The following is a 576716-nucleotide window of genomic DNA, read 5'->3' as shown; positions in this document are numbered from 1 at the left end:
GATTGTGGAGGCCAGCACTCCATCACTCTCCTTGGTCAAATAGCCCTTACACAGCCTGGAGGTGTGTTTTTTGGTTACTACATGATTACATGTGTGATATTTCATAGATTTGATGTCTTCACTATTATTCTACAATGTAGAAAATAGTAAAAATAACGAAAAACCCTGGAATGAGTATGTGTCCAAACTGGTACTGTATATGAATATAAAGAACCCTATATCTCACTTCAGGGCTACATGTATGTTACTTTAACCCTGGACACAGGGAGTAACTGGCTTTCTCTCCTATAGTATTCAATCTCATCTCTCCTACAGTTGACTGGCCTGAGTAATCATGAGGACTCAAAGTCATCTCACCTGCTGTGTGTGCTTGGTGTGAATGAGCTCTTTCAGGTCTATGCTTCAATGCCCTTCCTAGTGCTCTCTGTATCTCTGTGTGTCTCCTTGCCTCTGCCATCTCTCCCACTGTCAACAAGCTAGATCAAATGACGCACGAACAGTGGTTTAAAGTACTTATTTTACTTCACGGCATTCCAAAAGAAAATAATGTACTTTTTACTCTTTACATTTTCATGACACCCAAAATGATTTGTTACATTTTGAATGCTTAGCAGGACAGGAAAAGGGTCCAATTCACACACTTATCAAGAGAACATCCCTGGTCATTTCTACTGCCTCTGATCTGGCAGACTCACTAAACACCCAAGCTTCATTTGTAAATGATGTCTGAGTGTTGGAGTGTGCCCCTGGCTCCATAAATAAAAAAACAAGAAAATGGTGCCGTCTGGTTTGCTTATTGTAAGGAATTTGAAAAGATTTAAACTTTTACTTTTGATACTTAAGCATATTTTAGCAATTACATTTACTTTTGATACTTAAGTATATTTAAAACCAGGACTTTGACTTGAGTCATTTTCTACTTTTGGTATCTTACTTTTGCTCAAGTATGACAATTGGGTACTTTTTCCACCACGGCACAAGAAAACCTTATTTTCCCCATTTCCGTGAGACAGACTCTTTCCTGTATCCCTTTTCTTCCTCAGTCAGTCACTTGTACTTTCCATGTATCTGATATCATGTTTGTTTGTTCCGCGAGGCTTTTTGGTAGAGTGAGCTTGACTCATTCAGAGAAGAACTTGACTCATTGTCACTACACATGAAGAGGCCAATTTCAGGTATTCAAGTCTGAGAAAACGCAACAGTACCTCGAAAACCTCTGTACAGGTCAAAGAAACGCTCTAAATACAAACACATAACGTATGACAGACATGTATGGAACAACACAGGGCAATTCAGTAAAAAATCTCAACTCGTGTAGAAGGAAAAACTTCTTCACAGACAGGGAATACTTTTTTGCCCACTGTGCGTCACGACCACATTTTTATGCACAGAAAACGTCAAACCTAATACACGACCCACATATTTCATCTTAAATTTACTCTGACGTCCTTTCCACTTTTCCAGGCCAGCATAAGACAGCTTCCTGTTTAAAAATCAATATCAATTGTAGTTAAAGTGAGGGCTACCTTGATGTACAGCCCAAGGCAACATCTTCACGTGGAGGTCAGTAATACCAATCTAATGTCACAGTGGGAATAATATCAACATCTTGACCATAGAGCAAGCACAGCATGTGCATCCCATACCCCTCCTTTCTCTCTCTCTCTCTCTCTCTCTCTCTCAGCAAGTACTGTATGACCATCAACACTAAATCAATATCATCAACATCAATACCTAATTTTATTCCCATTTTGCCTGTGAAATATCCTTTCAAACCGCTGTAACACTTTATACATAAACTGTCCCATTCTTAAAAAACACAATTCAACCAACTGATAATCCAAGCCACTGACATCCCACCTGCACCAGTATTTGAAATACAGCATGTCAATACAATACTGTACATTTTAAAACATTTATCAATAATCACCATCTCGAGGCGATGAAACACATGCACAAATAAGACTTTCGAACCAGGAAATGAAACGTTAGCATATCAATGAGAACATGAAAATGCTCAAAAGAAATCAGCTTCCATCCCCCAGGTAAACAGATCAAAGAGGACTTCCAGCCCCAGCGTTTGAGAGAAAGCCACTCAAGTTTAAAAAAAATACCTGTAGTAACTACAGTATGCACGGAGATAGAGTTGACATGCCTGGGGATGAAGAATTGCCCATTCTGCACCACGACAGTCACACTTCTATACTGTCCTGTGCCGTGTTAGTACAGGATCCCTCTCTCCACAGCTCTCCTTTTTATCCGTTCCCTCTGGTCTCTGCTCCCGTCATAGTCTTCCTTCTTTTTCTTCTACTATTATCTATTCTTCCTTTCAATCCTCTTCTGCTCTTATCTTCATTCTTCTGTTTTCTCTGCATCCATATTGAGTTCAGTTTTTCTGGTACGACCACACTGCACGGGAGAGTGTGTTAGGTATGGTTGTGAGTGTGTCTGTTTTTGGTGGTGGGTTGGCAAGGGGTGGGTGGGTGTGTATGTGAAAGCCAGCATGCTACAGAGCAGGAGAGCCACTCCCCATGTCTTTGCATGTCCACTGAATAAACTCATGTTTTATAAATGTAGACCCCTCCCCCCTACACATTCTGCTTAAAGGCACAGTGGCCTTAAAATCAGGGACTCATATCTGGACCAAAAGACCAGGGACGCTGGATTTAATCTAGGCATGTTATTTAATTGGATACTCTTCAGGAAGTGCGACTTGGAAGGGAATTCTTATGAGAAATGATTTTCAACCAATGATAACGTCCCAGCTATGTATGTATCACCGACCACAATGTTTACCATTGGTTGAAGGTGTGACATTTGGGACAGTGTGCGGAGTCATTGCATACTTTTCTTTTTAGAGATGTGTCCGACGCTTTAACCAAACTTACTGACGGCTGCAATAAATAATGAACGAAGATGATGTGTCTCGACAAGAGCACTAAAAAGTGTCCCATGTGTGGGTTAGCGTCTAGTATTTTGTATGGGTGAACATGATACAAAGTGGACACAAATGATCTATAAGCAGTGTGTGTTTTGTGTGTGCAAGCGCTTGTGTGTGATAATGGACACAGGACAGACACAGTCAAAGTCAATCCTGGGTCACCTTAGGCTGTAATTCAATCCAGTATTAAAGGCCATGAATTAATGAGAAGGTGGCAGTGTGTTTTCAGGGTGAGGAGTCCAGGACTGGTATACATCATATGCTGTATGACACAAGATAACACACACAACATGAAGGCTACCGTCCGTTGACCACAAAGTCCCATTTAGTTTGTTGCACAGAAATGGATGCGTATGGTTTTTAAAGAAATGCATGCTTTTGTGTGTGTGTGTGTGTGTGTGTGTGTGTGTGTGTGTGTGTGTGTGTGTGTCTAGGTTTATGCCTGGGTCTGTGTCATGCAAGAGCCCCACGCTCTTCTCAATTTACAGCAACAACAGCTCAGGCAGTAGGAAGTTCTCTCATCCATTTATATGCAGATGATACAGTCTTATACTCAGCTGGCTCCTCCCCGGATTTTGGGTTAAATGCTCTACAACAAAGCTTTCTTAGTGTCCAACAAGCTTTCTCTACCCTTAACCTACTGCTTTCTCTACCCTTAACCAAAGCTGCAGGCTAAAGTTAAATCTAGACTTGGTTTCCTCTATAGTAATCGTTCCTCATTCACCTCAGCTGCCAAACTAACCCTGATTCAGATGACCATCCTACCCATGCTAGATTACGGAGGCATAATTTATAGATCAGCAGGTAAGGGTGCTCTCGAGCGGCTAGATGTTCTTTACCATTCGGCCATCAGATTTGCCACCAATGCTCCTTATAGGACACATCACTGCACTCTACACTCCTCTGTAAACTGGTCATCTTTGTATACCCGTCTCAAGACCCACTGGTTGATGCTTATTTATAAAACCCTCTTAGGCCTGACTCCCCCCTATCTGAGATATCTATGGCAGCCCTCATCCTCCACATACAACACCCATTCTGCCAGTCACATTCTGCTAAAGGTCCCCAAAGCACACACATCCCTGGGTCGCTCGTCTTTTCAGTTCGCTGCAGCTAGCGACTGGAACGAGCTGCAACAAACACTCAAACTGGACAGTTTTTTCTCAATCTCTTCATTCAAAGACTGAATCATGGACACTCTTACTGACAGTGGTGGCTGCTTTGCGTGATGTATTGTTGTCTCTACCTTCTTGCCCTTGGTGCTGTTGTCTGTGCCCAATAATGTTTGTACCATGTTTTGCTACCATGCTGCGTTGTCATGTGTTGCTGCCTTGCTGTGTTGCCTAAGGTCTCTCTTTATGTAGTGTTGTGTTGTCTCTTTTGTCGTGATGTTGTCATGATCCTATATTTATATGTTATTTATTTTAAATTTTTAATCCCAGCCCCCGTCCCCGCAGGAGGTCTTTTGCCTTTTGGTAGGCCGTCATTGTAAATAAGAATTTGTTCTTTACTGACTTGCCTAGTTAAATAAAGGTTTAATAAAATAAATTAAAAAGAGAGAACATGTTTGTGTACTGTAAATCCTGTGTGTGTGTGTGTGTGTAGTCATGATGTGCCACAGTGCCCGTCTAGTGGTCTGTTTTGTTTGTTGGCTGGTTAATAAAACATAACGATAAATTAAAGATGGACTGGCCTGGCCTTGAGTCCTGTGAGTGGGTGATGCTCTCGCTGGGCCAAGTTGGAGTGAGGCCTTCACTTTGCCCTTGAGCGAGCTACTGTATTCACTAGGAGCGCTTCTCTAACAGCACGTCACTTTCAGAGACCCATCTATAGAGGAAGAAAAGACAGGTCAAGATGGGAAGACACTGCAAGATTCATCTTAGTTTCCACTGAATTCCATGCGGTTCAAAACACTTGAATTATTTCAGAGTATAATTAAGAAATGGAGACATGGAGAGTTAATCACACCTACAAAGAGTGAGAGGCTAATGAGATCTGCAGAGAAGAGGGGAAGAGCAGGCAAAGAGTGAACAGAAGGAAAAAGGGGAATGTAGAGGTGGAAGAAAAGTGAGAGGAGGGAGTTAATAAAAGGAAAAAGACAGAGTGGAGGGAGAGAGAGAAGAGGGAGGGAGGGAGTGAGAGAGAGACTGTATAGTGACAGATTCATTGCTGCCCTTTGACAGCAAGTGCAGTTCCTCTTGCACTGTCTAGGCACAGCAGCTGAATAATGAATCTGGTTCCAGGCAACGCTGCAGAATGATTCAGTAATGCTACATTCATTAGCCTGACCCAGCAACAATCCCCACACAGAGAGAGGGAGGGAGGGAAAAAGATGGGAGATGAGAAATTAAACATGAACAGATGTATTTATTTATTGCCTCCCATGCAGGATATCAACACATTGTCTTTTACGATGACAATCTGTCAAATATATGTATAGGATATTTAACCCTCTTATACTGCTACAGTCTTGGTCCACTTCTCTCCATATCCGCCATTCATTAGGATCTAGCTTTTCACAATCATCTGACACATCCTCTTCTTCAAGCCATTAATTTACCTGCCCATCTAAAGGCCTATGGAAAAAAACTGTTGCTGTGGCAACCCCTTGGTGTAGGGCTGGTGAAGCTTGCCCGAGTGGATCTGAAGGGTTAGCGAAGCCATTTATTTAACCACACACAGTTCTAGACCACCAGCGAAATCAAGTCTTAAGCTTTATAACCTACACAAAGCTATACAGCATGGTCTGCCTGCGCACTCTGCTGTCAAACGGCACATGCAGTGCCTTCAGAAAGTATTCACACCCCTCGACTTTTACCACATTTTGTGTTACAGCCTGAATTTAAAATAGATTGAATTGGGATTTTGTGTCACTGGTCTACTGTGCAGCGACACTCCCCATACAACCTGACAGAGCTTGAGAGGATCTGCAGAGAATGGGAGAAACTCCCCAAATACAGGTGTGCCAAGCTTGTAGTGTCATACCAAAAGAAGACTCAAGGCTGTAATCGCTGCCAAAAGTGCATCAACAAAGTACTGAATAAAGGGTCGGAATATTTATGTAAATGTGATCAGTTTTTCTAATAAATTTGCACAAATTTCTAAAAACTGTTTTTGCTTTCTCATTATGGAGTATTGTTTGTCGATTGATGGAAAAATACAATTTACTCTATTTTAGAATAAAGCCGTTACGTAACAAAATGTGGAAAAAGTCAAGGGGTCTGAATACTTTCCAAATGCACTGGAGTTACTTACCAAGACAGCATTGACTGTTCCTAAGTGACCTAGTTACAGTTTACTTAAAATGGCATGAAATTCATAGTCAGCACTTGAAAATGGCTGTTTAGCAACGATCAACAACCAACTTGACAGAGCTTGAAGAATTTTTTGGTTGAATATTTGTCAATTATTCTTAATCTAGGTGTGCAAAGCTCTTAGAGACTTACCCAGAAACACTCACAGCTGTAAACAATGCCAAAAGGTGATTCTAACATGTATTGACTTACGCTATTGAATACTTATCTAAATCAACCGTTTTATTTTCCATTAATAAAAATTATTCCGCTGACTTGTGTAGACAAATCCATAAAAAATAAAAAATTTAAAAAAAAATCACACTTTGTAACGACAAAATGTGAAGAAAGTAAAAGGAGTGTGAATACTTTGAAGGCACTGTACATGTCGGTAGGCTGTATAGTCATCAGTAACGTTAAGGACCATTCTTGTTATTTTTGTTGTTGTAAAGTGCTTTGATGGGAAGATATTTACAGTAAATGCAGAGACTGCAGCCATAGTGATGAGACAAATCCATCTGATCCGGACCATGTTTACAGTGCAAAAATTTATAGTTCAGATCCAATTCAACAAACCATATAAGAAATCAGTTATTTATTAAACAGTTACGAAAGAGATATAGATATTTGCCATGTTGCATATCACACAATACAATTGAATTCAATGAAGAAGAAAAAAAACTGTAAAACGTGACAAACGTAAACCGCCCTTGGGCATTGAATAACTTGAGATGTATACGTTGCACATCGAACACCACTTAATTCATATAAAACGCTATGAGCAATTGCAAGATTTCAAAAAAGTCACAGGATGTCATTGATAGAAATCCCATACATGCAAGTACACACTATGAACATGCAGGGTAGGAACGAACAGCCCACATCTCTTTTTCAGCTAACTACAAAAACAAGACATCAGAATAGTTCCCTCAACCAACACTGTGCAAAAATATGCATTTAAGAGTGCTTAGTTTTATATGAATTTACAAGGCACCTACTAGTAGTGTGTCCTAGTATGAAAACCATACACAGTGAACTATAAAATAATAATTAAAAACATACATATACACATCATTGTAAAACATTCAGAAGGCATTCTGAGTAGCTACAGTATTTCACCAATCCTGGGGCTTATTCAAGATGGTGCAATTATACAGAACATTCAGATAGAAATGTATTGTGCAGAAATGGCTTGATAATTACTAATGTGAAGAACATGGATTTCCAATAGCTCTATAGAGTTGATTTCTAACTGATTCACAACACCTCGCTGGGTAAGCCCCTGATCAATTCCTCAATGACAAATCAACTCTCACATCTTTGGCTCTGCTATCCGGTGTATGAAGAGCGCTCCCTAGTGGTACACTCAGGAACTTGCACACTGTATATCCCACACATTGAAAAGGGGCTCTATTCCACATGTATATCCCCAAGCCCCTAAAGGATGTGCGTAAACAATGTTACCTTCTAAAATTGAAGAATCTACTCAGTTATAGCCATCCAGCCAACTATCCACAGAGGTATTGCTTCACAAGGGAGTGAACAAGCCCTTTAGCAAGTCAAATTCTTTAGGTTACAGCACAAAATCCTACGAATGATGGCGCTCCAAGATCCTAAAGCTGTGCAAAATGCGTAATTAAACTTACCCTCACAGGGATTGCAAGTAATTAATTAAAACGTAAAAAAAATGTGTGTGGGGGGGGGGGGGGGGTGTCTGAAACTACAAATGAGTCAGGTTCAATTAAAAATACATGATTTAAAAGCTTCTGCTAGGGGTGTATAGCTGTGACCATCCATGTCTAGACCCCTACACACTAGTTACTGCATGTGACTTCAAGCTGCTATTTGTAACTTTTCAAAAGTGTGCAACTGCAGCTCACAAATAAGGGTGTTCCCACCTCGAGCATCCCATTGGTTCTCCCCCCCCCCAGCACCCCAATGGTTCCTGCATGAATGCCCGACAGGCGTGGGCGAAGAACAATGACCGGAGTGTGCTAGCTAGCTTGTTAGTAAGCAAGCAAACAGTGCTGCTCCCGCCTCCCGTGTACCGGAGTCGTCCTCAGGATTAGCTGGCTAAGCCAGCACACAGTGTCGTTCGCACCCGCCTGCCAAACACCTGCCCTCGCCATCTGGAAAACAGTGCCCGAAACACAGGGGCGAAGGACACGGTCTACGCGGTGTACGGCTAGCTAGCCGCAGTGAAACTGACAGTGTTTGAACTACTTTGCATATATACCTAGCCCAGTGGTCATATGAGGTGTCCCTGGGGTCATATGAGGTGTCCCTAACCAAGTGGTCAGAGGGCGACACAGACACAGGGGTGTTTGAGGCAGACGGGGAGGATGCCTTTGTTGATCTGGTGAAACTCCACCAGCTGCAGTAGGTCAATGAAGAGGGTGAGGCCATCGTCCATGGTGTAGTACTTCCTACCGTCCTCCTCACACTGCACAGAGAAACAAGGGTTTCACAATAAAAGAATCATCTATATGCTCATCTGTCAGGATAAAACAATTAGCGCAAAAACATATGAGTTAGATAACTAGCATACCTGTCTGTACAATTTTTTTTTCTCAACTATCATATTTATTATTTTTATTTAACTAGGCAAATTCTTATTTACAAATGGTCAGCCTACCAAAAGGCCTACTGCGGGGACGGGGACTGGGATTAAAAATACAGGACAAAAACACACATCACGACAAGAGACACCACAACATGAAGAGAGAACTAAGACAACATAGCACAGCAGCAACACAAAATGACAACATGGTAGCAACACAACATGGCGGCAGCACAGCATAGTAGCAGCACAAAACATGGTACAAACATTATTGGGCACAGACAACAGCACAAAGGGCAAGAAGGTAGAGACAATACATCATGCAAAGCAGTCACAACTGTCAGTAAGAGTGTCCATGTTCGAGTCTGAATGAAGAGATGGAGATAAAACTGTGCCGTTTTAAATGTTTTTTGCAGCTCGTTCCAGTCGCTAGCGGCAGCGAACTGAAAAGAGGAGCGACAAATGATGTGCACGCTTTGGGGACCTTTAACAGAATGTGACAGGCAGAATGGGTGTTGTATGTGGAGGATAAGGGCTGCAGTAGGTATCTCAGATAGGGGGGAGTGAGGCCTAAGAGGGTTTTATAAATAGGCATCAACCTGTGGGTCTTGAGACGGGTATACAGAGATGACCAGTTTACAGAGGAGTCTAGAGACTATTATAAGACTATCATCTGCATACAAAATGGAGGAGAGACCTTCCTACCTGAGCTATGTTGTTGATGTAAATTGAGCATAACATGGGGCTCAGGATCCAGCCTTGGGGTACTCCCTTGGTGACAGGCAGCGGCTGAGACAGCAGATGTTTTGACTTTATACACTGCACTCTTTGAGAGAGGTATTTAGCAAACCAGGCCAAAGACCGCTTAGAGACACCAATACTCCTTAGCCGGCCCACAAGAATGGAATGGTCTACCGTATCAAAAGCTTTGGCCAAGTCAATAAAAATAGCAGCACAAAATTACTTAGAATCAAGTGCAATGGTGACATCATTTAGGACCTTTAAGGTCGCAGTGACACATCCATAACCTGAGCAGAAAGTAGATTGCATACAATAGACATCAAGAAAGCCAGTCAGTTGATTATTGACATGTTTTTCCAACACTTTTGATAAAACAGGGCAAAATAGAAATTGGCCTATAACAGGATCAGCGTGATCTCCCCCTTTCAAAAAAGGATGCACCATGGCTGCCTTCCAAGCAATGGGAACCTCCCCAGAGGAGAAACAGGTTAAAAAAGGTCAGAGATAGGCTTGGCGATGATAGGGGCAGTACCCTTAAAGAAGATAAGGTCTAAACCATCGGACCCAAATGTTTTTTGGGGGTCAAATTTAAGGAGCGCCTTTAGCACCTCGAACTCAGTGACTGCCTGCAGGGGGAAACTTGGTAGCAGGGCAGGTGGAAAAAGAGGGAGACACATCAGGGCTAGTCACATTAGATGAGGTGGGAGATGAGGAAATGTTGGACGGGCAACGAGTCAAATAGGAATCCTGACTTAATGAAGTGGTGATTAAAGAGCTCAGCCATGTATGTGTTCCTCGTCAGTAACAACCACATCATCAACATTAAGGGACGTGAGCGCAAAATTGTGTTATAATGTTGTAATTGTATCAAATGGTTATTTTATGCAACAGAATAAAGGGTTCTTATAACTCTTTTGTGTCTGTGTGAAAGTGGGCCTCGGAGATTTAACACTGACAGGAGACGTACGATGTCTTTGGGTGATACAGCATTCCAGAGCATGAGTTAATGTTTCTGCACTTGGGTACTGGGGTGAGATGGCTCCAGTATGGAGTTGGGGGGGGGCAGACCCTGGTGTCTACAGAATGAGGACCTTTTTTTAAAGCAGATACAGTCTGCTGTGAATTATAAGTATATTTCATACAAATCTTAACCATGTGACCCATTCCATACATCTGTTGTAAAATAGACTGAAGGAGGATAGACTTTGGTATAAAAATTCTGTGGCTCAAACCAGCTGGTTGAGTTCAGTGATCACCTCCAGCAGTGGTTACCGACCAGCTCCATTACTGCAGTAATTAAATAATAAAGTTTGATTGTTTTGAAGAAATCTAAAAGTCTCTCCTTTTGATCACAATAATTCCACCAGAGGGAAATGGGCAGCTGTGAGGAGGAGGGTTCAGTGAGGAGGAGGGTTCATTCTCCAGGTCTTTAACCATTTTCCAGAACTTCTTGGGGTTGGACAGAGAGAACTGCTCCTTAAAGTAACTAACTTTGGCCTTCCGGATAGTCTGAGTGCTATTATTTCTCATTTGCCTGAACGAGAGCCATTCAGCCCGAGTATGCGTGTTCCGAGCCTTTCGCTAAATTAAATTCTTGAGGTGGAGTAACTCTGCCACATCACGGTCAAACCTGGGGCGGAACTCGTTTTTAATTATAATTTTCTTGGTATGTTTGTTAACAATACCACTAAAAATATTTTTAAAAAGAAGGTTCAAGCATCTTCGACAGAGGGGATCAAGCTGATTCTATACCAATTTACAGAGGCCAGGTCATGAAGGAAGGTTTGCTCATTAAAGTTTTTTAGCAAGCATCTATGACAAATCAGAACATGTCGTTTCACTGAGCAGCCATTGTGAACACAAGCTGTAAAACAGTGATCACTAAGGTCATAACAGAAAACACCAGACTGATACCTATCAGGATTATTTATGAGGATAACACCAAGGAGAGTAGCTTTTCTGGGTGTTTGGAGTCATACCTTGTAGGATTGGTAATCATCTGAGAAAGATTTAGTGAGTCCCATTGCTTAAGGACTTGGTCAGGTGGTCTAAGCATGTCCCAGCTGAGGTCACCTAGCAGGACAAATTCAACTTGGTGTAAGGGGCCAGGAGAAAGCTTAGGGCAGGGAGGGTACAGGCCGGTGCTGATGGAGGACGATAACACCGAAGCAAAGAGGTATTTGAAAGTTTAATGCTTAAAACCAAATTTACTCTAACTTTTGATACTTAAGTATATTGCAGCAATTCCATTTACTTTTGATTTAAAACCAAATACTTTTAGACTACTTAAGTAGTATTTTACTGGGTGACTTTCACTTAAGTAAATTTCTATTAAGGGATCTTTATTTCTACTCAAGTATGACAAATTGGGTACTTTTTCCACAACTGGTTATAATAGGATAGGAGGCCAAGAGTCTGTGTAACCAATCGAGAGTCAGAGTCCAGAGTGTGGGAACAAACAGTCTGTCCCACGATCGGGTAAACACGTAAGTTCAGTCAACAAAGCACGCAGGAGTTACGAGGCAAATAGCATACAGCACAAGAAAAACAATTACGATGTGTGCATGTGTGCATGTGTGCTAGAGGTGAGCGAAACCTCAGGAGAGGGGGGGGGGGGGGGGGGTAGACAGGCCAGTGCAGACAGTGAACAGATCACCAGGTGGAATCCAAGCAGCAGTGGAGCAGGCAACGGGAGTAGGTGTCACACCCACTTGGGATACGTTTGTTTTTCATATCTACCTAGTATAATTATGACTAGACTGTCCTTATAGCCTTTCTATCTCATAATGAAAAGGGCAAGGTTCACATGAATGGGGGAGAGGAAAGTCCACTCACAGGGATGACGAGGTAGTGTTTGGTCTTCAGCTTGTAACACAACGAGAGGACAAAACACTGGGCATGCTGCTGGCTCTCACGAATCAGGAACATCCTACACACACAGACACACACAATGTGGTAGATGTCACCCAAGGTGAGCATGTTGTTTACAAACTAAGCTACATGCAAAGGAGCTACATTCAAAGGAGCTACACGCAAAGATGTGCCCACAACAAGCACACACACACACATACCCATCCACCAATCCTTGTTCCTCGATCAGCCTCTGGGCCTGCTTTCGCGACACACCACCGTGGAACCAGAGCTGGGTACGGTGTATGGCTGTGTAATGCACACAAACACACACTCATTTACCATTTAGATCAATGTACTGAACAAATATATATTTTGTTTGGGAAAAACTGAATGTGAAACAATTTGACACAGTATTTGTTTGACTGGACTCACAAGAGGGCCGAGATCCCGGGGTAAGGTTGGGTAGGCTGCACCTCAAGGCTTCTCTCCTCTGAGAGACAAGAGAGGTCATAGTCACTAGTAACTCCAGACTGCGAACACACCTCCAACAACAACTTTGTTCTGTCTGGCTTGTTGTTATTCCTCCTGTGACCCTCTTAGGCCAATCCCTATTTTTCTTCTCCTCGTCACCTCACCTCTCTTTTTCCATCTTGGAACATTGGAGAATGACTTAAAATTAGATATTTGTATTCTGATTGAGGATTTTAAATCCCGGATTGGAGGGCTGCTGACCACAGACTGCACATGTTTTTAAACATGTTATTTTATGCTCTCTTATGCACTTTGCACTGTTTTAACTTCCATTCATTGTTATGTTTTATGTGGTGTTGTTTTTCATGTGGAACTATATGTATGCTGCACTCTTGGCCAGGGCTCACTTGAAAAAGAGATGTAAATCTAAATGTGACTTATCTGGTTAATTAAATAAAAGGATAAAATTAATTTATACAACTAAAAATACGATAACACGTCACCTATCTGCATCCTTGCCCAGTCGCATTCTCCACCCCACCATCCGACCCAGTTATCCTCACCCTCCATGCCTGTCCCTCCTCCCTCTCCGCGCTCTGGGCCTCCCAGGCATTCTGGATGACCCGGCCCCCCGCCTTCCCTGAAAAGTCCATGGCGACCAGGCTGGCCTCCGACTCACACCGCTGAGACACAACCTCCTGTAGACGAGGTGCTGACTGGGACAGCTGGTAGTTACAATGCAGCTGCCTCCCATACTGCCTCGGCAGACACAGGAGGAAAAAGTAAAGGGTAAGCGCGTGTATCCATCACATTTTTATTATTTATCCACCATCTTATCCAGTATGGGTATGCCACATTTTGTATGTTTTTATTTGTGTTTGTTTTGGCATGAATCTGCTTCCATAATAAAGTTCAGGTCATGATGTAATGATATCAGAGTATTGGTTTCTCCTCACCTTGAATAGTCGAAATGCAGAGGTCCAGCAGGTGCGCGTTTGTTCGTTCTCCGCACACAGCAACTTCAAGTCCTGCGCACGAATACGGTCTTTGCTGGGCTACACACAAAGAAACGTGTAAGCATCCCATTTCAGAACAACTTTGAAACATTGCTCTCTTGAATGAAGCCCTGGACGGTTGTAGTGGTTACCTTGACGCAGAAGGTGAAGTCCACAGGGGCACCGTAGAGCTTGCGGCTGTTGGTGATACTGTAGACGTTCAGGTCTTCCAGGTCAGCCACGTACTGGAGGTGACGGGGCTCCTAGGACACACAGACCATCAGAGACAGACAATCAGACCGTCGTATCGAAACAATATACTACAAATATCTTCATACCTGTACAGTAACTATGGAAAGCGTAAAACTAAATTAAATTGCCGTTAAATTGTGGAGGTTAATAAAAATGGTGGATCCCATACACTTACCACAAAGGCCTCGTGTGCTAATTTTGACTTATTGTACATTACTCTCCGTTACCCTTTTTTTGGTGTCGTATACTGTGCTAATGACATGATCCCAAGTTTAGCTCCAAGACATCACCAATTTGAAAAAAAATCATTTAAAAAGGTAGATTGTGCTTATTTTTTGAACCATGTCACACACCGTAGTTTAGAAACTGTGCATAGTGCTAAAACAATGAAGTCATTTCTGAAATCCACCATCTTTATGTGCCTTTGCCATTTCTTGTAAATTACTTTCAGTTCTGGATGTTCTATTTCTGTCAAAATCTAGTGCTCCATGGCTGACCTTTGATGAGCCTTTGGTGGAGCAGTAGAGGCCTGAACGTCGGAGGAAGAAGTAGACCTTCTTCCAGGCTTTGCGGCTGGGCTCTCTGACGTGGAGGAAGCCCTGGATCTCAGGACATGTCCCCGACTGCAGCAGATTCTGGATAGAGGCAAGGAAACAACATCTGGGTCAAAGATACAGTGGATAAACCGAAGAAAAGCATAGACAAATCAACAAGGTTCAAAATGTAATCACTTCAACTACTGATCTAAAAACCATTCCAAAAGACTGTTTCTGTACGTCCTCTGACATGATTGAAATGTCATTCTCAATATCTGCCAATTCAATTTGTTTCCTGATACACTTTCCTGGCAACCTGATATAGGGGTTCACATCTAGTTTCTCCTCAGCAAGAGTGAAACCTAACATACACAACAAAGGAGAAGCTATACCAGAGCAGTAGGCCTTGCTCCATTTCCCTCCAATAGGCTGCTTACCTGGATGAGTTCCGCTGAGGTCATTCCCTTGGTGACATCAGCACTGTCTGAGATCATGTGCTTGGGGAAGAACAGCTGTAACAGGAAGCTACAGTTGTAAACCAAAGGGCTATTTCGATAACATACGGTCTCGCTAGAGCCTGTATGGAGGGTTATGAGCAATGGCTTGAATCTTGATAGCAGTGTTTCAAGGGGGTTAAGGCAAGACGTCACGCAAATCAAAGCAAATGTTTAAAACCTGACAAAAAAGGTTGATAGTGCCCACTGTCTGTTAAGACACGCACACCTGTGCGAATCAACCTGCCTACCATGCTTATAAGTAAGAAATATTTAAAAAAAAATAATACTGTGTGTGCGTGCGTGGGTGTATGAAGTCAGCCGTGTTAATGAACAGGATGAGCAACGTGAATGTGATAAGAACAAAATGTTAACACTGATTCTACCAGGACATCCAGATGACGGTGATTATTAACACACTAACCCGTTGCTCACACGTCTGACTAAAATCTGGCATAACACAAGATCCTATCAGAATCCTTGTACAGAATACATGTTAGAGCATCTTGCATGTTATACTATTAACCACCGTTTCCTTCCAGCCATCTAAGCTGATCTCTGTGTGACCATGCATTCAGAAGGGCCTTTGGCATTTGGCTTTGAAATAGCTTCTCTTCCTAGACAAAATGGTGGAGGATGCAGAAGAGCTCAGCAGGCCTACCACAGGTGTCCTGAAGAACTCATATTTGGCGTAGTTCTTGCGGAACAGAAGCTTGGTGTCGCTCTCGGAGGGCCAGGCAGCCTGCACCTCCACCACCACCTCGTGGTCCTCCAGAACTCGCTCTGGGGGGGGCAGGGAGAAATACTTCACACAGTGTAGGACAGGGGGTGACCAACCCTCCTGGAGAGCTACTTGGTATGCAGGCTCTCTCAAGTCAGAGTGAGTCAAACCAAACCAACTCTGAGGCTGTCCTAATATGGACACCGTTCTCCAGTTGTCTCATCTCGTCTAAACTTTTTGATCTAGACTCGCCTTTAGACAACCCACGAACATTCCAAAAACAATTGCAAATAATTGGAATGCCAATGGCATTTGCTGGGCAATGTTTGGACAGTGTGCAGTCCAGTCTTACCCAGGCCCAAGGCTGAATGCAGCTCGATCAGAGCCCAGTTCTCCTGGTCGCTACAATGGGCTGTCTGCACCAACAAATGGCACACGTCCCTGGCTGTGGCCCTGGGTATCACCCACAGGGACCGACTGTGACTGTCCTCGCCGAACACCTTGATCAGCTAGACCAGAGAAGCAGACAGAGACACTACATTGAGAAAGAGTACATTGCGTAATATTCAACAAACATACATGCATACCAAGACAAACACAAAAGAAAACAAATCCAAAATCAAGGCAAAAATTACATAATGAAAATAAATTAAAAGGATGAAAAAGAGATCATAGATGAACTATAGGAATGGACAGCAATAGGCCAATTCTGGAACTGTCACATTATAAAGCTTAACCAGGGTGAGAGACTGTTTCTGATGGCAAGAATCAGTCAACAGCTTTTATAGTGACAGCCAAAAATAATCCTTTATTTAACTCCCTTGACACTTCACCCTCCCCTTGAACTTGTCTTGTTCAATCTCTCCTGCTCCCGCTCTCTTATTTACAAGAACTCACACCTCCTCTGTCCCTCCTCCTATCTTGTTCCAGAACCGGTCTGATGGGATTGGCACACGGCCTAGCCCGAGCCCCCAAGGCCTGAGAGGAGAGCCAGGTACAGGTTAAATTGAGGACTTATGACACCCCCGACGCAACCTCTAGCTCAGTCTCTCTCCTCAGCCAACTCCAAAACCAGTACAACTGGATTTAAACTTCACTTGTTATTTAGCGAAAGCAGACTCGTTCCCGCAAGAGACGACAACAGGCCAGATAATTAACAAATGCTTGGAGTCTCGTGGGCAAGTAACGCATTAGAGTACTCAGATTACTTTTTGGTGGTAACGAGTAACCTAAAGCGGTAATTTTTTTATTTAAGTAATCAGTTACTTTTACAATAGTTCCTTTATTCTTTGTTGGCGCAATTAAAAAAAAAAAAAAGGAATCCCTCTACCTAGGCTATGTTCATCACACTCTTCCTGTTTCCGCACAAACGTTGAGGTGGGTTGCTGGCATGGTAGCCGGCAGATAGCTAGCGAGATGGCAGAGACAATAGCCGTCTCTGCAGTATTCACATTACTTTAAATTGGTAGAAGAAAAGGACAGATGTGACCCCTCGAATCTTGACTGAAGCTACTTGCAGGATTCACACGCAAACACAGGATCATCGGGTTCAGGAGACTGCCCCATTTATTGCCTAGTAATAAAGCAAACAATGTAGGTAGATAATCAAGTTAGGCTCAGTTGATAAGAACTGAAATTTCTCCTGCTCCGTCTTCGCCATAAACAGAAAGGGAGGGGAACAACAATTACACAGTTCACAGCCCAGTTCATATCGGTGGGTAAAACAGAGTGGTAGCCAGTTGTTCTTGTATTTGAACTCTCATTTTACTTCACCCAGTTGGTTTTATACAGTATATGTATTTACTTATGTATAAATAAATCAACAAAATAATTAATTTAAAAGTATTGTAAAGGAGATATTGGGTCTGTCATTATTAGTCGAGTTGGTATAGTCCAGAGCTATAGATTAGGCTGTGGATGGTTTAGGCCAGGGGGGCAACTTTGGTTTTAGAAGTGGGGGGTGACAATTATTATATATAATTTTTTTCTGTCAGATAAACACTCCAAACAGCCTACCCGAGCACTCGAAGGCGTCCGCATAGTCCTAAAGCACACTCGTTAGTATTATCATTGGAATGTGATACAATGGGGGACAAAAATGCAATTTCAGAATGTGAGGGGGGGGGGGGGGGGGACATGTCCCCATCCCCAGTGAAAGTTGCGCCCCTGGTTTAGGCTACGCAAGCCATTCAAAAGGTAGTGTGCACCTTTTACTGGGGATAGGAATAAATAACTAAACGTAAGGCATCTTCAGAGGGTTTTCTGTTTTTGGTAAGGCAAAAGTAATGTAACAAGTTACTTTTCATAGTCAGTAACGTTGTAGCATAAGTTATTTTTTTAAATTATGTTCTCCAACACTGCTCGTGGGGGATGTTTGCACATTCTTTCCGAGCAAGGTATCAATATCCGCTGAATTCATCCTTTCAGCAAAATAGCTTAGTTAAATGTTGAACATTTTTGCTCTGATGTTTGCAATAGCCATGGGGCCAAACAAAACCAATTTGTACCTAGTAGCTAGGTACATACAGTACATTAAACACATAAGTATTTTAAACAAACATACTAATAAATCTATGTTAATCCAGACAATGATGGATGGCGTCACAACATGATGGAATGTGTCTGTGCAACTATACCACAAGTAAAGATACCGTGGCAGTAATTGGAGGAAAAAGGTGTGTTTTTGTTTGTCTTTACGTGTGTGTGTGTATTAGAATGTGCTTGTGGCACGCTTGTATGTGGTGAGTGTCATGCCCAGGAGCATCTATGGCTTTTGTGACAGTCTGTCGCCAAGCGTTAAATACGCACAAGCATACCCAGGGGCCTCAGCCAATCAAATTAACCCCTGCGAACAACTCAGTCAATAACATGAATCCATTCTATCCCCTCTGGAGGCCCCTCTGCCAGACCAGTCAAATTAACTTATACTGTATTCCAAAGAGGCAATGTTATCAATGTGACAGTTCTACCTACCCATTGCCAATCAAATTAATTCAGAACAATATCCCTGAAGATTGCATAGCCAATTACATAATAATAATAATGATAATAATGTAGGCTTGGCTGAATTGAGCCCTTGATCTTACATGGGTGTCACTTCTTGGTGGTGAGAGAGAGCCAATCAGGACTGGGGATTGAGAGGGGCTGCACAGCTCCGGAAAGGGATTGGGTATAGAAGGAACAGAGGACAGTCCCACGCTATTCATTCTGGAAAAAAATACAAAACGTTTTAAATGGAATAAGTGAATCGCAAATACAATACAACTGGATACAACAATGTATAAAAAGGAAAATAACATTCACACAATATAACCAATACATTTCAATTAAAAAGGGCCTGTCTATTTTTAGGAGTCTTTTGTAACCTTCATGAACAACAGGACGTGACATATGACTCAATATCCGAACATGACTCATTGACTTCTGTGCCGGTAGCAAGTATAAGACATGTCAAATGCTATTGAGTCATTCACTGTCAACCAATGGAGTCATGGCCATTGTGTAAGTCACGTCAGGTAGGCCTACCTGCTCTTGTGGATGACGAGGGGCTGGGAGCGGCGAACGGGAGGGGGAGGAGGGTTGGCCACCAGAGGAGCCAAGGTGACTGTGGAGCTACCCAGCAGCTCACCCTCCCCACCAGAGTCCTCTTGTCTGTCAGAGCCCTCGAAGACCTCCGCCCATTGCCCTTGGACCTCCATTAAAAATGACCTGGCTCAGTGAGTGAGAAATTATCTTAGTTATCACATGTAGTATTTAAGAGTTAAGCCAGAGTTTTGTGACCAAAAAAATTTACATTTACAGCCAATGGGCCATGTGCCTAAAATAAACAAGGAAACCAGTATTTCCATAGTGCGTGACAGATTTCACAACATGTATTAATGTCTAACACCTTTTTGCTCGGTTTCAGTGTTATGACAACGTATTAGTCACAGAAGCAACAGTTGAGAATGAAAACGTCACACCTGCTCCCAACTCCATGGCATCCTCAACCACAACGCCGGCCCAACAAGACATCAAAGCCCTCTCCCTCGTTCAAATTGACAAGCTATATCCTTTGCTTAGTGTTGCTATGCAGAACATAGCACTTGTAATGATCAGAAGAATGCTGGCAGACAACAATTTTGAAAGGAACAAATTGCCTGAATCAGGCAGGCAGACTAGACTGGGTGAGGTGCAGTAATTGTTTCAGTGGATGGCAGAGTTATGAGGCTCCCGCTGAGTGTACAAAGGGCCATTGTATGGACAAGATGTACAATGCGTATCAGGTGAAGCCTGCTGCTTCTCTTGATTTGAGCGCCAATTATCAAATCAAATGTTATTGGTCACATACACGTTTAGGCAATGTTATTGCGGGTGTAGCAAAATGCTTGTGTTTCTAACTCCAACAGTGCAGTAATATCTAACAATTTCACAACAATACACACAAATCTAAGCAAAGGAATGGAATTAAGAATATATAAATATATGGACGAGCAATGTCAGAGCGGCATAGACTAAGATACAGTAGAATAGAATACCGTATATACAAATGAGATGAGTAATGCAAAATATGTAAACATTATTAAAGTGACTAGTGTTCCATTTATTAACGTGGCCAGTGATTTCAAGTCTATGTTTATAGGCAGCCTCTAATAAGCTAGTGATGGCTGTTTAACAGTCTGATGCCCTTGATAGAAGTTGTTTTTCAGTCTCTCGGTCCCAGCTTTGATGCATCTGTACTGACCTCGCCTGCTGGATGATAGCCGGGTGAACAAGCCGTGGCTCGGGTGGTTTTTGTCCTTAATGATCTTTATGGCCTTCCTGTGACATCGGGTACCATAGGTGTACTGGAGGGCAGGTAGTTTGCCCCCGGTGATGGGTTGGGCAGACCGCACCACCCTCTGGAGAGCCCTGCGGTTGTGGGTGGTGCAGTTGCCGTTCCAGGCAGTGATACAGCCCAACAGGATGCTCTCAATTGTGCATCTGTAAAAGTAGTGATTTCTTCAGCCTCCTGGGGTTGAAGAGCCGCTGTTACACCTTCTTCACCACATTGTCTGTGTGGGTGGACCATTTCAGTTTGTCAGTGATGTGTACACAGAGGAACTTGAAGCTTTCCACCACCTCTCCACTACGGTCCCGTTGATGTGCATAGGGCGGTGATCCCTCTGCTGTTTCCTGAAGTCCACGATCATCTCCTTTGTTTTGTTGACGTTGAGTGAGAGGTTATTTTCCTGGCACCACACTCCCAGAGCCCTCACCTCCTATAGGCTGTCTCGTCATCGTTGGTAATCAAGCCTACTACTGTTGTGTTGTCGGCAACCTTGATGATTGAGTTGGAGGCGTGCGTGGCCACGCAGTCATGGGTGAACAGGGAGTACAGGAGGGGGTTGAGCACGCACCCTTGTGGGGCCCCAGTGTTGAGGATCAGCGAAGTGGAGGTGTTATTTCCTACCTTCACCACCTGGAGACAGGCCATCAGGAAGTACAGGACCCAGTTGCACAGGGCGTGCTTCAGACCCAGGGCCTCGAGCTTAATGATGAGACTGGAGGGTACTATGGGGTTGAATGCTTAACTATAGTCAATGAACAGTACTCTAACATTGGTATTCCTCTTGTCCAGATGGGATAGGGCAGTGTGCAGTGCGATGGTGTGTTTGTGAGTGTGTGTGTGTATGTTCTTAAATACATCAGCAAATAGTATTACATAATTAGGTCACAAGACTTAATATAAATAATCCTTCAAAAAACATACTGTTACTCCTGATACTGACTCAAGGATGGACAAATATTTAGAAACTGATTAGTTGGCCATCAATCAACAAAGAGATAAGCAAACAGTGATGAGGTCACCCACGCAAGAGAGCAATAGAGTGAGCTGCAACTTCATCCGTGCACCCTGCCAGAAAGGTTCAGTACATAGAGTCCAGACAGACAGAAACTCCAGACAATTGTCTGTGGCACTGGCATGTCCTGACTCTGTGTCAACAACACATACTGATAGTCAGACACCTGTCGTCATCCTGTCTAAAAAAAAAAAAAGAAAGAGAAAGAAAGAGAAATTGTTCTAGGCAAAATTTTGAAACTGTAAAATCGGTAGGCAGGTAGGCTAGCCCAGCGATTCCTTTTGAGATAGCGAATTCATCAGAGACAGCGTCAAAATCAGAACACAACTATGACTTTAGAGTGCGATAAAAATAGCATACAAGTTGTTTTACTATGACTGCTGCAGCGCATGGCTGGACTAATCACGTCTCGGGCCCAGGGAAATTCCACACATTTTGCCATGGGACAGAGAGAACGTTTTGCAGTTTAAATCTTAAATGACAGTTTAAAACTTATTTTTTTAGGGAATACAAGTATTGAGTTGAATACTGGATCATTGATGGAGTAATGTGGATCCCTGTGAGCCGCCCAGGCCCTGTCGTGCATCGAAGGGTAGCCTATTGTACTATTACGTCACATTTTATTGTACCCTCTAAATTTGTTTGACATACCTCTTGGCAGTGGTGTAAAGTACTTAAGTAGTACTTTAAAGTATTTTTACTGAAGTCGGTTTTTGGGGTATCTGTACTTTACTATTTATATTTTTGCCAACTTTTACTTCATTACATTCCTAAAGAAAATAATGTACTTTTTACTCCATACACTTTCCCTGACAAAAGTACTCCTTACATTTGGACAGGAAAATGGTCCAATTCACACACTTATCAAGAGAACATCCCTGGTCAGCCCTACAACGTCTGATCTGGCAGACTCACTAAACACAAATAATTCATTTGTAAATTATGTCTGAGTTTTGGAGTGTGCCATTTGGCTATTCGGCAATAAAAATAATAAAAAATGTAAAAAACGGGAGAATTGTGCCATCTGGTTTGCTTAATAAGGAATTTGAAATGGTTTATACTTTTGCATTTGATACTTAAGTACATTTTCACAAATCCATTTACTTTTGATACTTAAGTATATTTAAAACCAAATACTTTTAGACTTTTACTCAAGTAGTATTTTACTGGGTGACTTTCACTTGAGTCATTTTCAATTAGGTATCTTCACTAACTCAAGTATGACAATTGAGTACTTTTTCCACCACTACCCCTTGGCCAAATTCATTTAATATCCCACTGGGAACACCACGTCATTTCAACATGGAAATGTGGGTAATATTTGGTTGACGTGGAAATCTCATTGATCAACCTTTATTCACTCACTCAAAAAGTGTCAGAGGTTTGCTGAATTCCCAATGTAATATCACTATGCTTACAACCATCTACACGGAACAAAAATATAACACACAACATATAAAGTGTTGGTCCCATGTTTCATGAGCTGGATTAAAAACTCCCAGAAATGTTCCATACACACAAAAAGCTTATTTCTCTCAAATTGTGTGCACAAATTTGTTTACATCCCTGTTACTGAGCATTTCTCATTTGCCAAGATAACCCAACCAACTGACAGGTGTGGCATATGAAGAATCTGATTAAACAGCATGATCATTACACAGGTGCACCTTGTGCTGGGGACAATAAAATGCCACTAAAATGTGCAGTTTTGTCACACAACGCCACAGATGTCTAAAGTTGAGGGAGCATGCAATTGACATGCTGACTGCTGGAATGTCCAACAGAGCTGTTTCCAGATAATTGAATGTTAAGTTCTCTACCATAAGCTGCCTCCAATGTTGTTTTAGAGAATTTTGGCAGTAGTCCAACCGGCCTCAAACGCAGACCACACGTAAGCACGCCAGCCCAGGATTTCCACATCAGGTTTCTTCACCTGCGGGATTGTCTGAGGGGTAGTGGGCGGTGCTGAGGAGTTGTTCTGTCTGTAATACAGCCCTTTTGTGGGAATAACTCATTCTGATTGTTTGGGCCTGGCTGCCCAGTTGGTCAGCCTATGCCCTCCCAGGCCCACCCATGGCTGCAGTCATGTTAAATCCATAGATTAGGACCTAATGAATTTATTTCAATTGACTGGACTTCCTTATATGAACCGTAACTCAGTAAAATCGTAGAAATTGTTGAGTTTATACGTTTGTTAAGTTCAAAGCACAACCAAATTCTAATGGAAAAACAATGTCAGATTTTTGGTTTAGTTGTCATCACTGCGTGTTCAACCATTTAAAAGGAGAATGTTAGATGTTTTGTACATATGCAATAACTTCATGCGTTATTACTGTGCCTCATCTAATAGCACAAAACAAATGTCCTGGATTGTAGTTGAGTTCACTTCTAAAATTACACATCGCAAGTGATCAATGCTGTTCGAGATTCTGGCAGATTTTTATGGTAATTGTTAAGTCCTGTGACTCTTGCATGCTATCTTGAACATTCCCGCTTTTTATGATTACATAAGACATGTATAGTTGCATTAGGCTTACCTCGAAATGTAGACACCGATGTGTTACTCATTTTAAGGTTGACTAGATACTGTTACATTCGTTTGCAAGATAACTTTAGGCTAAGGCTATTTACTGTATGGCAAAAGTCATATTTAAATTGTGTTTGGTTGACAACGCAACTAAATATCAACATTTAAAGCATATGTAGAATAGTTTATGCTCAACCTCAAATGAAGCTGTACTGGGATACATTTTCCTATCGTACTTGGAATTTCATTGCACGGTGGAGAAAAACAGGTAGTTGCCTTTCATTTTGAGAACACTACTGTCAAACTATATCTAATTTGCACCTCAGCCGTCAACAACAGGGCTATGTGTTACCAGTGCAACTTTCGATCACGCATCGCTCGCATATTCTAATATGAAGCGCTTCCTCGCTATATCTGGTCCAAATACTGCGCCATTTCAATCCAAGAAATTTACCTTATAATTGGGTTTGGCGAGATGTCAGCTGCCGGGCATATTGAACAACCACTACGAGAGAATTTCTGATACCTCTTCCTTCGGACGTAGTAATGTTTTCAGCTTCTCCTCAACCGTAACTATACTTGTGCCCTTACCACACACACTTGGGAGGAGCGTGCCGTGCAAGGTGGTAGGTAAACTACACACACCCCTTTCTTCTAAGGTAAAGTAGGCTAAATGTCCTTCCTCACCTATTGGGAACAGTTCCAGAAAGTAGGACATATTGTTCAAATAATGACCGATTCACAGATAGGATTAGTCACATTGAATATTTTTTATCAAGGTGTGTAATGTAACCTTGTGTGTAACCCTTCACAATTATTTCAAATCAAATTTGATTGGTCACATACACGTGATTAGCAGATGTTATTGCGGTGTAGCGAAAGGCGTGTGCTTCTATTTCCGACAGTGCAGTAATATCTAACAAGTAATATCTAACAAATTACACAACATATACCCAATACACACACATCTATGTAGGAATGAATTAAGACTATATACATATGGATGAGCGATGTCAAACCAGAACGGACTAAGTTACAGTAGAATAGTATAGAAAACAGTATAGACAAATGAGATGAGTAATGCCAGATATGTAAACATTAAGTGATTAAGATACCGTAGAATAGAATAGAAAACAGTATATACATATGAGATGAGTAATGCAAGATATGTAAACATTATTAAGTGAATAAGATACCATAGAATAGTATAGAAAACAGTATATACATATGAGATGAGTAATGCAAGATATGTAAACATTATTAAGTGACTAAGATACCGTAGAATAGTATAGAATACCGTATATACATATGAGATGAGTAATGCAAGATATGTAAACATTATTAAGTGACTAAGATACCGTAGAATAGTATAGAAAGCAGTATATACATATGACATGAGTAATGCAAAATATGTAAACATTATTAAGTGACTAAGATACCGTAGAATAGTATAGAATACCGTATATACATATGAGATGAGTAATGCCAGATATGTAAACATTATTAAAGTGACTAGTGTTCCATTCCTTAAAGTGGCCAGTGATTTCTAGTCTATGCCTATAGGCAGCAGCCTCTAATGTGCTAGTGATAGTTGTTTAACAGTCTGATGGCCTTGAGATAGAAGCTGTTTTTCAGTCTCTCAGTCCCAGCTTTGATGCACCTGTACTGACCTCGCCTTCTGGATGACATCTGGGTGAACAGGCAATGCCTCGGGTGGTGTCCTTGAAGATCTTTTTGGCCTTCCTGTGATATCGGGTGCTGTAGGTGTCCTGGAGAGCGGGTAGTTTGCCCCCGATAATGCCTTGCGGTTGCGGGCATTGCAGTTGCCGTACCAGGCGGTGATACAGCCCGACAGGATGCTTTCAATTGTAAATCTGTAAAAGTTTGTGAGGGTTTTAGGTGACAAGCCAAATTTCTTTAGCCTCCTGAGGTTGAAGAGGCTCTGTTGCGCCTTCACCACACTGTCTGTGTGGGTGGTCCATTTCAGTTTGTGAGTGATGTGTACGCCAAGGAACTTGAATCTTTCCACCTTCTGTACTGCGGTCCCGTTTATGTAGATAGGGGGGGTGATCCCTCTGCTGTTTTCTGAAGTCCACAATCATCTCCTTTGTTTTGTTGACGTTGAGTGAGAGGTTGTTTTCAGGCACCACAGTCCCAGAGCCCTCACTTCCTTCCTGTAGGCTGTCTCGTCATCGTTGGTAATCAAGCCTACTACTATTGTGTCGTCGGCAAACTTGATGATTGAGTTGAAGGCATGCGTGGCCATGCCGTCATGGGTGAACAGGGAGTAAAGGAGGGGGCTAAACACGCACCCATGTGGGGCCCCAGTGTTGAGGATCAACGGAGTGGAGGTGATGTTTCCTACCTTCATCACCTGGTGGCGGCCCGTCAGGAAGTCCAGGACGCAGTTTCACAGGGCGGGGTTCAGACCCAGGGCCTTGAGCTTAATGATGAGCTTGGAGGGTACTATAGTGTTGAATGCTGAGCTATAGTCAATAAAGAGCAATCTTACATAGGTATTCCTCTTGTCCAGATGGGATAGGACAGTGTGCAGAGTGATGGCAATTGCATTGTCTGTGGATCTATTGGGGCGGTAAGCAAATTGAAGTGGGTCTAAGGTTGCAGGTAAGGTAGAGGTGATATGATCCTTGACTAGTCTGGCAGCAGGCAGCACACTGTTAGCCACCCTGCCAGCTTAGTGGAGTCTGCCACTAGCATAGTCAGTGTAGTCAGCTCAGCTATCCCCATTGGGACCGTGTCTGTGCCTCGATCTAGGTTGGGCAAATCTAAACATGGCTGTGTTCGCCTCAGTAATCTCACTGGAATAAAGACCTCCTCCATTCCTGTCATTATTGAAAGAGACTGTGATATCTCACATCTCAAAATAGGGCTACTTAATGTTAGATCCCTCACTTCCAAGGCAATTATAGTCAATGATCTAATCACTGATCATAATCTTGACATACGATGTGATTGGCCTGACTGAAACATAATGACTTAAGCCTGATGAATTTACTGTGTTAAATGAGGCCTCTCCTCCTGGTTACACTAGTGACCAATTCCCCTGTGCGTCCCGCAAAGGCGGAGGTGTTGCTAACATTTACGATAGCAAATTTAAATTGACACAAAAAAATGACTGCATTTTCATCTTTTGAGCTTCTAGTCATGAAATCTATGCAGCCTACTCAATCACTTTTTATAGCTACTGTTTACAGGCCTCCTGGGCCATATACAGTGTTCTTCACTGAGTTCCCTGAATTCCTATCGGACCTTGTAGTCATGGCAGATAATATTCAAATTTTTGGTGACATTAATATTCACATGGAAAAGTCCACAGACCCACTCCAAAAGGCTTTTGGAGCCATAATCGACTCAGTGGGTTTTGTCCAACACGTCTCCGGACCTACTCACTGCCACAGTCATACTCTGGACCTAGTTTTGTCCTGTGGAATAAATATTGTGGATCTTAATGTTTTTCCTCATAATCCTGGACTATAGGACCACCATTTTATTATGTTTGCAACAAATAATCTGCTCAGACCCCAACCAAGGATCATCAAAAGCCGTGCTATAAATTCTCGTACAACCCAAAGATTCCTAGATGCCTTCCAGACTCCCTCCACCTACCCAAGGATGTCAGAGTACAAAAATCGGTTAACCACCAACATGAGGAACTAAATGTCACCTTGCAGAATACCCTAGATGCTGTAGCACCCATAAAAACTAAAAACATTTGCCATAAGAAACTAGATCGCTGGTATAAAGATAATACCAGAGGCCTGAAGCAAGCTTACAGAAAATTGGAACGGAAATGGCGCTATACCAAACTGGAAGTCTTCCGACTAGCTTGGAAAGACACTACTGTGCAGTATCGAAGAGCCTTCACTGCTGCTCGATCATCCTATTTTTCCAACTTAATTGAGGAGAAAAAGAACAATCCCATATTTATGTTTGATACTGTCGCAAAGCTAACTAAAAAGCAGCATTCCCCAAGAGAGGGTGGCTTTCACTTCAGCAGTGATAAATTCATGAACTTCTTTGACGAAAATATCATGATCATTAGAAAGCAAATTACGGACTCCTCTTTAAATCTGCGTATTTCTCCAAAGCTCAGTTGTCCTGAGTCTGCACAACACTGCCAGGACCTAGGATCAAGAGAGACACTCAAGTTTTTTAATACTATATCTCTTTACACATTGATGAAAATAGTCTTGGCCTCTAAACCTTCAAGCTGCATACTGGACCCTATTCCAACTAAACTACTGAAAGAGCTGCTTCCTGTGCTTGGCCCTCCTATGTTGAATATAATAAACGGCTCCCTATCCACCGGATGTGTACCAAACTCACTAAAAGTGGCAGCAATAAAGCCTCTCTTGAAAAAGCCAAACCTTGACCCAGAAAATATTTTAAAAACTATTGGCCTATATCGAATCTCCCATTCCTTTCAAAAGATTTTGGAAAAAGCTGTTGCACAGCAACTCACTGTCTTCCTTAAGACAAACAATGTATAAGAAATGCTTCAGTCTGGTTTTAGACCCCATCATAGCACTGAGACTGCACTCGTGAAGGTGGTAAATTACATTTTAATGGCGTCAGACCGAGGCACTGCATCTGTCCTCCTGCTCCTAGACCTTAGTGCTGCTTTTGATACCATCGATCACCACATTCTTTTGGAGTTATTGGAAACCCAAATTGGTATACATGGACAAGTTCTGGCCTGGTTTAGATCTTATCTGTCGGAAAGATATCCGTGTGTCTCTGTGGATGGTTTGTTTTCTGACAAATCAACTGTAAATTTCGGTGTTCCTCAAGGTTCCGTTTTAGGACCACTATTGTTTTCACTATATATTTTACCTCTTGGTGATGTCATTCGGAAACATAATGTTAACTTTCACTTTTATGCGGACGATACACAGCTGTACATTTCAATGAAACATGATGAAGCCCCAAAATTGCCCTCCCTTGAAAGCCTGTGTTTCAGACATAAGGAAGTGGATGGCGGTAAATGTTTTACTTTTAAACTCGGACAAAACAGAGATGCTAGTTCTAGGTCCCAAGAAACAAAGAGATCTTCTGTTGGATCTGACAATGAATCTTGATGGTTGTGCAGTCATGTCAAATAAAACTGTGAAGGCCTCCCGGGTGGCGCAGTGGTCTAAGGCACTGCATCGCAGTGCTAGCTCTGCCACCAGAGACTCTGGGTTTGAGCCCAGGCTCTGTCGCAGCTGGCCGCGACCGGGAGATCCATGGGGCGACGCGCAATTGGCCTAGCGTCGTCCGGGTTAGGGAGGGTTTGGCCTTGTCTCATCGCGCACTAGCGACTCCTGTCGCGGGCTGGGTGCAGTGCACACTGACCAGGTCGCTAGGTGCACGGTATTTCCTCTGGCACATTGGTGCGGCTGGATTCCAGGTTGTTGCGCGCTGTGAAGCAGTGCAGCTTGGTTGGGTTGTGTTTCGGAGGACGCATGGCTCTCGACCTTCGCCTCTCCCAAGCTCGTACGGGAGTTGTAGTGATGAGACAAGACAGTAATTGGATACTACAAAAGGGGGGTAGAAATATATATTTTTTAATTTAAAAAATAAAACTGTGAAGGACCTCGGCGTTACTCTGGACCCTGATCTCTTTTTTGACGTGGCTGGTTTTCCTTTTGTAGTCCGTGATTGTCTATAGTCCCTGCCACAAACGTCTCGTGTCTGAGCCATTGAAATGCGACTCCACTTTATCTCTATACTGACGTTTAGCTTGTTTCATTGCCTCGCGGAGTGAATAACTACACTGTTTATATTCTGCCATATTACCAGTCACCTTGCCATGGTTTAATGCGGTGGTTCGCGCTTTCAGTTTGCGTGAATGCTACCATCTATCCACGGTTTCTGGTTAGGGTAGGTTTTACTAGTCACAGTGGGTACTACATCTCCTATACACTTCCTTATAAACTCAGTCACCGTATCTGTGTATGCGTCTAGATTACTTTTTCGCAAGCTACCCAGAACATATCCCAGTCCACGTGATCAAAACAATCCTGAAACGTGGATTCCGATTGGTCAGACCAGCATTGAATAGTATGAAGCATGGGCACTTCCTGTTTGAGTTTCTGCCTATAGGACGGGAGGAGCAAGATGGAGTCGTGGTCAGATTTGCTAAAAGGAGGGCGGGGGGGGGGGGGGGGGGGGGGCTTGTAAGCATTCCGGAAGTATAAATAGCATTGGTCGAGAGTCTTAGCAGCACGAGTAGTACAGTCGATGTGTTGATATAACTTCGGCAGCTTAAATCCTCAGATTTGCTTTGTTAAAATCCCCAGCTACAATAAATGCAGCCTCAGGATATGTTGTTTTCAGTTTGCATAAAGTCCAGTGAAGTTCTTTGAGGGCCGTCAAGGTTTTGGCTTGAAGTGGGATGTAAACGGCCGTGGCGATGACGGAGGAGAATTCTCTTGGGAGATAATATAGTCGGTATTTAATTGTGAGGTATTCTAGGTCGGGTGAACAAAATGACTTGAGTTCCTGAATGTTCCTAGAATTTCACAATGAGTCGTTAATCATGAAACACCCCCCGGTAGCAGCCAACTTGTAAAGCCGTGAAATGTTTCAAATCAAATCAAATTGTATTTGTCACATGCGCCGAATACAAGAGGTGCAGACCTTACAGTGTAATGCTTACTTACAAGCCCTTAACCAACAATACAGTTTTAAGAAAAATAAGTGTTAAGAAAAAAATAGATACGGAAAATTTTTAAATAACAAATAATTAAAGAGCAGCAGTAAAATAACAGTAGCGAGGCAATATACAGTGGGTACCGGTACAGAGTCAATGTGCAGGGGCACAGGTTAGTCGAGGTAATTTAGGTAATATGTACATGTAGGTAGAGTTAAAGTGACTATGCATAGATAATAACCAGAAAGTAGCAGAGCTTAAAATATGGTGGAGGGGAGGACAATGCAAATAGTCTCGGTAGCCATTTGATTAGCTGTTCAGGCGTCAATTTGTAGGGCCTTCCTCTGACACAGCCTGGTATAGAGGTCCTGGATGGCAGGAAGCTTGGCCCCGCACTAGCCTCTGTAGTGCCTTGTGGCTGGAGGACGAGCAGTTGCCATACCAGGCAGTGATGCAACCCGTCAGGATATTCTCGAAGGTGCAGCTGTAGAACTTTTTGAGGATCTGAGGACCCATGCCAAATATTGTCAGTCTCCAAAGAGGGAATAGGCTTTGTTGTGTCCTCTTCACGACTGTCTTGGTGTGTTTGGACCATGATAGTTTGTTGGTGATGTGGACATGAAGCTCTCAACATGCTCCACTACAGCCCCGTTGATGAGAATGGGGGTGTGCTCGGTCCTCCTTTTCCTGTAGTCTACAATCATCTCCTTTGTGTTGATCACATTGAGGGAGAGGTTGTTATTCTGGCACCACACGGTCAGGTTTCTGACCTCCTCCCTATAGGCTGTCTCATCGTTGTCGGTGATCAGGCCCACCACCGTTGTGTCGTCGGCAAACTTAATGATGGTGTTGGAGTCATCCCTGGCCATGCAGTCATGTGTGAACAGGGAGTACAGGAGGGGACTGAGCACGCACCCCTGAGGGGCCCCCGTGTTGAGGATCAGTGTGGCAGATGTGTTGTTACCTACCCTTACCACCTAGGGGTGGCCCATCAGGAAGTCCAGGATCCAGTTGCAGAGGGAGGTGTTTAGTCCCAGGGTCCTTAGCTTAGTGATGAGCTTCGAGGGCACTATGGTGTTGAACGCTGAGCTGTAATCAATGAATAGCATTCTCACGTAGGAGTTCCTTTTGACCAGGTGGGAAAAGGCAGTGTGGAGTGCAGTAGAGATTGCATCATCTGTGGATATTTTGGGGCGTTATTTAAATTGGAGTGGGTCTAGGGTTTCCGGGATAATGTTGTTGATGTGAGCCATGACCAGCCTTTCAAAGCATTTCATAGCTACAGACGTGAGTCGGTACGGGTCGGTAGTCATTTAGGCAGGTTACCTTAGTGTTCTTGGGCACAGGGACTATGGTAGTATTACAGACTCAGTCAGGGACAGGTTGAAAATGTCAGTGAAGACACTTGCAAGTTGGTCAGCGCATGCTCGGAGTACACGTCCTGGTAATCCGTCTGGCCCTGCGACCTTGTGAAAGTTGACCTGTTTAAAGGTCTTACACACATCGGCTATGGAGAGTGTGATCACAAGGTCATCCGGGGCAGCTGATTCAGTGTTGCTTGCCTCGAAGCGAGCATAGAAGTAATTTAGCTCATCTGGTAGGCTCGTGTCTCTGGGCAGCCCTCGGCTATGCTTACCTTTGTAGTCTGTAATAGTTTGCAAGCCCTGTCACTTCCGGCAAGTGTCAGAGCCGGTGTAGTACGATTCAATCTTAGTCCTGTATTGACACTTTGCCTGTTTGATGGTTTGTCTGAGGGCATAACGGGATTACTTATAAGCATCCGGAATAAGGTCCCGCCCCTTAAAGCGTCTGCTCTACCCTTTACCCTTTAGCACAGTGCAGATGTTGCCCGTAATCCATGGCTTCTGGTTGGGGTATGTACGTACGGTCCCTGTTGGGACGACGTCATCAATGCACTTATTGATGAAGCCAGTGACTGATGTGGTGTACTTCAATGCCATTGGAAGAATCCCAGAACATATTCCAGTCTGTGCAAGCAAAACAGTCCTGTAGCTTAGCATCTGCGTCATCTGACCACTTAAAAAATATATATATTTATTTTAAAGGATTTTCTTTTGCAATTTAGTACAAAACAAAAGCACAAAAAAACAAAAAAAGAACACAGCTGCCAGACATATGCAATGAAGTAGAGCAACAATGACAGTTACAACAACAGTAAGTGTTCCTAGTCAGTTTTCGCAGTCAGTCTCCGTCCAGATGGTCCAGAAACAGACCCCAAACCTTGAGAAATCTGCTGGAGGAGTTGGTCCTAAAAAAACAAATATTTTCCAAGTTAATGGTGTTAATAATTTCTGCTAGCCATCTACTGAACAAAGGGGGTGGGTGACTTCCATTCTGTGAGGCAATTTTTTTTTGCAGCCACCATTCCAAATATCAGAGCCTGTTGTTCCTCATAGGTCTATCTTAGAACAGACTCTGAGCAGCCAAAGAGAGCGAGTTCTGCATCAGGATCAATGGCCCTCTCATATACAGTTGAAGTTTACAAACACCTTAGCCAAATACATTTAAACTCAGTTTTTCACAATTCCTGACATTTAATCCAAGTAAAAATTCCCTTTTTAGGTCAGTTTGGATCACCACTTTATTTAAGAATGTGAAATGTCAGAATAATAGTAGAGAAAATGATGTATTACTATTACTATTTGGTAGCATTGCCTTTAAATTGTTTAACTTGTGTCAAACGTTTTGGGAAGCCTGACAATAAGTTGGGTGAATTTTGTCCCATTCCTCCTGACAGAGCTGGTGTAACTGAGTCAGGTTTGTAGGCCTCCTTGCTCTCACACGTTTTTTCAGTTCTGCCCACAAATGTTCTATGGGATTGAGGTTAGGGCTTTGTGATGGCCACTCCAATATCTTGACTTTGTTGTCCTTAAGCCATTTTTCCACAACTTTGGAAGTATGCTTGGGGTCATTGTCCATTTGGAAGGCCCATTCGTGACCAAGCTTTAACTTCCTGACTGATGTCTTGTGATGTTGCATCAATATATCCACATAATTTTCATACCTCATGATGCCATCTATTTTGTGAAGTGCATCTGTCCCTCCTGCAGCAAAGCACCCCCACAACATGATGCTGCCACCCCCGTGCTTCACGATTGGGATGGTGTTCTTCAGCTTGCAAGCCTCCCCCTTTTCCTCCAAACATAACGATGGTCATTATGGCCAAACAGTTCTATTTATATTTCATCCGACGAGAGGACATTTCTCCAAAAAGTACGAACTTTGTCCCCATGTGCAGTTGCAAACGGTAGTCTGGCTTTTGGAGCAGTGGCTTCTTCCTTGCTGAGCGGCCTTTCAGGTTATGTCGATATAGGACTCGTTTTACTGTTGATATAGATACTTTTGTACCTGTTTCCTCCAGCATCTTCACAAGGTCCTTTGCTGTTGTTCTGGGATTGATTTGCACTTTTCGCACCAAAGTACGTTCATCTCTAGGAGACTGAACGTGTCTCCTTCCTGAGCGGTATGACAGCTGCGTGGTCTCATGGTGTTTATACTTGCGTACTATTGTTTGTACAGATGAACATGGTACCTTCAGGTGTTTGGAAATTTATGGAGGTCTTGGCTGATTTCTTTAGATTTTCCCATGATGTCAAGCAAAGAGGCACTGAGTTTGAAGGTAGGCCTTGAAATACATCCATAGGCACACCTCCAATTGACTCAAATGATGTCAATTAGCCTATCAGAAGCTTCTAAAGCCATGACAATTTTCTGGAATTTTCCAAGCTGTTTAAAGGCACAGTTAATTTAGTGTATGTAAACTTCTGACCCACTGGAATTGTGATACAGTGTATTATAAGTGAAATAATCTGTCTGTAAACAATTGTTGGAAAAATTACTTGTCATGCACAAAGTAGATGTCCTAACCGACTTGACAAAACTATAGTTTGTTAACAAGAAATTTGTGGAGTGGTTGAAAAACGAGTTTTAATGACTCCAACCTAAGTGTATGTAAACTTTCGATTTCAACTGTATTATTGGTCCCATCTGTGACATGCACTTATGTCAAAAGCTTTAAAACGGGCAGCGAAGATGGTCAAAGTATTCCAACTTACAGAATAAAACAACACTTCACTTCAACTACAGTAACAATCTCAGTAACGATTAAGATATTTTTCTTCTTGCTATGACTGTGATATGGGGTTGTTTATCCATCTTATTTGGATGCACTGACTAAGTCGCTCTAGATAAGAGCATTTGCTGAGTGACCAACATGTAAATGAAAAAATAAACACTTGAGCTCCGCCCCTAAACACGTACAAATTTGGTCCAATTTGTAAGTCGCTCTGGATAAGAGCGTCTGCTAAATGACTTAAATGTAAATGTAATGTAAATGTCGGTACGGATCAGATCCAAATGTGAACTAATCATAGACGTCTAGGCTGTTTCACTAGTTGAACATCACATTATAAACTGGGTGGTTCGAGGCCTGAATGCTGATTGGTATGACAAAACATGTATTTTTTTACTGCTTAAATTACATTGGTAACCAGTTTATAATAGCAATAAGGCACCTCTGGGGTTTGTGATATATGGCCAATATACCACAGCTAAGGGCTGTGTCCAGGCACTCCGCGTTGTGTCGTGCTTAAGAACAGCCCTTAGCCGTGGTATATTGGCCATATACCACTCTGCCTCGGGCCTTATTGTTTATTATAGTGTGGCAGTTTAGTACAGTAGAACACAGTACAGTAGAGCTTTATTCAGGAAAGTACAGTAGTTTAAGTCAGTAAAGTAGGGTACAATAGTTTCATTGTACTTTACTGTACTCTACTGTATTGTACTATACTCTCTATACTGTAATGTACTGTCCAAACTTGTGAAACATAGATGTCTATGATTGGTTCAGATTTGGTCCGGTCCAGACCAAATTATAGACGTCTATGTATGAGCCAAAAATGTCTGTGGATGTTGAAATCAAGGCCGGTCCGGACTGCACCAACAAAGATACGTTGCAGTTGGTAAATGCGTTGTGGGATCTATCCATTTTTTCTTTAAAAGCTAAATTCTACTCTTCCCAGAGTCACACAAATCATCTCATTGTCAACACAAGATGTTCGGATCAAATCATATCATTTAATGTGTTCAGGAAAACCCCACAGAAACAGTTGCAGGGAAAAACTTACAGATTTACAATCATTCTTAACAGAAGTGCCAGCATAACCTCCAGTCACACAATTTAAGAGGGCGGTTATCCCCCCGGCCCATGCCCTCTGTAGTCCTTCTTACAGCTCTTGGAATGGAGGTACTGGTACCAATACCTGTTGGTCTTAGTAACTCAAGTATGAAGCACAAAGTTGCTAAATGTAGCCAATGCTAGCACTCAGACCCTTGAGCTAGGCTTATTTTCTTCATTAGCCTAGCCCTAGTATATTTGGTGCTTTTCCTTCATCACAGCCACAAAATTAGCAAGAAGCTGGGTACAGCCAACCTCTGAGACAAGAATAATTCTCTTGAACATTTCCAGGTAGAACACAAAATGTAGAGCGTTTACACCCTTGAGGGTACACTACGTTTAATATACAAGATTTGCCATACTGTTCAATTGCATTTGGTTCAGCAGTTGAACAAACAGAAATGCTGGAACTAGAGACAACAGACATGGAACATTTCATGGAATAAAGTTTGAAGCTTCTGAATGTCAACAGTCGACCAGCCCAATGCAGCGTATGAATACAACCATGTATTGAAATGCTCCGTTGAATAAATAGGTGACAAATTGAAAATGCAGGAACTACTTTGCTTGAAATTCAGTCAATACATTGTGTCAAAATGTGTCAAGTTTTCACAATTCAAAAATGACCAAAAGGAAGTCATGTAACATTTACCGTTTTTAAATTCAAAGCGAATTTTAACCTTGGAGGGAGAATATTTCCCGAAGGTTGTTGGTTTGTGCTTCATGGTCTCTCCCTCTCTTGCAGGGGAAAAAGGTAGTGTTCGCTAGAGAACCATTGCTAAGAGATGTTGGTAATATAATAATAAAAAAAGAAAAGCATGGTTTTCAAATGACGCAAAGAACGACCAAGAGTGGAAGAAGATCGTTTTGATTAGTTTCAACCTGATACAGGTCACAATGTGGTTTTATCACAGGTGGGGCTAGGTAAGGTTTCAAAACAAACACGTTAACATGGCCTATTATTCAGTCTTAACACTGGCGGGACAAATAAAGTTAAATATCTACCAAGGAGAGAGAGGAGAACCGTTTGCACTCTTGCTCTTTCTTTGCCTTGTAAAAACCATGCTTGGCATGGGGAAGAGGGGAGAGGGGATCGTGCAAGACAGAGTTGGCCTGGGTGGGATGTGGTGGGGTGGCGCTTGAGGAGCCAGACCACCATTTCCACCGGAGGTGTGTTAAAGGCACGCCAGGGTTACTCCCAATCCCAGCTAACAGACACAGAGACGCCTTCACACCCTCGACTGCAAACACACAGTACACACACACACACACACACAAGCAGCACAGGCTAGAGCCCCAGGAGTAAGGGTTGATACAGAAAAAGAGATGGAGGATGAGGTTTTTGGAGAAAGACTGTGGAGAGAGGAGTTCCGAGGGGCCAGGGGCTTGGAACCGGTGCTGCCATCTTGTCAGACAGAAAGAAGGGGGGAAAAATGGTGGAATGGATCATTTCTGGTTCTTGAGCTGGTTGGAGAGCCAGTCGAGGCCCTCGTAGAGGCCGTCCCCACTAGTAGCACAGGTGGCTTGGATGTACCAGCTGCGTTGGCGGAGAGCGTGGAGCCCCAGCTTGTCTGTGATCTCCGCAGCATTCATTGCATTGGGAAGGTCCTGAGAAAGGGGGTTCAAATGATTTATCCTCTTCCACACTGTGCAATTATAATATCTTACTCAAGCTCAGTGATAGCGCAAGGGGTTGGCAATGCAAATAATGTTACGTGTGCATGATCAATGAGTACGGTCCACTCACATAATGTTTAGCAGGAGCAAAGAGCACTACAAGGAGGTAAGGCAGTCAGAATTCAGATATGAACACCCTCCTTTGCACAAAGTAAACAAGCTCACCTGTTTGTTTGCAAAAACGAGCAGCACGGCATCTCTCAGCTCGTCCTCTGCAAGCATTCTCTGCAACTCCTCCCTCGCCTCGTTCACTCGCTCCCTGTCGTTGCTGTCCACCACAAAGATAAGCCCTGCAAAGAGGTACACAGTTAGATATTGAGAATGTGACACTGCTTCTCCGACTAGCAAGCCTTGCTCTCGTAATGATGGAGCTATCTATGGACCACCGTTGCCAGCGCTCTTCAAAGCGCCATTGGATCTTACCTTGAGTGTTCTGGAAGTAGTGGCGCCATAACGGCCTGATTTTGTCTTGACCGCCAACGTCCCACACTGTGAAGCTGATGTTCTTGTATTCTACCGTTTCAACATTAAAACCTGGACAAAGGACACAATGTTATAGAGGCATTAGTGAGGCACATATTCCATACGCAGCCTAATCTGGCAGTGAAATTCCTTTTGGTGATAGGCAAATGCGTTCAAGGAAAATTGTCCTTACCAATTGTAGGAATGGTGGTGACAATCTCTCCTAGTTTGAGTTTGTACAGGATGGTTGTTTTTCCGGCAGCATCGAGTCCAACCATGAGAATCCTCATCTCCTTCTTGCCAAATAGGCCCTTGAACAGGCTTCCAAACATATTCCCCATGGTAACTTATGTGAGGAGAAAGAGGAATGCAAGGTGAGAGGAGGTCATCAGTAATGGTACATGTTTACGTTTCTAACGGAATGGTATGAGCTATGTAAATTCAAGGGGGCAGATAAGTCTGCAGAAATGAACTCCCAACCACCAACGTATTCCCCAAACCCAACAGCCTATGTTATGTAGCCTACAGGTTTAGTTAGCTGTATGACTACGCATGCATTCAGTTCATTTAGCACGTCAGAGCTAATGCTGCGTTCACTGACTAGTCGGAACTAGGAGACGTAGACATTTCCGACTTGGAAACTCATTGCCGAAAGATGAGTTTCCCCACCAGAATCAACCAATAGGAAGCTCAACGTAAATAAGGTTCAGAGCACTCGGCGGTCCCGTTCTGTGAGCTTGTGTGGCCTACCACTTCGCGGCTGAGCAGTTGTTGCTCCTAGAGGTTTCCACTTCACAACAACAGCACTTACAGTTGACCGTGGCAGCTCTATAAGGGCAGACATTTGACAAACTGACTTGTTGGAAAGGTGGTATCCTATGATGGTGCCACGTTGAAAGTCACTGAGCTCTTCAGTAAGGTCATTCTACTGCCAATGTTTGTCTATGGAGATTGCATTGCGGTGTGCTCGATTTTATACATCCGTCAGCCACAGGTGTGGCTGAAATAGCCAAAGCCATTAATTTTAAGGGGTGTCCACATACAGTACCAGTCAAAAGTTTGGACACACCTACTCATTAAAAGGGTTTCCCTTTATTTTACTATTTTCTACATTGTAGAATAAGAGTGAAGACATACAATAAAATATAACACATATGGAATCATGTAGTAACCAAAACAGTGTTAAACAAATCAAAATATATTATATATTTGAGATTCTTCAAAGTAGCCACCCTTTGCCTTGGTGACAGCTTTGCACACTCTTGGCATTCTCTTAACCAGCTTCATGAGGAAATGCTTTTCCAACAGTCTTGAAGGAGTTCCCACATATCCTGAGGACTTGTTGGCTGCGTTTCCTTCACTTTGCGGTCCGACTCATTCCAAACCATCTCAATTGGGTTGAGGTCGGGTGATTGTGGAGGCCAGGTCATCTGATGCAGCACGCCATCGCTCTCCTTCTTGTTCAAATAGCCCTTACACAGCCTGGAGGTGTGTTTTGGGTCATTGTCCTGTTGAAAAACAAATGATAGTCCCACTGAGTGCAAACCAGATGGGATGGCGTATCGCTGCAGAATGCTGTGGTAGCCATGCTGGTTAAGTGTGGCTTGAATTCTAAATAAATCACTGACAGTGTCACCAGCAAAGCACCCCCACACCTCTTCCTCCATGCTTCACGGTGGGAACCACACATGCGGAGATCATCCGTTTACCTACTCACAAAGACATGGCGGTTGGAACCAAAAATCTCACATTTGGACAGATTTCCACCGGTCTAATGTCCATTGCTCGCATTTCTTGGCCCAAGTAAGTCTCTTCTTCTTATTGGTGTCATTTAGTAGTGGTTTCTTTGCAGCAATTCGACCATGAAGGCCTGATTCGCCTCTGAACAGTTCATGTTACTTGAAGTCTGTGAAGAATTTATTTGGGCTGCAATTTCTGAGGTGCAGTTAACTCTAATGAACTTATCATCTCCAGCAGAGGTAACTCTGGGTCTTCCTTTCCTGTGGCGGTCCTCATTAGAGCCAGTTTCATCATAGTGCTTGATGGTTTTTGCGACTGCACTTGAATAAACTTTCAAAGTTCTAGAAATGTTCCAGATTGACTGACCTTCATGTCTTAAAGTAATGATGGACTGTCGTTTCTCTTTGCTTATTTGAGATGCTCTTGCCATAATATAGACTTGGTCTTTTACCAAATAGGGCTATCTTCTGTATGCCACCCCTACCTTGTCACAACACAACTGATTGGCTGAAATACATTAAGGAAAGAAATTCCACAAATTAACTTTTAACAAGGCACACCTTTTAATTGAAATGTATTCCAGGTGACTACCTCAATTTATTATTTTTATTTAACTAGGCAAGTCAGTTAAGAACAAATTCTTAAGCCTACCCTGGCCAAACCCGGACGACGCTGGTACAATTGTGCACCGCCCTATGGGACTCCCAATCACGGCTGGATGTGACACAGCCTGGATTCGAACCAGGGACTGTAGTGAAACAGTGCCTTAGACTGCTGCACCACTCGGGAGCCCAATGAAGCTGGTTGAGAGAATGCCAAGAGTGTGCAAAGCTGTCATCAAGGCAAAGGGTGGCTACTTTGAAGAATATAAAATATGTTTTGATTTGTTTAACACTTTGTTGGTTACTACATGATTCCACGTGTTTTATTTTAGGCTGGGTTTCTGTGCAGCACTTTGTGATATCAGCCGATGTAAGATGGGCTTTATAAAATACATTTTTGATTGATTTCATTGTTTTGATGTCTTCACTATTATTCTACAATGTAGAAAATAGTACAAATAAAGAAAAACCCTGGAATGACTACGTGTCCAAACTTTTGACTGGTATTGTACTTTTATGTATATATTTCAACAACAAAAAATTGGGGTTCGGGGGTAAAAAAAAAACTCCAGGCCACTCCTGAACTTCTAAAACTAGACGAATTATGTAGAAATTATAATGAACCTATACATTTTCAAATAACTGCACTTTATCAGCCCCGCAAATTGCTTTTGACTAACAAATCAGTCCAGAATTTAAAAATAATAATAATAATTTTTAAAAACCAAATGTGGCCCACAAAATTATTGCACACACACGTTAAGTGCACATGGCATAAACTACTGCCTCGTTTAACACAATTCGGAACCTACGAGTTAATTTGCGTACGCTTTTTTTCGTGGAGCTTCCTATTGGTTGATTCTGATACTTTCCAAATGGAAAACTCGGACCTCTGTCTACAACGACTTTCCAAGTCGAAAATGTCCCGAGTTTCCTTCATCGCTGCATACAACCTGCAGTACAATTGATGTCACCTGACACGCCACTGCAAGCTGCTTTGAGCCTATCAGGGGTATGAGCTCAATAGCTGGAGTTCTGGGACAATAATCATCACCATAATGTAGTCATTATTTTGCCAAGTTTGTGATTGCTCCTCCGTCCTAGCTTCAATACTCTATGCAATTATGAATGCACCTACGTTAGCCATGTTATCCAAACAGAGCACGATTAGTACTGGCCGAGGAAGGCCTCCCGCTTAGCTAAGCCTGAATGCTTCCCATCAGATCTTGAAAGCAACATACAATTGTGATTAAAATATAAACATTTACTTCGCAACAGTCATACCCGGTAGACAGTGAACTGTACGGCTGACAATATTATTATTCTAGCTAGCTAAAGCTAAACGAAGAAGCTTAGCTAGTTAACTAGCATCCGCCCATGCTGGCTAACAGACAACCATAACACAACAAACTGAGGATCTCAGGTATTTCATACGTTTACCGAACGTGTCGTTTTACACACATTTGGTACTAATCGTATGCCAAAACTATGGTCAGCAAATGGCCTGAAGAACGAGGCAATGTTAGTTAACTTAGCAATAGCATATGTAGCTAGCTAATGACGCGTCAGAAATGATGACGTCATTTGAGCAAGCGGAAACGGGACATTTTTGTCCGATTTTAGTTCACTCGAACATATGCATTATTGTATGTTAACATAACGTCATGTACGCTGTTATGTAGGTATGATATATTCACCTTAGAACACGGCTTCTCGATCTTTCGTCTCTTTCAGTCACTCCAAAATGGCGTTTTGCGCAACTCATGAGACACCGGTGTGTGGGCAATTCCTACTATTAATCTTATCCAATCATATCACCCATTGTATTTAAAGACCCTCCTGTATATCATGTTATCCAATCACGGGGCCGAAAGGATTTGTAGACAAGGAAGTGAAACTAGCTACACATTTTAGCCAACTACTTTTGATTCTCATTGTCAATGCAAGGTGTGCAGTGGCAGATAATAGATTCGGATCAATGCAGTAAGTAGTAGAATCTTCTGTCATTCAACTCATTGTCCACTGACTCTCCAGTGAGGTGATATATCAGGGTGTCTTCTTTCCCAAATCCACAGAGCTTGTTATAAACACAAACTTTTCTGAAGTATTCCAACTCAAAATAGCAGATGTTAGTGGACTCGTGATGAATTATTCTCAACATGATGGATTGTCTTCAAAACATGAATGGTATGCACCATGCCTACATCACACAGGTAAAAGGCAGAATTGTTGAGGGACACAGACCATCTATTGTTATGAGTAGCTATAGACTTATTATAGGCAAAACATTGTCAGAGAAAAAAAGTCTATGATCTGTAACCAATGTGATCTTACTTCATTGCACTTTCGCATTGAGATTTTAAAGAAAGGAGGTAGATATGTGTAACGGATGTGAAATGGCTAGCTAGTTAGCGGGTACGCGCTAGTAGCGTTTCAATCAGTTACGTCACTTGCTCTGAAACCTAGAAGTAGTGTTGCCCCTTGCTCTGCAAGGGCCGCGGCCTTTGTGGAGCGATGGGTAACGATGCTTCGTGGGCGACCGTTGTTGATGTGTGCATAGGGTCCCTGGTTCGCGCCCGGGGCGAGGGGACGCCATAAAGTTATACTGTTACATTGGTGCCGTGACCCGGATCACTGGTTGCTGCGGAAAAGGAGGAGGTTGAAAGGGGGGTGAGTGTAACGGATGTGAAATGGCTAGCTAGTTAGCGGGTACGCGCTAGTAGCGTTTCAATCAGTTACGTCACTTGCTCTGAAACCTAGAAGTAGTGTTGCCCCTTGCTCTGCAAGGGCCGCGGCTTTTGTGGAGCGATGGGTAACGACGCTTCGTGGGTGTCAGTTGTTGATGTGTGCAGAGGGTCCCTGGTTCGCGCCCGAGGTCGGGGCGAGGGGACGTACTAAAGTTATACTGTTACATATGTATAGGGATAAGGTGACTAGGCATCAGTATATGACAAACAGTAGTAGCAGCGTATATGATGATTGTATGTGTGTGTGTGTGTGTGTAGAGTCAATATAAATGTATGTGCATATTATGTGTGTGTGAGCAAATTATGGAGTGAGTGTTTGTATGTGTGTTGGAGTGTCAGTGTATGTCAGTGTGTAAGGTCCTGTGAGTGTGCATCGAGACAGTGCAAAAGTGTAGTTCGCTATTTAGCAGTCTTATGGCATGGGGATAGAAGCTGTTCAGGAGCCTGTTGGTGTCAGACTTGATGGAGCGGTACCGCTTGCCATGCGGAAGCAGAGAGAACAGTCTATGGCTTTGGTGGTTGGACTCTTTAATGATTTTCCGGGCCTTCATTTCCCACCGTCTTATATAGAGGTCCTGGATAGCAGGAAGCTCGGTCCCAGTGATGTACAGTCGTGGCCAAAAGTTTTGAGAATGACACAAATATTAATTTCCACAAAGTCTGCTGCTTCAGTGTCTTTAGATATTTTTGTCAGAAGTTACTATGGAATTCTGAAGTATAATTACAAGCATTTCATAAGTGTCAAAGGCTTTTATTGACAATTACATGAAGTTGATGCAAAGAGTCAATATTTGCAGTGTTGACCCTTCTTTTTCAAGACCTCTGCAATCCGCCCTGGCATGCTGTCAATTAACTTCTGGGCCACATCCTGACTGATGGCAGCCCATTCTTGCATAATCAATGCTTGGAGTTTGTCAGAATTTGTGGGGTTTTGTTTGTCCACCTGCCTCTTGAGGTTTGACCACATGTTCTCAATGGGATTAAGGTCTGGGGAGTTTCCTGGCCATGGACCCAAAATATCGACGTTTTGTTCCCCGAGCCACTTAGTTATCACTTTTGCCTTATGGCAAGGTGCTCCATCATGCTGGAAAAGGCATTATTCGTCACCAAACTGTTCCAGGATGGTTGGAAGAAGTTGCTCTCTGAGGATGTGTTGGTACCATTCTTCATTCATGGCTGTGTTCTTAGGCAAAATTGTGAGTGAGCCCACTCCCTTGGCTGAGAAGCAACCCCACACATTAATGGTCTCAGGATGCTTTACTGTTGGCATGACACAGGACTGATGGTAGCGCTCACCTTGTCTTCTCCGGGAAAGCTTTTTGCCGGATGCCCCAAACAATCAGAAAGGGGATTCATCAGAGGAAATTACTTTACCCCAGTCCTCAGCAGTCCAATCCCTGTACCTTTTGCAGAATATCAGTCTGTCCCTGATGTTTTTCCTGGAGAGAAGTGGCTTCTTTGCTGGCCTTCTTGACACCAGGCCATCCTCCAAAAGTCTTTGCCTCACTGTGCATGCAGATGCACTCACACCTGCCTGCTGCCATTCCTGAGCAAGCTCTGTACTGGTGGTGCCCCGATCCCGCAGCTGAATCAACTTTAGGAGACGGTCCTGGCGCTTGGGTGCCCTGAAGCCTTCTTCACAACAATTGAAACGCTCTCCTTGAAGTTCTTGATGATCCTATAAATGGTTGATTTAGGTGCAATCTTACCGGCAGCAATATCCTTGCCTGTGAAGCCCTTTTTGTGCAAAGCAATGATGACGGCACGTGTGTTTGCAGGTAACCATGGATGACAGAGGAAGAACAATGATTCCAAGCACCACCCTCCTTTTGAAGCTTCCAGTCTGTTATTCGAACTCAATCAGCATGACCGAGTGATCTCCAGCCTTGTCCTCGTCAACACTCACACCTGTGTTAACGAGAGAATCACTGACATGATGTCAGCTGGTCCTTTTGTGGCAGGGCTGAAATGCAGTGGAAATATTTTCTGAGGATTCAGTTCTTTTGCATGGCAAAGAGGGACTTTGCAATGAATTGCAATTCATCTGATCACTCTTCATAACATTCTCGAGTATATGCAAATTGCCATCATACAAACTGAGGCAGCAGACTTTGTGAAAATTAATATTTGTGTCATTCTCAAAACTTTTGGCCACAACTGTACTGGGCTGTCTGCTTAACCTTTTCAACCTCCTGATGGGGACTGTCGCGCCTTCACAACTGTGCACAATTATATGGACCATTTTTTATAGAAGTTCTTACTGATTTGGAGACAGAGGAACTTGAAGCTCTCAACCCGCTCTACTGTTGTCCACGATCAGCTCCTTGGTCTTACTGACGTTGAGGGAGAGGTTGTTGTTCCGGCTCCACACTGCCAGGTATCTGACCTCCTCCCAGTATGTTGATGGCTGTAGATTCATGATTTATCACTCGCATGTCAATATCAGATTGGGTATTTTGTAATCAAACATAACAATTACAAAAAGAGTACAAAATACAATAAATGTAATTACCTGACGATACACACACAAGGAAGCAAATTAGATGTGCAGGACAACAGTATATTAAAGGCTGTATATTCATGATTTGTCTGTTAGCATGGAAATAACTGTGAATTAGCAGGGAGCTAATGCGACCATTACAATTAAGCATGCTAGCTAACTCACTCTTACAGCAATAACATACAAAAGCATATCCCAGGAAGCCCCCAATATCTAACAGGTACCACACATACATACATACATACATACATACATACATACATACATACATACATACATACATACATACATACATACATACATACATACAGTACCAGTCAAAAGTTTGGACACCTATTCATTCAAGGGTTTTCATTTATTTTTGCTATTTTCTACATTGTAGAATAGTTGTAAAGACATCAAAAGTATGAAATAACACATGGAATCATGTAGAAACCCCACAAAAAGTGTTAAACAAATCAAAATATATTTTATATTTGAGATTCTTCAAATAGACACCCTTTGCCTTGATGACAGCTTTGCACACTCTTGGCATTCTCTCAACCAGATTCATGAGGTAGTCACCTGGAATGCATTTCAATTAACAGGTGTGCCTTGTTCAAAGTACATTTGTGAAATGTATTTTCTTCTTAATGCGTTTGAGCCAATCAGTTGTGTTGTGACAAGGTAGGGAGGGTATACAGAAGATAGCCCTATTTGGTAAAAGACCAAGTCCATATTATGGCAAGACCAGTTCAAATAAGCAAAGAGAAACGACAGTCCATCATTACTTGAAGACATGAAGGTCAGTCGACACGGAAAATTTCAAGAATTTTTAAAGTTTCTTCAAGTGCAGTCACAAAAACCATCAAGCGCTATGATGAAACTGGCTCTCATGAGGACTGCCACAGGAAAGGAAGACCCAGAGTTACCTCTGCTGCAGATGATAAGTTTATTAGAGTTACCAGCCTCAGAAATTGCAGCCCAAATAAATGCTTCACAGAGTTTAAGTAACAGACACATCTCAACATCAACTGTTCAGAGGAGACTGTGTGAAATAGGCCTTCATGGTCGAATTGCTGCAAAGAAACCACTACTAAAGGACACCAATAAGAAGAGACTTGCTTGGGCCAAGAAACACGAGCAATGGACATTAGACCAGTTGACATTTGTCCTTTGGTCTGGAGTCCAAATTGGAGATTTTTGGTTCCAACCGCCATGTCTTTGTTTGACGTGATGTGGGTGAACGGATGATCTCCGCATGTGTATTTCCCACCGTAAAGCATGGAGGAGGATGTGTTATGGTGTGGGGGTGCTTTGCTGGTGACACTGTCTGTGATTTATTTAGAATTCAAGGCACACTTAACCAGCATGGCTACCACAGTATTCTGCAGTGATACGCCATCCCATCTGGTTTGCACTTAGTGGGACTATCATTTGTTTTTCAACAGGACAATGACCCAACACACCTACAGGCTGTTTAAGGGCTATTTTACCAAGAATGAGAGCGATGGAGTGCTGCATCAGATGACCTGGCCTCCAGAATTCCCCGACCTCAACCCAATTGAGATGGTTTGGTATGAGTCGGACCGCAGAGTGAAGGAAAAGCTGCCAACAAGTGCTCAGCATGTGTGGGAACTCCTTCAAGACTGTTGGAGAAGCATTCCAGGTGAAGCTGGTCGAGAGAATGCCAAGAATGTGCAAAGCTGTCATCAAGAGTGGCTACTTTGAAGAATCTCAAATATAAAATATATTTTGATTTGTTTAACGCTTTGTTGGTTACTACATGATGCCATATGTGTTATTTCATAGTTTTGACCCGTGAAAGAAAATTCAGTAACACTCTACTTGACACCCAGTATCATAACACGTTATGACACGGTCATAGCATGTCATAACAGCTGACATAACTTGTCATAACCGTTTATAATATGGTCATAACACATATTTAGACCTGTTGTGACATATATTGTGTTATTTTATGGCTGGTTATGACACCTACATAAGAGTGTCAAAACCTACCACACACGGCAAAACATTCCATTACACTACAGCCTACATGTCAACAGTATGTTTATGCTATATACAGTTGAAGTTGGAAGTTTACATACACTTAGGTTGGAGTCATTAAAACTCATTTTTCAACCACACATTTCATAGGTTTATGGGTTTCCAAATGTGTCTTAGTTCGTCTGTTTCGGGAAACAATAGACCTTATCCCAAAGTATAACTTGTAAAGTTCTCCATTTTCATATTTGTTCACTATTATGTGTGGTTCCAGTGCAAAGTTGTAGGAATTTGAGAAAGTAATCCTGATTCTTGTACATGCACCACTGTAAAGTTCCCATTCCGTGTAAAGTTAGGCATTCAGCTAAAACCCTCAACCTTCAAATCTAGAATCTTACTGTGTGAGAACCTTGACATCTAAGCCCTTTGTACACCTAAGGTAAAATAATGGCCCATCTACAATGTCTACTTCCTGTTATCTTCATTGTCGGCCAATACCAACACACCCTCCCTAGCCCTAATAGAAATTACACCTTTAACTAGGGCTATACCTGTCATGAAATTTTGTCAGCCAGTGATTGTCAAGCAAATAACTGCCGGTCTCACAGTAATTGACCATTTAATTAACAAACACATTTAGCATCTCCTGGCTTCCACGCATAGTCAATCAAGCCACTGATGCAGACCTTTGGAACATCTACATTTAAAAATATAAAAAAAGTCTGGTCCTAAAGCACACCTTCGTTTTGTATCACATTCCAATGATAAAACGTCCCCAGTGAAAGTTGCGGCCCTGCTAATAACCATCAGCAGCATCAGAGTTTGGAGATGTCTGTTGCCAGTTTGTCTTGTCAAGCCTTCCAGCGTGTTTTTCCGTACTCCTGTTTTTCTAGTCCCTGTTTTCTAGTCCTCCCAGTTCCAATCTGTTCTGCCTTCCCTGACCTCGAGCCTGCCTGCCGTCCTGTACCCATCTGACTCTGACCTGGTTTACAAACGTCTGCCTGTCCTCGACCTGCCTCTTGCCTGCCCCTTGTCTATTAATAAATATCAGAGACTCGAACCATCTGCCTCCTGTGTCTGCATTTGGGTCTCGTCCTGTGTCGTTATAGGTTTTAATGACAATAAAACAAATAGGTAGTAATCCAACCTACCGGAAAGGCAAAACAGCTGCTCCTTTTATGTGAGAAGTTCTATTTTATTTTTGTATTTCTTTTTTTAGTGGGTAATATTGCAGTTAGATTGTAGCTTCCATCAATGTAGTTGACTGTATCATTTCCAATCCCCCATATTTCTTTGGGTAAAATTCTGTGAGAAGTTCTCTTTGTATTAGTAGAGACAGAGTACTTCGTCCAGTTGGACTTATGTACTTGTGTCTGTTCTGTGAATGTGTGTGGGTTTCTGTGTATGTTTGTGTGTGCTGTGTTCCAAGTGTAACCAACCAGCTTTCTGCTGACAGGCCATATGTGAGAGTTATGAGAACTTCCACCCTCGGCCCCGAACCCCAGAAACACACTACTGTTACTGTACTCCTCTAGGCTCGGTACTGTCTTGAGTCTAGCAGTTTTACTGTTATAATATTATTTTCTTCAATGTGTCTTTTGACTAAGCAGGTAGTCTGTTTTAATTTGGGGTTAAATACACATAAACAAATGCACCTCCCTATATCAAACTGGCCTCCCGATCTCTGTCCTCATTTCATTCTGTTGTACAATCACCTTCAAAGGTGTGTTGTATTTAGTCCACCAAGACATTTAAGCAGAGTAAGTGAAGATGGTCAACGTTATGGTAGAGTGAAGTTAAACTTTTCATACAAATCGGGTAGTTGGCACTGGTTCATTAAAGCTTCCCATCCCATCCAACACCAATGTGCTTCCCTGCCCCAAATTCTGATCCCCAGAATTCCCATGGGAATTAGCAACATGCCAGAGGGGGTGTCATGAAAAAGCACAGACCACCCATGAGACATTTTCTCTGGCAACATCTGAGCGGAAACAAACCAACGAAGAGGCGCTCGGGACGAGCACACATAAACAGGTCAGAGTTCCATCCGTGTAGTGTTCGAGTGCCCTGGGATCTGTCTATGTACTTGGAAAATGTCCGTTGTCAGAAGTCCATCTCCGTGGCAGTCAAATTGAATTATGTTTCTAGCCATTCAGGATAAGGTTGTACAGTTGTACTTCTCTCATTAAGGTGCAAAATGTATCAATCATATTCTTCACTTTAAAAATCATGAACTGAAATGACTGGAAACCTTACAGACTGTGGCTCTTTACAATGGTGCCATGTGGCAGAATACAACAGGGGGTTGTAAAAGCCAAAGGGCCCATGGGCCAGAGAATTACAGTGCTGACGTGCCTCATTGGAGTTAAAACCCCAAGAGTCGATGTCCGCGCCCTGTGGAAATGTAATTAGCATAATACAAAAAGAGCAACTGCCTTTCAAAAGCAACGAATCCCTTTGAAAACGGCCTATGTGGGATCGATATGAGTCAGAAACAGTTATTCTAGTGTCAAAATTTACTACAAAGTGTAAAAAGGATGATTTTGGTCATAAAGTCAGTCTCGTCTGAAACGAAGTTTGGAACACCCGAGCGTCACAAAGGGTTGGGTTTTGATTTGAGGATGTACAGTGCCTTTGGAAAGTTTTCAGACCCCTTTACTTTTCCCACATTGTTACATTACAGCTTTATTCTAAAATTGATTAAGTACTTAAAAATCCTTAGCAATCTACACACAATACCCCATAATCACAAAGTGAAAACAGGTTTTTAGGCATTTTTGCAAATGTTTTAAAATAAAAATACAAAAATAAATTAAGTATTCAGACACTTTGATATGAGACTCTAAATTGAGCTCAGGTGCATCCTTAAGTTGTTTCTACAACTTCATTGGAGTCCACCTGTGGTAAATTCAATTGATTGGACATGATTTGGAAAGGCACACACCTGTCTATATAAAGGTGATGAAGGAATTTGTTTCCTATATGTTCATTAACCAATTTAATTATACAAAGCAAACACTCTGTCCGTTTCTAAGAATTTGTAAGATCCTTATTTGCATAAAATAGATAGACCCGTGTCCAAATTAATCAATAGTGTTTATTCTCGAGAGTACTCTGACGTGCATATACAAAAACCGTTATTTTTATCCCTTCTATTACTAACGCACATACATACACACTAATCTGGATTATCTCCTGAAGCCTTTTACCAGTTTTATTACTACTTAGCTAACAGTTCCAGCCCCCCCCCCCCCCCCCCCCCCCAAGATACGGAAAACCTGGAGGGGGGCTCTCCCTGTCTCCTCTTATCTTCACAGAGTTATAGCTGGGTCGGTTCAAACATAGTTTAATGATCCACAGAGTTTTCTTTAAGCACACACACAGACATTCCTTTCTAACCCCTCTACATGCTACCTAACAAATAATCCCAATGGTTAAGTTTCTGGGTAGAATTATTTAATCATTTATCTTAACCCTTGATAAAATATTCTAACAAAAGGTCCACAGTTGACAGTGCATGTCTGAGCAAAAACCAAGCCATGAGGTCGAAGGAATTGTCCGTAGAGCTCCGAGACAGGATTGCGTCGAGGCACAGATCTGGGGAAGGGTACCAAAACATTTCTGCAGCATCGAAGTTCCCCAAGAACACAGTACTCTCCATCACTCTTAAATGGAAGAAGTTTGAAACCACCAAGACTCTTCCTAGAGCTGGCTGCCCAGCCAAACTGAGCAATCGGGGGAGAAGGGCTTGGTCAGGAAGGTGACCAAGAACCCGATGGTCACTCTGACAGAGCTCTAGAGTTCCTCTGTGGAGATGGGAGAACCTTCCAGAAAGACAACCATCTCTGCAGCATTCCATCAATCAGGCCTTTGTGGTAGTGGGCAGACGGAAGCTACTCCTCAGTAAAATGCACATGAAAGCCAATTTGGAGTTTGCCAAAAGGCACCTAAAGACTCTCAGACCATGAGAAACAAGATTCTCTGGTCTGATGAAACCAAGATTAAACTATTTTTGGCCTGAATGCCAAGTGTCATGTTTGGAGGAAACCTGGCACCATCCCCATGGTGGTGGCAGCATCATGCTGTGGGGATGTTGGCAGGAACTGGGAGGCTAGTCAGCATTGAGGCAAAGATGAACGGATCCTTGATGAAAACCTGCCCCCAGACCGCTCAGGACCTCAGCCTGGGGCAAAGCTTCAGCTTCCAACAGGACAACGACCCTAAGCACACAGCCAAGACAATGCAGGAGAGGCTTCAGGACAAGTCTCTGAATATCCTTGAGTGGCCCAGCCAGAGCCCAGACTTGAGCCCGATTGAACATCTCTGGAGAGACCTGAAATTAGCAGTGCAGCAACGCTCCCCATCCAACCTGACAGAGCTTGAGATGATCTGCAGAGAAGAATGGGAGAAACTCCCCAAATACATGTGTGCCAAGCTTGTAACGTCATACCCAAGAAGACTCGAGGCTGTAATTGCTGCCAAAGGTGCCACAACAAAGTACTGAGTATAGGGTGTGAATACTTATGTAAATGTATTTATTTTAATAAATTATCAAAAATATCAAAACTGTTTTTGCTTTGTCATTATGGGGTATTGTCTGTATATTGATGAGGGAAATAAACATTTTACTCCATTTTAGAATAAGGCTGTAACCTAACAAAATGTGGAAAAAGTCAAGGGGTTTGAATACTTTCTGAAGGCACTGTACATATCCCCACTAACATGGGGTGAACAGCTGTGGTGATCGCTCTCTATCCAATAGCATAGACTGAGACAGACCTGCCCAGCAGCCTGTTTACATAAGACAACACGTTGCACATTTTTCACTTGCGAAATACTGCACCAAACCTGAGATTTAAAAATGTTAATAGCAAAAAAAAACATGCCAATCGGCGGTTTCAGTGGCTCTTTAATGTTTTTTTTGTTGCATGGGCTGCGTCTCAATCCACCGCATCCGCCGATTTCAGCCTTCCTCATTTGCGTTGAAGGATAGCAGAGCTAAAAGTGGTGTTTGGCAGACCAAAACATCCCAAAAATCCATTTTGCTCTACAACTCCCACGGGACTCATCTGTCGGTACCACCGATCTGCCAACTAATGTCTGTAGTGTCCGAATGGTTTGGGATACACACTAATATTTTATTTAACTAGGCAAGTCAGTTAAGAACATTCTTATTTACAATGACGGCCTACCCCGGCCAAACCCTAACGATGCTGGGCCAATTGTGCGCCGCCCTATGGGACTCCCAATCACAACCGGTTGTGATACAGCCTGGAATCAAACTAGGGTCTGTAGTGACGCCTCTAGACCACTGCGCCACTCAGGAGCCCAGAGTATGACCCCTCTATGATAAGGTGAGACTCTCACAGACAAGTACATAACTTCTGAGGGGTGTAAGGGGGAGGGCAGAAGTGCATAGGAAGTTCAGCATCCTTTCCTAGGGTATATCCATAAACCATAGCCTCCCAGGTTCAGACAAAAACATGACTCATCCATTGTTTATTATTGTACTATAGTGCAGCTCAACACAAAATGGTTTCCCCTACCGAAGAACGAAAACTGAAATTTTTGAAACAATTTTATTTCACCTCAGTGGCATACACTGGACAACTCACCTTCATAAGATAAAATATTTGATAAGGAAACTATAATTAACCGAGAAAAATGTCCTTCATTTAACATGACATTCATGTAAAAAAACTAATCCAAAACAAAGCTATAGAGTACAGATACAAATTTGGGACGTTAGGAATGGGATGAGAGTTATGTGCTAACTGGTATTGTTTGCATTGACTTACAAAGTATTATTACGGCTGGTAGAACAGAGTGCTTAGTATCAATTTTGATATCAACTAACATTGTACTAACCAATCATACAATTCCTATGTATTGGATTCACTTCCCCATCACCTGTTCAAGCACCACAAATTGCATGTAGAAACCATTTAACTGGGGTTTACCAATAATTCCTATACTGAAAATCAAAGTTTATCAACAATGGGTATTATGACATCAAGAAAAAAAATGGCTATGACTTAAGGGGTTTGAGTGACAGTATTTTTATTTTAATGACAGAAAACTGTCAGAGGCTGGACCATTTTGATGTTCACAGAAAGTGATGAACCCAGGCCAGAGGGCAAAACATACATAAAAATCGAGCAAAAAGTTAAATCAAAGTAACACTCAGTCGGCTGATCAATGGCTCTGTAGTACTTCCAGAAAGAACGATATACTAACTCACTTACTAATGCTAGGTTGTGCCTGCAGCAACGAAACATGAAAATCAGCTTTCTTATACTATGTAGCTGTGTTCTTGAAAGAGTTTGGAATAAAATACATTTTTGATACATCTTAAAGCAGGTTTATTCTGAAAAACGATCGTTCCAAGAGACTATAATACATTCATATTTCTCATTTGCATAGAGAAAATGGCATATGGGGCAGTAGTAACTAAGCGTAAAGACATTGAGACAAACCTACAAGCTAGCTGCTTAAAAAAAAAAAAAATAAAAAAAATAACAAAAAAAAAAAAATTGGGGATGGCCATTGGGTGGAGATGCTGAATTCTCTACTTCCAACCATTTCTATTTCCTGTTCTACCCCAATTGAACCAAATTAAATCACTTACAAAAAAAAATACAAAATAAATCTCCTGTCCCTTGTCCAGTTTCCATAAGGTTGTTTGTTCCTCTTATGGAATGTGCTGCAGGTTACGTTGTGTGCTGGAGTGAGGAACATCAGATCAGTGCTGCATCCTGATTGGCTCAGATTCCAAATCAGTGCTTCCCGATTTAGCTCAAAGTCAAAACGGAACAAAGTCTCTCTTTTTGTCGTGGCTGTAGAACATGTCCCAGGTCAACTCAGCCTGCTGGGAGCAGCCTCCCCGCTCCAGGTCACATGTGTATCCCATGGGGCAGCAGTGCCTGGTGTCCGCGCAGCATGTGGCCTGTGAAGAGAAAGCGAGTTTAAAGGATTAGTTCAGGATTTTACAAATTGATGGGTCAGTAGAAAACAATCCATGGTTATGTTCTTTAAAACAGCCACCACAAACTTCAACTAACTTTAGCCACCCCAACCTAACAATCAATGGAAGTAATGGGGGCATTTGAATGAATATATATTTTAAAATATATATTTTTTACAGCATCACCAGACTCTGACGCCTCTTCCTGATGGCTAAACAACCTTCCGTGCATTTGCTACTTTATGCACAATTATTTTACGTAGCTGCTGCTCCCTCTGCTGCCGCTTCCCCCTCCCTTCCTGTTCTCACTCACCCCGCCGTGATGATTGGACGTCTTTGTCTTGTGTAAGCAATGACTGTATACATGAGTGGACAAAGCCATCGATCAAGTGACATCAGCCATTCCTATGTGAAGATTCAATAGCGCATTAAAGCCAAATGAAGTTGGTTAAGATTTCTCATGGAAACCTAACATGCGCAGTTTGAGCTACTCCAGGAAGAGAAGTTGCAGGCTAGCTCAGTCCTGCCCCCTCATTGAGTAACTCAAGTTGAAGGCAGACTAGGGTACTGCAGGATGCCATGAGCAACTCAATTATCAGTATAACACCCTTGTATTCAAAGTCGGGGGAACTGCAGTGGGATCACCCAAAAAATACAACAAATTTTATTTTTTTAACCCAAAAATGTATAGAGTACAGATTGTATGGGACAAATTTTGTTTGAAAAATAAGTTAGAGTAAATGTATTTATTGGTTTATTTTGATAAGAGATGAATGTAATGAATTGAAGTATTTGATGATGTAACAATAGATATATTTTAAGATTGTCATATTTGGTGTGGGGTCATGAAAAACAAATTGGGTACCGAGCAATTCTGACGTGAAAGAAAGTATCCCTGCTGAAAAAGTGTGAATACCAAATGGTATAACCTTTTTCTATGTGAGATTTTAAAACAATCAGTTCATGCATCTGTTGGATATTTTTTATTTATACAATTGACCACGAAGATTGACGTTTTTCTGCTAACAATGTCTGCAGTACCGCAGTTGGCCTTGAACTTGTCTTACGTGGGGGAGAATGACTGCCCCCTCTCATTGAAACCACGTTGTACAAACTTCGTCTGTTGTAACTATAACCACACACACATCCAATTTACTGCCCACACACACACACACACACACACAGTACTCTGTGCGGCAGACTGATCACTTAAATTGACGGGGCATGTTGTCAAACTCCGCCTACTTGCGCGGAAAAGTTTGCCCAAAGGCTAATCTGGTGAATTTCAAATGTGCTGACCATCGCAGTGTTGCGTGATCATTGAAAAGCATGACAAGTTGCATGTTAGTTATGGTTGAAATGCAGATGGCTTTGCCTCAATAAAACGTGTAGACAGGGTAGGCTAAACGTTACATCTAGACTACGTACGTTGTCATATAGGCAGGAGTGTAGTGCAGCCGGAGCGTACGGAACGGAACGGCGCCATGCCACTTCTCCGAATGTTACTGGTTTCAATAAGTCGGAGCAAAGTTGAATCAATGTCTCACTAGATCACTTAATGACTTAATTCATATAAAATACCAATATAACAGCATAGCGTAACGCTTATGTTAGACTAAAGACATCAGGCAATTCCTTATGAGATTTTAGGAGGAATGTGCTCATGTGCTGATTCTCTCTCTCATGCAGCCAAAACTCCGTACACACCACTGTGGTTTGATTGAAACTAAATACAGGTAGGCTAGCTTATTCACACCGTCTGCTCTAAAAGCACTCACGAAATAGTACTTCTACATTATGAAGGGAGGGGGAGCAGCTGCTATGTTAAAAAACAAAAAATATGTGGGTAAAGTAACAAATGTACAGAACATTTTAAGGTTGTTGATATATGGGGAAGAGGTGTCCTGGGGGACAGGGCAGTTCGATCTGGACGTGCAGCCTCAGCCTTAAATTTTTTTTGAAAAGGCTACGTTTCCTTTATGTACCAAATATGGAGTTGATTTAAGAACCTCGCAACTTGTCAAATGTACACACATTTCCCATCTACATCAAAAGTCAAAGTTCCATATTTCAAGTTAGGATTTTCATTCCAAGTAGCCGTTTCACTACCTTTGGTGCAGGGCAGCAGGACCATTCCGTGGGTGAGGTCTTGCAGCAGGTTTCCAGTTTGGGACAGCTGTACTCGCCAGTGCTGTCACACTTCACATCAATACCCATCTCTGCTGCCCTCTGCTGGGACTCTGCTACCTTTGTCAGGGGCACCGTGCGGAGGAGTATAGCCTCTACCAGTTTCTCACAGGTCCCAGTCTGCATGTTGCAGCTGTAGCCCTGGGGGCAGCAGTGCTCATGGTCTGTACAGCAAACAGCCTGCGGATTGGGGGCGAGAAGGAGAGGGTCAACAAGATGTGTCTGTGGCGAAACGGGGAATTCGGGAAGTAGTCAGACCCCTTGTTACATTACAGCCTTACTCCAAAATGGATTCAATTTTTCCTCATCAATCTACAGACAATACCTTATTTACGTTAAGTATTCCCTTTGCTATGAGACTCGAAATTGATCTCAGGTGCATCCGGTTTCCATTGAACATCCTTAAGATGTTTCTACAACTTCATTGGAGTCCACATGTGGTAAATTCAATTGATTGGACATGATTTGGAAAGGCACACACCTGTCTATATAAGGTCCACAGTTGACAGTACATGTCTGAGCAAAAACCAAGCCATGAGGTCGAAGGAATTGTCTGTAGAGCTCCGAGACAGGATTGTGTCGAGGCACAGATCTGGGGAAGGGTACCAAAACATTTCTGCAGCATTGACGTTCCCCAAGAACACAGTGGCCTCCATCATTCTTAAATGGAAGAAGTCTGGAACCACCAAGACTCTTCTTAGAGCTGGCCACCTGGCCCAACTGAGCAATTGGGAGAGAAGGCCTTGGTCAGGGAGGTGACCAAGAACCCGATGGTCACTGACAGAGCTCTAGAGTTCCTCTGTAGAGATGGGAGAACCTTCCAAAAGGACAACCATCTCTGCAGCACTCCACCAATCAGGCCTTTATGGTAGAGTGGCCAGACGGAAGCCACTCCTCAGTAAAATGCACATGATAGCCCGCTTGGATTCTCAGACCATGAGAAACAAGATTCTCTGGTCTGATGAAACCAAGATTCAACTCTTTGGCCTGAATGCCAAGCTTCACGTCTGGAAAAAACCTGGCACCATCCCTACGGTGTAGCATGGTGGTGGAGGCAGCATCATGCTGTTGGGGATGTTTTTCAGCGGCAGGGACTGCGAGACTAGTCAGGATCGAGGCAAAGATGAACAGGGAGCAAAGTACAGAGAGATCCTTGATGAAAATCTGGTTCAGAGCGCTCAGGACCTCAGACTGGGGCGAAGTTTCACCGTCCAACAGGACAATGACCCTAAGCACACAGCCAAGACAACGCAGGAGTGGCTTCGGGACAAGTCTATGAATGTCCTTGAGTGGCCCAGCCAGAGCCTGGACTTGAACCCGATCTAACATCTCTGGAGAGATCTGAAGACAGCTGTGCAGCAATGCTCCCCATCCAACCTGACAGAGCTTGAGAGGACCTGCAGGGAAGAATGGGAGAAACTCCCCAAATACAGGTGTCCCAAGCTTGTAGCGTCACAACCAAAAAGACTCAAGGATTTAAATTGCTGCTTCAACAAAGTACTGAGTAAAGGGTCTGAATACTAATGTAAATGTGATATTACAATTTTTTATAAATTTGCTAAAAGTAAAAAATACAATAAAAAGTTAACAATATTGTCTGTAGATTGAGGGGGGAAAAAACAATTGAATCAATTTTAGAATAAGGCTGTAACGTAACAATGTGGAAAAACTCAACAGGTCTGAATACTGTACGAATGCACTGTATATATAAATCCAATCCATTATCACAGAAAGTCAATGGAGACGCACCTTGACCAGGGGACAGCAGCCCCATTCGCCGGTGGGCAGCTTGCAGCAGGTGGCCCCCGAGGCACAGCTGCTCTTGTCGTCACACTTTACGTCTTTCAACATGGCTCCCTCGGTCAGGGCCTTCTCTTTGCGGTACCAGGGAATGGTCAGGGGGCCCTTAGTGCAGGAGGTCTTGTGGACATCACAGCTGTAGCCGCTGGGGCAGCAGTGGTCTCCGTTGTCACAGCACACCGCCTGGGGTGGAGCAGACCATTTACAGAGAGGTCATACAGAGATGACTAGTGTATAATCACTACTTCACCATGTCATTTCAGCCAGCCTTATGCTCCACAAAGAGCAAAGAGGAGTAAGTAACAATTAACCATTTTTATAATTTCAGCTGCAAATTTTCGGTTACATTGCCATTGCTTTGTTCATCATAATAATAATAATAATATCTTGAAAAGTTGCCACGGCCAAAGTCCCCAGAATAGCCTCCTTACCTTTGGCAGGGGGCAGCATCCCCACTTGCCAGCCTTGTCCATGAAGCAGCAGGTGGTATATTTGGGACAGCTGGTGTGGGGGTCACACATGTTCTTGGCTAGGGGGAAGGAAGGGGCACTGGCCTGAGGAAGCACTCTGCGCAGGAGCAGGGCTGGCACCTTGGGGATCCAGGGCAAGCTGAGGGTCCCAGCTTTGTCACAGGTCTGCTCGGCCACGTTACACGTGTAGCCTTTAGGGCAGCAGTGCTCATGGTCGTCGCAGCACACCGCCTAAGGGGCAACAATAACATTATTTCAAATCCTAACTTAAGAGTTAAGAGCCCTTGTTTTGCAATCACCAAAAATCGAGGCTGGTATTCACAAAGAGGCGTGCTGAGCCCACAGGAGGTTTGTGGCACCTTAATTGGGGAGGACGGGCTTGTGGTAATGGCTGGAGCGGAATAGAATGGTATCAAATACATCTAACACGTGGAAACCATGCGTTTGATGGCATTCCATTCACTCCGGCCATTATTAGGAGCCGTCCTCCCCTCAGCAGCCTCCTGTGGCTGAGAAAATGTATGAATATGGGCCCTGATCAACAGTATATGGTGTCCTAAATTGCAAAAACATAAGATATGCTTTCTGTAACACACACCAAGAGCCAGTCTCAAGCCGTAAAACAAACGTTCCTTCAGAATTATACACAACACTTCAATTCATCTCAGTCTACGAATGGATTCATTAACCAGGTTTCCATCCAACCCTTTTTATGAGAGTAAAGCACATAAATGTCATGACAGGCCTGGTGGATAATGAAATTTTCAATAAACTTTCCAAATGTCGACGTAACAAAATACGCTAGACAAGGTGGGATCTTTTTGTGTCGGTAAAATGAATTATACGAGAAATAAAAATCTGTGGAAACGCTTGTATGGCAAATATTGATATAATAACCATCATATCGGAGTAAACTTGGAGTCAGGCGATGACGTGTGTGCTCCTCCCGCTACGACTCGTCGGGAAAGCATGCAGTTTTTTTTAGGCTACAGATGAAGTTAGGATGAACTTCACAGGGGGGTGAAAGTGCACGGTGATGAGCTTGACGCTCCTTTCCAATACATATTGAGGGTCTTATTCTGGTGACATGATCATCGATGCTTGGCTGCCGTTTGACAAACAAAAATGATTGCGCTCTTTTGTCCATAATAAATCTCATGATGGGCTATACGTGTATCTGCGCACTGTTGACTGGAACGGACGTGCCATTACCGGAGTGGGCACACTCGCTATATAAAAAACACTTTTTTTGTGAGAAAACCAAAATAGTTAAATGCAATGGAAACCCATTTAACATATACATACATATTTTTTTTTGGGGGGGGGGGGGGGGGGGGGGTAAATGGGAATTTAACCCCAAAAATGTATTTATGCGTACAACGTCACCACACAGCCTTTAATCTGCAACAAGTCAATGTGATGGAAACATCTCTGGTGGGAAAATACTCATATTGTTTTTATGCGGATTTGAGAATATCCGCATGAAAATCTGTCGCCAATTGAATGGTAAGATCGTTATTGAAACCACCAGATGGGGGGAAAAAATTAACTCACGTGAGGTAGAGGACAGCATGCCCACTGTCCTGAGTTCTGTCTGCAGCAGGTGGTGCCCCCGGGGCACATGGTCTGTTCGTCACACTTCTCAGTGGCCAGTTGTGCCTGGGTGGTGAGTGCTGGCACCTTGGTGACCCACGGCATGTTGAAGCCTGAGGGGTCATCGCAGCTACTGGCCTCCAGGTTACACACAGTGCCGTGGGGGCAGCAGTGGAGGTGGTCATCGCAACACACAGCCTGAGGGCCACAGAGAACGCATGGAGTTGTTATTACTGATACAACAGCTAGGCTACCTTTGGCTATAAACGTGATGCTTATTTGCCTCGGATTTTATTAAAATGACTCGCCGAGATGATTGGAAACAAGGACTATTCATAAGTGTATCAAATTAGCACCACTTGGAGTGACTGCACAGGGACAGTAGTGTTTTCCCAATTAGTCAATTCAAATCCAGTTACTTTAGGAATAGAATTTAACATGGACATCATTTAATCAAATACAATCGGAGGTAAAATTACCTAAAGTGAACTAAAAGGTTAGACCCTTAACAAGGACTGGACTTGGCAAATAAGTCAGTGGGGGGGTAAATGTGGAAATGTTCATACATTGGGCAGGGGGCAGCATGCCCAGTTTCCTGTGGTGGTCTTGCAGCACGTGGATTTGCCCGGGCACGACGTGGATTTGTCACATATGCTGTTGGGCAGCGGCTCCTCCTGCGACACATAGCTAAAGGCGGGCACCTTGTCCAGCATGGGTACCAGGGCAGAGCCCGAAGACGGGTCATCACACGTACTCTCTGCCAGGTTACAGATGGTCCCGTGGGGGCAGCAGTGAAGGTGGTCATCACAACACACAGCCTAGGGGGAAGTCAAAGGGAATTAGTGCGGGGGGCTCATTGGCTCAGGTGGAGTCGACGGTGCATACAGAGTTTCTGTTCTCACATCTGTAATGCTACAAGACAAATTGAACACCACGGACCGTAAAAAAAAGAGCGGCACTCACTTTCAACATTAATAAATGGATTTTCGGAAGACTTAATAAATCAGGTCAGAGTCTCAAGGGCTGAGCACTACTGTCAAGTGTGACAGGAATTATGGCCGACACACACAAGTTGTTTACCATACCTTGGGTAGGGGGCAGCAGGCCCATTCTCCATTTAGTAATTTACAGCACGTGGTTCCATCAGCGCAGGCCACAGAGTCGTTGCAGGGCACAGCATTGACTGAAGGGCACAGAGCACGCACACATTCACATGTTAATGTATGGACATTACACTTCTGTCGCCATGCAACTTTTCATCTTGAATATTCCCACTGAGTCTGTTGCAAATCGATGTTCACATCACGTGCCAATGTTTGATGTGTAACTTTGTCTCTGACCTGTGCTCTGTAGGGATGTCGTGGTCAATGTGGCGGGGAATTTGACAGACATGGGAGTTTGGCCGTGTTCAGACACACAGGTGCTCTGTTCCAGGTCACAGGTGGTTCCCTCAGGACAGCAGTGAAGGTGGTCCGGACAACACACAGCCTGAGGAGAGCAAGAGGGGACTTGATACAGCTGAATCCTACAGGAGCTGATATTTCCTGGCAGCTGAATATGGATGTGTGGTGAGTTATTGGGTTGGGAGCAGATGCCTCACACTTGGCATAGGGCAGCAGCCATAGCTCTTATCCCCCAGCAGGCAGCAAGTGGTCTCATCAGGACACGATGACACCTTGTCTGGGCAATCCACTAAAAAGAGATGCACATTAAAGAAAAATATCAACAGAATTGTTATTATTTTCTTAGAGGACTACAAGACTGCATAACCACCGATTCAGCTGGAAAATTACAGGTTTACACTACAAAATCAATTAGTAACATTCAGTAGCCAGGGATTAGGGCGAGAAGTGGTTGCTGTTAAATTCATGTTTTAATGCTAAATTGTAATTATTTCACCTCCATGGCCTATTTATTGCCTTTACCTCCCTACATTTGCACACACTGTACATCGATTTTTCTATTGTGTTATTGACTATACGTTTGTTTATGTGTAACTCTGTGTTGTTGTCACACTGCTTTGCTTTATCTTGGCCAAGTCACAGTTGTAAATCAGAACCTGTTCTCAACTGGCCTACCTGGTTAAATAAAGGTGAAATAAAAAATCATCCATATATTTATGCAGTGGTGGGCCGTCAGGGCCTGCAAGGCCTTCTCTGCTGGCCTAAACATCATCAGAATATAATTTTTTTTTAAATATATTTTCCCACAAATATGTATTAAATTATTCCCCAGAGTAAGAGTTATACTCTTCATTTCATAGCTTTCCTCTTGGTTGCACTGCTTCCAGCCCCAGGTTGAGATTTTGAGGGCTGGTCTTTATGTTAGATCTTTTATCCAATCATATTCAGCCATCATGTGTTGCCAGGGGTCTAAAATCTGCCCTCAGGCCTTCAGAATCAACAGTGCGGGCGCTTGTAGCTTATAGTGAATGGAAATGAAAATTTAGTGTCAACCAATCAGCTTTAGAGTTGGCTATTGTACGCCTTCTGGCTGGCTCCAGTGTTACACAGGAGCCAGCTAGCAGGCGTAGTGCGTGCACGTCTTTTGATTGGATTACCAATATTGAGAGGCAGGTCCTATGGAGATCTAGGAAACTGAATTTGATAAACGAATTAATTCGCGTACTACTAAGCTGTTTTTTCAACCCACAATGGCGGAAGGAGGAGAAGATATCGATTTGGTCGAGGATATAATTATAACGCCATTCTCAAGACGGACTTTTCAAGAAAAGTTAGACATTGTAAGGAGAGGTCGCCCGACGCCACAAAGCCTGTCACAGGCGGGAAAGTGCTTCGTTCGCTCGCCACTTTCAAAGTTTCAACTACGAGCGCTGTCAATGGCTCACAGGCTCCTAACAAGCAATGGTGCTTTTGAAAACTTTTGGGGACACCGGAGTGGATCGACAGCTCAAAGAACAAACGCGCAGGGCAACCGAGCTGCACAATGAAAAGGTGAAGGGAAATATTGAAAAGACTCATTGATTGTGTCATGTTTTTGGGTAAACACTGTTTACCCAAAAATGTCAATTTGTCAATTTCAAGGTGACGCAACACCTGGTTATACTGCGTTTCTGTCTAAATGTATAGTTTCTAGAGCCATGGCATCATAATGAGGTGGATTAATTCGGGTGGGACTGTGTAGTACATCACTGAAGGCCCAGGCCCCAGGCCCACGGCACGCCACTGTATTTATGTTATCACGGTGCTATCACTCTTAATAGTACGCCTGCGCAGTAGTATCACTGTAGATGGACCTGGCCGGAGTGCAATGGTAACTATGTACGGTGGAAATACGGTTAAACTGGAACCTTGTCGTTGTGTCATTTCGAGTTAACATTGGTAGCAGAGGATGGTTAATAACTACAATCTGACACCTCGCTTCGACAAGAAGAGGTCGTATGAAAGTTGGAAAAAATGTCATTTGAATCTGGACACGGGTTACTAACCTGGACAACAAAAAGCAAGCACTTGCGGTGGTATTATCGCTCGAGGGAAGAGCGAGATACAGCACTGGAAATATCCCTGGAGGATTTGAACAAGGATGACGGTGTGTGAACTGTGATCCGAGCACTGGGTCTGTGTTTCTTAAAGAGAAAGACCGTGCCTACATAGAATATTCAAAACTGGCAGTGTTACTAGAGACATTTCAGTTGCAATGACGGACTACATAATTGCTTTCGAACAGAGGTACAATAGGATGCGCAAGTAAGACATGGTTCTCCCGGATGCAGTGTTAGTTTTCAAGTTGCTAGATACTACCTGGATGGTAGGGAGAAAGAGTTGGCTTTGACTGCTTGTACTGTGCTGACATTTGCGTCAATGAAGTCGGCACTAAAGAAACGTTTGGGTGAAAAGACGCCTGCTGCGCAAATAACAGATGGACTGCAAGTGAGTGACGCGTTATATTACACTGAGCAGCAGAGAAAAAAAGGTGCCAACAAGTCACGTTCTCAAGACAACCAGTCGAGGGCGCCATTGCCCGGCACAAATCCAATGGACAGGCATGGAAGGAGCTCAACATTTTCTATTTGTCAAAGCACTTACCATTGGGTTAGTCTGTCCTCATAAAAATGAACAAGTTAAACTAACAGAGGAAAATGTAAACAGATAGAGCAGTGTAACATTACACTGTTTTCAAACAAATCTGCTTCTAATACAGAGCTCTTTATAGTTGAATCCTTAGGATCTGCTATGATTGATACTGCATGTACAAGCACAGTGTGTGGTGCAAAATGCATTGCTAGCTATGTCAGTGAACTAAATACGAAAGGAGTACAAAATATATGATTGACACACCAAGCAACAAAGCGTTCAAATGTCAATATGGGAGAATCGTCCATTCTACCAACAGAGTCAAGATACCAGCAAAAATGGGTCAGACTAAGAGTCACATTGAAACATAGGTGGTCCCTGCAGATATCCCCTTACTATCCTGACTGGTTGCATCACTGCCCGGTACGGCAATTACAGAGGGTAGTGCGTACGGCCCAGTACATCACTGGGGCTAAGCTGCCTGCCATCCAGGACCTCTACACCAGACGGTGTCAGAGGAAGGCCCTAAAAATTGTCAAAGACCCCAGCCACCCCAGTCATCGACTGTTCTCTCTACTACCGCATGGCAAGCGGTACAAAAAGGCTTCTCAAAAGTTCACACCCCCAAGCCATAAGACTCCTGAACAGGTAATCAAATGGCTACCCGGACTATTTGCATTGTGTGCCTCCCCCCAACCCCTCTTTTACACTGACGCTACTCTCTGTTTATCATATATGCATCGTCACTTTAACTATACATTCATGTACATACTACCTCAATTGGCCCGACCACCAGTGCCCCCGCATATTGGCTAACTGGGCTATCTGCATTGTGTCCTCGCCACCCACCAACCCATCTTTTACGCTACTGCTACTCTCTGTTCATCATATATGCATAGTCACTTTAACCATATCTACATGTACATACTACCTCAAATCAGCCCGACTAACCGGTGCCTGTATATATCCTCGCTACTGTTACAGCCTCGCTACTGTATATAGCCTCGCTACTGTTATTTTTCACTATTTCTTTACTTACCTATTGTTCACACAATACCTTTTTTGCACTGTTGGTTAGAGCCTGTAAGTAAGCATTTCACTGTAAGGTCTACACCGGTTGTATTCGGCGCACGTGACAAACTTTGAATCGATTTGATTTATTAAGCAAAGCTTCCCTCAAGGCAGGGGCTGTACTAGACTTAAAACATGACAAGGAAGTGATGTTTAAACAACCAGTGACCCTTGAACTTACTACCTCAGGCTACTATTGTGTAAACATTTTAGACAAAGACATCACACAGAGTCCATGTAAAAATGAGATTCTGACAGACACAGAGCACATGGAGATTGACAGTCCCAGAGAACATGAACACAGAGGAAAAACAAAGTATTAAAACTTCAAAGAGTTTTGACATGCTACAGTTGAGACTTCATGAAATTACTCAGCAGTTCTGGGAATAATGAAGAGTGTATTTACATTTTACGGCAGCTAGTTAAGTTGTGAGACATGCCAGAAATATACAGCAAACCTAAGCTGTTGGTTTGCCACTGGCTTCCAAGTACAATGAAACAGTGGCTGTAGATCTACATGAGCTCGGACCAAGTGTGTGGCACCTTCACATAGGTCGACCACTTCACACGCTTCAGCGTTGGAAGCATTGTGAATACAAAGAAACCCAGTGAAATCGTCAAGCACTTCATTCATTCCTGGATAAGTGTGCATGGCCCTTCCCATTAATTGTAAAGTAACAATGGAGGAGAATTCAATAATAAGGAACTAAGAGAAATGACTGAGAAATTCAACATGGAAGTAAAGACAACTGCTGCATACAGTCCATGGAGCAATGGACTTCTGGAGAGACATAATCAAAACACTCCCAGATATCATGTTGAAAGTGCATGGGTGGGACAGCACCTTTCAGCACTACATGCAGCGAGAAAAGCGTTCACTGAAGCAGAGTTCAGAGAGAATTCGCAGGGCTCTGTGTAAACAGCTTCGACCAACCGATGAGAAGTACGACACTGGAAACAAAGTGTACTACAAACAAGTTGACTGTCATGAGTGGAAAGGACCAGGAGTAGTCATTGGCCAAGATGGTGTGGTGATATTTGTGAGTCACGGAGGCACCAATGTCAGAGTGCATCACTCAAGATTGCGGAAAGTAAATGATCAACAAGATGGAGGGGCTGTTGCTGAGAATCAGCCTCCTACTGAAAATGACAAAAAGGACACATTAAAAAGACACGAATCTACCTGATGTTGCATCCAAATGATATGGACACAAACTGACACAGGAAATGGAGCAGAGACCTTCAACCATGACAAAGGTAATACTGTTGAGGGTTCAAAATGTTCAACAGCCACATGTGTTAAGACAACATGGTTGTTCCAATCTGAAAACTCGACAAACTTAAATACAGGGACAGAAAAAGTGGTATTCCACACACAGCAACCATCATTGGACAAGCAGGGAAAGCCAAAGGAAAATACCAGAACTGGTACAACTTGCAGTACTCTGAACGGGGGATAGCTGAAAGGGGATAGCTAGTCAGTTGTACAACGATGCATTCAACTGAAATTAGTCTTCCGCATTTAAAACAACCCTTCTGAATCAGAGCGGTGTGGGGGGCTGCCATAACGTCAACATCGTCGGTGCCCGGGGTACAGTGGGTTAACTGCCTTGCTCAGGAACAGAACGACAGATTGTTACCTTGTCAGCTCGGGGATTCAATCCAGCAACCTTTCCAGCTACACTTTCTGGGTCACCAGGGTCAGCTGACCTATCACTTGTAATCTCATTGAGCCAATGGAAAATCGAGAAGAACAGAATGAGATTTAAAATGATCTACTTGAAACAAAGGACTTGTCATTTAACTCAGTTAAACTACATAAGCTCAGTAATTGGAGGAAAATGTTAGTGTTTGAGGAAGTCAAAGATGGCGGAAAGATGGCGCCGAAGAGGATGGCGGATGTTTTACATGCCCGTAACCAATTGTGCTATTTTTTAAATATATTTTTTTTGCGTTTGTAACTTATTTTGTACATAATGTTGCTGCTACCGTCACTTCTGGACATCAGAACTGGGATTACTCACCACGAACTAGAAGAAGCTTTTTCCTTTAACGAGTCCGACGAGAAAGATATACTGCTATCCCGGGAACAGGCCCAGATCCCCGTCATTTGGGTGAAGAAAAGACGGAGGAAAAGAGGACGCAGATTGGGCTGCCTTTTGAGAATCCGTAGGCGAGCGAGTAAACTCCCACTGCCATCAATTCTACTTGCTAACATGCAATCATTGGAGATTTTTTTTTTTACCTACGATTATTCTACCAACGGGACATTAAGAACCGTAATAACTTATGTTTCACCGAGTCATGGCTGAACGACGACACAGATAATGGAGCTGGAGGGATTTTCCATGCACCGGCAGAACAGAGAAGCTACGTCTGGTAAGACGAGGGGTAGGGGTGTGTGTCTTTTTGCCAATAACAGCTGGTGCCCGATGTCTAATATTAAAGAAGTCTCGAGGTATTGCTCGCCTGAGGTAGAGTACATTATGATAAGCTGTAGACCACACTATCTACAAAGAGAGTTCTCATCTGTATTATTCATAGCCGTCTATTTACCACCACAGACTGATGCTGGCACTAAGACCGCACTCAACCAACTCTAAGGCCATAAGCAAAGAAGAAAATGCTCATCCAGAAGCAGCGCTTCTAGTGGCTGGGGACTTTAATGCAGAAAAACTTAAATCAGTTTACCTCATTTTTACCAGCATGTCACATGTGTAACCAGAGGGGGAAAAAATAATTACAATAAATAAATAGACAAGACCACCTTTACACCACCCACAGAGATGCATTCAAAGCTATCCTCTTCCCTCAATTTGGCAAAACTGACCATAATTCTATCCTCCTGATTCCTGCTTACAAGCAAAAACTAAAGCAGGAAGTACCAGTGACTCGCTCAATACGGAAGAGGTCAGATGACACGGATGATACACTACAGTACTGTTTTGCTAGCACAGACTGGAAAATGTTCCGGGATTCATCCAATGGCATTGGAGTATACCACCTTATTGATGAAGCCGATGACTAAGTGCATCGACGACATCGTCCCCACAGTGAGCGTACGTACATATCCCAACCAGAAGCCATGGATTACAGGCAACATCCGCATGGAGTTAAAGGCTAGAGCTGCCACTTTCAAAGAACGGGACACTAATCCGGACGCCTATAAAAGAAAATCCTGCTATGCCCTCAGACGAACCATTAAAAATGCAAAGCGTCAATACAGGATTAAGATTGAATACTACTACACCGGCTCTGATGCTCGTCAGATGTGGCAAGGCTTGAAAACTATTACGGACTACAAAGGGAAACCCAGACGCGAGCTGCCCAGTGATGCAAGCCTACCAGACGAGCTAAATGCCTATTATGCTCTCTTCGAGGCAAGCAAAACTGAAGCATGCATGAGAGCACCAGCTGTTCTGGATGACTGTGTGATAATGCTCTCGGGTAGCCGATGTGAGCAAAACAGGTCAACATTCACAAAGCCGCGGGGCCAGATGGATTACCAGGACGTGTACTCAAAGCATGCACGGACCAACTGGCAAGTGTCTTCACTGACATTTTCAACCTCTACCTGACTGAGTCTGTAATACCAACATGTTTCAAGCAGACCACCATAGTCCTTGTGCCCAAGGAAGCGAAGGTAACCTGCCTAAATTATTACCGCCCCGCAGCACTCACATCGGTAGCCATGAAGTGCTTAGAAAGGCTGGTCATGGCTCACATCAACAGCATCCACCCGGATTACCTAGACCCACTCCAATTCACATACCGCCCCAACAGATCCACAGATAACGCAATCGCACTCCACACTGCCCTTTCCCACCTGGACAAAAGGAACACCTATGTGAGAATGCTGTTCATTGACTACAGCTCAGCGTTCAACACCATAGTGCCCACAAAGCTCATCACTAAGATAAGGACTAAACACCTCGCTCTGCAACTGGATCCTGGACTTCCTGACGGGCCACCCCCAGGTGGTAAGGGTAGGCAACAACACGTCTGCCACGCTGATCCTCAACACTGGGGCCCCTCAGGGGTGTGTACTTAGTCCCCTCCTGTACTCCCTGTTCACCCACGACTGCGTGGCCAAACATGACTCCAACAGCATCATTAAGTTTGCACAACAGTGTTAGGCCTGATCACCGACAACGATGAGACAGCCTATAGGGAGGAGGTCAGAGAACTGGCAGTGTGGTGCCAGGACAACAACCTCTCCCTCAATGTGAGCAAGACAAAGGAGCTGATCGTAGACTACAGGAAAGGTGGGCCGAACAGGCCCCCATTAACATCAACGGGGCTGTAGTGGAGCGGGTCGAGAGTTTCAAGTTCCTTGGTGTCCACATCACCAACGATCTATCATGGTCCAAACACACCAAGACAGTCGTGAAGAGGGCACGACAAAACCTTTTCCCCCTCAGGAGACATATCTGTTAGAGCCGATTTGGACATATTTGTATAAAAGACTGAACATACTGAGCTCCATGTACATTTGTGTAAATATATTAAATATTAATGTATATGATGAAATATTAGGTACGTACCTTTATGATTTATATTTACCTGATTGAGATATATTCATTTGTTGTTAGTGTAACTCAGTTTTTGCCCCCCCCCCTCTTGCCCATTCATTGTACAGTGTTAAGTGTGTTAGTATAAAGGCAGGAAGTTGGGCCTTCGGGGGAAGGAGTCCTTGCTAGACGCAGGAGCGGTGTCGTTTTTTGACCATACAGACATATATACAGACAGGTCATATTATGTATTTTCCATATCAAGTAATCTATGCTTTAAGTTGATTGGAGAAAAAGAAAATGTTAGATATAAGAAGAATAAACATTTTTGTTGCACCATATCCCTGGATGTCATTGAATGTTTGGCCGTTTGGAAACCTTGAGTGTGGACTGTATGCGTACAAAACAAACCCGCTTCAGGCTTGGGCAGTGGCTATGGTAAAGAGGAAAGGAAGCCACTACAATATCCTCAAAGTTCTACAGCTGCACCATCGAGGGCATCCTGACCTGTTGCATCACCGCCTGGTATGGCAACTGCTCGTCATCTGACCGTAACACGCTACAGAGGGTAGTGCGTACGGCCCAGTACATCACTAAGGCCAAGCTTCCTGCCATCCAGGACCTATATAATAGGAGGTGTCAGAGGAAAGCCCATAAAATTGTCAGACTCCAGTCACCCAAGTCAGACTTTTCTCTGCTACCGCACGGCAAGCGGTACCGGAGCGCCAAGTCTAGGACCAAAAGGCTCCTTAACAGCTTCTACCCATAAGACTGCTGAACAACTAAATCACATGGCCACCGGACTATTACATTGACCCCCCCTCCATTTGTTTTGTACACTAATGCTACTCGCTGTTTATCATCTATGCATAGTCACTTCACCCCTACCTACATGTACAAATTACGCCTAACCTGTACCCCCTCACACGGACTCGGTACCGGTACCCCCTGTATAGAACCTCGTTATTGTGTTACTTTTTACTTTAGTTTATTTGGTAAATATTTTAACTCTTTCTTGAACTGCACTGTTGGTTAAGGGCTTGTAAGTAAGCATTTCACGGTAAGATCTACACTTGTTGTATTCGGCGCATGTGACAAATAGTTTGATTTGAGACATTGGCCAAAAATGTGTCTCAACAAAGCGGCTGTGTACTCTTAAAGAATCCTTAACTGGAATAGTGCCAAAAGCACATCCAGTGGCTAGAGGTTGAGGAGCTGGCTGCTAAACAACTCCCAAAAGACTCACCGACATGCGCCTCAGAGTCACTCAGATTGCTGCTGACAGCGATCTGCCAGAAGAAAATGGAAACTTCATTATGTAGACATAAAATCTGAGTTTTTGCAGGGAACAGAGCTGTCAAGGGATATTCAGATCCGACCTCCGCCTGAAGCTAAGAGCGAAGGAACAGTGAAAACTTTTTTAAAAAGTGTGTGTGTATGACCTGGCAGGTGCATCACTCTTCTGGTACAACAAAGTCAAGGCAACAATGCTGAATACAGGTGGAAAAATGTCACAAGTGGATCCTGCAGTCTTCTATTGGCTTGATCAAGACTTCAATATGACTGGAGTACCTTGCCTGTCATGTTGATGACTTCATCTGGGGTGGCTCACAGACCTTTGCTACAACTGTGATTCCACACCTCAAAGTTGTTTTTCAGGTCGGCCGTGAGGAGCATGATAGTTTTTGTTATGTTGGCATAGAGTTTATTATAGTTGATGGAAAAATACTGATGCAACAAAGTATACCTGATTTTAAATGTTTGATGGCTTCAACTTGGCAACCAACACAAAACACGCCACTGTACAAATCATTCATGAGGCAAACAAAGCAGTTTGTAAACTGAAATCACAACAAGTGACTAAAGTTTCAGCATGTTCCAAAAGATGACTCTGAAATGAGTCGTCTTCAGTGTTGCTTCCCTTGGGAACCTTACAGATGGAGGCACACAAGGTGGACATCTAATCGTGTTAATGGGTGAAGGAGGAAGATTCTCACCTATCTGTTGGCAGTCAAAAAGGATCAGAAGGGTTGTCCAAAGCAAACTTGCCGGAGAAACACTTGCTCTTGCGGATGTAATTGACAATGCCATCTTTCTGGCACCTCTGTTCTCAGAGCTTTACCACGGGTGACACAAAACAGCACATTCTACCTGTAGTTTGTGTCGCTGACAACTACTCCTTAGTTGATGCTGTGAAGCCAACCAAGTCTGTCACAGAGAAAAGACTTCATCTCGAGATTAGTAGCATTCACAAACGTATTGAAGCAGAGAATCCAGCGGATTCTGTGGTCGGCCACAAAAGGAACAGCTTGCTGACTGTCTGACTAAAAAGGGAGCATCCGGTATTGTGCTCCTAAAGGCACTCCGTAATGGAACGCTGCAGCTTGAGTAATACAAAATGGTTAACCTTCTCACACAAATTTTGGTCACAATTGTCAGCCGGTGACTGTCAAGCCAATAACTGTGTCTCACGGTAATTGACCGTTAATTAACGTCAACACATTTAGCATCTCCTGGCTTCCACACACAGCCTGCAAGCCACTGATGCAGACCTTTGGAACATCTACATATTAAAAAGTACAATAAAACCATGTAATATAGCCTACACCTTCACAATAAATCCATTATTTATTTTAGACAGGTCTAAAGAAGCATGCTATGAAGAAAATGTAGTCTATTTCAGAAGAACAGAATAGCATACTCGGAGTTGTCCTTATGTTAGGTCCTGATCTGGCTACGCCAAATCGCTGTGAGCTACACTGGTTCATTTAGCAGACAAGATATGCTTAGAATTCCGTGGCATTACTTTATAGTATGAAGAATGCAATTGAATAAAATAGAAAGGATATTTTCGCCAAACGATTTGAAGGAGTGCGCACATACGGCTATTCTGTGTTGAGCGTTTAATTTAGAGTTATTAATGTAACTTTAGTTGTTCTACAACTGTTGGGCTATGTGTTTTAGATTTTTAATACATACATTGTAAGGCTGCATGACGCAACTAACGATGATTTGAAAAAAGTAGCTTTAAAAAGGCATGAGCTCTGCTTAGTTTTTTTTTGCGCAGGCTGTACACACTACATCAGTCACAATTCACGGCGGCATCCCCTTTGTGTGGCTGTAATGCACCCGAAAAGAAGCCATGCTGCCAGTGGCCATTGTGCTGAGCGCCCCGAATCACATGGCTCTCCATCACGTGATCGGGTCTTTCTCGCGGGCTACAAATCAAGATGCACGTCGGGGACACAACTGTGCGTGCGTCTTTATCCAACTCTGAGGTGCATACTGAGGATATTGGAAGAACTGTCCACATTTACATGTCGCCAGCCAAGAAAATGAGTAGGCCTAACGAACAACAAAAGCACTAACCTTGATCAATCTACTATCCCCCATAGTTCCCAAATTAATACAACCACTAGCATCCCAAAAACTTTCCCGTAGAAAAGTCGGAGATTGTTATGTTCATGTTTTAAGTATCCCTATATTTCTGTTATTACGGTGCCATCATTCTTATTAGTACGCATGCGCAGTAGTCTCACTGTAGATGAACCTGCCCTGAGTGCAATGGCAGCTATGTACTGTGGAAATAGTGACGTAAACGTTGTTCAACTGGAACCTAGTCGCGTCATTTTGCCTTAACAGTTGGTGCCTCACCATCGTTGGGGATGGCAGGGGTCTTCTTAGCCAGTGGGGTCTGTGTGTTGGGGGAAGTGCACATATCATGCTCCAGGTCACAGGTTGTATTGCCGGGGCAACAGTGGAGTTTGTCCGTACAGCACACAGCCTGTACAGAACACACGTTGATTAAACACGTAGTTCATCAGTTTAGAAATGCTCAACCTCTGCATGTCCCCATTTCTCTTTAGCTACCCTTTCCTCACGTTGAAACACTCTTAAGACTAAGAACTGTCCGTCACATGAATCTTACACAGACTGTGTGCAACACAGATCGTGCAATACACAGCTGAATAAAATGCTTGAGATTATGTGACCCAGGGTCCTCTGTACTGCCCCAGTTCCACTCACCTCCAGGTAGGGGCAGCAGCCATAGTCGCCAATGGTCAGCAGGCAACAGGTGGTTCCGTCTGGGCATCTGCTCGTGCCACCTGGGCAGGTCACTGCTTATCCAACCACCAGGAACAAACAGACACATGAGGAAAATAAACATTAATAAGAGGCACCAAACCGAAGGCAACAGACTGAAAAGGAATAAACTGTGGATTTTTCCAATATAATTTTTTTTCTCCATTTGTAGCATTACATTTTTTTTTTTATATATATATTTTTTTTTTATATGGTTTGCCCTAATGGAGACAAGCCTGGAACATAATTCAACAACAACTTCACAATGATCTTGTTGTTTATTTCTGTCTGTTCCAGTACCCGTCTGCTTCTTCATTGCAGGCCCCTTTTCCCTCATGGCAAAAGTCTCCAGGGTGGGAGACACACATTTGTTGTGGGCTAGGTCACACTTGGTGCCCTCTGGACAGCAGTGCATCTTGTCCTCACAGCACACTGCCTTGAGAGAGAACAGAAAACAAACGTTTAGAATGCTTCAGAATAGGGTTATTAAATAGCAAATCCAACCATGCCATTAGTTTATGTTGTGTATTATGCAGAGATGGCAAAGATACATTTGAATGCATCTCATTACAAAATAAAGTCTTCAGAGCTTTGTGGCCACCGATTACCCCCCCCCCCCCCCCCCCCCCCTCCCCAATTTTTTTTTTTTATTTGGGCAGAATTGGTGTTAGAAATTAGATCCTGTGTGCATTACCATGACGTAATCAGAGGTGCGATGGAGACGCAAAAGTGTGTGTGAAAGAAAGTTGAGGCACAGGACTCACTTCCCAAGTTCACTTCCCCCTTTTGGAACAAATTCACTGAAATATCCTCGCTCTGGAAGCGCGTCCTTGTCCTTCAACTTTCTTTTCAAGGTCTTCCGCCCAACACCTCTCATGTCTTCACACAATAGTGCCATAAGACTTCTGATCAGGGGTGAAAGTATTCATTTATTCCCAGTACGGTACCCTCGTGTGCAACACTAAACATAGATTTACATATTGAATCCCTCTTCATTTAATAGGATCTCTGTGGGCATAACAGTAAAAATGTGTTGTTTATTACCTTCTAACCAGTTATAATGTTGTCATCTGATTGTCAAACAATCACTTCAGCAGGCTCCTCCTGTAAGCCTGGCTACCTGCGCACGTTCGCACACTCTAAAATAATTATTGAATCCATACAGTGCACCCGCCATTTGACGAATGAAAAGAGACGTCTGTAACAAGACACCAAGATGTCTAATGGAATGGCCTTTGGTGATCGCCATTCATTTGGCCTACATTCGATACCTGGATTGATGCGTCCACTGTCCGCGCACGCCTCCGTCACGCATCTCTGCCTTGTTATCGTCGAAACACACCGCATTATGGATCGTATTTCACACGTTTTCAAGTCCATTTGGAAATGTTTCATGCGGGTGACATGCGGTAATGATAGATTACAGTTCTTGGCATCTTTGTTTAATTGTCGTCATAGGCTCAACATAACGTTGATGATGTGGTTGTTACAAGGAGCACATGAATGAGCTCTTTAAAATCACCAGTCAGGATTCCTATTCGACTCAGCCATGCCTCATTGCCCGTCCAACATTTCCTCATCTCTCATATCTTCTAATACCACTAGCCCCGATACTCCTCCCTCTTTTTCCCCTGCCCCGCTACAAAGTTCCTCCCTGCAGGTAGTCACCGAGGTGCTAAAGGAGCTCCTTACACTTGACCCCCCAAAAATCTGGGTCAGATGGTTTAGATCCTTTCTTCTTTAAGGTTGCTGAGCCTATCCTCACCAAGACCATCTCTGACCTTTTTAACCTGTCTCTCCTCTCTGGGGGGGTTCCCATTGCTTGGAAGGCAGCCCTGGTGTGTCCTTTATTTAAAGGGGGAGATCAAGCTGATCCTAACTGTTATAGGCCAGTTTCTATTTTGCCCTGCTTATTAAAAGTGTTGGAAAAACTTGTCAGTAATCAACTGACTGGCTTTCTTGATGTCTATAGTATTCTCTCTGGTATGCAATCTGGTTTCCGCTCACGTTTTGGAGGTGTCACTGCAACCTTGATTCTAAGCAATGTTGTGCTGTTATTTTTATTGACTTGGCCAAAGCTTTTGATACGGTAGACCATTCCATTCTTGTGGGCAGGCTAAGGAGTATTGGTGTCTGTGAGGGGTCTTTGCGTCTGGTTTGCTAACTACCACTCAAAGAGTCAGAGTGCAGTGTATAGTCAGTACCCCAAGGCTCGATCCTAGGCCCCACGCTCTTCTCAATTTACATCAACACAGCTCAGGCATTAGGAAGCTTTCATCCATTTATACACAGATGATACAGTCTTATAATCAGCTGGCCCCTCCCCGGATTGTGTGTTAAACACTAATTGCTATCTCTGAGGGTTTAGAGCTTGAGGTAGTCCTCATACAAGTACTTGGGAGTATGGCTAGACGGTACTGTCCTTCTCTCAGCACATATCAAAGCTGCAGGCTAAGGTTAAATCTAGACTTGGTTTCCTCTATAGTAATCGTTCCTCTTTCACCTCAGCTGCCAAACTAACCCTGATTCAGATGACCATCCTACCCATGCTAGATTACGGAGATGTAATTTATAGATCGGCAGGTGCATTCGAGCGGCTAGATGCTCTTTACCATTCGGCCATCAGATTTGCCACCAATGCTCCTTATAGGACACATCACTGCACTTTATATTCCTCTGTAAACTGGTCATCTCTGTATACCTGTAGCAAAACCCACTGGTTGATGCTTATTTATAAAACCCTCTTAGGCCTCACTCCCCTCTGAGATATCTATGGCAGCCCTCATCCTCCGCATACAACACCCATTCTGCCAGTCACATTCTGTTAAAGGTCCCCAAAGCACACACGTCCCTGTGTCTCCTCTTTTGAGTTCGCTGCAGCTAGCGACTGGAACGAGCTGCAAAAAAACCTCAAAACTGGACAGTTCTATCTCAATCTCTTCATTCAAAGACTCAATCATGGACACTTACTCAGTTGTTGCTGCTCGCGTGATGTATTGTTGGCTCTACTTTCTTGCCCTTTGTGCGCTTGTCTGTGCCCCATAATGTTTGTTCCATGTTTTGTGCTGCTGCCATGTTGTGTTGCTACCACGTCGTTGTCATGTGGTGTTGCTACCATGCTGTGTTGTCGTCTTAGGTCTCGCTTTATGTAGTGTGTGGTGTCTCTTGTCGTGATGCGTGTTTTGTCCTATATTAAATGTTTTAATCCCAGCCCCCATAGGAGGTCTTTTGGTAGGCAGTCATTATAAATAAGAATTTGTTCTTAAATGGGCTTGCCTAGTAAAATAAATAAAATAAACCGGTATTATTTTTAAAAATTAAATAAACCCACTATTACGTACCGGACAGTACCGGCTTACTTTCACCCCTCTTTCTGATACCAATGCAGAAAATGTGGGTGATATGGGACCACAAAATGGTGAATTTCTATAAAACGTAGAGTACTTAAAAAATACAAAGTACCATTCTCTGAAGTATCGTGTTACAAATGACATGGTGACTTATTCCAACGCCTTCAAATACAAATGTCCAAAAAATATATATACTCAAAAAGTAATTGAAATACATGACAGAAATAGGCCTACTGCCCATCTGTTGTTGAGGAATATTTACTCTATGCTTATGGTAAATCAGATATTTATGCTAATTCTCAATCTGAACCATAAATGAACTTTTGCTGAATAGTAAAATGCCTATGATCGGTAACTTGAGGGTAACCAGCTTTGCAGAACTATCAGAGGAACCAAGCGATAACATGAAGTAGGGAGGGTAATTGGCAGAAGGCCCAGAATATTGTGTGTTTGACTGAGAGCAGGTGCTGTGGGAACACAAACAGTTTCTGCAAGAGATAGACACTCCCTATAACTGTAGTGTATGAACAAAGGTTTATGCAGTCCTACTTTAGATGTGTCTGGAGTGAGTCTCCCTTGCTGCAGCTTGTAATAAAGTAAATGAACAGTTCTTTCTGATATTTGCCACAACACTGTATATGCATACCCAAATCAACTACAATTTGCCACCTGGGACAGGGTAAGCAGTTTCAAATGATAAATACCGTAAGTAGCATTTTGCCCCCTGAAGTGTTAAGCATTACAATCACATATTTACAATAACAATTCTGAGACAGAGCGAGAATTTCACAAAGCGAGCCCACTTTTGCAAGTACTGTAGAAAAAGTCAAACGTGTTCTATATTAACTGAATGTAGCTAACTCATTAACCCCTTGATTCCACTTAGTGAAAAACACCTCCGGCGGTCACGGTGACTCACGCCATTAACTATGTTTCATCTGTTGCCTAGTAGTCAGGTCAGGTCACTTTCTACGCAAATGTATGCTCTGTTAATAGGTGAAGCCAAGCATAAGGGGGCATTGAAACTTAACATGTTATTTATGACGCTCAAGAAGACTTAGAGGGACTTGAGAGGATGAATCAATCCTCTCAAAAGGGTCGCTGGGGTATTTCAGTGTGCATTGTCGACAGTTGCAGAATCATCGGAAAGATCTTTGCAGCACATTACAGTGGTGGTTCCGGGTGAACGTTGTACAACCATAGGCAATGGACCCGAGGCAACAGTTAAACGCAAAGATCCTCATTTTGACAACGCTAAAATATGCAAACCTTTGACAGTCTTAAATTGCAGAGATGTCTGCAACATCTCTGCAATTTAAGACTGTCAAAATTGCACTCAAGAGGACTTCCAGATAAGGAATAATGGACAATAAGTGTGTAACGTACCTTGGCCAGCAGACAGCAGCCCCAGGAGCCTTCTGGGAGTTGACAGCAGGTGGTGTCGTCCGGACACTCCGACTCACCGTCGGGACAAATGACTGCCCTCACTCCCTCCACCATCTAAATGGAGTGACAGGCAAATGCGTACCAACGAGGGTTGGGTTGACACATACATCCCATTCACGCAACTAGAGTTAAATAACATTGTTGAAAAGGCTTAAAAGAATCATTAAGACATATAATCTATATTAAACAAAACAGACACTATAGTTTATAATATACAGAGATACGGAGAATAATGTTGCATTCTCTTTACCAGAGGGCTGATGATGTGTTGTGCGGGGACTCTTCTGACCCACGGCAGAGAGACTGTTTTATTGAGGCACTTGGAGTGGACTAAGTCACACACTGTCCCCTCATAGCAGCAATGCAGGTGGTCGGAACAGCACTCAGCCTGGAGACGGGTTTTAAGACAGTGTGATCTTTGAAAAAGTCATGAGTTGGCAGTAAAACAGTCCATTTTATAACTATGTCACAACGTTCGAGTGAACAGAACCCCCACAGAATTAGCAATACCATCAAAACACTGTGTTGCTGATGATGGTGTTGCTGGGCTATGGCCATAAAATTAGCTTTGTTCTTTCACACTATGGTGCGGAATAAGCATTTTCACACTACCAGTTCAAAGCAGGGTCAGCTGGACCGACACTCTGTCCTGCATACCTCATTTAACCAAGCAATCACTCAGATACAAATTTAGACGACCAGGGACTAATCACTTACATTTGGTAATGGACAGCAGCCATATCCACCGCTGGGGGTCTTGCAGCAGGTGTTGCCGTCGTCACACATCCCACCATCGGGACAAATCAGGGCTGAGGTTAGGCCTAGGAGGGCCAGACACACCACCCCTATCTGCACAGGTAGAGCCAGGTACAGTTTAACTCCAAAAATGTTGAATTTATTTGAATAAATAGAAAAATACAAATGACAGGTTAAAAATCAGGCTTTGACCTAAAAGGCTAAAACAGGGATAAGTTCAAAAAGTTAAGAGCATAAAATGTAGCAAACAAATGCTCTCCATCATTGCTGGCCGTATAACAAATAAACAAACACAATGAGAAATGTATGAGTCTTTAGGTGAGGATGTGCCATCATCCTCACACGGGTGTATATTTTACTTATTCTGCTACGTCAATAGGTGTTGGTGATGAATAACGCTGTGCACATGGTGAACTATTGTTTCAGCAGTAGGCCTAGATACAGTAGATGAGTTTGCCCAGTCTAGGAATGCAGAAATCTGTTCATAACTCCATACATTTGCTCTGTGGTTCACGTACTTTCAAAGCAAATATTTATACATACTGCATCGCACTGAAAATGTACTCTCCAATCTAGGTCTTTAAATCTACATGGCACAAAACGTTCATATCTAGTTTGTTATCTGTGGATGTATTAACCTGAAATGGCCTACTTCACCCTGATTCAGAGTGTTTAATAGTCACATGTACAGTTGAAGTCGGAAGTTTACATACACCTTAGCCAAATACATTTAAACTCAGTTTCACAATTCCTGACATTTAATCCATGTAAAAATTCCATGTCTTACGTCAGTTAGGATCACCACTTTATTTTAAGAATGTGAAATGTCAGAATAATAGTAGAGAGTGATTTATTTCAGCTTTTATTTCTTTCATCACATTAACAGTGGGTCAGAAGTTTACATACACTCAATTAGTATTTGGTAGAATTGCCTTTAAATTGTTTAACTTGGGTCAAACGTTTTGGGTAGCCTTCCACATGCTTCCCACAATAAGTTGGGTGAATTTTGGCCCATTCCTCCTGACAGAGCTGGTGTACCTGACTCAGGTTTGTATGCCTCTTTGCTCGCACACACTTTTTCAGTTCTGCCCACAAATTTTCTATGGGATTGAGGTCAGGGCTTTGTGATGGCCACTCCAATACCTTCACTTTGTTGTCCTTAAGCCATTTTGCCACAACTTTGGAAGTACGCTTGGGGTCATTGTCCATTTGGAAGACCCATTTGTGATCAAGTTTTAATCTTCCTGAATGATGTCTTGAGATGTTGCTTCAATATATCTACATAATTTTCCTTCCTCATAAAGCCATCTATTTTGTGAAGTGCACCAGTCCCACCTGCAGCAAACCACCCCAACAACATGATGCTGCCACCCCTGTGCTTCACGGTTGGGATGGTGTTCTTCAGCTTGCAAGCATCCCACTTTTTCCTCCAAACATAACGATGATCATTATGGCCAAACAGTTCTATTTTTGATTCATCAGACCAGAGGACATTTCTCCAAAATGACTATCTTTGTCCCCATGTGCAGTTGCAAACGGTAGACGGGCATTTTTATGGCGATTTTGGAGCAGTGGCTTCTTCCTTGCTGAGCGGCCTTTCAGGTTATGTCGATATAGGACTCGTTTTACTGTGGATATAGATACTTTTGTACCTGTTTCCTCCAGCATCTTCACAAGGTCCTTTGTTGTTGTTCTGGGATTGATTTTCACTTTTCGCACCACAGTACATTTATCTCTAGGAGACAGAACCCATCTCCTTCCTGAGCAGTATGACAGCTGCGTGGTCTCATGGTGTTTATACTTGCGTACTATTGTTTGTACAGATGAATGTGGTACCTTCAGGCGTTTGGAAATTGCTCCCAAGGATGAACCAGACTTGTTGAGGTCTCCAATTTTTTTTCTGGGGTCTTGGCTGATTTCTTTTGATTTTCCCATGATGTCAAGCAAAGAGGCACTGAGTTTGAAGGTAGGCCTTGAAATATATCCACAGGTACACGTCCAATTGACTCAAATGATGTCAATTAGCCTATCAGAAGCTTCTAAAGCCATGACATCATTTTCTGGAATTTTCAAAGCTGTTTAAAGGCACAGTCAACTTAGTGTATGTAAACTTCTGTCCCACTGGAATTGTGATAGTGACTTTTAAGTGAAATAATCTGTCTGTAAACAGTTGTTGGAAATATGACTAGGCTTCGAGCTTCAACATGACTAAGGGAAACACAATGACAATAAAACTATATAAATAACACTATATACATAACTGTGGCAATGGAGAATAAATAAATGGCTATTGGGGTGGAGGCAGAGTAGAGACTTGACGGGATGGGGGGAATGACCATAGGGGACCATTGAAGGGGTGTGGGGACCTACTATCACATACCAGAAAAATTATATAGCTTGAATATTATCAGTGGATTTTCAGCACATTCATCTCATTTCAAAGTAATGTAGCTAATTTAGTTAACTAGTAAACAAGTAAGCTGGTTACAATTATTTTAATTTCGTCTAAACCAAACTTTAAAATCTATTGATCCAAAGAATCTCGTACCATTGTGTTCAGAGAATCTGGGAAGAGCAAGAGGGGTAGATGAGGGAATATCGTCAGATGTGTTATTCAAGTTGGGAACTGCAATGCATAGTCTTCATATAGTCTAAAGATAGAGGCAAGAAAACAAGTCCATCGTTATTAGTTGATCAAAACAATGAATGACAGAGCTGACAGTTGTCGCTAGCTACCTAGCTAGCATAGCAAGTTAATAAGCATAAAATAAAATGGGTTAGGCGTAACGCCAGACAAAATTAATTACATGTGTTATTTACCTTCGTTAGTGTGCGATGTAAAAACTCAAACTGGTTAAATGATCTTTCATTCGAAGCGACGCTGGAGTATTTTGCAATCGGGAGTGATTTCAGATTTTTTTTCTCCCAACAACGGTTATCACATGATATTCGCACCTTATGACAAAGGGTCTGTTCCAGGGACGTCTTTACATCAGGCGCGCTGCACATAATGATCAGCTCTCTCAACAATGGAGAACTGACTTCTCAGGAACATCAATAAAATAAATGATTGCTAAATATCTTTGTCAATAGTTCAGGATTGCCCAAACTCGGTCCAGGGCCACTCCCTGAGTGCAACCTTTGGTTTTTGCCCTAGCAATGCACAGCTGATTCCACCCTGGACACGCCAGAGACGTTGGTTGATGTTTTACATGCTCCTAACCGATTAGGTTTTTATGTTCGTAACTTATTTTTTTACTTATTTTGTACATAATGTTGCTGCTACCGTCTCTTATGACAAAGAAGAACTTCTGGACATCAAAACAGCGATTACTCACCATGAACTGGCAGAAGCTTTTTTTTTCCTTTAACGAGTCCGACGTGAAGGACATACTGCTTTCCCGGGGACAGGCCCAAATATCCTTCATTTGCGTGAAGAGATGACGGAGGAAAAAGAGGACAGAGGTCGCTGCCTTCTGAGAATTTGTAGGAGATCGAATAAACTCCCACTGCCTTCAATTCTGCTAGCTAACGTGCAATCATTGGAAAATAAAATTTACGACCTACGAGGAAGATTAAACTACCAACGGGACATTAAAACTGTAATATCTTATGCTTTATGGAGTCATGGCTGAACGAAGACATTATCAACATACAGCTGGCTGGTTATACGCTGTATTGCTGTATCTGGTAAGACAAGGGGTGGCAGACTATGCATATATGTAAACAACAGCTGGTGCACGATATCTAAGGAAGTCGAGGTTTTTCTCACCCTAGGTAGAGTATCTCATGATAAGCTGTAGATCACACTATCTACCTAGAGTTTTCATCTGTATTTTTCGTAGCTGTGTACATACCACCACAGACCGATACTGGCACTAAGACTGCACTCAATGAGCTTTATTTCGCAATAAGCAAACAGGAAAATGCTCATCCAGAGGCGGTGCTCCTACGGACCGGGGGACTGCAGGGAAACATATCTGTTTTACCAAATGTCTATCAGCATGTTAAATGTGCAACCAGAGGGGAAAACAACTCAAGACCACCTTTACTCCACACACAGAGACACGTACATAGCTCTCCCTCGCCCTCCATTTGGCAAATCTGACCATAATTCTATCCTCCTGATTTTTGCTTACAAGCAAAAATTAAAGCAGGAAGCACCAATGACTCGGTCAATAAAAAAGTGGTCAGATGAAGCAGATGCCAAGATACAGGACTGTTTTGCTAGCACAGACTGGAATATGTTCCGGGATTCTTCCTATGGCATTGAGGAGTACACCATTGGCTTCATCAATAAGTGCATCGAGGACGTCGTCCCCACAGTGATCGTACGTACACACCCCAACCAGAAGCCATGGGTTACAGGCAACGTCCGCACTGAGCTAAAGGCTAGCGCTGCCACTTTCAAGGAGCGGGACTCTAACCCGAATGCTTATAAGAAATCCTGCTATGCACTCCGACCAACCATCAAACAGGAAAAATGATAATACAGGACTAAGATCGAATCGCAATACACCGGCTCCAACGCTCGTCGGATGTGGTAGGGCTTGTAAACCATTACAGACTACAAAGGGAAACACAGCCGAGAGCTGCCCAGTGACACGAGCCTACCATACGAGCTAAACTACTTCTATGCTCGCTTCGAGGCAAAAAACACTGAAACATGCATGAGAGCACCAGCTGTTCCAGACGACTGTGTGATCACGCTCTCCGCAGCCAATGTGAGACCTTTAAACAGGTCAGAATTCACAAGGCCGCAGGGCCAGACAGATTACCAGGAAGTGTACTGCGAGTATGCACTGACCAATTGGCAAGTGTCTTCACTGACATTTTCAACCTCTCCCTGTCCGAGTCTATAATACCAACATGTTTTAAGCAGGCCACCATAGTCCCTGTGCCCAAGAATACAAAGGTAACCTGCCTAAATGACTACCGATCCATAGCACTCACTTCTGTAGCCATGATGTGCTTTGAAAGGCTGGTCATGGCTCACATCAACACCGTTATCCCAGAAACCCTAGACTCACTTCAATCTGCATACCGCCCTAACAGATCCACAGATGATGCAATCTCTATTGCACTCCACACTGCCCTTTCCCACCTGGACAAAAGGAACACCTATGTGAGAATGCTGTTCATTGACTACAGCTCAGCATTCAACACCACAGTGCCCTCAAAGCTCATCAATAAGCTAAGGACCCTGGGACTAAACACCTCCCTCTGCAACTGGATCCTGGACCTCCTGACAGGCTGCCCCCAGGTGGTAAGGGTAGGTAACAACACATCTGCACGCTGATCCTCAACACAGTGGCCCCTCAGAGGTGCGTGCTCAGTCTCTTCCTGTACTCCCTGTTCACTCATGACTGCATGGCCAGGCACGACTCCAACACCATCATTAAGTTTGCTGATGACACAACAGTTGTTGGCCTGATCACCGACAATGACGAGACAGCCTATAGGGAGGAGGTCAGAGACCTGCCGCCGTGTGGTGCCAGGACAACATCTCCCTCAACGTTATCAAGACAAAGAAGACGATTGTGGACTACAGGAAAAGGAGGACCAGGCACACCCCCATTCTCATCGATGGGGCTGTAGTGGAGCAGGTTGAGAGCTTCAATTTCCTTGGTGTCCACATCACCAACAAACTAACATAGTCCAAGCACACCAAGACAGTCGTGAAGAGGGTACGACAAAACCTATTCCCCCTCAGGAGACTGAAAAGATTTGGCATGGGTCCTCAGATCCTCAAAAGGTTCAACATCTGCACCATCGAGAGCATCCTGACTGGTTGCATCACTGCTTTGTATGGCAACTGTTCAGCCTCCAACCGCATGGCACTACAGAGGGTAGTGCGTACAGCCCAATACATCACCGGGGGCAAGCTACCTTGTCATCCAGGACCTCTATACCAGGCGGTCTCAGAGGAAGGCCCTAAAAATTGTCAGACTCCAGTCACCCTAGTCATAGACTGTTCTCTCTGCTACACCACGACAAGCATTACCGGAGCGCCAAGTCTAGGTCCAAGAGGCTTCTAAACAGCTTCTACCCCCATGCCATAAGACTCCTGAACATCTAAGGAAATGGCTACCCAGACTATTTGCATTGCCCCCCCCTCTTTTACACAGCTGCTACTCTCTTTTATTATCTATGCATAGTCACTTTAATATTTCTACCTACATGTACATATTACCTCAATTACCTCAACCAACCGGTGCCCCTGCACATTGACTCTGTACCGGTACCCCCTGTATATAGTCTCGCTATTGTTATTTTACTGTTGCTCTTTAACTACTTGTTACTTTTATTTCTTTTTTTTTCTTTTTTAAACTGCATTGTTGGTTAGTGGCTTGTAACTAAGATTTTCACTGTAAGGTCTACCTGTTGTATTCGGCGCATGTGATTAATACAATTTGATTTGATTCAAATAATCAAAGCTTGATGATGAGTTGGTTAATTGAAACAGCTGTGTAGTGCTAGGGTAAAAATTAAAACGTGTGAGGTGTGGGGGGGGTGGTGTTTAAAATGAAGATAACCTGGAACGTGCCCAGTCTTTACCTACAGCTGATTTCTGACCAATCACTGCGCTAGGTGTATGGCTTTGTAACTTCCGTTTACGCCCAGCTACTCGTTCTCAATGCCTCCCCCCCAACTGTAATGTTTTCCCTCTCACCGGCTTGAAAGAGAAGAGAACCGAAAACACCTGTAATTTCAATGAACTAAATCACTGCGCGCGTACTGTAACGTGTGTTGTGGCGGGTGAAGTTTTGCAAGAATTTGAACGAATTCTGGTGGTGAGTGAGTGAACGCACACATAGCCACCTGACCTGTATAGTAAGTAACGTTAGCTAGCTAGCTAACGGTAGCTGCTTATGCTGGAACAGCCATGTAGTGGTGCCGGAGCCTCTGCTGCCCGAGCATGATACAGATCAGTCTGTCTTGGGCTACTCAGTGACAAGTTGTTGACAATGACAGCTTTGAGTGGGTGATATGTTTTGTTTGAACTATCATCTGTCATTCTTGAGAAGAGACCGACATGAGTTACTCTGCCTTTTTCCCCCAATAAGGGGCACATAATAAGTGATCCTGCAAGGGGCAGGGATAGTTTCATCACCAACATAAAAAAGCATACGAAAGGAGGAGTTTCTGTGATTTAGACTGGCTTCAGCTCTCCTATTGGTTGAGGGCAGGCCTTGTTTATACTGTATGGAATGTGGTATAGAAAGGTTGGAGAGTAGTCCTTTTTTAAACGAGATGGGCTTGATAGACGTGGCTGCATAACAGACAAACAGGACTTGGAGGATAATCAAGTATTACTGTGAGTTTTTCTGTTCTTTATCCAAATGCAAAAATACTGACCTTATGCCATTCTATATAGATATAGATATAACCATTTATTTAATTATGCAACTCAGTTAAGAACAAATTCTTATTTACAATGATGGCCTACAATAAAATGTCATCCTTTTGTGACTTTTAAATGTTGAGCTGTGATTTTAATTCTTCAAGTTTAAGAAATGAAAAAAGAGAACTTGGAACATTGAAGATTTGATAGTGATGAAATGATTCTCTCTCCTCTCTAGCTGTTGGAAGTGCGGGTCAGTTGACCATGCTGCTACAGAGGCTGTCTCTGTGTGCTGGGCACCATCAAAGCACCATCATCTGCCCTCGTCTTGCTAAACCACTGACACAAGGCAAGTGGGACTGGCAAACATGCATACATTCACATACCCACACACACATAGTACAGGCCTACATGCATACATACAGTAGGCTACACCAGTCATTGAGGAGCGGTATAGATATCTATGTAGGATACATTTAGAAAATAGTAGGCTATTATTCCAGTGATTTTCAATAGTTTCTGTAGCTTGAGATTTTAGTAATGTCATGATAACTGCATAGCATATGTAAGTCTTAATATGGGACCACAAGCCAGTGATGTATTTGTTTGGTTTCTTCCCTCAAGCAAGAAGGATAGCCTAGTTCCCTAAATTGATCAAGTCCTAATCGTTTAATGCTATCATCTTGCATACCTGTGCATACTTGTTTATCCTCCTGGTGCAGGATAAACAAGATTGATTGCATCAAGATAATGGAGGCCTATCCCTTTCTGGCCATCCTCTCTCTTTGTTTCTGTTACCCCAGACTTTGACTCTCACACTCACTCACGCACGCGGTTGACTGCACTTTAGTGGAGAGATGTGTGCAGTCAGCGATGGCTTTGCCGGTTGCCGTGCTGATGTGGCCGTTTGCACCCTGCGTTTTTCATCTCCGTGGATACCAGGGAATTTAGGAGGGGGGTGAGGGGGACCCGGCTGCTCTGTTTGTCTAACGCTTTATATAATCAATGATGGAACAAAACCGAACCCGGCACACACACACTTACCACACGATCTTACTGGTAGGAGATGTACTGATGTGTGTGTGCGCAAATGCTGGTTAGGCACAGTGTTTATGAACATTGCCTCAAGTTAACCAAGGGAGGCAATAAGGATACATTTTATTAAGCGCTCGACCAGTGCTTCAGATTGGCACCACCATAAGGCAGGGTAGTAACTTGTATTCTTTCAGTGTCCCTTGCGCGTGCCAACGGAAACTCCTTTGCTCATCGTGGGGAGCTCCGCCAGGCCAAGAGGATTGTGGTCAAACTGGGAAGCGCCGTGGTAACCCGGGGTGACGAGTGCGGCCTGGCGCTGGGCAGGCTGGCCTCCGTTGTGGAGCAGGTGAGGAAGGTTAAAGGTAAAAAGGCTGACGGGAGAACAGGATCTTCACTCAAGACATGGTTTAAAGCTTGTATTTTAACAGCTGTCTGCTTACTGTAGTTTATTCGTTGTTGCAAGGCTACTTGAGAGGCTTTAAATGCGGGTCACTGAGATAGTTTGTGTTGTGCTGCAGGTGGCCATGCTACAGAACCAGGGCAGAGAGATGATGATCGTCACCAGCGGGGCGGTGGCCTTCGGCAAGCAGAGACTGAGGCACGAGATCCTGCTGTCCCAGAGTGTCAGACAGGCCCTGCACTCTGGACAGAACCAGCTCAAAGACATGGTGCGACCAGGGCCCATTATCCACAAAGCCTCTGAATAGGAGTGCTGATCTAGGATCAGTTTTTGCCTTTTCGATCATAATGAATAAGCTTATATGGAAGTATTAGCACTCCTTTCTGAGACTCTGCTGATACGGGCCCACGTCTTATACAAACTGCTCCAAAATATGGTGAAATCAACTTTATTATAAAAAAAATCTATTCATATTATTCCTCTCTCTCAATCTATCTGTCGGTTTCAGTCAGTACCAGTTCTGGAGGCTCGGGCCTGTGCGGCAGCCGGACAGAGTGGCCTAATGGCCCTGTATGAGGCCATGTTCACGCAGTACAGCACATGCACTGCACAGGTGTGCACACTTTCTCTATGTATTTGAATTCACACTGTTACCCTGCACAATTACCTCTCAATAAAGTTGTATGGAATCGAAACAGGATTTGTTCTGATTTAATCCCAGGTCCTGGTCACCAACTTGGACTTCCACGACGACCAGAAGCGGCAGAACCTAAACAGCACATTGCAGGAGCTGCTCCGCATGAACATTGTGCCAATCATCAACACCAACGATGCCGTGGTGCCCCCGCCCGAGCCCAACAGCGACCTCCAGGGGGTAAACGTGGGTACAGAGCACAGGGGGGTCCGGAGAGGGCAGGACAGGGGCGAGGGGTGTGTATAGCGGTGTAGTGTTAGCAGCTAGCAACCTACCATACGGCTGGTACTCACCGGCTCGCTCTACCCACCCGCTACTGCTCCTTTCCTCCCCAAAGGATGTGCGTGCTGGGGAGATGGGAGAAGGTAATTCCCTTCTATATGTTAGCTGACTGGACCTAAAAGCGTGGCTGTCTGGTCTCACTCCTGGAGGTAGACGCATGCTTCTTTTCTCCTTCCGCAAGCTTAGGCGGAGCGAGCAAGTTCTTCCGGTGTAGAAAAACACACTAGTACTAAACAACTAAAGATTGTAGTGCCAATAGCTTTGCTAACCCACACAGTAGGAAAGCCAATATCAACGATAGCCAATCTAGCGGTGCTTCACTTTATAATAAAATGCTTGGATTTCAATTACATTTTCTTTTACGCTGACTTCAATTTCGACTGACAACACTATTACTTTACCCCGTCAATTTCAATGTCTTTCTGTGAGACTAAGACGCTGTGTTTTCCTCCACGTTAGGTCATCAGTATAAAGGACAATGACAGTCTGGCTGCACGCCTGGCTGTGGAGATGAAGGCAGACCTGCTCATCGCTCTCTCTGACGTAGAAGGTAGATTGCTCACACAGCAACACATTAACACCCATTAGGTAACGCGCCATCTGCCTGCACTCTGGCTCAAAACAATACACGGTAATTTAGGAGCATTACTGTAAGAGGGGGAACTACAGAGGGGTATACTGCAAAGAAGGATCAAGGAGTTAGCCAGCTAACTTGCCTAAATATTATGAAATAACTTTACATTTTTTTAGAAAGATACAGTAAGCTTGAAATGGGCATGGTCTTATTGACTCAACTGAAAACACGTATCCAAGTTTAGCTTTCTTAATGAACCAGAAATCAGTAGTTATTTCTGGTTGTTTATCCTACTTCGTGGGTATACCCATCAGGTCTTTTTGGTTGTGTTCATTAGGCCTTGAATGGAAGAAAACAGACTTAAATTGGCCGTGACTACCTGGACTTGTACAATAGGAAACACTCGTTTTTGTTTTCTGTCAGAACTTTTTTTAAATGTCTTCCGTTACGTACCCTAATAAACACGACCCTGGTTGTATTTGGAAATCACTGATGGATTGGACAGGGAGGTAATCTTTGTCCATGGTAGGCTAGCACCAAAGGAAACAATCATGTAACCATAGTTACCTCTATCTCTTGTAGGACTGTACGACAGCCCTCCTGGATCGGATGACGCCAAACTCATTGACATCTTCTACCCTGGCGACCAGCAGTCGATCACCTATGGGGCAAAATCCAGGGTGGGTTTAGGAGGCATGGAGGCAAAGGTAATTACAAAGACACGCGTAGGTTAGAATAGAAAACTGTGTCGTTCAATACATGTAAGAGTTGAGGACTACATGTAAGAGTTGAGGACTACACATCTGTAATCAGGTTTTAAGAAAGTCTTTGTAATTAGTTACAGACTTTGGAACTCTGTGTCAGAGATATTTGGCATCGACCTGCAGTGCAAGTCTTTCCATTGGGGGCCAAATCCTTACTGGAGAAACAAGTGGGGAATTCAAATAGCCGACGTGTATTCCCACCTCTACTACCCCCCAGGTAAAGGCTGCCCTGTGGGCCTTACAGGGGGGCACGTCAGTGGTCATCGCCAACGGCACCCACCCCAAGGTGACGGGCCACGTGATCACTGACATCGTGGAGGGCAAGAAAGTGGGCACCTTCTTCTCCGAGGTCAAACCTGCCGGTGAGTTCTACTGGGGTCATCTCTTTGGGATGGACACCGACGATGAAGGTTATTAGAATGAGGATGATTATGACAACAATGAGCATAATGGTGAGGATCATGGTGATTGTAGTTCTTCTAATGAAGACGATTTAGGATTATGATTACTCGTGCTGATGTCCAATGCTCCCTTTTGCTGTTTTGTATCTGTTGTCTGTGCTCATCCGCCGTAACGTGTCCATCTCCAGGCCCCACCGTGGAGCAGCAGACTGAGATGGCCCGGAACTCCGGCAGAACCCTGGCAGCCCTGCACCCGGACCAGGTCAGACACTCATACACAGTTATATAGTATACGTGATCCCAGGTGTGTCTGCAGTTAGTTGAATCTTTAGTGAATCGTTCCCACCCCAGAGAGGCGCGATCATCTGTCACCTGGCAGACCTGCTGGTTGAGAAGAAGGAGGAGATCCTTGCTGCCAACAAGACGGACATGGACCTAGCAGCCAATGCGGGTGACTATTCCCGTCACGTCCGTCTTATCTCTCTGATTGAATCGATGGTGTTTGTCAAAACAGGTCCTACTCGCAGGGACGTTTTACTAACCAAAATCCCGTTGTGTGACTGTGATAGGATGTTGATCATTTGAGGGTGCTGTTGCATTTGAAGGTGTATAAGAGCAGCGCTTGAGTAGTTGAAGGGATAGTCAGGGGTTTTCAATGACATCTCATTTCTTTGTGTTCTCCATCCCCCTATCAGGCCAGTTGTCGTCAGCCCTGCTCAATCGTCTGAGCCTTTCCCCGGCCAAGCTGAATAGCCTGGCTATAGGGCTGAGACAGATAGCCGTGGCCTCTCAGGACAGCGTGGGCAGAGTGCTGCGTAGGACCAGGGTAGCCCACAACTTAGAGCTGGAGCAGATCACTGTGCCCATAGGAGTACTGCTGGTCATCTTCGAGGCCCGCCCGGACTGCTTACCGCAGGTAATGTGTTTGTGTGTGCGTTTGGGCTCGTCTATGTGTGTGAGAGTTGTGCTTGTACATCGTGGACCATCTTTTGGTAAGATGGGGTGGTGTTCGTGCTGGTGGTTATACAATTCTGTGGATAAAAGGCTATTGTTCTCATTTGTGTGTAGGTATCAGCTCTAGCCATAGCCAGCGGTAATGCTCTGCTGGCAAAGGGGGGTAAGGAAGCAGCCAACACCAACCGCGTCTTACATGAGCTGACCCAGGAAGCACTGGACATCCACGGGGTCAAAGAGGCTGTACAGCTGGTAATCATAGCTGGAAAAAAACATTCCATTTAAGAAAAACGGCATGGAAGATATTTAAATACCATATTTTATACTGAAATCCTAGTATTCGAAATCGTAGAACACTAGGTATGGGCGAATTCTGTGTTACTCTGCCAGTAGTAAATATAGTCAGACACCATCCAAAAGAATCCTTTCATTCCTCCTTTCCTAAGGTGATTGCTGTCCTGTACATACTCAGCGGAGAATTGAATACAACGTAGCACAGTGTATTCCACCTATAGAAAAAAGAAATCCCAGAATGCAGTAGGGTTTATTTTGCGTTTTCCAGGTGAGTACCCGTGAGGAGGTGGAGGACCTGTGTAGACTAGATAAGATGATAGACCTGATCATCCCGCGAGGCTCGTCTCAGCTGGTCAGGAACATCCAGAGAGCAGCCAAGAGCATCCCAGTGCTGGGCCACAGTGAGGGCATCTGCCACGTCTACGTCGACTCGGAGGCCGCCATCGACAAGGTCATCAAGATCGGTCAGTGGGACAATACAAGCAGACACACATGTCACACACACATTTTCATTTACTACCAATGAAGGAGAAGGAGTGATTGATTGACGTTTTCTCTCTCCAGTCAGAGACTCTAAATGTGACTACCCTGCGGCCTGCAATGCTATGGAAACACTGTTGATGCACAGGGATATCCTCAGGACCACTCTGTTTGACCAGATCATAGACATGCTCCGCACCGAACGGGTAAGACCACACACACACACACACTCAAATACGCAGGTACAGACACATTGACATAAACAAGTGATATTATCCTCCTCTTCATCTCCTCTTAAATACAGGTTCAAATCACTTGGCTAAATAAGATACAGTAAGGACCGACTGGCTGCTTGTTTGGTGGAATGGTTGGTTACATTTGACTACAACTTCAAATCAAATATTTATTTTCTTTCACTGAGGTTGGGTTGAGGTGGATGATTAACCGCGTTTTTCATGTCTCATTGTTGACGGTTTATGCTTCTAAAACCAAATTCACAAAAATGAACATTAACAATTTACAATCCAATTGATGATAATCATAACAAAAAGACTTCCAAGTATCACTAAAACTTTTGTTGTGATTCGCTATGACAGGTCTATCTATGGAAACTTTGGTAATTTATACTCTTAACTTAAGAAAAATCTATTCATATAAAATATTCATTTTGTTCTTGATCTGTGTAACTGTGTTCATATTGCCTAAGAGTCTCTAGCAGATAGATCATATGGTTAAAGAGAAAATAGCCTGATTAATGAAAAAATAATCTCATCAACAATGACATAATTTGCAATTATTTCTGCAACTCTTCCAACTACCGTACTGACTTTTCACAACTGCCAACGGTTTGGCGTCTAAACATTTACAGCAGACATATTGCCATCGTAAAATAAATAAAAGCATGTTAAAATATAAAGGATATTCCATGCTGAAACCCTCATATTAAACCCCAATGGTATTCACGAAGTTGATGGGTTATATTTAGGATCATGTTTTACAGCTTTGTCATTCAATTTTTTTGTTGTTGATTTAAAGTCATCTTATTTTATTGTCTTTGTCATGTTGTGAAAATTCTGTCTAGTTTACTGGTAAACTTAAGTTACCGGTAATATACCCTCCCTTTGCAACCCTAGATCCAAGCAAACTCCCCGATTTGATTGATTGATTAATTGACAGATCGCCGTATGTAATGATGACCCTCTTCCCAATGTGACCCCTTTAGGTAAAGATCCACGCTGGCCCCAGGTTCGCCTCCTACCTGACCTTTAGCCCATCGGAGGTCAAGTCTCTGAGGACAGAATACGGGGATCTGGAGTGCTGCATCGAGGTGGTGGACAGCATGCAGGAGGCTATAGACCATATCCACAGATATGGCAGCTCCCACACCGACGTCATTGTTACTGAAAACGGTAGCTATGACTGTCTGGCTATGTAATAGTTGTGAGAAGTTTCTCTCTTTCTCTTTTGTCTTCAACTTGATTCACCCAAGTTAGTCTGGGTGAGAGAGACCAAGTCTCGCTTTCAAGAGAGACCTGTCCGTCTCTCTTTTCCCCCCTTGTCCCTTTCTTCCTCTCTTTCTCTAATAAGTAATGACAGCATTTTTTGGCTTCGTGTAAAACCTCCCCATGAGACTACTTTGAAGAGGACAGAACTGATTTGAATGTAAAATAGGTTTTGCTAAGGGATCTTTGTTATTAATTTATATGTAGTGATATGATTGATATTCTTCTTGAATGTTATTTTCCCCTCAAGTTTTATAATACATTTTGATGGAGTACTTTACTGACAATATCTAAGATGGGTTGAATTATAGATGGATTTTTAGTTGGTTCCGTGCAGAGGACAGAGCATTTTCTCTCTTTGTTCTACCATCTAGTGGCCACAGATTGTATAATATGTCGATCTCAATGGAATGATCCATTGTGTGTAATAGAGGAAATATAGCTGAGAGATGATGACCGTGACAATGACGGTAGCTGTGATGATGATTCTTACAGAGGACACAGCGGAGCAGTTCCTGCAGCAGCTGGACAGTGCTTGTGTGTTTTGGAATGCCAGTTCACGATTCGCAGATGGATACCGCTTCGGATTGGGTATGCATCGTTTTTGAAATTTCTATCACTGACTTCCTGTTCAACTATCTCACTCACTCCCTGTCTCACTCCCTCTAGGTGCTGAGGTGGGCATCAGTACAGCTCGTATCCATGCCCGGGGCCCCGTGGGCCTTGAGGGTCTCCTCACCACCAAGTGGGTTCTGAGAGGAGACGGTCACACCGCAGCAGACTTTTCTGAACACGGCACCTTGAAGTACCTCCACGAGAACCTACCAGTCACACAGCCACAGCCAAGACAGATGGTTGCCCAGCGTGAGGACTGACAGAGGACCTCCAAATAAGAGACACGCTCAACCACTTCCTCAAGAGCAAAGCTATCCCCTGGTACCAAAAAAACACTCCCATTGTCTTATTCATTCACTCTGGATCAGAGTTTACATCGATTTTTAATTCTACCTCGGCTCTCAAAAGTTTAACTGCGGTGTTTACCTCACTCAGTATTCCAGTCCCTGCTTGTTCATGGGCCCTGCCTGTGACCAAGCAGTGAATACACTCATTATTGGTAACATTGACCCTGTTGGACTGTAGAAGGTCTCACATCCTTGGTTCAGGCTTTAATTGGTCTAGAAGATATTATACGCAATAGGGATGAGTTATACGCTCTCCAGGACGCACACCTAATGGGAATTGTTGCTCAAGATAGTTTACATCAGCGTTATTATCACTATCAAGAGGTTTCCCCCTTGGTTTTAGTTCCTTTTGATTGGTCTGTTGTGCTGTACACTTATGAATGGCTGCTCAATCAGGTCCGACCCTTACCCTGAAAGTATTGATTTGGTCTCACACAAGAGACTATATCGTTTACATTTACTCTAATTAGAAGTGATACAAGTGCACAACCAAACCAGTTTTTATGCTAGGTTTACGGCTAAACCTAATTTGGGGAAGGTACTGATGTGTCATTTTATATAGTGCTTGAAGTATAGGTCTTCATGGCCAAAATTTTTATGAATTGCTATTAACACTACTACTGCAATCCTTATTTATATGCGGTTAAATGACTAGTGATGAACCACTGGATAAACAATATTTAAGTCTTAAATGTCTTTTGTCATAACAATATGAGATTGATGAATAAGAAATTGACCCGATCTGATTCGTAAGCCTTCAAGTTAGATTTTATATATAAGACTTTATGTTCTTCTTTTGAATGCAAATGATTTACTCTCCTGCTTTTGCTTTTTTTCATGCCGTCTATTAATGTGGAATTTACAGTGCCCAGAGCCTCTGTCAAACACAAGAGCAGTAATTGACAAGCTGCTTCCCATCTCATCCAAGGGACTACTGCCTTAAGATACAGTGCCGCTGTAACATTCCAGCCTATGAGCTTTATATCTGATGTCAAGTAACGCACTCTACAGATCAGTTCAGGTTTTTTGTAATTCATAGACCGTCTTGTAGAATAAAACTTTTTGTTGAATATGAATTGGATTTATTTTGTATGGGATTTTACATGCAAACCACCACTCTTTCTACTTCCACAAATAACAAATTAGCACCAAAGAAGTCATACTGATCTGAAAACAAACGTCTAAAAAGACTTTTTAATGGTTCTCATCTGGGAATGGGACTTTGCTGTAAGTGGGGCATGGAAGATTGAAGACAATACTATAGAGGTTTAATTATCCAGCTATCAGGAAAGAAAGCGGGAAAGAACTGAGACTAATAATGGAATCACAGAGTATATTCTTCTGTGGTTTTTCTACTCGCAGATAAAGAATTCATCCTCCAAAATGCACTACTTACCCTTCAATCAGCCTCCCATCACAAATACAAAGGGTTCATAGATGAAGAATAGACGGGGTCTACTCAGATCTCACTGTTTTTGTACGCTTTCTTTGGAAGGAGCTTGATATTTGTAATGCGAAGAATGACTTGCAGAGGTAGAGAGTCTGATACGTGGCTGTTGAGGAATATTTTGCTGGTCTAGAATGGCCAATTGAGGGATCATGCAGCTTTAGGCCTATTAGATGAGATCATGTATCCTTTGGCCTAGTAGGTTCCTATACGTGTTTATTTCATTACCATAAAGAGGTAAACATACTGGAACACATACAGTACATAATGTACATGGCTGATACTAGATTGAGATCACTGCATCATCATGACCTCCGGGCATGAACTTCCATTTACGACAGACGTCAAGCACCCTGTGAATCTCCTGTCATCTTTTCTCTGACGTTTCTCCGTTTAGGCAGAGCCAAATCCCATGTTGCACCCTGTTGACACACTGACGAGCGTGGGGATTGGAGTCCACATATATCAGAGGACGCGGGGCAAATGACTGGACTTTTACAGCAAAGTCGACAGTCCTTTAATTGAACATTACTCAAGGCCAAAACTCATATTTCTTATTTTGCTTGATCTTAAGAGACTCTCAAAAGTGTTCCCTGCTGAGCTTCACATTTTTTTGAATCAATAATTAACGGTCAAAGTTATTTATTCATGTGCATCTTTGCCAATTATGGGCGTCTAATTAACAATTTCAATAATTGATATTTATTTCTGAAAGGGTTTCGTATCTCTGGCTGATGAAAAATGCATGAGCAGGGATGCAAACGTGGTTTTGTTTTTTTGGTTCTGAGAGGGCTTGATGCTCGGGGCTAGTACCAGGACACTTTGACTCTTCCTCTTTGAGTTGGCGCTATCCCTGTGATGTGGGTCTAATACGGGCTTCTTTCATGGACCCCAAGCGCCTGCTCGGCACCATGTGATCTCATAAAAACTCCTACAAGCCTATCCTCATATAGCCTTTTTTTTGTTCTTTAATAACCGGCTTCAAAAAATTATATCAGTTTCCATGATCATTTTGCTTTGTGTATGGGGGGGGGGGGGGGAAGATCTCATATCAGTCTGCAGAAACTGGTCGAGTTGGACCTTGGTGCATTTCCCTCTGTGGCTATCCAACTCGATGGCTAATGTTTGAAATTCCAAAGAATTACCGTTAACAAAAGTATGCATACAAGTGTGTTCCTATAACCTCTTGATTAAGAGGGTAGTTAAGAAGGATCGGACCCTTTTTTCAATTTTCGTCTAAAATGACATACCCAATTCTAACTGCCTGTAGCTCAGGACCTGAAGCAATGATATGCATATTATTGATACCATTTGAAGGAAACACTTTGAAGTTTGTGGAAATGTGAAATTAATGTAGGAGAATAACACATTAGATCTGGTAAAAGATAATACAAACAAAAAAACATGTTTTCCATATATTTGTTCTGCCATCTTTGAAATGCAAGAGAAAGGCCATACATTGAGATAGGATCCTAGGTGTAATTTAGATGTCCGTGTGTGCAAAGTTTCAGTGAATAATTACATCGCTACACAATATCTGCCAGGAGTTTGCCCAAATGTGCCAAATTGGGTGTGGAGCCAGAGACAGCGGTGGGGTCAAACTGTAGAACCCAGTTCCTACATTTGAATATAAAAATAGATTTTTTTCAAACAAAACTACACTACATTTTATCTCTGGGACCTTCAGAGGGGAATCTATCAAACCATTTGCATGATAAAAGTGTTTTGTTGTTGTGCACTATCCTCAAACAATAGCATGATATTCTTTTGGGCTGTAATAGCTACTGTAAATTGGACACTGCAGTTAGATTAACAAGAATTTAAGCTTTCTGCCCATATAAGACATGTCTATGTCCCAGAAAGTTGGCTGTTGTTTACAACGTTTTCTAGTCACATTATCGCATATTGAGCAACAACTGTCCCGGTTTAGGGACACCGATGTCGTAGAGGTTAAAAACACAAAAAAAAGTCCCTTTGGTTGACTTTGATCAAGTTTTCATTTATTTTGCTTCTATTAGAACAGGAGGTTGAGGGCTGGCAAAGCACATCATTCTGCTCTGTAACAACAAAAGCCAGAGAGTCCATCACTGTTACCATACTAGCATCGCCTGAGCCCTGAGGTCTACTTTCCCAGTCTAAGCAAAGCAGCAAAGACCCAACACCAACTGGTCCAAAACCCCCAATCACGTTAATGTGATTTCAGGGTCAGAAGACCACAGTAGATACACAACAGTCAAACAGTGCTAGCAATAAAGGGTAGGGGTACAGTACAGGATTTATAATAGGGTTGCATTAAGGGAGGATGAGGGGGTCTCAGTTGACCTTCAGGGGGTCTCGGTGACGCGTCTCAGGGAGCCGATGGTGGGGTTGGAGCTTCCCCACTCGCTGTGCCTCCTGTACTCGCCAGGACGAAGGAAGTACTGACGACCCCTGTAGTGGGGGTGCTCGTGGAGGATCCAGTAACCCTCCATGACGTTGGCGGAGGAGATGTCTCGGCTGTGGAAGCGCTCGTGAAGGTCGGGGCAGTCCTCCATCACCTCCATGTTCTGACCCCCGAAGTCAGAGCGCTCGTAGATCTTCATCCTGTAGTTTCCATGATACTGGGAAAGAAGACAGACGAAATGGAGAATGGATATAGTAAATGATACTGTTGACTTGACAAACAGTATATAGATGGTAATGTAAATGTTCCATTATGAGAATGAAACATAACTTCAACCATGAAGTTTGTGAAGAAGAAATGCACCATGTGTTTTAAAACAAGGTGTTCAAAATAGGGTGGCATTTGTGAATATATTTGTCATAGCCTCAGCCAAATGTCAGTAAGATTCTCGACCCAAGCAATGACAGTAAATGCTAAGATAGAAAAAATCTGTAGACACTGCGGCCCTCAACTCAAGGGACTGAAAACTATGTGGGACTGAGGACACCTGATGTAGTACACTCACAGGGGGCACCATACGGCAGGAGCGGATGCAGTCGTTGAAGCCCGCCCATCGCTGGTAGTCGGGGTACTCGCCCTTGTTCAGCATGTATTGGTAGCCAGTGTAGTTGGGCTTCTCGTAGGCCACCCAACAGCCACTTTCCACCTTTATGGAGTTACAGCGGCTGAAGTGGTTGTGCATCTCAGCACAGTCGCTGCTGCACTCATAGTGCCGGCCCTGGAAGTTCTTGTCCTCGTAGAAGATTATCTAGAAGAGAGAGATGGAAACGTAAAATCAAAATGATACACGCATGATAACACATATTGAGGAAATGTTTTACAACATATCACAGAATAAAAACAGAATTCCATTTACATTCAAAATGATTTTTATCATTAACTGCATTCCAATATACACAATTTATGATGTATAATTGAAATAAAGCTTATCATCATAATATATATTTTTAGTGCATGTGACTCCACTTCTCATTTTCATATCCCAAAAACCACACATCCTTGAGCCCTGCCCACAGGTGATACTTCATTGTTGCACGCACTTCACCTGTCACAGGTGATGCTGCTCATCACCACGTGACCCATTTGATGTTCATTGTTTTGAAAGGCTAGAAAGTAGGCCAGCAATTTAGTAAAATAAGCAAAACAACTCGACAAGAGGAGCAAATGACTTCCATCTTCTGGTTTCGTTATATATCTGGAAAATGTTATTGCTGATAAGCAATACATTTTGGGACTATGTCAACAATGGACTAATGAAACAAACACAGTTTTCCTTTAAGTTTAACTGTAAGACTGAACAAGTGAAAAACTTCGTAAAATGTAAAAAGATACGCTACTTACACAAGTAGGCGCCTAGCATTTATTGAAGTCCACATAGGTCTAAATGTGAATTAAATTAATCTGTTAATTTACAAAATGTTAACATGCCAAAAGTGTTCATTTTAAAATACAAGAATAATATACATAATGTGTTGCAAAATGTATTGTCGGGCCACAGTTAACACATTCATAGATGCTAACTGCTTAAGCGCCTATTGAATATAGTATCTTCTGGTTGGGGGAGTTTTGTTAAGTTCCCCGACGCTCATTCTGAACGTTAAAACGCGTCACTTGTGATACGGTTTTGGAAACATAAGGAATATATCATATCAGCGAGAAATAATGATACAAAAAATATTTAATTACTACAAACCTTTAAAGGGCCATTAGGGTTAGTGATCCCACACGGCCATATCGCCAGGTTACATAACTTGTTTACGGAAGAGAGACGGAAGACATAGGTGGCCAGCCACCTGTGCTAATTAGCTATCTAGCGTGCTCCGAACACCTGTGTGTAAGCGTAAGGGACACGCTCTTTTCGCGCCACTTTGGTACAAAGTCATTTTCCTAACCTTAACCTCAGTCTCCTAACCTGTTATGAAAAAGTCACCTCAGTATCGAAAAAAAGTATATTTCACGTAAGTGTAACTTGGGAGGAATTGTAGTTTGTCAACTGGAGGCACACACAGTTTGTGGATCTGTGCTAAACTGCTACAGTGAGTGGATCTGTGCTAAACTGCTACAGTGAGTGTATCTTTATTATTGGAAAATAATTTCTCGCAGATATGAAAGATAAGGGGCATATATATTTCGAAAAAGGTTTGAAAGCGATGATTATTGACGTTTCTAAACGCTAAACAACGTCGGAATTGAAGTTGACATGGTGCCAACGGTGGGCGAATGTAACCGCTGAAAACCCTTCTTCTTCGTCAGTAGGGTTTTCGAGAGCTAGGCCGCAGTGTCCAATTAGCAGAAACAGAAATCAGGTGTGCCAACTCACCCCAGTAACGTTATGATTCAACTGAGTAACCAACAGCAGCAAACAAACACTATTTTGCCCATATAGTTGATTATTATTAATAATAATAATTATAATAGATAATGATTTTCTTAGGTCTTTTGTCCTGGCTAAAAATGCATTATGTGGGGGATAGGGTGCCATTTGACATTGCTGCCTTTGAGGCATTTGTGCGGCCCTCTGTCCAGTCCACTCATACTTGCACATGAGCTTTGAGCCTTTGACACATTCTATTCAACATCTCCTAAAATCCCCATCCATTATCATTAATGGCCATTAATTTCTACATTAATTGCAAGCTAATTAGTTATTTATAATAGTATCCGGCAAATCTAAATATGAAACATGTATTCTGATGACGTGTTTATCATAGAAAATAGTTAAATGAGCCTCATTCCTGTATTTCCCTGTGAAACGCATAGTGTGTTCATGCTTACCTTTCCCATTGTGACTGTTTAGTTCGGACCGGACTGGGTAGTGAGCGTTACTGGACCTCTTTATAGACCCTGCAGCGATCAGGGCTTTGAAAATGTGGCACAAAGCTTTGTCGCGTCAGCACAATGTGCTCTACAGACTACAGAAAACTATAGGACTGGCCCACAGCAGCAGCTCTTTGTCTCTGTCAAAAGCGCTCTCTCTCTGTCTATGGAAAATACTATAACTGCACTTTCCCGAAGTCCCACAATAAGAGTTGCCACATCTGCCTTTATTGGCATGGAGGCTAGCAATGTATAGACAGACAGCCAGAGGGAGAAAATGGCCTCCTAAACAGCTTTTGAATAGATTTGAACGTGTTGCAATGAGTTTCTGATTTGCAGTTAATTCAGTCAATCAGTTAGTTAATCAATAATATACTTAACAGTATATTTTGTATGTTGATTTGGTTGTGCTTATGACATGCTTGTTCACAACTGATTTGTGCAGAAAACCTTTAATGAGGGTGCAGCCAACTTTTAGGGCATCTCATTTCCCTGTCTAATAACCATACAGTTTATCCAACACTTGCCAATTGCTGAAACTTAATTATTAACACACAAGGTAACTTTGCTATAGTTTTTTCCAATGATTTGAGATAGAAAGGAAATCACACAGAGAAGCCATGTTTAAAAACCAGCACGTTTAATCACTTTGTTACAGTCCAGAGGTGAGAAACTTACAGGCCACTCCTCATTCTCCTGAAGGAGCCCACCATGGGGTTGTGGCAGCCCCAATCGCTGCAGGCCCTGTACTCCCCGGGGCGGAGGAAGTACTGACGACCCCTGTAGTTGGGGTGCTCATAGAACACCCAGTGGCCTTCCATGACATTGGAGGAGAAGATGTCACGGTGGCGGAAACGCTCGTACACGTTGGGGCAGTCGTCCATGAACTCCATCATGTGACCAGACATCTCGGGCCTGTTGTAGATCCTCATCCTGTAGGCTCCTCTGTACTGTTGGCGGAAGAGACAGAACGGAGGGGATAGAGAGGACAAGAAGGGATTTTGGGGTAAAATGATCACAGTGGGTCACAGTAGAGTTTTGTACACTGGGTGAACTAAGCAGAGGTAAACATACATACATTTCTACACATCGAATAATACCAGAGACTTGCTTCCCTTAGAAACAGATTTTCAGTCAAACTGTTCAAAACAGCAGAATAATATATTTTTTCTAACTGCCTAAAACACTGAGCGATGATGAATAGAAGGAAAATGAATAAAAGTCTTTGGGGTGTAGCCCATTCCTTTAAAAAATGACTGGATCTCCTTGTGGACTTCGCCACGGAGACTTTGACTCCCCTCCTTATCTATCAATGACATCAAGAGGCTGGTGATTGATGCTGATTTCTAAAGCACTGTTTGATGTGTGGCAGGGTTAACCCTATCAGTTTGATTGACTTACGGGGGGGAACATCTGGCAGGAACGGATGCAGTTGTTGAAGCCCATCCAGTGGTGGTAGTCTGGGTACTCGCCCTGGTTCAGGATGTACTGGTAGCCATTGAAGTTGGGCTTCTCGTAGGCCACCCAGTGACCGCCGGTCACCCTGATAGAGTTACAGGAGTTGAAGTGCCTGAAGGTGTCGGCACAATCGCTGTTGCACTCATAGTGGCGGCCCTGGAAGTTGTGGCCTTCGTAAAAGATAATCTATGAAGAACAGAAATGTATAAAATTGTTTATATATAGAGTTATTTAGACTGAGTCAAGGATGATGATAGTAAAAGGCGAATGGCTTGACTGAAAGCAGTACTTATGGATGTGGTGTTGATCGGCCAATAGGGGACACATTTCACTGCACCTTTTATATATGCTGTAAACTATGTAAGTGACGCAGACAACTTTATTTGAACTGTTGAGAAAGTTAATGCAAGGCACAACAGTTCAGTTTAAATTAGAAACCAACATTACTATACTAGTACTAGTATGGTCTCCATAGGTTAGTGCCCCAAATCAGAGATTTGAGAGCATTTTTTTCTTCATTAATATTTTAAAGATGCACTCTCAAACTTTTGTATAATTTCAGCCAGTAGTTTTGAAAGTGGTGCTCTTGAGCCAAAAAAGGTAGGGTCCCTGTATTTTTGTGTACTACGTCATACAATTGTGTACTATGTCATTCATTTTGTGTAATATGTTACGAATGCTTCGTATGATATCATACGAATTTTACAATTCCTGTGATATGTTACAAATCCAATTTGTGCAATATGTTACGAATTTGTTGTGCTCCTGGAGTGCATCTAAGGATCTACGGGATCGGTTTCCCTATACCGGGACGGTTGTTTCTAACGTGCGCTAATGTGACAAGATTGACGTTGTAAGTAACAGCAAACTTTCCAGGACATAGACATGTCTTATATGGGCAGAAAGCTTACATTCTTGTTAATCTAACTGCACTGTCCAATTTACAGTAGCTATTACAGTGACAAAATTGCCATGCTATCGTTTGAGGAGAGTGCACAACAACCAAAACATTTTATCACGGCAACTGGTTTGATACATTCACCTTTGACGGTAAATAATGTACTTACATTCAATAATCTTGCTCTGATTTGTCATCCTGAGGGTCCCAGAGATAAAAGGTAGCATAGTTTTGTTTGATAAAATCAATTTTTATATCCAAATATAGGAACTGGGCTCTACAGTTTGAACCCCTGCTGTCTCTGGCCCCACACCCACCTCGCCCGGCCATCTAGATGTGTGAAGGTTAGTGTTTTTTTCTGTAGGGAAGCTAATTATCAATCATGTATGACATTCCTGGGAGTGTGTAAACTTAAACTTTGTATTACCATATCATTTTTGTATGTTCTCTATACTTGAAAATGTATCAATTGACCAATTCAGCACATTTGGGCAGACTTGATAGAACATATTGTGCAGTACTGCAATGCTTCACTGGACCAGTCTGAAACACACTGCTGCCATCTAGTGGCCAAAATCGAAATTGCACCTAAACCCCTAACACGGAACCCAAACCGGCTGCGCGCGTGCGCCATCGTGCACACGTTTATTTTGTCCCCCCACACCAAATGCGATCACGACACACAAGTTAAAATATCAAAACAAACTCTGAACCAATTACATTAATTTGGGGACAGGTCGAAAAGCATTAAACCTTTATGGCAATTTAGCTAGATAGCTTGCACTTGCTAGCTAATTTGTCCTATTTAGCTAACTTGCTGTTGATAGCTAATTTGTCCTGGGATATAAACATTGAGTTGTTATTTTACCTGAAATGCACAAGGTCCTCTACTCCGACAATTAATCCACACATAAAACGGTCAACCGAATCGTTTCTATCTCTCCTCCTAGGCTTTTTCTTCTCTTGACTTTATATTGCGATTGGCAACTTGCATAAATTAGGTGCATTTACCGTCACCGACCTCGTTCGTCTTTCAGTCACCCACGTGGGTATAACCAATGAGGAGATGGCACGTGGGTACCTGCTTCTATAAACCAATGAGGAGATGGGAGAGGCAGGCCTTGCAGCGCGATCTGCGTCAGAAATAGAACTGACTTCTATTTTAGCCCTTGGCAACGCAGACGCTCGTTGGCGTGCACGAGCAGTGTGGGTGCAATAATTGAATAATATATATTTCTAAATTTATTTTGCAACGCGAGCTGTGTAGTCAGCATGTAAGGGATATTATGGCCTTTCTCTTGCATTTCAAAGATGACAGAACAATTATTTTTCTGAAAACGCATGTTTTTCTGTTTGTATTATCTTTTACTAGATCTAATGTGTTATTCTCCTACATTAATTTCATATTTCCACAAACGTAAAAGTGTTTCCTTTCAAATGGTATCAATAATATGCATATCCTTGCTTCTGGTCCTGAGCTACAGGCAGTTAGATTTGGGTATGTCATTTTAGGCGAAAATTGAAAAAAAGGGTCCGATCCTTCTTAACTACCCTCATTATCAAAAGAGGTTACCTGTTCCCTTTTTCCCGATCCTTAAGGTTAATTGACCTTTTCTTTGGGTTCCTGGTTTATCCTATGGAGTATAGATGGGATTTTTTAAATATATAATCCAAGTAATACAATTTTGGGGGGAAAAGTTTAAAAAAGTCCCTCGCATCAAGTCCTTTCATGTACTGGTATTAGTTCCACAACTGAAATCTTTGACAGCTTCATAAACTGTATGCGTAGCTTACTTGCCAAATCGCTTAACTATAGGTCTTAATAGCATTTGGTGCTCTACATAATTTTATCAACAGTCATCAAACAAGTAACCGAAATGTGTGTTAGCTCATACCTTTCCCATGGTTGGAGGGCTTGATGGTGGCACCGTAGCCTTCAACAGGGTCATAGGGCCTTTTATACTCTTCTACTGACAAGAGTGCTCTGTTGCGTCGTAGTGTCTAGATGCTGCCTTTTTAAACATCACTGACCATTCCCATTGTCTCTCAAACCATAGGCTAATCTTTTCCCCGCAAGTGCTAGTTTACCTATACAATATATAACATCCACCCCATATGGCTGCCTCATTCTATGTTTTCTGTACACAGACCCTTGTTCAGCCATGGCCTAGTGATGCACCCATTGAAACATCACACAAAAGGCCTTTAGGTATGTAGTGTGAACAACAGAACTTTTAACGTTTACAGGAGGTGAGACGGTTCATGCACTCTCTAGTAAACAAAACAAAGCCATATCTTCTACAAATGTTTGGGGTTGATATGAAAAAGATTATTGAACGTTGATAATAGAACGTTATGAAAATGCAAATGGTTTATCAGAGTTTATTTCAGTGTGGGTTCATGTTTTCCCTCTCCCTGATCGCAGGTCACGAAGTCTTGGTTGTGTTCTGTTCATAGACCTGTGTGTGTGTAAGTGATTCTGATGATATTGATTGAATCAAGCTCTTGTGTTGATGTAATCTAGAGTGATATGTTCTCTTTTTGCTTCCATAGCCTGCAGACCTACTCTGATGCCATGTACAGATAACAGTGTTCTGTGGTGTGTGTGTGTGTGTGTGTGTGTGTGTGTGTGTGTGTGTGTGTGTGTGTGTGTGTGTGTGTGTGTGTGTGTGTGTGTGTGTGTGTGTGTGTGTGTGTGTGTGTGTGTGTGTCAAAAGGAGGGCATAGTTGTGTGTCTGAGTCTATGTGAAAAGCAATAGTGCTTTGGACTTCTGTCTTTGGCTTGTAAAACATACCCCAGAGCGGGAAGGGAAAAAGCCAGAAAGAGTTGCCCTTGTGTGTTCTGTTCCCAAAGCCCAGCTGATGCTAGAAAGGTCAGTCTCATCCTTTAACCTTTCATGAGGATAAAGAGCCCATGTCCTCTCTCTAAAATTGTATGCTTCTTTCTGCTTCAACTCTGCAGAAAGACAATGCTTTCTGAAACACAATACCCATTCTGTTCCCGGGCAAAAACCTGCTACTCTGGTAGTTTCTCTAACCAAATGTGACTCATGTTGATAAGCTTTCATTTTTTTATCAATCATTGCCTTGAAATTCCCATAGGCTTCAATAGATTTAATGTTTCAAGCAGCTCTCTTTTTCCACAACTTAAGTAGCTCATTGATATCCTTTTATCACATTGTGCAGTGTAATTGTATCTGATTTATCAGATGGTTTGGCTTCTTTGCGTTTTTTTACGTTTTTGGAGTAGAAAATGTGTCCAAATTGAGGTCTTGGGTGTATAATAGGACTGTCTTAAACTGACTCTTCATCATTCTCGTTACAATCATTTTCGTTTGTTTGATAAAGCTTTTGGACTGCATCTTCATCATTACCACCACTATCATCATCCAGTACTTTCCTGAAACCTAATAGGTCTGAATATTTATTATCATACCCATCATCAAAGCAAGTCGAGAGAGAGAGAGAGAGAGCTGAGGTGAGAAAGCTGAGGTGTGACAGAGAGCAAGCCAGTAGAACAGACCCAGACCACAGCCTCAACACCACAGGACACATCAGACACGCCCCCCTGACAACCCCCCAACACCCAATGAAGACACACAAAAGACAGAGATTGTGCTTAGACTCTAATGGGAAATACATTGATGAATTGAAAATCTTTCCCAAACACAAAGTGGATAAACTCTGGTGCCCAAACAGTCGACACCCCAACAAACAAACCCTGGCCACACCCTATATAGCCCCCATCCCCCTCGTTAATGTTTTTATTGTGTTACTATTTCCTTTTTAGTTAGCAAATATTTGATTCTGCATTGTTGAGAATGGGCTCGTATTCAGTGCTCATACTCGGTGCACCAATAAAATATGATTTGATTTAAGAGGCATCAAATCAAATGTTATTTGGCACATGCGCCGACTACAACAGGTGTAGACCTTACAGTGAAATGTTTACTTACAAGCCCTTAACCAACAATGCAGTTTTAAGAAAATACCTAAAAAAAAGTAAGAGATAAGAATAATAAATAATTAAAGAGCAGCATTAAATAACAATAGCGGGGCTATATAAAGGGGGTACCGGTACAGAGTCAATGTGCGGGGGCCCCGGTGTCGAGGTAATTAATGTACATGTAGGTAGAGTTATTAAAGTGGCTATGCATAGATAATAACAGAGAGTAGCAGCAGCAGTGTGGCGGCAATGCAAATAGTCTGAGTAGCCATTTGATTAGCTGTTCAGGAGTCTTATGGCTTGGGGGTAGAAGCTGTTTAGAAGCCTCTTGGACCTAGACTTGGCGCTCCAGTACCGCTTGCCGTGCGGTAGCAGAGTGAACAGGGAGTACAGGAAGAGACTGAACAGGAAGACGCTGATCCTCAACACTGGGGCCCCTCAGTGTTGAGGATCAGCGTGGCGAATGTGTTGTTACCTACTAGAGGTCGACCGATTAATCAGAATGGCCGATTTAATTAGGGCCGATTTCAAGTTTTCATAACAATCGGAAATCGGTATTTTTGGACACCGTTTTGGCCGATTTAAAAAATATATATATTTTCATACCTTTATTTAACTAGGCAAGTCATTCTAATTTTTAATGACGGCCTAGGAACGGTGGGTTAACTGCCTTGTTCAGGGGCACAACGACAGATTTTTACCTTGTCAGCTCGGGTATTCAATCTTGCAACCTTACAGTTAACTAATTTACATTTAAGTCATTTAGCAGACGCTCTTATCCAGAGCGACTTACAAATTGGTGCATTCACCTTATGATATCTTATGATGTCCACACATGGTATTGCATTTTTATTTTTATTTTTTTATTTTATTTAACTAGGCAAGTCAGTTAAGAACAAATTCTTATTTTCAATGACGGCCTAGGAACAGTGGGTTAACTGCCTGTTCAGGGGCAGAACGACAGATTTGTACCTTGTCAGCTCGGGGATTTGAACTTGCAACCTTTCGGTTACTAGTCCAACGCTCTAACCACTAGGCTACCCTGCCGCTCTAACCACCTGCTTTACATTGCACTCCACAAGGAGCCTGCCTGTTACGCGAATGCAGTAAGAAGCCAAGGTAAGTTGCTAGCTAGCATTAAACTTATCTTATAAAAAACAATCAATCAATCATAATCACTAGTTAACTACACATGGTTGATGATATTACTAGTTTAACTAGCGTGTCCTCCATTGCATATAATCGATGCGGTGCGCATTCGCGAAACAGGACTGCCGTTGCTCCAATGTGTACCTAACCATAAACATCAATGCCTTTCTTAAAATCAATACACAAGTATATATTTTTTAAACCTGCATATTTAGTTAATATTGCCTGCTAACATGAATTTCTTTGAACTAGGAAAATTGTGTCACTTCTCTTGCAACAGAGTCAGGGTATATGCAACAGATTGGGCCAACTGGCTCGTTGCGAACTGTGTGAAGACTATTTCTTTCTAACAAAGACAGCCAACTTCGCCAAACGTGGGATGATTTAACAAAAGCGCATTTGCGAAAAAAGCACAATCGTTGCACGACTGCACCTAACCATAAACATCAATGCCTTTCTTAAAATCAATACACAGGGGCCTCCCGGGTGGCGCAGTGGTCTAGGGCACTGCATCGCAGCGCTAACTGTGCCACCAGGGACTCTGGGTTCGCGCCCAGGCTCTGTCGCAGCCGACCGCGACCGGGAGGTCCGTGGGGCGACGCACAATTGGCCTAGCGTCGTCCGGGTTAGGGAGGGTTTGGCCGGTAGGGATATCCTTGTCTCATCGCGCACCAGCGACTCCTGTGGCGGGCCGGGCGCAGTGCGTGCTAACCAAGGTAGCCAGGTGCACGGTGTTTCCTCTGACACATTGGTGCGGCTGGCTTCCGGGTTGGAGGCGCGCTGTGTTAAGAAGCAGTGCGGCTTGGTTGGGTTGGGTTGTGTTTCGGAGGACGTATGGCTTTCCACCTTCGTCTCTCCCGAGCCCGTACGGGAGTTGTAGCGATGAGACAAGATAGTAATTACTAACAATTGGATACCATGAAATTGGGGAGAAAAGGGGGTCAAATTAAATGTAAAAAAATAAAATCAATACACAGAAGTATATATTTTTAAATATTTAGCTAGAAGAAATCCAGGTTAGCAGGCAATATTAACCAGGTGAAATTGTGTCACAATTGTGTAACAGGAATATTTAGACTTATGGATGATAGATAAAATACGGAACGGTTCCGTATTTCACTGAAAGAATAAACGTTTTGTTTTCGAGATGATAGTTTCCGGATTCGACCATATAAATGACCTAAGGCTCGTATTTCTGTGTTATTATGTTATAATTAAGTCTATGATTTGATAGAGCAGTCTGACTGAGTGATGGTAGGCTCGTAAGCATTCATTCAAACAGCACTTTTGTGCGTTTTGCCAGCAGCTCGTCGCTGTGCTTCAAGCATTGCGCTGTTTATGACTTCAAGCCTATCAACTCCCGAGATTAGGCTGGTGTAACCGATGTGAAATGGCTAGCTAGTTAGCGGGGTGCGCGCTAATAGCGTTTCAAACTTCACTCGCTCTGAGACTTGGAGTAGTTGTTCCCTTTACTCTGCAATGGGTAACGCTGCTTCGAGGGTGGCTGTTGTTGTTGTGTTCCTGGTTCGAGCCCAGGTAGGAGCGAGGAGAGGGACGGAAGCTATACTGTTACACTGGCAATGCTAAAGTGCCTATAAGAACATCCAATAGTCAAAGGTATATGAAATACAAATCGTATAGAGAGAAATAGTCCTATAATTCCTATAATAACTACAACCTAAAACATCTTACCTGGGAATATTGAAGACTCATGTTAAAAGGAACCACCAGCTTTCATATGTTCTCATGTTCTGAGCAAGGAACTTAAATGTTAGCTTTCTTACATGGCACATATTACACTTTTACTTTCTTCCCCAACACTTTGTTTTTACATTATTTAAACCAAATTGAACATGTTTCATTATTTATTTGAGGCTAAATTGATTTTATTGATGTATTATATTAAGTTAAAATAAGTGTTCATTCAGTATTGTTGTAATTGTCATTATTACAAAAAAACTTAAAAAATCGGCCGATTAATCGGTATCGTTTTTTTTGGGGGTCCTCCAATAATCGGTATCGGCGTTGAAAAATCATAATCGGTCGACCTCTATTACCTACCCTTACCACCTGGGGGCAGCCCATCAGGAAGTCCAGGATCCAGTTGCAGAGGGAGGTGTTTAGTCCCAGGGTCCTTAGCTTAGTGATGAGCTTTGAGGGCACTATGGTGTTGAACGCTGAGCTGTAGTGGCTATGAATGAATAGCATTCTCACATAGGTGTTCCTTTTGTCCAGGTGGGAAAGGGCAGTGTGGAGTGCAATAGAGATTGCATCATCTGTGGATCTGTTGGGGCGGTATGCAAATTGAAGTGGGTCTAAGGTTTCTGGGATAATGGTGTTGATGTGAGCCATGACCAGCCTTTCAAAGCATTTCGTGGCTACAGACGTGAGTGCTAAGGGTCGGTAGTCATTCAGGCAGGTTACCTTAGTGTTCTTGGCCACAGGGACTATGGTGGTCTGCTTGAAACATGTTGGTATTACAGACTCAGACAGGGAGAGGTTGAAAATGTCAGTGAAGACACTTGCCAGATGATCAGTGCATGCTCGGAGGACATGTCCTGGTAATTCGTCTGGCCCAGCGGCCTTGTGAAAGTTGACCTGTTTAAAGGTCTTACTCACATTGGCTGCGGAGAGCGTATCATACAGTCGTCCGGAACAGCTGGTGCTCTCATGCATGTTTCAGTGTTACTTGCTTCAAAGCGAGCATATACGTTATTTAGCTCGTCTGGTAGGCTCGTGTCAGTGGGCAGCTCTCAGCTGTGCTTCCCTTTGTAGTCTTTAATAGTTTGCAAGCCCTGCCACATCCGACGAGCGTCAGAGCCGGTGTAGTACGATTCGATCTTAGTCCTGTATTGACACTTTGCCTGTTTGATGGTTCTTCGGAGGGCATAGCGGGATTTCTTATAAGCTTCCGGGTTAGAGTCCCGCTCCTTGAAAGTGGCAGCTCTACCCTTTAGCTCAGTGCGAATGTTGCCTGTAATCCATGGCTTCTGGTTGGGGTATGTATGTACAGTCACTGTGGTGACGACGGCCTCGATGCACTTATTGATAAAGCCAATGACTGATGTGGTGTACTCCTCAATGCCATCGGAAGAATCACGGAAAATATTCCAGTCTGTGCTAGCAAAACAGTCCTGTAGTTTAGCATCTGCTTCATCTGACCACTTCTTTATAGACCGAGTCACTGGTGCTTCCTGCTTTAATGTTTTATTGTAAGCAGGAATCAGGAGGACAGAGTTATGGTCAGATTTGCCAAATGGAGGGCGAGGGAGAGATATGTACGCGTCTCTGTGTGTGGAGTAAAGGTGGTCTCTAATTTTTTCCCCTCTGGTTGCACATTTAACATGCTGATAGAAATGAGGTAAAACTGATTTAAGTTTCCCTGCACTAAAGTCCCCGGTCAATAGGAGTGCCACCTCTGGATGAGCGTTTTCCTGTTTGCTTATGGCCGAATACAGCTCATTGAGTGCAGTTTTAATGCCAGCCTCGGTCTATGGTGGTATGCAGACAGCTAAGAAAAATACAGATAAACTCTCTTGGTAGATAGAGTGGCCTACAGCTTATCATGAAATACTTTACCTCAGGTGAGCAAAACCTTGAGACTCCCTTAGATATCGTGCACCAGCTATTGTTTACAAATATGCATAGGCCCCCGCCCCGTGTTCTGTCCTGCCGATAGAGGCATGTATCAGATGCTCACCATGCTCTGTTCAAACCTAATCGTCCGAACCTAAACCACAGAAATAGCAACACTGGACACTATGGAACGCAAAGCTTTTACTATGCTGGAATATACAAGGTCTGAGGTCATCTGCCTTTGGCCTAAAGAGCAGGAGCCTAGACTTCACCAAAGAAATCAGAAATACAGACATTGTCATCCTACAAGAAACATGGAAAAGAAGAAATGGACCCACTGGTTGTCCTCTAGGTTACAGAGAGCTGCATCCACCAAACTAGCAGATGTGAAATCAAGGAAGAGACTCGGGGGTATGTTAACTTGATATAGAGCAGACCTAACTTACTCTATTAAATTAATCAAAACAGGAGCATTTTGCATCTGGTTAGAAATAAGGGGGGTGATTACGTGACCCTTGAACGAGATGCATAAATTGAGAGTTCCACACAAGTCATTTCCAAATCTTAATCTTACCTCCACTTAGAAGTTAAAACCCACTAGCTTTATTCAAAAAAGTAATGGTAGCTACGAAAGGCGACATTACGTGACATTTTTACCCGGGCTCGAGCAATAGCCGTAGAAAATGACGGCGCCTTTAGCCAAGAGCAGGAGGACTCACCATTTCCCGAGGCGAACCACGTCAAATACATTTTTTCCCGAGCTGAGATCCCACCATACAGAACTCCACGACAAACTAGATGGCATTAACTCTCAGCTCAGTGAGATAGGGGGAAAAGTGACAACCCTGGAAAATGCCCTGCCTGCCTGCCATCAACAACAAGATAGCCCTCAACGCGGTTCGCCTGGTTGAGGTAGAGAGGAGAATCCTATCCTTGGAAACTGACTAATAAAGACTCAATAATCCATGCTTTCTGACAATGCTATGAAGTCCGGAATTTGTGGACGGAGCTAGAGAGTTGGCTGTCAGAAGTATTACAATGTAAACTTACTTTTAATCCATCTGTCTGCATTCAAAGCATGGCATATGGGGGTGTAGTGAGATAGGATGATTCTCTTCTCATCACTCATCTTGAAAAAAACGTATAATAGAAACGTGGAAATCAATCAATCTGCCATCATTATCACAATGGAAAACTTGAATGATTTATTATAGAAATATTGAAACAGCATGGGCGACCGAGAAAAACAATTGATCAAATGTAAGGCCAAGTGGCTAACAATAATGCAGGCACTAGGGATGGGGGTGTGAGCATGCCGGTCTGGGCAGATGAGATGTATAAGTTTGTATATGGAGTAAAGAAAAATATATATATATATGTATATATACAGTGGGGCAAAAAAGTATTTAGTCAGCCACCAATTGTGCAAGTTCTCCCACTTAAAAAGTGGGAGAAAAACTTCAACTATGACAGACAAAATGAGAAAAGAAAATCCAGAAAAATCACATTGTAGGATTTTTAATGAATTTATTTGCAAATTATGGTGGAAAATAAGTATTTGGTCAATAACAAAAGTTTATCTCAATACTTTGTTATATACCCTTTGTTGGCAATGACAGAGGTCAAACGTTTTCTGTAAGTCTTCACAAGGTTTTCACACACTGTTGCTGGTATTTTGGCCCATTCCTCCATGCAGATATCCTCTAGAGCAGTGATGTTTTTTGTGGCTGTTGCTGGGCAACACGGACTTTCAACTCCCTCCAAAGATTTTCTATGGGGTTGAGATCTGGAGACTGGCTAGGCCACTCCAGGACCTTGAAATGCTTCTTACGAAGCCACTCCTTCGTTGCCCAGGCGGTGTGTTTGGGATCATTGTCATGCTGAAAGACCCAGCCACGTTTCATCTTCAATGCCCTTGCTGATGGAAGGAGGTTTTCACTCAAAATCTCACGATACATGGCCCCATTCATTCTTTCCTTTACACGGATCAGTCATCTTGGTCCCTTTGCAGAAAAACAGCCCCAAAGCATGATGTTTCCAGCCCCATGCTTCACAGTAGGTATGGTGCTCTTTGGATGCAACTCAGCATTCTTTGTCCTCCAAACACGACGAGTTGAGTTTTTACCAAAAAGTTATATTTTGGTTTCATCTGACCATATGACATTCTCCCAATCTTCTTCTGGATCATCCAAATGCTCTCTAGCAAACTTCAGACGGGCCTGGACATGTACTGGATTAAGCAGGGGGACACGTCTGGCACTGCAGGATTTGAGTCCCTGGCGGCGTAGTGTGTTACTGATGGTAGGCTTTGTTACTTTGGTCCCAGCTCTCTGCAGGTCATTCACTAGGTCCCCCCGTGTGGTTCTGGGATTTTTGCTCACCGTTCTTGTGATCATTTTGACCCCACGGGGTGAGATCTTGCGTGGAGCCCCAGATCGAGGGAGATTATCAGTGGTCTTGTATGTCTTCCATTTCCTAATAATTGCTCCCACAGTTGATTTCTTCAAACCAAGCTGCTTACCTATTGCAGATTCAGTCTTCCCAGCCTGGTGCAGGTCTACAATTTTGTTTCTGGTGTCCTTTGACAGCCCTTTGGTCTTGGCCATAGTGGAGTTTGGAGTGTGACTGTTTGAGGTTCTGGACAGGTGTCTTTTATACAAGTTCAAACAGGTGCCATTAATACAGGTAACGAGTGGAGGACAGAGGAGCCTCTTAAAGAAGAAGTTACAGGTCTGTGAGAGCCAGAAATCTTGCTTGTTTGTAGGTGACCAAATACTTATTTTCCACCATAATTTGCAAATAAATTCATTTAAAATCCTACAATGTGATTTTCTGGATTTTTTTTTCTCATTTTGTCTGTCATAGTTGAAGTGTACCTATGATGAAAATTACAGGCCTCTCTCATCTTTTTAAGTGGGAGAACTTGCACAATTGGTGGCTGACTAAATACTTTTTTGCCCCACTGTATATATACAGTACCAGTCAAAAGTTTGGACATGCCTACTCATTCAAGGGTTATTATTTATTTCTACTAATTTCTACATTGTAGAACAATAGTAAAGACATCAAAAGTATGAAATAACACCTATGGAATCATGTAGTAACCAAAAAAGTTAAACAAATCAAAATGTATTTTAGATTTTAGATTCTTCAAAGTAGCCACACTTTGCCTAGATGACAGCTTTGCACACTCTTGGCATTCTCTCAACCAGCTTCATGAGGAATGCTTTTCCAACAGTCTTTATATTCTGAGCACTTGTTGGCTCCTTTTCCTTCACTCTGCGGTCCGATTCATCCCAAACCTTCTCAATTGGGTTGAGGTCGGGTGATTGTTGAGGCCAGGTCATCTGATGCAGCACTCGATCACTCTCCTTCTTGGTCAAATAGCCCTTACACAGCCTGGAGGTGTGTTTGGTCATTGTCCTGTTCAAAAACAAATGATAGTACCACTAAGTGCAAACACGCCGAGCAAAATTGGGAGGATACCCGCTATCCAGAAAAGAGCCGTTAAATTCTACAACCAGCGATTACCAAACCTTCCATAAAGCCATAACCTATAGAGAGATATACCTAGAGAAGGGTCCTCTCAGCAAGATGGTTCTAGGACTCTGTTCACAAACAGAACCCACAGAGCCCCAGGACAGCAACACAATTAGACCCAACCAAATCATGAGAAAGCAAAAAGCGACTTACCTCACACGTGAAAGAATTAATAAAAACGGTACAAACTGGAATGCTATTTGGCCCTAAACACAGAGACACAGTGTCAAAATACCTGACCACTGTGACTGACCCAAAATGAAGGAAAGCTTTGACTATTTACAGACTCATGAGCATAGCCTTGTTATTGAGAGAGGCCGCCGTAGGCAGACTTGTCTCTCGAGAGAAACAGATTATGTGCCCAATGCCCGCAAAATGAGGTGCAAAAACGAGCTGCACTTCCTAACCTCCTGACAAATATTTGACCATATTAGACACACGTTTCCCTCCGATTACACAGTAACACAAAGAATTAAAAAACAAATCAAATGTTGATAAATTCCCGTATCTATTAGGTTAAAGACATCCTACAGGGAGTAGGTGAGGGCCCTGGAAGCGTGGTGCCAGGAAAATAAACTATCACTCAACGTCAACAAAACAAAGGAGCTGATTGTGGACTTCAGGAAACAGCAGAGGTAGCACCCCCCTATCCACATTGACAGGACCGCAGTGGAGAAGGTGGAAAGCTTCAAGTTCCTCGGCGTACACAACACTGACAAACTGAAATGGTTCACCCACACAGACAGTGCGGTGAAGAAGGTGCGACAGCACCTCTTCATCCTCAGGAGGCTGAAGAAATGTGGTTTGGCTCCTAAAACCCTCACAAACTTTTACCGATGCACAATTGAGAGCATCCTGCCGGGCTGTATGACCACCATGTACTGCAACTGCACCGTCCGCAACCGCAGGGCTCTCCAGAAGGTGGTACGGTCTGCCCAACGCATCACCGGGGGTAAACTACCTACACTCCAGGACACCAACATGCACCCAATGTCACTGGCAGGCCAAAAAGATCATCAAGGACAACAACCACCCGAACCAATGCCTGTTCACCCTGCTGTCATCCCGAAGGCGAGGTCAGTGCATCAAAGCTGGGACTGAGAGACTGAAAAACAGCTTTTATCTCAAGGCCATCAGACTGTTAAATAGCCATCACTAGCACATTAGAGACTGCTGCCCTATATACATAGACTTGAAATCACTGGCCACTTTAATAATGGAACACTAGTCACTTTAATAATGTTTACATATTTTGCATTACTCATGTCATATGTACAGTATATACTGTATTCTAAACTATTCTACTGTATCTTAGTCTATGCTGCTCATCCAAATATGAATTCCATTAATTTACTTAGATTTGGGTGTATTTTGTGTATTGTTGTGAAATGTTTTGATATTCTTGTTAGATATTACTGTACTGTTGGAGCTAGAAACACAAGCATTTCGCTACACCCACAATAACATCTGCTAAACACGTGTATGTTATCAATAAAATGTTATTTCATTTTATTTGAAATACCACAGTGTGCCATCACAGCAGCAATATGTGTTACCTGTTGCCACAAGAAAAGGGCAACCAGTAAAGCACAAACACCATTGCATATACAATCTTTATCTGTTTATTTATTTTCCCTTTTGTAGTTCAACTATTTGCACATTGTTACAACATAGCCAATAATATAACATTTCAAGGTTTTCCATTGAGGAAAGGGGGGTAAGGGTTGATCTGCATCTCTATCTTATCCAAGGATCACATATATATTTATTATTGAACCTTTATTTAACTAGGCAAGTCAGTTAAGAACAAATTCTTATTTACAATGACGACCTACCTCGGCCAAACCCTCCCCTAACCCGAACGATGCTGGGCCAATTGTGCGCCGCCCTATGGGACTCCCAATCACGGCCGGTTGTGATGCAGTCTGTAGACCGCTGCGCCACTCGGGAGGCCCATACATATAGTGCAATATGTTTAATCACATAGGAGATGACAGCACTATTAGCCCACTGACAGTCAGAAAGGGGCCTTGGAGATTGATTTGCACCCTGCAGTTCTGAGAAATCAAAATGTTGACAGACATCAGCCTAATGCTGGTTAACTTTAAAAAAAATTGTATCTTACAGGCTTGGGAAAGAAAGAACCATACCACATAGTTGATACCTAATTAAAGTGAGCCTATAACATCCTGCAAAACAGATTAGTAAAAACAAAGAGACATTGAATTGCACACAAAAAAATGAATTTGGCTTCAAATTACAAATCATGATGTATTTAACTCCCTGTCAAAAATCATCACAATAGCCAATCCACAAAATATTGCAGGCAGAGATAGGACCACTTAAGTAGGCCTCCAATGTGGCCCTTTCTAAGCAGTAATTTAAAAAAACGCTACCGTGCTGACTCTGCTGAGGTGTAAACAAGGGGTCTGTGTGAATTTGATGGAGTCTTCTCTTCAGAATTCGCTAATCTGGTGTTGAAAACGCAGCGTGATCAGACAGTGCTAGCCAAAGCCGCCCACGTCGGAAAGAGAGCGAAGACCTGTTTTGCTGAGAGATCATCCTCCCCATTCTTCCGTTAAAAAATCTCCAGGCGGCCTCTCTCTCTGTCACTGCCAGCGCGCGCTCTCTATCGGAATTGCCAGACGCGGACGCAGGAACTGCTATGAGCTCGTGCCAGAGCCGGGATTTACCGATGCGTCTGATGTGCTCCATCTTTTTGCTTGGGGATAATTAAAAGAGGAAATGGTACTGGAAGAACAGAACAGAGGAGGAGATGGAGAGGGGGCTGAGCAAATGTATGCAGCTGTCATTTATTTTAAGTAGTTCACATGTTGTTTTTCCCTCAGTGTGACTTTGCTTAAAACTTTTCTCACCTGAGGATTTTGTCCAAAACAACACATACGTGGACATTTTAGCTAATGTGTTTTTTTTTGGGGGGGGGGGGGGGGGGGGGGGTAGGCTTAGGCCTAAGCTTTATTATAGGCTTACAAAGCAATTTTCCTGACATAAACATGTAATTAGACTACTTGGAAAGGCCTAGTCTACAATCCAAACACATAGCCTGAACCTTGTACCATGAACTAGGTTAACTGAATAGTAAACCCACTTCTTCCTATCCAAACATTCACATCAGTTTCACCTGTAGGAATAGATCCTAAATGGATCATGGTCTCTGGAAGTGTTTCCCCATCTCTAAACTCTATAGTTTTGATGTGACATGTCTCCCATGCCCCAAAGCTGACAGTAGCCTATAAAGAACAACGTTTCTCCGTTTGATCCATGGACCGTTTTTTTAGGCCTAGCCTAAGACATGACCAAAAAGTTCAAATTATCTTTATCTCTCCTCTTACAATACACCTCACACATCTCTAACGTTCACCAATCCCTAAATGTATAATCACGTGTGATGCCATTTCTTTCTTCCCCAAAAGTTGTCTTCAAAGCAAATGTGTTCTGACAACAGTTAGTGACAAGTGCGTCAACGGAGAGGCGGGAAATCAGCCGTTGCTCTTGCTATCAATTATTGATCGCGTCGCCCCTGACCAGCCAGCAGACTTCTTGTGATAATGAAATACATGAATAAAAAAATACAAAATTGACAAAGGTCAGCCCCATTGTTGTGTGAAGGCTTATGAGTTTGATTGACTGCCTGCACATTTTCCTAATTCGATAGTGCGGCAGAACAAAGGAGGGCCCTTCTTATTGCCCAAGGCCACTTGCAATTTATTTAGAGGGGCTGTGCCGCTGTCCCAGCAGGTAACAATACTGAACCAAGCCACTCAGAATAATCATAGCTTTGAGGTGTCTCTCCCCCCCGGCCCCCACCCCCCACCCCCATAGGCCACACAAACACACACACATGCACGATTAAGGGGAACATCCATATTAGGCTGATTAGATTCAATTGGTACACAAGGGTGTATTTTGCACTCACATTCTGAATAGCCTCAAAGGAATACCCACCTTACCTAGGACAAGTTTTTGTTTTATATAATTTATTTAAGAGTTCATTTCGGACCCATGTTCTGATTTCCAATAGGCCCATATCTGCTGAAAATACCACATGTCAATTCTCCCCCCTAATTAAATAAAAATTGTAATTCGTTGTTTACTTTGAATACAGTAGCCCTGGCCTGATAAATTATAGGCTGCCCGATACTAAGCAGTTGAATAGCATAACCTGCAGTTAGAAAAGAGGGACAAAACGTTGTGTCACAAGAAAAAAAGATTATTGGATATTAGAAATGAAAGGAAAATGCTTTCTATTGAAAAAAAAAGTTATTCACAACGGAATTCTTGGAATAGGTTACATAATTTAATGGGGGTAAACATATTTGAGCAGGTGCGAGACATATCTGGGAGTGGAAAACAAGTTCTATTTTCGCAGGAGCATAGTGTTTTCTTTGTAGTAGGCTACATCTGCATGGCACCTTGATACGTTATTTTAGAAAGTGTGTTTGAAAACCCGTCCTGTGTACCGCATTAATAATACACGACAGATAGCATATTAAAGGTGCTCATTCTGCATCCGGATGCACTCCGGTGCTTACGAGCATGTGCCAAACACAATAGGGGTCTCAGATCTCTTCCCCATAGGAACCCGTCAAAAAACTAAAGGATGAAATACCACACCAGTTTTACTCGCCTGACGTATCTTTTATCTCTCAATTTTCAAATTACAGTTAGGCAATTATTTCAGAACTGTTTTTAATAACCAGAACCCAAGAGAGACAAATATTTTAACATTTTTGGAAGCACTGCTTTGAGTTCAGGTAGCATGGATACACTATTGTATTGCATTTTGTTGTATTGTGTTATATGTAATATTAGTATTGTAAATGTAGTCTGCCTACATTATAAGCATAGCCTAATTGGCTGCGTTTAAACAGGCAGCTCAATTATGATCATTTTTTTTCCACTAATCGGTATTTTCACCAATCGCATCAGATCTTTTCAAACCAGATCTTTTTCAGAGCTGATCTGATAGGTCAAAAGACCAATTAGTGAAAAAAAAGATCAGAATTGGGCTGCCTGTCTAAGCCATAGTGGTCAAAATTATAGGTCTAGGCTTACTAAGTGTCATGTTTTGAGAAGAGGTACAAACTTAACAACATTGTTAACAGTCTTCCTTTTTGCTTGCATGGTAAATCCTCTGTTTTTTAGGCTAATTTACTATAATTTATTGGGTAATATGTTTCATAGGACATTTCAAAATAGGAGATTTAGGAGTCAGTAATGTAGCCTAATATTGACTGAATGCACAGGTTTTGACACAGGTTTTGCTATTAAATAGGTATATTTGGATCAAGACTTTTCTTCTTAATTAAAGCGGCGTAAAAATATAGAATGTTTTTTTGTCTCATGTTAAGAGGAAGATGGAATATGTAGGCTAGGCTACAATCAATTTATTTTAAATAGAGGTGCATTTCAGAGTCATGGTTATCTTACCTTGCTGCTGTCCTCCCATAACTGTGAGCGATTCAATCTCTTTGTTTTAGAGATTGAATAGTCTCCGATTAATTAATTCAAAGTCTATGTGATGTGGCATCACTTTCCTCTCACTGTTTTTTTTTTTTGCCCTCTCATTTGTCGAGCAGAAACACTTGATTTGGAGGGTTGAATAATATAATAATATTGCTTTTAGGGGTTTATCTTTTTGGTGAAAATGACAGATGAGCCAGACCATGTGTTTCACTCAGTACTCAGCGCTCAGTAAAACACTACCAACTGCATCTGTATGGAACCTCCTCTTTTATGAGATGAACATTTTTTTTAAAGTACATTGGTCAACGTTTTATTGCTCATTGTAGAATTCAATGACATAATCCATTTGGGATCTATGTGTCATTAAGACTCCAATGCTGTGTTGGAAGTTCATGGTTCCAACTTGTTAGAACGAGCATTCTTTACCATTAGAGGGCACTAGAACCCAAAACATAGGCCTTTCTCAGATAATCTGTCTCCTGCCTTTATACCTGAGGCAGTTTATGGAGAGAGAGTGAGACTTTGGGCACTCAGTCACAGATGTATATTTGCTGAGTTAGACATGGAGTACATATATGTGTGTCCTCCAGGGTAGATGTAGGGACCACACAGCACAGATCTGTGTTTACTTGCTCTGTGGTCCTTCTCTTTGCACAAAATCCTATCAATGTGTGCAGACACGGTTTTGCTCAGTGGAGGTGGCACCAGATCGTTTTAACCAGCCACTGAGAGAGAGGTGACCTGTCACCCAGAATATAACAAGCAAACTTTTGCTGTCACACTGGCTGCCACAAGACTGTTTATATATGGTACAGTATATGCTCACCAGACCTGGGTTCAAATGCTATTTCAATTACTTTAAATACATTTGGAAGTAAGTATTTAGATATTTTTTATCAAAAAATTGTTGGATATTGGAATGTATTTGGAAATATACCTGGAAAGAATTTGAAAATACTGAAATACCCTGTCTCAAATACACTCCTATACATTTACCCTAGGTAAAATACTTTCAAAATATTAGGCTATATATCAGAAATTATTACAAAATACTTCCAATAGAGCCACATTATTTGAAAATTCTAAAATACACAGAAAACAAGTATTTAATAACAAATACTAAAATACACATGTATTTGAAACCAGATCTGACACTCACATGATGTATACAGTCACCTCCAAAATTATTGGCACCCTTGATAAAGATTAGCAAAAAAAGACAGTATAAAATAAATAATACAAATACTGAGCTATATTGTATGCTCAAAAATGTTGGAAAATGTTATTTTATACTAATTAAAATGCACAGATAAAGAGATTTTGTTTAAGAATAAAAATAAATAAAAAAGATAAGGGTCAACATTTTTGGCAACCCTAAAGAGTCTTATCAATAAAATCTGACAAAATGTAATCTGCATTAAGTTAAAATTCTACTTTATTTCAGTTTAAGGAACTGTATTGAGGCCTTCCATTGCTTCTTGTTTCACTGGGGTATACAAATTAGGTAACACGTGTAAAATCTATTTGTCATCCATCAACATGGGGAAAGGCAAAGAACTCACAAACGAAAATAGACAAATGGTGGCATTGACAATGGGTTTAAAAAATAGCTAAAGCCTAAAAAATAAATATACCACGTACCACTATTAGGGAAAAAATTAAGAAGTTGAAAACCACTGTGGTAAACTTGGCTGTTAGAGGAAGAAAGTGTATCTTGTCCCCACGTTCAATGAGGAAGATCGTTCTGGAGGCAAAGAAAAATCCAGGGGCCACAGTTGGAGAATTACAAATCTTGGTCGCATCTTGGGGTCACCAAGTGTCTAAATCTCCAATTTGACGCCACCTCCATGTCAATAGGCTCTTAAGGAAGGTTTGCCAGAAAAAAATGCCTTTAGTGAGAGCAACCAACAAATGTAAACGCCTGGAGTTTGCTAAACTGCATTGGCCCTTTGATTGAACCCGAGCTCTATGGTCAGATGAGACGAAAATAGTGGTCTTTGTCCCACGCAAACTAGCGGTGGGTTTGGCGTTGAAAGGATGCATATGCAGAGAATAATACCATACCTACTGTGACATATGGTGGTGGATCTTTAATGTTGTGGGGCTGTTTTGCATGTTAAAGGTCCGATGCAGTGGTTTTTATCTCAATATTAAATCATTTCTGGGTAACAATTAAGCACCATACGGTGATTGAAATGATGAGAATGGTAAAAAAAAGAAAATGAAACAAAAATAGCTTCTTGGCAAAGAGGAATTTCTCAAGCAAGAATTTTGCTAGGACTGTCTGGAAGTGGTCTGAGTAGGGAGGGGAAAACTGAAAACTAGCTGTTATTGGCATCAGTCTAGTAACTAATTTAACGCCTGGTGATGTCGTCCCACTTAAACAGGCTGACAATTCAGGGGGCCTTTTCAAACAGCTCTTACAATAACAATTTCACAGTATTATTCCAACCTCAAAGTATGGATATATACAGTTGAAGTCAGAAGTTTACATACACCTTAGCCAAATACATTTAAACTCAGTTTTTCACAATTCCTGACATTTAATCCTAGTAAAAAATCCCTGTTTTAGGTCAATTAGGATTACAACTTTATTTTAAGAATGTGAAACGTCAGAATAATAGTAGAGAGAATGATTTATTTCAGCTTTAATTTCTTTCATCACATTCTCAGTGGATCAGAAGATTACATACACTCAATTAGTATTTGGTAGCATTGCCTTTAAATTGTTTAACTTGGGTCAAACGTTTTGGGTAGCCTTCCACAAGCTTCCCACAATAAGTTGGGTGAAATTTGGCCCATTCCTCCTGACAGAGCTGGTGTAACTGAGTCAGGTTTGTAGGCCTCCTTGCTTGCACACGCTTTTTCAGTTCTGCCCAAAAATTTTCAATGGGATTGAGGTCAGGGCTTTGTGAAGGACACTCCAATACCTTGACTTTGTTGTATGCTTGTATGGAAGTATGCTTGGGTCATTGTCCATTTGGAAGACCCATTTGCGGCCAAGCTTTAACTTCCTGACTGATGTCTTGAGGTGTTGCTTCAATATATCCACATAATTTTCCTACCTCATGATGCCATCTATTTTGTGAAGTGCACTAGTCCCTCTTGCAGCAAAGCACCCCCACAACATGATTCTGCCACCCCGGTTGGGATGGTGTTCTTCAGCTTGCAAGCCTCCCCCTTTTTCCTCCAAACATAACGATGGTCATTATGGCCAAACAGTTCTATTTTTGTTTCATCAGGCCAGAGAACATTTCTCCAAAAAGTAGGATCTTTGTCCCCATGTGCAGTTGCAAACTGTAGTCTGGCATTTTTTATGGCAGTTTTGGAGCAGTGGCTTCTTCCTTGCTGAGCGGCCTTTCAGGTTATGTCGATATAGGACTCGTTTTACTGTGGATATAGATACTTTTGTGCCTGTTTCCTCCAGCATCTTCACAAGGTCCTTTGCTGTTCTGGGATTGATTTGCACTTATCGCACCAAAGTACGTTCATCTCTAGGAGACAGAACGCGTCTCCTTCCTGAGCGGTATGACGGCTGCGTGGTCCCCTGGTGTTTATACTTGCGTACTATTGTTTGTACAAATGAACGTGGTACCTTCAGGCGTTTGGAAATTGCTCCCAAGGATGAACCAGACTTGTGGAGGTCTACAATTTTTTGGGGGGCTGATTTATTTTGATTTTCCCATGATGTCAAGCAGAGGCACTGAGTTTGAAGGTAGGCCTTGAAATACATCCACAGGTACACCTCCAATTGACTCAAATTATGTCAATTAGCCCATCAGAAGATTCTAAAGCCATGACATCATTTTCTGGAATTTTCCAAGCTGTTTAAAGGCACAGTCAACTTAGTGTATGTAAACTTCTCACCCACTGGAATTGTGATACAGTGAGTTACAAGTGAAATAATCGGTCTGTAAACAATTGTTGGAAAAATTACTTGTGTCATGCACAAAGTAGATGTCCTAACCAACTTGCCAAAACTATAGTTTGTTAACAAGAAATTTGTGGAGTGGTTAAAAAGCGAGTTTTAATGACTCCAATCTAAGTGTATGTAAACTTCCGACCTCAACTGTATATAAAACACAGGAAAACACGTTTTTGACTGCACTGGGCCTTTAAGGTCAACAGCATCATTAACCTTTATTGTTTGTTGAGTCACGAGCTTGATGTAATCATTGCGTGCTAGGAATATGGGACAAATACTAAACTTTTGATTACTTTAACACACATACAGTGCATTCGGAAAATATTCAGACGCCTTGAATTTTTCCACATTGTTACGTTACAGCCTTATTCTAAAATGTATTAAATATTTTTTTTCTCTCATCCATCTACACACACAATAGCCCATAATGACAAAGCAAAAACAGTTGTTGTTTTTTTGGTGCAAATTGATAAAAAATAAAACATTTACATAAGTATTCAGACCCTTTACTCAGTACTTTGTTGATGCACGTTTGGCAACGATTACAGCCTTGAGTCTTCATAGGTATGATGCTACAAGTTTGGCACATCTGCAATTGGGGACTTTCTTCCATTCTTCTCTGCAGATCCTTTCAAGCTCTGTCAAGTTGGATGGGGACTGTCGCTGCACAGCTATTTTCAGGTCTCTCCAGTGATGTTTGATCAGGTTCAAGTCCGGGCTCTGGCTAGGCCACTCAAGGACATTCAGAGACTTGTCCCGAAGCCACTCCTGCGTTGCCTTGGATGTGTGCCTAGGGTCGTTGTCCTGTTGGAAGGTAAACCTTTGTCCCAGTCTGAGGTCCTAAGCACTCTGGAGCAGGTTTTCATTAAGGATCTCTCTGTATTTTGCATCGTTCATCTTTCTCTCGATCCTGACTAGTCTCCCAGTCCCTGCCGCTGAAAAACATCCCCACAGCATGATGCTGCCACCCCCATGCTTCACCGTAGGGATGGTATTGGCCAGGTGATGAGCAGTGCCTGGTTTCCTCCAGACATGACGCTTGGCATTTAGACCAAAGAGTTAAATATTGGTTTCATCAGACCAGATAACTTTGTTTCTCATGGTCTGAGAGTCCTTTAGGTGCCTTTTGGCAAACTCCAGTGGGCTGTCATGTGCCTTTTACTGAGGAGGGTCTTCTGTCTGGCCACTCTACCATAAAGGCATGATTGGTGGAGTGCTGCAGAGATGGTTGTCCTTCTGGAAGGTTCTCTCATCTCCATAGAGGAACTCCGGAGCTCTGTCTTAGTCACCTCCCTGACCAAGGCCCTTCTCCCCCGATTGCTCAGTTTGGCCGGGCGGCCAGCTCTAGGAATAGTCTTGGTGGCTCCAAACTTCTTCCATTTAAGAGGCCGCTGTGTTCTTGGGGACCTTCAATGCTACACAACTTTTTTGGTACCCTTCCTCAGATCTGTGCCTCGACACAATCCTATCTCTGAGCTCTACGGACAATTCGCTCAACCTCCTGGCACTGTCAACTGTGGGACCTTATATAGACAGGTGTGTGCCTTTCCAAATCATGTCCAATCAATTGAATTTACCACAGGTGGACTCCAATCAAGTTCTATAAACATCTCAAGGATGGTCAATGGAAACAGGATGCACCTGAGCTCAATTTAGAGTCTCATAGCAAAGGATCTGAATACTTATGTAAATAATGTATTTCTGTTTTTTTTATATATATATAAATTTGCTAGCATTTCAAAAAAACAGTTTTTACTTTGTCATTATGGGGTATTGTGTGTAGATTGATGAATAAAAACATGTATTTAATCCATTTTAGAATAAGGCTGTAATGTAACAAAAAAGGGAAGGGGTCTGAATACTTTTCCAATGCACTGTATATGTGAATTTGTCCCAATACTTTTGGTCTCCTAAAATGAAGGAACTATGTACAAAAAGTGATGTCATTTCTAAACGGTTCACCAAATATGGATAAAAATACCATCAAACTAAAGCTGAAATCCAAAGTGATGGAGTAGAGAGATAAAACAATGAAAAATTTGTCACTGTCCCAATACTTTTGGAGCTCACCATAGCTCAGTATTTGTGTCATTTATTTTATACAGTGTTTTGTTTCTCGTCTTTATTAAGGGTGCCAATAAATTTGGAGGTGACACACACAAACACACAAACACACAGTCAACCCTACAACAATGGGTGGTTGGCTTTGTACCAGTATGCAGCTCAGTGTGTTTTTGAACTGTGAATGTGGATGCTGATTGAGAGATCTGTGGAAAACCTGCAGGACTGCAGAGATGGCAGTTCTCCCATGGAGAGGGGCTCTGTCCAGGCCTTTGTGCTGTTGACCATTTACTCCATTCATTTAGCTTCATTTTCTCACATGTGCAAAAGCACCAGTGTGGCCAATTCATCATTCAAAAGTATGTCCTCAAGCCAGTTTATCTGTGCTCATAGCACGCCATATGTACTGTGTGCCATATGCATTCAGTCAAAATTCTGGATATGGAATAGCTGGCTAGCAAGAATACTCTTGTCGTACATCATTGAGGACCACATGATGTATCTGAATGAAGTCATCCATGTTCCCTCAGGATGCTCCCTGCATTGTTGGAAAAGGACCCATAAGTAAGCGTTTGACTGTTTACACCTGTTGTCTACGAAGCATGTGGCAAATAAAAATTTGATTTGATTCATTGAAAACTCACATACTCTCTTGTACGGTCTTTTCTGTAACAAAAAGGCACATTTAAATTGGTTGTTGTATGTGTTTGCCGGTGGGAATTAATTGTCGGCTCGTGCCTTAAGATGGTAAGATGGGGTAAAGCAGTTGTCATTAACATTAGTATGTGCAGTTGTTTTGTGTCTGTGGATATGGTAATGAGATGCACAGGATGCCTGACTACATGCGAGAGAGAGGTCTCAGAGGAGTGAAGAGCAGCACTCCCCATCCCTGGACGAAAGCTGATAGAGGTCCTCAACACAATCCCTGGAAAACCCACTGCTCCACTCACTCACAAGGGACTTTCAAACAAATTAAAAAAGCAATGGGACGACGAGGGAAAATCCAATGCCTATTCCCACCATCAAGACCCACATTCCTCTTCTTGTGCTTTTAACTTTTGTTTTCTCTCACTATCTCTCTCTCTCTCTCTCCCTTTATCTCTTTTTCCCTCCGCCGTGTTGTTTTCTTAGTTTGCTTTCCACTCGTACTCCTCTGGCAGTCGCAGAGCGCTGCAGCCACTTTCAAAGGCTCGGCTGTCACGCACCGGCTTTGAGTCGCGTTTGAATTTTTAACGTACATGTTGTCAGGGTGCCGTCAGGAGTGATTGACAGGTTCGTCCCAGAGCAGCACCGGGCTTGGCAGGCTGGCTGTCTTTTGTCAGAAGCAGCTGAGGAAAAGCAACAAAGGAAGGAGCAGAGGAGGGAAAACACACATAGGCCTGAATAAAACACTGCTCTTACCCATTTCTCAATAAAGACCAAATTAGATTAAACTTAAGGCAGGCAGTCGTCGGGCAGACTTGAGATTTTCCGCCCTTTGTTCTTCTAGTATTGTTTTGATGGTAGGCCTACTGCTCAATAGCTCTCTCAACAGGACACAACCGGAGCTCAGAAAGAGTTGCTTATAGGAATGGATGACATTTACGCTGTTCGCTATAAGGAAGGTGCTATATTGATTTACTTGACTGATTTCAGTTCAGCCTACACTCACCTCGTTTTTTTTAGATATGAGCTATAGCCTCAGATTGGCCTTGTTCTGAATAAGAGACTGCTTAATACTTTGATAAGGGCTGTGGATGTAAAGCTGTTACTAGAAAACGGAAATATAAGACTAGTTCCTAGGAACATGATGGCACCCGCTTTACCCGTAGGCCTACTAAGAAATCATCAATGGTCAAAGAGTTTATTGTATCGAGGGCCACAACAGCAAGCATAACATGATTGCTCAATAGCCTATATGTCACGTTCTGACCATAGTTCTTTTGTATTTTCTTTGTTTTAGTGTGGTCAGGGCGTGAGTTGGGTGGGTAATCTATGTTTTCTATTTCTGTGTTGGTTTTCTGTGTTTGGCCTGATATGGTTCTCAATCAGAGGCAGCTGTCAATCATTGTCCCTGATTGGGAACCATATTTAGGTTGCCTGTTTTCTGTTGGGTTTTGTGGGTGGTTGTTTTCAGTCTTTGTGTGTCTGCACCAGATAGAACTGTTTCGGTTTTCACTTTGTTATTTTGTATTTTGAAGTGTTTTCTTTCATTAAATAAGATGAACAATTACCACGCTGCATATTGGTCCTCCGATCCTTCAAATTTCTCCTCCTCAAACGAGGAGGAAGACGACAGCCGTTACACTATATACTTGGCATCAATAAGATGGAGAAAGTCATCCAAAGACAGCCAGCCATGCATTGTAATGTTATGGACTGAACTGGCAGCTTCATTAAATAGTACCCGCAAAACACCAGTCTCAACGACAACAGTGAAGAGGCGACTCCAGGATGCTGGCCTTCTAGGCAGAGTTGCAAAGAAAAAGCCATATCTCAGACTGGCCAATAAATTGAAAAGGTTAAGATGGGCAAAAGAACACAGACACTGGACAGAGGAACTCTGCCTAGAAGGCCAGCAACCAGGAGTCGCCTCTTCACTGTTGTCGTTGAGACTGGTGTTTTGCGGGTACTATTTAATGAAGCTGCCAGTTCAGGACTTGAGAACACAACATGCCATTGGAACACAGGAGTGATGGTTGTTGATAATGGGCCTCTGTACAACTATGTAGATATTCCATAAAAAAATCTGCCGTTTCCAGCCACAATAGTCATTTACAACATTAACAATGTCGACACTGTATTTCTGATCAATTTGATGTTATTTTAATGGACAAAAAATTAGCTTTTTTTTTCAAAAACAAGGACATTTCTAAGTGACCCCAAACTTTTGAACGGTAGTGTATATTTACGGTAGTGTATACTTTAAGACATGAAGGTCAGTGTAAGGACCGATACCGGACAGGAGAAGCAGGTACGGGGAGTCAGACATTTATTCAGGAACAGACATAGAACACGACAGGAACAGCGTCAGCACACGGGAAAACAAGGACATATGACAAACAATCCCGAAGCAGGGAACAGAGCTAGGAAACAGACAGATATAGGGAAGGAAATTACACAAGTAATTGAGTCCACGTGAGTCCAATGAGCGCTGATGCGCGTGACGGGGAAAGGCAGGTGTGCGTACTGAAGGTGGCTTGAGTGCGTAATGTAGGGGAATCTGGCACCCTCGAGCGCCAGAGGGAGGAAGAGCGGGAGCAGGCGTGACAGTACCCCCCCCCCCCCCCCCCCCCCTCTAGGGGCGCCGCCCGGCATCCCACCTGGGCAAGCCGGCCGAGACATGGGCGCCGGGCAAGCCGGCTGGGGTAAACTCCCGATAAACCGGCAGGGTCGTGAGAGCCTGGCGAGCTGGCTGAGCCATGGAAGCCTGACGATCCGGCTGAGGCATGAACACCTGTCGATCACGCTGTGACGTGGAAGCCCGATGATCCGACGGAGACGTGACAGTCTTACGAGCCGGTTGGGTGAACAAGACCTGACGATCCGGCTGAGGCCCGATGTGGGATGGGTACCTTCCGAGCCAACCGGGGCAAGGAAACCTCTCGAGGCAGCTAGGGCGTGGAAGCCCGACGAGCTGGCTAGGCACCCCCGGTTCCATCGGCAGCAACCCAGGACCAACGTCACCACCAACCGGAACGCCAGTACTCCCCGATGCTTTGTGTGATGGCTTCGGGATTCTGTAAGGACCGACGCCGGACAGGAGAAGCAGGTACGGGGAGTCAAACATTTATTCAGGAACAGACATAGAACACGACAGGAACAGCGTCAGCACACGGGAAAACAAGGACATATGACAAACAATCCCGAAGCAGAGAACAGAGCTAGGAAACAGACAGTTATAGGGAAGGAAATTACACAAGTAATTGAGTCCACGTGAGTTCAATGAGCGCTGATGCGCGTGATGGGGAAAGGCAGGTGTGCGTACTGAAGGTGGCTTGAGTGCGTAATGTAGGGGAATCTGGCGCCCTCGAGCGCCAGAGGGAGGAAGAGCGGGAGCAGGCGTGACAGTCAGTCAATCCAGAAAATGTCTACCTTCAAATGTCACAGTTTCTTCAAGTGTAATCGTAAAAACCACCAATCACTATGATGAAACTGGTTCTCATGAGGGCCGCCACGGGAAAGGAAAATCCAGAATTACCTCTGCTGCAGAGGATAAGTTCATTACAGTTAACTGCACCTTAAATTGCAGCCCAAATAAATGCTTCACGGAGTTCAAGTAACAGACACATCTCAACATCAACTGTTCAGAGGAGACTACTTGAATCAGGCCTTCATGATTGTATTGCTGCAAAGAAACTATTACTAAAGGACACCAATAAGAAGAAGAGACTTGCTTGGGCTAAGAAACATGAGCAATGGACATTAGACTGGTGGAAATCTGTCCTTTGGTCTGATGAATCCAAATGTTTTATTTTTGGTTCCAACCGCCGTGTCTTTGTGAGAAGCAGAGTAGGTGAACGGATGATCTCTGCATGTGTGGTTCCCACCGTGAAGTATGGAGGAGGAGCTGTGATGGTGAGGGGTGCCTTGCTGGTGACACTGTCAGTGATTGATTTAGAATTCACACTTAACCAGCATGGCTACCACAGCATTCTGCAGCATTACGCCATCCCATCTGGTTTGCGCTTAGTTGGACAATCACTTGTTTTTCAACAGAACAATTACATAAAACACAACTCCAGGCTATGTAAGGGATATTTGACCAAGAAGGAGAGTAATGGAGTGCTGCATCAGATGACCTGGACTCCACAATCACCTGACCTCAGCATATGTGGGAACTCCTTCAAGACTGTTGGAAAATCATTCCAGGTGAAGCTGGTTGAGAGAATGCCAAGAGTGTGCAAAGCTGTCATCAAGGAAAAGGGTGGCTACTTTGAAGAATCTACAATATAAAATATATTTTGATTTGTTTAACACTTTTTTTTGGTTACTACTTGATTCCAAATGTGTTATTTCATCGTTTTGATGTCTTCACTATTATTCTACAATGTAGAAAATAGTAAAAATTGGTTGGTGTGTCCTAACTTTTGACTGATACATTATTCATACATTTTACATACACAGACTGCTGTTGTAGCATTAAGAAAAGTCTGAGAACTTTCTGAGAACATACTCTGTAAGAACTTACTCTTACTTGGTAATTTAAGTAAAATGTCTGTTGTTGTATCCCTTCTATTGCAAAATGCATGTGTTTCTTTTTTTTGTGGTGAAATTCATGATTTACTCCCCAAACAGTCTTTTTTTTGTGGCCATGCAGTGAATCCAACCAGTCAAGTGTCTTTATAATTTGGAAGCATTCCATGGTGTGGATTTTTGTCCAAATTGATTTAATCATCTCAGCTGAATCATCTCAACAGTCTACGTCAACAGCCGTAGATTTCAATTAGTGGTGAAAGTGTACGCCTGGTAAAAAAGACGTTTTTTTTCTTATCTATTCTAGAGGGCCGCACATGATGGAGGAAGAGTGACTTCCACTCCCCCACTGAAAGGTTACGCTTTTCGTTCTCCCGGCATCTTTCTAAAAGAACACATTTCTGCCCGTTTGATAACTCCTTGACATTTGACAGTCTTTTCAGACCAATCAGTCAGCACTGACAGTTTTTTTTAATGCTACCCGTCTCGAGGAGTAGCACTTGGGGAAAAACCGTCCTGCCACTTTTCTCAAGCCTATCAAAGGCAGCCCTTCGCCACGACGATCAACATCTGATACCACCACCACTGCCATCAATGTTTTTGGACTTCTTTCATTTTTATTTATTTCATTTTTTTCTCTTAACCCAGTCTTCTGAGGCTTCATCACGAACATCAGAGCTGAACCCTGACGGAATGAAGTGCCCCACTTTCCAGTGTCAAATGGTGGCAGATTATTCTCGCCGCCCTAACCTTCTCCCAATGTTGCCAGAACATTACAGTGACGTAGTGTTCACCAGAGGCCTCACGACTCAACTAAACTCTTCCATATTGGCGCTTACTGCTTTTATTCTCAGAGGATCATTTCCCCCATATATTCTCTATATAGTCATACAATTAGACCTACTGTGCATTATCTACTGTATAGCCTATTATCCCGGAGGAGAGCGAGGTCTATGGGAGCGCAACAAAGCTGTCAGTCTCTACGGTTACATAATTCATATCAGCCATATTCAAACATAATTTAACATTGTCATTCATCTAGGCAGGCGTGTGTGTGAAAGCACAGATAACTCCAAAGTAATAAATTAATAACGCTCTACCATGGGAGCGTGTGAATGAGCATGTTTAGTCATTCTGTTTGACAACAAAAGGAAACGGCCTATTCCGGGGAGTGGAAATCAAATTCACACTGATATTGTTGTCTCCTCCAAATGAGTCTGAGCCTGTACTGGCAGTAAAATGACTCAAGTGAACTGTATGGGAGCAGTTTTTGTCTGCCCAGAAAGAGAGGAGGATATTCAAGGAAAACAGCATGCAGTCAGAGCGTCCTTGTTACATTTACATTTAAGTCATTTAGCAGACGCTCTTATCCAGAGCGACTTACAAATTGGTGCATTCGTTCTTAGAAAGCATTGTTTGTTGAAGGAAACATGAGTTTATCATTGCTTATAAACTTGATAAAGGATTGGGAACCTTGAATCTGGAGGTAGCAGGAAGTGCTTGTTTATTTGTTGTTGCCTAGCATTGTAAACAACCAGCGCAATTATTTGAGAAAGGTTGCTCTGATACACTCAGGTGCAACCTCAGTACGAGCAATTTTAAGAATTTTCACATTTTAAGAATGTGAAATGTCAGAATAATAGTAGAGAGAATGATTTATTTCAGCTTTTATTTCTTTCATCACATTCCCAGTGGGTCAGAAGTTTACATACACTTAATTAGTATTTGGTAGCGTTGCCTTTAAATTGTTTAACTTGGGTCAAATGTTTTGAGTAGGGGCCCAATTTTGGCCCATTCCTCCTGACAGAGCTGGTGTAACTGAGTCAGGTTTGTAGGCCTCCTTGCTTGCACACGCTTTTTCAGTTCTGCCCACAAATTTTCTATGGGATTGAGGTCAGGGCTTTATGATGGCCACTCCAATACCTTGACTTTGTTGTTCTTAAGCCATTTTGCCACAACTTTGGAAGTATGCTTGAGGTCATTGTCCATTTGGAAGACCCATTTGCGACCAAGCTTTAATCTTCCTGACTGATGTCTTGAGATGTTGCTTCAATATATCCACATAATTTTCATACCTCATGATGCCATCTATTTTGTGAAGTGCACCAGTCCCTCTTGCAGCAAAGCACCCCCACAACATGATGCTGCCACCCCCGTGCTTCACGGTTGGGATGGTGTTCTTCGGCTTGCAAGCCTCCCCCTTTTTCCTCCAAACATAACGATGGTCATTATGGCCAAACAGTTCTATTTTTGTTTCATCAGACCAAAGGACATTTCTCCAAAAAATACGATCTTTGTCTCCATGTGCAGTTGCAAACGGTAGTCTGGCTTTTTTATGGCGGTTTTGGAGCAGTGGCTTCTTCCTTGCTGAGCGGCCATTCAGGTTATGTCGATATAGGACTCGTTTTACTGTGGATATAGATACTTTTGTACCCGTTTCCTCCAGCATCTTCACAAGGTCCTTTGCTGTTGTTCTGGGATTGATTTGCACTTTTCGCACCAAAGTACGTTCATCTCTAGGAGACTGAACGTGTCTCCTTCCTGAGCGGTATGACGGCTGCATGGTACAATGGTGTTTATACTTGCGTACTATAGGATGAACCAGACTTGTGGAGGTCTACAATTTTTTTTCTGAGGTCTTGGCTGGTTTCTTTTGATTTTCCCATGATGTAAAGCAAAGAGGCACTGAGTTTGAAGGTAGGCCTTGAAATACATCCACAGGTACACCTCCAATTGACTCAAATTATGTCAATTAGCCTATCAGAAGCTTCTAAAGCCATGACATCATTTTTTGTAATTTTCCAAGCTGTTAAAGGCACAGTCAACTTAGTGTATGTAAACTTCTGAACCACTGGAATTGTGATACAGTGAATTATAAGTGAAAAAATCTGTCTGTAAACAATTGTTGGAAAAATTACTTGTGTCATGCAGAAAGTAGATATCCTAACTGACTTGCCAAAACTATTGTTTGTTAACAAGAAATTTGTGGAGTGGTTGAAAAACAAGTTTTAATGACTCCAACCTAAGTGTATGTAAACTTCCGACTTCAACTGTATGTACTTACTGTTTTTTAAAGCCACATTTGTATCTAACCTAATTGAAGTGAACTGAATCAACTGTTTATTGGCACTGTAAATTCTCACGGAAACCACTTGACGTCACACATTTTTTTCAGAAACTTTCCCTGGCTGACACTACCATTGCTCAACTAAAAATGTTATCTGTCTCATCTAAATTGTTTAGGTCACTAACAAAACGATTCTGAGGTATGTTGATATAACATTTCTTCATTTTGAACAAGTTATATAGATCTAATCTATCTAATCTAATTAAGTCAGATCTATTAACTTTTAATAGATCTACTATTAGGGGAGCCTAAAGATCCATAGATCCATAATCCACTTGTTATGAGATATGAATTGTAAGCAGTAAAATTTCTGTTGAGTGTGTTGGGGGTAACTGGCCCCCCCTCGGTACTTGGGAAAAACACCCCTTTTCTAAAAACAACCTTTAATTAAATAACTAAAAAAGTGTCTGTTTGCCACTTATTTCCCTACATGGTTTGTTCACCTAAACATGATCATCATCTACATACCCATTTTCACTGAACTTTGCTTTTTTTGTGTCCGTAAATGGACATTGTTCTTCGGGTGGTTACTCCACCCTATGCAAAAACGTTTACTCTATATATATACACACACACACACACACACACACACACACACACACACACACACACACACACACACACACACAATTTGGTTGACTATTTGGTTTCTACAAATAACCATTCAAATACTCAAATAAAAGTACTTGTTTTTGGCTGTGTATATTCAAATATACAGAAAAAAGTATTTAAATAACAAATACTCAAAAAGTCAGGCACAGATACAGATACAGGCACAGATACAGACACAGATACCGACACAGATACCGACACCGACACCGACACAGATACTAACACTGACACTGACAGAATTTGAATTTGTCTGAATGCTGGTTTGCACATCATGTGAGGTGCGACTGAAGATTTGATTCAAAAGACCGCGAGAGAGACATGCCGACTTCCACTTATCACAGACCCTGAAGTCAGCCGGGTGGCACGTGTTTCTGAGAAGTCATATGAAATCCTTGTGCGAGACAGAGTGAGAGGGAGTGGAAAAGGGAGACTGAGTGAGTGAAAGACTCTTATCCCTCCCAGATAGAACAGTTATGAGTAAGAACAATGCGCTACAGATAAACAAACGTTGCCATCTCAAACGGGAAGTCTCAAATGTGTACTGGACATTTGATATTTTATCATCAGCAGTGTTTTTGCTCTTATCGGCATGAAAGGCATCTTTCAGTGCGCTTCTCTACTATAGACAGCCTACCACCACATGTTCTCACATACTTCATGTGCTCTTGTTTGGATGAGTGCACTGGATAATGGAGAGATTGCCTCTTTCTAAACGGAAGAAACTCTTCCTCCCCTTTTCTTTCTTTCCCTTTTGTCTGAGGCTGCTCTGACCCGTCTTGCACCAGGTGTAGATTTCCTTGATCCCTCTCTTACCTCCCCTGATCCCCAGCCCACCACCCGCAATGAATGATTCACTTGGAAGACCGCCCCCCCCCCTCCTATCACAACCAACCATACACTACAGCCAAGCTTCTGCCTCTCTGATCTCATTGTGTTGTGTAACACTTGAAAAACCTTTGCGTTCCTCATACTCTCTCTCTCTCTCTCTCTCGCGCGCTCTCACTCTCACTCCGAGTTACATTCAGTATTGACTGTTTATGCTTTTTAATGTTGTGGAGAGGGCCCCGGGCCTGCGGATGGGGGGGAAAGCGTTCTTCTTGACACACTTACGCCCCCGTACTGAACTCTAGCTGCCAGCGCTCTCGCAAGTACAGAGACCCTCTCTCTCTCTCCCCCTCTCTCTCTCTCTCTCTCTCTCTCTCTCTCTCTCTCTCTCTCTCTCTCTCTCTCTCTCTCTCTCTCTCTCCCTTTCTCTCTCTCTCTCTTTCTCTCTTTCTCCAACTGGGAGTTCTTCTCAACATCGGCACCCGGCGTTCCTCCTCTCCAAAGATCACCCAACGGAAGATTAAGACGCACAAACACTAGCGCAACATATTTACACAATAACCCCTTTTTGCTTCAAAGCGGAGGCAGTTGGGTTTTGCTGAGTTTTCTCAGGGGGGCTTGTAAGGCTTGTAGTGTAGAGTCACCCAAGAAAAGGCCAGGCCTCGGTCAAACCTGACTGGGAACAACAAACGTGGTCCTTCTTCTTCTTCCTCTGCTATCCGTCTGTCCGTCCATCTTTGTATCAGTCTTTGAGGTATTTCCTCTTACTCTCCATACTTCATCTTATCGATCCACTGTGGTATCTTTGGACCAAGTCTCGTGAGAAATGCATCAGACCTAGGATTAGACATTTTAACCCACACATTCTTGAAATGTGTATTAGGCTATTTGCAAACACAATTTCATTTTTTGGTCCGTCAACATGCATTATGCTGCATTAGAGAAAGCATCAACTTGCGTGGGTTTTCTAAGAAAATCTGAGCGTGGCGAAATGAAATGTGTAAAGATAACTTCGTTAACTTCCAGTAAAGTATGACCGAGCCATACATACAGCACTGTGGGCTGCTTGACTCTGGTTCTCTGGTTCTCGAGACTACACATTTATAATAGCAAATTCATCCTAATTTGACCCCCAACTGTTATCATATTCCTCAGTGTAATACGCACAGACAGATGGGTAACTCGCTTAACGCACAGTGTTTGCTCTTGGTGTAGAATCAGTCCACCATGGCCAACATGAAAGGCAGTCTGAATACACAGCCCATGGTGTTGTATCGTTGGGTTGTCTTGTACTGTACCCGGGCGCCTTTGATATCCAGTGATTGGCTCCTAACTGGCATTTCAGAAAGAAAACACTTTTCAAGCCCCGCACATATGCATAAATAAAAGGATTTGATAGTAAGAAACGGTGTGCGTCCTCTACGGTAGAACAGAGAACAGCCTCTAATGGAGTCAGTTTGAAGGCTATTTGGTGCGTGTTTTAATGAACGCTGGTACACAGTCAGATCCATCAGTGTGGCACTTTGCGGTGACAAGGAGATGCTGTAATGTCACTGTTTAGAGATTATGCTACAAATTAAACAAGCGCTTCTGTCCTGTCATGCCCACAAGGGAATATATGTTGCAGCCCCCCCAAAAAATAAATCTCCATCTATTATAGGACCAGATAGATTCAGTATGTTCTAACTAAACGGGATTCTAACGTGAAAATAGCCAGGGTCTGTTTTGCTCCTTCATCATCGAGTGTGATGACAGACTAAAGACGATGCTTTCACAGACAGACAAAGGAAAGAGGGGTCCTGTTCTGTGGTGGCCAGTGGGGGGCCACCAATGCTTCCCCACGGCCACCCCCTCTTAAATCAAAGGAAGACATCATTATGAGTCAATGACACGAGTCAATTAATGCCCCTCCCTGCCTCCACCCCCAGGACTCCTTGCCCTCCCAGCCCTTGTTACTGCTTGCCACCGGCCTTCTAAGCCCAGGCCTAGACTGGGACTCAAAGGGATGGCCACTCACGCGTTATCGATCTGCCGCTCGATAAAAAGGTCACGGGAGCCCTCCTCTGCTGTGGGGTCCAGCTCTGGGAGTAAGCCCTCTCTCCCTCTCTCTATACGCTCCTACACACACGCACACACGCACACACGCACGCACGCACGCACGCACACACACACTATTGTCTCTGCCTCAGCCACCTGGGGGATAAGCAAACAAGCTAATCATCTTTCTCTCCACACAAACACACACACCTCATGACTGGCTGACAAATGTCAGGGTGACTTGTATGGGATTTTAATGAAAATGATTTATTAATTGAACTGGTTAATTAGGTCCCTGAGGCCTGCACGCTAATTGCGAGCCACAGAGTGAGCAAGCCAAGAAAGCCCAAACAAAAGAGGATGGCTCAAACAGACAAGCGCTCAAGAGTTAACAGACACACACACATATGCATAAACACATTCATCCACACATAAATTAGCACACAAATAAACACACACAACTTTTCATTTTCTACTCTTCTAGGGCTTCCCCTTCTCCTCGCATAATACTGTGACCTGCCAAATGTTCTCGCCTTCTTGATGTGCCGAGGAAGGAGAGAGACACACAGCCACTGAAATCTGCCACATTGCACAAAGCATCTGTCTCCACACAACACCCTGCATTCATTAAGTTTGTACCAATTAGCGGCAATAACTTTGCACAAACATCAATTTGTGCTTCCCACTTTGAAAACCCTCCTAAAGTGAGAGTGTCCCTCAATGTTTCCCTTATGTCACCCAACTTTATCTTCCACAAAGTCACTTTTTAGCTCATAATTAGAGGAGAAATCTATTTCTTCTCCCATCTTCTCGCTGGCTCTGTCTTTGTCCTTTTTTATGTAGAGCACAGGAGTGCACCTTGAGAAGCAGCGAGCTTTTTCAAAAAATCACACCAAGGTTGTCTGAAAGACTTGTGAGAAGGAGACAGAGGCGGAGGTTGATTTTTAGGGACCAGAACGCAGACCTGTTTCAACAATTATCCCACACTCTGATAAGGAGCTGAACTCCTTGGATCAGTGTTTGGTTGAGTTAAAAGAAAAGTTAGAGTCTTTTTGCCAAAGTCTTCTTGTGTTTTCTCAACTTTCACGCCTCAGTAGTACAACAGTAAATCAAATCAAATCAAATGTTATTCGTCACATACACATGATTAGCAGATGTTAATGTGAGTGTAGTGAAATGCTTGTGCTTCTAGTTCCGACAATGCAGTAATAACCAACGAGTAACCTAACCTAACAATTTCTGAAGGGGTGAAGGGGTGTTGATATTGTCGGAAAAGGGGCTCCCGAGTGGCGCAGTTGTCTAAGACACTGCATGTCAGTGCTAGAGGCTTCACTACAGACCCTGGTTCAATCCTGGGCTGTATCACACTCGGCCGTGATCGGGAGTCCCATAGGGCGGTGCACAATTGGCCCAGCGTCGTCCAGGTTTGGCCGGGGTAGGCCGTCTTTGTAAATAAGAATTTGTACTTAACTGACTTGCCTAGTTAAATAAAGGTTAAATAAATAACTCATTTGTTTGTTATCCTTTCAGCCACTTGGTAAGGAATATATAGAGCTATTGACCACATTGGTCATAGAGTAGACAAGAAGTGGAATAGTGTAAACTCACTCAGTGAACTGCAGTTACAGTTCTATGTCTCACTTCCTGATTACGAGCCGCACCTTCCCCAGTATCTGTGCTTTAGAGACGTCGACGATGAGTATGACGTGTCTCCTCTCTAACGCCCAGGAAGCTCCGATTCAAACTCCCATTAGACAGCTCTGTAAGCGTTATAATGTCATTAAGTTAATTACTCACCAAATACGAAGTTTCACTGAGCAACTATCGTCATTTAATCCCGTTACGGCTGGGACGTACTTCCAAAAAACGTTTTAATAAAAATGTACAAGCAACTGAAAAAAGGCCTCTTCGGCACCTCTAATGTGTTGAGCTGGGGCAGCAGGTAGCCTAGTGGTTAGAGCACTGGGCCAGTAACCGAAAGGTGGCTGGATTGAATCCCTGAGCTGACAAGGTAAAAATCTGTTGTTCTGCCCCTGAACAAGGCAGTGAATCAAACTGTTCCCCGGTAGGCCGTCATTGTAAATAAGAATTTGTTCTTAACTGACTTGCCTAGTTAAATATAACAATTAAAAGCTGCTGAAGACACCACTGCGTGGCAGTAAGGTTAGTGCTATCTGGGATCCTTGGGACGTGAGTGATTGGAGGTGCCGAATAGGCATTTTTTCGGTATCTTGTACATTTTTATTTAGACCTTTCTTGGAAGTACATACCGGCTGTAACGGGAGTATATGTACACTGTATGTATGGTGATTTAGTTTTCTTGTTCAAAAGTAAGTGACTATGTAGAGTAACTACATTGGTAGAACACTGGTTAACACTGGTTAAAAATGTCAAGCAGCACTCAATGCAGATAATGTTAATTTCCTGAATATGATCCAGTACCACAACAAGGTCAATGTTTGATTTCAGGGGTAATTTTGGAGCCCTTTGTAACAACCCTCCTTAACATTCATAAGCATGCATGATCCCAGAAACAAGCGCTATCACAGTGTGGTAGCCTGGTGAACACTTCTGTGTTGTTCAAGTCTACCCCCAGCGTTTCCACGGTGCCCTCTGCAAACGCTGTCTCTGACCCACAATCCTTTACTCTTGAGGGAGCGGCCATGCTCTATTTCTGCAAGAAGAGAAGGCTGATGGAGCAAGGGTCAGGTGCCAGAGAGCCGGAGAAAGAATTTTCAAATAAACGGATGAATAAATAAATAGAAAAATTAACAGCTAAACAGAAGTCATCAGGGAAAACCAGAGATTGCATTGTAGTAAAGGAAAAGGGAATAAATTACACATTTAAATGTGATGTGTAAAATGCCTCTTCCGGTGTTTTCATGAAATTTTGAGATACTTTGATTCTCGTAGTAACATGCCCCAGGCACAAGAAACACACGTTTTTTTAAAGTTGAGGATGAGAAAGCACAGAGAGAACCTGCGCTTAATTTCTTCTCAGCGTCTGTTTCTGTTCATCCCTCTTGGGGAAGGGCCTAGCTCGAAGTTTTCTCGGAACATAATGACACATAATCTTGAAGCAATAAAAAGCTAAAAGAAACTGCCGATGGTATGTGATTGACATTTCAGTGGCGTGGTCCATCTGCAAAGCCCAGTTAATGATGTGATTTGGCTTTGAATGCGTGGCGCCTCAGAATCTTCATACAAAAAAAAAAAACCTACACAAGTCCTGCTGTTCCAATCCCCCTTAGACTAGCGCATATCGATCAGGTTGTTATTGACATGACACCTGCCGAGCCAGGCTTTAGCTATTGATAATCAATGCTATTTCTGCTGCAGATCAAAAACGGCATGGCGGCTTTCATGTTTGTAAACACTATTGACTTGCATAATGACCTCAAAAATTAGTAGCCCAGATTAGGCAAGGACAAACATGTTTCAGCGTTTGCTATGATGTATGCTGCACAGACCTAATAAAAAAAACGAGCAGAGAACAAGACTGTGATTGGCATGACAAGTCAGAGCATCGCAGTCGACACCTTTTGGAATGCCACTGTTAATAAAAGCCATTTTCCAAATTAAATAATAAAGTGACAACGTAAAACAAAAACACCCCCAGATCTTGGAAGGCAAAGCGCTGATGCTTCACTTTTTACACAGATGCAAATTATCGCTGTGTGTCACAATCATTTATTCATGAGAGGGCTGCCTTCCTCTTGGTGGGTTCACCTGTATGCACGGCATTGCTTTCTCTTTCTCTCCATCACGCTGCCGTGAAAGAGATGTCAGCCTCCAGAAGTGATGAAGAGACAGAGTTACTAAAGAAACGGCACAGCGCCTTTCTCCGTTCACGAGACTGGTCCAGTTAAAACCACTGAATTATGCATCCTCTGCCTGTCAGAGTCACAATATTACACGTATCACTGCATATCTCCATTTTCTGTCCTAATAAACACATGACCTCGTTGGGCTCCTGTCATGGCATAGTATAAAGTAGGCAGCTTGGGTATTTTGTCTGTGCCTCACAGTAGACGCCACTGTGTATGTTCAGCAGGATCACTTTATTTTAAGGAATATCAACCGGGGTCTACTATATGTTAGTTTTCTTTTGGCATGAATTAAACGTGGATGAATTAAGACAATTACTCTAGTCACCTGTGATTGGAGGAAAATCCTCTGGTTAATTTCAGTTTATTGTAATACCTTTTGGACTCCATCTAGGCGCCGCAACAACAAAAAAAGCATCACATAAAAGATGCTTCAACAAGGGTGAGATGAAGGCATATTCCGCACCAAGTCCCAGTTGTGGACCATTATTTTATTATACACCTCCGCATTTCAGCGTGAAGAATTCCCCAGCGCAAGATACTAAATAAAAACCCTGGGTTTATGGAAAAGTAGAGGGCTTGTGGTGTCTGACAAGCTCTTAAATCTAGGACAGCCATCCCAAAGAGGGGTGCACTATACTCATTGCAGAAACATAAAAGCTTTTTTTGTATGATCGTGCATCATCTCCCTCTCTATCAGTGGTCTGTGGTTCTTAACCACCAAAAGCCTTCTTGTGCTCCCTGACACTTGTAAAGTGTAGCTCAGATGGGATATTGTTGACTTTATAGGCAAGTGAACCATACAAGTTTATTCATTGTTAACATGTCATGTGACAGAAAATAATTTGGAGGGATGGGGCTGCGTTTCACCTCTGGGTAAATTCAGATAAATTGTCTGATAGTATATATGGGAGAGTGGGGTAAGTTGAGCCAAAGGGTTAGTCACCTCTTCTAGGAAACGATACACAAAATGAATCATGTGATCACATATTTAGGAAGAGGTCATCATTTCATGGAGGCTGTGAAGGAAGAATCCACTTGGAAAAAGTGGGAAGCAAGCTATTTTCACAAAGTTAAATGAATTCTATTGTGTTATAGTATTAATGATACTTGTATCTAAACCAAAGCAGATCATTTTAAGATTGTTTTATACATCAGTTGGGGTCTCTATACATTACAATATGAGATCCGAAACCTAACATGAAAGTGCATCCTTGTAACTGTGTGGGCTAATATAGTCATAATGTTTTCCTTGCGGTAAGTTGAGCCAATGGCCACCATATCCCATACAAAGTATTATTACATTTTGTTGGTTTTATGCATAATATGCATAGTCTTTTTGCAATGTCTCATGCATATGAACTCAATATTTTGTATTATTACATTATCATACCCTGTGTATACGAACATAAAACAACCAGGGGTCTAGGTTCTTGAGAGAGCAGCCTAAGAAGTCCATTCCAACAGCGGCGAGGGTTGAAGAAATAGACTGAATGACACTGAAGGGGTACATTTGACAAACCTGTGCGAAAGAGAGGCTATGATAGAGTAGCAGAGGCACACAATGTTTTATCTGATGACATGGAGTCTGAGCTTGCTAAACAAGAATGTCAAGAACCACTTTCATGGGCTTAGTAGCCTCAAATGCAGAGAACTTGCCTCCGAATTGGCAGATCGAAGCAACATCCCCTTTCCCAGACAACGGGTCAAGGAATGGTAGGGTAAGTGATATTGAACAGAAAGATCTGTATCTGAATGTAGGCATAGATTTAAGATACTGTATACAATATAACATACCCCCAGTCCATGAATGAAACGTTGATCGACCGGCACCATCATCCACTGTCACAGGACACCCACTTACCCTAAAGGCTGCTCAACGTACCCCATACCCGGGAGACCACTTTTTTTGGGGGGGGGGGGGGACAAGCTTTGTTTTCAAAACTTTTTATCTTTACCACTCATTCGGATTATTCCCAGGGATACGCAACGTCATGAAATATATGTAGATATCTTAGTTAGACAGAATACACTATTTCCCTTGACGTAGTGATGCTGAATGTAAAAAATGTCTCAACTTACCCCACTCTCCCCCTATGTCAAACCGTACGAGTATCTAATCAGGTCATGTTATTGTTTTGAATGACCCCATCAGGTTTGTCTTCACCATAATGCTAGCAGTGTTGTAGCCAAGGATAGCCATTTAGCAATGGTTAAACACTGTGTCTGGAAGCATGCCTCCCCCCCCCCCCCAAAAAGAAATGTGAAGGAAAATAATGTGGAGAAAAGGGGTACGATACTGAGGGCCAGACACAGGGACAGATGCTTGAAGGAGGGCAGGGGCCTGGAATTGGGAAGCCTGAAGAATTGATATAAAGACATGAGGGAGACAAGAGGAGATGGGGACACTGGAGGGAGAGACAGCAAGTGATTAAGGCCGGGGAGTGGGAGGAAAGAGTTGGCGAGGTTAGAGAGGGAGGCAGAAAAAGGGAGACAGAGTGTCGTAACGTCACTCAAAAAGACCATGTGTCGATACAGCAGATTGCCACAGCGAAATGGCTCTCCCAGACCTGCCTTGAGAAAACAATACCATATGTGCCTGCTTATTTACGAAGTGCTGACACGAGGGCCTGAAAGAATTAGTATTCTGTTAGGTAAATGTTTTCCTCTGGGCTCCCCTCTCTGCAACAGCTTACAGATGTTTCAGCCATGCAGAGAGCATGAGCCTTTTCCCACTACGCTATGAATGAAAAAGCATGTAGAAAGTTCTCCCCTGGCCAAATTCTGACTGTGATCTATGACTTATAGCTGCATACACTTCTCTGTACTACCCCCAGCATCAGCATCAGAGTTTTGTCTGTCAGATACAATATTTAGTGCTGCTTCTACAGACCCCATTGCATTTTTTTTTTTTTATGCCACAAAGTTTTCAAGTATTATGTTTAGCTGGCAACTGTCCAACAGCAGATGTGTTGGCAGCGATGCAGCAGAGGGAGAGAAAGCTTACACCCCACGGCCTTGTAAACAGAATCATGCTAGCGCAGGTGACAATGGCGTCTTGAGCTATGCAACCACCGTCCTGCAGGCTTAGATGGATCTGAAGACGTCAGTAACTGGCAACATGGCTGCTAAACTCTGGTGAGGGCCAAGGGGAATTATGGAGACATCAATCACTTTTACTATTTTTGTGTTTTACACAACAAGGAATTTAGCTGATTGTCTTTTTTGTCTGTGACATTGGAGATGGAAGGTACTTTGTAAGTAACAGACACAGGCGCAAGCACGCACGCACTCACGCACGCACTCACGCACACACACACACACACACACACACACAGAGAGGAAACGTAAAAGCCAACAACCCAATCTTGTTTATGAGAGTAGCGTCGGTCTTGCCAGACTGCCGGTGAAGAGGCTCGACTCCCATTATTAATAATAACTGACGGAGTCAGGCAGGGAAAACATTCTTATCAGCAGGCCAGATAAAACCCCTCCAGAGGTACCAGGGATAGAGAGCAGGTCTGCCGCTGGCCAAATAGAACGATCATATCTCTTTGCACTGAGCCAGGCGGCCAATCAGACCAGCAACACAACTCTACCAGGGAGATATATAGAGAGAGAGGCAAAGCCAGCTGACCTAGTCTGGTTTGGAATGGTTTTGGAGGGAAAGTGGATCTTGTCTGGCTTTTTGGAGACAGTCGAGAGGGGCTAGACCAGGTCTGGTTTTTAGACGATATGGAGAGCACATAGACCCGGGCCTTGTTTTGAGAAGGTTCTAGAGGTGATAGTACTGTAGACCAAGTCTGGCTAAAGAGGTCTTCAAAGAGCATAATGTGGATTGAAAAGTGTTAGCAGGTGGAAGGTATTGATTTAAGGGGGATATACATAGTAAACAGATGTGGATAGAGCAGCTAGAAGCCACCGGGCTATAGCCTATATGGATTGGCTGTAGCCGTTTAGTGAGGAGCCACCACAGAGCAAAATCATAAGCATATTGAAATGAGAATAGGCTGTTCGGCCTACAGCATGTAATATAGGGTACACTCTTAGAAAAAATGGTTCCAGAAGGGTTCTTCAGCTATTCTCCGTAGGAGAACTCTTTTTGGTTCCAGGTAGAACCCTTTTAGGTTTCAGGTAGAACCCCTTTGGAAAGGGTTTCACATGGAACCCAAAAGGGTTTTTACCTGGAACCAAAATGGTTCTACCTGGAACCAAAAAGGGTTCTCCTACGGAGACAGCACGAAGAACCCTTGTCTTATAGGACAAGATGTGGCTTTCAATTTAAGCACCAACACACCCAATCCAGTCCATGCCTTTGGGTAGCTTGCTTGCACCATAAGTCTCACAGTATTCTGCTGCTCCAGTAGTACTTTTCAAGGAGGACTTTTTGATTCTTGGTTTTTGATAGAATTTGTAAAAACGCATTAGGCTTGAATTTTACAACCGTCAAATTTGTGATGTTATCCCTCTGTCCTCTCTCTCTCTCTGTAATTGTAATTTCCATATTTCTTTTGGTTGAAGGAATTTTTTTACGATTTATTTTTCATTTCCGGGAAACTACTTTTTCGGATGTCCGAGTAGTCCCAGATTTGTTTTATTGATCCTGTCTTTTTCACGGTCCATGCTGTGATTCGGCACCAGGGCTTGACGAAGTGTGATGACTCAAATGCACACCGTATGGGATGGAGATATAAAAATTAAAAATACATTTTCCAATCTCTCCTCCTCCTCTCAGGGTTCCTGTTGTGTTGTCTAAGTGTATCGCTCTCTGTGCTATTCCTCTTTCTACTTTCCCTCTCCAGGTTATTGTGGTTTGCTTATTTCCACTGCGCTCTACCTGTCTTTGAGGGTTTGCCAGAGATGAGGGAGGCAAGATGTTCTCTCTCTCCTCATGAAACAATGGGCTTAGTCCTCAGGGTATACCAAGGGAGAGTCAACTGAACAACAGAAAAGACCATTCCACTGCACAGATATCTATGTGTCTGCCTATGTTTCCAACATGCACCGCACGGCGTGATTCATGGTGGTGGTGAGGGGCCAAAAGCCCTCTGACAGACAGGATGCAGGTTTATACGCTGATTTGAGCGATGTGGGGTGAAGAGGCTACACCTGTCATCACTAATCACAATGGCCTGGATTAAAGAGCAGGATGAGAATGAGGAGGCTGAGCAGTACACATGATAAAAACACACATACACATGAACACACGCGAGTACAACGCGAATACGTATACACACGCAAATAACGCACACAGGCGCGCGCGCACACAGAGCATTGCCTGTGACAGATGTCAGGAAGAAAGCACTTTCATTTCTTTCAATTCTTTTATTTTGAAATGTCTATAGCCGTACACACTGTGGCCATGTCCCTGTATCTTCTTCTTTTTACCTCCTGGTGTTTTTTTTTTTTTGAATTTGTGAAATTGAAATGGAATAATTTGTGCCAACCAAGATTAGAAGGGAACCGGGAAAACGGGGGGACATTAGTAAATATATATTTTTTTTCAGTAATGAGCTTATTCTGTGTATAGCGCAGGCGAGAGGGGGTCTAATGATAACGTTAGTACAGAGAGAAGAATGGACTCTCAGGAGTCCACAGACAGAAAAACCGCAGCTTTAGTGATCAGCATAACTGTTGCTTTATTTAATTATGTAGATTATCCCATTGGGCTCTCATCGCCTTCACTTTAACGATGACGTGGTGCGTAAACAGACATGCCGTTATTTTTCTTTAAGATTCTTTATTTTTCTCCCATAGCCTTATTTCCGACTTGTGAGAAAGTTAATTATCTTAGTCATTAAAAAGAGGTTTCACTGTCATGCAACTGACAAAAGGAGAAAGGGAGACTGAGGAGGATATGAAGACACAAACAAGAAGGAGAAAGGTTTATTTTTGCCTTCTGGGCTGAATCTCTAAAATGCAATCATCACATTTGATGAAGGATAAGAACTCAACGTGCCAACCTCTCATGTGTGCTGTGCAACATGATATCATTGAAAAGCGTCAATCTGGTATGTTTGCGAAAAAACATACCTTAAGAAACATGAAGCTTATGTGGATACATTGCATTCATTGGGGGGAAGATTAGTATCACAATTTTGATGCCTAGAGATAAGCGTCAGAGACATGATGCCTAAGTGAATACATTGCATTCAATGAGATTTACACATAGACATTCATAAAGTAGTGATACATAAGTCAATTGCATTCTTGTCTGTCGGTTTTCTCTCTCACTCTCACGCTCCATTCTCTAGTCCCACTCTCTCTCTCTTCTCTCTCCCTCCATCCCTCCTTTTCTTTCCCTCTTTGTCTCCCTCTGTCTCTCTCTTAACCTCCTCTTTATCCCCTCTCTTTATCTTCTCTCTCCCGCCCCTTCTTTCACCCCTCCACCCTCTCCTCCCTCTCTCTCTTCTTAATGTAAAGACTTGAAACTCAGGACATTGTCAAGGAGTGTCCCCAGGAGTTGGTACATTGTGATTACAGGAAGTGACTTAATTGGGGATCATAGGGACTGTTTTGCAGGGTTAAAAAAGTTCAATCTTCCCAAATTATACATATTTGTGACCAGGGGACTGTTATGACCCTACATAAAATTTAAAGTCAATCGGACCAAAATATGTTTTTATTTTTTTAACAGTAAATCTGTCTCTGTCAATCTGTCTGTTTGTCTGTAAATGTATCTATGTCTGTGAGTCTGCCTGTCTGTCTGTCTTTTTCCAATTGACCAATTTCCACTTTATCACCAACTTTCTTGCCTCGAATGCAATGTATTGACATACGCGTCCAATCAATTGATGCATATATTTTTGCATTGAAAGCAATCTATGGACTTATATGCATAAATATCCAGTGTGTGGAGGTGGGAGAAAAGAGGAAGAGAGAAAAGAGACAGAAAGAGACAGAGTCGAGGGGATAAGGAAAGAGAAAGAGAGGAAAGGTATTAATAGGAGAGAGAGGGGGGGGGCTGAAAGAGGGGCTGAAAGAAGTGGGAGGGAGAGAGATGAAAAGAAGGGGGGTAAAGAGAATGTAGAGAGAGAGAAAGAAAAAAACCTGAAAGACATGAATGCAACTGACTTGTGTCAACTACTTGATGCATATCTATCTATGGGTCAATCTAATTGAATGCAATGTATTCACTTAGGCATCATGTCTCTGATCCTTATCTCTAGGCATCAATATTGTGACACTAATCTTGCCCCCATTGAATGGAATGTATTTACATTAGTACCATATTCCTTGAGGTAGAAAACCCACCGGATTGACGCTTTTCTGCTGATACCAGGCTATGCAACAACAGACTTGAGCTATTTGGAGAATAAGCGGTTTCTCCCTTGTGACCACCGGGTGGCGGCAGAGTACAAGGAACACGCACGCTTTGAAACAGCATCGGCACCAGCGCTCCATCACAACAGACAATGTATTACTTTGTTTGCCTGGATCTAAGGCATTTACAAAAACTATGCCCGACAGGCACGGCGATTCATTGTTAACTTTTGAACGTAGGCTATAGTAATCTGATGTGATTTAAGATAATATTTTTATGGTGGTAGGTAGTGCATTGCAAAGTAGGTCTGCACATTATTAGGCTATTGACCCTTTTGACAAGGCCAGGAGCATATTTGGTTTTAGAGGTTTATAATGACATGTTTTTTAATATGCTGGCTAACAGTAATACATATTATTGGTCATATATTCCACCTTGTTTCAGCTTCTTGCCCTATAGTAAAGTTTATTAGGATGATTTACTAAGGATGCATTTGCAAATCATTGCAAACCATGCATCAGAAAATGGGTTCCTATACTACGGACCGTTTATAGCCTATAGGCCTACATCTATATGTTATACTATACAAATATGTTGGCGTTTAGAGAGGATATTGGTTTGAGGACGATTGTGCCTTGTAGTCTATTTAGTGGGCACTGCATGGATGTTATGACTGGTCTGTTAAATCAAATAATACAAAATCCAATAAAAAATGACAGCTTCTCATACCGAAGGTTTCCATTTCATAACTAACACAATTTAATTCGTATTGATGTCTAATAACAAGTCAATATTATAATTGTAAATATTATTGTTATTGTTGTTATGGGCTTATTATTAGGCTATTGTGGTTTTCGGTAACCTATATCGGTCTTATTATTTCATTTTATTTAAATCATGAGTGAATTTTGAGAGCATATAAATAGGGTAGCCAGTCTGTGTATTTGTCACGGAATTTGCCTAATCCCGACACTTCTGAAATAGCTGTCTGTAGGCCCAATTTCCGAACTGAATGGTTATTATAGTGTTTTAGCTCTGTGTGATATAAAGTATTTTGTGTTGTAACTATTAACATTATTCAGAGAATACACTTTGTTGTGTGCCTGTTGTGCCCTTCATGGTTCTTCTCCCTATATAATATCATGTTGCGCTCTTATTGATGCTCGCTATTGGTGAAATAACCCAGCTCTTATTTAGGATTCAAATATGGAAGTGTAGGCCGATGTTTGCAGTAAAGGCAATAAGGACAGATCAGTAGCAGAGAGATGACTGCGTCACAGCCTAATTATTTAACTTAATGATGGAGAGAGAATTTAGGCACATTTAATTCAATGCAATGCATTAGTATCGGAGTGTGCCCATGACAGAGCATTGCAAAAATGATTAATATAGGCCTAAATAATTGCCAAGATCTTGTTTTGGCATCATGCATTATCTCAAAGGGCATACTAACTTCCTTCCATGGCCTAATAATTGTAATTATTTGTGTCGGCTAATTGTCTGTTGCTGAATATAATGCAGGTAGGGCCTAACACTGAAGTTAAGGCTATGCGGTTTTTAAGTTTAATCTTAAAGTTGAAAACCATTCCAAGTTGGCCTATAACATTGAAACATTCTAAAGTTGGCTTATTTCCATTGTTCAGTGTATGCTACATCAAATCTGCTTATTTCTGACATGCTGGGGGAAACGCGGCTATTTCATCCTTTGGTTGTAGGATTTGTTCAAAATCCAATACTGTCCTTCAAGTAGCCTTTTACATTATGTAAATCCAGAATTCTTACAATGTCGACATTGTCCCTTACTGTGTCAGGTTTCCTAGACCATTAACGCAAAATATCATCCGTCAGTTTCCGCAACCACTCGTTTCCCCATGTGCGATGCGGGACAGTGTCTCCTTGGAGACCGTAGGACCTACTACAGCTAGGCCTACTGCTGCTAGGCCTACTCGTGTTAACGAAAAAATGACCCAAAGTTGCCAACATTAAGGGTGAGGGGACAGAGGCAAAGATAGGTCAGGTGTCCAGTAAAGTTGCGAGAGGACGCCCTCCTTCCCTCCCTTTCTCAACTTTACTGTACACCTGATCTATCGTTGGAGGAGATTCTTACTCCCTTGCGTTGGTGTGTGTTTATCGCGATCCATCCCTGAAGTGACAGGGGCCATAGCTCATTCATTCCGCGCAGCTCGGTGTACGCAGCGGGAAACGTGCTCTCCCTTATCTCACTCTTCGCGCAATCGCTCGCCGTTTCTGCGGAGGTGTTGTGCTAATAACTTAAACAGCAAAATCAAAGGAAATAATGTTTCACACGAGGAGAAAAAAAAAGCAGAGGAAAGTGGTTATTAGTGTTTGTGAGCGCAGCGAGAGTGATTGAGTTGAAGGGGACTTTGATTTCGGTCTTTCTGTTTTTACGATGCCAAAAGGTTCAGCTGCTAGTCTTCAGGAATCTATGGGTAGCTGTCGTCAATCAATTGGGAAGTTTTTTTTACCCACATCAAAAATCCCTTTCAGTCGTGGAGGCCTGCCTACCTGTTCAGTTCTTGAGTGGGCACGAAATTGGCTTTTTCAAACATGAGGCTTTGATGTGTGTGGTATTTTTATTTAGGAATATCATTGTCTTTATCTTCTGTAGTCTCTAGTTTTAGAAAAAGGAGAAAGAACATTTTAATACAAATTTTAATACGCATTCAGGTGAGGGAGAAAAGTCACCGGGAAAATATCACATCTAAGGAGCACTGAGTTAAAAATAGTGAGGCCTTATTCACTTCAGTTTTGTTCTTAGACTACATAAAAACACGATCTGAAACCCACATGAGCACACACTCAAACACAGCACTGAAGATGAATCACCTTGGCTCTTGGAGAGGTTAGTTAATAGACACATTTTATGTCATGTGGCCCCACTTGTGTTGAAAGGGATTTGTTAGTGTGTTGGTATCACCTCCTGTGCATAAAGCCCCACTTTAAACAATAAACGGCAGAGAGCATATCCAAGCAGCCACAGTTTAACTGTTCCCTTTGATACCCGATACCTATTACTGTGGGGTTTATCTAATGGACTGGCTTCCCACACTATATCCTAGTGCCTTTTTAAAGCACAAACCATTAATATGACTAAGTTAATGTGATCCGTGCAATAACTAATAAAGACAGTTGAATGACAGCAATCAAATAGTGAGTTGTGACCTTTGACCTTTTGAGGGATGCCCATTGGGCCTTACAGTTTTTTCCTGTGGCTGTAGGGCTGGGATTGGACAGTGTAAATATAGCCATTGTAACTTCTAAATCGATTTTAAGTGGTTCAATTTTTTGGCGTACAAAACAAAAACATTTGGTGTAAAAAAAAAAAAAAAGGGTGTCTTTAACAATTTTCCGGGCTTTCCTTTTACACCGCCTGATATAGAGGTCCTGGATGGCAGGGAGCTCGGTCCCAGTGATGTACTGGGCTGTCCGCACCACACTCTGTAGAGCCATGTGATTGAGGGGGTGCAGTTGCCATTCCAAATAGTGACACAGCCAGTCAAGATGCTCTCAGTGGTGCATCTGTACACTGTAGTAAAAATTCTAGTTGTTTCAACAAAGTATTATTAAGTAACTGGTTCCACAGCCTTTTTAAGTTTACCCAACTTTTCAGTCAACGTGTAACCTGAACTTAACATTTTTAGTTTGCCCAAACATTTTTAGTTCGCAAATATTCAGTCATATGTTCATTCAACTACACTGAATAAAAATATAAACATAAACGCAACATGTAAAATGTTGTCACCATGTCTCATGAGCTGCAATAAAAGATCCCAGAAATGTTCCAAACAGTCAAAAAGCGAATTTCTCTCAAATGTTGTGCACAAATTTGTTTAAATCCCTGTTAGGGATCATTTCTCCTTTGCCGAGATAATCCATCCACCTGACATGTGTGGCATATCAAGAAGCTGATTAAACAGCATGAACATTACACAGGTGCACCTTGTGCTGGGGACAATAAATGCCCACTCTAAAATGTGCAGTTTTGTCACACAACACAATGCCACAGATGTCTCAAGTTTTGAGGGAGCATGCAATTAGCATTCTGACTGCAGGAATGTCCACCAGAGCTGTTGCCAGAGAATTGGATGTTAATTTCTCTACCATAAGCCGCGTCCAACGTCGTTTTACAGAATTTGGCAGTACGTCCAACCGGCCTCACAACCGCAGACCATGTGTAACCATGACAGCCAAGGACCTCCACATCCGGCTTTAGGTAACACTTTGATTTAAAAGTTGAGTAAAATAAAAAACGCTGTGAAACCGTTACTTAATAATAATTAGTTAAAACAACTAGAATGTTTTACAGTGTAGAACTTTTTGAGGATTTGAAGTCCCATGCCAAATAATTTCATCCTCCTGAGGGGAAAGAGGCGTTGTCACACTTTCTTCACAACTGTGTGTGTGGGTGGACCATTTTAATACTTTGTGATTTGGACACAAACATGTTTTTGTTAAGGTGGCAACAATGCTCTATTGGACTCTGCTGAATTCCCTGATCATAGAGCACTCCTCTCTTTCTCCCTTCTCTTGTTCCCTCTGTTCTAAAACAGGATTGGGACAAAACCTAACACACCAAGTTTAGCACCACTCAGTACCGTTGGACAGCCTAGAGGCTCACCGACTCTACGTTTTGAAGTGCCCGATAAAATAAGAAGGGAAAATTGTTAGTTGGGTTGACAGATTGTGTATTTATTTCAGCATTTCCGCCCTTTTTAAAACAGGGCCCAACCAAAATAGCCATGCCATTCAGGTCTGTAGAATGTTTCCATGCTACTGAAATTATATGTAATACAGTATGTCTGAGTCTAAGCGTTTGTATGTTTATAATGATATTTTTAGGAGATATATCATTAGTACGTATGGTAATAGCTATACTATACATGTACGGCGCCTTCAGAAAGTATTCATACCCCTTGACTCATTCCACATGTTGTGTTACAGCCTGAATTCAAAATGGATTACAAAGATTTTCCATAATACTCCATAACGGCAAAGAAATAATATAACAGAAATATCTAATTTACTTAAACATTCACACCCCTTTGCTATTACACTCCAAATTGAGCTCAGGTGCATCCAATTTTCTTTGATCATCCTTGAGATGTCACTACAACTTGATAGGAGTCCACCTGTGGCCAATTCAATTAAATTCTGTCAGAGCAGAAACTATACCATGAAGTCCAAGGAACTGTCCATAGATCGCCGAGATAGAATTGTGATGAGGCATATATCTGGGGAAGGGTATAAAACAATTTAGAGTGTTGAAAGTTTCCAAGAGCACAGTGGTCAGAAAGAGCACAGAAAAAAATGTGAATAACACGGACTGGCCATCCGACCAAACTAAGCAACCGGGCAAGACTTGGTCAGGGAGGTGACCAAGAACCCAATGACCACTCTGACGGAACTACAGAGTTCCTTGGCTGGGATGGGAGAACCTGCCAGAAGGACAACTGTCTCTACAGCACTTAACCAATCTGGGATTTATGGGAGAGTGGCCAGACAGAATCCACTCCTGAGAAAAAGGCACATGACAGCACGCCTGGAGTTTGTAAGAAGGCATGTGAAAGACTCTGCCATCATAAAGCAAAAGATTCTCTGGTCTGATGAGACAAACATTTAACTCTTTGGCCTGAATGGAAGCGCCATGTCTGGAGAAAACCAGGCACAGCTCATCACCCGTCTAACACCATCTCTACCGTGAAGCATGGTGGTGGCAGGATCATGTTATGGGGATGCTTTTCAGCGGCAGGGACTGGGAGACTGGTAAGGACAGAGGGAACAATGAATCGAGCCAGATACAGGCAAATCCTTAATGAGAATCTGCTTCAGAGTGCAAACAATCTTAGATTGGGGTGAACATTTCCGTTCCAAAAGGACAATGACCCCAAGCATACAGCCAAAGCAACGCTGGAATGGCTTCAGAACAAGAATGGGAAAGTCCTTGAGTGGCCCAGCCAAAGCCCAGACTTGAATCCCATTGAAAATCTGTGGAGATACTTGAAGATTGCTGTTCATTGGGCTTGAGAAAATCTACAAGGAAGAATGGGAGAAAATCCCCAAATCCAGATGTGCAAAGCTGATACAGACATACCCAAGATGACTCAAAGCTGGAAATACCGCCAACGGTGCTTCTTCAAAGTATTGACTCAGGATTGTGAATCGGTATGTAAATTTGATATTTCTGTATTTCATTTTCAATAAATTTGCAAACATTTCTAAAAACACGTTTTCACTTTGTCATTATGGGTTATTGTGTGTATATGTGTGAGAAAAAACATGGATTTAATCAATTTGGAATTCAGGCTGTAACACAACAAAATGTGGAAAAAGTCAAGGGGTATGAATACTTTCTGAAGGCACTGTAAGCGTGAATGGATGTGAGCTGAGCTAGTGTGTTTACAGTAAGCGTGAATGGATGTGAGCTGAGCTAGTGTGTTTACAGTGTGTTTGTGCTCGTATGCCCTCCAGAACTGTAGCAGCGGGCAGCAGAATCCTCAGACGGCACAAACCAAATAGCTCCTGAAGGGCTCGGTTGGACTACAGCTGTTTGTTTATTTAACTCCAACTTGTAATTATGGCTCTGACAGACTGCACCATGGAGAATGCCCATATCTGTCTCAAGTTTGAACAGGTAGGCATATAACGAAAATGTCTAGCAACCCAAAGGTTGCGTGTTTGAATCTCATCACAGACAACTTTAGCATTTTCTTGCAACTACTTACTACTTTTTAGCTACTTTGCAACTACTTAACATGTTAGCTAACCCTAACCTTAACCCTACCTAGCTAACTTCTAACCTTGACCCTTCTAGTTAACTTCTAACCTTAACCCTAACCCTAACCTTAACCCCTAACCCTAACTCCTAGAGCTAACGTAGCAAGCTAGCCACCTAGCTAACGTTAGCTACCTAGCTAACGTTAGCCACAACAAATTGAAAGTCGTAACATATCATACATTTTGCAAATTCGTAACACATTATATGTTTTGCACATTCATAATATAATGTACAAATTGCAATTTGTAACATATTGTACAAATTACAATTCGTAACATATCATATTAATTGTAATCCGTAACATATAATGCGAAATGGATGATTGACATCCACAAATGAACACATACCATACGAAACGTAACTTATCACACTAAATGACTATGGCAGATTTACATACAGAATAATACAAAATGCTCTGAGACCACCTTGGTTTGAAACCAATCCTCGGAGGCTGTGGTCAATTGCTCTTGATTGCACTTCATTGTTGAACCCATGCAACAGGGTCAAGTTGTGTGTTTAACCCATTCCTTCCATGTAACAGGGTCAAGTTGTGTTTTTAACCCATCCCTGCCATGTAACAGGGTCAAGTTGTGTGTTTAACCCATCCCTGCCATGTAACAGGGTCAGGTTGTGTTTTTAACCCATCCCTGCCATGTAACAGGGTCAAGTTGTGTGTTTAACCCATCCCTGCCATGTAACAGGGTCAAGTTGTGTGTTTAACCCATCCCTGCCATGTAACAGGGTCAAGTTGTGTGTTTAACCCATTCCTTCCATGTAACAGGGTCAAGTTGTGTTTTTAACCCATCCCTGCCATGTAACAGGGTCAAGTTGTGTGTTTAACCCATCCCTGCCATGTAACAGGGTCAGGTTGTGTTTTTAACCCATCCCTGCCATGTAACAGGGTCAGGTTGTGTTTTTAACCCATCCCTGCCATGTAACAGGGTCAGGTTGTGTTTTTAACCCATCCCTGCCATGTAACAGGGTCAGGTTGTGTTTTTAACCCATCCCTTCCATGTAACAGGGTCAAGTTGTGTGTTTAACCCATCCCTGCCATGTAACAGGGTCAGGTTGTGTGTTTAACCCATCCCTGCCATGTAACAGGGTCAAGTTGTGTTTTAACCCATCCCTGCCATGTAACAGGGTCAAGTTGTGTGTTTAACCCATCCCTGCCATGTAACAGGGTCAGGTTGTGTTTTTAACCCATCCCTGCCATGTAACAGGGTCAGGTTGTGTTTTTAACCCATCCCTGCCATGTAACAGGGTCAGGTTGTGTTTTTAACCCATCCCTGCCATGTAACAGGGTCAGGTTGTGTTTTTAACCCATCCCTTCCATGTAACAGGGTCAAGTTGTGTGTTTAACCCATCCCTGCCATGTAACAGGGTCAAGTTGTGTGTTTAACCCATCCCTGCCATGTAACAGGGTCAAGTTGTGTTTTTAACCCATCCCTGCCATGTAACAGGGTCAGGTTGTGTTTTTAACCCATCCCTGCCATGTAACAGGGTCAGGTTGTGTTTTTAACCCATCCCTGCCATGTAACAGGGTCAGGTTGTGTTTTTAACCCATCCCTTCCATGTAACAGGGTCAGGTTGTGTTTTTAACCCATCCCTGCCATGTAACAGGGTCAGGTTGTGTTTTTAACCCATCCCTGCCATGTAACAGGGTCAGGTTGTGTTTTTAACCCATCCCTGCCATGTAACAGGGTCAAGTTGTGTGTTTAACCCATCCCTGCCATGTAACAGGGTCAAGTTGTGTGTTTAACCCATCCCTGCCATGTAACAGGGTCAAGTTGTGTTTTTAACCCATCCCTGCCATGTAACAGGGTCAGGTTGTGTTTTTAACCCATCCCTGCCATGTAACAGGGTCAGGTTGTGTTTTTAACCCATCCCTGCCATGTAACAGGGTCAGGTTGTGTTTTTAACCCATCCCTGCCATGTAACAGGGTCAAGTTGTGTGTTTAACCCATCCCTGCCATGTAACAGGGTCAAGTTGTGTTTTTAACCCATCCCTGCCATGTAACAGGGTCAGGTTGTGTTTTTAACCCATCCCTGCCATGTAACAGGGTCAGGTTGTGTTTTTAACCCATCCCTTCCATGTAACAGGGTCAAGTTGTGTGTTTAACCCATCCCTGCCATGTAACAGGGTCAGGTTGTGTGTTTAACCCATCCCTGCCATGTAACAGGGTCAAGTTGTGTTTTAACCCATCCCTGCCATGTAACAGGGTCAAGTTGTGTGTTTAACCCATCCCTGCCATGTAACAGGGTCAGGTTGTGTGTTTAACCCATCCCTGCCATGTAACAGGGTCAAGTTGTGTTTTAACCCATCCCTGCCATGTAACAGGGTCAAGTTGTGTGTTTAACCCATCCCTGCCATGTAACAGGGTCAGGTTGTGTTTTTAACCCATCCCTGCCATGTAACAGGGTCAGGTTGTGTTTTTAACCCATCCCTGCCATGTAACAGGGTCAGGTTGTGTTTTTAACCCATCCCTTCCATGTAACAGGGTCAAGTTGTGTGTTTAACCCATCCCTGCCATGTAACAGGGTCAAGTTGTGTGTTTAACCCATCCCTGCCATGTAACAGGGTCAAGTTGTGTTTTTAACCCATCCCTGCCATGTAACAGGGTCAGGTTGTGTTTTTAACCCATCCCTGCCATGTAACAGGGTCAGGTTGTGTTTTTAACCCATCCCTGCCATGTAACAGGGTCAGGTTGTGTTTTTAACCCATCCCTTCCATGTAACAGGGTCAGGTTGTGTTTTTAACCCATCCCTGCCATGTAACAGGGTCAGGTTGTGTTTTTAACCCATCCCTGCCATGTAACAGGGTCAAGTTGTGTGTTTAACCCATCCCTGCCATGTAACAGGGTCAAGTTGTGTGTTTAACCCATCCCTGCCATGTAACAGGGTCAAGTTGTGTTTTTAACCCATCCCTGCCATGTAACAGGGTCAAGTTGTGTTTTTAACCCATCCCTGCCATGTAACAGGGTCAGGTTGTGTTTTTAACCCATCCCTTCCATGTAACAGGGTCAAGTTGTGTGTTTAACCCATCCCTGCCATGTAACAGGGTCAAGTTGTGTGTTTAACCCATCCCTGCCATGTAACAGGGTCAAGTTGTGTTTTTAACCCATCCCTGCCATGTAACAGGGTCAGGTTGTGTTTTTAACCCATCCCTGCCATGTAACAGGGTCAGGTTGTGTTTTTAACCCATCCCTGCCATGTAACAGGGTCAAGTTGTGTGTTTAACCCATCCCTGCCATGTAACAGGGTCAAGTTGTGTGTTTAACCCATCCCTGCCATGTAACAGGGTCAAGTTGTGTTTTTAACCCATCCCTGCCATGTAACAGGGTCAGGTTGTGTTTTTAACCCATCCCTGCCATGTAACAGGGTCAGGTTGTGTTTTTAACCCATCCCTGCCATGTAACAGGGTCAGGTTGTGTTTTTAACCCATTCCTGCCATGTAACAGGGTCAAGTTGTGTGTTTAACCCATCCCTGCCATGTAACAGGGTCAAGTTGTGTTTTTAACCCATCCCTGCCATGTAACAGGGTCAGGTTGTGTTTTTAACCCATCCCTGCCATGTAACAGGGTCAAGTTGTGTGTTTAACCCATCCCTGCCATGTAACAGGGTCAGGTTGTGTGTTTAACCCATCCCTGCCATGTAACAGGGTCAAGTTGTGTTTTAACCCATCCCTGCCATGTAACAGGGTCAAGTTGTGTGTTTAACCCATCCCTGCCATGTAACAGGGTCAGGTTGTGTTTTTAACCCATCCCTGCCATGTAACAGGGTCAAGTTGTGTGTTTAACCCATCCCTGCCATGTAACAGGGTCAGGTTGTGTGTTTAACCCATCCCTGCCATGTAACAGGGTCAAGTTGTGTGTTTAACCCATCCCTTCCATGTAACAGGGTCAAGTTGTGTTTTTAACCCATCCTTGCCATGTAACAGGGTCAGGTTGTGTTTTTAACCCATCCCTTCCATGTAACAGGGTCAAGTTGTGTTTTTAACCCATTCCTTCCATTTAACAGGGTCAAGTTGTGATGCAGCAGGTTTTTGTAATGTCAGTTATCAGTTATGCATCCAACATGGCACTGCTTTATTGATGAATTGTACACTATATACACAAAGGTATGTGGAAACCCCTTCAAATTAGTGTATTCGGCTATTTCAGCCATATCCGTTGCTACCAGGTGTATAAATTCAAGCACACCGCCGTGCAATCTCCATAGACAAACATTGGCAGTAGAATGGCCTTACTGAAGAGCTCAGGGCATTTCAACGTGGCACCGTCATAGGATGCCACCCTTCGAACAAGTCAGTTCGTCAAATTTCTGCTCTGCTAGAGCTGCTCCGGATCAACTGTAAGTGCTGTTATTGTGAAGTGGAAATGTCTAGGAGCAACAACGGCTCAGCTGCGAAGCTCACAGAACGGGACCGCCGAGTGCTGAAGCGTGTAGCGAGTAAAAATCATCTGTCCTTTGTTGCAGCACTCACTACTGAGTTCCAAACTGCCTCTGGAAGCAACGTCAGCACAAGAACTGTTCGCAGGGAGCTTCATGAAATGGTTTTCCATGGCCGAGCAGCCGAACACAAGCCTAAGATCACCATGCGCAATGCCAAGCATTGGCTGTAGTGGTGTAAAGCTCGCCATCATAAGACTCTGGAGCAGTGGTAACGCTTTTTCTGGAGTGATGAATCACGCTTCACCATCTGGCAGTCAGAGGGACGAATCTGGGTTTGACGGATGCCAGGAGAACGCTACCCCAATGCATAATGCCTACTGTAACGTTTGGTGGAGGAGGAATAATAGTCTGGGGCTGTTTTTCATGGTTCTGTCTAGGCCCCTTAGTTCCAGTGAAGGCAAATCTAATGTTACAGCATACAATGACATTCTAGATGATTCTGTGCTTCCAACTTTGTGGCAACAGTTTGGGAAAGACCCTTTCCTGTTTCAGCATGATAATGCCCCCGTGCACAAAGTGAGGTCAATACAGAAATGGTTTGTCGAGATCGGTGTGGAAGAACTCGACTGGCCTGTACAGAGCCCTGACCTCAACCCCATCAAACACATTTGGGATGAATTGGGACGCCAACCTCGAGCCAGACCTAATCGCCCCCATGTTCGACGAGCAGGTGTCTTCATAATTTTGGTCACGTAGTGTAGAATGTCTAAACTTTCAGTGTTATGAGATAGTATAATTGTATTGTGTTAAAGTTGAAATGAGAGAGAGAGAGTAATGTTTTATACATCATTGTGCAATCAATCCATACTCCATAGATGAAGGTCGATCAGGATTTTGCTTATTAGACAAACTGTGTGTAAATACCAGCTACAACTGTTGCCGTACACATTTCCCTCATTTTCGTGAGTTGTCCTGATGATGAGTTGGCCAATCTGTTTTGCTTTCATTATTAGGCCTATCCATAAGGTGGAGTTGAGTCAGAGACGTGTAGTCGACGAAACCACAGACCTCAAAAGGAGCAGGAAGAGAGGGACTATTCTTCACAGCAACAACACAAACTAAACCCAATCGCTCTCTCCTTCCTCACTTTCCCTTTCTTTTCTCTCGTTTTTCCACTGGTTAAAAGTTGTCCTGGCTTTTATTTTCAGAAACATTAATTTGGTTGAGAGTGCGCCGCATCGGAACACACCAAGAAGAAGAAAAGAGATGGAGAGCAGGGAAAAAGGGGGGGGGGGGGAGAGCTGCTGTGTGTCTCTCTTGACGTTTTGCTGAAGTTTGTACGCCACTTGAGCCCGCCGTTTCCCTCGCTAATGATACCAGCGGAGCCTCTCTGGGGAATGGCGTCCGTCGCGCGCCTGGCTTTCACATTTCCAGCACTGGATATTTCGGGAGGCACGAGCGAGGCCTACGAGGCGCATCATTCCAAGAGCTCATCTCTCTCTCTCTCTCCCTTTCCCTCTTCCCCCCTCCAATTCGTTCCCCTCCTCTCCCTCTCTTTTTTGTTGTTGTTGTTGTTGTACTTCTGCACACACATACATTCTCTTAGTCACTCTCTGTAGGTTTGTCCCCCTATTGCCCTCTCTCTCAATTTTGTTGTTGATTTTCCGACTGATGAGAATATATAGAGAAGAGGGATAAAAATATGTGCATGGTAAAAAGCCGTATTCATCGTATATCAAATCAATCGTTTTTTTTCCCTTCTCCCTCCTCTCTTCTTGGTTAAGGCAAATGAATGTTTCAAGAGGTAATTTACTAGGCCCTGGCAGGATCCACATTGTGTATCATAAAAACGCACGGGAAACAAATGGAAATTCTAATCTAGACAGTAACACGACGGCACAGAGGATTCTCTGCGGGGGGCCAGATGAATTATACAACAATCTGTGTTCTCCCACATTTAATTTAAAGGTCTTTTTCAAGGCTATTGCCGGTTCAACATCAGAGAGGAGGGTTCGCCCGTTGAGGTCAAGCCCATATTGACAAATATGAAGAGGCAAAAAGAGCGCCCAAAACGAAGTTATGAATAAGTAAACGCAAAGATAAGCATAAAGTAACTAGGGAGAGGAGGCAGACACACACACACACACACCATGTTTGTTGGCCATGAAAATGGGCTTGGGTGAGGTTTGTATGGATATAGAAAGAAAATACATGAAAACAGTGTAAGGTCATTTATCTTCATAAATGTATTGCTTAGCTGTGATGGTTCTGTGCTTTTATCTGTGCCTGTACCTACAACTAGTATTTACTATTTAGGATTTGGAATTGGATAATATGTACAATCAGAATTTAAAATTGATGATCCATAGCTACAGTTGAAGTCGGAAGTTTACATACACTTAGGTTGGAGTCATTAAAACTCGTTTTTCAACCACTCCACAAATTTCTTGTTAACAAACTTTGGAAAGTCGGTTAGGCCATCTACTTTGTGCATGACACAAGTCATTTTTCCAACAATTGTTTACAGACCGATTATTTCACTTATAATTCACTGTATCACAATTCCAGTGGGTCAGAAGTTTATATACACTAAGTTAACTGTGCCTTTAAACAGCTTGGAAAATTCCAGAAAATGATGTCATGGCTTTAGAAGTTTCTGATAGGCTAATTGACATCATTTAAGTCAATTGGAGGTGTACCTGTGGATGTATTTCAAGGCCTACCTTCAAACTCAGTGCCTCTTTGCTTGACATCATGGGAAAATCAAAAGAAATCAGCCAAGACCTCAGGAAAAAAATTGTAGACCTCCACAAGTCTGGTTCATCCTATAGTACGCAAGTATAAACACCATTGTACCACGCAGCCGTCATACCGCTCAGGAAGGAGACACGTTCAGTCTCCTAGTGAGGAACGTACTTTGGTGCGAAAAGTGCAAATCAATCCCAGAACAACAGCAAAGGACCTTGTGAAGATGCCGGAAGAAACAGGTACAAAAGTATCTATATTCACAGTAAAACGAGTCCTATATCGACATAACCTGAAAGGCCGCTCAGCAAGGAAGAAGCCACGGTTCCAAACCCGCCATAAAAAAGCCAGACTACAGTTTGCAGCTGCACATGGGGACAAAGATGTCCTCTGGTCTGATGAAACAAAAATAGAACTGTTTGGCCATAATGACCACCGTTATGTTTGGAGGAAAAAGGTGGAGGCCTGCAAGCCGAAGAACACCATCCCAACCGTGAAGCACGGGAGTTTCAGCATCATGTTGTGGGGGTGCTTTGCTGCAGGAGGGACTGGTGCACTTTACAAAATAGATGGCATCATGAGGTACGAAAATTATGTGGCTATATTGAAGCAACATCTCAAGATATCAGTCAGGAAGATTAAAGCTTGGTCGCAAATGGGTCTTCCAAATGGACAATGACCCCAAGCATACTTCCAAAGTTGTGGCAAAATGCCTTAAGGACAACAAAGTGAAGGTATTGGATTGGCCAGAACTGAAAAAGCGTGTGCGAGCAAGGAGGCCTACAAACCTGACTCAGTTACACCAGCTCTGTCAGGAAGAATGGGCCAAAATTCACCCAACTTATTGTGGGAAGCTTGTGGAAGGCTACCCGAAATGTTTGACCCAAGTTAAACAATTTAAAGGCAACGCTATCAAATACTAATTGAGTGTATGTAAACTTCTGACCCACTGGGAATGTGATGAAAGAAATAAAAGCTGAAATAAATCATTCTCTACTATTATTCTGACATTTCACATTCTTAAAATGAAGTGGTGATCCTAACTGACCTAAGACAGGGCATTTTTACTACAATTAAATGTCAGGAATTGTGAAAAACTGAGTTTAAATGTATTTGGCTAAGGTGTATGTAAACGTCCGACTTCAACTGTATGTGGTACACTGTCATTACGAGGATTAGGATGGAACAATATAGACCTATATGTAAAACATTTTATATTGATCTATCATGAAAGCTTCCATGAAGGTATCCAGATATAATTATCAAGGCCAAGAAGTCCTCAGAAAAAGTCATAATTCCACAAACACGCGTATAAACACACAACGGTAGGAAATCACAAACATTCTCTGCGTCTTGAATCATTGGATAGAGCAAGACTCTTTTTAGCCACACGCCTCTCAGCTATTCACTCTCTCATCCTCCCGCCACCTTGCTCTATTGTCTCTTACCTACTTCCACTATCTGTCAGGTTGTCAGCTGGTGACAGAATTACGCGGCCACCCCCGAGTCTCCTCGTGTCGCCGCTGATTTCCCTCATAGCTCAATGGAGCCGTGCTCCCGAGCGTCACACTCCATCAAACCATGGTGAATCAACAGGTCTCGCCCCCTGACCACACCCCGCTGCTCGCCGCCTGTGTCATCCTGACAGGATGAGTTTGACCTCTGACCTCCCGGAGCAGACAGCTCAATTGACTCTTTTTGTGCCACTGGGAGGCTGTGGCAGAGAGCTCAGCAGGGTTTCATGACCGCGTCGGCTCTTTGACAGGAGAGAAGTGTGTCTATGTGCCTCTTCTTTCTTCTCTTGCTGTTTTAATGCCTCTTTTTCACTGTTGACGATCCTTTGACCTTTGGGAAGGATCTGTATTTTGAAACACTGACTCACAATTAGAAATACTTAGAAAGGATGGATATCACATTGACATATATTCAAAGTAAATTATTATACGTTATTTCCTTCCATTGAAAAACTCGGGGCAGATTTTGCTTGTTAACTACTTTCACAAGTCCTAACCCTTGCCGATATCGTGTAATTGCCTGTGGGGGGAAAAAGCTACATTTGCCCTGAACCTACAGCCATGCAGCATGCTGGAGCTAAGTTGGTTGCTTATATTCAGAGTTGTACTGTACCACTGATTTAACCTCCTGGGAGAGGAGCGATCATCACACACAGAGGAAGTTTAAGGCCTCTCTCTCCAGAGGACGGCGCTTCTCTTCCCTCTTCTCGATCTGTCGAAAAAAGGAAGGTAAAGATAAAAAGCACAGTGTGTGTGGGCTTCACACAAGTCTAAAACTGCGTCATCAGCACAAAGATTTAACTGTGTTTCTGTGTGTGAGTCATGTTGGGGGAAGGTGGTTGCCCCGGAGCTAGATTATGAGCAGGGAAGCAGATGGGAGATTTAACGCAGACCCAATGGGGTATTACTGTGGAAATGGCACACAGAACCTGTCTCAGAACCGTTCCCAGCCCGAATGGATGCCAGCACTGAGGTTGAATGACAGCGTGTGCGTGCGTGCGTGCGCGTGTGTGTGTGTGTGTGCGTGCGTGCCTCTCATTACTCCCTTCACCCTTTATTTCGCTCTTCTTTTTGTGTTTCGCGTGCTTCCCTTATCACACTCTCTAATCCTCCCATCCTGTTTGACTCCCTTCACTTCTGCTATCTCGTTCTGACGTTTTTATTCTTCATAAATGTCAAATACACTCTGTGTGAAAATCAGGCAAGCTCACCGGTAAAAAAAAAAAAAAAAAGAGTACATTTATCCAAATCTAACTGTAATGTGTCCAAATTTAGCCCCTCAAATACTGTCAAAAGAGGCATTATGAGAAAAGTAGTACACTTAAAAGCAGCTCTTCATGACTGTCCTTTAACAATACATTACATTTGTGTGTATTTTTTGTATAAAGATGATTGACGTGGAAATGCTCAGTGGGACATCTTTGGAAAAGACAAGTGAGTTGTTTGTTAACCCACAACCCCCTGAAATCCTGATAAAATATACAGGCAAATCATACTTATGTCTATGCAGACCCACTCAGCCTAGACAAGTATGAATTGTTTTACATCAACCACTATGCAAACAGACAAATGCACAGCACACTCAGACTATAAAACGAGTATAGCCTGTACTTAGTTGCTATACAGTAATAAAAAATCAATTATTAGTCGTTCTTTAGTCAAGAACACATTCCATTTGACAGTACGACCTGGAAAAACCACATGCTAATGTGGAAGATTATGTATACTTTGCAAACAGTTTTTTTTCTATGTAAACATAGTGGCACTGACTGCACTGAGTCTGCTGATAGCTCCTTTATCCAGGGGAAAATGTACTTTCTACAACTGCGATATGTCTCAACGAGCTATCTTAAGACGAATGCGCTAATGGCAAGTCATTCTGGATACGTGTCTGCTAAATGACAACAACAAAAAATATTTTTTATAAATCATTCAACAAAAAAAACACAAATATTCCAAATATGTACCCAAACACTCATTAATCTATAGTACCAATGCTGAGTCGTAGTTCAGACTCTGCATCCAAATCACTGGGGGCCAATATCTGAGTTCAGTAAATCAAACTCTGCATCTCCCTGTTCTAAAACAGTTGGGGATTGGAAGAAGCTCGCAGTGAATGAGCCCCACAATGAGAAGCACATGTTGCTGCTGGGTGGGTGAGGCTGGTGGAGGAGGGGAGGGGAGGGTTAATAATGAGGTGAGGGAGAGCTTCTCCAGTCCTGACCTGATTTACTTTCCCCCTGTTTCCCACATTATCACAGCAATGTAAAGGTCAGGACTGATGAGGGAGAGAGTGGGGGTTTGTTTTGTCAGTAGCAGTACAGATGGTATGTAGAGTAGAGTACATAGCGTCCTTCAGAGAGCTATAGGCCTTGTAAGTGAGGCTACTGGGTACCAAACTGACCCATAAGCCCAAGATATACAGGCCTCCTTTCTAGCTGAGCGCATTGCTGCACTTTGTTGCTGAGGCCACCCTAATGTTCAGAAGTCTGGGGATTGCTGGTGTCTCTCCGTCCATCTCTGTCTCTCTCCCGTTCCCTCTCACACACACACACCCCTCCCCTCCATACAAACCCTCAAGTATGATTGATGAGGAAAAAGCGGGCAAATTGCAGTGTCCATTCTGATGGATGACATCATTTGGCCAATGTGCTTATCACGTATGACAAACAGACCCGGGCGCTCTTCCCTCCCTCCCTACCTCCCTCCCTCTTTTTTTGCTTACAATTGATCAGTTGGAGTTTGTTTTTGTGTGCACCCGTCTCCTTTGAATTAAATGCATGAGGAAGACCACACGACAGGGCTCTCTTCTGCCCATCTCTGGCTATCAGCCGCGGTCCGCACTATCCATCCTTATCTGGGTGGGCGCTGGCCGTGACAGACAAACAGTGGCAGGCCGTTAGTTTGCTTACATTCACTGTTAGACACAAGACTTGGGGTGTCTGTTAAATTGGTATTCTACTCTGTTTTGGATTGATTTTAGTTTGTGGTATAGTTTATAGCTTTTACTAAGAGAGCTGATTTAATACAGAGGCACAGATAAACAAAGTGCTTATAAGTGGTGGTGGACGTCCCTAGACATTTATTTGGAAATTTCTCTCAAGTAGCAGAGGTTCTCAAACTTTTCTTCACACAGATATTTTTTACAAGGACACACACTACAAATGTAGGAGATGCCTTCGAACCTGAGAAAATAAAATAAAATCACAAAAACTTCCTAAATGCATCTCACTTCTTGATAGAAATATATGCTGTGGTATCAGTATGCTATAGAAATTGTGAGTCACTCTGAATAAGAGTTCTAGTTAAATGCCTAGTGCAGTCAAAAACTGGCTTTCCCTGTGTTTTATATACACTGAGTATATCAAACGTTAGGAACACCTTCCTAAAATATTGAGATGCCCTCAGAACAGCCTCAATTCGTCGGGGTGTCGAAAGTGTTCCACAGGGATGTTGGCCCATGTTGACTCCAATGCTTCCCACAGTTATGTCAAGTTAGCTGGATGTCCTTTGGGTGGTGGACCATTCTTGACACACACGGGAAACTGTTGAGCGTGAAAAACCTAGCAGCGTTGCCGTTCTTGACACGTTCAAACCAGTGCGCCTGGCACCTACTACCATATCCCGTTCAAAGGCACTTAAATATTTTGTCTTGCGCATTCACCCTCTGAATGGCACACATACACAATCCATGTCTCAATTGTCTCAAGGCTTAAAAATCCTTCTTTAACCTGTCTCCTCCCCTTCATCTACACTGATGGAAGTGGATTTAAAAAGTGACATCAATAAGGGATCATAGCTTTCACCTACGTTCACCTGGTCACTCTGTCACGGAAAGAGCAGGTGTTCCTAATGTTTTGTATTCTCAGTGTATATTTCCACACTATGACGTTGGAACAATACTGTGAACTTGTGAAAATTATGACAATGCACTTTTTAACCCCCTTAAACCCCCTAAGCCGTGTTGCATTATGTTAATTAAGGTGCTTCGATCTACTTTTAAGGATTAAAGAGCGGGAAGAGCTGTTGGAAAAGACTGGCTGAAATGTCAGTCTTTTTTGGTGGGATTGTAACGGTTCTCGTGGGCTGAAGGAAGAGTGAACCAAGGTGCAGCGTTTAAAGTGTTCATGATTTAATCCAAAAAAACAAATCGAACAAAAACAACAAACAGGAGAATGAAAGTGAAACAGTTCTGTCTGGTGCAGACACAAAAACAGAAAATAACTACCCACAAAACACAGGTGGGAAAAGGCTACCGAAGTATGGTTCTCAATCAGAGACAACGATAGACAGCTGCCTCTGATTGAGAACCACACCCGGCCAAACACATAGAAATAGAAAACATAGAACAAAAACATAGAATGCCCACCCCAACTCACGCCCTGAGCAAACCAAAATAGAGACATAAAAAGGATCTGAGGTCAGGGACTGACAGTAGCCCCCCCCCCCCCCCCCCCAAAGGTGCAGACTCCGGCCGCAAAACCTAAACCTATAGAGGAGGGTCTGGGTGGGCATCTATCCGCGGTGGCGGCTCTGGTGCGGGACGTGGACCCCGCTCCACATTAAGCTTGGCCCACTTAGGTGGCGCCTCTGGAGCGGGGACCCTCGCCGCCGACCCCGGAGCGGGGACCCTCGCCGCCGGCAGCTCCGGAGCGGGGACAGGAGGGCGACTCTGGCAGCTCCGGACAGGAGGGCGACTCTGGCAGCTCCGGACAGGAGGGCGACTCTGGCAGCTCCGGACAGGAGGGCGACTCTGGCAGCTCCGGACAGGAGGGCGACTCTGGCAGCTCCGGACAGGAGGGCGACTCTGGCAGCTCCGGACTCACCAGGCTGTGGAGACCTACTGGAGGCCTGGTCCGTGGAGGAGGCACAGGATAGACTGGGCTGTGGGGGAGCACTGGAGATCTGGTGCGTAGCCTTGGCACCACTCTTCCAGGCTGAATGCCCACTCTAGCCCAGCACGTACGAGGAGCTGGAACAGGCCGCTCTGGGTCCTCCTGGCGAACTGGGGAAACCCTGCCTAGAGCCGGCGCAGGACTCACCGGGCTGTGGAGGCGCTGGAGGTCTGGAGCGCCAAGCTGGCACAAGACGTGCAGGGCTGGGGAGGCGCACAGGAGGCCTGGTGCGTGGGGCTGGCACAGTCTTCACCAGACGGCTAGCACGCACCTCAGGACGAGTATGGGGGGCTGACTCAGGTGACATCAAATCGAGGACACGCTCCGTCGGGCGGATGTCGTGCCTCATGCACCAACACAGCAACTCTCTCATTACTCTCTCCTCCAATCTCCCATCAACTCCTTCACTGTCTCTGCTTCGCTCCCTTCGCTCACCTCCAATTTCACCCCGACTGGCTCTGGTTCCATCCTCGGCTCCCTACGGTAAGCACGGGGAGTTGGCTCAGGTCTGAATCCTGACTCTGCCACACTCCCCGTGTGCCCCCCCCCCCCCCCCCCCCCCCCCCCCCCAAAAAAAAAAATTGGGGGCTGCCTCTCGTGTCTGCTTCATTGCCGTGACTCCTGGTAGCGAAGTTGTTCCTCCCTCGCTACTTCAGCCTGTTTCCATGGCAGGGTCCATCACCTCCTCCCATGTCCACGATGTCCTCCATTCTTTCTTCTCCCGGGCCCAGGATCCCTGCTCCTCCTGGTTACGCTGCTTGGTCCTTTGGTGGTGGGAAGTTCTATAACGGTTCTCGTGGGCTGAAGGAAGAGTGGACCAAGGTGCAGCGTTTAAAGTGTTCATGATTTAATCAAAAAAAACGAAATCGAACAAAAACAACAAACAGGAGAATGAAAGTGAAACAGTTCTGTCTGGTGCAGCAACACAAAAACAGAAAACAACTACCCACAAAACACAGGTGGGAAAAGGCTACCTAAGTATGGTTCTCAGAGACAACGATAGACAGCTGCCTCTGATTGAGAACCACACCCGGCCAAACACATAGAAATAGAAAACATAGAACAAAAACATAGAATGCCCACCCCAACTCATGCCCTAACCAAACCAAAATAGAGACATAAAAATGATCTCTAAGGTCAGGGCGTGACAGGGATGGAGTTTTGGCCTTCCGTGGTGACATCACCATGTGGTAAATTAGGCAATAGACCAATAAGAAAGAGTTCCAAACCTTTCTGCCAATAACAGCACATTTTCAGTTTTCCCATCCTCGCTCAGACCACTCCCAGAGAGTCCTAGCTAAATTCTTGCTTGGGATATTGCTCAAGCTATTTTTGTTTATCTTTGACCATTTTAATTGAAAAAAAATCATAGTAAGCTACTTAATTGTTACCCAGAAATGATTTGATATTGAGATAAAAATGGTTGCATTGGCCCTTTAAAGGGGAGAGAAAAAGCTGTCCCATACTTTGAGGCAAGAGGTATGCATACAATATTCCTCAATCAAAATTACAGCCCCTAACACATGTAACTGGTTTGCAAGACCTCATTCTCCCTCCGGCTTATTTGCGGAAGCCATCCAAGCGCCACCTTATTTTCAGATGGGTTGACAGATGAGGGGGGAGACGAGTTGATTGATGGGCAGTGCTGTGCGGGTTTATGAGGCAGAGAAAATCTAAATATTGAGAGTGCGTCCGTCGAGTCACATTGCCATATTAATAATTATTTGACAATGCATTATCTTGGAGATCTGTCACACAAAAAGATGAGCGAGGCGTCCCCTGTGGCTGAAATGATGGTTTGTGGTGTAGTGAGTAACACCCCTTTTCCAACCTCCCCCGTTTCCAATCCTCTGTGGACTATTCCGACACGAGTCCCATTGGTCGGCCACCCCCACTTTCTCAGAATTAGCAACTACCAAAAAGGCCATTTTATCAGCATGCATGGATTTATATATATATATTTTTTTTAAAGGTGAGAAAATCGCTGTGCCATTTCCTGGTTGTTAAAATTCTAATAGTTTGCGTAATTTCAGTTTATCTGACAAAACAAGCAATGTATAGTGTAGGGAATCATTGTACCATCTAAACCGCTGTGAAATATATTTTCAATAACCAAAAATATTTTATTTTCACCTGTTAGAAGCTGGTGTACAAAACCGGAAGTAAAAAACACACAATTGTAACTTGGGAATGAAATAACAGATCTACTGCTTCTTAGATTTGCATTCAACGGGATCGACAGATCTATAAGTCACATTTCCAAAAAGTGACATATTGCAGCTTTAAACCACTGCAGAGGTTTGTTTTAGGATACGAGGCAGCTTATTAGCTCTCATTAAAGAGATTGAACGGGATCTTAAGCACTTACAAATTCGTAACATATTGTACAAATTGGAATTCGTAACATATACTGTATATTTTTTTGCAGGATGTAACATATCATATGAAATGGATGACGTTGTACACAATTGTGCACAAGTTTTGAGCGTTACTTTCAAAACTGCTGGCTGTAATGATACAATGCATTTTATAACGCATTTTAATGAGAATGATCTGAAATGTCCTCCAGTTACCACAGATCTACAATACAGAACAACTCACATAGCCTGGAAATGTCAAATGTGTGTTAAATACAGAAAATTATGCAATAAACGGTATTTTAAACTAGATAAGAAGGGGATGCTATGTCTGAATCATAGATGTGACAAAGTTTAATCTTACATCATCCTGTACAATATAACATTTGCAAGTGCAGCTATGCATAATATACAGTGTCTTCAGAAAGTATTCTAAATGGATTAAATCTACACACAATATCCCATATTGACAAAGTGAAAAGATGTTTTTTGTATTTTTTGCAAATGTATTGAAAATGAAATACAGAAATATCTCATTTACATAAGTATTCACACCCCTCAGTCAATACATGTTAGAATCACCTCGGGAAGCGATTACAGATGTGAGTCTTTTTGGGTAAGTCTCTAAGAGCTTTGCATACCTGGATTGTACAACATACAATTGTACAATATTCTTTTGAAAATTCTTCAAGCTCTGTCAAGTTGGCTTTTGATCGTTGCTAGACAGCCATTTTCAAGTCTTGCCATAGATTTTCAAGACGATTTTAAGTCAAAACTGTAAGTAGGCCACTCAGGAACATTCAACGTGGTCTTGGTAAGCTTGAGTTATTGTTTGCTGAAAGGTGAACTTGTCTTCCAGTGTCTGTTGGAAAGCAGACTGAACCAGGTTTTCCTCTAGGATTTTGCCTGTGCTTAGCTCTATTATGTTTCTTTTTATCCTAAAAAAAACCCCGTCCTGGTCCTTGCCGATGACAAGCATACCCATAACATTATACAGCCACCCCCATGCTTGAAAATATGAAGAGTGGTGTTCAGTGATGTGTTGTGTTGGATTTGCCGCTAAACATAAGGCTTTGTATTCAGGAAATAAAGTAAATTTCTTTACCACATTTTTTGCAGTTTTACTTTAGTGCAGTGTTGCAAACAGGATTCAAGATTTTGAATATTTTTATTCTGTATAGGCTTCCTTCTTTTCACTCTGTCAATTAGGTTAGTATTGAGGAGGAACTACAATGTTGTTGATCCATCCTCAATTTTCTCCTATCACAGCCATTAAACATGGTAACTGTCTTAAAGTCACCTTTGGCCTCATGGTGAAGTGAGCCGAGTTCCTACCTCTCCAGCAACTGAGTTAGGAAGGATGCTTGTATCGTTGTAGTGACTGCGTGTATAGATAAACCACCCTAAGTGTGATTAATAACTTAACCATGCTCAAAGGGATATTCAATGTCTCCTTTTTTTATATTTTACTACCAATAGGTGCCCTTTGTGAGGTATTGGAAAACCTCTGAGGGACCTTACATATAATTGTATGTGTGGGGTACAGAGATGAGGTAGTCATTCAAAGGTCATGTTAAACACTATTACTGCATACAGAGTGAGTCCATGCAACTTATTATGTGACTTGTTAAGCACATGTTTACTCCTGAACTTATTTAGGCTTGCAATAACAAAGGGGATGAATACTTAACCGATAACAACAGATAGCGCCAACAACCAGAGTGACATACTGTATGCTATTAACTGAAATGGCGAAAACATTGTCTCCACGTGTAAACACTGATGTAGATGGGTCATTCTACAGAAGTAGTGTACATTGGAGGATGCTGGTATAGATCTTGGCCTTGGCTCCTGGATATTGCCTTAGTCTTTGTTTTACAAACCATAGGCAACCCAATTAGAGGAAGACAATGCTCTCTGATCATTGGCTGATCACTCCCAGCCCATAGGAATCCCCACCCAGTTGATTGCTTTTAAATGGTGGAAGCACTCAATGGCAATGTCTATACTAAAATGAGTTATTTCCATCTGGAGTCCTTTATGACTGTATCTCTATGTTTGACACTTGACACCGTAATGCCTGTTATTTTGTCAAAATAAAGACAGTTAAAGTGATAATTTAAACATTTAACAACATCATGAATTATATGCATAAGTAATTCAGTCAACAAGTTTCAACATTGAACATTTTACAGAGACCAATAGAAAATATAATTATCTAAATTAAATTTAAAGGTTTTGAAAATCAGGTAAAAAAAAAGAAAATCATTATTTTATTAATTTGGTACGTAAAAAAATCTTCTAAAATGTATCTGTAGTAGAAGGTTAATCTAAAGGATCGCTACTGTTCATGGTTCTTCCTTTACTGCAACTTTGACACTATGTTTATGTGGAGACAAATGTAGTGGTGTTAAAGAATTCAGGTAAATATTTAAAATATGCAATAAAAACAAAGTGAGTGAGTAGTATATGTGCATTCGGAAAGTATTCAGACCCTTTGACCTTTCCCTAATCAATATTCACACAATACCCCATAATGACAAAGCAAAAACAGGCAAAAAAACTAAAATATCACATTTACATAAGTATTCAGACCCTCCTTTGTTGAAGGACTTTTGGTAGAGATTACAGTCTCGAGTCTTCTTGGGTATGACGCTACAAGCTTGGCACACCTGTATTTGGGGAGTTTCTCCCATTCTTCTCTGCAGATCCTCTCAAGCTCTGACAGGTTGGATGGGGAGGGTCGCTGCACAGCTATTTTCAGGTCTCTCCAGATATGTTTGATTGGGTTCAAGTCTGGGCTCTGGCTGGGCCACTCAAGGACATTCAGAAACTTGTCCCGTGCATTGCCTGGGCTGTTCGCTTAGGGTCATTGTCCTTTAGGAAGGTGAACCTTCGCCCCAGTCCAATCTCCTGAGCGCTCTGGAGCAGGTTTTCATCAAGCATCTGCCTGTACTTTGCTCCTCCAGACGTGACACTTGGCATATAGGCCAAAGAGTTCAATCTTGGTTTCATCAGACCAGAGAATCTTGTTTCTCATAGTCTGAGAGTCCTTTAGGTGCCTTTTGGCAAACTCCAAGTGGGCTGTCATCTGCCTGGCCACTCTACCATAAAGGCCTGCTTGGTGGAGTGCTGCAGAGATGGTTGTCCTCCTGGAAGGTTCTCCTATCTCCACAGAGGAACTCTAGAGCTCTGTCAGAGTGACCATTGGGTTCTTGGACACCTTCCTGACCAAGGCCCTTCTCCCCCGATTGCTCAGTTTGGCCTGGCGGCCAGCTCTATGAAGAGTCTTGGTGGTTCCAAACTTCTTCCATTGAAGAATGATGGAGGCCACTGTGTTCTTGGGGACCTTCAATGCTGCAGACATTTTGGGGTACCCTTCCCCAGATCTGTGCCTCGACACAATCCTGTCTCGGAGCTCTACAGACAATGCCTTCGACCTCATGGCTTGGTTTTTGCGCTGACATGCACTGTCAACTGTGGGACCTTATATAGACAGGTCTGTGCCTTTCCAAAAACGTTCCAATCAATGGAATTTACCACAGGTTGTCTCCAATCAAGTTGTAGAAATATCTCAAGGATGATCAATGGAAACAGGATGCACCTAATAAATAAATATATTTAGATTTTTTATTTTTAATACATTTTCAAACATGAAAAAAAAAAATGTTTTGCTTCGTCATTATGCGGTATTGTGTTTAGATTGCTGAGGATTTTTAAATGTTATTTAATCCATTTTAGAATAAGGCTGTAACGTAACAGAACGTGGAAAAAGTCAAGGGGTCTGAATACTTTCCTGAAGGCGCTGTAGTTTCAACAGTGTTGACAGTATTAAAAACACCCCGTGTCAATTTCCAAATACCCCAGTATACCGCATATACCGTATACCGCCCAAGCCTAGCTGTGGCATACGGCACATTCATTCTACAATATTTTAAAGTGCGTGTTTCGGCAGTGACATCAAAAGTGGGCACAGCATTTTTCAGAGAAAAAAAAATCCTTTTAATTTCAAAAATGAAGTTTAGGAGTCGAGGTTTGAGGCAGCCACCTCTTAATAGAAATAGGTGTATAAACAATGACTTTGTACTACATTCATTTTTTAAATATGTTTGTTATTGCCTTGGATTGATTTGGAACATATCGTGATGTAAATAAATGTCCTAAGTTTGGAGACTTATTTTTTCTTTTATTTTTTCTTATTTTTTGGGGTGGGGACAGCAATTCACACCGCTACTGTAGAATCACACAGATAAGATATACAAGCAACAGCCTCTGATGGATGCCTATTTCATATAATCTAACATAATATCACACAGCTCAACCACACAGCCATAGACCGATGTAGCCATCCACAGTTACAACTGATAGGTGGCACTAAAGTCCAAATAATGGAGATATTTGTAACTATCTTAACTAAACTAACTTCGCTGGTGCATGAGATTACAGTCAAACAGACAAGCTAGCTGTTGAGCTTGCTAGCACACTCGATCTGATCACACTCGATCTGATCACACTCGATCTGATCACACTCGATCTGATCACAAACCCATTGTAGCCTTTTCCTGCAGCCAATGACCAAAAGCACCCTCTTTGGCCTCATGGGTGGAATTTTCATAATTTTCATAATTAATAAAGATGATTTAAAAACACTCAACGAAAATCCGGTGTTGCTATGTAAAACAGTTTTGTTTTATATCTCAGTCTTCTGTGGTGTATATGAAGTGTAATATTGGGATGCAAACTCATCATTGAATACATTTCAACTCTATATCTGACATGGTACAGGTGTCTTCTGTTGTTAAGACCATAACCGTGTGTGTGAGGTGTATACTTCTGTTTCAAAGTAGGTTTGTTTAAGACGACCAAGAATCACTCTGTGTGACCCTGATTTAGCCCACTGCAGTAAAAGGTTAAGCTAGCTAATACATTATCTTGTTAAACTGTTAAATTAGTAGCTAGAAAGCAACAAGTTATTCCAAATAACAGACACATAATGTCTTCTTCAGTGGCACTTGGTTGCGACCAAAATTCGGGGATGATCTTCTCTACACAGATGATACCTCTGTTGTAACTAGCTCTGCTGCAATCAATTGTGAGAGTTGATACCCAAACTTGATATTGTTACAAAGGCTATGTAGAGTTAAAAATGTATGTTACTGATAATGATGACAGCGCAAGTCAAAAGTCCCGACAAAAAGTTACATACATACCATTACACATTTGTAATAAACCAGTTATTCTCATGTCCATCTGACATTGACGCGCTAATTGCAAAGTAAAAATGCATTTAAGCCTACCTTTACTTGTAAATTAAGACATTTGTCTATCCTCGTGGTGCATTATGTCCATGTTGCTAGCTAGCTAGGCACAGATTGACGTAGGCACAGATTGACGATGCAAACCCTGGCGACTCCTCAGCTTTTGATGTAGTTTTAGCAAATTTGGGGATTTTGAGCACAAAAAACACCAGAATCATTGCAAAAAAATATATTGAAAATAATGGAAAATATATATATAATTTTACTTTGTATTTGGCTTTTCATAACAGCTATTTTAATATGATTATCACAGGTTAAGCACTGCCTAGTGCCTACCCTGCCTACCCTGACCACAGTCATTGTAATACAGTATACATAAATAGTTGCCAGGCTAGACATGATTTAAAAGCCTTCACTCTGCGTCTTGTGGTTTCTGCAGAAAGGTCGGTACACTGAGACCGTCACAGACCTAATAAAGTCATGGTGTTACGTAACGGGAACCAGAAGGACCTATGACGCTGCTCTCCCCCAGCCCCTCTCAGATGATTAGTCACACATGGGCACGGCAGTTGGGGTCGACTGGGGTGAGATGTGGGGATATTATCATATAGCGAGCTCATCTGTTTGTGTCGTGTCAGCACTTTGGTGATGATTAGCTCAGGTGCTGGGTGGGCCTGGCCTGGGTGATATGATCAGCGCACAGCCATTGTCTTTGTTTAGGACTTACTTGTGTGTGTGTGTCTCTGTGTCTCTCTCTGCATGTGTGTGTGTGTGGGTGATCTTGGTGGGACCAGGAACAGAGGTGGACAAAGCCAGAAGTCAAACGCTTTCAAGCTGCTGAAAGGAAAGATTTGTAGCTACTAGCTATTTGTAGCTACTAGTGCACAATTTAGAGATGCCAACGCTCAATAAATGAGCCTTCTTGTTTGTCTTCAACGTATCATCTCAAATACAAGAAAGTGTTTTCTGTGTTGATGTGACTCTTTACCACCACCAGGAGCATATGTTGATAGTGGAAACGATCAAGGCTCCTGCACGGAAAACAAAATGCTTCGGAAAGGTATTGGCGCCACTCGAACGTGTTGGGGTACACAGCGTTTCCCGTATTTTGTTGGTGCGAGCGGTGGAGATTTATGGTTAAGTTAAGACACAGGAGGAGAGGCGAGAGGGACTTCCACAGAGAGAATGGGGCTCAACCCCCCCCACTTCAAAGCTTTGCCCACTGGCGGTGTCTTGTGATATTTATTTATTGAGATGATTTTGCCAGAAACCCACTGCCCTCCCCATGCCCTTCCACTCTTTGATATGCTGCTTCATTCTTAGCTCAGTGTCCTCCGAGAAAGAGGGGTCAGGGGTCGCCAAAGAGACCTCCTGAGTAAAACCTGGCTCACACACTTGCACACAGAGATACACACACACACACACACACCTCAGATGATGCACCGGGAGAGAGCAGGACAAGGGGAAATTAGGAATTGATTGTTGTTAAAGGGCCAATCATCTGTTTCCTCCACCACGTTGAGGCCTTCACCTCACATCTTAATAAACACCAGATTAGCACCTTGAAATCATTACTGTGCAACCTCTATTACATCAGCACTGTGTGTCATACTTGAACTAGCTTAATGCTGCAACCCATAGTCTCTGGATGGGGCCTTTCCCATAGTGAAACTCGGTAGTGAAACTCTGTTTAACTTTGTGTGGTTAGGGGGACAAAAACACCCAGAGGCCTGATCCCACTCATTTAAAACCTCCATAAAACAGATTGACACCAAAGTAATGAAGTGTCATGACACACAGAAACTGTACATAGGCGCGCGCACGCACACACACACACACAAACACGCACGCACGCACACGCACACACGCACACACACACACACACACACACACACACACACACACACACACACACACACACACACACACACACACACACACACACACACCACACCACACCACACCACACCACACCACACCACACCACACCACACCACACCACACCACACCACACCACACACACACACACAAACAGGTTTGGTAGTGTATTGAAATCTAGGAACAAAGTCACAGAATGAATTCCCCTGACTGATACCAACAATACCATACATATCATCTTAGATATGCAGTAAACCCCTCACTCTCTGCACTCTCAGACCAGTAGCCTTGGTTATGTGAAAGTGGTACAAAGCAAAATTCTCCGTCATGCATATGTAGTCTCTCCTCTAAGAGAATACAGTTGTGCAACACAATGTATGCATGTTTCGTTTCCAAGGCTACACTACATAAACAAATGTTGATTTATGCCCCATATACTTTATCCACATAAATCTGACTAATTCTATAATGATCCAGGCAATTAACTCTGTAATCTGCTAGAGTTAACAATATTGTTAGGGGAGCGCCATCGGGGAACAGTTTTGTTTTTACTTTGGAAAATAATTGCCAGTGAAAAACTGAGCAATTTAGTTGCTTCAAGGGAATTTTGTGGCTATTGCTGGCTGTTGCCTCACTCTGTCACAAGGAAGCGACTGTGTGTTTGTTGGTGACCCTGGGGGGATATGGAATGTATTTTTCAAGTGGAAGTACAATCACGCTGGCAACTGGATTTTGCTGAGACTGATTTGTAATGGATGATAATGGTAGCGGTGGCTTACTGTGTAACAGTGCCTCTTAGAGCAGAACATTTATTCTATACAGGGTATAGTAGTTAGAGTATAGTAGCGAGCATATGGTGTGGTGTGATGAGTATTGTGTAGTCTTACATGAATTAACATACAGGTATTGAATACATATCAATAAGCTAATTAAACAGCATGATCATTACACAGGTGCACCTTGTGCTGGGGACAATAAAAAGGCCAGAGCTGTTGCCAGATAATTTAATGTCCATTTCTCTACCATAAGCCACGTCCAACTCCGTTTTAGAGAATTTGGCAGTACGTCCAACCAGCCTCACAACCGCAGACCACGTATAACCACACCAGCCCAGGACCTCCACATCCGGCTTCTTCACCTGCAGGATTGTCTGAGACCAGCCATCCGGACAGCTGATGAAACTGAGGAGTATTTCTGTCTGTAATAAAGCCCTTTTGTGGGGAAGAACTCATTCTGATTGGTTGGGCCTGGCTCCCCAGTGGGTGGGCTAATCTCACAAGTGAGTGAGCCTATGCCCTCCCAGGCCCACCCATGGCTGCACCCCTGCCCAGTCATGTGAAATCCATAGATTATGGCCTAATGCATTTATTTCAATTGACTGATTTCCTTATATGAACTGTAACTCACTAAAACCGTTGAAATTGTTGCATGTTGTGTTTATATTTTTGTTCAGTATATATACTGTATGTCTATGGCCACAATGCAACAAGCTGTAGCCTATATTTGTGCGCATGCTGCCCAAACTGCGGATTTCCCGACTGTAGGCATACCAGTAACTGCCAAAATAAAGGAAACACTTGGGTAAACAAGGGATACCAAGTATATGTTAATGTGTAGGGTGCATTTTCCTGGCATGGTTTAGGTCCACTTGTAGAATCTATGCCAAGGCGCATTGAAAGTGTCCTGGCAGCTCACGGTGGGGCAACACCCTTGACACTTTATGTTGCTGTTTCCTTCATTTTGGCAGATACTGTACCTGTATGTACTTGTGATAAAACTTAATCCAAACTTATTTTTTCTAAACGATTTATCCTCTGTGGCTAAATTGTGCTCGCTGGTGTACTTAAATATGTATATTTTTTTGCCTTTTAGGTCCAGTCCCTGACTCACACAATTGACCAGTTGCATTTATTTATTATGCAGTTTTTTTTAAATCAGTTACTCAATCAAGGCAGGGCCCCCCCAGTTACCCACGTGGGCCCCCTACCTCCTCTTCTTCCCCTATCTGATGATTAGCAGAGCTGCAGCAGGCAGCAGCAGGTTGTCTGCACTCATTGAGAGCAGAGTCTTCCTGTGTTTGGCGGCTGCAGTGAAAAAATATAAAATATATACTTGATATATAAAATATACAGTATATATATTTCCTTAATATTTTTTATTATTTATTTATTTATTTAGAGCACAGTAAAGAAAAGTAGAGTCGAGTATAGGTCAGTACTGTTCTGTACAGTAGAGAAGAGTTTAGTACGGTACTGTAACGGCTTTCGTCGGTAGAAGGAGAGGAGGACCAAAGCGCAGCGTAGTATGTATCCATATTTATTAGAATACTTCTTCAATACGAACAAAACAATAAACAAACGAAAACCAACGAAGCTACAGTCCTGAACTAGAGAACATAAAACACATGAACAGGAACAATCACCCACAAACAAACAGTGAAAACAGGCTACCTTAATATGGTTCCCAATCAGAGACAATGACAAACACCTGCCTCTGATTGAGAACCATATTAGGCCAAACAACAAACCCAACATAGAAACACAAAACATAGAATGTCCACCCAGCTCACGTCCTGACCAACTAAACAGAGACTAAACGAAGGAAATAAGGTCAGGAACGTGACAAGTACAGTAGAGCATACTCGAGTGGAGTACAGTGTAATTTACTGTATTGTACTGTACTTATTAGAATAGTAACCAATATGAAGAATAATATCCAAAAAATTAAAAGAGGATATTTCATTTTTCTACCTTTGTGTACCGATTCAGGATACATCACCATGAAGAGAATGACATTCATAATTATGCATTTCTGTATGCTACAGATCAGGGACCCTTGATGTCATTCTGTTACCTCCACTCTGTTACCAGTTGTTAATCCACTTCACTTACTGTAGTTCAATAACCAAAACAGATTTTTTTTCAATCTCAAGGTGTCATACGGTGTCATTGCTGATACCCCATTCATTCTGCAGACATCTTTTGATATCTTAGCTCAGAGTAGATATTTAACAGAGCTTTGGGGAAAACATTGACACGTAAAAAAACGGGAGATTTTACCATCCTTCTATTACCAAACTTTATATCTGCACTGTTCTTGGACTACTTTTTGTTGTTGATAAATGTTCAATAGAAATTATTAGAGGTAGTCCATATACAGTTGTATGGTTTGTTTAACTTTGCAATCCGTGGTTTAAAGTGAAAAAGCTGAGTCTCAGCACCATTCTGTTACCGTCGAGTTGGCCATAACTGTTGTTCTGTGATTCTATGAAGCACAAAAATGGCCAGCCCCAGTGTCTATCTACAGTCATAGAAACAGCAAAGAATGGCATATCATTATATTTCTCCCTCCTAACTCAGGTACTGATGAACATGACCGTAGATATAACATCAAGTCATCACTATATTGCAACAGTGTCTTCTTTTAAACCCGTTACAAGCCAGTACTAAGCAAGCGTCAGTCCTACAGTACATGTGAATGATTTGAAAGGGAAGGTCGATTTTTAACCAACAGACTGTTATTTTCCTATCAGCAACAAGATGCTCCCTTCTCCTATCCCTGTAATGTCACTGTCAGACTGTAAGGTTGTCAAGCCGTCCTTTCCATCCTTTCTAATTTAAACACGGTCCCATCCACCGCACCATCACAACACCGCGGACACAGATAAAGCAGGAAGAGGAATAGCGGGGGGGGGGGGACATTAAACTCTGTAAGTAGTCAATAACGCTTAGTCCGTCACTAGCTGAGTAGCGGTGGGGGAGTGCAGGCTTTAACATGACTGAGGAGCGCAGTGGAAAACCGCAGGCCCCCAGGGAATATGTTATTGACTGTTGAACAGCCCAAATTAATTTACAACAGCACTCTACAGTTTGACAATAGCGCTGGATTACGGTTGTAAGGCGCTCTCGCATTGTTAACCCCAGGCCCTCCTCTGTAGATAGCGCTTTCTCGTCTCTGTGTGTCTTTTCCGTGAATGGAAACGGTTCTCTGTAGCGATAGTTCTCATATTGAAGCATAATATTTTGGGTGGTGATATTTTGTATTACTTACAACTGACTTACTGGGGTGTTGTTGACAGGAAATGTCGTAAATTGCTTTTTGTTTTCACTCAGCTACATCCTTATTCAGAGGACACTAATTGCATTAGATTTATTCTACGCATGATATAGATATGAATGCGTCTGTTTAGATTGTGTAATGCAGAGGCACCGGAGGAAGTCAGGAAGTAGAGTTGAACAAGAAGCTGCATTGTTCATTTGAGCATCCTGGCTTATTAATTCGGGTTTTGATCTGTTTCAAGTGGTTGGGTGTCATCGCAGCTCTTGTTCCCTCTCCCACTTTGAGTCGTACAAGTGACAAAGGCCCCCCCCCCCCCACACACACACACGGTGGTGTCGGTGTGATCGCTCGCACAAAGAGACACGGGAAATGTCAGCACTAATCTCCTTTAAAATGGCTCTCTTGTCTGCTCCAACACTCACCGTAGCGTGAACACTGACTCTCTCTAATTATCTCCTCTCTGGTATACTTTCTGTTGCCATCATAGATTCATGCTACGCCTCAGTGAAGTTACAGCAAATCTACCGCTCTAAACTAAAGAGGAGAGCAACAAAGTGAGAGAAAAAAATGTGTGGTTTGTAAGTAACGATAATACTTATCAGATTATGGTTAAGAATAAAAAATATGGCTCTTGGTTAAAGTGACCTGAGCGGAGTGAAAGTGGAACTAGTAATATGACTGATATCGGTAGATGACGGAATAACAGGGTAATAACTGTGTAATAACAGCAAAAATTGTGTAATACTGCCTCTGCTTGTTTAATGACACTTATGTGAAGTATTGGTTTTGATGTGAACCAATACTATGAAACCAGCCCAGATATAAACAAACTCCCTGAGTAAAACCAGAATCAAACAACTTTTGATGTCTGTCATCATTATTTCCCTGTTTGATTCGGAATATATTAGATTTTTAATCGTCTCCTTTCAGCATATATGATTTTTTAAAACTTTGTCTAAATCTTGCTTTGTAATCTTCTCAGGCCCTTGCTCTATTGTACAATGTACTGTACGGTGCATGTTAAAGCCAGAACAGATGTTCCGAGGTGACAGTGACATTCATTTGTTATAACAACAGATAGGTCAAAGTCGGTGGAATAGTACAACCTCCTGTATGACAGAGTAAGGGGGTTGGTGGGGGTAGAGAACTCCACCAGTATCGTCTAAGATTAAAAGAACTCTGGCAGTGGAAACCCCTTGGAAATGTCTACCCGCAATCCCTAAATGGGGAACTTTTGTTGCTTAGTTCCCTGAGCAGTTGTGACAGATAGGAGAGGAGCCATGTCTGAGGTTTCTCAAGCTCACAGATCAGATGATGAGGAGCAATACTGGCTCAATACATCTGGACACTATTATATCACATTGGAATGTGTTCCTCTGTCTCCCCTACTATCTTTGTGGGGGGGGGGGGGCAGACTGGCTGTGTCCAGATACCCGTACTTGCGTCCTCAATAGTAGGCCATTTGGGTATGTGAAAATAGAACGTTTTATAATATGTGAAATTTCCGAAATGTAGTATGCTTGAAATTAGCCTGACGACTCACACTAAATTCTTCTGCTGCTCTCACACTTTCGTCTGAGACTTCCATCATTGAAGTCGTTTGTGGTGGTGAGGGGCACAAGAGGCGTTGTACAAAACAAAGCAATCAGTGACTGGATCGTCTCGAAACAATCAGAGCATCAAAGCCAATGACGAACTTTCAAAACGCTGCTTTACACACATGGCTCTGGCACCACCCAACAGTTTCTGGCCCAATCAGACGGCCCTGAATGTGTTCTCATTCGGGGAAGTGTTGGAAAGGAACTCAGATCCACGTAACACCCAATACCCCCCCCCCCCTTTACACCACGCCCCTACCATCTTCCCCATATGCCCTCATCCCCCCCCCCGCCTCACTCGTCTTCAATTTTGCAGATGAAATCAAAGAGACTAGTTTTCGCCTGTACGACTGAAGCTGTGCACTCGACCGTGTGGCTAAGGGGGAAATCAATGCGTCCAACTCAACATGTACGTTTGGATTGGGCGACAGCGTCTTCATTACAACCAAATAAATCTGTATGTATTTGAGCAGGGGGTTGTTCAGGATTTATCTGTGCAGGTTTGTCTGAGATGTGTCTAGACTACAACTTACATTAACAAGAAGCTATCTCTATTCATTCCAGTCTACATTGTGTTCTAGGACACGTGGCACATTTTTTTGTGGTAAATGGCTGAGGTGATTATAGTTTGCAACACCTGATATTACATAATGGTTCACCGTGTCATCATTGCATCATCCACATCTGCAGGACATCGCTAGAAGTGATGGTGTCATGTGATTATAATAACCTCCATTGACCCCAGCCTCATACATTTGTCATTGTGGCCTTAGACTACTTAACACATTTAGTACAAATCAAAGAGTGGTCATTGGTAAAGTGTAAACGAAACGTGCAAACGAATGTATGTAACGTATCCCCCCAAAAATGGAAGAAAAACATTTGGGAGTGATTCGAGGTGTTATATCTGGACCTTTTATAGAGATGCACGATTTATTTATTCGTTAAAGTTGGATTTACCCTGAGAATTCTGAAGGTGACATATCACATTTTTTTTCTTTTTTTGCGAGACGGCCATTCAAAACCACTGAGCCAAGGACTGTATTATACTGTCTCAGAATGTCACAGAGTTCCAACACCTGCTTAATGAGGTAGTGTGTCAAACTTTCAGGCAGCTATGAATTATTTGTCATTGAGAGTGTGTATGTGTTCCTGTCTTTTGAGTGGGCCGGTGTAACACAGGATGAAGGAAGGCCTTGACGGAGAGATGTGGCACTAGCCTGGGGGCTCGCTCCACTGTGAGGGTAGTTAGCTCACTATAGGCTACACACCGCCATCATTAGGGGACTGTGGCAGGGAGAGGAAGGTGACACGCACACACATACACAGTCGCATGCGCACACACACAGGCACCAATACGACGCACAAGCGCAAGCGTACACATTCTGTTTGTGTATATGTTGTACGTGCAGGTGTGTGCGTGCGTGTTTGTGTGTCTGTTTGTCAGTTGAATACTTATCAAATAACACTTTATTGTTGTGCGTATTAACGTGTCCTTGTAAAAGACAGACTGTAGGATACTCTGTGCAAGCATTGTGTACTATATTGTTCCAAATCTCCTATTGTATTGGGCGGTCAGTATTTTCTAGATTGAAAAAGAGTTTTTCAAAATGTAAAAACCTTCTACCATATTCATCTTTTGTGTGCCTCGTGTTTCCCAAAGTTGTAAGACTGTTGCCTCCTTACAAAATACCATAGAATGATTTCTCTTGTCTGAATAGAAGTATGTTTTTGAGGGAAAAATCTTCAGAAAACATACAGACACCTCCCCACATCACAGTAACAAGAACCAGAACAGTGTAGATACATGAATGAGAAGAGATTAAATTCGTGCCCAATCTAACATAAGAGAAAACAAAACACTCCACTAACCTTCCAATTTAAATAACTGTTCCTATGATGCTCTTCAATTACAGTTGCTCTCAAATGTTTTGGCACCCTTGCACTTTTCAAAACACTATTTTGACCTTGTAAGCACCTGCAATTTACCACAGGTCAGATCAATTACACAGTAAACAAGAATCACCTGCCTCCAACCAAATACATTTAAATTCTTCTGAATTCTAAATATTTTAGTTTTTTTTTTTTTTTTTTAAGAAGAATAAATAGTGAATTATAAAAAATAAAAATGTGCAAAGGTGGCAACAGACAGTATGTGAGCGCAAAGGTACAGGCCAAGCAAAAGAAAAGTAGTGAAAGAATTTCACATATTAAAATCTCCAGAAATTATTATTGATTTGATTAAATATATGGAATTAAGATGGGACAGGCACTTCTAATGTTTGTACATTCTAAAGCCCTCACCCCACCATACACACCGCACACACTCTACTAGTGAAGAGTTCTACAGCTGTCACACGATTCCTCAATGGCACAGCAGTTGTCTCCAATCAAAGTCAAGTCGTCTAGGACTCTTGGGCTACCAGCGAAGACATTGCTCAAATCATTAGAAAGCTACACAGCGTCTCCTTGGGATTTCTACCTTGTCTCGTCCTCTCTCTCTTCCATCCTCTTGAGATTCATATTCACTCTCTCCCTCTTTCTTTCTTTCTTTCTTTCTTTCTCTCTCTCTCGCTCGCTCTCACACACACACACACACACACACACACACACACACACACACACACACACACACACACACACACACACACACACACACACACACACACACACACACACACACACACACACACCACACACACACACACAAAGTAGGATGCAGCCATGATCATACTGTACCATCTGCCTTTTCCTTCCCCTTTGTTTCTCATCTTCCTCATTTCTGTTCCCTCTTCATGATCCAGTTGTCATTGATATGGACTAAGGTGTCACCTCAGCCACCTGTCCACCAGGAAAGCTAAGTGGGCGCAGACTAGGTGAGAAAGTTCACTTTCTCTTTACAACGGCCACAGAAACACACCACTGTCTCTTCCAAGAGTCAGTCAACCTCGGTTCTACAGTAACTTTGGAATTAATTAACGGTTGTAGCAATGTCACAATATGCCACAGCAGTTAATGACAAACAACCACTTTTTGGGGGGGGAAAATATTCTGCATTGTCAGGGGGTCCTATTAGTTAGCATGAATATCAATATTTGAGACAATCTGTGGTTATATGTGAAGTGTGATCCATTTCTCTCTTTGCAGCCATAGAAACACGCACGGCTACAAGCTTCGCCGTCCCACTTGAATAGGGGTCACACGAGACCCTATTCAGCTCGTTTTAGTAGCTCAGGACAGACAACAATACATTTCTCAGTCCCTGTAGGTCAGGGGATATATTTTAGTTAGATTTAAGCAGGCTCTATGCTATTTGTATATTTGCCTGCAGCCTGGACCTACCCTACATTGTCAGCCAGTTCCCTCCACACCAGCTTACTTTAAAAGACACCATTTTCTTTACTCGGGTACACCAAGCTTTTTATCCTGTAAATCTAAGTAAACGTCTACACAGATTAAGTAACGCATTTCAACAAAAAACATAATTCTGTCCTGTGGTTGTTTGTAGTTAACTACTATGTAGGCACCTGCAACTTACCACAGGCAAAATCAAAATGTATTTGATAATTCATTTAGTCCAGGCCATTTGATTTTGAAGTGAACCATTTTAATTTCAGTTTAAAAAATATATATATATTGGCCCTGTGCAATTGTAAATCAAACAAATACATATGTGAACACACACATTTTTTCCCTTTAATGTATTTTAAAACGTGCAAGGATGCCGGCATATTTGAACACAACTGTAATCACCTTGATCCACTGAAGTTAGACAGATATTCATATACCAAAGCAGGACAAAAGCATGAAAATAAAATGCAGTTTGTTTACAATACCAATACCAAGAACTGCAATACTTCAAATAAGGCAAAATACCGATGAAATAGCAATGAAAGGAATTGGATAAAATAATAAGAATGAAGTCAAAGGTCGAATCAATGGTCCCCTCAAGGTCAAGAGTGAGTTTCAGTCAAGAGAAATGCTGAATGGAATGTGAATAATATACACTGAGAGTACAAAAAATTAGGAGCACCTGCTCTTTCCATGACATGGACTGACCAGGTAAATCCAGGTGAAAGCTATGATCCCTTATCGATGTTACCGGTTAAATCCACTTCAATCAGTGAAGGCGAGGAGACAGTTTAAAGAAGGATTTTTAAGCCTTGAGACAATGGAGACATGGATTGTGTGTGTGCCATTCAAAGGGTGAATGGGAAAAAAAAGATTTAAGTGCCTTTGAACAGGGTATGGTAGTAGGTGCCAGGCGCACTGGTTTGAGCGTGTCAAGAACTGCAACACTGCTGGGTTTCTCAAGCTCAACAGTTTCCCGTGTGTATCAAGAATGGTCCACCACCCAAAGAACATCCAACCGACGGCAGGCCAGTGGTCGAAAATGGGTTATTAATGAAAGAGGACAAAGGAGGCTGACACAAATTCGGCAGAGCAACAGGGCTACAGATAGTCAACTGACAGTCCGGTACAACATTCGTGCCCAAAGACCATCAAATAACGCACAACTCGGGCAGCAGACAACCTTACAGAGAGTTCCACTTCTTTCAGCAAAAAACAAGAAACTGCGGTTGCAGTGAGCTAAGGAATGAAAACACTGGACACTGGAGAACAGGAAAAACATAGCCTGGTCTGATGAATCCCGGTTCATACTGTTTCACGGTGATGGGAGGACGAGGAGTACATGTACCCATTGTGCCGCGTGTCACGGAGGCTTGTGTTCTCATGGCACACGTTGGGCCATCATTGCCAATCAGGTGCATCCCTTCATGGCAGCAGTGCATCCATCTGCGAATGGCTTTCCTAATGTTCCAAATGTTTTGTACACTCAGTGTGTGTGTGTGTGTGTGTGTGTGTGTGTGTGTGTGTGTGTGTGTGTGTGTGTGTGTGTGTGTGTGTGTGTGTGTGTGTGTGTGTGTGTGTGTGCGTGCGTGTGTGTGTGTGTAAAGATACACTAGTATAATGGCTAGCTAATTCAGGACATTGTAAATCATTTCAAGGGACAGACAGACTGACAACATACACACAACTCACTAGGTTCTTTCACTTAACCCCGTCCCCGTCCCCGCCGCCGCCCTCCATCCCATGCAGCCTTGAAATAGGAATGTTTATTGCAATGACAGAAGGACAGTGACTATGTTAAGTGGCCATGGATGAAGGGGCTTTGTTAACCGGCAAACAGACCACACTCCTTTGAGCCTTTACTTACTGATAAGATACACTCCCCTACATACGTATTTGGACAGTGAAGCTAAAAGTTAATTTGGCTCTATACTCCAGCATTTTGGATTTAAGATCAAGTGTTTCATATCAGGCGACAGTACAGAATGTCACCTTATATTTGAGGGTATTTTCATACGTTATCTTTTTTATCGTTTAGAAATGTAAAGCACTTCATGTATCTAGTCCCCACATTTGAAGGTGTCATAAGTATTTGGACAAATTCACTTATACAGTGCATTCGGAAAGTATTCAGACCCCTTAACATCCTCCACATTTTGTTACGTTACTGCCTTATTCTAATATGGATGAAATAAAAAAATATTGAATCACGTCGACAAATCTGGCAAATCCTTTTCCGTCCTTGTCATTTTATTTATTATTTATTTTATTTCACCTTTATTTAACCAGGTAGGCAAGTTGAGAACAAGTTCTCATTTACAATTGCGACCTGGCCAAGATAAAGCAAAGCAGTTCGACACATACAACAACACTGAGTTACACATGTAGTAAAACAAACATACAGTCAATAATACTGTAGAAAAATAAGTCTATATACAATGTGAGCAAATGAGGTGAGATAAGGGAGGTAAAGGCAAAAAAAAGGCCATGGTGGCGAAGTAAATACAATGTAGCAAGTAAAACACTGGAATCGTAGATTTGCAGTGGAAGAATGTGCAAAGTAGAGATAGAAATAATGGGGTGCAAAGGAGCAAAATAAATAAATAAATACAGTAGGGGGAGAGGTAGTTGTTTGGGCTAAATTATAGATGGGCTATGTATAGGTGCAGTAATCTGTGAGCTGCTCTGACAGCTGGTGCTTAAAGCTAGTGAGGGAGATAAGTGTTTCCAGTTTCAGAGATTTTTGTAGTTCATTCCAGTCATTAGCAGCAGAGAACTAGAAGGAGAGGCGGCCAAAGGAAGAATTGGTTTTGGGGGTGACCAGAGAGATATACCTGCTGGAGCGCGTGCTACAGGTGGGTGCTGCTATGGTGACCAGCGAGCTGAGATAAGGGGGGACTTTACCTAGCAGGGTCTTGTAGATGACCTGGAGCCAGTGGGTTTGGCGACGAGTATGAAGCGAGGGCCAGCCAACGAGAGCGTACAGGTCGCAGTGGTGGGTAGTATATGGGGCTTTGGTGACAAAACGGATGGCACTGTGATAGACTGCATCCAATTTATTGAGTAGGGTATTGGAGGCTATTTTGTAAATGACATCGTCGAAGTTGAGGATCGGTAGGATGGTCAGTTTTACAAGGGTATGTTTGGCAGCATGAGTGAAGGATGCTTTGTTGTGAAATAGGAAGCCAATTCTAGATTTAACTTTGGATTGGAGATGTTTGATGTGAGTCTGGAAGGAGAGTTTACAGTCTAACCAGACACCTAGGTATTTGTAGTTGTCCACATATACTAAGTCAGAACCGTCCAGAGTAGTGATGTTGGACGGGCGGGCAGGTGCAGGCAGCGATCGGTTGAAGAGCATGCATTTAGTTTTACTTGTATTTAAGAGCAATTGGAGGCCACGGAAGGAGACTTGTATGGCATTGAAGCTCGTCTGGAGGGTTGTTAACACAGTGTCCAAAGAAGGGCCAGAAGTATACAGAATGCTGTTGTCTGCGTAGAGGTGGATCAGAGACTCACCAGCAGCAAGAGCGACATCATTGATGTATACAGAGAAGAGAGTCGGTCCAAGAATTGAACCCTGTGACACGCCCATAGAGACTGCCAGAGGCCCGGACAACAGGCCCTCCGATTTGACACACTGAACTCTATCAGAGAAGCAGTTGGTGAACCAGGCGAGGAAATCATTTGAGAAACCAAGGCTATCGAGTCTGCTGATGAGGATGTGGTGATTGACAGAGTCGAAAGCCTTGGCCAGGTCAATGAATACGGCTGCACAGTATTGTTTCTTATCGACTGCGATTAGGATATCATTTAGGACCTTGAGCGTGGCTGAGGTGCACCCATGACCAGCTCTGAAACCAGATTACATAGCGGAGAAGGTTATGGTGGGATTCGAAATGGTCGGTAATCTGTTTGTTGACTTGGCTTTCGAAGACCTTAGAAAGGCAGGGTAGGATAGATATAGGTCTGTAGCAGTTTGGGTCAAGAGTGTCCCCCCCTTTGAAGAGGAGGATGACCGCAGCTGCATTCCAATCTTTGGGAATCTCAGACGACACGAAAGAGAGGTTGAACAGGCTAGTAATAGGGGTTGCAACAATTTCGGCAGATAATTTTAGAAAGAAAGGGTTGTCAGATTGTCTAGCCCGGCTGATTTGTAGGGGTCCAGATTTTGCAGCTCTTTCAGAACATCAGCTGACTGGATTTGGGAGAAGGAGAAATGGGGAAGGCTTGGGCGAGTTGCTGTGGGGGGTGCAGTGCTGTTGACCGGGGTAGGGGTAGCCAGGTGGAAATCATGGCCAGCCGTAGAAAAATGCTTATTGAAATTCTCAATTATAGTGGATTTATCGGTGGTAACAGTGTTTCCTGTCCTCAGCGCAGTGGGCAGCTGGGAGGTGTTCTTATTCTCCATGGACTTTACAGTGTCCCAGAACTTTTTTGAGTTTGTGTTGCAGGAAGCACATTTCTGCTTGAAAAGCTAGCCTTGGCTTTTATAACTGCCTGTGTATATTGGTTTCTAGCTTCCCTGAAAAGTTGCATATCACAGGGGCTGTTCGATGCTCATGCAGAACGCCATAGGATGTTTTTGTGTTGGTTAAGGGCAGTCAGGTCTGGAGAGAACCAAGGGCTATATTTGTTCCTGGTTCTACATTTATTGAATGGGGCATGCTTATTTAAGATGGTGAGGAAGGCATAAAAAAAAAAAAAACAGGCATCCTCTACTAACGGGATGAGATCAATATCCTTCCAGGATACCTCGGCCAGGTCGATTAGAAAGGCCTGCTCGCTGAAGTGTTTCAGGGAGCGTTTGACAGTGATGAGTGGAGGTCGTTTGACCGCTGACCCATTACGGATGCAGGTAATGAGGCAGTGATCGCTGAGATCTTGGTTGAAAACAGCAGAGGTGTATTTAGAGGGCAAGTTGGTTAGGATGATATCTATGAGGCTGCCCGTGTTTACGGCTTTGGGGTGGTACCTGGAAGGTTCATTGATAATTTGTGTGAGATTGAGGGCATCAAGCTTAGATTGTAGGATGGCTGGGGTGTTAAGCATGTTCCAGTTTAGGTCGCCTAGCAGCACGAGCTCTGAAGATAGATGGGGGGCAATCAGTTCACATATGGTGTCCAGAGCACAGCTGGGGGCAGAGGGTGGTCTATAGCAACAGTGAGAGACTTGTTTTTAGAGAGGTGGATTTTTAAAAGTAGAAGTTCAAATTGCTTGGGTACAGACCTGGATAGTAGAACAGAACTCTGCAGGCTATCTTTGCAGTAGATTGCAACACCGCCCCCTTTGGCCGTTCTATCTTGTCTGAAAATGTTGTAGTTAGGAATGGAGATTTCAGAATTTTTGGTGGTCTTCCTAAGCCAGGATTCAGACACGGCTAGAACATCCGGGTTGGCAGAGTGTGCTAAAGCAGTGAATAAAACAAACTTAGGGAGGAGGCTTCTAATGTTAACATGCATGAAACCAAGGCTATTACGGTTACAGAAGTCATCAAAAGAGAGCGCCTGGGGAATAGGAGTGGAGCTAGGCACTGCAGGGCCTGGATTCACCTCTACATCACCAGAGGAACAGAGGAGGAGTAGGATAAGGGTATGGCTAAAAGCTATGAGAATTGGTCGTCTAGAACGTCCGGAACAGAGAGTAAAAGGAGGTTTCTGGGGGCGATAAAATAGCTTCAAGGTATAATGTACAGACAAAGGTATGGTAGGATGTGAATACAGTGGAGGTAAACCTAGGTATTGAGTGATGATGAGAGAGATATTGTCTTTAGAAACATCATTGAAACCAGGTGATGTCATCGCATGTGTGGGTGGTGGAACTGAAAGGTTGGATAAGGTATAATGAGCAGGGCTAGAGGCTCTGCAGTGAAATAAGCCAATAAACACTAACCAGAACAGCAATGGACAAGGCATATTGACATTAAGGACAGGCATGCTTAGTCGAGTGATCATAAGGGTCCAGTGAGTAGTGAGGTTGGTTGGGGTAACGGCGATTCAGACAGCTAGCCGGACCATCGGTAGCAAGCTAGCATAGGATGGAGGTCTGTTTTTAGCCACCTCGTGCGTTTCCGACAATAAATTAGTGGGGTTCCGTGTGGTAGAGTGGATCAATCCAGTTGACAAAATAGATATAGTTATAGTGACCCAAGAAAAATTGTAAAAATAGACCTATTCAGATAGCAGCCGATAAGACAGCTAACGATTAGCGGGCCGCAGATGGGCGTTCAGGTAATGTCGCGATGGAGGGGCCAGTTGGATAACTCCCTCGGGCAGATAACTTTGGTAGTCCAGTCGTGAAGGCCCGGTGGGGCTTCGCATCGGCAGTAAAACGGGTCCGGATAGGTGATTGTAGCCCAGGAGTGGCTGATGGAACTCTTCAGCTGGCTAGCTCCGGAATAATTGATGTTTGCTCCGGGATTGACGTAAGCCAATAATCACACGGATAGCAGCTAGCTAGCTGCGAGATCCAGGTGTAAATGTCCAGAGCTTGCGGTTGAAATCCGGGGATATGGAGAGAAAAAATAGGTCCGGTATGTTCTGGTCTGAGTCGCGTTGTACAAAACTGGCGATAGCTTTTCGAGCTAAAGGATAGCTGATGACCACAAACCGTGGTTAGCTGAATACTAACGTTAGCCAGTAAACTGGCTAGTTTCTGGCTAGCTTCTGATTAGCTTCTGGGTAGCTTCTGACTAGCTTCTGGGTAGCTTCTGGCCAACTTCTGGTTAGCTTCTGGCTAGCTTCTATTGTGGATTTCAGAAATGAGGTAAATATTACATTTTTTTAAATTGGTGAGGCAGGTTGCAGGAAAGTGTTTTGAAGTTGAGTTTTTGGAAAAGAAAAATATATAAAAGATATGCGAAGAAAGATGTAAATATATATATATACACGGGACACGACAACACGAGGACAAAGAACGTCTGACTGCTATGCCATCTTGGAATAATAATATGAAGAGAAATCATAGATAAAACTTATCGGTGCTCATTGCCCATTGGGCATAAACATTACACAACACGTTGGAAAAATCAAATTCAACAACGAGTGGTTTGGAAGGAATCAGTGTCTAACCATAAATCCAGAGAACGACATACTTTAATGACAAAATTTGCCCACAAGAAGGAACATCATACCACCTTCCTGTCCAACAATGTTTTGTATGCTGCTGCATGAATGATGTAATATGCCAGAGAGATGTGTATACTGTAGCTAAGAAAGTAATACTAAGTGTATATTGTGTAGTGAGCCGTTAGTAGCCCATGTGCCTCACCCTAATAATTTGGTCCCTTTCCCCCTCATAACTTAGCCTACTGTTCTGACTTGGTGGTGCACATGTAGTCTATACTATTCTTCAACCACATTCCACCACCATGACCAACCCAAAACGCACCCGGTTGCCCCACTTGGCCAAGTCCAATTCATCTTCTGATTGTAAAAGTTGCTAGGACAGAAGATTAGCATTTTGTTTTAATGTCATCATCAAATATTGTAAGAGCTTTCATTGTCTGCTTATATGGCCCCTTTATTTATCCTACGGTTCTGACTTGGTGTACAGGGAGAATACTGTAAGAACGACCCATGTTCTGAATTCTGTCGCTGTACATTTCAAAAGTTCTGAACAAATAGTTATATTGACAAGTCCTTAATGTCTTAATCAAAATTACGGATTGCCTCTTATCCACTCATCCTTCCCTTAGGCCATAGTTTGTACATCTCAATTATCAGTAGAAACCATATTTATTTAAGCAAGTCAGCCAAATCAGCTATGTTTTTTAAAAAGGCAATAAATAAGGCTGAATGCCAGACAAGGCTCCGCTGATAACCAAGTGTAGCGGTGGTAAGGATTCACTTCATGGTGCTGAAAAGAAAGCTCTGCTGTTTGGACAGCTTTATGTGGGCTCTAACAGTTTGTGGGCACCGTTTGTCACCGTTACAGTGCAATTCATGTATTGTTAAGTGTTGTGCTGGCATGCATTAAAAAAGTGACATTTGCCCCACCAAGATATACATGTTAAAAACGCCACTGGGAAAGACGCCTGTATATTTGTAGTGACTGGGTGTATTGATACACCATCCAAAGTGTAATTAATAACTTCACCATGCTCAAAGAGATAGTCAATGTCTGCTTTTTTTTACCCATCTACCAATAGGTGCCCTCCTTTGTGAGGCATTGGAAAACCTTCCTGGTCTCTGTGGTTGAATCAGTGTTTGAAATTCACTGCTCGACTGAGGGACCTGACGGATAATTGTGTGGGGTACAGAGATGAGGTAGTCATTCAAAAATCCTGTTAAACACTATATTGCACACAGAGTCCATGCAACCTGTTAAGCACATTTTTACTCCTGAACTTATTTAGGCTTGCCATAATAAAGGGGTTGAATACTTATTGACTCAAGATATTTCAGCTTTTATTTTTTTATTAATTTGTACAAATGTAAAAAAAAAAACTGTGACAAAAAATAGAGTATAGAGCCAAATATTTTTTTTAGGTTCACTGTCCAAATAAAGTGTATATAGAGCCAGAGATTCAATGAATTGGGAATACAGTACTATGATATATTAATTTTAATTTAACCTTTATTTAACTAGGCAAGTCAGTTAACTTAATTCCAGTTTAAGAACAAATTCCTATTTACAATGACGGCCTACCCCGGCCAAACCCTCCCCTAACTCGGACGACGCTGGGCCAATTGTGCACCGCCCTATGGGACTCCCGATCACAGCCGGTTGTGATCCAGCCTGGGATCGAACCAGCGTCTGTAGTGACACCTCTAGCACTGAGAAACAGTGACTCAGACTGTTGCACCACTTGGGAGACTGTAGGCCTACACATGACTAAGTGTTACACGTGGTTTTGGTACTGAAAGGAAGTGGAAGGTATAGAGGAAGTGTTGAATGAAAATGTACTTCAGGCTAAAGAAATAAACAAGAGAAACATAACAATATACACTGCTCTTCCTGACATGGTGTGATGTATAATTATTACTGGTACATGGTTTGGGATATTGTTGTGTATGGGTACCTAACAAATAAGTACACATAAAAAATGGACCATCGGAGAAACAGTTCAAACTTGGCTTTGTACACGTCTTTTTAGCTATCACTGAATAAAGCCACTTCCCGAGACTTGGAGGAGAGAATACTGTCACCGATGAAAATGTTCTTAAATCAAACTGAGCTAATTCTTTTTTTGTCATTTCAAACTGAGCTCAAGGAGTTATCGCCCTTGACCCAAGGTGTCATGGTAAGGGAAGGCAGGCATTGTGACATTTTAGGTGGTTTCATTCAATTCACAATCCATCTGTATCTCTTTAAGATGCCTTGATGTATTTAATTGTGTCTTTAAAAACATTTCCTCAATGATATATTCTTAAAAGCATTATAAATATATATGATGGGCTGTCATTTCTCTTTGCTTATTTCAGCTGTTCCTGCCATAATATGGACTTGGTCTTTTACCAAATACGGCTATCGTCTGTATACCACCCCAAACATGTCACAACACAACTGATTGGCTCAAGTGCATTAAGAAGAAAAGAAATTCCACCAATTAACTTTTAACAAGGCACACCTGTTAATTGAAATGCTGGTTGAGAGAATGCCAAGAGTGTGCAAAGCTGTCATGAAGGCAAAGGGTGGCAACTTTGAAGAATCTAAAATCTCAAATATATTTTGATTTGTTTTACACTTTTTTGGTTACTGCATGATTCCATATGTGCTATTTCATAGTTTGATGTCTTCACTATTATTCGACAATGAAGAAAATAGTAAAAATAAAGAAAAACCATAGAATGAGTAGGTGTGTTCAAACTTTCGACAGGTACTGTGTATCCTTTTTCAGGACCTTGTCTTTCAAAGATAATTCGTAAAAATCCAAATAACTTCACAGATCTTCATTGTCTTCACTGTTTCTTCACTGTTTCCCATGCTTGTTCAATGAATCATAAACAATTAATGAACTTGCACCAATGGAACGGTCTTTAAGACACCAACAGCTTACAGACGGTAGGCAATTAAGGTCAGAGTTATGAAAACTTAGGACACTAAAGAGGCCTTTCTACTGACTGAAAAACACCAAAAGAAAGATGCCCATGGTCCCTGCTCATCTCCGTGAACGTGCCTTAGGCATACTGCAAGGAGGCATGAGGACTGCAGATGTGGCCAAGGCAATAAATTGCAATGTCCGTACTGTGAGACGCCTAAGACAGAGCTACAGGGAGACAGGACGGACAGCTGATCGTCCTCGCAGTGGCAGACCACGTGTAACTACACCTGCACAGGATTGGTACATCCGAACATCACACCTGCAGGACAGGTACAGGATGGCAACAACAACTGCCTGTGTTACACCAGGAACACACAATCCCTCCATCAGTGCTCAGACTGTCCGCAATAGGCTGAGAGAGGCTGGACTGAGGGCTTGTAGGCCTGTTGTAAGGCTGGTCCTCACCAGACATCACCGGCAACAACGTCACCTATGGGCACAAACCCACTGTCGGTGGACCAGACAGAACTGGCAAAAAGTGCTCTTCACTGACGAGTCACGGTTTTGTCTCACCAGGGGTGATGGTCGGATTCGCGTTACACCGAGGCCTGTACTCTGGAGCGGGATCGATTTGAAGATGGAGGTTCCGTCATGGTCTGGGGCAGGGTGTGTGACTGCAACACCGGACTGAGCTTGTTGTTATTACAGGAAATCTCAACGCTGTGTGTTACAGGGAAGACATCCTCCTCCCTCATGTGGTACCCTTCCTGCAGGCTCATCCTGACATTCCCGTTAAGACAGGAATGTCAGTGTTCTGCCATGGCCAGTGAAGAGCCCGGATCTCAATCCCATTGAGCACGTCTGGGACTTGTTGGATCGGAGGGTGAGGGATAGGGCCATTCCCTCCAGAAATGTCTGGGAACTTGCAGGTGCCTTGGTGGAAGAGTGGGGTAACATCTCACAGCAAGAACTGGCAAATCTGGTGCAGTCCATGAGGAGGAGATGCACTGCAGTACTTAATGCAGCTGGTGGCCACACCAGATACTGACTGTTACTTTTGAAATTCCATTTCTGTTAGTCACATGTCTGTGGAACTTGTTCAGTTTCTGTCTCACTTGTTGAATCTTGTTATGTTCATACAATTATTTACACAAGTTAAGTTTGCTGAAAATTAACGCAGTTGACAGTGAGAGGACGTTTCTTTTTTTGCTGAGTTTATATACACACTACCGTTCATAAGTTTGGGGTCACTTTGAAATGTCCTTGTTTTTTAAAGAAAATTAAAAAAAATTCTCTAAAACGACGTTGGAGGCAGATTATGGTAGAGAAATGAAAATTCAATTCTCTGGCAAAAGCTCTGGTAGACATTCCTGCAGTCAGCATGCCAATTGCATGCTCCCTCAAAACTTGAGACATCTGTGGCATTGTGTTGTGACACAACTGCACATTTTAGAGTGGCCTTTTATTGTCCCCAGCGCAAGGTGCACCTGTGTAATGATCATGCTGTTTAATCAGCTTCTTGATATGCCACACCTGTCAGGTGGATGGATATCTTGGAAAAGGAGAAATGCTCACTAACGGGGATGTAAACAAATTTGTGCACAACATTTGAGAGAAATTAACTTTTTGTGCTCATGGAAAACGTCTGTGATTTTTTAGTTCATGAAACATGCAACCAACCCTACATGTTGAGTTTATATTTTTTATTCAGTGTAGTTTGGGGACTTTTTTGCCGATGGGGGGATACAGACAAAAATGTTGCCCGTGCTGACGACATCTATATTGGTCCGTTAATATAGGACTAGCACACGTTGGCATTGAATGAGTAGGTTTGTCTTTGACTGGGACTGTATGTTTTCCAGTTTCTTGAAATACTTTGCAAATGCAACTTATTTCAATGTGAAAACTGAAATGGTCTATTCATTCCTTTTCTATTTTAGTAGACGCTCTTATCCAGAGCAACTTACAGTAGTGAGTGCATACATTTTCATATTTTTTCGTTCTGGTCACCATGTGGTTATCAAACCCACAACCCTAGCATTGCAAGCGCCATGCTTTACCAACTGAGCTACATCATCACAAACCACTTGATGTCTCAAAGTACCTTTCATTGTGATGGAAAGTCTACAGGTACAAACCTAGATGACCAGCCTATGTACAATACACTAATGTACTTTGACATTAAGTGGTTTGTAAGGATGGTAAATTAATACTGCACAAAAAGTGATTGTTTTCCATGTTATTTGATCAAGAAAAATATTTAATTTGATATGGATGTTTTGTGTGTTTGCCCATAACTTTGCACCTTTTGATGTAAATGTTTGAGAACAGGGTTTTGTTTTTTCTGGATTCCATTAAAATGACCATCGCAGAGAAAGGGACAGGGCAACAACTCTTACAATTCCAACTATTGAATCCTGCAAGATACTGTACTTAATTATACTACCTTTTTTGCCATAACGGACATGGAAAACAATAAAAAATGGCCCATGCTACAGACGTCTATATTGGTCCGCTAATACTAGTAAAGGCCCAGTGCACAATTTTTTTAAGTCAATTTCTTTATATTTGATTAATATTTTTTTTATTACGATTTTTTAGGGGGTGCTGCTGCACCCTCAGCACCCCTAATTCCCGCGGCTATGCCTTTACACTACTGCGATCTCTCATTTTGTTGCTGCACTCACATATTCTATCACAAAAGTTAGACACAGATTTATCTGCACATACTAAGTCGCTTTTATTAATACAGAACTGCATGCTACAGAGACTGTACAGCATAAACATTTATTCATTACAAAAACATGGTTTTGGAACCATTTAAAATAACAGGGAAAAAAACAAAAAATTAAACAAAAGATAAGAGCATAAAATAGAACAGGAACATCACAGCCGTTAAGGAAACATTCAAACTATTCATCATTAGCATCTTAATAAACCAGAGAAGAAATCGACAGGTTACAGTCGCGTCATGTCAACTACAATGGTACCGAGTGGATGATTCTCTTGTAGCTTTTTTTACAGCCTCTTGCAACATCAACATGCCTATTTTTTCTATCTACCTATATGTAGCTGTGTACTTAAAAGTGGCAGTTTGTGTATTTTTTTGTAGTTATTTCATAGTTTTTTATGAACCTCCTAATATACATAATTTGGCCCTTGTGGGTTTATACAGTATGATGTCCGTCTTTTTAATCAGTTTAAATTGTAATATTTGACAATCTGCTACCAAACACATTTGTTATAGCAACATTTATACTACATACATAGCAATCTATGTAACGTCACAGCAAAGTATGGTTTTAAAAAACAAAAAACAATCAACAACAGAAAAACCCTACAGCGTGGTTAGAGGGGGGAGAGAAAATTATCACAAAATTTGGCACGGAAAATCTGTACACAAATCTACAGTCTGGTAGAGATGAGACTGTGCAATAAAAAAGAAGGGCTTTGACACTTTCCCAAACTACTGAAGACACGGTACCCACTGTCCCTTGTTGTTTCAAGTTTCTTTTCTTCTTTTGTAAAATGGCTTATAGACGCATTTCTTGAAATGAAGTTGTGCATACCTCTGTTCGTGAAATCTACACAGTACATTGGGTGGAATCCAACAAAAAGATTTACCTTTAAAACCTCCTTGTAAAAATGGATCATTTTATATATAAGTTGCTTACGTTAAGAAAAAATATTTATACAATGTATTAAGAAAAGAAAATATTTAAAAAGGGACAACATACAAGATACAACAAGCAATCTCTAAAGCAATAAATACTACTGGTCCTAGCGTTGTGACATTTTGTATTGAATACCGCAACCCCCCCACCCACCCCAATAGCCCTCCCCCTGTCTCCCCTCCAAGTCCAACCACCCCACCTGACTCCACCCCCAAAGGTAAACAACAACAAAAAAGACAACGTAATGGAACAATGCACATTAAAACAATACCCCCCCCCCCCCACACACACCAATATTTCTGTACATTTAAAGAAGAACAAGTAACATCACAATTAAAGTTGTTCCTCAGTAAGAGAGGTGTCTCCACGATCCTCATGCCCTCCAGGGTTTGTACGGGTATCAAATGATTGGTTCGCAAGCTCGTATTTAATACAAATAATGAAGGAGAACCAACTCTTTCAAGAAAAGGGCTCATTGAATAATCATCTAACCTACCTTTTTATATCTGTCATTTAAACATGTTTAAGTGGAACTACATAACAATTTTCTGTTGCACTGTTTAACACTACAAAATAAAAAATAAAAAAAATAAAAGTTAAGAAAATGTTGGCAGATTCCCAAAGCTATACTCTACAGCTCTTTGTATTATTCATTCATTATAATAATTATATATATTTTTTTGATAATGATGGGTCAAATATTGACCAATGAACTTTGATAAAACAATAACTAATTTTCAAAGCCTTATGGCACAGAAATAGACAAAAAGATAGAAAAGAAAGAGGGCCCGAATAGAGGTGTGCAGAGCTAGAAAAATAGGAAGGAAGGACAGGAGTGAATAAGGAGGGAGGCTACTCTATAGACTTGGTCACGAGCGACAGAGGCTGAGGGGCCGTGGAGTTGGGGTGTAGCGAGTGGGAATGACACAGCGATGCTGCCGAGGGCCTGGCCAGGGAGGCGCCTGAGGAGCCCGGTTGCCGCGAGGACGAGACATTGCCGTGGTCATGGGCTCCGTTGTGGGCTGCGCCAGGCATTTTACCCGCTGCAGCAGCAGAGTTTTCCAGCAGAACCAAAGATGGCGGAGGAGGATGCCCAGCCAGGAGGTGCGGGTGGTGGAGAGGCTGGTGGGCCGGTTTCATAGTCAGTGAGAGAGGTTGCATTTGTTCAGTCTGAGGTTTGGACTCTTTCGAGGAGGGGGAGGGGGCCACCGAGGAGGGGGAGGATGGGGGGGAGTCTAGTAAGCTTCCGTCCGAAGAGGGAGGACTGGCACAGCTGCCTTCACCTTGGATGTAGCGAATGCACTTTTTTTTTCTCCTGGAGATGGGGGACAGAGAAAGACGCTTTTTAGCATGACATACCAGAACTGACAGCAATCTGCTGGGCAATAGCTGAGCCTTAGCAGTCAACTTAAATGCACCATCTTGTTTAATTTGCATAATGCATACCATCAGTGTCTTAAAGATTCAATCTAAAACGTATTTCTGGTCCTTAAATGATTGTTGTTTTCTGGTGCATTTAAGTGGTTGCCACCACTACAGCCTGGCTGAGGACTAAGGCTACAAGTGGCCTTCTCAGATTCCCAGGACATATACAGTACAACACAGTACACCAAACAGACAGACAGGATAATGAAATAGGAGAGGCGGCAGGATGATGAAAATGATGGATGAGAAATGTATGAAGAATAAAGAAGGATGAAGAATGGTTTTCATGGCAAATCTATAACAGCTCCCTTTTCTTTCTTCTATTTTAAAAAGTATTTTAATCTTACAAAAGCTCTGACGAAGGCCTTAAGGCCGATAGGTAAAGCTTATTAAAGAGCAGTGATACTATCAAGAGCAGTGTGCGGGTTTCTTCTTTTTTCTCAAACGTTTCCTCACAGACTTCTGATCTTGACTGAAACAAAGAGCTTGTCCTGGTGAAGAGCTACCGCCAGGGATCACCCTGCTCTTCTGAAATACTAGTCCTCCCTCTCTCCTCCCTTCCCTCCACTATCCTGACCTCTCTTTCTCTCTCTCCTTTCCTTAGAGGGGAGAGTTTGGAGTTCAGGGGGGATCCACACTACGCTGCACCTGCCCCTAAGACATATGTGTGAGTATGAAGGGTAACGGCGTCATGTTTGCATTTCTGCTCGGGTTTGGACCCTCCCCTGTCTGGCGTGCCTGCAGCATGTGTATGTGTGTGTGTGCTATGTTCAATTGGGGTGGAGGAAGGGAGGGAGGGAGGGGGAGCCTCTGCCCACCTCGTCTTACCCTGACCTCTACAACAACTCCTTATCACAAGGACTGTGCTTGCCTGAAGGGCAAATACACTGTGGTTCAGACTGTGTTGCTAGCTCACAGGGACAATGAGCAAGGAGAAATAACATAATTCGTAGGTGTGGAGGGAGGGAAGGAGAAGGGCAGAAGTGACTGAAAGAAATTATGCTTTGGTTCAGCTAGCCTTTGAGAAATGTCAGCATCTCTGTTCTATTGTTCAATCAAGTCATACCCTGCCTGTACAAACAGTGTGTGAGAGAGAAAGAGATGGAAAAAAAGAGAGGGAGATCGATCAGTGAGAACTGATAAAACAGAGGAATGAAGAGAAAGGGAGAATGGGGAAAGAAAAGCAGACATTTGGACAGCCACATATACCTTACATTGATAGCATGCTGAACAAAAAACGCAAGCACTTCTGTGACTGAACAATTACACAAAGAGGACAGGCACACAACATGGACACACAAGAAAGAGTAAACCACAGGGAAATGTCAACTGAAAAGCAAGGAAAGGGAGTTGGGGTTGAGTTGTCTGCTTGGCTGTCAAAGACCCTGTATGAGTATTGTGTGGTATTGACTGTTAGCTACCATCGTAAAATGCTATTATTCTGCCAGTGCTAGGCTGTGTCTCTTCCTCTGTCAAGGCTAAACTGATAACTGCCTGTCAAACCGCTACAAATGAGCTAATATCCATTTTTTAACAGACATATCGATTGATAGTATGTGCCTGTGTAACATATTGATTTCTCCGTCTCCAGGGGAATTACGCCAGATGCATCTTTCAGGAAATGGATCCCAGTGAGGTCTGTTAACCTCTCGGCTCCTTAAACGAAGCAGGAATTATCCCTGGCTATTCCCAAGCCTGGCCCTCTGGCACCCCGTCGCTGCCTCGCTCATCATTTACCCGTTACGTTCATGGACTAGATCAGGAAATACTGTGAGAATATCATCCATTTCTCAATGTGATCAACTGTGTACGCCTTCATTAAAATCTACAGTGAAAGTACTTGTTACTGTTGAAACTGAGTGTGGAGTATTTCTAAAAGAGTTCAGCTGTATGAACGGCTTTGTGGATTACTTTAATTGGATGTTGACTTCAATTGAATGCCATATGAATTCAATGTTTATAACCGCTCATAAAATGTGAGGGGAAAAGTGACTCGGTAAGATCACTCAATATCCTGTTTTCTTTGAGGCAATGACAAAATGGCAGAAATCTTTCCGGAGTAATAACTCCAGATCAATATTGAAAACAAAATAAGAAAAATGAAATGCGTTGATAGGTCACATGCCTTGGGTTGACCAGTGATACACAGTACCAAACGGCATGATACAATGGTCAGGGTAGAGGTGGGGATACAGTGCAAGCCAGACACAGAGAGGGGTATTACTTAGCAGAAACAAATACCTACCATGAAAATATTCCCAATTCAAAGACTGCTTGTGTCAGAACAGAAAGACAACATGTAGGGACTAAGTACGGGTTATCAGAGAGGAGTTTGGAGGAAGAAGAAGAGGAGGAGGAGGAAGAGGGCATAGAAAAAAGTCACTCTGGTGCCCTCTGAGAAGCAGGGCCAAGTCTTAGCATGACAAGGTTATCAAGAGGGCCAATTCAGACAGACACTTAAGACAGTTAGGATGTCAGGCACTTACATACAGCCTGGATAGAAAATGGATTTCAACCTTTCAACTTGGCACAAGAATGGTATCAGAAACCATAAATGTCTTTTAAAAAATTATATTACAACAAAAATACCCAAAGGTCTCCTAAATTTGATTGTTTACAATGTTGCAACCGGGACCTTACTTTACAATGTTATTGTTATCGCCGAGGTAGTGTAAAAATAACAATGCTAGTAAATCCATTTTCTGCCACTGGGCTTCTAGTTTTCAAAGAAAATAAGTAAAATGACTTGCTTAGAGAAGCTACAGCAAGAAATTCCACAATCAGGAAAAGGATCAGATAAAAGAAGGCCATCAATTAATACATTGAAGAAAACATAATACATATATTTTCGAGGGATGTCTTGAGAAGACGTAAGAGAAGGAAGTGGTTGTCTATACGGTTGTCCTCCCATAGATACTACAGGGGTATACCTGCATGGTTTGCACCATAAACTCAGCTGGTCAAGCCCGAACAAGGCACGACACTTCTTTGGGGTATTTGCATCTGTTAGCCAAAGAGGTAGACACACAAACAATACAAAAACACAGAAAATGGACACGTCATTGGACAGACAACACATGTAGGCAGGGCTTAGGTTTGGGCTGTCAACACTGGGACTTCCTCCACACAGAACAGGCCATCACATCTCCAACTCCTCTCAGACCCAGTCTACCATCTGATGAGTCCTGCCCCTCATTGTGGCTAATTCCTAAAGAGAATACCCCCTATTGGACCCGCCCAACCCCACATCTATATGTTGAGAATCTAGAGTTATATACAAACACCACTCAGACAAACACACGCACACACATTGACGCATACCCTGTTAACCCTGTTCCCAAACACCAATAAAACTAGTGGATAGAGGCAGGCCAAACTAGCAGGGCTGGGTTGGAGGAAGAATTGGGAGGTGGCGAAAGCCTGGCGAAGGAAGGAGAGAGGGAGTCGGGGAGGGAAGGAGGAAGTCCCAGCTCAGAGAACAGCCGTCACCTGGCCCCGGTGTTCATGCCACACACACCATACACACCTGCACGGGCCACACCAGTTATTCTGCTGATCAAGCCCAAAGCGCGCTCGACACTTCTTAGGAGCGCTCAGGTCTGATGCCACAACAAGGAGGGAAGCCAGCAGAGGAGGAAGAAAAACCAAAAAGGGGGGAAGAGAAAGAGGAGAAAAATAAAGGAGAAAAATCGTAAACCAGTGAGGCTTCGAGTCTCGAAATCGTGGCATATTTAGCTTATTTCCCCCCCTAATTAAAAAGATGCAAGTAATTGTGCAGTATGCCTTTATAGAAAATGACTGTCAGAAGACACGGTTAGTGTTTCAGACATTAGTCAAATCAAACCACAAGCAAAAAGTTAACAAATGCATAAATGTGCAAGGATTAAGTTTAAAAAAGCTAATAAAAAGATAATACGTATTTGTTTAAGGTGGAGAATACAATGGGGGAAACAATGCAGACCTGATTTCATTTCTGCTAAGTGCCATTCATAGTTATCTTTTTATCAGCATATTTGAAAAGGAGAGGGTATAGGTGGTAGGTAGGAAGAGGCAGCAGTATCAGACTGTTAAAATAAGGGAAGGTTTGGGTTAGTCCCTGCCAGGGAAAGCATTAAAGGGTTGAACCCTATTGAATGCAGCAAGGGCACTTCTACTTAGACCTGAATTCAAACACCTGACACAAAGTTTTCCTTTACCTTGACCTGTCAACAAACAATTTGTTGTGTAATCTTCTAGAACTCTACCATAGGCTCTACACAGGCAGCCCAATTCAGATTCCCCCCCTTCGTCTTTTGACCAATCAGATCAGCTCTGAAAATGTGAAAAAATCTGATGTGGTCAAAAGACCAATTAGTGGAAAAAAAATATCAGAATTAGGCTACCTGTGTAAACGCAGCCATAATGGCTTAATAATCAAATGTAGAGCAAAGTTTACACTTGGGTCAAAGGAGGAATCCTGTGGTGAGTTGTTTGAATCCAGGCCTTAGTTTGAGCAGAGACAGCATAGAAGGGGAATAGGCCCAACTCATGCTGGCCCAGGGAAAGGAACAGGTGCAGCTACTGAAGCAAATAGATTAAGGAGGTTTACCCTGACTAACATCAAATCTCTGGGTCATAACTCAACATTAAGATTCTGTAACTTTTACAGTCACTGCTAGAAATATATACTACATATTGATTTGGCCAGATGGGGAAGATTGTTCTGGAATGAATTACTTTAACATAGAAGCATCATTAAATAAATGTGTAAGTATATCAAATGAAACATACTTTTGCTAGTATAATAAATAAAATGGACAAATAAATAAACATAAGCAACATTTTAAGAAATAAAGCAGCAAACAAAATCAATAACATCCTTCAAAATATTGTACTTAGCTTAGTAAAATTACTTTTAAATAGAATAGAATACACATACATAGATAAATAAATACATGATAAACCAAAAAAAAAAAAAAAAAAAACAAGTTAGTAATTTAAGACTCAAAATGACATTAGCACCTGTAATCGGAGGGAGTGAAAGGCAAGGGTTTGGAAAATATTCTCTGTGTTCTGAAAAAAAGAACAGATAGAGAGGCCTTCAAGAGGGGATCTGTCACGTAAACGAGCGTAAAATACAGTTTAATATGCCGCATTTCTCCTTCTCAACTCACAATATGGATTATCAGAAGAATATGAATAATAAGAATATAAAATGAAGAAATAATAGAATTAGCAAACCTCCTTAATTTCAAGAAGTGGGTGATTTTTGTTTGTTTGTGTGCATGCATGCAGACAAGCAGGGGCAGCCCAAGTTACACACACACACACACACACACACACACACACACACACACACACACACACACACACACATGCACCCACACACGCGCACACACACACAGACACACACAAGCACAGTCTATCTGCAGGGCACAGGCATTATAACACACAGACACACACAACACTGGCAAAGTTAATGGCTCTCACAATGCTTAAATTTCACATTCTCAAAACACACATCACAGTATCATAAATGCTGGGGGGCAAAGTGGAGAGGGGTGATGTTGGCGGGGGTGAGGAGGAGGGATGAGGCTGGTGGAGGGGGGGGTCATGCATATTCAATGTTATTAGCTGGGGAAGGCTAGGGGAGGGGATGGGGAATGGAAGGAGGGGGCGAACAAGCAAGTCTACCATTTAAATATTGCATTGGGTAGCATAACTATGTACAAAAAAACGAGCCAGGCACAACAACACAAAAAGAAAAAAAACGGGCTAGACTTTTATCTTGTGAGATGTCACACAGTCCTGACACATGATGGGGCTCCTCTAATAGGAGGTAATTGGCGCTCACTTACCATTGCCCTCTCCTGGCTGCTTATCCCTTTTTCTCTTCTTCTTTTTGCCCTGTTGGTTACCCGCCAAAAGAAGAGAAATAGACAGGAACCTTAGTTATTATATTGCAGAAGACCCGAGACATGAAATAAAAACGGGGCCCATATTTCTGTTTATTTATTCATTCATTCTCTCGCTCTCTCTTTCTCTGCCCGCTGGTTTTAACTGCCACTGCAGGCCATAACAGAATTTTCCCTTCTCACTTTTTGTACTTTTTCCCCCTTCTTTTATTCGGCTGCATTTTATATAGAGGCTTTGTTGGTTTGTAGTGAGGGAGTCAGATTTGTGCACAATGCTTTGGGCAGGCTGAGAGGAGTCAGAGTTTCACTGGTCAATCTGTACTGCTGGACACACCAACGCTGGGAGAGAAACTTCCTTCAGCATCAGCATTTCAGGGCTTTTAGACCCTGTTTAAATAGCCCAACATGTCTACTGTATAGTATATTGGAGATTCCATCGACTAAGGTGTTTAGGGAAACAGACAGCAGGCATTGCTAGCGAGGTGAGCTCTCAGCTCAGACAGAACAGTAAGTGCACTCATCCCAGGCACATGTCCTTGTGAGGGGAGAAGTACAGGATGTACATGTTGAAAACTTAAAAACTTACATAGTTATCTCGTGCTGACCAGCCGGGGTAGAGCTGCATGTGAAGCTGTCGCTCTTTCCGGGCCAGCTCGTAGTATTTCGCCTGCTCCTCTCGTGTTAGGGCGTGCCACTACAGACAGACACACAGAAAAAGAGAGGGAGGGGAAGAGAGAAGGACAGGACATAATACAAAGAGGTGAGTGCAAGGCGAGAAGACTATAATTGTCAACAGTAAATATGACCGTGTTCAGCCAAGAGCCGTGAGAGGTAGAGACAAAATAAGACAGGTTGCCTTTGTCTCCCAGACCGAGTAGTAGGCCTATAGTCAACTAAACCACACAGTGTGGATGGATATCTTCCCGCATTCATAGTCCCTTGTACAGGGAGTTACCAAGCTGTATCTGTATAGTGAGTGAGCCTCTGTATAGTGGTGTTGTCTCTCTCTCACCCTTCGTCCCAGGATCTGGTTGATGGCGGCGCTCTCTTTCAACGTGCACTCGGCCACCACCTTGGCCCTCATCTCCTTCATGTAGAGCATGAAGGCGTTCAGCGGCTTCTTTATGTGAGGCTGCTTCTTCTTCTCGTCCTCCTTTTTCGAGTCCTGGTGTTTCCTGTGGAGTGTGTACAGTATAGTACTGTATGGTTGGCAAATACCCAGAATTGGTATTAAACAGATTATTGTAATGGTAGAATTTAGAACAACAATACCAGTGCCAATTTTGACTACACTGCTATTTAGTTTACAATGGTGAAAACAACCAGGTGTGTGTACTCACGAGCTGTTGAGGCCTATGTCGCTGTGGGAGGACTCCTGCTTGACGTTGGGCGTGACGATGGCAGGGTGGGGGATGCCGGTCTGGTGCAAACTGTGGTGAGGGGGGACCATGTGGTGTGGGAACCTGGAGGACAGAAAACTGTGTAAATCGTCAGAGTGGACACGTGTGAAATGGAAGATGGACACATATTAGACAAAAAACAGAGACAGAATATGCTCACTCGACATTAATACAGATGTGCATATATACAGGGCCGAATCCTACCTTGAGGTTCGAGCATGAAAGTCCGATTTTCACGCAAATCTCTCATTGACGTCCAATGCATGACTTAACACAAAAGCTTGAGTTTCGCACACGTATATCAAGAAAGGATTCGGCCCATAAGTATCACAAAATTTAGATCTCACAATCACACCGAAACTGTTACACAGCAAACACACGCTACACATCACAGAGTCATATTTCATATAGTATATTCATTTTAAAAAGAGAGAATGGGAAAAGTGTTAAATAGAAAGACAGGGCAGCCATTGCACTGAAGGTTTATCTTTGACAAGCCAAAATGGTCCATGCAGACACTTCAACTACACGTGTCCTTGTAATGGATTCTATAAAATCCTCACTTGCTTCTATAACTGAGACAAAATAGTGACTTGGCTCCCCTTTTCTCCAAGGTGAATTCAGTGTTTAGTGCTGCCACCCCTCTCTCCGGACTGTGGATGACAAATACAGGTCCCAGGATGTCTTGCCCCACTTTACAATGTGACAAACTACAGGTCTATGGAGTCTTGTGCCAATCCGTTGTGTGAGCTGATGTCAAATCCCAGTCCCAGTGCACCACTTTATCTTTAACCATTGGCAAGGCACCTTTTTCTGTGCATCACTGTGTTAGGCCTATTCTATCTGTCCTCATGCTAGATCACAATTATTAATGGTGTTATCATTCTTTATCTCCCCCCTCTACATCTTCATAATACTGCTAGAATCATTTCATCATCTCCCACAGCTACAGTGATTGAGGGCAATAACCCGCATCTATTGAGCAGTGTGTGTGTGTGTGTGTGTGTGTGTGTGTGTGTGTGTGTGTGTGTGTGTGTGTGTGTGTGTGTGTGTGTGTGTGTGTGTGTGTGTATGTGTGTGTGTGTGTGTGTGTGTGTGTGTGTGTGTGTGTGTGTGTGTGTGTGTGAGAGAGAGAGAGAGAGTAAATGTGTGTGTGTGCGAGATTATCTGTATGAGTGTGTCTGTGTCTGTGTGTGCACAGTATATATCTCAGCTATGCATGACCGTTCACAAATCATAGAAAAGGAGTGGAGGATGAAGAAGGGCAAAAAAGGAGGAATATTATATATATTTTTTTAAACAGCTCATTATCTGGCTATGTCTGGCTGCATGGCTCGGAGCCAGAATATAATGATGAGCATAAACTCGCCAGGAACAACTCGTTTCTGTTGCAGGCGATCTCTGGGGAGTGTTCCCTCCCTCCTCCCTCTCTCTTGCTCTCTCCTCTCCTCCACTGCTCTTCTCTCTTCCCTTCATCATTGACACGTTTGTGTTTGCGCCATGTCATCTGCTGAGGCGACCGTGGCAGTGGCTGCGGATCACTCATCATTAGCCCGCCACACTTCCTCTACTCTCTCTCTTCCTCTTTCTCTCTCTTTTTCCTTCCTTCTCGCTCTCTTTCTCTCTCTCTTGGTGCTCTTGTTAAGTTTCCTCTGTTCCATCATCCATTTAAAAAAAAATCTTCTTCCTTCTCTACACTCCTCCTCCTCCTGCTCTCTGTCCCCTTACCACATCCACACTCCCCCTCCCTCACCCCAGCTGCCACCGCGCGGCCCAGGTTATGGTTTAAACATGACGGCCATCCCTTTGATGTGCGGGGGCATCATCATCTTGCCTCATCAGCACAGAACAGAACAGCGCCTTGGACCAATTTAGCCAACCCCCAGGCTCCTATGTCTCAATCTGAAAGGCAAGGATGGGGGGTGGGTCATTGGCTGCAACGCAGGCCCAGTGTCAGCCAGTGCCATTTAATTGCCAATGTGAGGAAGTACCCCTGTGCCTGGTTAATGTACAGGATAACGAACTCGGCCGGCGCGCTTTCCCTTCCGCAGGAAAAAAGAGGGGTAGCGAGGGAGGAAGGGAGAGAGAGCGATGAGGGGGGAACATATCAAAGTGCAGGCGTTGGGCAGGGGGGCGAGGGGTTTACACTTCTCCCCACCTGTCACATACAGGGCCCGCCAGAGATAATGGACCTGTACGGTTCCAATCCCATTATCAAAATAATGTCTCTCATTTGCTCCGTTCGACTGACTCAGCTCTCGCTTGCCTGCCTTTTTTTCCCCTTCCAGAGAATGTAATTTTTTAACAGGACCTAGGTGTAAGGTGCTCATTGAGTGGGTGCAAGGTACGAGAGCCAGACTTGCTCTCTGCATCCTAATTGGGCCGGTATGTGGCACTAGGGGCTAGTACTGAAGCACTAGTTCTCTTGTTAAGATCTGGCTAGCCAGTAAAATACAGGATCAGGACATCTCAATGTAGTTATTTGACACGGACTGGACTTTATAACTACTGGATGTCTTGTGCCATATTTAAGCACGAAAAGCCCTTTTAAAGCCAAGAGACAATTCTCAACAAAAAAAATTTTTTTGCTTCCGAAACCCTGTCATATACACGATTATCCAAACCTTCCCACTCTGTGCCATTTCTCTACGCCGTTGACAACCCAATCGGACGTCTTTTATTTTTTTGTCAATTCCCCAGTGGAAGTTATAACAAGGACATGCTAAAGCCCCTTTCTCCAGAGAGATGGAGACCTCCACCTATTCAGCTATGCTAATTCAATTAGGGCTCATCAGAACGCATTAGCTCTCCCCAGCCCCACAGCCCAGCCAATCCCCCATCCAGTAGATTCAATTAGCCTTGCTGGAAATAAGATGATCACAATGTAGAGGCCGTCATTAGGGGTGAATTAGCTGTCACTTAAAACACAGGTCCACTAGATGCTGCCAGGTCCTGGTTAGTCTGGCTGCCTGTGCTCTACCAGACACCAGATGCACCCTGCCTGTACCTGACAGCAGGGCAACCAGGGCTAGGATTGGGAGAGGGGGGGGCAAGGTCTGCTTCAGGGGGGTTGCTAGGAGTGGAAGAGGGACCCAATAGGGATAGAGAGGAGAAATTAGCGCCATCTTAACCCTGCTACACAGATGACACCCACATATGGAAAACAAGGCTGTGCTACAGTGAACTGTGAAGATGGTTGGGTCTGTTCCTAAAGCCACAAGGGAGTCTGGATCAAGGGGTGGCCAACAATGATAGAAACTATCAACCTAAGTATGTAGGTAATGTGTATTAATGAAGAATACACGTGAAGGTATATAGTTTCAACATAAGGCTAACCAAGAAAAAGGACAAACGAAGAGCTATTGGCTCACCTAGCCTTTCTTTTTAACAGAAAGTGTGAAGTCAATCTGCTTTTCTGCTTTTAATTAAAAGGAGTGTACCAAGAGGCCATGTCAGAGAGTGTGTGTGTGTATGTGTGTGTGTGAGGGAGAGAGAGAGAGAGGGTGGGGATAAGGAACCCGAGTGCACACGTGTTTAATGTCAAAGTTCTGAGGGTGTGAGGTACTATTTCACAACATTAACCTTTCCATACCCCATTCGAGGCCTCCCTCTCTCTTCTTCCCTTCTTTTGCATTCTCTCTCCTTTCCTCCCTCGCTCAACATATCCATCAACGTCACAGAGGTCTGAACAGTCGACTCTCAGGAGCTGCTTTTCCAATCAGCACGTAATTAAACTGAAGTTTGGCCTGTTCCCCATACTCCCTAGGCCTCTGCCCCCCCCCCCCCAAAACTATAAACCATCCCCGTTCCAAACTCTCCAGCTGCCTGCAATGAAATGCCTGTGAATACTGCTCTGGGCTCAGGGAGAGGGACAGGGGAAAAAGGGAGGGGCGGCCATATGGAATTGTTTGTTTTTGTTGTTGTCGTTTTTCGAAAAGACTCTGAACCTACAAATCATGGGGTACTTGTCATCCACAGTTAACTCTTCCCTCTTCCCACACAATGCAGAGAATTATAGCACAGCCCCCGGGGGAGCCATGCCCAGTTAAAAACACATAATACAACAACAACAAACATATGTGCCCCCCTGGGTTCACTTGAGTCCAGAGCTCTCCTCTTGAGCTGGACCCTAATGGACCCAACAAAGCATTAGCCAAGTGTCAAGCCCCAGTCTACATCATTCTCTCCTTTTAAGTGTCTATATGTTCATTTATCAATGTGTCTGCTGGCTAAAAACTAGGACATGCCCCGTCCATTACAGATGTGGCTGACATGCAGCTAGGGTAAATGTTCTTCAGGGGCCTCATTAGAAAGTGATAAATATAATCAATATTTCAACACATAGTGGGGGACACTGGAGGATTGGCCTTTTGAGCACGGAGACGAGAGTGTGCACTTTCCTTAAGGGAGAAGTTTATGCAGACTGTGTGTGACGCCTGTGTGTGCACCCGCGTCATGGCCTCCTCCTGTGTGTGTGTGTGTGTGTGTGTGTGTGTGCCTGTTTATCTCCCAAGGCTCAACTCACCTTTGCATGGATGCATTGACAGTGAGTGCAGTCGGGTAGGGGTGTCTAAAACCCCCTGTCGTGATTGGGTAAACAGGTTGACCTTGCCTAGGAGAAGGAAAAAGAACAAAGGGAAGAGAGGGAGGTAAAGAAACAGGGTTGATGGAAGGAGAGGAGGTAAAGCCCTCTCCCCGATCGCAGGTCTCTTTATTCTCATTTGATCAGGACTAAAATCTAGGGGATTGCAGAGTGCGGATCAAAGGAGAGGCAAACTCCGAACAATTTGAATACCACAAATTTGATAGGAATGGCTAATTAAATTTCATAACCCTTCGCTCGGTGTCGACGGAGAGGGAGCCCCTTCCTCCCCGAGCTGGAACTAGGTGTTTTGTTGTGATAATTAAAGACGAAGCGCGGGACTCTTTAATGGAGCCATCACGCTAATTGAGGTCTACACATCCAAAGACAAACAATAATGAATGTAAATTTATACCAAAATAAAGTGCAGCAAATCAAAGGGTGCCGTGGCTGCGCTCGGGGCCTCTTCCGGTATTTACATTGCGGTGAGAAAACATTAAATTAACAGAGCTTAATTTGTAGCCTTTTGTCATATTAACAAGTGTTGACAAGAGTTACCAGGGGAGAGCCCCCGTGTGGAATTGTGGGTAAAATACGGGCAATCACGGTTCATTAATCTAATTGGACAATACAGAGAAATGCAAAAATGCATTTGCCACAAAGAAGCAAGTTGGGGCTGGAGCAAAGGGGGGTTACGAAACCGCAGTGTGCTTCTGAGGCCCAGTAGTTGGTCCATTGCCAGAATGTATAAACTGGAGACAGTGGTCAGCCAGGAGTCAAATCAGTGCTTGATCAAAACTGAGAGGGCCCAGTTTGAGATAAGTGGATACCGAGCTTTCCCTATGTACTCTGCTTATGATGTTACCAGTCAGGAAAATACAGAAATCAAGCTCTTAGAAAACTCAACAAAACCAGAAGACATTGCCTCTGACGAAGAACCATTTGACATTATAAACTGGGTGGTTCTATCCCTGAATGCTGATTGGCTGATAGCTGACAAAACTTTTTTTTTTAATACTCTAATTACGTTGGTAACCAGTTTATAATAGCAATAAGGCACCTCAGGGGTTTGTGATATATGGCCAATATACCACGGCTAAGGGCTGTATCCAGGCACTCGGCGTTGCGTTGTGAATAAGAACAGCTGTTAGCCGTGGTATATTGGCCATATACCACACCTCCTCGGGCCTTATTGCTAAATTACATCATCTACATTAGGGATGCTGAATTTATACCGTAACGATATACTTAATGATCCAAACCACTAAATAGATCTACATCTAGACATAGTTATAAACATTGTAGCCAGCACATGCGTGGAGCAATAAAAACCATGCTTGATGACAGTGGAGAAAGAGGATAATAAAATGTTGCTTACTGTGGTACTAACCAGCCTAGCGGATGGGGGAGCTGCCCTACAGAGCCAGGCGATAGAGGGTAATAGGGAGATATGTCTGGGTGTTGTGGAGGCCTTGGAATTCCTGGAGAGAAAGAGAGAGAAAGGGTAGAGAGAGCAAGGGTAGAGGGACAAATAAAGAGGACGAGAGGGATGGACCCCGAAACATCAGTCAGTGTTAAATTCCTCCTTTGTGAGTTTCATAATGAACAGAGTCGACATCACAGGACGCTGGGTGGGTGGAGAGGAGGAGGAGGAGGAGGAAGAGCGGTTGCGCTCACATGTACACAGTGCTAAATCACACGTCCTGATCAAAGCTGTTTGAGTCTGGCGGTACGGTGTCATAACGTGTTGAGAGAAAGAGGGGGGGGGGGATAAACAGGGTTTGACTTCATATCAACCCAACAAGTTCTCTTACTGTCATAAGCATGAATGAAGGGATGTTATAAACAGTCTCTGCAAGTTATTAATGGCCAGCTTGTTTCATAGCTAATATACTGGGTGACACTACAGTGTTGTATTTGCCTAGCTGTCTTTATCAGACATAGGCTCTTACAAGCATTTCGCTACACCCGTAATAACATCTGCTAAATATGTGTACGTGACCAATAAAATGTGATTTGATTTATGACTTTCGATAACATCTATGACATGCTTATGACATTGTAAAGTAGGTCTTGTAAATAGGGGCCCTTGGTTTCCAGCTTCTTTTAACCAGAATTAGTTCATCCTATTCCTCCTAACGTTTTTAACAGAGACAGAAATGATGTAGTTTTCCCATCTGATGCACAGTGACAGAGATGTCCTACAGAGGGCACTGCGAAACAATCACACATTTGCCAATGTCGCAATCACTTACTGTGGCAGTTGACAGGCAAATAAAACATGCAGACAGGCCACCCAAAACATTAGGCCTCCAAAGATCTGTCATAAAAAAAAGGAGGAATGGCGAAGGCGAGGAAATGATGGCTTTTCCATTTTTCTGGTGTTGAGCGTTAAAACGGAAGTGTTTGAGTTCCACTGGCAGACAGCACAGCGGAGGGACATTTATTTGCTCTGGTGCATTATTTTAGAGTGGTCCTGCCTGGCCTGCATATCAGTGCAGCTGTGGAGCAGTTTTTGTTTGGCTGGTGCCAATATGGCCACAGTGGACCCAGATGAAGAGTACTGTAGAACTAACCCTGGCCCCATGAATCTGTCCACAGCCGGTGTGTTGCTGGTGTGTGTCATACCCAAAGCCACAGGGCCAAGCCAGGTATTTGAAAATTGGCCCCATGGGAAGGTTTCCATAGACATTGTTCAGTGACAGGTGCCTAAGGAACATTTTGTGCATCCAAGAAGTAGACACACCCTCACTGGGGTTTGTCTCTCAAAACTGATGCCGAACTAATTGAGAACAATTTTTCTAAAAAGTTATAGATCGTTAAGTGTTCCTGAGTGGCGCAGCGGTCTAAGGCATTGCATCCAAGTGCTAGAGGTGTCACTACAGACCCTGGTTCATTTTCAGGCTTTATCACAACCGGCCGTGCTTGGGAGTCCCATAGGGTGGCGCACAATTGGCACAGCGTCATCTGGGTAAGGGTTTGGTCAGGGTAAGCCGTCATTGTAAAGAAGAATTTGTTCTTAACTGACTTGCCTCGTTAAATAAATAAAATAAAAAATTACACATTTGTAGCTGAGGAGGGTACAACAAAAATGTTGTATGCCCTAGTTCTATAGACATAATGGCACTGACTGACGCACTCCTCAGATGAAAGAGTTCCTAACATTGCTCTCCATTGCCATCCAGTGCTGAAGTCTTAATATAGCTTGTTAATTAATTAAACACTAAGCTCAATTAAGCAGACCATTAACTGGCACATTAAACAGCAGCTGGGTCATTATCACCCTTTTGAGAGGAAAATCATAATAAGAGACCATTATTACCTCAAAACACTAACAAAACAACCAGAGACCCTTCAAAGCTATTCAACACTAACTCAATATTATGTACAACATATTGAAAGTGAGTTGACCTACTAGGTCAAATGTTTATTGCTGGTGGACATTTAACGTGAAGGAATGCTACATTTAAATTCAGTCAGACGGATGGGGCACATGCTATGGTGTGTGTGTGTGTGTGTGTGTGTGTGTGTGTTGTGTGTGTTTGTGTGTGGGAGAGGAGAGGAGCATTCAGGCATGTGAAGTTACACACACACACACCCACCTCCTCCTGTAGTGTCAGAGGAGAGAGGAAATAGTGACCCTCCCCTCCCTGCCAGAGCCAAATCAACAGGCTTACTTCTGCAGGACCAGAGACACAATAGCACAGCCATAAGGAGAGATAAGCTTTCTGTCTGAGTAGCCCTGACTGTTGTCTGCCCTGAAATACCTCACACCTGGTCAGAGAAAGCAGGCCCTGCAATGCTGTGCTTTGTAAGGGCTATATCTTCCATAAATAAAACTACATTTGATCAGCCAGTCGTGTGTGTGTGTGTGTGTGTGTGTGTGTGTGTGTGTGTGTGTGTGTGTGTGTGTGTGTGTGTGTGTGTGTGTGTGTGTGTGTGTGTGTGTGTGTGTGTATGGTGGTTGCATAGGCAGCAGTGGTAGCCTTTGTATGTGGACAACAATAAGAATTCTTCTGTGTTCTGTTGAGGAATTCAAAAGACCTTGTTTGTTGACCTTGGGAGAAGATCTCGTGGCTATTGTATGTTAGTCGCTGGAATATCACTATTTGGATTTGAAGACTGTGTGTCTTTGGAACAGTGGCTGGAGTGTTAACCATTTCCCAACCATTTTTACCATTCCCCAACGGGGAAGTGTAGTGTAATGTAGTGTAATGTAGTGTAGTGTAGTGTAGTGTGTGTATGTTCTCTGTCTTACCTGTTTTGGGGTCCACGTCTCCCTGTAGGTGCGGAGGGGGGTTGCCCGGTGTGAAGTGCTCATTGCTGTAGGTGATCAGAGGCGTGAGCGGGTGCACGTGGTGAGGGTGCTGTACCACTGGGACTTTATTAGACTATAAAGAGAGGGAGCGAGAGGAGGAGGGGAGAGGGGGAGAAAATAAAACAAAAGAAGAGTGTATTAATATTTGGGTTAGGGGTAGAGATGGCAGGCGCCTGCAGTAGAGTTACAACATGGCTCAGAAAGCTCTAGAAAATTGAGAGCCATCAAATGATCAACCCCCTCGGAGCGCCAAACCGCCAGAGCAGAGTGAAAATAGTGTGCTTGGTAATTAAGAACACTTTTGCGGCAACACTCCGCGACTCAGTAATGCTATCTCAGACGCAGGGCTGTCATTTTAGTTTTGGACTGGGGCTGCATGACAAGGGGGCCTCTTACTGGGGGTAGATCGATCATGTGCAAACCACCAAATGTGTAAAATCCACACCCATTATAACAACAGTCAGCAATCCTCTACCATCCAACCCCTCACTTAGTGCTTCACCCTACTGATTCCCTCTCCTCCCTCTGCTATACACCCCTCTACCCCTCCCCTCTCTGTCCCCCCCAGGGTCTGGTTTTGGAGGGGGGTAGAGTAGGAGGGGAGGTAAAGAGGATAGGGGGGCATTGTAATAAAAGAGGGGAGAAAATCCATTTCTACATTTTTGCCAAATTAGTTTTAGCTATGTAATCTGCTCTTTGTGCTCCTAAGTGGCCCAGGCCCCTTTTTCAATTACCCAAAGATTACAGTTAAGCTGAGGGGTGCTCCGCCATGGGCCATGTTAACCAGAGCTCAGCCCTATACTCCAGGCGCGCGCGCACACACACACACACACACACACACACACACACACACACACACACACACACACACACACACACACACACACACACACACACACACACACACACACACACACACACACAGTAACCAGATTAGTGTTCTGGTTTAAACCACTGGCGGTGAGCTGGTCTTGCTCTTCAACTCATATTCTGTCCCTCGGCAGTCAAAGAGGCATCACTAATCAGGCTTGTGGTAACATGGCTGATGTGTGCTGGGGAAAAGGAGAGTGAGCTAGCTGGTGTGTGTCTGTGTGTGTGTAGAGAGAGGGAGGGAGGGAGTAGGAGCAATGGGGGTGTGGGTAATGTTCCCTTCACAAGTTCAATTTGCACTCTTGCAGTCCAAACACACTCATTAGCAGCCCTAACCATGGCGAGGCACCAACCCAAAACCTGGCTGTGGCAATTTTCCAATAGACTTTGAAATGCATTAAAGTGGGAGCGGGAGAGAGGGATAATGTATGGACTCTATGCTCATTTAACTATACAAATGCAAAGCTGAGGGCCCTAGGCAAGACACGTGTGCAGAGCTTAATGCTGAAAATCGATCATCTCCATAGGCTGAAACAACTGTGAGCAATTTATGAGATACATTTCTGTGTAACTGAATTGGTCTGAACTGAACTGTACCAGGCTGGAGTGGGTAAAGTTCCCTTCCAGTGGAGCTGTGAGAGGGGTAGAGAGGAGAGGGGGGGAAGGGTAGCGCCAGGCGAGAGAGGGAGAGGGGGGGGGGGGGGGGGGGGGGCATTCCACACCGCATGATCCCAATGAAGGATTAATGAACCCAGTAGAACTACTGGGAAACATGGAGAGACTCTGGGGACTCATTCACAGCCCTGAGCTCAAAAGACTGGAGAGCGAGAGGAGAGAGGGAGGAAAGAGAGTGAGAGAAGAAGGGGGGGGAGGGGGGTTGGTTGTGGTACACGACTCGTTAAAATGAATACAAGACACAAATCAACATGTTTCTTCCCCACAGTCCCCATATCTAATCTAAAAATATTGAACAGAGGGATAAAAAAAGATGGGGAGATGACAGCTGCCAAACACAGCTGACGAGGTAGCCCAAACGGCCTTCTCTCCTCTACCCCCTTCAGTAATGATGTGAAAGAATGTTGTCAATTCTCCCTCTGCTGAAAGGCTTTAGAGGCCATTTAAATGAGTTATTTTGTCTCCATTGAGAGACTGTTTAAAATGCCCATCCACCAAGTCTGCATTAAGAGCGAGAGACAGCAAGAGATGACAGAGAGAGAAGGACAGACAGCGAAAGGGGGAGAGAGAGCGAAGCTGTGTGTGAGTGAGTGAGTGAGTGAGTGAGTGAGTGAGTGAGTGAGTGAGTGAAAGAGAGAGAGAGAGAGAGAGAGAGAGAGAGAGAGAGAGAGAGAGAGAGGGGGGGGGATTTACATGGGGCTAACAGGCCTCCATTTCAGAAGCCCCGAGCAGAGCCAGGCAAATAATAGACAACGCAAGTGCTCCAGTTTATATGGCTTCTAGGCCATGCGGACAATACTGCTGTTTGGCTACTGTAGCGGCCAGCCTCTCTCTGTGTGACTGAGGGGAGGATTAGAACCACCCCATGAAGGGGGAGGAAAGAGGGAGGTGTAATGTCACCCATAGAGAGAAACATTCATCAGCAATGGAGGTTTGCTGCCTTACAGAGAAGGTTAGTCTGTATCAAGACGAAAGAATAAATGCATTCTGAAGTATTTGTAATGATGTTTCAGTGCAGTTATTTTAAAACAACTCTGGAGAATGCCTCAATTCTATGCTCACATGCAGCGAGAGGGGTGTGAGAGTGAAACATTCTGTGCAGTCAAGTTGACTCACACACACACACACCTCTACATGCCCTAGAGTCCAGACGTCACTGACAAGCCCATGAGTTAAGCTTTTGCACTTTCACAGAGAGAACAGGTGAGTCATACCAGATTCCAACACCTACAGTGCAGAGCCCATATGGACTGTAACACACGCACAGAGCTTAAGTGGAACAGCCATGGAGAGAGGCGGGATGATTTTTTGTTTTACTGATATGAGCCCTATCACACCTGAAGTTCAGGCCTTTGCAGAAAACACAGACTAGGTTCACACCATATCAACAATACAGTTTTGTCCCAACCCCCCCAAAAAATAAGATATAGCCTACACTGCGTGCACACACACACACACACACACACACACACACACACACACACACACACACACACACACACACACACACACACACACACACACACACACACACACACACACACACACACACACCGTCCATTAAAATGAAGCCTCGGTGCAGCACCTGCTTTTTCCCCCCATTAAAATGAAACTAGGCCTCGGTGCAGCACCTGCTTTTAACACCCTCGGACAACAGGCGCTGACGGAATCACACCACAGCTCCTCAAACAAGTGGAGCATTATACAAAGCACACATGCTAAACAAAGGAACTACGTGGGAGTATTTTCTGTTTCTCTACAAAGGAAGGAGCAAAGCCGACTTCCTGGCCCTGTTGCCATCACTCCCACCACTTTCAGTATTACTATAGACAGAAATATACCAGGAGACTAATCACGAGAGAGCTGTTCAAGAAAGTGGATACACACACACGCTCGCTCGCTCAAACGGGTACACAATCAACACACAATTGTATGAATTTGTATACTGTACTGTTCCTTGACCTTGATTAACCATTTCAAAGAAAGCGTCCCGCAGAAATTCCAACTGCTGAATGGCTAAACCCTTTACAGAAGATCTGTAGTACTAGGGCATGTGCATACACCTCTGCACACACAAACACACACTGTAGCGTACTTTATAAATAAATATACATAAAAAGACTCACACTGCCAAGAAAGACAACTGTTTTTCCTCGAGAGAGTGTGTCTGTGAGAGCGTACATGTTCACGCGAGTGTATGCGTGCGTACGCTGAATCCCCTTGGTGCGAGTGACAGTCGCAGTATCAGGGTCTTGACCCCTGATGGTGATCTCACTAGTGTCTGGGCTGTGTGGATGGAGCGAGGGCCTGTGTGTTTGTGTGCAGGCCCTTTGGTTGCCACGGAGAGGCCAGGCCGTGTCACACTCACTCAGCATCATTGTCCGACCCCTGACCCCTAGGCATTCCCATCAGCCACTCATGCAATGGGGCTGATGTAGGGCGGACACAACTTGTCCGAGTTGGTTAGGTATCTTCTTTCTTTATGGTTCAACTGACCATGGTTTTGGATCTGAAAATAAAGTGTGACCTTTATCAAGTGGTATTTCACGTTCCAATGGTACATTTGAGTAAATAACTTGGTTTTTACAATATTGCTTATCATTTAGTCTACGAAACAAATCAAACTTGTCAATTCACTTTTTGAGCTGCTTCACCACAGGCATGTGGTAATGACAGTTACAAGAGGATACCCTGTGAGAGACAGAAACAAAGAGGAGGAGGACAGAGAGAGAGAGAGAAAAGCAGGACATGGAAAAGCTGTTGGCCTTGCATTTCCGCCTGGTGGCACCTTGCAGGGCAATTTCAAGACAAAATGTGAAGGTGGCAACCTTGTAGCCCCTGGGGGGCCCTGCACGTCTCTCCATGCTTTATCTCATGATATGATGAGTTGTCACAACGCCTTGCAGGCTCTAATGAGCTGTAGTGGGGTTGAGTGAGGGGGGCAGGGGGACGGGGGAGGGGTAGGGAAAGAGGTGGGGAGCTGACAGCGTAGTGATGGATAGGGGTCCTTGCAGGCCCACAAATTCCAGAGCAAGCATAAAAAGCTGCCAGGGCATTGATCCCCTCCCAAAACGTGCCAGTGGCCCGCATCCAAGCACACACACAGAGACACCATGCAGAAAACACACACTGTGCAAGAGGAGTGGGAGGGAGGGAGAGAAAGAGAGAGAGGGAGGGAGGGAATGATTGGAGCATGTTTGTGTGTGTAGACTTTTACATTATCTGATAAGTGCAAAAACAAAACACATGGCAACATCAAAATTATTGTCCACTATCACAATAGGTCTTATTGGCGTGATAGGATTTATTTTCATAACACATTCAAGTTTACCTCTAAGGCGTTAAGAGTGCCCGCTCCAGGCAAAATATTATTGTCTCCAAGCGACACCCATATCACATCTCTGTTGCCAGTAACTACATTTTTCCCTCTCACTGTAGCAGTGATGGAGATCAAAGTGAACATTCACAAAGATACAGATCGCAGGCTACACATCAAATCCTAGTAACGATGCTATATTTTCATTAATGCATCACCTTGGGGTCAAACGAGCAGAGAAACACATACAATATCTTAAAGCGTAATCTTCTATGAACATACTGTATATACACTCTTAGAAAAAAGTATTCCAAAAGGGTTATTTGGCTGTACCCATAGGAGAACCCTTTTTGGTTCTAGGTAGGACCTTTTTGGTTTCAGGTGGATCCCAAACGGGTTCTACCTGGAACCAAAAAGGATTCTTCAAAGGGTTCTCCTATGGGGACAACCGAAGAACCCTTTTAGGTTCTAGATAGCACCTTTTTTTCCTAAGAGTATACAGTGTCAGAATAAAAATACACACACTAACTTAGATCACCATATTTGAGTTAAAACTGGACCATTTCTGCAGCATTAAATACATAAATATTTTCCATATTTAGACGTGGAACCAACCCTCACTGTTGTGTTTGCACTAAAATACTATCTCAGTAATATCTCAATGCTGTGTTGGAAAAAAATGAAAGAATTTAGGAAAGTGCTGGGCGATCAGTATTGCTATTCCAGACAGGGAGAAAAAAATCAGCCCACTCCAAGGGCATCTTACTCTAGAGACCGAGTCAGTATATTTAAAAGTTAATCTATTCACTTTGCTTCTGTGACATGCTTGCTGCTGATCACAGGACCTAACAAAAAATGTATCTGGGCCAAAGCCTTTGCTCTCATTCTCCATCTCGCTTCATTCATTCATACATATTGAAGTCTGTCATTTGTCAAATTTACATTTTGCAATATATATCTTCCATATAACTTTGTCAATGTGATTTTAATAAATAATTGTCTAAAATGTATTTCATATTGAGTTTTATACAAGAGCAATGTGCTATATGTGTTTACACTTCCCCATTAGAATGTAATCATCTCTTGAGCTTTCCTACCCGAGTTGAAGTGGTGTCTAGAAGCAGTGATACTACAGTGCAGGAGCTACACTAGTTCTGTCATCAGCTTTTGAAATGCAATCAGCGTTTTACATTTTCAGTTGAAAGAGGAGGCAATTATAATTTTGAATTAGACGGCAAAATTAAGAGAGGAATATGTTAATTTGTGGGTTATTTCAATTATATTTTCCATTTCATGGTTAGACGCGAGCATGATCAAATAATGCTTTGTCTAGGAATTACTATTCAGTTGGATAATAAGGTATGATCTTTTGATAAATAATACAAAGTAATACTGAACTAACTATTTTCATTTTAATTCATTAGTAAATAACTGTTTATAGATTTGAATAGCAATTTAAAACAAAATGGCAAATGCTGCTTTCTGTCTTTGGCCTGTTTCTGTAAATGTACACTGCTCATTAGCATATCCCCACACACACCTCTCAAACACACGCCAAGATCAAGAACACCCCCTCCCCTCCCCGCACATAAACATACACAGCCACCTAAAAAAAAAAATAGAAGCAAAAAGGAATATTTGAAAGGAAAAAGCTTTAAAGCAGATGACCACCAGCCTGCACTTACAGGAGAGGGAATACCCATCTGGGTCCCCCTTAATCACAACAACCATCATCTGAACCTCAAAGTTCAACGGTAACATAATCAAAAAGTGATGGAGAACAGGAATTGAGAGAAAGGGAGATGAAGAGAGACAGAGAAAGGCGGTAGGGGAGTGTGGTTTACTCACCCAGCCACTGAGATTCAGATGCCAGCAGCCGATCTGGTGGAGGAGGGGGAGCCCGGGGGCAAGGACTCCTCCTTTGGCTCCCCTCTCCTCCGGCCCCGCTAAAACGCCCTCACTCGGGTACATGACCCCCCGCTTACTTTTCACCTGCCCCCCACTTCTCCTCCCTCACTACAGCGTTCAAAACCACTGGCCTTCCCTTTCTTCTTCACACTCTTTTTCCTCCTCCACTTCTTCTTCTTTGTCTTTTCTTAGCCCTCACTTCTTCTTCTCCCAAAGTGCTGAAGAGTGTGCGGCTGGGCATGTGTGTGTCCCTCAAACCGAGGCATCCTCATTGCGACACGAGTGGCCCATTGTTCCCAGGATTTTATGATTGGAGGATCCACAGACATTTATGTCTGAGGATCCACAGATGTGGCTCAGGGTCTGGGGCCTAGCCTGCCCTCTACCTCCCCCAAAACAGCATGAGGATCCCCCAGCTTCCTCCACCACTCTCAGCAGCTCCTCGCAGCTTCCTCTCTCAGGAAAGTTTGTGCCGGTCACAAGAAATGAAAGCGAAAACACGAACCGAGAAAAATAAAATAAAGTGCTGCTTCTCAGTGCAGAGAAGTCTTCCCACAAGCAACAAACGAGAAAAAAATACACAACAATATAGACAACAAAAAGTATTGTTATTACAAAACTCCCAGATTGCACACTTGTATATGAGTGTGTATGTGTGTGTGGGCTCTGCAGTCCCTCCAGGATGCCCAGAGTCGAACTGGCAGCTTGAAAAGCTTTGGCTACAACAAGGTAAAGTGAGGAAGGAAAGAGACAAAGAGAGAGGGGGAGAAAAAAGAACAAGACACAACATCCACAAAGGGAGGGCAGGCTTAGCAAAGTGTAGCGAACAGTCACTTATCCATGTGATACTGACAGTCCCCTCTCCAACCCAACTTTCCAGGGGGGAAGGAGGATACGAGAAAGAAATGTATTTGTCTTCATTTTGACATGGACGTGACATCTACGTGGGGTCTTCTTTCTGTTTTTCCTTTTCTGTTTTTTTTCTGTCCAATAATATTGAAGATGGGAGGGTGGAGGATTCCACTGTTAAATCCTCCTGACCTCTCTGTGTGAGAAGATCAACTACGCAAGGCCTAAAGCCTCCATACCCCCTACTGCTCTCTCTGTCCTCCGCCTCTGAAACATTATTATCTTGAGATCATTTCCTCTGAATATTCGGGCCCCACAACCATGCTCCTGTCCCTAGCGCTTTCCAGGCTCTTACCACTTCCAGGGCCTTAGAGCAGGGCAAGCAAATGCAGGACATGTGCCTTTCACCAATTAACAAGTAGGGTGATTAACTAGTTGCACAAGAACTTGCTTCAACAAGGTTTAATTTGATATTTTGAATGTAAAGGAAATATACAATTGTGGTTTTTAATAAATCTATCATTTCAATATGATTTAGTAACAAAAAAGTAGGTAGAGTTGACCGATGGTATATTCCAAACACAAAAATCAAAAATATATTTGCAATAAAGGGGTGGCAGGTAGCCTAGTGGTTAGAGCGTTGGGCCAGTAACCGAAAGGTTGCTGGATCGAATCCCCGAGCTGACAAGGTAAACATCTGTCGTTCTGCCCCTGAACAAGGCAGTTAACCCACTGATCCCCGGTAGGCCGTCATAGTAAATAAGAATTTGTTATTAACTGACTTGCCTAGTTAAATAAAAAAAAATACATTAAAAAAAGGGGCAACTGAAAAGGCGGAGCAGCATATTTTAATATCTGAGCAACAATAAGATGTAGGAAAATGACAACAACGGAAGCAACAAAAACCTAACGCATGCCTTTTCCTCCAATATTTTATTTCAATCTTCTTCTTTTTGCCCTGCTCTTCTCTGGCGTTCGCCAGAGGCCCTTAATGCCAAAACAAAGCCCTGGGAATGTCCTTTACATGGCTCCCACAAAAGCAACGAGGCTCCGGCTTGACAAGTAAAAGAGCCCCAACAACGTGGCGGCTAATTGCCTTCCCTCCCTCCATTCAGCTCGGCCGCCACACTCCCGCGACCTCCTTTGTCCCACGTGCACTTTCTTAAGTAAACTGCCAGTTCGCCCGCAAATGATGGACAGCTCCCAATCAGCCGGCCACAATGGCAACAGTGCGACCAACAGGAGAGACGACCCCTCTGAAAAAAGAGTGAAATAAAAGACCCTCTATCCCGCTCCACTGTCTCCGGTGTACACACTAGACCAACAAGTGTGCAAGAAAAGAAACGAAAGAGAGGAAACCGGAATGGACAACAATGGATGGCGACCGTTACAAATCCTGCTCATTTGGACTTAACTTTGAGGAATACAAGACTGGACACAAAATGAAAATGATTGGCATACACTCAAAGAGATGCCCCTAATCTAGGCACATTGTTTTGTGATAACATACCATGATAATTGATTTAATATAATATTTACAGATAATACAAATTGAGTTTCATGATTTAAAATTCTATTAAAAAATACATATTTCAAAATTATTTGAGAATAACAACAATTAAAATGTATAAAAAATAATAATACATTAGAAGAAACTGAATAAAAAATACCTGATATTTAGTTATTAATAGTACAATGCACTTCACTATTTTCATTACCTTAATCATAATTGATATGATTTATGATCAATATATTATTACAAAATAATAAATATAATTTTAAATTAAAGTTGACCATGTCAGACTGTCAGACAAAGCAATCAAACACTGCCTTTCAACCTGTCACTTAGCAACTAAACTATTAGAAATTGCCAAATGTAAGACATACAATAATGTCAACAAACTCCAATAAAAAATAATATTTACAGCCAGACAAGCCAACTTACATTAGTTGAACAATAAAGCACAGGAGGTAATAAATAATGTTGAAGTCTTACCATTTAAAAGAGCTGTATTTGGGATGCTGCTCGGTTCCTGGTTAAAACAAGCATGCTGGCGCTCATGGTAGCGCACAGACTTCAACAAGACGCCCATCACCATGTCATCCACTAATCCACTGGGGGGCAGCACCTCATCTACGGCAGCCTCTCGCAAACCAAACGCCTGATCGGCTGAGTCGATAACACACCAGCCCAAAGAAGAGGGAAAAGGACCGGTGGAGCACCAGCCAGCGATGGCAAGCCCATCCATGTCCGACAGAGGAGAGCGAGCGAGCTGCCAAACTGGGCTGTTCACACTCAGCCCCCTCATTCATTCACACATACACTCTCAGGCAGCGTTGCTCTCCTCCATGTCTGACCAGGAGTCCCTCTCTCTCCCCCTCGCCCATCTTCATATCCCCCCTAATAAGCTCCTTTGTGTCCATCTCTCTTTCTTTGATAAGTTGAAAGAACAACAAAAAGAATTGAGAGAAAGAAGTGAGGGAGAGGGAGAGAGAGGCTATCCTTCCGCGGCTTGGTAGACATAAAGGTACTCGAGTCTTCTATAGGAATTTCCCTAACTTGGCTAAACTCAAGCAGTGGGGTGTCCCTCGTCATGTCATTAATCCTCAACGCTAGCTACGCTCCATTCACTAGGAGTAGGAGGAAATAAAACGCAAAATCAAAAAACACAACACAGGGCAAAAATAAATGTTTTTAAAAAGCCAAAGAAAGTAATCCGATCGGGCAGCGAGTGTGTGGTGTTATGGCCAAATTGCCCCCTGGTCCTGCCTGCCGGTAGCCACAGATTTTGATGAAGGGACCCCGTAAAATACGATACCAAAAAGACCAACCAGACATTTATTAACAAAAGAGCCAGCCGCACTGTTAAAGCTTTGCAACCTCCACTGTCTCCCTGTAATCTCTAAAGACAACAGAAAAGAAAAATCTGCCCCGACTCCAAAGTCAAACAAAGCCAGAAGACAAGCCAACAACAGCAGTTAACAATAACAAAAATACTAATAAATTGAAACAAGCCGGTGTGGTTCCTAGCGAACTTGCAATAGGAAATTAAGCCCGGACAACTGGTGGCTTGAAGAGAGGAAGCCCACTCTTAAAGCCGTGATCCGACCATCCACCATACCACCGCTGTGAGCCTTTTAACCATAGCAGAAAAAATTACTATTGATCTTCAAATGGCGATAATTTAAAAGATCAAAAAGATTAAACAAAATCAAGAATGTGCTGACTTACCATGTTACTCTTTTTTTTTGGTTGCAACTTTTATTAAAATATATATATATATTTGCTCAGCGATGAGGCATCGGAGGTGTCAAATTTTTGTAGCCGTCTCTTGATCGTATTACTTCTGCAGTCCTGGTTTCCAATGCGTGTGAACTTTTTCCGTTTCTCTTTTATTTTGTTTGTGGTACCTAGCTTTTTTTCCTTCCTTAAGACTTTAAAAGCCTTCAGCTCAGTAAACCAGCACAAATTATCTTGCCACCTTGCGCAGCTCTGATGCTTTGGCCGCTAACTTTGGAAGGCCCTTTACTACTGCATCAAAATTAGCATTGTCAAAGCAGTTAATGAATATTAATATTGTATTTGTCATTGGAGCTGGCCCATTGCTGAACTCCAAGTCATCCATCAGGGACAAGATTAAGCACACAATTATTTCTGACTGACAGGGACCAAATCTGGGAGATTTTTTCTCTCCAACAATTTAAAGAAAAAGACAAAACATCATCTTAAGGTGCCTCCCTGGAGACAAGAGACAAGATTAATACACTTTTAATGAAGCAAGATTTCATTGTGCGTGAGCTGGAGGAACGTCAGAAAAAAAGGACGTTAGAAATATTCTGACTCACAATTTTAACCGTTTTTACTGAAAGGACTGAAACCACAAATTACAAATATTTTCTGTGACAGCAGTCAAAAATTATGATTCAAGTGCTATTATAATTTTTTTGATAGAATCTGAATTATAATTAACATTTCTCCCTCCTTCTGGAATACTTTTTCCTCTGGGCTTTCTAACATGAGTTGGAATGAAGAGGAATGAGAGATATAAACACGGAATAGTAAATAATTCCTGCACAAATTTGACATGAAATGTTAATCAAAAACCTGGACCTCCAGCGCTCTACGTGGAGCCCGACACAGTGCCGATCACCGTGGACCACACAGGCAGCCTTCCACTACCACCCGCTATCACCATTTCAACTAAAACCGGGAAACCCTTTCCCTACACCATCAGAACAACCCGCTTACACCATTACAGTTCAAACTAAGGGACCTTCTCCCAACAATCTGAAATGTCTGAAGAATCACATATTTTCTAATCGAGACTGGCCAGAATAAATCCAAGTCGTAATAACATATATATATTTTTAAATACAGTGCCTTAATCAACAGCATTCTTACCTGCACCTGACTCGCTGAGAAATTAGCAATCAGGTAACATGCCATTTAGTTCAGTCCTACTATTAATCCAATATCCATTGTAATTGCTTTTGCATGTTTTTGAAGAGCGAAAAATGCACAGATCACACACAGTTGTTGTTTTTTTGTCTTCTCACGCTTGAGGCTTAAGATTTTGAACAAACAGAAAGTGAACTCTACAGTGCGATACCGGTTCTTTTCACCATTCTTTGAGGTGCTTTCGCCGCTTTCCCTGCTTTTCCTTTCCCGTTATCCGTCAGGAACCTTTTTTTAGGGCACGTTTGGAATTTCTTTCTATCTTTTCACTTTGAAATATAGTAAAAAGGCGCCAAGGGGGTGTACGAAAAATGACAGATGTGGGGCATTAATGCCACCGGCCCTGTGAATTGGTGCAGGTCGGGGGTCAAGCTATGGGCACACCTTGGGGTGTCGGGCCCCTGTCGACCACCCTGCAGGACCCCTAATACCATTAGCAACCCTTAGATGAACATAAAAAATTGGGCTTTTGTTCTCAAGGTGCTGATCCGACTCCAACAGCCCAGCGGCACTACCACCCCAAAATACAGATGGTAGTGTCTTCTATTGAACTGAAGAAAGCAGCATAGGACCGCTCAATATCAACATTTTACGGCGCCTCAAAAAGCCGCAGGCATCGGTGTGATTGTTTTCGGGTGTTTTTATTTTTTAGATAACTTTGCAGTATATACCTTTAATTTTTATAAGAGCTTTATTATATTTGACCTCACAATGAGTTTAAAATATCATATTTTGATATTGTAAGCTTTAAAAATGTATGATCATGGTCAATAAAAAAATGCTATACCAAAATACCAAATGCTATATTTAGAGTTTTAATTTACCTTGGGTTGTAATTGAGTTGTAAAATATAACCAATTTAGCAATATTAAATGAAGATATGGTTAATATTACAAATACAATTGTGTGTTCCTCACAATGCATTTGGCAATTTGAGATTGACAAATGCTGGTCTATATGTCTACTTGAGCATACATTCATAATAATAATAATAATAATAATAATAATAGTAATAGTAATAGCAATTATAATTATAATTTTAGCATACAATAACACATTGCAATTGCATGAACACAGACACACAGCCTAATTAATTAGGTGTTCACTGGAGCCTGCCTTTAAGAGTAAACAGCAAATAGAAAACCCCTCCATGTCTTAATGCATGTTGAGAGTCTATAACAGGTCCAATCTAGGTGAGTAGAAGGAAAGAGGAAAGGAGAGGAGAGCAGGCAGCTCTGTGGCCCAGCGTGATCACATCAGCACTAGTATCAAATTAACTCTCCGACTTTGAAACTTATTGATCTGCTATTAAGACACTAGTGAACTTGATGAAGTGAGTGCTGTAGGTGACTCAGGGACTTCAAAGTCTCGCGCGAGCCACATAAAACAAGCCACTTTGATCCCCCCTTGCCTCGGATCTGGAGAGGGGCTTCTGAGGAACCCCCAATTCGTCTCCTCTCTCTTCTACTCTCCTCTCTCCCACTCACCCGAGGCCCGGGCTTCAGTACCGGCTCTCTCTTTCTCTCCATCTCTCTCTGGCAGCCTGGAGAACTGGCACAGCACTACTGTACAACCACACACTGTTAATTGCACATATTCAAGGGAATGATTAACATGGAGAATACAGTAGCTTTTACAGTGGTGCAGATCTCCTGTCTGATTCACACCAACACACACACACTGTTTGACTGCATGCTACGATGCATCAAAAAATACACATTCACGTCAGCTACACTGCCGGTTCTAAAGATGTCACCATTAAAATTCACTGCTGATAAGGAGGGGAGTCTCCCGACCGAATTTACAGTATTTAATATTGTAAGGATAAGAGGAACAATGCAGAGTGCTAGATATAGCATTGCTATTGTGTGGCTCTCCTCCATGTCTGACCAGGAGTCCCTCTCTCTCCCCCCCCCAAAGAAAATCTTCACACCCATATTAGAAACTGCAGAATGCCAATCATACCTGGGATTTTCTTTTCTCCTTTTGTGCCACTGGGTGGAGGTAGTAGTTAATGTTTTAAGTTCATGCTAAATCACAATTACATTTTGAGATATAAACAAATCCAGACATGCCCACGGAACACCATATTTTCCGGGCAAACCCTCTATAGAGCCTATAGATAAATAACATAACACAAAAAGCAGTGTCTAACTCACTCACTAGAAGCTCTATCTGCTGTCTCTCTCCATTCCACTATTAGAACGTCTGGAAAATGGTTTTAAAAAACCCCACTGGTTCTGCCTCCACTCCTCCACTAACCCACAAGGGCCGAGTAAAGTAAATATGAATGGCTAAATGAAGGACCGGACAGTGTTTGCGCTTAGGCTCCAGTGCTCAAAAGGTGTGTGTGTATAAGTGTGTGTGTGGTTGCGCTTGGTGTGCCAGGGCTAAGCTGTGTCTGTTTAATTAAGAGGTGTAAACAGATGACAAATGTGAGACAGTTAAACATTTCATGTGTGTTTATCTCTCCCCTCTCGCACTCATTTATTTAGTTCAGAGAAGATTCTAGAGTGGGTGGTGTTAAAGACTGATGGGAGAGACGGCGTCGGATTAAAACGCAGCCGCCACGCTACCGTGACAGTCAGCAGGCAACAGAGAGAAATTGTTTTGACATTTTTTACTGCTCAACTAAATTCTGTTTGATAAAAAAAAGAGAGGGATTATACAATTAATTGAATAAATTCAAATACTTATGCTGCTACGCAGCTGTTGTTAGAGGCAATAATTACATTGGTTTCAATTTTGATGACATTATGACATTGAATGACAAAACATTGGAATTAGATTTTCTATTTCAAACAGTATCAAGTGAATTGACAATATAAAAGTGCAATTAATATTGCTAGAACGTTCATGACCGCATTCTCCTTGCAAGTAAGATCACCTGACAATGTTTTTATGCTTCCTATCTCGCATTGATGTATATTGCCAAGAGTCAATGTCAAATCGGAGCTGCGCAACACCCGCAGTAAATGCAGAACGAACAACGCCTGCGGCACACGCATCCTTTTCTTAACCCACTTGCAATATATAGCTCAAAGTTATCATTTCCATTGTGACAATGTTAAAGTCAAAAAAAATATGTTTGGGGGGTGGATAGGGGAAGGAGAGGCATGAGAGGCAGGAGAGAAAAAGCAAAAGAAGAAGGAGAGGGAGAAAAAGAAGAAGAGGAGCAGGAGGAGGAGGGGAAAAAAGAGCCCTGTGCCACGAGCATATATAAGAGAACTTTCACCAATTAGTGGGGAGAAACGGGAGAGGGAGCTGCCGCAGAGCCGGCACTCAAAGAGCCAGGCCTCGCGGCGGAGCTGTCATGTCGGCAGGATTGATCAACAGGCCTGCTATTTCTAATGGCATGTTGTCATGAAGCCGCAGCCATGGGGAGCCACCTGCCTCAGTCCTCCTAGACAGCAAAGTGTGTGTGTGTGTGTGTGTGTGTGTGTGTGTGTGTGTGTGTGTGTGTGTGTGTGTGTGTGTGTGTGTGTGTGTGTGTGTGTGTGGATTTGAGATTGGGTTGGGGGGTATTGCAGCAACCATATATACCTATTCCGTGCCAGTATATCTTTTACTAACAATTTGAGAAGGGCCTCAATTCCTCCTCCCTCTCTTCCTTCCTACCTTACCCATCCCTGAAGTGTTCAAATGTGACAGGTGCACCTGTACTGTTTTAATCTCACCTAGTCCAGCCAGACAAAGCTTGTGTCAGTGCAATGACTGCAAACATGAATATTTATAATATTGTTTTAATTTCTATTTCCATTTGATAATAATAATACATTAAATCAATTTAAACCTCTCAGCTGTTCAACATGTATTGTTAATAGGAGTGAAATTAAAATACAATAAATAGAAGATGAGTTTCTGCTAAGAAGCAATTTTTTATTCCATTTTCATAACAAATCAGAAGTACCCATTTCATTGAGCTATAAATGATTGTCTCAATCAAGAGGCTATGATAAGCTGCATTAAGTATGCAAAAAAATTAGATACTATAAAGCATCTTATTTGATTAAAGCTCATTTACTGAAAATCTAGCCAATTTTAAAACATTTTTGTATAATTTAAAACATTTCTGGTAGAAACGACGCAATCAAACAAAGGAAATCGCTCAATAAAGAATTAGTCACGTTGCTCCGTTTTTCAGTAATGCGGCAACAGTAACTAGAAGCCTTGCTTAATTTCTAGCCTCCACTGCAACACAAGTGTGGCCTCACTAACGATAAAAAGTCAAATAAAAGTTACAGAACTTTCGAGTTCAAGGTAGCGCTAGCTACTTGGAGTGTATGTCACGTACAGGTAACCTTTTTATCGGGCCTGCCTCTGGTCTCATCAGTCGATTAAATTCTCTGCCCGCGGCAGTGGCTTAGCCGAGGGACACGGACCAATAGAAAAATATTTCATTGTGTTAGCATTTCAAATGGCGAGTTGAGGGTGGGGGGGGGGGGTTGGAGAGGTGGGGGGAAGAAGCGCAAACCGATCATTGCCAGTGGAATTAATTGGCTATTCCGAGAATAATGTCCCTTACCCATGATCCTCGGAGGGCCGAACGCTAGCGGAGGCCACTTTTTTTGTTCGGTGTCTTCAAAAAGAGGACTGCTTGGGGGTACTGACCGTATTAGGGTTTTAGCTCAGTCCCCTAAAGGCCGGGTGAAATAATCAGAGGCGCTGAACCAAACTCGGCTAATCCACACCCTAATTAAAAACTCAGAACCCCATTACACCTCACCGTAATTCCAATCGAAAAATAAATACTTCTAAAGAAATAAAATGGAGTGAAAATAAAATTCGGAACATAAAGAGAAAGAATAAAACAACGATATATGCAGAGAGAATTTTAGAACAATGGACTGCACTAGGCTTTCAGCCAACGCTCAATAAATGGCTCAAGATGGAGCTACCATGGTGGTGCTTCTATCCTTTTATTCAAGGGGATTTGGGTTTGAGCTCTGTTACACATCGCCCAAGCATATGCAATGACCCTAACTGATATCGGTGCATCTTTTAACCATATCTTAATCTAACCTTTTTAAAGCTCTGTGGCTTTTCAGACTCAAAACAGCATTAAGAATGAGTATTGTTTGGAGCAGGGGGGGAGGCAGCCCTGGGAGACGATTCCACAGAATTGTTGGGCCTGGTCCGGGGCAGGAGCCCTCTGGATAAACAGCTGCTTATGCGCACGAATCATCAACTCTATAGAGCAAAGTGGGTAAACAACCCCCCCCCCCCAAAAAAACAAGATCCAGATTAGGGGGGGGGGGGGGGGGGGGGGAGAACCATCCCAAATGCTCTATCTCTCCATATCGACCACTTTGGGTCTATAGTACGCAGTTTGTCGATTTTATCCCCCCCCAAAGACGGACGGGCGAATTCGCAGTGGTCCCCATTACACGCCTCTCCTTCGCTCATTGTGAATTCAGTCAACGAAGTCAATCTTATTAACTTCCGCACTGGTTCACACATGACATTTTCTTCAATTTTCTCGGCAACATCAAAAACATCAATTAGCAGCTGGAAAATGGGAAGGAGCGAATGACAGAGTCCGATAACAGACTTATTTGAAGCTGAGGGTAAATCTATTCTCCGGTTTCTGAATGTGTTCATTACAATTGCATTTTCAAAGAAGACCTCCAAATAGCAAAGAAATTAAACGTATCTTCTAGAAATGTCCAGAAATTGTTTTTTGTGTGTTTTTTTAATCCTGTGTCTATCTCCCGGCCTCAGCGGGCAACACAAAGCATAGTGGTGCCGCATTTTCCCTCTCTCATTATAACAGCTCACAACTTCCTCCACAGAACTTGAAACCCTGTAATGCCAAATCCAACCCGGAAAACAACAATTTTAAAGAAATGTAGCATTTTCCTATGATGGATGGAGACTAAAAATAACCCTTTAACCGACCTATTGTCAAATAAAAAATATAGACCGACTGTATGATGATTTAACACCTACTTTTATTTTAAAATAGTGATTAAATACACCAGATATCATATCACAAGGCAAATCTGAGGGAAAAATATGTTTATTGAGTTTTATTGAGTTGGTTTTTACCCTAATCCTATCTTAAATTAAAGTCTAAATAAGTGAAGACTTCAATATCCAAAATCCACTGTACTGAGAAGTAGTCTTGCAATGTATGTGGCATGGTATCACACCCCCTCATAGTTTAGCCTTGCTTTTAAATGCAATGTTTCCTTCCCATTACTGGATCCTGGATACTTGAAATGCTATAAAAAAAATAATTACCATATTAAATATCATACATCAACTCATTTCAATTAATAATTTCCTGCTTTTTACATCATATCACAATGTGTGTCGAAATATGAACCTGCATATTAAAAAAACATTTCTTTGCTCAACTTTTCCCCTTTCGCAACATTGATGAACATGTAACCCAATAAACTAAGTAAAAGGCTATTTTTTGCTGATATCCAAACATCGTCAGACGGCTTCCTCATGCTTGAGTTACATCTCCGAGGGGGTGAACAAAAGCAACTTTAGTGGCTGCGGAAAGACACTCGTAATGCTATGGGGGAGAGGGCCGATCACATACAGAGATGCGCGGATCATGTTCCTCCGGCCCATTGATTTCTGATCTTTTGACATTATTTAGTTGCTTTTTATTTTCTTGCCCGTCTTTCTTCCACGTCACAAAAGACAGGGATGTCCAAACAAGCGACGGTGGGGATATCTACTATCTGTCAAAAGAGCAGGCTTTTCCCGGCACTGAAGCAGTGGAGTGCTCTGACAGTGCCGAGAACCATCGGGATGAAAATATCACTCTTTATAATGGGGCTAATCAGATTTCGGATGCTATTTGCCTTCTAGCCAAGGAGAGACGGGTGGCGTAGAGCAAAAGGGCTGTAACCAATACACTTCCCCTAGTCCATCAGAGTCCACTATCTGTCCGCACCTCAAAAATAAGGCCTTTAATGAGGTTAGATCCATTCGAGGTGTAGCTATAGGCTATAAATCACACCGTTACGGAAGAACACAACTGTAAATGTATGGTGACACATCTACCTGAATTTCTATGTACAACATTGTAAATATGGCTAAAACAAACAAGCTGGCTAAATGCAGAATGAAATGAGTAGAGGTGCATTTGTAATACCTCTGCTAGATGAATGCTGAACATACAGATGTGATCATTTCCATTAAGCAGGGATTTGATCATCTTTCCCATGTGCTTTCACAGGCCTGTTGCAGATTAGATCACTGTGAAAATGGTCAAATGGTTCTGTTTATCTCCTTGTAATTATTTTGATGCAGATGACAGAGATTGTTTGTGCGGCTGTGTGTAAGGCTTGATGACGCGCACAACCACACACACACACACACACAGACACACAGACACACAGACAGTGAGATAAAGACCTCTGCATGGACAAAGCTGAGTGGCGCCTCTAAATACCATTAACCCATTAGATTGTTTTAATAAAAACCTTACAAAAGGACCCATAGTAAATGATTTGTAATACTGTTTTAGGTGAAGGAGCAGGTCCAAGCACACACAATTACTATATTCAAGTCAAGTAATGACTGACAGTAATGTTCTTGTGACGTGACACAAATTGACTTTCAATGAGGTAGAAAAACAGACAAACTGGGCGACCACGGCATGGCGTTTGCTATGCTAGCAGACAGTGCTTCAATCAGGGCCACCCGCACATCTCCCACGGCATCAATTGTAAGGGAGAATTCATATTGGTTGTTCTTCACAAAACATGACTATCAACCACTATCAAATCAAACTATTGTTTGAAGAGATCTCCATCATATTTTTCCCATTATCTGTACATTGACAGTTTAAAAGAGCAATTACAAGGTAAAAAATAATAACTGTCCTTCGCCAGTGCAAGGCATTGTCAGTAACCCAGATGTAAATAATGCTGTCTTTTTATACTAACATATTTTATTAGCCTAAGGAATTATTAAAACATGTTGCAATAATAGAGGACCATGGCATTCTGTTAAAATCATTCAATTCCATGCATTTTACAAGCAAGCAATTCAGCTGTCTTTTGTGTGGCGCAATTGGTGATACTGTACCTTAAACAGTACACTCCCATCATGTCAAATGCTTTGTAAATAAGGATGCATTATGAATGGGAAATGACATGGGCAAGAGACGGTGGTAATATTTTTCCTTTTCGAGACTATAATACATGGCATCCAGGTCAGGATAACCAATAATATACACAAAGCACTAACCCTGACTCTCGTTTTTTAAGTGTTCCTAGATCTAGGTCTATATATTCCTGGTGTTTTTTTAACAAACATTGCTTATTTTAGTTAAACGCTCTTCACAGACTGTGCTTATTTGAGACCAAAACTAGTGATCAATTGTAGAGTCGTGACTATTTATAATCACTCTATTTCCAGTCCATTAAAGTTTGGCCGTGTCACTTGATTACTACCTTTTGTATCTACCTTTCCAATTACTTTTAGTGTTTGGGATTTACAAATGTGCGCTTTCATGTCCCGTGTTAGCAGATAAGTTGCTGCTCCTTGCCATGAAAGCAGCGTTTTAATGAGCTGCACTAGGGTTAATTGGTTCGCTAAGATCCCAGAGTCATGTGTCTCAATTTGAAATTAAGCAATTTCTTGGAGTTTCCACAACTTATTTAATTACAAACACTTGAGCCCAATTTCTATTTCCCACAGAGTTGAAAAAACGGCTGTGTTGATCTGACCGTGTCTGCTTGTTTGTTTATGCTGGTTGGTCTTACCCTGCCTTCCCATGATTCCTGACACCGTCATGTGTTCTTCATAGATAGCCCATGGTGTACTTTCAGATAGGCAAATAAACATGATCCAGTGTAATGCGTAGGTGCATAAGTGTGGTGGTCAGAAAATGGCACGAGTCACCAATATGATTGGTCGATTTAGTATTTGTCCTAGAATTTGGTAGCTACTGTTTATAATTATGTTTAATAAAAAAAAACATCTCTCACACCTTTCCACACACACAGAGCCCCCCCCCCCCCCCCCCCCCACACACACACGACCAGCTAATCCCCCCTAAAAGACTGTTCCAGTCACTTGCTATTAGGAACTACATGAGGTGAATCTGCGCGTATAAAATGCCTTGTAATTAACACTGGTGCAAACGTGTTAAGGTTACCCTCTGGTAGAAGGGGTTCAGTACTCTTGGCAGTGTAATTACAGGTTCCCCACAACGCACCAACCATCTCACTTAACATTGCTAATTCAATCCATCTTCATTACCCCAGCACCACCCATCTCATTGATGGATAGCTATCATTAGAGGGTGACAAAGCACTGAAATGACTGAGGCGTGTGTGTGTGTGTGTGTGTGTGTGTGTGTGTGTGTGTGTGTGTGTGTGTGTGTGTGTGTGTGTGTGTGTTGGGCCTAATGCCGGGGTGCCGTGCAGGAGGACGCATCCTCTCAGACACACACTATTGCCTTCTAACAGTGGACCTACACATTACCAAGGGGTGTGGAGAGATGGGACAGAGCGAATGCTTTTGGGTCAGAGAGCAGGATGCATACTGGAAACACATACATAAAAAGCACACATATATTTGAGCATACGCACACCACTTGGCTGCCAGTGACCCCAACACACAGAGAGGCTATGGTTCTGCTCGGCACCCTTTTATAACATGCTGCTCAGACAGCAGACACACGTCTCGTGTTCGAAGCAGTCCAACACTAACCACAGGCCCTGATTGAGGGAGACTAGTCTGGTGGTACTCTATATTTTCAGTCTATATATTCAGCCCCAGCCTGGCTGTATATCTTAATTATGTGCTCTGTTTCTTTGTGGAGTGGCGGAGAACAGTCTCCTAGTCATCCCAGTGCAGCAGAAGGTCTCTGTCATGAGGCTATGTTAGACTTTATGGGCTCTGTCATACCCACTGCATCATTACACAACTCACGACCAGCCGGCCCGAAAGCCTCTCTAAACAGTGTGTCGCACTAAAACAGGCACATGCGCGCACACTGTACAAGGCCAACAGCTCCACACGAAGCGACGCTTGTTTGTAAAATCTTTAAAATAATAATTAATGTGAACATAATTAAGGTCCTACATACTTGTTTAATGACCCGCAGTAGGCATATCTCTTATTACACATGGGCATCTGAAAATCAACAACCCATTCGGCCTACAATGTGGGATAAAAGAGAATAAACAACTGAGAAGGAGGTGAAGAGGAACAAATGCCCAGAAGAGCGAGCCCAGCTGACGTGTGGCTATAGCAGCCAGGCAGCCCTGCGCTCAGCTCAATATGATTATCTCCTTTCTGGCTGCAGGTTTCGGGGTCAGCGGTGCCACACACACAAGCCTGGCCTTGCCATTTCAATGATTGAATTGAATCCAGAGCTCTCAATCAATTGTGTTCAGTGACCCCAGAAACGCCACTGTGGAGAATGCCCACCGCCGTCTCACCGTCCTGGGGGGGAGCCTAGGCCTACAACAAGCCCCTATCCATTAACCAGTATCCGGTGCCACCGGCTTGAGTAGCTCAAAATGGCTGCCACACCAGGCAGCGGTGCTTCATGTTTTTACCCGGAGACGTGGGGCCTACTGTGGGAGGTTTGTTTAGTTTTTTCTATTAGCAGGGATTTAAAAGGCATTTTGACACCTGGAGTTGTAGGCACTTCCACAAAAGACACAGACACTCGGTTTTACTGTCAAACTCTATTTAACAGTGAAGAGGACACAGAGGTTCACATTCAGGTGATGCTGCCTGGCTGAATGTGGGAGATTATCAGGCTTGTGCTCTCTTGTTTTGTTGGCTTGTTGTGAGGGAGGAATGTGTTGCTACTGCCTCCAAACTCAGCATTCACACAAATACAGCACACACACACACACAACCTATTGCTCACACTCACATACGCACTCAGACACACCTTGCATCCATACACTCCCACTATTAAATCACCCTCAGACAACTCTGACAATCATGCAAATACACACTAGGACATCAACGAAACACATGCAGGCACTCATATACTCACAGCAACACACTTACAGTCTCACACACACACACACACACACACACACACACACACACACACACACACACACACACACACACACACACACACACACACACACACAGTCTTGTACAGCTAACCTTGTGGGGACAGACAATTCAGTCCCATTCAAAACACACACACACACAGTCTTGTACAGCTAACCTTGTGGGGACATACAATTCAGTCCTATTTTCCCTAACCCCTAACCCTAACCCTAACCCTAAACCTAACCCTAATCCTAACCCGTACTCTTACCCTAACCCTAACCCAAAAACCTAAACTTTATCCTAACCCTAAAACTAACCCTAGCTCCTAACCTTAATATTTAACTTAATTCTAACCCTAACACTAATTCTAACCTTAACCCTAAACCCCCTAGAAATAGCATTTGACCTTGTGGGGACTAACAAAATGTCCCCAGCTGGTCAACTTTTTGTTTGTTTACTATTCTTGTAGGGACTACAAGAATAGTTAAACACGTCCAGATAACAGAGCGACAGTGTTCAAAGAAGAAGGCAGGCCCGTAAAACTTGTGCAGATTCGACATCATCGCCTCACTGTCCCTTAATGAGCCTGTAAAGAAGAGCCTGTCGTGTGTCCGCAAAACCACTCCTGTCTCACTCCAATCATTATGCCTCAGATTTTTATTCAAATCTCACACGCACGCACGCACGCACGCACGCACGCACGCACGCACGCACGCACGCACGCACGCACGCACACACACACACACACACACACACACACACACACACACACACACACACCCACACACTAATACATGTAGGCCTATGCCTATGTACTGTATTCCAGTGCAGGCTGCTGAGAGGAGGATGACTCATAACAATGACTGGAATGGAGTGAATGGAATGGTATCAAACACGTGGTTTTCATGTGTTTGATACCATTCCATTCAGTCTATTCCAGCCATTATACTCCATTCCAGACATTATTATGAGCCGTCCTCCCCTCAGCAGCCTCCACTGCTGTATTCCCTGATACACTCCCATAGACTTCAGTGCTGGCCTGCCTGCAGATCCTGCAGTTTGTTTAGCAACACTCCATTTCACGACACCCGAAGGGTGCAATTAAGTCCAATTAGAGCCTGTCGGTTTTATTAAGAGGCAAAAGCTGGCCAGGCTTGGGGGCAGCGAGGGGAGCAGGGGGAGCTACAACAGCACCAAACTGCTGCACTGCACACAGCCAGGCTGGCTGAGGAGAATAGAGCCATTACTCCGAGGAGAAGGGCAAATGCCAGTAGACGTCAGGAAAAAAAAACAGACAACTGAAAGACGACTAGACGACTCGGCTGCCAATGTAAACAGTGGAGGTGTGGAATAACAAAAAAGGTTCATGTTCACCAGGTTCAAAGATATTCGCTGTCAGTCAAGACTCGTCTTTAACCAGCCCGGGGTCAACAGGTGAGCTGACCTCAGATGCTCTGGTGATTACATCATCAGGGTAAGACCCCCTTTGGCACATTGAGAGAGATTAGTACTGTAAACAGCTGCTCTATCCTTGAGGTGAGATAGGTCGGACTAGCAGTCAGGCAGTACTGTGCGCCAGGCTAAGCTATACTGTAATGCTGAGTTATCAAACTATAAATAACTTGAAATTGAATAATTAAACTGTATTTTTACGACAGATGATTTATCAAATCGATCAATATATGATAAAAGTAGTAGTCTATAAATGCTGAAATCTGAGAGCAAAAACGCCTGAAATGCAGATGTCACAAACCAATTTTGGAGGGGGTCCATACAGGAGTTATGTGACCATGCCCTGGGATACTTGTGTTTAAATAGCTAAATACTACAGCTGTGATGGAACAAAACACTGGCGCAGCTTTCATCGGATCAAAAACATTTTCCACGTTTTCGTCCGACCCCTCCTCAGGGATGTTTACAGATCGCTATCGTTCCGTCTTCGTCACGTTTTGCGCTTGGACATGTTTCAAAAGACGAGGGCTTTTAATCTCGCCTCTTGCTGTGAGGAAATTTGCTCTTAATGGCTTTCAAAACAGGAAGCCCAACAACAAAAACTGGAAAGTGAGCATGCTTCCCTACCAGCCCCTTCAGTAGGCATCCTTCCCAGTGTTGGGGTATAGTATTCTGATAGTGCACCACAGTGTTGCCAACTGTGTCAGTCACAATGACCTTCACCTGACAGCACAACTTAATATTCCTGCTCGATATCAAATTAAAGTCTGTACTATACTGTTTATGGCATTCTTAGGCATTTACTGTTGTGTATCCACAACCCAATCCCCTGCCTCCTCTATGGAATCCATGCCCACTGAGTGCCCTGGACATGCCATGAGTAGATTTTCTGTGGCCCAACAAAAAGAGACCTGAAAGACAGCTAGCTACACACGCTTCCTCACAGTTGGATAAAACAAACCTTAACCGCACAACTCAACCTCACCAAATAACTGATTTTGATATCCTGAAGTTGTTTTTACTACTCTCCTCTCTCTCTCTGGGTAAAAAAGTCCATAATTTTCAGGGGAAAAAAGAGAAAAAAAGAAAATATCCTTTCTCACTCCCTGTGTGCTGTTTCCGTGTGTGGAAGTGTTCCCTTCCATTGATTTTTCCCAGCCGGGGCCCTTCCCAACACTAGGCGCTTCCTTGACGGTGTCATCTTCAGCGCCATTCTTCCTTTTAACTGTGCTTTACTCAAGTGGTGTAGTGTACTAAACCGCCAGAGAGGAGGGGGGAAGAAAGGAGGAGAAAAACTGATACATGCGCTTCAAAGTTTCATCTATTGATTTCTGTTTGATGCAGATTGGGGGGGGGGGGGGGGGGGGGGAGAAAGAAAGAACAGTTCACAGCTGAGGAGATTCTTTTTTGATCACCGCTACAGTGGTGGTGTTTGGTAGTAGGGGTAGTAGTTATAGTAGACAGAGATGTGCGTCTGTCTGGGAATTCCTTTGTTCTGCGCCATGTAGAGTTCATAACCAGATTCCATGCGGACAGTGGGCTCATTAAACGTAGTGACCAACGGCAAGTAGCGTAATTACACGCTGATAGGAGATCATCAGAATGTGCCAGCATGTGACCTACGCTGCCTATCCCTATGGAGTTTAATGGTAGACAAAGGTGAATACATTCACACGCTGGATGGTTCAAAACTGCAGACACACGGAAAAGCATAAAAGAAGAGCACAACTATTCAACAAATGATGAGTGCAGGGAGCTGGAGATGATAAGATATGGAGACAGGGAGAGAAAGATTGACAGCAGAGGGAGAAAGAGAGGAACGGAGGGAGTCTTTGCAGCGTCCATTTATTTTCCCCCATCATGTAGCAAGATACAGAGAGCCAGGGAAACAGAGAAAAAAGACAGCATGGGCAGAACTATGGGTAAGGTAGAGACTAGAGAGAGAGAGAGAGGGAAAGAGAGATGGTGGGTGTCTGCCGTCTCCATTCATTCCCATGATTAGCAGAGCTGTAGACTCTTATCCAGTGCTCCCCACTCTGCCAGTTCTCTCTGTGATGTGCATCTGTGTCCACTGGGGGCTACAATTAGCCCATCAAACTCATTCCAGCCGGGACTCGGTGCCGCCTCTCAAACCCCCTCACTCTCAGGAGCCTACTCCTCCAAAGAGACGGGCAACTTGTAAGACTGGGGGAGGTAGCCTTTGAAGTCCCAGGCGTTGCCGAGGCCTCCCTTTTTGCTCATATCAAGGGTGAGGAGATATAACAATTAAAACAGCAAGAGAGGCAGGCCCACACCACGGCGCGCATGCATGCACAGCACACAGGCTTGTGCAGATGCAGGAGAGCTCGTGGGCATCAAGCACGTTCTCTCAGAAGAAGGTGGGCCACAATAGAGGAGACAAGCGAGCCGTTGGCATGGCGGCTAACGGATCACCACCGGCCGTGGTACAAGTGATGGAGGAATTTGACACATATTTCCTAGCGTCTTTTCCAACCTTCTATCCATCCCAATTTTCTCTCCGTTACTTCTCTGTCATTATCTCCCTTTCTTCAACTGGTACAAAACAGGAGTTATCGGTCTTACTGCTAGTTACTCAAGCTCAGACGGGCATTAGTGTAAGTGACCCCACGTTGCATAAGACACAGCTTTACTCCTCTCTGCTCCAGTGGGGCTCAGTGGCAAACTTCCAGGTAATTACACAGCACTGACTACCAGCCCAGATAGACAGCCACACACACTTGCACACACTTGCACACACTTGCACAGACTTGCACACACTTGCACACACACACCTCCCTCACACCGGCAGAAGCAGTCTCACACACAGCCAGACACAAACCCACATAATTTTAAGGAGGATTACAATGACTTCAATCTGAGCCTGTTCTTCAAGCCCCCTATATACGGCGATACTCCCCTGTCAACTCCTTCGCCTTTAGCGTATTGTACTATATGTATAGTAGGACAGGCTCTGTACGGTGCAGGGTCATCTGTAGTTTAAACATGTGTGCTTATGCAGATGCAACGGAGCATGTGGTCCGCATTAGCTACAGCAAGGAGCAGTAGCAAAAAAGAGCTAAACCAGCGTTTTAGCAGCCGCCTAGTCTAGCATGTCAAAAGGGTCTCTTATTATTTATTCGGAGTCTGCCCTTTTAGCAGTTTATAAACAAACTGTATCATAGTGATAGAGCAAAAAAAATTGCTAATGCATACTTTTGCATTTAATTGCAAACATAAATTGGATACCAGTTGAGTACATTGCACTACAAAACAAAACAAAAGAAAGAGTCATGCTTCATAAAACTAAGAAGCGTTCTTTATTTTGTCTGTTATTTTAGACTCTTCTCTAAAGACAGAATCCCATTTTTAAAAAAACACAAACCGGCTATGGTCTCAATGAATACCAGTGAGAATCAACTGAGCTATTCAGGCTGCCAGTTGATTTATCCATGCCTCGCTACACACCAATCAGCTCGCCCGCCGGCCACACCAACAGCCAGTCACTTGTCTGCCATTTCAACGCAAGATGGAGACAGTGCCAAAAGTTCCAATTAAAATCTCCGTTCACCATGACGTGTGAGGGGAAAAAGCCCAAACGCTGGGCTTTCCAACAAAGTCGAGGAAAACACAACAAAAGCTGCCGAATGCTACGGACAAGCCGCATCTTCTCGGTTTCTGCCGAGCACAAAATAAATAAGCATGAAGAGGAGGAGGTAGAGGAGGGGACGTCTTGTTACGGAGGAACAGAGCATGTAACAGATAACAGAGCGACAGTGTTCAAAGAAGAAGGCAGGCCCGTAAAACTTGTGCAGATTCGACATCATCGCCTCACTGTCCCTTAATGAGCCTGTAAAGAAGAGCCTGTCGTGTGTCCGCAAAACCACTCCTGTCTCACTCCAATCATTATGCCTCAGATTTTTATTCAAATCTCACACGCACGCACGCACGCACGCACGCACACACACACACAACTGTCACACAGCCACTCTACATCTGTGCTGTTTATTTTGCTCAGAAAGGATGTTAACAAGACAAATGAATGAATAAATGCACAAATAATGCATTTAGATCATGTTAATAATGTATGAAAAGTAAGCTGCTTTTTTTGCTTTTTGACAGCTATCCCAATGCTGAGGACTTTGCAGACTTTGGTGGTGGGTTCATTATTTTGTTCCATTTCCCAAGTTGCAACTCTTGTGCTTTTGTGCTTTTATTGACAGTCTGGCCAGTGCCTGGTGCACATGACAGATCTGTTGATCCATCACCAGACATAATAGTGTATCCACTAACTATATTATCTAACAGATTTTTCATAACAACGTGCCCATATTTCAATTAAATTGGGCAATGTTTCCCAGGCATGTATGGCAATTATGACGTAAAATTAAACATGTTTCTCCTTCACCTTGGTTGATTTAAATGGTATGTTAATAAGCCATTTAATCAGAGATTGTTTTGAGGGCTGGAAAAACAACTAAATAAAAAAGCATGTGCACACCTGCAGAGGTATGCACGTGCATGCAAATACAAATCACCTGCCTCGGTGTGAGCTGTTCCAAATTTTCACAACTATAAAAAAAAACACCTAAGAGAGAAACTGACTTGGAAGAAAAATTGTCTCAAGTCAAATTTCATCGCTTTTTTTGAGGATTCAGACGAGACAAAAGAAGAGCCCGGTACTCAGTCATCATTGACTACACTGACTGTGGAAGAAAACATAAAAAACACAGCCAAACAAATAAAGAAAGTTCAGAGATGTCTTCACTGAAACCGCTGAGAAGAACAAAATAAAATAAATTGGGGGTTAGTCTCGCTCAGGTTGAGCTGACACACGTGAAAACAATATAAAAGAGGTTTGAGGAAAGAGAAGGAGGAGGACAATGCAAAACTATTCAGGAATTAGATACCGAGTGTTCTTAACTAATCCCCCCGACCCGCTCTCCTGCCGTACGAGCAGGGAAACTAAACCTAATTCAGGGCAGCTTAAGGGCTCCCTGGAAACAGTCAGCATTCCACACACACACACACACACACACACACACACACACACACACACACACACACACACACACACACACACACACACACACACACACACACACACACACACACACACACACACACACACACACACACACACACACACACACACACACACATACAGAGAGAGAGAGAAAGAGGTGTTAAACTTTAACTGCCACAGTGCATTCAACTGTAGCAATAAATTGCTCTTTGGGGATGTGGGGTTCATCGCCTCTCTGTACACCCCCAGTGCGCCCTACCCCTCTCCAAAATCCACCCAAAAATCTCTCACCCCAAAGTGTGGCCACCGCAGTCAGGCAAACAACCAGCCAGGGGATGGGTGCTCCAACACAAGGGGCGCTGTGTCAGTCCAAACAGTGGATTAGCAGGCGAGAGCATGCTGAGGGTCTGACGGTGATTCAAGAGGACAGCAGACTGTAGCACTATATACGTAGGCCTATGTGATGGGCTTTGCAGTAGAATGTTAGAGTTGTGCAGCCAGGGGCTCCACTGCCATTTGACCCTAACCTACGGATTACTCGTTGGATATTACTGCATTGTCGGAACTAGAAGCACAAGCATTTCGTTACACTCGCATTCACATCTGCTAACCATGTGTATGTGACAAATAAATTTGATTTGATTTGATATCTTTCAGCCAGATACAGCGATAAATAGTCCTTAAAGGGATAGTTCAGCATATTGGTTTCCTTGGCCTGTAAGCAGTATATGGACAAGGTGTGACAGCAATCCATGCTTTGGTTTAGTTTCCTTGGCACGGTTTCCAAATGCTAAGGTTTTAGAATTTGTGACACATTTCCCTGGCAAGTCATCGGACCAATATCAGCGTTCTTCATGCATCATGTTCAAATCATCTATAAGTGACTTTGTTGAGCTTCACAATCAATTTTAGATACTTTCGGATGACTTGGATATGATGAACGAAATATGCTAATATCGGTCCCATGACTCGAATGGGATTTGTGACACAAATGCTAATATGGAAACAGTGCCAGGGAAGCTAAACCAAAACATGGATTGCAGTCATACCTTGTCCATTGATTGCTTACAGGGTAAGGAAACCAATATGTGATTTTGTAATTTGGGTGAACTATCCCTTCAATGAGTGCGGTTACATGCACACAATAAAGCAATTATTGTGGATAGTCAGATTGATATAATCGATTAAAACGTTTGTATGCTTTGCAAAAATAACAATTTCCCTAATAATCATGTTTATATGGACACATCTGCATATGCACAGATCAAATACACCGCTGGACATCGATTAAGGTGTTTACATGTCCTAATAGTATGAAAGACTGCTCAGAAAACCAGATGTTTAAATTGGAATATGCTTACTTAGATTTTGACCTTACGCCAATTAAGACAAATAGAGTAAGGTGTTCACGTGACTTTTGCATAATCTGCCCACTGCCATAATCAGTTTAATATAGAATTATTAGCGTGCATGTCAACGTACACAATGAGAAATCTTTACGACCTTATTTCTAGAGGGTTCATCACGTTTGTCTCTATTTACGTTTTTTCCTTTAACTTTCTGACCAAGTAAGCGCCCGCAGTGATTTCATAGAGCGCTAACACCAGAGTCATGATGGACACACAAACACATACTGTACTCTGGAGCCAAACAGTGCTCTAAATTCTACAGGCGACTCTAGGGATATTCTCTAAATCACTTCACCCTACTCTTCAAAGTTCATGTAAAAACTTCCTGGAAAAGGGGCAGGCTGTTCTGAAGGAAAAACAAAGAGTTTCAGAAAGTTACACCTCTGTCTATAATCCCACACAATTCAGCCTAGTAAGAAAGTGAGAACAGAGGAGGAAGCAAGGATTTCTATAAAAACTAATCATTGGTTCGGGAACAGATGTGTGTAAAAACACTCTCCAAAGATTGTGATCTGCTGAGTCAATACATTGTGTACTGAGGCCCACTTGTGTTAGCGTAAATCCAATCATCTCAATTTTGCAGTAACATTGACAAAAACTAACTGACAGAGCAAAAGAAGAAAAAATGCCATCCTTTGTTGGCGGTATCAGGCTGGACTATAGGCCACTTGTTAAGTTAAAGCCTAAGCCTCCTTTTCCTCCTCCTCCTCATTTGCCTCCTTCACACCACCCATCCTATTTCTTCTCCTCTTTGTCACTCAGCTGAAACCAGTCATTCCATTCCTCCGCTGGGAAAAGGAGGTCACGTATCGACTTGCTCAGCGTCCCTCTCTCTCTCCAGCCACAAGACCCTCCAAAAGACCCCCCTTTCTTCTTCCTCCTCCTCCCCCATCTCAGTCCATCACTCTACCCAACCCGGAACATCCCATCCCACCTCCCAAATTTCAATTCTTCCATACTTACCCTTCCCTCTGCTCCCGGTCCCCCCTTCCCACCCCAACCATGCCCTCAGCCCAATACTAATTGGTAAATCTGTTGAACCATAGCAGTTCCAACAATGAGACACCTGGAGTTCTGTCAAAACAAATTTCCCTGTGAAACGGCCTCAAGTACTAATACAGTACACGCTCACAGCCCAGCCACAGAATCAGATGTGGGACTTGGGCAGAGGAGGAGGGAGAGAGGATTGGTCAAGCAGGGGGATATAGAAATTATAGTCAATTATCATTATTTGGAAAATAAGTAGTGGGATGAGGTGGGATATTTTTTAAGGTTCTTAAAGACCAATATGACAAATGAACTTTGTCTGCACATTGTACCATGATTTAGGGTCACATTTTGATGAGACATTTTTGCATCCAACTGCAAAACTAAGCTGCTATTTTAAAAAGATCAGTGCCACCATCACTGTCTTTCCTTTTGTATTTTCCTCTCAAGTACACGCACGCACGGCACGGCACGCACGCACGCACGCACGCACGCACGCACGCACGCACGCACGCACACACACACACACACACTTGTTTTACTATCCTTATGGGGACCAAACAATTGATTCCCATTCAAAATCATATTTTCCCTAACCTTAACCCTAAAGGCTCGCACACATTGCACCGGTTGTGGGTCTAGGATTCACCTGCCTATCGTTCAGTGCGCTGCTTTAGGGACCACCCGCTGTAGACGTCTGACTAACTAAATGTTTTACTCGATTCTACATGTAAAATCAGTGTGCACTCGGTTCGTAAATTACGTTCAGGGGTGCTAAGTACTCTTGGCCAGCAAACACTATTGGTGTGACTGAGCCCTAACCCTAAACGTAACCCCTAAGCCTAAAATAGCCTTATTCCTTGTGGGGACCCGCAAAATGTCCCCACTTGTCCAAATTTGTCCCCACAAGGATAGTAAAACCAAAAACACACACACGCACAACTGTGCTTGACAACCTTACTTGACCTGTCTGGGACTGCTTATCTAGCACACAAACATACACACACACCTACATTGGATTTGGCACACATACATCTACACCTTAGAGAGACACGAACACTAAAGAATATGCAGACAAACACATATTTAAGACGCACTCACACAGAAACACAGACATAGACACACCCAACAGAGCTCCTGCACTACCTAGTCAAACAGGTTCTAGCAGACACTTTTTAGAGAAGGGAGGGAGGGAGGGAAAACTAGAAGGAGGAAAATCTCTCTCCACTTGACATTTAAGGTTGTTGTTTCCGAAAGTGTTTTTTCCAAGTGCAACGACTTTATTACCAAAACGGTCTTGATGGAGCATGGAAAATCAACAAGCAATTGATAAGCCGGAGCAATTCAAGCAGGCAACTCAAGAGTCCAGGGGTCCATTCAAAGGATACAAAAACGTGTTTTCTTCTTGGATCCTCAATGACAACCCATGTCCCGCCGTTCCTGTCAATCCCTTCATCAGGCTAACCATGCAACCATGAGCTATAATCTAGCCTAACACCCACTGATCTGGCAGCAGCCTTGCAGACCAAGGCTAACCATTATGTCCCCATCCATTCAAACCCTGACTGTTTGGGTCCGTCAAGGAGGACACCATAGTTAAATGAGACACTGGGTAGTAATATAAAAATGCGAAACAAATCATTCATGGTCCTTGGATGGCTCTAAGCACCTTCTGACAACAGCAGAACAATTCAGAAAAGCTAGACAGCCTTGTCTCGTCCGAGTCCCTTGTCTTCAACATCGACCCCCCCCCCCCACTAACATAAATACATAGGCAGACACACACAGTCACTCACTTAGACCACACACACACACACACACACACACACACACACACACACACACACACACACACACACACACACACACACACACACACACACACACACACACACACACACACACACACACACACACTGCATTTTCTAGTTGACTTCTTGCTGGCTCATATTCAACCACAGATGCCGATAATATAGAGAATCCTCTTCAAGAGAACTGTAGATTAAAATAGAACAGAAAGATTCTCTATCCTGGATGGTAATTCAAACACAAAAACAAATTTGTATTTATACAGAGTACAGTCCTCCAGCAAAAGACTGGAAAACGATTCACATCTCATAATGTGTGACAAATGTTTACCAAGAACCTCAGAACTGATGGAGATTCAGATCAACAAATACATTATCCATTTGAATTAAATCACTTTTTCACAGCACTCTTTTTGATTTGAACCAAACCATCAATACATGTTTGCCCATCGAAGAAGTGCTCAGAAAGGGATGTTTTGGACCTGAATGCCAAGACAAAGGTGCTCAAAGTTGACCTATTTTGCATACCATGAGACAATGTCCATTACTGGAAAATATATTGATATTTATTGATAATTATTGATATAATTTAAAGCTTACAAACAGGGTTGTCAAAACATTTCATAATTCAGCTTTTATAACATTTTTTAAAAAACTTTTTTTGTCAATTATCTAAAAATGTGTAGATGCCAATTTTTTTCATATTCACATGTTGTAGCTTAGACCCTATTTTACATTATCTGAGGTTTTTGTGATGTGCCGCCATCGGTTGAGACACAACATGCTCTTGGATGCAGGGTAGGTGTCATGTTTTGGCTGAAAAATATACTAAAATGGGAATAAAACTGAAATGTCAAATTTCAAACGTTACGACAAAGATGGTTGGATTCAGCCACAATGTTGACTTAAACAGGAATATCTGTTGTTTTAAATTATACTGTCAATCCTCCATAGGAAACCTATTGAAATCATATAAATATTGATAATAGAATAGACATGACCATTAAAGTTAACATTCGATGGTGGGTAGACCGGCGGCCATCTTTGTGATAGCAATTAGAAGCTAAATTGTCAATTAAATGGAAATGGAAATGGTGTACCAGCTAAATTGCAGTGGTCTGAAGGGATAAGTACATTCTATGAATTCTAGTTCTGTGTTTGAAATGACACCCACCCTGTATTCAAGAGCATTTTGTGTCTCAACCAATTATGTAAAGTAGGGTCTAAGCTACAACATATGCCAGGGATAGGCAGATTTTTTGTACACTGCAAATTGACCACAATCAAGCCCAAAAAGAGATTGGATTTGATAATTTTGTACTTTCATTACATTGAGACACAATCACATGTCTCTTTTTAAATTTGTGGGACTACTTGGTGAACAGATTTCCTAAATAAAATTCATTTTTAGCTGAATTCCTGGTGATGTTTGTCTCGCTTGCGGGCCGGTTTCGGCGCCTGTTGCCGACCCCTGACATACAGTACCAGTCAAACGTTTGGACACACCTACTCATTCAAGGGTTTTCTTTATTTTACTATGAAGACATCAAAGGAGCTCCCACATATGCTGAACACTTGTTGGCTGCTTTTACTTCACTCTGCGGTCCAACTCATCCCAAACCATCTCAATTGGGTTGAGGTCGTGTGTGATTGTGGAAGCCAGGTAATCTGATGCAGCACTCCATCACTCTCCTTCTTGGTCAAACAGCTCTTACACAGCCTGGAGGTGTGTTGGGTCATTGTCCTGTTGAAAAACAAATGATAGTCCCACTAAGCGCAAACCAGATGGGATGGCGTATCGCTGCAGAATGCTGTTTTAGCCATGCTGGTTAAGTGTGCCTTGAATTCTAAATAAATCACAGACAGTGTCACCAGCAAAACACCCCCACACCGACACACCCCCTCCTCCATGCTTCACAGTGGGAACCACACATGCAGAGATAATCCGTTCACCTACTCTGCGTCTCACAAAGACACAGCGGTTAGAACCAAAAATCTAAAATTTGGACTCATCAAACCGAAGGACAGATTTCCATTGGTCTAATGTCAATTGCTCGTGTTTCTTGGCCCAAGCAAGTCTCTTCTTCTGATTGGTGTCCTTCAGTTTCTTTGCAGCAAGTCGACCATGAAGGCCTGACTCACGCAGTCTCCTCTGAACAGTTGATGTTGAGATGTGTCTGTTACTTGAACTCTGTGAAGCATTTATTTGGGCTGCAATCTGAGGTGCAGTTAACTGTAATGAACTTATCCTCTGCAGCAGAGGTAACTCTGGGTCTTCCTTTCCTGTGGCGGTCCTCATGAGAGACAGTTTCATCATTGCGCTTGATGATTTTTGCGACTGCAATTGAAGAAACTTTTAAAGTTCTTGACATTTTCCGCATTGAATGATTTTCATGTCTTAAAGTAATGATGGACTCTCGTTTCTCTTTGCTTATTTGAGCTGTTCTTGCCATAATATGGACTTGGTCTTTAACCAAATAGGGCTTTCTTCTGTATACCAACCCTACCTTGAGCCAATCAATTGTGTTGTGACAAATGCATTAAGAAGGAAATAAATTCGACAAATTAACTTTTAACAAGGATACCTGTTAATTTAATTGCATTCCAGGTGACTACCTCATGAAGCTAGTTGAGAGAATGCCAAGAGTGTGCAAAGCTGTCATCAAGTCAAAGGGTGGCTACTTTGAGGAATCCCCCAAAAATATATATTGTTTTGTTTAACACTTTTTTGGTTACTACATGAATGCATATATGTTATTATTCTACAATGTAGAAAATAGTACAAATTTAAGAAAGAAAAAAAACTTGAATGAGTAGGTGTGTCCATACTTTTGACTGGTACTGTATGTGAAAATTATTTTTTTCTTCTCGTTTATGCATTTTTAGATAATCAACCAATCAACCATCAAAAAAAAAGTATTATATATATATTATTTTTTTAAATGTTTTTTTTCAAGACATTGTTAAATAGTTTGACAACCCTGTTTGCAAGCTTTTAAATTATATCAAACTCAACCATTTATCTTTTCCAATGATGAAGACATGGATGTCTCATGGCCATACCATGAGACATCCATGTCTTCATCACTGGAAAAGATAAACGACTGAGTTGGGGTATGCGAAATGGGTCAACTTGGAACACCTTTATCTCCTAAATGTTTTGGCATTCAGGTCCAAAAAGTCCCTTTCAGACCACTTCTTCCATGGGCAAAATGTAAGCAAAGTTTTGTTTCAATCAAAAAGGATGCTGTCAAAAGTGATTGAATTCAAATGGATTTAACCTATACTGTTTGACAGAAACCTTTATGGACCTGAAAGCATCATTATATACCATGTTCAAACAGCAGAAAGTTAAATCAACAGACACTTAGGCACTGTTGTAAAGCCAAAGGGCACAATCCCTATCGATGGAGACCGTAATGCTACCTTAAGAAAAAACATTCTAAACCATCTGATGTTAGCTACACCAGAGACAAAGCACAGTCAGCAACCTGAGCTGGGCTACACCAAGTATCACAACACTAGTGGGTTACAAGCCAATTACTTACAGAACACAGTTCACAGTCTTTTAAAAGCATCTCGGGAAATCAGGATTGTCAGAGAACTTGGAATGTATGTGTTGCACAAGACATGAGTACATATGTAGTGTGAAAACCATGGCTAAAAGGTCAGTAGGTTAAGGCTGTCAAAAGTATCCAAGACATATCTGCACCAGCTGCCATTTCAGAGCAACAAAGCAAGTCAACAACACAGCAGTAGCAGCACTGAATCAGTAGCAAACACAACAACATAGCATGATTAGGCTATCATTAGCATTATGGTTGTTATTATTACTTTATTTTTATTTTTATCAACATCATCATAATTTGTCAGTTGTTATTTTGGCATCATCAACCAGCTAACAAGATACTTGGAATTCAAAGTTCTCACCAACTGAAATTGGTGAAGGCTCAGATCTGACTGTCCGGGGAATTCCAAGCAGAAGGGCCCCTGAAAGGCAAAGACGGACGTTCCCGAGTCACACAATTATATCAGCTCACACACACATCATCCTAGCCTACCAGGAACATGAATGTAAAGCAGTGTGTTTTCACTTCCCAAAAGAAATAGGCCTAATGCTTCTTTTCACTAGCTAAGCTATTCATTTATTTAACCTTCTATTTCCTTTCCTTATGGCTACCTCAGCTTTCTCCAGGGTGCCATGCCTATCCGTATACACACACATTACACAGAGAATATGAGAACATGGGTTGGCTTTGGGTTGGTTACATGGCTGTTATACTGTTATACACTGGAGTTTCTCAGCTGTTCTCGCTGCTGGTTCAAAGACATCTCCTTCTTTGGCTCTTAAGTAAATGCAGCTTGCACTAGGGTGAACATGGGGAGATGTATTCCTGTGCATTAGGTAGGTGTGCAGCTAACAGCCAAATCATGTTTTACATCACTCTAAAATCAGGAGAGGAAGGGCATGGAAAGAAAGAGGGAGGAAAAAAGAGGAAAAGGGAAAAGAAACAGGGAAGGAGATGAAGAGTTCATGTATCATTTTACAAAGAAACTCACACACAATCATTCAGACACAAACACACAGACCCCCAAAAACTACTGAACCACCTAAGTTAGTTATGACAAAGTGTTTTCACCATATACAGTCCTGAAACCTCACACATAACGTTACTGTACTGTACAGGTTAGCCTACTCTGCACAAAAGTCAATAAGTCTTGTGTGCTTGACCCTATGACTGCTTGACCCTGTGGGAGACAGATTTCTCTCAACAGGATTACAGTATATACAGTGGTTATCTGTGTGACTGCTTGCACGCACACAAACACAGTCTAGATCTGCCCATTACCTAGGGTGGCCTAAGTTTACAGGGGTTAGCCTACATAATGGCTAAATACCACCCAGAGGTAAAAAGGACAAATGATCTCTCAACTATTCATGTGCGTATAAAAGCCGCTATTCACATTTCTTCCTGCAATCAGATGACAACTAATGGTGGCGTGCGCTAGGCCTAGAGTGCATTCCTGAGGAAAAAATATCGAACAATAAAGGAAAAGGTATAACAAAATAGGCTACGCACTATTACAGGTCAGAATCTGGATGGAATTTTTCCTCTATAAATCCCTATAAATTCCACTGTTGCTTGCTCAGTCATTCCTTTGTTGGCTGCTCAGCAGACACTGACTGTCAATGGGAAGTCTGTAAACAACTGGACATTCAGTGTTGTAGCGAAACAATGACTTTGTCTAGATTGGGTTTCACTGAGTGAAACAGAAAACCCCTATTACCCACTCTTGTCACAGTTCCCATGATTGACACACGTCTCAGCTAGTCTCACATTTGGCCCCCAAAATGGTCATGATGTCAGCATGACAGTGCAACGTCTGGTTTGAGACAATGGACAGGGCCAAGGCCTGTTGGGTGGCCAGAAGAGGCACAAAGCCCCCTGTCTAAGGGTGAGGCCATGTCTCCTACCAACAGAAGAGCCGAAGGGGCTCTGGTTGAGAGCACTACTGCCATAACAGACAGCATTGCATTCTTCTGTAATAATGCTACCACTGACTTTGCTCAGTCTACCCAAAGCTTGAAGACTGAAGTAAGGATGATTATCTGAGCAAGGTAGAGGAACAGAGCGAGAGAGAGAGAGAGAGAGAGCGAGAGAGAGAGAGAGGGGGGGGGGGGGGGGGGGGGAGAGAGACAGACGGAGAGAGGTCTCCCCTCGTAAACAGTGAGGGCAGTGTGTCTCCAGTCTGTGACCCTGGGGGCACTCATTAACAGTGAGGCCAGGCTCTCCCACCAGGGCTTCCAACCCACAGAGTTATTGTCTGTACAGCCCAGGTGGACTGCAATTCATAGGGAGGAGACTTATCTTTATTTAACGTTTCTCAACATACAAAGATGGACGTGGAGTAGACAAGAGACCACTGGCCATGTCTTTTCTAAGGATGACCGGCCAAGCTGTTTAGCCACAGTGGGGGACTGAGAAGTCATTGTGGGCATTTCCTGAACAAATCTATTCTTTTTTTTTTTTTAATTGGGAAGGAGACTTAATTTCAAGCCAACTCCCACTCCCATTCTGTAGCTCTTGTTCTAGTGCACTTTTCTATGGAGAGACAAATTGGCCTAAAACGTGAAAGCCAAGTGTTCATTGGTTCAGGTGGGAGGTCTTGCCACACATAGATGTAATGGTCAGATTCCATCACTTACTCAACGCTCATTATCATACACTTGGAGTAGGCACACAACAGGACACTATACTCCCTCAAGTTCCATTCTTCACTGCTCCTGACACACACACACGGACACACACTACACTGAGGCCTGGTTGGGAAATGGTTAACACTCCAGCCGTCCCCTGCTGCCAGTGAAAGCCCAGAAAACAATGGAGACATTGTCCAGCCTGAACAGACTCTGAGGAAAGGACTAGTGTGGTGTGGAGTGTGTGTGTATGTGTATTTGTGTGTGTTTGTTTGTGTGTGTGTGTATGTGTGCGCACACTCTCTCGCTCTCAAACATATGCATATTTCTGCCCCAGTTCCCAGCATGTCAATTTAAGAAACATTGTCAAAAATGTTTGACTTGCACCACAATAGTAACTCTAAAGTGGCCTCTAATTTAGGTTATTCATCACTTAACCCAGGGGTGGGCAGAAATTATGGCTCGAGGGCCACATTGGGATTTCAAAATTCTGAACTGATTTGTTCATCAAAAGCTATTTGCGGGCCAGAAGAAGGACAGTTATTTGAAAATGTAAAGGTCCATTATAATTTCTACATACTTTCTATCTAGTTTTAGACCTCAAGAGTGGCCTGGAGTGTTTTATTTACCCCCCCCCCAAAAAAAAACCTGACAGCCTATCATTTACGTTGTCCGATGACTGAGTTAGAAGATATTATTATTTAAAGCCAACAACAAGTGACGTACCCTTTCTTACATTCCCTTACACAATTCTTGCCTTACAGAGTTGAAATGTAAAGTACTTTTCTCAACTTGAATGTGTAAAAAAATGGCATGACCAGAACACCACCATGTTATGCTACTGGGACACAGCTATGTCCTGCTTGAGTAGCAGCAGTTGCCAGCTGTGATGTGGGGGCACACACACACGAAACAGATCCCGTAACAAATCAAAAATCTGTCACGTGGCTCAAAACAAATCCTATTTCGAGCACCTCTAAGCTACTAGGAAAATGGCATAATACATCAGCCGATGTAGGCCTACTGTATTTGGTGCACCAACAATTTAACAAGAAAGGAAAACCTTCAGTTTTTTTATAGAAGACTGTCAACTCATTTAGTTTTGAGAATTGACTGTGTTTATTATGTGTGTATGAAAATGAGTCAAATGAAGATACTGTAGCATACGACTACGAACTGAGGGCTATTCTATACAAAATTCTCTCAGACTGTTGACTATGTGAAGAACAAGACAAAAATGTCTCTCCCTGGGTTTCTTTCTGAAAAAAATACACATCAATAGACATAAATAAATAATCACTTTCAGCCAATGGTCTAAAAGTTCAGCGGTAGCGGTTTGGAGGCTGCCCCGCGGGGCGGTCAGACACATCAAAGGGCCAGGCATGCCCCCTTTGCGGGCATGGAGGAGAGGGGCACGCCCTCGTAACGACAAGCCCCTGTGAGGTCACTTCCTCCTTTCCCTTCATGGCTGACCCTCAAGAGTTCCACCTACTTCTACCCCAGAAACTGACCTATCCATAGATTCTACACAAGACAGTATGTTTTTGTTTGATTCTATGTGTATCTGCCCATATGTCTTTTTCCATCTCTTTGTCCTTCTCCATCTCTCATTGCTCAATTTAGCATTTGTATGAATGTATGTCTCAAACTTGATATTTTTGTCTTATTTACTATTTCACTCTCTCTGACTTTCTGAAGTTGTTGAAGGGTCACTTGAACTTCGGATCGCTCTCTCCTTATCGCTGGTGCCTATCGGATGGTTTTTATCGCTACGGTGCAGATGGCACATTTCAAGCCAAAGATCGGTCAAGGTGCCCAGGTGTTTTTCCCATTTGAAAGCAAAAAGAAACGACTGTTTACGGCCACATTTTTTTATAAGGGGATAACGTAAAGCGGGGATCATCGACTAGATTCAGCCACGGGTCGATTTGTAGAATGAAAATTGACCGCAAGAAGCCCAAACAGATATAATATTTGACTAAAACATACTAATTTCAAACCTCGCTTACATTTGTATACGATCACATAATTCAGGTAACTGCCAAAATAATGGAAACACTTGAGTAAATGAGGGATACAAAGTACTGTATATTGAAAGCAGGTGCTTCCACAGGTGTGGTTCCTGAGTTAATTAAGCAATTAACATCCCATCATGCTTAGGGTCATGTATAAAAATGCTGGGCAGGTTATTATTTTGGCCATTATTTTGGCTACCATGGCTATGCCACCATAGGATAACAATGCCCCCATCCATAGGGCACGAGTGGTCACTGAATGGTTTGATGAGCATGAGAACGATGTAAACCATATGCCATGGTCGTCTCAGTCAACAGATCTCAATCTTAACACTTATGGGAGATTCTGGAGCGGCACCTGAAACAGCGCTTTCCACCACTATCAACAAAACACCAAATTATGGAATTTCCAGTGGAAGAATGGTGTCGCATCCCTCCAGTAGAGTTCCAGACACTTGTCGAATCTATGCCAAGGTGCATTGAAGTCGTTCTGGCTCGAGGTGTCCCAATGCCCTATTAAGACACTTTATGTTGGCGTTTCCTTTATTTTGTATTTGGCAGTTACCTGTATCTCTATTATGCTTGGGAATACTTTGGAACAGATTTCCATAATTCAAATCACTTGGAGTTGATTTGCTGGTGGTTTTACAGTATTTTATGTCCAACAATAATAATAATATATATTTTTCTTTACTTGGGAGGGCTGATGTAAAGGAACATATAAACCAGTGGCATTGAAACTTTTTCACCTGGGACCCCATTTTTTCCCGCAAGAATTTCTGGGGACAATTCATTTTGCAAGAATTTCTCATGACCCCACCCAAATCTAATGACAACCATAAAATACATTTTTACATCAACAAATAAACTTCAATTCATTACATTTTCATCTATTATAAAATAAACCAATGAAAACACTTACTCAATAAAGTGTAATTTTTCTAATTTATATTCCTCAAAAAACATTTGTGTATTGTCCTATAAAATAATCTGTATTGTTAATTTTTTGTCCCCCCCCAACAAATAAAAATAATAAGTAAACATTTGCTCAATAAAATTGTATTTTCAAAGGTATCTTTCTCAAAAACATTGTATATTGTCCCATAAAATAATCTGTACTCTTAATTTGTTTGGGGGGGGGGTCATCACTGCAGTTTCCCCACAACCCCACTAGGAGTTGCGCCCCCCGACTATGAACACCACTGAAAAAGACCATGTTGGTTGGGGGGTGGGGTTTGATTGTGATACGAAGGGCCAAAGTGTTGTTATCTCTGACATTGCCCGAGTCGCCTAAACGGATCTGTCTATCCGTTGTTAACACTGGTACGATGCAAATCAGGGAAACTTCTAATAAAACTCCCCTCAGTTGGAGATAAATGGAGGAGGGCAGGAGGGAGAAGACAATACCAGCTTCATCTCACATTCAATTTGATCACTTACACTAACAGCAAGTGCATTCAGGTGCAGCAACACCTCTGATCTTACCAATCAAACAAATAAATAAATAAACAATGAAGATAGACGCGTTTGCTGGAGTAACAAGATGCTAATGCATTCTGACTACGAAGCATTTTAACTGTAACCGTGTTTTGGATGTCAAACTCCTCCTGAAGCCCTCGGTACGAAGGAGCAATGGAAGATATGAGGTGATAAGTATTTAAAGCCATATGACTCATGGAGGAATAAAAACTGAAGCATTTACCTGCAGCTTAACTGCCTCCTACCAGCTTCATGATTTCAGAGGAAATGGTGTCTCTTAAAATAACCACGCAAGTTGGGCCTCCTGAACTTTACGGTATAAAAATAACACTGGCGTCGCTCTGAGGATAAGGACGGCCTGTCCTACTGAGTTTGCTTGTTGTGTTCGTTAGAGCACTGTCATCGCCATCTCTTTGTCTTAAGCATAACTTTTGACAGGGTTTCTGCTTTAAAAAACAGACTATTTTAAGCTGTACTTAGCGAAAATAGGCAAAAGACCAAGAGGGCTGGCTTTCCAACTTTCTCTTACTGTTGAACTGGAAACTATTGATGATAGTATTTTTTTATTGTGGCTCATAAAAACTAGCTCTACTTATCAAATACCAACAGTGACTCATGTGGAGACAGTTCCTTAACATCATTTAAGCCACTAATTATTCACATCCTTGTGTAAAACTCATGACCTAAACAAATGTTGACTACACATATTCGCTCCATGGGTCAACACGGGGTCAGCTATGTGGTTAAGTCTAAATCAATCAGACACTCATATGCACAATGGGTCTATAGTGTAGCCTTAACTAAGTGTATGTCCGATATTATTGCATGGAGACCATGTATGAACTTTAACATTGGCGTTATCTCAACTATCCTAATTACAACTCTAGAAACAATGCTACCCACCATGCCAATACTGGCTCACTTTTAGTCCTCTTACTAACACCAACTTTTATTCCACACCTTTTTATATTCTTCACTATATACCACCTTTACATTGGCCAAACATGGACAAATCTGTTAATAATAGAGAACTAGCTTTTAAAATATTGACATGGTCCCTATTAGACTATCACTGTCCAGTCACGTAGCCAGCCCGGGCGCAGGGCGGTCATGCTCTTTGGAAAGTGAACAGTGTGGGTTAGTTAACAATGTGGCTATAGCTCCTCCTTCACTGTGCTCATATAGTCAGAAGAGTAAACATTCCTGCTCTGAGGTTGTGGGTCATCTCCATAGGTTTCCTATTAGGTTAAGCTAATTATCCATCTGCAAACTCTACTGTACAGCAAGCACTGGGTTGGGCCTTGTGTCGCCACACACACTGCGTCAGGAGCGGCGTGGCCGTCCAAAGAGCAATGGCCATCTGCCACTTTGGCAACTCCACTACAGCTGCCAGCTTATCCCTTTCACAGAGTGAGCTTTCCCTTACAATTGGCTTTACGCAATCAATACAGTCAATATAATGCTTATAATAGGGTTGGGCTCAATTCAGGCTCAATAAGGCAGTCAACTCAGGAAGTGATTCGAATTTAACATTCAGACATGTTTTCAGTTTATTGAAGTCATTGAAAATAAAAAATAATTGTTTTTTCGATTATTGAATTGTAATTTTTGTTTACTTACTGATTTGACTGCCTTCAATTTGAATTGATCCCAACCCTGGTCTCTAGGTATTTCAGTTAGTCACTGACATCCATTCAACAGATTTTGTGTTGGAAAAAGAGGGTATACAGAGGTATACAATACAGGGTACAGGAGAAGGATTGTATTTCTGTTTAAGGGGCAAAAGGAGGTAGAGAAATGTAAAGGAATAAAGAGGGGGTTACTTACAACAATGTGTGCTGGTGACGGGGACCGGGCATCTTTAAGTGCTTGTCTACTTTGAAGACTTCCGTGGTTAACATCTAGCAAGGGCCATTTCATCTGTAGGTACTGTATGGTGAGAAAGAAACAAAATGGACAAAAAAAGAAATACCTGTTACCAATGCAGAATGTTAAATACTAAAACATTAACACAAAGGAATCAACATTCTAAATGTGATCACATAATTTAGAAAGTAAAAACCAACTCAAAAGCAAGCAGATGGGGATCCCAAAGCGGGTGACACACATGGTGGGTTTTACCTCATAACATTATGTTTTCGGTGTCATATTAGTCAGAAAAAACTACTACAGTAGATTGAAACCATTTATTACAGATATGTTACATAAACATTAAAAAAGAGAACTACATGTCCTAGCAGTTTGAACGGGATACAGTAGTTGTGTTGTAGGGCATCCATTCAAGAATTAGAACCGTTCCAAATCTTAGGTAAGCTAAATCACTGCTTCTATGCCTGAGAAGGCTACTGTACGTGGATTATGGGTTTAGAATGATTTGATGCCATAAATGTGACCACTCTGAGATTCCAGGTGACTTAAATGACTTTTATTGGTCAGCCTCATAAAACGGTGCACTGTGGATCCACTGGCCGCTATTATGGGTCTGAATCCACCTAGTGACTGTCCTAGTGAATGATTGATTTGGCTTTATTAGGCCTGAGTGACACATACACAGAGAGCGAGAGAGAGAGAGAGAGAGAGAGAGAGAGAGGGGTAGGGAGAGAGAGCAAGAGCGGGAGCGAAAGAGGGGGAGCGAGAGAGCAGGAGATGGAGAGAGAAAGAGCGAGAGACTTACACGAGACATAGACCATTTTCTCATAAATTGGGTAGAGCCCTTTAAATCAGATGATATGCCAATTGCTTTGGCGACATAGTCTACCATATTTTGTTTCCTGACGAGGAAGGAAGGAGGAGTTGCTCTGAATTATGAGCTAAGCCATCAGGGAGAGCAAAGTCTAAACCACTGTAAGACAAACTTTACAGGGGAAAGACCATCATAAAGAAGAAGCCTAGCATCTTAAGTATTGTGACCAATATCTTCCTTGTCAACAGGTCATATTGACAAAAAGTAAATTCAAAGGATTCAAGGATACTCATATAATGCAATAACATTATAATGCAAAGCATAATTTCCCCCCGCTCATTCCACAACCCACAGCTGAATGCTTTCCCTTCTAGACATCTATTTGCTGTGCCTGCCCTTTGCTATAGCTAAAGCTCCCACTCCATTCTGACCCAGTGATCCTAGGGGATGACCCTGCTATCGGCTGTGACATAGTCTCCCTTACGAATGTCAAGGCCACCTAGTCGGAGGGGGTACAGACTGAGGTCACCTGAGCTGCCTGCGCTCACAGAGGGCCCCCAACATTAGTTAAGTTACTGGGGGGTCAACAGGGTGAAACAGGCACTTATTGTACAGTGTGAAAAATAGAACTACTAAATATCATGGCAGGGCACACTGTGTAAGACCTTTCCATACCGCTTACTGCAAGAGAGTACATTCAAATAGTTAAGCAAACAATATGTCCAACAGTGACAGGAGTTCCCTGAATTTGCAGGTGGGGCTGTGCACACACTGATGGGAATGCGGACAGTCCAAATATTGAGGGCAAAATACACTGTCACAAAGAACTATAAAACCCTGTACAGTTGATGTACATGTAACATGAACAACAACTAAATATACACAGGGAGAGCAACAGAAAACGAGCGCAACAAGGTCAGATAGGAAAATAGACTCCAAGCCAATAAGACCACATGAAGAGAGGAAAGAGAAAAAGGAGAGTGAAAGAAATAGGGGGTCATTAGTAGGGCCGGGACGATCATTAGTATCATGGCAAGGAAACAAAACACAAAGCAGATTTAACTTCTTAAGGAAAACAGCCCTAATGTTGGAAACAAACATCATTATGTGTCATCCAGAGTCACATTTATTTACTTATTTATAGCACATACATACAACAGGTTTTTAAAGGACTAAAGAGTTTGGTCTGCTTCGTGTTTTCACTTTTGCCATGGAAAAAAATATTACAATACAGGTATCGTCACAGCCCTAGTCATTAGAGTTGGCTAGTAGAAACACAAGAGGGTTACGGACTTGTTTCTTAACCTTGAGACCACAGGCAGTGCTCTCTCTAGTCAAGGCTGGCGCATCCGTAAAGTGTGCCGCCTCATACCACACTGGGCCCCAAAGGAAGATTCTGACAAGTCAAGTTGGCCTTGTATCTTGGCCTCTGATGCAATCGGAACATCAACCGCTGGGTTAGCTAGGATTCTGGCCAAAGAACTCGTTCAGAGCTAGAATTGGAATGTTGTCATTCCATCTACGTCTGTGTTCCTATCCTTATCCTCTAAATAAAACAATCACAATGGCCCTCCTGCTGCCCCGCTATCCGATACGACAACTCCTTTCTTGTAGCCTATTCAACTACCTAATCAGAGCAAGTCTCTGTCCTCTAAGTATGGGCCTGTGCTAGAAGAAATCTGTACACTTCTACACTGTGTTGCTGTGTGCATCTGCCTGTCTGTGGTTGTTACTACGTCAAAAGAGTTTGTGTTTGCGAGCATGTGGCACGTGTGTATTTGTGTGTGTGCTTCTGTGTGTGTCACGACCTTTCCCGAGACCGTGGCTAAATCAGTGGTAATTAGCGGAGAGTTGACCACGGGGTGCATTGCTGTGGCTTGTGCTGGAGGGAGTTATTGACTCCCGTCCTCTGGCTGGCTCCACAACCACTCATTTATGACCCCCACAAGGCTTTTACTGCAACTGTCTTTGTTTGCGTTTGTTTGTGCATCGAAGGGTGGAAAGCACGACTTGTAAAGCTCCAGTGTTGTGGTCTTGTGGTTTTTACAGACCACCCATATTGGGTATTAATTGCCATGAAGGGGGGTGGAGTGTTGAGAGTGATGGTACCACTGTTATCTATGAGGTAACTCAAGACAGCCTATACTGGTGCAAGAGGGGCTGGTGGATGGCAGGTTACGAATTCTGATTCCAGTCATGGGAAGGTCTTATCATAGACTAGACTTGCCAAATGATTGTCCAAGTTGAGCACACAGATGCACACAAATATTCAGACACAACCGCAGGGAGGCCTTCAGTGAGGGGACATCCCTTAAGCCTCTGTCTTGAGGTGGTGGGTGGGGGGTGAAAGGTGACACTCCAGAGTGTGGTGCTGGAGCGGAGAGAGGAAGAGTGCACATGCCCTAACAGGCGGCTCCACTTCAGCCTGCTATTGCAAATGTTCTCACACGCTAATCCCTCCTGTAGGTTTTACAAGCATGCCAAGGAGAACGGAGCCCCGGCGAGTGCCAAGCTTTCCAACCCCACCTCCACCTCCTCCCCATTTACCCTCCTCCTTCCCTCCAACGCCTACTGACGGATGCATCGCCAGTGCTTGAGTAGGCCGTGACCCCTGACCCCTCTCTGCCGCCCGGCTCCTCCTCCTCCCACCCAAAAAAACTCTCCCACTATTAGGGCCCCCTTGGTAACTCAAGAGCCATTCCAATGTGACAAATTGCTCCGGCGTTCCAGGATAACTCTCTCGCCCCCCACCTCTTCTTCCTCCCCTTACCCCCATCCCCCCCATCTCTCGCCCCTAAGAGCCACCCAGAGTACACACTGTGCATCAGGGGCTTCCCCCTCCCCTCCCTCTCGCTCCCCCTCTAACCCTCTGCCCCTCCTCGCCTCGCCGGGCCCCACAATGGGAGCTGAATGACTCAATTGTCTCTGATGAAGTAAAAGACAAGGGAGTCCTCTAAATCCTTACAGAGGGATGAACTCTCCCTCTCTCGCCTGGAGATTTCCCATAGTGACAAGCAAACTGTTAGAAAGGGGGTGAGAGTGAGTGATAGAGGGAAAGAGGGTGGTCTTAAAAAATAGCCCCAAGCCCCCACATTTCACTACCAAGGTCCAACTGCTGGACTGTCTGCTCGCCATATTTGAGTGACTGATGCAAAAGTTCAGCTTGGCATGGTATGAGCTGCTGAATGTGACCCAGACACACTAACTTTCATCACAATGCAAAGAAGCTGAGGCTAACCCAGTGCCATCCGTTATACAGAAGGACACAGCGGGAGACAAGAGTGCATTGTGAGTGCTCACACATCATCCTCACATGTCCACACCATAAGTTGGGTGATAGTACTGAATATTTGATTTGGAATATGAGAGGACTCTTATTTAAAATATATAACAAATAGACTACAAGAACATTTTAACCTGAAATAGTTTGATACATATGTCATTAACACTAGTCTAACGCATAATGTTACTAAAGCACTCCCAAAATGTATTTATTGAAAAATAAGCTAAGCAAATCAAATCCATTAAAATATTCTCATGCACTTTTATTAGCTATAAACTATGTATACTGAGTCAGCTACCCTGAATTCTGGAGGTGGTCAATGCTGTGAAACCTGTTCTTGTTGAAACCCCATCTGACGTGTTTATTACAAGCAACCCGAGCCTCGGCACATACCGGCTTGTTCATATTGTTTTGGATTAACAGCAGAGGCTTTTCCCCAATCAGACAAATAGGGCTCCTAACGTGCCAAAGTGGCTCGGAACACCGGGAATATTCGGTCTCAGGCCGAACGGGATCCAAAGGCATTCCTGCCACGTAAACAATGTTAGGGGGAGATCGACGGAAGAGAGAGAAAGCGGGAAAGAGGGGCGAGCAGCTCGGATTTACAGCCAACATATGGAGCCTGGGTCTTGCTCTGGAGACCTCGACAGATCCCCGGCCCATCTGTGGCCGTGTGGACTGCTGCCTCATAGTGCAGCCATGACACAGCCACCGCCACTCAGACATACAGTAGGAGCAGTGGGCGTGTACCACACACATAAACACACACTTTGACATGTAGGCTACAAGGAGCAACACAAGTGCATTCACACAGTGACACATGCATGTACACATACACACACAACATTTTTTTTTTTTTTTTAATTAGTTCATGCTTTGTAAACAACAGGATTAGACTAACAGTGAAATGCTTCCTTACGGGTTATTTTCCAACAATGCAGAGTTAAAGATAATGATAAAGCTACTTGCATGCACAAAGAGACACGCATGTTCACCACACACACACACACACACACACACACACACACACACACACACACACACACACACACACACACACACACACACACACACACACACACACACATTACTGAACACATGCTCACACACAGGAACACACTGTGGCTAACTGTTCATCATGTCCAATGACACCCTGGGGACAGGGGCCCGGGATCAGAATGACAGCTTGCAGATTACACCAAATCAAACAACAAATTTAAAAGAGCTTTATTTGTGTTTGCTGTGCCCAAAACAAGTGAAAGACCCATTTGAAACAGAGTCAATCCCACTATCCCAGTGCCCCAGTGTCAAGTCCTATTGGGGTTGAGTTAGACTAAAGGTCTGAGAAAGAGTATTGTTTAGTTAACTTCATGTTCTTCTAAGGACAGCTGCTACATTCAAATAATACTTGAAAATTATGGGCGAATGTGTTTCCTTCTTGACATTTGTGGGTTCCTTTGTCTAGGCCACAGGTGCAGGGGTTAAACATACACCCAATTGTTGGGGCGGGAACAGTAATTTTCTGTAATTGGGGGGGATAATGCAATCCAGATCCTTTGAAATCCCCCAGGTCAAAAGAGAGACCTTTTCCCAATCTATAGGATACACCACACATTTGAGAAGGAAGAAGAGCGATATAAGCAGGCAGAAAGTGAGGGGAGTAGAGGGAAGAAAGTCCAACCAAAACTGAGAGAAGGTTAGTCGACGAGAGAGGGCTCTTCATGACTGATTTAGTTCTTCTAATACACATTTTATGAGTAAATAAAAAAAGTCTCACCAGCTCTGATAGCCAGAGGCATTTTGCAAGCAGGAAAATAAAAGTGGAATGTGGGAAGGCCTGGGGTTTGTGTGCCCCGGGGCAGGAAAAGGGGTCCGCTGGGCCTGTATTTACTCCAAAGCCAGAACCGTTAGGGGATTCCACAAGGCCCTGACAGCGCGGGGCCGTCGACCCACTCCAACCCCCCCACCCCCCCTTCTCGCGCAAGATAAACTCAACCTGACACTTTTATATGGACGTTTTTTTTAGGCCCCCGGTCCCGCCTCCTGCAGCCTCTAAACATATTCTATGAACTGTCTGAAAACAACGTGGCCAAAGCCAAGCTGGTTTCAAAAGAGTTTGAGACATTGTACTCTTCAAGATTTTTATTATTATTTTGGAATAGATTATTTTCTTTGTTTTCTAAAAATGTGTCCCTGAACCCTTTCCTTATCTGTCCTGTTCTGGACGTTAACTCTGGTCTCAAACACGGGTTCATGAGATATGTGCAGTCTTGCTCCTACACTGTTTACTTAACAGGTGTGGACAAAATGTGCTATTCAAACACCAGCTGATTTGCTGGAAAGTTTCTAAAGATTGCGCAACACATATTCAACTAAACTAAGGAATGAACAAAAATCAATAACAGCAGTAAAATGCTCCATTTGAAAGACAAAAAGCATCTGAACCAATGAGAAACAAAACTGATTGGCTGTTGGAGCTGGAGTAATCCAATCCCACTTGGAAGAAGAAAGACCAGTCACAGACATACTGGGGCACTCACATCTTCTCCAAGGATGTGACATCACCCCAGACTCCAAATTCTTGGTGGATTTACGGCATACAGACACAGAAAATAAACAGTGTTGTATTTCTCTGACTCCCCCTGTCTCTGCCTCCATGTCATTAAGGGCATCTCTGGGCCTGTCTATAAATAGAGCTGGGAGGCTAAGGACTGCAGGGCCTGCTGTTCCTCCGACAGACCCGGGACACTAATGAACAGCACAGGCATCTTTAACATCAGGACTTCCTGGCTGGCTCTGCTCTCAGGTACTGCTTCGATCTCAGCTTCTGTCTCCAGTTCTCTGACTGTTACTTCTCACGTTTCTCCACCGCTCATCTCTCAATGTCAATGTCTATGTCTGGGCCTCTTCCCAGACATATTCCAGCAAATAGTAAATACACATAATTTGTAAACTGTATGTCGCCTTGGATGAAAGCATCTGCTTGATGACTGTACTATTATTGTTGCAACACTAGTCTACAGAAGCCCAGAGCAACATAGTGAGTGTGGGCAGTGAGAGAGTGAGATCAGGGCTGAGATGAGAAGTTCAGGTCAGATCCAAGTCCTGCTGCCCGGTGGATTCTCGTACATACTGACCTACTTAGCGGCTACGTGAGCTCAGCAAGCTAGCACAGCAGGTGTGTCTGAGCCCCTTATGCAAGGAGCTCGCTCTGTGGTAGGAAAGGTTTGGGTAATAGGTGCACATTGTGTGTACATGCTTGCCTTTGTTTAGGAGAAGTGGTAATATTAAAAGTATAAAATAAGAAGTTGAAGGTTGAGACAGAGCCCTGGAACCTCTACTTGCAGCCACCTTGAGCAGGTTGATGATGATGATGATGATGATGATTGGCTTTGTGATGTTGGATGGATATCACCCTGACACAACAAGAAGGTTACCTGTTAATTTAGGTAACTATTTAGGTAACTATATAGTTCCATGGCCGTCGGGTTGGAGAATAATTATATTGAAATATAAAGGGAAGAATGCAGGTTCCTTTAAGAAGCATACACTCACCTTGTGAAGCAATAACATCCTTCAGATAGAGAACATGCGTACACACTCACACATACACACTCAACCTTCACATACATACATACAGTACAGTCGTGGCCAAAAGTTTTGAGAATGACACAAATATAAATTTTCACAAAGTTTGCTGCTTCAATGTCTTTAGATATTTTTGTCAGATGTTACTATGGAATACTGAAGTATAATTACAAGCATTTCATAAGTGTCAAAGGATTTTATTGACAATTACATGAAGTTGATGCAAAGAGTCAATATTTGCAGTGTTGACCCTTCTTTTTCAAGACCTCTGCAATTCTCCCTGGCATGCTGTCAATTAACTTCTTGGCCACATCCTGACTGATGGCAGCCCATTCTTGCATAATCAATGCTTGGAGTTTGTCAGAATTTGTGGGTTTTTGTTTGTCTACCCGCCTCTTGAGGAATGACCACAAGTTCTCAATGGGATTAAGGTCTGGGGAGTTTCCTGGCCATGGACCCAAAATATCGATGTTTTGTTCCCCGAGCCACTTAGTTATCACTTTTGCCTTATGGCAAGGTGCTCCATCATGCTGGAAAAGGCATTGTTCGTCACCAAACTGTTCCAGGATGGTTGGAAGAAGTTGCTCTCGGAGGATGTGTTGGTACCATTCTTCATTCATGGCTGTGTTCTTAGGCAAAATTGTGAGTGAGCCCACTCCCTTAGCAGAGAATGGTCTCAGGATGCTTTACTGTTGGCATGACACAGGACTGATGGTAGCGCTCACTTTGTCTTCTCCTGGACAAGCTTTTTTCCGGATGCCCCAAACAATCGGAAAGGGGATTCATCAGAGAAAATTACTTTACCCCAGTCCTCAGCAGTCCAATCCCTGTACCTTTTGCAGAATATCAGTCTGTCCCTGATGTTTTTCCTGGAGAGAAGTGGCTTCTTTGCTGCCCTTCTTGACACCAGGCCATCCTCCAAAAGTCTTCGCCTCACTGTGCGTGCAGATGCACTCAAACCTGCCTGCTGCCATTCCTGAGCAAGCTGGTGGTGCCCCGATCCCGCAGCTGAATCAACTTTAGGAGACGGTCCTGGCGCTTGCTGGACTTTCTTGGGCGCCCTGAAGCCTTCTTCACAACAATTGAACCGCTCTCCTTGAAGTTCTTGATGATCCGATAAATGGTTGATTTAGGTGCAATCTTACTGGCAGCAATATCCTTGCCTGTGAAGCCCTTTTTGTGCAAAGCAATGATGACGGCACGTGTTTCCTTGCAGGTAACCATGTTTGACAGAGGAAGAACAATGATTCCAAGCACCACCCTCCTTTTGAAGCTTCCAGTCTGTTTTTCAAACTCGATCAGCATGACAGAGTGATCTCCAGCCTTGTCCTCGTCAACACTCACACCTGTGTTAACGAGAGAATCCCTGACATGATGTCAGCTGGTCCTTTTGTGGCAGGGCTGAAATGCAGTGGAAATGTTTTTGGGGGATTCAGTTCATTTGCATGGCAATGAGGGACTTTTCAATTAATTGCAATTCATCTGATCACTCTTCATAACATTCTGGAGTATATGCAAATTGCCATCATACAAACTGAGGCAGCAGACTTTGTGAAAATTAATATTCGTGTCATTCTCAAAACTTTTGGCCACGACTGTACATACACACACACTCAACCTTCACAAAGGCTTAAACATTCACACACACACACACACACACACACACACACACACACACACACACACACACACACACACACACACACACACACACACACACACATTAAAACACTCAACACTCAACCATCACACATCTACACCCTCAACCAACACAAAGGAATCACATACACACACCGTTTCAACACACAACCTACAGAAATGCGTTTTACACATTTGCACACGCACACGCACACACGCACACACACACACACACACCTTGGAGCAGTTTAGACTCCATATTCATGAGGCCCATTCCCTGTGCAGGCCAGAGACCCATTACCAGGGCTCCAGCTCAAAATTCAGAATGGTTCCAGGACACATGAATGGTTTCAGGACACAGGCATGGAGCCCTACACCTCCAAAACTGTGAAGACAGTTTGCACTACAGCAGCTGCAATACTCTGTACTAATACAGTATCCTACAGAAAACATCCTCATACCTCCATTGACTGAGTCAGATTAAGCCTAGTTTAAACACATCAACTAATCTGCTGTTCCTGAGGGCCATATGATCTTACTGACTGTGATACAGGAATAATTATTTTTCATCCATTAAACACACACACAATATAGCAGTAGGAAACTAGCTCTTCACTGTCGCGGCTTAATAAATAAATAAGTCATAAGGATGTGGTTATTGGAGCTCATTAAAATGGAGGACGCTGCCGTGACAATAGGACCCCGGGAGGGTCAGGGAGGCTGCTACTTGGGCCGGGCTGTGTCTGCGTGGGTGTTTCTCCTTCCCGTCTCCTGTCCCTCGGTACCCCACCCAGGCGCCCCCGCCCCTCACCTCCAAATCAACTGCCAATGACTCCCCCCCTTGCACACACACCCCTCTCTGTCTTGTGCACACACACACACACACACACATGGCTAATTACAGCCTTGCTTAATCACTGGGTGATCTGTCTGACTCTGAAGACCTTCTCCTTCACCACCGACACACAAACATGGGCACAAAAGCCAATTATTGAAGAATCTTTAATCAGGTATTTTACCAACTCCCTGTTTGGCTTTGCTACAAATGTCACTGTTTGGTTTTCCTAGGGGTTATCTCCCCGAGCCAAGGGAAATGTAGTGGAAAAGGAGAAAGATACAGGGGTAAGTGTGAGAAAGCCTGCTGTTTGTGACCTCTGCCCTGTATACTTTAAAATAAATAAATAATCTTAAAAATAAAATATACATTATTTTTGTCACCAATGAGTGGATATACTGTACATCTGAAAACACTTTGTTACTCCCTTCTTCATACCTCTTCTACGAGCCCCTTAAAAACGGACAGAAATCCCACACCATGATAATACGTCGATAACGAGCTGAGGCCATCTATTGATCAGTTTCATTTTGCATCTATTAGCTGGGGAGGTGCGGCTCGGGGCCAAAGCGGGCGTTACACACACTGACAGCCAGGCTGGATGGAGATCCTTACACTGATGTTCACACGCTGTGATTGACATGGAGATAAGGTAGAGCTCAGCACAACCGCCCGCGTTACAGCAGGCGGGCTAATGACACGTGTGAGTGTGTGTGTGCATGTGTGAGAGAGAGGAGAGAGAGCAGTCCACAAGTCTTTGCTAATTGGTGCAATGAGACAGAGATTAAAAAAAAGAGAGAGGAAAAAATATTTTACCGTAGCGCCAGAGTCTCACTTTATTATACCATTTAGCCCCTATATATCCTATATTCTCACTAGTTTTGTGGTATTTCACATGGCCACATCCAGAATGAGATCAATTCTGAAATTGTTTTCTCCCTCGAAGGGATCATTTCTGAGATACTGATGCTGATAATAAGCTAAGCGTTCATCATTAGATCAGTTATGTGTCGTTTACCAGTGAGTGAACACAATAGTGTGCCTCGCACGCCCATGTCAACACGGGACCTGAAAGGCTGGATGTTCTCCTCCCCTTAACACATTCTGACAGTTCTCAGATAAAAAAAAATTTAAAAAACAACAGGCAGATGAAAACATCTGAACATGTGGGTAGCAAACAATATGGAGTATTATCCTCTCTTCTGAACACATTGGGCCAACGAGGCCCACATTGACGCAACCCACTGCAATATTGGGAGCTGCATGTCATCCACGCATTAAGAAGAAAATGCTTGGTCCTGGCATCGGCAATAATTTACACTGCACACCTTAATACAGGGGTTATGAATAAACCTATATATAAACCTATAGAGATGTAGATACAGATTCATGAGGTGCTTTTTGGTTCTTGTTGTGTTCCAGATAGGTTCCATAAAGGTTAACATGGACTCGAAAAAACCTTGACTACAAACTGTGTGTTTTTGTCAGCTGAGGGAAGCAGTGCAGCGGCGGGAGGAGGAGAAAAAAAGCCCTCAGCCAAGCCATCAAGTTGAACATTGAACTTCACAGTAGTAGCTGCCTTTCTATGCCTCTCCTTTTGATGTTACCTCCAAAGCAAAGGATCAAAGGCTTGGAGTGTGGCGTGGGGAAGTCCCAGGCTCTTAGTCTGCCAGTCTGTGATATATGCAAAAGTCTACGCCAAAAAAAGAGAGGGCAAGCTAGGCAGAGACAGGGGAGAGAGAGTGCGAGAGAGAGAGAGAGTGCGAGAGAGAGAGAGAGAGAGAGAGAAAGAGAGAGGGAGACGGACAGAGAAAGGGGGAGAGGGAGAGACAAAGAGTGGTGTGAGTGAGAGAGCAAGAGAGAGCAAGCTTGCAAGGAATGTGGCTAAATAGTATTTTTCGCTTTTAATGAACGGCGGGAGATGATGCAATCGGCTGCTTTCTCTTATGTTGTTTTAGCTACAATGAGGTGAAAATAATGTGTGTATGAATCAGAGAATAGGCATTTGTTTGATACTGGGGGGGGGGGGGGTACTGGCAGTGTTTGTTACCCTGCCCCCAATCCCCCAACCAGCCGTGCAGTACCTACCCCCAACCCCCATCGCCTTTCGAACATCAAGGGGGTGAGGCTGTGTCGTCTCTACATAAATATACAGTGTGCTGTTAAATAGAGGACTACAGCAAACACAGTGGAGATGAAATGCACAGACACACACAATACGGGACATGGACAAACACACACACAAAATGTGGGCTCAGCTGGGCCAAATACTGTAGCAGGTGTGCTGAAATTGTCAAACCTTTACTAGACACATACACACACCCTTTCCCCAAGGCTATAGGATTAAGAGGTCCAGCTGGCTGACAGCAAACCCTTCGTTCCCACGTATCCCGTCGATCTCCCCCCACAGCCCCTCCACCCCTGGTCTGCCAGCTAGCCAAGTCTGCGAGGAGGACACACCTGAACTTGACATCGATCGGCCCCAAGCTTTTGCTGCACACAGACACACACACTTGCGTGCACAGACACACACACACACACACACACACAAAATCTAACCAAAGAAAAAGAGTGGCGAAAGGCAGAGGACACCTCAGGAAGGTGTATGGTTGAGGATGGATGAAAAGCAGGGCTGGGAATCGCCAGGGACATCATGATACAATATTATCATGATACTTTGGTGCCGATATGATATGTATTGCAATACCCACGATTCTCACAATTCTATATGTATTACGATTCGATACTCAATTTTTGTTGCGATTCGATGTTGGAAACATCTTGCTCACCATATGTCTTCCGCAGAGGGACAAGAGAGAGCCATGAGAACTCGTTTTGATCAGTCATGGAAATAAAAGTGCTGAAAACAAATTGTCTACCTATTTAAAAATACGTTTTTGTGCAGGTACCAACTAACGCAAAAATGATATTGCGATATTGCCAAAACGATATGATACGATATATCTTCCAACATAATATCCTGATCCTTTAGTAAATATTTTCTTAACTCTATTTCTTGAACTGCACTGTTGGTTAAGGGCTTGTAAGTAAGCATTTCACGGTAAGGTTGTATTTGGCACGTGACAAATAAAATGTGATTTGATCTGATTTGATATGTAACTGTATCAATTTTTTCGCCCATCACTTTTTCCCCCCTTGATTGGGAGAACTCTGAGAACTTACTATCCCTGCCATCCATGAACCAACTAGAACACTGCATAGCATACAAACAAACACACAAGCAGTCTTACGCCCAACACACACATCTAAATGCCCAGCCAATATCAATGTCAGTTGTGTTTGTCCATCTACCCTTGGGTCACCGCCACAGCCCTATTCTTCAAGTTACAGATTCCTTAAGAGTCATGGCCTTGAGAGAGGGAGTGGGGAAAAAAGACTGGAGGTACAACATAATGAGCCTGTTGTTGGAGGAATAGGAGAACGTGAGACTGGAAAGAGAGAGAGAGAGAGAGAGAGAGAGAGAGAGAGAGAGAGAGAGAGAGAGAGAGAGAGAGAGAGAGAGAGAGAGAGAGAGAGAGAGAGAGAGAGAGAGAGAGAGAGAGAGAGAGAGAGAGAGAGAGAGAGAGAGAGAGAGAGAGAGAGAGAGAGAGAGAGAAGGAGGAATATATAACATGGCTGGATCTTGTTTCGCAACAGCTGCCAGGTCAATCTGGACTTTTTGCATTTCCATGTCTTTGTGTGTGTCTGAGTACGAGTAGGCCTAGGCAATGTGAGTGGCTGAATGTATAGGTTATGATAGAACTACAAATTATTCCCTCGCATCAAGTGCTAAGGTATTGTATGTAAACACAAAACAGATGGGGCACTTCCCATTGAAAATGAGTAGTTGAAGGATAAGGCCTTTGTTGCTATTCATTCACATGCAGAACCATTACGTCCAATCTACAGTATAAGACATTCAGGCTTTCATTGACCTTTAAAAAAAAATCTTACGTTACGTCATTGAATTAGTGCATACAGCAAGAGAGAAATTAAGCACACAAAAGTTAGTGCTCAGGCTCTGTAGCCATACTAGAGCATATCTGAGTGATGGCTGAACTGTGGAGAAAATACAGAAATTGGTGGATGCACTAAAATAAAAAAAATAAGGTGACACGTTTGGAGTGTGATCAGGGCTTGTGTTGCTAAAGCTCGGCTTCAGTCTACCTCGCCGTGATGGATAGCTAATGAGCGAGAGAAAAATCCATCCGGTGATACAACAGAATACCATCGACAGGGCAGATCGCTAGCTCCCTCCTTATCAACGACGGGTTAGGGGGAAGAAAAGACAGGAGGATAGATGAGGACAGAGGGGGGAGGGAGAGAATAAGAAAGAGAGAGTGTGAGAGAAAAAAAAATCCCAATGATGACATTAAGGATTTACTTTCAAAAGGACTCCCATTGATCTTTTTTGATAGACCTGCAATAAATCAAACCAGATTGACTCACATGAGGACGAAGCCTAATCCTTTAGTCAGATCCAGAAGAACTCAAACCAAACCAGCTGTTAATTTAGGCTTTACAAGATAAAGCAGGAGAAATCCAACCTGATGTACCCTAGGGCATGGGCTTACATCATCTCTGTAAAGCAATCAACTTATTGCCAGTTTCGAGAGGTAATCAGAGCACATACTGTGTGAGATAGGAGGGGGAGAGGGAGGAGAGAGGATGAGGGAGAGAGTGAGGCAGATAGAAAGAGAGAGCAGAGAGAAAGAGAAACAGATAGCCTGAGAGGCTAGAATAAATAAGCACAGAGTACAACAAAACACTGAAAGGGGAAAAAAACTTAAAAAAACGATGACCTCAAATCTAGAAACATAGCCCAAATATTGCTACACTAGAAAGTATGCAGGGTTTTTTCCACATTGTGAATGTCTAGGCCTACCGCTACACAGGTCTATTGACTGAAACGCTGACTACGTGAAACAAAGTAATTTTGAAAAGATACCTTGAAGGAAGACGCTGTGTATGTGGGAGTACCTTTCTCCAATTATCTCTGGAGCAGCAATATGAAACAGTGAGTGGAAAGTGGTAGGAGATGGCAACAGTAGCACTTCGGGATGATAGCTGAAGTGGAGCAGGCAGACTGCTGAAGGGGTAGCAGGCAGTGGAGGCCGCCGGCTCTATTTCTTGCCCTGAGCACCCTGTAATTTCCCTGGAGCCTCGCCCAGTCTCGGTCATGGTCCCCTATGGCTGGTGCCACCTCACCCGGGCCTTGCCAGCCACACTGTGGCTGCGCCATAGCAATTAAAACGGTTATTTTTGTTTGGGCCTTATTTTTCTCTCTCCCCCCTGACCGCTCCCAGCGGAAGTATTGCAAGACGCCATCCAGCCCACACTGGTAACATCGTCTAATGTCTTTTTCAGCCATGCATCCTGTGTTTGTACGTGAATGTGTGTGTATGTGTAATCATGATATAGTTGTTAAGTTCCTTTTCTGATCTAGGCGTGCTACCACAATGGGGATGCAAAGAATATGCATACCATACACACACACACGCAGAGTTCACCCCTTGTCTCCTTGTCCTGTTTACTACATGCAACAAGATAAAATCTCAAATCCAATTCCGGGCCTTACAGGACCCTTCACTCAGGGATTTCAGAGGAGGGGTGAAAAAAAGCAGGCTCTGTAGTCTCTGGACACTGTCCAAGGGAAACTGATCCTCAGGAGTCAAAACAAAACCAGACGTGAAATCAGAGTTAAAACAGCTCCACCCTTGGCCCACCTCAGCCCCCCTCAAATCCCTTATCTCTCCGCCCTCTCGTGGTTACACTGGATGCACACAGGGATCACCATGACTTTGTGGGGCTCCTCTCGCCCCTCCAAATTGAAGGAGGTTTTGGGGCTTTGACACGGACCAGTACTTGTGTGTATTAGTGGTGCGCGGGTCAGCTGTTTGTTCACCCGCACCCGCCCGCAATTGCTAATAACCCATCCGCAACCACCTGACTATATGTGATAAATTGAAAATCTGAGGCCCGCACCCGACCCTAACCCGCAAATATAGACAATGCGCTGTAGGCTCAAGTCAGAGACGGCAGAATGTTATTTTGACAGGAGGTGCAGGATTTTTTATATATTTTTCTGCTTATAATTTCAGACATTTTGGAAGGCTATTTGTTAGTCAACTTGTCTATAATTATATACATGCAGCTTCTTTTATGTCATTATATGTTGCCCTAGAAGACTAAATAAACCCTTGTTCACCAGAATAATATCATATCGATAGAATGAACGCGTCAGTCTAGTTGACAACAGTAAAGTTCTCTGTGATCTCTGCTACTTTCGTGGAGCAAAGACATTTAGGGACCAGAGAGAAAATGCAATAACCAAAAAATATATATATATATATATTTTTTTTTAATCTTAGAAAAGCTGAAATAGAAAGCTGAGAAACCGACCAAACATGTTTCTGGTAAGATTTTAGTTTGGCTTGGATACATATTTTTGTGGACTAAATACTATCAGCTGATAAAGACAGCACCTCTACAGACGGTATCTAACTGCGCATTCGCATAAGATGCTGAAAAAAAAATATATATATTTCTCCACTCCTGATCACGAGTCAAAATTTTGCCTAAATTTGGTGTATTATTTTACTGCAAGAAATGCTTAATTCTGCATGAGTTAATATTAAGGCTAGGTGAGAGGTTATAGACCTACAGCCAGTGTCCAGATTTCAGTTTCCATTTAACTTTAAATGTTTCATTTTTCCATCTGAACAGCAGGCTACAGTTCCCATGACGTGCCATAGGCCTATTTGAAGACCCCGTCTTGTGACTGTCGAATTTGTATATAGTGGCTCAAAATCATCACACATAACATAGCCTGCACTGCTATCATCCTCTTTTATCATTTCACCAAATCTTTCCCCAAAATTACTTCTCTGGCCCTTGTCTTTATTTTCATCTCTCCATGTCACAGTTTTTCTCTTATTGAATTAAACTCTGACATTGGCCTTTTTGCCTCGGTGGATCGACATGAACTTTTTCTGCCCATTCGCAAAAGCATTTGGCGATTGGCGTGTAGGCCATTTGGCGCTCGTACAGTTGGCCCCTAAAGCTTAGGCTTATGCACTAATGCCGGATTGCCTAAAATAATTAAAGAAAACCCTCAGAATTATACATGTATGGATTTTTTAAGGTATTGTTTTCTCTTTATTCAACCAGCCTGCACGCCCACCCGCCCTTCATCCACACAATATTTCATGACCCTAAAACTGCGGATATAACTGCAGCGACTGTGGATTATGAGTAAACCCGCGCATCACTAGTGTGTATACAGGACACATCCGCCACCCAGCCTGGGCCTGTGGACCTGTGGTTCTGACAGCCCACTGGCCCATCCTACCACGGCCTCAAGGTCACACTTTTAATTACACAGAAACAGTAATCTCACGAGACAGATGGCAAGCAGGCCGCCTCTCAATTACTTTATGCCCAATTGAATCATTACTGATGTTATTTGCAAAATTATGGCACACAAAAACACCACAAAACAGGATTTGTGCTACAAGTGTGGGGTGGGGGGGAGAAAGCAGATGCGCCTCTTGCCAAGCATCTGTGACGGAGATCAAAAAGGAATGGAGAATACAAGCGCAGGACAGTGTTAGTTTAAAAAAACTATAATACTATAATCAGTACCAGTGAAAATAGACCCTTATTTTTCATGAAGAAAAACAAGTCGGCTCCCAACAGCCTAGTTTGGTAAACCACATAACAAGGGCAATTTAAAAGTGAGGAAAAGTGTTTGTCTCTTAAAAGGAGAGAGGGAAGAGAGTTTGGTTTACGGGTTCTCTCTGGGCCCGGCAGTTTGTCTTTGGGGAACATCCCGGGACTCGGCTCCTTTCCTGAAAACCCAGCAGTGAGAGAGCTCCGCTCAGTGTCCGCCCTGCAGATGCTTCGCTCTTCCTGCCAATGGCTTCTGTGAACAATTAGAGGTCGGCTTTCCCAGCATCTCTGACCACAGCTCCCCAAGCATCTCAATCTCTAGCCCATCATTTCGAAGTGTTGGCTACTCAGACGTGCTTCAAACCAACACTGATGCCGACCGATATTGATTCGATATTGATACTACTACAAATGCCAAAGCCAAAACCAATGAAGAAAAACACATCCTGGTTAGTTTAGGCAAGAACTTAATAGCACAAATATTGCTGCACCGATGCTCATAAATACTTGAACTTGAGAGATAAATGCTTGGGTCTGACTGGTTGTAAATCCCCAGGCTGATTGGCTGCTCGTTTGGTCGTTGGGTATATATCTTGTGCTGATTGGTTGCACCCTGGTGTGTCATGTTCTACGACATTTATTTGGAGCCTCGTGCTAGTGGGAAGTGCAGCCCAACAGGCCGGAGGAGGGCTATAAATCTGCCCTAACCATCGGAGGGACAACGAGGACATCAATGCAACAGAACATTTCCCCTCCCAACAAGAACACTATGGCGACTCCCACCTCTTCTCCTCGATTAGAACGGAGCACCATGGGCTAAATCAGCACAGGAACTTTCAGGGGGATATATGAGACTGACTCGCCAAGTTGAGTCATTTAGACTGGGCCAAGTCTGAATCCATATACAGTATAATGGCTGTGAAAAATATCTGTCCCTCTAATGACCCTAATAAGACTGGCAGCTCCCCACTAAATGAGAACAGTTGCGTCTAGTGGCACGTCCTATGTTGTAAAACGATCCTCAGCACATATAGAAAACTTCCAAGCTGTTTTTTTTTTAGTCGGGGTGAGGAATTCCGTTGGCCTACAGAGCGCGGCCAGCAGTTGTTCTCCCAAGAGAGTGGTGAGCGACTAGGAAGTAGGGAGGAGGGGGTAGGAGGGGGGATTCTGGAAGATGGCTGGATGTTACCAACCACATGGCATGTTGAGAAATTGAGGGATTCTTCCAGAGGGATTCGTAAAATGTGGGGGTCCGCAAAGCGATGCCACAGGCCAAGTTACAGGATGAGGAGGTGTGGGGGTGGTGGGCGGAGGAGAATACAGACAGCATCCAAGGCAAACGTAAGGCTGAGAGGAAGTAGTGCGTATGGTCCAGTACATCACTGGGGCCAAGCTTCCTGCCATCCAGGACCTATATACTAGGCGGTTGTCAGAGACCCCAGTCACCCAAGTCATAGACTATTTTCTCTGCTACCGCAAGACAAGCGGTACCGGAGCGCCAAGTCTAGGACCAAAAAGCTCCTTAACAGCTTCTACCCCCAAGCCGTAAGACTGCTGAACAATTAATCAAATGGTCACCGGACTATTTACATTGACCCCCCCCCCCCCATTTGTTTTTTACACTGCTGCTACGCTATTAATTATCTATGCATAGTGACTTCAGCCCTACCTACATGTACAAATTACCTCGACTAACTTGTACCCCTGCACAGTGACTCGGTACCGGTCCCCCCTAGATACATAGCCTCGTTATTGTTATTTTATAGTGTTACTTTTTATTATTTTTTCCTTTCTGTTGGTTAAGGGCTTGTAAGTAAGCATTTCACTGTAAGGTCTACACATGTCGTATTCGGCGCATGTGACTAATAAAGTTTGATTCGATTGTTTGATCTCATGCACATCCACTCCATGGCCCTGACAATAAGAGTTTCCTGTTGCAATCTCCAACTCAGCCATGGTTCAGGGGCTAAGGGTTTGGGGAATAGCAGATATGTTGAGTACGGAAGATTTTGCTCTGGCAAGCTGGAAGGACAGGAGTCTACAGCTCCAATCACTAGCCCTATAATGCAAACTAACCCACATCCTTGGATAAAATAATGAAATGCAATATTGGTCCACAGTAGTAGCATCTAGTGGCCTGCTAACAACACTAATCCCCGCTGAGATTAGGGTGAAGAATTCCACCCAATACCTTCTCCTAACCCCACACCACAGCCATGGACTCCTGCCCTCCCAGCTGCTGTGTGTGTAGCAGGGTGGGCGCCATGGCAGGCAGCTCTGACACCTGTCTCGAACAAGTGCCAGCATTCACACAGTGACTCTGGTTTCCTGAAGCTCGCTGCCTGGCAGTCAGGTGACAAACACTAACCCACAACTCCTCTGACAGTGCACACACACACACAGTAGGCACACACACAGCAACATCTTAACCAAGAGGCACTTAAGTGTGATCAAGACCACTTACAAAGCCTCAATACCATGGCTAGAGAGGCCATACCCTCTCATGTCTCTCAGATATCAAACCCCTGATTCAATCTGTGGCTTGGAGCTATAAACCAACGCTTCCCCCAGTCTCTCGCCCGCCCCGCTGTAACCACCATTTTTGCATACCGCTCGACTTGCGTAACTGTTGAGTGGTTTCTCTCCCGGGAGACAATGACTGTGTACAGCGCAGGCCAAATCTTTCAACTTTAAATAGGCTACAGATTGTGAGAGAGACAAAAAGACGTTCGGTCCACTGTATAAAATTAAACATTTCTATGAGTGTTGAGTAATGTTGCTTCTTTAAAGGGTTGCTGAACTTCCTGATTTGGCCTTGGAACTTCCTGATTTCGCCAATTAGCATCAGCCGAATGGTGTGCGACTGTGGCAAAGTTGGTTTGACATTTGATAGCCTACCTCTGGGGCTAGATAGGGACTGTCTATAAATTACACAATGTAAATGGGACAATATGTTCATGTTGCACATCTTTTAATTGTCTCATTAAAATCTTTCAATATACAATATACACTACCGTTCAAAAGTTTGGGGTTACTTAGAAATGTCCTTGTTTTTGAGCCTGTAATCTAACCCACAAATGCTGATGCTCCAGATACTCTACTAGTCTAAAGAGGGCCAGTTGTATTGCTTCTTTAATCAGGACAACAGTTTTCAGCTGTGCTAACATAATTGCAAAAGGGTTTTCTAATGATCAATTAGACTTTTAAAATGATAAACTTGGATTAGCTAAGACAACGTGCCGTTGGAACACAGGAGTGATGGTTGCTGATAATGGGCCTCCGTACGCCCATGTAGATATTCCATAAAAAATCAGCTGTTTCCAGTCTACACTGTATTTCTGATCAATTTGATGTTATTCTAATGGACAAAAAATGTGCTTTTCTTTCAAAAACAAGGACATTTCTAAGTGACGCCAAAATTTTGAACAGTAGTGTATAGTTGGTTTGGGGGTTTTTAGTCATTGAAATATTGAGTTATTATCGTTTAAAAAATAATGTCCCATGTACATTGTGTAATTTACTGCTGGTCCCTAACTAGCCCCATAGGGATATCGATTATCAAACCAAATTGACCATGGACATTACAATCGGTTCACGTGCAGCTGAGCTCCGAATTGATGATTACTTGGGTGCTGCCAGCTGTGGTCATGATTGAAATAAACCCAACCCAAGGAAAACTCTTACGGTACCCTTCATTCTGCAACATACAATTTTTTCCTTTCATCTCGCAAATCCCTGTTTTTTGGACAAGACTGACTTTATGACCAAAATTATCAATGATTACATTCAAAACGAGAAGTTGGTTTTGAAGGGCAATCGCTCTTGAAGAGAACAGTGAGAAGGAGATAGCGTGCCTGGAGTAAACATCGGAATCCATGCTGTAATTGTAACTTAATTGTAAACTCCCCCGAGTTCACTGAGAGTATCAGAGTCAAGCTGGGTCAGGGGGGGGGGTGTAATTGAGTTGTAGTCCAACAACAGCTAGGCCTACAACAGACACCACTGTAGCCACTTTGAAACATTCTACTATTACTACTACTAGTGCTAGCACTTCTTTATCCATAATATATTTACGCTATATAGTGAGCTTGTCACCACTGTTGCTTGTATGAAAAGTACTCCAGCAGTATACCACTAGTAATGGGGGGGGGGGGGGTGGGTAAGGGGTCCAGGCTGGGTGCTGGGGCAGTGGACTGGACCTGATTGAGCGCTGCAGTCTCTGGTATGGAGATGCTGCCGGTGCTCACTCTACCGCCCAGCGGACCACAGCCCCTTTCCCCGCCTCATTTGCACAGCAATCCCGCTTTTCTGCACTCAGTGTATCTTTTTGTCATTTCCCTGCTGAGGGTCCATTTGTATTATCTGCTGAAATGGCAGGCAGAGGGAGAAGGAGGTAGGGAGGAAAAAGGGGGGGGTCTGGTCCCAAGGAGACTGTGTTTCTTTACAGCAGTGAATCTCAACGGCAACCTCCCCCTGAACACACACACAGACTGACACTCAGGCCCAACTCCCCTCCATGACTAATGTGCCCCGACACTCATACATCACCCGTAAATTGGCCAAATGAATTAACCACGGCCCCTGTGTAGTGTTACAGACTTTAAATGGATTTTCCCCTCTCCAGGTCTGCCCAATAATTGCATTTATCCATCTTGTTGAAGCGCAGTTTACATACTTGCTAACATCATGCCAATCCCGGCTACATTTTCCGCTCCAATGGCGGAAGATTTGTCATCGGATCATAACAGGTAATTCAAACAACAATTAGTTTGATGACTCAACCATATGTCAATGTCTGGCTGCCCAGTACGAAAGGCCTTGGTGGAGCAAAGGGCCCTTCTATCTGCCTGTCTGTCTCAACCCCACCCTTTCTCAACTCTCCCCTGTTTGCTGAGATAAATAGTCTTGTAATTATTTAATATCAATCATGCAAACCTCCAGGTTGAAGCAACCCATGGCTGTGGTACCTAGGAAGTAAATGAGGCCTGTAGGCAACCATGCAAACACACAGAGACAGACGAGGCTATGGCTGTGAACACTGGTGTGGGTGGGGGTCATCTCTACACTTGTGTAGTGTTTGAACAGTAGTGCATTAGACACTCTGGGGCCCACAGGACAATTCAGCTATGTAAACACAGAGGAACTTCCTTCCCTCCGGTCCTTCAGGCCTGCACTAAGACGACCCACTGTTTAAACAGCAGAGAATTCCTCCGCCCGCCTGGCTCTACCAGAGCAGCTGCTCTCCACTGAGGCCTCAGTGCAGGACGGACCAGAGACAGGCTCAGTGTTTAGTCAAAGTCATCAGGGTAATCTTCCAAAGACAAATAAATATTTACAGACAGACAGAATCTGGACTGAATTGACAATAAAGACTTAGCATGGCCATAAAAGGTGTATTATATTTTTTCCTCGACTGTAATGTCTGAATGGGTTTTATTTGTTCGCAGAAATTATAGGCTAGTCACCTGGGCAAAGGCAGATGAGCTAACCAGAAGACCAAGAGTTAACACTGGGAAAATGTTCCATCCTGAAATCTTGCCACTCAACGTCACCTGTTATGACAACGCCAGCAATATATCTTTATTGATATTTGAAGAATGCTCGACGCATAAAGATACCGGGGCAGTAAATGGGAAGATAAAAAATAAGATGGGGGGGCAAAGAAACTCCTCGTTCTAAAGGGCACTGTGACAGACGTCACAGAAGCCGGTCACATGATCTTCACCTGCCACCCCCGCAAGATGACAGGATGACAATCCAGACCCCTTAGTATACTTTCAATATTACATTAATCACTTAAGTTTAAAGATCTTCATATTTGTCTTCTATCATTATGTATAAATCCTTTCAATTGACTGTCAATCAAACCTGTTATAATACTGTACTATAATACTGTACTGCCTAATCTAGAAAATCATCTTTTACTTTCATCCTTTTCCCTGTAGATATTTATCTTAGTACTATATGACTTGCTAACACCGTGAACAACAGGTCATTATTTCAACCCATACCTTGGGATGCTGAATTCAATTGTTTTCTACTTCAACAGTGCTACATTTCTTCTGCTTGTCAGTTGATTTGGTCCTCATTCCACATCAGTCCCCTCTGGCTGACAGCGACGGCCACTCATCCCACCTCAGGCCAGTTGTCCAAACAGACACTCAATTCACTTTGACCCCTTGGGGAGCCAATTGACAATTCACTCAGTGCTGGGAGTCAATTTCTTCACTTTTGGAATTGACCCCAAACACTGCTGACACCATTCCTCAGTGGAGAGTAGAATGCATTAGGGGCATTTAAACCTATGCTTTTCATACGAACAGCCCCCCCACCCACCCACCCACCCACAGACACAGACCACAACATACAATATCCCACAACAGTGTCAGATGTGGTATTCAATCTACTCTACTGCCTACTAAGAACACAACATAGCATGTGCCCAGCAATTCTCATGAAATGTTATCTACTGTACACAAATTGACAGCTGTCTATTTTAATAGGGGTAGGCTAATATTATTTTATGTAAATAGATTTCTAACGGCAGCTAAAGAGCTGACACTGGAAATGTTCTCTTAATCTATTTTTTCCGGACATTGTTGCACAGACCCGGAAAATCTCTCACTATTCCACAGTGTGTGCAAAGGGCTTACATTTCATTAGCCTTGTGCATTTTTACATACAGTAATCTCTGAAACATTTTGTTCTAAATCCTACAATAATCTGGAGATTAGTAGATACATTTCTTCTGCTCTGGCTCTAAAGCTCCCTCACCTTTTCAAGCAGTTATAAATACAGCACCTTTAACGGCAAACAAGCAGACAATCACCTCATTAGTGCGCTCCCCCACACACACAAACCACTCCGCAGAGCTTATCCTCCTGCAATTAAAAGTTGAATTAGAAGATTTAAAAAAGACATGGTTCTCCATGATGTGTTTGACACATTACAAAACGGTCCCTCGCATCTGAAAGGTTTTTGTCCAGATTATTTGAACAAAGTGAAAGTTCCAGAATCCAAATGTGCAATCACAAACTAGACAGACAGGATACCAAATTATCTATGCTCCTTACAAATCCAGAAATCCTTGACATTTGTGAATATCTGAAATACAGCAGATAATCACCATAACAGGACACTCGTCAGACTGCTGCATCTTTTTATGCAGGATTTAATATTGTAATGACAATGTCCTAATATATGCCATGTATTTTCCCTTTGAAGTTAAAAATAGACAGGTAGGTTCGCTGTAGCTTATAACAATGGTGAGATGGTATAGGGAAGATTAAGTGCTAAAGGGTGGTGGTTCACATATTTTCACCAAACATTGCAGGTGATGATTCATAATCACTTCTCCCAAAAACACCAAGCTCTCCTGAGTGAGATTTCCACACAGTGGAACAATCTAGAGCAATCTGACACATCCATACAAGCCTGGCCTACTACAGGTGTTCCCTGCACATTGGCATGGCTAGTCATTATACAGTCCAACATGATCATTAAGAGCTATGATGACGTTACACCCCCCCCCCCCAATGGAAAACTCAAGCACTTTTATCTCTCATCATAAAAGGGTTAGAGGAGCAGCTCCTTTCCCAACAGAAAGCATGTCAGCCTCCCTGCACTTTGACCCTCCCCAAAAACACTCCAATCCAAACAAGCCCAGCACCACCAAATTCCTCCACCATCAAACAATCCTCTCACTCGACGACGCTTTTGGGGCCGACATTTTGATAACGAGGCATGGAAACAGGTGGAGAAGTGGCCAGAATCATTAAGAGGAAAAGCCACACACATGGCCTGTCCACATCAACTGTGGCAATAAATTCGTCCCACCCCCCCTTCTCTTAGTCTTGCTGTTTTTGGGGGGGGGGGAGATAAATGTGAGGCCTGGGGGCACAATTGTTTAGAGATCGAACCAGGATCTGTCGCTGCTCTCATTGCCCCGGCATTAACAGAAATGATGCGCCCTATTCAGACCACACACACACACGTCGCTGGATGCATTTCCCGCTTTTCTTAAACCCCACATTCTCTCCCACTCCGCTGTTAAACTCCTTTCGCTGCTGGAGACTCACGGCATAATGAATGAATGAGCTTACAGAAATATACACACTCAGACGAAAAATAAATATACCTAGTCTTAAATTGAACAAATAAAAGTATCAATAATTATTTACCTAAAAAACATACAGTAAAATATCTTACATATCCATTTAAAAAATGCTACATAAACAGTTTTTCACTATAAAAGGTCATTGGTCTAATTATCCTTAAACAGGCAATCAATACTACAGAGCTACATCTTATCTTTGTACTGGTTGCAGTGCAAAAGCACAGCTCTATTGTAAAGGAATACAAACCCCTGCTAGCACCTGCTCTAAACTATATTGATCCCATAATTGATGGAAAGAGAAAACAACTTTGAGCTTCAGTAGAATTATAGAATAAAAGGATGAGATTGTCTATCAGTATCATCTAAGGAGTCATTGCCTGCAAGGTAAACCTTGACATCTCGACTAGCAGTCCAGGGCTAACGCAACCAACACTCCCAACACGTGCGTTTGTATCGGAACACTTGACAGATATAAGGACAATAGAGCAAAGAATCCTAAGAACTGCCCCTTGAAATTCAAGGAACATCCATGCATCTTACATACTTCGGATCTAGGGAGCATAGTACGTAGAACATAAAACGTGAGTGCACACTGCATGCACATACTGTGCCGCACACATATGGTACATAGATGCAAATGCAAACACACAAATAGGATATAATTTGATTTCCATGTTTCAGGGAGCCCCAAGCCCTGTGGGCCGGCAGTAAGACTATATTTAACAGATGACAAAAGTTGCATTCCAGATGTACAGTGAGATCTTTGTGTTGAGCTTTATGGAAATGCATGGGAGAGAGAGAAAATGAGAGAGGGGGTGAGTGGAGGGGAAGGAGAAGAGGGGGGCACCAGTGCACAGCTGCTAAGCCAATGCTGTTTTTTGAGACAGAATAGTATAAAGCAGTGTGGCCCAGTGATAGAGAATTGGAAGGTTGGGGGGGGGGGGGGGGGGGGGGGGGGGGGTAGTTGTTGCGGTATGGGGGAAAGTGTATTTGTCAGTAGTCTATGCAATGTGCCTCCCCAGCCACAGTTCTATTGAGGAAGAAAAGTTAGATATTTCAGTTATAGGCCTATTTTTATAAATAAATGTGCATTCAGCACAACACACATTTGAAATTGAACATCAGATTAGTAGTTCTATTACACAACGCTCAAATTGCATAGGTTTGATAAATAAATTAAACAAAACCAGGGTTGATTGTGCAGTTGGGCATAAACTACACCCAAACTCTGTTCACTACCACCAGGGAACTACTCCCATCACAGTATTTAAAAAACCTAATTAAAAACACACCCATAAACATGTTGGACTGACTGATTTTGTTGTGTGTGGCTTCAAACGAACTGACCGAGAGCCATTTTTGTATGGTTTCACAGCTTAGCCTGCCAACATCATCAGCATAAGACAATTAAGTTCTGCCAGTGAAAGAAAAAAACATCAGTAAATATTTACATCGCAAATCTTTACCAGTCATTCACTAGGCGCTAACAAAACCATACTGTACTCTCCCTCTCTCTCCCTCCTTCCCCTCTCTCTTTCTCTCTCTTTCTCTACATCTGCGATTCATTGACTTTACAATTTACCACATGTCGAGATGGGAGAGGTCGAGCCTCCATCTGAATCACGACACAAATATGCAAGTGATTTATTGTTTTAAAAACTGTGGGCCGATTTAGTGCAACTCCACTTTTCCTGAGCATTACTCCTATTGGCAGACCATGAACAATTACAGTTCGGACTAATTAAGCTTGGAGAATGTGCAGTGCGCCGCTAATGTCTAGCAGGCCTCGATTTTAGTTTAATGGTGCCAAACTTTACTTCCCAACTTTACTCCCTCAAATCCAAAACAGATTGCACTTTTATGGGTGTTTATCAAGCTCAAGAAAAATAAGGACCTTTTATTTTCCTTGCATGGGATGAGAAAAATAAAGAAGTGGAAGGGGGGTGAGAAAGAAGAGAAAAGATAGAGGGAAAAAGAGGGCGTGAGGGAGAAAGAGAGCGTGTCCTTCACAGCCTTCTAAAAAAATGTGGAGCGCATTTTGCGAGGAAAGACTAAATGTGGACTCGTAGTGCCATGAACCCCCTGCGGATTGCAATTAAGCCCTATTAACATGTAAAGCCAATTTGATAAGGTGTGGGTCTATCCCCTAAATCCGCATTAAGATATCTTTCCTCACCTCGCAGGGACAAGCCATTCAGAGCTGTACCAGAACACACATAATCCATATGATATTCTATTGTTATGCATATTCTGCTAAGATGTTTAAAAATATACTGTATGTGTCAATTATACAATTTTGGCCATACCAGTACATCTACATACACACAAAGGATTACACTATGTATTAAATTTGGGCTAATGTACAAATACCACTGCTGATCTGATGTTAATCTTGCCACAAATCCACCACTCCCTCCCAAAAATGTAATAATTGTGTAAGTCACTAATTGTGAAGGCAAGCACCATTCATTTTTAAATAGGTGGGTCTACCGCAATAGAAGAGATACTGCTGCAACAATACAAGTGAAACAAAGAAAATAGGAAAAAGGCTATTGTTTCAATCATACAATGCCTCTTGCCAAGCTTGCTGTGGAATCGCCACGGGTTTCGAGAGCGTATTTTTTTCACTCTAAATAGACCAGGGGATGCTGGGTGTTGCGTTCTCGCTCCCTCTCTCTTTTTTGGTTCTTTTTAAAACTACTCATAATTAGACGTTGAAACCCAAAACCAAAAACCCCAGCCAAAAGTCTGCAGGCCCCAGGAATTATGGGGCCAGGGGTGGCGTCAAATATCTTAACATTCATAAATCCGAGGCAGTAAATAAACCCGGCGGATTTACGGCCCTGCAGCCCTATGCCAGAGTGCTGGCCGCCCAGCCCCCGCTCCCTCTCTTTCCTCTCTCCATACCTGTTGAGGTGTGATGTTAGCCAGCAGCACTGGAGTTAACCTGTCGCCTTTTCAGAAAGCCCCATGTTAGCATGAGCATCTGCACAATCGCAGAGAGAGAGAGAGGTGCAAGGAACAGCATGGCACCCGGAGTTAGCTGGCCAGGCCACTTCACCAATTCAACCTGTTCCCACTGAACCAGCAGGCCTTTGTGTGAGGTTGAGAAAGGAGGGAGAAGAAGGAATGGAGGGACGAGGGGAAGAGGGGGAGAAGAGGGCAGGAGGCCTAACACCCTGGGCATAATGTCATGTCAAATTGCTAAATTATCCCAAATTGTACAGCTTTTTAGATTTAGGTGGTTGGAAAAAACAAACTCTCGCTCGTTATAGCTGTCTGAGGTCAGACAGATTATAGTAACCTCCACACATTCAAACACACACACACACAGACTCACACACAAAAAAAGACATGCAGTAACGGAATCACAGGAAGCATAGAAAGGCATGCCCAAAATGTCAAGATCATGGCCAGTTGACAAAAAAAAGAGAAATCAAGTGGCAAGGCTGTAACATCACTAACATCACAATCATATCACAATGGGCCATTATATGTCTAAAAGTATGGAAACAACAAAAAAAGATTGCACACACATGCCAAATCATGAATTCCAAAATAATAGCACTGAACCGTCTGCACCAATGAGACCCAAAATTGATCAACTGAGAAAATTGGATTGAGGAGAAAAAGCAACCGACAAAGCCTGCTATATCAAAGAACCACACAACAATGGAGTGAGCTAGCCATTTCTAATCACAGAAGCAGTACCAGTTATATTCTGTAGCCTTCCTTACTAGTTAGGGAGGAAGACAGATAATCAATGCCCAGGTGAATTATTGATGCTATACATTTATGAATACAACAGCCACAAAAAAAAACACTAATGGGTGGACACACACGGTGCTAAATGTAACCGACCTGAGAGGAGGGTTGGGTTAGTGCACTAGGTAAACCATCATAAGCCAAAAAGGTATGACGTGATCTTGAATAAAGCTGTACTGAACATTTATAGTGCAGTTTTAATTGTGCAATACATTTGATCACGTTTGCAATGCCTCCTTGTATTGTAAACCAATTAAACACGGATCACTGGGTTTTTCTAAAATGTTATTTTTGCAGATGATCTTATCTTACATACAGGGAGGTGGTGGAGTAGACAGAATGACAGTGTGTAACAAAACTGATCAAATAGGCTACTATGAAAACCTTCCAGGTTTGAATTACCCCTGACAACCACTGAACTAATGGGCACAAGGAGGTAGACTGTACACAGACCTGATATCAGATTTGAGACATGTACAGCAGCATCTTCTTACACTGCAAGGGCATTCCATGACTTTGCTCATATCAGTTTGGTATATAAGCACATTCTAATGTGGAAGTTACGTGTGCAAGCACTGGACCTGGCACTATAGAGAACATGTGCAAAAAGAAACTAACCCATTGAAACAAATAGCCAGCTTAAACCCAGTGTGGGTGTGTGCACTGATGGGAATAAAGGATGACTAGTCCTGCAAATGCACCAGTATTGTGAACATGAGGGACACACTACTGCGTAATAATGGTAAAGAATGTCAAACGGTCTCAAATATGCACAAAACACGCATTTAATAAAAACACCAAATCATAAAGTATACAAATAGCAAGATAATTCGGTAACATGTAAATAAAGTGTCATGTATGTGCAATTATTTTGTAGACATGTTATAAGACATGCTTAAAATAGTTAAAACGTGAACATGTGTCAGACACAAAAGGGTGCATTACATTGCCTATCACATGTGTGTTCATTTTCAAGGTGTGTGTGGTGCACTAAATTGAGGAAACAAATATCAGTTTCATTACCCAGAGGTATATGTTATATGCTATATGCTAGATCATATTTCCTAATGCCTGGTCTTTGCCTTAACCTTGTAAAATGAGATGACAGGTCCTAAAGCAATGACTTGTAATTGCAACCATTAAAAAATAAAATAAATAAATAAAATAAAAGGTTTAGAAAATTATCCCGCCTAAGCATTGCTATTGCCCAGTGGGACTAGGAGGTGGCGAGTAAATGAGTAAGTATGCATAATTATAGCTGAGCTGATTGCCTCTAATAAATAACATGAATTTATTTATAAATAACGTTTTACATGGCACATGCTTTTAAGAGCATGGTTTACCCATTACAGGCTGGAGTGGTATACATGGGCTACAACATGTAAAAATCAAACAATTTCCAGCCTATAAATAAATGATTTCAAATGTATTTAAATGTTTGAGGTAAAAATATTAACGTCTGCATATTCAAAGTAACTGTCAATGACATGGCTCTTTCAGCTAATGTCAATGCAGTTTGACAAATGCAAATTACATAAATAAACGAATTAACACATTGGCTTTGTTTTTATAAGGTCCTTTCCTAATGCTTTTCTGAGTTTCCTGTATGTTGATATATTTATAGAAACTTGTGTTAGGTGTTATTATACTGCCCTAGGATAAAAAAAAGTTGAAATGGGTCATGTGTTTTAAGCGTTAAAGAAAAAAACGTTTTCAATGAGGTTGTGAAAACAACGTAGCGAAGTCTCAGTACAACATTATATTAGGGGGCGGTATGAAATCAAAGCCAGAGGTAGCCTAACAAACACTCGCATAATAATACAGTAATAATAATAATAACAATAACAATGATAATAATAATAACAATAATAATAATAATATAATCAAGAAGAAGCAGCATAATAATAATAATTTTCAATTGTCCACTATAAACTGCTGTTATTATTGAAATTAATGTTCATGTTTTGTACTATAATTTGATCACAGGTGTACAAAAAATAGAATATTCATCATGTGCGCATGACCTTGCATACCATTTTTTTTATTTGAGGCGATGGAAATGAGTTGATTATCCCTATTCCTAGAATGCTACTTACTGTAGGCTACAGAGAAACACGCAGGCACACTGTTGCAAGCGACATGCATGCCATTGTACAGTTCATGAAAAGTTGCGAAACTTCTGTCTACATTTAACAGCTAAACACACCTAGCTGGGTGTCAATGCGCGTTTGTTCAAGGCTACGTGGATCGTGTGTCCATTAATGTACGCACATCTGTGTAAATAAATGAACTTACTGTGCGAGCTGTTGGAGAAAGTGATCCATTCGGAAGGTACGGGCTTGTAAGATCGGGGATCATTATAAATGGATAGCCCGGGTACGGTGGGCTCTTGAACAGCCCTCCATCTTGCCTTTTCGCAGCTAACATGGCGGGGGGAAAGAAGAAAAACTTTTATAAGTGCCTTGACAACTTTTATACATCTGAGATTCTAGAAGAAACCCACTCGGTACGCTCATATGCCATTGTGTAAAAATCTAAGAGACAGACAAGGAGAAACTCACCCTCCTCTAAACTTTCTCTTGTTTTGTCTCTGAAAGTTTCAGACCTAGGCGGAGGCCGTCTTTCCGCCTTGAAAAACAACGAAACACAGGGGTTGCATTAAAGGAAAACATAGGGAAATCATTACTTTTATATACCGTGGTTGCACATTTCGCGCACAATAAGTAAATGTTTGTTAACTACCGAATGCCCAATCGATTCCGATTATTTCACTTACCTCCGAATCTGACGAGCTGTTTTGATTTGTTTCTGATTCATTTACAAGAGAAGATTTGACATCTGCTAAATCCCTTTCTGCCGATAAGTTCTCCGAAATTTTTTCCTCCTGCTCCCCTTCGTCTTTGAAGGAAATCATTTCATCGTTCGCACCCAAATCGTCCCCTCCACCGCCGTTGAGCTGCGGCATTTTCCCGAGCAATTTTGGGGGGCAAAAACACAAAGTTTTAAACCCTTGATCTTGGTGATCTAGAATCCGAGTTAAAGTTTAGAGTCTGTATTGGCGTTTTCCAAGCACTGGCGGTTTATACAAACTAAAAAGAGGGGAACCTTGGCAGAAAAAGAAGCCGGAGATGGAGCTGAGCCGCTCGGATTGAGTGAGTTGAAGTTGGTCGGAGTGGTTTTCAGTTCAAAGGCGGCGCTGATTGACAGATAGAGAGGGATGGAAATAGAGAGAGTCTGGATTCAGGATTATTGACAGGGAGAAACACACAAGAAACTAATGAGATTCAAAAAGGGAGGGACTTGAAGTGACGTTTTCATAAATAGGGAGAGAAAAAAAGGCTGGAGGAAGACGACGGACGAGTGTGCAGTTAGAACAGCGAGTGAGGAAAAGGCAGTTTTGGTGAGGAGCGCGGGACAGTGAAGCGCCCCTGTTTGCTTTTGTGCTGTTATAGCAAAATAAGCGAAAGACTGGAGTTACTTGTAAATACGGATTAAATATATGGGCGGTCTCCCGCTGAAAATGAGAATAGAGCACTTCCTTATTTTCTCCAGTTTCAATGTAGCAATTTTGAAAAGTCACGACATAGGGGCCAAAAGTTTACCGCGCATGCTTTCCAGAATGAACTTGAATAAGCCTATATCCCATCAACATTTGCTTCGGGTAGGCTATGAAGCAGTATGAATACCATTTTGATCACTATGACAGCTTGAAGCCTTTCCTTCTTTTTTCTTTAGCCCTTTTAAAGCAAGCTATAATATATTTAAATTATATTAGACATTTTGTCTATCATATTGCATAATCTTCTATTCTAGACTATATCCTCAATTAGGTTGCATCCATAGCCTATGCATTTTCATATTTTTTTTTTGTTCTACTTAAAATAGGCCTATATTTGCATGGAGTGTGAAATATAAAGGACGTGACGATGAAGGTACAGACGTGCTCTAACAGTCTGCACACCGTTGGGAAGACTACAGGCAGAGGGTCTAATGAGGCCGGAGATTTAGGACTAACCTGTAGCCTATTCGTTATAAAAGAACAGACAGGGGCTTGGTAAATTTGTGCTATCTTCTTTTCTCCATCTGACAGATTTCTAAAGCACAGTAAAAAAAAAAATGCCACCAAAAAACTGTACAGCTCATTTGTGTCATTGGTGCAAATTCTTAACGGCACTCGAAAGAAATCTTTCATTACATTATGGAGCAGGTTTATTTATAATATTCATCCAGTGGTTTTAATTATAAGTTTGGCTAGACATTTTTAGTACAACAATTTAATGAATGCCACGATAAAAATCTACTGTTTGTGTAAAAACAAATGATGTAGCCTGTCAAATGATTAGTCTGCTTAACTGCTTGATAGCGCTAGGCCCATACCAGGTCACAGTCAGTTGACAGTAGTTTACTATGGTGTAGTGTAGGAATTGCCTATCGTAGTCTTCTTTGGACTTAAATTCAATTGAATATATAATAGCCTACCTGAATATGTGACTGCAGTACTCCATCTTTATCGCTGCTTGTTTTCACACCTTCATCTCTCAAATGTTGTTCAAAAACAGCAACCTCTGGAACTCAAAACATGGCATTATTCTATCAACCTCTTTGGGTTTCGCGCCACAAATTCTATTCCAATCAGGGTCACGCGGACATCAAACAGCAGATGAATATCATTAATGCGATCAAGTGTTTGAATAAATGAAGGGGAGAAACAAAACGACTGCTTTGGATTTGATCTTCTGCACTATTTTCTTTATTTAGGCTTCTCTTAATTCTGAAATTGAATTATTCAATTGTATATCTCTACTTAAGCCTAGGGTTCCTATTTTGATGACCACCCAAACAAGCTGTCGGTGGTAGCCTATGAAAAAGCATTGTGAAAATATAAGCAGTTTAATGAATAGGCTATAGCTGACCCTCACCTCTCACTTGGCTGCTCCAGAAAGACCACTCTAGTGTGTGTGTGTGTGTGTGTGTGTGTGTGTGAGTAGTCCACTGGGGCTCCAAAATCATGGGAAAGCTATGTTTTATTTAATAATCATAAAAGTGATGTTTAATAAATCATAAAATGTTTTTTCTAGAAAAACATAATATATAGCTATAGTAACACAATGGTTTTTTTTTAAATGGCATAATATACTTGTTTTGAGTCTGTCTTCTGCCCAGTTGTCAAAATACTGTGTTGACAAACAGTTATTTCACATAGACCTACTGCATGACAGAGATAAGGACTATATAATGAACCTGTAGCCTATATTGACTCGCTTAGAACAGGCTTGTTTAAAAGCACATCCTTCTGCAATATGATCACTGATCTGGCATGACTGGATCAGCTGAAAGCAATATGGTGGAAACCTACACAACATTATCAAATTATTGAGTTCCTCTAGCAAAGGAAGGAAGGAAGGAAGGATGCATTGGAGGGGCTGGAGGGATTATAAGGATGCTTTTCTTAGGTAATCATGTATGTCTGTGTAGCAGCAGAGAAGAGGCACCCCACCCCATCTACAAACCTGGAGCCCACACAGACCAGACCAAAGCAGTGGAGTTCCAAGCTCGCCCCTTCCTGGATTGCCTCAGCAGGTGCCTGAGAGTTCATTGGGGTGTGTGGAGTGTTATCAAATCTATAGGATTTATAAATTCTCTCACATTTTCACCACTTCATACAGCAATACACGCTACTGTATTAGATCACCCACTCTTCTTTCCTAGATATTACAGTGAAAATAGTCCTAGTGGTCCTTACAGCCAACCTCAGGCAAGATAGTTCTGCACACATGCTAAACTCTTTGTGCGAACGGTTAATTACCCACAATGCCTCCATATTCTCAACCATGCAGGCTGAAATTGCTCTGGTCTCAATTAGCATATTATAGGGTCTGTCTGCCGCTTGTTTTCATAGTAACAATATGTGCATTTTAAAGCCCTGTTTAATGGTAACTACAGCTTGATTCATGCCCTATCCCCTCTGAGCTAGATGAATAAAGCAATATAAAGATGTCTGTCTTTAACAAGTGGAACTTGGCATTTAACCTTTTTTTTTGCATTTAGTCAATTGCAAATTCCCCCCATTGTATGGGGAGGCGCTGCTAACCATTTTAGCGTTTTTTTCCAGTACAGTTCAGATGAATTATATCATATGAATAATGACATGGTTAACCACAATTATGTGTTTCTAATGGCTCTCCACATTGTGTAAAGGACAATAATGGGGAAATTGCTTTAAAAATGTATTTGATTATGCAAAGATCATTTTATGATGTATATTCATCATTATTGTAAAAGCAAATCTGACCACAGAAATAAAACTTGTTTCAAAAGCTGGTTTAGTGAATGTGGTTATTTAATGTTTCCTGCCAGTGTACAGTACAAACATACAATACAACTCATAAAGCTGAAAAAATACAGAAAATAATAGGCCTACAGAAAAGTACAGAAAAGATAACATAAGTATAACGTCAGAGAGTAAGTAGCATAAATAAGCACAGATGTCTTATGCAATCAATACTATCGCCATGCCACAATTTCTTTAACAATCTGTTTAACCAAGCATTTGTAGTTTGATTAGATTATTGAACACTATAAATTAATTCCCCAACCTATATACGGACTCTGTACAAAGGATAACATTAGAATGTTTCTAAGTAAAAAGCACAATATGAAGAAGAGATGTCTTGTGCAAGTAACAGGTCAGACTAACATGCTAAATGGCAACATTCTGGTTTATTAGCTCTACTTCTACCTCGGTAGGTATTGGCTGCTGGCAACACCTGCCTGTCTCCAACCCGTCCACCGTTACAAAACAGTGCGTCGTGGGAACCATATTAGAGGAACTAAGTGAACTGCCTCCTTCATCCAAAACAAACAGCAGGCGTTTTCAAAAATGAATGTGATAGTCATTAATCAGTGGATGAAGCAGACCTGGAGCTCTCTAAACATAGAACCCACCTGAGACAGGACTGCAGGGCCTGGAGCTACAGTACACAGTCAGGACATGTGTTTGCTGTCCTCAAGCCCTGTGGTCACCTCCGATATGTCAGCCAAGGCACAGCAGCGTACTCCTGTCCGTCAGAGAAATTGTCTCGTTGGATGGCGAGCCAAGCTCTGGCTTGTAAACGTTAGGTAATGGTCAATAGTAGGTCAACAACACAGAAGGTTTGTGTTGGGTGTTATTGTGTTTTTATGGTACTGAATGAGAAGTGAAAACCTATGGAGGCCTACGTCATAGATTTATATATGGGTTAGTGCAAAATTTGACGATTCACACCACCACATTCTGGTGGTCTTATTGTCAGCAGTCAGAATATGAGAGTATCGTCATTGCGGGAGAGTGACTCAAGTTTATTTTTAAGTTTTTTTTTTTTTTCTGGTCTTATAACAAATATGTGCAGTTGTTATAAAGTTGCTGACACGGCTTGTAGCATTAGGCTTCTACTGACAGCAGATCAGGTGTGGGACTAGACATTACCACAAAGAAAACTGATGGAGAAGCAGCCTTTTTGTCTCTTCTAATCTTTTCACAAATCTCACAAACAACCACGTCCAAAGAGACGCACAAGAGTGCATGTGGAAAATAACAGTTATATTGACCCTCACTTTGTGTTTCGGACAAAAAAGGAAATCCCTCTTGTAATAATGGGCTTGTGTTTTGGACCACACTACCTCTATGGTTTTCTGAGATGAGGACCTAATCTCAGGAGCTTCCTTAGGAAGCAACAGCAGGTCTTTGACCAGGAGGAGAAAACAAGGAACAATGTGTCAATGACATTCAGAAGAATGGCCCATAATTACAACCATACTGAGAGCAATTTTCCCTGTTTGTTGATGACTTAAGTGTGTATGTATGTGGTGATGGTGGAGGGGGGGTCAGATAATGAGATTTCCATACAGAGGGGCTTATTAAAGATATTTATTCATTGTCCACCTCATGTGTTTGTATTCTCCCTCTTTCGCTCTATCCCTTTCTCTCTGTCTCTCTCTCGCACTTTGTGGAATTGTTTTCCAATCATATTTGTATATAGAAACATATGATGTACAGTAATGGTGCTCTCACATGGGTAGAGGCTGTATAGCTCCCCAGTTGATTGCGTACAGCTGCTCTTTGAATAGGACATTGCATGTACCAAGAAAAAACAAACGCCATATTATGGATAGGGACAGTTATTTATTACATTTTATTTTGTTGTTTTTATTTTGACCGGTATTTCCAGCATTTTCCACTAGGTTTGTTGCAGGTAGGAAATCCTAGAAAATGTTCTGTAATTGACACAACCTGTCTCCAATCAATCAATCAATCAATCAATCAATCGTTTTGCGTGAGTGTTGACCCTTTTCACACTAACTCTTTTAACTCATCACATATGCTGCTGCTACTGTTTATTATTTCTCCTGTTGCCTAGTCACTTTATCCTCACCTATATGTACATACACCACATGACCGAAAGTATCTGGACACCTGCTTGTCGAACATCTCATTCCAAAATCATTAATATGGAGAAGGCCGGGAAGGCTTTCCACTAGATGTTGGAACATTGCTGCGGGGACTTGCTTCCATTCAGCCACAAGAGCATTAGTGAGGTTGGGCACTGATGTTGGGCGATTAGGCCTGGCTCGCAGTCGGAATTCCGATTCATCCCAAACGCGTTCAATGGGTTGAGGTCAGGGTTCTGTGCAGGCCAGTCAAGTTCTTCCACACCAGGGGTGTCAAACTCATTCCACGGAGGGCCTAGTGTCTGCAGGTTTTTGGTTTTTCCTTTCAATAAAGCCCTAGACAACCAGGTGTGGGGAGTTCCTAACTAATTAGTGATGTTAATTCATCAATCAAGTACAAGGGAGGAGCGAAAACCCGCAGACACTCGGCCCTCCGTGGAATGAGTTTGACACCTGTGTTCCACACCAATCTTGACAAACCATTTCTGTATGGGCCTTGCTTTGTGCACAGGGGCATTGTCATGCTGAAACAGGAAAGGGCCTTCCCCATACTGTTGCCACAAAGTTGGAAGCACAGAATCGTCTAGAATGTAAATTGTATGCTGTAGCATTAAGATTTCCCTTCACTGGAACTAAGGGGCCTAGCCCGAACCATGAAAAACAGCCCTAGACCATTATTTCTCCTCCATCAAACTTTACAGTTGGTACTATGCATTCAGGCAGGTAGCGTTCTCCTGGCATCCCCCAAACCCAGATTTGTCATTTGGATAACAGCAATTACAGTTGACCGGGGCAGCTCTAGCAGGGCTGAAATTTGACAAACTTGTTGGAAAGGTGGGATCCGATGACGGTGCCACATTGAAAGTCACTGAGCTCTTCAGTAAGGCCATTCTACTGCCAATGTTTGTCTATGGAGATTGCATGCCTGTGTGCTTGATTTTAAACACGTCAGCTGAAATAGCAGAATCAACTAATCTGAAGGGGTGTCCACATAATTTTGTATATATAGTGTATCTACCTCAATTACCTTGTACCGCTGCACATCGACTCAGTACTGGTACCTCGTGTATATAGCCAAGTTATTTTTACTCATTGTGTATTTACTTCTTGAGTTATTATTTGTCTATTATTTGTATTTATTCCTCTGCATTGTTGGGAAGGGCCCGTAAGCAAACATTTCACTGTTAGTCTACACCTGTTGTTTACGAACCATGTGACAAATTTGATTTGATTTGAGTCCCGGTCGGGGATACTCCCTGAGTTCACTACAATATACAGTACTTCCTTGTTTGGTTTCATTGACTCTCCCCTTAAACTGCCCGAAATTGACACAGTTTTAGCTACAATGTCCGAGTCTGTTGGGAAGGATCAGCTTCAGCAAAATGAGATGTAGAATCACTGATTTACAAATGGTATTCCCTGCCTAATAATAGGCTTTGTGCAATTAAGATTCGTTGAGCTATGCCTCCCCTGGCTTAGGCGATCCCCCCACCAAACACTCACTCACAACCAGACATTGAGTGATTAATTGGAGACAGCTTGTGTAAATTAAAGAACATTTCCTAGGATTTTCTAGGTGGAGCAAACCTAGTGGATAATGCTGGAAATACAGGTAAAAAAAACGGAAGCCCATTACTATGGAAGCCCATTACTGTGGAAACCCATTTCCACCATCCCAAATTTTCTGGGGAGATACTATCAAAAAATGTCATGTTACTATATCAAAACTTTGAGATACCATGTCAACATGTGGTGATACGTACATTAAGTACACAAATACTATTACATTTTTTTGAAATACTAAGTAAAAAATCTGAGATATGAAAGTCAAAATTTCGACATCACTCAAATGTTTGGATAGTAGACAATACTTAGAGGATATGTTTCTTAATTTGTAACATTATGTGGTGATTTCATAGGTGACACCACAGGAGTGTTTTCCTGGGGCCCAGAGTTTTCCCTGATCTGGTAGGCTACCTAACCAGGCAAACTCCAGACCCTAGTTATAGGGTATGAAATAGAAATACATAAGCTGTAAAACAGTTTTATGGGCTATGATGGGACCAGATTTTTTCTAATCAGGTCATATGGTTTAAAAAGAACTAGACAACAACTACAATTTGACAATCCACCTAACAGGGCTGAGTTTGCTTTATGAAGCACTGCAACATGGATATATGGAAATAAATCGCCACATAATGCTACAAATTAAGAAACATATCTACTCCTGTGTTCCAATGGCACGTTGTGTTAGCTAATCCAAGTTTATCATTAGAAAACTCTTTTGAAATTATGTTAGCACAGCTGAAAACTGTTGTTCTGATTAAAGAAGCAATAAAACTGGTTTTTCTTTAGACTAGCTGAGTATCTGGAGCATCAGCATTTATGGGTTCGATTACAGGCTCAAAATGGCCAGAAACAAAGACTTTCTTCTGAAACTCGTCAGTCTATTCTTGTTCTGAGAAATTAAGGTTATTCCATGTGAGAAATTGCCAAGAAACTGAAGATCTCATACAACGCTGTGTACTACTCCCTTCACAGAACAGCGCAAACTGGCTCTAACCAGAATAGAAAGTGTGGGAGGCCCCGGTGCACAACTGAGCAAGAGGACAAGTACATTAGAGTGTCTAGTTTGAGAAAGAGACGCCTCACAAGTCCTCAACTGGCAGCTTCATTAAATAGTCCCTGCAAAACACCAGTCTCAAAGTCAGTGAAGAGGCGACCCCCGGGATGCTGGCCTTCTAGGCAGAGTTGCAAAGTAAAAGCCATATCTCAGACTGGCCAATAAAAATAAAAGATTAAGATGGGCAAAAGAACACAGACACTGGATAGAGGAACTCTGCCTAGAAGGCCAGCAACCCGGAGTAGCCTCTTCACTGTTGATGTTGAGACTGGTGTTTAGTATCTCGACATTTTTACAATAGTATCTCAAAATGTTGACTTATGTTTCTCAACATTTTTAGATAGTATTAACAAGTTAAAAAAATAATTTGTGTCGGCAATGTGCTTCCATACTACTTTGAAGCACAAAATATTTTAATAGACTTAGGAATGTTGCCTAGAATGTTCAAGGCACCGTATAGAATGAACGTGAAAAAGGTTAAGTAATAAGCCTGTATTCTCTTGGCCTTTTTAAAAATAACAAATTCAAATGTAGAGGCAACAATTAAAACACCAGCAACAGGATTCAGCACTGAGGCCATGGCATTATGATTGTTGCTCTACATTTCAATTACTGACAAGATAATAAAGGCTTTTTAATTAACCTAAAACTTTCTATCGCCATAACACAATATTTTTGTTTTACAAAGTGATGGCTGCAGCCATCAAAAAACATGTTTTTCTCTCTCTGTTTTTTAACATCGGTAATTGCTTTGGCAGAGGGCACAATTGTGCATTATGCTGTACATTCACTAGGCATTCAATACCGCCACAATGGCATAGCGACTTTGGGTCAAATCAGATGCTTCACAATGCAAATGAAATCATTTTCTCATCAATTACTTGTGACTATCACCGGTTTGTGTTTGTTCAGTGTGTGTTTTCATAAACAGCAGGTGGGTGAAGAGATACAGATGAATGCAAGATCAGAGCCTATACACTGGCGGAGGCAGAGAATGGTTTCGAGGTTAAGGGCGCAGGGTTATGGTTGATGCCTTGCAAACCACAAGATGAATGCAGCAGACACATTAGCTAGTCTTTATCTACACAGTGACAGTTTGGCATAGGGATCTGATAGGTGAAATGAGGTAGTCCTCACCACCTGGGACCATTGGATCATTACCATTAGAATCACTCGCAATGGGTGAGTTGATGTATTTTTTAAATCCAAATCGTGAAATACAAAATACACGGCTTTACATTTACAGTAAATTGACTCTTTACATTTACAGTAAATTGACTCTTTAGTCATTATACAGGCTCTCCTATCCCGATTGACTCACAGTGCATACAGTCAGGGAGCTAAAAATAAGCACAAATACAGTACAGGTAAACAAAAGAACAAAACTCTTCAAAATGATGGATTATATGACGTATTCAGAGTTTAGAGAGTTCTGGCGGGATGTAAATTATTATCATGGGAATTAGTTTAAGGGCATGATGATTTGCAATATTGATTACTTCTGCCCTAGGTCAAAATCTGTTATTTTCCTGAAAGTATATCCAAATTATCCATATCAAAATGGCCGTATATATCTATTTTAACCAGGTCTGTGTATTGTATCCTGCTTTACTGTTTTGAATTGCTCCCCCATCCTCCAAATGCCCTCTTTTCCAAGTGTTTAAACTCCACCAGTGATATTATCAGCATCCCTAATGGTTGCCATACCAGGACTCTAATTAAGAAATTAATGCAGGAAAATCAATTGGCCTCAAGTTTGTGTCCAATATATTCATGATGGCTTCAAGCTCACACCAATCAATGCTTTTCACAAGGGTGGATGAAACTGCCTCTCTTTTGTTTTGAAAGGTATAGCTGAAGGATTTTTATATGAATTAAATAAACACCTAATTAATTCTACATCTAATTCATGATGTTGTAAGGTGTATTGCATATATTCAAGGGCGTAAAGTCTTTTTTGGTCACTACTTATCTATATAGCTTATCCCGATTAAAATTGCCAGTAAGGTTTCTCCTGTGTTCCGCTGTATGTTTGAGAACTGGTTTGCTTACTGTCTACTTACACGTTTGAACGTGCCCCTACCGATTTACAGTACAAATGTGCATTCGGTGATTTGTGATATTCTCCCTGTATTGTGTCAGTGGATGAATCGTGTTCAAGCCTATAGAGGACAAAAGCTCATTTGGGAGGGTTGAGTTGTGCACTCCATCAAAATTGTTTCAATTGACAACAACCTTGAATTTCCTTTGATGCAATTGACTTTAGCATATAGCAATTTGTTACCTGAACCAAAACAGGGCAAAAAGACAGAACAAAATCCCCACACAATCATGTCTTTTAAAGCCATTGAAGCCACAGGTTAACGCTTTGCCCCTGTGCTCACCAACCACAGTCAGGCCTCATAGACCACAGCACAGATAGTGTTATATTTTGGCCAATGTAGTTAATGATAATGAAATGGAGACCCTTGTTCCATCAAGGTCCGTGCTTTTTATCCCCTTCAGGGAAATTAGTCCCATGTTCTATTTCTGTTCATTAACCAAACTCCCAAATCCATCATAAGCCCAGAGATCAGATCACAGTATATTTTTATCAATATTAATAAGGATAGGCAAACTCCTCTGGTAATTAAGAGAGTCCCTGGGCTTTGATTTAGACCATTACCAACGCCTCTGCATCTTTAGATTAAAAAACCAACCTCTTTTATTTAATAACATTAAATCCCGACATGTATCTTCTAAAAGCTTTAATAAAGACAAAGATAAGATTTGCATCCCCATACAAGTGTCTTTTTCAATTGATTACGAAGCCGCCATTGATGTGTGAGAAATGGATGTTTTCCTCTGTTCTTAAGGGGTTCTAATAGAAGAGGAGGAGACTTTGCCACTTTGATCTTCAATCAGTAGAAATTCCCACTTCTTCTTTGTCAGACTATATTTGGTAAATAACGGTGACAATCCATGTGCTTTATTAATAAGATGAAATAGAGAGAGAGAGAGGGGGGGGGGGGTGGATGGCGAGAGAAAGGGGTAAAAGAAAAAGAGAGAGTGCACAATGGCGAGACAGCGAAGGTGAGAGGGAGATGGGAAGAGAGGGATGAAGAGAAAGAGAGATGGAGAGACGGGGTGGTAATTCACACATTTTGTATTTTAGATGCTCTATATCTGCTCTCCATGGCATGGGCACCTTATGTGGCACAGTGCCCTCTGACGTACACACACACACACACACACAAACATATACACAACTACCCTTTCAATGGCAATCTGGACGCTAAAAAAATAGGACAACTCTGGACTGATCTCTCACACTGGCACTGGTGTCAGAAAAAATATTCGGGGTTATTTGTTTATGGGTGAATGATATTTCACAGTACTGTCCCCATGCTTGTGTGAATTACGCGTTGCTGTGACACATTACTTTGTTTATTCCAAACAACAATCCACATCATCACAGTCTGTCCAGTCCCTCTTTTAACGCTGTCACGCCTGGCCCACACCACTCATGTTGTCTGGGTCACTCAACCCATAAAGTGAAGCTTTCTGGTAACTATGGGAGGAATACAAACCACAGGCACCACCAATGCCAATTGTAGAGCCATGTATTTGGAGTTTAGATTCAGGCAATGTCCATTGCTGTGCCATGTATACTGAAGATTTTATTCACTTAGAAGATTCACTAGAAACAAAGATTCACAAAGCAAGTCTGCACAGCATCAGGTGGATTTGACTCACAGATAAAAACAAGGATATTGTAAACAAACAAGGATGCCACAAGTCATGTATATTTGAACACTTCTAAAACATCGGAGCAGCTTTTATGCTCTAACATCTTCAGCTGGGCATCCCAACCTCTCTCCACATAAAAGGGACCATAGAACGTGTGCTTTATTAGAGCATGGCAGAGGCTAGGGCACCTTAGAGGACTCATTAGCATGCTATTTAGTCCCCCCATCCCCCCATGCAAGTGAAAATGTTGAAATACAGGAGGTAATGTCATGTAAGAGGCCTGAGTGGAGAAAAGGAAGCTTTTCTTTCCATTTTGTCCTGTCAACAGTTCACCAGCTGACACATAGGGACACATAGAGAGACTGAGAGAAAACAAAAAGAGGTGTAGAAATATTAAGAGATAAACAAATAGGTATAGGTCAGTGCGATGGACTGAGGAGTAAGGTCAAAGGAAGAGATGGACAGGCGGCTAGAAAGATAGAAGGATAGGTAGATGGAGCGAGAATAGGTTAAATGGAAAGAGGACAATAAAGGGAATAGGAGAGACGAAAAGGTATTAAAAGAGATGGCAAGAGGTAGAGGGAAATGGAGATGGAGAGAGAGCACAGCATGGAGCTCAGAGAAGCTAGGGGCTGGCTCCAGCCAGGGAGAGGGCATGGGAGGATTTAGAGAGCAGATCAACCATAGACACACTCGATAAACCCCCACGGACAGGAGCAAACCTGATACCGCTCGACACATGTGAGCATTCATTTACAAATGTTTACATCCTTTAAGGAACAGAAAAAGACTTGTCAATGCCGTTCGATATCTGCAAGTCCAAATACTGTAGCATTGGGATAGCACAGAGTGCAGAGGGGTTGCTGGGTTGGTTTGTTTGTTTTGACCAAACCCTCCGTTTTTACAGAGGGTCTCGTGAAGTTCTAAACAGTGGAAAAGGAGATAATTATAGAAATATATAAAGAGTGTTTTTGTATCCAGATTCATAGAAAAAGATAAACAGCAATTGTTTTACACAATGTTATAGTGTACTTGCAATGTGTGGCACAAAGAAATTATATTATTTATGGGCTACATTAGAACATAACACAGAACCTAAACACACATGTAACAATTAACCGGTCTGAACTGTAATCACTGAACCCTGTAGGCAAGATTTATAAACAGAAAGCAGACAGCAATATATTTTTAAAAATCATCAGTATTTTTAAGTGAGCAAATATTAAATATATATAAAGGGGAAATATGAACCTCAGTATTGTGCTGTTTAAACAGAGGAGGTACAGTCGTGTGAGGGTAGTGGTTCAGGAGATGGGTTTTTGACCAGATACATATATTCAGGTACCAGGTAGATCCCCGGTGCATTTCTCAGGCCTAAAATAACAGCCCTAAATCTAATACAGCTTAAGTACAGTATATAACTATACATACAAACAGTATAGCAACATGACAAAAAAAAGATACATTGCTACAGTACAGTATATTGTGTTACTGGAATCGACTAAGTACAATCATAGTGTGTTTTTGAAATTCATGATGTACCTTACATTTTTAAGTGAAATAATTGTCATGAAAATATTTCCTTCAATTTGGTTCTGTTTTTCTAACCAATCCAGGAGAGCAAAATGTGTTTTTCTAGACAACTCAAAGCTAAGTGGGTCAGAACAGAGCCATAGTTGCTCCTAAATAGCCTATGTGAGGACTGAGGGCTCGTGTAGTGGTTACCGGCTCAGTGAAGCCTCAGCCCAGCGACCACCAGCCTCTCAAAAGTAACTCAACCCAAAAGTGAACATAAGAGGTCCTTTCTTTCACCCTTGTTAGAGACGGCCACATCCATAAAAAGATCCTCTGGTCAACTGGTCTAAAGATGGCCGCCTACTCCAAACACCTCAAACCAAACCAGTAAAACCTCCAAAGAAAAGCCTGTTTGACTGAGTTGGTTTAAATATATTCAAAGTAATGTGTCTTAGGGGGACACAGGGGCGTAGGAGCAACTCTAAAATGGGGGTGGGGGGCATGTTGCTACTGAGAGAGCATGTTGCTAATGTTTTTTGAAAAACAGGTTTTAAATACTAATTTCGAATGACTTTTCAGAAAAGGATACAGACAAATCTTAACTTATAAATGGGCAAATTTACAAGGCTAAGGGGGGCCTTGCCATGGCCATTCATACTGTACTGAATACCAGTGTGACTGTTAATGTAGTTATATTCAATTAAACAACCATTTTGTACTCTTTCTATGCTACTGTGTGATTGATGTCCTTGTATTTTTCTCACTTCCCCTATGCTATGTGGTTACTTCTGCTGCTCTACATACTATATGGTTTGAAACATAACGTTATATTTTCTGCTTATAATATAGTTTTTATACTGTAATAATAACCAGCAACATACACAGTTAAAAACTGATTTAGTAAAAAAAGGTACAACTGAAATTAACTACACAATTACCAAAAGTAAAATCATGGCTGCCTCTCTACTGCATGAAGTTAACACATGCAATACACCCTCTAGACTTAATTTCATCAGATATCAGATCAACACAGAGGGTGTTATTTAATGTAAGCCTCTCCAACATAATCCAGGTAGAATCAGGAATTCCCCAGGACAGCTGTCTAGGCCACTTACTTTTTTCAATCTTTACTAACGACATGCCACTGGCTTTGAGTAAAGTCAGTGTGCCTATGTATGCGGATGACACTATACACATCAGCTACTACAGTGACTGAAATTAATGCAAAACTTAACAACAAGCTGCAGTTAGTTTCAGAATGGGTGTCAAGGAATAAGTTAGTTGTAAATATTTCAAAAACTAAAAGCATTGTATTTGGGACAAATCATTTACTAAACCCTAAACCTCAACTAAACCTTGTAAGGAATAATATGGACATTTAGCAAGTTGAGGTGACTAAACTGCTTGGAATAACCATGGATTGTAAACTGTCAACATAACATATTGATCAGTGGAGGCTCCTCAGCGAATTTCATTAAAAAAAATTGTAAAACATTGGAAAAGTTGTTCCTTTTTGATTATACTAAATATATTCATGTCACCAAATAATTGATTAAAACACACAGTTTTGCAATGAAGGTCTACAGTAGCCTCAACAGCACTCTGTAGAGTAGCACCATGGTGTAGCCGGAGGACAGTTAGCTTCCGTCCTCCTCTTGGTACATTGACTTAGGAGGCCTAGGAGGCTCTTGGTTCTCACCCCCTTCCATAGACTTACACAGTAAATTTCTCTCTCGACATGTATGCACCTACGTTGTAAACTTTCATTCATAGGCTAGGTTGTAGCAACCTCATGATGGGTATAGGGAAAATTTGAGTATCATGTATTAGCCTAAACCTATCGATGTTATATTGAACTGGGTGAATGGAATATGAATGACAGTCATCCAATATACTGTAATAGAAATAAGGCCATGCTTATGAAAAAAAGCATTTCCTCCCTCATCATAAACGGCACTGACCGCCACTGATATTGATACAACAGTAGCTAAGATGGGGAGAAGTCTGTCTATAATAAAGCGCTGCTCTGCCTTCTTAACAACTCTATCAACAAGGCAGGATCTACAGGCCCTAGTTTTGTCGCACCTGGACTACTGTTCAGTCAGAACAGCTGGCCCTTTAATGTACACAGGGAGCTAACATTAATGATAAGCATGTCAATCTCTCATGGCTCAAAATGGAGGACAGATTGACTTCATCACTACTTGTTTTTGTAAGAAGTGTTGACAAGCGGAATGCACCGAGCGGTTTGTTTAAACTACTAGCACACAGCTCGGATGCATACCCCACAAGACATGCCACCAGAGGTCTCTTCACAGTCCCCAAGTCCAGAACAGACTATGGGAGGCGCACAGTACTACATAGAGCCATGACTACATGGAACACTATTCCACATCAGGTTACTGATGCAAGCAAAAAAACATCTTATGGAACAGCGGGGACTGTGAAGAGACACATACAAACAGGTACAGACGCATACGCACGCTAGCACACGCACTCTACACACAGGTACATTGTAATATTGTTGTATGGTGGTATACAGCTAATGGGGATCCCTAATAAATACACACACACATTTTTTTTAAATCAAATTTGCCAGCTAGTTTGCCAGGGGTGGTGTTTGGGCAGTTTCCAAGAATCCTACTTTGAAAGAAAAGGTCCTCTATTTTCACTCTTCTTGACTGGTGGCACATCCATTGCTAACTTGCTGAACCTATGATGAAGACTAAGACAGTAATTCTGTAACATTCACTATCAGTTTTTCACACAGCCAGAACTACCCAGCATTAGATAAAACCTGACACAGCTACAAAATGACTCAACTGTAAATGTAAATCTGACTACTGTAGCTACTAGCCAGTAGAAAGCATATAGTTGCTCAAAATGAACTTTGTTGTTGCCAACAATGACTTTCCTCGGTTCGGTGAGTAATGATGGTGGTGGTGCACAGTGCTTTTTCTCTGAGTCACACACTGGCACACTGCTTGTAACAACCAAGAGTGAGAACAAAGCAGTCAGTGGGGGCGGGGGAGGGGACACACATTGCAGCAGAGAAGGCCTTTTCAAAACAACATCTCTCAACGAATCTGGGGACACATTTAAAATATATATGTATATATTTTTGAAATTATACAAAAGAAAAAAAATGTATTGGGGGGGACCATTTCACGTGACATTAGAACTTGAAACTTGAACAAGTACAGTGAAATGCCTTTCTTGCAAGCTCCAAACCCAATAATGCAGTAATCAATATCAATGTACAGTAGCACTAAAAATAACATAAGGTACAACAAAAACACACAAGAAATAAAAATAAGAAATAGGAAGAGCACGAGAAAGTAAGAAACTACACTGAACAAAAATAGATGTGCAACATGCAACAATTTCAAAGATTTTACTGAGTTACAGTTCATATAAGGAAATCAGCCAATTGAAAATTCATTAGGCCCCAATCTATGGATTTCACATGTCTGAGAATACAGATATGCATCTGTTGGTCACATATACCTTAAAAAAAAGGTAGGGGCGTGGATCAGAAAATCAGTCAGTATCTGGTGTGACCACCATTTGCCTCATGCAGCATGACACATCACCTTTGCAGAGTTGATCAGGCTGTTGATTGTGGCCTGTGGAATGTTGTCCCAGACTGTAAGTTGCTGGATATTGGCGGGAACTGGAACATGCTGTTGTACACGTCAATCCAGAGTATCCCAAACATTCTCAATGGTTGACTGTAGGCTGTCTCATCATTGCCGGTGATCAGGCCTACCAACGTTGTGTCGTCAGCCAACTTGATGATGTTGGAGTCGTGCGTAGCCATGCAGTCATGGGTGACTAGGGAGTACAGAAGGAAACTAAGCACACACCCCTGTGGGCCCCCTGTGTTGAGGCTCAGCGTGTGGAGGTGATGTTGCCTACCTTCACCACTTGGTGTCACCCATCAGGAAGTCCAGGATCCAGTTGCAGGGTCCTAAGCTTGGTGATGAGCTTGTAGTGGACAAAGGTGTTGAACGCTGAGCTGTAGTCAATGAACAGCATTCTCACAAAAGTATTCCTTTTGTCGAGGTGGGTGAGGGCAGTGTGGAGTGCATTTGAGATTGCGTCGTCTATGGATCTGTTGGGGCTGTATGCAAATTGGAGTGGATCTAGGTTGTCTGGTATGATGGAGTTGATGTGTGACATAACAAGCCTTTAAAGCACTTCATGATTACATATGTGAGTGCAACAGGGTGGTAATAATTGTGGCATGAAGCCTTAGAGTTCTTGGGAAAAGGAAGGATGGAAGTCATCTTAAGACATGTAGCGATTACAAACTAGGATAAGGAGAGATAGAAAATTACAGTGAATATGCCTGATAGCTGATCTGCGCATGCTCTGAGAATGTGCCCTGGAATACCATCTGGCCCCACGTCCTGCAAGTGTTGACCTGATTAAAGACCTTACTCATGTCGGCCTCGGAGAGAAAGATCACCCAGTCCTCTAGGCGTGTGGGGGCCCTCACACATGGTACGGTGTTGTTATTGTCGAAGCGCGCATAAACTTTATTCCTATATTGTCCTTTTGCTCGTTTGATGACTCTGCGGAGATCGTAGCGGGACTTCTTGTACTTGTTCCTGTCCTCAGCTGTAGGCTCAGGGTTGTCTGGGATAGCCCTGTGTGCTGTAACCCTGCCCTTTATTTTAGTGCCAACCTCCGTGTTAATCCAGGGCTTTTGACTGGGGAAGCAGCGAACCTTCACTGTGGGGGCAACGCCGCCAATGTATTTCCTTATGAAGCCAGTGACGGAGGTGGTTAACTCGTTGATGTTATCAGTGGAGTCACGGAACATATTCCAATCCACGCTAGCAAAGCAGTCCTGTAGCAGAATCTCTGATTCTGATGACCATTTCTCAACGGAGCGAGTCACATGCACTTCCTGTTTGAGCTTCTGCTTGTAAAAAGGAAGCAGAAGTATTGAGTCATGATCTGATTTGCCAAATGGCTGCCAAAAGAGGGCCTTGTATGCTTGCTTGTGGGTAGAGTAACAGTGGTCTAGGACTTAATGAGGCAGAATTAAAATCACAGCGACAAGAAAGGCATCCTCCGGATGTTCGTTTCTGCTTGTTTTTAGCCTCGTACAGTTTGTTAAGTGCCAGATTGTTATATTTATTGTCCTGAGGTGAAATCTACAGTGCATTCAGAAAGTATTCAGACCCCTTGACTTTTTCCACATTTTGTTACGTTACAGCCTTATTCAAAAATGTATTACATGTTTTTTTCCACTCATCAATCTGCACACAATACCCCATAATGACAAATCAAAAACAGTTTTTTAGACATTTTTGCTAATTTATAAAAAATAATAAACTGAAATATTACATTTACATAAGTATTCAGACCCTTTAATCAGAACTTTGTTGATGCACCTTTGGCAGCGATTACAGCCTCGAGTCTTCTTGGGTATGACGCTACAAGCTTGGCACACCTGTATTTGGGGAGTTTCTCCCATTCTTCTCTGCAGATCCTCTCAAGCTCTGTCAGGTTGGATGGGGAGTGTCGCTGCACAGGTATTTTCAGGTCTCTCTAGAGATGTTCGATCGGGTTCAAGTCCAGGTTCTGGCTGGGCCACTCAAGGACATTCAGAGACTTACCCCAAAGCCACTCCTGCGTTGTCTTGACTGTGTGCTTGGGGTTGTTGTCCTGTTGGAAGGTAAACATTCGCCCCAGTCTGAGGTCCTGAGTGCTCTGGAAAGATCTCTCTGTACTTTGCTCTGTTCATCTTTCCCTCGATCATGACTAGTCTCCCAGTCCCTGCCTGCTGAAAAACATTCCCACAGCAAGATGCTGCCACCACCATGCTTCACTGTAGGGATGGTGCCAGGTTTCCTTCAGACGGCATTCAGGCCAAAGAGTTCAATCTTGGTTTCATCAAACCAGGGAATCTTGTTTCTCATGGTCTGAGAGTCTTTAGGTGCCTTTTGGAAAACTCCAAGCGGGCTGTCAAGTGCCTTTTACTGAAGAGTGGCTTCCGTCTGGCCACTCTACCATAAGGCCTGATTGGTGGAGTGCTGCAGAGATGGTTGTCCTTCTGGAAGGTTCTCCCATCTCCACAGAGGAACTCTGGAGCACTGTCAGAGTGACCATCGGGTTCTTGGTCACCTCCCTGAGAAAGGCTCTTCTCCCCAGATTGCTCAGTTTGGCCAGGAGGCCAGCTCTAGGAAGAGTCTTGGTGGTTCCAAACTTCTTCCATTTAAGAATGATGGAGGCCACAGTATTCTTGGGGACCTTCAATGCTGCAGAAATGTTTTGGTATCCTTTCCAAGATCTGTGCCTCAACAAAACCGTCTCAGAGCTCTACAGATAATTCCTTCGACCTCATGGCTTGGTTTTTGCTCTGACATGCACTGTCAACTCTGGGACCTTATATAGATGGGTGTGTGCCTTTCCAAATCATGTCCAATCAAACTAATTTACCACAGGTGGATTCCAATCAGGTTGTAGAAACATCTCAAGGATGGTGAATGGAAACAGGATGCACCTGAGCTCAATTTTAAAGGGTCTGAATATATTTCAGTTTTTTCTATTTGCTATAAATGTCAAAAAAAATGATTTGTCATTGTCGGGTATTGTGTGTACATTGATGAGGAACATGTTTTATTTAATCAATTTTAAATTTTAAATTGACAGCTAACAGCTGAAAACTCCATCGGGAGGTAGAAGGGTTGACATTTGACCATCAGATATTCCAAGACGGGTGAACAATGGGTCGAGACTACCACTGCACTCGAGTCAGTCCACCATTTGTTGTTGATGAAGTGGCAAACCTCTTCACCTCTTGTTTTCCCTGACTCTACTTTCCTGTGCTTGGAGAATCCATAGATTTTTTTCTAATTAAACCTTTTTTTTTTGACAGGGAAGTCATACTGAGACTAGGGTCTCTGTTTCAGATGAGCCCTGCATAAATACATCAAACATATACTGAACAAAAAAATTAATAATCAACATTCAACAATTTCAAAGATTTTACTGAGGTACAGTTCATATAAGGAAATCAGTCAATTGAAATAAATAAATTAGGCCCTAATCTATGGATTTCACATGACTGGGAATACAGATATCCATCTGTTGGTCACAGATACCTTAAAGAAAAGGCAGGGGCATGAATCAGAAAACCAGTCAGTATTTGGTGTGACCACCATTTGCTTCATGCTGCATGACACAACTCCTTCGAGTTGATCAGGCTGTTGATTGTGGCCTGTGGAATGTTGTCCCACTCCTCTTCAATGGCTGGAAATAGGAGACAAAGGGCTGTGAGACAGGTTTATCCTAGACACATGAAAAGTGGGATGTATACGGAGGGTACGGGGCAACAGAAGACGAACAGCAGAAGGGCTAAGAATATTGGAGATGGGGAAGGGCCAATTAAAAGGGGGGGAAGGTTTGCGAGACTCTACCCGGAGGGGCACATCCCGAGTGAACAGCCATACCCAAGACGATAGCAGGGAGCTGGGGTCCGTTGGCGTTCCTCCTGTCGACGATACCTAGAGGTGGTCTTGAGAAGAGCGGACCAAGCTCTCTTCCAGGTATGCCGACAACGCGGACGAACATCTGGGGAGAGGGTATGTTGACCTCTTCCTCTTTCTCCGGGAAGAGCGGAGTCTGATAACTCACGGAGCACTCAAAGTGCGAGAGCCCAGTGTCCGAGCAGGGAAGGGTGTTCCGGGCATACTCCACCCACATGAGTTGCTGGCTCCTGGTGGTGGGGTATGCCAAGACGAGGCACAGAAGAGTCGTCTCCAGGTCCTGATTGGCACACTCCGACTGGCCTTTGGATTGGGGATGAAACCCGGTGGACAGGCTGGCCGACGACCCAATGAGTGTGCAGAACGCCTTCCAGAACCGGGACAAGAAATGATGACCACGGTCGGAAACCATGTCCACCGGAAGTCCATGGATCCGGAAGACGTGCTGCACCATGAGCTGGGCCGTCTCCTTGGTAGAAGGTAGCTTGGGGAGGGGAATGAAATGGGCGACATTGGAAAACCTGTCCACCACCGTGAGGATAGTGGTGTTGCCATCAGACGGAGGGAGACCAGTGACGATGTCCAGAGAAATATGTGACCAGGGACGTGAGGGACAGGAAGAGGTTGAAGGAGGCCTGCCGGAGTTTGCCGAGGAGTCTTGTTCTGAGCAAAGACGGTGCAGGCAGCGACGAACGCGGAGACATCCGGAACCATGGTGGGCTACCAAAAGCGTTGTCGCATAAAGGCCAGGGTTCAACGGGAGCCAGGGTGGCAGGCAAGCCTGGAGGAAGGAGCCCATTCCAAGACCGGGGAGCAGGCAGCATCTGGGACAAACATCCGGTAGTGCGAACGGCCCAGTACATCACTAGGGCACGAGCTTCATGCCATCCAGGACCTCTATACCAGGCGGTGTCAGAGAAGGCCCTAAAAATTGTCAAAGACTCCAGCCACCCTAGTCATAGACTGTTCTCTCTGCTACCGCACTGCAAGCGGTACCGGAGCACCAAGTCTACGTCCAAGAGGCTTCTAAACAGCTTCTAACCCCAAGCCATAGCTACCCAGACTATTTGCATTCCCCCCCTCCTCCCCTCCCCTCACCACTGCCACTCTCTGTTGTCATCTATGCATAGTCACTTTAATAGCTCTACCTACTACATGTACATACCGGCAACCCCCCTGTATAAATTGTTATTTTTTACTGCTGCTCTTTAATTACTCTCTTTACTCTCTTATTCTTATCCGTATTTTTTTTTTTTAAACTGCACTGTTGGTTAGGGGCTCGTAAGTAAGCATTTCACTGTAAGGTCTTGTATTCGGCGCATGTGACTAATAAAATGTGATTTGATATCCCGGAGAACGTCATTAACCAGGGCCTGGAACACAGCAGGAGCATTTGTCAAACCGAATGGCATCACCAGGTATTCATAGTGTCCGCTAGCAGTGTTGAAGGCTGTCTTCTACTCGTCAACTTCCCGTATACGTACCAGGTGGTAGCCGTCCCCGGGGTGGTGTAGTGCCCGGGATAAGGTCGATCCCGCAGTCATAGGGTCGATGCGGAGGAAGCTAAGTGGCCCGGGCCTTGCTGAAAACCTCCCGGAGATCCTGATACTCCGCGGGAACCGTGGAGAGGTCCGAGACTTCTTCCGAGCCCACAGGAAGACATCCCAGGGCAGGCTGCGATGACTTCAGCCAATGGGCATGGCAGAATGGCTCCAGCCTACGATAGTACCAGCAGTCCAGTTGATAAGGGGATTGTGGTGCTGGAGCCAAGAAAACCCCAATACCACAGGAACCTGAGGAGACTTGATGTGTATAAACTGTATAGACTCACTGTGGTTCCCAGACACACAAACGTGGACACGAGTGGTATTGTGGGTGACCCTGCCTATAGAGCATCCATCCAGTGCTCTAACATCCAGAGGGCTGGAGAGGGGCTGAGTAGGGATGCCCAGCTCAGAGACCAGGGTGGCGTCCATGAAACTGTCATCGGCCCCAGAGTCAATGAGAACCCAGAGAGATTTATACTGGTCACCCCACAGGAGGATGGCATGGAGAGGGGTGCGAGTGAGAGGAGAATAAAATTGTCTGTATGGCCACCAGAGTACTTGTACCTACTGATGAGCCTGGTATCTTTAAAGGACAGGTAGACACATAATGACCGGCAGTTCCGCAATACAGACAACTCTGGGTGTTAAGTCTATGTAAGCGTTCGGCTGGAGACAGCCTAGCTCTGCTGATTTGCATCGGCTCCAGAAAAGTCAGGTCGGCAGACCTCGGAGACGCTCGGAGGAACTTCGGTAAGCTTGGATCCTGTCGGGGACGTAGACACCGGGGACTTCCGGAGTTTCTTGGAGGCAAGGTGGGATCCTTGGGCGAGCAATTGGGACCGGAATCAGACATCCTCTCCCTCCTACGTTCCTGTAGCTGCCCATCGATCCAGATGGTCAAGGCGATGAGCGAATTGAGATCCGTAGGCAGCTCCTGGGCTGCGAGCTCGTCCTTAACCTCCTCCGATAATCCATGAAGGAATGTGTCGAACAGGGATTCTGGGTTCCAGGCACTCTCGGCAGCCAACGTGTGGAAATCAACCTCATAATCCGCCACAGTGCGGGAGTCTTGGCGAAGCTGTTACAAGATGACGCCGATAGAGATGGCAGCTTTGCATCTAGTCCTTAGGAAACTGTGCAGTATTTAGTATTTAGACCGCACGACCCTCTGGAGAGCCATGCGGTTGTGGGCGGTGCAATTGCAGTACCAGGCGGTGATACAGCCCGACAGGATGCTCTCAATTTTGCACCTGTAAAAGTTAGTGAGGGTTTTCGGTGACAAGCCAAATTTTTTTCAGCCTACTGAGGTTAAATAGGCTTGATCAAGCAATGGAATACAACACTGTATCATCTGCAAACAAATGAATATTATACTTTTTTAGAGTATTACCAATGTTATTTATATAGATTTGAATCAGTAGTGGGCCAAGTATCAACCTTGGGGCACCCCTTTATATAACTAAAGGACTCAGATTTGAAGCCATCTACCTTGGCCCCATCTACCATGGCCTGAGTTCTGTCATTGAGATACTGTAATTCTGAAACCATTGGCAAGCATCAGTACCCAACTCTATCGAAGACAGTTTATTCAAAAGAATAACATGGTGTACAGTATCAAAAGCTTTTGACAAGTCTACAAACATGGCAGCACATTTCTTTCTATCGGGCATTTGCAATATAATTTACAACAAGCATGGTAGCCGTAGTGGTGCTATGTTTAGGTCTGAATCCAGATTGATTAACATTAAGAATACCATTTACAGATAGTAAATAACGTAGCTGTTTGTTGAACAGTGATTCTAGGATTTTCACAAGAGAAAGGAGCCTGGAAATGGGTCGATAATTATCGAGATGATTACCCCCCCTATGGAGTGGTAGAACAAAATCTGCTTTTGACACTTTTTGAATATTTTGTGATACCAAAGTTAAATAAAAATGTGTGTTACTGAGCCAGCAATGAGGGACGTTGCATACTTAAGCAAAGGTGGGTCCAAATTGTCAGCTCCTAATGAGTTCTTGGTGTCAATCACTAATAAGGCAGCAAGAACTTCTGTTTCTGTGAATTACCAAAAATAAAAACCCTGACTACCATTTCCCAAGTCACGTGAGGTTGACTGATCATCCATCGAGGCAACCGGAGGCTGTATGTGGGGAGAACAGTGAACTGACTGGCCAAGACCAGCATGACCACCATTTCTTTCAAATAAGAAACCAGCTGGGATAAAATGATGATTAACAGCATCAAAAATCTGAACTTTTTCAGTAATGATGCAGGAGTCTAAAACTCCTGAAGCGGGAACTCCTGAAGCGGGAATTTCCCCGCTTCAGTGAATTAACGGTTTTCCAGAAACTAACAGAAACTAACAGAGGATCACTAACAGTCTGCCATAGCGCTAAGGAAGTAGTTTGATTTGGCCTGTTTAAATGAGGCAGTGCACCTCCTTTAGCTTCCAATCAGCTAACGAGACAGTTTGTCTAGCCTTGGCCCAGGCTTGATTTCTTATCAAGGGGAGGTACAGTAGAGTACCATGGATTAGTTCGGTTTTTGACTCTGAGCTGCTTGAAAGGGGCATGTTTATCAGCCAGAGGTAAAAAAGGAAGGAGAAAAAACAGTGCCAAAACAGGGTCTGGTATGCAGCTAGCAGAAAAAAGCTCTGAATAATAATATAGATCATGAACAAAACGCCAGGGACGAGGGTCCGAGTTTTTCATTTTGGTATCTCGAATGAAAGCAATTGGGCAGTGATCACTGATACAGTATCATTTGCAAAAACACCACTAGCCAAATACTTATGGGTACGGTTAGTCAGGATAAGGTCAATCAATGAGGAGTTTGCTAGGTTTTTTGCATTAATCCGAGTGGGTTTCATTATCAATTGAGTCAAGTTGAACTCAAGACAGATATTCTTAAACTGATCTGAGGCATGTTGGATAGCCATGGGGGGTATTTGTCCGAAAACAATGTTTCAGAAAAGCAGTGGATATTGCAGCTACGAGAGTCTCGTTGGTAGCAAATCCGCAATTGGAGGTCATCCATCTTATTATCAAGTGATTGGCCAATCGAATGGAGGGAAGAGGTGGCCGGTTTTCCGTTCACCTGAATCTCTCCAGGATTCCCCATCTCCTGCCTCTTGCATATCCCCAAAATTGGGTTGGAATTACAGAAAGGGCCCAGGGTAGATGTGTTGAAGTTGAAGCCAGCATTGAGGTAAGTAACCGCTGATCTGATGTTCAAAAGTTTCTGTCGGTTATAAGAAATTATAGAGGATAACTTGTGAAAATAAAGTAAAGATGAACACCAAAAGAATCACAAAATAGCAAAGTTGGGTCGGAGATTGCAAAACGGCGGCCATCGATTACGCCTCCATCTTTAAAGACCCCTTCAGGTAAGTACCCCATTTACCTGCTTCTTCTCTGTCCTGCCCGTCTCCTACGCCCTTGGGGGACAGGTGTGTGTCACTGAACTGTAAATCACCTTTGATCGTTAGAGGCGCCTTATTTCAATTCTCTGAACTCTCTTGCATTTTAAACACACCCAAAGTAAAGTAAGAGAAGGACAAAGAAGGAGAAGGGGGGGGGGGGGAAGTTTGTCATTGTCATTTGCAGAGAACGAACATTTCAGAAGGGCTGTTGCTCCCACGCCTCACTCTGTGCACTAATATCCAGAGTCCCCGTGATCGGAGAAACCTGTGTCAAAAAGTCTGTTTTCTAACGGCGTCTCATTTGCATGTTTGAATAATACATGCCGCTTATAAGCATATTAAATGGCATATAGCTGCACGTCATTTGAAGGATGATATTAGACCTTCCGAGTTAATTATAAAGATGTCAAATGTCAGCCAGTGAACCCGAGCCCCCGAGGTCGCACCCTTTAGTTTAGTGATTATATGCCCAAACTACAGATAAAGTGTCATCATACAGGCTATTAGGGCTCTCAGTGGTGGAGAGACACTTCCCAGGTTGTATTACTATGCTGCATCAGTAAGGAACCTGGGCCACACACTCTCAGTGCTTCCACTAACTCTTATCTCCCTCCTGTATCTCCCACACTTACAGACAGAGACGAATAACAACTAAAGAAAGATCGTTAAAAAAGATTACAGTGATATGCATTTCAGTTTAGTTAAGACTCACTTCTGTTTTTCAAGCTTATAGTCTCTATACATACTGTAAAACTTAAAATAATAGCCCGGGTGTTTATTTGCTTAAATCACTGAACAAAACAGGCAATTATTAGAGACAGACTTCTATTTCTTAATGCACACACCTTTTTTACATTAGCATAGTGAATTGTATTCACTGCAAGCATTTTAATCAATTTCTTCATTTCCTGCACTAAGGTCATTTACATACTGTGTCACATTTATTTTGTGTTAGTATGCGTCTATAAAGAAAATGATAAAAAACTTTTCCTTGACAGAATAACTATTCTCCTCTTTGACTGTGCATTTTCGGCAGTCCTTTCTTTCAAATCAAATCAAATGTTATTTGTCACATGCGCCGAATACAACAGGTGTAGACCTTACAGTGAAATGCTTACTTACAAGCACTTAACCAACAATGCAGTTTTAAGAAAAATAAGTGTTAAGAAAGTATTTACTAAAATAAACTGAAGTAATAAATACATAAAAAAAATTAATAAATAAGAAAAATGTAAAAATATATAATTAAGGAGCAACAATAAAATAACAGTAACGAGGCTATATACAGGGGGTACCGGTACAGAGTCAATGTGTGGGGGCACAGGTTAGTTAAGGTAACTGTGATAATATGTACATGTAGGTAGAGGTAAAGTGACTATGCATGGGTAATAAACAGAGAGTAGCAGCAGCGTAAAAATGGGGGTGGGGACAATGCAAATAGTCCGAGTAGCCATTTGGTTAGCTGTTTAGGAGTCTTATGGCTTGGGGGTAGAAGCTGTTTTGAAGCCTTTTGGATCTAGATTTGGCGCTCCGGTACCGCTTGCCGTGCGGTAGCAGAGAGAACAGACTATGACAAGGGTGGCTGGAGTCTTTGCACATTTTTAGGGCCTTCCTCTGACACCGCCAGGTATAGTGGTCCTGGATGGCAGGAAGCTTGCACCTAGTGATGTACTGGGCTGTACGCACTACCCTCTGTAGTGCCTTGCTGTCGGAAACCGAGCAGTTGTAACCAGTCAGGATGCTCTCGATGGTGCAACTGTAGAAGTTTTTGAGGATCTGAGAACCCATACCAAATCTTTTCAGTCTCCTGAGGGGGAATAGGTGTTGTTGTGCCCTCTTCACAACTGTCTTAGTGTGTTTGGACCATGATAGTTTGTTGGTGATGTGGACACCAAGGAATTTGAAGCTCTCAACCTGCTCCACTACAGCCCCGTCGATGAGAATTGGGGCGTACTCGGCCCTCCTTTTCCTTCATCTGACCACTTCCTTATTGAGCGAGACACTGGTACTTCCTGCTTTGGTTTTTGCTTGTAAGCAGGTATCAGGAGGATAGAGTTATGGTCAGATTTGCCAAATGGAGAGCGAGGGAGAGTTTTGTACGCGTCTCTGTGTGTGGAGTAAAGGTGGTCAAGATTTTTTTTAAACGGGCGAGGGAGAGGTAAGTTTCCCTGCATTAAAGTCCCTGGCCACTAGGAGCGCCGCCTCTGGATTAGCATTTTCTTGTTTGCTGCTGGCCTTATACAGCTCGTTGAATGCCGTCTTAGTGCCAGCATCAGTTTGTGGTAGTAAATAGACAGCTACAAAAAATATAGATGAAAACTCTCTTGGTTTAAAAGTGTGGTCTACAGCTTATCATGAGATATTCTACCTCAGGCGAGCAAAACCCCGAGACTTCCTTAATATTAGATTTCGTGCACCAGCTGTTATTTACTAATAGACACAGACCGCCACCCCTTCTCTTACTGGAGGCAGCTGTTCTATCTTTCCGATGGACCGAAAACCCCGCCAGCTGTGTTATCCATGTCGTCGTTCAGCTACGACTCGGTGAAACATAAATTATTACAGTTTTTAATGTCCCGTTGGTAGGATAGAGGGCGATCGGACGATTTCTGGGGGTCTGTACTCCCAAAGTTGTTGACTGTTTTTGTGCTTGCCTGTTAGCTAGCAGTTCTCAGCTGTTAGCAGCCAATGGCTAGCAGTTTCTGACTGGCAATAAAAACTGATTATTGCCATAATTCCTTTGAGTCATTACTGGATTATTCAATGCAACAAATCAAACAAACAATTCATGGTAACCTTGTAAACAATTCATTTAGACTGCATTTAATTTACGCTTTACGTTATGTGCTTGTGGGGGGGGGGGGGGGGACTGTTTGCTTCGGTCTGGTCATTACTGTACCATTAAGACCAAATCAACTCAGGGAGGCAGGGAGTGGAACGGAGTGTAGGGGAGCGCCTCTGGGTGCTCCCGTTTGACAGGGCCGCCAGTCAAACGGGCTGGCTCTCTCTGTGTTTCTGTCAATCTCCCCCCTCTGAAGTTCATTTAAAGGGAGGAGGGACGCCTCACTAGCTCCTAACAGGTAAGAGAACCCATATTATCAGCCCTCAGAGAAAGCAGTAGAAATCTGATGTGTTCTTTCAACTGTACTAAACTGAGCCAGGCTCACTGACTACAGGCAGGCCACTGTCAGCTGATTAAGAACGAGGGAGAGACCGAGGGATAGACAGAGAGAGGAGGTGAGAAAGGAGATAAAGGGAGGGATTTACATATGATATGAGAGTTGGAAAAGCGTAAAGAAATGTATAGATTAAGGGGGTGGGAATGAGCACAATTAAATCTATGGGAGCTAAATATGTAAGTGTATGAGAGAGGGTGTCGAGGACAGAAAGAGAAAAGGGGGAAGAGAGGGGAAGAGAGAGAGTAATTCTGTAGAGAGCATGCTGATCCATATCAATAGGTTTACAGTGATGGAAGGTATGGCCATCCATTCTTCCGCTCTTATGAGCGTGCAGGGGTCTAAACAGTCTGCCCTCACCCTCACATAATGCAAACGCACACACACAGCTTTGTTTCGTGAACTTGGAGTGTAATTTGTTTTTGACTTTTAAAAATCCTATTTTCCCTAACCTAACCCTAACCCAAAAACCTAACCCTAAAGCTTAAAATAGCAAATTCAGGACCTGAAAAAAGTTGTCCTACCTTTTCAGGACATTTGGGTGAATTCTTAGGACATTGGGGTCCTGATAATGTAGGAAAACACACACACACACACACACACACACACACACACACACACACACACACACACACACACACACACACACACACACACACACACACACACACACACACACACACACACACACTCTTGTTCAACTAACCTTGTGGGGACACAAAATTCAGTCCCATTCAAAATCCTATTTACCCTTGCCCTAACCTTAACCCCAAAACCTAACCTTAACCCTAAAACTAACCCTAGCTCCTAACTCTAACCCTAAACCCCCTAGAAATATCATTTGACCTTGTGGGGATTAACAAAATGTCCCCAGTTCATCAAATTTTTGTTCGTTTCCTATTCTTGTGGGGACTTCTGGTCCCCACAAGTATAGTTAAACAAGTCCACAGCTTTCTCAATATTTCATACAGCCCCAACGGAGCTTCTCAAAGCCAACCAAACCAAGAGCACAAACCTGGAACACAGGCTCCATGGTACCCCATAACCAACTATGGAAAAAAACAACACAGTTACCTCCAATTTACAACAATCTGACAGACTGTATTTTCACCCAAAACACAATATAATGACTTACGCTTAACCAACCATTGAGGCTTCAGGCTCAAACAACTTCAATAGCAACTTCAACAGAATGTGAGTATAATTGCACACCATGGTATGCATTGATAACTGTCCATATTATTAGGTGTTTAGAGCAATTAAACAGTTCAATATTCTGAGTGTTGTTGTGTTTGACTGTGTTTGAGCAGATGGCTTTGATTTAGTAAACCAACAGGGAACTACAGTATTACAGTAGCCTACTGTGTTGTGATATTTTCTGTCTACTGGGATAAATAGTGACTGACCTCATCAATATGAGACGTGAGGATTGAGGATGAAGATGATTGTAAGTACCTTTACTGTACGTTTCATGAAAAAGAGAACATGGCAACCATCTGTTTTGGCCCAATTTCTCACTTTGAGCCGCCTCTCAAACCGAATATCGAATCAAACACACAATTCTCGCCACTCTGTTTTGTCTGGTATTTTCTTCAAGCTGGGTGTCATCGGAGAGTAAACTATGTGTACGTTTTCAGCTCTTTGAGTTTTTTCCCCCTCTCTCTCTCCGCATGTGTGTGTGTGAGTGAGTGAGTGTGTGTTTGCGAACGAACGTGTGCTGGCTTTGTTTTTCTTTTAGAAAATCCCTTTGATGTGCCCTGTTTATTTATTTATTTAGTTGCCGCGAAGGCCTTTTTGCCGGTTAGGGCTACGGTGGGTACGGTGGTGCTCGGAGTGCCATCCATCAACGAGGAGCCTCTTTGACGGATGATCCGCTGACCTCGCCTTCCCAGCATTCTCTGGTTTTGCTACAGTACAGATAAAGTAGGGCCTTTTTTTTTTAATGAGACGCAATGCACTCAGGAAGGTTTCATCCCTTCCTCATCTGTCTGAGTATCAATGTGTGTCAGAGTGTGCATATACTCATACTGTATCCCATTTCTAAATATGAACATATTGTTCTGACTTGGTTTAAAATAGAATCTTTCCATCCCTTGGTAAAGATAACCTTGGTAACTAAGGGCTCCCTACTGTGTGGATGACACGTGATTTCATGCTGTCGATATGAATATTGCAGCAATGATTCATGATATGAACAAGGTTTGATTATAAAAAACAGTTTCATATAAGTTTCACTAAGTTCTTTATACATATTATTACATGTTAGTAATACCTTCCTGTATATGAATGTACAGTGCCTTCAGAAAGTATTCATACCCATTGACTTATTCAACATTTTCTTGTGTTACAGCCTGAATTAAATATTTTCTAAACCATCTACACACAATACCCCATAATGACAAAGTGAAAACATGTTTTTGGAATGACTTGCTAATTTATTGAAAATGAAATACAGAAATCTCACTTACACAAGTATTCACACCCCTGAGTTAATACTTTGTAGAAACACCTTGGGCAGTGATTACAGCTGTGAGTCTTTCTGAGTAAGTCTGTAAGAGATTTCCACACTTGGATTGTGCAACATTTACCCATTATTATTTTCTTCAAGCTCTGTCGAATTGGTCGTTGATCATTGCTAGACAACCATTTTCATGTATTGCCATAGATTTAAGTAAAAACTGGAACTTGGCCACTCAGGAAAAATCATTGTCTTCTTGGTAAGCAACTCTAGAGTAGATTTGGCCTTGTGTTTTAGGTTATTGTCCTGCTGAAAGGTGAATTAATCTTCAAGTGTCTGGTGTAAAGCAGACTGAACAAGGTTTTCCTCTAGAATTTTGCCTGTGCTTCGCTCCATTCCATTTATTTTTTATCCTGAAAAACTCCCCAGTCCTTAACGGTTACAAGCATACCCATAACATGATGTAGCCACCACTATTCAAGAAAATGGAGAGTGGTACTCAGTAATGTGTTATATTGGATTTGCCCCAAACATAACACTTTGCGTTCAGGACAAAAAGTGAATTGCTTTGTCACATTTTTTGCAGTTGTACTTTAGTTCCTTGTTGCAAACAGAATACATGTTCTGGAATATTTCTATTATATAGAGTTGAAATGTATTTCATTTTAAGTTTCCATCCCAATATTAGACTTTATATGACAAAGAAACGCCGGATAAAAAAAAGAAGGTATTAATTATGAAATATATTCATAACATTCCATCCATGAGGTCACTAGAGGGTGATTTGTTCATTTGATTGCAGGAAAGGGCTACACACTCTGTTAAAGTCACCTTTGGCCTCATGGTGAAATCCATGAGCGATTTTCTTCCTCTCCGGCAACTGAGTTAGGAAGGACACCTGTATCTTTGTAGTGACAAGGTGTATTGATACACCATCCAAAGTGTAATATATATAACTTTACCATGCTTAAAGGGATATTCAATGCCTGCTTTTTGAATTTTACCCATCTAACAATAAGTGCCCTTCTTTGCGAGGCATTGGAAAACCTCCCTGGTCTTTGTGGTTGAATCTGTGTTTCAAATTCACTGCTGCTCAAATGAAGGACCTTTCAGATAATTGTATGTGTGGCGTACAGAGATGAGGTAGTCATTCAAAACTTTTTATTTGTAATAAATTTGAAATATATGTCTGTGTCTATTTGTGTGTAGCTTAAATTCATAGACAGAGCTATGGATACAAGCACTGACCATCCATGATATCAAAATGATAGTTTTAACCATGTTTTGAGACTATACAGTGTTTGTTCAGAAACAAAAGGGTATCGAAAAGCTTATATTTTGGGTTCTGATGGGGTAAGACAGTTGAACTAAGCTCATAAGTTATATTCATGAAGAATCAATGAGTACATACATGTTATCATGAATTTAAAAGTAAAAAAAAATGGATGTAGCAACCACCGATTGCCCATTTAAACACAATGAGAGCCGGATGCATACTATAGGCTATTTACTCATAACCACCATACAACAAGTGAACGAGGACTCAAGGCTATAGCAGAATTGTTGAACCACAAACACTGAAGGCTCTAGGCATCCCCAGGCATTCCATTTCTATTGTTTTTATTAGTACCGTTCAAGAGGGAATTCATTTAGAACGAAAATGTTGTATTCATGGTGAGGGTACAATAGTAAGAGTACTAGTTTGTTTAAACAAATGCTCTTTTCTTTCCTTCATGACCTATTGTTGCCTACTGCCTAAGGAGAGGCATTTCTCACTTAGTGAACTTTCTGATTCATTCTTACTGAAGAAAATGTGTATCACCGCCATTAAACTAGTTGCATAGAGCTATAAGAACATTTTCTCGCTTGACCTTCAACCACAAGAAGTACTTCAGCACTTGTGGAGATTTTAATGGCCTTATTTATACCTGGTTCTAACATGCATCCTGTGTCTTGTATCTTGATGTTGTCCACATTCTGATTGTGTCCGCATTTTCAGACGTGTCTACACATGGTGTTAAAATGTGAATTTTATCCGTCCACTGTCTGCATTGTGACCAGATTTCCTTGTCCCTCCCTGTATGCAAATTATTAGACAGATATTCTTTCAAAATAATATGCATTTACTTTAATACTCATATTGATGGCATTAAGTCAATGGTGCCAGTTGTCAATGATTTTAGAGGGCGGGATAATGATGATTTGAATGGTTTCACTGTCCAGATCCATATACACTAGCTCCGGAGGTGGGCAGGAAGATCTGATCACATTTAGATCACAATGTATCTTTAGATCACAATGCGTCTTTCAATCGTCTACACCTGTCTTAAAATGTGGACACAATCAGAACGTGGATAAGATTAGGACAAAGGACGCATGTTAGCACTAGGTATAAACATGGCTAATGGTTCTCCATTCCCAGTTAAAAAGAAAACGATGAATAAATATTCATGAAATAGATATTCAATTAAATAAAAAAAAATCTATATCCTTTACAAGTTATATGGCACATGATATTCAGAGGTGAGTGCTATAGAGGATACTTGGACTGTTTCACAATGTAATGCATCACTGTAGGCTGTATCCCTGTTTCTTTCTCTCACTATCCATATATCTCTTCCTCTTTCATCGTGCTGGCTTGTCCGCTGGGGCCCAAGCACCCCCCCCCCCCCCCCCCCCCCCCCGACAGAAACCCCCAGATGGAAACCATGGGGATTAATGATTCATAAGCTGCTATATACACACAATTATTATTATTCTAATGTGTAGTAATGGCTCATGAGAATCTGATGCACACATGGCATGAATGGATTAATCTCCTTCCAACCAAAACAGAAATAAACAACTAAATATTTGGTCATTTTGTGAAATTCTATATCTCGTGCCCTTTTGATAACGAGAACCTGTGTTCGACTTACTGAAGTGTTTTGCTGTCGATGGCAAATCTCTAGTTGATGCTGTTGTTTGGAGTTTGGCGGTTGGCTAAAGGTCACTGGTATTTCTCAGAGGGAGTCAGTCTGTGAATTCAGCGTTTTAATCCCAGAGTGTAATTGAGCGTCTCGTAGTCTTCTGAACACACCGAGGGATAGAGCTCCGGTCAATCACCCTCTATGGACAGTCCATAAAGCCAAGCTACAACTACATGTTGGTTGTATGGGCTCAGCCTTCGCACCTGTGCAATATGCTCAACTAATAAGGTTTTATTTTTTGTGACCAACTTTTTATTTTATTTCTCTTTTTCCCTGTGAGGAGCTCAACATTTCTTTTGATTGAGAATGAACACTAGGGTCAATAAATTCTGGACAACTTCTGGACAATTCCGGAGACCTAGCAAAGCCAGTAAAACTCCCCCAAATATCTTTGTTTGGGGGAGTAAAGTATGTGTTTTCAATGAAATGCAAACACATGTACAGTACCAGTCAAAAGTTTGGACACACCTACTCACTCAAGGGTTTTTCTTTATTTGTACTTTTTTCGACATTGTAGAATAATAGTGAAGACATCAAAAATATGAATAACACATATGGAATCATGTAGTAACCAAAAAAGTGTTAAACAAATCAAAACATAATTTATATTTGAGATTCTTCAAAGTAGCCACCCTTTGCCTTGATGACAGCTTTGCACACTCTTGGGATTCTCTCAACCGGCTTCATGAGGTTGTCACCTGGAGTGCATTTTTTTAACAGGTGTGCCTTGTTAAAAGTTAATTTGTGGAATTTCATTCCTTCTTAATGCGTTTGAGCCAACCATTTGGGTTGGGGTGGTAGGGGTGGTATACAGAAGATAGCCCTATTTGGTAAAAGACCAAGTCCATATTATGGAAAGAACAGCTCAAATAAGCAAAGAGAAACGACAGTCCATCATTACTTTAAGACATGGTCGGTCAAGCCGGAAAATTTCAGGAACTTTGAAAGTTTTTTCAAGTGCAGTTGCAAAAACCATCAAGCCTATGATGAAACTGTCTCTCATGAGGATCGCTACAGGAAAGGAAGACCCAGAGTTACCTCTGCTGCAGAGGATAAATTCATTAGAGCTAACTGCACCTCAGATTGCAGCCCAAATAAATGCTTCACAGAGTTCAAGTAACAGACACATCTCAACAACTGTTCAGAGGAGACTGCGTGAATCAGGCCTTCATGGTCGACATGCTGCAAAGAAACCACTACTAAAGGACACCAATAATAAGAAGAGACTTGCTAGGGCCAAGAAACATTATTATGTTTAATAATAACATTATTATGTTTCCACCTAGACCGGTGGAAATCTGTCCTTCGGTTTGATGAGTCCAAATGTGAGATTTTTGGTTCCAACCGCCGTATCTTTGTGAGATGCAGAGTAGGTGAACGAATGATCTCCGCATGTGTGGTTCCCACCGTGAAGCATGGAGGAAGTGGTGTGATGGTGGTTTGCTGGTGACACTGTCTGTGATTTATTTAGAATTCAAGGCACACTAAACCAGCATGGCTACTACAGCATTCTGCAGCGATACGCCATCCCATCTGGTTTGCGCTTAGTGGGACTATCATTTGTTTTTCAACAGAACAATGACCCAACACACCTCCAGGCTGTGTAAGGGCTGTTTGACCAAGAAGGAGAGTGATGGAGTGCTGCATCAGATGACCTGGCCTCCACAATCACCCGACCTCAACACAATTGAGATGGTTTGGGATGAGTTGGACCGCAGAGTGAAGTAAAAGCAACCAACAAGTGCTCAGCATATGTGGGAACTCCTTCAAGACTGTTGGAAAAGCATTCCTCATGAAGCTGGTTGAGAGAATGCCAAGAGTGTGCAAAGCTGTCAAAGGGTGGCTACTTTGAAGAATCTAAAATCTAAAATACATTTTGATTTGCGTAACACTTTTTTTGGTTACTACATGATTCCCATATGTGTTATTTCATAGTGTTGATGTCTTCACTATTATTCTACAATGTAGAAAAAAGTAAAAATAAAGAAAAACCCTTGAATGAGTAGGTGTGTCCACACTTTCGACTGGCACTGTATATAAAACAATGCAGAATCGCCCTCTGAGAGGTTTTCTTGGCCAGCCATGGTTCTAACTTCCATGTTGAAATATGGCATAATTAATATATCCTGACACCCACATCAACTGGTCAAGTGAAGGCATCCAGCGGCCAGAAGGTTTGTCTTGTTTACCATTAATGAGTGCATTTTTTTTTTATACCTGGAGACACAATTATTTGGCTGTGTGTTTGGTTGACATGGCAGGTTAAGACAGCGTTGGCCCGTTGAAGACCTTTAGCTAAAAGGGACCATCATATTGGCAGCATAATCATGGGTAATAAGTTTGTGATAATATATGTGTGTGTGTGTGTGTGTGTGTGTGTGTGTGTGCCAGTGGAACTTTGAGGGGCCCTCCCACAAGATCTGGGAAAGCCTATATGGAAAGTCCATAAGGTCAAGCTCAACTACAGTTCTACATGTTGGTTGTATGGGCTCAACATTCACATCTGTGCAATAACCATAAAAAAAAAACACTAACTTCCTACAATTCTACACATTTTGCCATGAGTCTGGGAAAAAAGTTGCTGTTCTAATGCTAATTTCCTGCAAATCTACACATTTTGCCATGGGGCAGAGAAGAAAATGTGCATTTTTACAGCTAATTTCATACACATACAGCTAATTTCTACACATTCTGCAATGAGGCTGAGAGAATTTAGCATTTTTAAAGCTAATTTACTGCTATTCTACACATTTTGCCATGAGACTGAGAGAACATTTGGCAGTTTTACAGCTCATTTCCTGTAATTCTAATATTTTTTGTCATGGCTTATGAAGTGTTCATATCCTATCTGGGGAGAGGGGCTACCATAGAGATCCTATTAAATTACTAGAGGGCCTATGTCATAAACCCTTGACGTTCCAGAATGGGATGAAAATGGCAGCCATATTGGTCAGGGAGAAATCCAAACCAGTCTAATTGGAATGAATAGCAGTAGAGCCATAATCCTGATTTTACTTATGGAGGAAAATAAAACAAAGGCATGTGATATATCAGAAATTGTGTAATAGAATTATTGTTAACCTAAAATATTGTCATATATCATAAATACAATTTATTGTTGATTAACAAGACAGCATTGAAATGTTCCTGAATGGCCTAGTTACAGTTTGAGTGAAATCGACTTGAAAATCTACAGCAAGACTTGAAAATGGCTGTCTAGCAATGATCAACAACCAACTTGATAGAGCTTAAAGAATTTTTTTAAAGAATAATGCAAATATTGTACAATCCAGGTGTGCAAAGCTCTTAGTTACCTAGAAATACCAATATTGTGGGCATTCCTGTTCCTTCATGAACACCCACGCACTCGAGCATCCCATTTGTTCCTGCACGAACGCCCCCCCCCCCCCCCGAACACAACATCTTCATGCTTGTGTGAGATTTTTGAATGTGGTTGCTAGCTAGCGTCAGTGACACCAGTAGACAGTGTTCTTTGCTCCTGCCTGCCGAACACCTGCCCTCACCGTCGTTAACAGAACTGCGTCAGACAGGCTGCTAGCACAGCAGGTGGGAGGCTGGGGCGACACCATGTGCTAGCTTACTATTTAGCGATATAATGTGCTTGCTTGCTAGTTAGCTAGCTAGTACGCGGGAACCGTCTACCTGTTGTCCCTGCTTCCCGATAGCACAGCAGATGGGAGGCTATGGCGACTAGTTTGTTAGTTAGCTAGTACACAGTGTCGCCCGTACTCTCGCCTGCTGTGTATTGGAGTCCTCCTTAGGACTAGCTGGCTAAGCTAGCACGCAGTGTCATTCGCTCCCGCCTGCTGGACACCTGCCCTCGCCGTCGTTAACGGAACTGCGGGAAAACAGTGCCTGACAGGTGGGGGAGAAGGACACTGTCTACCCGTTTACGGCTAGCATCCAACGTTATTGTGCATTACCACCTACTGTACTGGAGCGTCCCCGCCTCCAGCCTGTCCTAAATAAAAAATGGGCCAATAGAAGTATAAAGAGGGTTCTTGTGTAGATCATTGTCATTTTTTATATATTTTTTTTACAATTCAATCCATTATAACCCTACGTTGTAACAACAAAATGTGAAAAAAGTCAAGGGGTGTCAATACTTTCTGAAGGCACTCAATATCATTATTCTTTCGAAAAACCCTCAATATCCTTATTCTTTGGAAAAAAAGCTTTAACCCACCACCACCCGCTGTTATCTAGAACCTTCCAGTGTATTGTTGATGAGTGAGATTAAGGTTTGGTCCTCTCTTTTTCTTTCTCTTCCTCAGACTCGGCCAGTAAGATTCCAAAGATACCCTTTATTCATAATCCCCACTGACTCCTTTCCCTTTCTCTCACCTGATTAGAATTTCTGCCGTAGCCTCTGGGATTGGACAATTTGAACATATTTTATTTAACCGCTTTTGTAAGGCCTAATATTCAACAGCTGTGATCTATAGAATAATTTAATTCTCAGGGTCAAGGAGGGATTCTGCCATGGAAGGGGAGTGTACAATCACTCTTTAGAAAATAGGAGTGATAGAGAGATGAGAATAGAGAGAAAAGGGGAAGAATCACACGAGTTGTCTTTAAAAATGAATGAGAAAATGGGTAATCACAGTCACTGCATGGCAAGGAGAAAAATCAATACGAGCTCTGTTCATCTGGGCAGTCCGAAAATCCTTGAGATGAACAAAAGTTGTGCATTTTGTTGCCTTCGCCGTACAACTCAATAAAGGTGTGTATGTATGTGCCTGTGTTTCTGTGTGTTTAATAAAAGCATGTGTGTTTCTGTGTGTGCGTGCGTGCGAGCGACTGACAGACAGAACGTGTGGGTCTATGTGTTCAGTGAAAGTGCGTTGAATGATGTCTGTTTGAGTTAGTAAATGAAAAATGCCCACAGTTTGAAACCAAATATTGTTCTGCATTCTACAACACTGATAAACGAGCATGATATCCATATAAAAGCAAGCAGGCTGGTATTCCTTACTGTGTTAGATGTATCCTATTGTATGAATGAGGGAAGGGTGGTTGGGGACACAAGAGGACATCAAATAGATTGTGGTACTGCTGAACTCCCCATTCAATTGACCCCTCATGCCAACCTGCAGGGTCCCCGCTCGCTAGAATCCAATTCCACTTCCTGCCCTGTGTAGAAAGACCGTCAGACGAGCTCTCTGATTGGACACAACATGAATATTTAATCACCACCCTCCATCTAAGGCGGAGGTAGCATGGAGGGGGATAGAGGACAGGGAGAGGAGGGTTCGATTTCCCTTTTCTAGGGTTGCGCGTAACATTCAGACAATACCTTTCTCTCATCCCACCATCGTATCTTCCTCTTCTCCATCCATCCATAGTATATTTATGAGCTTATGTTTATGTTTGGACAATCATGCATATGAAATGCCTCACTGCTTCAATTCGAACCCCCATCGCCATCCCCGCATCCCTAATCCCCCCCCCCCCCCATCCCTTCTTTCGCCATGCTGCCATGCTAAGCGATGCCCCCCCCAGTTCATTAGCGAGCTCTTCAGTAGCCTGTCATAGAGGATGTGCTCCATCAAAGCTGATCGACTCCCCGTTTTCCAGAAAGATGTCGTGGGTTATCACCGTTTGCTCAGATCTCCGGCTACGGGGAACATGAATGGCAGGCCGTTGTTTGAAGACAGTGATTTCTCCACTGATGCCTCCCAGTTGGAAATTTAGAATCTTGTCTGGTAAGACACCATATGCAAAGTAAAGTACTGTACAGCATGGAACTAGCTCAACAGTCAGGGCCTGCCTTCCAGGCTTCCAGCAACCTAGTCTGATCCATCCATCCATCTCTTTATTTTTACCTCTCTGTCAGTCCCTCTCTAGCTCAACCCATCTCTACATTACACTCTGTCTCAGGGCTGACCAGAAGAATATTAGTCTCTGAAAAGTGAACAGACAATGTTCTCACTGACCACTGATTTCAATTTGTCAACATGCTTCTGGGAAATGAAATTCACTTTCATTACCACTGAACATATATTTAAATCAATGGACCATAACAAATTACTACATTTAAATATGTTGCAAAAGTATCTTACACATTTACTGCACTACATTATATATTCATATAATAGCTATTAGGACCATAATTAAATTATAAGCATTGCTTAACGAAATGAGAGGCTAAAAGTAAGCAAATATTTAAGAGACCTAATACTGTGTCTACTGGGCCCATTATATTAAGTCTCCATTATCATGCAAATGGGAGCGCTGGTTACAACTGTATTCCTTTGTAGTGGTAAAGCGTTAATTTTAGCTCAAAGGATATGCCAGTATACTACAGGGAAAGTGATGAGAGAGAAAGAGAACGAGGGAGAGGGAGAGAACGTGCAGTAGTTTAGTCTGCTTCAGTCTGACCTGGTCTGTGAGTTTCAATGTTCATATTGTATGACTAGTCCATCTGTGTTGGGACTTTCTCTGTGCAAGTCGAGGTGTGCCTCTGCCTCACATAACAGCCAAATGGACGGTAATACAGACATGGGATTTGACTGTGGTTTTAGCGGTGGGTGAAATGTAAACTTGCAGGCTCCGTCTTATCTCCTTGCCGAAGTGTCAGGTTGAACGACAGAAAGAGAGGGTGACGGAGGGAAGAAGACAGGAACTTAAGACAGACAGGGCATCTTTGTTGTCCCCAATACAATACCGCTTTAATGACGACGAAAGCATTCTTCACATCTACAGAAATCAGAAAATGTCTCGGGAAAAACTAAACAGCCCCAAAAAAGGATGAAAAGCAGCATTGTGCACACAGTTCAGCTACGGATGAAGGGTTAAAATGGACCTGATCATCAAGACTTACGCTACGGGTGGACATTTTGGACAGACAGACACGTGCACACAATGCACACACACGCCGGCAACTGCACTCAACAGGACTTCTCGACCATTCCGGCTACATCTCTTCACTGAATCAATGAACACGTGTACATACGTACTCGCGCACGCACGCAAGGAGAGGCCAGTGATTTCCACAAAGAATAGGGTCATTGTCATGTCCTTGTGAGCATAAAACACCATGAAAATGAACAACAGCGTTCATGGTGGTAAAGAAAGCCATTCTACTTGGACTGGTGGCATGTACAAAGGGGGGACATATCTCTCTCCACTGCCTAACAATAAAAGGGGGATGATGGGAGGGGGGGGGGGGGGGTTAGTCCAGCACGTGTGATAGTGGAGATGGCTGTGTGTGTGTGTGTGTAATGTGTCTATGGATGTGTGTGGACAGTCGAAACAGAGGCAGATTCATTTGTGTTGTCAAACGGTGTCATTGTGGATTTCTGCTCCGTGGTCTGCGGGTGGGCAGGCGTCCCTTGTAGCGGGACACTGAGACTCACAGAAACTCTCTGGGAGATAAAGCCGTCTGCCTCCCATCGCGATCCCACTGTTGGAGCTGTTTATCCCGTTTAAGGCCCACCCTTCAGAGGAAGAACGGCTCAAACGCTCCTTGTCACAATCCCTGTCCGCCCTAAACGGCTGACAAACGGCAGGATTTTGTACTGGAAGGGAAACGCCGCCGAGAGGTTGGCTTGCCTGAGGAACAATTTGCCCCCTTTCACCGGTTTTAGAAGCACATCTTACAAATCACCTGCATTGTGGTCGAGAGGGTCCTCGGTAGGCACATACGCCTATATGGTATTGTGCTACAATCAACGATGCACATGGCCAAGAACATAGAGCTCCAAAACAAGGACATGACCACTCACCAGCCACTCAGACAATGTTCATATAACCATGGCCAAGGACACCCAAAGACTAGCCTGTCTAGCGAATCAGAGGCGTAGAAGCTTTGAAAACGCTTTAGACATCAAATGACTAATCACTCACCCCTCCCCCACCCCCTCTCCCTGTCTGTATGGAGCTCCCACACCTCCAGTCACTTAAGGAGGGTTAACACTGGGCTTAATGAAATATTAAAAGGTGTCTGTACCTGCTGCTATTGTTGCCCCTTGGAATAAGATATAACCTATTTTTTGACAAGTTTTCATCCTCCTCTCTGTGGCGAGACGCTCGTCGAAAACCAAAATCAGTCACAAAGAGGAGAAGGGGGTAATGAATAATCTATTTCATATTCCAAAGGCGCCCGCTGCTCTGAGGGAAAGAGGGAGGGAAGGAGAGGGAAGGAAGGAAAGAGAGAGGGATGGATAGAGAGACGTGGGAGATGAGGAGAGAGAAGCAGGGAGGCATGTAGAGATACTGTATTAGAGGGATGGGGAAAAAAGGAAAGACTAGGATGGGCAGAGAAAACGGAGAGAATGAGAGAACGAATGAGAGGAGAAGGAGAAAGCTGGCAGGCAGACAATACCAGGCGTCTGCCAAGCCATTGAATCACGACAGGCTTTCTGTTTAAATAACCCCCCCCCCTAAATAAATTGTCAACCCCCCCATATCTAAAGTTGTTTAATGCAATTTCTTAATGAACATAATAGCCAGAAATAATAATGAAAGAAAATAAAAACATCTAAACGGAGCCCAGGCAGAGTTGTCGCCGGCGCTCAATTATTTCCTTGTCAAGTGGGTCTGTTTTTAATGAGGCCCTGTGGGACTGATGGCTGTCAGTCAGCCCTGACTTTTTGACACCGCTACAACTTCAAATAGAGCCGCGCTCGCTGCCTGCCGCAGCCACGCTTGCACGTTGGAAGGGAGGCTGCAGCAGCTCCACAACTCAGCTCGTCCTGACAGGCTGGGAGAGAGACGGAGGAAGAGACAGAGGGAGGAGTGGTGGGGTGAGGGGGGAGACGCGAGGGAGGGAGGGACAGGGGAGAGAGGACGAGCGCTCGCAGGCACACACATAGGTGAACAGCAGACACATACACACAATATCACGTTCTTTTGCTCATGCACACCAACCTCCATGTATAGACTCACACAGACCTCCACACACACCAGTTTCTCCTTTTGATGGGAAAACCAATTGCACAGGTGCTTATCCGATGAGGTTTGTCAAACTGGCAGGGATTTCTCCTCCCTCAACCGCCTTATTTCCACTTCTGCTTCTTCTCCTCTTTGTTCGTTATTCCTCAACTTAATGATAACTCTCCACGGGCTGGCCCCACATGGGACGGACAGAGACAAACTATTTTGTTGCCCATTAATATGAACCTTTGAAGCCGCCGGGCGGCTGGAAGTGGGTGGCGGAGAAAGCCCCCCCCCCCCCCCCACCAAGCCCGCTTCCAAAATAAGACAATCCGCTCGCCCTGAAACGGAATAGCAAATGGCCTCTCTCTCGTGCGCGAGCGCGTTCTGCCACACGGAGGCAGGTTGGCTGTCTGGTCTGAGCCAGGCAGAGACCACCAGTCTTCTGTCTGTCTGTGAGTCTGTCTGTGTGTTCGAAGGAGGTGGACGTGGGGGTACCGGTGTAGGTTTTAGAGAGAGTATGTTTCTGTGTGAGTGTAATGTGTGTGACACATACATACATAATTCAGCCCTCAGGACTGGACACTGGAATCCCCCTCAACAGTCCAACATTTGCCTTGCCTCTATTTACACACATAAAATACAACAATATTAACCTGTCCACAGAGAGTAGAATGGCTTTTAACTACAAAACAAGGACTAAAACACACACAGTATTGTGAGTTGGTAAAAAGAGCATGGAACATCATTGTCAGCTTGAAGACTTCGGGTAAAAGGCTCTTATGTAAAAGTACTGCATTATTATTGTCATCATTACAACTCGACAAAAAAAAAAGAAGAAGAAATACAATAAATTACAGGACAACAGAGCAATTTCACTCATATTAATAATGACTTAAGTCTGAATTCACACACAATCAAAGCAATCCATGTTTCAATTGGTCCTGGACTATACAATACTATACAGGTCATGTGATTCGCCGGCCAAAGACGATTGGTCTGCATCAGTTCACGTCTATAATAGACTTCATAAAATATACACTTAGTATCACATAATCTTTAACGCTTATCCCAAAAGTCTATCATCAATTCTAAAACAATGTTTATAAATAAATAAACAGAACTGCTGTTGAAACCCCCCCCCCCCAAAAAGAAATATTTTTCTACGTACAGTATGTACACCTGTTAGTACAGTATGTTGCCTACTATTATCAAGTCTCTATTAATGTCTTGTGTGTAAAAACAAAATGGAGTCTGGACACTATTAAGACCCCTTACAGTCAGATAACAGTGATAGGAGTCAGTAATGTGAGGAGGGTGTATAAAAGGGGGATTTCCCAGCAAGTCCTGGGTCTCCTTCCTTGAGCTAAAACAGACGCAAACTTGTTCATGCATTTTCTATGGGTTATATATATCTTCCATCTACAAATGTATATCTCATATTCGGGCCCAACCGTGCTGAAAAAAAAAGGTGACTGAATACCACCTCTTATTTGAAGGCACTGTTCTTTGTGCTGTGCTGTATGTTCAGTTCATAAAGAGGACAGCTAGGAGCTACATGCCAGTAGGCTGGGTACATTCATATAGTAGGCCCCCATGTTAATCTTGCACACAAAGAGTTGAGTCGAGCGCCTAATAGACTAGACGTGTTGAAAGTTGGTCTGACAGAGGGAGAGAAAAGCTCCACGTACAGATATACAAGCACTCACGCGCACACACACACACACACACACACATAGAAATGGGACCCGCAAACACCTTAGGTCAGACCATGGAAGTGGCGAATGAACAACAGTAGGAAGTTGTACATATTTGAACCCGTCTAGACTATTTGAATCCCCTTACAGGCCCTCTCTACCCAGGGAAAAGATAGATCTCCAATGCTAAACGCAGTACAGTGACGACGACACCGTGAATATTATCAATAGCAATAAAAGAAACAGAGGGGGCTGTCTCAGAGAGAAAGCGAGTGAGAGAGAGACCCCTGTCAGGGCCCAGAAAGAGTGATTCATGGGCACCATTTGTTCTAATTACTCCAGAGCAAACACTTTTGTCGCTATTAATCATGCGTGTGTGTGTGTGTGTGTGTGTGTGTGTGTGAGAGCATTGGGGGAGATCAGTGCCCTCGCACATTGAAATAGATGGCCAGAATGATGGTAAGGAGGATGGTGGCGCCAAGGACGAAGACCAGGACTCGGTTCTGGATGATTCTGCAGAGAGAGAGAGAAAGAAAGAGAGAGTGAGAGGTAGAGAGAGAAAGGGAGAGGTAGAGAGAGAGAACGATAGGTAGAGAGAGAGAGGTAGAGAGAGAGAACGATAGGTAGAGAGAGAGAACGATAGGTAGAGAGAGAGAACAATAGGTAGAGAGAGAGAGAGAGAGAGAGAGAGAGAGATGTAGAGAGAGAAGGAAAAATAGGCAAAGACAGGGTTAGCCAGGGGTTACAGTAGTCTGTCTGAATCCACAGAGACATTTGAAACACTCCCAAACTTTTATGCGTTTATGTGTAACAAAATGACCGGCCCTTAACTCCGAGGTTATCATGTTTAATGGGTACCATGAGTGCCTCATATAAGGGTATTTACTGTTCACAGTGTTCCTACTGTCAAGACTGCTATCCAAAAGCGACAACACACACACACACACACACACACACACACACACACACACACACACACACACACACACACACACACACACACACACACACACACACACACACACACACACACACACACACACACACACACAAGCACAAGCACAAATACGCACGCACACACAATTTCTTGTTCCAGCATCTCCCAAACACAGACTCGTAAACACACATCCAATCACGCATACACAAAACTGCAGACAGGCTTTAAAAACATTATTTTCATAATAAAGTGGAAAATGTGGCTCACAAGTTTCCTGGAGGTAATAAAATCAGTGAATTACTGATGGAATGTGCCATAAAACGCCTCGCTCTTTTTGCACATTTCAGATTTCCCACTGTTGCCTAAGTAGACTTGACAAAAAACTTACTTTGAACAAAAAAATTATACAAAGAGAGGTAGTGAGGAGAATGAGACAAAATGAATGTGTTAGTTTGTGTGTGTGTGTGTGTGTGTGTGTTCACGTGTATCTATCTCTGTGTGTGTGTGTGTGTCCGTAGTCCCAGAAGTAGTCTCCAGTGCCTCTCCCCACACACTTCCCCACCCTCCGTCACTCCTGACAAATGACAGAATTATCACATTTGCTGACATGGGGAGGGGGAGTGGAAAGGGAATGGAGGGGGAGGTGGGCCAGTGTCCACTTCTCTAAGCAGGAGATGAATGGCCCATGCTCCAGCCATTCATCACTGGGGCTGTGGAGCTGCAACTCAGGCCTGCTCACTCACCCCCTACCTACCCCTTCCCCAGCCCCCAGCCCCAGCATCTATCCTGGCCTGAGGATAGTGGCAGTGTGCTCTTAACTCCAGCCGTAGACCTGCTCTTGCCTCTAGCCTGTGTCCTGGAATGATCTTCTATAGTCAGACACTTATCCCAGCCTGAGTTTCAGCTTCTTACACCTTCTTCTATGGCCTCCTCTTGTACATTCCCCTTTGCCCCCTGTCCACTTCCCTTTCCCCCCGGTCCACTTCCCTTTGCCCCCGGTCCACTTCCCTTTGCCTCTTGTACATTCCCCTTTGCCCCCTGTCCACTTCCCTTTGCCCCCTCTTGTACATTCCTCTTTGCCCCCTCTTGTACATTCCCCTTTGCCCCCTCTTGTACATTCCCCTTTGCCCCCTCTTGTACATTCCCCTTTGCCCCCTGTCCACTCCCCTTTGCCCCCTGTCCACTCCCCTTTGCCCCCTGTCCACTCCCCTTTGCCCCCTGTCCACTCCCCTTTGCCCCCTGTCCACTCCCCTTCGGCCCCTGTCCACTTCCCTTCGGCCCCCTGTCCACTTCCCTTCGGCCCACTGTCCACTTCCCTTCGGCCCCCTGTCCACTTCCCTTCGCCCCCTGTCCACCTTCCAGCCCCACCCTCTAAACTCCTCCCCATGTCTCAGTCCTTGCTGTCTATACTCCATCCCCAGCCTCCAGAATGATCCCCTTCCCCCCTGTCCTACTCTCACAATCCCCCTCAGTTATGACTCCTATCTCCAATCCCTAGCCCACAGCCTGAACCTATGCTACCCGAGCTCCAGTCCCAGCCTGACATAGAGAGAGTCTCCAGGGCTGCCGAGCCATCAGCCTGGAAACAGCTCGGCAGCCCTGAGAGCCCCAGCCTACACACCAACACAACACTTGTCTCTACATGCACACTTGCCGGCGTGAGCCTTTGCCTGTACGCGTGCCTGTGTCTGTATAGAGTTTAAGTGTGTCGGAGCGTGTGCCGTGAGTGATTTACGAGCGCCAGCCTATGAGCAAAAGTGCGCAAACATGTTTGTACAGTACACACGTCACTGGTTGCGTTTGTGGGCGCGCGCAGGCTACGCATGCAAGGGCGAGAAAAGACGTTTGCAATGAGAGTGAAGTAAGCTATGACATAACACTCCCCCTGACGCTCTGAGTATACCCATTCGCAATGTTTATCAGAGATTGATTTGAATAAATGGGCCTCGTCTCCGTGGCCCTGGCCTCTCCTGATAGGGTCCTGGCACTGCAGCATTTGCATAATGCAGAGCCGATTGGGGGGAAAAGCGGGGGAAACATTAATCAGCGCGTGTTTAGCTAGGCCACATCTCCCCCATGTCTCCCTTTAATTGCCATTCATTATTCAGCATGATTATTTACCCGCAAACGCCCCAACAGAGACACTAGCGTGTTACTGTATGTGATGTGTTTTGGGGATCCTGCTGTAAGTTCATTTTACAGCTGAGGAGGAGGGGTTGAGATGAAAGAGGGAGGGGGGTTGTGGGAAGTTAGTTTTGGGCTGGCGAAAACTTGGTTAGGGGGATAGGGAAGGCGAAAACTTGGTTAGGGGGATAGGGAAGTACCACCTTAAAATAAGTTGTATTTAATATGCTTAATAAACTATTTATAAGTAGTGTAGCTATCGGCCTATACTACTGATAAATGAGTCTTCTAGTGTTCATAACCATTTATTAACAAGGCATGCATTATAAAATGACTAAATTAGCATTTATTATAATTTAGAAAGCATTTATAAGTATAATGGGGTATCCTATAGAGCGACTTTTTTAAATTTTTATACACTACACCAAAAAAAGATATACTCTCCTTAAAAAGGAGACCCGCCATTTAGTGTCAGAAGCTACCGTACCTGTAAACTTCCAGTCATTGGGCTAACGCTAGTCAGCATTGGCTTGCGAAACTAACTTCCCTCAAACTGCACGCAGAGACATAATTAATGGTGTCAACGAGTTCATCGGACTCCGGGTAAGTAGAAAAACGGCTCAGTTGCGTGAATCCCGCCGTATCCCCTTACCACTTAGCCTAGCGAAGATTCGGTCCATTTCTCTGAAGCCCTATTTCTCGTCATATTTTAGACTTCATATCCGCCTTTACATAAGAACACAACATGCATATATTGAAATCGCTAACTAGGGGGTGTCTAGTTCATTGGATATGGGAAATGCCACCGGGAAAGTGGATTGGAGAGGAGGAGAGGACCAAGGGCTGGTCTGTTTGATGCCAGCCAGGTCATTTGAATGAATGAGTAAAATGCATGGGACTGGGGGAGCCCTCTCCTGCCTACAGTAATGTAGATGAATATACCGGTGGTTAGGGGCCTCTGAAAACACTCTGCGAGGGGGAGGAATAGGCCCCCAGGCCACCCCTTCAACCCCCTCACGCTCAGGCTGCCAGACGGGGAGGAGGAGAGGAGTCCAGAGCGGAGGAGAGGAGCGAGGGATTAGAACGCAGTCATAATTCACTTAAGCCATGTTTCAATCCATTTACTAAACAGTGTCTATGACACTTTAAAGAGCGTAAGCCCTGCCCTCTGACAGCCAGTGAAATGAACCCCGGAACCCCCACGACAGAGAGAGAAGCTAGAGGTGTGAAAGGAGGAATATTCAATTGGTTTGGCTAGTTAGAGGCTGTCTCTCTGTAAATTAAAAAGAGCATTCAAACGTATATCCGACTGTGCCCAACGGCATGATGATAGTAATCTACATGCAAGTCACTCAAAAAAAAAGGATCACCTATCTGTGTCATGTGTTCATTTGAATTGTTCACTACAGTCCATCACAAAGCGGATGAATGAAATCAAATCAGAGTTTATTTGTCACGTGCGCCGAATACAACCGGTGTGGACCTTACAGTGAAATGCTTACTTAACCAACAGTGCGATTTTTAAGTAAAAAATAGGTATTAGGTGAACAATAGATAAGTAAAGAAATAAAAACAACAGTAAAAAGACTGTGAAAAATAACAGTAGTGAGGCTATATACAGGCACCGGTTAATCGGGCTAATTGAGGTAGTATGTACATGTAGGTATGGTTAAAGTGACTATGTATACATGATATACAGAGAGTAGCAGTAGCGTAAAAGAAGGGTTGGCGGTTGGTGGGACACAATGCAGATAGTTCTGGTAGCCAATGTGTAGGGGCACCGGTTAGTCAGGCTAATTGAGGTAGTATGTACATGAATGTATAGTTAAAGTGACTATGCATATATAATAAACAGAGAGTAGCAGCAGCGTAAAAGAGGGGTGGGGGGGCAATGTAAATTGTCTGGGTAGTCATTTGATTACTTGTTCAGGAGTCATATGGCTTGGGGGTAAAAGCTGTTAAGTAGCCTTTTGGTCACAGACTTGGTGCTCTGGTAACGCTTGCCATGCGGTAGCAGACAATTTTTAGGGCCTTCCTCTGACACTGCCTGGTGTAGAGGTCCTGGATGGCAGGGAGCTTAGCCCCAGTGATGTACTGGGCCGTACGCACTACCCTCTGTAGAGCCTTGCGGTCGGAGGCCGAGCAATTGCCGTACCGGGCAGTGATGCAACCAGTCAGGATGCTCTTGATGTTGCAGCTGTAGAACCTTTTGAGGATCTGAGGACCCATGCCAAGTCTTTTCAGTCTCCTGAGGGGGAATAGGCTTTGTCGTGCCCTCTTTACAACTGTCTTGGTGTGTTTGGACCATTCTTGTTTGTTGGTGATGTGGACACCAAGGAACTTGAAGCTCTCAACCTACAGCCCCGTCGATGAGAACGGGGGTGTGCTCGGTCCTCCTTTTCCTGTAGTCCACAATCAAAAACCAGATCAGTCAGCGATAGTATTGTCCCCATTAATATAATCCAATTGACCTAATTTGCAATGATACCTTTTGCTACAAAGTTGTCCATCTAACAGATATCTACACTGCAAAGATGATAATTCACACAAAGAGATTAATTTCAGTCTACCAGCCACATACGATTACAAGCCATATTTATTCAAATGAAGTCACGTAATGCCATCGTAAAATTCTCCAAACATATCTTTGACCAGAGAGTTTCAGTTTGAAAAACATGGTTTATTCTACCTTATAGCAGATCCAGCTCTGAGACATCACATCTCCAGACAGAACAGAACTTATCAAACCCGGATCCATCCTCTGTGTATGACACTTGACATAAGAGAAAAGAATGGGAGGGGTGGAGAGGTGACTTGGGATAAGCCTTATACACCCCCCCCCCGCGCACCTTCTCATGAGGCCCGTCTGTGATCCCCCAACATTCTCTCTCTCTCTCTCTCTCCCTCTCCTCAACAAGCAACCAAGCAGTTCACTAAAGAGCAAAGCAGCTGTGGCACTGCCCAAAGACGGGCGATGCTGTACATGCATGCAAGTGAGGGAGAGAGGGGCAAGAGGAGGGAGAAGTATAAGAGAGACGGGGGCGGGGGGGGGGGGGGGGGGGGGGGGGGATAGGAGAATGAAAATGAGAGAGAAGCAACAGAGAGCGCAGAAACCCTAGAAGAGTCCGTTTACCCGGAGAAGGAGGCTGGGAGAGAGCCTCCTCAGAGACAGATGAAAATAATGAGGACTTTTCTGTCAGGAAAGATTTACAAAATCTTACCCATGTTATTAAAATTTAAAATCTCAATTTTTTTTTCTCTTTTCCCTCTCCCTTAGTGTATTTTCTTCACAGCACATCCTTATTACCAGTCCTAATGAGGCCAGGGATACACCTCTATGGCGTGAGAGTCAGTGAGACGGTGGGTGTGCGCGCGCGCGCATGCCCTAAAGCCCCACTCACACCCCCTCTCTGCTGGCTCTCTGAGGTGGACTTGTGGACATACAGACACACATTCAGACAGACAGACAGACGGACACAGCACATCACTACTACCTTAGAAAACAAACTTAACACCCAGAGATTCTCCCCCCCCCCCTCCTTTCCACTACTAGGCCAATAAAACTAAAATCAATGTCTGTCTGACCAATTCTGGTTCTTTCTCTCTAAATTCTGGGAATATGCAGCATGGGACAGGAGTGGAGGAGAGGATAGAAAAGAAGGGAGGGAACGAGGGAGGGGAAAAGAGGGAGGAGGGAGGGGTGCCTGAAGGCTCAATGCGTTCACAAATAGTGAGAGTAATGGAAATGGTGCAGAAAGCTGGGAGGGGGGGCGAGCCCTGACTAACGCGTTTGCTTGTGATCGTGAACTAATACAAATAAATATTTGATTCTATTGCCCATCTTCACACCCCTCCTTCCTCACTCACACTCATGTCAAAGTACTCTGTTTAAATTGATCGATTCAATGGAAAGAGCCGTAAGAACTTGCCTTGTTTCTAATGAATGAAACAGATCTAGTAAAAAGAGTCAAATCAGCATCAACAGCACACTGTACAACATACATGTGTTCAGACATAGATTGTGTGCAAAGAACCACATATAAAAAACAGTCATAAACATAAAACTATTTGAGCTGCTGGACTAACAGCTTGGATAATAGGCTGACCTGAAGCAGTGTGATTTTATCCCTTTGTATGCATGTTCTGCCCATTGCCCCAAGGGTGCATTCAAGCTAAATAAGATTTTTTAAACTCACACACACACACACACACACACACACACACACACACACACACACACACACACACACACACACACACACACACACACACACACACACACACACACACACACACACACACGGCTGAAAAAAATAGAGCTCTTTAATTGCATGTTATTTACTTTAAAAACTCCCCGACATCATGTAATTCCCGAAGGAAAAACAGTACTTATGCACAAATACATACTATCACACTCTAGCCAGTACTGAATGCTGTATCTCAATAGGAACCTGAATGTTATTATACATACTATCACACTCTAGCCAGTACTGAATGCTGTATCTCAACAGGAACCTGAATGTTATTATACATACTATCACACTCTAGCCAGTACTGAATGCTGTATCTCAATAGGAACCTGAATGTTATTATACATACTATCACACTCTAGCCAGTACTGAATGCTGTATCTCAATAGGAACCTGAATGTTATTATACATACTATCACACTCTAGCCAGTACTGAATGCTGTATCTCAACAGGAACCTGAATGTTATTATACATACTATCACACTCTAGCCAGTACTGAATGCTGTATCTCAATAGGAACCTGAATGTTATTATACATACTATCACACTCTAGCCAGTACTGAATGCTGTATCTCAATAGGAACCTGAATGTTATTATACATACTATCACACTCTAGCCAGTACTGAATGCTGTATCTCAACAGGAACCTGAATGTTATTATACATACTATCACACTCTAGCCAGTACTGAATGCTGTATCTCAATAGGAACCTGAATGTTATTATACATACTATCACACTCTAGCCAGTACTGAATGCTGTATCTCAACAGGAACCTGAATGTTATTATACATACTATCACACTCTAGCCAGTACTGAATGCTGTATCTCAACAGGAACCTGAATGTTATTATACATACTATCACACTCTAGCCAGTACTGAATGCTGTATCTCAACAGGAACCTGAATGTTATTATACATACTATCACACTCTAGCCAGTACTGAATGCTGTATCTCAATAGGTACCTGAATGTTATTATACATACTATCACACTCTAGCCAGTACTGAATGCTGTATCTCAACAGGAACCTGAATGTTATTATACATACTATCACACTCTAGCCAGTACTGAATGCTGTATCTCAACAGGAACCTGAATGTTATTATACATACTATCACACTCTAGCCAGTACTGAATGCTGTATCTCAACAGGAACCTGAATGTTATTATACATACTATCACACTCTAGCCAGTACTGAATGCTGTATCTCAATAGGAACCTGAATGTTATTATACATACTATCACACTCTAGCCAGTACTGAATGCTGTATCTCAATAGGTACCTGAATGTTATTATACATACTATCACACTCTAGCCAGTACTGAATGCTGTATCTCAACAGGAACCTGAATGTTATTATACATACTATCACACTCTAGCCAGTACTGAATGCTGTATCTCAACAGGAACCTGAATGTTATTATACATACTATCACACTCTAGCCAGTACTGAATGCTGTATCTCAACAGGAACCTGAATGTTATTATACATACTATCACACTCTAGCCAGTACTGAATGCTGTATCTCAACAGGAACCTGAATGTTATTATACATACTATCACACTCTAGCCAGTACTGAATGCTGTATCTCAACAGGAACCTGAATGTTATTATACATACTATCACACTCTAGCCAATACTGAATGCTGTATCTCAACAGGAACCTGAATGTTATTATACATACTATCACACTCTAGCCAGTACTGAATGCTGTATCTCAACAGGAACCTGACTGTTATTATACATACTATGACACTCTAGCCAGTACTGAATGCTGTATCTCAACAGGAACCTGAATGTTATTATACATACTATCACACTCTAGCCAGTACTGAATGCTGTATCTCAACAGGAACCTGAATGTTATTATACATACTATCACACTCTAGCCAGTACTGAATGCTGTATCTCAACAGGAACCTGAATGTTATTATACATACTATCACACTCTAGCCAGTACTGAATGCTGTATCTCAACAGGAACCTGAATGTTATTATACATACTATCACACTCTAGCCAGTACTGAATGCTGTATCTCAACAGGAACCTGAATGTTATTATACATACTATCACACTCTAGCCAGTACTGAATGCTGTATCTCAACAGGAACCTGAATGTTATTATACATACTATCACACTCTAGCCAGTACTGAATGCTGTATCTCAACAGGAACCTGAATGTTATTATACATACTATCACACTCTAGCCAGTACTGAATGCTGTATCTCAATAGGAACCTGAATGTTATTATACATACTATCACACTCTAGCCAGTACTGAATGCTGTATCTCAATAGGAACCTGGATGTTATTATACATACTATCACACTCTAGCCAGTACTGAATGCTGTATCTCAACAGGAACCTGAATGTTATTATACATACTATCACACTCTAGCCAGTACTGAATGCTGTATCTCAACAGGAACCTGAATGTTATTATACATACTATCACACTCTAGCCAGTACTGAATGCTGTATCTCAATAGGAACCTGAATGTTATTATACATACTATCACACTCTAGCCAGTACTGAATGCTGTATCTCAATAGGTACCTGAATGTTATTATACATACTATCACACTCTAGCCAGTACTGAATGCTGTATCTCAACAGGAACCTGAATGTTATTATACATACTATCACACTCTAGCCAGTACTGAATGCTGTATCTCAACAGGAACCTGAATGTTATTATACATACTATCACACTCTAGCCAGTACTGAATGCTGTATCTCAACAGGAACCTGAATGTTATTATACATACTATCACACTCTAGCCAGTACTGAATGCTGTATCTCAATAGGAACCTGAATGTTATTATACATACTATCACACTCTAGCCAGTACTGAATGCTGTATCTCAATAGGAACCTGAATGTTATTATACATACTATCACACTCTAGCCAGTACTGAATGCTGTATCTCAACAGGAACCTGAATGTTATTATACATACTATCACACTCTAGCCAGTACTGAATGCTGTATCTCAACAGGAACCTGAATGTTATTATACATACTATCACACTCTAGCCAGTACTGAATGCTGTATCTCAACAGGAACCTGAATGTTATTATACATACTATCACACTCTAGCCAGTACTGAATGCTGTATCTCAACAGGAACCTGAATGTTATTATACATACTATCACACTCTAGCCAGTACTGAATGCTGTATCTCAACAGGAACCTGAATGTTATTATACATACTATCACACTCTAGCCAGTACTGAATGCTGTATCTCAACAGGAACCTGAATGTTATTATACATACTATCACACTCTAGCCAGTACTGAATGCTGTATCTCAATAGGAACCTGAATGTTATTATACATACTATCACACTCTAGCCAGTACTGAATGCTGTATCTCAATAGGAACCTGAATGTTATTATACATACTATCACACTCTAGCCAGTACTGAATGCTGTATCTCAATAGGAACCTGAATGTTATTATACATACTATCACACTCTAGCCAGTACTGAATGCTGTATCTCAACAGGAACCTGAATGTTATTATACATACTATCACACTCTAGCCAGTACTGAATGCTGTATCTCAATAGGAACCTGAATGTTATTATACATCATTTTCCACAAGAGCGTATTAGTGTAATTACCCACTGGATCTCATAATGAAAGTAGGAGTGATTTTTTTTTGGGGGGGGGGGGTACTAGTACATGCTCATATACACCACAACGAGGGCTTTTTTTCCCTTCCCACACGCGTCCTCCGACAGGCTTGTTCATTCTCTAGCTCTATTTGCTGTATTCTACATTCTGTGCCACGGTTGGGAGGGAGTCTGTCTCCGTTTGGAGTCCGTGGTCTGAGCGAGGTGCACAGCCACTCCATGACGGAGCACCCTTTCCTTTTTTTAACGAGCTTCGCACCGACGCATGAGAGCAGCACCGGGGCTCTACAAGTTCATCCATTTTTTATTTGGCGGCTAACAACCCAGCCAGCAGCCGAGGCTGGGACTTGGACCTCTACCTGGAAATGTGTTGGAGGGAGGGGAGGAGATGGAAAGTGTGGTATGGAGGGAGGATGAGATGCAGAAAGGGAGAGAATGAGAGAGAGAGGAGATATATAGAGAGAAGTTGGGCACTGAGTGTGTGTGTGTGTGTGTGTGTGTGTGTGTGTGTGTGTGTGTGTGTGTGTGTGTGTGTGTGTGTGTGTGCGTGTAAAAGAGAGCCAGGCAAAGAAAGTGAGAGAGGAGAGCGAATGAGGGAAAAAAAATAAGGGGAGAGAAAATACCTTGTTTGCAACTGTTTCTGGAATTTTCAAGAACTTTTGCCTGTAGTGGTTTCAGGCAGCCGCAGCCTCCTGTCCCGGTGAAATGTACAGGTGGCTTTTTGAGGCTCTCTCTTACTTTTATAGGTACACAGATCACTTCCCTAGCTGGCAGCCTGACAGAAAAGTAACTCTCTTTCCTTCCCTCCCTTTCTCTACAATCTCTCTCCCCCCCTCACCCCCGCTCCCTTTCCTCGCTTCACGTTCTCCTTTTCTGTTTTCGACTTACCTTCCTCTCTATTCTTTTAGTTGAACCACTTTCTCCTTCTCCTCACCTTCACATGATCTCTCCCACCCTGCTTGCCTTTCGGTCCCCCTTTTGTCTTTTCTTGCATCCCATATTACACCCTTTCCCCTATTCTCTTTACACCCCCTCCTTTTAATATGTGGATAATATGTGCATTGTGTGTCCTGCATACTTCACTTATCTCCAATAGGCATCTCGGAAACAAACAAATAGCTGGAGAAAGGACAGAGTACTTTTTGGACTATGTCCACAATGGGGCTTCTTCTTCTAATATAGTGGCATTTAATTAGGCATATTGCAGAGGTAGGCCCCCCCAAAAATTGTTGAAGACTCCAGCCACAGACTTTTCTCTCTGCTACCGCACGGCAAGCGGTACCAGTGCACCAAGTCTGGAACCAACAGGACCCTGAACAGCTTCTACCGCCAAGCCATACGACTAAACAAGACTGCTAAACAGCTAATCAAATGGTTACCCTAAATACCCGGAATACCTTCATTGACCCTTTTTTGCACTAACTTACTAACTTTTATACACATATGCTGGAGCTGTCTATCTATCCTGTTGTCTAGTCACTTTACCCCTACCTATATGTACCGTACATAGCTACCTCAATTACCTGGTACCCCTGCACATCGACTCTCATAGCCATGTTATTTTTTACTCGTTATTCACTGTGTATTTATTCCTTGTGTCACTATTTAAATGCTTTATTATGTTTTATCTTATCTTGAACTCTGCATTGTTGGAAAAGGAGTCGTAGGTAAGGATCTCACTGTTAGTCTACACCTGTTGTCTACGAAGCATGTGACAAATGAAATGTGATTTTGACCCCTAAGATGCTGAAGTGTGCCTACACAGGATTCTTAGAGGAGCCTTGACTTGGAGGGCAAGGTTATATTGCTGTGCAAATGCCACACGACTGAGTATGTAGGCCATACATGGATGTTGCATGTAAAAATAAAAAAAAGACTTCTATACCTTAATCGTTACAGTACAATGTATTACTGCAAAAGCATTCTGTATGCAAGGATACATGGGGTTGAATTAAGTGGTTGGCAAAGCAATCGGGTAGACTCGACCTAACTTGCTGTTCAAGCATTAACCCCTGACGGGTCCCACCGCTGCCACCAACTGCTGTTGTGACTGATACTATGTATTCTGGGAAGGTGGCTGGGCAGAGCGGGACATTGAGACGGGAATCCCTCCAGCCTGGAGGTTGATAGTGAATAGTACAGCGTTTATACAGCGCCCGATAAATTACTTTTCTCACCATTTCGTCTCGCTTGCTAAGATTTCCGAACACAAAACCTCTCGGCCGCATTCCACGGGTGGGTCCAGCTGCGCATCGGATTAACGGGGCCTGCTGTAAGGGCGTGACATTAGCCATGGAACCACAGGCCTCCAAAACTATGATGCACATACATTTTTATTGTTTGTTCAGTATTGAAATCTCATTAGGCCACATAAATCATCCGTATGGGCTGTCCATTCGCTTTCACCGAGACGGTGGGGAAGAAAAGGAGAAAAAAGGGAGGGGGAGAAGTTGAGCAGGGATGCGCCGAGCGTTCGAGGGCAGACCCGGGGCAATGGTTTATGATGTCTGCACGCTGCGCTGCAGTCACACAATACCCGCCACAGACAGAGTGAAAAGAGATAGATAGATGGGGTTTTAGTGGATTCGTTCACATGGCTGTCTCGTTAAAGACTTTAAGGAAAGTGACGACGTCAGCTATATAGGTGCACGTTGTGCTGCTTTTCTATGTAGAGGTATTGGGTCCGACAATGGTAGTAGGAATACAGCCAGGTTTGACATTTGACACCAATTCCCTTTTTCATGGAATTTGGCAACTTGAAGCCATTGGATCAGGAATAGATAAGAGTTTAAAAAAGCGGTTTGGGATCGCAGCATTACAGAAAAGGATGGGGGAAAAACAAACAGAAATGACTAAGACAAATGATGTTTATGGAACAATCGCCGAGAGTTTTTTGCCATGCTTGTTGTATCTTAAAACGTTCAATAACTTGACATCACGGTACCACGTGACATTGTTTGCTTAAGCAAGCAGCCAGAGTACTGTCTCCGCTCCAAACAATGCTTTAAACTAATTACGTCGTAAAATAGGGCTGTCTAGGATTCCACGGAGGAGAAGTAATGAGGAAGTGTGTGTTTATGTCTGAGTCTTTTTTATTAAATAGTGTGGAGACTCCTTTTGTGTTTGTTTGCCATTTCGAATAAAGTCTCCAAATATTTGCTTAAAACCCCCTGTGGCTTCATTCAGCTTCCTGTGTCTCCAGATATGGGTAATGTTGACACAGTGATCTCAACCCCAACACACACACACACACACACACACACACACACACACACACACACACACACACACACACACACACACACACACAATCGCCTACTCAGTTATCGCACACATAGTTCACTCAGAGCACGAGGAAGTACACATTTCTTCTGAAATGAAAGGCATTTCTTCTGTAAAGAAATATTTTCAGCAAAGTTTTTTACAAAAGCTATTTTGAAATAAGTAGAGTAATTAAACACAACGTGAGCATTTAACGTTTATTTTGACACGGAGTCACGCAGAGACCAAGGTCTCTTCTACAGATGAGCCATCAAATACCATTGACCATTGTGTGCGCGTAACCCCAAACACACTCAAGCAGGACCTTGGTTGCACAAAGCGGAATAACTGAAAATAAATGGCAAGACTGAATCAACATTTTACATTTCATTCATTTAGCAGACACTCTTATCCAGAGGGACTTACAGTTAGAACATTCATCTTAAGATAGCTAGGTGGGACAACCACATATCTCAGTCATAGCAAGTCAAATTTTCCTCAAAGTAGCGATCAGAAAAGTCAGTGCTAGTAGGGAGGAGGGGCGAGTGCTGTGGGATTATTTAAGATACTCTTTGAAGAGGTAGGGTTTCAGATGTTTTTGGAAGATGGGCATGGACTCTGCTGTCCTCGCGTCAGGGGCAAGCTGGTTCCACCATTGGGGTGCTAGGACAGAGAAGAGATTTGACTGGGCTGAGAGACACAACTGATTACTCGGGTTTGGGTGTAGGGTTTGAGAATAAATCAAATCTTATTGGTCCCATACACGTGTTTAGCAGATGTTATTGCAGGTGTAGTGAAACGCTTGTGTTTCTAGCTCCAACGGTGCAGTAATATCAAACAATTTCACAACACATATCCAATAGACACAAATCTAAGTAAAGGAATGGAATTAAGAATATATAAATATATGGATGAGCAATGTCCAAGCAGCATAGACTAAGATACAGTAGAATAGTATAGAATACAGTATATAAACTCAGAAAAAAAAGAAACGTCCTCTCACTGTCAACTGCGTTTATGTTCAGCAAACTTAACATGTGTAAATATTTGTATGAACATAACAAGATTCAACAACTGAGACATAAACTGAACAAGTTCCACAGACATCTGACTAACAGAAATGGAATAATGTGTCCCTGAACAAAGGGGGGGGGAGTCAAAATCAAAAGTAACAGTCGGTATCTGGTGTGGCCACCAGCTGCATTAAGTACGGCAGTGCATCTCCTCTTCATGGACTGCACCAGATTTGCCAGTTCTTGCTGTGAGATGTTACCCCACTCTTCCACCAAGGCACCTGCAAGTTCCCAGACATTTCTGGGGGGAATGGCCCTAGCCCTCACCCTCCGATCCAACAGGTCCCAACGTGCTCAATGGGATTGAGATCCGGGCTCTTCGCTGGCCATGGCAGAACACTGACATTCCTGTCTTGCAGGAAATCATGCACAAAACGAGCAGTATGGCTGGTGGCATTGTCATGCTGGAGGGTCATGTCAGGATGAGCCTGCAGGAAGGGTACCACATGAGGAGGACCTGCCTTACAACAGGCCTACAAGCCCTCAGTCCAGCCTCTCTCAGCCTATTGTGGACAGTCTGAGCACTGATGGAGGGATTGTGCGTTCCTGGTGTAACTTGGGCAGTTGTTGTTGCCATCCTGTACCTGTCCCGCAAGTGTGATGTTCGGATGTACAGAGCCTGTGCAGTTGTTGCTACACGTGGTCTGCCACTGCGAGGACGATCAGCTGTCCGTCCTGCCTCCCTGTAGCGCTGTCTTAGGCGTCTCACAGTACGGACATTGTAATTTATTGCCCTGGCCACAACTGCAGTCCTCATGCCTCCTTGCAGAATGCCTAAGGCACGTTCACGCAGATGAACACGGACCCTGGGCCTCTTTCTTTTAGTGTTTTTCAGAGTCAGCAGAAAGGCCCTGTAGCGTCCTAGGTTTTCATAACTGTGACATTAATTGCCTACCGTCTGTAACCTGTTAGTGTCTTAACGACCGTTCCATAGGTGCATGTTCATTAATTGTTTATGGTTCATTGAACAAGCATGGGAAACAGTGTTTAAACCCTTTAAATAAAAATAAAACCTTGGCCGGTTAAAACAAAACCATTTTAAAAACAGTGAAAAACTCCAGCCTTATTGACAGTGGTACAAATATTTTACACAAACGTTTTCTACAAGGCATTTTCTGTGAAGTTATTTGGATTTTTACGAATTATCTTTGAAAGACAGGGTCCTGAAAAAGGGACATTTCTTTTTTTGCTGAGTTTACATATGAGATGAGTAATGCAAGATATGTAAACATTATTAAAGTGACTAGTGTTCCATTTATTAAAGTGGCCAGTGATTTCAAGTCTATGTATACAGGCAGCAGCCTCTAATGTGCTAGTGATGGCTATTTAACAGTCTGAAGGTCTTGAGATAGAATCTGTTTTTCAGTCTCTCGGTCCCAGCTTTGATGCACCTGTACTGACTTCACCTTCTGGATGATAGCAGGGTGAATAGGCAGTGGCTCGGGTGGTTGTTGTCCTTGATGATCTTTTTGGCCTTCCTTTGACATCGGGTGCTGTAGGTGTCCTGTAGGGCAGGTAGTTTGCCCCCGGTGATGCATTGGGCAGACTGCACCACCCTCTGGAGAGCCTTGCGGTTGCGGGCGGTGCAGTTGCAGTACCAGGCGGAGATACAGCCCGACAGGATGCTCTCAATTGTGCTTATGTAAAAGTGTGTGAGGGTTTTAGGTACCAAGCCAAATTTCTTTAGCCTCCTGAGGTTCTTCACCACACTGTCTGTGTGGGTGGACCATTTCAGCTTGTCAGTGATGTGTACGCAGAGGAACTTGCAGCTGTCCACCTTCTCCACTGCGGTCCCATCGATGTGGATAGGGGGGTGTTCCCTCTGCTCTTCCCTGAAGTCCATGATCATCTCCTTTGTTTTGTTGACGTTGAGTGAGAGGCTATTTTCCCGGCACCACACTCGCAGAGCCCTCACCTCCTTCCTTAAGTCTTAAGGTAGGGAGGGGCAGTTTCTCTCGCTGCTCCATAGGTAAGTACACCATGGAGAGGCGGGGGCGACACGTGTTTGGCGCAGGCAAACCACTCGACAGAACACTCCTCTGTGGCACACAGCCTTAGCGACCTATGGAAACAATGGCTGTGACAGTTAGCAGCCTAGCACTTAAAACTAGCGCTTAGGAAAAATCAAAGAGCTCTTTCCTTCTACCTCAGGCCATTCACCTGATTTGAATAGTCTGTCATACACTAGCAGTACAGCTACAGTTCTATGGACAGGGTGATGGTGACTGACTGGAAACAAGCAAGAAAAAAACCGGCCTCATCATGTCTTGATTTCTATAGTTTCATTGTTTGGGCCAGTCTGAACAGACTGTGTTTACAGGTTAAAGGTGAGCCAGGTTATTTAGTGGTGTGGATAAAAATTTGCTCCAGCAAGAGAGGTCAGAGGTCAAGCCCACAGGCTTCAGGGCAGCAGGCCCGTCTTAGAGTTAACCCTGCGACCTCCAGGGTTATGGACACACCACGCCAGTGTGGCCAGGAGGCAGGAGCACAGGAGATGAACTGAGGTCCACCGTGTGTGTGTCAGTGTGTGAGAGAGTTTGTGTACGTGCATGTTCGCATTACGAGGGCGTAGTGGAAAAGTGGAAAACTACAGGAGTGCAACTGACGCGCCCGTGTGAAATAACCATCGGATTACTCAAGAAGCCCCAACAGAATCTCGGTTTGTGATTCATCGGTTGTTGGAGAACCACTTGTTTGGGCCTTGTGTTTCTTCTCAAAGCCAACCAGCTCTATTCTGTGGATAAACGGGCAAAGCTTCAAGCTGGTTGGTCAGTCCAGTAAGAGAAAAAAAAAGAGGATAATGTCATCTACCGTTTGACACTACAAGGGAGGTTTTAGTCAGTCTAAATAATCCATGCCGATGCATTAAATTTGCAGACACACTTCCTTCTCCAGTACAATCCCAGTCTCAGCTGTGAGAGAGGAGGGGTGGGGGGGGGGTAGTGGAGAGTGAGAGGGGGATAGTGGAGATAATGAGAGAGAGAGAGAGACCTAAGATGTGAGCAAGTGGAGAGAAACAATGTGCTAGAGGAAGAGGAAAGAGAGAGCGAGAAAGAGGGGCCAATCCAGCAGGAGAGAGAAAGAGAAAGTGAGAAAAAGGAGAGGTGAGGGGATAGGAGGGGTAGAAGCCCCGAGTGACACTGATTCCCTCATGATTGTCCCCCCCCCCCCAATTAAAAAAAGAACAATTTGAGGATGGGGCCAGCAGTGAGGCGGGTTTGTTGCATTAACTGGGTTATTGACATGATGCTCTGGCTCCATTTGCTTAGTGCCCTGGAGGCTGGAATCCATAGACTCCGCTCCCAACTAATCAAGGCCCGCAGCCACACAGGGTCAGGCTGAAGAAAACTCTGAAAAAAAATCTATAGGAAACTTTGCGATGGAATGACAGGTGAGGAAAGCGGCAGAGAGAGATTAGGGGTTCAGAAAGACCTCTCTAAGCACACTGACAGCTGCACAAATTAATTTACTACACTTTCCTTCTTTCTTGCCATCTCTGAATGTACGGAGCGGTGGAGTGAGCTTGAGAGACGCAGATTGCTGGTTCACCTCTCCATCCTTACGAGTCAGGGTTGAAAGGTCAGGGGTTGTCAGGGCTGCTTGGGGACTCCCTCTAGGAAACGGAAGTCAAGAGATGAAGTCCCAATAACCATCTGCTATGAGTTTAGTTCCAGCTGGAGACTTTCTTGTGGACACGCACCTCACACAGCATAATGCTCCGCCCACTCTTTACCCCTTCTCTCTCCTTAACAAACCCTCAAAACCTGTGAGCTAATAGTAAAAGAGATTTCTTTCCAAATCGGGAAAAAGTTTTGAGCGCAAAGTGACGCGGTGCACATCTTGAATGCGAGCGCAATTGATCAAAACCAGTGATAAATGGTAACGGTTATATTGGGCTCAATTTTTGATAATTTTCAAATATCTGGTGTCTAGCAGGCTACAGAAGTAGAGATAAGAACCTATTCTTTCTCTGAATCTCGCCAATCTTGAAGGATCCAAATGTCCCGTCGATGCCTCTCCGCATACAGCATCGCAGTCAGCGTAGACACGCGTGACATGTCCAAAACATCCCTTACACAGGCCTATACACTTTAAAATGTTACCCGACACAATCACTACAAACACCTCACAAACATCCCATGTTGATGTTTACAGTTTCTCCACTTGGTCATCTACATACAGTAAGGCTTGACCCTGTCCTAGGGGTCGAGTCCCTTCTCAGACACTCTCCATTTCCATCGCCGTACATTCAAAACATCATAGGCTGACCAAGGAACCAGAGTCACACGATGGAAAATTCATGGGGAACGATCATCCATTATTAATACTGAAGACTTCGATTTTTCACACACAGAGAGAGAGAGAGAGAGAGAGAGAGAGAGAGAGAGAGCTAGAGAGAGAGAGAGAGAGAGAGAGAGAGAGAGAGAGAGAGAGAGAGAGAGAGAGAGAGAGAGCTAGAGAGAGAGAGAGCTAGAGAGAGAGAGAGAGAGAGAGAGAGAGAGAGAGAGAGAGAGAGAGAGAGAGAGAGAGAGAGAGAGAGAGAGAGAGAGAGAGAGAGAGAGAGAGAGCTAGAGAGAGAGAGAGAGCTAGAGAGAGAGAGAGAGAGAGAGAGAGAGAGAGAGAGAGAGAGAGAGAGAGAGCTAGAGAGAGAGAGAGAGCTAGAGAGAGAGAGAGAGAGAGAGAGAGAGAGAGAGAGAGAGAGAGAGAGAGAGAGAGAGAGAGAGAGCTAGAGAGAGAGAGAGAGAGAGAGAGAGCTAGAGAGAGAGAGAGAGCTAGAGAGAGAGAGAGAGAGAGAGAGAGAGAGAGAGAGAGAGAGAGAGAGAGAGAGAGAGAGAGAGAGAGAGAGAGAGAGAGAGAGAGAGAGAGAGAGAGAGAGAGAGAGCTAGAGAGAGAGAGAGAGAGAGAGAGAGAGCTAGAGAGAGAGAGAGAGAGAGAGAGAGAGAGAGAGAGAGAGAGAGAGAGAGAGAGAGAGAGAGAGAGAGAGAGAGAGAGAGAGAGAGAGAAAGTGAGAGAAAGTGCGAGAGAGGAGAGATAATTTTCTACCAGGACACAACCCTGTTTGAGTTTGTCCCTTCAGTGCCACTGCTGAAGGAGTAGTAGGTTTATGCTAACAAAAGGGATTTTTCTTCACTTGTTGGTCTATTAATCCACAGCCGATTAGAGGTTGGGGAAGGGGGGCTGGGATAAGACAGATGATTGGCTATAGGCAGAGAGCTGAGAATTGTGGGTAAAACCTCAGATAGTTCATCTGCAGATCCAGGGAGAGGCCTAAGGTAAAGCGTGGTTTTATTTTGAAGACAGAAAGATAGGTGTGGTGAAGATCTATTTAGAGTATGCAAATGACATCGTAGCAAATAAGAGAAACCACACACACAATGCCAAACAAATAAACATGCAGCCATGTTTAAAAAAATAAATACCTGGGAACACTATTAGATCTATAAATCCATATATTACCAATTGGATCATTTTATAGTACATCTTCTTTGAATAACAAAGGCCGATTCTCCTTCGCTCCACTAATAGATGTTAACTAACGCCCACCCTCCAACGGCTAACGCCCACCCTCCAACGGCTAACGCCCACCCTCCAACGGCTAACGCCCACCCTCCAACGGCTAACGCCCACCCTCCAACGGCTAACCCCCACCCTCCAACGGCTAACGCCCACCCTCCAACGGCTAACGCCCACCCTCCAACTGCTAACGCCCACCCTCCAACGGCTAACGTCCACCCTCCAACGGCTAACGCCCACCCTCCAACGGCTAACCCCCACCCTCCAACGGCTAACGCCCACCCTCCAACGGCTAACGCCCACCCTCCAACTGCTAACGTCCACCCTCCAACGGCTAACGCCCACCCTCCAACGGCTAACGCCCACCCTCCAACGGCTAACGCCCACCCTCCAACGGCTAACGCTCACCCTCTAACGGCTAACGTCCACCCTCCAACTGCTAACGCCCACCCTCCAACGGCTAACGTCCACCCTCCAACTGCTAACGTCCACCCTCCAACGGCTAACGTCCACCCTCCAACTGCTAACGTCCACCCTCCAACGGCTAACGTCCACCCTCCAACGGCTAACGCCCACCCTCCAACGGCTAACCCCCACCCTCCAACGGCTAACGCCCACCCTCCAACGGCTAACGCCCACCCTCCAACTGCTAACGTCCACCCTCCAACTGCTAACGTCCACCCTCCAACGGCTAACCCCCACCCTCCAACGGCTAACGTCCACCCTCCAACGGCTAACCCCCACCCTCCAACGGCTAACGCCCACCCTCCAACGGCTAACGCCCACCCTCCAACGGCTAACCCCCACCCTCCAACGGCTAACCCCCACCCTCCAACGGCTAACGCCCACCCTCCAACGGCTAACGCCCACCCTCCAACGGCTAACGTCCACCCTCCAACGGCTAACGTCCACCCTCCAACGGCTAACGTCCACCCTCCAACGGCTAACGTCCACCCTCCAACGGCTAACGCCCACCCTCCAACGGCTAACGCCCACCCTCCAACGGCTAACGCCCACCCTCCAACGGCTAACGCCCACCCTCCAACGGCTAACGCCCACCCTCCAACGGCTAACGCCCACCCTCCAACGGCTAACCCCCACCCTCCAACTGCTAACGTCCACCCTCCAACGGCTAACGCCCACCCTCCAACGGCTAACGCCCACCCTCCAACGGCTAACGCCCACCCTCCAACGGCTAACCCCCACCCTCCAACGGCTAACGCCCACCCTCCAACGGCTAACCCCCACCCTCCAACGGCTAACGTCCACCCTCCAACTGCTAACGTCCACCCTCCAACGGCTAACCCCCACCCTCCAACGGCTAACCCCCACCCTCCAACGGCTAACCCCCACCCTCCAACGGCTAACGCCCACCCTCCAACGGCTAACCCCCACCCTCCAACGGCTAACCCCCACCCTCCAACGGCTAACGTCCACCCTCCAACGGCTAACGTCCACCCTCCAACGGCTAACGCCCACCCTCCAACGGCTAACGCCCACCCTCCAACGGCTAACGCCCACCCTCCAACGGCTAACGCCCACCCTCCAACGGCTAACGCCCACCCTCCAACGGCTAACCCCCACCCTCCAACGGCTAACGTCCACCCTCCAACGGCTAACGCCCACCCTCCAACGGCTAACGCCCACCCTCCAACGGCTAACGCCCACCCTCCAACGGCTAACGCCCACCCTCCAACGGCTAACGCCCACCCTCCAACGGCTAACGCCCACCCTCCAACGGCTAACCCCCACCCTCCAACTGCTAACGTCCACCCTCCAACGGCTAACGTCCACCCTCCAACGGCTAACGTCCACCCTCCAACGGCTAACCCCCACCCTCCAACGGCTAACCCCCACCCTCCAACGGCTAACCCCCACCCTCCAACGGCTAACCCCCACCCTCCAACGGCTAACGCCCACCCTCCAACTGCTAACGTCCACCCTCCAACGGCTAACCCCCACCCTCCAACGGCTAACCCCCACCCTCCAACGGCTAACCCCCACCCTCCAACGGCTAACCACCACCCTCCAACGGCTAACGCCCACCCTCCAACGGCTAACGCCCACCCTCCAACGGCTAACCCCCACCCTCCAACGGCTAACCCCCACCCTCCAACGGCTAACCCCCACCCTCCAACGGCTAACCCCCACCCTCCAACGGCTAACCCCCACCCTCCAACGGCTAACGCCCACCCTCCAACGGCTAACGCCCACCCTCCAACGGCTAACTCCCACCCTCCAACGGCTAACGCCCACCTTCCCCAGTTAGGAGGAAGTGCAGATCAGCACTTATGAACCCCATAGGATCCTCCTGCCTTCATCCTCTGTCTATCCCATTCTGGTTGCTGTGGAACCATGATGCTTGGATACATTAAAACACCTGCCCCGTGATCAAACGAACAAATACCTCCCGGGTCAGCGGAGGGCTACCCAACGTCAGTTAACAATGAAGCTTTTAAAACATCAGTCGTATGCAAAGCGGCTGGTACACAGGAGAGACAGGGGCTGCAGAGCAGAGCCAGAGAGCTAGAGCCTGGCCTTCTCTATCATTTACATTTTACATTGTAGCCATTTATTTTTATACTTTCATTCGTACTGGTCCCACGTGGGAATCGAACCCACGACCCCGGCGTTGCAAGCGCAGGGCTCGACCAACTGAGCCACACGGGAGCTATCAGAGCGTGGGGGGCCTTTCCTAAAGAAATCAAGCTATTTAACACACAACTATGTCGGTTGATCCCCCAAACAGCATGACTATGGGAAAGAGGGATTTGAGACTGTATCAGCTACAGCATAGGATTTACTACAGGAGAGTTAACGCGCAAAGGCGGGCTTGTGTTAGTCATGTGGTCCAACACAGGCACACATCCACAACATACACCAGGGGTCAAGATTGCCCTTGAACTGTGAACTTCTGTCCATACAAACGCCCAGATCCTTGTTTGCTGACGAGCAGCAGACACATTTCAAACATGCGTAAAGGCCGAGAGTCGTATCTCATCTTTACCTCCCTTTTGACAAAAACACAACAAACCAAAAATACCAAATGACCCAAATACCCCAAATTACACTTTTCAATTGGTTCGACAAACACGAACGAGCCTTTTTTTTGGAAATAGTGTGTGATTGCAGCCCGCAATTCGGGATTTTCCTGCATGTGGGCATTCCGAGCTAGCTAGCTACCTATCCTGCCGCCCACCTGTTGTGTACTGGTGTCCTAGCTAGCACACGTTGTCCTTTCCTCACGCCTGCCGAACACCTGCCCCTGCCTCGTTAACAGAACTGCAGGAAAGCAGAGCCCGACAGGCGGGGGCGAAGGACACCGTCTACCTGTGTCCTAGCTAGGTAGCTATCGTTGTCACCCCCACCTCTTCTTCTTCGGGGTTGCTGTACGGAAGCGCCCACTGCCTCCCGCCTGTGTACACGGAGTCCAACTTAAAAATGGACCAATAGAAGTATATAGAGGGGTTCCTGCAGATGCAGGAATGCCCACACGCAGGAACTCCCCGAAATGCGGGCCACAATTACACCCTTCTCCTTTTTGGTGGAGAGGCTGTTTTTTTAAGCCAAGGGGGTGAGGTGGCGAAAAGTATTTTTTTTTCTCTTCTCCCCCCTGACTCTCAACTGCTTGGTTAACCAACTGACCTGCTGTCAAAGGAGCCTTTGTGAGCGCGCTCTGGCAGCGGGCCAATCAGATCCTCCGGCTTGTCTGTCTCCGGGTGGAAAATGGTGCCCCTGGTATGTGATCTGCGGCAAAATGCGCAGACAGGCTGACTGCAGACAGGAGCGGGCAGGCTCTGGCTCTAGGCCTTTCCAAATATGCCACGGGGGGAGAAAATGACCTGTTTTGGCACTCAGCCACAGTGACACTGCACTATTGGGTACTGTGGTTATTTCCCTAGTTATTCCCTTATTCTTCATCACTCTTCCTTTCTCTTCCATTCCTCAGGGCCTGAGTGAGCTCTTTGCCAGGTAAAACAGGGCCACGGTAGAATAGGGACACCAACGTGATGTAATGACAAAGTCCCTGGCCTCATTACATACAGTATAAACATCTCATGATGCAACCGTAGTCTTTCTGAAACCATATGTCTAGGCCTTGAAATACATCCACAGGTACACCTCCAATTGACTCAAATGATGTCAATTAGCCTATCAGAAGCTTCTAAAGCCTAGACATCATTTTCTGGAATTTTTCAAGCTGTTTAAAGGCACAGTCAACTTAGTGTATGTAAACTTCTGAACCACTGGAATTGTGATACAGTGAATTATAAGTGAAATAATCTGTCTGTAAACAATTGTTGGAAAAATGACTTGTGTCATGCACAACGTAGATGTCCTAACCAACTTGCCAAAACCATAGTTTGTTAACAAGAAATTTGTGGAGTGGTTGAACAATGAGTTTTAATGACCCCAATCTAAGTGTATGTAAACTTCTGACTTCAACTGTATGTGTGGGTGTATGTAGTGTGTGTGTATGTGTGTGTTGGGGTGTCAGTGTAAGTATATGTGAGTGTGTGGGTAGAGTCCAGTGTGTGTGTATAGAGTCAGTGCAAGAGAGTTAGTGTAACAAAAAAACGCAGACATTTGATTAGCCATTTGTGACCTGATTCAGGAAACTAGCCGTATGTCGCAAGTTGTGTCCTGTTGGTTCCAGACTTGGTGCATCGGTACCGCTTGTCGTGCGGTTTCAAAGAGAACAGTCTATGGCTTGGGTGGCTGGAGTCTTTGACAATTTTTACAGCCTTCTTCTGATACCGCTTGGTGTAGAGGTCCTGGATGGCAGGGAGCTCGGCCCCAGTGATGTACTGGGCCATATGCACTGTAGAGCCTTGCGGTTGGACGCCAAGCAGTTGCCATACCAAGCGGTGATGTAGCCAGTCAAGAGGCTCTCAATGGTGAAGCTGTAGAACTTTTTGAGGATCTGAGAGCCCATGACAAATCTTTTCAGCCTCCTGAGGGGGAAGAGGCGCTGTAGTGCCCTCTTCACAACTGCATGGGTGTGTGTGGATAATGTTAATTCCTTAGTGATGTGGACACTGAGGAAAATTAAGCTCTCGACCCGCTCCACTACAGCCCCATCGATGATGATGGGGGCGAGCTTGTCCCTCCGTTTCCTGCAGTCCACGATCAGCTCCTTTGTGTGTGTGTGTGTGTGTGTGTGTGTGTGTGTGTGTGTGTGTGTGTGTGTGTGTGTGTGTGTGTGTGTGAGAGCAAAAATATGAGAGGGGGGGTGTATCTTGAAAGATAATAGGGAATATACCCTGAAATGAACAAAACAAAGATATAAAATATGGCAATGTGCCCTTGAGCAAGGCACTTAACCCTAATTGGTTCCGTAAGTCGTTCTGGATAAGAGTGTCTGCTAAATAATTAAAATGTAAATCATTTAAACACGGTTTACACACAAAAAGAGCCCAAGTTCTCACAAAGACGTATTGAACAATTACAGGAAAGACAACACTTCTATTTGTCACACTTGATATTTACAATTTAGAATGGTACAACCGAATACGAAAAAACTCCTGCTTTGACACCTCCCTTCGTGATACAATTATTTATGCTTTTAACTTCAGAACCAACTTGTGAACGCAGGAAATGATGATACGTGAGGGAGCCAAATATCTCTCTGACTGAGAACCAGTTGAACCAGCCTAAAGCATGCCCTCTCTCCTCCCAAAAGAAAGAGATGAGAGAGGGAGAGACCGAGAAAGAGAGACAGCGAGGAGAAAGAGAAGGGTGCTGAAATGTGTTCATACTTGCAGTGTCAAACGCCACCGAGCAAACATCAGCCCCTCCTATCGTTTACCTGCCATTGACAGACAGGATGAGAGGGAGACTGTGTGTGTGTGTGTGTGTGTGCGCACAGGGCTGAAATACACATATTCACACAGAAGAATGCTGGCACTTATGCACAGACAACCTCATGGACGCGCGCGCGCGCACACACACACACACACACACACACACACACACACACACACACACACACACACACACACACACACACACACACACACACACACACACACACACACACACACACACACACACACACACACACACACACACACACACACACACACACACACACACCTTCCATTGTTCGTAGAGTGAGAGTCAGGAAAGTTAGGACATGCTCATTTCACACCACAGGGCGAGCCGAGGAGGAGTAACAGAATCCAGTCGTAAAACATGGGGTGGGGTGGTATGGGATGGTATAGTATGGCTCCCCTTCTCTGCCTTTCTCACAGTTATCAATTATCATAATCCCCGTCTCTCTCTGCACGCCTGTCACACTAAGCCTGCAGTTGGCTTTTTTTCATTACAGAAGCACTCGGGTCAACCTCTGTTGACATAAACAAACTTTGCAAGCCATGGTTGCAAATAGAGCAGAATTCATACTGTTTGTTAAAAACTATCATGGAATGAAAAGGAAGAAAATATTGCACTTTAAAATAATCCATGAAATACAAATACATGGACAAACAGCTAAATGTATGTTTTTAGGATCATCCGGGTACAGTATATTTCATGTTAGATCTCTCCTACTATGCTTCCTCAGAACCACCACACAGTTTGTGAGTTAACCCCTTCAGCTCCGGAGATAAATCAAAGTCTCCTGCTCTCAGAAGGGGGTCCGCAACCTCAAACGGCAACACTGTCGACTGGAATAACCCTCATCCTCGTCTCCACCTTCATTTGGGTTAAGTGTCTCCGCTCCACACTGCCCACGCACCCAGAGATAGATGGAGAGAGCGAGGGGGGCGAAGGAGGGAGAGAGAAGGGGGAGGTGGGAAAGGATGGATAAGGTTTGCGATACCAGACGCAACCTTCTCGTCAACAGCCGAATGTCAAAATTAGACAGGAAGTCTCATAAAATGCACATAGGCAGAACATTTTTAAAGTAAGCAAGATTGATATTTTAGCACAGTCAGCGTTTGCAAAACTTATTTTTGGGGTAAATTTTTTTATATGTTAGCCTACTGTATTTGCAGTGAGCGTATGGCTCCTAGGAATGACCGTGCTGTTCCACATCAGAGCGGATTTTTCGGGAAGTTCTATTTCGGGATTCGGGCCACAGTGGTGTGTCAAATGAGAGGGAATGTTGTGCTTTGGGAAATCTAATTTGAGTCTGTTCTTTATTTCACTGGCCTTTTTTTGCAACGGGGAGGCGGGAGGCAAACCTCCAAGCTCTAACGTCTCTCTGCCATCCATCGCAAACAAGAAGAATGTCCCAACGTTCCACTTCCAACAACAACCTCACCAAGAAAAGGTTGTGGAGAGTTGACTGAAACGAGCCCCACTGTCCAATCCACACCGCCAAATTTCTCTATTTCATGAAACACAAACTCCCTCCGTTTTTCCACTGAATCCATTGAATTAGGCAAATAATTAATTGCAAGGTTATTCTCCGGTGTCACTGTGACATATGTACGCGTACATACATATACACACATTAAAAAACAAATATTAGCAGCCATCTCCTGCTGCTAATTGCGACCGACTCCCACTGGGAGGAGAGAAGGGTCCTTGGTCGATAATTAATCCTCGTTTGGAAAAATAAATGACATTCATTAGCAGGGAATGGGGCCAAGTGCCGTTATTTACATGGTAATAATCTGGAGCATTCTGGCAGCGCTCTTTTAAGGTTACGGAAATAACTCAGGGAAGAGGATGAATACAATCACTCCTCTCCCTTTTCCTGTCTTCACACCCAGAACAATTAGGCCTGTGCGAACAGATGGGGACGCTTCTGACTGAAAAAGCCTTCTGAACGGCTTCTCATCTTTTTCTTATCTCGCACACACACACACACACACACACACACACACACACACACACACACACACACACACACACACACACACACACACACACACACACACACACACACACACATTTCCGTAACCTTAACACACACACACACACACACATACGCGCGCGCTCATGCCCTCACGCAAACACAACGGCGCGCACACACAGACAACAATGTAATACAGTGGAGACATGTTGAGGCACTGGTGGAAACGCACGGAAGAAAACGGTGAACGTACACACTCGCGCACCCACAAAACCTACACTACTCATCTCCACACAATCACGTATTCTGAAAACACATCATGAGAAGTGAGGGCATACAAAATGCAAGCTTCATTGCAAACAGTTCCTGGATAAAAACACCATAAACATTGGTGATGAAATACAAAAAGCGGACAAAAGTTTATTCAGAGTTCACTGGTTGTAACATTGGACTTAACGTGCTTCGTTGGTGACAATAATCAATATAATGTCCATTATATTCCGTGAAGTAATACATTCCCTATTGTTTAGGTAGAAAACTATACTAGAACTCTGCATGAACTACTGTACTACAATCCTCATCTGAAAACACATCAGCACTTTGTATTTACACATCTGCAAATTATCACACAATAAACAATGGGCGCGTTAACGTTGCCCAAGCCGGCGTAACAATCCGAAAAATGACATAATAGGGCATTTGTTGCGCAACACCAGTTTGTTCACAACAGTGCCTTGGTCTCATGAAATTGTACCGATACGACACACAGGGAAAATAATAAGAGAAATGAATATAGAAGGAGCTAGCCGTGAGCAGTAGCACTACACGGTTTAGCACAGAACCCTTTAACGTGACCGCGCTCAGTTCGAGACTCTCTCTTTCAGTAAAGAGTTATTGACTTGCGCGGTAGTTCCCACAGTCACAGTCGGCGATGACAGAATAAAGAGGACATTGTGATGGTGGGTCCAAGTAAATGCCAATGTTATCCTAAGCGGATGACATCTGGTCTGGTGTGATGCAAAGACAATGTTCTCTCTTATTATGCGACTGTATTTGCTTTATATTTCCTGTATATTCTTTTATATGTGTGTTTTAAGATAGAAACTATCACCTGGGTAGCCCTCCAAGCCATAAACTATGTCCACATTTCCTATTTCTTCCTCATCTCTTGCTCTCCACTTTTAAATGTGCATTCCTCCCTCAACTCACAGACCCTCGCCCTTTCCTGCGCCCCGTGTTATATAGACACTAGGCTGTGATGGAAGAGTCAAAAGGTCGCAAATCCTTGAAAAGGTGAAACACTCAAACACACAAAACACACATTGATTTAAAGGTATCATTTGTGAAGATATGTGGTAAAAGAGCTTCTGTTCGTATGGTTGTCTTTGTATGACACAGTCTCGGACACAACTACTGACAATTCTCCCCCTTCACCTCATCCCCCCCCTCCTCTCTAGTACAGTATCAACAGCTCCAGTGGCCTGGATCCTGGGGGCCTTTCCACTTTGTCCCATGTCAGGCACTGGGTCACAGCGGCGAAAACCGAGACGACCGCAATTGTCCTGCCTGTTACCGATCTTTGTCCCACTAAGTACAATGACTAAGGTATCAATCCTTTGGGAACAGCTCAGCGCAACAGAAATACCCTGACTGACAGCTTCTAGGAGTGAGCGCCATCTCCACCCCTTTCTTCTCTGGTTGTCCAGTCTCTCACCGCCCCACCCCTTGAGAAGGGTAATCCCAGGCCCTGTGGCGACGCTATGCGATAGGGACACGACGAGGAGAGGACGGGGAGAGTCCTCTCGGCATGGTGAGTCCCCACCGGGCCGGATCCCGGAGTCCTACTCTCAGAGACACCTCCAAAACAATAGATCCGAACAAAAGAACAAACCACAGCTCAGGTTAGAGGCTGAAAGAGGTGGCGATTGTGTCTTCTTTCACACCTCTTGTATACAAAGGGATAATTATACCAGCAGTTGTTATGAAGGCACAGTAGACAGATGTTATGCGTCGTTATTGTGATGTTCATCTAACATTGAAGAGTCATGGATGTCAACCCGGTCACCAACCTTCTTCCCTCTTTTCTGAAGCAGACTATTTAATGAAAGAGCGACCTTTTTCTGAGCTTCCAAGTCGAAACTTCCCAGAGAAATCCGATAAAACCCGGGGCCTGGCTAGCGCCGCCACTCATTTGCTCGTTCGCTTGTCGAGCTTCCTGTGACCTCATTCCACCGGCCCCCCGATCGATCCGCTTATCTCCTAGATCAAAGGCGCGCGCTGCCGCTGTACATTTAACCCCAGCCGGGTCCTCCCGCGTCATGTCTAAATATTAATGATAATAAAGTCTAAAACCCATCCTGTGTCAACCCATTACAGCCCACATCGATCCTACAGCTCTCCTGGCCAATTAGAAGTCGGCCGTCGTAATGCGTCTCGGCACATCAAAGGACCAGAACCATTGATCGGCTCCTGGATCTTAACGTTTACCATTAAAAAAAGCAATATTCGTGAAAGAGGGAAAAAATCATTTTATTCACCGGGTTGGATGGAGAAGCGCTCAAACCCAGAAGGGAGGGATAGAGGGATAGAGAGAGAGAGAGAGAGAGAGAGCGAGAGAAAGAAAGGGCAGCTCAATAATGGCCACTCTGACAGTTTAAAGGGCATCAGGCACATCCGTCTCCTGGACTAGATCCCATGAACAGCCCTGGGGCTGGACGGGGAAAGTATCCTGTCCAACAGCAGCACTGTAATTCTGCTTGTCATGAGCCCTAACGGTTCTCCAACCCAGTTCTATTTTCAAACACTGACTGAACATAAAAAAAGAAAGTTCAACTCTGTGGTCCCCAATTTAAATGGCCCAAACGCTAAGATGGCGTTGCAAGCCCCATTGCTCCTGAGAGTTGGTGGGTTTCCATAAAGTGACAGATTCATGGCGACGCCTGTTAGACTGAGAACATTTGCGGGACTGGGCTCTTCAGGATCCTGTGAACATTTTGAAACGCAAGGCCTTGAGCCTGAACTGTCCAGAGGACTTTATATAGTTCGTCTCAGTAAGAGGGTTGACTGTTCCCTCACATTAACAGTACACTAGTATGTATGGCTTTAGGCAAGCTAGCGTGTACATCCACCCTGGTTGACTCACACGTCACAGAACATGACTTCAGATTAAGGTACAACTTTTGCCAGTTCAAATGTTAACATTAAAGTTTGAGCTCCACACGCAGTAAAGCAATACTTTGCACAAACGATACATCAGTTAGCACTCCATGAAGAGCAGTAACGCAACACAATAAGAGGGGGGGGGGGGGGGGGGGGGGGAGAGAATGCACAGCGTTCATAAACCAGAAACATTCCTCACACAAAAGATGCCAAACAAGTCCGCCGCTGACACTACCACGCGACAGCATCTGTTTGTGTGGCCTTTATCTGCTGGAGCTGACATCTCTCATAGCCCTGGCCTAGAGGCGACCTCACTGCTGTCATTGTACTAAAGCCTGGAGGGGGGGGGGGTTGTTCAATGTCCAAGGCTACAATGCCCTTCTTCATATGCGCCATAATACACCAGAACACAGGGCAACGAGACTGTAGCCTCTAAGAGGTTTTAGTTCTTCAATATATTTGACCATGACTGACTGGCACGAAGCTATTCTCAACATGGGAGAGGATTGGTATGGATTCGACTGTTTACTGAAGCAATTAGAGACAAATAACACAATGGACACCTTTTAAGTGAGTTGACTTGTGTTGCGAGAAAGAAGAGAGGCCTGAATGGCAACTAGGCCAATGAAGATGGATTCACTTGTCCCATTGAGTAGGGTCGGAATACAATGGACGAGACGACAACAAAAGCTTCCATTGTAGCGACAGCTAACGAAGAGAAGTTTATCCGACCTCAGATGGAGTAGTTCAATAACAGCGGAGAAGGATGACACCGAACTCTTCTCAGAAAGCCTCCTCGAGAACTAATTCGACCCGGAAAAGTACTGAAACTTTCGGCGGCTACATTGATTAGCCTTGAAATCCTCTCTCAACTCTCAGGACCACCAACTCGTTCAATTTCCCATCCAAGTCTCCTCAGTATGTGTTCGTGCTCCTCTCCCAACTGTCCCCTGTGGTAACCCTCACTATTATACGCTTTGGTGGCAAGGTTGCTTTGCCATAAACTCTGCACTTTGGACTACACCAAAATATGTAATTAAAGATTTGTGAAAGGAAACCAGTGTTTAGAATGGTTTATGTCAAGTTTGTCCTGAAATGCTCCACCACAGGATAGCTTTTTGATGGGACTGGTGTACGTCGACAGCCTCTTCGCAAATAGAGGCAGGCAAAAATGTACAGGGACAGAGCTCTATCTCTGTCTGCCAGGCCAGAGGGCAAACCTCCACACAATGGTGGTGCAACATTGTAGCAATGCTGGTCCTGGCTTATAATACAGCTCCTCACATGTGTATGATGCTGGGGGGGGGGTGAGTGTACGCACTACGCAGGTCAACTGAGGTTGGGGATTCACAGGCTCTGCAAACAGGCTGGGTAACTGACACAAGACTGCTAGGAAGAGACGCCAATGTAATCACAACCTCGCCTTAACGTCTTAGCAGTGTTGGCCCTGGCGCCATCGGAGCTGGGGGTTTAGGACCGTAGGCCAGCAGACAGGAAGCAGCGCAGTGACCCAGAACACATTGGGACAAATAAACAAACTGGCCGAGTGACTCAACTCGAGAAGTTGTGGATTTGAAGGGGTTTCCAGGCCGATTCAGTGCTCCTTGTATGGAAGTATGGCAGGGGTGTTTGTATATGCACACAACCACAATGCATAGATAAACATTTGAAACACAAATACAAGCTTGAGTACATACACGTTTGAGTCCTCTGTAGCTCAGCTGGTAGAGCATGGCACTTGTAACGCCAGGATAGTGGGTTCGATTCCCGGGATAGAAGCATCTGATATATCATTACAACTGTGAAGATGAATAGGACTGTCTGAACGTCTGACAAGGAATCATTACTAACAATCAGGCTCTGAATTCTGTGTGTGCCCTGATCCAAGGCCATGTCATTATTTCGTGGAAGTAGGGGTCAATTAGAGGTCAGAGTACCTCAAGCTACTCCTGCCAATAGGCCGCATTGGCAGCAGACACCTAATTTTTGTGCCATTATGGATGATAAATTGGGTTAAGCAGTCTTTTCGCCCTACTTAACAGCGAAAGAGAGGAACCTTTTTCTCTACTTTTCTGCCCTATCGATGAATGTTTGTAATAAAAAATAATAGTAAAATAAACTAATATTGTAAATACAAGTCAAAAAATGAGGGGGGTGGAGGAATATCATTATTAGATACAGTAGCCACTGAGATATGCAAGAGAAACAAGTCCATCAAATTGTCACAATTTCATGACAAATTATCAGTCATACAAAAAGAACATGGTGGTATATAGTGGTGTTCAATCAAAATAATGACATTTCAAAAAGGAGGTACAGTAAACAGCTTTGAAAAAGTGCTGTGTGTGTGGTTAAAAACGTACTGTGTAATTTACAGCGAGGCTAGCGGGTTTCTGCGAGGCCGGGCCCGTCCCAACTGGGACAGGTAGCGACAGGATGATGTTGACCCTGGAGGTGTAAAACCAACCTCCTTGTCGCCACGGAGACGCTGGGTGCCCAGGTTGAGCTGAGTCGAGGAGTCTGGCGTTCAGTTGGCATGGGGCCTGGGCTAGCACTGAGGTGCCCAGCCAAATACCCCCCTGCCTGCCTGCCTGGCTGCTTGGCCCAAACCTTAACCCGTCAGCCAGGGGAAGGTGAGTGCAGTGGCAGCTGGGCCAGCACTTCACCGTCGAGCACCACTCTCCAAACAAACAACCCAATGGGCCAGAAGCCACAGCAGCATGGAACCGGTCATTACTGACTGAGTTGCATGCCTCGTCGAGGCCAGCCCTGCTCTGCCCTGAATTTGTCAAGAGCTGTCCCAGAGCAAGGATATACCAATAAGTCTCTGCTGCAGTGTCTTTTTACCATACAAATAACAAGAAGTTGAGCACCTTATGACCTGTGGTTAATATCAATAACATCCTAATAGAAATAGGTGGATAAGTAATGTGAAAAGCCATTTAGGCCCTATGGCACAGACATACAAGTGCATGTGAATGAGATGCTCTATAACGAGACTGTTCAGCCTTGGTTACTCGCTCTCAGGCATTTTCTGCATTGATCAGGGGTTATCCAGACATCCAAAGTCTACTCTGCTTTGTCATTGTACTTTAGCTGGCCTCAGAGAGGAAACAGCCATGAAAATGGCATTCTAGAATTCACTCCATAACAAGACGACGAGCAGAGGGTCATTATATTTTATGAAATGTCGAACCAGAGTTTAGCCAAAGCCTTTGGTTCTTTCAAAACGTATCCAGGCGAAATGCAGATAAACAAACAAAATGAGCTGAGTCACAAACTGCTGGCAGTGTTTGAGATAAGGAATTAGCCTAGTGTGGAAGCAACATAACTCAATCTCCCATCTAATCTCCACAACATACTTCTCAGCGTTCATGCTCAAGCAGCAGAAATACCAATATTGAAGGTATTCTGAGGCCGTCGTGTTTTTCCTCTCTGTTCTTGGCCTGCACTCGCAAAGTGTCTCAGAGTAGAAGTGCTCATCTAGGATCAGGTCCCAGTCTTATTCATTATGATTTAAACAGCAAAACTGATCCTAGATCAGCACTCCTACTGTGTGCCACTCTGTGAATATGGGCCATGGTAGCACAGCACTGAAGAATGGAAAAAAACTCCCAGCAAGTCAAACAAACACCATTCCCCAAGATGCATTATGTTTATTACTCTTTAAAGAGTTCACATTATCATAAAATATCCCTTATGAAAAAGGATAAATAAGTCAACATATTTTGGGACGTATTGTTGAAGTCGGAAGTTTACATACACCTTAGCCAAATATATTTAAACTCAGTCTTTCACAATTCCTGACATTTAATCCTAGTAAAAATGTCTTAGGTCAGTTAGGATCACCACTTTATTTTAAGAACGTGAAATGTCAGAATAATAGTAGAGAGAATGATTTATTTCAGCTTTTAATTCTTTCATCACATTCCCAGTGGGTCAGAAGTTTACATACACTCAATTAGTATTTGAGAGCATTGCCTTTAAATTGTTTAAACTTGGGTCAAACTTTTCAGGTAGCCTTCCACAAGCTTCCCACAATAAGTTGGGTGAATTTTGGCCCATTCCTCCTGACAGAGCTGGTGTAACTGAGTCAGGTTTGCAGGCCTCCTTGCTCGCACACGCTTTTTCAGTTCTGCCCACAAATATTCTATGGGATTGAGGTCAGTGCTTTGTGATGGCCACTCCAATAACTTGACTTTGTTGTCCTTTTTGCCACAACTTTGGAAGTATGCTTGGGATCATTGTTCATTTGGAAGACCCATTTGCGACCAAGCTTTAACTTCCTGACATGTCTTCAGATGTTGCTTCAATATATCCACAATTTTCCTTCCTCTTGACGCCATCTATTTTGTGAAGTGCACCAGTCCCTCCTGCAGCAAAGCACCCCTACAACATGATGCTGCCACCCCGTACCTCACGGTTGGGATGGTGTTCTTCGGCTTGCAAGGCTCCCCCTTTTTCCTCCAAACATAACGATGGTCATTATGGCCAAACAGTTCTATTTTTGTTTCATCAGACCAGAGGACATTTCTCCAAAAAGTATGATCTTTGTCCCCATGTGCAGTTGCAAACCGTAGTCTGGCTTTTGTATGGCGGTTTTGGAGCAGTGGTTTCTTCCTTGCTGAGTGGCCTTTCAGGACTCGTTTTACTGTGGTTATAGATACTTTTGTACCGGTTTCCTCCAGCATCTTCACAAGGTCCTTTGCTGTTGTTCTGGGATTGATTTGCACTTTTCATACCAAAGTACGTTCATCTCTAGGAGACGGAACGCGTCTCCTTCCTGAGCGGTATGACGGCTGCGTGGTCCCATGGTGTTTATACGTGCGTACTATTGTTTGTACAGATGAACGTGGTACCTTCAGGCATTTGGAAATTGCTCCCAAGGATGAACCAGACTTGTGGAGGTCTATAAATTTTTTCCTGAGGTCTTGGCTTATTTCTTTTGATTTTCCCATGATGTCAAGCAAAGAGGCACTGAGTGAAGGTAGGCCTTGAAATACATCCACAGGTACGCCTCGAATTGACTCAAATTATGTCAATTAGCCTACCAGAATCTTCTAAAGCCATGACATCATTTTTTGGAATTTTCCAAGCTGTTTAAAGGCACAGTTAATTTAGTGTATGTAAACTTCTGACCGACTGGACATGTGATAGGGAATTATAAGTTAAATAATCTGTCTGTAAACAATTGTTGTAAAAATGACTTGTGTTATGTAGATGTCCTAACCGACTTCCCAAAAATATAGTTTGTTAACAAGAAATTTGTGGAGTGGTTGAAAAACGAGTTTTAATGATTCCAACATAAGTGTATGTAAACTTCTGACTTCAACTGTATGTCATAAGCCACAGCATGCTACAGAAAATAATTATGACTTATCACATACGTGACATAGGTGAAGCTAACTGATCAATAAGTAACTATTCAATCAGATTTGCTGGAGACAAAAACAAAACAAAGTATTTTATCCAGACTTTTAGGTAAGCCACAGAGTTACCTATCTAACAGACAATTCAAGGCTGGACCAGAAGACTCACAGGTAAGCAAAGTGACACTGAACGCTCTCTCAAGTCAGTTATTAAATTAAACACCAAAAATGTATTGGAACAATGAGAGAATGAAAGAAAAAAAGAAAGGGGGAGGGTGAAAATAAAATATAAAATACATAAGACAGGACATAAAAGCTTCTGCCATGTGTGAGGGAGAAAGAATGGCATTGAAAGGCAAAAGATTGCGGGAGAGTGAGAGCGATGTGTTCAAATAAAACGAGAAATGGCAGCTGTGTGTCTTTATCTTGGAGAGACTGAGTAAATTGAGTCACCAGCGGTGCACACACAGACGCTTGGCTTGATACTTCCGTTTGGCGCATTCTCTCTCTCACACACACACGCACACGCACGCACACACACACACGGCGCTTAATTAAGATGAACCAATTAGAACATCACAGTTTTATCGGTGAGCTTCAATAAGGAGTGGGTGAGTGTATAGTGAGGCCTGCTCCCTCTCTCCCCTCACATTTCACTGCAACCGACACTAAACGCTCCTCTCATGGTCCAAGAAACAAAGCTGCACGCATGGAGAAGTGCAGGAGCTCACAGACTGCATCAACACAAACACAAACACCGTAGGTTGTGTGCTGGCGGTATAAAAGAACAAAACATCGCCCAATAGCTGCTTTCCACAGATGTGTCATCAAGCGAACGTGATGTCATGAACCCTGTCCAGCCTGGACATCAGTCACTTCCTGAAGGGTCGTTGGCCACGCTGATGTGGGTCAAAGAGTCCAAAACACTTTGCTGTGATTTACTGAGGAGGACCTGAGTGAGGCCTACACTGATTCGTGCACACTATGATTTCTATAGAGGCAAGAGATGTGTCGTTCCAATGGCTGACATAAAATACAGATAAAGAACAATTGAATACTAAGGCTGGGATTCAATTAATTACAGATAGGACCATGCAAATGTTATTAACTGTTAATCTGATTAATTAAATGTATTTATTGAGGTGAGCATTTCAGAGGGTCATTCTGCCATTTTTCATACTTGATGTGCTAGAGGAAATAGTATCCCGAACAAAAATATAAACGCAACATGCAACCATTAAAGATTTTACTGAGTTACAGTTCACATAATGAAATCAGTCAATTGAAAGAAATTCATTAGGCCCTAATCAATGGATTTCACATGACCGGACAGAGGTGCAGCCATGTGTGGACCTTGGAGGGCATAGGCCTACCCACTTTGCAGCCAGGCCCACCCACTTGGGAGCAAGGCCCAGACAATCAGAACAAGTTTTTCCCAACAAAAGGGCTTCATTACAAACAGAACTACTCCTCAGGAAAATGGCGATCCCGCAAGTGAAGAAGCCGGATGTAGAGGCGCTGGACTGGCGTGGTTACACGTGGTCTGTGGTTGTGAGGCCAGTTGGACAAACTCTCTAAAACAACGTTGGAGAAAGCTTATGGTAGAGAAATGAACATCCAATTCTCTGGCAACAGCTCTGGTGGACATTCCTGCAGTCAGCATGCCAATTGCACGCTTCCTCAAAACTTGAGACATCTGTGGCATTGTGTTGCGTGACAAAACTGAACATTTTAAAGTGGCCTTTTATTGTCCCCAGCAAATGGTCCACCTGTGTAATGATCATGCTGTTTAATCAGCTTATTGATATGCCACACCTGTCAGATGGATGGATTATCTTGGCAAAGGAGAAATGCTCACTAACAGGGATGTAAACAAATTTCTGCACAAAATTTGAGAGAAATACAATTTTTGTGCATGTGGAAAATGTCATGGATTTTTCGTTTCAGCTCATGAAACATGGGACCAACAATTTACATGTTGCGTTTAGATTATTGTCCAGTGTATATTGAACTGCTTTAACTTATATTCAACTTGAATTATACATTTAACACATCCCACTACCATGGAAATATTTTTAGACCGCTTGAAGCAAGCACACAAATTCTCTTCAGGAAATGTACCTTTTCTAGTTTGGTCATTATCTTACTTTAGGAAGTGTTTACTGTGCAGGATGACATCTGTTGAAGTGCAATATCTCATAAATTGAACGCCCAAATCAACTTTAAAGTATCTACAAAATAAGTTTTGCAGTGACATAATCCAAAAGGAATTCATATTTTTTTTGTGTGTGAAAAATGTGAAGCTGGGCATCCGATTGTATGGCCTGCCCTTATGGATTTCCAGATCACACTTTCAGAGGTGTAGAGGATTTTCACAGTAGTGTATCCTGAATGGAGGGATTTAACACTTGATGCAAAAACAACCAACATCATCTTGTTGCTGTGGTGGGAAAAATTAAAAACGATCTATAAAAGCAAGTGCTTTTTCCAAAGTACCGTACTGCTGGAACTCTTGGCCGCGTGCTAACCTTTTTCCTCGGTTGGTTGCAATTATAATCAGAATAACCTTTATTCAAAGCACATTTGCATACACAGTACCCGGAATTTGACTTGGTGAAATGGTGCTGCCAGCAATACACAACATAGACAGACAGAATATAGACATACAGTATGTCTACATACATCTACATACAGTATGTACAATCAGGATATGGACAATATGGATTACACAAGTCCCTTCAAAGCGAGCGAACAGCGATAGGAGTCTTCTCTTCTGTGGTCTGTTTATCAGACCTCGATTGTCCAATACGCTATCATTGTGTTAATCATAAAAGCTCTCAAGGCTGGAAGCTTTGAAAAAAACGAGGGACTGAAACTCTTGAGAAGTGGCATGACGGGAGCCCCTCTCAACTCTCCACAGCCAACAAAGCCCAGGCTTGATGGGAGTGACGCTACAAACTCTTCAGCTTCTTCAAAATGTGGTCCTGTTTTTATTTTCCCAACCACTGGGATAAAGGGAATCTTTTATGCTGTCTGCAACACGAGTGTCAACATCTCAAAACGAGCAGGCTTGCATTGTGTTCTCCATACCCCCCCTGCCCCTGCCCCTCCACCCTCGAAACGCACCCACACACACTGCTAGGGTGGGTTAGGAGAGAGAGGCAGAGAGACAGACAAGACAGGGAGACGTTATTAAAAAGGATGGAAGAGAAACAATTTAAAGGAGGGGGGGAAAAAATGAACTTCAACATTTTGTAAATATTTCACGCTTTTGCACCCAGCCAAAGAGAGATCAGAGATGCAAGAACAACAGCAAAGTTTCAGCTTAACCATCCAACCAGATGTCAAAAAACATAGTCAAAGGTGATGTTTCTTCATGCGTTTTATCAATGCAATTGTCTACAAACACTACATAAGGATCCCCCTCAAAGATATGATATACATTCACTCTCGTCTTCCATAATCTGATAAGTCAACAGATATTGTATTTGTCTATTCCTTTGACTGAACGCTTTATCAGTAAGTGCAGTAAATCTGACAGACAATGTCTTATTCCTATTAAGAGGGCACTACAACACTGAAGGCTAGAGAGTAGTGGTGGTCCAATGCATTATTACATTCCATGGCAAAGGGCAGAATATTTAAAGCAGATAAACGCTCATTGAGAATTTGTAAAATGAGTAAAACAAAAATTGGGAAAGCGAGGCGCTAAAAAAACGATCTGAGCTCCTGTACCAAGTCTCCCTGTACCAAGTCTCCCTGTACCAAGTCTCCCTGTACCAAGTCTCCCTGTAGCAAGTCTCCCTGTAGCAAGTCTCCCTGTACCAAGTCTCCCTGTACCAAGTCTCCCTGTACCAAGTCTCCCTGTAGCAAGTCTCCCTGTAGCAAGTCTCCCTGTAGCAAGTCTCCCTGTAGCAAGTCTCCCTGTACCAAGTCTCCCTGTACCAAGTCTCCCTGTACCAAGTCTCCCTGTACCAAGTCTCCCTGTAGCAAGTCTCCCTGTACCAAGTCTCCCTGTACCAAGTCTCCCTGTACCAAGTCTCCCTGTACCAAGTCTCCCTGTAGCAAAAATGTAAGGTCAAGTATTGATCCCCTTTTTAGTCACCAGAAACGAATGTGTCCATATACAGTAAGAGGGAGGGGTAGACGAAGACTGATAGAAAGAAGTTAGGTCATTTGGCTACAGCGCTTTCATCCTGGCAGCCATTGCACTACGGACTAAGACAGGCTAAAACACCCCAGCACAGAACAGCTTGGCATGGCACAGTGATGGCATGTCCTGGCATGGCAAAGCATGGCCCAACCCAACATGCTCGAGTGGGTCAGTACGGCTCTAAAACATGGCGACAAACCAGGCCTCTCTTCCACATGCATACCTAGTGTCCACGTCTGCATTCTCTGAGGCAGCTGTTTAGAGGAGCGCAGAGCCCAGATGTAAACACACACACACACACACATACAATGGCATACTGGCAGGGACGACAGCCAGGGGAGGAACAGTGTGATAGGTTCTAATTGCTTCAAAATGTCCAAAATAAGGCCCCCTATTATGGCAAATTGGTTGATAATGGTAGGCTGGAAGAGGAGGGGGGGCAGGGTGGATGCGACCCAGGCGAAGGGGAGAGGAGTTTCTCCGTGTCGCCTCATTATTTTCGTCTTGACGGACGCCCGCGCTCAACCCCTGGATGAACAGGCCGCGCTGAATAAGTTATCACGAGCCACACAAAGGGAGAGTGGGTTCCGCAAACAACAACGAGAAGCGTCTCTCTCTCTCTTTCTTTCGCCTGACGAAAGGATGGGCCCGCCACAGTTTGGGAGCTCACCTGTAATTTCAGCAAAAACAGTAGGTGGAAAAGGAAGGAATGAAGGAAACAGGGAATGAAAGAGAGGAAGTGCAGACGTCTGTGTCCGCACAGATATCCACAGAACATTCCCTCCTTTCCGTTTGATCCGTTTCGTCCTCTGCATACTAGCTCTTCTTTCATTCCTCCAGAAGGCAGGGACCTCCTTTGGACAGCATCGAAGATGTTTGAGGAGTGGGCGCTTTTTGCACTTCGTACGACAAGGCTTCGAATGAGATCACTGTGTCAATCGGTTTTTTATGTTTATTTGGTCTCCTTTTTGGTGTTGTAGCCGTTTTGTGTTTTGTCTGGGTCTGGAGAACCATATGGAAGAAGTCACACCTTCACGCTGTCTTCTTATACAGTGAGGCGAATGAAGGCTTTCCCCAGTGGCTACTCTCAAGAGTTAAGTATTCAAACCAGTATTCAGACCAGTTCCTCCTAACTGTCACCGCAACACGTCGATACCACTGCCACCAAGCTTCCCTTGCCATCACTCAAAAGTAGTGGCAGAACTTTTGGACGTCTGACGGGCGAATCAGAGGGTGCTGCAGCCCGACTGGCGCTCGACGGCAGATCAAACGGGGCGGGTACCCTTGGAGTGACACCTGAAACAACTTCAAGGGGGGGAAGGCGCCACTGATCTCCAGTCAGCTCGTCGGAACGGCCTGTCGATGTCGGAGGGGAAAAGCGCCTGAACCGGAACACAACCAGAGAGGGCGAATAAAACCATCACCTCAATGTCACACGGGGTTGACCTCACGGTGTTGGGAAAAGTATGACAGTAAAAGTCCCTGTTCCAGGGCGGAAAACTAGTTGATTGATAGGCTGCTATGGCTGTATCTGCTCATCGTCTTTAAAAGGTTACATTGCCATGTGCAGCACTAACCTTATCTGGAATTTAAATCATTTGGAAGCATTGCACAGGACTGCAAACTTCAGCAACTTACAGGCAACTTCCAAGACAATCCAAAAGCAGGGAAATGACAGACTGATATCACATATTAGACTGATATCACATATTAGCACTGTATATATAGTAAGTGAAATATAGCCGTATCTGACCCCCATTAAGGCCTAGGGGCATTGCAACTATAGGTGTGGTACAGTTAATGATGCAGAGAAGAGAAAGACAGTCGCGTCCCTCAATAGACAAAGGCATTCCTTATATAAAACATGAGCCCATCTTTGCCCTTGTGAACAACCCCATTCTCTGCAGCCCAGGCTTGTTTGTGTCTTTCTCCTTTCCCAAAAAGCGTCCCATCAGCATTCTCTAACGGGGGGGGAGATAGAGGAGAGAGGGAGAGAGAGAGAGAGAGAGAGAGAGAAGGAGAGAGAGAGAGAAGGAGAGAGAGAGAGAGAGAGAGAGAGAGAGAGAGAGAGAGAGAGAGAGAGAGAGAGAGAGAGAGAAAGAAAGAGAGAGAGAGAGAAAGAGAGAGAGAGAGAGAGAGAGAAAGAAAGAGAGAGAGAGAGAGAGAGAGAGAGAGAGAGAGAAAGAAAGAGAGAGAGAGAAAGAAAGAGAGAGAGAGAGAGAGAGATAGGTGGCAGTGCTGCTTGTTTGGCTCGGAGTGGCTGGTAATGAGGCTCAGGCGCACCCTGTCATTGTCCCAGCAGCCAGACACACACGTGCGCGTAAACACACACACACACACTAGTGGAAACACACACACTAGTGGAAACACACACACTAGTGGAAACACACACACTAGCGGAAACACACACACACACACACACGTACCTATCTCACTAAACGGAATGTACTGTAAAAGAACACACGCAACAACAACAAAAAGCCTTCAAGTACATGGAGAAGCTATTGTTTCTCACACCAAAAGTTTTCTGCCAGCCAGTAGGCCCACTTACAACTCTACAAACTCAAAGAGGAACGCTGTGGTGGAATACACAAGATACTGTCCATTTCTCCTGTTTTTTTATATTTTTATCTCTGTGCTTGACACTAGCTGGAGCTCCTCCCAGTCTGCCATTACTTCCATAGCTACACAATCAACGTATTTATGTGGATTGGTGATGAAGCCCCTCTGTACACGGATCTAGTCTAGATAAAGGTCTCCAATCCACAGAGGCCTGCTCTCATAAAGTCTTTCAGCATTGTACACTTGGCACTGAGCTCTAAAACGCTGTCCCTACTGTACCGCTGTATCCCCTACTGAACCTCTCGTGTACTGCAAACACACACACACACTAACAAAAGCCAGCTGCCTTCACCAGCGATGGGCGAAAGAGGTAGCCAGCTACGATTCACGCTTTGGTACTTCACTCGTTTGCCAGGGAAACAGAAGAGTAAAACACGAGAAGTTCACAGAGGGAGCAGATAGGCCGACCCAGAGGGAGGAAAAGCAAACGCCAATGTGATATCAGCCATGCTGAATAAAATCGAGAGGCGAGAGGGAACGGAGTACAAATGATCCGCCGCAACATGGAAGAACAGATCAGAGGCATCCGTTGGGATTGGTCCGCCACTCTCGGGATAGGCGCTATGCGCTATGCTATGGCTATTCCAGCCTGTCTGGCTTGAAGAAATGAGTTCAACTGGAAATATTACCCAATGGAAAACAGGGGGGGGGGGGGGGTCATTTTTTGTTGTTGTTGCATGACCTTTGATCAAACATGTTGCTTTAAACTATCGAAACCAAACCTCTTCAGACTGATCAAACTTTGACTTTGGTAGACATTCGACCAACGGTCATCACGTGGATGTGACTCGTCCTAATGAGCAGGCTAATAAAAAAGGCTTGTTGGCCCAAAAACCAAGCGGAGGTGATTTGGATAGTCAGAGTTGGAAGAGATGAACATCACATCATCAGAAGCGTAGCGGACAGGTGAGGTCCAACGGCAGCTCTCATTACGGAGTCGGGAAGGGATGCGGAGCAAAGTCTACCCTGGTGTGCTGGTCCTGGGACGGCAGTGCGAGTGCTCAGGCCACAGTTATGACCAGAATACTACGGAGACAGGAACAGGATATCTATTATATGTCTTTCGCAAAAGATCATTGTGATTTTTCCATAGGAATTATGGCGCACGCCTGGGTGAAAACTCGATAGCAGGTTATCGCCTTCACCCAGCTGAAAATGAAATAGACTGATTGTACAAGTTCTAGTGAGGGATTCTGTGTGTGTACATTAGGCGATGTGTGCAGTTCCTGTGTGTGTGTGTGTGTGTGTATGTGTGTGTGTGTGTGGGAGTGCACGCGAAGAGGGAGAAGATGCCATACCCCCTCCATCACTGCTCCACCCAAGCCTCTCTCTCACTCCCCCGACTCTCGCATCTTAACAAGGCTTTCCCTCTGCTCCTCCTCCAAAAAGGCAAACCAAATCAATAAAAGAACAGGAAAAAAGGACTAAAGTGGAGGAACGAGAAGAGAGGAAAAAAAACACACACACTGAACTATAATTTGTTATGTCTTTCAGCTTCAATTACAAAAAATATCAAATATTTTTGTTTGACTTCACAGCAAGACTTCAAGAGGGCCCCCAAGACTTCCTTCCATTTGCATCCAGCCACAGCCCACTGGTGGAGCTGAATTCCATTAATTATATGACCTACATATCACATAGTTAATATTCCAGCACTGGGAAAGAGAGAAACTCAGCCAATACTGGAGGAACGGGTCTAAATTTGGAGATCTTCAGGACATCAGAGCTCCCTTCTCCCAGCGCTTTTCTGAGGCGGCGCTCTTTGATCTCCTTCCCTCCTGACATTGTTTGCAAATGTCACTTTAATGGGACTGGCAAACACGCGAACGAACGCAGCCACGCTCTTCTCTCTTTCTCCTCTTCTTCTTCTTCTTTCTCTCGAAAGCCCATCGTTGCAACTCCACTTTCCAGTGAATCAAAAAGGGAGAGAGACCTGTCTCCAGCTGCTTTCCTGAAGGGGGCGGGTGTGAAGACGTGAACGTGTGGACACAATGTCCTAACAACCCAGGGTTTCTTTAACTATCGTTGCATGTACTAGCAATAATAAGAATTGATTTGGACATTTTATTAACAAAACGAGACATAATGTATATACACATAAAGTTATCCTGGTCAGGATGCATGTAAGCCTGAACAGAATTGTTAGTTCTACCACAGCACTGGTAGTCCAGTTTGCAGTGTATAAGCCCTGGCTCAAGTGAGCTAGCCCAGGTTGAGGGCTATTAGTGTAGTATAGCATTCCGTATAATATTAGCATAGAATATTGGCCAGGATGGAGAAAGTTAGCGAATGGGCTAAGGTGCGCTGCTCTTGCACACCGTCGGTCATTGGTGGGTTCTCTGGAGCTGAAGGGAGTTAGCATGCTGGGTCTAGCGTCCTAGCACCAGGCCAAGTGCTGATCTCTTAATCAGTGTCCAGAGCGACCAGAGCCCTCCTCTGAAGGCTGGGGCCCCTGCCTGCCACTGCCAGCCCTGCTAACGCCATGAATATGGAGCTCTTCCGCGGCCGGGGCTTGCTTATGTTTTCTGTCTGATATCTCGGCCCCATTCCCATTTCAAAGAGAGGTCCACCCAGGGGTTTGACTTTTTGATCTGCCTGGCGACTGACTCGACCACCTGCATGTGGGATCAGCCGCCAGCGAGAGCAAGACCAATCCCTCCTACCCTGCCTCCCCATCCAGCCCCACCTTCCCAGAACCCTCCAGAACCCCGGCGGTCATAACTGGGTTTGGAGCTGCATCTTAACTCTCTGACCGCTCTGTTCTGCTGTGTGCTGTGGCTGGGAGGAGATGCTGGACATGATTGCCGTAGCAGCAGGAGTCGGCTCCGTTCCCACCACAGACAGTCCACCTCTGTCGGGGCAAAGTCATGGGAGCCATTTTGTGACCGCAGTGTGAGGGCTGTAATGTCAGGGCCCCATGGCACTGAGATAACTGAGGAGAGAGCTGGGGCCTGTGGCTCCTCTAATCAGCCATGGCTTCCACCACCAGCCGATCCTTACACCCCTCACAGGCCAGTGGCACCACCAACAAAGACCTCAAAACACAGAGGACACTACTGCCTACTGCTCTTGTCTTACTGCCAGCATTCCTCTTCCCAAGGTCGAGCACGGGAAGGTCCAGCTTCCATCTGACAACATGTCATTCAGAATATACGCGGTGTGATAATATGCAATCCTCTTAATGAATTGATATGATTCCGCAAGTTTATCGATATGACTTGACTGATATGGGTCGATGACTCAATCGTGTGTCACTATTCCTGAATACCTCTTAAACACAACATTAGCAGATGTTCTGACAGCTCGTCATTGAGGAGAACTGCAGCTTACCAGCACCAGCGGCCATTGATAACGGGGAGCGTTCTAATCGTGCACGATCCATTTCATACCGCTTAACTCCCGATGAGTATCATTGACATTACTACTTTAAAAAAAATATATATATTGGCATTAGCATTCAACGTTAATGAGATCACCATGACCATATCATTAAAACCCTCAGGAGCCCAGATGATTGGATGAATAATTTAAGGGTGTGCTGAGGAAGAAGCCCTCCACCAGCCGACACTAGGCTAAGTAATTGAGGGACTATGACATGCCAGGGCATGTACTGTAGAAGAGGACTAGCATAGGACAGGGTTTAGTCAACTCCAGTCCTGTAGATTCAGGGTTTCATTTCAACCAATTAGTATCGTGGACATTAACTTATGCCGTTAAATAAATACTATTTAACTGTGTCACTAGACCAACAACTAACTCCGACGTGTTGATCTTAAAGAGTATTTCTTAGAGAAGTGAGGTTTCTTTCTCACTATCTTTCAGTTAATTAGCTGCCTTGAACCAAAATAACAGACCTACTAATGAGTGTGTAATTGATGCTCAGCTGGAGTGATATCCAGCATTCATAGTGGCTCTCCTCCGGATCAACCAGGAGAAACAGAGAAGGAGAGGTGACAAGACCAGCGTCTCAACTTAAATCCGCTACGACGTTATCTTACTCTCTCTCTCGCTGAGCAATCCTGTCCTTTTTCACTCACTTTTTAATATCCAAGCAATTTCAGTATTGATCGAATTACATTACACATATTGCATTCAAAGCGTTAAATAGTCAATTTTAAAAAATGATTTATTGTCCCATACACCGGATAGGCGCAGTGAAATGTGTTTTTTTAACAGGGTCGATACGAGGTAAGGCACCCTCTAACAGTTAAGTTCGAAAGAGTTTCAGTATTAAAAAGTTGAAAAGGAGAGTAGCAAATGAGTACCAGAAGCTAATTTGCGCAGCACAGCTGAAGTTGCATAGCAGTAGAGGTTCCCCTACTGGCCTCATTTACATATAACACTAGAACTCTTTTGCACACTACTGGCAAGCTTAAAACACAAAACACAGCAAGCCGCCTAAACGAAGGTCGCCAACACCAAAACCCCCCCCCCCAAACAGCGCAACAATTTACATGACTAATAAAAATACAACAATCAAATGTGTGAAACCTACAGGAGCAAGTAATGAAATTCACAAAAACGGTAGACGGCCTTAATATCAAAACTACACCATGTGACACTTTTGTTTCGCTGTCCCCTTTCCTGGTTATAAATGACGTTTAGAGATGAAGAAACGTAAACAAAACCGTACAACCAAAGACTTTCTTTTCTTTAAACGCTAAAGGAAAAAGGAGTAAAAATGCTTGGTATTTGTCAAAAGAAGAATGGGAAGCCCCGTGAAGCAGAAAGCAAGACAGCGGTTGGGAAGAGGTTGGGGGCCGACCAGCTTTAGAAAGACCTAATAAATCCTGATTTGAGAGTCGGGGCTAACCAGAGGAAGCCGCGAGCCTGCGAGCGCTAGGCAGGCGCTACCGCTCTTAAATGCTACGTTTGATTAAGTCTTCCCATTAGGTGACAGCTGAACTTTAACATTAATATGATAATATTGAAATAAGTGGGTGTTATTTACTTTAGCGCCCGGGTGGAGGCGGCAGGGGGAGGAGGGGCAGCGGGGGAGGACAAGGGAAAGGGGGGGATGATGAATGATTTCTGGACAGCTCTGGGTGACACCAGGCGAGCCCAGGCCTCCTCTAATCAGACTTGACAAAATGGAGACCTATGCAGAAATATTGGTTACAGTCGGCGTCACAGCCCTGCCTGGTCTCCTGCTAGCACTCCACACCGCCCGCGCCTGCCCCTGATTGTCTAAAGGCACTGAAGCATCTATTTCAATTGGCACTTCCTTCCTAGCACAGGGATTTAAAATTTAGCTGGTGTCATTTACATATTACTCTTAATCAAAAACCACACTGGGAAATAAAAAAAAGAGAAAAGAAACAAAACCGCGGCGTCACGGTTCAGGGGTAGGCGCAGAGGCACTTTATAAAATGGAGATGTGACAAGACATTAAGCTGAGTCTGAGTGTGTGTGTGTGTGTGTGTGTGTGTGTGTGTGTGTGTGTGTGTGTGTGTGTGTGTGTGTGTGAGAGAGAGAGAGAGGGGGGTTGTATGCTTGTGAGTGAACGGATGTGGGTAAGAGTAAGGAAGAAAGAAGGAGAGAGAGAGACAGAGAGAGAGACAGATAGAGAGAGACAGAGAGCGCGAGTTGGCTAGGGGTGGTGGTATGTGTGTTTGTGAAAATTTCGAAAATTGCCGGAGTGTACTGCATACAGCTTGTGTTTTTCTTGTTCGTAGAAAAAGCATCCAGTATTGGTTGTTGGACAGCTCTTACACAGTATCATTCTGCATTAGACTGATGGAACTATACCATAGTTAACCGCAGAAAAGAGTCGTCTACATCACTGCAGACTGCCTATTAGGGCCCTTCTCAAGTGCACCTGGGACTAAATGAGCGGACGTGAATGTGGCTGATGACACAGGTGAAGACATCTGCAGAGAGGTGCGTTAGAATCATGGTCCCTACCTGCCTCTTACCTTCTCAGCATTCCCGTTAGGATGCGGGAGCTCTTGCCCAGGTTGGCATCGGTCTCTCTCAGCTAGAAGCAGGGGGAACAGAGAAAGGAGAGGTGTAACACACAGACATACCACAGTCCATATAGGACACGGCTCAGCTGGGGATTGAGGGGTGAGTGAGACTGGGAGAGAGTCTCTGGGGAAGAATGTGGGAGAGAAAGAGAGAAAGAGATGCAGAGAATAAAACTGGGATAAAGATGTGAGACAGAAAAAGATTCAGAGAGACAAACAGAGAACGAGAGAAGGGCCTGTAAAGTGAAAGATAAACATGTACGGTTGAAGGAACACACAGTAACTGAACACATTGTATATAAGACATTGTGCAGGATTGTAGCCTTCAGGTTCGCTGTGGTTTCGGATTATTCCTACTTTCACATCTACACACTAATGGCACAATCCGATCCATCTGTAGTGTTACTCTTTTCATTATTGTGACTGGTTCTTGTCCCCCCCCCCCCCCCCCCATTTGTGTTCGACATTTCCCTGTTGAGATCTTTCACAACTGCTTGCTTCGTACAAACAACTAAGGGGTCAAGGTAAATAGCAACATGGAGAGATGTCTCCACCGACGTCTGTACTGTGTTGTACTGAACAGTACTTACGATGTCCCGTGCGCAATAATGAATATCCTTTAGTATCTCTCTTTTTCTTTCGCTCTCTTTGGGGTCACATTTCTGTTTTTGTTTCCAGCCTCTGTGACACGAGAAGCGTGACGGACACTACCAGTCAAACGTTTGGACACACCTACTCATTCGAGGGTTTTTCTTTATTTGTACTATTTTCTAAATTGTAGAATAATAGTGAAAACATCAAAACTATGAAATAACACGTACGGAATCATGTAGTAACCCAAAAAGTTTTGGTTACTACTCTCCTTTCTTTCCCTCTCTCCATGTGAGGGTTGTTCTGGCATGCTGTTTTGAGGACCGTGCTGGTTGCCAGGCTGAACAGGCTCAGGGACAGATGTGGTTCTGGGCGGGTTTGGCTGCTGGCTCTGACACCCGCCCCACAGCCGCCTGATGTCTCTCTCAAACCCCATGGATGGATCGCTCCCCAGAGACTTCCCACTTTTCTCCCAAAATACTACTCTCTCTCTCTCTGAATCAATCTCACTCTTTCCTTCCCGCTTTCTTTCTCTCACTTTCTGAATCAATCTCACACTCTGGCTTTCCCTCATTCTCTCGCTCTCTCAGCCATATCAAAGAGCCCATTTATGAGATATAGCCTAAGATTGATGAGGCAATAAGGCAAACAATACATTGTAATGAAGTATTTAAGGAGTTCATATACTGTGAGGATTGGTGACGGGGCCTCAGTGAGTGAAGTTAAAAAAAGGACATCTACTTTTGGCCCCAAGTTCAAGGGTCTGCTGTCGACCTCCATTGATACCAGAAAAAGAAAAAATCACACCTGCTTTGACTGTAGGGAAAAGCCATGTCTTCTGCTGTGTGTGTGTGTGTGTGTGTGTGTGTGTGTGTGTGTGTGTGTGTGTGTGTGTGTGTGTGTGTGTGTGTGTGTGTGTGCGCCACTGCTTGTGAATGCAAGTGTGCGTCTCTATATTTATGCTTAAACGATGCCCCCCAAACTCCTTCATCCTCTGTCTTTTTCATGCGAGAAAGATGTTTACCGATCCTTCCATCCTGTATGTCTTCACATCATGTTTTTCTTCTCTTCCCCCCTCCCTCTTTTTTTGCCCCACAAACTGTCTTTAAAAAGGAAGAGGGGGGCCTGTGCAGGCTCATGGGAAAGAGAAAACGAGGGAGAGAAAGCGAGGGACCATCCTCCTTAGCGGCAGGCAGACCTTTTGAAAGGAGATGTTTGATTTCCTTTGAAATCGCCTGCGAGGCCCACTGCCATGTTGTGATCTTAAAGCATTCTCCGTAGAGGGTGCCGTCAGAGGGCCCCTCACCGTGCTGGGGCTCTCTCTGCTCTACCTGTCTGGGGGGGGGGGGGGGGGGGGGGGCGAGTGGGGTGGGGTGGGGAGAGAGGGTCAGAGTCTAATGCTCTAAGTGTGATAAAGATGAGAGAGGAAAGAGGGGAAAGTGATAGAGAGAGTTGCAAGGCTTAACGCTCAGTTCTTTATGCAGTCAGTGTGTGTGTGTGTGTGTTTGTCCGTTCGTGCATGTGTGTGCGCGATTCTGTGTGTGGATGCTTGTGTGTTCAATTAGACAGTTTTACATCATCTTACATGGGACACACAATGCCTTCATGAGCACAGCGGTGGAGGTGGTGAATGTCCCTAACCAACCAGAATGCCTTGTTGTCACCAGCCCTTTGTTCTAGCCTTCAATCCCACTGTCCTTCGAGCGCAGGCCTTTACACACTCATTAGATTAAGAGGGTAACGGTTCGTGTCCGGCACGTGTGTGTGTTCTGGATGTGCGCGTGCAACTGTTCTCACCCGCTCTCTGGATCTCTGGATCTTCTCGCGGTCACTGTGTAAGTTAGCCAGGATCTCTTGTCCCACTTGTTCTGAAAGACAAAAGAGAGGAGAAACACAGTATAGGTAAGCATGGGTACACTGTGCCTGGGATGCACCCGTCTTCCCTTTGATTCCTAACTGAACCTTTTCTGAGAGAAGTTGAAGCTAAGTGCCTTACTTAAGGACATGACAGCACTAAGCCCTGAACTTGAACCAGTGATTTAAGTCCATTTATTAAGTGCTCCGCTTCTGTTGCCAAATAGTCTAGTTCACAGCTAAAGCGGATAGGCATTGAGGTGTGCATTAAGACCCACAGTATGTGTGAGGTGTTTGTGTGTGTAAGCTATTGTAGCAGACAGCTGGCTTCAGCTTAACCAGCCCACTAACCTTAGAACATTAGAGAACATTGGGCCAAAAACCCATGTCTGGCCTAGCTAAGCCTTACTTAGCACAGCTAAATTGAGCCTGGATCAGCTGTGCAGACAGAACTATCAGCTTCACCACCACTAGCAATGAATCCTCATTTAATGCCATATTCTTAGAATATATATGGGCGGCTCCACGTCAGAAAGGCCCGGAAATATTTTCCGGGGTATCTCAGACTGTTCTGGCAATTCGAACATAGAAACTTAATGGGGAAGAAGGATGTTTGATATTCCTTTTACAGTTGTGTCACAAACCATTTTAGGTGTAATGATGATGAAAGTGGCCATTTTAGGTCCTTTTTAGACATATGCATGCCTCCTGTAAGACCCTATAATCTGTGAACCATAGATGATACAGACAACATCTAGGTGTCATTATACTCCTTCTAGTGTGCTCTAACAATGTATGTCTAGATTCTGAAATAGAAATGTTCACATTCATTTATTCAACGTTAAAAGTGGAAGATATGACCCATTTAATACGGCGCCTTCAGAAAGTATTCACACCCCTTGACCTTTTCCACATTTTGTTGTGTTACAGCCTGAATTCAATTAAATAGATTTTTTCCCAACACACAATACCCCATAATGACAAAGTGAAAATAAGTTGATACATTTTTGCACATTTATTGAAAATGAAATACAGAAATATCTCATTGTTCATACTGTACATTGGAGAAAGACTACCACTGAAGTATTGTGCTCAGTTTATATTACCTTGTAAATTAAATTCAAATATACACCTCAGAGAAGTTTCTGATGCCCTCCCAATCACCCCGTCCCAACCCCTGGATAGAGCCCCTCTCCACTCTCACCAATAACCACCATTGAATCTTAGCTATAATGACAAACAAGGAATAATCATTTTTATTTGATTTATTTTACCTTTATTTAAACTAGGCAAGTCAGTTAAGAACTAATTCTTATTTTCAATGACGGCTTAGGAACAGTGGGTTAACTGCCTTGTTCGGGGGCAGAACGACAGATTTTTACCTTGTCAGCTCGGGGATTCGATCTTGCAACCTTTCGGTTACTAGTCCGACGCTCTAACCACTAGGTTACCGGCCACCCCAAATACTTGACTTGACATCTCCTAATCTGTCCAGAACTCATTCATATTACAGCAGGTTTGCAAATCACAAAAATACAAAAAAATGACATTGTAGTATAGTTAAATACTTCCTTCTCTCTCTCCCAAGCCAAATCCATCCCTCTCCACCTCCCCCTCCCCGGTTTCTCCACCCTTTACACCACCCAAGCTTGTCCCAACCTCCCATCCTTGCCCACCCAAGCCAAGCTTGTCCCTACCTCCCATCCTTGCCCACCCAAGCCAAGCTTGTCCCAACCTCCCATCCTTGCCCACCCAAGCCAAGCTTGTCCCTACCTCCCATCCTTGCCCACCCCATCCAAGCTTGTCCCAACCTCCCATCCTTGCCCACCCAAGCCAAGCTTGTCCCTACCTCCCATCCTTGCCCACCCAAGCCAAGCCTGTCCCAACCTCCCATCCTTGCCCACCCAAGCCAAGCCTGTCCCAACCTCCCATCCTTGCCCACCCAAGCCAAGCCTGTCCCAACCTCCCATCCTTGCCCACCCAAGCCAAGCTTGTCCCTACCTCCCATCCTTGCCCACCCAAGCCAAGCTTGTTCCTACCTCCCATCCTTGCCCACCCAAGCCAAGCTTCTCCCTACCTCCCATCCTTGCCCACCCAAGCCAAGCCTGTCCCAACCTCCCATCCTTGCCCACCCAAGCCAAGCCTGTCCCAACCTCCCATCCTTGCCCACCCAAGCCAAGCCTGTCCCAACCTCCCATCCTTGCCCACCCAAGCCAAGCCTGTCCCAACCTCCCATCCTCTCAGACACACTAAAGGTGTCAGCATGCTTCAGTAGGACTGGCGCCTAGCTGAACTCTGCTAGCCGAACCAAACGAGTGTGCTCGCATACTCCCTTAAAAGAGCTTTGCTTGAGAAACAAGAACAAATTGGCAGTGGTACCATTTGTCCTTTTTGAGACTCCATAGCCAGTATACACTTCCTCAAAATAGTTAGAATTGTATACACTTCCTCAAAATAGTTAGAATTGATCTAATCTGTCATTCATTTTGATGTTTTTGCAGAGGAGATCTTAGTCATGCAATTTTACATTAACATGTTTGGAGCAGTATTTTTCAATTAAGAAATTTGCTTGGAAACGAGTCGTCACTCGCTGAATGACAACAAAGACTTTATTGTTATAACCTCAACCCGGCACAGCCAGAAGAAGACTGGCCACCCCTCAGAGCCTGGTTCCTCTCTAGGTTTCTTCCTAGGTTCCAGCCTCTCTAGGGAGTTTTTCCTAGCCCCCGTGCTTCTACATCTGCATTGCTTGCTGTCTGGGGTTTTAGGCTGGGTTTCTGTATAGCACTTTGTGACATCAGCTGATGTAAAAAGGTCTTTATAAATACATTTGACTGATTGGTCAACAGTAGGGATTCTTCAATCAATCACCAACGAAAGGGCGTAGACTTAGGCTACGAACTTCGGCTTGCCTCGGGAAAAATGTTGTGTGCCCAAACAACACAAAAACGTCAGAAAATAGCGTCATAATATATGCACAAACTCTACCGAACTGAATCACCTGGGAAGCATGCGGACGCCTTTACACCCATCCATCGACTTACTCATCCATTCCCGCCCAACATATACTGTACCCCATGCATCCACACACCCATTCTCTCCCACCCTCATACACATATTCACCATCCCATTCGCTCGCTCGCTCGGGGAAGTGAGTGAGGGAGTAATCGCTCACTCACTCACTCACTCACTCACTCACTCACTCACTCACTCACTCACTCACTCACTCACTCACTCACTCACTCACTCACTCACTCACTCACTCACTCACTCACTCACTCACTCACCATTAGCTATGTACACACACGGCCTTCCCCAGAGGGGTAAAGGGGATCACCCTTTACCCATCTCTATCTCCCACTGTATCGTTCCATCTTTACTTCTGTCTCTTTCTCACCACACACTAAGTTTGTTAAAGTACATTTTCATCTACCGTACCTGCCTCTCTCACCTGACCACAGTCACGTTATTGACAGACATGGTATATTTCCTCGTTTGAATGCTATTTTCAGTGTCCATGTAGTCCATTGGCACAGGCTACTTCTATCGTTACTTCATATAGAAGAATAGTTATTTGGGGAAAGTATAGAGTATATTGGGGGGAGGGGGAAAGGATATGGTCTCAATTTACAATAAACTCAGTGCTCCTCTATAAAAACAAAGTAGCCTATCGCTGGCCCAGATTCACACACTGAGGCAAAAAAGGTTGATCAAAGCGGAAAGAAGGCGGGATCTTCATGGAATTGCAATGTGGGCATTCGTTTCCTGATTCCGCTTTGTTCAAGTTTATTTGCCGCTAATCTGTGAATCTGAGAGTGACAGTAGGTTGTTCGAGATTGAGCAGTTTGAAAATGTTGCAAGTTGTCAAATGAGGGTTTGTAAATATTGAACAATTCTAAACTTTTTGTTAATGTAATTCATGAAAGCACACTTTTAAACATAAATCCATTAAAACAACGACTTATCAGCCATTATCGGAATGTCCCTTCAGAGAGTATCTGTGGTGCTGCGTGTGTGCCAGTGTGAGTGGGCCGTTGTTGCCCGAGGAGAGAGAGAGCGACATTTCAGTAGCAGATATAAAATAATCACAGACAGATTAACTAGATCACCAATTGAAAACATAACCAGCGAGAGAACTGCTACAAGTTAACTATAGCGAACTAAGCATTCATTTCATTGTTGCCTTTCCACCTGCACTGTAGAGCCTAAATAAATCTGCACCGTTGGAAAGCTGGGATTCCCCGCTATTAAACAATAACCATGTAATTGTGACAACATTAAACATATTCTAAGAATAGCCTAATTGACAAATAACTTAATGTGCATAGATCTCCCCCGAATCATGAATATTTGGGCATTATATATAAACATGTCTAGTTAGATACCTTGCATTGAAACAGCCTACCTTATCCATTTGATTTCGGATTTATTGAATGAGGGAATCATTTTATAAAGACAAAAGTATTTGGTTGTAATGTTGAAAAAGCCAATCCTGCACACCTAGGAGCTCTCCAGATCGAGGGTTGACCACATGTTGATAACATGTGACTAACAGTACAGTTCTATGTGGGGGGCTAAGTGCCTTGATCAAGGGCACAACGGCAGGAGGTGGTAGGTCTACATGGGATCAGACACAGCAGCTTTCCAGGTTTAATAATGCTTACTTTTTCCCATGTAGACAAAAAACCCATGTAGAACATATGGGTTAAGAGAAGTCATGGAAAATGTGTATAGACCGTTAACAGTGAATAATCAGGTCTTCTCTAAAGCATAATGCCATTTGTGAATTTCGGTGAACATTGTCTAAGTGGACAGCTCCTGCACTTCTTCCATCCCAAGTCAAGCACTGAATAAGCTGGTCTCAGTGCCTTCAGAAAGTATTCACACCCCTTGAACACCACCCCAACAAAACTGTATTACAGCCTGAATTTAAAATGGATTAAATTGAGATTTTTGTCACTGGCCTACACACAATACCCCATAATGCCAAAGTGGAATTATGTTATTATTATTTTTTCTTTACAAATTAATAAAAAATGAATAACTGAAATGTGTTGAGTAAATATGTATTAAACCACTTTGTTATGGAAAGCATAAATACATTCAGGAGTAAAAAGATTTCTCAATGACTACCTCATCTCTGTACCCCACAATACACAAAAATCTATAAGGCCCCTCAGTCGAGCAGTGAATTTCAAACAGAGATTCAAACACAAAGACCGGGGAGGTTTTCCAGAGTTTAATGGCTGTGATAGGAGATAAATGAGGATGGATCAATAACATTGTAGTTCCTCCACAACACTAACCTAATTGACAGAGTGAATAGAAGGGAAGCCTGCACAGAATATAAATATTCCAAAACATGCATCCTGTTTGCAATGAGGAACTAAAGTAAAACTGCAACACATTTGGGGAAGAAATGTACTTTATGTCCTGAATACAAAACATTGTGTTTGGGGCAAATCCAACAAAACACATCACTGAGTACCACTCTTCATATTTTCAAGCATGGTGGTGCCTGCATCATGTTATGGGTATGCTTGTCATCGGCAAGGACTAGGGAGGTTTTTTAGGATAAAAAGAAACGGAATAGAGCTAAGCACAGGCAAAATGCTAGAGGGAAACCTGGTTCAGTCTGCTTTCCAACAGACATTGGGAGACAAATGCATCTTTCAGTAGGACAATAACCTACATCACAAGGTTCTTTGAGACTTACTCAGAAAAACTCCCAGCTGTAATTGCTGCCAAAGGTGTCATTATGGGGTAATCACTCTGTCATTATGGGGTATTGTGTGTCGATGGGCGAGATAAAAAAAAAAGTTGTATTTATTTTGAATTCAGGCTGTGGAATAAGTAAAATGGTATGAATACTTTCTAAAGGCACTGTAGGTCAGAAAAGGGCCTAAAATGGCCACTTTCTCAAAAACGATTTGTGATACAAATGTAAAAAGCATATCAAACATCCTTCCTCCCAATTAAGTTTATATGTGAGAATTGCCAGAACAATCTGAGATACAAAAACAATATTCCTGGCATGGAATTGCCCATATATAGAGTGCATTCGGAAAGTATTCAGACCCCTTGACTTTTCCACATTTTGTTACATTACAGCTTTACTATAAAATGTATTAAATAAATGTTTTTCCTCGTCAATCTACACACAATACCCCATAATGACAAAGCGAAAACAGGTTTATAGAAATGTTTTCACATTTATAAAAAAAATATGGAAACACCTTATTTACATAAGTATTCAGCCAATTTGCTATGTCACTCGAAATTGAGCTCAGGTGCATCCTGTTTCCATTGATCATCCTTGAGATGTTTCTACAACTTGATTGGAGTCCACCTGTGGTAAATTCAATTGATTTGACATGATTTGGAAAGGCACACACCTGTCTATATAAGGTCCCACAGTTGACAGTGCATGTCAGAGCAAAAACCAAGCAATGAGGTCGAAGGAATTGTCCGTAGAGATCCGAGACAGAATTGTGTCAAGGCACAGATCTGGGGAAGGGTAACAAAACAATTCTGCAGCATTGAAGGTCCCCAAGAACACAGTGGCCTCCATCATTCTTAAATGGTAGAAGTTTGGAACCACCAACATTCTTTTTACAGCTGGCCGCCTGGGCAATCGGGGGAGAAGAAGCCGATGGTCACTCTGACAGAGCTCCAGAGTTCCTCTGTGGAGATGGGAGAACCTTCCAGAAGGACAACCATCTCTGCAGCACTCCACCAATTAGGACTTCATAATAGAGTGGCCAGACGGAAGCCACTCCTCAGTAAAATGCACATGACAGCTCATTTGAGTTTGCCAAAAGGCACCCAAAGGACTCATATTGAGAAACAACATTCTCTGGTCTGATGAAACCAAGATTGAACTCTTTGGCCTAAATGCCAAGCGTCACATCTGGCGGAATCCTGGCACCCTCCCTACTGTAAAGCATGGTGGTGGCAGCATCATGCTGTGGGGATGTTTTTCAGCGGCAGGGCCTAGTCAGGATCGAGGGAAAAGAGATCCTTGATGAAAACCTGGTCCAGAGCGCTCAGGACCTCAGACTGGGGCGAAGGTTCACCTTCCAACAGGACAACAACCCTAAGCACACAGCCAAGACAATGCAGGAGTGGCTTCGGGACAAGTCTCTGAATGTCCCTGAGTGGCCCAGCCAGAGCCCAGACTTGAACCCGATTGAACATCTCTGGATACACCTGAAAATAGCTGTGCAGCGACACTCCCAGCCAACCTGACAGCGCTTGAGAGGATCTGCAGGGAAGAATGGGAGAAACTCCCCAAATACAGGTGTGTCAAGCTTATAGAGTCATACCCAAGAAGAATTGTGGGTGTAATCAATGCAACATGTGCTTGAAGGGTTAAAATACTTATGTAAATGTGATATTTTTTATACATTTGAAAAAAACACAACTGTTTTTGCATCTTCATTATGGGGTATTGTGTGTAGATTGATGATTTAAAAAAAACAATTTAATCAATTTTCGAGTAAGGCTGTAATGTAACAAAATGTGGAAAAAGTCAAGGGGTCTGAATACTTTTCGAATGCACTGTACTTAGAATAAAACAGAACTATATGCAATTCCAGGAATTTTAACCAACACTTGCAAAGGGTGAATTGTATGCATTTTAAATTAGGTAATATAGGTAAATATTTGTATTTTTAAATTTTAACAATTGCTTTAATAATGGCTTAATTTGTATTTATTATGTATCCCCAAATCCGTGCGCATGTTATCGTGTGTGTGTATGCACTTGTCTGTGCCTATGTTTGTGTTGCTTCACAGTCCCTGCTGTTCCATAAGGTGTATTTTTATCTGTTTTTTTAAGGCACTGCTTGCATCAGTTACTTGATGTGGAATAGAGTTCCATGTAGTCATGGCTCTATGTAGTACTGTGTTCTGGACTTGGGGACTGTGAAGAGACCTCTGGTGCATGGGCGCCAGTAGTTCAAATAGACAGCTCGGTGCATTCAACATGTCAATGCCTCTCATAAATACAAGTAGTGATGAAGTCAATCTCTCCCACACTTTGAGCCAGGAGAGATAGACATGCATATTATTAATGTTAGCTCTCTGTGTACATCCAAGGGCCAGCTGTGCTGCCCTGTTCTGAACCAATTGCAAAGTCCCTTTTTGTGGCACCTGACCACACAACTGAATAGTAGTCCAGGTGCGACAAAACTAGGGCCTGTAGGACCTGCCTTGTTGATAGTGTTAAGAAGGTAGAGCCGCGCTTTATTATGGACAGACTTCTCCCCATTTTAGCTACTGTTGTATCAATATGTTTTGACCATGACAGTTTACAATCCTGGGTTATTATTATAATATATATATATATTTTAATTGAACCTTTATTTAACTAGGCAAGTCAGGTAAGAACAAATTCTTATTTTACAATGACGGCCTACCCCGGCCAAACCCTCCCCTAACCCGGACGACGCTGGGCCAATTGTGCGCCGCCCAATGGGACTCCCGACCACAGCCCGGGATCGAACCAGGGTCTGTAGTGATGCCTCTAGCACTGAGATGCAGTGCCTTAGACGTCTGCAACTAAACTGGGCTCTTATATCACTTTAATTCCAGCCCTCAGAACAATATCTCAGGCAGTACACTACATCCTGCTACTGGACTCCAATCAGCAGATGCAATATTCATAAAACCGCTTTCTTTGAAATGCTGCTCGTCTATCGTGGATGTAAACACATTAACGCACACTTAGAAAACATTGCCAACAAGGCGTCTGACAAGCTCGTCAGTGGTCACTGTCATTTCCTGGTCCCTTGGGTTAGACGGAGAGAGAAAAACACACCAAACAAACAAACCCAAAAAAAGATCCCACCGCTGCCACCAACTGTAAGCAGATACTGCATTAGGGTAAAAAAAGAAAGAAAGAAATGAGGGCGAGAAAAAAAAGAGAAGTGAGGAATCTTTGCGCGGATCAAAGACGGCCTTTCAAACGCACCAAACAATCCGACGTAAACAACACACTGCTGAGTAGATTACACTACACAGGTGCGGCACTCCAAAGAGCCCACGTGCTGCGCTGCCTGTTTAGGGGAAACGCCGCAAAAAAAAGGGCTACATCTGGCAGCTCTACAAGATAGAAAGGAGAGAGCGCAAAGAGAGGAAGAGAACAAAAACGAGGGGGTACGCTGTCGAATGAGTGACGCTTGTACTCCCTTTCCTCTCCCTTCTATTCCACTCAACGCGCGCACAATGTGTCTCTTTTTGCCTTCATTAATTTCTAATCAGGGACGAGACAGATTGAAGGATACACAGATTAAACAGTGCAGTCAGACAGTCACATGTGACAAATAGGGCAGATTAAAAGACTGAATACAGGTATTAATAACCATAATAATACAAGCCCCCCCCTCCCCATGTCCCCTCCAAAAGAACAAGGAACAAACAGGGAAAGGAGGTGCAGCAGGAAATCTTCTGTAAAGACAACTAAGCGCCTCTATCCGTCTCTGTCCGGGATGTAGCTTAAAACAAATGAGGGTGACAGTGCTGTACAAGTCTTTGGCGTGGAGGAAGACCGAGAGAGCATTATCGGAAAAGCACACACTCCAACTGAGAAGACGGATGAGGTCATTGCAGAAGAATAGGGCCCAATGACATCCTGCTGTAAAGACTCTGTGCTGGAGCAGTGCCGAGTTGACATTAAGTCCTTGGTTGTAGTGTACAGGGCCTCGCTCTGAATGATATACATGTAATGAAATGTTGAACGGGTTCCCCTCTCTCTGAAATGTAGAAGTTGTACTGAAGAATTTGCAAGATGATAAATACATAATGTCCTTGAGCTTCCAGTAAACAGATACACAATTTCCTTTCGGATTATGGTTGAACTATGCCTCTTGTAGCTTCCCCGAGAGGCTAAAACCTCTTGATTAGGGCCGCAAGGTGTTGAACCAAATCCAATCAAAATCAAATCAAATTGTATTTGTCACATGCTTTGTAAACAACCAGTGCAGACTAACAGTGAAATGCTTACTTACAGGTCCTTTTTCCAACAATGCAGAGTTAAAGATAAAACATTGAAATAGTGAAACGAGGAATAAATACCCAGTGAATAACGAATAACAATAACATGGCTAAATACAGGGAGTACCAGTACAGAGTCGAAGTACAGGGGTACGAAGTAATGGAGGTAGCTATGTAAAGTGACGAGACAACAGGATAGATTATAGACCGTAGCAGCAGCGTATGTGGTGAGTGTGAAAGTGTGTGTGGCGTCAGTATGCATGTGTGCGTATGTTGTGTGTGTGTGGGTGTATGTGTAAGTATGTGTGGGTAGAGTCCAGTGTGTGTGCATAGTCAGTGCAAAAAAAGGATCGATGCAAGTATTCCAGGTAGCCGTTCAACAGAACTATTCATCAGTCTTATGGCTTGGGGGGGGGTAGAAGCTGTTCAAGGTCCTGTTGGTTCCAGACTTGGTGCACTGGTACCGCTTGCCGTGCGGTAGCAGAGACAACAGTCTTTGGCGTGGGTGGCTGGAATCGTTGACAATTTTTTGGGCCCTTCCTTTGACACCGCCTGGTATAGAGGTCCTGGACGGCAGGTACCTCGGCCCCAGTGATGCACTAAAGCTGCTATAGTATTTTAACAAGAGGGTATCCTTTCTTATCTTTATTATTATTTATTTTTTTATTCGCTCGCTCGCCTCACTTTTCAAACAATGAAACCGGTTAAGCATTCGATAAAATGTGCATGGCCTAACAGAGACGCATAAACACACAAAGGGAGAGAAAGACAACCGCCCAGGCACATTTCAGTGGCTAAGGATGGGCCTTGTGGATTCAGGTTTCTTTCCATTCTACTGGCAGTGCTGCTGAGAGGAGCCGTGCGCCTGTCTCTAGGAGAGGCTGGCCTGTCTCTAGGAGAGGCTGGCCTGCCTCGAGGAGAGACAGGCGGCGTCAAGGTGTCCGAGAGCGCGCTAGCTATCTAACGCAGTGCACTATCATTGTGCACCTTTAGAGATGTTAAATCAAGGTTGTCACTGGCGGTGCGTTTATCCTCGAGAGAGGCAGACAATGACAAAATGAGGATGAATTACTCCATACGGAAAGTCAAAAAGCGTATCAATTTCCATGAAGGGTTCAAATGAAATGCTTCCACTTTAAACGTCTAGGTCAGCTAGCAAAAGCGACTCATCCTCCAACCACTAGTGATGAAGGTCATAACCACTGCACCAACAATGGTGTAGACAGCATCTCCCCCTGCATAGGTAAGTTGTAAATTCATTTAATTGCTGGGCCTGTGTGCTGTAAAATCCATCGCAGTATGATGAAGTGTCCCCAGAGCCGACAGACTGTAGAACACATTAAAGACTCTCAGCAGCCAGGTCCACAAACTCAAAGATAAATATTTCCCTTAGCTGTGGGACCACAAATGGATGTTCCCATTAAGAAACCCCTCACCCTACACACACACACACAGAGACCATTAGCTATGTACACACACGGCCTTCCCCAGACGGGAAAAGGGGATCCCTCCCTCCCTCCCCACACACACTAAGTTTGTTAAAGTACATGTCCATCTACAGTACCTGACTCTCTCAACTGACCACAGTCACTTTCAGAGAGTTCGGGTAATGTTCACGAATTGACAAATCTGTTACCTGGAAAAGGGAGCTCTCATATCGGCTAAATGTTGAATTTGGCTTTCGAAAACCAACAAAGCTACTGTGGAGGAGGATGAGAGACGGCTTTTCTAATCAGCATCTCTTCCCCTGAATGCATTCCGTCCTGCAATCAGTAATAAAATAAAGACCCCCCCCCCCCAAATCCATTTCCATGTAGCCTGTATTTAAGCTACTATCAATACGCAAATAGGTCACGTTAAAATTGCTGTATTAGATACTATCACCTGCATCTCTGATGAGGTACTATCTCTGTACTATCACCTGCATCTCTGATGGAGGTTTTGACTCGACAGATCGTCACCAGGCTTCCAACCCACACTGGTTCGTTACACTACAGACGGCACTGTGTCAACGCGTGGGCCGTCGTCAGAGTTCACGACAGCGAAATATCCAACGCGGATTCACATCTAGGTTACTGTGCGTTAAGGCACCATCATAAACAGCTGGCGTAGACAAGGCGTGAAAGAGAGCGTCAGAGTGAGAATTGTAAAATAGAGCTTGGATCAGAGTGAATTAACAGACCGTTTGAAACAGGGTCACAGAAAAGTACGATTCAAAAATAACTCAACATGTATAATATACATCTTCGTCAACATCGGCTACTATTTGTGAAAAGTCACGACCTCCACGACCTTCGCAAAATGAACACTGAGCTAAAGTAAATCCACGTCAAATTCAGAATCACAAAAACGTCTCTCTACGCTCAACCACCAGACAGAACAACCCTAGGTTGTCCAAAACACTGGAAAGAAGGGGAGAAATGATCCTTTCCTGCCGACGATCCGGACTTGTTGCTCGTTAGCATATAAAATATTCCCCTCCTGTTTGAACGGCTATTAACTATTTAAATGACCCTGGCGCTAAGGCCTTGCTCAGACTCGCTCGCTAAACATCCACATCCCCCAAAGGTCCATTTAACAAGTCTATTACTCTTCTCACATTATAAATCACACCACCACTAGAGAGCAGGACTTTATATATTAACTCACCCTCTTAACAGGAGATTAGCCAAAGTCATCATTGTAGAGGGTACAAATAGAGGTACTAGATAAGACCCAATGGTGTGCTGACTGAATTTACCTTTACAAATCAACTGAGCAGTATCCAGATGCATCCTTCCACCTTCCCTTTGGTTCTATGGCCTAGTGTTGGCGAGATGCATTGGGTCTCACCGCATCACCACACGGTTGTCCACATCACACTTCTATGGAGCAATGGGAGAAAGAAAGGCCAGTGTAGGCCAGTAGAGATAATTGTAGCCCAGGCCAAAGAAACCCAGTCGAGGTAGTTACCATAAGGTTAGAAGTCTACTTCCCAGCCAGTCCATCCCATCCCAAGACAACCCACCCCAGACACCATTCCAGGGGCCCCTCCCACTCCTCCTTCCACAGGAACATATAATTGGACACATCATCAATTTTACAGGAGCAGTTTTTAGAGCAGTTCCACCATGAGATGTCTGGGGCCCCTTTTCTTTCTCTCCTTTTCTTATCTCTCCTCTGCTCTGGTCCCTCTCTCCCCTGAGCTGAAAGGGTACAAGCCCTGACAGCGGTAACACTCTGAGGCTCAGCACAGCCCTGTTTCATTAGCTGGTTGAAATCCACTTTTTAAAAAGGTTACCACACAAACTTCTATCCAGACACAATCCACACAGACAAAGGAGTGAAAACGACCCGGGGGGAGTTGTGAGGGTAGGTGGAGTCTGCCACGGTCTCACATGCAAGCACACAGACTCATGCGCATGCACACTGACACACACAAGCCCCCCCCACCCACACACACCCAACCACAAAAAATGACAAAATTCTGCATCTGCATTCGCTAAACTCTTTGGCTAGAATACCTGGGGAACAAGTTAGCTTTCTTTGTACACTATCTGGAATACTTTCCTCACACTCATCGAAGTTGTTCACACCACTTTATGTTTCAACTGCCGAGCCCACAGGCCATGTGTCTAGTCTTGGTCACGTCGACTGACTTGGATCACAAAGTGAAGTCGGTAAGAGCCCGGTCATTGGGGGTGATGCAGCATCTGGGCAATCTCCAGTGTTGTGACAACTAACAATAAGAAGGAGCTATATTCACCTCAGTACAACGGGGGGGGGGGGGGGGGGGGGGAGTCCTGCTGAGGACCCTCCCCTGAGTATGAACCCCTATTGGGTGTAGTCAGCATTTCCTTTGAACAGCAGCGGAGGGGTAAGGTGTATTCTGAGCTGGCAGCCCATCTGAGGGACCTTTTCTTAGACGTGAGCAGATAAGGGTGTACACACCAAGCAGGCTGACCAGCCCTGCTGTGGGCCTTCGTCTAATGTGTATGTGGCTATGAGCAGCGGTGTGGTAGGCAGCCAGTCAGGACATATTTCTGGGGACCTTTCTTCACTCCGCACCGGGCCGTGTTTTATTCATCGCCTGCGTCCTGACCCCGCAGATCTCCTGTTCTGACAAATTACTTCTGATTAAGACAGATCTCTATTAGTCAGACACTCAACTTAGCCTATTCATCATCCGCCCTTTCCCCTTCCAGTGCTCCCCCTCCCTCCCTCGCCCGTCCGCCAGACCGGAGCAAGACGCAAAGGAAATGTTCCGCCGCGGTTTTAAATGGCTGATTACGGACAATTGGCGGATGGAGAGATGTAAGGGAGTCTTATGGGTGATAAGACGCAGGTTTAATGGGTATAAATGACCAGGCTGACTAGGAGGACCAACTGGTAATAGAATCATTTGTTTCAGGCAGAAAAGGGGCAGGGAGAAAAATGAAGGCTGTTTCTCTTCAATTGAACTCCCTCGCTGCCTCGAGTTCAAACACTCCTGTTCCCGAATTGACTTTTAACAGTGAGGTCCCTCTCACTCGCCATGAATGAGAATAGATGAGGCTCGAGAGCAGTGCCGGTTGTTTTACATTTATGAAATTACTCAGTCAAGCACACACAGATGCTGATGTAGACATGGCCACAGACTAGACATGTACACACAGTCAAATACTCAGGCACAAAGCAATGCACCAGCTTACAAATAAAAACCAATATTAAAATGTGAGGGAACTTTAACGTACATTATAAACCGGGTAGTTTGGGTCCTGGATGCTGATTGGCTAAAACAGCATTTCAGGTGTGTGTATATCAGACAATATACCATGGGTATAATATTTTACTATTCTATTTTATATTGGTAAGCAGTTTATATTAGCAATGAGGCACCTCTGGGGTTTGTGGCATATGGCCAATATAGCACAGCTAAGGGCTGTATCCAGACACTCCGTGTCGTGCCAAAGAACAGGCCTTAGCCATGGTATATTGTTCATATACCACACCTCCTCGGGCCTTATTGCTTAAAGATGCATTATGCAGAAATCACGCCGCCATTTTCTGGTTGCTAAAATTCGAACAGTTCGCCTAATTTCAGTTTATGTGACAAAACAAGCAAGTATAGTGTAGAGAATCATTGTACCATCTAAACTGCTGTGAAATATATTTTCCATAACCAAAAACATTATATTTTCAGCTGTTTGAAGCTGGTGTACAAAACCGAAAGTAAAAGATGCAAAACCGAAAGTAAAAGACGCAAAAACTAAACTTAAGGGAAGCATAGAAATAGTGCTTCTTAGACATGCTTTCAATGAGAATGACATATCTATATCACACATTTCTATGTGAATTTGGTCAGGTCGCCCAAAAAGTTACATATTGCAGCTTTACGTATCCCAATACACTACTTGTAATGTAAAAACTTAAATACACCAATGTACTGAAGACAACTTGAGGTAAAACTCCTGAAATCATAAACTCCTAAGTTAAAACAGAGCAAATACATAAAGCAGCTCAATAGCTGTAAAGTCCTATTGTTTAAATCCCAAAGCATATTGACTAAATTAACCTGAACCACAATAATGGGTAGCAGGGGGAGGAGAAGGAGGAGGGGGTTGCTGTCAGCAAATTGCCTGGAGTTAAATCAACCCAGTCTTCCTTAACCATCCAAATGAAAACTAATGGACTTTGGGCCACGCTGTGATTGCCTCAACACACAGAAGTAAGATGGGAACGACGCCTTACAGGGCCTTCAATTAAAAATGGTGAATTTCCACAGACGGCTGGTCAGGCCATACATCTACTGTATCCACGCAGCCACGAAGGTCAATTCTATGGATCAAATGGACTTGACTGATTAATTCCATTTCCACTGCTCCCGGAATTATTTGCACGCATTGATTAAGGTTGTGGTCAGAATGCGTAGAAAATGTATGAAGTGTGGAATTAAAAGCAACCTACAAATAAGATTAAATTGCGGAAATATTATTAACAGTGCTGGTACTCTTATCTTACAATGAACAAAAATATAAACACAACATGTAAAGTGGTGGTCCCATATTTCATGAGCTGAAATAAAAGACCACAGACATTTTCCATGAGCACAAAAAGCTTATTTCTCAAATGTTGTGCACACATTTGTTTACATCCCTGTTAGTGAGCATTTCTCATTTGACAAGATAATCCATCCACCTGACTGGTGTGGCATATCAAGAAGCTGATTAAACAGCATGATCCTTACACAGGTGCACTTTGTGCTGGGGACAATAAAAGGCCACTCTAAAATATGCAGTTGTCACAACACAATGCCACAGATGTCTCAAGTTTTGAGGGAGTGTGCATTTGGCATGCTGACTGGAGGAATGTCCACCAGAGCATTTGCCAGGGAATTGAATGTTCATTTCTCTACCATAAGCCACCTCCAACATCATTTTAGAAAATTTGTCTTGACCAGACTGCAGTTCGGCGTCGTTACCGACTTCAGTAGGCAAATGTTCACCTTCGATGGCCACTCGCACGCTGGTGAAGTGTGCTTTTCACAGATCAATCCCGGTTTCAAGTGAACCGAGTAGATGGCAGGCAGCGTGTATGGCGTCGTGTGGGCGAGCGGTTTGCTGATGTCAACGTTGCGAACAGATCGCCCCATGGTGGTGGTGGAGTTATGTTATGGGCAGGCATAAGCAAAGGACAACGAACACAATTGCATTTTATCGATGGCAATTTGAACGCACAGAGAGATACCGTGACGAGATCCTGAGGCCCATTGATGTACCATTCATCCGCCGCCATCATCTCATGTTTCAGCATGATAACGCAAAGCCCCATGTCGCAAGGATCTATACACAATTACTGGAAGCTGAAAAGGTCCCAGTTCTTCCATGGCCTGCATACTCATGTCATGTCACCCATTGAGCATGTTTGGGATGCTCTGGATTGACTTGTAGCAACTTCGCACAGCAATTGAAGAGGCGTGGGACAACATTCCACAATCAACAGCTTGATTAACTCTATGCAACAGATATTTCGCGCTGCAAGAGGCAAATGGTGGTCACATCAGATACTGATTGGTTTTCCGATCCACGTCCCTACTTTAATTTTTTAAAGGTATCTGACTGTGACCAACAGATGCATATCTGTATTCCCAGTCATGTGAAATCCATAGATTAGGGCCTAATGAATTTATTTAAATTGACAAATTGTAAAATGTAAAATCTTTGAAACTGCTGCATGTATGTTTTATTCAGTGTACATACGCACACAAGCAGCATCACAAATAACATAACAAACAACCACTTCAGACTCCTTTCAGCCCATTGCTGGTAGTGTGGATATGACAAAGACATAGCCTATGAAAGAAAAGGTGCCTTAACAATAAGCTTTACAGCTAATTACTTTCAGTATGTAGTTGGGAATACATTAAAGCTAATCATTTGTGTAGTGGACAATAGAAATGACTATCACAGTACAAACTACTGACATAACACAATAACCATCTCACAGCTGACAAATAGTCTCAATGTAGAAAGGAAATAAGTGGAAACTGTATGGAAAGACGACGAAAGGAAAAAACCTATGAGGAAGACTGGAGAAGATAAATACATATGAAACAAGGATAAATACTCCTAAACTTGGAAGCAGCAGAGGGAGGTATACCCGCAATTAAAAAACCCAAACATCTCAATTCCTCCTAATCAAACGCAGCATCCCATCTACCCTCCTCGGGCGGAACACACAGCAGAGGAAAGAAGTTTGTCAGTTTAGCGAAACGGACTTGAAGAAAATACATGAGGGGAAGAAGAAACTTGACGTTACGCCGTTGCCTTGTCCACAGTTTAGGAACGTTAATAATCACTTCACTCTTGATTAAAGGCTTTTATGTCTCTAATCAGAAAGTTGACAGACAGATCAAAGCGTGCAACACTATTTTTTTTGCCTTTTAATTATCTATAAAACACCACACCTCGGGCTGCTCTTCCCTGCCTATCTCCTCAAACTCTCGGCGAAAGACGGCGAAGGAAGATCTAACACTTCTTAACAGTTCATTATCCAATAAAAAGGGGGGAAACAACGAACACACTCCACACACACACACCAGGCACAACCATTTCGAAGAGCTTTAAAGCAATCTTCACAATTAGCGAAGACCTGGGGAGGCCTGTGTTCCTCTCTTTATTGGCGCGTCCCAATTTGAAACGCCTTAATTGCGTTTGTCAAAACGGACGCGCCGTCACCCTCATTTGCATGTTTTGACAGGGCCTGTCGTGATTCAAGCACCCCCCCCCCCATCGGAGCACAGGGAGTATTTAGCAAATTTCAACACCTACTGATTATTCTGTTAATAACTCATTAATTTGTGCTTTGTTTCAGATCCTTTCCCCCTCCCCAATCGTCGGAGAGTTAGAGTAAAAGTGAGGCAAACGATACGTTTAGTTGTGCAACAACTACTCGCTATGTGGCCATCCTGATTGAATTTTTATATATATCTTTTGTAACCTTTATTTAACTGGGCAAGTCAGTTAAGAACAAATTCTTATTTACATGCTGGGCCAATTGTGCGCCGCCCTATGGGACTCCCAAACACGGCCGGTTGTGATACAGCCTGGATTCGAACCAGGGTGTCTGTAGTGACGCCTCTAGCACTGAGATGCAGTGCTTTAGATCGCTACGCCACTCGGGAGCCCAATGACGATGATGATGATGCTGTTAACAGTTTCTTGTTCTGATCAACATGATTCAACTCTGTATCGCTGTCTGTTTCTGACTGACTGTTCTTAAAGGGATTTACATAACACCAGAAGCTCTTTGGTCTTTTTGAAGGAATTGGTCTTTCACACCCAGGGCCAGGGCCCACTCTTTCAAGGTTTTGAACCGACCTCAATGTTCCTCATCCCATTCATACAGGCAATGCCAAGAAGCACCCAGACTCGTAATCCAGTTCTAATCAAATGACAGGCAAATCGACAAAGAATATTCCATTCCCCCTCATTAACAAACTCGCTAAATAAACATAGCACCACGTCAACGATATGTAAAACAAGTGTGCTCGGGAAAAACAAACAAACCATCTACAGGGACGTAGGACTGTCGGCGGTAATTTAACTAAAGAGGAAAAGGAGGGCGTGAAAGCAAGACATCAAACATTAGCCTGAATGGAAAGCACAAGACGATAAGCGTCAGAGCACTGACAGAAGCTGACAGTTATTAACACTTAAGGATTCTTTTCTCAAACTTTGAATTCATTAATACTCATGAGCGCAGTGGGGTGTGTTCCCAAAACACAGAGAGGGTTTTGGTTGGACATAGTTCATAGTCAGCTGGAAAATGACATAGTGAGAACCGCAAAGGCCAACAACGTCTTTGTTCAATAGCAAAGAGTTTCCTCTATTGTGTGCTCTCCAACGTTGCTTTGAAAACCTATTAATACAAATGAATTATGATTTTACAAAAAAAGGAAAATGGTGCCCAAAGAAAACACTGAAGTTGAGAGTAAAACAATTTGTTGTGGTGACATAATGCCAAAAAAACATGACAGAGACACGAAACCCATTTCACCCAATGAATGTCTAAATGCTTACACATGTATTTAATGGTAAAGGTTGTATATCCTTTATCCTGATGCCTGGTCACCTTACCCCTATACATGTCTACCTCTATCACTCCAGTATCCCTGCACATTGTAAATATGGTACTGGAACTGACTGACCCTGTATATAGTACGCTTACTTACTTTCTCGTGTTTTTGTTCTACCTTGTTATTCTTAGTATTACATTGTTATTGATTACTGTATTGTTGGGTTTAAAGGCATTTCACTGTACTTGTGCATGTGACATTAAAACTTGAAACTTTATCAATCACCACTAGCTAAATAACAAAAGGTCTGCCCCCATGTCAGTGGCTATTACAAATTCCTTTAGTCTACGCTTGTTTATCACTGTACCTAAGCTTACATAGTTCATGAAGTGATCGACGGTGACCTTTCTGTGGCCTTAGTTGCCCATGAGGTTGCACAACAGTTTAAGCTGACCGTGGCTATTTCTTCTACCAAGCAACAGCAAAGCTTATGACTTGATCAGAACACGAGATCTTTGTGGCCGCTCACAACAGCAAGTTTGTCTCTCGCTTTGGGGCTAACACACTTCCCTACTCTTGTGAGAGCCCAATAATACAGCTATTATCAGAAGGATATGAGGCATAGAGGGGGATCACAAGAGAGAGATGCGTCATGTGCCTCATTTAACAATGAGCACAGCCACGGAGATGAATGACAATTATTGTCATTGGCCATTATTGTTTTTTTTCTCCTGAATAAAATGGCACACAAGTTTATAAGTAAAAGCGCATTGTCAACATAATCCAGAGGAAAACAATTGAAAAGTTACAATGTGTTGTACATTTATGAACTGGTTGGTTCGAGCCCTGAATACTGATTGGCTGACAGCCGTGGTATATCAGATCGTATACCATGGATATGACAAAATATTCATTTATACTGCTCCAATTACTTTGGTAACCAGTTTATGATAGCAATAAGGCACGTCAGGAGTTTGTGGTATACGGCCAATATACCACAGCTAAGGGCTGTGTCCAGGCACTCCGCTTTGCGTCGTGCGTAAGAACAGCTCTTAGCCATGGTATAATGGCCATTTCCCACACCCCATCGTGCCTTATTGCTTAAATATACCACGGTGTGAATGACAACTGTATGCACTGAGTGGATAAGATCGTGGAGAGACAAAAAAAAAAAAAGTAAAACGTGTATCAATAAAAGTAATAATAGATACACAATGAGTAACGATAACTTGGCTATACACAGTACAAGGGGTCAGATGAAGCAGATGCTAAACTACAGGACTGGTTTGCTAGCACAGACTGGAATAAATGCCGGGATTCTTCCGATGGCATTGAGGAGTACACCACATCAGTCACTGGCTTCATCAATAAGTGCATCGATGACGTTGTCCCCACAGTGACCGTACGTACATACCCTAACCAGAAGCTATGGATTACTGGCAACATCCGCACTGAGCTAAAGGGTAGAGCTGCCGTTTTCAAGGAGCGGGATTCTAACCCGGAAGCGTATAAGAAATCCCGCTATGCCCTCCGACAAACCATCAAACAGGCAAAGCGTCAATACAGGACTAAGATTAAATCAGACTACCAGGACGTGTACTCCGAGCATGCGCTGGCCAACTGGCAAGTCTTCAATGACAATTTCAACCTGTCCCTGACTGAGTCTGTAATACCAACATGTTTTAAGCAGACCAAAATAGTCCCTGTGCCCAAGAACACTAAGGTACCCTGCCTAAATGACTACCGACCCGTAGCACTCACCTCTGTAGCCATGAAGTGCTTTGAAAGGCTGGTCATGGCTCACATTACCACCATTATCCCAGAAACCGTAGACCCACTCAAATTTGCATACCGCCTCAACAGATCCACAGATGATGCCATCTCTACTGCACTCAACACTGCCCTTTCACACCTGGACAAAAGGAACACCTATGTGAGAATGCTATTCATTGACTACAGCTCAGCGTTGCCCTCAAAGCTCATCACTAAGCTAAGGACCCTGGGACTAAACACCTCCCTACGCAACTGGATCCTGAACTTCCTGACGGGCCGCCCCCAGGTGGTAAGGGTAGGTAACAACACATCCGCCACGCTGATCCTCAACAACGGTGCCCCTCAGGGGTGCGTGTTCAGTCCGCCTCCTGTACTCCCTTGTTCACGCATGACTGCATGGCCAGGCACGACTCCAACACCATCATCAAGTTTGCCGATGACACAACAGTGGTAGGCCTGATCACCGACAACAATGAGACAGCCTATAGGGAGGCGGTCAGAAATCTGTCCGTGTGGTGCCAGGACAACAACCTCTCCCTCAATGTGATCAAGACAGAGGAGATGATTGTGGACTACAGGAAAAGGAGGACCGAGTATGCCCCCATTCTCATCGACGGGGCTGTAGTGGAGCAGGTTGAGAGCTTAAATTTCCTTGGTGTCCACATCACCAACAAACTATCATGGTCCAAACACACTAAGACAGTTGTGAAGAGGGCATGACAAAGCCTATTCCCCCTCGGGAGACTGAAAAGATTTGGCATGGGTCCTCAGATCCTCAAAAGGTTCAACCATCGAGAGCATCCTGACTGGTTGCATCACTGACTGGTATGGAAATTGCCCGGCCTCCGACCGCAAGGCACTACAGAGGATAGTTTGTATGGCTCAGTACATCACTGGGGCCAAGTTTCCTGCCATCTAGGACCTCTATACGAGGCGGTGTGAAAGGAAGGTCCTAAAAATTGTCAAAGACTCCAGCCACCCTTGTCATACACTGTTCTCTCTGCTACCGCAAAGCAAGCGTTACCGGAGCGCCAAGTCTAGGTCCAAAAGGCTTCTTAACAGCTTCTACCCTCAAGCTGTAAGACTGCTGAACAGCTAATCAAAGGGCTACCCAGACACCTCTTTCACGCTGCTGCTGCTCTCTTTTAATAATCTATGCATAATCACTTTAACTCACCTACATGTACATACTACCTCAATTACCTCAACTAACCGGTGCCCCCGCACATTGACTTAGTACCGGTAGCCCCTGTATATAGCCTCGCTATTGTTATTTTACTGCTGCTGTTTAATTTTGCTACTTTTATTAAAAATGTTTTGCTAAACAATTTTTTACTCAACACTTATTTTTCTTAAACTGCATTGTTGGTTAAGGGCTTGTAAGTAAGCATTTCACTGTAAGGTCTACACCTGCTGTATTCGGCGAATGTGACAAATAACATTTGATTTGATTTGAGTACCGAGTCGATGTGCAGGGGTACGAGGTAATTGAGTTAGATATGTACAGGAATAAAGTTACAGATAGTAAACAGTAGCAGCAGCGTACAGCAGTTGGGCAACTGGGGGGCAAACTAGAACAAACTAGCATTAATGGCAACAATTGCTGACACTTAAATAACGTGCCATAACATTTTGTAGCAGCCCGCAAGCTGTGCTGCAGTACAACACACATTTTAAAAGGAAGAACCACTGTACGTGATGAGTCAAAAAATGGCTTAAGGACAACAAAGTCAAGGTATTGGAGGAGTGGCCATCACAAAGCCCTGACCTGAAAAAGCGTGTGCGAGCAAGGAGGCCTAAAAACCTGACTCAGTTATAACAGCTCAGGAGGAAGGATGCATGGGCCAATATTCACCCAACTTACTGTGGGAAGCTTGTGGAAGCATACCCAAAACGTTTGACCCAAGTTAAACAATTTCAAGGCAATGCTACCAAATACTAATTGAGTGTATGTAAACGTCTGACCCACTGGGAATGTGATGAAAGAAATAAAAGCTGAAATAAATCATTCTCTCTACTATTCTGACATTTCACATTCTTAAAATAAAGTGGTGATCCTAATTGACCTAAGACAGGTAATTTTTACTAGGATTAAATGTCAGGAATTGTGCAAAACGAAGTTTAAATGTACTTGGCTAAGGTGTATGTAAACTTCCGACTGTATCACTAGCAGAGACAAGATGTCTCGTGTTCTAGGAAATTAACTAAAACAGTTCTCACTGACAAAAAAACTTCCCTGCCATCTTCCCCACTAATTAAGCATATCAAACTTTTTACGACATGCCAGAACTAATTTAATCTAACTTCTGAGGGCCTCGTGCCATCAAATTCTTTATTCATAAAGGACATGATATTATAACTAAATTGTCAACTCGGTGGCTGTCCTTTAATTTTTTATTATCCCGTCTGTCGTTCCTCTATCGTCTTCGGCTCCTTTCTTTTTTCTGCAAGTCCCAGCTTTTAATCTATAACTGAGCGGTACACATTGTCATGGTCGCCGCCGAACAAAATAATTTTCTTTTTGAAGTTGGTCGGTGGTGTGTGGGCGGGGAAGGGGCGGTTAGCGATTGGCGCGGCTCCCCGTGGGTTTGTGCCGTGCGCCGGCGGTGCCAGCTCTACAAAAGGAGAAGAGGCTCGGCGTCGGTAATAACACAACCCCAATACCTTTCTGTCCCCTCATGAATAAAACATGGCATCTGCTCGAGCCCACCTTGTCTCAATGTTGTTTAGATGCGGCGGGCGCTGCATGCGAAGGTGGCGGGCGCCGGGACGAGTTCCATTTTACACACAGCGGCCCGTCGGCCGGCGTAGCGCTGCCGTTTCTTCTCCTGGGGGGGGGGATGATGATGGAATGTGACCCCGGAATGACTGACAGACACAGCAGTGGTTGACTGGGCTTTGGCGCCCTGACTGCAAATACCCTCTTCCTATTCCACACACAGGTAACTAACAGAGAGAAGCTCAACATGTAGATGACACTTGCACATAGCAATAATATGGGTTTTGGATTGGAGCAGTATGTGGTACCACCAGGCAATCTATCAAGAAATCAATCAAGCAATTGGCTCATATCTCTCTGTCAAGTCAACAGATACATCAAAATGTTACATGACCGAGTATCCAAGTACAAATTACACCTAATGCATGAGTACACAAATTAAAGTAATAAGTAATTATTACATTTTGTGAATAATAATAGACTGTCACAAGCTTCTTGGGAAATTCCAAACTGTCTAGAAACACGAAATGGACTTTCATCAATGCCCTCCCCCTGGGTCTAAGTGAGAACACACACACACACACAAAGAGAAGGCTCTCAATGCTCTTCACTTGTCACATGTAGCATCCAGTGGCTTCACACTTGATTTCAAATGCTGTTTCCTTGCTAATGACTCGAAAGTACTGTACAGACTGAGAATGACAAGATTGTCACCTGCTTTCTGTCGGCTAAATAAAAAAATGACAAAGTGGAACTAAAGGCTGGCACACTATTATTAATAAGCATATCCAACAGATAACACTGTGTGTGTGTGTCTCATTCAAGTACACCCATATGCAAGACATTTTAGTGACTGTGTGTTTTTGTGGTTCCTAAGAATGATGATTCGTTCATTCCCAGTGCTATGGGTACAGTGGACTTTTTATCACTGTGAAAGTTTGAAAAGCTTTAAGAGTGTCCTTGACACCTCTACAAAATGCATGTGTCAAATCACCCGCTCGCCACTATGTGATAAAGTGAACAGAAAATAGAGATTCCCTTAGCAGTAGTGGAGGTGGGGTTAAACACAAGGAGTATTCCATATCTCCCCAGCTAGCCAGCCATGATAGAGAAATACAGTACAGTTATACTGTAGCATTAACATTAGCATTAGCGCTGGTGGTGGCGTGTTGTCATCTGATTGTAATTGAGGCTGACGCGTGACATCCCCCTGTACGGAGCCCCGGCACTGACCCAGGGCACGGACACGCTGACAGGGGGTACGAGGAGTGTGGCACGGGTTCCCGGCTTTGGCATGGTCATGGCATAGCACCCCCGGGGCCACCCAACCTTCCCCAAGCCCCCACCTCACCCCCGTCAGCAGGTGTCAGCGAGGCTAACGAGGGGGCAGACGAGACTGCTTAAGAATTCCGCCACATCCGTTGGCGAGGCGAGCTCTTTTTTCTTCCCCCATGTTCTTTGTGCGCTCCGAGACCTTTGGTGCGGTAGCTACGTGTCTGAGGTCCTGAGGAGACGCTGCTCATCAACAGTGGAACCTGAGAGGCGCAATAATGGCTGTGGATGACGGCCCTCATCGTCAAATGAGCTTCGTTCTTACAGAAAACGATAAAGGACAAGGAGGCAGGATTCGACAAGTTAGGGATATACCACTTGCTTTTGTATTGGCCAACTTTCTGTTGATTACATAACAGGTGATGGCTGTCATCTTAACTACTAGCCGTGTCATTTTCCTGTCATATAAAATGAGACTATGACAGATCTAACAAAAGAGAGGTGAAGAAAGAGAGGGAAGAGGTACAGTGCCTTCAGAAAGTATTCAAATCCCTTGACTTTCTCCACATTTTGTTGCGTTACAACCTGAACGACATTTTTGGGGAAATGAGAGATGAAGTACTCAACCCCTTTGTTATGGCAAGCCTAAATAAGTTCAGGAGTAAAACTGTGCTTAACAAGTCACATAATAAGTTGCATGGACTCACTCTGTGTGCAATAATCGTGTTTAACATGATTTTTCTTATGACTACCTCATCTCTGTACCCCACACATACCGTCTTCAGAAAGTATTCCCAACCTTTACTTTTTCCACATTTTGTTGTGTTACAAAGTGGGATTAAAATAGATTTAATTGTCTTTTTTTTTTTGTCAACAATCTACACACAATTATTTATGGAAAAAAAAAAAATATATATAACAATATATCTTGATTAGATAAGTATTCAACCCCCTGAGACAGTACATGTTAAAACAACATTTGGCAGCAATTACAGCTGTGAGTCTTTCTGGGTAAGTCTCCAAGAGCTTTGCACACCTGGAGTTGATCAAGTTAATTGTTGATCGTTGCTAGACAGCCATTTTCAAGTCTTGCCATAGCTTTTCAAGACAATTTAAGTCAAAACTGTAACTCGGCCACTTAGGAACATTCAATGTCTTCTTGGTAAGCAACTCCAGTGTATATTTGGCCTTGTGTTTTAGGTTATTGTCCTGCTGAAAGGAGAACTTGTGATTTTTTAAAAAGTTTTACTTTCGTGCCTTATTGCAAACAGGATGCATTGCTGCCAAAGGTGATTCTAACATGTATTGACTCTGGAGTGTGAATACTTATGTAAATGAGATATTTCTGTATTTAATTTTCAATACCGTTGCTAAAATTTCAAAAAACTTAAATTAACTTTGTCATTATGGGGAATTGTGTGTAGATGGGCAATTTAATAAAAATATTTTATCAATTTTGAATTCAGGCTGTAACACAACAAAATGTGGAATAAGTCAAGGGGTATGAATAGTTTCTGAAGGCACTGTATGCTGAGATGGAAAAAGAGCAATGGACTTGATACTGGAAATGAAACTTTAGTTTCACAACAGGTAGAACTGGGAGACTACAGGGTCCCCAGTACCCATTCCAAGATGTAAAACTAAGAACTGGATGTTATTATCAGAGTTTCCATTAGGCAAAGTGAACTCATTCTCCCAAAAGGATTAAGGATGTCTTGAACTTAAGCGAAGACCGGCTCATCTCATTGGTTGCTTTCCTTCCACCCTGGACAACACACTCGGCTGTACTATACTGCAGTAGCATTTATTCCCATTTCTAACCTCAGAAGAAAAATTAAAAGCACCAAGGACACAAGGATACATGGACTCATTTTTTCTTCTTCCTCACCCAACTTCCAGGGCTTAAATTAGCTGGGATTTTTAAGATCAGGGACTGTTTTTTAGGGTATAAAAAATGGATTAAATGAAGTGGAGGCTAATGAGCTCCCTGGGCTACGGAGCAGCAGGGACTGAGAGGAGAGCAGGGAGACGGGGGCTTTGAGGAAGACTGGCTGTGGCCATGCATGCAGTGTGCCAGCTTAGTTGGCGTGAATGGTACCTGGGTGCAAGCCTAGGCAGTGGGCATCGTGGTCCACGCCAAGAAGGGCATTGCCACGTGCTTACTGTCTACCTTGTAAACCTGCACCGGAACTATTTCCCCAAAAAACTTTGTGTCTGTCAGTCTCAAGCAAGCTAAGGTATCTTTCCTTCAGGGAAAAAGGGATACTTCCTGATTACTCCCAAAAAGTGTAATTCACCACACTGTAAGAGAATTACCAACACTTTTTTGAGCCATCAGTTTACATCATATAGTGTATCTGTGGACTCAGCAGCTTCCACAAAGTCAAAGTGGTGTGCATGTTTGTTTTTCTGACGCTTACGGTTTCTCTCCTCTCAAATGTCGCCCTAGGGTTTATAAGGGATTCAGACTCCTCCATTTTGTTACCTGCTCTGTGACAAATGACCGCAGAAGGCGCCACACTAAACAAAATGTAGCTGAATCTCTGTTCTCCTGCCGCGAAGACCCAGTCATAAGACCTGAACTGATTTTATCTTCGTGCTCTGGCAAGAGCCACGAGATCCTTTCAATGCAGACTTCGCTGCCCGTAATAATTCAAACAGGTCCATGTCAACCTGTCCACAGTCCCAGTCTGTGTCGTGGTATAAGGACATTAGATCTGCTGCGGTTTCACCGGTCTGAGGAAGAACACCATCATCCCGCTCTCCTGGCCTTGTTGGCTGGGTGTCTTTAAATCAGGGCATGCACCGTACATGTTGGTATAAATGTAGATCATGTCCACCTGTTCCATCTGGACGCAAAAAAAAAAACAAGGCTAAATTGGGTAACTTATTTTATTGTGAACAGTGTTTTTATTGTTTTGAGTAAAACAGTCCTTGATTGCCTTGAGTCTTTCTACTCGGCAAAACATTAATATTGCTGCTTAATTTACTTGGTTGTCAGCGGCTCTTTTGAGGATCCCACTGATTTCCCTACCCTCCTGGCAAGGGACTCGGCTACAGTGCTTAGATACACAACACTGATCAAAGATTGAGATTAGATCTTACTAACAGGAGCTATCAACCATCACAACTCCTCCTGCGGTTTTGTCTACTACTTTAATCACATTACTCTAACTGTGTCTGGATATGCCCCTGCGTACAGGCAGTCACAATGACCGGCCAATCCCCTGAAGTCAGGTGTGGGCCAAGGGAGGACTGCATGGATACACAACCAACCCCCACCACCACTTTCTTATGAGACTTGCCCCCCCTCCATATCTTCCCCGTCCCTGTCGACAACGCGCCTCCCCCACCCCTTTCTGTTCATGCCCCTCACGAGACAGACAGACAGCTGTGACAAGCCTGAGCGCCGATGACAATGCGGAGAGCAAAAACGGGCCTTTTCCCTGAGGGAATGTCAACAACTGTCCACAGGTTGGGAGGCGAGGGGGACTGATACTGGAAGGGAGGGGAAGGCGCCTTACAGTGGCCTTGGACATGAGCCAAAAAGACAGATAGGGCGTTGGCACCATCTTCAGCTACTTTTCCTGTCAGCGATTAGCACCTGTCAGAGCCTCTCCACCTCTACTCCACGGTGGAGGAGCGCAGTCATTACAAATAGCCCAGATTAAAATACCAAGCTACTGAGACCCAGGCCCAGCCACACGGGACATGGGTCTACTACTCTGACCAGAGAGGCTAGGGTGCCAGGAGGTGAGGATCAGGGCACAGGCCCATGCCAACAGACTGAGGGAGAGTGGGATTGAGAGTTAGGGTGTGAACAAACATAATATTCTCTTTCTTTTTTCTCTCTATTAGTCGACAGTTAGTTCCCGAAAAAGCAACTCATTGTTGCTAAGATTTTCCTCAATCCGAAAGCGGTTTCGCTGACAGAAAATGTGAGCCTATTGGTCTAATTAGGTTACCAATGAAGATTAAAGAACATTAAGTCAATTCCACTTTGAATTTCGCTAACAGAAGTACATATTGTTCCTCCATGAAGGATCCATGCACTAACTAACAGGTCTATACGGAGAATCCATATGCAAAGGGAGAATTATGCAAACATGTGTGGGATCAATCTGGTGCCAGAGTGAATCTTCTATCCTGACAATGAAAAATGACCGGGCTCCCCAAGATTCTGCGTGTGTGTGACAGTCTGCAGCACCACACTGACAGCCAGGTACAGCCCTGGAGAATGGTGTCATTAGTATCTCTCTCGCACACACACACACACACACACACACACACACACACACACACACACACACACACACACACACACACACACACACACACACACACACACACACACACACACACACACACACACACACACACACACACACACACACACACACACACACACACACACACGTTTTACTATCCTTGTGGGGACCAAACAATTGATTTCCATTCAAAATTCAATTTTCCTTAAACCCTAACCCTAATTCTAACCCTAAACCTAACCCCTAACCCTAATTCTAACCCTAACCCTTAACTTAACCCTAACCCCTAACCCTAAACCTAAGCCCTCAGCCTATATAGCACTTTTCCTTGTGGCAACTGGCGAAAATGTACCCACTTGTCCGAATTTCCCTTGTTTTACTATACTTGCGAGGACTTCTGGTCCCCACAAGGATAGTAAAACCAAACACACACACACACACACCCTAGGCTATGAGTGACTGTGTGCAGGTGTGAGCATGCGTATGTTAAAGTGTATTTGTGAGTTTGAGTCTGAAGTGTGAGCTTGTCTTTGGCATAAATGCAACTTTACCTTTCCAGATCGATTAAAAAGGCAACAGTTTTCAGTTAATTAATTACTATAGTTCCCGCCTTGGGCCGATCAGCGTCATTTTGTAAACGCCGGATCGCTATGGCAAGACGCACCATTCACCCTGGTTTCATCAACATCGGGCCAGTGCTGTCTGAGATATCGCGTGTGACTAACGTACGAACAGACAGACGGACGGAGACAGCTCCACAGTCCCCTCCCCAATTTCATTGTGGGGGACAATCAAAGTGAGCCAGTGTTGGGGGAATGACAGAACGTCTGCTCTAAACAGAGCATGAAGCGGTTGGCCGTATAGACATGTCACCCTATAAATACCTTACACACACACAAAAACACACACCTACCATGGCCAACACACTAAATATAACAGGCTACTAAGGCATGACAATAAATAAAAACATAACTGTATAGAGCATGGCTTAGTTACAGACCAGCTAAATATAACCTGGTGGAGTATCGCAGGGAAACAAAATAGGATGCCAGCGGACCCAAACAATATTAGGTTTACAGATAATCCCAAAATTAACTGACAGCATGTTATGGCTACAAATCACTGCCACAGTCAGGCTATACAGTGTGGTAACATGCAATACAGGGGAGGCGAGATGGTCTCAGCTCAAAATCAAATCAAATGGGCATATTCATATCCAACCGAGCCCAAACAATCTGAACAACTCCACAGGTTATTACTTGTATGAATGTATTATTTATTATCCTGACCCGAGCATTGAAAAGTATTGAAGTTTCTTTTTCAATTACTTTCACTCTCAGTTATTTGACTTTAGCCTCAGCAGAGAGGTACCTCTCCAGGATAGAATGTTGTCCATGAAAAGATGTGCTTGACAATGGGTTGATTATCGTTCATAGACAACCCATTTTCGCCCACAGAGGTATATATACTAAGACAATCAGTGTTTCCCCTATATGCAAAAAAAACCCCATCAGAAACAAAATCCTAGGGGAAACACTGCAGGCAACAGTTGATAGTACTGATAGATAATAGGGCCTTGCATTCCAATGGGGAAACCAATGTGTTGAAGAGAACAATGCACGAAAGGACAAACAGACGCATAAACCTTGGTGCTTTGAGAATGATGTTGGTAAAAACGTAGTACTTCCAGAGGCATGTTGCCATGCCGGCTGTGTTGTCACAAAGAATCATAAGCCAGCTCCAGTTTCTCCCCCTGTTGACCGTTCTGCACTTACCATTAGACAGAGAGGGTGTGATAGACGGATGGAGGGAAGAACGGAGGGAGGGAGATACTGACCTCCTCAACCGTTCTGCGTTTACCATTAGACAGAGAGGGTGCGACAGACGGATGGAGGGAGGGAGGGATGGCGACACGCACCTCCTCTGACATGCTGAGACATAAACGCCATCAGTGCTAGGGTTACGTTGCTACAGTTACAGTACGGCACAGGTGTCTGGGAAGTCAAAACACCAGAGATGTTCTCTACGGGGGCAAGATATCACCCTATAAATAAAATAATATAAGCCATTTAGAATACACTTTTATCCACAAGAGTCTTATAGTCGTACGTGCATACATTTTACGTATGGGTGTCGCCGGGAATTGAACCCACAATCCTGACGTTGCAAGCACCATGCTCTACCAACTGAGCCATACTCGGCCACTTATGTGACAGACTGTGATCAACACAGAGCAAGGTTGTCTAGCCCGTCCCTAGAGCTAGACCCAGAGTTTTTCCTTGTCTGACCAAATAGTTTGGATTTCCTACGCAAAGAAAGGAATGAGGATATCAACATCCCAAATGCCATGCTCCTGGCAAACGATGTCAAAGAGTCCTCATGACGTTGCATTAAAAAAGGGGAACAAGATCACAAAAAAAGGGCTACATCTTGCATTGATGTCTCCCATCTTGGCTCCCCCATCTCCATCGCCAAGTCAACTAAACCTACTGAGTGGTCATAACAAGCCTTAGTAACATCAGCCCCACTCCACCACCGAAATACTCCCCTTACCTAATTAAAATAACACAACAAAATCCCCCATCCGCACATTATTCATACTGTATATGATATCATACCTTGTTGCTACATCTCTATAATGTATAATGTATAGTGTGCACCCTACACATGCGAAAATATGTACATATTCCAAAACAATGAGGTGAGTGGCGAGCTATTGAGGCGAGCTAGGAGATACTTCTGGTAGTGACCCCGGTGCCTCATCTCCAGGGTATAAATAAACATGTGTGTGTGCTGGTGGATCCTAATCAGAGGTAAAGAGAATCAAATGTATTCCTGGCCATTAATATTTCAGGGCTATACTGTAGGCCATGTGAGAGAGACATGAATGATTAATTTAGACATCACCTCTGTCACAATCCCTTACCCGGCCCGGTCCGTGATCCACCTTTGAGAATAACAAACAAAAGCCGGTTTCTGCTTTTTTTTTTGGTCTGGGGTTTGGTGTTAATGTCTGGTTTTTGGGGGTGGTGGGTGTGTGTGTGTGTGTGTGTGTGTGTGTGTGCGCGTGAGAGAGTACCAAAAAAGAGACAGTGGGATTGTTGTGAAGATTGGCTGTTGACACAGTACTCGCTCTAACTACAGTGGGATTCCACACAACGTTCATCATTATTGGAATCATTTGGGAAATTCTAATTCAAATGCCAAAATCACATCTCACTATCAAGTCAGCTCTGGGAATCACCAGGGACCTCACGATAATTAGGTGCCGATACGATATCTATTGCGATTCTCACGATTCTATATGTATTGCGATTTGATACTTTGATATTATTGCGATTTCGATTTTCCAAACATATTGCTCAACATTTGTCTTCTGCAGTGGGACAAGAGAGGGCGATGAGAAAAAAAGGTTTGATCAGCCTTGGAAATAAAAGTGCTGAAAACAAATTGTCTCCCTATTTTAAAAAGATGGAGAACAAGCTACAAAAACACTGGAATTTTGGTGCAGGTACAGCCAACTAAAGCAAAAATTATCTTGTGATATTGTCAAAACGATACGATATCTCGTCAAAAAGAAAATCCCGATACGTAACTGTATACATTTTTTCCCCCATCACTACTATCTGCTAAATAATTAAATATCAACACAAAAAAAAAAGCATCAGTCTCCACATTTGCTGTGTACACCGACAGACAACACATGCTGCAAACACATTGACAGCCCTCCTTTAATACGAGTTGGTTCATTTCATGTCAAAACGGTACACCACTCACTCACTGATGGATATGAGGGCTCCAATGAGACCTTTGCAACCGACATGTGCTCCAGCCGTGTTTTTGATTGTGTTTGGCTGTATGTGGCACTTGTCTGACAAGCCGATACCACAGCTAGATGAGATCACCATCATGCCACTCCTGCCATCTCAAGAGGCTAAGGGTGTGGGCGATGAGCGCGTGTGTATGTGTGTGTGCGCATGCGAGTGTGTGTGAGAGTGAGTTTCTCCCAGATGTGTGTCTGTCTGTCTGCGTGTGTGTGTGTGTGTGCTGTACCTGTCGAGAGCTGCTGTGTCGTGGGGAGAGGAAGGGAGCGGATGACACTGATGTGATGCGTTGGCATGTGCCCTCGGGTGGTTTTTGGTGTGGTTGTCATTTTGTTGTTTGTTTGGTTTCCTTCTCGATCCCCACATTATTCAAATAACACCCAATATGAATAATTAATGGACTCAAACGAGGGGATTGATGAGTAGTGAAGGGGAGGCATCAGGCATTTGGACAAACGGTGAGATTTGACAGACAGTTCTCTCCGGGGAGTTTGAGCCAATCAACAAAAAGGAACATTGTGCGAGGAGAGAGGTGTGTGTCAAGGAACCATTTTTCACAGTGTGTGTTCCTAAATGTACCAACAGCTTCTATTCTCATAGTACACTGTCCATTACTTGTGCATGGTACTACACTGTATGTGACCCATTGCAAAGCACATCTCCTAATACAAGTAAATGAAATGCAAAAGTAAACTAAATCAAATACTGACTGTGTACAGCGCCAGTCACACATTCTAAACTATTTAAAAAATGTCAGGTGAAATCTCCATTCTAACAATGTACCGAAATACATATAGGAAACACACAAGTGGAAATTAACATGTCAGAAAAAAAAAACACAATATAATTGATGGAACCTGAAAAGGTCAACGAACCTTCATCTCAAACATCCCAGCTACCCCCAGAAATGTGTGGGACTTAAAAGAAGGGAACACGAAGAGCTTCTCCACAGTACCTAAAGCGAATCTGGATCAATATGATATACACTACAACTACAGGAACCTTTGCCAGAGGTTAGCCTCCTATCTGTCTCTCTCTCTCTCTCTCTCTCTCTTCCAAACAGGCAGAGGAGGAAGAGTAGAGGGAAGAACAAGGGAGGGAAAAAGAGGAAGAAGAGGTAGAACATTTTTTTTTTTTTTAAAGGGTGTTTTCAGCGTTAGCGGTGTGGCTAATAGGTTTTGACGGAGTGCCGTCGGGCCAGAGGAAGAAGAAGAAAAAAAAGAGGTTGGGGGTTGAGTCGATAGCGGTGCGGTGAGCAGCGGCTAGGCGAAACCCCTGGCACTGGCATAGGGGGCTGACCAGTGATCATTAGAAAGTCAATGAGTCCTCCAGCGCTCCGAGCTACGCTAGCTTTCCCAGGGAGCCAGACCAGGGCCAGGCGCTAGCTAGTTGGGCGTACACACACCACCTGTGTATCTCACATATGCTTTACGAATGCATGCCGAAGTACCAATACAAAACGTGATATATAAGCACACGACACACACACCTATGCTTACCGTATTGTTAAGGTTGGGAGGGCAAGTTGTAAAAGCACATGTATAGTAGTGCTAACGATGGAACGGTTTTGACGATGTGTATATATATATATACATACACACACACACTCACAGAAACCTAGTCATAATCAACAACCGTCAAAAAAAGCTTCTCACATTGCCATACAGGCATAAACACCGACACACACATTATCACTAACATTTAGACACTCACGCAAACACACACGTATTTGACTGTATGCCATGACAGACAGTGGCATAGAGGACACGTCTTTAATGCCATGCCTCTTCTACATTATTGAGCACGTCCCATCTCCTGGTCCAACGCAGCAGACAGAGGGTCCCCTGGGATGGCAGCACTGGCTGGTCACAGGTCAGTTTAGGGCCCGGAGCCCTGCCTGGACGCCATGCATTTTTAACCGCCTCCAACTGATCCCGTCACACCTCCACTTGACATTAAGCCAAGTGTTTTCGTAACGGTAACACACGCACACCTTTAAAGACGAGCGAAGACCACAAATACTCCTTGTGCTGGGCCCTAATCAGTACAGGGCTAATTCAAATCAAATAAAAATACGCTATGAAGTATATATAAAAAAAACAATGCTTTTGATTATTCCAGCGTCTTGTATCTTATACCTAGCCATCAGGTCATCTGAGGCAGAGGCCTGTTGTATGTGTTGAGGATGAGCTTTAGAGAAGCTGTGTGTGTGTGTGGAGGTTTTACCACTTACTAAACCCAGGGCCAGCGGGGGTCTACCCCAGCATTCAGGGTTAATGGGGCTGGGCTGGTTAAATGGCAGCGAGATACAAGGGAACACGTTCACAGAGTCGGGGGGGAAAGGAGAGTGACATTTCTTAAGAATGTGCGTTTTAAGTTTACAACTTAAGCGCGACATCTACAGCACTACTAATTTAGGAATGTTTTCATTCCAATTTGAGGTTAGTGAAAAGGCAGGAGAGATGTGAATGGTGTTGGGGTTAAAGGGTGATGGGCACTTTTGATTTAATTTACTGGAAGAAATAGTCTGTTGTAGTACCATAACTATTTTGTCGGGGCTCAAAGGCTGATTCTCGTCATCGGTGCCTTTGTATGAGGCACTGTGTGAATGTTTCTGTGAAGGACACTGAAAAGAAAAGCTGTACACTTAATAGTTAAATGTATTTTATGAAGCCCCTTTTACCTACGTCGAATGGCCCTATGACTAGGTCCAATTTTCTTTGTTGCCAAATTTAGCAATAACTTTACAGCTATTCTTTGCACATTTAAGTGCTCAAACTTTTAAGTACTTCTGTCTCTAGGAAGTATGTTTCTAGGCAGTATTTGCTTTGATTTGTAGTAATAGTTCTTAGAATTCATTTCAGTTTCAGGTTTATGAGGAAACTATGCTCCATTCTGTCACCCTCCCAAAAACTCATCAGTGTCTATAGGCGACTTCAACCTACGCCAATGGAAAGAGCCTGAGTCGTCCAAGAGATCAAACAGCTTCAGCTTGGACCCCAGGGTGCTGTCCAATGCCCTCTCCTGGGCTCTGGCTGTACTGCAGCTCGGTGGGGACTGTAGGTGCAAAGACAGGGCTGGTTCCTCAATACGGACAGCAACACAAGAATACTGTGAGTGTTGGAACAGCTTTTACAGTCTTTGACTTGACATATGTATTGCCTGTGTCGTGTGTGTGTTGGTCTTTGTGGGCCCCGCTCTGGTCCTAAGGCTCTGTAATTGAGGTTCAGACTACAGTGAGAGGTAGAAAGAGAGAAAGAGAAAGAGGGCGAAAGAGAGAGGGACAGAGTGATAGAACGAGAGGGGAAGATAGAAAGAGGGGGAGATAGAAAGGGAAAGGGACCGATACAGAGAGAGGAGAGATGGAAAGAGAAAGAGAAGGCTAGCGTGGGTGGAGCAGCCAGCGCCGAGGCTAACAGGGGATTCATGTTCACTCAGGCTCCACTGATGCGCCGACAGCCCTTTGAAGGGATTATTAACACGTTTTGATTACTCTGGTCCAGTTGTCACAGAAAATATAACCTCCATCAGAGTATAAAACGACTGTCTTTTTCTTCTCTCTCGCCGTTGCAGCCCCCTTGCTCGCACCTCCGCACACCCCCTCCGCCCCACTCAAAGCAAGCCACTAATTGCGGTTTCAGACATCTTGGAGAATGGACTAATACAGTATTAGCCTGATAAAGAAATTAGTCAGCCCCTCTGATGGCGTCTGAATGAGAAGAAAAAAAAACGGACGGTTATTTCCCCAATGAACCGAGTGGAGTGTCACTTCGACTTAAGTTTTAAAAACACGTACTTGCAAAGAATGCTTTCCAGAAACTTATCAGCAGATGGGCCCCATTTTGCTTTCACGGACAAAGGGAGAGAAATAACTATGTTCATAATATGTATTAAATATGAATGGGGAAACACACAAACCAATATTAAGAGGGGTTGAATTTCATTAGATAGGATTAATTATAACTAATGGAACAATTAGAGTTATGGACCATAACGTTGACGTCGACAGAGGATTCTACTTTACAGAAAACGCTAATTGCTAAAATAGTAACTTAACTTTCCAGTCAAAAATAGCAAGTGAAAGAAGGCAGTGGTCTAGGCCTAAATGTCATGGGTGCAAGTAACAGTACCCATACAATCAGGGTATATCTAGAAACATTATATTTTTGTCATACCGTTACATTACTTTGGGGATGACTTTCACGACATACAAGAACATTCAGCATAAATGTGTTCCCCCCAGGTCTACTACACCGTATGGTTAACCTCACATTGGATAGAAATGAAATAGAGAGACACAGTGCATCCTGTAAATTGTTGGGTTACCCAGGCAACTGGTGTCACCACTGGTTCGTGCCCGCCCTGGCTTTAAATCCTGAGAAGCTGCACAAGTCAATTTGGATCAATTAGGAGCTAGCATGAACGCTAACAGCAACAGTCACTTTCAACATGTCAGCAGGAAGCAGATGGGGCTAGCCGTTTGTCTCTGTCCAGACAGGCCGCAGTGGGAAGGATTGATTAGCACGTTAGAGTAGGCAGGCTTTCTCCAGGTGGTAAGCAGTGTCGGCAGGTCTGTAACCAAAAGATGGCTAACTCTAGCAGGGCTTGCTACAGGGCCAGGCATAGCTAAAGCCAGAAGAAAAGGGTTGCAAATGCTTGTTAGAGTTTTTGCATTATTAGGAATGGCTTGGTCTGTGTCTTGTGAAAGGATAAACAGACAGAGACAACATATGAGGGAAACTTTATAAATCAGTTCAAGTCATTCAGTGACAAAATTGCATGGCCGATTAATTATGGCCTATTTCAAGTTTTCATAACAATCGGCAATCGTCATTTTTGGACACCGATTATGGCCGATTACATTGCACTCCACGAGGAGACTGCGTGGCAGGCTGACCACCTGTCACGCGAGTGCAGCAAGGAGCCAAGGTAAGTTGCTAGCTAGCATTACACTTATCTTATAAAAATCAATCAATCTTAACATAATCACTTGTTAACTACACATGGTTGATGATATTACTAGGTTAACTAGCTTGTCCTGTGTTGCATATAATCAATGCGGTGCCTGTTAATTTATCATCGAATCACAGCCTACTTCGCAAAAAAAAAGCACTGTCATTGCACCAATGTACCTAACCATAAACATCAATGCCTTTCTTAAAATCAATACACAAGTATATCTTTTTTTAAACCTGCATATTTAGTTAAAAGAAAATCATGTTAGCAGGCAATATTAACTAGAGAAATTGTGTCACTTCTCTTGCGTTCTGTGCAAGCAGAGTCAGGGTACATGCAGCAGTTTGGGCCGCCTGGCTCGTTGCGAACTGTGTGAAGACTATTACTTCCTAACAAAGACCGTAATTAATTTGCCAGAATTCTACATAATTATGACATAACATTGAAGGTTGTGCAATGTAACAGCAATATTTAGACTTAGGGATGCCACCCGTTCGATAAAATACGGAACGGTTCCGTATTTCACTGAAAAATAAACGTTTTGTTTTCTAAATGATAGTTTCCGGATTTGACCATATTAATGACCTAAGGCTCGTATTTGTGTCTTTATTATATTATAATTAAGTCTATGATTTGATATTTGATAGAGCAGTCTGACTGAGCAGTGGTAGGCAGCAGCAGGCTCGTAAGCATTCATTCAAACAGCACTTTCCTGCGTTTGCCATCAGCTCTTCGCAATGCATGAAGCACAGCACTGTTCATGACTTCAAGCCTATCAACTCCTGAGATTAGGCTGGCAATACTATAGTGCCTATAAGAACATCCAATAGTCAAAGGTAAATAAATACCAAAGGTATAGAGAGAAATAGTCCTATAATTCCTATAATAACAACAACATAAAACTTCTTAACTGGAAATATTGAAGACTCATAAAAGGAACCACCAGCTTTCATATTCTCTCATGTTCTGAGCAAGGAACTTAAACGTTAGCTTTTTTACATTACACATATTGCACTTTTACTTTCTTCTCCAACACTGTGTTTTTGCATTATTTAATCCAAATTGAACATGTTTCATAATTTATTTGAGACTAAATTGATTGTATGTATTATATTAAGTTAAAATAAAAATGTTCATTCAGTATTGTTGTAATTGTCATTATTACAAATATATATATAAAAACCAGCCGATTAATCGGTATCGGCTTTTATTTGGTCCTCCAATAATTGGTATCGGCCTTGAACAATCATAAATCGGTCGAACTCTAATACACACACAGTCAGCTGGTGGTGTTTCCTCTCAACCCCAGCTGCGGCAGAGCAACACAGTAAAACAAAGCACCTGACTTAGCTTCTGACTTGTTGGAGACATACAGTTGAAGTCGGAAGTTAACATACACTTAGATTGGAGTCATTAAAACTCATTTTTCAACCACTCCACAAAATTCTTGTTAACAAACTATAGTTTTGGCAAGTTGGTTAGGACATCTACTTTGTGCATGGCAAGTCATTTTTCCAACAATTGTTTTACGGACAGATTATTTCACTTAAAATTCACTGTATTACAATTCCAGTAGGTCAGAAGTTTACATACACTAAGTTGACTGTGTCTTTAAACAGCTTGGAAAATTCCAGAAAATGTCATGGCTTTAGAAGCTTCTGATAGGCTAATTGACATCATTTGAGTCAATTGGAGGTGTAGCTGTGGATGTATTTCAAGCCCTACCTTCAAACTCAGTGCCTCTTTGCTTGACATCATGGGAAAATCAAAAGAAATCAGCCAAGACCTCGGGAAAAGAAAGTAGACCTCCACAAGTCTGGTTCATCCTTGGGAGCAATTTACACGCCTGAAGGTAGCACGTTCATCTGTACAAACAATAGTACGCAAGTATAAACACCATGGGACCATGCAGCCGTCATACCGCTCAGGAAGGAGACACGTTCTGTCTCCTAGAGATGAACGTACTTTGGTGCGAAAAGTGAAAATCAATCCCAGAACAACAGCAAAGGACCTTGTGAAGATGCTGGAGGAAACAGGCACAAAAGTATCTATATACACATTAGGAGAAATGTCCTCTGGTCTGATGAAACAAAAAAAGAACTGTTTGGCCATAATGACCATTGTTATGTTTGGAGGAAAAAGGGGGAGGCTTGCAAGCCGAAGGACATCCCAACCGTGAAGCACGGGGGTGGCAGCATCATGTTGTGGGGGTGCTTTGCTGCAGGAGTGACTGGTGCACTTCACAAAATGGATGAAAGTTAAAGCTTGGTCGCAAATAGGTCTTCCAAATGGACAATGACCGCAAGCATACTTCTAAAGTTGTGGCAAAATGGCTTAAGGACAACAAAGTCAAGGTATTGGAGTGGCCATCACATAGCCCTGACCTCAATCCTATAGAAAGTGTGGGGACAAAACTGAAAAAGCGTGTGCGAGCAAGGAGGCCTACAAACCTGACTCAGTTACACCAGCTCGGTCAGGAGGAATGGGCCAAAATTCACCCAACATATTGTGGGAAGCTTGTGGAAGGCTACCCGAAACGTTTGACCCAAGTTAAACAATTGAAAGGCAATGCTGCCAAACACTAATTGAGTGTATGTAAACTTCTGACCAACTGGGAATGTGATGAAAGAAATAAAAGCTGAAATAAATAATTCTCTCTAATATTATTCTGACATTTCACATTCTTAAAATAAATTGGTGATCCAAACTGATCTAAGACAGGAAATTGTTACTAGTATTAATTAAATGTCAGGAATTGTGAAAAACTGAGTTGAAATGTATTTGGCTAAGGTGTATGTAAACTTCCGACTTCAACTGTATACTGCTTCCGTGGCTTCTCACCCTGTCACTTCAAGATAAAATAAATGCCAACAGACAGCCAAAAACGGACTTTCTTTTCAAGGAATTAAGTCAAGAGATGCCGTGAGCCTTAGTCACTGTTACTTGTTGGCTACCACTCGGGAACTCTGCCATGCACCTTAGCGACTGCTTTGCCCCATGTACATAGTCATTGAACACTGGACACTTTAATAATGTTTACATGTTGTTTTACCCACTTAATTATACTGTATTCTAGTCATGGCTCATCCTACATACCAACTGCTGTACAAACCTTTCCTATTCATATACTGTCCATACACACCATTATATACACTCAGTGGCCAGTTTATTATTATCTATACTGAACAAAAATACAAACAACATTTAAAGTGTTGGTCCCATGTTTCATGAGCTGAAATAAAAGATCCCAGAAATGTTCCATGAACACAAAAAGCTTCTCTCTCTCAAATTGTGGACACAAATTTGTTTACATCCCTGTTAGTGAGCATTTTTCCTTTGCCAAGAAAATCCATCCACCTGACAGGTGTGGCATATCAAAAAGCTGATTAAACAGCATGATCATTACGCAGGTGCAATAAAAGGCCATTCTAAAATGTGCAGTTTTGTCAGACAACACAATGCCACAGATGTCTCAAATTTTGAGGGAGGGTGCAATTGGCATGATTACTGCAGGAATGTCCACCAAAGCTGTTGCCAGAGAATTGAATGGTCATTTCTCTACCATAAGCAGCCTCCAATGTCATTTTAGAGAATTTGGCAGTGCGTCTAACCGGCCTCACAACTGCCGACCATGTATAGCCACGCCAGCCCAGGACCTCCTCATTTGGCTTCTTCACGTGCAGGCGTCTGAGACCAGCCACCTGGACAGCTGATGAAACTGTGGGTTTGCACAAACAAAGAATTTCTGTCAGAAATCGTCTCAGGGAAGCTCATCTGCGTGCTTGTTGTCCTCACCAGGGTCTTGACCTGACTGCAGTTTGTCGTCGTTACCGACTTCAGTGGGTAAATGCTCATCTTCGATGGCCACTGGAGAAGTGTGCTCTTCATGGATTAAACCCGGTTTCAACTGTACTGGGCAGAAGGCAGACAGCGTATATGGCATTGTGTGGGGGAGTGGTTTGCTGATGTCAACATTGTGAACAGAGTGCCCCATGGTGGCGGTGGGGTCATGGTATGAGTAGGCATAAGCTACAGACAACGAACACAATTGCATTGTATCAATGGCAATTTGAATGCACAGAGATACCGTGATGAGATCCTGAGGTCCATTGTTGTGCCCTTGCGGCCCCATGTCGCAAGGGTCTGTACACAATTCATGGAAGCTGAAAATGTCCCTGTTCTTCCATTGAGCATGTTTGGCATGCTCTGGATCAACATGTATGACAGCATGTTCCAGTTCCCGCTAATATCCAGCAACTTCGCACAGCCATTGAAGAGGAGTGGGCCAACATTCCACAGGCCACAATCAACAGCCTGATCAACTCTGCAAAGGTGATGTGTCTCGCTGAATGAGGCAAATGGTGGTCTCACCAGATACTGACTGGTTTTCTGATCCAGGCCCCTACCTTTTTTGTTAAGGTATCTGTGACCAACAGACGCATATCTGTATTCCCAGACATGTGAAATCCATATATTAGTGCCTCAGGAATTTATTCAAACTGACAGATTTCCTTATATGAACTATAACTCTGTAAAATCTTTGAAATTGTTGCACGTTAAGTTTATATTTTTGTTCAGTGTAGTACGAGGTCGGACCCCCCTTTGCCTCCAGAACAGCCTGAATGGTTCAGGGCATGGAAGCGTTGCTCAATTTGTATCAAGGGACCTAACGTATGCCAGGAGAACATTTCCCATACTATTACACCACCAGCACGTACCGTTAACACCAGGCAGGATGGGGCCATGGACCCATGCGGCGTACTCCAAATCCTGACTCTGCCATCAGCATGAAGCAACAGGAACCGGGATTCATTAGACCAGGCAATGTTTTTCAACTTTTCAATTGTCCAGTGTCGATGATCGCGTGCCCACTGGAGCCACTTCTTGTTTTTAGCTGATCAGAGTGGGACCCGGTGTGGTCGTCTGCTGCAATAGCCGATGACAAGGATGGACAAGTTGTGTGTTCCGAGATGCCGTGGAACTGTGGTACTGCGCCATTATTTGTCTGTTTCTGGCCTGCTTGTTAGCTTGCACGATTCTTGCCATTCTCCTTCGACCTCTCTCATCAATGAGCTGTTTTCACCCACAGGACTGGCGGCTGACTGGATGTTTTTTTGTTTGTAGCACCATTCTTAGTAAACCGTAGACACTGTTGTGCATGAAAAGCCCAGGAGGGTGGCGGATTCTGAGATACTGGATCCGGCGTGCCTGACACCAACAATCACACCATACTCAAAGTCGCTTAGATCACTCGTTTTGCCCATTCTGACATCCATTCGAACAGTAACTGAATGCCTCAATGCCTGTTTTGCCTCCTTTATATAGCAAGCCACAGCCACGTGACTTACTGTCTCTGCAGGAGCGATTCATTTTCGTGAACGGGATGGTGTACCTAATAAACTGGCAAGAGTGTATATTTATATTCCCGGACTCTGACATTGCTCGATATGATATTTCTTACTTTTTGGATTATGTGCTTATTCTTTTGTATTGGTAGGCATTATTACTGCATGGTCGGAGCTAGAAACACAAGCACCTTGCGGCACCTGCGATAACATTTGCAAATCTGTGTACGCAACCAATAAACAACTACTTGAGTTGAGATACTTATGAAAAACATCAACGAAAGAAAGTGGAAACCGGCGTCGACTGCGAACAAGACATACAGTACCTATACCACAGTGGAACTCACACTCAACCTTAGTCATAGTCAATCTGGTTACATACAGTGGGCTGAGAAAGTCCAGTGACCATTTACTAAATATCTGTGTTTTGAAATGTATATACATCAACACACTAAGCATGAAGTGAGAGGCTGTTTGTGAAAAGTACACATGATCTGTGGACGGGGTAAAGTGGCAGACATCAAAGGGTTCCGGAGAGAAAGATAAAAGTAGATCAGGTCATGGCCATAGAGAGAGAAGGAGAGAGGCATGGAGGTAGAAATGGAGAGAGAGAAGGGGGGGGGGTGATAGGGCTTGACAGAGGTGATAATGCTGAGGACAGTGGATGAGGGGATGGATGGAGGGAGGGAAAAGTTAGGCCAGTCCCAGGCTGGGAGCGAGCTCAGGTGTGAGTTCTGAGGAGACACCTTCTGTTCGTCGATCTGCAGCCATGTGTGGACAGGAGACTGGGGCCCCAGACGGACATGGGCCTCTTCTTTGGCCCGATTAAATCCAGGTGGCCCAGGATGCCTGGCCCGGTCACTACACACACCCCCCTCTGTCATTGGCCCAGATTCACCAAAAATCGCCCCTCATGAAAGTAACAGGATAGGTGAACATTGCAATGGGCATTAAGAAACGATGCCCATTTGAGTGTTTACAGCAGGGTTTCCCAAAACACGTTTTGTTTTTGCCATAGCACTACAAAACTGATTCAAATAATCAACTAATCATCAAGCTTTGGTCATTTGAATCGGCTGTGTAGTGTTATGGCAAAAGCCAAAACGTGCACCACCCCTTGGGGTCCCGAGGACAGAGTTTGGGAAACGCTGGTTTACAGGGGTGTTAAAGAGAATCCGCTCTGAATTCTAATCAAACCTGCAACGTATTGCAGAACTTCTATAGAACATAAACTGCCATAGACTAATGAAGTTGCAGAAACGCTTTGGGTCATTTTGTGTATGTGCACAAACACACAAAAGGGTCAACAGACTCATGCACGCCATCTTACTTGGCTTGACTGAAACGTGGATGTGGTTGTCCAGATTGAAATATTGCATTGGCTTGTAACAGGCCACCATCCAACAGGTTGCACTGGCTCCCTTTGAGTTGTGTTTTACGCTGACATTTCAAACCGGTTTAAAACAAGCTGTCCATTGCAGATGGGAGAGGCAGAGGCTGCAGTGTTGCCATTTCCCGATGTGGATACGTACACACAAGGCCTCCCTACTGACTAAGTAAATGTGAGCACTTGGGTCTCTGCAGATCTCTATGGTTCAGGCTGAGATACAAAGGCAAAACGAGCACATGTTTATAGTTTTTACGGAAGTCTTTTGTTAAAATATATATATATAAATGTCCTCGATGAGAGCTCTTACCTCCTGAGGTCTTTTGAACTCCTATTGAACTTCCATTGGCAAAGTTTATCGGAAGCCTGATAAGCCAAATTGATACCATCAAAGTCAATTATGCCATTCCTTACCATGCAACGATGGGTAAAATCTTATTTTCTTATTTTTCTAGAAAATTACCTAGAATTGAGAAGGAATAAAATCACGACAATAATCACCAGGAGAATGAACCCCTCCAGAGATATATAGTGATGAAAATGCTGAGCACGCTCAAATGTATTTACATCACAGATCAAGTTCCTATATCTAAGCATGTTAAGTTACCTTTAACAATATAGATACAGTTATGACGGCGAAGCCATTGTTGTCACCGCCATTTCAGTGTCACTGTGGAAATTACAAGTGAAGGCGTCCCCTGGAGAGGAGGGTGAACCTGTCAGACTGGGGAGCAGACATACGTTCAAAACACCACCAGAACAACACATAGCATCTCCATATGTGTAAGATCTTAACCATCACCTGTCCCGGTGTGTGTGTGTGTGTGTGTGTGTGTGTGTGTGTGTGTGTGTGTTTAAGCGTGTGTGTGTTCAGCAAAAGAGCTTACCAATGCATTAAAGAAGGGATCCTGGCATATAATTATTCTAAAGAAAAACACACACACCTCCCCCTTCTCATCGCCCACATTTGCATTAAGTCCATATGTCTGAATTCAGAAACACTAACGATTATTGTATGAATTAAGTAAGCGGTTACAATGAGCCTTCCACCTTTCAGCCATTAGTCTATATAGCAAGCTGATAAAAATTACACAACATCTTACTAAAAGCATGCAATAAAAGATTTTATTCAATGTCAATGTGATAAATCCTGTGTATGACTGAATGCCTATGATGACCAATGATTGAAAGATGCCAATATAAAATTGTATCACTGGAGGGTGAATATCCTATACAGGAAGTTTCAACTTTGTTAGCTGTACTATTGAGTGAACTGACCTTCTCAACATCTTCTGAGAGTCTTGTGGTTAAAAAAACCCCATTGAAAACAGTGTATTAATTAACTCATTCCTATTTAGCGATATGAGTTCAATGCTATGATCCCAAACAGAAAAAGAGTCTAATCTAGCCCCGGCACAATGACGAGAAGTTCTGGGATCGATAGATTTTGACTGAAAAGACAAAGGTTAAGGGCTGTATTAAAATGAGTTCCATGAAAATATCTGACAAAGCACAAGGACAACAATCCAAGTCAACCCGCTCCTACCGAGCGGAGCCTTTCAATAGTGTTTTCAAATGAAGCGAACATGTTTTCCCCAAAGCTATTAACGAGGGGAGAGGTCAGGGAAAATAGTCTTGTGATATTTAGCGTCACCTGATTAACCTAATATTTACTGGCATTGTCTTGTACTTGTATTCTTTAATTGTGCTGCATAAACGCCTAAAAACACTTTCATGCTTTAAGAACATTATATTCAGATATTGTTTGATGTGTTAATAAAATACATTTAAAAAAAATGGTTGCTAGAGAACGAGGCCGAGAAACGCTACAACCGTTCTCGTTGAGTGAAGAGAAATCAAATCTCAACGCCGCATCACACCTGACTTGTAAACAAACTCGCTCAACCGCCATTGTACTGCACATTACATTTCTTAATGTTAGGCTATGTAAACACTGCCATTCTACAGTTGTTGGAAATCAGGGGCTTATGTTGGGATATTTCAGTCCTTACATACACCTAACTGGAGCTCTCCTGACAGGAGGAGGAGTTTGAACACAGTTCAACAAGCCTACACGGCTTACGTTGTATAGTGGGACTGAGAAATGTGAGGAAAGACTTCATTGTTCATTCTTTCTATGCGCCATCCTGATTTGACTCAAATAATTACAAGACGAGCTTGACAACACACTGGAAAAAACATGGAATTTAACTGAGGGCAATATAACTGACGGCAAACAGAAAACACACAAACAAACAGATTTTCTCAGAAAGCATGACAACAAAAACAAACAAAACCTCGGTGATAAACACACAACCAGTTCTTGTGAGTTGCCGCTTGTCTCTTTTCAGGAAGTATTTTCAGTCCAAATACTTTAACACAGCACGCCTGTGTGTGTAGAGGCCCCGCTGTTACCTTCTGCAGACTGAGAAGAACCCAAAACCCGGGCTTACAGAACCTCCCACGGTGGCTCAAGGGCGCGGCCTATCTGCCGTACAGCAGAATGCACATGGAAAAACCCTCCCGTGCAGAACCAGCCACCCATCCACTCACACACACGCATGTTCGTTACTATGGGAGTCAAACTGTTTGTACTGCCAAGGTTATGTTCTTTAACGGGAGGACGGAAAGACCCGACTGAAATTCTGCAACTTGAAATTCATTTCAGACGAGTGCCAACAGTGATTTACATAAAAAAGGAAAGTCATATTTTGATTGAGACCAATTAAGTTACTCTATTCGGTAGGACAATCTTTTTCACACATCTACGTCCCTCAAAAACTGTACTGCATTGTCATTCAAATTCACATAACGACAAAGAACGGAGTATCCAAACTGGAAAACGTTTGTTGGTGTACTTATCACAGCTATAGCAGGTGACATTCTGCTGTTCGTCATACAGTGTGTATGAGCCAGAAACCAACAGCCATATTGACAATAGAATGCACTTCCATTACAAGAATTTGGCAGTGTCGCAAACAACAACAAAACAACGACCCACACTAGTCATAACCTATTGTGTGTCTAGTTTCCAGCACTATGCTCCCATCTTACTATCCCTATCTCAGCTAGACACACGGTGGTGGTGGCTGTTTGCACTTCAACGTCAACCCCGCCCTCCACCTCCCATCCCCACCCTACTTGTCTCCATAACCCCCCCCCCCAGACAAAAGCCTTGCTGTCCCACTGATTGGCAGATGGGGCGACCAGCTGACATCCCGGGCTGGGCCGTTTCATGTTCCCCGGGCGTCCTAAACGCGCGGGCGCCCTGTCCGTGGGCATCGGGTGGCCGAGGAGGAAGCTCTTTTGAGGGGCCGAGGGGGGAAGCGTGGGGACCCCGCTCCTCAGGGCGACCAGGAGGAGAGCAAACAGAGGGGACAGACGGCGATGCCTAATCATGTGTTTCTGAGGGTTAATGTGTTTAAAGTATTTGTACGTGTGTGGGTGTGTGTATCGGTGTGTGTGTGTGTGAGGGTTATAGGTAGAGAGGGGCTAAAAACAGCGTTTAGGCCTGGTCTCTGTTCTTACACCCAGCCACCGAGACTGGGGGTTACGTGTCTGCATTCTACACTAGCCTTCATATACAATAAACACACATCAAACCTACTACACTAAAGCAAAGCTTGTTGGTTCCATATCATAGAAGATGTTCTCCACTGACCCACAGGAGTATAGGGGTAGGAGGGCAAGATGCTAACTGGTGTATATTGAATTAATCAATACATAAAATAACAGGTGTAAATATACTGATCGCATTGTCTCTCACTCCCCATGCATAGCTCTTTAAAAAAACATTTCCTACTCTTTTCACTGGCATCAATTGTCTGTCATCAATGTGTCATTGTCATCAGAGGACTAGTATTGACAAGGTGGCACACTTCTCCCTCTCTGCCTCTCCTTTACTTAATTTCACTTCTTCCCCCCCTTCTCTTTTTTAAATATTTCAGTGCCTCAGATGTAGCAGCTCTTTAAAGCGCCCATGGGGGCCCAGAGTCCTCGCTTTTGTCTCCCATTTCCTTCTGAAACAGTTCATTTTAACGCAATCCCACTCATCCCTTTTCTGAGCTCTCTCTCTTCCTCTCTCTGTGTGTCACTTCGAGGTCAGTGCTGCACTTTCTGCTGTGTGTACAGGGAGGTGGGAGGGGGATATCTTTATAGTGGTTGTAACCTCGAAATAACAGAAAAGAGGCAGGTTTGTGGTTTGAAATAAAATGTCTACCTTTTTAAATGTGCTTTTTGAAAATGTGAGATCAGGCTACATTGTGAACAGGTATTACTATAAATCAACATGTTCACCAACAATTGTTCATTGTAAAGTGTAATATGAGCACTTCGTTTTTTCCCTCATAAATATTTGTTTTGTTTAAGTGGCCTTGTGTATCATTTATATCAACGTAATAATGAATGACACCGCTGAATTAAACATTGATCAGAATGGGTCTTTATACATTGTTGTATTATTAAACTGCCTCCCAATGTATTCATGTTTACATCAATCCAATGAATGATTTGTTGACCTTCCATGGGTTTTATCCTTCTTTTGGTAATGTTGCCTTCTGTACTTGAAGGGGGAAACCTTTCTTATTACAATGCTGCACTAAGAAGAAGAAATGCTCAGAGGTCTATCCTTCCAGTCTAAGCTTCATAGGCTAATCATTACTTTAAGACTCTCGTTATGTCGATAGGAAGCCTGCTCTTTGTTGAAGCTTATCATTCTACTAAAAGTCTAATTACTGTAGATCCACCGCTTTCTCTTAACACCGGTGATCCTTGTTAGCATCCACCATGCAGACTAAATGGGCTGCTAACAGGATGCTATGCTAGCAGTAATAATAGAACTTAACTGGAGCAAGAAGTATTCTGATCACTCCTGAATTCTGGAAAAGCTATGTATGACGACTGGGTCACTTTCATTTCTCACAAACATCTCCATAGCTTCATTCTGATATGGCCGCCTCGACGAGTCCACTTAACTTGAGCTAACGTCGCAAGTCCGATTCTTGCGAAAAACACCTGCGGACCAACAGACAGACAGACAAGCAAACACACAGATGAACCCCACACACACTCAAGTCTGTTGGTTGAGCTCTTGCATTGAGGGGTCTGTATGCTGGCTGGCCATTGTGTCGAGTCGGGCCTTTGTCTGTGCAGGCTGAAACCAGCGATTGCACCTTAGCTACCACAGTTCAAGCGTAAACACTTTTTGTGTGCCACAATATACACCGTTGCCAGTGGACACCTAAATCCTTGGAACAGCTGAGTCCTAGGGTGTCAAAGATAATGGCGATTTATTTCAATGTGAGGTTCTCATTGCCCCCCCCCCAAAAAAAGTTTTCCTCCCCTCCTCCTCCCTCAAACCGATTAAAATTAAGCCGTAAACATGTGAGGCAGGAATTAGCACATTTAGCGAGTCTCCTCTTCCCACATCGCATTTTCGCTCTGGAGCGGCTGACACCCGCAGCCAAACGCGGGTGCAATTTTAATGACTCGCGTCGTTTTTGAAGTCCACAAGAAAAAAGCGGCGCTCGCCGTTTGTGGCAGCGCTAGATATGGCGAGGCCACGGCCGGCCATGATTGGGGGGGAGGGGGGTGGGGGGGGGGACACACACGCCTCCGACTCGGACTCGGGCTCTCGATAGGATCGGTGTCATTTTCCTCTCCACGATAAGACGCCTCGCTGACAAGGCCCGATTAGGAGAGAAAAAAATCATTATTACGAGGCCTTTCATCCGCCGGGGGGGTTTACCGATAAACAGCTTACCCGTGGGTAGATTTACTGAAAGCAAAATGTTAGGCTATACGTTAAGGCGTATATATGTCAGAAATACAGTTTCGGGCTATATTCCGTCTATATTTCTTAGAATTGATTTCTTTCCTTGAGACAAAAGACAAATACATTTCCCCCTTAAAAAATATTTAATAAAAGGCCTCCTTTCTACCTAACTGCAAACTCAAGCTGTGAAATATTTTAATCCCATCTCTCAGCGCCATGAATCAAACAATTATCAAATAACTTCCTATTCTTTTTGAAACACCACAGCATTCAGATTTTATCAGACTACAAAAAACGAAAGTTATTGAATATGCTATACCTCGAGGAAATCCACTTTAGCAAACTGTCCTTATAAAAGACAAATGAACAAGAACATACTGAAATATTAAAATGACACTGTGCCACAGAATGAATAAGCTGAAGCAGAAGTGGAGATAGAGCCTACATTCCTAAGAAAGTGATCTACAATGGGTATATCTCAACATAGACGCCACAACCTATGTGTAAATGATCTGAATACATTGTATTAATCAATTCACTACTTCTTGGATAAACTTGGCTCTATTATTTGGATGTGACGCGCAAAATATTTAGTCTTAATACATTTTGTAAATACAAAATCTACCCCACCCTAGACCATGTGAAGCACTTTATTGTTAATTTAGCTTTAAAACGTTAATTTAAAAACATTGTATCACAGCGCCTCTCCTCTTTATAAAGATGTAATATAACTGTACTGTAGATAAATATATGAATATGCATATATGAATAGTGTGTAAATAGTTTGGTGTCTTGACAATGTATTACTTTGTATTTTTCTGTAATATCTTTTGCTGTTCTTGTCTATAACCGTTCTGTACTTTGTGATGTATTTGTACGTTTTTTTGTGGACGCCAGGAAGAGTAGCTGCTGCGTGTGCAGAAGCTAATGGGGATCCTAATAAACTAAACTTCCTTCAAACAACGACAAAGAGGACCATGTAAACAACACCACAATGTAAGCTATTCAAATTGAAATCAACAGATGAACAGATTCGTAACTTACATTTTCACTATTATGAACATTATGAGGAGAGGGAATATTAGGCTTCAGTATACTATTTTGTGACTAACTAGACTCTCTGATAAATAACAAATGATACCAGTTAGCAGAATATGACCTTTTTCCCCCTTCCCTTTTTTTCCTCTTTGCCCGACACACAATGTAGCTGGATTTGATACAATGATGCTAAATGGTATTGACATATAGTTTGATTTTTTGTTAGATTTTGTCCTCTGTTACCAAATAGCACAAAACCCGTCAACATCAGTTATAAATGTGTTGTCTCATAAAAAGAGAACAAGAAAAGAAAATTCAACGTTGAAAGCCAGTTCCTAAAAATGATTTCTGGGTATTGCTAAATATAGCTTGTTATGTCATTTGCTAAGTGTTTAGCCAAAAAGGATTTGAAGCGCAAGCATCACTTTGGTGGCTAAACACCAAAAGAATGATAAAGTCTGATCTTAAGACAGAACGGGGAGAAATTAAGAGAGTGAGAAGAGAAACAGAGAAAGAAAGGACTAAGATGGAGGGGGGAGATCGTGCAAGCCGGGGACAAGCGTGAGCCATGTTACTGAGGCACTCCAGCACCCATGGACTCACAGCAAGTCTCAAAGCCATGCTTTGCTTCAAACGAGTGCCGAGGTCTTTTTGTATGTTTACAAAACATATTTATTTATTTCTCCACCCCATCATTTATCTATTTAGTTATCTGTGTCCCCAACACCCTGTGCTCTGCCGCTGGAGTCATGTTCGATGACGACAATCAATGCTCTCTCCCTCCCTCTCCTCCCCTCGACTTTTAATACCGCTGCAGTTGGAAATCAAACTGCTCTAAAACAAATTGATCTAATCTGTAATACAGTTGTCACATCATCACAGGGTCCCTGCACGTCCGCCTTGGTGACAACTGCAGGGCTGCTTAGCTTAGCCCACGATGTCTGCCTACTGCTTTGTTGGTCGCTTCAATGATTTATCATAAAAAGCGAGGGAGATTGAGAGTGGGAGGGAGAGAGAGAGAAGGGAAGAAAAAGAAAGGCTGTCGATTGAGTCATTGGCACCTTTGATTGACAAGGTCTAATCAGCTTATCTCAGTGCTAATAAAGTTGATGGCCTGCGGTGCTGCTCTCTGCCTGGCACAGAGTGAACTTTGGGCTGCCGAGGGGCCACCAGGGGCCGGGCCCCGACCCTCTCTGCTTATCTAAACAGGGCTGAAATCAATCCCTAATGAGCTGATTTCATTTTCCCCCATCGATCAGAGCACCGACACCGGGGCCGCGAGCCGAGGAGCGATCTCGGCTTCATCGCTGGCCCCTTGAGTTTCTCTTTTATTCGTTTTGCCCACTTTGTGGTTTGTATCAGTTGCTTTGGTTTGTATCAGTTGCTTTGCTTTGTTTTCGACTGCTGAGCTTAAAAAGAGGAAAAGGGGGTTGACATTTTGGTGGAGCCAAGATTAGAGGCCTCTGTTTTTTCTAATGATTAATATCCAATACATGTACAATAATATGCCTGTTAAATCATAGATGGGGAAAAATATTACTTCAAAACACTAACGTGTGCCATCTAGCAAACATACACCGGTACAGGCTAAACAAAACAAATTACTCCCAGAAGCATCTTAAGTTTAAACAGAGTGATTGTATTTCTCTTTATTTTCTCAAAAAGTATTAATAATCAATAATCAATTGAGTACAGTATGTACGTGTATAGTGTTCAGGTATACTGTAAGTGTATGCACTTCAAAGGGAGCCAGTATTGTATTAATCGCCCCTCAGCAAACAAAACTAACTCTACCCTCTACCTCTCCAATTGATTCTAATCAAGGGGAGAGAGCACTTCAGTACATCTACAAAATGGAATCTGACATGCCATCCATCTCTAAACATGTCCAATCAGACCCCTCTCACATCTTCACAAAGTCAAATTGTGCCTCAGAATCTGACCTCTTTGATTTGGAGTCAGTCTAGCCTCCTCATATTTTGGGCTTGCAGACACCCTTGATTCAAATGCGTTTAAATTGGCTAACTACATGCCCTCCTCCTGTACTTAGGGCTCTCTTTAAAACAGGCTAGCCCTCCGTCTGCATGTTCATATGCGCGCCTTTTAAGTCTCTGCCCTCCACTAATGAAGTTCTATACTTTATTTATGAGACAAACAGAGGCTGGTTCTTAAGGGTGTGTGTGGTAAATAGCTTGGGATGTCCACAGAGCCTTCTCAATATCCCTCAAAGGGCTTTCAGTGCTCTTGGCAAGCCAGCGCTTTCCAAAATACACTGGAGAGCGTGAAATAGAAAGAAAAAAAAACAGTGCTCAAATAAATTCTCTAAAATTATATTCTGTGAAGACTCACCATTTCAAAGAACTGAGAGGACGTCTTTTTTATAAAGTGACCTTATGGTACCCTGGCTTTTTTGATTTGTGGTCATTAAGTGGAATGTTATCGATGCCAAAGTAAAGGGGGGGCAAGCAGTAGTTGGAGCGCCATCTTTTTTTTTATGCCTTTGTTCAGGATCTCTCTCTTTGAAAGAAAAGAGAAACTGTCTTTAAATATTTTTTTCTCCCCATTGGTCAATTACAGTACTTATGGGGCATAATTATATATTGTGTGGATTTGGAGGGCGACTTTGAATTATTGTAAAATAGCTACACTAACTGTTCTTCACTAAGGATGCTTTAATTTTCCGTCATAGTAAGAGTTTGTGTCGTGTAACAGCATATTTATGACCAGAGTAAGTCTTTGATTGGACAAACACAACGCACAGACTACTATTGTTTAACCCTTTTAAGACAATATCCATCCCGACATTCAACATTTCAAAGCATATCCTTTATCCATTTTAAGCCATCTTAAAAGTGTAGAAATGTTTATGCGTCAGAACGATGAATAAAAGCCTGGTACATACTTGTATCATTTTCTCTTATAGTTTGAAAGTGAGAGAACTGAATGGGGCGTTTGCTAGGCCAAACAAGTGAATTGAGCACCTGCACAAAAAATCTTTCAAAAATCTTCTGTGAATTTTGTCAACACTAAAATACAACGAAAAAGATTAAACAAAATGACTGCAAAACCAAAAATATCCATTAGCTGGATTGCCCCACTGAATTTCATGTCTTCTCGTGGTGCTGTGATTGTCCACCGATGTGAATATGCAGTGCAGGTTCTTGAAGCAGCATTGGTTGGCCACATAAATTCATAAACCACCTGGGATGAATGACCACTAGTCAACGTTGGTGTTCTCAGTGCCTTCAGAAACTATTCACACCCATTGACTTAATCCACATTTTGTTGTGTTACAGCCGGAATTCAAAAAAGTATTAAAATTGACACACAATACCCCATAATGACAAAGTGAAAACAAGGTTTACTGAAAATTCTATTGAAAATTAAAAACAGAAATATCTCATGTACATCGCCCCTCAGCGCCCCTCTCATGTACATTCACACCCCTGGGTCAATACATGTTAGAATCACCTTTGGCAGGGATTACAGCTCTGAGTCTTTTTGAGTAAGTCTCTAAGAGCTTTGCACACCTGGATTGTACAATATTTGCACATTATTACTTGAACAATTCTTCAAGCTCTGTCAAGTTCGTTGTTGACCATCACTACACAGCCATTTTCAAGTCTTGCCATTGATTTTCAAGACGATTTAAGTCAAAACTGTAACTAGGCCACTCAGGAACATTCAATGTCTTCTTGGTAAGAAACTCCAGTGTATATTTGGCCTTGTGTTTTTGGTCATTTTCCTGCTGAAAGGTGAATTTGTCCCCCAGTGTCTGTTGGAAAGCAGACTGAACCAGGTTTTGCTCTAGGATTTTATCTATTCAGTTTCTTTTTATTCTAAAGAACTCCTTAGTCCTTGCCGATGACAAGCATACCCATAACATGATGCACCCACCATCATGCTTGAAAATATAAAGATATGATACTAAATATAAAGAGCGGTACTCAGTGATGTGTTGTATTTGCCCCAAACATAACGCATTTTATTCAGGACTTAAAGTACATTTCTTTGCCACGTTTTTTGCAGTTTTACTTCAGTGCTTTGATGCAAACAGGATGCATGTTTTAGAATATTTTTTATTTTGTATTATTGTCACCGATCTACACTTCTTTGCGAGGCATTGGAAAACCTCCCTGGTCTTTGTGGTTCAATCTGTGTTTGAAATTCACTGCTCGACCGAGGGACCTTACAGATAATTGCATGTGTGGGGTACAGAGATGACATAGTCATTCAAAAATCATGCTACGTAAGCACATTTTTACTCCTGAACTTATTTAGGTTTGCCATAAGAAAGCGTATGAATACTTATTGACTCATGACATTTCCGCTTTTCATTTTTGATTAATTTCTAAAAACATAATTCCACTTTGACATTATGCAGTATTGTGTGTAGACCAGTGACACTAAATGTCAATTTAATAAACGCTTAATTCAGGCTGTAAATACAACAATTTTTTTTTTTTTTTAAGTCGAGGGGTGTGAATACTTTTTGAAGGCACTGCATTTCTCACATGTCTGGGGTCTCAACACATTTGAGTTGTAAGATTGTTTGTTGTCTGTGGTCTGACAGTGTTCCCAACGTGACTCGGCTGTTGCCTCTCAGCGTTGGTTCTCCCTGAGCATTTGTCGTTTCAGGTTGTGCATCTGAGCGGAGGGCCGGGACCGACAGGAGGGTGAGGGGGGGGTCACAGATTAAACACGAGGTGACAAAGGCTCACACCCCACCAAACCCCAAACAACTCACTGCTGGTGTAGACCTGAGCAGTGAGCAGTGTGTGTGAGACCAGGATAAACAACCATTGTTCTCAGTTAGCCGCACAAACAGAGCAGATGAGGGTTCAGAGGGCGCATGACTAGCCCTTACTGTGGAAAGTAATGGGCCCGGGAGGTACAGAACACGGGTAGAACACGGACCATTTCTTTAACACCAACCAACGCACTAGACAAACCATCAAAAAGAGCCATTCAACTGAAATACGTGACCGAATGGAATCAAAATAGGGTCTGCCACAGAGTTCGACACGGGGAAAACAAGAATAATATACGTCTCGGAGATCATCAGAGAATCATATGAAACGACATTTTTAAGCAGAGAATGCAGATTGTATTTATGAATTTGTGAGTTCTACTTACTGAACATCAAAAGGCAGTGGTCTGTGCACCCCTTTCTCGACGTGAATGATTAAATCTGTCGATGTCACACGCGCGCCATTCCTCCATTATAGTGTAAATGAACAAACTTTTTCAAAACTACAGCGGAAGCCACAGAAAGCCAGTTGATACTTCAAGAATGAGCTTTGATATCTCTCTAAGGAATACACTGTGACTCAATAATGTTGTGACTGTCAGGAGGAGAAAAAACGAATAACTGGTTTAATCTATTTAAAATCCAAACGAGATAATTTCTCCATATTTAAAGATTTTAAAAGACTAACCTTGGTAATGAGGAAAACACATTACTTTCTGTTCTAGATGTTCTAGATGTTTTTTGTGGTTTGTTTGGGTCTCTAAATTAAGAACTAGTGGAGGAAACGCTGATGTTGTTTATTTCAGTAGACCCCTGTCTTTTTGGCGCTATAAAAAAACAACTCACACACATACACGCGCGCAGATGCAGGGGAGAAGAGCGTGTGTTTTTCCCAGGAGCCAAACGAGGAGCAGCGGCGCCTGCTCTGTCGCCCGTACACCTCTCTCTCCCTTGCTTGCCTTTGATGTGCTCCTGAAAATGTCACCAGTCGTCAAGGAGTTTTTTCCTCTCTCTCTCTATCCACCTCACGTACGAGCGAGACAATTTGCTGTCGCTCACTCACTCACACCCCCCCCCTTCCAACCAAACAGAATGCATACCGGTTTCCACTGCTATCTGGTAGCCAGCTTCCAGCCTCCGAGATGACCTTTCCAGCTTCTCTGTGTTGTCCAACAGATGTGCTCTCTAAAACAAATTGGAGAAAAACGAGACAGAAAAATTATGATTGAGAGGGCTGGGAAGCGTTTCAGAGAAACATCTCAACACTGTCACCAAAACACAGACCACCACTACGACCACAACAGCAATGGCCAGTTCCAATATTCTTCATTAACAACCATGTGTAGCCGGTGAAATATCGGTAACATGCATGTTGAGTTGGGGGGCATATCACACAGTTGTTACTGCAAAAAAACCTAAGAAAACTATAAGTACAATAAAGTATCTATTCTTAATCAATATTAAAATAAGAATCACCAGAAGGTTCTTCTCTTTTTTGAATTTTTATTTCCCCTCCTCGTCTTCTTCAGTCTACTGCAAGTAATTACTTCACATTTAGCGTGGAGGGCAAAGTTGAGGGAGGGAGGAAGAGCTGATTGAGATGTAATAAATTATCATTTGCAGCTTTCAAGTTCAAAAAAGAATTAACCTGTCAAGGCGATGGCTCTGGAATTAAGGAGAAAACCCTCATTAAAGTGGAAATCAAACACATTTACTCTCCTAATGTATTTGGTTATGGTACATAAGAAAGATATTGCTTTCTCGAAATTTCTACTGGTGTGGCAAATGGATGATGACAGACCAAGTAGACCACTTCAGGAAGTGACCATAGGACCATATCACGCCAACGAATTTGGAAGTGTGCTACGTAAAAAGAATGCAACAATAGCCTAACATAATTACTGAAGGCTGAATAAACAGAAAGCACGAAAACAAATAGCAGAATACACAACACAACACATCAGCGACATGTACCATGCAATCATATAAACAAGGACCAGTGACAGCTACATCCTAAACAAATGGACACTGAGATATATTGACAATAATGGATTGTAGGTACTCTTAAACGGCATGTGCAAACACTATACCGGTGCTGACCAGTCAGTATCGGCTACTTACAATACTAGATTATCCTTGTATAGACTAACAGTAATCCTTACAACCACGATATCCAGTTACAGAATACATCTCCACAACAGCATATCAAGCCTTGCACACAGAGTGCACTGTATGTTGACATACTCATAGGTATCAACAACTGACACGGCTGCCCATTGAAACGATATACAGCAGTTCTAAAAGGGGTATCAAGGTACTTTGTGTTTCTTAAATAAGCAAGTGATTGATTTGATCATTTTTCAACGACAGAGGTGCTTTGTTTATCTAGACACTGGTAGGAGTTGTAATAGAATGTTACATTTGGCATCAACAATATCAGTGAATGACATGGCCAACATCCGCCCCGAGCCGTTCCCTTCTGAAAGACAGGTCGTTCAGTTTGATTTCAATCCCTGTTTTGACCGCATCCCATTTCCATTTGAACAAAACTTTCCATACATATTGGCCCCTGTTAGAAGTGGTTGAGTAGTGAGTCATAAACAACAACAAAAAATTGGCTTTGCAAATACAGAATGCAACATTGAAATAAAAATCCCAGTCAAACATATGTCATGATCTAAAAGCATACGTTAACAAAAAACAAATGATGCTTAGCAAATACATTCGTTGGATTAAGAGCACATTTTAGAAATGGGACAACATTTGTGACGCCACGGATTACATTTATGACCTGCATTTTATGTACACTGAACAAAAATATAAACGCAACATGTAAAGTGTTGGTCCAATGTTCTATGAGTTGAAATAAAAGATCCCAGACATTTTCCATACGCACAAAAAGCTCTCTCAAATTGTGTGCACAAATTTGTTTATATCCATGTTAGTGAGCCTTTCTCCTTTGCCAAGATAATCCATCCACTTGACAGGTGTGACATATCAAGAAGCTGATTAAACAGCATGATCATTACACAGGTGCACCTTGTGCCGGGGACAATAAAATGTGCAGTTTTGTTGCATAACACAATGCCACAGATGTCTCACGTTTTGAGGGAGTGTGCAATTGGCATGCTGACTGCAGGAATGTCCACCAGAGATGTTGCCAGATAATTGAATGCTCATTTCTCTACCATAAGCCGCCTCCAACGTTGTTTTAGAGAATTTGGCGTCCAACCGGCCTCATGTAACAGCAGACCACGTGTATGGCGTTGTGTGGGTGAGTGGTTTGCTGATGTCAACGTTGTGAACACATTGCGCCATGGTGGCGATGGGGTTATGGTATGGGTAGGCAGGCAGGCATAAGCTACAGACAACGAGCACAATTGCATTTTATCAATGGAAATTTGAATGCACAGAGATACCGTGATGAGATCCTGAGGCCCATTGTTGTGCCATTCATCCGCCGCCATCACCTCATGCTTCAGCATGATAATGCACGGCCCCATGTTGCAAGGATCTGTACACAATTTCTGTTAGCTGAAAATGTCCCAGTTCTTCCATGGCCTGCATGGCAGACATGTCACCCATTGAGCACGTTTGGAATGCTGTGGATCGACGTGTACGACAGCTTGTTCCAGTTCCCAACAATATCCAGCAACTTCACACAGCCATTGAAGATAAGTGGGACAACATTCCACAGGCAACAAATCAACAGCCTGATCAACTCTCTGCGAAGGAGACGTGTCACGCTGTATGAGGCAAATGGTGGTCACACCAGACACAGACTTGGTTTTCTGATCCACTCCCCTACATTCTTTTGTGACCAACAGATGCATATTTGCATTCCCAGTCATGTGAAATCCATAGATTAGGACTTTATTTATTTCAATTGACAGATTTCCTTAAATGAACTGTAACTCAGTAAAATCTTTGAAGTGGTTGCATTTATATTTTTAATCAGTATATTTGTGACTTTAATTACATTTGTGAGTTGCCCCACATATTTGTGAGTTGCATTTTATGGATCAGTTTGTGCATATTAATGACACAGCATCAAGATTAGGAGATCTTCAGTTCTCTTAAAAATATCATAAAAACAAATATATCAAATACTTACTGTTAGAAATGCATCCATTTGGTATCCTAGCTTCCTTTCCTCTTCTTTGTTTCCTAGCACTCTTTTCATTCTATCCTTTCCTCCCATCTTAGCATCCTTTCCTCATTTCCTGGCTTACTTTCCTTCTCTAGCCTTTTACCATTCTCCCTTTCCCTCTTATTCTATAATTTCCTAGCTTCCCCCCATTTCCTTTCCTTGTTTCCTTTCCTGGCCCCATTTATTTTCCGCCTTTCATATATTCCTTTCCTCCTTTAGGAGGAAAAGAGGAAAGGAAATGGTGCTAGGAAAGGAAACAAGGAAAGGGAGCTAGGAAAGCTAAGGGGGGGAGGAAAGGAAGGAAAGGGAGAAAGGAAATAGGCTAAGAAAGGAGAAAAGGGAACTAGTAAAGGAGGCGAGGAAAGGGTGCTAGGGAAGGAAAGGGAGCAAGGAAAGGAGGAAAGAAAGCTAGGATTATTATTTATTTATTTTTAAGATAATTAATTTTTAAGATCTCCAAATCTGGATGCCAGATCATTAATCTGCACAAATTGACCGTAAAACACAACTCACAAATGTAAAGAAAGACACAAATGCGTAAAACGCTGGTCACAAATGTAATCAATCCGTGGAGTCACAAATGTTTTCACATTCACAAAAACATATTTAACCACTGTCGTGTTCGCAAAGCTAGAAATATGTTTCGTAAAATGAGCTGCGTTAAAATAAATATAATTGTCTTGCATTTATTTGCTAATCACCACATTCAATGTCATTGTATTATTACATTATCAATGGTCCTAACAAGCCATTCAGATAGATATGCGGAAAAGTCACAGTCAAGGGTTGTACCATCTTTTATAATAACCTGAACTCAATTATACATCTAGGCCTACATATATGTAATTTGCCTTGGGATTCTCCAGTCTTTCAGTAGTCATGTCTTTATTGAACCTACATGTGTGACGTTTTAAACCCTTTTAACACGAGTTATGTTATGCAAGCCCAACAAGGCTACCATAGACGTACCATAGATCCACCACTCAGATGAATGGTAACTCTCCCTGAAAGGGGTTTCCACCCGTTTTGAAAGAGGGAGAGAGGAGCGCTGGAATCTCTAGTTCTAGTTAACCTGTCAAAGATGTGTACCAGCTAATCACTCCAAGGAAATAAAATAGATACAATAAGACGACATCCCACTTTTCAAACTTTGACAATCAGAGGGATGGGAACAGAGAAGAAAAAAAATGCCTCCATTTTTTATTTATTTTTTTACTCGTCTTCTCCTTGGTGGTTGACAGATGTCATTTAAAACTGCAGAAATACTTTTAATAGTTAAAGGGAGGGAGGGGCGGAGGATGTTGGTGGGAGAGACTGAGGTGGAGAGGAGGGAGAGAGAGAAGGGGGTTGGCGGGTGTCTGGGTGTGCAGTGTGACGGTGGTGTGCCGATGCGCGCCGTGCGGGGAGAGAGAAGGGAGTCAGCTCGGCTTAATGAGCCCCTATGGATCGGCGGAGATGGAGGGGACGTATTGACATGCAACGCTTAAGCTAATACACCTAGACCATGGCTGTGCCTGTGTGCCTCGGAGCACAAGGAAGCCGGGGATACTGACAGAGTAGCTCACTCCCCCGTTCTTCAAAGAGCTCAAGTGATTAGTATGTTATCATTACCATTCGAAACGTGATTTTCCTATTCCCTCTCGGCAAAGGTGACACGTCTCGGGGAGACGGCCAGCAGACTCGCTGCGGTGAAAAGCCACTTCAAAGCATTTCCCTGAATTTCTCTCTCCCGCTATCTCTCTCTCTCTCTCTCCCTCGTTCTGTCTACTTTTCGGTGGGGGGTTATTCGGGGATGTGCTGGTGGTAGCGTTTGTGGGGTGGGAGGGGGGTCATTAGAATAATGCGCCCAGCCAGGTTTGACGCTGACGTAACCTGAAGGAAGGGGTGAGAGTGCAGCCCAGCCGGCACAGATCCAGTAACGACACCACATCACCGGTCATATAACGACTTCAGCCAGAGATATAAACCAACCAACAGGAAAGTAACCAAAAGTATGTGGACACCTGCTAGTCGAACATCTCATTCCAAAATCACAGGCATTAATATGGCGTGGGTCCCACCTTCGCTGCTATAAGGGAAGGCTTTCCACTAGATGTTGGAACACTGCTGCAGGGACTTGCTTCCATTCAGCCACAAGAGCATTTGTGAGGTCTGGCACTGATGTTAGGCCCGGCTCGGTGTTCCAATTTGATGGGGTTGAGGTCAGGGCTCCGTGCAGGCCAGTCAAGTTCTTCCACACCGATCTCAACAAACGATTTCTGTATGGACTTCGCTTTTTGCACGGGGGCATTGTCATGCTGAAACAGGAAAGGGTCTTCCCCAAACTGTTGCCACAAAGTTGGAAGGACAGAATCGTCTAGAATGTCACTGAATGCTGTAGCATTAAGACTTCGCTTCACTGAGCCTCCCGAGTGGCGCACTGCATCCCAGTGCTAGAGGCGTTACTACAGACCCGGGTTAATTCCCGGGCTGTGCCACAACTGGCTGTCGCCGGGAGTCCCATAGGACGGCGCACAATTGGCCCAGCATCGTCCAGGTTAGGGGAGGGTTTGGCCGGTGGGGCTTTACTTGGCTCATCGCGCTCTAGTGACTCCTTGTGGCAGGCTGGGGGCTGACTCCGGGGGCCTGCAGGCTGACTCCGGTCACCAGTTGAGCGGTGTTTACTCCAACACATTGGTGTGGCTGGCTTCCGGGTTTGGCTGGCAGGTATTAAGGAGAGTGGTTAGGTGGGTCATGTTTCGGAGGACAAATGACTCCACCTTCGCCTCTCCTGAGCCTGTTGGGGAGTTGCAGCGATGAGACAAGATCGGAAATTGGGGAGAAAAAGGGGGGTATAATACAAACAAAAAAATCCCTTTACTGGAACGAAGAGGCCTAGCCTGAACCATGAAAAACAGCCCCAGACCACCATCAGACTTTACAGTTGACACTACACATTTGGCAGGTACTGTAGCGTTCTTATTGCATCCGCCAAACCCAGAATTGTCCGTCGGACTGCCAGATGTGAAGCATCACTCCAGAGAACGTGTTTCCACTGCTCCAGAGTCCAATGGCAGCGAGATTTACACCACTCCAGCCGACACTTGGCATTGCGCATGGTGATCTTAGGCTTATGTGTGGCTGCTCGGCTATGGAAACCCATTTCATGAAGCTCCTGACGAACAGTTCTTGTGCTGAAGTTGCTTCCAGAGGCAGTTTGGGACTCGGTAATGAGTGTTGCAACAGAGGACAGACGATTGTTACATGCTACGCACATCAGCACTGGCGGTCCCATTCTGTGAGCTTGTTTTTCTTACCACTTGGCAGTTGAGCCGTTGTTGCATTGAGACATTTCCACTTCACAGTAACAGCACTTACAGTTGACACGGGGCAGCTCTAGCCAGTCAGAAATGTGACGAACTGACTTGTTGGAAAGGTGGCATCCTATGACGGTGCCACGTTGAAAGCCACTGAGCTTTTCAGTAAGGCCATTCTACTGCCAATGTTTGTCCTTGGAGATTGCATGGCTCTGTGCTCGATGTTATACACCTGTCAGCAACGGGTGTGGCTGAAATAGCCAAATCTACTAATTTGAAGGGGTGTCCACATACTTTTGTATATATAGCGAACTAGGCGGAAAACTAGGGTGGTCCGCGTACACAAAACAGGTTTCAAATGCATTTATAGGTATGAGTACTAAACCAGTCCCAAATCCATAACCTAATACCTACATTAGAAAACAACATAAACCATTTTATTTTATCTGTACAACCATCTCTCTACTTATGCAATGGGACAAGAGGACGGACTAAGGGCAGAATTTCTCCCTTCATAAATGTGATTTTGTGCATTTCCCTAAGCCACCCAGTCAGTGTCAGAATCTTCCCTGCTACTCATTTAAACAAAGTGCCAAGTTGCTGGCCACTCCTGGTGAGCTACAACAGACAATATCAAGCCTTTACCCCTGTGGCTTTGACAGAGGAGCCGAGTCACCAAGACATCACAAGAATAAACACACAAACACGTGCACTCATACACGCAGACACACATAGGGATGCATATATACAGACGCATACACATTGACCTATAAATAAATACCTTCCATATACCGTGCTTCCTGAAGAAATAATGGCCTGTTATCGAAATAATTGTTCTTCTCATGCAGCTAAACATCAAGTGATTTAAAAACAGTCCATGATAAATATTGTGCGTCTGCGAGTGCATTGGTGCGCGCCCCTTCCCCATTTCCGCGTATGCCTTTTTATCTGACACCTACATTTGAAACAAAGACCTTCTTAGGAACTATAAAAATTGGATTTGTTTTTGTTGTCCCCCCCCCCCCCCCCGTTGGAGAACCGCACTTCAGTTGTAAGTTATTAACAGACAGCCCCAGAACAATGCAGCCGCAGCTCAAAATATGTCTTCCTTCCATTTTCTGCTGCCTTTTATTAAATATCAAACACCAGTGGTTACTATCACCATTTTCCAAAGTTCAGATGATTCCTTATTATTTCAATAAGGGGGGAGAGTCGAAGTGAATACTGATGACAGCTGTGATTCAGACTGACTGTGTGATCTTCTCCGCGGTTTGTTTGGGACTTGTAAGACGAGGAATTACAAGTGTCAAACAGCTGTGAATATGGGTGCTAAATATTTAAACATGTTTTCCAGCTGAGGAAAAAGTATAGTTTTTAAAAGGGGGCTTAAGTATGTATAAGCTGCGCCAGCCTTTGATTCAAAAGCAGGAAGAACGGGAGGAAAAAGGAGTAGACAGAAGGGTTGTGATGGTGAAGAGGGCGCGAATCAAACCAAATTAAATAGCAGTGCGTTCCAAAGGGGAAAAGCAGGTGAGGTAATGAAAGGTGTCTCCTGACCTGGGGCAACTGGGAAAAGCACTGTGTGGAAAAGCACTGTGTCAAGGTGGAGGGAAGGGGAAACAAAAGCAAATGAAAAGAAGTCTGGAGAGAACAGTAGTGAGGGTTCTAAATTATGAATGGACGTGAATGGAGGCTTTGATAGAAATGGTATGAAATACAACAAAAACATTCACAAATGCTAAGAATCCTGCATATACACATTCACAGACGCCCTTAAAACACAAGCACACACAAGCTCAGACAACAGCCTCTCCCTCAATGATAGCAAGACAAAGGAGCTGATCGTGGACTACAGGAAACGGAGTTCCGGGCACGACCCCATTCACATTGATGGGACTGTAGTGGAGCGGGTTGAGAGCTTCAAGTTCCTCGGTGTCCACATCACTAAGGATCTATTGTGGTCCGCACACACCAACACAGTCGTGAAGAGGGCATGACAACACCTCTTCCCCCTCAGGAGGCTTAAAAGATTTGGCATGGGTCCTCAGATCCTCAAAAAGTTCTATAGCTGCACCATTGAGAGCATCTTAACTTGCTGCATCACCGCTTGGTATGGCAACTGCTTGGCATCAGACCGCAAGGCACTACAGAGGGTAGTGCATATGGCCCAGTAAATCACTGGGGGCGAGCTCCCTGCCATCCAGGACCTCTTGGGGCGGCAGCGTAGCATAGTGGTTAGAGCGTTGGACTAGTAACCAAAAGGTTGCAAGTTCAAATCCCTGAGCTGACAAGGTACAAATCTGCTGTTCTGCCCCTGAACAAAGCAGTTAACCCACTGTTCCTAGGCCGTCATTGAAAATAAGAATTTGTTCTTAACTGACTTGCCTAGTAAAAAAAAAAGAATACCAGGTGGTGTCAGAGGAAGGCCCCTAAAGATTGTCAAAGACTCCAAGTTATAGACTGTTCCCTGCTACCGCATGGAAAGCAGTACCAATGCAGCAAGTCTGGAACCAACAGGACCCTGAAGAGCTTTTACCCCCCCAAGCCATAAGACTAAATACTTAGTTCAATAGTTAACCAAATAGCTACCCGGACAACCAGCACAGACCCTTTTTACACTATATATTTTTTTTGCTTTCACATAAGCTGCTGCTACTGTTTATCATCTATCCTGTTGCCTAGTCACTTTGTTCCTAGTTATTTGTACATATCTGTATCTACCTCAATTACCTCATACCCATGCAATTCGACTCAGTACTGGTAACCTGTGTATATAGCCCAGATTTTGTTACTCATTGTGTATTTCTTATTACTTTTATTATTACATGTTATTACTTTTCTACTTTTTCTAAATGTTCTCTCTCTGCATTGTTGGACCAGTAAGGACCAGTAAGTAAGCATTTCACTGTTAGTCTACACTAGTTGTTTACCAAGCATGTGACAAATACATTTGATTTGACAGATGAAATGCAAATATCATGTTGCCTATAGCGATGCTCCAAAATATTTGCTTCAGCATGGCCAATTCATCTTCATAAGTATATTTTTGTTTATCGCAACAATGGATAGCAACAGATATTCCTGTGGACAATTAGGAATGTGTCTTGTTCTTGTTCCTGAATGAGAATTGAAAAGAGGAATCTGGTCAGCTAACAGAATGAGTGATGATCATTTAACTCGAGCAAGTTCACACAGACCTACACTGAGTGTACAAAACATGAAAAACACCTGCTCTTTTAAGGAATGATTTGTTAACCTTGAGACAATCGAGACAGGGATTGTGTATTTGTACTATTTAGAGGGTGAATGAGCAAGACAAAATATTCGTCTTTGAGCGGGGTGTGGTAGTGGGTGCCAGGCGCACCGGTTTGTGTGTCAAGAACTGCAACGCTGTAGTTTTTCCTCTCTCACACTCAACAGTTTCCTGTGTGTATCAAGAATGGTCCACCACCCAGAGGACATCCAGACAACTTCACACAACCGTGGGGAAGCTTTGGGGTCAACATGGGCCAGCATCCCTGTGGAACGCTTGACACGTTGTAGAGTCCACGCCCCGACGAATTGAGGCTGTTCTGAGGACAAAAGGGGGTGCAGCTCAATATTAGGAAGGTGTTCCTAATGTTTTGTACACTCAGTGTATATCGCTAATAAACCTACAGCAGAAGAAACAACCGCCGTTTGCGGTCTGTTTGAATATAAATGGTGAATGCAATGTTTGAGCGTACCAAACTGAACTCCAATCAGGTTATATAATACATCTCATGTCAGCCCATGTGGTCTTTCACCAGCTATCAAGCAGCCCATGGCCACCAACCATGCTCACACCCAGCCAGTGTTCATTTGGGTTCAAACCAGAAGGGACAATTCAATCGCCTCTACTGTCAGTCTCATCATATAAAACTAAGTACTCTGCCTATTCAACGGTATCCTATAAGAAACGTATTGAACGGCGGAGTAGCAATGGTGGGGGGGTGGCATCAAGGGGTCCTGCTGACGGTGCTAGATTGTTGAGCGAGGACTGCAGATAGGAGATCCTCTCTATGATCACATTACAGTGACAAAGCTTCCACAGGCCACATGTTACACAAAACCATATTACAAAGTCAAAGATATGTACTGTACAGGCCAACAAACACAAAAGCTGGAGGATAGAAAACTCTGAGGCAAGATCATTTTGAGCCTTCAAAGACATTTCAACAAATCAAAATCAAACCAAATTGTATTCGTCACATGCTCTGTCAACAACAGTGAAATTCTTACTTACGGGACCCTCCCACCAAAACAGAGAGAAAAATAGAAAAATAACAAAATAATTTCAGCATCCGAACACCAACAGTGCACCCGCAATTTGATGAATGAAAGATACATCAGTTACAAAACACCTACAGTACCAGTCAAAAGTTTGGACACCTACTCATTCAAGGGTTTTTCTTTATTTTTACTATTTTCAACATTGTAGAATAATGGTGAAGACATCAAAACGATGAAATAACACATATGGAATCATGTAGAAACCAAAACAATGACTTAAAACTTCACTAGGGTAGGGGGCAGCATTCGGAATTTTGGATGAAAAGCGTGCCCAAATTAAACTGCCTGCTACTCAGGCCCAGAAGATAGGATATGCATATAATTAGTAGATTTGGATAGAAAACACTCTAACGTTTACAAAACCGTTAAAATAATGTCTGTGAGTATAACAGAACTGATATGGCAGGCGAAAAGCCGAGGAAAATCCAACCAGGAAGTACTATTATTTTGAAAGGCTGTTTTTCCATTGAAAGCCTATCCACCATACAAAGACTTAGGACCCAGTTCACAAGCTCTGTGGCTTCCTCTATATGTGGCCAGTCTTTAAGCATTGTTTCAGGCTTTTACTATGAAAAATGAGGAATATACAGCACTTTCAATCAGTGGCCAGTGGAAATTTCCATTCATCAGCCATGCGCCTGATCGGGAACGCGCCTTTCTTGTTTCTCCTTTCCTATTGACGAAGCTTTTGTCCGGTTGAAATATGATTGATTATTTATGACAAAAACAACCCGAAGGCTTGATTTTAAACATCGTTTGGCATGTTTCTACTAACTTTTATTGTACTTTAAAAAAAAAACTTTTTGTCTGGACATAGTGCCTTAAGCATTCGGATTACTGGACAAATCGCGTGAACAAAAAGGAGGTTTTTGGTCATAGAGGGACATTACCAAACAAAACGAACATTTATTGTCTAACATGGAGACCTGAGACCACCAGATGAAGATCATCAAAGGTAAGTGATTCATTTTAATGTTATTTCTGACTTTTGTGACACTCTCCTTGGCTGGAAAATGGCTGTATGGGTTTCTGTGGCTAGGTGCTGACCTAACATAATACCAAAGTGTGCTTTCTCCGTAAAGCTTTTTTGAAATCTGACACAGCGGTTGCATTAAGGAGAAGTTTATCTTTATTCGTATGTTTAACACTTGTATCGTTTACCAATGTTTATGATGAGTAATTCTGTAATTTCATGTGGCTCTCTGCACTTTCACCGGATGTTTGTTTGAGACAATGCATTTCTGACCATAACGCGCCAATGTAAACTGAGATTTTTGGATATAAATATGAACTTTATCGAACAAAACATACATGTATTGTGTAACATGAAGTCCTATGAGTGCCATCTGATGAAGATCATCAAAGGTTAGTGATTAATTTGATCTCTATTTCTACTTTTTGTGACTCCTCTCTTTGGCTGGAAAAATGGCTGTATGGTTTTCTGTGACTAGGTGCTGACCTAACATAATCGCATGGTGTGCTTTCCCAGTAAAGCCTTTTTGAAATCGGACACTGTGGTTGGATTTACAAGAAGTTTATCTTTAAAATGGTGGATAATACTTGTCTGTTTGAGGAATTGTAATTATGGGATTTCTGTTGTTTTGAATTTGGTGCCCTGCAATTTCACTGGCTGTTGTCGAGGTGGGAAGCTAGCGTCCCACTTATACCAGAGAGGTTAAAGAAATCAAAATATATTTTAAATTCTTCAAAGTAGCCATCCTTTGCTTTGATGACAGCTTTGCACACTATTGGCATTCTCTCAACCAGCTTCTCCTGGAATGCTTTTCCAAAAGTTAAGGAGTTCCCACATATGCTGAGCACTTGTTGGCTGCTTTTCCTTCACTCTGCAGTCCAACTGATCCCAAACCATCTCAATTGGGTTGAGGTAGGGTGATTGTGGAGGCCAGGTCATCTGATGCAGCACTCCATCACTCTCCTTCTTGGTCAAACAGCTCTTACACAGCCTGAAGGTGTGTTGGGTCATTGTCCTGTTGAAAAACAAATGATAGTCCCACTAAGCGCAAACCAGATGGGATGGCATGTCGCTGCAGAATGCTGTGGTAGCCATAATGGTTAAGTATGCCTTGAATTCTAAATAAATCACCAACAGTGTCACTAGCAATGCACCCCCACACCTCCTCCCCCTCGCTTCACGGTGGGAACCACAAATGCGGAGATCATCCATTCACCTACTCTGCATCTCACAAAGACACAGCGATTGGAACAAAAAAATATTAAAAAATGGACTCATCAGACCAAAGGACAGATTTCCACTTGGCCCAAGCAAGTCTCTTCTTCTTATTGGTGTCTTTCAGATGTAGTTTCTCTACAGCAATTCGACCATGAAGGTCTGATTCATGCAGTCTCCTCTGAACAGTTGATGTTGAGATTTGTCTGTTACTTGAACTCTGTGCAGCATTTATTTGGTCTGCAATTTCTGAGGCTGGTAACTCTAATGAACATATCCTCTGCAGCAGAGTCAACTCTGGGTCTTCCTTTCCTGTTGCGGTCCTCATGAGAGTCAGTTTCATAGCGCTTGATGGTTTTGCGACTGCACTTGAAGAAACTTTCAAAGTTCTTGAATTTTCCGTAATGACTGACCATCATGTCTTTAAGTAATGATTGATTGTCATTTCTCTTTGCTTATTTGAGCTGTTCTTGCCATAATATGGACTTGGTCTTTTACCAAATAGGGCTATCTTCTGTATACCACCCATACCTTGTCACAACACAACTGATTGTCTCAAACGCATTAAGAAGGAAAGATATTCCACAAATAATAATATATATATTTTTTTTAAATAATAAATAAAATAAATAAAAATCTCCCCAATTTCGTGGTATCCAATTGTTAGTAATTGCTATCTTGTCTCATCGCTACAACTCCCGTACGGGCTCGGGAGAGACGAAGTTCGAAAGCCATGCGTCCTCCGAAACACAACCCAACCAAGCCACACTGCTTCTTAACACAGCGCGCATCCAACCCGGAAGCCAGCCGCACCAATGTGTCGGAGGAAACACTGTGCACCTGGCGACCTTGGTTAGCGCACACTGCGCCCGGCCCGCCACAGGAGTCGCTGGTGCGCGATGAGACAAGGATATCCCTACCGGCCAAACCCTCCCTAGCCCGGACGACGCTAGGCCAATTGTGCCTCCCGGTCGCGGCCGGCTGCGACAGAGCCTGGGCGCGAACCCAGAATCTCTGGTGGCACAGCTAGCGCTGCGATGCAGTGCCCTAGACCACTGCGCCACCCGGGAGGCCTTACAAATTAACTTTTAACAAGGCACACCTGTTAATTGAAATGCATTCCAGGTGACTACCTCATGAAGCTGGTTGAGAAAATGCCAATAGTATGCAAAGCAGTCATCAAGGAAAAGGGTGGCTACTTTGAAGAATCTCAAATATAAAATATAAACTCAGCAAAAAAAGAAACGTCACTTTTTCAGGACCCTGTCTTTCAAAGATAATTCGTAAAAATCCAAATAACTTATACCATGCTTGTTCAATGAACCATAAACAATTAATGAACCTGTGGAACGGTCGTTAAGACACCAACAGCATACAGACGGTAGGCAATTAAGGTCACAGTTATGAAAACTTAGGACACTAAAGAGGCCTTTCTACTGACTCTGAAAAACACCAAAAGAAAGATGCCCAGGGTCCCTGTTCATCTACGTGAACGTGCCTTAGGCATGATGCAAGGAGGCATGAGGATTGCAGATGTGGCCAGGGCAATAAATTGCGATGTCCATATTGTGAGACGCCTAAGACAGCGCTACAGGGAGACAGAACGGACAGCTGATCGTCCTCGCAGTGGCAGACCACGTGTAACAACACCTGCACAGGATTGGTACATCCGAACATCATACCTGCGGGACAGGTACAGGATGGCAACAACAACTGCCCGAGTTACACCAGGAAGGCACAATCCCTCCATCAGTGCTCAGACTGTCCGCAATAGGCTGAGAGAGGCTGGACTGAGGCCTTGTAGGCCTGTTGTAAGGCATGTCCTACCAGCAACAACGTTGCCTATGGGCACAAACCCACCGTCGCTGGACCAGACAGGACTGGCAAAAAGTGCTCTTCACTGACGAGTCGCGGTTTTGTCTCACCAGGGGTGATGGTCGGATTCGCGTTTATCGTCGAAGGAATGAGCGTTACACCGAGGCCTGTACTCTGGAGCGGGATCAATTTGGAGGTGGAGGGTCCGTCATCATCTGGGGCGGTGTGTCACAGCATCATCGGACTGAGCTTGTTGTCATTGCAGGCAATCTCAACGCTGTGCGTTACAGGGAAGACATCCTCCTCCCTCATGTGGTACCCTTCCTGCAGGCTCATCCTGACATGACCCTCCAGCATGACACTGCCACCAGCCATACTGCTCGTTCTGTGCGTAATTTCCTGCATGACAGGAATGTCAGTGTTCTGCTATGGCCAGCGAAGAGCCCGGCTCTCAATCCCATTGAGCACGTCTGGGACCTGTTGGATAGGAGGGTGAGGACTAGGGCCATTCCACCCAGAAATGTCTGGGAACTTGCAGGTGCCTTGGTGGAAGAGTGGGGTAACATCTCACAGCAAGAACTGGCAAATCTGGTGCAGTCCATGAGGAGGAGATGCACTGCAGTACTTAATGCAGCAGGTGGCCACACCAGATACCGACTGTTACTTTTGATTTTGACCCCCCCTTTGTTCAGGGACACAATATTCCATTTCTGTTAGTCACATGTCTGTGGAACTTGTTCAGTTTATTTCTCAGTTGTTGAATCTTGTTATTTTCATACAAATATTTACACATGTTAAGTTGCTGAAAATAAACGCAGTTGACAGTGAGAGGACGTTTAATTTTTATCCTGAGTTTATTTCAATTTGTTTAACACTTTTTTGGTTACTACATGATTCCATGTGTTATTTCATAGTTTTGATGTCTTCATTATTATTCTACAATGTAGAATATAGTGAAAATAAAGAAAACCCTTGAATGAGTAGCTGTATACCAACCAGTTTCCAATCAATTCGCTAATTTTTCATGTGGCACGTTGTATAAATTGTGAAAGGCTCACCTTTCACCGGTACAGCGTACCCCCACTCTTTGTTTTACAGGGACGCCGTACCAGACCGCCTTACTTTCACCACTGCTGATAACTGACCACATCACCTCCTTTATTGCTATAACAAATACAAAACCACAACAAAGGGCATTACTACTACACCTGACTATACAAGACTTACAGTTAGTTCTAAATGAAAGTAACAAGGGCAAAATACGGAATCCACTAATTAGGCATGATATTGAGCAACCATGATTGCTGAGCATAAAGATGTTGATGGTATAGTGGGTGGTTTTTCTCAGGGTTGCCACCTGTAGCACTGTCCTGAAGTGTACTTTATGCCAGCCTTTTCCTCATGTTAGTTTTTCTGAAAGCACACTCTTTTCAAAACAATCTTCCTTTTCAGATTTTTACAGAAAATGGCTTGAATTCATCCCCCTAAAGACTCATAACAGCCTCACCAATAGCCTTGGCCTTATGGCTGCAGAGATGAGTGCACAGAAATCCAGACGGAAAGGAATCTAAAAACAGGAAAGGCAGAGAGGCACTTACCTCTTCACGTAACTTTATCAACTGCCACGTGAAAGCAAAGAGAGAGAGAGAGAAATAGAGGGAGGAAGTGAGAGAAAGATAAAAAGAAAAGACATGGCAGGAAGCAGATCAGTCATGTGACTGGGTACCGAATTAACCTTGACGATTTATCCGTTTGCATGTTTAGCATTTAGAAATCACAGACAAACACATTAAACGACGCTAAACACGAGACTCATGCAGACTTTTTTGAACAAACAAAGATCAAGTTCTCTCGCTGTCACATGAGACAAAGAGAGGGAATGGATTGCTCGACTCGCGGTGTCTAAACTAGCACCATCAAGGAAGTCACATCACAACACTTGATGTGTCAAAAAGGGAGAAGAAAATAGATCCCACTCTGTACAGTAGGAAAATACAGTTTGGGTACAGTATGCATAGAAGCTTGATAGAGGGAATATCTCTATTTTATATGTCCCGGTGGAAAATAGCAAAAAAAGACATGCCTTTTTTTAATTCTAGATTGTGAAATGTAGAGCCAATCCATTGTTTCCAATGTGTCCATCATTGGTGACACATTGTCAATATTTCATGTTCCTTATGTATTGCAATACAGATGCCTGCTGTGTATACATAAAGGCAGAGACTATTATTAGGACAACTGGGAGTCATTAAAAATGAATCTTTGCATTAGTTATTCATTTTTGATGAAAAGAGTGTCAAATTCAAGCAGAGTAAATAGAAAACATCCCCATGTCCTACTGTTGTTACCTTATCTTTAATAGAGACACAGACATTGGAGGAGAGCAACGATTCAATTCGAGCTTAATCAAGCTTAAATCACTATTAAAAAAGGATGCTTCTGCCACAACCTGTTCTTTATGTAGGGGAAAGACATGGAGAACACAAAATCATTTAGTACAGAAGGGGAAGGACAGGTTTCTTAATTTGTCATCCGTTGCAGGTGATTTTTTTTAAATCTCAATTTCTTGAGCGAGATTAAAAGGTTAGCAGATCTGAAGGGAGGCTCAGGGCCACTATTACTCTCCTCTAATCTCACTTTGTATGTGGTGGTCATTTTGAATTTTGCTAGTTTGAAATCATTTGCTATCAGAAAAGAGGCAGGAGGACTTGGATCATAAATTATACAACGGGATTGTCGAGAAGAAAGAAGAGGCTCGGTGGTGGGATTGATGTTAAACTATTGGTTGTCGTGGCCACGGTCGTCAGGAACGACAGGCTAGGCTCCTCCACGCTTAAGCGTTTTCTGAAAGGTGCTCGCGCCGAAGAGTTAAAGACGCAGCCACCCGGTCGGTAAAAATGTATGAGCAATTGAAGCACAATTATGTCGGTGTAACTGTAATGTTACATTCTACTCTGATGGATGTCTATTAGGATTTGAGAGAGCGAGAGAAAATATACACAGCCATATCTGGAGTGGCTCCATCAGTATTATTGTCTCTGTTCAATAATAACAATATATATAAATATATATCTATATTTTTTATAGCTAATATATGGCTATATACAATAGTAGACAACTATTCTTTAAAAAAGTATATTTATTTTAAATATATAGAATATCACAGTTCTTACCACCTTAATTCAAAGTAAAATGTCCAATTGTTGTTTAAATACTTGTATGTACTTTATTCAGCTTTCCCCAATTAAATTAGGAAAGGATTTCCAATAACAAATATATCATAATGTATTATTGTAATTCTGTAAACAGAGTTTAAAAAAGGAAAACACGATGGAAGGGCAAATCTGAAGAAAATGTCCAAAAAGTTAGAGAATAAATGCAATCCAGCCCGCTATCAAGCCATATAGTATCTCAGATGCGTGATAGAATGACAGAAAAGGAGTTGAAGAAAATATGCAAAAGTAAAACAGCTTAATGTTTGTCTGCTGAGAGCTTCATTTTAGTGAGCCACTGGCCTTGAGGAACTTGGCAGCGACAGGCTAACAAATGGAGAGAAAAAACATTGCAAAGAAATACGATTTTCTTCACTCTTTCTTTCGGTGAGAAAAATGGGCCACTTTGCAGACAGGAAACTGTCCTTTATTTCGAAGGTCACAGCCCCCTGCGTTGAACGCATTATTGAGGAGGCCGAAGTTTAAAAATACGACACATATGTGGCTATTTAGGGTTTGAACAGGCCAGCCAGAGCTGCCGATCACTCGCCGCAGCCCTTCCCTCCAATTCAATGAGAACCAAACAAAACTTGTTCCATCTTATTTGTGCTGCTTGGCCGATTGTAAGTCCTCGTGGAGGATTTGCTGAAACTATATATGAGGGGTTTTGTGCTTGGCATTCGCTTTTTTTTCATCCATCTTTACCATTCTTTTCAAACGTAACCCACCAACGCTAGCTTTGCTTGAGAGAAATAAAGTGTTAAACACAGAAAACTGTAAATGTTATAATTACGGCTCCACGAGCGCCTTTCCTTGTGTTTTTGTAATGCCAGCCAGTATTCAAAATTGCACTGCTGCAATTTTTCTGTTATGATAATCAGCAGATTTTTCAAACAAAGATTTTTTTATTCAATACGGAATTCGATACAAGTGGTAATCTGCTTCCTTTGTAGCCTGTAAAATCTGGTCCATGCCGGCTCAAACCAGCACAATCTCTTGTGGCCAAGCCTTCTGCTGTGACTGAAATCGAAACTATTCCGTAGAGTGTTCGTGTGTGGTAGGGTGTGTGTGTGTGAGTTGCATGCCGAGTGAGAAAGGGGAGAAAAAAAAGTGCAACGGTAGACTACCACGTTATTAAAAAAAAAATAGTGATAGCGCCATTTCAGTCTCTGTCCGCATACAGATAACGAATAAATGCCCAACTCTATTAAATCGTTCTTTAGCCATTATCGCAGGGCCAACACTCAATTTTCAGAACTCCCCAATTTACTTAGCTATAAATCCTTGCCATGTAACGAATAGATTTGTGACTGGTAATGATCCGTTTAGCCAGAGCTATATGAAATGATCCTGAACTCTTTCAGATCGTCAGGAATTAAATTGACCGACTTGCCCAAGCTCCCCCATCTTTCCCATCCTCTCTATCGCTCCCGTCTTGTTCGATCAAAAAAAAAAAAAAAAAAATGACGTTCCGAGCACTCCACTCACAGCAAGACCAAGTGTTATCTCCAGAAGTTTTTAAAATGGAAATGAGGTAAATATGGCACCATGGTAAATAGAAAAATGTGCGTGTGTGTGTGTGAGACAACGTCTGTTTTACAATGTACAAACATTAGAATTCTGATATTGACTCAACTTATAGTACAAATGTTATGCTTTGAGCATTCAAGATTCTGAAGCAACTACCTAAGGAATAGGTAAACACCAAACCACAGGTCTATGGTTACTGAGCAATACAATGGTTTAAAGATGCCATAAGTTTGTTCTAGATCTATAAATCTATAAAATAAACTGTTGTATTTTGTATTTAATTTTTTATTTGCTTATACACGTTTCCTAAATGTGTCTTACTAAATGTGGACTTTCTTCTCTGGTTCAGGGACAATTTGCCTCCCCGTGCTTTCCATTCGTCCTTCAGGGTTATTAAATCACTTGAGAAAATACAAGGTTTTGTCCGAACCATGGAGGATATTGACTTTGTGGCTGAATGACAAAACATGTATTATAATTAAACTACAACAACAACATTCCTTGACATGTTAGCTCTCTACAAAAAAAAATGGGATTACTTGAAGGCTGGACAAATGAATTATCTTACAATGTACTTCAAGAAACATTCACCCAGAGATTTAATAGTAGGGAGGTGATATCATTTCAAATAATGATATCATCGTTCAACAAAGCAGCATAACAGACTAAAAACAACTTAAAATGCATGCATCTTAATATTGTCCTTCTAGATGAGCTCATCGGGGTGGTTCCATTATTTAAACAAATTATTATCCTATGAAAAATATTCTTAGGTCTATGAATAATTATTTCAATAATGGGGTTCATCATCAATTGTTTTTAATGAAAGGGAAATATATATATATTTGAAATGTGGGTCATAATTCTTTTTTTTCTTTTCCCTTTGACAAGATTTTGATAGGAACCATCACCGTCTTGAATGTGACAGTTCTGGCAGCAAATCCACTTCCAACTTCTGTATAAAATGTCAGAGTCACTTCTGTGTCTCACTAATTTGCAGGGAATATGCATATCCATTACACATCTCGGCTAGCGATACATATGTTTGCAAGATGTGCAGTGCATGGGTCATCATTGAAATGGTAATAAGAAAGCTATCAAAAAACGAGAGAAAAAAAAACGAGACAACTTTATTTAGCTCTGCTCAACTGCAGACCATCTCACTGTACTTTTACAAAGTACTGAGGGACTAAATGTGCCTACGTGCATATTTCTCCCTCTGTGTTTGTCTGTGTGTGACTGAGACACGCGGCAACTATTGCAAAGTTGACAGGATCATTTAAGGTAATATATAATTAGTCAAAGGACGCTGGTCAGAGTTGTGAGTGTCTGTTTGTGAGTGGCAGCTGTGCAGGTGAGATACAGGCACCACGTCAAGTGTTAAAAAGATGGTTTGCGTAGCTGTTGTGGTGTTTCTTTTTGACGCAGCACTTCAGACATAATACAAAACAATCAAAGTTTAAAGAACATGTGGCATATTTTGGGCAATTAAGATCACCATTTAAGATCTTTGCTTTTGTTTTTCCCTTTCTCATATTCAATATGACTGAATCAATACAGTTTTTGAAGGCATTGTTCATTTCCCACGTCTTATAATTTTGTGACAATGGAAGAAATATGGCTAATTTGCTTTTTATCTGCTGTTTGTAATCCATTGTATTGAACTCCAGCACAGTTTAAATGAAACGTTAAATTACATTTCAATGTTCATTGCAAAATTCACCATACACCTTTTCATGAATGTGAATACATTTTCAACTGTAATTGCATAGAATTATAATATTAAATTCGACGATTTTCAATATCACTTGCAACAAACTATAACGAGTAAAATATAAAAACTGTCAGTGACTTTTTGATACTAATGCTTATAAACATTGAACCTGAGAATCCTATTTATCCTGAGTGTCTGCATTGTGTGGTTTCGCCACCCCTGGTGTTTAAAGGAGTGTGAAAGACACCGTTTGTGGGGAGGAGGTTGGTTGTGTGTTTGTGTGCGGCTGATAGTGTGTTGGTGGAGGATAAGTACACAGACGGCTGGAGAACAACTGTGGGGGGGTTGCCCCAATCTGGCGTTGCCCAGATGCTGGGCCCAGGCCTGGAGCCCATTCAGACCCTGGGCAGCTTTGCATTAAACAGTGTTCCTTCCGCATGACTTAGTGCCAATGCTGCGGTGGCCCTGTTGGCCCTAGGAGGTGCCCCGGGAGGCCCTGACCCTTTCACACCCAGGGCCAGCCACCCACACTGGGGACCGGAGGGGCTTGATTAGCACCTTACCTGACTCTCCGAGGAGCCAGCGTCTTCCCCCAGGAGCTCGTTCCGCACCTCATCACTGTAGGCGATACGTGACCTTTTCTGCAGGGGGAGGAGGAAGAGGAAGGAGAGAAGATGAAGAAGACAGAAGAGGAGAGAACAGAAGAGGGGAGAAAGAGAAAACAGCGGGGGGGTGGGGGGGAATAAGCCTTAGTGGAGTTGTCTTGGAAAAACATAACAGGCATTTCTTAAGCACGAGAGCCCCCTAATGGACCCGACTGTCAAAAAAAAGGCAATGCACCTGCGGTTGTGTGTGTGCACACTTGCGAAGTGATCTAGTACCAGTGAAATTGTAGAGATGTCCCCCTTTCCCACTTAAATAAACACAATCTGAAGAATAAAACCAACTACAGAGGGCTCTGGCACAGGGGCAGGGGCGGGAGATGTACAAGGAAAGTATCACTCGTCAGCGCTAAACCTTTTCTGGGGGCTGTCACTGCTGTCAGCACAGTGCAGTGGCAGGCTCTGTGATATTGCCGATACTGGGACTTAGACAGGGAATAATTCATCACCCATTGGCGTTCCATCAGATTTGGGATCCCTCTCCCTCTCCTCTTCAGAAGGGGTGGGAGAGGGAATGCCATGTCCCCCCCAAAAAATGACAAACACTCTTCAGTGTGCCACCTCCGATGCTGAAGGAGCAGGCCATGTGTAGCGCTTGTTTACAGACACCAACAGAAAAAATAGCCCGCTTCAAATGCCCTCCAAACTATATACACAACAGCGGAGAAAGAGAAACTGTTTACTAAGCCTCCTTGTCTTTTCTTCTCTTTCTGCCTTGACAGGACTTCTGTGTGGGCAGTGTGAGGAGAGCAAAATCACTGGGAAATATGGGCCTAAAAATTGGCACATCTATCCTAAGATCTTTCGAGACTCCTGCTTTTGCCAAATATTTTGTCTATTTCCTGTTTAGAATTTGTATTTAGAAGTTCAATCTAAAAATCACATTGTTTAACAAATATAGTAACAGTGCTACAGTATTTTTGAAGAAATAAGAATCAAATCTCTAAATCATTCATTGAAATAAAGTAGAGAAAAATATATAAATATCTGTGTCACCACGTTTTTTAAAAATGTATTTCCCCGTAAACTTGACCAGTGAGTGGAAAGCCATCAGGGAAGTGGTTTGTGTTGTTATTGTGACAGTGAGGGACACAGCCACAAGAGTAATTACCGAGTTGTCTGGGAAGCTGATTGACCAGGGCGACAAGCGAAAAACCATTAGATAAAGTGAAGCCCCCAAACAACACACTTTACAGGCATCAACTGAGCCACGGGGACCTGTGCTAACCACCGAAGGAACGACTGCGGGGAACAGCGGAATTCACAATGACCCAAATCAAAAACACAGCACCGCCATAGAACACGCACAAATACAATCGAATGCCTTCACAATCCAAATGACAACATTTGCATCATTGTTGCACATGAAGTGTTAATACCTTTTTTTGCGAGCATCGACTGTATTCCCCCCCCCCCCTCTTCTGTGATTTGAACAATCCATTTTTGCAAACAAAATTATTCAAATACATCATTAAGAAATTTTGGACAGGATTAATTCTACCCCTAACTGGAAGTACAATTAGCCTTTCTTCCAAATGTGCAGGTTATGACAAAGTTAAGGCATGTTGTTAGTGTGAGTACAAAGACAAACATCAATCTGGAACAGGCAGACAGCGTAGAGTCATGTTTTGCCGGGATAACACCCACATCTCATTTTAGTGGAGCGTCATCTTAAAGAGCCGCAGCGTAACTTAGGAGAAAAAGACGGGTTGCCAGTAATTGAGACTAGAAGCCTGGGAGAAGGCTTGATTTGAGTACGCAGAGCCTGACGTCTTCTTCAAACCCCGCACAGTTTTTGGGGTATTTCTAAATAGCTGTTTGTTACTGCCAAGAGTATCAACAGTTTCCACGATGAACGCAGCACAAATAAAACAGAAAATAAAATGAGCTGCAAATGCGACTGAACCAAAGACTACTGCTGCTCCCTACCCATTTACTTTTTGGTTTGAATTCCCCCCCCCCCGGAAAAAAAAAGCATAACCCTTAGAGTGATTATTCCCTTTTCATTTGATGTAAAACAAGAGCAGCTGTGCAATATTGACTGCCTCACCCATTGATGGACTTTGATTACCGGTTGGGGTGTTATGCAAATAAGTGCACCTCAAACGGTTATCTTCATTTGATAATGTTTTGTCATGTGTGACTTTTGAGATCACACTAGTGAGCATAATTGATTGAGAAAGATCTATATATTTGATCGGGGTATATCGTGGTCTATAGTAACTAAGGTTGTTCCAAAAATCTTTTAAAAAAAAGGTCTAAATCGTAGTTATTTAAAAGAAAACAAACCCCAAAAGAACTGTTCAGAAAGACAATGTCGAAAGTTTCTCATCCTAGTGTGTTGAAGACGGAGCGGGAAAAATGGAAATGACTAAAGGAACATGAAACCAGGCGACGAGGCTTTGTAATCTAAAAAGAATGAGCACGTTCATAAGATACCTTATTGCCATAGAAAATACGTCTTTCTTTATCCTTTTCGAAAGGTCTTTCTTTTGTCACTTTTTCTAAGCTTGGGTGAGACTTTGCTTCTATTCCCGGAAGCACAAAAGTACAAAAGATCCATCTTTATGCAAAGTGGCCGTCTTCTTTTTTTTAAACTCCACACATATCGTCAAATGCGAAACGGAGGTTTCGGTGTCCTGTCAAAAACACACACGTGTCTAACCTCTGTTGACATCGATGGGAGAAGAAAGAGTTTCTTTAACCCATCCAAACATAATTCTATATGCATGCATAATAACTCATACTGTAAGATATGCTAATCAAGAACAATATCAGAGCTGGAAATTATATTCATGCAATTATGACAAACATATTTTTTTTTAAAAAGTGTTTTTATACCATTTCTGTTTACATACCTGCATGAGTGACTAGTTATATATCATTACTTTTCAGTAAAATAATAATTCGGAACAAACAAATCACAACCAGTACTTCACTTACATGAACATTAGGCTGAAGTGGACAATAATTTCAATACCCTTGGTTCATAGACCCAATTGACATTAGTCGCCTATAAAAATGTTTTCAAAAGTCCACCTCTTAAAACTATCAGAATCATTTCAACCAAATAAACTCATCTTCATTGGTAAACAACTTTTTTGGGGGGGGGCCGCCCCAACTAGCCTCCTCTCTCTATACCCGTTGCAACAAGCGACACAAGGGCGTGCAAATAATTGTGGTGCCTGGAAAGCTGAAAAACGTAAACAGTTCATTAGAAGGGATATAAAAGGCGTAAAAATACCCAGGGGCAGGGTGTAATGAGGGGCCCTGAAGTTACTCTGCAGACGCTTTTTCCTCCACTTTTCCACTCACTCTTTTCATCCCGAGCACACGGCTGGTGGCGTGAAGAGTAATTAACGATATTGAATTTACAAAAGTGTGTTTCATTACATCTTTCTCAACAGTGGGAGAGCGGCAGGCCATTTAAAAAAAAAAAAAAGTACTTAAATAGCACTTTTGCCACGACTCGGTGTCAGCTGCAAATTGTCATTTAACCTTTAATTTGCTGCTAATCAGCTCCACATACCGTTGAAGAGGAATCGGCATAGAATAAAAACCCAGTCGAAAAAGTAGAACATTTACTCCAAAATATTCATCAACAATAACACTCAATTATTATGACTGTATTGTTATCATTAATACCACTACTATCCTATTAAAAACCTTAGTGAAACGTGGCCACAAAGTAGACAAAAGAAAACCACAAGCGCACAAAAACTGAAAACGCGACATCACTTCCTAGTTCCTACTATTGTGTCCCTGTGATATGTTCTCAGGTGATAGTGGTTCTTTTCTAGTTCCCCAGAAGCGGGGCAGAGGTGGCTGAGGGTGGCGCGGCGTTAAAAAGGAAGCAGAGATCTTTAAGCAGGCAGAAGTATCACAACAGCGTCTTCAATAATGCATCTCATCCTGGCAGGGGGTTTAACACTCCACTGGCACAAAGAAAGGCTCTCACACACAATTGTTGTTTTTGTGTCACCTCCTCTCCTTTAAGACAAACAAATTGGCAGAGGTTGTTCAATTAAGTAAGTGCTTCTTTTTGGTGCATTTGATACATTATCAGATAAAGGCAAGCGGCGACAATTGAGATTGTCACAGGAGGGGTTTTCTGTGCCTTTGTTTTGAATTTTGGTTTCATCAAATCCACTACTCCTGTCTATCTATCATCAGAGGGAGTGTGTACTTGTGTGTATGTTTTTATGTGGAATAAAGGCCTTGCAAGCTTGTGTGTGTGTGCGCGTGTGTGTGTATGAGATACCTCCTTCAGAAATTGTCTGTATGTGTGTGCACGTTCTGTGTGTGTGTGTGTGTGTGTGTGTGTGTGTGTGTGTGTGTGTGTGTGTGTGTGTGTGTGTGTGTGTGTGTGTGCGCGCACTGGCCTGTGTGTTTTCTTAATATGACTGCAACAGTAGTAGGGAACCTAAGCCGTAGATATCAGCACGGGGCCTCTCATTAGCGCACAGGTTGGCGCTTTTGTGGCTTTAACACACACACGGCATTGTGTTTCACAGCCATGAAAAGACTAAATGAATCTCACCAGAGCTACAACAGAAACACAACTAAACTCAAATGACCAAGGAAAACAATAGCAGAGGAGCTATAAACACATTTAAACTGGGCTGAGGAATTGTCCCATATGACAACGTGCACTCAATCCATTTCAAAGGGCCTTCATGTCATTTCAGCATGAAAATAATATTGTGTATGTCCATAAATACTAAGTACATACAAAAAACATAACGAAATGGGTCAGACTTGCACTTTCAACGTTTAAATGTATTACATTGAAAACAAATTTGTACTTAACCAGGCAACATTACACAATATTTAGATAATATAATATTACATCATATTATGTTACAATATGTCATATCATGTCATATTGTGATGTAAAAATGTGATATTAGGGGATAGCCTTTGTTTAATGGGATATTGTTATGATGGGGGTCTTTTACTCTTCCACCACTGTAATACGTGCGCTAGATTTTCCTGTCAAAGTCGTTTCTATTGTTTAAGTAGAGCCGAGATCAGTCAATAAGCCTAACGACTGTACCCGCAAAGCAAGAGGGTGAGCGAGAGAGGAGAAAAAAAACGATCGCAACTGAACTCTAAACAAAAGAGCAAATTCAAGGGGCTTTGATTGAAGAAACGGCATATACTTTTTGAAGGCCGGGGAATCGTCTCTCAATGGTTATTTCTTTAAGGCATGAGGGCCGATTAAACCCAATATTAAAATACGGAAGCAGTTCTAATGAAAAATCAAAAGCCTGGCTTCTTTCCCCCCCCCGCTCTTTCTCTCTCGCTCTCTCTTTCTCTTCTTCTCACAGTACATGAATCCCGGGTTGTATGAGGGAAGAGGAGAGCCAGGCCCGGGCGTCGGTGGTGCAAACACACAGACAGCAGTGCAGAAATCAATAGAGGAGAGCCGTCGGGGAGGCAGCCGGGCGAGAGGAACCAGAGCAGGGCCCGCTCGGATCACAACGCTGGCTTCTGGCGTGCAGTGGGGAATAAAAGTGGGCCTCCCCGGGTCAGCGCCAGAGAAAAAGGTGAGATTAGAGGGGAATGGATGAGGGATTTCGGGGGGGGGGGGGGGCACACGGTACGGGATACCTGGCGAGCCAGGGACCAATCGGCCCATTAGCCTGTGGCTACCTACATATGGTTCACTGAACCCTCCACTGAGAATATTTTTTCTTTTCTTTTGCGTGAATCTGTCTTTCTTTTCTTTTTTTTTTTAAAAGAAGACCTTCACTTTTAACCCTTTCTCCGAATTGGAGAGTGTTCTCTTTTGACCTCGATTTATGATTCATCGTTGTTTGATGTCTATTCTCTGAGTGTTATCTAAAAAAGGTATAAAGTTAGACACAAAGAAAGAGATGCGGGGCCCATATATCGTTGGACTGCTATTGTTTGTGTGTGCGTGCCCAACTGCACCCGTCTATGGAAATGCACAGAAGACTTCCTCTGTCCCTCGCCTTTCTTCGGAGTAACGTGACCATTGTCTGGACTGAATGCCTCCAGGCTCCCTTATTACCATAAGAATACAGCAGCACGCATAGGGGCTTAGTCACATCATTAACTCTATACATCTATGTATACTGTCTTATTCCACTGATCAGACCACATTCAAATGCAGATGAGGTCCGTAGGTCCCTTCCAGCAGAGCCATTCCAACATGTGCCCTTGTGAACTTCCCTACACACTTCCCGGCGCGATGGGAATCCACCGATTTTGTGGCGGAATTCGGACCAGTTGTCCGAACTATAGAGACATGGCCAATTGAGGGTTGATGGGGGTCTTGTTCACCTCTTTCACATGGATTCCAACAAGCCATAGAAAGGACACAGACAACAACGTCAGATACTCATCCTAAGAGTAAGTGTGCAGTTAAGTTCGCCAGGGCATAGGGCTAGTCTAAGGGCACATTCATATTATAAACACAGTGCAAGCAATATGCATGTGAATACCTGTCTCATTAATGTTTGGAGTAACTGCTACAGGTTGGCAGGTGCACAACGCAGTAATTCCATATTCCATACGTCATCTATTCCACGTGTATTACAACACATAAGAAACCATGTTAGCTCTAGGTTTTTAACTACTCACATGAATAAGAATTTCATTCTAAGCTTAATTAGGAGTTGAACCAAAACCTATAAACCACTGAAATCAAATGACAAGATATGAAGTCATTTACCAATTAGGCTATACTTTATTTTACAGTCCACTTTTCACCAGGTATTAGCTTAGCAATTACAATGACCTAATTAATCAAATTTTTGGTTTCCTTGGAATTATAAACAAACAGCCCTTTGTACCATTTGGTATTGGGAGTTGAAATGTTTTGTAGCAACAAGTAAACATGATCAAATTACTTCTTACCAAGTAAATACCAGCTGAAACAAGACTGTGAAATGAAGTGATACCCTGAATTCTGACTTAAATCTCATTTTGAGCGCAACACGTGAGCAATTCCAATTTTATCTACCATGTGATGTCAATGAATTGTGTAAAGACGCAAAACACAAAAAAGTACAAATAAGTGAAGCCAAATAAAACAGAAGTGTTTAGTGTCACTGTGGGTGTGAGTTGATGCTCTGATGGCGACCAACCTCTGGGATAAATGAACAAATCCTTAATTCATCCTCTACAGTGTAATTTTGATCAAGGCCACAGCAAGATTCCTCCGCAGGCTTCAAAACCAGCCGAGAAACGACAAAATTGTCGGTCGCAAAGACCAAAAGCAGTTTATTTTTCTTTTGCATGCTCCCCATTAGAAGCACTTAAGCAAGAGCAAGAGAAATGCAATTCGATGGGGGAAACTTTGTTTCCATTTACAGATTTCATCGCAGGGTAAACACATTGAGCTAACTGGGAAAACCCACTGAGTGTCAAGGAAAACTGTAGATGTCAAAGTTTTCCCTTTCTTTCCCGCTCTCTCTCCAGACTCGTTTCTTAAAGGAAACCCCCCCCCCACCAAAAAGAGGAAAAAGCCCCCCAAAAAACAGCGGAAAAACAAGACGACTAGATGTATTCATAATGCATTTCATTAAAATTTCATGACTTTTTCATACTTAAGCCAGTCTGGTAAAAATATAATAATCTGTCACCTATTCAAGGCCCTCTTGTCAGTGCATCACTTGGGTGTGGGTGTCACGTGTCAATTCAGGTTTACACTGGTGCGTGGAACAGGCTTGAGGCCCTGAAACAAGGGTGAGGACAGCACTGGGAGGATTGGGGAGTGGATGGGAAGGGGGGGGGGGGTGATATTATATCCCCATGTTTTTATGCTTCCCCCTTATTATCTTTAGTCCCCTCTCAGTCAAGTCACTCAATCAAATAAGCCCTGAGGACAGAGAGGACCTGCGAGGCCCTTACTCCAGGCAGACATGTCTGACAGTACTGATCACTGTCAGTGGGGAGGGTGACGTTCTCTGCGTTGGAGAGGACCCCAAGATAAGCGAAAGGAAATGCTCGCATCAATGAATAATACACACTACAAGACACATTCACACACACATACAAATGTAGGATCTTAATTTGAGCCAGTTTGCTACAGCAGGAAAATAACCTAGCGTCAATAGGAAAAGTGAATTATAATGAGGATTGTAATTAATGGACATTTTTGAAGGGGTTGATAGATTTTTAATAAGGGAAAATCAAGTGGAAATTAACTTCAGAAGCTTTTTAAATCTCAAATAGACTACAAGTTTTAATGCAACAGAGTGATCAAATTAAGATCCTACATCTGTAATACAGTGCCTTCAGAAAGTATTTATACCCCTTGACGTATTCCACATTTTGTTGTGTTACAGCCTGAATTCAAAATGGATTAAATTGTTTTTTCTTTCTCTCACCTAATCGACACATAATATCCCATCATGACTAAGCGAAAGCAAGTTTAGATATTTTTGCACATTTATTGAAAATGAAATACAGAAATATCTAAATAAGTATTCACACCCTTTTGCTATGACACGACAAATGTAGCTCAGGTGCATCCAATTTCCTTTGATCATCCTTGAGATGTCACTGCAACTTGGAGACTGTGGCCAATTCAATTGTTTGGACATGATTTAGAAAGAAACACACCTGTATAGGTCCCACAGTTGACTATACCATGAAGTCCAAGGAACTGTCTATAGATCTCCGCGATTTGTGATGAGGCATAGATCTTAGGGAAGGGTATACAAATATTTCTAGAGTGTTGAAAGTTTCCTAGAGCATAGTGGAAAATCAAAAAAATATGGAACTACCCAGACTCAAAGTTATGATGGACTGTCATTTCTCTTTGCTTATTTGAGCTGTTCTTGCCATAATATGGACTTTGTCTTTTACCAAAATAGGGCTATCTTCTGTATACCACCCCTACATTGTGACAACACAACCGATTGGCTCAAACGCATTAAGGAAAGAAATTCCACAAATTAACTTTTAACAAGGCACACCTGTTAATTGAAATGCATGCCAGGTGACTACCTCATGAAGCTGGTTGAGAGAATGCCAAGGGTGTGCAAAGCTGTCAAGGCAAAGGGTGGCTACTTTGAAGAATCTAAAACACATTTTGATTTGTTACACTCTTTTGGTGACTACATTTTTTTGAAGAATCTCAAATATAAAATATATTTTGATTTGTTTAATACTTTTTTGGTTACGACATGATTCCATATGAGTTATTTCATAGTTTTGAGGTCTTCACTATTATTCTACAATGTCGAAAATAGTAAAAAATAAAGAAAAACCCTTGAATGAGTAGGTGTGTCAACTTGACTGGTACTGTATAGTTATCCATTTTGAATTCCGGCTGTAACACCAAAATGTGGAATAAGTCAAGGGGTATGAATACTTTGACGGCACTGTACATACCATTAAAGACACATTTTTGCAAGAGAATTTAGGAATTGATTTACCAACAGTGCATTATTCGCACATCATTGACAAATGAAAACTGATTTATCACAATCATATGAATTGTTATATCGCTTTGACCACAGCAATTGGCTGATTATCACACTGACAGAGAAAACTGTACTGCAATTTCTCAATGCTTCAGTTCCTCATGTGTCCGGGTAAGAGAACCATCACAACACTGTTGGAGTAACCAGGACTCTTCTCCCCTTCTGGTGACTCAGTCCTTCACCCACCACCATTACACCACACCAAAAACACTCTCCCAACAGTGAGACTGTAGAGGTTGATCCATTAGAGGCTGCAAGCCCCATCTTTGTGTCCAAAAAAAGGAGAAGTCTTTTTACTCAGTCAATCCACAAGAAGCTTGGGAAGAGCTGCTGTGTAGAACGGCTTCAAAATGAAAGGCAGAATTCATAAGCGGAGAAAAATATAGATTGTTAACATCTTAAATCTGCGTTCGGCTCTGAGGAGAGAGAAAAAAATCCCCTCAATCCAGGCAATTTCCATAAGAAATATGATATTTTTCATCTGGATGTGTGACTGGACTTTGGCGCTATTGATGACTTGTTAATAACTACGAGGCATATAAATCATAATCTGCATTAACTCCTTAATGGTACACAACGAAGACTGAAATGTTTTAGGGAGGACAAGCGCAGACGAGCCAATTTAAGGGGATTTATAGTGTCTAACATCCAACTAATGTTGGTCTGTCATGTTTTGTTTGTAGAAGTCGCTGTAATGGAGGATTGGGTGCAAATTACACAGAACCCCCTAGCTGGATTACAAGGACGTTGTGCCATGATCAGCTAAGTACAGTGCTTGTTCAATATCCCGTCAAACCTATACGTAATACCATAATTATTAAGCATCTTCGATTTAAATGTGAAGAATTCTGGATGGCGCTTAAACTAGATATATTTTGAGAAAGGACAGCAGGACATTCTAATAAAGTGGCTTTACAAACCTTTGGTGACAGTCTTTTCTCCGTTACATTCTTAACAGAGCCCATAAACATAAGTTCAGGAGAACTAAGTACCAAAGTTCTACAGTCTCCATGACCATGAACGAAGACCTCATTTATACACTACTAAATGTACCATGGACAAGTTGGTATGTGTTTTTCTTCTTCAATCCCCCATATTGAAGAAAAAAAAGGAATGAGCCAGTTCTATGCAGGCTATAGATACAATTAAACACAAAAAAATGTTAAGTGAGAAGCTGGTCTGAAGCCGAAATTTTTCTCATCAGCACCACAATGCCTACTTCGCCCATGCTCTACCAAGGTTTTCTAGCACACTTTTTTGACATACTACAGCAGCTACAGTCAGGCCCAAAATGATTGGGACCCTTGATAAAGATGAGCAAAAAAAAAAGACTATGAAAAAAATCTCGTTTCAGAAAACTAGGCATATTTCGCGCGTCACTACTTCACAGGAGAGCCATTTGAACATAACTTTATTTATTTATCAAAATGATATTTTTGGCAGAAATGCCTTCTGGAACATGTGAATTTTCATGCGCCTTAATAACAAACGTGTATGCCATCTGTGAATACGAATAAAACATTTAAAATTTCGAGCCTAGTTGGTTTATCCACAGAAAAAGCCAGCAACCAATCCGCTAGCCATGATTGGCTGCGATAATGAGTGGGCTGGACATGCCGAGAAATGAGTTTGGATTGGTCTGCCATGTAGCACGCTTCTGTCTATAACATGAGCTGGTCAGTATGTGTAGGTAATCCTTTCTAACGTGGCTTTATTGAAAGATATCGCGTAGTAGAACTGCATAAGTGTTGCTCTCCGCTTTCTGGAAGACCGAGTTTTGAAATGAGGAATGCACAGTGCATTTAGAGAATGATAGCTAAGGAGATGGACAAAATCATGTCGTTTGATTGCAAATATGCAGACGGAGTCGAAAAGAGAACACACATAAGGCTCATTGTATAAAACACCTGTCTACGGATTACATCTTCAAACTAAGGGCAACCATGGTATCTGTGACAGAGAGGGAAAAGTGTCCATCCAAGTACATAACCAGTCAAAAGTTCACCTACTCTTTATTTTTTACATTATAGGAAAATAGTGAGGACACCAAAACTATGAAATAACACATATGGAATCATGTAGTAACCAAAAAAGTGTTTAACAAATCTACATTTATTTTATATTTAAGGTTCTTCAAAGTAGCCATCCTTTACCTTGATGACAGCTTTGCACACCCTTGGCATTCTCTCAACCAGCTTCATGAGGTAGTCACCTGGAATGCATTTCAACTAACAGGTGTTCCTTCTTAATGCGTTTGAAACAATTAGTAGTGTTGTGACAAGGTACGGGTGGAACACAGAAGATAGCCATATTTGGTAAAAGACCAAGTCCATATTATGGCAAGAACAGCCAAAAGGCATATGGAAGAAGTGTTTCTTCTTATCGAAACAATTAAGAACATAATTTAAAACCAAAGAAGAAGCAGAGATGGTGCTATGACCTTCTCTGACACATGACTGATGTACATTTAGAATACATTTCGTAGTTAAAAAGGATCTAAAAAGTGCATTTTACAAGGATTCTTGAATTTGGAAATGGGGTAATATTTATTTTGGTCACACGGGTCTCCACCTTTGTTAAGGGGGAGTATATGGGCCGCAATCCAGACCCTGGGGAAAGTGCCAGAAATATTTGTAAGTTTAAAAAAAAAAAGATGTAAAAAAATTCTGCAAATCAGAAGAGCAGAAAAGCTGCAGCAAGTAAGGATCAAGCAAATTAGCCCCAGTGGATTATTATAAAAAAAATATCTATCTATATGCACACATATTCATATATATACACACACATACAATTAAAGACGGAAGTGTACAAACACCTTAGCCAAATACATTAAACTCAGTTTTTCACAATTCCTGACATTTAATCCAAGTTAAAATTCCCTGTTTTAGGTCAATTAGGATCACCACTTTATTTTAAGAATGTGAAATGTCAGAATAATAGTAGGGAGAATGATTTATTCAAGCTTTTATTTCTTTCATCACATTCCACAGTCAGGTTTGTAGGCCTCCTTGCTCATGCACTTTTTCAGTTCTACCCACAAATTTTCTATGGGACTGAGGTCAGGGCTTTATGATGGCCACTCCAATATCTAGACGTTGTTGTCCTTAAGCCATTTTGCCACAACTTTGGAAGTATGCTTGGGGTCATTGTCCACTTGGAAGACCCATTTGCGAACAAGCTTTAACATTCTGACTGATGTCTTGAGATGTTGCTTCAATATATCCACATAATTTCCCTTCCTCATGATGACATCTATTTTGTGAAGTGCACCAGTCCCTCATGCAGCAAAGCCCCCCCACCACATGATGCTGCCACCATCGTGCTTAACGGTGGGGATGGTGTTCTTCGGCTTGCAAGCCTCCCCCTTTTTTCTCCAAACATAACGATGGTCATTATGGCCAAACAGTTCTATTTTTGTTCCATCGGGCCAGAGGACATTTCTCCAAAAAGTACGATCTTTGTCCCCATGTGCAGTTGCAAACAGTAGTCTGGCCTTTTTATGGCAGTTTTGGAGCAGTGGCTTCTTCCTTGCTAAGTGGCCTTTCAGGTTATGTCAATATAGGACTCATTTTACTGTGGATATAGATACGTTTGTACCGGTTTCCTCCAGCATCTTCACAAGGTCCTTTGCTGTTGTTCTGGGATTGATTTGCACATTTCGCACCAAAGTACGTTCATCTCTAGGACACAGCGCGTCTCCTTCCTGAGCGGTATGACGGCTGCGTGGTCCCATGGTGTTTATACTAACGTACTATTGTTTGTACAGATGAACGTGGTACCTTCAGGCGTTTGGAAATTGCTCCCAAGGATGAACCAGACTTGTGGAGGTCTACAATTTTTTTCTGAGGTCTTGGCTGATTTCTTTAGATTTTGCCATGATATCAAACAAAGAGGCACTGAGTTTGAAGGTAGGCCTTGAAATACATCCCCAGGTACACCATGCACAAAGTAGATGTCCTAACTGACTTGCCAAAACTATAGATTGTTAACAAGAAATTTGTGCAGTGATTGAAAAACAAGTTTTAATGACTCCAACCTAAGTGCATGTAAACTTCCGACTTCAACTGTATGAAAACAAAGATTCACCAGAAATTGACGGAACTATAGGCTGGGAGAGGGGCAAGCAGCTGACTGACTGACCTGGGTCAATTAAACCACAATTTCTTTCAAATAAAACAAAAATGTATACAATTTTTTTTGCATATGCAGATTTTTTGGGACGCAAAACCCACCACTGGTGTGTGTGAAATACTTGTTCTCCCCACTGTGTATATATATATATATATATATATATATATATATATAAATAATCTGACCATAGCACTGGTTCCAATGCCATTTACCAGGATTTATATTTGTTGGATGACATGAAAATAGAGCTCTTTGGCCACACACACCAGTGGTGGGTTTTGCGTCGAAATAATTATACATATGCATAAAATAACCCCATACCTACTGTAACATATGGTGGTGGCTGGTTCATTTCATGAGGCTATTTTGATACCACTGGTCTTGGTGCCATGGTTAAGGTCAACTGAACTGTACCCAGTACCAGGACATGTTTGCCAAAAACTTGGTTGCCTCTGCCAGGAGATTGAAACTTGGCAGCATTGGATCTTCCAGCAAGACAACCACAAGCATACATTGACATTTCACAAAGAAACTGTTAGTTGGCCACAAAATCAAAAATCTCAGTCTCCGGACATGAACCCAATTGAAAACATGCGGTTTGAATTGAAGAGGGCAGGTCCTAAGCTCAGACAAAGGATATCAAGGATCTGGAAAGATTCTTTATGGAGGAACGGTCTAAGATCCTTCCCAATGTGTTCTCCAATCTCAAACAACATTTTAGAAAAAGTCTCAATGCCATTATCCTAGCAAGGTGAGGTATTGAAAACAGGGGTGCCAAAAATTGACCCCTACCTTTTTTGGTGGGGAAAACAAATTATATATATCTGAGCAAATGTTTTAGTATAAAATATAATTGTTAAAAAAATTGTGAGCATACAATATAGCTCTGTATTTGTATTTTTTTTTTATTAATATTTTTTGCACATCTTTCCCAAAAAGGTGCCAATTATTTGGACATGACTGTATTTTGGTCTGTTATAATTCAAACAACATGTATGCAGGTTGCTTAGCATTCATACGTTCTCAAAACAGCCAAATTCCCACTCATGGGAGGTGCTCCCACAATGATGAAATAATGTGATTGGTACACAAGATCATGTATTGCTTTCTCTCCAACTCAGACGAAGACAATTTCCCATATACTACCATTAAGCTTTTTTTAAATGATTATTATTATAATAAGAAAGTACGCTTTGCGTTTATAATTACATTATTAGACTATATACACAAATAAAACATTTTACACTGGTGGGCCTCCCGAGTGGCGGAGAGGTCTAAGGCGCTGCATTGCAGTGCTAGAGGCGTCACTACAGACCCGGGTTTGATTCCGGGCTGTATCACAACCGGCCGTGATCGGGAGTCCCATAATTGGCAGGGTTTGGCTTTACTTTGCTCATCGCGTTCTAGCAACTCCTTGTGGCGGGCCGAGCGTCTGCAGGCTGATCTTGGTTGTCGGGTGAAAGGCGTCTCCTGACACATTGGTGCAGATGGCTTCCGGGTTAAGCGGGCGAGTGTTATGAAGCGCGGTTTGGTGGGTCATGTTTAGGAAGGACGCACGACTCGATCTTCGCCTCACGAGCAGGTTGGGGAGTTGCAGCGATGAGACAAGATCGAAATTGGGGAGAAAAAGGGGGTAAAAATGTACACTGAACAAAAATATAAACACAACATGTAAAGTGTTGGTCCCATATTTCATGAGCTGAAAAAAGATCCCAGAAATATCCAAACGCACAAAAATCGTATTTCTCTCAAATGTTGTGCACAAATTTGTTTACATCCCTGTTAGTAAGCATTTCTCCTTTGCCAATATAATCCATCCCCCTGACAGGTGTGGCATTATCAGGAAGCTGATTAAACAGCATGCTCATTACACAGGTGCACCTTGTGCTGGGGACAATAAAAAGGCCACTCTAAACTGTGCAGTTATATCACACAACACAATGCCACAGCTGCCTCAAGTTGAATTGGCATGCTGACTGCAGAAATGTCCACGAGAGCTGTTGCCAGATCATTTTGTTAATTTCTGTACCATAAGCCGCCTCCGTTTTTTTAGAGAATGTGGCAGTAAATCCAACCGGCCTCACAACTGCAGACCACGAGTAACCAGGCCAGCCCAGGAACTCCATATCTGGCTTCTTCACCTGCGGGATCGTCTGAGACCAGCCACCCAGAAAAACTATATGACCAAATAATTTCTGCACAAACTGTCAGAAACCATTCCAGGGAAGCTCATCTGCATGCTTGTCGTCCTCACCATGGTCTTGATCTGACTTCAGTTCGGCGTCATAACCGACTTCAGTGGGAAAATGCTCACCACTGGCACACTGGAAAAGTGTTCTCTTCACGGATGAATCCCGGTTTCAACTGTACCGAGCAGACGGCAGACGTATGGAAGGGTGAGAGCAAGCAGTTTGTTCACAACGTTGACATCAGCAGAGAGCTCCATGGTGGCGGTGGGGTTATGGTATGGGCAGGCATAAGTTACAGACAACGAACGCAATTGCATTTTATCGATGGCAATTTGAATGCACAGAGATAGTGTGACAAGATCCTGAGGCCCATTGTTGTGCCACTCATCCGCTGCCATCACCTCATGTTTCAGCATGATAATGCATGGCCCCTTGTCGCAAGGATCTGTACATAATTCCTGGACGCTGAAAATGACACAGTTCTTCAATGGCCTGCATACTCACCAGATGTCACCCATTGAGCATGTTTGGGATGCTCTGGATCAACGTGTACGACAGCGCGTGCCAGTTCCCGCCAATATCCAGCAACTATGCACAGCCATTGAATGGCATGGGACAACATCCCACAGGCCACAATCAACAGCCTGATCAACTCGAAGCAAAGGTGACATGTGACCACCATTTTCCTTATGCAGTGCGACACCAGATACTGACTGGTTTTCAGATCCACGCCCCTACCTTTTTTTTCTTAAGGTATCTGTGACCAACAGATGCATATATCTATTCTCAGTCATGAGAAATCCATAGATTACGGCCTAATGAATTTATTTCAATTAACTGATTTCCTTACAAGAACTAACTCAGTAAAATATTTTTTTGCATATTGATTATATATATATAGATATATATATCGCGAATGATCTCTGAGAAACAGTTCAGTGCTGCTGGGTTTCAAATCAAAAGTTATCCGTCACATGCTTCGTAAACAACAGGTGTGGACTAACATTGAAACGCTTACTTACAGGCTCTTCCCAGAAATGCAGATAGAAAAGAAAGAGAATAGATACATTATAACATGAAGAATAAATACACAATGAGTAACGATAACTTGGCTATATACATGTGGTACCAGTACCTACCTAATCGATGTGCAGGAGTACACGCTAATAGATATATACATAGGCAGGGATAAAGTGGCTAGGCACCAGGATAGATAATAAACAGAAGCAGCAGCGCATGTGATGAGTCAAAGTTAGTGCAAAATCAATCAATGCAGACAGTTAACCAATAGCTACCCGTCTAACTATTTAGTCTCTTGGCTTGGGGGGAGGGGTAGAAGTTGTTCAGAGTCCTGTTGGTTCCAGACTTGGTACATCGGTACCACTTGTCGTGCAGTTTCAAAAGAGAACCGTCTATGACTTGAGTGGCTGGAGTCTGAACATTTTTAAGGCCTTCCTCTGACACCGCCTGGTATAGAGGTCCTGGATGTTTGGGAGCTCGGCCCCAGTACGCACCACCTTCTGTAGCACCTTGCGGTCGAATGCCAAGCAGTTGCCATACCAAGCGGTGATGCAGCCAGTCAGGATGCTCTCAATGGTGCAGCTGTAGAACCTTTTGCGGATCTGAGGGTGCATGCCGAATCTTTTCAGCCTCCCGAGGGGGAAGAGGCGTTGTCGTGCCCTCTTCACAACTGTCTTGGTGTGTGGACCATGATAATTCCTTACTGATGTGGAACTTGACGCTCTAGACCCGCTCCACTACAGCCCTGTCGATGTGGATGGGTGGGTGCTCGGTTGGCGTTTACTGCAGTCCATGATCAGTTCCTTTGTCTTGATTTGGAACTGAAGTAAAGAAACCTATAGCTTATGTCTCCTTGTACAAGATATCAGCGTAGAGCCCTGGGTAACTTCAGGCAGACCCGATTCTGTCGACACACCAATCGAGATGTCCTGAAATACGCTCCCTGATACACAATGGACAGTACAGACCTTTACAGAATATACTAAAAGGGCCCAAGATGCTCACTGCATAGGTACGGAATTCAATAGTTTCCCTAACATAGAACACATTTTCATTGAATTATTAATACTTCCACTTGAAGGTCATTAATAATCACTTAAGAGACGATGAAATATGAAAAAAAAAAGGCTGTTACACAGATGGGATCGTTGCAGAAGAATGCTTTTTATTCCATTCACCTCACTGTGTCAGGTGATTAAATTGTTCATTATTTCAAGGCTGGTTGACTATGTAAACGCTTCAGAAATACATGAATTATCTCCCTGGATAGAGAGACTTGAAGCCATTCAGTCTAAAAATGGTGTTTGTCACGCTCGACCAGTGCCATAAACTGGACAAGAAAACCAGATCGAGATCGTCTTGCCTCCTCAATGTAAAATCCGTCGTGAAGGGACTGTTGAACTTATGGATGGTTCAAATATCAAAAGATTTGTGAACATTGAAAAGAAAATCTATTCATTTCCTCACAAAAAAACAGGTGAAATAGTATGACGCTTAATTAACACATTTTCTAGTTCGAAAAATGTGTGATTCATTCTATAATTGACAATTGTTAACAACGGTTGTTCAACCAAGATCAACTTTACAAATGGATATTTTGTAAACCAAAGAGATTGAATGACTTTTACGACACCTACCATTTGAACCAGAATCCTTCCATTTCACTACTGTAATATACCTTACACATTTTATTTTACAAGTAAAAGGTGGAATATAAAGCACTGACATTCTAACAACAGAAAATAAATGAGGAAAATGTAAGCAGCCAAGGTCAGGAAATAGCATATTTCAAAGTTTGGACTGACAATTTCATAAGGGGCGAAATACACCCGCACACATCCACAAACAAAACACACAGTTCTGTCCGAAGGACTTCGAAGTACAGGACCTGCAAGTCAACAAACTATTCTCTACTTCCATCTCCCAAGTTTCACAGAAGAGATAAGGTCAGAGGCAACCACAGTGATATAAGAAGCTTGTTTAGCAGGTCTCCATATATCCAGGAGAAACATCAGTATCACCTCCACCAGATAACTCAAAGCCCGAATTCCTTGAGCAACATCGCCATCTGGTGTCAGCAAAGAGGGAAGACAGCTTCTCTAGTAAGTTCATGTTGGACACTTTGGGGGATTTCAGGGTGCCAAAAAGGTAGAAAATCGACATTCTCAATGCATATTCTCAAACCTAAAGTCTTAGAAATGTGGCACTCAAGCATTGTCAAGCTTGCTATTGGTCCCGCTTATAGGCTACCCACTGAGGCATTTTAGATCATAGCCACTTTAAGTGAAAACACTATGCTCAACATTCAAATATCTATGGTTTATAAATGTATTATGCCCATCTCTCAGTTGTCACCAACAGCCCATGCAGTCTGAGCTCAGCCAAAATAGATGTCGAGTGCATTTAGAGGGACGTCTGTGGACCTAGCCTCCCGATGGTGGGAAAAAACTTTGGCGGTACCTTTGAAGACGGAGGGTCTGTTTACCCGATAGGTTTCATTAAATTAAGCCTCCATTAGGCCTCTCTTCTGCCTGATCAAAGGCATCGCTAAGAGGCATGGCATTCTGCTTTCCCCGACTTAAACGCATCTCCTCTATCAAACAGTTTTTTCCCCTTCGTTTTTTTGTGTGTGTTTTTTTTTTTTGTGTGTGTTTGGCTGATGCAAGGCCCATCTGCAGGGGTCCTCTGGCTTTTAAGACCCCATGTCTCTCTATTAACAAAATGAAGCTGTCAACCAGCAAACAAATTGCAAATGCACCTTCGGGATGTCCGTCTGATAACATGTACCCTTTAAAACATTTTTTTTTTGCATCCGTCTGGAAAAATGGCCAGGTTATTGAGGTCAGGCTTTCCCCAGTCTGGCATAAAAGAACGGGGCTCAATCTGGCGTGTTGGTGTCGTGAACACTTCAAACCGCAGGCGAATGAGAGGATGAGAAAGGGGGGTTAAGGGGGAAGACGCCCTAGGGAGCCAGTAGTGGGAGAAGAGGTTGAGGCCTTTATTTCCTGGGGAAGCACAACAAAGACTGCTCTTTTTATGAAAAAAAGAGGAGATGGCCTTTTCGCAGGCTGGCACTCTTTAGAGCTGGGTGTCCTGTGCTTATCTGAAGTGGGAGCACCAGCTTTGGGGGAACTCATCAGCTTTAGCGGGAACTAGAAATGGAGCCTGAGTGAAAGTGAGATGTCCTGCTACAAATGCAACCCCCCCCCCAAAAAAAACTTTTAGAGCAAATTATTTTAGCAACATAACAGGGTTTCACAGAGGCTGGGGAGGACACAGCTCCCCAATCGTAAGTATAAAAAGTTGAAAAGCAATACTAAAAATTGGTTTGATCTAGTTTATCCACAATGATTAAAAACAGCACATAAATGACACAATGTTGCGCTCAGCCTCCAGTATTTATGCTGCAGTAGTTTATGTGTCGGGGGAATAGGGTCAGTTTGTTATATCTGGAGTACTTCTCCTGTCTTATCCGGTGTCCTGTGTGAATTTAAGTATGCTCTCTCTAATTCTCTCTTTCTTTCTCTCGGAGGACCTGAGCCCTAGGACCATGCCTCAGGACTACCTGGCATGATGACTCCTTGCTGTCCCCAGTCCACCTGGCCGTGCTGCTGCTCCAGTTTCAACTGTTCTGCCTGCGGCTATGGAACCCTGACCTGTTCACCGGATGTGCTACCTGTCCCAGACCTGCTGTTTTCAACTCTCTAGAGACACCAGGAGCGGTAGAGATACTCTTAATGATCGGCTATGAAAAGCCAACTGACATTTACTCCTGAGGTGCTGACTTGCTGCACCCTCGACAACTACTGTGATTATTATTATTTGACCATGCTGGTCATTTATGAACACTTGAACATCTTGGCCATGTTCTGTTATAATCTCCACCCGGCACAGCCAAAAGAGGACTGGCCACCCCTCATAGCCTGGTTCCTCTCTAGGTTTCTTCCTAGGTTTTGGCCTTTCTAGGGAGTTTTTCCTAGCCACCGTGCTTCTATACCTGCATTGCTTGCTGTTTGGGGTTTTAGGCTGGGTTTCTGTACAGCACTTTGAGATATCAGCTGATGTAAGAAGGGCTATATAAATACATTTGATTTGTTTTGGTGTAAGGCCACCCTTAAATCAGACTCTACTATCAAAACAACGTTTACTTTTAGTGTAGTATAGTTTCACAGACATCTTTTTTGTGAGAAGGGTATGTGACTAGGCCTATATATTTTTGTCGTAAGGGTAAGTGACTAAGAACAATTTGGAATCCACTGACCTAGACTTACTCCACTCTCTTCTCCTTCACACTTAATGTATGAGAATGTTGGCTATAAAAGGTGACAAAAAGGGTCTCCTCGCATCTAACAGCATGCGCTCAAAAGAGCATAACAGACAAAAAATGTGAGGAATGCGAATTAGCCGAAATATCCGACACAGCAGGTGTTAATTGCTTGATAATTAACCACGGCTAGTGTCGAGAGAGAAGCTAAAGATTAATCATCAGCCAATTAAATGCCCACGGCGAGGAAAGCGAGCCCTCTCAAAGACTAGAGATCTCTTCTGTGATCTGAGAGCTACCAGACTTTCAGAAGTGGAGCAACAGATCACTAGCACCTGATATTTCTCAGTTTTGCTTGCTTGTTTGTTTAATATTTCGGATCATGTTGGTAGGTGCTTTTACCAAGAAGCAATTGATATCGCATACACCTCCTGTTCAGTTTCACATTTTAAATCCATCTCTTGGAAAATGAAAGGCTAAATATCCTCACAAGTATCAAGGGGAACGATCCAGACAGAAGTTACACAGTTAAATGAAACCACAAGGAAGCTGAGGGCGTTCAGAAGTACCGTACTCAAAGCAACACAATCCCCAAATGTAAACCTGGGGATCTTAACCTTGAGATAGGGGGCCAAGAGGGCACCCTAATACAATACTTGCATCTAATGGGAGTAATGTCAGAAAGTAAAACAGGGAGCCTAAAATATGAGTTAAAGTTAAAACACTTGGCTCCTCATTAAGGTTTGATATGCGTAGGGTGGGGGGGGGGGGTTCTAGACAGACAGGTGCGGTTTATGAATTACTAAACAAGGCCATGTTCTGTAGCATCAACACAAGCCTGCTCTCTACGGATGATACTTGAGCTTTCAAAAACAGCAACAACAACAAACAAAAAAAAGATCCACAGTGGACACGCCACTGACCTTCAGTTTCAGTCCGAGTGTGTGTTTGTGCACGAGTGCGTGTGTGTCTATTTGAGAAAGTGTGAGCCTATGTGAGAAGGTGTAAGTAAGCTCACAACTTGGCCTGTTTATAATGAATGTGCAAGTGCCTGAATTCACTTCCTGTACACCTGCACACAAACAAACAAAAACATACTGTATACTTCAATTAAATGTCTCATATAGCCACCTGTCCCTTTTCATAGCCGGACATCGGCACACATTTGAGCAAATAAACACCTGTTTCAAACAAACAACGGGCCTAAATGAACTGGTTACGAGTGAACTTCAGTGAGTACTGTAAAGATTGCGCAGAAGATTAAGGAGAGCAACATCATTTCCTTGGATGAGACGGTGTGGTTTGACATGGTCGGCTCAAGTACCAACAAGATCTCATGGTCTCACTTTAGTATTCAACGTTTGTCTGGAGGGAAATTAGGCTCGGGCGGTATACCCGGGTCATTTGGAAAAAGCCACTGGATGGGTTTTCAAGACAGTCAATAATGTTCAAAACTATTTCTTTGAAGTTTTTCAACAAATGTTCATATTTCTTTGCTACTTACATGAATACCTGCAGTCAACTTGAGCAATACGTTAGGAGTTAAAGCAGATTGCGTTCTTCATTTCACCGGTGACAATATTAGAGTAGAGACACGGATAAGAAAACCAGTCAGTATCTGGTGACCACCATGCAGCACAACATCTCCTTCACCTAGAGTTGATCAGGCGTTTGATTGTGGTGTGTGGCAATGTTCTCCCACTCCCCTTCAACGGCCGTGCAAAGTTGCTGGATATTGGCGGGAACTGGAACACGCAGCCGATCCAGAGCATCCCAAACATGCTCAATGGGTGACATGTCTGGTGAGTATGCAGGCCATGGAAGAACTGGGACATTTTCAGCATCCAGGAATTGTGTACAGATCCTTGCGACATGGGATCAATGTATCATCACGCTGAAACATGAAGTGATGGCGGTGGATTAACGGCACGACAATGGGCCTCAGGATCTCGTCACGGTATGTCCGTGAATTCAAATTGCCATCAATAAATATGCAATTGTGTTCGTTGTCCTTAGCTTATGTCTTCCCATACCATAACTCCACCGCCACCATGGGGCACTCTGTTCACAACATTGACATCAGCAAACCGCTCGCCCACACAACGCCATACGGTCTGCCAACTGCCCGGTACAGTTGAAACCGGGTTTCAGCTGTGAAGAGCAAACTTCTCCAGTGTGCCAGTGGCCATCGAAGGAGAGCATTTGCCCACTGAAGCCGAAATGCAGTCAGGTCAACACCCTGGTGAGGACGACGAGCAAGCAGATGAGCTTCCCTGAGACTGTTTCTGACAGTTTGTACAGAAATTCTTCAGTTGTGCAAACCCACAGTTTCATCAGCTGTCTGGGTGGCTGGTCTCAGACAATCCCGCAGATGAAGAAGCCGGATGTGGAGGTCCTAGGATGGCATGGTCCCACATGGTCAGCAGTTGGACATACTAACATATTCTCTAAAACAACGTTGGAGGCGGCTTATGGTAGAGAAATGACCATTCAATTATCTGGCAACAGCTCTGTGGGATATTCCTGCAGTCAGCATGCCAATTGCACACTCCCTCAAAACTTGACATCTGTGGCATTGTGTTGTGGGACAAAACTGCACAGTTTAGAGTGGCCTTTAATTGTCCCCAGCACAAGGTGCACCTGTGTCATGATCATGCTGTTTAGTCAGCTTCTTAATATGCTACACCTGTCAGGTGGATGGATTGTCTTGGCATAGGAGAAATGCTCACTAACAGGGATATAAACAAATGTGTGCACAAAATTTGAGAGAAATAAGCTTTCTGGTATAATTTATTTCAGCTCATTTATTTCACCTTTATTTAACCAGGTAGGAAAATTGAGAACACGTTCTCATTTACAATTGCGACCTGGCCAAGATAAAGCAAAGCAGTTCGACACATACAACAAAACATAGTTACACATGGAGTAAAACAAACATACAGTCAATAATACAGTGAAAAATAAGTCTATATACAATGTGAGCAAGTGAGGTGAGATAAGGGAGGTGAAGGCAAACAAAATATATATATAAATAAATAAAAATATAAAAAAGGCCAAGGTGGCGAAGTAAATACAATATAGCAAGTAAAAAAAAACACTGGAATGGTTGGTTTGCAGTGGAAGAAAGTGTAAAGTAGAGATAGAAATAATGGGGTGCAAAGGAGCAAAATAAATAAATAAATACAGTAGGTAAAGAGGTAGTTGTTTGGGCTAAATTATAGGTGGGCTATGTACAGGTGCAGTAATCTATGAGCTGCTCTGACAGCTGGTGCTTAAAGCTAGTGAGGGAGATAAGTGTTTCCAGTTTCAGAGATTTTTGTAGTTCGTTCCAGTCATTGGCAGCAGAGAACTGGAAGGAGAGGCGGCCAAAGGAAGAATTGGTTTTGGGGGTGACCAGAGAGATATACCTGCTGGAGCGCGTGCTACAGGTAGGTGCTGCTATGGTGACCAGCGAGCTGAGATAAGGGGGGACTTTACCTAGCAGGGTCTTGTAGATGACCTGGAGCCAGTGGGTTTGGCGACGAGTATGAAGCGAGGGCCAGCCAACGAGAGTGTACAGGTCGCAGTGGTGGGTAGTATATGGGGCTTTGGTGACAAAACGGATGGCACTGTGATAGACTGCATCCAATTTATTGAGTAGGGTTTTGGAGGCTATTTTGTAAATGACATCACCGAAGTCGAGGATTGGTAGGATGGTCAGTTTTACAAGGGTATGTTTGGCAGCATGAGTGAAGGATGCTTTGTTGCGGAATAGGAAGCCAATTCTAGATTTAACTTTGGATTGGAGATGTTTGATGTGAGTCTGGAAGGAGAGTTTACAGTCTAACCAGACACCTAGGTATTTGTAGTTGTCCACATATTCTAAGTCAGAGCCGTCCAGAGTAGTGATGTTGGACAGGCGGGCAGGTGCAGGCAGCGATCGGTTGAAGAGCATGCATTTAGTTTTACTTGTATTTAAGAGCAATTGGAGGCCACGGAAGGAGAGTTGTATGGCATTGAAGCTTGCCTGGAGGGTTGTTAACACAGTGTCAAAAGAAGGGCCAGAAGTATACAGAATAGTGTCGTCTGCGTAGAGGTGGATCAGAGAATCACCAGCAGCAAGAGCGACATCATTGATGTATACAGAGAAGAGAGTCGGTCCAAGAATTGAACCCTGTGGCACCCCCATAGAGACTGCCAGAGGCCCGGACAACAGACCCTCCGATTTGACACACTGAACTCGATCAGAGAAGTAGTTGGTGAACCAGGCGAGGCAATCATTAGAGAAACCAAGGCTGTCGAGTCTGCCGATGAGGATGTGGTGATTGACAGAGTCAAAAGCCTTGGCCAGGTCAATGAATACGGCTGCACAGTATTGTTTCCTATCGATGGCGGTTAAGATATCGTTTATGACCTTGAGCGTGGCTGAGGTGCACCCATGACCAGCTCTGAAACCAGATTGCATAGCGGAGAAGGTATGGTGGGATTCGAAATGGTCGGTAATCTGTTTGTTGACTTGGCTTTCGAAGACCTTAGAAAGGCAGGGTAGGATAGATATAGGTCTGTAGCTGTTAGGGTCAAGAGTGTCCCCCCCTTTGAAGAGGGGGATAACCGCAGCTGCTTTCCAATCTTTGGGAATCTCAGACGACGCGAAAGAGAGGTTGAAAAGGCTAGTAATAGGGGTGGCAACAATTTCAGCAGATAGTTTTAGAAAGAAAGGGTCCAGATTATCTAGCCCGGCTGATTTGTAAGGGTCCAGATTTTGCAGCTCTTTCAGAACATCAGCTGACTGTATTTGGGAGAAAGAGAAATGGGGAAGGCTTGGGCGAGTAGCAGAGGGGAGGGCAGTGCTGTTGACCGGGGTAGGGGTAGCCAGGTGGAAAGCATGGCCAGCCGTAGAAAAATGCTTATTGAAATTCTCAATTATAGTGGATTTGTCGGTGGTGACAGTGTTTCCTATCTTCAGTGCAGTTGGAAGCTGGGAGGAGGTGTTCTTATTCTCCATGGACTTTACAGTGTCCCAGAACTTTTTTGAATTTGTGTTGCAGGAAGCAAATTTCTGCTTGAAAAAGCTAGCCTTGGCTTTTCTAACTGCCTGTGTATATTGGTTTCTAGCTTCCCTGAAAAGTTGCATATCACGGGGGCTGTTCGATGCTAATGCAGAACGCCATAGGATGTTTTTCTGTTGGTTAAGGGCAGTCAGGTCAGGAGAGAACCAAGGGCTATATCTGTTCCTGGTTCTAAATTTCTTGAATGGGGCATGCTTATTCAAGATGGTGAGGAAGGCATTTTTAAAAAATATCCAGGCATCCTCTACTGACGGGATGAGATCAATATCCTTCCAGGATACCTCGGCCAGGTCGATTAGAAAGGCCTGCTCGCTGAAGTGTTTCAGGGAGCGTTTGACAGTGATGAGTGGAGGTCGTTTGACCGCTGACCCATTACGGATGCAGGCAATGAGGCAGTGATCGCTGAGATCTTGGTTGAAAACAGCAGAGGTGTATTTGGAGGGCAAGTTGGTTAGGATGATATCTATGAGGGTACCCGTGTTTACGGAATTGGGGTGGTACCTGGTAGGTTCATTGATAATTTGTGTGAGATTGGGGGCATCAAGCTTAGATTGTAGGATGGCTGGGGTGTTAAGCATGTTCCAATTTAGGTCGCCTAGCAGCACGAGCTCTGAAGATAGATGGGGGGCAATCAGTTCACATATGGTGTCCAGAGCACAGCTGGGGGCAGAGGGTGGTCTATAGCAGGCGGCAACGGTGAGAGACTTGTTTTTAGAGAGGTGGATTTTTAAAAGTAGAAGTTCAAATTGTTTGGGAACAGACCTGGATAGTAAAACAGAACTCTGCAGGCAATCTTTGCAGTAGATTGCAACACCGCCCCCTTTGGCCGTTCTATCTTGTCTGAAAATCTTGTAGTTGGGGATGAAAATGTCAGAATTTTTGGTGGTCTTCCTAAGCCAGGATTCAGACACGGCTAAAACATCTGGGTTGGCAGAGTGTGCTAAAGCAGTGAACAAAACAAACTTAGGGAGGAGGCTTCTAATGTTAACATGCATGAAACCAAGGCTATTACGGTTACAGAAGTCATCAAAAGAGAGCGCCTGGGGAATAGGAGTGGAGCTAGGTACTGCAGGGCCTGGATTCACCTCTACATCACCAGAGGAACAGAGGAGGAGTAGGATAAGGGTACGGCTAAAAGCTATGAGAATTGGTCGTCTAGAACGTCTAGAACAGAGAGTAAAAGGACGTTTCTGGGGGCGATAAAATAGCTTCAAGGAATAATGTACAGACAAAGGTATGGTAGGATGTGAATACAGTGGAGGTAAACCTAGGTATTGAGTGATGATGAGAGAAATATTGTCTCTAGAAACATCATTGAAACCAGGTGATGTCATCGCATATGTGGGTGGTGGAACTGAGAGGTTGGATATGGTATAGTGAGCAGGGCTAGAGGCTCTACAGTGAAATAAGCCAATAAACACTAACCAGAACAGCAATGGACAAGGCATATTTACATTAAGGAGAGGCATGCTTAATCGAGTGATCAATAAGGGTCCAGTGAGTAGAGGTTGGTTGGGGTCACGGCGATCCAGACAGCTGGCCGGGTAGATGGCTATCGGTAGCAAGATAGCATAGGATGGAGGTCTATTTTTAGACACCTCGTGCGTTTCCGTCTGTAGATTAGTGGGGTTCCGTGTGGTAGAGGGGATCAATCCAATTGGCAAAATAGATATAGTGACCCAAGAAAAAATTGTCCGATATACTTATTCAGATAGCAGCCGATAAGACAGCTAACGATTAGCGGGCCCCAGATGAGCGTTCAGGTAACGTCGCGACGGAGGTGCCAGTTGGATAACTCCCTCGGGCAGATAACGTCGGCAGTCAGTCGTGAAGGCCCGGTGGGGCTCCGTGCAAATGTCCAGAGCCTGCGGCTGAAATCCGGGGACACTGAGAAAAAAAAAGGCCCGGTATGCTCCGGTCCGAGTCGCGTTGCACAAAAGTGCCGGTAGATTATCGAGCTAAAGGAATAGGTGATGACCACAAAACGTGTGCAGCTGAAACACCAACGCTAGCCAGCAAACCGGCTAACTTCTGGGCAGCTTCAGATTAGCTTCTAGCTAGCTTCCGGCTAGCTTCTGGTTAGCTTTCTGGCTAGCTTCTGATTAGCCCCTGGCTAGCTTCCACTGTGGATTTTCAGATTTGAGGTAAATAATAATTTTTTTTTGTAATTGGTGAGGCGGGTTGCAGGAAAGCTTTTGTAGTTGAGTTCTTGGATAATAAAATATATAAAAGATATGTGAAGAAAGGTGTAAATATATATATATACAGGACACGACAATACGAGGACAAAATGACGTCTGAACTGCTAAGCCATCTTGGAACAATGAAACATTGGACCAACACTTTACATGTTGCGTTTATATTTTTGCTCAGTGTACATTATGAAGCTTACCGTAGTTCCCCAGAACAGTTGAACCAGTCACGTGTTTGTTTCTAAAAAGCATAATGGTAGAAAGCGGGAGCTAGTGAGTCCAGCTGTGCATTTGGTTTAACTTGCTAGTTAACTACGTAAGTGGTTGAATTAATAAGGAGATGGGGCATCATGATGATGATAGCTTTCTGACGTATTTGAGAAGTCAAAGTGCTTTGGATGAGTTCTGTACAGCTGCCATCTTGATTTCCTTGCGTTAATTCTTTCTCCTCTCTGTTCTTGCCTGTCTGCTCCCCACCACTATTCTCTGAGCAGAGCAAGCAGGAACATTGCCCTAGCGACTCCACACAGACACAGCGTGTACACATGCTGCTTCAGAGCCAGTTCTCTTCCTCCTTCAGACAGGCATGCGTCAAAACCGTTCATTTGCACGTCTCTCGTCCCAACTCTCGTCCCAACTCGCCACTACCTATACTTGTAATTTCGTTTGCGCTCGTTAGCATATTTAGCTAGCAGACTATATTGAAACTCGCTATAAGTTTGTGCAACGTCGAACACAGTCTATCTGCAACTATGGGGGATGGAGGGGGTACAAAGCACGAGGAGGCGCATCAAGTGAGCGAATGGCAGCCTAATCTTTTTTTAATTTTTTTATTTCACCTTTATTTAACCAGGTAGGCTAGTTGAGAACAAGTTCTCATTTACAACTGCGACCTGGCCAAGATAAAGCAAAGCAGTGCGACACAAACAACAACACAGAGTTACACGTGGAATAAACAAACATACAGTCAATAATACATTAGAGAAAGTCTATATACATTGTGTGCAAATGAGGTAGGATAAGGGGGAGTGAGGCAATAACTAGGCCATGGTGGCGAAATTATTACAGTATGGCAAATTAAACACTGGGGTGATAGATGTGCAGAAGATGAGTGTGCAAGTATCGGTACTGGGGTGAGGATTTGCAAGTCTGATCTGTGATGGATTAGTTATCATAAATGTTTATACTGGTCATTATAAACAGTGTAGTCTATTGAACATTTTGAGTAAAAGCTGTGTACATTAAGGAAATAGACACCTGGCTTAAATAGAATCCTGTCTCTAATATACGCTGATTGTGTTCATTGATTGAAGCAAATAAAAACCTGGGATATTAATTTAAGTTTTATGGGTACATTTTACAATGACAAATTTCTGCCCTTCTACAGCTGCCCCGGTCAACTGCAAGTTGTGAAGTTATTGTGAAGTGGAAACGTCTAGGAGCAACAATGGCTCAGCCGCGAAGTGGTAGGCCACACAAGCTCACAGAATGGGACCGCCGAGTGCTGAAGCACCTAGTGCGTAAAAATAGTCTGTTCTTGGTTGCAACACTCACGACCGAGTTCCAAACTGCCTCTGGAAGCAATATCAGCACAATAACTGTTCGTCGGGAGCTTCATGAAATGGGTTTCCATAGCCGAGCAGCCGCACACAAGCCTAAGATCACCATCCGCAATGCCATTCTAGAAGTTTCTCTGCTTCCAACTTTGTGGCAACAGTTTGGGCAAGGCCCTTTCATGTTTCAGCATGACAATGCCCCTGTGCACAAAGCGAGGTCCATAAAGAAATGGTTTGCCGAGATCGGTGTGGAAGAACTTGACTGGCCTGCACAGAGCCCTGACCTCACCCCTATCGAACACTTTTGGGATGAATTGGAACGCCGACTGCAACCCAAGCCTAATTGCCCAACACCAGTGCCGGACCTCACGAATGCTCTTGTGCCTGAATGAAAGCAAGTCCCGCAGCAATGTTCCAACAACTAGTGGAAAGCCTTCCCAGAAGAGTGGAGGCTGTTTATAGCAGCAAATGGGAGGACCAACTCTATACTAATGCCCATGATTAGTATAGGTCATGTAGTGCATCACTAACCCTATTCTCCAGCTGGAGGGAAGACTAAACATGTAAGTTGGGATTTGCGTTATGGATACAACAGGGCATTATGCACTCGTATAGACTGTGTGTGTACGCGTAGCTATATACTAAGATGAATGAGGTATTACAGTAAGGTGGGGTACTCACAAAGTCTTTCTCCAGCTTCTCCATCTCCCCCTTGTAGCTTTTCAGTCTGCTCTGGTACATGCCTCTGCTCTGGATGGGGATCTCACGCACCTCCAGATCCATCTGCTCCATCTAGGTCCAGCAATCAACTATTTAATTCACCATTTAAATGAATAAAACAGACATTGGCCAAAATGGCTACAACAACGTAGATGTAAACTGTGTAATTATTCTATCATTATTCTGGAAATATGTAAAAACAAATGTACAATAAAAGACTTGTTAAACTCAACGTATCACACACTATACTGTTGAGTATGTATACGTTTAGTATGTAGTGACTACACTGTAAATGAAATGAGTGTTGAAATGTGTTAGTGTTGAAATTAATTTATATTTACACACACACACAGATGTAATGAAATTATACCAAAGTAGTGTGCACAAGAGTCTTTTGATCAACATCAAGAGATTCTGAAGATTTAAACTAACATCAACGCTTGCAAAACTTCTTAACATGAGCTACTTCAGCAGCCTTAACTTTAATCTGTTTCAGAATTGATTTGTTTAAACATTGACTGCTCCTCTTCGTGTCATTCATCAATGATTAAAAAAGTTATGACAGAAAGGCAGTTTGGCAAAAAAATATGATACAATCAATTTGAAAACCCTTCATTTTAAATAGAGAGTACATTAGAGGTACACGGAGACAAGACTTTCTGAGGTGAATTTGGAGAAGCCCAATCAAGATGACATAATAACACAACGACGTCGAGAATTTACACGTTAGTTCACTTCCTTCATATTTTTAAACATGACGTGAAGACTCCTTCCAAATAACAGCTTGAAATGTGTCACAGGTATGTCACTTAAAAGCGAATTATCACGCTGAGCAGCCATCCGCCACGTGATGTGCTTGTGTGTCAAGTCACCGTTAGGATTACACAGGTGTCATTGTCTGCGTTCGCCAGTGAAATTGTCTCGTTTCCTTTTCCAAATTCATTATTTAGAAAATGGGAAGAGCGGAAATTACTGATCAAAGACGTACCAATTCTCTGACTTCTTCAAGCTGTTTGTCGACATTTAGAACCAGCTGTGTCTTCTCCTCTGAAAAGGGAAACAGTAGCAACATATTGATCAGTCGACAGAGGAGCAGTGCTTTATGACAACCCAACTCCCCCGCAACGGGGGGAGCGATAACAACACACACCAGAATGCATTTGAAGATATATTTACACATTCTCTCCGCACGCCGATCCACATTAGATGTCTCTTGTTTATCCACGTGTAAAAGGCCTTTGTTGGCTTTTATAGAGGAGCAACGAGACACCTCTTGCCAACTCAAAAAGAAAAGAGGTGTCAGCTTTACTAGGTTGCCAAATTTTCTAACTTTGAGTCCCACTAAGAATTACTAAAATGAATTACTAAAATGTTCCATGCTCACCTGGTGGCATCTATTGCACATCATTACTTGAAGCTCATTTGGCCTCAAGAGTTTAATGTGGAACCTTGTAAATTATTGTGTGATCTCAAAATTCTGGCTGAACTAATTATGTTGTGTAGCAACTAGAGATGGGCATTAGAAATAATGTCTATGTTTGAGTACATGCTACATAAAATAATTTTGATTACTCGCATGTTAGCGTGAAACGGGTCTGAAGACAGAAAAAGTTTGCAGTATGCTTTTGGTTTTTCCAATTACTGGTTCTGATACACAACTGAAAACTAAACATTTTCACTGCATTTGACAAACTCCACAAACAAAATCTTAGGGTTTCACATTTGGTCAGTGCTTATAAAACGTAACCTGCTCAATAGTTGCATTTGTACATTTCGAGCAATCTAATAAAAATCTTGAACCGAGAACTCGCGCCCATCCACAATAGCAGCAGTTAAATATTCTCCATTCCATTTTGGACATATGTTTGCTTTTTCAAAAGTAAACTGATACTTTGATGGCCCAGAGTTGAAACCAACATCTAAGAAGTCAAGGATCATTATAAAGACCCGGCCTGCTGTGGTACAAAGTTTGTTAAATAGGCTAGACCTAAATTGGCCATATTTTCAATAATTGAAAAGTAGAGCCCAGACTTACAAAGAACTTCCAGCTCAAAAGCAATCCACAAGGCTAGCCTATCAGTGATGGAACATAACAGTGTGAAAACCTAGTGAAGATCAAAAAAAGGTTTGCCCTATGGGTCTGCACTGCCCTTTGCCAGTCATCAAATCCATTTTTAAAACCTATGTACAACCTCACAGCCTACACAAGTAAACAGCCAGAGGCGATTCTCCACAAGAAAAGGTATAGACCGCTCCGGCACTGTACATGGCAAAAGGAGCCTGAAATATACATGGCAATTTACTATGAGTACCGCAGACCGACAGACGGGCGGACGAGTAGTTTTATAAAATGCAGCAGCAAGGCAAAAAAAAAAGTTGGAGCTCGGAGAGCCTCTTCATCTCTGCTCAATATTTCATCGCTAGTGACTGACAGGCCTTCAGCTTTCCATAAACACTCTTAAGGGAGGAAAAAAAACACACACAAAAAACATTTATGTTTAATGGAACTAGACCTTGCATTACATTGTATTGTATTCTTATTCAGAACTCAATCCCAAGTTTTTCCAGACGGAAACGAAGCAAAACAAAAAACACATCATCCATTTGATTCTCGCGTGAATGCTGAAGGCTTGGCCAAGACACCGTCAAGGACGTTTCTTAGCATGCCACAACCATTAACAGTAATTGTGCATATGTGACATCCAGCAACGGCAACAAAATGGTCTTTGTCAAATCTATTGTCGACATATGAAACGGAGGGCTGTCAGCCAATGGGCACAATTCAGGCACTTGAGGCAGAGAAAAAGAAATGAGAAATGTCTTCATGAGTAGGAATGGAACTGAAATTCAAGTGCAAACTGTTCTGGTAGGAGAAGAGGACACAGAACAATTACCATTGGGTATGATGGGCTTCCGCCTTTGTTCGTATTTGTATAGGCTTATTTTAACACGCTCCACATAGGGTGGTGGGAAACATGGCAACATTACACTGTGAAAGATGCATTGTTTCTGCCAAGAAGCCAACTCAAACATTGACAATTCAATCAGATGTAAATTCCCATCAGCTATAGCATAGCAAAAATAAACAAGCTATAGACCTCGAAAATATGAGCTTAGGAAAGGAAAACGTTCAGTGGGTGAACCTATGCCCTGTGAATAGGTAGACAGCCTTTGGTTTGCAAATCAAGTGTTCACTTAACAATTAGACCAGTACAGAGGCTCTCAAGCCTCTCCATTGGTCTCAGTTAGCCTAGAGGGAATTCCTAAAAGGTGAAATTATAAAAAAATGGGGACTGTGACAGAAAAGTTTGCAATAAGTAGATTGCACATTTGTCACATGCTTCGTTAACATGTGTAGACGAACAATGAAATGCTTACAGGCCCTTTCCAACAATGCAGAGAAATAAATTATAACAAGGAATAAAATACACAATGAGTAACAATAACTTGGCTATATACACAGAGTACCAATACCGAGACGATGTGCAGGGGTACGAGTTAATTAAGGTTGATATGTACATATAGGTAGGGATAAAGTGGCTAGACAGCAGGATAGATAATAAACAGTAGCATCAGTGTGTGATGAGTCAGAAGAGTTAGTGCCATAAGGGTCAATGCAGATAACCAAATAGCTACCTGGACTAACTATTTAGCAGTCTTATGGCTTTTAGGGTAGAAGATGTTCAGGGTCCTGTTGGTTCAAGACTTGGTGCATCTGTACCACTTGCCATGCGGTAGCAGAGAGAATAGTCTAGGACTTGGGTCTGCCTGACACCGCCTGGTATAGAGGTCCTGGATGGCAGGGACCTTGGCCCCAGTGATGTAATGGGCCATACGCACTACCCTCTGTGGAGCCTTGCGGTAGTGATGGGCATTCCAACTCTTTTCAGTGAGCCGGCTCGTTCGGCTCAGCTCACAAAAGTATTTTTTCAAGTCAAACAGTCTGCGATAGTTTGACTATGATTGGTGTTAAAACAATTATAATTAAATTATTAAATGAAATCATACTCTATCTTAACCACAAAGTATTTAAAAATGCATTGGTTTGTTATGAAAATGAATGCCATTAAACATTTGCATATAAAGTATAACTTTTTAATGTATATAAACAAAGTGCATATAAATCTAACCATTCAAAACGAATACCATCTGAACAGCATAATAGAATATTGCACCATATCAAAGAAAAATGTATAACAATTTGCAAAATTGTAGCATCCCACAAATTTAAATAAATATAAAAAAAGAAGGATGCTATTTCACATGTGCATTTAAAGTATACCTTTTTTAATATATATAAACAAAGTGCATATAAATGTAACAATTCTAAATGAATACAATCTGAACAACATGTGCAATATTCTATTATTCATATCAAAGAAAATTAAATTATGTGCAAAACTGCAGCATCCCACTTAAAACATTAAACGGGTCCCTCTTATTTATTGCCATGTTATAACCAGCAGCACACAGCAATGCTGACCATATTTTGCTTTTATGAGAGATTTGCATTCAGAAACGCAATCTGCCTCACTTGAGGGGCTGATGTGGTTTCTTCTCTCAGTAATGATTTGTCCCGTTTTCGAGAAGACCCTCTCAGAGGGTATGCAGAGTCTCCCTGTCATGACTTTAGTAAGCCGTGGGTAGACCGAGGCCTTGTTCTTCCACCAGCTCCACCAGGAGGGGCTCCTCCAAATAGGATCGGACCTCCATTATGACATCTGCAGAGGGATTCCTTCGTGCTGCATTCCCAGTTGCTCTCTCGTCAAACAGCATCCAAACAGCAGACGTTTGTGGCACTACAGCTGGTGCTTCTGCTCCATCGGATCCCTCTTCTTCCTGTTGCCTGAGCCAGCTCACTGCTGGGGCTGTCCCTCCCTGCTGCTGAAGAGCCTCATCAATCGCTCTGGCATCACTGAAGGCGAACTTCTTAAACCTGGGGTCAAGTGCAGCGGTTTCTGATAGCACATGATTATATTCCATTCTGTGGAACTTTCTGTCCATTGATGAACATAGAGTTGATGGACACCCTGTCACATGTCCTGTGGTTACATTTGCTTCTCTCTGGCGGCTGGCTGTGATTCGCTGCAGATTCCCTTACACAGGAGTATCATTTTTGAGGCTGGCACATAGCTGAAGAGAGAGAACAGTAGTTCAGGTTAATGTTTTGTCTACTGATACTACATTCTCATCTACATATATATAATAATAGATTAAATAATGATGTAGCAATAACTGCTTACTGTACCTCTCTCCACTGATCTCCACAGTGACCTGCTCAAAGGGTTCCAGGACTCTGCACACCTCCACCACCTCCCATTCCTCTTAGGTCAGAGCATCAACAGGTGCATTAACAATGGCCAGGGTAGAGATGATGGCATCCTTTGACTCAAGAAACCACTTCAACATATAACATGTTGAATTCCACCTTGTATTGCAGTCTTGTTAAAGCCTCAGCTCAGGCATCCCCATCTGGCGGTGTAGACTTTCGTTTTTCAGCACCTACTGTGCTCCTGTGGAAGTATTCCTCAGCTGCTTTCACTTTGTCCACAGTGGGCTTCATCACCTTCAGAGCATCTCTTACAATCAGGTGATTGTGTGGGCAAGACATGGATGATGGGTCCATTTAAACATTTTCATGGCTTTGGATATATTAGCTGCATTGTCGCTAACACAACAGACCACTTTTCCATCTACTTGCCATTCTCTGGCCACTCTCAACAGTTCCTCTGCCAAGTTCTCTGAGGTGTGTCTGTCGCTGAACTCAAAGCAGTCCAGAAGACTGATCTTCATCTTCAATGGAGTGACATGTAACCTACATGTAAGAAGTGGTTACCCTTGATGTCCAGCAGTCAGTGGTAAGGCAAACGGCAGTAGCTTTTTGGACTCTTTGTGGCACTGAAGCCTGTTGTGCTCTCGTTCAGTTGTAGTTTTGAAAGGGTTTTCCTGCTTGGAACAGTGTACATTGGATTTAGACTATTGATAAAATTTCTAAAACCTCTGTCCTCCACGATCAAAAATGTCTGGAAACCGGTGGCAATCATTGCAACGAATGGAATATCAATTTGGCCTTGTTTTGCTACAGACAGACTTTGGCATAAACGTGTCCATAGAAGACTGCGTTGCTGTGGGTGGCAGAGTAGGCCTACTTGACTGAGTGGACACATCTCCACGTGAAGAGGTGCTGGCTCCACCACTGTCACTAGCAGGCCTGCTAGTTTCTTGAAGCTCTGCTACAGCTAGCTTCACAGTTGGGTGCGCATTTTGCATGTGCCAGTGTAGGTTGTGTGTAGAACCGGCTTTATATGAGATTTTGTTTTGGCAAATTCTACACTGCGCTCCAAATGCTACTGTGCTTCCAACTCATTTTCCAGCTGTTGTTTTCACAGCTGTCCTTCCGCTCTCTCCTCGGCTGCTAAGTGTGTGACTGAGTTGGCTCGGCCCTCCCTCACTCATCTTTGGTTCATTGGTTGACACTGCGTGTCTGATTGACAGGAACAACAGGTGAGGCTGTTAGTCTGAGCAGACAGTCAGAACGAATGTGTGCGCTTGAGCATTTAGGCCTATATTATTTTTTTTATTTTTTTTTAATTAGTTAATTTTATTCATTTAAAATCTTTTGATTATTCATATCTTTAGAAATAAATTCGGCTCTTCTGATATGCGAGCCGGTTCCCAAAGTTCACCTACAAGAGCCGGCCCTTAGAGCCGACTCGTTCGCGAAAGACCCATCACTACCTTGCCATCGGATGCCAAGCAGTTGCCATACCAAGCGGAGATGTAGCCAGTCAATATGCTCTCAATGGTGCAGCTGTATAACCTTTTGAGGATCTGAGGGCCCATGCCTCCTGAGGGGGAAGAGGAATTGTCATGCCTTCTTCACGACTGTGTTGGTGTGTGTGTGTGTGGCCCATGTTAACCTATTCATCTCTGAGCTTACGTTTTGGTGAAAACTCTTGGTAAATAGAATAACTCATGATAAGCTACAGACCATACTAACTCAGGCGAGCAAACAAAAGAGCGTTTTCACCAAAACTTAAGCTCAGAGATGAATAGGTTAACATTGTCTGTATAAGTTTGGAACATCTAGCCACTGGGATTGTTGCCCATTCTTCAAGGCAAAACTGCTCCAGCTCCTTCAAGTAGGATGGGTTCCGCTGGTGTACAGCAATCTTTAAGTCATACCACAGATTCTCAATTGGATTGAGGTCTGGGCATTGACTAGGCCATTCCAAGACATGTTAAATGTTTCCCCTTAAACCACTCGAGTGTTGCTTTAACAGTATGCTTAGGGTCATTGTCCTGCTGGAGGTGAACCTCCGTACCGGTTTCAAACCTCTGGAAGACAAACAGGTTTCCCTCAAGAATTTCTCTGTATTTAGTGCCATCCATCATTCCTTCAATTCTGACCAGTTTCCCAGTCCCTGCCGATGAAAAACATACCCAGAGCATGATGCTGCCACCACCATGCTTCACTGTGGGGATGGTGTTCTCGGGGTGGTGAGGTGTTGGGGTTGCGCCAGACATAGCGTTTTCCTTGATGGCCAAAAAGCTCAATTTTAGTCTCATCTAACCAGAGTACCTTCTTCCATATGTTTGGGGAGTCTCCCACATGCCTTTTGGTGAACACCAAACATGTTTGCTTATTTTTTTCTTTAAGCAATGGCTTTTTTCTGGCCACTCTTCCATAAAGCCCAGCTCTGTGGAGTGTACGGCTTAAAGCGGTCCTATGGACATATACTCCAATCTCCGCTGTGGAGCTTTGCAGCTCCTTCAGGGTCATCTTTGGTCTCTTTGTTGCCTCTCTGATTAATGCCCTCCTTGCCTGGTCCGTGGGTTTTGGTGGGCGGCCCTCTCTTGGCAGGTTTGTTGTGGTGCCATATTCTTTCCATTTATTAATAATGGATTTAATGGTGATCCGTGGGATGTTCATAGTTTTGGATTATTTTTTTTTAGAACCCAACCCTGATCTGTACTTCTCCACAACTTTGTCCCTGACCTGTTTGGAGAGCTCCTTGGTCTTCATGGTGCCGCCCCTTGCTTAGTGGCGCTGCAGACTCTGGGGCCTTTCAGAACAGGTATTTCATTTATATATATATATATATATATACACACACACACACACACCACACACACACACACACACACACACACACATACACACACTGAGATCATGTGACAGATCATGTGACACTTCAATAAAGTCCACCTGTGTGCAATGTAACTAATTATGTGACTTATGAAGGTAATTGGTTGCACCAGATCTTATTTAGGGGCTTCATAGCAAAGGGGGCGAATAAATACATATGCACGCATCACTTTTCCGTTGTTTTTTTATTTTATTTTAAACAAGTCATTTTTTTAAATTTCACTTCACCAATTTGGACTATTTTGTTTATGTCCATTACATAAAATACAAATAAAATCTATTTAAATTACAGGTTGTAATGGAACAAAATAGGAAAAATTCCAAGGGGGTGAATACTTTTGGAAGGCACTGTATATTATCCATGTCCTTGTTCCGCCACGACTCCTAGAAACATAGAATATAACAGTTCTTCAGGTCCCATTGATAGGATAGTCTGGAACGGAGCTCGTCCAGTTTGTTCATTAGGGTCTATGTTCACCAATAGAACAGGAGGTAAAGGCAGTTTATTTGCTCGCAAACGTAGTCTCGTCGTCAGGATGCCAGCTCGACTGCCTCTCTTGCACTGTCGCTTCCTCTTCGAGTACACGGGATTAGGGTCAGGCCCGGAGTAAGCAGAACGTTCTGAGCAATTATGTCAAAGAAATTTTCCGTAGAGCTCCGAGACAGGATTGTGTCGAGGCACAGATCTGGCCACCCGGCCAAACTGAGCAATCGGGGAGAAGGGCCTTGGTCAGGGAGGTGACCAAGAACTCGATGGTCACTGACAGAGCTCCAGATTTCATCTGTGGAGACAGGAGAATCTTCCAGAAAGACAACCATCTCTACAGCACTTCACCAATTATGCCTTTATGGTAAAGTGGCCAGACGGACGCCACTCCTCAGAAAAATGCATGACAGCCCCCTTGGAGTTTGCTAAAAGGCACCTAAAGGCCTCAGACCATGAGAAACAAGATGATCTGGTTTGATGAAACTAAGATTGAACTCTTTGGCCTGCATGCCAAGCGTCAAGTATGGAGAAAACCTGGGTCCATCCCTACAGTGAATCATGGTGGCGGCAGCATCATGCAGTGGGGATGTTTTTCAGCGGCAGAGACTGGGAGACTAGTCAGGATCGAGGGAAAGATGAACGGAGCAAAGTTCTTAGAGATCCTTGATGAAGTCCTGAGAGCTATGGAGCAGGTTCTCAGACTGGGGCGAAGGTTCACCTTCCAACAGGACAACAACCCTAAGCACAGAGCAAAGACAACGCAAGAGTGGCTTCGGGACAAGTCTCTGAATGTCCTTGAGAGGCCTAGCCAGAGCCTGGTCTAGAACCCAATCGAACATATCTGGAGAGACCTGAAAATAGCTGTGCAGCAACGCTCCCCATCCAACCTAATAGAGCTTGAGAGGATCTGCTAGAGCTTGAGAGGAGAAACTCCCAAAATACAGGCGCGCCAAGCTTGTAACGTCATACCCAAAAAGACTTGAGGCTGTAATCGCTGCCAAAGGTGCTTCGACAAAGTACTGAGTAAAGGGTCTGAAAACTTATGTACATTTTATATTTCAGTTTTATTTTAATACATTTTCTAAAATGTCTAAAAACCTGTTATTGCTTTGTCATTATGGGGTGTGTAGATTGGTGAGGGGAAAATGTTTCAGAATAATACTAACGTAACAAAAAGTTAAGGGGTCTGAATAGTTTCCGAATGCACCGTACGTACAAAAGAACGTAAGATCAGAATAAAACACAAAATAACACAAAATAGCTGCTATCCACTGCAGCGCCATCTTTACTCATGCATAACCGTATTGATTAGGGCTGTGACGGTCATAGATCTTTGGATGTTCACCCCGGCCACCGTAATAAGCGTTCGATTAGCAAAGAAAAACTCCTCTCCTGACTGCATGTGCTGCCATTGAAATAGAATGAATAGAATGGGCGTCCCCATTAAAGTCAATGACGGCATAATGGGTGGACTGGCGGCAATTGTGAGTGTACCAATTGCAGGGCTACCAGGTATGCCTAAAATATTCTGTCCAATAATCCCTTACAACCCGTCCATAAGGCCTGAAAAAATGTAGCACAGCATGAGAGGAGTTGCCACATGATAGAGAAGTATGTAGCTAGCTAGTGCTGTTAGTTCATTGTACAACTCCGATCGATTGCTGGTCACTGTGAAAAAGTTATTCTTTCAATGCATTTTTTTTTGCAAAAGGTGGGTAAACTGTTAACGTTTATCCTCTAAGGGAATTTTAATGTTTGTGCTTTTCTTATAACTAATTTCTGTGTTCTATTCATGTGCTGTTCTATAAACCAATTTCTGTGTTCATGCAAAAGGCTGACTGTACAATTCCTCACTATCAGTAGCTGCAATTTGGCAGTACGCCCAGACCTTGTTTTAAGAACGAACAAAAGATCTCAGTTTCAAGGTCTCAGCTTAGAGAAAAGAAGCCTCGTGAGGTATTGGTCTGTCACATGAATGAAAGAAAACAGTAACTATTAATTAATTATGCTAAATCACGCAAATATAACTTGTTTGTGTATAGCTGTATATAAGACAACTACTGGGACTGCCCAGGGAGAGCTCCTGATTGACATGTGTACTATGGTGAATTGAGTTGGTTGGAATCTCTCCAACGCACTGACAATAAACATTGATTAATTTAAGATTGACTTTGAGTGTCCATGTGTAAGACCTACACTACACCATTGTTTGTCAAGACTTCCCACGTTCTGGCACTGCTCTCCTCTCACTCACTCAGCTATGCTCTCTCAACAAACACACACACACACCCCGGCCCTCCCTTATCAGTGGGATTAGTGAAACAGTTGTTTTTTCTGCCATGGTGGCCGCGGAGGAATGCCATGGTGGCCGCGGTGATATTTAGAAGTATCCCAAAACCCTGCAACCAATCCATTTTCACACGTGGCATTGTTTTCAAAGTAGCCAAATTTTGCAGGAAAACCACGGACATGTCAAAGCCCATTCTATAAATTATATGTGTGCTTCTGCTGCATTGGGGGGGACGGGCTCGTTTGCTTGTTTCAGCAAGGAGCAACAAAGTTTAATCACGTTGTTGAAGGTCCACGTTCGGGCAGAAACGGACTCAACTGCATGAATGACAGGCCGTCCCGTCTTCAGTCAGCTGTTTGTACCACACCAAAAAATAAAATAAAACTTTTTGGGGAAAACATTTCAAGTTATTTTATTTTCATGACGGTCTTCATCTAAACTATCATTACCCGGTTATACAGTAATTGTGCCAGCCCTAGCATTGATACCAAATGTTCTCTTAGACCCATTCCCCCTCAGTTTTAAGTCGCCCTCACTTTTCTTGTAAGGAAGGGTGCAAATCACTGGCAGAGGACAAGCAGTCTAGCGAGGTGTACATGCAGTCTAGCAGTCTAGCGAGATGCCTTTGGAATAATTAGACATCCTCTGAAGAATAGTCTAATCAGCTATCTGCAACAGAAGACAATTGTTCACTCACAAGGAGACTTAAGCTAGGCCTAGGCTAGGCCTACATCATGTTTATCTGTTTAACTACAGTGAGCATTGACAATTTGTGCTCAAAATAAAGAACTGCAGCAGGTCATCTGATGCAGCACTCTATCAAACCCCTTCTTGGTCAAATAGGCCTGAATCGCACAGTCTCCTCTAAACAGGCCTGATGTTGAGATGTGTGTTACTTGAACTCTGAAGCATTTATTTGGGCTGCAATTTCTGAGGCTGGTAACTCTAATGAACTTATCCTCTGCAGCAGAGGATCCTTCCTTTCCTGTGGCCGTCCTCACGAGAGCTAGTTTCATCATAGCGCTTTATGGTTTTTGCAACTGCACTTTGAAGGATCTCGAAATGTTCCGCATTGACTGACCTTCATGTCTTAAAGTAATGATGGACTGTCGTTTCTCTTTTCTTTATTTGAGCTGTGGTTGCCCTAATATGGACTTGGTATTTTACCAAATAGGGCTATCTTCTGTATACCAACACTACCTTGTCACAAGCCAACTGATTGTCTCAAATGCATTAAGGAAAGAAATTCCACAAATAAACTTAACAAGCCACACCTGTTAATTGAAAAGCATTCCTGGTGACTACATCATGAAGCTGGTTGAGAGAATGCCAAGAGTGTGAAAAGCTGTCATCAAGGCAAAGGGTGGCTACTCCGAAGAATCTCAAATATATTTTGATTTTAACACTTTTGTGGTTACTAAATGTGTAATTTCATAGTTAGTGGGTCTTCACTATTATTTATTCTACAATGTAGAAAATAGTAAAAATAAATAAAAACCCTGGAATGAGTAGGTGTGTACAAGCTTTTGACTGGTACTGTAGGTCCTGACCATTCAGATGTTGTGCTGACAAGTACAATGTTAAAGTTTAGATATGTTCCTGAAGGGAGATTGAATCCTGGTGCAATGTCCATAGGTTGTCCTGCTTTTAGGATTGGCAGTTACTAGGATAGTTAGCAAGCTAGCTGGTTAGGTAACGTCCTTATTTCACTAACACAAAGTGAATATGATGAATATAATGACATTTGCGTAAAATACGTGTCATGTGAAACTAACTAGCTCGCTGCATCATTAATTTGTTGACATTATAACAAAGATATGTAAACTAAACCCTGTCTGAGATGACAGCTTGAAAGCTAGCTAGCTACTATAGTCAAGCCAGTAAATAGAGCTTAACGTGGCTTACCTCCACCTAATTTGGGAATCCTTCCAATTTTGTTTGTTATTTCTGCTGTCAGGGTTCCAAAGTCCTGTTCGTAGGCTTCAAAGTCTGAAGACATTTTGAAGTTTGAGTGTAAAAGAGGTGTCTTCTTGGCTGAAAGTTAGCTGAAGATGAAGCAAAACAACTCTTTCTGCGAATGCGAGCCGTCACTTCCGTGTTGGGTTACAACACATTTTACCCGGTAAGAAAACAGCAACTGTTAATTCATTGGTTCTTCCAATGTGAACTGTCAAAACTTTCACTCTGCGGGGATAGAAAAAAACATACTTGTATTTAGAAATTAAAGACATCGTATTAGCTACAGTTTATGAATTAAACATTTATTTATAGCTTTATCACATTGAAATAGAAGAAACCATTTGTTTTTAAGAGAACATAGCACATTTATAAAGAATGTTGCTACAATTTTAAATAGACATACACATTTATAATCTTTACTAATCCCACATTTTGTTTAAAAAATATAAAATGATGTGTTACACATTATCCATACCTACGCAAATAATGTCCTATTCCAATAAGCAACACCAGAGGGAGCTGTGCGTCTTGTGAAATACCACGTCCCCTCAGTTTTGCTACGTCATCTCTCTGCGACTTGTATCTGCAACCACCACGAACGATGTAAAGTTGCCTTTTTAAGCTACTTCAATCATTTAATTAACGAATATATATTATGTTGTTGTTATAGGGAACGCAGTTTGACTCGAGTGTATATTTCACCTACCTGTGTTGAATTAGCTAAATAGAATGTAGCTAGCTAAAACTAGCTGTATGAAAAACACGTCTTGCAATATAAAGACATCAAATTAGTGTAAATTAGTTGGCTAACATTTTTCGGTAAACTTTCCAAATGTCGACTTAATAAAATACGCTAGATCTTTTTGGGATATTTTTGTGTCGGTAAAATTAATTATGCGACAAATGTAGGTGGAAACGCATTTATGTGCAAATATTGATGTAATAACCTTTATATCGAAGTAAACTTGGCACGCGATGACATGCTGTGTGGTCCTCCCAAGGCATTAGTTTTTTTCTGCCGGGGGAGATTATGTGCACGAGCACAAATAACCACATCTGTAATTTAATTCCTGTCCGAATTGACCATGTCAGTCATTTTAGAGGCAAGTGTGCTGTTTAGCTCACAGCTGCAGGCTTGGGCATTTAGGATTTATTCTACTGCGGATCGCTAAAATAATGATTATGATCACACTTCCTCAATTCAAATATTATGGCAACACTATACCAAAGATGGTTTAAAAATGTGGGAGCCAAGATCGAGTTATCAGTGTAGCCTGTTATCACCTGGACATGTTGAAATATCTTCAGGCATAGAATAAAAACATCCAGTCTTCCGTCATAACGGTCAATTTATTTAGGAAAGAAGTATTGTTACAGGGGTTAGTTGGGGAAAAAACGAATTTCGTCCAAATCACCTCACAAAATATCGGATATTCTGGGGTAATAATTACATAACCAACTTTCTCTCTCTAGTTTGTTCTTGATGCTCCATGACAATAAATATTGAGGATCTTGTTCTGGTGACATGCTCATCTTTGCTTGGCTGCTGTTGACCAATACAAATAATCTTATCATGTAGGCCAGGGGTCTCCAACATGGTTCCTGGAGAGAGCTAACCTCCTGTAAGTTTTCGCTCCAACCCCAGTTGTAACTCACCTTATCAACCAGTTAAAAACGAGATAATTTGTATTTGTCAATCGGCAGCCAAGCATCGATGATCATGTCAGCAGAATAAGACCCTCAATATATATTGGAAAGGAGCATCAGCTTGCACTTTCACCACCCTCTGAATTTCATCATCATTAATGTCATCTGAAGCCTGGTAAAATGCATGCTTTCCCTGACTAGTTGTAGTGGGAGGACCACACAGCATGTCATCGCGTGACTTCAAGTGGTTATTATATCAATATTTGTGCATAAAAGCATTTCCACCTACATTTCTCGCATAATTCATTTTAACAACACAAAAAAGAGCCCACCTGTATAGCGTGTTTTGTCGACATTTGGAAAGTTTACTGAAAAATCTGCTTCCATCAGGCCTGTCTTGACATTTTTCATCCAATGTACTTTACTCACATAAAAAGGTTGGATGTAAGCCTGGTTAGTGACAAATCATTATTCTACTATCAATCTACAGGGCGCTTTCTCCAGTCCGGAGAAAGGAGCATATGGAAGACGAGGCCAAAGAGCGAGTGAAGGAGAAATAGGGTCCCGCAAAGGAAGGAGCTGACAGGGGCAGGGAGAAGGAGAAAGGACGCAAAGGACGTAGCTCCACTGGTAGCAGCATGTTAGACACAATTTGAGTGACCGCTCCTTTCCCATCTCTCAGCCACAACGCATCTCTGCTGAATCAGACCGCTTATCTCAGCAGTCACTGCTTTCTGATCTGTCCCCACAGTAAGCCCCTCTCCCTGTCAGAATGTAACTCTGGCTCAAGTAGCAGTTCTGGCTCCAGTTCCTCCTCTGCCTCCATCCGCTCCAGGTCTTCCAGCTCCCGATCCTCCAGCTCCTCAGGGTCACCCAACCTCATTCGCCGCCACAACAACAACCACCAACACTCACAGTCCAAGTATGTGTGACCCGTATAGCAGTGGTGCAGCCCTTAGTTAAAGTCTGTGCAGGCTAAATACTTTCAATTCACCTAATGGTTTAACATTCAAGAACTTCATGAGTTGAATTTGGTATGTTAGTGCTGGGCTGTCAAAAAAAACCTGCATGCTCCTTAACTCTGCAGGACCAGGGTCGGTGATCACTCCGAAAAACTAATCCAAAGACTGAAGGAGAGGGATCGTTGAGCTTGGAAGTGTGACATTTTTTTGGGCATGGAGGAATAAAGAGTAAGAGCTCTTCCATTTGTCCTGTAGATCCAAGTCATCAGTGAAAAAGGATGACAAGGAGAGGCGAAGGAGGAGCCCCAGCCCCTGACCCACCAAGGTGTACCTGGGCCGCCTCACCAGAAACGTAATCAAGGTGAGTAAAAATGACTGCTCAGTCTCCAAGTGTATGTGCACATCAATGGGATTCAATATAGCCTATTTGATTGCATTTTTTGTGTCAAGCTGCAGACTGTATGTTGAAGGCATTGGAGGTTTGTGGGAGTAGGGAGCAATATCTCTGAGGTTGGGTTTTGACTAAAGTCTCTTCTCTTTTCAGCGACACATCCAGGAGATCTTCGGCACATATGGCAAGATCAAAATGATTGACATGCCTGTGGACAGGCTCCACCCACACCTGTCGAAAGGTTACGCCTATGTGGAGTTTGAGACGGTCGTTGAGGCCGAGAAAGGTCTTAAACACATGGATGGAGGTTGGTGGAGACCAATGGTTCTGAGTCTACATGCAGTTAGCATCTATAGTTTGAATGCATTGTAATACTACTCTGTTGGACTCTCTGTCCATAACCTATCCTCAGAGTTTTTACTTTAATCAAACAATTAGAACATCATCAAAAACAATCTGGTTTCCTCCATACTGTTATTTTTCATCTGTGATGTCTGCAGGTCAGATTGATGGACAGGTGATCATAGCCACTGCCGTGCTGGCTCTCCCCTCACAGGATGCCTTCACAACCCTCTATGTGGCGACACACCCCATCCCGCATAAGGAGAAGGTCAGTCTCCTATAGTGTTAATGTCTTTGCGTGTGTGGAGTTCTGTCAGTCACTAATGACGTTTCACAGTACATTTCTGTATTTACATACAGTACCAGTCAAAAGTTTGGACACACCTACTCATTAAAGGGTTTTTCTTTATTTTTACTAATTTCTACATTGTAGAATAATAGTGAAGACATTAAAACTATGAAATAACACATATGGAAACATGTAGTAACCAAAAAAATGTGTTAAACAAATCAAAATATATTTTAGATCCTTCAAAGTAGCCAACCTTTGCCTTGATGACAGCTTTGCACACTCTTGGCATTCTCTCAACCAGCTTAAACTGGAATGCTTTTCCAACAGTCTTGAAGGAGTTCCCACATATGCTGAGCACTTGTTAGCTGCTTTTCCTTCACTCTGCGGTCCAACTCATCCCTAACCATCTCAATTGGGTTGAGGTCGGTTGATTGTGGAGGCCAGGTCATCTGATGCAGCACTCCATCACTCTCCTTGGTCAAATTGCCCTTACACAGCCTGGAGGTGTGTTGGGTCATTGTCCTGTTGAAAAACAAATTATAGTCCCACTATGCGCAAACCAGATAGGACGGCGTATCACTGCAGAATTCTAAATAAATCAGACTGTGTCACCAGCAAAGCACCTCCTCCTCCATGCTTCACGGTGGGAACTACACTTGCAGAGATCATCCGTTTACTTACTCTGCGTCTCACAAAAACACGGAGGTTGGAACCAAAAACTCATCAAACCAAAGGACAGATTTCCACCGGTCTAATGTCCATTGCTCGTGTTTCTTGGTCTCTTGGTTGTGTTTCTTGGTCTCTTCTTATTGATTACCATTAGTAGTGGTTTCTTTGCAGCAATTCTACCATGAAGGCCTGATTCACGCAATCTCCTCTGAACAGTTGATGTTGAGATGTCTGTTACTTGAACTCTGAAGCATTTATTTTGGCTGCAATTTCTGAGGCTGGTAACTGTAATGAACTTATCCTCTGCAGCAGAGGTAACTCTGGGTCTTCCTTTCCTGTGGCGTTTCTCATGAGAGACAGTTTCATCATAGCGCTTGATGGTTTTTGCGACTGCACTTGAAGAAACTTCCAAAGTTCTTGACATTTTCCGCATTGACTCACCTTCATGTCTTAAAGTAATAATGGACTGTCATTTCTTTGCTTATTTGAGCTGTTCTTGCCATAATATGGACTTGGGTCTTTTACCAAGTAGGGCTATATTCTGTATACCATCCCTACCTTGTCACAACAACTGATTAACTTTTAACAAGGCCCACCTGTTAATTGAAAAATTCCAGGTGACTAACTCATGAAGCTGGTTAAGAGAATGCCAAGAGTGTGCAAAGCTGTCAAGGCAAAGGGTGGCTACTTTGAAGAATCTCAAATATATTTTGGGGGGGGTTATTACATGATTCTATGTGTTTCATAGTTTGTCTTCACTATTATTCTACAATGTAGAAAATAGTAAAAAAATAAAATTCCTTAAAATGAGTAGGTGTCCAAACTTTTGACTGGTACTGTATGTATTTTCCCCCCTATTTACTATTGTAAGAAAATCCGGAGTCTTATGTCTTACATCTGTATCCTGTAATTAGATTGATCTTTTTTTATAGATTTCTCTCTTGTGCATCCCTGATTTACAGAATTAATGGCAGTTGACCATGTATCCCCTCAAGTGTGAAGATAGACCATTTGTCATTCCCCTGGCAAATAAGTCTCCTGACCTTTTGTTTTCATCCCCCTCTGTGCCTCTTAAGGTCTCGGTCACCACGGAGACGCTCTCTGGTTCGCCGCAGAACTCGTCCGCAACCGGGGGAGCGCCAGCGCTCACGCGCCAGCTTGAACTCCTCCAGGTAGAGCTGCCTGGAACCCCTGACCTCACAGCTCCTCTCCTCCCTCATTTTCCCTTTCTTCACTGGAAAAGTTTGTATCAAAAGTTCTACCCAGCTTCCTATCCTTGTGTCCTTCCCTCTACATTCACTGATCTCACAGGAAAAAAACATGACTATTGAGACAGCCTTTCTCTCACCATAGTATATTTTATTGGTCTATAAGTATAATAACAGTTGCTAGGATCAATCTGAGGCAAGCTAGCACTGTCAAGAGGAGTGAAATGACCCTCCCCTCCCTCTCCTCCCTCCCTCCCTCTCAAGCCATTGTGATTTGTCCTAAAGAGCTGAATGGTGGTTGACAGAATTCTCATTTTTGTGGAACTTTTATAGTTTTGTTTTGTACATAGATTGAGTGTTTTTTGTTTTCATATGCAACTATTAAACTGTTTTTAATTTGAGGCCAATTAATGAGTCTTGGAACAATTTATGACTGGTTTCCGTCAGACTCATTCACACCATACTACAACATTCCATAGTACCTTGAGTGGTTAGTAAGGCACTTTGATGAAGTGTAGCAAAGCATGTATTCAAACATTTCCTTATTCATAATGCATACTCGTAGGCTAGCTAGACTGAGGGAAGATCTTTTGTGTACCATGTGGACACAAGTTTGAAACATACCACTTTGAGAACTGAGAAGCCACCTCAGATAAATAATTTGTCAAGATTCCAACTCAAAACAAAGCACGGTTAATTTACCAAAAAATATTTATATACACACAACGCTTGAAACACTGCCCCCAATATATTACATTGTAATTGTATATACAAGACGTGGAAGAGAGAAACTATCACTCAAGCATGACAGCATCCATCTGTGTAGGAAGGAAAGTTTAGGGTTTAGCCTCCTTGTTCTCCGGGCTGGGTTTGTCCATCAGGTCTTTGAACCCTAGCTTCTCCAGAGGTTCCTTGGCCATCAGCTGACTTAAATAGCAGAGAATAGTTTCACATTGGTGATCAGAGCAGTCATGTTCTAGACAATGGTGTGTGTATATACCTAGTCATCTAATTCTCAACAGGAAAGAAGTAGCAGCTAAAGGAACAGTAGTCAATACTCACTTATCCATCCGGCACTCAAGGTAGTCTTTGGACTGTAGTCGACACATGGAGTTATCATAGCTGTTGTCTTTCAAGCACTTCATGAATTTCTCTTTGAATGCTTTACACTCTCCTGCAATGACAAACAGCAAAGAGATGCAATGGTGCATTGCCTTTCAAACACTAAACAACTACAGGGAAAGCAAAAGCAGCTTAACTGTCACTCATTCCAGTATGTCTGTCATTTCACAGATCTCATACATCGGAGGTCAAACATCTCTTTCCTATACAGCTGGAAACTACAGGAGCTGCGCACGTCACAGCTATTGCTGGAACTAACGAGTCAGTTACTCAACAAGGAATGGTTTATTTTTCTTACCGAAATGATCCAGAGGGAAGGATCCTTTGTCTGGAGCACGGGGCCGAAAAGACTTACTGCTAAAGTTCATAGCGGTCGACATGATTGCTTTTTGTAAGAGACGTATCAAAAATAAAAACACAAGACCGTCGCGATTATTTCAAGCAATAGCGCAGTTCGGTCGCAGCACAGTTATGACGTAGGCAAACGGTCTGAGCTAGACGTGAATAATCAACCCATAGATAACATCGATTACGTTTTCGACCATAGAGATCCTACTCAATTACTTGAGTGGCTAAGTCATAAACCTTCCAGAACGGTAGGAAATTCCAGCCATATTGGTCAGGTGTGTTCGTAAATGTAATATTGAGTGTTCAAGTGTGCTCTGGGCATTTGTAAAATCAGAGCATTGTCACATTGGCCATTTGTAAATTCAGCGAGTTTCACTCTGAGCACACACTGGACGCTCTGACTGAGGAGTATGGTTGATCCAAGTTCTGACCTCACAATGTCAGTCAAGCACCCACGCAAACTGGCTAATATTGGCTAGCTTGCTAGCTACTTCCAGGCACAAATGAGAGAATACCTCACTTTGACCATTTTACTCACCCTTGCAGAGCTGGTTAGGCTGTTTATGTTATCCAGATCGTTGGTGACTGTAACTGTGCTGCTGGCAACAATTTAATTACCTTTTTTTGCCGACGTTTATCAACACGGGGGTTGAGCGTTCGTATATTCAGCAGTTATTCTGCGCTCTGGCACACTTGACGAGAGTGCTCTGAAATCGGAGCAGATGGCCAGAGTGAATTTACGAACGCACCCCAAACAAGTCTAATTGGAATGTCAGTAAAAACATAATCCTGATTTGACTTATGCAGCAAAATAAAAGGCATGTGAGGCAACCTAAAATATTGTCATAATTATAAATACAGGTTTTTTACCACTTTTCTGTATAAATAGCCTCTAAAATATATGTAAACAGACCATACATGTCTATTTTTTATTTATTGGAAAGCTATTATTATTATTATTATATGATACAATACCAGTACTTGTCGCATTTACAACTTGTCTAAGTCCTATCATCAACTGATTTCAGCCAGTTGATGGCTGTGGACTGCATTGTTTGAATGGAATGTTGGCATTTTGCCAGTTAATTAGATATATTAATGGAATCATTCCTCTAAAACGGTTGGCTAGTAAGCAAACAAACAAACAGATATATTCTTCAAAATCATTATTTTACACAATGGGTGTGTTCGAAAATTCAATCTGGAGTGCCAGAGTGCTATGGGCGTTCGTAAATTCAGAGCGTTGTCAGATTGTCCGTTCATAAATGGAGAGCGTTTCGCTCTCGGAGCGTTCAGAGCACACACTGGACGCTCTGGCTGAGGAGTAGGGTTGATCCAAGCGTTCTGACCAACGGCAGTCAAGCACCCAAGCTAACTGGCTAAAGTTGGCTAGCTTTCTAGCTACTTCCAGATACAAATGAGAGAATACCTCACTGACAATTGTACTTGCCCTAGCAGAGTTGGTTATGTTGTTTTCATGTTATCCAGAGCGTTGGCGACTGGAACTGTGCTGCTGGCAACAATTTAATTAGGCTTTTTTGCCGACGTTTACTTGCACCGGCCATATTCAACTGGTGTTGACCATTCGTAAATTCATCAGTTATTCTTCACTCTACGAACGCACCCAATTTCTTATCACAGCACTGGCAAACCAGGGTTGACCAACTCCCTGACCAAAATGTCTGACCTTTAGCCCATAATAAGAGTGTTAAAAACCTTCTAGTATTCCAATTTCTAAATCGATGTTTTCGACAATCTAACTTTTAAAGGGACAGAAGTAAGTGGAATTAAAGGCAACTACAAATACATAATATTTGCCAGTAAACTGTATGGACAGTGCACCGTTTATTTTGTACAAAATAAAATAGTCCTTATAAAAACTTTCACAATATGTTGGCTGTCAGTGTCAGAAAGAAAGAAAAAAATTAGGCTACACAGGTAGTAAAAAAACAAGTAATGATCTTCATACCACTGGAGGTCTCATTGCGACTGCAGACACATGAGTTGGAGGAGAAGGAGGGGATGACACAGACTTCAGATAATGCAGTCAGCAAGACTTCGTAATAGAGCTGTAGTTTACAAGAGAGAGACTTGTCAAACATTCAAATCATCTCATCCAAGCAGATTTCTAATAGGCTTTTTATTGGCTTTTTTTGTTCAAAACCAGGAGCATTTTTTTCAGCATTTCGAGTAGCCTACAAGGTCACAATTGTATTTTTTGCTTTATCCCAGTGAACGTGCTTTGTATTGAAGTCTTTCGGGTTGGGTGGAGATCAAACGGCGATGGAGTCAGAGAGGAATAAACGTCTCTTGCAAGATGTCCTGGCCAGACCTGGAAACGATGTATGTGCAGACTGCGGCAATGCAGGTAGGAAACGAACGGTTGATAAAATAGAAGCGCCAAATCGTTTATGGTCCCTAAACATGCATGTGCTCACGTGTGTATGTGAGCGACGCGCGAGGTGTCATAGCTTAGTGTAGAATGCACCTGCCAGTTAACCTTAAATAGCCTATACTGTTTTATTTTATTGTCGTTGTGACAGCTATACCTATATAGCTATACCTATCTGCGATTCAACCAAGAATTGTCTTTTGACATTGTTCTGGAATGTCAAAATACAATTATTGGTTAAATCGCATTCCCTATCTAATGAATGTCTCTATTTTATATAATGACATTATTTCTAGTGCACTTTAAAGTCAATAGTTGTGGAAACAGGAGATAATGTGAATTGCTTTTGAGACACACCTTATAGCCTTAGAGGCAGTGGTAAAGCATTGGCAGCCATCGCCTACTGAGAAGCATTGCTGGACTATGGACCTTGTAGGGCTGTAGGGTATAGGGAAAACTGGCAAATGTATTGAGACATGCAGACCTTTTTTAAGATTCCTATACTTTCCTGAATACCTTCCATCATGTATGCCATTGTCTGTCACTCGAACCCACTCTGTCATTCTGACAGACAAGAAAATTAGTGGTTAAACCAGTGGCGTCAGTTCAGCTAAACTTAGGGTATGGCAAAACTCCAAAATTATACTTGGAGAACAACAAAAATGAAAAAAAATTGCCCAGCCACTGCTCAACCTCATAATAAATTGACTGATTTACATGTGGAATGGCGCGTACCTGTACAGTGCAACATGAAATATATGCATAATAAACGCCATCAATCCACAAGCCCGACTTCAAATGCCGACATCAATGTGGAAGTAACCAGTGCATAAAACAGCTGACCGCAAATGCAAACTATGCTATACAAATCATACACATGCATTGAAATAAAAAGGCATAGGCCTACATCGAAGGACACACTTAGGCCTTCAATCAACAAGAACGCATGAAGACAAAACAATCCACAGGGGAAAAAACTGGTTGAATCAACCTTGTGTCTACATCATTTGAACCCAAAAAATATATATGTGATGACGTCATTTGCAAAAAGTTATCAATGTCATGGAATGTTATATTTCTTTCACCCAAGTCTTAACCTGAATCCAATGACAGGGTGACGTTGAATTCATGTTAGTTGACAACTCAACCAAATGTAAATCAAAACTAGATGTTGAATTGACTTCTGTGGGAGGTGGGAAACTCCACCAAAGAACGACCAAAATCACAAAATACAAAAGGAAAATCTAAACATGTATTTTTAAGGTAGCAAAGGCCCCTTTACTATGGAGCACCAAAGCTGCCTTAATTAGAATAAAATACACACATAAATAGATACATGAATAAATAAAATACACACGTAAATAGATACATGAATACATGAATAAATACAAATGCACATATAAATAGGTAAATAAACACACACATAAAACAAATACATTGATTAATAATTGCACACATGAATAGATACATAATTTAAATAATGAATCCCACTTTCTTTCAGTTTATTCATTCATATTATTTCTGCATTTACTTTTGTATTTATTCCTCCAGTATGACAATGGGGGGGAGGGGGGGTTTCAAGCAAACGTATATGAGTGATATTGATTGGTTGATCAATACCGCTGCATGTTGATCTATTATATTTGTCACTTTTTGGTGGGAAATTGGAAATCTATTATATGCTGCTGTTCTGCACACGCACCATAAAAACACTCAAAAAGAACAAATGGAACATTGTCCTTGCTTGACGTAGAAACAGGTGAACAGTTTTGGAACACTGAGCCATTAACTACCTGCCTGCACCAGGTGGCTGTGTTAGGAGTGGATTGCTTTTGACAGTAACATGCTGACCAGACACGTCGCGTGCGTCGCAAAATACATTTAGAAATCCATGTTATTCAATTATTGCACCCACACTGCTCGCGAGCGTCTGCGATGCCAAGGGCTAAAATAGAAGTCATTTCTATTTCTGATGCAGATCACGCTGAAAGTCCTGCCTCTCCTATCTCCTCATTGGTTTATAGAAGCAGGTACCCACGTGCCATCTCCTCATTGGTTATACCCACGTGGGTGATTGAAAGACGAATTGTTTTGCCGGTAGTCGTGGTAATTAATACAATGAAAGTTTAGATGCGATCACCATATAAGTTCAACGATGAAAAGGCCTGGAAGGAGGAGAGATGACTAGAAACGATTCGGTTGGCCGTTTTATGTATGGATTAATTTGTCGGAGTAGAGGACCTTGTGCAGTTCAGGTATAATAACAACTCAATGTTTATATCCCAGGACAAATTAGCTAGCAACAGCAAGCTAGTTAAATAGGACAAATTAGCTAGCAAGTGCAAGCTAACTAGCTAAATTGCCATACATGTTTAATGCTTTTTGACCTGTCCCCAAATTAATGTAATTGGTTCAGAGTTTGTTTTGATATTTTAACCTGTGTGTCGTGATCGCGTTTGGTGTGGGGGGGGCAAAATACATTTATGCACGATAGCGCACGCGCGCAGCCGGTTTGGGTTCCGTGTAAGGACTACAGCCATATAGGTTTGAACCTAGAGGAAGACCAAGAGACGGGAGTAGGCAAGAAAGAATCGACCGGGATGAGCGAGAGGAATGTCCAGTTGGCCAGAAAAGCATGGTAAGATAACGTTACTGAGTATCAAGCTAGCTTGGCTACAACTGATAAAGTCAAGTTGGTTAGCTAGCTGCGTTTTACAGCCAGACTCTGTTTTACACTTAGCTACCTAGCTAATGAACTAACTGTAAGTATCATAAACCATTATCTAGCTATGGTAGATAAAATATTTGTCAGATATAAAGCAAGCAGGATCGTGGCATGTCAAAAGCAAAGCATGTTGGCTAGCTCACATTAACTATATCACTTATTAAGCAATACTTAATTAATAAGCTAGCAGCTAGCTAACTACAGTCAAATGGGGAGCATGTTGTCATGATGGAATAAATCACCTATGTGAAGCTAGCCACAATACGGATGAGCCACAATAATTGAATTTGCTGTTCCTGATAGTAATTGTTTGTGAGATGAGACATTGTGCCATAAAATATAAATAATATCTTAGCGAGCTATAAATTCACATGTATGCCATGTAATTTGTCATAGCTGTTATCACAAAATGGCATGCATACTTTTAATCAGATATTGTCATTTATTAATGTGAAATAGACAAAGTCAGGGGCGCAACTTTGGTTTTAGATGTGGGGAGACATCCATTTCTTATCCAGTCAGATAAACACTCGAAACAGCCTACACGACCGCTCGAAGGCGTCTGCATGGTCCTCAAGCACACCGTTGCCTCGTTTTGTATCACATTCCAATGATAAAACTGGAGGGCACAAAAATTCAATTTCAGAATGTCCCCCCCTGTCTCCAGTGAAAGTTGCGCCCCTGAGCAAAGTGGCAAATTAATTGTGAAAAAAGGTAGCATTTTCTTTTGTTAATCTCTGCAGGTTTGTCATCTGATTTCTTGGAGCCTGAGCAGGAGACTCTGGGCCAATGGGAGATCAGGGGTGAGGGCTCTCTCTTTCTAGCACTCACGACCTCTATTGATCTCTCTCCAGGTGCTACAGAGACAGAATGGTCTAAGGCCTTCTGACCAACAACCTCTCCAGAGCACAGAGAAGCTAAACTAAACTCATAATAGTATACATGATGTGCTATGTAATCCTCCTTCGCTGTGGCAGTCTGCCTGTGTGATGACATAGCATATTATCCAAAGCCACTGGTTGGTTTGGATTTTTTGTACTCACGCCAAAACTCATGCTCTGTCCTCCCTGTCTCCCAGACTTTTATCAAAACGAACATGTGTCCGTCCCCCTATCCCCAGGTGAGTCTGCTGGGCTATGGAACTCTAGAGCAGCACATCAAAATACCTGCCACCCTGTTGTTGTCAGCTATGTGAAGGATGCAACTATCAAGGCTTTCAAAGGCCACATTTCTGGGGATGACAAAATGCAATAAAGTTTTGTATAAACTCATACATTTTGTTACATTATAATACAAATACTTTTCCATAGAATGTTTGTCATTAACTTTTACTACTTCCTGTGGTAACAAACACAACACTTGGAGCTTACGATTCAAAATGTCTAAAGTGAATGCTAAATAGAATTGTATTCATGTATATTAGACATAACGGGTGTTTCAACGAAAATATACTGTATATCTCAGACAAGATTGAAGAATGGGACAAGTCGACAAAGTGAAAATAAATCAATGCTTGTGTCCGTAGCTGTTGGTATGAATTTGAGTGGTTACATACAATACATGTTGACAGAATGGCTGTGAGACAGCGAGAGAGACTGTTGCTGTACTCCCAGGTAAGGCTTTTGGTTTCGGTACCACTGAAGGCCACAGTCTTCAGTCAGGCAGCTTGAAGATGTGTCCTCATCCAGGCCCATGTCACAGCATGCAGTGTTCTGATAGGGACATGACATTAAATGCATTATGTACCTTCCATCACTGTCTCTAGCCTGGTCCCAGACCTGTTGTTTAACCCTTCAGAGTACACTGGCACACATACGTCACTTCCTGTTGAACGAGGGAGAGCGTGGTTTGTTGTTTTGAAAGTGTATTGGAAAGTTTCTTAGTAGCTAGCTAACTTTTTAGTTTGGATCCCACAACGCAGTTGGCATCAGTTGCTGGGACAGGCTAGTCTCCAGTGATCCTGCTGACCAAGGCCGGGTCTGAGGAGCTATTTGGAGTAGCAGCTAGCTAGCTGCCTATCAAGCTAGCAGGGTTTTCGTGAGGGCTTGAACGCAACCCCGTGACGCAGTTAGCCATTGTGGATGGGACCGCTGTTTGTCTCGGCTTTGTGGCTGTCGAGATCCCTGCTCTTAGTTGTTTTCAATCTTCCCTGTGACCTGACCTGTCTGGAACTGCAAGGAGTAACAGCGTAACCTACGTTGCTACCTACCGTGACAAAGACCAAAGATGGCGGGAGTACCGTTGAGGACAGTAGTGTCTCTGAATCACACGTGAAGGATCTTTTAAACTAACAAAAAGAGTTCTACAAGCAGTTGTTACAACAAGAACATAGCTTCAAGTGTTTTGTCCAAATACTGGTGGATCCAACTACTAAAATAATGGACGACCTCACCAGAGGGGTCCAGGACCTGAAGAACAGTTTACAGTTCTCCCAGGGTCAGCTCGATGAGTTGAAACAGGAGAATGGAAAGATGACAAATCTGTAAGTCATTGAGAGAGGACATTAGTTCTGTGTGTGAATCCATGATAACAATGACGGATAAGAAATTGCTTCTTCCAATTATTGATAAACATGCACCTGTTAAGAAACGGACTGTTAGAACTGTTAAGGCTCCATGGATTGATGAGGAATTGTAAAACTATATGGTTGAAAGAGATGGGGCAAAGGGAATGGCTAATAAGTCTGGCTGTACATCTGCCTGGCTGACTTAATGCAAATTGAGAAATTAACTGACTAAACAAACAAAAAGAAGAAGCTGTTATTATGAAGCCAAGATGCCCTTAAAGAGGTGCAGTCTGTTTTGGAATGAGAGGCCAGTAATAAACTGGTCCTGAACATCTCTAAAACTAAGAGCATTGTATTTGGTACAAATCATTCCCTAAGTTCTAGACCTCAGCTGAATCTGGTATTGAATAGTGTGGCTGTTGAACAAGTTGAGGAGACTAAATTACTTGGTGTTACCTTAGATTGTAAACTGTCATGGTCAAAACATATATATTCAATGGTTGTAAAGATGGGGAGAGGTCTGTCCGTAAAAAAAGAGAATCTGCTTTTTTGACACCACACTCCAAAAAGCAAGTACTTCAAGCTCTAGTTTTGTCTTATCTTGATTATTGTCCAGTTGTGTGGTCGAGTACTGCAAGGAAATACCTAGTTAAGCTGCAGCTGGCCCAGAACAGTGGCACATCTTGCTCTTCATTGTAATCAGAGGGCTGATATAAATACTATGCATTCCAGTCTCTCTTGGCTAAGAGTTGAGGAGAGACTGACCGCATCACTTCTTTTCACAAGAAACATTAATGTGTTGAAAATCCCAAATTGTTTGCATAGTCAACTTACACAAAGCTCTGACACACACAACACACACACTTAGCCCATCAGACATACCACCAGGGGTCTTTTCACAGTCCCCTAATCGAGAACAAATTCAAGAAAGTGTACAGTATTATATAGAGCCATTATTGCATGGAACCATTTTCCATCTCATATTGCTCAAATAAACAGCTAAACTGGTTTTAAAAAACAGATAAAGCAACACCTCACAGCACAACGCCCCTATTTGACCTAGATAGTTCATGTATATGTATTGATATGTAGGCTACGTGTGCCTTTAAAAAAATTAATGTATGTCGTTCTGTCCTTAAGCTGTTTTGGTCTATTAATGTTCTGTATTATGTCATGTTTCATGTTTTGTGTGGACCCCAGGAAGAGTAGCTTCTGCTTTTGCAACAGCTAATGGGGATTCTAATAAAAATACCAAAGCCATGTTAGCGTTTACTGCCCGTGTTGCTGAACAATTCAACCCTTTTGTTAGTGTCATTGATATATGGAAATTCATATACAATATTCATACGCATTGACTAATTCCTCTAGGGAAGGGGAAGGCAACCCTGGTCCTGTTCATATACAATATTCATACGCATTGACTAATTCCTCTAGGGAAGGGGAAGGCAACCCTGGTCCTGTTCATATACAATATTCATACGCATTGACTAATTCCTCTAGGGAAGGGGAAGGCAACCCTGGTCCTGGAGTGCCGCAGGCACTTCATGTTTTGATTTAACCGACCTGGAAGACCAGGTGTGTTGAATTTAGGCAGTCACTGAACTGATCAATTAGCTCAGTTGGTCAGAGCTGCATTCAGGACATACAAATGTAATAGAATGTTTCATTGAACACAAACGGTGCTGTACTGAGCGACACGTTGAAAAATGGGAAGGGGTTGGGGGTACAAAATGCACCACTGCCCTGTAAATACTTCACTCATTGCTTCAAGCCACACCCACCCGAACGGAGCAAACATATCTCCAAGTCTGATCAAGAACATACAAGAATGTTTTGGGAAAGTGAACTGAAAGCACCCCTGCTGTGGTGCCTAGTTGAAACAGAATCCTGCAGTACTCCTAGAACCAGGTTGCCTACCCCTGCTCTAGGATCCTGTGGTAAAAGGACTGCTGTGCAAGGTATTTCTTCCAAGGCCCATATTCACAAAGCGTCTCAGCATAGGGATAGTGATCTAGGATAACCTCCCCCATGTCAATGTAATTGTACTCGGTGTGTATGCAAAACTTATCCTAAAATCAGTACTACTCTGAGATTCTCTGAATATGCATGCTGGCCTATCAGCAATGCCACTAAACCTGAAATGCAACTACAACAGGAATAAGAATGAGCTTAGTCAGTCAGTAACTTAGCTAACTAGCTAATGAAACACTAATGTAAATGTGCACAAGCTTCTTAAAATCAGCCAAATTGTATAAAAACAGCCTATTTGCAGTAACATTAGGAGTGGCTTGTCTTGTCAACTTTGTCACAAAGGCATCAATAAACCAGCAGGGGAACAAAGTAGTTTGACAACTTTCAAACACACAGTAACTAGCTAGTCTTTAAAATATAGCTACCAATTATATAGCTAGTTGTTTTTTTCCTAGAAACCTACCTGGAGTCCACAGCTAGCTAGCTAAATTGAACTCTGTTGGTGGAGGTAAACTAATGTTAGCTAGCTTCTCCCCCAGCAGTTTCAAGATAGCTGGCTAGTTAATGACGTCATTTTTATCAACTTTATCAATAAGATGAGTAGTTAGCATATATATTCATTCACATATGTGTCCCTTGTAGCAGCTAGCTGTCCCAAGTTTTCGATGCATGCCTCCACACAGAAAAAACGGTAATCTGGATTTGCGTCATTCTTCTTCTTTGAGGTTTTATTGGCAGACTACATCCCAAAAGGTGTATTGCTGGCAACTACTGGGTGGGGTAAAAACAGAGATCATTTAAAAAAAGAATGAAAAAATATATTATTTAAAAAAATATATATAAGAAGACGCATTGTACTCCTTCTCGTAGTCAAATGTACTCAGATCCTTACACAGGCTTTGGGGCCTGAAAGGGGGAAGCATCTTCAGACAGTATTCCCTTCAATATTTGAGTCATGAAATCCTGGAGATCCAAGAACCTTTTAGCCGCTTTCACAATGATTTCCAGTTTCTTTTTTTATTCTTTTTTTTTGGTACTGTACAATTCATCACCTGTGCAATAAAGGCCCCAAAAAAGTGTTTCAGGATCTCTCAACTGACTGACATCCACAGACTGTTGGGCATCCACTAGAGCTTCATCATCTCTACTCACTGCTTCGACAATTTTCACTGCCTCTGCATAGGAGACATTCTCGACAGCCCTGATCCTTCCTGCTTTGACCTTCTTCACCTTAACAGGGCACTCAGGGAACGTGATTCCCATCACAATTGCAACACCGTGCCTCCTCAGACTCCTCAACAGTGGTATTCCGTTGGCCAGACTTTTTACATTTGTGACATTGAAGTGGCTTTTTTACATAAGCTTGCACTGCATATCTCATATCCCAGCTGAAAATGGGTCAGGGGAAGTTCTTCATCAAACATCAAGAACACAGAAAGGCTTTCTCCCTTTCCATTCACAGTGCGGGTTAAGCGACGTGAATCAACTATTCCTTGCATGTTCATCTTAAACCATGAAGCCTCAATATCCATTGAGACGCCAGATACGACACCATTTATCGGTGCCCTACTCCGATGAATCATAGCATGTCACTTCATGCGTCGATAATTTATACAAAGATGGAATGTTGTTATATATATTCAACAGAAGACAATCATTTGTTAAATTGACAAAAAGGAGAAATCAGTTGAAATCGCACTGTGGATGTATTAGACTTCCTAATTGCATTGGGGGCATACTAATATTTCACTTCACAGCCTTACTTATGGATTGTGGATCAATTAAATTGGGTATCGGCCTATTCAGTGACACCCACAGAACGAAACCGTGAAGAGTTTACACACACATAGGCATCGTAGCTCTTATTGCAGGACTTTGTGTGAAATCACCTCACTAGTCAGCCTATTGTGCATATTGAACAGTCATATTGCAATGTACAGCCTTACCTATGGATCTTGGGCCCATTAAATGGGGTATCAGCCTACTCAGTGACACCCACAGAATACAACTGTGAAGAGTTCACACAAATATTAGTGTCGTAGCTCTTGTTGCAGGACTTTGACTGTGGGAAATCACCTCACCTGTCAGTCTAGTGTGCATATCGGACATTCATATTGCAATGTACAGCTGTGTTCTGGACTTACCCCATTTCATGGACCCAAGATCCATAGGTAAAGCTCTACATTGCATCATGAATGTTCAATATGCAAAATAAGCTGAATAGTGAAGTAATTTCCCACGGTTTAAGTCCTGCAATAATATGTTTACACTAATATTTGTGTAAACTCTTCACAGCTGTGAACATTTAATTGGCCCAAGTTCCATAGGCAAGGCTGTACAGTCGTGGCCAAAAGTTTTGATAATGACACAAATATTAATTTTGTGTTTGTATGATGGCAATTTGCATATACTCCAGAATGTTATGAAGAGTGATCAGATGAATTGCAATTAATTGCAAAGTCCCTCTTTGCCATGCAAATGAACTGAATCCCCCCAAAAACATTTCCACTGCATTTCAGCCCTGCCACAAAAGGACCAGCTGACATCATGTCAGTGATTCTCTTGTTAACACAGGTATGAGTGTTGACGAGGACAAGGCTGGAGATCACTCTCATGCTGATTGAGTTCGAATAACAGACTGGAAGCTTTAAAAGGAGGGTGGTGCATGGAATCATTGTTCTTCCTCTGTCAATCATGGTTAACTGCAAGGAAACATGTGCCTTCATCATTGCTTTGCACAAAAATGGCTTCACAGGCAAGGATATTGCTGCCGGTAAGATTGTACCTAAATCAACCATTTATTCGGATCATCAAGAACTTCACGGAGAGCGGTTCAATTGTTGTGAAGAAGGCGCTAGGACCAAGCGCCAGGACCGTCTCCTAAAGTTGATTCAGCTGCGAGATCGGGGCACCACCAGTACAGAGCTTGCTCAGGAGTGGCAGCAGGCAGGTGTGAGTGCATCTGCACGCCCAGTGAGGCGAAGACTTTTGGAGGATGGCCTGGTGTCAAGAAGGGCAGCAAAGAAGCCACTTCTCTCCAGGAAAAACATCAGGGACAGACTGATATTCTGCAAAAGGTACAGGGATCGGACTGCTGAGGACTGGGGTAAAGTCATTTTCTCTGATGAGTCCCCTTTCCGATTGTTTGGGGCATCTGGAAAAAAGCTTGTCCGGAGAAGACAAGTTGAGCGCTACCATCAGTCGTGTCATGCCAACAGTAAAGCATCCTGAGACCATTCATGTGTGGGGTTGCTTCTCAGCCAAGGGAGTGGGCTCACTCACAATTTTGCCTAAGAACACAGCCATGAATAAAGAATGGTACCAACCCATCCTCCGAGAGCAACTTCTCCCAACCATCCAGGAACAGTTTGGTGACGAACAATGCCTTTTCCAGCATGATGGAGCACCTTGCCATAAGGCAAAAGTGATAACTAAGTGGCTCGGGGAACATAACATCGATATTTTGGGTCCATGGCCAGGAAACTCCCCAGACCTTAATCCCATTGAGAACTTGTGGTCATTCCTCAAGAGGCAGGTGGACAAACAAAAACCCACAAATTATGACAAACTCCAAGCATTGATTATGCAAGAATGGGCTGCCATCACTCAGGATGTGGCCCAGAAGTTAATTGACAGCATGCTAGGGCGGATTGCAGAGGTCTTGAAAAAGAAGGGTCAACACTGCAAATATTGACTCTTTGCATCAACTTCATGTAATTGTCAATAAAGCCTTTGACACTTATGAAATGCTTGTAATTATACTTCAGTATTCCATAGTAACATCTGACAAAAATATCTAAAGACATTGAAGCAGCAAACTTTGTGAAAATTAATATTTGTGTCATTCTCAAAAATTTTGGCCATGACTGTACAATGCATTCAGTCTGCCCCCAATGCAATTCTGAAGTCGAACACATCCACAGTGTGATTTCAACTGATTAACATTTTAGGGGCAAATTAACTAATTGTTGACTTTATATAACAACATTCCAAACTCGTTAAGCATTATCCAGTTCAAATATGACATGATTCCACTATTTGTATCTGTTTGCGTCAGTTTCAATGCAGGTCTTTTATTTTGAAGGTGAACTGCAAATTCTACTATTGTGGCTAATCATTATTGTGGCTAGCTTCACATAGGTGGTGCAAAAGCATGCAAAACTAGTCGAGCAATGCACCGGGACATTAATCAACCAATGGTGTGTTAGATACAGATGTTTGACACCCCCTCATTATAATATTGGAGGAAGAAATACATAAATAAATACATGAATAAATATATACATTAATTAAAGTTTGAGTAACTAGATAATACATAGATACATAATTAAATACAAAGTTTGGACACACCTACTCATTCAAGTGTTTTTCTTTATTTTTACTATTTTCTACATTGTAGAATAATAGTGAAGACATCAAAACTATGAAATAACACATATGGAATCATGTCGTAACCAAAAAAGTATTAAAGAAATCAAAATATATTTTATATTTGAGATTCTTCAAAGTAGCCACCCTTTGTGTTGATGACTGCTTTGGCATCCAGCCAACACAACTGTGGGAAGCATTGGAGTCAACATGGGCCAGCATTCCTGTGGAACGCTTTCGGCACCTTGTAGAGTCCATCCCCTGACGAATTGACGCTGTTCTGAGGGCAAACGGGGGTGCAACTCAATATTAGGAGAGTGTTCCTAATGTTTTGTACAATCAATGTATATTTGACATCTGTATCTAAAAGCATAAATGAGAAATAATTAATCAAAGTTGGCATATACACATATTTATGACATTTTGGCCTTACCCTTTAAGACTCTAATGTTTAATCCGTAGATGCTACAAAGCAAAACTTGGTGTCATATTCATCATTAATGCTTGCTCTGTAATATGAGTAGTATTTTGATTTCATTATTACTCTTTTTACACCAATTTATGAATATAGAAAAATATAAACAGGAATATGAACAATGTACCATTTTTGATTTGGCAAATGATTCAATATATTGTTGAAAATTAATATACTCTAAGGGCATATCAAATTTCCAGAGTGGGATCTCTGCTAGTTTTAAAGTTAAGGCCCATTTTATACGGAGAAATTGGCATAATAGGCAATGTAACCAATCACAGTCTTCCTTTTACCTTTGATCATTGCACATCCTGCAAATCACCCGCAGAGGGCAGTGTTGTAATACTCGTCCAGGACTCATGTCCCGATTTTCAAGACTTGTGACTTGACTTGGACTCGACGCTTGGTGACTCGAACTCGCCTTCTCGTGACTTGTATTTGCACTTGGACTGGATAGGCTACTGTGCTAAGCAGAATATGAGCAGAAATGGGTGCGCAGAGCAGCGAGGGTTCTGTTCTTTAGCAGTGAGAAGGATGCGCCAAACCCGGCACACGCAGCCTACATCAGCTGGTGAGCTGAGGTGGAGCAAGCGATGATTATGGGCAGGCAGACTCCGCTCTGGCTCCGCCTCTGATCATAGGCTACACATCACGCAAGCGACTCTCTTGCTTTCCCGTAACCACCAGTCACCAACCTACTATTTATTTATTAATTAAAATAAGATAATTGAACCTTTATTTAACTAGGCAAGTCAGTTAAGAACAAATTCTTATTTACAATGACGGCCTACACCGGCCAAACCCGGACGACGCTGGGCCAATTGTGCTCCGCCCTATGGGACTCCCAATCACGACTGGTTGTGATACAGCCTGGAATCGAACCAGGGTGTCTGTAGTGACACCTCTGGCACTGAGATGTTCAGTGAGGAATTAGTGTATTTCACTGATTTATGCTGGGTAATTTACACCAGTGATGTACTGTACCACTGTCAGAGGGATAGCCATTTGCTCCCACACGTTGATGATGCCATACAGTATTATGCTAATGTTCAGAATGTCTCCCCTGTGTGGTCCTACTGATATAAGGCCAGATATTGTAGGCCCACACACAACCTCATCTCTCTTATCAGGATGCTTCCCTTCAATGGCCACAGCCCACAGAGAATGACTGCGATTTTTTCCCCCCACACGGGAATTTGTCTGTACCCTCCATGAAGGGCAGCATCCAAATGCTGAGGCAGAGAGAAACTGTTAAGCTTTACTGGTCACTGACCTACCTCGTCTAGTGGAGCACAGAGTAAGAACGAATAAGCCATCAAACACAGACGCCCAGGTGCGGACACACATGCACGCGCACACATGCACGCGAACACACACATGCATGCGAACGCACACACACACACACAGTCTTGTATAACTAACCTTGTGGGGACACACAATTCAGTCCCATTCAAAATTCTATTTTGCCTAACCACTAACCCTAACCTTAACCCTAGCCCTAACCTTAACAATGAAACCTAACCTTAACCCTAAATCTAAATCTAACTTGAACACTAATTCTAACCTTAACCCTTAACCGTCTAGAAATAGGATTTCACCTTGTGGAGACTAACAAAATGTCCCCAGTTGGTCAAATTTTTGTATGTTTACTATCTAACTAATGTATGTTATGGTGATGAAGGGGTTAGAACATCAGCCATTCTAGGGAATATGAGAGGGTAGGCATTAGACGGCCAATTAATGAATCAATTAATAGCCTTGTTATCTCGTTCTGACTAATTAAACACTCCCCCCACTGTCTGTACTGTGATGCTGCTTTGCACACAAACACGTGTGCGCACACACACACAGGCGCAGACACACACAGACACAGGGGGAATCCAATGTGTGTTAACGAGGATGTGTTTTCCACCTTACCGATACTAACAGTCATGTCAAGTGGAAAATCCCAGTGACAGAAGCACTTGTGTTTTCTGTTGCTGGTCAGTTTGCTTTCCTCCGCTCTCTGATTCACACACCTAGTGACCCCACCTCTGGCTATGGAAAGGAGGCCAGTTCTGATGGGGATTGTTTCCATAGAGATGGAGTCATTGTTTACGGACATGAGGCCACACCCAGAGCTGAAGTATACAGTGGAGAGAGGGGACAAAGTCTACACAAAGCAGACCCCCCCCCCCCCCCCATCTCTCTCTTTATTTTTTCCCCCCTTTCCAATGTCACATGTTTCTCTCTTTGGTACTTGCCCCAGCACTTAAAAGGGTCTGTATCTCCATCTGAGCTTTCGCTGCATCCCAAGAGTACATGGAAATGCAAGAATAGACTCTATCCCTACCGCTTAGCTCACAACTGACTCTCTTGAGTCGTACACTCTAGCAGTGTGTGTGTGTGTGTGTGTGTGTGTGTGTGTGTGTGTGTGTGTGTGTGTGTGTGTGTGTGTGTGTGTGTGTGTGTGTGTGTGTGTGTGTGTGTGTGTGTGTGTGTGTGTGTGTGTGTGTGTGTGGAGCACAAGGCTACAATGCCTTTGTGTTTGGGAGGGGCTTTCCATTGTGTGTGAATGTGGTTTGTTAGAACTAGGTGTCAGAATTATCTGCAAAGAGGGTGGTCTTGCCAGCTGTGCAAACTGCCTCTACACTTAATGGGAGGTTTCAATGGCTCAGGACCTATTAAACTGAGTAGAAACATTGAGCCTAAGTAAGCTAGAATGATATTAAACACAAATTATGTACACACACAAACGTATGCACATGCAAACGTGCATGCATACAGTTGAAGTCGGAAGTTTACATACACTTAGGTTGGAGTCATTAAAACTTGTTTTTCAACCACTCCACACATTTCTTGTTAACAAACTATAGTTTTGGCAAGTCGGTTAGGACATGTACTTTGTGCATGACACAATACATTTTTCCAACAATTGTTTACAGACAGATTATTTCACTTATAACTCACTGTATCACAATTCCAGTGGGCCAGAAGTTTACATACACTAAGTTGACTGTGCCTTTAAACAGCTTGGAAAATTCCAGAAAATGATGTCATGGCTTTAGAAGCTTCTGATAGGCTAATTCACATCATTTGTAAGGTACTGGGTGTCGGAGTGCGAAGTCAGGCGCAGGAAAACAGAGAGTTCAGTATAATGCTCATTTAATGTAACACGGTGAACCTCGGCCACCCCACTCAACACTGGGTGCTCAAAATAAACTGCCCCAGACACGGGGAACGAAAACAGTCCAGCTCTATTCACGAACATACACAAACACGTAACGTCTGTAACAAACACCAGGCTTACAATAAACAATCCCGCACAAAGAAACAGGCGGGCCGGCTGACTAATAAAGCCCAACTAATTAGAACAAACACAAAACAGGTGTAACCAATAAACACATAAGGAGGGGGAGAAAAGAATCAGTGGCAGCTAATAGGCCGGTGACGACGACCGCCGAGCGCCACCCGAACGGGAAGGGGAGCCTGACATCATTTGAGTCAATTGGAGGTGTACCTGTGGATGTATTTCAAGGCCTACCTTCAAACTCAGTGCCTCTTTGCTTGACATCATGGGAAAATCAAAAGAAATCAGCCAAGACCTCAGAATTTTTTTGTTGTAAAACTCCACAAGTCTGGTTCATCCTTGGGAGTAATTTCTAAACAGCTGAAGGTACCACGTTCATCTGTACAAACAATAGTACGCAAGTATAAACACCATGGGACCACACAGCCGTTATACCGCTCAGGAAGGAGACGCGTTCTGTCTCCTAGAGATGAACGTACTTTGGTGCGAAAAGTGCAAATCAATCCCAGAACAACAGCAAAGGACCTTGTGAAGAGTAAAACGTAGAACGAGTCCTATATCGACATAGCCTGAAAGGCCGCTCAGCAAGGAAGAAGCCACTGCTCCAAAACCGCCATAAAAAAGCCAGACTACGGTTTGCAACTGCACATGGGGACAAAAATCGTACTTTTTGGAGAAATGTCCACTGGTCTGATGAAACAAAAATAGAACTGTTTGGCCATAATGACCATTGTTATGTTTGGAGGAAAAAGGGGGAGGCTTGCAAGCCGAAGAACACCATCCCAATCGTGAAGTACGGGGGTGGCAGCATCATGTTGTGGGGGTGCTTTGCTGCAGGAGGGACTGGTGCACTTCACAAAATAGATGGCATCATGAGGAAGAAAAATTATGTGGATATATTGAAGCAACATCTCAAGACATCTGTGAGGAAGTTAAAGCTTGGTTGCAAATGAGTCTTCCAAATGGACAATGACCCAAGCAAACTTCCAAATTGTGGCAAAATGGCTTAAGGACAACAAAGTCAAGGTATTAGAGTGGCCATCATAAAGCCTGACCTCAATCCCATAGGAAATTTGTGGGCAGAACTGAAAAAGCGTGTGCGAGCAAGGAGGCCTACAAACCTGACTCAGTTACACCAGCTCTGTCAGGAGGAATGGGTCAAAATTCACCTAATTTATTGTGCGAAGCTTGTGGAAGGCTACCCAAAACGTTTTACCCAAGTTAAATAATTGAAAGGCAATGCTACCAAATACTAATTTAGTGTATGTAAACTTCTGCCCCACTGGGAATGTGGTGAAATAAATAAAAGCTGAAATAAATAATTCTCTCAACTATTATTCTGACATTTCACATTCTTAAAATAAAGTGGTGATCCTAACTGACCTAAAACAGGGAATTTTTGCTAGGATGAAATGTCAGAAATTGTGAAAAACGTAGTTTAAATGTATTTGGCTAAGGTGTATGTATTCTTCCTACTTCAACTGTGTGTGTATACACATAATAGGTATCAGCTGATTGGGCTACATTCACATTGTCAAGAGTTTCAAAAGCCTTGAATAAGCTCAGTGCAATGCCTGGATGAGTGCTCTCTTTCTAGTCAATGCATAAGGTCATTCAGTCAGCCAATTTCTCTCTCAGAATAGCGTGTGTGTGTGTGTGCGTGCGTCTGTTCGTGCATGGTGAGTGTGTGTGTGTGTGTGTGTGTGTGTGTGGGAGGGGGGGGGGGGGTGCAATGCATGGGTTATCACAGTAGAGAGATGATATCTCTCATATCTTCAGGACACCCATGCTTATAAACATGAATATCTCTTTGTTTTGTCCCAAAAAAGGCCAAGTGCAGGCCTGTTCATGTTTGTGGCAGATGCAATTTGACAGTTTATTCTTTCCATGGCACAGTGCTTTCTGCAGAGTTCTGTCATGTGTTTGCCTGTCATAGCTCTGTAGTCGCTGTGTGTGCGGGACCGTGCGTACATGCTTGCATGTGTGTGATAGAGTCTAGCGATGGCCTGGAGGTCTGTTGAACTGTGCTATAATACTCTGTGGATTTTGATCAGTGAATAAATACAGTATCTAGCTCATTTCCTGTGCGAAGACTAAATATGGTTTCCCCTAATCCGATTCTGCAGCTCTGCCGTCTTTGGTCCACACACAAACACACTCTCTATCTCTTTCTCTCTCTACGCAGCTCTATCCAGTTATACTGGGTTTGCTTCATTTACCTATTACCTTTCAGAACTGCAGGTGTCAGCCCTTTTAGTATTTATAGTTTGGACCTTGAGCTCATATCCCTTCTGTTGCACCGCATTTATGACGCTCTCTCCCCCCTTTGGTTCCTCTCTCCCTCTCTCCCTCCATATCTCTCCATCCCCACTGTTCTCTCCCTCCCTCTCTTTCCCCCTTCTCATGCCCCCCCCCCCCCCCCCTCTCCTCAGAGCCAGACTGGGCTTCAGTGACTCTGGGTGTGTTTGTGTGCCAGGCCTGTTCCCTCCTCCACAGAGGCATCCCCCACATCAGCAGGGTCAAGTCTGTCCAGCAGGAGACATGGGACGCCTCAGAGGTCGAGGTCAGTAACCCCCTGCCATAGAGGGAAGCAGGAGAGCAAGACACTGGGACCATGTACATTATATTGTGTTGGATTACATTGGTACAAGTACATTTATTACATGTCACAACCTGATTTGAGATCAGATCTTGCCATCCAAGTTCTTAAGTCTGCTCATTTTAGAACAAGCAAAAAACTGACCCGCAGTCAGTTCCAGTAGTGTGTCTGATAGGGATGCGCGGGTCAGTTGTTTATTCACCCGCACCCACCCGCAATTGCTGATAACCCCTTCCGCAACCACCTGACTATATGTGATAAAGGGAACGTCTGAGGCCCACACCTGATCCTAACCCGAAAATATAGAAATCGTGCTGTACAGTTCCCTTTTTTCTCTTGAACATTTATTGAACAAATAGGATTTTCTTCAACATATATTCATTTGTTTATTTCATATTTAGTCCTATTGAACAGGGTATGACGAGGCGAGCTCTCTAAGGCTCTCTCATAACATAGAACCACCATTCTCCATTTCCCATGCGCGCCAAGTACACTGCTCAAAAAAATAAAGGGAACACTTAAACAACACAATGTAACTCCAAGTCAATCACACTTCTGTGAAATCAAACTGTCCACTTAGGAAGCAACACTGATTGACAATAAATTTCACATGCTGTTGTGCAAATGGAATAGACAAAAGGTGGAAATTATAGGCAATTAGCAAGACACCCCCAATAAAGGAGTGATTCTGCAGGTGGTGACCACAGACCACTTCTCAGTTCCTATGCTTCCTGGCTGATGTTTTGGTCACTTTTGAATGCTGGCGGTGCTCTCACTCTAGTGGTAGCATGAGACGGAGTCTACAATCCACACAAGTGGCTCAGGTAGTGCAGCTCATCCAGGATGGCACATCAATGCGAGCTGTGGCAAGAAGGTTTGCTGTGTCTGTCAGCGTAGTGTCCAGAGCATGGAGGCGCTACCAGGAGACAGGCCAGTACATCAGGAGACGTGGAGGAGGCCGTAGGAGGGCAACAACCCAGCAGCAGGACTGCTACCTCCGCCTTTGTGCAAGGAGTAGCACTGCCAGAGCCCTGCAAAATGACCTCCAGCAGGCCACAAATGTGCATGTGTCAGCATATGGTCTCACAGGGGCTCTGAGGATCTCATCTCGGTACCTAATGGCAGTCAGGCTACCTCTGGCGAGCACATGGAGGGCTGTGCAGCCCCAAAAAGAAATGCCACCCCACACCATGACTGACCCACCGCCAAACCGGTCATGCTGGAGGATGTTGCAGGCAGCAGAACGTTCTCCATGGCGTCTCCAGACTCTGTCACGTCTGTCACATGTGCTCATGTGCTCAGTGTGAACCTGCTTTCATCTGTGAAGAGCACAGGGCGCCAGTGGCGAATTTGCCCATATTGGTGTTCTCTGGCAAATGCCAAACGTCCTGCACGGTGTTGGGCTGTAAGCACAACCCCCACCTGTGGACGTCGGGCCCTCATACCACCCTCATGGAGTCTGTTTCTGACCGTTTGAGCAGACACATGCACATTTGTGGCCTGCTGGAGGTCATTTTGCAGGGCTCTGGCAGTTCTACTCCTTGCACAAAGGCGGAGGTAGCGGTCCTGCTGCTGGGTTGTTGCCCTCCTACGGCCTCCTCCATGTCTCCTGATGTACTGGCCTGTCTCCTGGTAGCGCCTCCATGCTCTGGACACTACGCTGACAGACACAGCAAACCTTCTTGCCACAGCTCGCATTGATGTGCCATCCTGGATGAGCTGCACTACCTGAGCCACTTGTGTGGGTTGTAGACTCCGTCTCATGCTACCACTAGAGTGAGAGCACCGCCAGCATTCAAAAGTGACCAAAACATCAGCCAGGAAGCATAGGAACTGAGAAGTGGTCTGTGGTCACCACCTGCAGAATCACTCCTTTATTGGGGGTGTCTTGCTAATTGCCTATAATTTCCACCTTTTGTCTATTCCATTTGCACAACAGCATGTGAAATTTATTGTCAATCAGTGTTGCTTCCTAAGTGGACAGTTTGATTTCACAGAAGTGTGATTGACTTGGAGTTACATTGTGTTGTTTAAGTGTTCCCTTTATTTTTTTGAGCAGTGTATTAACAGGTGTTCCTTGTTAAAAGTTAATTTGTGGAATTTCTTTCTTAATGCATTTGAGCCAATCAGTTGTGTTGTGACAAGGTAGGGGTGGTATGTATGTATGTGTATATATATATATATACAGTTGAAGTCGGAAGTTTACATCTTAGCCAAATACATTTAAACTCAGTTTTTCACAATTCCTGACATTTAATCCTAGTAAAAGAAATCCCTGTTTTAGGTCAGTTAGGATCACCACTTTATTTTAAGAATGTGAAATGTCAGAATAATAGTAGAGAATGATTTATTTCAGCTTTTATTTCTTTCATCACATTTCCAGTGGGTCAGAAGTCTACATACACTCAATTAGTATTTGGTAGCATTGCCTTTAAATTGTTTAACTTGGGTCAACTTGGGTTAATACATACTTTTAAATTATATTATGTGAGCTAAACATAAAAAATAAAAAAACATGTTTTGTCCTTAAAGTATGATTTTTGGAGATTACTAATATTACTGTCCCCACTACAACAACAAAATACTTAAATATATGTAATTTTGTACTGTAGAATTCCATTCATTCGTATGGAAGACTGCTCCTACTTGGGATTGCCAATATGGCCGACCGGTGGCTTCAAAGCCTTTCAATGGCCAGTACATAGCATCAGTAATCCAGGGTTTATATACGTCATTGGTTGTCAATGCATTCATTGATTTGTATTAAAACCGAGAAAACTTTATTGTTCCGTCTGTCCTCAGCTAATGGCTGCCATGGGTAATGAACCAGCCAAAGCCAAGTATGAACAGAAGGTTCCAGCATTCTACTACAGACCCAAACACACAGACTGCAAGTAAGTCACCCACATGACAGTTATAATGATGTGCTAACAACGTCTGGTCGATTAGTATGTAGACACTTAGTGGTATACAAAGACATCACTGCTGTGTCAAGTGTTGTTACTGCAAAACGCTTACTGTTTCACACCCGTATTGAAATGTAACACGTACTTCTTCTTCCTTTGTGTGTGTGTGTGTGTCTGTGTCTGTGTCTGTGTGTGTGGTGGATGGTGTATGTGTGCACGTGTGTGTATGTCAGTGTGTTTGCCTGTGAAAGAAAGAGGGAGGGAGAGAGCGCGAGAGAGAGAGAGAGAGAAGCAAAAGTGTGAAATGTAACTTCTACAATGACAGCGCCGAGTTGTGCCTGTGTCATTACTCTTCTCTGTGGCTGCCAACCCAATAAGCATATTACATGTGAGAGAGGGAATAGCGAGAGACAGATTTGGTTCTGTGTCAATTGAATGGATTACTTTAATCTGAATAATCTGATGTTTGTTCTGAAAAGATGCCAAATACGATCTAACCGTACTGACATGATTACAAGAGACACCTAAAAAAAGATAGGAACATCTAAAATAGACCTGCATACAGTTTAAAAACATATATCAGAGAGAGAGAGAGGGGAGAGGCTGTTGTTGTCATGGTGAGGTTCACTCCTCTACACACACAACCAAAAAAAGATCATCTGTTATTAATCTGTTTACTCATGCTAATCAATCTCTTTGTCCTGGAGTAAAGGTGTAAAGGAGATTGTGTGTGTGTGTGTGTGTGTCTGCGTGCCTGTGGGCAATGAAGATGAAAGGAAAGGAGAATCTGTCACAGCGAGATAAATAGAAATGTGGCCTGTGTCCCAACCTCCCAGCTTGTTAGTTCATCATTCATTCACATAGCAGCGTGGAACCTGTGCTATAGAGAAAGGTGAGAGAAGGTGAAACCCATCCATTGCTTCATTGTGCTCCAGGCTACTGCGGGAGCAGTGGATCCGAGCCAGGTACGAGAGGAACGAGTTTGAGTTCATCGAGAAACAGGAGCCATACTCTGCAGGTGAGCTGGCACACACACACACACACGCACACACGCACACACACACACACACACACACACACACACACACACACACACACACACACACACACACACACACACACACACACACACACACACACACACACACACACACACACACACACACACACACACACACACAAGCTTTGCGTATGCAAAGCTATGGATGCAGAGCTATGCAAAATCAAACCAACAGATAGTCCTTTAATCCATTGCACTCAACAGTGGCCACACAAATGCTTTTTGTGAACTATGAATTTGAAGAAAGGATGACGTTGAGGCGTAGAATGAGGGCAGAGTGAATATGTCTGGCCTTGTGTTCTTCTCTTGGTGGTTGTTTGTGTTCTTGCTAAGGTGAGGCAGACAGTATAAGTGTCAATGTCAGTGAATGACTCATGCTCTTATTTCATTGCATGAAAGCACTCTCGCTCTTATTGGAGCCAGACTGGACTCTCATTGATTAAAGATGACCTCATCTGTTTACTATGAGATTCTCCTTCCTCCTTGGGCACGCACGCACACAGTAGTGATCCGCGGGGTTGACTCATAACCCGCAGTTATATCCTCAGGGTGGTCGGGTTTAGGGTTGTGCAATATTGTGTGGATGAAGGGCGGGTGGGTAAAGAGAGACCAATGCATTAAAAATCCATGAATGTAGAATTCTTCACATCTATAGGCTACTTTGAGGTTTTCCCGTTCAGAATTTCTTCATCTGGCATTCGTTCGGAAGCTTTAGGGCCTAACTGTATGGGCACCAAATACATGCCGTTTTTTTGGTTTCAGCAGAACATTACTAGGCTACTCTGTTAAGGTATCACGGGATCCGGCAGTCTAACTTAGGAGGTTTTCAGCACCAGAGAACAACCAGTATTAAAATAAGGTACAGAACAAAGGTTGTATTTACATATTATTTTGATTTATTTGCTGTCCAGTGAAATTAGTGCAGGTGAATATTTACAACAGCAGTCCTCCTGATAACGGTAAAGAACGGGCTTATATGCCCACAATAACCCAGCGCACCCGATTGTAGAGAGACCATACCAATGCGCACTTAAAGTGGATACATGAATAGACCATCGTTATAGGCACTACAAGGAAATCAAAAACAGACCGCAATAAACATACACCATATTTGCTACAGTTACTGGTTAAGCAATACAATGGATTGTGGGTGGTTGCGGGTGATCAAACAGCTGACCTGCGCATGACTAACATGCACACGTGCATGCACAAGCATGCACGCACACGCACACACACACACACACAGCGCACACAAACAGACAGACACACACACGCGCGTTTGTTTTACTATCCTTGTGAGGACCGAACAATTGATTCCCATTCAAAATCCTATTTTCCCTAACCTCTAACCCTAACTCCTAACTCTTAACCTAACACTAACCTTAATCCAAAACCCCTAATACTAAAGCTAACCCTAACTCTTAACCCTTAATCTAATCCTAAAATAGTATTCTTCCTTGTGGGGACCGGCGAAATGTTCCCAGTTGTCTGAATTTTCCTTGTTTTACTATCCTTGTGAGGACTTCTGGTCTCAACAAGGATAGTAAAATCAAAAACACACATACTCCTTTCCTTTCATCTTAATTACACACACACACACACACACACACACACACACACACACACACACACACACACACACACACACACACACACACACACACACACACACACAGCTATATGTCTGTGATACATAGGGATGCATTGGGCAGGAGATTTGTATTTGTTTATATCTATTTGCATCACATAATATTTGCATCGTCTATACATTTGCATCGGCTGTACCCAGGGTTAAAATTAATAGATCCATAGGTCCTACCCTCATCCAGACATCTGTCGCCTCTCTACCCTCTTTAGGGCCTTATATGTTCTGTTACCTACAGTACCTGTCAAAAGTTTGGACACACCTACTCATTCAAGGTTTTTTGTTTATTCAATGTGAAGACAACAAAACTATGAAATAACACATGTTAAATCAAAATATTTTATATTTGAGGTTCTTCAAATAGCCACCCTTTGCTTTGATGACAGCTTTGCACACTCTTGGCATTCTCTCAACCAGCTTCATGAGGTAGTCACCTGGAATGCATTTCAATAAACAGGTGTGCCTTGTTAAAAGTTCATTTGTGGAATTTCTTTCCTTCTTAATGCGTTTGAGCCAATCAGTTGTATTGTGAAGCTGAAGCTGGTTGAGAGAATGCCAAGAGTGTGCAAAGCTGTCATCAAGGCAAAGGGTGGCTACTTTAAGAATCTAAAATATATTTTGATTTGTTTACACTTTTTTTGTTTACTACATGATGTGTTATTTAATCGTTTTGATGTCTTCACTATTATTCTACAATGGAGAAAATAGTAAAAATAAAGAAAAACCCTTGAATGAGTAGGTGTGTCCAAACTTTTGACTGGTACTGTACATCTTCTGTAGAGCAAGGAGGGTGGTGGTAAACTAGACTCCCAGTGCTCAATGGCAGTATTGATTCTGTATGCAGAGAAAAGGGAGGAGTGGGGGTTGTTATTGATCGATGAGGTAATGCAAGGTGAATAAATCACGATTAACTGGGAAAAGGAGAGATGCCAACCTCTGTCACCAGGGGATGGAGAGATGAGAGGGAGGAGAAAACAAGGGATAGATGAGGAAGGAGAGACGTTGGGGGTATGGGACTTGAGGGGTGTTGGATGGGAAGATTGAAAATGGGGATTAGTAGTATGTCATGCATTGATACAGTATATGTGAGTGTGTATGAGATAGATAGATAGATAGATAGATAGATAGATAGATAGATAGATAGATAGATAGATAGATAGATAGATAGATAGATAGATAGATAGATAGATAGATAGATGGGGATACAGTGAACCGAGATTCGTGGGAAGGAGGAGAAAGGAAGATAGAGAAGTAAAGAGAGAAAATAGAGGGGGAGGAGGGAGAAAGAGAGAATATGAGCGAGTAAGAGAGAGTTGAAGAGAGTGTGTAGTCTGTAATGAATTATACACAGTGCTCTGTACTGCCACTTAATGAAACCACTTCCTGTCTGTAAGAGGTCCAGAAATAGACTGGAAGGACTAGAGTGCTGTGTCATTGACATGTAAAAGAATGTATAGTACTTTACCATCAGTGAGGTAATTTTTTCTTCCTGCCTTTTGTCCTATGACTTCCTCTCTCGTATACTCTCTTTCACCTAAAGCCCCTCTCTCTGTCTCTTCACCCCTCTCTTTCTGTCTCCCTTTCTCTCTCCCTTCATACGCTTTGGTATTTCTTGATTACACCAGAGAGTTATTTCAGTTTGTCTGAGTTTGTCTGGTGGGTTTCTATCTACCCAGGGTACAGAGAGGGGTTTCTATGGAAACGCGGGCGAGACAACGGCCAGTTCCTCAGCCGGAAATTCATCCTGTCAGAACGAGAGGGGGCGCTCAAGTATTTCAACAAGCAGGACGTAAGGCTGGAGTCAACACGTGTTCACATCTGCACATGCTCTCACACATAAATACAAGCATGTTCCTGGGAAACGTAATCTCCAGCTAACTTATGCTACTAGCTTTCAGGTTAATCATCTCTTTCAAGTTAATCATGAATACTTGTATAGCACGCTATGTAAATGTGTCCACAAGGAAACTAAAACAAATACCTCAACAGACTTAATCTCCTTACCTATCTTTTTGTGTTTACTGTAAACATACAGTATGTATTATTCGATGTAACGATTTATACGTATACTGTATTTATGTACCGTACAGTTTGTGTATCTCCCCCAGGCGCGGGACCCCAAGGCGGTGATGAAGATCGAGACTCTCAATGCCACGTTCCAGCCGGCTAAGATAGGCAACCCCTACGGCCTGCAGATTACTTACCTGAGAGACAACAGCACCAGGAACATCTTCGTCTACCACAGCGACTCTAAGGTGAGGCATTATGGGTGACTGTGACCAAAAGGACTCTGCGGCTCTGTATCCTGGTCCCAGATCTGTTTATACTGGTATAGCCAACTCCTATTGTATAATGTGTAAATGCACGGAATTCTTAGAGGTATGATGAATCATCAATTGAATGGTACACCTAATATGGCCGCTGTTCCTCATATGAAGGAACACTGATTTACTTTTTTGCTCCACTAAAAGTTTTGCGATTATGCTGCGGTACTTAGAGGTAATTTGTGGTTTAGTACGGTACCCTGCGTCACCACTTCATTGCTCCAGACCAGCGCAAGGGGGAGTTAGAGCACTGATTATGCTTTTGGGTCCTACTGTGTCTCTAACTGACAATGAATGGGCAACATAAACCTAAATAGAAACTGATAATTGTGCACGACTTCAGTATTACTTACTAAAACTGTTGTTACACTAAGGTTTTTATTATTTTATTTTGCTCTTACTGTAGTACTGTATGCCACTCCCGACCGGTCACATTGTACAGCGCCTAAGTGGCGCAACGGTCTAAGACACTGCATAGCAGTGTAAGCTGGTTTACTACAGATGCTGGCTCAATACCTGTACCAGCCTCGGCTGGGAGACCCATTTGTTGATTGTAGGTTTTTGGTTTCTCTCCCTCTAAAAACAGAAATAAATCATTCTAAATAACAAACTGGCTTTATTTACAAATTAGTAACAATGTCTCAACCCATGTTCAAGAATGGCCTTTTTCTCTCTCATTTTACTGTAGTGAACACGAGGGGAGACAGAGAGCTGGTTTCAAGCGCAGGGCGCAGCAGGTGTTTATTGCAAAGGACCACAGGAGGAAGCAGGTAGCTGGGTCCAGGGGCAGGCAGAAGGTCATACACAGGGGGTCCAAAAGGGCAACAGTACAGGCAGGGAAAAGGCTAGTAACGTAGTCCGGGAGATCAGGCAATAGGTAGATAACAGGAAATCCGATAAGCTGAAGTACAGGCAGGGAATAGGCAAAAGGCGTAGTTAGTGAGACAGGCAAAAAGTATCATACACGGGAGGATTAAATCACGAGAAAAACAGAGCTCTGAAAGACATGCGTCACAAAACAAACAATACCTCACAGTGATGCGGTGCAAAGAACTGAACTAAATAGTGTGTGATAATGACATACAGGTGTGTGAACAGGTGATCAGTATTCAGGTGATTGGGATCTGGAGAGTGAGCTGTGTTCAGGGGATCTAGGTATTTGAGGGTGTGAGTTGGAAGCAGAAGTTACATTTACGTTATTTGAAAACAAAATCATCTCCAAAATATTGTTATTTGTTTAAACAAAGCGATTATTATTATTATTAATTGAGAATGATATAAAAGCCTGTTGGATATTCTCACAGATATATTATTAACCCTGTTATTAGCAGGACAATATATATTGGTCATATTGGTCATGGCTCGCGAGTGGCACACAATGGGATTGCCTTGCAGTTCTCCAGCTGTATCCACTGAAAGCGTGCGAGATTCAAGGCACGAGGGTAGGGGGCACGGGATGGGCCGCAGAGCCGCACACAGAAGGCCGACCTAGCCCATGGGGAAGGGAAGAGGAGGAGGAAGGGGGAGGGGTCCCACCCCGCCAGACTGGCAGCACTAAGGGGCATTGCACTAATAATGGCGCTGACTAGGGAAGCGTTCCCGCTGTTCTGTTCTTAGTGCCAGTCTGCACGTTCAAACTAAAACAATGTAACTAATAATGGCATCTTTATGCTTTCATTAATAAAATAATGATAAAATACTCTTTCAAAATGTTGATGTTTATTTAGTTATGGATCCATTACTATGGGAATAAATATCACTGAATTACAGCAATATCCTCCAATCCTCTATATGTAATTATTGGCGGAGAGACACGTCATATTTTTCGATATACTCTAGGCCTACCGCAGGCGACATGAGTCTCACTAGTGTTGAGTAAAGTGCTGTTAAAAGTGGTGTAGGTGTTATTTATTTAAAGCGCATATTGAAGTTAGAAGCAATTGGATTTGAAGCAATAGCCTACAACTATTTTAGCACCATTTTGCGCTGCTCTGAGACAAGCATGGGGACTGGTCTTGATAAATCAATGAGATTTCTATTTTCACAGAATCTCTGTTTGGGTATGTTAGACTTATGCTCTTAGTGTAACCTTTATTTAACTAGGCAATTCAGGTAAGAACAAATTCTTATTTACGAGGACAGCCTACTCATTCCTCCCCATCGGGGAATTGAACCCCAGTCTTGTAAGGTTCTGGTTTTCTTTTCTTAGTCAACCTTGTGTTCTTGAACATAGCCCTGTTCCTTTGTGTTCTGGAACGTAGCCCTGTCTTTCATTTTTGATCATAGATATTTTACTAGTCAAGTCAGTTAAGAACAAATTCTTATTTTCAATGACGTCCTAGGAACAGAGGGGTAACTGCGTTGTTCAGGGGCAGAACGACTTGTCAGCTCGGGGATTTGATCTTGCAACCTTGCTGTTACAAGTCCAACACTCTAACCGCTAGGCTACCTGCCGCCCCAGGTAGCCTAATTCACCTGTGTTCGTTTCTCACTTGGTCTCATCAGCTCCCTATTTATATCAGTTCTTTCTGTTTGTATAGTTGTGAGCTATTGTTTGTTTTTGACTACCTACCTGTGTTTGACCATTGCCTGCCTGCCTGTGATCACGATTCCTGCCTTCTGCGAAGGCTTAGTAAACATCTGCCACACTCTGCGTGTGAATCTACACATTTTTCTCCCTGAGTATTCATTACAGGTCTCCCGCGTGCCCGCATTCTTTAGTACAGCCACTATTGAAGGCTATCAAATGCTCTTCTGGTGGTCAAATTAGCACTAGCTAGCATTAATGGTACCAGTGGTTCACACTTAAATAACGTGTCATAGAATTCTGCGGCACCATACAAGCTGCGCCACAGTATACCGCAACTTTTAAAGGACGAGCCACTGCAGTCTGTTAAACTAAATTTGAGTCTCTACACTCTTGTAAAAAAATGGGTTCCAAAAAGGTTCTTTGGGTTTACCCATAGGAAAACACTTTTCGGTTCCAGGTAGAACTCTTTTGGGTTCCATGTAAAACCCTCTGGGGAAAGGATTCTACAAGGAACCCAATATGATTCTACCTGGAACCAAAAAGGTTTCTTCAAAGGGTTCTCCTTTGGGGACAGCCGAAGAACCCTTTTAAGCTCTAGATAGCACCTTTTGCTGTTCTGGATAACCAAGGGAGAGTGGAAATCAACATGTCTAGATATCTATTTCATCAGTAGACGTGTTCTTCAAAGTGACAGCAGTACTCGTCATCCTGCCGTGTAATCTGGTCAGTGGAGCTGGCTAGAGGAATCTCAATCACACACAGAGTTGTTGGCTGGCGGGCTGTTTTTCTCTGAGGGTTTACTGCTGTGCACACAGGTGATCATCTCTCTCAGTAGCAAGTCACCCTTGTCTGTGGGTTAGGATGAAAGGCACAGCGTGTACAGCTGGTTAACAGACACGATAGCAAGCTTGAACAGAACAGTAATATTAAAGCTGTTTTGTCGTGATATAATACCTTGATCACGTATCGTAATGTTCCATACTGTAGCAGGTTTACGGTCTTCTCAATGCAGGGATGACTCTGAATAAGGCACGTATCTGACTATCTCTGACTAGGATGCTTTTGTGTCTTTTGTTTTGGTAGGAAATGGTGGACTGGTTCAACGCTATCAGAGCTGCCAGGTTCCATTACCTTCAGGTGGCCTTCCCTGGAGCCAGTGATGAGGAGGTGAGGCCACAACATATATTTAGAAATGAGTATTACCACTATTAAACACAATTAAACAAGTAATTTTCTCTCTTGTCTTTGCCTTCAGCTGGTGCCCAAACTTACACGTAGCTTCATGAAAGAGGGCTTCATGGAGAAGACAGGCCCAAAGCACACAGAGGGCTTTAAGAAAAGGTGGTTCACCATGGACGACAGGAGACTCATGTACTTCAAAGATCCTCTGGTGAGGAGACAGACACACCCTACCCTAAAATAACTGATCCATTCTGAATGAACCCTACTTGTCACAACTTTCTATTCTGTGGCATACAGCATACTTTATTCTCTGATCTCTCTCACGCTCTCTTTCCCCCCGCCTCTCCCCCCTCCTCTCTCAGGATGCCTATGCAAGGGGAGAGGTGTTCATCGGCAGTAAAGAGAACAGCTACACCGTGCTCCCAGGCCTTCCCACCTCAACACAGGGCTACCACTGGAACCATGGCATCACCATAGTAACACCAGACAGGAAGTTCCTGTTTGCCTGCGAGACGGAGGCGGAGCAGAGGGACTGGATCGCTGCCTTCCAGAGGGTCATCAACAGACCCATGAGACCACAAGAGTACGCAGGTAAGTCATGAGGCTGAATTACACCGGCGTACTTGAGTATGCACTACATTAGGTGTACTCTTGAGTAGGGCTGTTACGCTGACCATATTACTGCTGCACCGGTGGTCACAAGTCATGAAGGCAGTCAAATTCCACATGACCATTTAGTCACGGTAATTAGGATTCTCCAAGCTCGGATGCTGCTGATGGTCATTAGTAGCCTACCAAACGCGCTAACTTCCTGGTACTCAGCACTCTATTGTCCCTCTAATCACTCTGACATCAATGCAAATGTTATCGCAAATCCAATCGGACACCTCATGAGTGCTCATGTTGCGCAAAATTTCTGCAATTGCGTGAGAAAACAGAGGTTTGATGGCCTCTATTAAAAAGAGGATCCCATCAGCTTTCTATAGGCTAGGCCTACAAAATGTTATTTATCAACTTTCCTAACATTAAGCACATTGATTCCCTTTAACACAGGAGCATAGCCTATCTGGCTGGCATGAAAATGAACCATGGGAAATGCGTCCTCCGTTCGCTATTTAAGTGTATAGATGTCACGACTTCCGCCGAAGTGGGCTCCCCTGCCTGTTCGGGCGGTGCTCGGCGGTCGTCGTCACCGGCCTACTAGCCGCCACCGATCCCTTTTTCCGTGTTCTGTTTGTTTTGTCTTATTAGTTGCACCTGTGTCTATTTGTGTTTGCCTGATGGACTTCCTTATTTAAAGCCAGTATACCCGCCCTTGTTTTGTGCGGGATTATTCTTATGTTACGTGTTTGTGTTGTTGGGTGTGTTCGTGCTCCGGACCGGGTACCCTGTGTTTTGAGTTGGTCCATATGTTTCGCGCCCTGTGTTTTGGGTATTGCTTTTGGTGCCATATTAAAGCACTTCTCCCTATGGAACTCTCTGCTCTCTGCGCCTGATTCTTCCCTCACACACCTAGTCATCCGTGACAATAGATGACATGTATTTTTTCCCCCATGCCCCTGTGCCGAGACAGGTGCATGATAATGGTCCATTCTAAATCAAAACTCATTTCACACATATATTATACGTAAAGACAACATTTAAATTAAGAATAGTCTGATGGGTGACAATATTAGACTATCACTTGTGAATGAGGTATTATCACCTTGTGAATGATGCCCAGCTTGTGCATTAAGGCAAGAAGCTCATATCTTTTTTTTGGCAACTTTTTCAAATCATAGTCCCCTGCATGTACCCTAGACCATAGGTCTATATGTTTTGATAAGGATCGTATTACAACTAAAGTGGCCAAATAACTTGTTAAAATGATGCACATGAATCCTCTTTATAACCAGTGTAGAGCCTAACTGGCCTACATAAGCAGCGTGTGAGTTTCAAGTTTGGGGAATAAAGCATTACACGCATAATCACATTTGCCATCACTTTTGAGAACAGTGTTTTCTTCTAATTGATTGCATTTTGGAACATTCGTGCTTATTGCTAAACGATCAGCCTCATTGCTTTGAAACGTTTTTTTGTTGTTGATGCAAGTGGTTGTATTCATTTGGGATCTATCGCATCCCACAACTGTCTCAGAGTATGTTTGGAATATTTATGTATTGCACAGAAGCACAAGTTGACCAATAGAATAGGTCAACTTGTGTACTATGGGAGATAGTAGATTGACATAAGCAATTGCTTTTGCTGTTCGTCAGGCCGACTCATCTTGTTGGCTGATGAAATGTAGGATAAATGTGGACAGTTCTAACGTCTTCAATATGCGCCTCAGAGTTCAATAAGAGGGAAGCGCCCAGATGCGTCCCAGATGTGTCTGTCTTCATTCACTTGTAGCCTACTACTTAGCTGAAATGCCTGTGAAAAGGACCCGATCACGGGCATGAGCTACAATTGTCGGGAAGTTTGCATACACTTAGGTTGGAGTCATTACAATTTGTTTTTCAACCACTCCACAAATTTCGTGTTAACAAACTATAGTTTGGGCAAGTCGGTTAGGACATAATAGTAGTAATAATGATAGTAATTTTTCCAACAATTGTTTACAGACAGATTATTTCACTTATAATTCACTGTACCACAATTCCAGTGGGTCAGAAGTTTACATACACTAAGTTGACTGTGCCTTTAAACAGCTTGGAAAATTCCAAAAATTATGTCATGGCTTTAGAAGCTTCTGATAGGCTAATTGACATCATTTGAGTCAGTTGGAGGTGTACCTGTGGATGTATTTCAAGGCCTACCTTCAAACTCAGTGCCTCTTTGCTTGACATCATGGGAAAATCAAAAGAAATCAGCCAAGACCTCAGACAAAAATTATAGACTTCCACAAGTCTGGTTCATCCTTGGGAGCAATTTCTAAACGCCCGAAGGTACCACGTTCATCTGTACAAACAATAGTACGCAAGTATAAACACCAGCCGTCATACCGCTCAGGAAGGAGACACGTTCTGTCTCCTAGCGATGAACGTACCTTGGTGTGAAAAGTGCAAATCAATCCCATAACAACAGCAAAGGACCTTGTGAAGATGCTGGAGGAAACAGGTACAAAAGTATTTATATCCACAGTAAAATGAGTCCTATATCGACATAGCCTGAAAGGCCGCTCAGCAAAGAAGAAGCCACTACTCCAAAACCGCCATAAAAAAGACTACGGTTTGCAACTGCACATGGGGACAAAGATCATACTTTTTGGAGAAATCTCCTCTGGTCTGATGAAACAAAAATATAACTATTTGGCCATAATGACCATTGTTATGTTTGGAGGAAAAAGGGAGATGCTTGCAAGCCGAAGAACACCATCCCAATCGTGAAGCACGGGGGTGGCAGCATCATGTTGTGGGGGTGCTATGCTGCAGGAGGGACTGGTGCGCTTCACAAAATAGATCATCATAGGCATCATGAGGAAGGGAAATTATGTGGGTATATTGAAGCAACATCTCAAGACATTAGTGAGGAAGTTAAAGCTTGGTCGCAAATGGGTCTTCCAAATGGACAATGACCCCAAGCATACTTCCAAAGTTGTGGCAAAATGGCTTAAGGACAACAAAGTCAAGTTATTGGAGTGGCCATCACAAAGCCCTGACCTCAATGCTATAGAGAATTTGTAGGCAGAACTGAAAAAGCGTGTGCGAGCAAGGAGGCCTACAAACCTGACTCAGTTACACCAGCTCTGTCGGGAGGAATGGGCCAAAATTCACCCAACTTATTGTGGGAATCCTGTGGAAGGCTACCTGAAACGTTTGACCCAAGTTAAACAATTTAAAGGCAATGCTACCAAATACTAATTGAGTGTATGTAATCTTCTGACCCACTGGGAAAGTGATGTAAGAAATAAGAGCTGAAATCAATCATTCTCTCTACTATTATTCTGACATTTTCACATTTTTTAAATAAAGTGGTGATCCTAACTGACCTAAAACAGGGAATTTTTACTAGGATTAAATGTTAGGAATTGTGAACAACTAAGTTTAAATGTATTTGGCTAAGGTGTATGTAAACTTCCGACTTCAACTGTACATCTGAGAGAGCCATGTGAGTGAGAGGAGCTTCGGAGTGCGGCAGCCGGGAGAAGGGAATTATAATTAGCCTATTATATTCAGCCCAAGGGCACAATGGCCACTTTGGCCGCAAAAGGCATGGATTTTTTAGGGGGCATTACCGCCACACAAGGGGGATGCCACCGGGAAATTCGAGTCTTGGTGAGAATATTATCAAGTGCTTGTCAAATTGTGAATGAGAACTGATGTAATGAGTGAAGCTTGTGACTTTTTTCAAATCATCACTAGAGTCCCATCATGCAGCCTTAGAATGTTTTAAAAATCTTAACATATAGCCCAACGTTTGTATCACAACTAAAGTTGCATAAACAACTCTAAATTAAGCATATAGGACTGGTTTCTTTGTTAACCGCTCAACACAGAATAGCCACATGTACGCACTTCCATTGAAATCGTTTAGAGAAAATATCCTTTCTATTTTATGTTCAATTGTATTCGTCATACTATAAAATCATTTTTAAAAATTATGCCACAGAATTCCAAGCAAATCTAGTCTGCTAAATGAACGAGTGTAGCCCACAGCCATATGGCATAGCCATATCAGGGCCCAACATAAGAACAACTCAGAGTATGCTATTCTGTTCATTTTTTAATATCATGTTTCTTAAGACCTGTCAAAAATAAATAATGGATTTATAGTGATTGTGCAGGCTATATTAAATGGATTTATTCGTTTTTTTTAAAAATGTAGATGTTCCAAAGATCTGCATCCGTGGCTGGTAGGCTATGCGTGGAAGCCAGCAGATGTTAAACACGTTTATGCTAACCGTGAGCCCGGCAGCTATTTTCTTTACAATCACCGGGTGTCACAGCTTTACTCTTGAGGAGTATGCATGTATGCAGATATTGCATCTTTGCAATAATATTTGCAGGGTATGTACAACCCCCAATGTAACTAGTCAAGGTCTCACAAGCAGTTGCTTGGCTGAAGCCTATGTTTTATGGCAGGGCTAAAACAAAAACCTGCACACCGGGTAACTCCCTAGCACCAGCATTGGTATTAATCACTATACTTATGGATTGATGGTGTGTTTTTAGAGGCAGTCCAACGCAGGTTAAGGAGTGATTGCCTGTTTATGTACTGTGCTGTGTCTATATGCCTATCTGTGATTATATCTCTATGTTGTGGTAACACTGACTGGTTTTCTGCTCTTCACCGTGCAGTGGAGGCCCATTTCAAACACAAGCCCTGAGACTGGAGCTCGAGCTGTCACTCTACTGGTCAGCTCAAGTCCCACCAAGAACAGAACAGACAGGATTTCTCTGCAGAGACCCCAGAATAACACAAGTCTCTACTGTACCTGGAGCGAAGGAACGAGATGATAGAGATGGAAGAAATAGATCAGAGAGGAGAGAGAAAAACAATAAAAGGTCTTACTTCTCTACCTCTTCTGAACCTGATGCCTAAACCAGGGGTTAGAGGTCAGGGGTCAGGGGATTTGAGAGGAGAGAAAATAACACTGAAATATCAATTCCCCTGCTGCCGCTCTCCACATAGACTCTTCCTCACTGCACCCCCGCTCTTAGTGTTGTGAGTGGTTCATCCCTTGTTGTATACTAATGAGTCATGTTCACTGTGTTTGTTGAGAGAAGTACTGTAATTGTAATTTATTGATTGGACAGTTTTGATGACAGTGGATTTATGCAATTTCTCTGATTGTTCTAAACGTATGCTTTTAGGCAGGGCTATACGCATCTCGTGGCTGTTTATTTTGAAATATAAATGTGAATGTAAATATTTTGTTACTTCATGCAACAGGGTTGTAATTGATTTAATATGAACTGATTCAATCAAATTGTGTTTATCATTGAAAGACACTAGATGGCACTCTAGGCCATTGTAATACATCACCCATGATGTGCGTTGTCATTCTATTGGTCTGCCGCTGTAATAAACTTGACAGGGATCCAAGCTGAGAACAATCCCGTTGACCGTGTCTCCTTTACTTCGGATTCTTATGATCAGATAAATAATGAAATAATGCTATTTGGTTTTCATCAACCGCTGGGCTCGCTCTCCCTCTCTCTGTCAAGGTTATATTTTCTCTGTCACTCCTCTCTCTCTAGCGCAAGGGTTCCCAAAACTGTTCCGCACAAATCTACGCTAGAAAATGAAGGGAACCCCACTTTATTCATATTCACTCAATTCAAGGTCCAGCAGGGCTGTCCCAGTGCATAATTACATGAAAGTGTATTTTAATAGTGTAAAAGGCCCTTAGTTGACACTCAAATGTTGTATTATACAGTAAACCCATTTGAAGAGAGAACAATTCATTTGTTTGATCAAATTTGAACCCAGTTCAATTTCAGGGTTTGGAAACCACTACTCTAGTAGTCTCTTGTCTTCAGATAATGTGTGCGGGTGTGCCTGTGTTTGTTTGTGCGCTCGTGTGCGTTCTCGTAGTATGCATGTGTGCAGAACGGATAGGGCCACCCTCCCGAAGCTGTGTGCTTCTCTGTGCTGACTGATGCGTGGACACAGACAGACACACAGCTGCCGTTAAAGGTGGCGGTTGGAGAGCTCAGACAGCTGTTGGAATTCCACCCAGGGAGAGTTCTAGTGTTAAGCCTGGGCTGGATGGACACTGAGGCGGGTGGGAAGTGTGGCTCAGCAGTTGTGAAGTGTGGAGAACCAATATGGGCTGAAGTGTGTTGACTGTATGCACAAACACCCGCACAAGGAGCATGATCATGTCTGTGCAGCTTACACATGCCCACAGACTTGGTATTGTGTGTAATTAAAAGTTCACAACAGTTCAATTATGTAGTAAATACTTTTGGTAACATTGTAATTGTTAGATGTGGTGGAGCGTTGATTCTTGTCAATTGGCGTGTCTGTGTGGGCATGTGATTATCTCTGTTTATTTGTTTGCGTAACTATAAGGACATGCTCCCGTCATGTCTCCATACATACAGTATGTGCCTGTTCTGTGAACTGCGTGCCTTTCCTGTGAACTTCCAGTAAATTGTACCACATTCACATCTCGGTTCCACATGGCGGGAAATCCTTGAGGGATACTCCTCCGTGTGTGTGTGTGTGTGTGTGTGTGTGTGTGTGTGTGTGTGTGTGTGTGTGTGTGTGTGTGTGTGTGTGTGTGTGTGTGTGTGTGTGTGTGTGTGTGTGTTGGGAGGTTAGGATTAAGAGCTTCAGAGGGGGTCAGGCTCATGGCGCTGCAGCCCAATCGTCATAGTAACAGCTGGGATACAGTCGCACATGCTACCTTCACTCTTTCTTTCCCTCTCTCTTTCTGACACCTTTTTCTCCCTCCCTCAGTTTTCTGTAATCTCACTGACTTTCGGGTTCCCATCTGCTTCTGCCATCAAGACGAAGTAAATTAACATTGTCTTTATCTATTGGTAATACAGTATATTTTCTTATTTTAAACATTTAGATTTTATTCATATGAAATAGTATGCTGCAAATGTACATGTACTGAATATATAAAGCGGATATAGCGTATGAGTGAGTTGGCAGATTTTTTTGTCAGGCATCGAGACAGGCCATCCCTCTGTCTGCGAGATGGGGACTACATGCTTTTCCCAAGGACTGGCGCCAAAGCAATGTGCTGTGGTCACCGCGGTGAAGTTTCACGGTTGCTCTGTTTCTGGCATCGTGAATCATCGCAGACCACTCCAGACCACTCCAAAGCAAAGTTCTTTCTCTTTATAGGGATTGGAGTGGTCCAACCAGCCAACATGACGGGGGATTGAAGAACAGTTGATACACCCCAAAGGGTCAAAGGGCACTGTTTTTGGTTGAAATGAGAGGTGTACAATATCTGTGGGAACGTCAATGTCTTGGAACCTCCTTAGTCTTTCTATTGATGAATTTGTAGAAAATAGAAGCCATTACTTAGATTGAACAACAGAAATGGGCCTGCAGTTCGAACAACTGTTATTCACCCTTTTGTCATTGTTGCACTGCACAGGAACAACTTACCAGTAGCATCCTGTTATTTTGAGACAGAGAATACCACATAGACAAGATCAGGGAGAAACTTGTACCTCATCACTTGCGTCAGTAGAGGTTTTAGGTCTAATTGACTGTTGTAAGTCTATTACATTGCTGCCCCAGTCTGTTTCAAGTTAGAGGTAATAATTTAGTGATGAGTCTAACCCAATCAGCTGGTGTTTCGTGTTGGTAAAGCCGGAGAAAGGTGGTAAAGCCGGAGGGTGGCTACGGAGAAGCTACAGCACAAATCTAATGAAAAGTGATCCCTTTCACACAAGGGATCCCTTTCACTGCTTAAAATTGTATGATCCACTTATAGGCTTTAACTTCTAACAGCTGTAATGAAAATGAGAAAGATATCAGTAACTTTATAAACATGTTTCAAAATAATTAAGGAGACTAATTGAACAGAACTTAACGTGAACAGAACTTGACTTGGAAGGAAATTAGATAACATATGAAGCTGCTGTCTGAAAGGTATATATTGTAAGTGTGCAGTGATTTAACTGGGATTTGTAGGTGATTGAACAGTAACCCAAAATTGGTCGATTTTCCCATGCAAAGTCTTAGCAGAATTTCAACTGCCTCTGTGTGTTTTTACCAATCCAAATGAGGTGGAACTGCCTTCCCACCTGTACAGTATATATGACCATTTGTGTGGCGAATCACAGTGCGAGTCAGGTCTCCTGATGTGTCCCTCCACACTCCTCTGCCCCTCCGCCCTGGCTCCAGATCCCCGTGGCATCATGGGTAAGTCAATGTTAGTTCTGTCTGGCAGCTTGTTGTCGTTGGCGCCTCGTCAGGCCAGGCAAACTCCAGTAGACACTAACTCAGTGAGACTCACCAGATATTTTCACCATTCAGGAAGTAATTAAACGTGGGTGGAACCCCAAATCCTCAGCCATCATAGCTGTAGTGAAGCCCAGGGGCAGAAACGTAGGGCATTTAGCATGGCCTACGAGTAAATATAGCAACCTATGAGCCAGGTACAGTATATCTGTAAAAAAATAAAAATAAAATTGTTAATAGCTATGTTGGTCTAGGTACAGTGTCCGTTATTCACTGGATGATCAATCTATTCCAGTTGGGCAAGGGATGGTGGTGATTCATGCATCATTTGTATAGCCAAACTCCTGTTGTTATGCAATGCATCCTGATTCATTCTGTCAGCAACTCTTAACACTCTGTCTCCATTCTCTATCCTCATCCCTATCTCTCTTGTTGAGTTTCTACTAAAATGTCATGGCAAACAATAGGCAGGACAGTCTGAGTTACAGCACTGGTGTACTGGTGGCTATACATTTAAATCTGTTCTCACAAAAAAAAGAGAGTATTCCATTCACAAGCCACCCACATCCCATCTGTTCTGATCAGCTTCCCTGCGGTTAATTCTTCTCATACTCTGTTGCTTGTTGGTGCCTTTGGTAATGATGCAGTTTTTATTTGTCAGTCCAATTAATTTCTCTCTCTTTCCCCAGATAAAGGGAGACAAAGGATCTTTCAACAAAGTAATTGCTCATTAAAATTCAGAGCTTTTTGTCTGTGTCACTTGTTCACACGCAAGCACACGCTCGCAAACACACACACGCCCGCTTCTCACTCATGCATGCACACACTCACACACACACACACACGCTTGGTAGTATGCCCACTCTCAGTAACTGCATGGCAAGCATCCATCTTGTCTTCAAGAAACTGCCCTACTACTCACAAACGTTAAGTTTATATGTCATTTGCAAAAATATTCAGAACTGCAAGAAAAAGGTGTGTGGGCCAACGTATTTAACGGCTCTGCATGAGTTCATACAGTGGGTTTTGACCAGAGGCGGTGCCTCCTCTTGACAACGCTTTGCTCCGCTTGAAATTTGCACGAAGTAGAGAAGAGCAGACCTTTTTCTACCACTCCGCTAACAGGGTTTCGCCGCTCACCTTCCCACAATCCCCCGCACATTTCTCTGCGTGCCCTTGTTGAAAAGGAGGAACTTCTCCTAACCGAATTCGTTGTTGGTGAAAACACTCTGCAATGCATTTATTTAATCGTAAAGGTAAACATAAAACAGCATAAATGCGTGGTCACGCGGACTAAATTCATCAAGCATTTACAAGCACCGGTTATAAATGATATTAGCTGGTTTTCATAGAGCCGGCATACAAATAATCCAGTTGACATATCAAGTACAAAAATCCAATAATCAAACCTGGATTGCTCATTGGGCAGTCTCTCCATGTTTTTTTGCAGTTGCCTTTTCAGAAAGACAAGCCATTTCGGCCTTCATCCGCACAGAACTGCTGTGCTGGAATGGACATGTCTTCTTCAAAGGTTGACAAGTGCAGCAGATGCACAGGGCTTAGCTGTCCATGCTATATGACGAGCATGGTGGTTCCTGTCCTCAATCCAGCTGTCCAGTCAATCACAGCATATGGTATATCATTTTACTAATTTCCTTCAACCCTGAAATCTTGTCATCTCGATTTGTAGGAAACATAACTGAACACCTGTTGCCTTGAGTGAAAGTCCCCAGCGCTTTTTCTGACAAGGAATGGAACTGCACTGGAGTGATGAACAGTAACTAAGAAGTGGAATTACTATTCATTTGGTGCATTTGTTAAGCTGGAATGTGCATTCCAATATAAAACATGTTCATATAAAACACAAGTACAAACAATAATTATTCAATCTGAGATAAAGAGTTGAACATAAAGAAAGGCACTTAAAAAAGTTAATCTAGAATTGTATTCATTTGTGATTTTGTGGTCAAAACAGAAGTATGTTCCACATTTTTCCCACAGAAGATTCATGCATGATTGTGGGTAGAGATTCTCTGTCCATTCTGACAAAACCAGCAGGCACTTGTTCTTAGATCATGTCCAACCTTGAGCCTTGTGTCATGTCCTCACTAACACAGCAAAAACAGAAGAAAGTCATATCAGGCCCCATAGGCTGTCATGAGTCTAAGGCCTGGTGAGTGTGGTATAGACCGGCTGCTCCCAATTTGAGGTGGGGCTGTGGGGCGGAGGGATGGCTACGCTGTTGATGAGCGGTTTGCCGTAGGGGCGGCGAGAGGAGTGGAAGTAGGGGTACTGATAGAGACCTGCGGGGTAGCTAGAGTAGGCACTGTAGTAGCTGGGGCTCTGGAGGTCTGCATAGTCACACTGGGGGCTGGGCAGGGAGGAGGAGGATGAGGAGGTTGCAGAAGAGGGGCCGCTTCCAGAGCTGAGGGGGGTGTAGTCGGGGTGGGGTGGCGAGGAGCTGTGGGAGTGCTGGCTGCTGTAGTGGCTGGGACTCAACTGCTCCGTTTTGATCTGCGTTCTGTGGTGAACGCCATCACTGTTACTAGAAGACGAGGAGGAAGAGGGGAGCGCCGCCTCCGCTCCCGCCCCTTTTGGAACCCAAGGCAAGGCATTGCTGTGGGAGTGGCCGTAGGAGGAGATGAGGGATCCAGAGGGGGGGGTGGATCCGTGCCCCCCGTGCCTGTGGTCCGGAGGCGCCGGGGCGGAGCTGTGCCCGTTGAGCGGCAGGTACTGGTCGAACTCGTGGACGTCAAAGGCATCCATGTTGCTGATGACATCGGTGCTCAGCTCAGAGATGTCCAAGTTGCTGAAGTCGATGTTCTGCCGTCCCCCATCCAGGGGGCGTCGGCCCTCATGTTTCAGCCCAAGATACAGCTCTGTCTTGGGGGTGGTGGGGGGTGTGGGGGGACCGTGTGGATGGCCTTCAGAAAAGACACAACAGATGCCTAAACGTTAGCAATGGCATACTAACAAAAGAACGTGCCTGAACACCTCAACCCTGAACCCAGGAGAGATACGTGTTCATACAAGATCTCAATCAGTAAAAAAAAAGACCTGGTGACTGACAAACTGTGTGTTGCTATTGATTATGGATTGTTCTACATTCTTGCACAAATGTATCAAAAATGCTGGGAAATCCACTCACCTGTCCGCTCTGGATGATTATGCCCATTCCCCATGGAGGTCAGTCTGGCCAGACCAGGTTCAGCCTTGTACATCTGGCCTGGGTGGAATTGGGCCAGCTCAGCCCCGGAGTCAGAGTCACTCTGACCTGGCTTGGTGCTCTTCCTTCTCCGGGGTTGGTATTTGTAGTCAGGGTAGTCTTTCTTGTGTTGCACCCTCAGTCTCTCTGCCTCCTCCATAAATGGCCTCTTCTCGCTTTCAGAGAGCAGGCTGGAAATTGATGACAGGTTGGGTTAAGTTGTGGACTATTATAAGATGCACAATGCTGGATGTCACAGTGAATATCATTATCATCATCATTCTAAACATGCCATGTAGAATTAGGTTAATCATTATAACAAGGCAAAGTTGTGCACACATTTTCATGAAACAATACTAGAAAATAAACTAATAATAAGTATCTTGTAACTTGTCAACAATGAACATTGTCTACATCAATCTTCACTGCAGATTTTTGGGTTTGGTGCAAACAACATTTCCATAGTACATCTGTGCCATGTTCTATGCGGCACATTAGGTACGCAAATGTGTACTATACCCCCCATTAAATATATACATTCGTTATCTCTACTGACCGCCAGAGCTTCCCCAAGGTCTTGCTGAGTTCGGCGTTGTGGAGATGCGGGTACTGGTCAGCTAGTTTCCTGCGCGCCGCCTGCGCCCACACCATGAACGCGTTCATCGGCCGCTTCACATGGGGTTTGTTTTTCAGAGACCGGTCTCCTCGTGTAGGCATCGGTACGAGCGACCAGTCGTATCCGTTCAGCACCTGAGACACCGCGTCTCGGATGCACGCGGGAAACCGTTTATCCTCCTCGCTGGTGTCCATTTTTGGGGTTATCCCGTTTCCGGGCGCCTGTCCATCGGAGCCGGTTGGAGAGGACGGGACGTCCGAATCCGAGTCGTCCTGCGACATCGAGCTGGCGGTTCCCGTTGGACTACATGGATGGTCGTTGAATGACTTACTCTTTTCCTCGGTCATGTTCAGTGAAAAATTGCTTTGGTCTATCTAGCTGCCTGTTGATTGTGCCAAATGCGCATTTTACGCACGGAGCCCTGAGTGACGAAAAGTGTAAATGTAAAATCCCAAATGCTGTTAATTCTTACCTATCACCCTGTTGTAAGTTTTGTCATAATGGTCATAATGTCCACACTCTGAAATCTCAGTTTGATACTGACACATTTTGTTGTGCTAAGAGAATGTTGTTGGAATCTGGTTGCGTCCTCTCACTCCACCCCTCATATCTTATTGGTTTGTACATACACTGTAGCTCCACTGATTCCTCCCAATTGTGGGAAATATGAGCCAGTGATTTAAAATGTGTGTTATATACATTCTAATGATTCGTTTTGCTGCATAACCAATGTAAAATTGCTTATATCATTCAGACATTAAAACAGGATACTCGTAGACAAAATTAACATGGTCAGAATTCCAGATTTATATTCAGATACATTAACTGTGGAACCATATGTGCAAGGCATGAACTCTATGGATTTGCAACCTCATAGCAGACCCCCGCCTGTTCTGAGCCCCACCTTTCTAGCAACATTTTTTTAAATGGGGTGATGCCTGTTTTGCATGTTATTTTGGCATTAATACGTGTCACATATCAGTTTGCAAACAATGTTAATAAAGCCGCATACAAACTTGGTTTCTTTTTTGCTTTCTTGAGTAAGGCAGCTCCAAAATGCAGGTGTTTCAGCCTAGCTCAGTGGTTTCTATGGTGGTGGGGCAGCCAGCTGAAAATACGGAGTGTAGGGATTGGTAATGTTCTCTTGCGCTGTCATTGGCTCAGTGTTCTGTCACTCATGGGGACACTACATCACCGCCAAATCTAAGGTTAGAGCTAAAAAATTAAAGACCCTTGGGTGCTGCCATAGAGTTACATTAGAAGTGCCCATCCAAGAAGGCTCAAGGTAATTAGCCACAGGTATAATGACATTTTATCTACAGCAGCTTTGTTGGGATTTTATTTAACCATTATTTTACTAGGCAAGTCTGTCAAGAACAAATTCCTATTTTACAATGATGGCCTAACCAGGCCAAACCCTCCCCTAACCCAAATGATGCTGGGCCAATTGTGTGCTGCCCTATGGGACTCCTGATCCCGGCTGGTTCTGATACAGGCCAGGATCGAACCAGGGTCTGTAGTGACGCCTCTAGCACTGAGATGCAGTGCCGTAGACCGCTGCGCCACTAGCGAGCCATACATGTCAAGATCATGCTTTCAGAATCTTAGCTAGCAAGCTAGCAGTCATCATCATGAATCAAGTTGACAATCTACTGGCAAATCCTTTTTAATCTTATGAGAAATAATGAAAATAAATTATAGATAAAACGTATCGGTCATTGGACATAAACATTACACAACAAGTTGGAAATCACAAATTTAACAATGAGTGGTTTGGACGGAATTAGTGGCTAACTGCAAGCATTGCAAAGCAATCACTAGCCTTCTATTCACTTGAGTGGGTGTGTGGTCCCAAGTCTGGGATTAACGGTCTCTTTTCCAAATTGAATAGGATAAACATTCAACATTGGCCATTGTATCAATCCAGCATGACTTTTGCCGCGCTCAAAACAACTGGAATCTCAGAACTGGGAAATCTGATTTCAGTGAGTTCAAGACAACTGGGAACGAGCTCCAACTGGGAAAATATGTTTTGAACGGTCATCCAAATCGGAATTGCAAGTCGGGAACTAGGGCCTCTTTCTAGAGCACCGACCTGAAGATCACTGATGTCATCATGATTCAACCTTGTTTTTTCAGAGTTCCCAGTTGTCTTGAATGCCCCATAAATTCAAAGAATGACAGACTTTGATGACAAAGTTTGATGACAGAATTTGCACACGAAGGACCGCCGCGCCACCTTCCTGTTCAAGTGAGCACAGCACAACAAGGTGAGTTCAAAACTGTATTGTATGCTGTTGTATAAATTATGTAATATGCTAGGGAGATATGTACTGTAGCTGAGAAAGTAATACTAAGTGTATGTTGTGTAGTAAGCTGTTATTAGCTCATGTGCCTCACTCTAATAATTTGGTATTGTTTCCACTCCTAATTTTGCCTACTGGTCTAACTTGGTGGTGCACATGTAGCCTATAGCCTGTTTTAGAGAAATGTAATAATCTAATATTGTAAGAGCTTTCATTGTCTGCTTATATCCCATACGGTTCTGACTTGGTGTACAGGGAGAATACTGAAAGAATGGCCCATGTTCTGAATTCTGTCGCTGTACATTTCAAAAGTGCTGAACAAATAGTTACAGTATATTGTCCATCCAAGCTCATACATTAATGTCGTAATCGAAATTAGATTTTGTGAAAAAAGATCAGGGTGCCTTGCGAGGATCAGACGACGAGTGGCTAATCTGCCCTTGCCTTCCGTCCTGCTAGCTAATGTTCATTCGCTGGAAAATAAATAGGACGAGCTGAAAGCACATATATCCAACCAACGAGGCATTAAAAACGGTAAGATCTATTGTTTCACTGAGTCGTGGATCAACGACGAAATTAAGAACATACAGCTGGCGGGTTATACACTCAATCAGCAGGACAGAACAGCAGCCTCTGGTAAGACACGGGGCGGGGGCCTATGCATATATGTGAACAACAGCTGGTGCCAGACATCTAAGGAAGTCTCGAGGTTTTGCTCACCTGAGGTAGAGTATCTCATGATAAGCTGTAGACCACACTATCTACCTAGAAAGTTTTCATCTGTATTTTTCGTAGCTGTCTACATACCACCATAGACCGAGGCTGGCATTAAAACTGCACTCAATGAGCTGTATTCCGCCATAAGCAAACAGGAAAACGCTCATCCAGAGTCGGCGCTCCTAGTGGCCGGGGACTTTAATGCAGGGAAACTTAAATCAGTTTTACCTAATTTCTACCAGCATGTAAACTGCTCAACCAGAGGAAAAACGTGTCTAGATCACCTTTAATCCACACACAGAGATGCGTACAAAGCTCGCCCTCCATTTGGGAAATATGACCATAATTCTATCCTCCTGATTCCTGCTTACAAGCAAATATTAAATCAGGAAGCACCATTGACTCGGTCTATAAAAAAGTGGTCAAATGAAGCAGATGCTAAACTACAGGACTGCTTTATTAGAACAGACTGGAATATGTTCTGGGATTCTTCCGATGGCATTGAAGAGTAAACATCATCAGTCCCTGGCTTTATCAATAAGTGCATTGAGGACGTCGTTCCCACAGTGACTGTACGTACATACCCCAACCAGAAGCCATGGATTACAGGCAACATTCGCACTGAGCTAAAGGGTAGAGCTGCCACTTTCAAGGAGCGGGACTCTAACCCAGAAGCTTATAAGAAATCCCGCTATGCCCTTCGACGAACCATCAAACAGGCAAAGCTTCAATACAGGACTAAGATCGAATCGTACTACACCGGCTCTGGAGCTCGCCGGATGTGGCAGGACTTGCAAACTATAACAGACTACAAAGGGAAGCACAGCCGAGAGCTGCCCAGTGACACAAGCCTACCAGACGAGCTGAATAACATCTATGCTCGCTTCAAGGCAAGTAACACTGAAACATGCATGAGAGCACCAGCTGTTCCAGACGACTGTGTGATCACGCTCTCCGCAGTCGCAGGTCCAGACGGATTACCAGGACGTGTACTCCAAGCATGCGCTGACCAACTGGCAAGTGTCAGCTGACATTTTCTACCTGTCCCTGACCGTCTGTAATACCTACATGTTTCAAGCAGACCACCATAGTCCCTGTGCCCATGAACATTAAGGTAATCTGCCTAAATGACTACCGACCCGTAGCACTCACGTCTGTAGCCATGAAATGCTTCGAAAGGCTGGTCATGGCTCACATCAACACCATAATCCCAGAAACCCTAGACCCACTCCAGTTCGCATACCGCACCAACAGATCCACAGATGATGCAATCTCTATTGCACTCCACACTGCCCTTTCACATCTGGACAAAATGAACACTTTTATGAGAATGCTATTCATTGACTACAGCTCAGCGTTCAACACCATAGTGCCTTCAAAGCTCATCACTAAGCTAAGGACCCTGGGAATAAACACCTCCCTCTGCAACTGGATCCGAGACTTCCTGACGGGCCGCCCTCAGGTGGTAAGGGTAGGCAACAAAACATTCGCCACGCTGATCCGCAACATGTGGGCCCCTCAGTGCTCAGCCCCTCCTGTACTTCCTGTTCACTCATGACTGCATGGCCAGGCACGACTCCAACACCATCATCAAGTTTGCTGATGACACAACAGTGGTAGGCCTGATCACCGACAACAATGAGACAGCCTATAGGGAGACCTGACCGTGTGGTGCAAGGACAACAACCTTTCCCTCAATGCGATCAAGACAAAGGAGATGATTGTGGACTACAGGAAAAGGAGGACCAAGCACGCCCCCATTCTCATCGACGGGGCTGTAGTGGAGCAGGTTGAGAGCTTCAAGTTCCTTGGTGTCAGCATCACCAACAAACTAATATGGTCCAAGCACACCAATTAGTCGTGAAGAGGGCACGACAAAACCTATTCCCCCTCAGGAGACTGAAAAGATTTGGCATTGGTCCTCAGATCCTCAAAAGGTTTTACGCTGCACCATCGACAGCATCCTGACGGGTTGCATCAATGCCTAGTATGGCAACTGCTCGGCCTCCGACCGCAAGGCACTAGAGAGGGTAGTGCGTACGGCCCAATACATCACCGGGGCCAAGACTTCTATACCGGTGTCAGAGGAAGACCCTATATATTGTCCAAGACTCCAGCCACCCTAGTCATAGACTGTTCTCTCTGCTACCGCATGGCAAGCGGTACCGGAGCGCCAAGTCTAGGTCCAAGAGGCTCCTAAGTAGCTTCTACCCCCAAGCCATAAGACTCCTGAACAGCTAATAAAATGGCTACTATTTGCGTATAGAACAATCTATGACTTCAGAGGCTGGAGCCTGGCAATTTTA

The 576716-nt window shown here is 43.1% G+C and overlaps 10 protein-coding genes, 1 non-coding gene and 2 pseudogenes across 40 annotated transcripts; 4 read left to right on the top strand and 9 right to left on the bottom strand.

The window, feature by feature from the left end:
* Positions 1-6763: 6763 nt before the first annotated feature.
* grb7 (growth factor receptor bound protein 7) lies at positions 6764-24810 on the bottom strand. 2 transcript variants are annotated; one of them, XM_038975217.1, is made up of 15 exons: positions 24661-24810; positions 19383-19565; positions 18944-19064; positions 16210-16366; positions 15798-15919; positions 15080-15154; positions 14604-14741; positions 14007-14117; positions 13816-13914; positions 13423-13614; positions 12821-12878; positions 12607-12694; positions 12371-12464; positions 9500-9583; positions 6764-8677 (listed from the first exon to the last, which is right to left on the bottom strand). In XM_038975217.1, exons 2-15 carry the CDS (start codon positions 19553-19555, stop codon positions 8531-8533), a joined length of 1659 nt encoding a protein of 552 aa, XP_038831145.1. In that variant the 5' UTR covers positions 19556-19565; positions 24661-24810; the 3' UTR covers positions 6764-8530. The 2 variants fall into 2 exon arrangements, with proteins under 2 accessions (XP_038831145.1, XP_038831146.1); XM_038975218.1 differs by lacking the exon at positions 9500-9583 and having other exon boundaries at positions 24661-24808.
* An 11128-nt stretch (positions 24811-35938) lies between these two features.
* On the bottom strand, positions 35939-42331 carry LOC120029558 (ADP-ribosylation factor 1-like). 2 transcript variants are annotated; one of them, XM_038974826.1, is made up of 5 exons: positions 42237-42331; positions 38391-38543; positions 38159-38269; positions 37901-38025; positions 35939-37666 (listed from the first exon to the last, which is right to left on the bottom strand). In XM_038974826.1, the coding sequence occupies exons 2-5, from the start codon at positions 38536-38538 to the stop codon at positions 37505-37507; spliced, it is 546 nt and encodes a 181-aa protein (XP_038830754.1). In that variant the 5' UTR covers positions 38539-38543; positions 42237-42331; the 3' UTR covers positions 35939-37504. The 2 variants fall into 2 exon arrangements, with proteins under 2 accessions (XP_038830754.1, XP_038830755.1); XM_038974827.1 differs by lacking the exon at positions 42237-42331 and adding an exon at positions 42001-42024.
* A 10911-nt stretch (positions 42332-53242) lies between these two features.
* Positions 53243-82971, bottom strand: LOC120029572 (progranulin-like). The gene is made up of 17 exons (XM_038974845.1): positions 82858-82971; positions 82586-82688; positions 79999-80130; positions 79532-79669; positions 79222-79335; positions 74786-74921; positions 74429-74520; positions 74057-74186; positions 62387-62478; positions 62127-62274; positions 61872-61969; positions 61353-61604; positions 60748-60984; positions 59155-59424; positions 58673-58906; positions 56846-57103; positions 53243-54718 (listed from the first exon to the last, which is right to left on the bottom strand). The coding sequence occupies exons 2-17, from the start codon at positions 82586-82588 to the stop codon at positions 54575-54577; spliced, it is 2478 nt and encodes an 825-aa protein (XP_038830773.1). The 5' UTR covers positions 82589-82688; positions 82858-82971; the 3' UTR covers positions 53243-54574.
* Positions 82972-86675: 3704 nt separating this feature from the next.
* LOC120029760 (delta-1-pyrroline-5-carboxylate synthase-like) lies at positions 86676-96794 on the top strand. 3 transcript variants are annotated; one of them, XM_038975032.1, is made up of 17 exons: positions 86676-86831; positions 87621-88763; positions 88936-89085; positions 89326-89430; positions 89539-89691; positions 90253-90343; positions 90950-91074; positions 91349-91493; positions 91721-91794; positions 91884-91983; positions 92228-92448; positions 92601-92738; positions 93049-93244; positions 93345-93466; positions 94483-94669; positions 95258-95353; positions 95432-96794. In XM_038975032.1, exons 3-17 carry the CDS (start codon positions 88942-88944, stop codon positions 95635-95637), a joined length of 2103 nt encoding a protein of 700 aa, XP_038830960.1. In that variant the 5' UTR covers positions 86676-86831; positions 87621-88763; positions 88936-88941; the 3' UTR covers positions 95638-96794. The 3 variants fall into 3 exon arrangements, with proteins under 3 accessions (XP_038830960.1, XP_038830958.1, XP_038830959.1); XM_038975030.1 differs by having other exon boundaries at positions 89539-89697; XM_038975031.1 differs by having other exon boundaries at positions 86676-87355; positions 89539-89697.
* LOC120030112 lies at positions 92847-92977 on the top strand. The gene has a single exon (XR_005473621.1). It is a non-coding gene; the product is annotated as a small nucleolar RNA SNORA15 (small nucleolar RNA).
* Positions 96795-99495: 2701 nt separating the features above from the next.
* Positions 99496-100365, bottom strand: LOC120029691 (annotated as a pseudogene).
* Positions 100366-103105: 2740 nt separating this feature from the next.
* On the bottom strand, positions 103106-106691 carry LOC120029488 (gamma-crystallin M2-like). The gene is made up of 3 exons (XM_038974728.1): positions 106683-106691; positions 103833-104075; positions 103106-103381 (listed from the first exon to the last, which is right to left on the bottom strand). Exons 1-3 carry the CDS (start codon positions 106689-106691, stop codon positions 103106-103108), a joined length of 528 nt encoding a protein of 175 aa, XP_038830656.1.
* Positions 106692-204099: 97408 nt separating this feature from the next.
* On the bottom strand, positions 204100-299869 carry LOC120029841 (transcription factor 7-like 2). Of its 25 annotated transcripts, XM_038975145.1 has the most exons (16): positions 299259-299869; positions 299044-299110; positions 298778-298902; positions 266731-266832; positions 259141-259200; positions 221400-221532; positions 218520-218622; positions 217085-217171; positions 212500-212637; positions 212172-212334; positions 211746-211853; positions 211103-211166; positions 210267-210317; positions 208792-208864; positions 208196-208268; positions 205044-205155 (listed from the first exon to the last, which is right to left on the bottom strand). In XM_038975145.1, exons 1-15 carry the CDS (start codon positions 299445-299447, stop codon positions 208226-208228), a joined length of 1506 nt encoding a protein of 501 aa, XP_038831073.1. In that variant the 5' UTR covers positions 299448-299869; the 3' UTR covers positions 205044-205155; positions 208196-208225. The 25 variants fall into 25 exon arrangements, with proteins under 25 accessions (XP_038831056.1, XP_038831063.1, XP_038831055.1 ...); XM_038975128.1 differs by lacking the exon at positions 208196-208268 and having other exon boundaries at positions 204100-205155; positions 299259-299855; XM_038975127.1 differs by lacking the exon at positions 208792-208864 and having other exon boundaries at positions 204101-205155; positions 299259-299854.
* A 43733-nt stretch (positions 299870-343602) lies between these two features.
* vti1a (vesicle transport through interaction with t-SNAREs 1A) lies at positions 343603-519895 on the bottom strand. 2 transcript variants are annotated; one of them, XM_038974861.1, is made up of 8 exons: positions 519704-519895; positions 507861-507919; positions 506834-506944; positions 476193-476270; positions 454514-454598; positions 396721-396791; positions 394282-394343; positions 343603-344958 (listed from the first exon to the last, which is right to left on the bottom strand). In XM_038974861.1, exons 1-8 carry the CDS (start codon positions 519795-519797, stop codon positions 344865-344867), a joined length of 654 nt encoding a protein of 217 aa, XP_038830789.1. In that variant the 5' UTR covers positions 519798-519895; the 3' UTR covers positions 343603-344864. The 2 variants fall into 2 exon arrangements, with proteins under 2 accessions (XP_038830789.1, XP_038830790.1); XM_038974862.1 differs by having other exon boundaries at positions 344852-344958; positions 394271-394343.
* Positions 519896-520842: 947 nt separating this feature from the next.
* Positions 520843-525675, top strand: LOC120029690 (annotated as a pseudogene).
* Positions 525414-526880, bottom strand: LOC120029935 (cytochrome c oxidase assembly protein COX19). The gene is made up of 3 exons (XM_038975245.1): positions 526689-526880; positions 526331-526442; positions 525414-526195 (listed from the first exon to the last, which is right to left on the bottom strand). The coding sequence occupies exons 1-3, from the start codon at positions 526768-526770 to the stop codon at positions 526105-526107; spliced, it is 285 nt and encodes a 94-aa protein (XP_038831173.1). The 5' UTR covers positions 526771-526880; the 3' UTR covers positions 525414-526104.
* Positions 526881-529024: 2144 nt separating this feature from the next.
* Positions 529025-564018, top strand: LOC120030067 (arf-GAP with dual PH domain-containing protein 1-like). The gene is made up of 10 exons (XM_038975385.1): positions 529025-529106; positions 546897-547027; positions 549866-549957; positions 550905-550987; positions 554351-554463; positions 554783-554929; positions 558612-558695; positions 558784-558918; positions 559073-559301; positions 563990-564018. The coding sequence occupies exons 3-10, from the start codon at positions 549869-549871 to the stop codon at positions 564016-564018; spliced, it is 909 nt and encodes a 302-aa protein (XP_038831313.1). The 5' UTR covers positions 529025-529106; positions 546897-547027; positions 549866-549868.
* Positions 564019-569729: 5711 nt separating this feature from the next.
* Positions 569730-571766, bottom strand: LOC120029721 (transcription factor Sox-8-like). Its single transcript, XM_038974992.1, has 3 exons — positions 571328-571766; positions 570715-570962; positions 569730-570490 (listed from the first exon to the last, which is right to left on the bottom strand). The coding sequence occupies exons 1-3, from the start codon at positions 571732-571734 to the stop codon at positions 569730-569732; spliced, it is 1416 nt and encodes a 471-aa protein (XP_038830920.1). The 5' UTR covers positions 571735-571766.
* Between the last annotated feature and the right edge of the window lie 4950 nt (positions 571767-576716).

The sequence above is a fragment of the Salvelinus namaycush genome, chromosome 35, assembly GCF_016432855.1.
Source record: "Salvelinus namaycush isolate Seneca chromosome 35, SaNama_1.0, whole genome shotgun sequence".
Lineage (NCBI taxonomy): Eukaryota > Metazoa > Chordata > Actinopteri > Salmoniformes > Salmonidae > Salvelinus > Salvelinus namaycush.
Note: the sequence above shows the minus strand (reverse complement) of the source record. Positions and strands in the feature narration are given on the sequence as shown.

Bases quoted from the DNA above. Each gene is read 5' to 3' on its own strand.
- LOC120029558 (XM_038974826.1), bottom strand. From the start codon at position 38,538: ATGGGGAATATGTTTGGAAGCCTGTTCAAGGGCCTATTTGGCAAGAAG. The intron at 38,270-38,390 runs GTAAGGACAATT...TCCTTTGTCCAG, and splicing joins CACCACCATTCCTACAATTG to GTTTTAATGTTGAAACGGTA. The intron at 37,667-37,900 runs GTGAGCTTGTTT...CCCCTTTCTCAG, and splicing joins TCGTTTTTGCAAACAAACAG to GACCTTCCCAATGCAATGAA.
- LOC120029721 (XM_038974992.1), bottom strand. From the start codon at position 571,734: ATGACCGAGGAAAAGAGTAAGTCATTCAACGACCATCCATGTAGTCCA. The intron at 570,963-571,327 runs GTCAGTAGAGAT...ATCAATTTCCAG, and splicing joins ACCTTGGGGAAGCTCTGGCG to CCTGCTCTCTGAAAGCGAGA. The intron at 570,491-570,714 runs GTGAGTGGATTT...TCTTTTCTGAAG, and splicing joins TAATCATCCAGAGCGGACAG to GCCATCCACACGGTCCCCCC.
- vti1a (XM_038974861.1), bottom strand. From the start codon at position 519,797: ATGTCTTCAGACTTTGAAGCCTACGAACAGGACTTTGGAACCCTGACA. The intron at 396,792-454,513 runs GTATGCATTCTG...TTTGTCTTTCAG, and splicing joins CCAGATAGCAGTGGAAACCG to AACAAGTGGGACAAGAGATC. The intron at 344,959-394,281 runs GTAAGAGGCAGG...CTCTCTCTGCAG, and splicing joins CTAACGGGAATGCTGAGAAG to AATCATCCAGAACCGAGTCC.
- grb7 (XM_038975217.1), bottom strand. From the start codon at position 19,555: ATGGAGGTCCAAGGGCAATGGGCGGAGGTCTTCGAGGGCTCTGACAGA. The intron at 16,367-18,943 runs GTAAGATCAAGG...TCTCTGGTCTAG, and splicing joins CACCAAGAAGTGACACCCAT to CTGATCAAGGTGTTCGGCGA. The intron at 15,155-15,797 runs GTAGGCCTGCTG...TTCCTGTTACAG, and splicing joins AGTTCTTCAGGACACCTGTG to CTGTTCTTCCCCAAGCACAT.
- LOC120029488 (XM_038974728.1), bottom strand. The intron at 103,382-103,832 runs GTAAGTCAATCA...TTCCGCCAACAG, and splicing joins CCTGCCAGATGTTCCCCCCC to TACAGAGGAGCCTACAGGAT.
- LOC120029841 (XM_038975128.1), bottom strand. From the start codon at position 299,447: ATGCCGCAGCTCAACGGCGGTGGAGGGGACGATTTGGGTGCGAACGAT. The intron at 266,833-298,777 runs GTAAGTTCATTT...CTCACCATACAG, and splicing joins TTTCTCCAACAGCTCGCACA to TACCTACAGATGAAATGGCC. The intron at 221,533-259,140 runs GTGAGAACTTTG...CTCTCTTTATAG, and splicing joins GCCTTCACCAATTTCAGTTG to TCTAATAAAGTCCCAGTGGT.
- LOC120030067 (XM_038975385.1), top strand. From the start codon at position 549,869: ATGGCTGCCATGGGTAATGAACCAGCCAAAGCCAAGTATGAACAGAAG. The intron at 554,930-558,611 runs GTGAGGCATTAT...TTGTTTTGGTAG, and splicing joins TCTACCACAGCGACTCTAAG to GAAATGGTGGACTGGTTCAA. The intron at 558,696-558,783 runs GTGAGGCCACAA...CTTTGCCTTCAG, and splicing joins CTGGAGCCAGTGATGAGGAG to CTGGTGCCCAAACTTACACG.
- LOC120029572 (XM_038974845.1), bottom strand. The intron at 59,425-60,747 runs GTGAGTTAATTT...GTTGCCCCTTAG, and splicing joins CATGCTGTCCTCTACCTCAC to GCGGTGTGCTGCGACGACCA. The intron at 58,907-59,154 runs GTAAGGAGGCTA...GCTCCACCCCAG, and splicing joins GATGCTGCCCCCTGCCAAAG to GCGGTGTGCTGTGACAACGG.
- LOC120029760 (XM_038975030.1), top strand. From the start codon at position 88,942: ATGCTACAGAACCAGGGCAGAGAGATGATGATCGTCACCAGCGGGGCG. The intron at 89,698-90,252 runs GTGGGTACAGAG...CCTCCACGTTAG, and splicing joins GCGACCTCCAGGGGGTAAAC to GTCATCAGTATAAAGGACAA. The intron at 91,984-92,227 runs GTGACTATTCCC...TCCCCCTATCAG, and splicing joins GGACCTAGCAGCCAATGCGG to GCCAGTTGTCGTCAGCCCTG.
- LOC120029935 (XM_038975245.1), bottom strand. From the start codon at position 526,770: ATGTCGACCGCTATGAACTTTAGCAGTAAGTCTTTTCGGCCCCGTGCT. The intron at 526,443-526,688 runs GTAAGAAAAATA...TTGTCATTGCAG, and splicing joins CTTCCCTCTGGATCATTTCG to GAGAGTGTAAAGCATTCAAA. The intron at 526,196-526,330 runs GTGAGTATTGAC...CTGCTATTTAAG, and splicing joins CTTGAGTGCCGGATGGATAA to TCAGCTGATGGCCAAGGAAC.